Source organism: Pseudopodoces humilis, chromosome 3, assembly GCF_049639895.1.
Source record: "Pseudopodoces humilis isolate 2021_Gansu_Grassland_sample_001 chromosome 3, ASM4963989v1, whole genome shotgun sequence".
NCBI classification, from domain to species: Eukaryota; Metazoa; Chordata; class Aves; order Passeriformes; family Paridae; genus Pseudopodoces; species Pseudopodoces humilis.
In genome coordinates this window covers 60,273,167-60,796,286 of record NC_142202.1, presented here as the reverse complement: position 1 = coordinate 60,796,286, position 523,120 = coordinate 60,273,167, and the positions used below count along the sequence as shown (strand labels likewise).

At 37.3% G+C, this 523,120-nt stretch overlaps 3 protein-coding genes across 8 annotated transcripts; 1 reads left to right on the top strand and 2 right to left on the bottom strand.

Moving 5' to 3' along the window:
* Positions 1-2,296: 2,296 nt before the first annotated feature.
* LOC102100710 (vesicular inhibitory amino acid transporter-like) lies at positions 2,297-27,565 on the bottom strand. The gene is made up of 2 exons (XM_005518630.2): positions 27,257-27,565; positions 2,297-3,448 (listed from the first exon to the last, which is right to left on the bottom strand). Exons 1-2 carry the CDS (start codon positions 27,563-27,565, stop codon positions 2,297-2,299), a joined length of 1,461 nt encoding a protein of 486 aa, XP_005518687.1.
* Positions 27,566-56,077: 28,512 nt separating this feature from the next.
* On the top strand, positions 56,078-392,213 carry LAMA2 (laminin subunit alpha 2). Of its 5 annotated transcripts, none has more exons than XM_088053202.1 (65): positions 56,078-56,216; positions 136,954-137,124; positions 141,236-141,348; positions 154,860-155,102; positions 176,555-176,734; positions 178,843-178,932; positions 181,099-181,216; positions 182,881-183,059; positions 184,733-184,832; positions 192,877-193,037; positions 196,609-196,749; positions 198,168-198,341; positions 236,309-236,413; positions 237,035-237,246; positions 243,249-243,360; positions 246,872-246,985; positions 255,370-255,497; positions 260,284-260,370; positions 266,505-266,716; positions 271,106-271,212; positions 272,231-272,494; positions 275,757-275,937; positions 279,332-279,468; positions 281,924-282,157; positions 286,123-286,266; positions 288,644-288,823; positions 289,548-289,736; positions 289,830-290,068; positions 294,686-294,803; positions 297,922-298,056; positions 298,741-298,865; positions 302,034-302,120; positions 302,950-303,005; positions 311,315-311,457; positions 311,969-312,067; positions 316,745-316,856; positions 320,199-320,361; positions 324,727-324,937; positions 326,344-326,460; positions 327,615-327,778; positions 331,253-331,391; positions 337,000-337,102; positions 343,011-343,127; positions 345,982-346,164; positions 348,912-349,066; positions 350,721-350,864; positions 351,758-351,891; positions 356,735-356,894; positions 358,584-358,708; positions 359,297-359,459; positions 361,415-361,559; positions 363,361-363,499; positions 365,310-365,321; positions 367,821-367,941; positions 370,176-370,394; positions 371,752-371,900; positions 374,724-374,900; positions 375,696-375,909; positions 380,392-380,504; positions 381,963-382,152; positions 384,509-384,664; positions 388,094-388,247; positions 388,624-388,754; positions 389,335-389,557; positions 391,953-392,213. In XM_088053202.1, the coding sequence occupies exons 1-65, from the start codon at positions 56,126-56,128 to the stop codon at positions 392,108-392,110; spliced, it is 9,660 nt and encodes a 3,219-aa protein (XP_087909328.1). In that variant the 5' UTR covers positions 56,078-56,125; the 3' UTR covers positions 392,111-392,213. The 5 variants fall into 5 exon arrangements, with proteins under 5 accessions (XP_087909328.1, XP_087909326.1, XP_014118913.2 ...); XM_088053200.1 differs by having other exon boundaries at positions 302,950-303,143; XM_014263438.2 differs by lacking the exon at positions 272,231-272,494 and having other exon boundaries at positions 302,950-303,143.
* A 28,737-nt stretch (positions 392,214-420,950) lies between these two features.
* ARHGAP18 (Rho GTPase activating protein 18) lies at positions 420,951-517,686 on the bottom strand. 2 transcript variants are annotated; one of them, XM_088053483.1, is made up of 15 exons: positions 517,489-517,686; positions 460,167-460,366; positions 457,666-457,901; positions 454,878-454,950; positions 448,314-448,483; positions 446,117-446,282; positions 443,328-443,419; positions 440,959-441,036; positions 438,044-438,203; positions 435,312-435,394; positions 433,823-434,029; positions 432,891-433,037; positions 427,173-427,297; positions 425,964-426,025; positions 420,951-423,371 (listed from the first exon to the last, which is right to left on the bottom strand). In XM_088053483.1, the coding sequence occupies exons 1-15, from the start codon at positions 517,530-517,532 to the stop codon at positions 423,280-423,282; spliced, it is 1,935 nt and encodes a 644-aa protein (XP_087909609.1). In that variant the 5' UTR covers positions 517,533-517,686; the 3' UTR covers positions 420,951-423,279. The 2 variants fall into 2 exon arrangements, with proteins under 2 accessions (XP_087909609.1, XP_005518400.2); XM_005518343.3 differs by lacking the exon at positions 517,489-517,686 and adding an exon at positions 490,513-490,664.
* Between the last annotated feature and the right edge of the window lie 5,434 nt (positions 517,687-523,120).

Below are 523,120 nucleotides of genomic sequence, written 5' to 3'. Positions count from 1 at the left end.
CATTTACAGTTACAACTGACTTGTTGCCCTTGCTACTTCCCTGATGTTAACAGAAGTTACATAAATGATTAAATAAGAACAGTAATAGAACATATTTTATAAAGCAGGAAACATTTATCCTTGTAGGAAAGAACTTATATAAGAGGGATCATGATTAAGTGGGGAACGACTGTCTTTGGCTTGAAAAGACTGGGCACTGACTCCTTGAAAAGGCTAAGAGAAGAAAGTACAGCTAAAGCCAATTCTGAATCACAGTGACGAGCTAGGGAATTCCTAAAACTACCACAAAATTAGTTGCTTGTCTTGGTTTTCAAGCTTTCCCCAATAGCAAATGCACTGAGGCAATCCCAAGGCTTTCTGAAGAGTTAGAGACAAAACACATTAAATAAAAGTAGGAGATGGGAAAAGAGATTTTTTTTTTTGAGAGTTCCTAAGCAAAGTAACTGAAAAAATTTTTACAAAACTCTTTGGACAACCTTCCTCTGTCCTCAGAAATTCATACAGGATAAACAGAACGAATGCTGTTCATGCATGTTTGTTTTTCTATGAAACTTCTCCATACAAAAAGTAATGAAATACTTTGATTAATATCATCCAAGTAATAAAGTTTCTATGTTGTAGCAGTAACAATAAGCTTTCAACTCTTTCAATGACCAATGTATTTTTTTGGCATTTTACATAAAGATAAAAAGTCTCCTATTTGTTCCAGCACAAATTCTTATATCATTCAATCTGTTGTGGATTTGAGTGCAGAATTTGACCCATTGCAGGAACTAATAAGGTTCTGAGATACTAGTTATTTCCAGTTCTTTTGAAAATGTTGTAGTAATGCAATTAATCTTTTTAAATAAACTTTTAAACATTATTACACATGACAGGTGTGCACTAACAGACAAGGAAGGAACAGGGTGGCATACAAGGCTTTCCAGAAGTCCTCTCTTTAGCTGCATGTGTTTTCTCATTCAGCAAATCAGCCTTGAGAGGCAACTGTTGCTCATGCAGGACAGAAGCGTTAATGCTGAGAAACTGCATAGCAAAAATAGCTCAGTTAAGCAGATACTGCTGGGCTCTTTGTCACCCAGTCTTACACTGACGTTCAAAGACTTTCCGTATGACGCAGTACGAGGTTGTGTGAAATTGTTCATAACAAAAATGCACACTTCCTTCTTTGAAATAATTACTTTAATTATGTATTATAGCAGAGATTTAGTACAGTAAGATAATATGTATTCATTAGAGCACTCTGATTAGATTGCTTCTTGTCATAATGTTTTATCACTAACATGAAATACATTGCAATGCTGATCTTTTTATTAAGCCAATATCTTTTAAAGCTAAAGATCTACCAAATTGTACAGGAAGTTAATTGTGTGTCTGTTTATTGAACTTGATTTACTCAATTGAGCTTTTAATAGAAGCAGATAAAATACACAGATCAAAGAAATTTCTTGCAGGGAAAGTGAACTGCATGTTAACATTTCCATGCTACCAGAGAGACTTCTAGTAACCCAACCAATAGAGCAGCTGCATTGCAGAGACATGAATCTTAGGAGTTAGACTTGCAGAAAAGCTGCAGTCACTGGCTATAGCTTATTTCAGAAAAAATTCTCTTTTCCATGACTTTGAACTGTTAGAATGCCCCTTTTACTCTGACTGTATTCCTATTTGAAGTCATGATAAAAGAAGGCTTTCAAAGCTATTCTAAGCTGAGCTCTCTTTTTGCCTATTCATTTAAAAAACAAGTAGCAGAATTTGTCTTACATAAAAACCAAAATTCACTGATTTGTTCTGTTCACATGTTGAATTGCAGTCTGCCAATGAGGTGAAATAATATTTTATCCATTTTCAATAATAGATCTAATAATAGAATTCTGTGATTCTGTGATCTCTCTCACTCACATCCTGTAAGGTAGTTTTGATAGCTTTGAGACTGAACAGTATCTAACCCTATGAAGAATTCTGGTTAAATTGGTGAAATCACTTGCAGTAGTAATTTCAGGATGCGCATGCCATGTATGACTAAAACCATGTAGGATTATTTACAATTATTTTCCTCTCAAACTATCTCCAACACCTTTCTTTTCAATATTTTAAAGAGGCCTAATTTTGTATTTTTTAGCTATGAATGTTATTTTCTGGTTTGCTTAGAGATACATAATTTTCCAGTTAAAGACTTGAATCTGCAAATATTTAAGCATATGCTTAATTCTACCTAGTGACAAAATCTCATATATACAGACTAATGGGTTAAATGCATTTATAAGATTTGCTCCTTATTTGTCTTTCAGGAAATCCTTTACATGCCTCCAAATACTTCAAGCAGCCCTTTTATCGAGCAAACTATGCCTGCAAGGCTACAAAGGAAGCCCAAAATAAAAACAGAGATATCTGCACATTTCTCTAAGAAGGACAGTTTTTTCCATTTAAGTTTTAAATGGAAGAGAGAAGGAAGAAGAAAAGTCATAGCAGCACCTGTTACACTGCCTGACAAACCCATCAACAGGGCAAAATGTGGTGTGAACATGGCCATCAACAGAGTTAACAAGAGAAATGAGCCTCTTACAGTCAGAGCAAGCAGTGGAGAACTGTAATTGGTATGGTTGTCTTTAGAAATACAAGAACACACAATTTCTGTGGCTGCAAAAAAGGGCAAAGGGTAAGAAAGAAGAGCCTTGGTTAAGAGACATAAATTCACTAGGGTTTCAAGAAATGATGGCAGGTTGTCAGTAATAACTTCCTTTGTCTTTTCACCCCAGGTCAAGAAAGCAGTAAGTGCAAAGGTTGTTTTCAAGATACAGGCAAAAAAGTGAGTCCAGTTTAGCATACACCTAAATTCCCCTGGGTTTTTCATATTACCTTCAAGTGTGGGAAGAAATATTTGTGAAGTGTAACTGAAAATGATCACCCCTACAGAAACCAAGAAGTTCTCAAACTCAAGCGAGAGTCCAAATTTTGCCCAGGACCATTGATGCATTTGCGTGACACAGTAAGTTATTACTACAAAGATGATAACAAAATGAACCAAAGAGCAAAGCTGGCTGAGTTTGGAAACAATTTTGAGAGTTCTGATAAATATACAAGGCAACAGAGTAACAAATGCAATTACAGACCAAGTTTTCTCTGTCACCGGTACATATGGAAAACTGTGTGACAGCAAGTTCCCACTAACAACCAGATACAAAATACATGTCATTATCAGTTCCACCACTTGGGTCACATTGACAACTATGCCACCTAGACTGGGAGACAGCTTTTTGCAGCAGGCATTTGCAATATCTTCGTACGTGTCTCTCACTCTTATCAGTTGCCCATCTTCATTTTCTTCATACAAGCAAGCAATTAGAATTTTGCCTGTGTAACAGCATAATGCTGCAGCCAAGACAATAAGAAGTAGACCACTGTATCCACTGTGGAGGAGAGCATACGGCAATCCTAGGACGAATATTCCCTGAAGAGGAAAAAGAGAGAGAAAAGATAGCACAAAACCCCCCGGGCAAAATGTTTACAAGAAATTGCACCCCCAAACCCATCCTCCACTGAACACTGCTTTCACCCACCTGCATGGTGTAAGTACTGCTCCATTCTGCTACATAAGTAACAACCATGAGAAATGTGTTTATTTATGATAAATGAAATTACCTGCAAAAGTAACTACTTCTATCAACACACATGTAATGATAAGCTGGGAAAATGAGAATGTGACTGAACGATAGAGTCAGCTTTCTAGTTAATATTTAATGCTGATGTGATTAGAAGCACATTTTAGAAGGTTCGTTGTTAGTTATTCAGTCAACATGCATATTAATGAAACAGGTTCAGTATCAGTAAAATTAAGCATCTCTAGCATCATCTGTATAAGTTTAACTCCAATTAAAAATAGCAGTGTAGACGGATTCAGTAATGACAATTCTCTTCAGTCTAAAAGTTTTTAACAGACCTCTGGAGAGAAAATGGCATGAGAGTGGATCAGACTATGCTTGTGCTTCATCCTCAGCTCCTGTCCGCCTCATGCAGCCTTTGCTCTTGTTAAGTTCACTGATAAAGTGATTTTTCTAACTACTGAGATTCTAGACTGTGCAAACTTATTTAGGTGTTTAAAAATGCGTGCAAAATTTTTTTCACTAAGCAGTTTTTGAAAAGAACATAGTTTTACTTATATCTGGTAAAATAAAGAAGGAATTTTACTTTCACAGAACATTATGAGCGCTTCTTTGTCTTTTTCCTTCTTTCTTCTCAGTAATCTAATCGGTCCCTTAAGGGACAGATTACACTTCTATGTGGTTTCATTTCCATCAGCACAAAACCAACAAAACCCTTGAAGAGTAGTTATTAATAAAAACATCCAATTTAAGAAAGGTGTTTTTGTGTCATTTCTCTTTTCATGTTACAAACCTGAAATTAAGAATTGTGCATGAGTCAAACTGGTCAGGCATTTTTATTCATGGCAACTGAAGAAAGGTGAGGAGGAAACAAAACACAGTTATGCAGAAATACAAGTAGTTCTGCAAAAATTTTTACTTCAACACTTCTTACTTCACCCATGACATGATGAAATGTGAGTATGTTTGCTCATGTTTTTTATTCTGGCCTGACAGAAGGAGTTGATTTGGACCACACCCCTAGATCCTATTTCTGACCAAACCTGAGCAACTATATCTGCTCTGCAAAACCGATGAAACCCCCAAGAGAAACTACTCCCCACAGAAAGGGTGACCCACTCTTCTCTCACTTCCTGAGTGGGTAGTGCTGTTTCCCTTCAGGAGCCAAAGCAAAGAGGTCAGCTTAATGGTATAAATCTTGATCTTAGACTTTACCATCCACAATAATGATCACGAGGCCATGTGGGAAACCAGAGTTTCAGGTATGCTTCTGCCTTTGGTGTTTTCCATCAACTCCCTCAGGTTTTGTGTCTATCAGACAGTTTCTGTGAAGACGGTCTAGGAGCCCACCTCTGATGGAGCTCATCAAGAAGGCAGGTGCCTGTCTCAGCTTCGTAGGGCTTATACCTAGCATCCCACTTCTAAGTGATTCAAGTACTCCCAAGCCTAATCCATAAGGAGGGCTCTGAAGACAGGCATCTTTTAAAACACGAAATAATCATCAACATATAAAAAGTATTCTTCTTCTCTTCTAGACACAGAATTGATGGGGGTTTTTGGGCAGATTGTGGGGTGAGCATCAATCACGAAAGAAAGAAGTCCTTAAATTAGAGCAGTGTTTTTTCTCTAAGCCAGTGAGACAAAGAGAGTACCTATTATATGAAAGAGCAGCATTGCCTAATTCACCAGGCTTCACTCTAGAAGCAGGTATATTCAGTTTTCAGTTGAATTACAGCTGGAAGAATTAAATACATGCACTAATATATTTCAGTTAGAAAGGTCTATGCCTGTATGTGTAGAAACAGAAGTACCTCAGTTATTACTACTGAAATAATAATAAAGTCATTTACCAGATACATTTTTTGGTTGTTTTCCATTACTTCATTTACAGCATTGGTTTTTTTACAAGTCACAGATGCCGTTTCATTTAGGAGCTGGCACGTTCAACTACACAGCTTGTGGTACTTAGTCACCCAAATCTCTCCACTCAAAGTCTCCATTCTAATACAGGTCTCATCACCCAATTACCTTGCAGTGTAATTAGCATTTCTTTTGTACATGAACTTCACATAACTGTTCAAAATTCTACCACTTTTGCCATCAAGCAGTCTGTTTTCTTAAAAAGATTAGATATCTGACTGCATCCAGGCTGCAGGTAGCACATATGTAACAGTAGTTTTTGAAATGATGCCATTTTTAATCGCTGCTTTCACTGACTGGAAAGTTAGATAGCTGCCTAAAGAACTGAATTTGGTTTCTTCCCTATGAAAACAATCCTTGGAGAGCATTTACATAACAGATTGAGTTTAAAAGCATCACAAATAAACGAAGTTCAGGAAGATGAAGCCACACAGTCATCTTCCATATTAACATAAGAACAATGATGTTTTCTCAAATTCCTCACAGTTTCTACCAAGCTTATCTCTTTTGTTCCATACTCACATTGTTATTATTTTGCTGTCTAATCTGAAACTGGGAGTTCAAACGGTATCTGTTGACCCAAAGGGTCACTGTATAATTAAGCTGCAGGTAACTGTTGGCACAGGCATTACCCACACAATGGCTTCTCCCCTGCTGAATTCACTCTGTTGAGGACAACCAGCCCCAGCCTAAACCAAAGCAGAAGACTTTGAGAGACGCTATCACAGCTGTTTACAGTCCTCCCCACAGGTGCCTGCTTTTCCTTGCTTAATTGTTAGTTTAATCAGAGCATAACATAATTCTGACCTCTAACATATCCTTGCTGTTGTTTAGTTATACTAAATAATTTAATTCAGTACCTTACACAGACCACAGAATGATAGAGGTGGGGGGTTTGGGTTGGTTTCTTTTGGTTTGGTTTTTTTTTTTCATTTTGTGAGTTCGGACCTTATTAAACAAACCCATTTTTGTCTATATTTTTTTTTCCTTAAAATTATGTATCAGTGGTTGTTTAGGTTATCCTAAAGTTTAGAGTTTAGAATTTCTAAATTGAACATTTCCACAGAAACTCCAAGTTTTTCTTTCAGCTGATATCTTTGACACATTTTTTTTCCCCCAGAGTTTGTAAACTTCAGCTCTCAATTAATAATGAAAACGAATATTGTGGACATAACTGTTTTGCTGCTTTTGGGTATAGAGCACGGTTAGTAAAGAGAAATGAGAGAACACTGAACATACCAATTCGGTAACTATGTCTGTAGTGAAAGGACAGTACTTTTTCTGCCTTTTCAAGAACTTTTTTCTATTTAAAATAAAAATAGTAATAACAAAATCCCACAAAATAACCAAAAATGTTATTGATAGTCACAAGAACTCAAAGAGCAAATGTAAGTTTTCCAGACTTGAAAACTAATTTTGCATTTGCTCTCCTGATCGTACCTTTCCAAATTGTTAGGACAATTTCCTGAACATTATAAAGTTTAAATAGTTTAGCTGAAAAAAGAGATATTTTTAATAAATTATTTTACTGTCAATGTAATATAACAGGTACAGGCATCAGTCTGTATTCTCTGGCTTGCAGCTGCTCAGCAACTTTAGAGCATTGCTAAAAGTGACTTTTATGTTGAAAATTAAAGAATATTAATTAAAATTAAAATTAAAGAATAAAGAAGAAAATTAAAATTAAAAGAAAATTAAAGAATGAAGAAGAAGAATTTCTTCTCCATAAAGAAATCCTTTCCTGGCTGTTGATGAAGGTGCCTTTTGTGCCCCTTTCATGAGAAATGAGTGCACAGAGAATGCAGATAGAGCATGGCAATATTTCGCTGATTCCTTGCTAGTGGAAAAGGGACTCAGGTAATTCTTGCACCATTTGTCATTGCACATTTTGTCTAGCCTGGTCCCAGCACTTGCATTTATTGAATCTTCTGATCCTGTGTTCTCATGTCCAAATTATGGCACAGACGGCCTTAGCTGTGAGGCATCAGTTAAAAATGAGCAACAAAAGGAACTGTTCCCTAAATTGCCTCATAACTCTTAGTTTCAGCATTCTGTCTGGGAAGTATTCTGGTCTGAGTGGTTTTATTTCCAGCTGCTCCAGAGCAAAGTCAAATGTGTTAGCTCTTAATATGCTCATTTAAGGTGATCTGTTTATGGAATAGAATATCACAGGGGAAAAGCACTCACGCATCTGGGGACAGAGGAGGTGGCATTTTTGAAACAATCCTTTGCCGTGGATAATCTTGAGTGGCTGTGTTATTTACCAGCCCTCCACCCACCCTGGCTGGGAAGGGAGCCCAAACTTGCCCAGCAGGATGCATCTTCCCTTGTGTCCCAAGACAAGTTTGCAAGACTTGGGTATTTTCACCCTAGGCTGAGGAGGGCAGTGCTCTTTGTCGATCAGTGTGTCTAGGTGAAGGTCCTTGACAAACACCTAGAGCAGACTTAGCTGTAGGCAGCTGGGCCAATGCAGGAGAAAGGACTGAGGGCTCAGCTGGTGACCAGCCTTTGAAGAAATAGCAAGGAGAAGAGAAGAAAGGGCATGAAAGAAAAGGTCAGAATCAGGTAGACACTCTTTGTCTTGTCAGAATACCCCCAAGCAGAAGCATCCAGGCATGACAGGTGTCACTAGAAATCACCAATCCACTTACAATTGATTTTGCAAAAAACACAAGGAGAACAGGAATTCCAAGTTACAACTGCATTTAAAAACACTTTGCTGATGGTTTGACTAGAATGTTTGAACTACAGGTGTGTGTTTTCCACACCAGCAAGGCTGGCTGCTCATTTAGAAATAGCTGACATCTGGACCAGTGCTGAATGAAAAAAAATGGGCTTTCTGCTATTTTTAGAGAAGTATGATATTATGTTATATCATACTCCTTTACCTCAGGGCAAGTGCCTCCCCAAGGAATGTGTTTAAAAAAATTGAAAAGTGAGCATGGACAGGCACCCAGAGAAAAATATAAAAATTCCTTAATATTCAGTTTTAAAGCTTTTAGACCTGAGTAAAATATTCTGTTTCATAGGTTGTTTTAACATGAAATATGACATTTTAAAAAAACAAAGCAAATTGAAAGGTAATTAAAAAGTAAAGAAGATCAGATTATGGTCAGAGTTGAGGCATGCCAAAAGACAATTAAATTAAATGTAGCAAAAAACAATGTTAGAAAAAAAATAGAGAAAATTATTTTACCTTAAGACTTAATCATATGGAAAAATAAACTAAGAAATGAAGAAGAATTTAACTGAAAATGATTCCATTAGGACAATTCTCCTATATGCAGAATACATGCTGATATGTTAGACTGCCAAATTAGCTCAGATTGCCTTTCTCACCATCTGTAGTTACTTCATTGGAATGGTTCATTTGAGTCTGACTATTTTCCCCAATTATGCATTTGATTCCTTGCAGGAACATGGGTTAGAGATAGAAACTATACCAGAAAGTGTCCTACCTGAATCTTTTTGGAAGAGCAGGAAGATAAATTCCAGCTTCCTGCTTCTCAATACAATTCCACAGAATATTTAATTATGTTGTTTAACTTTGCTGCTTTGTAAAATAAAAAAAATTCCCAAACAGATGCAAGCCTTGGTTGCTGGTTTGGTTGCTTGATTGTGAAATTTATACAGAGATGGAATTTTATTAGTAATAAATTAAAAAACATAGCAAATCCCTTAATTTCATTCCATGATAAGAAAGTCACTTTGCTTATTGACCTCCATGGTCCTCTTCTTTCTCAGCCATCACCGTGATCACCAGTGATTTTGTATCTTCTTCCAAACCACTGTTGACTACATTGAATAATACTGGACCAGACGTTGATTATTCCCCCAGGTAGCCTAAACACTACTAGAAACTCATTCCTTTGACAATACATACACATTGACAATTGCTTTTTCAGAACTTGTCACTCAGGCAATTGTTAATCCATTTAAGATGTACTCTGTGGTTGCACTAATTTTTAAATCAGCATGTTGTGTACTAATGTGTCAAAATTCCTTTTTAAAGTGTAAATATATTATTTATCTTTCATTGCCTAAATTACAATGTCATAAAAGAATTATTTGAAGTGTGTTTAATAAGGACTGTAAGAACTCTTTCTACAGAAACATAATGATTGACACTAATTGTATTTCTAGCTTTTTATTCTCTCAATTAAAACCTATAGTAACAATTACAATCTTTTTCTCAGCATTGTTGCCAAGTTTCACTAGTCAGGATTTCTATAGTTTTTAAAATATTGGGATGATATCCACAATCTCCTGAAAATCTTCCACATGTAGTAGCAATTGAGTAAGAATATTACCTGGTCAGATGTGTCTTTTGTTATGTCTCCCAAGTGAAAACTTGCTGGGAATTCTGCCTTCAAAATTCTATTGAGATACATATTAAAATCCATTTTAAATATGGTTATCTTATCGTTAATTGTCCAAATCTAAGCTTGAAAAAATTAGGCACATCAATTTAAAATTCACACCTATCTTAAGATAGGTAATTAGCAGAACTGAGATGAATTTCCTTTCAGAGATGTCCATGCTGAGGATGAAGCGTACACACACAGTATAGAAACTCTGATACATTACTTTTTAATGTCTTATGCAAAATAGCGTAATGCCTATGCTGAAAAATTTCAAAATACCATACTCTTCTCCTGTGCCATGACTGTGTTTCTCCAGGAACATATGAACAGCTGTTGATGAAACATCTATTATTCAGAATTAAGAAGATTCTTAGAACCTCCATCTACTAATGTAGGAAATCACTGTTGGAAAATTCAGTGGGAGATCTCAGAGAAGATGAAGGTGATCTCACATTAGAAAATCTCTAAGTTAATTTTTCCCATTCATACATCCACATGTTCTGCTGTCTGTGTCTCAGTGATTTGGCCAGGATCAATGTGTGCACCAAGGGGGACAAGGGATGCCATCAGTCCAGTGCTCACTATGTCTCTGATGTTCATTTTGGACAGTGATACCAAACAGATTTTTGATTTACCTTTTATACTCTTCTGAAACAGATGCTTTTTTAGATATTTTGCCTCATTATTTTGTCTCATCCCTCTTAAATAGTAGGCAAAATTCCTGACTTTTAACAGAAGTGTTGTTTACCTTATCTGCATGATTTATAAATACTATGTTCTACTTGGTTCCCCTAACACTTATCTATAGGTGGGTTTTTCTACCTCTCCTTTTAAATGAAATCACTTCTATGCTGCTCTCTAGAAGTTAACACATACCTTCCCTTTTAACTTGGTTCTGTTGTTATTGCTGGTACTTTCAGACAAGCATACATAGTCAAAGAGATGGACACACACTTCCATTTGTATTTCATTTTTGCCATGATTAGTATCTCTGTTTCAAATTTTTACACTTAGCCTCTTTTTTTCCCAGTTTCTAAAAATTGTTTTCTTATTGTTCTGATTGCTGGGAGATGCATTATTTCCTCTCTATGTTACTGTTAGTAGTATATAATTATTACTCTCACCTTTAATTTCTCACTTTTGCTATGCATATATTTAAAAAAAAATAAATTAATACATCCACTTTGCTCCCAAAGTAGGAGGGGTATTAACACATTGGTTTACTATTTCTTAATTATGAGGTGTGGCTTCTGGACATCTCACAAATTCTTGTTAAACAACTTTAAAGTTTCTTTCCCAATGGGTTGTCTGTATTTATTCTTCCTAATCAATTATCTCTCATAATTTTCTCCAGGTTTGAAACATTCACTTTTGAAGTACCAACTAGGTATATTACTGTCCTCTGTTTTCCCATAATTAATGTAATTAGATCCTCCAATTTGTTCCTCTTTATCCAATTTAATGAGGCCCAAAAGAGAATCATCTTATGCTAGGTTCAATACCTTTTGTGTTAGATAATTATCATCTATAATTCTTAGAAACTTCAATGATGTTTTACTACATACTGCATATAATGTCTACTATAGGTTTTTAAAACTGAAGTCACCAAGAACAGTACAATTTTTCTTTCCAGACAATAGCTCTAATACAAATAATCATCTCTCTAACACAGAGAGATGTTTCTTTCGCCTGATCTTTTTAGGTAAATATGCTTTATATAATTATTTTTAAATTCTGGCTGCACAGATCATACCACCATGTATTTGCAATATCAGTTATATCTTATTACTTCTCAGCAGTAAGAATTTCCATTTCCCCGACTGTCTACCCAAAGTCCTGGCACTGCTCTACAGATGTCAGGAAAAGAATTCATCTACTTTCCCTCTCGTTACACAGTTTGTTCACAGCTCAGCTGAGTTAGAATTCAAAAATACTATGAGCTGTTCTGTGGAAAACTTCAAATGTTGTCTATGGCCTGTCCGACCTTAGCAGCAGATCCATCTCCTCTAATGTCAGTGAAAAATCTTCCTTTAACTTTGGGGATGGTTGAATTAGACCTCAGAAATCTTGTTTTTCCTAATTTTTCTTCTTTCTCACAGCCAGTGCCAGCCTGTTTCAGCTGCAGAGAGGACTCTGACTAAGGTGTTTATTCTGTGATTAATGCCTTCAATTGCCTTATATACTGACAGAAACTTTAGAAGTGCTTACCTGTCAATCCTTCAGGTACCATAAGTAGATGATAAGGCAGATTTAGACTGCTCAGAAGATACTGTGGTAAGGTAAGCAGGTAAAGAATCTGCATGGTCTGCACAGCAAAATGCATGCATCCATTTGACTGACAGAAGCCACTGATTTTTTTCTCTTTTTAGTGGACATATTAGTCTTAAGAATCTCCAAAAGATAAGAAAAGTTAACAGAGGAAAGAAAATGCCTGGGAAAATAAGGGGGAAAAAAAATTGCTGCTATTATATGTGACAGTTTCTCCCATAGGCTTTGCTATTGGTTTAACTATTTGTTCCAAAACTGAAGTATGCTTGATGCTTAATTCCTCATGGTTTGATGGAAAATGTTAATTTGCATAAATCCAGAACTCTCTGCAAGAATGGACTGAATCACAAAAAGAAAATCTCCCAAGCAAACTGCCTTTTAAGAAAACATTATTTTGCTTCTTCCCAAAGGGAAAGGATTTAATAAAAAAAGAAAAAAAAAAAAAAAAAGAGGGTTCTTATTATGTGTTATGTATCAAAGAGGAAAAAAGAGATGAAAAAAGTAAGGCAGCTAAAACTAAAATAAACATTATTCTGAAAGTCAGTTGTGGTGAGCAACATGGACTCCCTGGCTGCTTACTTATTTCTCTCATTATAGACCATATTCACCTGAAGGCAGGCAAGCGATCCAAACAACAAGTGAGTTCCATGAATGTGTGGCCAAAAGAGCTCAAGGGGAAGCAGAGGGGGGCTTTGGGAGACTACGAGCAAAGCAAAGCGGTGGGGAGTCAAATAACTGTATTTGAGTGTTCACTGACATAACAAAAGGAAGAATTAAAGTGCATAGAAAGTTCAAACTCAGGCTGTGAGAAAGTATTTGGCTCATTAGGAGTTTTCTTGAATTCTGCCTGGATGGGACAAGCCACAGTTCCCATCACTTTTAACAAGCAATGTTGAAGAGGAAATGGAAGAAAACAACTCCATTCTACAAAGAACTTTGCATTGGAAAAAACCTTATTCACCTCTGAGAGTTGAAAGGAAAGCCAGGTTACATCTACTAGAAGTTGAGTTATATTTTCTGAACACTGGCATAGGATTTGTTGTGAATAAAAAGTGACTGAATCCTCCCCTGGCTCATATTATCCGTTCTTTCCTCAGCACAGACATAACCACCAAATTTAGGTGGATTCTTACTCAAGCTATAATGACTTCTAGAATTCAGTATATAAAGGGGAAATTTGTCTTACAACACAGCCTGGGGAGAATATAGTTAATAGTCTGGATGAAAGACAGGAATAGTGGTATACGATTATGTTTGGTCTCCGGGAATCACTAAAATGATACTCAGTATCATACTGTATTCCTCTGGAATATATGAGAAAAAAATGCTGGTTTACCATTAGGCTGGGTATAGACAACAAATTTCTACTGCTTTTCCTCTTTTAACCTCACTTAAACTTCAATGGCAGCCTGAAGGCTTCTACCTTTACCTGGTAAAAGAAGCAGCAACCGATTTTACTGCTTGATAATTGATCATTCACAGATACAGATAAAGTTGAGTTTGCAAATGAATCCACATAATGGAGGTGTCTCTGTCCTACAATGACATAATTCCTAATGTATAACAAAGTAGAATAGTTCCTCTAATTTCAAGTAGATTAGATAAACATTCCCAAACATGCATAATCAATAAAAAAGAATAAAAATAAAGGTCAGAAAGAAATACGAGTGGGTTTTATGTCATGCTGTGAATAATCATCAAAAAAGCAATGTTAGGTAAATTTTTTTTAAAAAAATTAATATGGTAATAGACTGTGAAAACAGGTATATGGCATATAAAATACACATTGAAAACATCTTTTTAAGGTTTCTAGATGTAAAATACTTGAAGTATCACTACTTGCAGAGGTATTTTGCATTCTGTTGTACAGACTGTGATAGAGGTCCTTGACCTCTACTGACCCATGAAGAAAAGGAATGGAGTTGCAAAATAACTAATATTCCTTTTCTGTGTTGTCTGTTTCATTTTGTTCTATCTTCCTTTTTTTGTTTTGTTTTTTTTTAAATTTTCTTAGTCTGTAGTTGTACTGGAAAGACAAAAGCTGAGGGAACAAACTGGGAACCTTGATCATTTTTGACCCCTGATGAGGACCTCAGGTTTATTCTTAACTTCTACATACAAAAGTTATCTGTATGGAATGAAATAAAAGCACTCCTTTCATTATTAAAACACAGCTAAGCATTTGCTGTAAAAGTTTATACATAAAAAAAGAGTTTTGTTTTTTTTCCTTAACTCGAGTCATTCTGATAGCACAGAGAAAACTTCTCAGCTCTATTGGATCACTCCTTTGTTCATACTTTGGTGTTGAGATCTGTAATGATTTCATATTTGAGAAATTGATTTCAAGGCTACATTTAGTTACTGTTCCTTTCTCCTAAGTAACATTAATTTCTTACATTAAAATTTTTAGCAAAACCAAAATTTATTCACAAGGTGGAATTAATGAATTTTAGGTGAAAACTCATTGGCAGTAATTGAAGTTACTAAAGGGACTACTTAATTGTCTTTGGTTCTCAAGGATATTATCACTTCTTAGCATCTATTAATTGTCTATTAATTGTCTATTAATTTATTAACTTCTGTCTAAAAGAGACATTCAGTGAATGAGCACACACAGTAGCAGAAGGGACATGACAAATCTGCCTTGCTTCAATGCACTCTTACTAGGAGCAGGATTCCTAACTTTCCCTTCCTAAACATTGCAAAAAGTTAACCTAATCGCAGAATCACAGAATATCTGAGTTGGAAAGGGTCTGGTAACTCCAGAAAGGATGGATAGAAATAAGGATCACCAGGTGACTCCTTGTTCCCACAGTGTAGGGCACTTGTTTTAGGTTTGGGAATCTCCATCAGAGATACCCACGTGACTCTGTCATCTATAGAGTCAGGTGAATTCCTTTACAAAGGCCATGAGATGGTGGCATGTCCTGGAAGAGCAAAGGAAGAGCAAGAAGCTGGATAATTTGGTAACTAGACTGCACCAGGGGAGGCAGGAAGAGGGCAAAAAAGTGCCATTATGTAAAGTGCAGAACATTAGAAAGAACATAAGGCTGTGAACCACATGAGGTAAAAACAAGGAGTAGGAGAATATGATGGGCAAGGGCAAGTGAGGAAAAATTACTGGATATGAAAAATACCTAACTCTAAGCATATGGCAGGAATAAGGAGAAAACTAGAGGGAAAGTATGCATTATGTAGCTTTGTGATTAGGAAAGGAAACCTTCAGGGGTGGAATGGCAGCTCCTCACAATTTAGGAGACAGTAAAGAATCTCTGAAATCCCATCCAAGGAGCAGAGGGAAGCCTACAATTTTGTACAGGTATTTTATTTTTAGCCTGAGATGACAACAACAAAAAAATATAAAAGGAAGAGCTCTGCCTGAGAGCAGTTGGTTTTCCAGCCAAAGTGAAAGAAATCAGCAAGCAAGTAAAGGCAACAAGGGCAGGAGTGGAGAACTCATTTTAAACTCCAGATTCCAATTAAATCTTAGAACGAGGTTTTCAAGTCCCTCAAGGGAAGGTGGCTGAGGAGATGTCATTTGGAGTTGCAGAAATCATGCAGACAATGAGACAAGAAAACGGGTTCAAAATGTAGTGAGACAGAATAAACTTCAGTGCCAGCTTCTACAGTGACAGTAAAATGAGAGCAATAACACGCATTATAACAGAAAAAAAATAGATAACTTCTTATAAACAAAAGAAATAATTCCTTATAAATATAAGATATATTGAGTCTATATTTCATATAATTCTTATTCTCAATCCATATTTTTTCAAGCTTTAGTAGAACTACTCACAATTTCTGATATATTCTGAAATATATAGTCTGAAATAATTAAATTAGAATGGTTTTAAAACTGAAAAGAAAAAAGTTCTCTGCTTATCAGGGAGGAATTAGCCTGAATCAAACATGATTCTGGAGGGGAAAACAGCCACAGAAACCATCATGAGTAGAAATATCCATGCAGAGTAAAAAAAAAAGGCCTGAAATGGCCATTGTTACTAGTAACATAAAACATCAAAAAAAAAGTTTGTTTTAGAGACTACAAAATATGATCTGCTGGTGCTTATTTGTGTCAATTCAAGAAATGGACTGAGAGAAACTGAAATGGATAGCAGTCTGTGTGTATGAGCTGAAGTGAATGTTGCCTCACTTTGACTCATATGTTTACATTTTTGAGAAGTAAATATTAAATTTCATCTTTTTGTTAGTTATTTAGTAACTCAGCATTGTACATATGGCAAAACTAGTGCCACTGGCCAAGAATACAGAGAAACATTGCCTTCCAAGAAACATGGTGTATGTGGGGAGAAGAGGAAGAAGACATACAAATAGAAGACAATTTATTTTATTAAGCTTTGGGGGTAAAATGTTTTATACAGGTTACTGTGCTAAAACTAGGTTACAATATATCATATTCAATACTCTGTATAATCTGTGTTTAAGGCTTTTTATTTTCTCAAATAGCTCCATTTGCTCATTCAGACAGAGCTTGTACCATTTCAGTGAATCTACTGCTGTCAGAAATTATATACACTGAAGTAAACTGTAGATTAAACATCTATGGATTGTGTGGAATATGCTTTACCATGTGGAAAGTCGGCTAGAGCAACATCACTACTTCTGATTCTACCAGCACATTATAATAATTCATATGTCCTTTACTTTCAGCATTAAATTCTTATATGCACTTGCAAGTGCTGAGCCAGTAAATTTTTATTCCTTGATGAACCCTAGGGCTCACTCTTTTGCTTCACAAAAAAAATGAGTTCCCTTCTGCAAATTTGCTAATGGAAGAGAAGGAAGTTTAGAAAAAACAGGAAAGGAATACTATAAGACAAAATATTTTACTTTCTGCTGCCTGTCACTCTGCTCTTACTGTCTTGGGAGGAATGTTATACCAGGAGGAGTTATATGACTCAGTATGTTTTATTAAAGCAAATTTGCTGAGGTTGCATACCTCATAAGTTTAAAAATAGGGGCAGAAAGAACATTTTTAAGAAGCATGTTTTCCAGTAGTGATAGATGGTCAATGGCACATGCTATACAGAGGAACAAGTATACAAAATATCTCAGCCACGGAAAGCTGGTGAATAATTATAAGAGGTAATTTAGGCTTTGCTTTGAAAGTTAACTGTCAAATGTAACATCACAACAATGAGCTAGCCAAATATAACAGATACAGAAATTCAGAGTTGCCTAATAACAGTGTATTTAAATACCATGTGACCTGCCATGAATTTAAAAAAGAAAAAGGAGAAATTACACCATCTGTTTCAATTCAGCTTGTTAAAAATGCTCGCAGGGATTGATGACACCAAAAAGTATGGTAGATTAATTTGATTTTAGTATAGTGGCAAATTACATCAGCTATTCCCTTCACCTGAGGGAGCTAGAGATCCTTGTTGTGCAACAAGTTGTGGCACATTAGATTCTCCCATGGAATAAAGGGATCCTTGCTTTCAAGCAGCTGACAGTTACTCGATCCTTTGTTTTTGGTAACCTTTATTGTTTCAAAAAGTATAATTTTCATGATGTCACTATCCATTTATCTTTGATATCACATTTCTGTAATTTTCTTTCTTGGCCATCTGGATTTTTAAGATGGAATGCCAGTTTTTATGGCTGAGTTTTCTAAAGGTACTCTTATCACATTCTTGTGCTGATTTATCTTATGCTCAGCCCCTACAATAAGCCTCAATAGCTAGGAGAATCAATTCCTTACAGAGAAAAGAGAGGAAACTGAATCAAATGTCAAGCTGATTTATCACAGGCTACATTTAAACAGTCATTATTTTGTAAAGGGTTTCTGTAAAATAGGAAACATTTTGAGACTCACTTTTAAAATAGTTTTCATTATTGGAGCACCTGGAAGTCCTTGAATGCAATCCCATTGAGAAAAGCAATGTGCAAACAAAGCACAAAAAGATGGTCTCTTCTCCAAAGTATTTAAAATACAGGGGTAAGAAGCAAGAAACAAATTGTCCTAGGGTGACTTTATGATGCTTGTTTCCCCAATCATCTGTTCTTTTTATGCTGGATATTAAGTTCTGCACCTTTAAGACTGGTTCTGAGAGCGAATGGGAGGAGAAGAAGAGCAGAGTTTATTTGCAGAAGCTGCACTTGTTCCCCTGCATTCCTGCTCCTGGACTGTGCTGTCTGCAGCACGGACAGCGGGACAGAGCTCTCCTTCGCTGTTTGTTAGGTTTTAGCTAGCTGAGGCAGAGAATTTCCCCAGACTGTGGCTTTTCTTTTTATTGGAACTGATCAGCCTTGCTCTGGACTGAAAACCCAGAGCACTGGGAGCTCACATCTGTAGCCCACCAGGGCCTGAGAAGCTGAGAAGCATTCCAGTGCCAGAGGGAGTGATAAGAGGTTGGGCAAGCTGAACTACACCCCATGACAAGGACTTTCTGAACTTGCCATCTCTTCAGAGCAACAAGAGGTTTTATTGTTTAATATTATTCATTTTTTATGCTTCTGAATACTTTGCTTTTTAAATAAAACAGTTTTTTCCACTCTTCTCCGAGGAAATCTTTTCCTGAACCAGTTGGGGGAGGGGCCACTTGAATCTGCTTTCTAGAGGGACCCCTTTGGAAGATTCCTCCCAAACTTGCCCTAAACCAGGACACAAATACAGAGAGGGAAGTTGAGGAAACCTTGAGTCAATACCAGATACTGTGAGTCAAGAGAGTAAATGGTGGTTTCATTGTAGCTTATAACTGTGCAGCTTTCATCAAAAGGGCATTTCTAAGAGTATCAGAAGAATTGCTTCATATAAGTTCAGAGGAACACTTGTTTAAGTATTTACCAAACTGAAAATGGTAATTGTAACTGGAAGAAGAGAGATCAAAGTCAATAGATGCTGGAAGAAAAATGGTAGGTTACTATAGAAAATATGAACAGCTTAGATTTGATTTGATGGTTGAAGAGTGTCTTGCAAGAGCTAGTGGTTTCATGAGTAATGGAACTGCATAATCTTTCCAGGTGGGTATGCATGGAGTGAGCTTGGAAAGATTAAGGGAAAGTGTGTTACTGTGACCCAGATGGGCAACTGTAAGTGCTCAGATCAGTTTTAGTCTTGTGGATTGGGAAACCAGACTATGTGCTAGTGTGGTTTTACTGTAAAAATAAGCAGGATATGGATGTAATCTGAGTGTGAGGATGTAAAAAGAGGTCTGAAAGATGATGCCAGATGATAGGCCTTCATGATAGCAAGGACAAGGACTTACACAGGCAGTGAAGGAATTCTGATGTGGGCAGACACTGGACAGAAGACAAGGAGCTCTGTTCAGCAGCTTGACCGCTGGAAAGACAGCCAAGTATTTTATGTATGCAGCAGCAGGATCTAAATAAGATGTGAACTTGAACTGGCCCAGGAAAACACACTGTGTTTCAGTCCCACATTCCCACAGGTGGGGAAGGATGTGGTGTCTATCAGCTGTGTCTGTAGAGCCCCAAGAGCCTGAGTCTGGTGCAAGCAATGACCTGAGGGAGGAATGCTTGAGACAGGCATTCAGGAGAGGCTGCTAGCATTAGCTGTGTGCTCCATTAGGGACAGCAACACAGAGAAGAGGAAGCTGGTTGTGACTCTATGTACTAATTCATATAAGACCTTTCCTTATAAAAAATTGTTTCAGTGAAAAGTAAAAAGAATGGTGTAGATCGTGTGTGTGTGTGTGTGTGTGTGTGTGTGCTCTTCAAAGTTATCTGTGCACCAATGCAAAGCATTTTTTAGGCATTAACACCACCAGAGCAGGTCATCTCCAGGGTGCTCTGAAGGCTCCCTAATGATGAAATGAAAACAAAACTCCTGGGAGCAGGAGGCACAATGTTCAGGTTTCTGAGGTATTTATATGTACCATTTATTTCATATGTCTTATGGATGAAATGGAAATGAACACACCCTTTTTGCAAATATGTGTAAATCCTACTCTGTCACTTGACAGACTGTATTAAGCTCTAGCAACACCACTTATAGTAGTTGGCCTTCGAATAATGGCAGGATTTAAAGCTCTTGGACGGAGAAGTACTTAAGCTGAGTGAGATATAAAATAGTTCAAATACTGACAGACTCCTCCAGTGCATCCAGCCAAGGAATTCTGCCAGTGTTGGAGGCAGGACCTTGCACTGTGCCTTGCAGGCACTGGAGCAAGGTGTTGGACCCAAGGATGGGTCCTTATGGCTCCCTTTCATCTCAGGATCTCTGTTATTCTATGTCCTCACTCTGGACACCTGTTGGCAAGCTGAATTTGGCAGCCTGCTAAAACAACTTGCAAATTCCAATTGATGTAAAAGTTCATGTTATTACTTGTTGGAAAGTACCACTATAAGGAGAAGACTTGAGCTGGTCTCTCCCAGGTTATTTACCACATTACTGTATGTTTACTTGCTAGCTCTTTTGTCCTTTTACAAGCACAAAATTTCTATTAACAGCTGCTTCATGTAGGAGGACTCACATCTATAAAATAGCTGTTCTAGAAGATTAATAGTCATAGATTTTCCAGATTAAACAATTTTCAAGTTTAGATGACAACTGAACAGTCAACAAGAAGTCCTCACTTACAAGAAATAGCCACTTGCAAATTCTCCAGCACTTACTTCGTCAGACTGCCGCAAACTGAACATCAACCCCAGGTAAGTATACCATGTATTGAAGTGACTTAACTGCTGTTAGGAGTAAACTGAAGATAATGTGGTAGCTTTGAAATGTAGATGTTGAAATATACAGACTTCAAAAGTACAAAGCAAGAAGAGTTTCTGCTAAAGTTGTTGGAAATTATAGATAATTGAAATTGCTAAAAATCAAATGTCAAATAAATACTTTCTTGAAATGTAAGGTTGTAATCTGAGATTCTGAATAGAATTATTCATTATTCATTTCTTTAAGCATAGCAGTGCTTCTGGCTACTGTTATCAAAATAATGAAACATTAGACAGGTATGTCTGTAAAACTCAGGTAAAAACCTGTTAAAGATATAAAATAAGATATTGGTTATGAATAAACATTTTAAAATATATCTGTCGAACACTCAGTGGAATCAAGATATTCAGATTTAAGGCTGAGGTTGCATATTAAATTCCATGTTTTTTTTAAGTATTATACTTCAGAATGTTTCCTTCTCATCTCATATGAGATAAAAGTCACATATGCTAATTACCTTAAAGTAGACCAATATAATAAATTATATACTAAAATATATCTGTCATAGCCAAAATACTGAGACTATTAGAATCATTTATGAAGGAGACACAGAGAGAGACACCTCCTGTAACTCTCTTGTGACTCATCTGTTAAGAAATGCAGTTTTGAACACATGGTAAGGATAAGCATGATCTAAGGACTGCTTTAACTTCTAAAGATATTTTAATATGTCATTTAAACACCTAGAAGGCTTAAAGAATTGCACCACTTTGTTCTGTTGCTTGTGTAACCCATGTACTTGTTTCTGTGCCTTAAGAGCACGTATAGTACAGTGCTTTCTGAACCAGTAGTCCATATGTTGGGACTATCTGCATGTCCAAGGAATAATTTTGTGGACTAGTTATGTTATATCACAGTTTCTACTTGACGGAAAATCTGATATGGAGGGGCTTAGGAAAACTGATCTGACACTCCTAACATTTTCATAATAGCTACAGTTGTCTATGCTGATGTAAATCCACTCAATGCTCCCTCCCTCACACCTGATCATTGCCCAAATAATGTGACAAATGACACAAAAGTCAAAAGCTACAAAACAGCAACTTCTATCCCATGAGAATTATCCAAATATTTATTCCTGGAACAGTTTTCAATGAGCCACTGCTCTATGTTTAGGAGGTTTGTCTTCATAACATTTTTTAGTGTTTGCAGCTGACCAAGGAAAAAGCAGACTGATGAAGTGTATTGTCTAATGAGATTTATGGGAATGGCTTAGTTAACTCAAAAACCAGCCTGATGCACTGTGCTTACATGTCAAATAAAGAGATTTCTCTGAATTAGATGTTATTTCTTTGTTGCAGGATAACACATTTTTGATAAAGAGCTTTTGTGATAAGAAATAGGGTTGGGAATAGAGAAGATATATATCCTGAATGCAGCCTTCTCTGTACTATATGAGTATGTGCACAAAAGAAGCCTACCACAGGGTCTGAGCTGAAATAAAATGTTATAAAAAGTAGTGATGTATATCTGGAATCTTTTTTTCCCCTCAAGAGAAAATCAGAAGGGAAAACCAGGGCACAAATATTAGTTACAGAGTCTTCTCCCCTAAAATATATATTTTATCAATTGCATTGCATAATGGTGACATTATGTCATAGAAAAAACAGATCTGAATTTAGATGGCTCTCACCAGGCTGTTTTGGGGTCTGCAGGTCTGGCTATAGGGGTTTGTGGTTGCAAGCCTTGGAAAAACAAATTTTCCAGTACTGCCGGTACATTTCAGCAAAAATCATTCTCACTATTTGGAATTTTTATGTGCACCACAGTTGCCCTAGTATCTTGGAATTTTACTCTGTAAAATGACTTTACTGTCATATTTTGATGTTTCATTTGGAAACTTGAATTACTTTCTGGTGCTAGTTTAGATATCAGCATTGGGCATCTTCCTTCAATTCTCAGTACCTCATCTTGATATGAAATGCAGAAGTTAGTTTCTCTCAGATGTCTACAGTTTAGTTCAGAGTTCGACTTTAGCTTAAATGCATATGTCTTCACCTTCAATATATAATGTATAATTCAAAGAAGTTACTGCTTTGTGCTCAAGAAAAGATTGGCCCTTGTTCTCATGACTGGAAAATAAATACTTAAGATCAAGTGCTGCAGTTAAATCCGAGTGGCTATTTATCCAAACATGACTAAATTATTTAAGGTTCAGGATGAGAGGATTTATATTGTTATACATCTAATGGCCTGCTTTCTAAGCACACAAGCATGTACATATTTATATTTAGGAAATGCTTAAATTTTGTGTCAGTAAAGCTTCATGTGAGGGATGAAGCTTAGACACCCCTCAGATGTTTGCCTTTATATCTTTAGAGGCATATCTGTTAATTCTGTTCCTCAGCATCAGTGTGTTTTCCAGTTAAGTATTTAGGAGTTACCTAAGTTAAAATGAGCTGAATTAGAACCCAGAACATACAGAAGTATGGTTATTAAGGCATACAGTGAAAGATATATGGATATTCAGGATTTAAAATTATGATATTGAAGTCTTGAGTGTTTTCTAAGCTAATGTATAATATACAGAATAGAACTACAGTGAGAATAGCTATGATTACTACTGCAATAACTGGTAATTTATTATTGACACATTGAAAAATAATGATTAATTATGCTAATTGAAGTATTGTTATTCTTAGAAGCATTCGAAGTAGTCAAGCAAGTATTGTGTTTCTCTGATCATGGAACAAGAAAATTTCGCCTGCTGCATGTATTTCTAATCTTTGTACAACTTAAATTTTGCAAAAGGAAGGATAGGAATGTAGGCAACATTAGGTATAAGATGCATTGAATCAAAGAGAATGTTCAGTATGATTTTGCAGTATCATTTTAGTTGGAAAAAATCTCTAAGATCAACAAGTCCAACCTTTGACCAATCATCATCTTGTCACTATGACTGTGACACTAAGTGTCATGTCCTGTTGTTTCTTAAACACCTTCAGGGATGGTGACGCCATCACCTCCCTGGGCAGTCTGTGCTAACACTTATCAATCCTTTTGGCGAAGAAATAAATCCTAATGTCCAACCTGAACCTGCACTGGCACAACTTGAGGCCTTGTACTCTCATTCTGTCACTGGTTGCCTGGGTAGCCCACCCAACTACAACCTACTCTCAGGTAGTTTTACAAAGTCAGAAAGTCTCCTCTGAGCCTCCTTTTCTCCAGGTTAAACACCCCCAGCTCCCTCAGCTGCTTCTCATAGGACTTGTGCTCCAGATCTTTCCCCAGCTCTGTTGCCCTTCTCTGGACATGCTCCAGCCCATCAATGTCTGTCTTGTAGTGAGGGACCCAAAACTGAGCATAGGATTTGAGGTGTGGCTCCCCCATGCCAAGTACAGAGGGACAACCACTGGCCTGGTCCTGCTGGCCACACTATTGCTTATACAGCCCAGAAGTCCATTGGCCTTCTTGGCCACCTGAGCACAGCTCGCTCATGTCCACCTGCTGTTGACTAACACCAGTCCTTTTCTGCTGGGCTGCTTTCCAGCCAGGTTCGATACATCATGTTTTACCAAACCTTCAGAGAAAAGCTGTGTGATTATATTAGCCTGTATTTTAAAGATTCTTCAGGCATCATAGTACTGAAAGTCATTTGAAGCTTTCTGGTAAAGTGGTTGACTTTTTTCAGTGTTAGGCCCTCCTGAGACCTAAGTGGAGATCGACTCACAATGGTATAAATTACAATTATAAATTACATAGGTACAAATTATAGGTGAAATTAATTTTTTTTTCACTTCTTTCTATTATTTCACTTCTCTTTCTCTTTAATTTTTTTCTCCATTCTCTTGTGCCCCTTCACAACCCAATATAATGAATATCTTTTTCTTTTAGTTTGGCTTTCTCCATAGTGCTTGCAAAAATCCCACTATATGTGACTGGCAAATAAACAGTCTTTATTTTCCTTTAGTTCTGCTGTGAAATACTATAACATTAGAATTAAACTATCTTCTTCTTTGGGACTATTGCTTTTCTTATCTATCCAGCACCACTGGATGTACAAATCATTACAAATAATTTTGGCCTTTTACTACTACATACAAACAAATGCAGCTTGCATCACTCTGCCAGATGACACTGTACATTTTCCCATTTGAATTAACTCAGCTTTATGGTCTCTGTCCTCACCCAGATTAACTGAACACAGGTTTTGATTTGCCTGTGCAGTGCTGGAATACGAAACATGTTTCCCTGGAAACTTAAATGTCTGAAGCAATCATTTACACATACAGCATCAGCACCAAAAGTACGTATTTTTTCAGTTCAAGTTAAGAACAAAATAAAAATCTCTTCTTTGTTTGAAGAGACTTATATTTAAAACACTGTGAGAAAACCCTTGTATTTAATTTTAAAGACCAGAGATTTAATTGTTCCCATAATAAATCTGGATTGCAAAATATTGTCATTTTTAGACTGATTGTATTCACTGAAATAACTGTTCAGCGCGCTTCAAAATTCTGCTGAAATGTTTACCTCTAATTGCCATGCAAAACACTTCTGCCCTTTCCTCTGGGTAGGGCAAAACAACTGTCATTTTATCAAAGATTGTTTTCACCAGTCAAAAACGTTTGGATTGTTTTAATCATTCTGTTCACAACTCTGACTTTATTTTCAAAGCTATTAATAGAAATTTCTTCAAACTGTTATTTTCTACTGACAGATGCCCATTCAATATTCTCCCCTCTCTCCTCTCCTGACTTTCCCCTTTCCTTTTTCTACTTTGTTTCTGAACCAAGTCACTTGCTCCTAATCCCAGGTATTGGGAAATAGGAATAATAAAAATATGTGCACATAGATTCCCAGATGTGGTTGCACATGCACACAGTATAATAATGTGTCATTAGGGCACTTTGGTTATACTATAAATGAAACTGTAGTTTCCAGGCTTTGCAATCTTCAGCCTGTCTTAGGAGGAAACCTCAATACAGCTGTATCCAACTACTTTTTAATACTAATTTCTAAAATATTTGACCAAATGAGAGTATAGTAGCATAGCATGCTGAGAGTTTTGACTAGGACAATAGTTACTGATCTCTTTGGAAAATTTAGCTTGAATTTGTCCTGATCATAAGGAGTAAACTTAATATTTGATTGTTTAAAAATGTGTTATCTGTCTGTTTTTTAACTGAAAGCTATATTATTAATAATTAACAGTAATTTGTACTGAACAATATTTAGGGTTTTTTTTTTACATTTTGATGTATTTACAGAGGCATTATTATTTTTGTTTTTCTGAAAAGAAAAAAATGGGTTAGAGAATGTGATTTGCCAAAAGGTCATACAGAAAATATTGACAAAACTGACTTCCAGAATGAAATCTTGGCTTTGCTGAAATCAAATGCAAAACTCACAGAGACAATGGGCTCTCGTCCCAGACTCCTGTCCTGACTAGATTCTGCTGTGGGAGATCGAAGATAAAATGTGTTACTAGAATGCAGCTGGGTTATTTTAGGACTTCACACTTTTATTCGCAGCTGAACACTTTCAGAGTATGATATGCTACGGTGCCCTGTTATTGCACTGGCTCTCATGTGGTGGTGCTCATGTTTGAAAATACACCAGGGTTAGAAACATGTCCTTTTTCTCCTCCTTTGCAGAGCTGAGGGATGAACTGGATGTGTAAACAAATGTTCATTAGCATAGTCAGACTTATGTGATACTGGAAGGATTATTTTTCTATAATTGAAGAGACATAAAAAAGTGTTTAAACAACACTTACTGGGGACTAGGTGTGTCTGTGGATGGTGCTTTCTTCTTCCTATGTCAGACAGTAAGTTAGTGGTAGTGATAGAATTATGTAAGGAAATGAATCATGAAAAGTGAGAATAAGATTCTGAAACATTCAATGCTAAATTTAAGGATTTGGAAAGATACTCAAATTCCACACAGAATGCTGGAACCAAATGTTTTCAGTCTATTCAGCCTATTTTCTTTAACACTGCTAAGCATTATTACACTTCTTGTGCTTCATGCTTCAATTTATTTCTAGTTTAACTTACGTGTCAGTAAATTTATGTCTGACGTCAGTCTGGCTCTTGCCATCCTCCTTTTATTAGATGTTTACCTCACATTTCTATCAAACATTTCTGTCACTGAATTCAAACATGCTTATTAAAGATAATGTCGGCTCTGCCAAACAGGTGGAATCACTACATTTTTAATTTTACCCAATTTAAATAGTTTTTAAACTTCAGATAACATATGTATAGTTTTTCCCTTTGGAACTCCGTTTTATCAGAGTGCTAATCTTATGCAGAAAGATTCAAATATGTGAGTAATAAATTCACAGAAACCTTTTGGAATACACAAAATGATGGTACAGATAAGTGAAATAGAGCAGACTAAGTGATGACCAGGTTTTTCAAATGATGAGTGGAATAAGTGTGGAAATAAAAGGTTACCTGAATGGCATTTGTTACATTCCATCCTGCTTCCCAGCTGGTGATCAGTTTGACCTGGGCATGTGGCAAGGGAGCTGGGGACTTGTATTCTGGATCCTGGTGACAAATACCAAGCTCAGATTTCAGGGGTCCATCTGGTTCCTCTCTGTTCTCACTGTGAGCTCTGTTCAGTTCATCGCTTTTAGCAAAATTCATGTGCTCTTCATCAGTGTCTAGGCAGCTGTCCCACCTCACCAGTCCCGAAAAGAGAGATGGGGTTTCCCTAAAGCATTTGAAAAGAGATGAAAAAGTCTGCTTCAGGTGAGCCATCGTCAATACCAAGTATAAAATTAAAATCTTTCATTACATGTCTTTATTTTTTCAGCAGCTGTACGTTGTCAATCCTTTTGCTAGGTTTGCCTTGACAGTGTAGCTGTGACTAATGGAGTTTGTTGTCTTTGGTTCATTTATTTGTGCCTGTTTCAAATGGCAGCTTAAAGAAATATCTCCAGGGTCTTCAACATACTGCCCAGAGTAGCATGCAGCAAGATTTAGTAGTCTGCAAGCTCCAATTTACAATTCAAATTGTTTTTCCTTTTACCTATGGCATCTACGTAGATCAGTCATTCATGAAGCATCTACAGGTGGCTGCAGGAATGTTTTCCTGGAAATTATGCATGTTTCTAATACAAATAAATAGTTCTGCCAAAAGGAAAAATAAATGCTTCATTAAAAACTAGAGCTGATGGACTGACTGCTAAGGAAATGCATATAAACAAGTTCGCTTTTCCAGATGTGAGAATTTTCTGCTTTGTTTCAGTGTCTACAGAGGTCAGTAGAACTTTAAAAATGTTCTTAATGGAGCTTAAGTAGCATGGAAAAGAAAAGTAGCTTGTTTGTAACTCTATTTAATTGGTACCAGCAACATTTAGGGGAAAGACCTAGAGGTATGATGATAGAGTTTATGGATGTGAATGATATATTATGATTATTCACACTGTAAAATCATAAAAATAATATTTACAAAAGTATTCTCTTCCTTCTTGGCATGACCCATGGAATTTGTGAAGATAGGAAAACAGAGAGAGAATTGGGTTACATTGTTGTAGGTTTGTTTATGCCCATTTTCATTAGTTATTTTCTATACTTGCCCTACATTCCCCTTCTCTCTTTCTTTCCAAAGAGTACCTGGTTTTAACAGCTACGCTTTTCTGCATTAACAACTGAATAACTGGTACAACACTGCTGATCATGCTGAAAAAAAGTGTTCACTTATAAAAGGTTGGCATGGGGACCTTGGAGCATGTGAGGGGAGTGACAGTCCTTGCTTGCCCTAGCATGTTTTTCTCATTAGAAGAAATTTCAGGAATTCTCAAAACAATTTTAGACGTTTATAATTCTGAACAAGAATTCTAAACCAATGACTTTTCTGTCATATTGTATGTATTTATGAACTGCAGTCTCATTACAGCTCTCAGGACCTGACCATTTCCAAAATGAATCATGCAGGCCTTGTTGCTTCCTTTTTCTTATGTGCTCAGGATCAAATAAACATGGAGACAACCTTCAGTGTTCTGACTGTTACAATCAGACATTGAAATTTCTCATCAGAAAACTAATATTCTGAAGCTCTCCATAGTTTAATCACCTGTCTTAAAAAACCCAAAACATTTCAGAGACACTACTAATATGGAATTATGTTCCTATTCTTATCTTGTTCAAGCCTCATCACTGATTCTTTTATGTGCCAAGTCCATGGGTTTATCACTCAATGCTCTAGAGTATTCTTTTACACATTGTGAAATCTGCTGATTTCTGACCTGAACTGAACAAAATGTGTCTCTTGATCGTTAAAATACCCATTTATTGGTAATTCTGAAGACCAAAGTAAACATTGCTAGACATCTCACAAATGTATCATGCTCTTCTGGAGAGACCTGGAAGGCACTTGAATATAAAAAAGTGGTTTTTAAAGCAAATTTTGACCTTAGTTTAGTTCTCCTTTAGTGGAAGCTGTTCCACTAGGAAGCTTCAGGAAGATTTCTGAGAGGGATGTTCTGTGATAGGTGTAGACACTGCTCAAATTAAGTAACCTGGCAACAGTATCTGTAATGTGAAAAAGAATAATGTTAGAAATCACATGGTTAATTTTCATAATATATAGAGAATGGTCTGAGATACACAAATGGAATCCTGGGAAGTGGTAAGCATTATTACGTATTTTCAGTCTGTTCTGAAGCATTACTTCTGTAGATATTTACATTTCTGGAAAGGACCATTTTGTTGTCATTGACTTTATCTAATGTGAAAGGCATAATGTCATGAAACAGATAATTAGCATTTTAAAAGATATTCTTATCAGTTAAATGCAGATAAGAACCATTTTAACATCCTGAGGAACTGAATTCCATCAAATGTAAATGCTGATTGCAACAGATGAAGTATTACATAAGAATTTGCACTGTTTATCTGGTGTTTGTAGGATCTTTATTTTCTATTCAAAAGAATTATTGAGACAGCAATGAGTGCTCTTTGGTGGGGGGAATATTTTTCTTTGTTTTATTTTTATTCTTTATTTTATTTAAGTTTTTTTGTTGTTGTTTGTTTTTCCTTGTAGATTAGTTAGGATTTCATGCAGCTATCTAAACCAAGGGAAGTGTATGCAAGTTTAGAAAAAAAGAATTGTGTGTAGGTATAGAACCATTTATTTTGACTGCACAGGCTTAGAGAGAAATTATCCAGTTTTATCCAAGGCCCTCTTATAGCACTGGAAGGAATCCGTTTTCAGATATTTTATCTGCCAGATGCATCACATCCAGAAGTCAGAAAAATTAAATACTAGTTAAAATTGTTTTCACATGGTTACACAGAATTTCAAAAGTAATGTAAAATCTCTTTTAAAAAAATAGCTTTTAGTTGGTTTGAATTCACTGCTTCCCTACTGACTACTAAAACAAAGGCAAATAAGTCTAGGAGTTTCAGAACTCTGAATTTTAATAAAATATTTATATTAGACATCCCAAATTTGGTATACAGTTTGGATTGTTTGTTTCAAAGAAATATTAATTTCTGACATATAGCATAGAACAGGAGAACCTTACTCATCATTGTAAATATTTATTATTATCTATGTTTAATGCTGCTAAGAGATCCTAGCAGCCACCTTTGGATTAAGTGTCTTAAAATCAACTAGTAGGAGGCAACTTTTTTTATGAAAGGTATACAGTTTAACAAGTGAAGAGAGCCATGGCAATCTATGAGTCTATCCTTCTTCGTCTACTGGGCATGGGTTTTTCATTCTATATTTCCTTCCCTGCAGCTTTGATTTTTCCAGCCAGTAGGACAAATTGTTCTCTTAGTTACATCACTGTAAATTTACTGGTTTTTTCACTGATATAAATAATGAACAAAGGAAGATATATCAAAACCATTTTTATAATTGCATGAAAAATTGCTGCAGTAAATTTCATATTTATTGTGCTACTTCCAAGCTATCAGAAATAAGCAGTAAAGGCAACAAATGAGAACTGGACTCAGTTGAAGGGTTCTCTACTTCTCCCATGCAGTAATTCTGCTAGACATTCTTTCTACAGATGTTCTTTATCCTTGCAAGTCAGTATTTAAAGTTTAATTAAATGTTGTGTCTCATCTTGGGAAAAACTTCCTGACTTATGGTAGGCCTGTAAGCATGGTTATCATTGTCCTTGGCACCTATTCACCTATTTCTATTTCAGTACCAAAACTGAGATTCAAATTTTCTTGGAAAGCAGCAGACTGTCGCTGTGAATCATAAACTTGACAGGGCTGAATTTCGGGAACAGGAGGAGCACATGGATAGGCTTGGAAAAGACATCTTTCTTGGTCAGTAGAATTTCATAGTGCAGTTGCTTATGCCCAAGGAAGTAAGCTCTTCAGAGCTGCCACTTGTGCTGGCCATGGTTTTATTCAAAATTTGTTTGACTGTAGACCCCTTAGTTATACCCATCAAGAAGAGTATTTCAGAGCCATAATAAAAAGTAGGCCAACAAAACAGTTTATCAGTCCTGTATGCTTTATCCTACTACATAGCAGTGCATTTATTTAATGTTGAATATTTATAAGCTCACTTTTGCTGTGAAACATGGGTTTGGTTCAAGTATTGGGGTAGTAAGAATGCTGTTGCTGCTTAGCACACCCTTTCACAAGGGAGAAGAGTTGTCTCCACAAAAAAGGAATCTTGAATAGTCACCACTGTTAGTCCTGAGGGTAGCTGGGGAAAACACAACACTTCCAGCTATGTGAGACATTTTATCTTTATAATTAAATGCTCTGAGCATATACACTGCTATTACTCCCCATAATGGAATCAGTTTGCAACTTTTTCAGTCTTTCCATGTTATTGTGTACTAGGCCTGTATATAAAACTGGATTTGAGAACATGAAAATCTTAGGCAAAGCTAGACCTGTGGTGTATTCCCCTGGAACTCCAAAGCTGTATGATGGAGCAACCAGGAATGCAGGTGCACTGCTGAGTGACTGTTTTGCACAGTTTAGGTGCATCCTGACTATCCCAGAAGCTCAATAGGTCTCTTTTTGGTAAAGAAACTCTTTAGATGTATTAGTCCAGCTTTTGGTGATGCCTGAATGACTTTTAAACTAAAATAGACATGACAGTGCAAAATGAAAAAGTACCTGGAACAAAAGATTGTTCAGTTTGACAAAAACAAAACAAAAAAAATCCAGAAAAAAAATCACAGAGTATCCATCCACCCTTTGAGCGGTGAAGGTTAATGATGGATGAGATGAGGAATTATTTGGTAGTGAAATAAGGATTTAATTTTTGGTACTATAGATCCCTAATATAAATATTTGCAACATTTTTTTTCCACACTTTTAACTGATGCTTCTTTGAATGCTCAGGTTTCTTAGCAAAATTAATTTCCAGGTGTTTCTGCCACATATACAAATTTGAAAAGCAGATTCAGAAAAGGCACAGCACACGATGAAAAGTAACATTAGTAATTGATTGCATGTGTTTGAAAAGGTTTCTTCGCATTCACTTATGTTTATTTGTATGCTTCTGTAAGGCTTTTTTTGTATTGTGGACTGCTCTGTGCATATTACTCTGGCAACTCTTTAAATAGCTATTCAAAATTATGTTCAGGCATGTAAATATACATATGAGTTTAAATGCATGTGGCACTTTGGAGGAACATGAAAGATAACATCCTTGCCTTATGAAAATAAACTGTAATCCAGAAAGAAAAGAATTATTGTGATGCCAATTTAAAACTAAAGAGAAAGAACGGAGTGGTTAACATTGAAGAGATGAGTACCTGAAAGTTTCTTGAAAGAATTTGATCACAAAACAGAATTTGTAGAGGACTACTCTTGTTAGAGAAAGAGAAGGTGCTATTCAAAGCCTAAGGGATGTGAAAGGAATTAAGCCCTTAGAGGAGAAAGAAAGAAAACAGGAATGAAGATTGTAAGAAACATAGGTCTGCATGGTGTAAGAGAAGATAAGAACATGCACAGAAACAGAAAGGAAACTGGAAAGAGTCAAGGACAGGATGTCATAGTATGGAGATTTTTGTCACTTTACATAGAATATTTCCTAAGACATGTCACAAAATCTTCATATATAACCAGAATTGTGGATTCTTCTCTGAGTTTCTCAAAGTTCCTACATGCTAATATTCTTTCTATTTCTTGAATTAGAGGGGAAGAGAATCAGTTCTGGCAATTTTCACAGTTAAGGATATTCTGCTGGAAAAAGAAATGCAATTTGTGAGGATCAAAGAAAATGCCAAGTAAAAAGACAGAAAGATACTTCATCATGAGTGGCTATTTAAACATATCCCAGGGATGACCCTCAAGGAATATTTGTGCTACAAATCAAGCTCTCAAGAGATGCACATGCTAGAAGTAGGCATTCACCTTTAGTCAGATGATTTGTACATATGAATCATGATGTAGTCCTTAAATGTCTAGAGGTTTAGATCTTCCCATTGGCTATTTTACTGAAGAGAAATCACCATTATCTAGGAAAGGATCAGCGTTATGGGGCTAAGACAGCTGATGATCTCCAGAAGAGACAAGGCAGTTTTTTAGCTCATGGAGAAATGTATTTTCTCTCTGTCTGCAGCACTTAAGTTACAGTTTGGTAAGTTGCATCATAGTTTTTACATAAATTAATATGAATGGGATTCCTTTGAGCAGAGAGAAATTTTCTGAGCTACCCATTTAGGCCTCTTTCATATAATCAGTAGAATAAAACAGATGCTTCTAAAGAATTGCTTGTCTCGGTTTCAAGCTGGCACCTGAAGCAGGTTGGATGCCATAGGTCAGTGGCATGGAATTGGCCATTTTCTCCCTCTCTATATAAGGGAAATCCTGAATTACTAGCTTAGAGTTCTATGCCTGTCTGCACTGTAGTCATGTCAAGGCAGATGAAGTGAATCCCACACTGTGCATTTCCTGAATGATTATTTTAATTTGTAGCTGCTGCTGCAATGTAGCCCGTCTTACTGCTCTCACCAGATACTGGTTGAATTTGACATTAGAATTTATCAATAATTTTGGCAGTTTTTGCCAATAATCTGTGCCAATAATTTTTTCAGACATGTAAATACATGTAAATTAAAATAATTAATCCCCTTGCTAAATGTTAAAGTAGAAAAAGATTTACTAATTTTCTAAAGCAATAAGCACAATATATGAAACCTAATTTATTTGGAAGTAATTTGCTCTCATTGATTTAGGAAGTTGAATACTTACATTTCTTAAATTATCACCTTATCACCTTTTGGAGAATAGGAATTTCATGGCTCTTCAGTGCAAGAATGTGGACTAAAAAAGTGATTCTGAACAACTGTCTGCTATGTGGAGACTATCCCTTGAGCACAGGATAAGATGGGGTGAAAATATGTGATTATGTGGTAAATTACTATTGTAATGATGCATAAAAGAGCTAAATTAAGATTACAATAGCAAATCATAAAAATAATTTACAGCTCTTCAGCACTGCCTTTTTCACTTTTAAAAGTTCCACTTTTAAAAGCCTTCTGTAGAGGTGCACCTGTTTCATAGAACTGGGGAAGGATCTCAGGTTGTGGGAAATATCTAAGCATCACACAGCACTGGTAGAAATGACATATTCTTTTATTGGACTGATGAAATAATACAAATTTAAACTTAAACTTAAGTGACAATGGTAGAAGGTATGTTAATTCATGTAATTCATGTAATGTTAATTCACTTTTATTCTAGTTCTGTGGAACTTAAATGATATTTTTACAAAAATAAATACGTATTTATATTCTGATTTTAGATGGTACGGTGAAAGAACTATCATTCACAGCATATTGCCCTTTAATCCAGCAAGACATATATTAATAGCACACACTTCAGCTAATAAATGGTATGTCATGTCTGAAAAAATTCCATGATGTTGGTAAGTGGACATTGGATAGATACTAACATCCTCCTCCCCTTCCTTGTGAAATGAACTGTGAAGATGTGAAGATCAAGAGTTTCCTACCTGGAAATGTAACATCCAGATGAAGCAATCTGCCACTTAAGGGAGAAGGATAGGAAAGCAATAAAGCACATCTACAAATAACAGATGAAATTGATGGCTACGATTCAAGTTGAGAAAGTTGTTGAGAAATAAAATTGCCGTGACAATGAAGAGCAGCAGACATAAGCAATTCTTCACATAGCACATAAAGTTATTATTTCCACTTCTTCAGAAATAACTGAGATGTACAACATGAAAACCATGCTAGGTATTTTTGTACATATGTTCCACAGCATAATAGATTTTTCACTTTGCTTTCAGGAAAGCGAATGTGTTTCCACCAGAGCTGCATTTCTTTGTGTTTATTTGTAGTCTCCCAAGCCCAACCGTGTTGCTTCATCAGCAAGTTTTGCTTCCTCAGTGCTCATCTATAGCATCTGCATTCAAGTATTCATTTACAGGAAGAGTTTCTTCACTTGTTTTATGTCTTTGTGATAGGTATTGCCTTCAAGGAACCCTACAGGGGAAGATGCAGGTGTAACTTACATGCACGGCATTATTGTCATCTGTGCATTTCATTTTAGGAACAGTTGAAATTACAGAGATGATTACTTAGTGTTGTGATGCTTACAGTCATTTGGAAACCAAATATTTTACTCTTATTCTTGATGAGATACATTTTAGACTTTGAAGGATGATTTGGGATTTTCCTCACAGTCTCTCACATTTTTTTATTTTTAATGCAAAGCACAAATATATGGATAAATAGTGAGATAGCATAGGCTCACAACACAGACATCCATCAATGAATGAAAGAAAAAAAAGAAAAGAAAGAAAGAACTGCAAAACAAATTGTCCTTTGCTGTGACAGGTAAAGAATGCTCTGAGGTGCTAAACTTGCTTGTATTATGCAACTGAAATTAAATATCAGCACTTACCCAAATTAGAATAAGCAGTACAGAGTAATTAAATCAAAATTATAGAAAGTTTTACAGATGGTTCAATGAGAATAAGCAGAGAAAACAAAAGAAGCAGAAAACAGATGAATAGAACCTCTGCTGTTCCTGACTATAAAACTGCTGTGCTCCACTCCCTAGGTTAGAAATGCATCTAGTTTCATAGGCAGTATATCTCTACTGGTTTTCCCCTTTAGCAATGATCTTTCCTCAAGAACTCAATTAAAAAACAAGACATTTTACTTCTTTTTATCTCATCTTTTTGTCTTTTTATGATTTGTTTTTAAACCAGTGTTGCTTTGGGAAGTGACAGTGTCCAATCCCAAGAAGCATTTCTGATTAAAAATAAATACCAAATGTGGGATCATTCAAGTCCCTGAGCTTGAAGAGTAACCATATGAAATCTTCATGATATTTTCACATTTTGTGCAGCTGATGGTAAGGGAACATGAGAGAGGAAATACTTTATTCATAATAGGATCATATAGTAATTAAAACTAAAATTATCTACATAAAACCAAGTTTTAGAATAACTTTAAAGTTGCCAGGGAAGAGGAATGACAATTCATTCCATTTCTACCACTCTGATGCCAGCATCTGGAGAGGGATCAGGTCACCATGAGAGCACCTGAAAAGCATCACAAAGGAATTTCATCTACTCAAGTGCCTCTATGCAAAGACATGTAATATGGGGCATAAACAAGAGGAGTTAGAGTTGTGCATGCATCTGCAGGGCAGTGATCTTACTGGCATTGTGGAGACATCGTGGACACCAAAAAGGAGGAGCTGGTGGGAAATGTGAAGCCTTGGCCACAGAGACTGTGAAATGTTGGAATTGGAGGTTCTTGGGGCAGTGTGGATGGCACACAGCAAGCTCGCTACCCTGGACTTCAGGAGAGCAGACTTCAGCCTCTTCAGAGATATACTTATAGTATGTATATACTATATGATAGTATATACATACTATATAGATATATAGTATAGATATGTAGAGTATCATGGGATAAAACTGTAGAGGGAGGAGGGGCCCAATAAAGCTGGTTAGTCTTCAAGGATCACCTCCTCCAAGCTTGGAATCAATTCATCCCAAGAAAGAAAGCCAGGAAAAAACACCAGGAGGCCAGAATGGATGAACAGGAAAGACAAAAACAAGTACAAAAAAGAAGCCTAACAGAGGGTGTAAGCAAGGTGACCTGGACAGGGAGATTGTCCAAACAGACAGGGATTTGGTTAGGATAACTAAAGCTCTGATAGAAATAAATCCAGTCAGGGACTTTCAGGGCATCAAGAAAAGCTTCAGTAATGTTGGTGATAAAAGGAAAAGAGAAGATGCCAGCTTCTGATTCTCTTGTGCAGTGGATGATTTGAACCTTTGTCTCTGCAGAATCATTGTGAAGATCCTGTTAATCTTTTTCACATTCTCTGACACCACTCTTTCTGCTTGCCTTCACCTGTTGGCGAGGCAGGTTCTGAGCCACAGCACGTCGCCTGCAGGCAATCTTCTCCTGCTCTGGCCCAGGGAGAGGCACCAGCTGCTGCCTGAAGCCCCAGACCTGGATAGCCACATCTGCAATTCAGAGCTCTGAGCCAAGGCCTCTGCTGCAGCTGCTCAAGCTGATGACAGGCTATGTGTCTTGTGGCACATGCCCAAATTTGTCTACCAGATTCATGCTGCTTTAAGCAGCTTTCCAGCACCCTTCCATAACTTTTCTGCACAAAACAATATGTTCATTAGCTACTACTTGGTGCACTGTAGCTGTGGTAGGACATTTGACAGCTCTAGCCCGTGGGTGTGTAACACTCCATAACCAGGAGTCAGTTGCAAACAAAAGCTCTAAGCACCTTTTGTCCGGGAAAGACTAGCAGATACTTTTATAAACTGAGTTTGCTAGATGGGAAAGCCTATAGTACTCACACTTTTCCAGCAGCAGGAGGCACCTCAAAATTCTTAGATAAATTCCTGGAAGTCCTCCAACCAACCCAGGCAAGAAAAGAAGCCCCAAAATAGATGTGTAAAGTGCTATGGCTGTTAGCTGCCTCTGCTGCACCCTGGGCAAAAGGAGGTAAAGTTTAAATAAATTAATATTACTTATATAGCTCTATAATGTGTATTTTTGGAATAAGAGTGAGCCTTCCGCTTTATACTTTACTGGAAAATATACTATAAGACATCCAAAAATGTAAATAACTTTACCTGAAAGGAGTTTTATTTAGAGCTAATTAGCATAAAGGAGTTTTGTATCTTCTACATGAGCAGAATGCCTGAACATTCTGATTTTCTTAACACTGTTATGAAAGTTGTGCAGAAAGAAATGTTGAGAAACTTCTCTCCCACATTAAACAACTAAGATGCTTTCTCTTAAGCAGACCATTATTAATTGTTTTCAGAACTATTTCAGAAGATTGATTCATGCATAAAAATGCATTTAGTCAAGGATTTCAGGTTTCAGCAACTCTGCTTAGAAAAGCTTTATAATTTTCTTCTTGAAGAAAGATCTTTAATTACATTGGAGCAATAGAGTGGGATTTATGCATATATTCTAATTATGTACTAGTAAAACTGAAAAGCTCTTCGTTAAAACCATGTGGAGAAAAATCAGACACATGCCAGCACTTCATTACTGAGAATTTAAGAGGAATTGTGTGGTGGCTTATTATCAGTGTTACATAAATAGAAGGGCACTCTACATATTGCATACGTCGACAGAGTCTTTTAGATAAAAAAATAGGCCGATTTTGAGAAAACATTAGAAGATGCAAATTAACTCAGTTAATTAAACCAAACCAATTTATTCTACATTAGCACCTTACTACCTGTTTAGTAGAGGAAGCATAATAATTAACATGTTATTTCTAAGTTAAATCTGTACATTTATCTCCATGTACAAACATATATGGAAAATATAAGATGAAAGACCAAGATTCACTCAACCTCAACTTTAATTAGATCTAAATAATGATCAAATAATATGATTAGATCATGTAATTGTTCATAAGAATTACATGCTTATAGCATGATCAGAATGTATGGCATGCTTTCTGTTTAAACAAGAGCCTTCATGATGAAGGGTTTTCTCGTGTTGTAAACAAGGACAGCTGGTGCACAGGCTGTGTTACAACACACTGGAATAGTAATACAACAGATTTATTGTTACTTCTAAAATTGTGTATAAAGAAGTCATTCATATTTTAAATACAGAATTACTGAGCATTTCTTGCCAAATTGCAGACCCTCATGAACAAATCCCTTTGAGTCACAAGCACATGACTTTTCACTTCTGAGGGTCAGTCCATAACATAATAAAATAATTAAGACTCATGAAGGGGTTGGGTATGTACAAAATCCAGCTGCTGAGTCCAATTTCATAGAAGGGAGCTGAGTAAACTGTGAATCTGAGCAGAGTAGAGAGGGGATAGCAGTAGAAGTTAGAAATGAGAATGGAAAAAACAGTGTGTCTGTGAGTCTCTGCTGAAGTTCACATTTGGCCAGCTCCTGCCGCTCTGTTATTGAGATCATTTATATTATACACCTAGACATAAAAAAAGGATATTGCTGTATATTCTAAGTGAACCAGCTCATTAAACGTAAAAAGAGTTGACACAGTGATTTGGTTATGGAGAAGATTTTTTGTGGCTCTGTGTATAAAATACGTAGCTCATTATTTTTTAAGTGAAAAAAAACAACCTAAATTATGCATAACACACATATCACTGCATGATTAAACAACATAAATAATTTTATAATATTTAAAATATCCCATTTTTACCTCTATCAGTATGTATTTTTAATGAAAAGTATTACTGATTTTTTTAAGGGTAACTTTAAAGTAGGACACATATGAATGAGAGACTTCCACTATCACCAGTTTTAGTATTGTTCTACTATGAACAAATTTCTCATGTAATTTGTTTCTTACACTGATCAAATTTGATTTTGAGCTTCTAAGATTTCTTGTCCAAATTACTCTTTTGAGAAGGACCACAGAATTATAGAATGGTTGAGATTGGAATGGGTCTATGGAATTCATCTGGTTCCAACCCCTCTGCTCAGGCAGGATCACTTAGGGCTGCTTGGCCAGGATCATGTCCAGATGGCTTCTGAATAAAAGGATGGAGACTCCACATCTGCCTGGGCAGCCTATGCCAGATCTTGGTCATTCACAGAGTAAAAAAGTGTTTCCTGATGTATTGACATATTCCTATGTAGAAACTTGTGTTTCAGTTTGTGCCCATTGCCTCTGGTCCCACCATTGGGCACCACTGAAAAGGGCCAAGATCCATTGATTTTACACCCCCCACTTCAGGTACTTACATATATTAATAAGAGCCCACCTCATCCTTCTCTTCTTTAGGTTAAGCAGTCACAGCTCTCCAGGTTTGGCCTCACAAGTGCTGAGTAAAGGAGAAGGATCACCTCCCTTGATCTAAGGTCATTACCTTGTCTAACACAGCAATGGATACCCTTAGTCCAGGCAGACAATACCCACTGCTCTCCCCTCATCTACTTGGCCAGAAATTACACTGTAAAAATGTATTACTTTGGTCAAACATGAATTTCACTTGGCGAAGCCATGTTGGCCATTCTCTATGATTTTCTTGTTCTCACACATGGAAATAGTTTCCAGGATTGGCTACTCCACTGACTTTCCAGGGATCAAGGTGAGGCTGATTGGCCTGAAGTTCTCTGGATCCTCCTTGCCCTTCTTCAAGACAGGAGTAACACTTGCTTTTCCTGCAGTCTTCAGGTACTTCTTGCAGTTGCCATGATTGATCAAAGTTTAACCAGAGTGGCCTTGCAATGGCAACAGCCAACTCCCTGGGCATCATGGGTGCATCCCATGGGCACCCACTGGCTTATGCATGTCCAGACCATCAGGAACTCCAAATGTTATTACTGGAGTTAGAGCAGCACTGAATTTGTGTGTTGTGTTCCTCCCACATATGATGTACTGTTATACTGATATAGAGATAGAGATAGGCAAAGTCAAACAACAAGAAATGAGGAGAGGAGAGGAGAGGAGACTTGAGGAGAGGAGAGGAGAGGAGAGGAGAGGAGAGGAGAGGAGAGGAGAGGAGAGGAGAGGAGAGGAGAGGAGAGGAGAGGAGAGGAGAGGAGAGGAGAGGAGAGGAGAGGAGAGGAGAGGAGAGGAGAGGAGAGGAGAGGAGAGGAGAGGAGAGGAGAGGAGAGGAGAGGAGAGGAGAGGAGAGGAGAGGAGAGGAGAGGAGAGGAGAGGAGAGGAGAGGAGAGGAGAGGAGAGGAGAGGAGAGGAGAGGAGAGGAGAGGAGAGGAGAGGAGAGGAGAGGAGAGGAGAGGAGAGGAGAGGAGAGGAGAGGAGAGGAGAGGAGAGGAAGAAAAATTAAGGATCAATGAACACTTGTCATTGTGATACTCTTAAGATCACTTGATCTTCATAATTTTTCCCAACCACAGATTGTTAGCTGTAACTGAGAGAAAAAGGGTTGAAAAGCGTTTGGGTTTATTTGGAATACTGGGTTTCACAAAATGTTCCATGTAACCCAGAGGAATGGGAAAAAATTACCCACTGATATGGCTGTCGTGCCTGGCAGATACTCTCAATTTCTCAGATTTGTAATAATAATTCATGGCATATGCACAAAATCTGTAATAAAAAGTTGTTAAAGTAAATTTAAGGTATACATCTACAGCATAGTGTAACTATCACTATTATATGTATGGTTTTTTCACAATAAACTATCAAAAGGACTGGATCTTTAATGCTGAAAATACAACCCAACTTTCATTTCCACGTGCAGACAGAGACCAGCGCAATATTTACTTTTACTAGAAACACTTGTGTTGGTATAGCTCGTACAATGTCAGTTTGCTTTAGAGTAATTTTTGGGCTTTCTGCAAGTGACAGTAAAGCAAAATTTTTTCCCCTCTCTATCAATCTCTGTGTATTCTGCTCTCACTATTCACCTCTTCGCAAGTCCTGCGCACCTATAGCACTCATTATGAACAGACCTGGCTAAAGGTCTTCAGAGAGAGCTAGGGGTTAGCCATAAGATGTGTCTAAAGATATTTCTAACTTCACACAATGTTGTGTGTATTGCATCTTGACACAAAGTTCATTGTATGTTGATACAGAAGTAAAGTTTAGTTGGTCATTTCCTTAAATCTAGTGTTTCAATAGTACACTTACACATTTTTTTAAATTCTATCCTTACAAGGTCTAGGAACTTTTCTTTTAAAAGAAGGATCAATATTTCCTTTACAGTACTATATCTAAAGAAAACTGGATCATGGTGAACAAATCCTAGAATGATTTAGTTCATTCAACACATGAAAACAATATGGAAGTTAGTTAAAAACTAATATTCTTATATGTAACTGGTTTGTGATTCTTCATTCTTTTCCCACTGAGATTTTCTTATTTCACAAAATGAGCTGATTTTCTTTTTCCTGGAAAGATTATATAAACAGACTCTACATAGGCTAATATACAGCTGTATTTCTATCCCAGAATATAAAAAAACTCACTACTGATTTTGCTTAAAATACCAGCCCATAAGCAGGTCTGGGATAGCAGACACCTATCACTGATCTGCACAGGAATCTGAGCCCCCTGTTTAGACACAGCTACATAGTCCCCACACAGCCAGCCCTCTGTTTCTGACCTTTTTTCACAGCCCTCAATGGAGCCCTCTTCTGTCTTGGAAACCTGTATTTCTTCAACCCATTTCTTTATTTGTCAAGTAGGAGACTTGGCATGTTGTGTAAGAGTGCCAGACCATCCCAGAAAGCAGTCAAAAGAAAGTGTAGAGGAGCAAGGGACTGAATTCCTCAGGCCTTCAGTCACCAGAAGTAATTCACTGTCAAAGCAAGAGCCAGAAATCCTCTTTCCAGCATTGTTGCTCTGCTAATACTCATTAGGGACAAATGCCACCAGCCTGAAATTGAGCTTTCAGGAAGGTAAATGTTCCCAGTCCATCAATGGGCTTCTGAGAGACAGTGAGGCACCACTGCTGCATCTTGAGTTGCTGTCTCCTTTTCCAAATCACATGGCCAGACTGGTATGGAAAGTGACAGGTTCTTCTCAGCAAACAAGTTTAGTAAAAAGATTCTGTTCTGTGCTTATGTAGAGAGTTACTATAAAACAAAACATCTGAAGGGGGAAAGAGAACATAAACCTGTCCCTGATGCACTGATGCCTCAAATCCCATCTCTCTTTCTGTCCTTTCTTCTTGTACTCCCTGCAACAAGAGAGGTCTTCCACAGCTTTCTGCACATTCTAGTAGTTTTAAGTCTAGAAGTCAAGGCCTCAGAGAAGATGATAAAAGAATAAAAGGTGGTGTAGTATGTCCTGACTCTAGGCTCCAGGTTCAGGATGGTATCAGGGGAGCAAGAGAAGATTGGGAAATGTGTGGGAAGCAGCCTGCAGACAGATTTTTGTACTTGATGGATGTGTGGGCAGCCACCCACCATGCCTTATGTTATGCACTGAACAAAATGACGTTTTTCATTCAGCTCTCACAGGACCTGGGCTTCTCTAAAAGGACTGGGCATACACAACAGCAGGATGCTACATACGGATGTGAGAGAGGCTTTGGGCTTGGTGCTGTGAAACTTATTTTACAAGTGAGATAAAGCATTAAGTTACCATTTGGGATACAAGAAATGTTCTTTCCCTCCTCTAGCCAGCCAAGCCAATTTTTTACCTGTAATAAGGGAAAAAAAAATAAAGAAATTGTCGCTGTAGGACACGCAATGATTCACACAGACACGGCTCCTGTATGACAGGGAAAAAAAAACTGGTTTTATTCTTACAACTTCAGTATTTATAGATTCTCAGCAACGACCAGGGATTGGATAGTTAGGTTGTCACCTTTCCAATCACACTGGTCATGCGAATGTCCATCAAAAGATGTGTATTAGAAAGAATGTATACATATCTAAGTTTGCAGTCACTGTCCTGGGAAAGTTCTTAGAAATTATGTCAACAAGATCAAAAGTCTTAGTTTTCAGGGTGACAAGAAATCTAATTCCTTCAGGAAACAAATGATAAAGGACAGAAGGATAGGAACCCCTGAGTCACTGAATCACTGAATCATATAATATGCCAAGTTAGAAGGGACCATGAGGATCATCCAGCCCAACTCCTGGTCCCACACAGGATACCCCAAGAGTCACACAATGTGCCTGAAAGCATTGTCCAAACACTTATTGAACTCAGGCTGGTGCTGTGACCACTTCCCTGGGGACCCTTTTCCCATGCCACCAGACATGCTCTGGGTGAGGAACCTTTTCCTAATATCCAACCTAAACCTCTCCTGACACAACTTCAGGCCATTCTCTCTAGTCCTGTCTAGTCTAGTCACTGGGCACCACAGAGAAAGGATCAGTGTCTGTCCCTCCTCTTCCCCACACCTGGAAGTTGTAACTGCAATGAGGTCTCCTTTCAGTCTCCTCCAGGATAAACAGACCAAGGAAAAAGACATAGAGGAAGACTCTTTACATCAGGACAAATCAGAATAAATCAGGACAAGTAGAATCAATGTAGCTGCAGATGCTGCAATAGATAATATTCTTCTCATGGAACCAGATCCACAAGGCTATAAACACAGCATGGGCTGGACAAAGGTCTAGGAAATGTTAATTCTTACTGCAACTATGTGAGTGAGATTCCTCATTTGCTTTAGCTAGGTTGTAAAGGGCACACATCATCAAATCAGTACCCCATGCAGCCCTGGTGGACTTTAACACTGTAAAAGTTCAGCAATGGCAAATATGTGCCAATGGAGGTAAGAACTGTCATGCAATGAGTATCAATACAGTAAGGTAGTCTGGCATTTCAAAAATACTGGGCATCATAAACATGTTTCATGTGTCTAATGCTGATGAGACTGAGAGACACTAAGGTATTGTGAGCAGCTGTCTCTTCTTCCAGTTCCTTGTATAAGTCAGCGACCTTTTTTCCACGGATGTTTGAAGGAATGTGTATCTGCTTAAAGCTGAGAACAGCTGGGCATTTTTTCCCACTGGAACCTGATAATGTTGTCTTAGGTTTCAAATGGACCAGAAATATCCACACCTAGTGCTAATTCCTGGAAGGGGGACTTTGATATATTGAAATTGATAGCTTACTCTGGATCATCTCAGAATCTGGAAGATGAAATTGTACTATCAGTAAACATTAATACTTGAGTTCCTCTCAATCAGGACAGTGTAGTCACATGAGGTATGATATTCAGAGATACCCCAGAAATTCAAAGTATGGATATGATTGAAGCAGTGATGTCCCAAAAATATTCTCGTTAGGGCAGCTGTTGGAACAGATCCAGGAGAACACTGTAAATGTAGGTATGGATCAGTGTTTTGCAGTTGTTCAAACGCCACAATCTAGTTATAAAGTACACCAGCACTCAGTCAAGAACTTCTGGGAAGTACCAACAGCAGGCTGTGTCACAGTGGAAGGTGAGGTAGGAGCTCAGTGTGACAGAAACTGAGGTGAAATTCATCAAAAAGATGAGAGAATTCATGTTGCTTGGAAACACAGGTGAGACTGTGCAGACTAATACCTGTAGTGGCGATGAAGCAGTTTTTGCTTGGACCAGTACTGAAACACATTTCCTACATAAACCACTATAGTTCAAATGATATATTTAAAATGTTATAATTCCATGCTTAATATGCTAACTAGAATTAAGAAAAGAGCATTTAAAAGTTTGGAATCGCTAGGCTGGAACAAGAATGATCACTTATTAAACATATTAATTTTTCTTCATGAGTGATGAATCTTGAAAACCACAGTGATTTGTCAAAATAATTAAATTCCATTTTCTTTTCAGATATAAATGCCTACACAGCTTGCCAAAGTAATCCTTGCTTGCTACTCAGAAGACTAAACTTTCATAAATGTACTTTCTAAACCACATTTTTTCTTATTCATTTATGAGGTAAGGAAAAAAAAATCTTTTTTTTATTCATTCTGATTATAATCTTCAATGTTGTTCATGCTAATCCTGCCAAAATAATTTGTTTTTCAGAATTAGGTTCACATGTAGCACAGGGATAAAAAAGACCCATTTCCTCATTGGTAGACAGTTCTAATTTCATACTGATTTGCCTTCATCTGTTTTAGCAACAATTCAGGCAACTAACCCAAATTTCAATATTTTGATTGAAAAAAAAGGCTCAACTCGGTACTGAAAATTATAAACACCCAGCATTCACCAATGAATCTCAAAATTATAAGAATTTAATATGTTTTTAACATGTTGTATTATTTACCTTTTCTTTATTCTTTCAAATCAAGTTCTTAGATCAAGTTTCCCTCTGCAATCAATATGCCTGTAAATTGTAGATTGTTTTAAAATTAAGTTGATATTCACAGGAAATCAGTTTCCTCCATGAAGTGGACTTTCAAAGAAAAAAAAAAAATTGATAATTTGAGTAATGTTTAGGCTGCCTGAAGAGCTCTTACTGAGAGTTAAAACTAGGATAGGCTGCACTAGATGAGTACAGCATGGGATATTGATAGCAATTGGCAAGCACATACAATATATTTTGGAATAAACTCCTATAGTAGCAAACACATATATTTAAAAATACTTCAAAAATCTCAACTGTTAATCTGGTTTGCCAAAATTCAGGTCTTTTATTTCCTTCTCTTTTTCCTACCCCCTGCTTATCTTAACCCTGTTGATCTTAAAACACTTTTTTGTTTATAAGATCTACCAGGTCATGACTGTCTTCCATTAAAGCTGAACTTCTTATTGCATTGCCTTCAATCATCATGCTGGAAAATGCTCTCTATGCCAAGTAATGTAAATAGGTTTGTATGTATATTGTTTATGATTCAAGTCCTTTGGGACAAAGATCTATATCCATTCCAGCAGGACACAGTGGCAAGAGAGAGAGCACTCTGATTCAAGGACTGACTCATTGTCCCCTACACCTCAACAACATGGGCCTTCCATCCATGGAAAGGGGTTACAACCTGCTCTGAATCCCCAGCTAGGTGGTACAACTCTTCCTGAGAACCATAGTGGTACAAGAACCACAGTGGGCTGAGACTACTAGGGTCACTTTCCTGCTGCATGCAGCACTGGGATCCCTGTGCACATTCTCCTGTCAGTCTTTGGGAGCAGCATGAGGGGGGCTGCTCTGCAAGCAGAGGCAAACCCAAAGCTGAGGACAACACCGAGGCAGGGAAGGCAGCAGCTCTGATGAAAAGAGCCAAGTACCTGAATGTGGAAAGCAGATCAGGTCTGGTGACTGGAACAATGGTTGGACATGGCCCAGTGATTGCCAATCTAGTCTACAGTGCTCAGACAGGTCAGGGACCAGGTCAGAATGTCAAATTTATGAATTGGAGGCAGAATCAGGGAGGTATGAACAATCACCTTTCAGCATGACTCAGGCACAGAACCAAGATGACAGCCTGATACTATGTCCTGGTCCAGAGAATAAGGGAAGGCTCCCCCAAGAAGCTTCTCATATATCTCCTCAAAGCCCTCAATGTATCACAGTTGGTCCTGAGTCTGGGCAGACAGATTCCTGGGATGGGGGAAGATTCATGCTGGTAATTCCCAGCTGTCCTGGAAATTAACTGATTTAGTCCATTTTGGAGTATGAACCCATTTTATGTTAAATTGAAGATTAGGAAACTGAACTGACTTGGAAGAATTCTGGATGTATGCATATTCTGGATGTATGTATATTCTACAGGACATCCTAAACATTACTACAGTATCCTTTGCCATAGCAGTAAGGGAGCAGTAGTCTCTTCTCGTAGATTTGAGGTAGAATTTAATTCATGTTTTAACTTATTCAATTGGTTTTTTTTATATATCTTTAATACTGTGAACTGGGAGACTCTTGAGTATTTTTCACAAACAATAGATTAATCTTGACAAGTCCCTAGTGAGATTTTCTTAAATCCATAGTAGAATAAAATCAAAATATGGAGCTAGGAGACTACTGCCTATACTAATTTATCATATTCCTAAAGTCTGAAATTACAAGTAATTTTCAAACAACTTCAAGTTTTTTTCAAATTTCACTTAGGTAGATTTAAAACAATGGTATTAGTAAAAATTTAATAGTATGGAGAGTGTTTATAAGAGATATATATCATTAATTTACATAGATTAAAGGATGCCTTTCATTAAAAAGTAGTATTTAATATCCAGTGAGTATATATAGTGTGTATATATATATATATATATTTATATATATCAGGAGAAAATGAAAACCATATATACCAACTTTTAGAAGCATATTTATATTTACACATTCAATATTGTTATTGCAATGTCATTTTTAATGTTATTAAAGCATAATGCATGGTTTTAATATTCATCTCTTATGTATTTTAAGACTTTATTGGGTTTAATATTCCAAACACAGCAAACAGTTTATGTCAAATACCTCATTATCCTTTTGTAAAAACAAGTCTCTTATAACTGCAGTAATTGGATAGGAAGATGTAAAATACAAGTTTGAAAACTAGCTACAAAGGGAATGGTTTGCAATACATTACCTAAAACATGCCAAGGAAAAGTATTTTTCATACCTCTTTAAATTTATGAGAAGCTACTTATTTTCCTATAAGATCATTCACAATTTATAAAGGAGCGAAGCATATTCTTGGAGCAACAGCAAACATGCCATACACATGTCACAGGCAGAAATGCTGGTTGGATGAGACATTCAGAGGTTCTTTAGTCTTTTTTTGCTACTGGATACCATTTGGTAGCCAAGCTATTAATTATGACATTTTGAGCCTGGCAGTCCAGCTACTTCTCAACCTATCTAACAGTTGATTCATCCAGATCATGTGTCTTCAGGTTTGCAGTGAGTTCTCTGCAGGAGATGATGTCAAAAGACCTACTAAAGGAAGGTATATTACACGAAACAAAAAATAACAGCAAAGAATATTAAAAAGTACCTCAGTTGCCCAGTGCATACAGTTGTATTTTACTGTGTTGCTCTCATAGATGTCAAACCATTCCTTCCTTTTTGTAAACAATAAAGCCAGTGCCTAAAAGTGAAAAAAATGCATGCACAAATGAACTCTCCACAAACCAACTGCATATGGCAGAGAAATCAAGTAATGCTATCCCAACATCTTTGGGATAATAACCTGTAAAGACAACAAAAAAACCCCCCAACATTTCTCATATAAAGTATACAGAACTCTGTTCTCTAGGTCAAGTGGAAACCACATTTGTTTTCTTATTTCTGTAATGAAGAAGCAGATTTCAGAACAAGTTCCAAAAGTCCACAGTGTTGGACTGAGGAGAAGAGCCTTCTGTTTTTCTGACCACCAAGTTACCAGCCTCATATGAAATGAATCTAGGAATGTATCTTGTTTATTGTAATCAAGCTGTCAAGCTAAAACTTGACAAGAGATATCTGAAAAAGATTCTGTTTCTTGCCTATAAATATAGAACTGTTTCATTAGCAGAATTACTTTCCATATGCCTCTTTCTTCCTATATTTTATTGGTTCTGTGCAGAAGTGGTATTATTTTGGATGCCTAGAACAGGTGTAGTATTTGTATTGTGTACATAGTTCCACAGGCTGATGGGCAGTTACCATGAAAGAAAGTTTTAGAGTTCATGACAGAGAATAGTTTTATTTGACTAAAATAGTTGTCCAGCCAACAGTAATACAGTGTGCCTATCAATAAAGATTGTGTAATTGGATATTTATTTATATGAAAGATGCTTGTCTAATCTGGCCATTTAATTTTTTTTTTTTAAATATTATAATTTCATAGAAAAACAACTTTCTGATGGCACCAAGCCACAATTTCTCTTTGAGGTTATACATGCACATTAGAAATATCCCTTAATTTTATACTTTAAGATTGCTAAAGGGAATGTGTTCTATCAGTACAGAAGTTGACCCTAAGATGTTTTTGTAGATGTACACAAGGGCATTTGCTAAATAATTCACGATACACTGCTCTCTCAGAGGGGACATTGAACTCAAAATTCTTCCTTTTATATAGTTCGTTTCTAGATTTTCCTGTTTTTTCCTTCAGAAAACCTAAACTCAAATGACTCATAAAAATCTACTCTGCAACTGCTTCTAAGAACCCAACTTTAAGGATGCAGACAAGACCTGGAGGCTTCTTTATTGATTGGAAAATTATGCTACTGCTTAAATGAAGAAGTATACATGTACTTGATCATGTATACAAACATGTAATTTGACAAAAATGTGACCTCCACTGCTCTTTTACAAAATTCTTCAGGTTTTCCTGGTGAACAAAGTGTATCAATTGACTTTTTATCAAAATAAGGAAGAATACACTAACCATCTGTCACTTTGCAGAGCAGCTGCATGGAAGAAGTCTTTAATGAAGATCACTTGCTTGGCCCTTTCTGTTTTGCAGTAAATCAGCTGAGAAAAACTCAATAGTAGTTTAAGAGATTCAATGTTTCCTTCCTTCCTGAGTTCCTGCCTTTCTTTTCCTTCCTTTCTTTTTTGATAATTTGCCTTCTAGTTAGTCACAAGCTTCTCTATTCTAAGACACAACCATCGTCAGCTTCAATTGCACCATGATAGAGCTCTAAAGGCCTTGATCGAGAAACATACCAAAGATTTTTCCTCATCAAACCATAGTAGAGCCAACTCAGTAAGATGCAATCCTGTGGGCAAATATAACCCTGCAGCTGATTACATTGATTCTAGCACTTCATACCCAAAAATTCAGATGTCTCCAGGCCCACCCAGGTATATGTGAGGTGTGGGGTATTGTGTTGCCTTTTGGATAGTCCTGTATGGTTATCTCCTTAGGGCCATGATGATTTCTGGTCTTGTAAAATGTAGAAATATTGTTGACACATTTTTCTTTCATAAATTAAGGCATCAGAGTCTCAGAGAGGAACAATAATCTTTGTTTAGAAAAGTATCAGGAAATGAAGAAAACATAATAAAACTTAGGCAGACAAGCCAAAAATTTAGATTTTACCAGATATAGTAACATGGTCTCCAGATCTACAGATCAACAGGAACAGCAAAACTATTTCAAAAAAAAGCCAAAGAGTTTACCAAAAAAATTTTTGATGATAAAATCTTTCCACTATGAAAGAAGGAACTTTAATGCCTGTATGTTTGAGGATATAATCATCTAGTGAACTGATCCTTGTTCTCAGATTACTGTACCAACCTGCTTTTGCTAGTCTCTGGGTGTGATGTCATTGCAAAGAGGAATATCACCTAAGCAACCCTATAATGCTAAAAAGCTTATAGCTGAACTGTGTAGAAGGAAACAGATGGGGCAGTATCTGGAAATTTTATTTGTCAGATATCGCCCATCTGTTTCTCTCCCTATCTGCATGTTTTGCAGTAATATCCTTTTTTAGGAAGGCAAGTCAATCTAATTCTACAGAATTTGTTTAATCTTGTGTTTTATTATTATTTTTTAATTTTTATTTTTCACAATTCATTAATGGCTGGCAGGGAAACATAAAACCCACACTGGTGATTCAGCCAAATAATTTTTGTTTCCATTCCATGAGAGGCAAAGTTATACTTCAGGGCAAAATTAGTAAATGTTAACTTTTCTTATTAATTGGATCTAACAATTTTGAGTTTCTCACATACAATAGACTTCCTAAATAAATGAATGATAGAAAGTATTTTAAAATGCATTATAAAACTGAGACAATTATGTGTCATTTCAGACTAAGTTCTAGTTTCTTTATAATGAAATGAGTAGCTATTAAAATCAGTAAGTCTTTTTTGGCAGCTATCTGATTCTCTGAAAACAGAGCCACAAAAGGATTTGCATCAGGTATATTATTTATGGAGAATACATAAAGACTTTGGTTGTAAAAATTAATTATGGGCTGAGAAATTCTATTTGTTTTCTGTTTCATATTCTCAGCTAAACATTAACATAATGTCACTGATACTGCTCTTCTATTTTCACAGGATCAAAATTAAAACAAAAGCCACTTAAAATAGCAGCATAAGCATAAAAGAAGTTATTATAAGTCAAGACCACAAATAAGTGGCACTTCCAAATGGCCCACAGAATCCAATATCAGGCAAGAACATGAATCCTCTCTGTTCCTTATGCTTAAGTACCAATACAGAGGTACTAACAGATGAGCATTTAGCTTTTATAAGACTTAATGATAAATAATGACAGTTAGTAGGTTGAGTGTACTAATTAATCTGACTAATTACAGGGGTGGTGAAGAAGGCAAAAGGGAGGGGTTGAAACAAAATGATCTCTATTCGGAAATGAGCTCCATCCTGATGCCATGTCTAGCTCATCAAACTGTAACAACTCTGCTCTTGACTGTAGGCTCCTCAGCATGCAGTGAACTGCTGTTGCTGTCATCCTCTCTTCTCAGTCTCTCTTGCCAAATTATTAGTTACCCTCTCTTTATTACCTAGGCCCAGGCCTATTCTATCCTCCCCCTGTTCTTTTGATTATTTTTCCTTTCTTTCCCCCTTAATTTTACAGGACTGCTTTCTGACCTGCAGCTATCTGCATCAGCTTTTAAACTGACAATACTCGGTGACCCTGGCAACAGAGGGCTTCACAAGAATAGTTTTCTATCAGTGTTAGAGTCTCTCTTTTTTTCATGTGTCCTTTGTCTACTTTGATCTTTAATTCTGGTCTCTACTTTGATATTGATTCCTAGTCACATATCTCATTTCTTTATCCCTTGTCTGTCTTCTAACTTGTCTTTTGTCAGCCCCTTCCCTAACAACTGCTTTGGGTGATCACAACCCTGGCACAAGGACATCCTGGTTCCTCCTGACTTGAGTCCAAATCATAGACTGTGTCTCACCTTGCCCCTAAAATGGGTTAATTCTTTGATTCTTGTGGATCACACATTTCAACTCATCCTAAGTGCTGTATCTTAATCTTCTCTTTATCCTTTAAAGCTCATTTTTAATGTTTATTTTCTTTATCCTTTGATTGCAGTCCACTTAAGAACACAGGACAGGGTCGCACAAGTTATCAAATCCATTCCTCCTGCCTTTTGCAGGCAAGTTTGTAATGGAATTACTTTCATAAATCTGCCAAGATCTACTTTCAAATTGATTATTTTTTCCCCTCTGCTCTCCTAACAGAAGGCTGTTTCCACACCTTATGAGTAGAAACCATCTTCCATTTCCCAGCCCATACTGATCCGTATCTTGCTTACGCTCTTTTCCTTTTATGACAATTCCATCCATTAACATCCCTGTTATGCTAAGAACTGTCTCACATCTTATTTTTCTAGGTTAAACAAATCAAACCTTTCTAATCTATGTGTCTCAGATAAGCTCTCCCTTCCCCAGAGGCCTCTGCTCTGTTTAAGTCTGAATAAATTCTTCTTGAACATGCGTGATTGTAATTCCCTATGATATCCTACGTGGGATGCAATAGTATTAATTTTCATATCTTCAGTGGAAATATTTTCCCTGATGCTAGGCTTTATGTATTCTAGGCTTTCCTTGCTTATTTCATAGCTGCATCATTCTGGTGACTCAAAAATGCCTTGTGACTCACCGACTTCCAGGAGTTTGGGGCTATATTCTTTATTGATCATTCTCATAACTGTTACTGATAGCCCTTATTGGCATGACTCAGGATCTTATAGCATTGAGGATCTTCTGATTTTTTTATGTTTGAGTCAGTGAGAATAAAAATTCTATAAACTCACAAAGTATATTGGTATACATAAATGCAAAAAATTTACAAAATATACATTGGTCCCCCCCCAGTCCTATTTTATCAGCAGAATTGATTTTAAAATCCCTCTCTTTAATGCAAAGTCATGAAAATATTAAGTCATATTGGTTCCCAAAAAAGTCCTTATCTGATTTTACTCACATCCTTCTCTCAGCCCAGCAGTTCCATCCTCAGTACAGACTACCATTAATGCCCCTTTAGCCACTGCTTTAGCTAAAAAAACTTCTTATCTAGCTTGTTACAGCCCAGGGTGCAGCTCTGCTCCAGGCTCTGCTCCAGGCTCTGCAGCCTTGTCTCCTCACTCTTATGGGTTTGTCTGCCTGTGCTCAAGGCCACTTCTGACCTGGCACAGCCATGTAACCTTGTGTCAGGCAGGGGCGACACATTTGATGTGGGAGGAAGAGCTTGAAGAAACTTTATTGGTTTCTCCCTGCATTTAAGGAGGGGATGATGCATTTATGTTGCATGTTTTACATTGCAGCTACACCTGTGCATCACTTTGCACCTCACTGATCCTCACCCTGATTTGCAGACTTGATGTCAGATCCATCTCCTGCCTATGAACTTGTCTGGAGATCTGTAATTTTGTTTGATCCTTGTTATCACCCCAAGATCTTTCTTTTCTGCATTCAAAGACTGCAGGAAGACACTGCCCTGTCTACCTCAGTGGTGCCACTTCATCATCTAACTTGCTTCTCTTTCTGGAGCAGCCTGCTCTTTCTGCTTCTTGATACAGCTTGGCATTTTATGGTATGAAATTATTTCCCGTGGTTCAGATGTAAAAAATCATTGAATGAGTCAGCAGGTCTTCCTGGCATATCTTGCCTCTTGGTGTCCCCAAAGTATTAAAAGTTTTGTATCTCTGTATTAGCTCTGACAGGTGATGAGGTACCTGGGTATGTCAGAAGTGCTGCTAAACTGAAACTAGGCTGAGTTCTCACAACATATCCTCACATTAAAGACTACACAGGCTCAACAGCATGGTAAACCAATTCAAGTAAAAGCTCATGTAAGGTCAGATGCTGTATTTAATAATAGCGTAATATTAATACTTGGGGAAGTAGGGACCCCCCCATAACGAATCTGCTCTTGATCTCAAATTCATAGAGATCACAAGTCATGGAGATATTTTGCAGATACCTCAGATCTGATGAGACCTTAACATAGAGCAGCAGAGGTTCCTGCCTTCAGGTCTCACTTCCAGATTCTACAATCTGCTTCTGGAGTATTGCCTGAAACTCATCTGCAGCACTTGCAGCTTTTGGAGACCTGGAAGGAATTTCTCCAGCTGGGGGACTATGCAAGTTATGCTAGTATGGCTTTTATGCAGCAGCTGCCACTATGCTTGACCAAATTCAACCAATAAATGTGTTATTAGAATCAAACCTATGTTGATTTAGTCAGATCCCTAAGTATGAAACTGGCACTAAATTCTCCAAGTTACTGTCATATACTTGGGTTGGAGTGTTTATCTGTTGTATTTAATTCACTGGACTATTCCTCTTGCACATATACACAATTCCTTATCGTCTTGTCAGCTTTGTTTCTCTCAGAAGAGAGGTTTTGTGATGGGCTAAGGGCATCAGAAGAGAAAGAGTGAGTCTGCTTGGAGAGGGATGACAGGGAGAGAAACAAATTGGCTGTGTGGCTGGATGCAACAGTCTGTCATGTGCAAAATTCTGCGTTCCTCAAATGTTGGGTTTGGAGTGACAGGAAAATTTACTAATAGAAAATGCTATGGCTTGAGAGCTGAAATAGATGCTGTACCAAACGCATGCTTATCCCCATTGTTGGCTACAGCAATGAGCACATAGATACTGAAGTATTTATGTTGGGAAATACATAGAAGTGCTTAATCTTGATGTGAATTACAAGGGAAGCTCAATTTGAAGTGCAGTGGTACAAGACTTGTTTAGATGACCATCCAAGTTAGAACTGGGCTGCCAGCACAATCTTGGTTTTATGCCACAGATACACTGTGATTTGAGCCCAGCTCACTCTTTCTAACAGCCCATGACTTCCTTTCCCCGTGTGCTCACACAGGTTGGCAGCCTCGCTGTTCCACGAAGAAACCTGGTTTCTACGGACTTTTTGTAAGCATTCTTTTTTTTCCCAGGAGAACTATGCAAGAGTTTTTAATCCACATTTTATATTAGTGCAAGGTTAATTTTTCCTTTATGCAGTAATATCGATTTTTTGCCTGCCATACCTGGCTAGTGCTGACATACTACTCCCAGGCACGACAGGAAAAAATGCGCTTCACTGCGTCGCAACCCTCGTTTCCCAAGTGTCTCTCAGAAGGCTATTTTTTTTTCCCCCCCACTCCAGCACAGGTATTTTTTTTTCCTCTGTCGGACAACCCGATAAAGGCTAATTTAAATGGCGAGCACACTTCCATGCGAGAACACTTCCCAGCACCGGGGAGCGGCCGTCGGGCAGGCACGTGCCGCCGGGAGCCCTGAGCCCTGAGCCCGGATCCGCGCTGTTCCCCAGCCCGGCGCCTCCGGGGGGCTCCCGGAGCTGCTCCCGGGCCGCGCTCCGGCCCCTCGCTGCCCACGGGCTTCTCGCTGCCCACCGGCCCCGCTCGCTGCTCGGTGGCCGCGGAGCCGGCGGCGGGGCGGGGAGTGTGTGAGGGGGGGCAGGGGTGTGTCCTGCTCTCCTGCTCCCTGCCCGGGGCACAGGGGTCTGCTCTCCTCTCCCGGCGGCCACGGCTCACTCGGCCGGCCGTCCCGCGGCGGGACGAGTGGGCTGCCCGGCAGCCATGGCTCGGGAAAGTTTGCCGCTGCTCCTGCTGCTGGCGGCGCTCGGCAGCCGAGGCCAGTCGCCGTCGCCGCCCCCGCCGCCGCAAAGAGGTACAGGGGAGCGGGGAGCCCGCGCCTCGCCCGCCCGGCCGGGACCGCGGAGGGGGAGGCCACCTCGCCACCCGCTCGGGAGTCCTTGTGGTGACGGGAGGGACGAGGGGACAGGCACCGACCGTGACAAGGGACCCCCAGCCTGCAGAGAGGGGACTGGGCGGGCGGCACCAGCGCTGGTACCTCGGTGTCCGGGCCGAGGAGGGGCTGCTGCGGGAGCTGCGCTGCGGCCCCGGCACATCCCGCCTGCCGCGGCAATTCCCGCTCCCTCCCACACGCGCCTCATGGTCGGAGCAGCGCAGGTGGGCAGCGCTGTGGGCCGACGTGCAGGGGGAACCGTGTAGGTGAGGGACGGCTGGAGGACGTGACCCGCTCCCGAAGCTCACACAAGCGTTACGGGCTGATCTGCTGGCATCCCTCCTCCAGCCGGGATGTGCCCGTCTGCCGGCATCTCTGTGACAGGGGAAGCTTGATAGGCTGTGTTGAAACACGTGTGGGCTGCCTGCACCGCTTTCAGTTCAGGTGGCAATTTGATGCGCTTAGCCCGACGCAGAGCTTTTCTCTGTGTTAAAAACCAGCCACGACTGGAATGGGAACAGAATCAGTTGTATCCTGAATGGGTAGTAGATGTCTTAGACATACCATTATCATGCATTATGCAGTGTTTAGGTGTGTTGACACTATAAGGGGATTTTTTGTTTGCTTTTTCAGCTAGTGTTCTGTGGAAAGGTCAAAAAGGGTGTTGTACAGGTACGGGAGAAATAAACTTTAGTCAGTTTCTCAGCTCTCATAGGAAATCCTTAAAACCATTCTTCAGCCCACAGTATTTCTTCTGGTGCTTACACTTGTGGTCTTAACGTTTTTAGCCTTGCTGAAATTAATTCAGTTAGAAGATATTGTGGGTGTGTCAAAATAAAATTAATTCAAGCCCCTGGATTAACAGCTGTCTTTCCTTTGGCCATGATGTCATATGATAGGGTGAACATTATGGATTAGGAATTTTTACAGTTTAGGTTTTACTTTAGAAAACACAATGCACTGACATTTCATGAGAAAAGGTCTCAAGCAGCTGACAACTTAATTTGAATTTTACTGTGTGAGAATAAATGGTAGGTGATCAAATATCTGTGTAGATAAAATCTCACCCAGAATTAGACTGTGTTTAGGTAATGACTTATTGGTAAACATTAAAGACTAGTATTTTAAAAGTAGAGCGTTTAAAATGCAGTACATAATGCATTTTCTTCTTCCTGATCTTTTCTTCTTTTTTTTTTTTTTCCCTCCAAATTAAATTTTTTGGCTAATATTGATGTGGCATTTCTTTTAGTATTCTCCCTCTTACACACATACACACAGACACTTTTAGAGAATGTCCTTTTGTTTATGCAGAATCATGGTTTTCTTTAACCTCAACAGTGAAGAGATATGTTAATTATTTTCCTTTCAATTTAGAAGTGGGTGTGTTTGGTGTTCATCTGCTGCATCACTGATACTATAAGTGAGTTCTGTAATTCAATGAGGAATCCTAGGACTTTTAATTAAATGTTAATGTAGTGATGAGACCTTCTAAACTTAACAGTTGAATTCAAGTCCTGGCCTGCCAAATTTTTATGCCATTTACTGTCTTCTAAAATTCTTTTTAAGATCTGTTGCAGCTGCTAGGAGGTGCTAGCACTATGTAAATGTCACTGTGTTGCCCACTACAAACAAAGAGGTAATGAGTTCCTCTGTAATGCCAAAAGTTAAAAAAGTCTGATTTCACTGAAGTCCTGGGGGATTTTTAATGTGTACAAGAATGTTACTAGACCCATGGTTTATATCTTTAGACTTACAGCTTTTGTTTTTTGATTTGAATGTTATTTGGTAATAACCATAACTTTGGATGCTAAGTATTGCTTACTAATTGTTAGCATCAGTTGCATGTCTGTGGACAAAATTATGTAACAGAGCTGCAATGCTTTGAAAAACACTATTTGAGACATCACAATGAATTCCCATGTTGTTTTATAGAACAGAACAGTTCAAGAACATCTTGCACCTCAAAGATGGGAACAGTCTGTATTTCTGTTTTTATTTCTGTTCTTGTGGTTAATTTTTTTTTTCCTCTTAAAATTGTTAGAAGACTTACTGTGGTTAGAAACCTGGAGTTAATTTCAAGCTGTTTTTTTTTTTTTCGTTGTTGTCTTTTTTTTGTTTTTTTAGCTACACATATTATCTGTTCTTTTGTTGTTGGAATACTAAATAGTCATGCAGAATTTCTGTCATGGTTTGACCCCAGACACTGACCAAATACCACACAGCTCTTTACTCACTCCTTCAACAGCAGGACTGGGGAGAAAATCAGATGGGTAAAAGTTCATGGATTGATATAAAGTCATTTTAAAAGGTAAAAGCTGTGCAGGCAAACAAAGCAAAACAAGGAATTAATTCACTGCTTCCCATGGGCAGGCAGGTGTTCAACCATCCCCAGGAGAGCAGGGCCCCATCATTCCTAACAGTTACTTGGGAAGACAAACACCATCATTCCAAGCATCTCACAGTTCCTCCTTCTTCCTCCCACTTTATATACTGAGCATGATGTTATTTGGTATGGAATATCCTTTGGGTTATTTGGGGTCATCTGTCCCAGCTGTGTCTCCTCCCATTTTCCTATACACCTCTGGCCTCCTCATGAGTGTGGCAGTATAAAAAGCAGAAAAAGCCTTGGCTCTGTGTAAGGCCTGCTAAGCAATAACAAAAACATCTCTTTATTATCATCTGTGTTCAACACAAATATAAAACACAGCCCCATGTGAGCCATTGTGAAGAAAATTAACTCTGCCCAAGCTGAAAACAGTTCAATTTCTCAGAAAATGGGAGAATCAGAACCAGAAAGGCATGTGTGTTCTTCAACAGTGTTTCTTAAAGGAGTACATAACTTGCAGTTAAGGCAAACTGGCCAAAGTGTTATGTAGTGTTCCTTTGAATCTTGATCCTTGATTCATCCCATTCGGTGTGGAATGGGAGAGAACCAAAATAGTAGTAATTTAGTAAAATTTCTTTTGATCTTGAGTTCATGCATTTATGAAGGGATGTCAATATCTGTTATGAGAGAGAATGGAAGCTATGTGTCTGTGAAAGGAAGGTGTGAATAGTAGGGACAGGGCTAAGGAGCATCCATTGCACAGTAACTTGATCTGTAGTGTCAGCTGCTGACACCAGTGGAGATAATTCATGGAGTACAGGTGCTTCTAGCATGTGTGGAAGGAAGTGTAAGTTGACTCCGAGAGGTGATGTATATATGATGCTTATAAAGTCAAAGTGAGATTTCTCACTTGAAAGAGAAATGAGGGATGAACATCAGCAGGATATGACTGGTGCCAGTCTGTTAGGCAGTGGATGGTGTCAGGCAGGTCAATATTTTTAAGTCTTTCTGTAGGTGTACAAGTTTCCAGAGACTTTAGTTCAAAACTAAACTGTGTTCTCTGTGTTATGTCATTGCAACTAGGATTTATATGATCCCTTCCCACATACAAACGTGTGTATATTATACCCTATACTCTGAAAAGTCAAGACAAGGCTAACAGGACATTAGTTTAGTATTTCAGATCCTAAGAATGAAGAATGTTGTGTAGACTTAGAGTCTTTGTTTCCTGAGGCAAAAAAACACCCCAAATGCTCTGTTTATGTAATCTGTTAAAGCAAAAGCCAAGTTTCCTCCTCGTAGGCATTTCTTTGGAGTAAGGTCAGTTTCAAAATTAACCAACATCACCCAGCTCTAATCTTGTAATGGAGAGCATTTCCATCATGGTTGATGGCATTTAAACATTCAAAGCATTTTGCTGGCTGTCTTTGGAGAACAGGGTTTGTAAGAGATTTAGTTGGTAAATTTGCATTCTACTTTCCTGAGAAAACATGACTTAGATGATTATCAGTTTGTTCTCACCTAAATAAATTTTGAGGCTGTTACCCAATATCAGCAAATATACAAACAATGCAAAAATCTTTACCATATGATCACTGAAAATCAATGGCTATTTAAGAAAAAGAGTCCTAAATTACTTTATCTTCTGCAAGAAGAATAGTAGAACTTAGCCATTACCCATTCAGTCCATGTAAGTCAACCTGTATAGAACTCTGGTTTCAAAAATATGAAGGAGATTACGTCTTTTGTGGAGGTCTGGCATCTTAGAATGTGTAAAATTATGTGTATTTTTTTTTTAAATATTTACTTAATTCAGCTTCAGGATTTTATGACAAGTAGCAGACTTTGTTCACTGAAGGTGTACTGCAGCATGCTACATCCTGTGTGTTCCCTTTTCACAGCCAGTCTGTATGCTGTTTAATGTTCTGGCAGATAAATTTTTGGTGATCTGGAAATGATGATTTCTCTTCCTTTTTTATTGTTATTTATGTAAATGTATGTGTACAAGACCATAATCAGTTCTAGCAACTCTTTCAGCAGTATTTACTACTGTCTGATCAGTAGGGATTAACCAGCCCCAAAATGGTGGGAGATGCTGCTCTCAAATATACGTCGTGATTGCTTTTTAACTTTACTTCAAAGCTGTTGTCCATATAACTTTCTTATAGTTTTATAACTGTCTGAGAAAGTGAAAGCAGAGGGAATTAATATGTATTTAAGCTTTAGAATGTGAGAAATAGTAAAGAGCCAGCCTAAGGTGTTAGAAATAGGTAGAATTGTCCAGACTGACTGAAGACAAGAGTTTTTTTTGTACATGCTTTAACTAGAAATAACTACAGCCCAAGCAAATGAGGTAGGTTTTGTAGAAGAATGTGTGAATTTCTCTAAGCAACAAATAGGAACATATGATGGTAAGACACACTTTATATTTAACCTCCTTATTATTAATTTTTCCTCCAAGTCTTTCACATGAGTCATTCTTATTAGGCTTAAAATGCTAAAGTCAGAACAGTGGTTCTTTAACCTGTTCCAAAAATCAGCTTTAAAATAATACAGCAAACAATCATTTTTAATTAATTCAGGCTGGAGGAAGGAATCCACCCACACATGTTCTAATTTCTTATCCAGCTACTTGGACTGACAGTTTTTTGAGATTATCGTGTTTTGGAATAAGAGGCAGCATGAATTCCTGCAGTAGAGTGGATTTTTCTTTTCTTTTCTTTTTGTTTTCTTTTTCTTCCCCCTCCTGCTGAAGTCCAGACTACTCATATTTATAGGTCAGGAATGGTGGTAGGACACAAATACATGCAGATGTGAACCAGTGTGCATACCTAATTATCTCTTTTTCTTTCCCAACTTATTTTTCATTGCTAATAACTCCTTAATTACTGGATATTTTTCTCCTAACCAAGAGTTTTGTCTAGAATATGTGAGCTCATATGTCACACACTAGCAACTCAGGCCACAGCAGCAATCATACAGCCCAAATCTTGCTTACAGATGTGCAATACAGACCAAAATGTTATGTTTGTTAAACTTTATGCTGTTTCCATCCATGTGTTTGAAATAGGAAAGGGAGTTCCTTGTGTTTGCCAATAAAGCTGTTTCATGAGCTGGCTCCTACTGGTGACTGCATGTTATTTATTCTCTTTTACCAGCTACTGTAGTTGATAGCCAATTTCTAGTTTCTGTTTTTCTGCAGTTTTCTTGTTTTCTTCAATCCAAAAATGTAGATGAGAGGTTCTGAAGAAAATGGTTTTTTGCACCTCTTTTGTACTGTGGGTAAGGTTGAGATTAGACTTTTTATGATTTATATTTATTAGAAAAAGTATAAGATTTCCAGAAAAAAATAACTTGGATTTGTGTGATTTTTGTACTGACAAATAACCAAGATGCCTCAGGATTCTTGCAACACTCAAAACAAATAACTGTTACTACTCACATTTCTTGCAGCAGTTCAGTCTCCATTAGTTACACCTTAGCGTCACAAGGATTTTCATAGGACTTTTGCTCCCTGCCAGATTCCTCTAGCAGACATTATCTTTGAATCAGACCTTGTAATAACATTAGACTGTAAAGCAGCTGTAGCGGTATTATGCCAAAGAACTCTTGTGAAAGCTCAGGAAGAATAATGAACATTCCTGCAGAGTGGATTATCCAAATACCATTATAATGCCTTGTTCTGTCCCAACTGACGTGTATGTACTACCATCATGATTCATGGATTTAAGATGTAATAAAAAATAAAATTTTCTAAAAGTGAACAAAATAGCATATAAAAATTATTTTTATAGCTATATAATTTTTTTTAATGGAAAATTACTTCATCTTCTCATTGTTCACCTACCCCAATAAGTGGGGGTGCTCTTCAAGGCCGATTAGAAAGAATTAGAAGAATGCCTCTAAACATACTGTAATGTATTTCCTACTGCTAGGGGAAAATGGAGCAATGCTGGGGACTGGCACTCAGGAGGTTGGAGGTGCAAGAAAAAGAAATCAGAACCCTTGTTTTTCTGCACACTTCCAGTGATAATGAGAGTTGATTTAGGATTTAGTTTGGTTTTCTACATGCACACCCGCTCCTTATATGAACCCTGATAATTTTTGATGCCACTTTGACTCAGGCTACCTTTAGGTTTTAATGGGAGATGCTGAATGTGGCAATTTATTACTCTTTTTATGCTAGCTGGTCAAGAGCTTGCAATCCTATTCCACAGAAATGTCTGGGTAATCTCTACTGTAAGGAATTGCATTATATATTAACTTTCCTGGAGTTTATCCTGCACTGGGCATGAAGAACTGCTGCTATACATTTGATGCTGAATAACTTTTAGACTGAGAGAAGGAACAAATAGCATTATTTTTACATATGACTATGTTTCTAAATATGTGTGATAAAATACTGTGTGGCAGGGATAACTATTTTATGCATTTTCTGAGCATTTCTGCAGCGGTGATAACGTGAGTAGTCTGGATACCTCTGAAAGCCACAGTGCTGTATGGAACAAGAAATCCATGCCTTTCAAAGAGTAAAAAATAATATGGTAAACATACAGGCCTTTTTAGTTTGGTATGTGAGACCACCAGGAATGGAACAAGTATGTTTGTGCAAATCCCAGAGCTGGTGACTGGGATGTGGTGCACTTCCATATCTAATTTGACTGTGTGAATTACGCATGAATTTTTGCCTTGTCAACAAAAAGAGGACTGCAGACCACCACAAGTACATTTCTTATGTTTAACTTTAAACCATCACTGACACTACTGAATTAGTTAATATTACCAGGAAAAACACAAATCTTGATACTATTTCATCCCTATGGATCACTTTTTTAGTCAGCTTTTATGACAATTGTGGCAACACCCCAACTGTGAATGTAGGAATTCCAGCATGTAGTTCGCGGCATAAACCAGAGTACATTTCTCATTGGTTTTTGATTTTTGTACAATTGGAGATTATTTTCCTTTAATCATTCCTTCTTAAAGATGACTGAGCCCTCACAGAAAAAGGTTTTCTTTACCATGGGAAAAACGCCCACACAATTTTTTAATTGAAAAATACATTTGTAATATGCCTACTGAGTTAAGCACAATGTCTTTCTACAGCTGGATGCAGCCTTCTAAATTAGTTCCATTGTATTAAGGTTGTGCATTGTGTGGACTTAGGGTCTGTGTGTGTCACTTTTGCTATGCTTACATAGTAAATATGAGAAATATTTTCTAAATTCAGAGTAGGTGGGAAGTCTTTACATTCATGCCCTATAATAATTGATTATGCATGCAGCTTCAGCTTCTTTGCCCCACTGGAGCTTTGACATAGAGAGTAAGACAATCATTTGCTAGAAAAATTAATAGTTAAATGCTTGTATCATCTTCATATCTTGCTAACTAAAGGAGAAAATGTACTGAATCTGCCTGCCATATTGAAAGGAGTTACTGAAATGTGACTTTGAAGCTCATAGCTTAATTGGTGAAAGAACTTTTGTGGCTTATAAAAGTGATGGAGAAAGCAACAATAGCAATAATCATCATCATCTGCATCAAGAGTTTGAGTCAGTTCTTGGGAAAATAAGAAACTGTCTCATAAGAATAAAGTGGAACTCAAGCTGTTAGCCTGAGTCATTTTTCTATTCATTGAGGATAAACCTTATCCTTTGGTCAGAGTTGGTACACTCATGATTTCAAAATCTGCTGTATTTCATAGAGAATAATATCTAAAAGAATCAATGAATACACTGTCTTCTAATACGTTGGTTCTTCATGATAATTCACACATCTGAAGGCTGTTTGTACAGTACTTTGCTTCCACTTGTAATATCTATTTGTCCCAAAATATCTATTTAAAACTTCTCTAATTCAGAAGGTTTGATGTAGCTACTTGTTCTGCCAGTCTGCTTTTTGCCTGCACCTCAGTTATGTCCCAGAATGTCACTCAAAATAATGAAATTGTATGTGTGTCACAAGTAAGAGAGAGAGAGATCAGTGCTTGGTTTAGTATATTACTTTGGGCAGAGTACAAAACTGTGTGCATAGTTTTTGCATAGTGCTTCTGTTTTTCATTATCTATAAAATATGGGTTTTATTTTATTAATTTATGACTTCATTTGAAAACATAGCTTACAGATACACATGAGATTGCAGAAACATGTAAAGGTTGTCAGTGCTCATTTTAAAAAAACCACTGAGGAACACAATGTACTTGTTGAGAGTAAAAATTTGGGAGGCAAGACTATTCATGCCTGGCTGAAAAAAAAAAAATAAAAATAATTAGATATTCTGTGAGATTACTGCTAAGAAATGAAGCTTTTTGCTTCAGGAATCAACCTTTGCTGATATGAAACCTTTTCTTTGTATTCCAGGCTCTTTGGGACTAAGATACAAATGCCATATAGGGAGAAGGTGGTATGGTGCTGGATAACACGTTTAAAATAGTTGATGAGAAAAATTGTGGTGATGAACAAACTAATGAAAGGTACACAGTAGTTTCTGATTGTATTTAGCATTATAGAAAACATAGATAATATCCTCGGGGTTTTGATCTGAACAACAGATATGGAAGGATAGAAAAGCTGATTTATGAAGTTAACAACTCTCGGTATAAGATTTTTTTTTAGCATGAAAATGTTTGTGAAATCAACTTTGATACAAATTAATTAAAGCTGAGGAGTGCTTTCAGCTCAAAGGCTCTAGGAGAAATAGGTATTTGAATTCAAAGCTTATGGAAGGTTGTCAAGAATTTGCTGTGAAAATGCTGATAAAGTAATGGCATTCTACAATTGATTGTTGAACAGGTTATATAAACAGCCTCATTAGAAAAGAAATAGAAGACAGAAAATATGATGCTCAGATGACAGAACAAGTGTAGAAATAGTAAAGACATGGATAAATATGTTGCATTTGCGAGATCCAGAGTGTTTTTTTATATTATATGGAGAAAAGAAACTCTCAGAGAATGCGTATTAGACGTATTAATAAGGGCTGTAATAGTAGACCTGGGTTTTCAGAAGAGCAGTCTGAGTATCATAAACTGTGTTATCACAGAAAAAAAGGAAAGAACTCCATTTATGGAAAAATTAATAAAAATTTTGACAAGCTATATGCCTGTCTTGGATGGAGTTAGTCTTAAATTGAATTGATAGATATAGATAGATGTGAACATTAGTTATGTTGGAAGCTGTTCAGTAATTTTTTGTAATGCTTCACTTAATTCTGCTCTTCTTCACTTAGCATGAGAAAATGCAGCATTCAGCTAAACAGGGTTCAGCTAGGTTCTTACAACTCAGTTATTAAAGATTCAGTAAGTAGCAAGTGTTCTACCTTATCTAAGCTGCCATGACTGATCAGGAATTCCAGTTGTACAGTCATTTATAGACCATCAATTTTCATGTGTATCTAACCATCTCTGTGGAAGATGGGATAATTTGTAGGCAGTCTGCTTCAAAAATAGTGAAGTGTATTGTGGCTTGAACGTAGACTGTGCTGTAATCATCCACCTCACTTCTGTGTATTTGTGAAACAAACCCATTTCACATTTTTCATGCAAGAAATTCTCTGTCTCACTTATCCTTAATTTTATTTGTAAATATTTTCATGGAAAGACTTATGCCTGGAAACATTAAGAAGCACAGCACAGAAAGTGTCACGGAATAGGCAGCTTGAATAAGTGAGGAAAAGTAAGGCTTAAATAGATTCATAGTTTCTATAAATATAGGTTTGTGTAAGTTGTTGCAAAGTGAAAACAACTCCTGCTGTAACACTCATAGTACGGATTTCAACTACTGCCTCTCTTCCTCTGCTGTAACAATCACAGAATGACTTGGATTGGAAGGGACTTCTAAGATCATCGTGTTCCAATGCCTCTGCCATGGGCAGGGGCACTGGACCAGGTTGCTCAATTCCCCATCCAGACTGGATTTGAACACTGACAGGGCTATGGTGCATCCACAATTTCTCTGGACAACCTGTTCCAGTGCCTCACCATCCTCACAATAAAGAATTCCTTCTGTTTATCTAAACTAAATTTCTTCTGTTCGTTTGAGCTTGTTACTCCTTGTCCTGTCACTACACTTCCTGATGAAGAGTCCATCCCTGGCTTCCCTGTAGGCCCCTTTCAGACCCTGGAAGGTTTCTGTGAGGTCTTCATGCAAACTTTTCTACTCTTGGCTGAACAGCACTGATGTTGCTGTTATGCCAGCAGAGTGTTCTTCCCAGTTACTGTTGCAAAGGCTCAATCCCTTTTGTGCCGAAGAAGCTGAGTGACTGAACAGTGTGTGCCTGAGATAACTTGACAGACCTCCAGGGTAAAATGTGCCCGTAAGAGCCTTTATACTGCTCAGGTGCACAACTTCACACATGGTCCATAAAAGGTGAGCGCTCTCTTAAGCTACTCTTGTCCCATAGTGTAGAGTAGTTTCTGGGAATTAAAAGGAAATTTAGCTGAAAGGTATGAAAAGAAATACTTCCAATTATCTGAAAATCCATTGATGAATGAATCCATTAATTGACCTAACTATCTTTGTAATACATCATTTAGTTTCAAAGTGAGTCAACATTATTAAGACAATCTGGAATGAGATGAAATTCGTTTCCTCAATCAGTTTAATAAACTGAACTAATTATTAAATTTCATGTTAAAAAGACATTATATTCTGCATAGCAGACCTTTAAATCACTTCTGGAATTAGTTTAAAAATGTAGCATCTGTCTACAGTATGACAGTTCCTCTACAATTATTTTCTGGAAGTGAAAGTGAACTTATGTATTCCCTGTTAAACCAAATCCACAGAGAGTCCAATGAAACAATTTTCTCTCAATCACTACCTGGTTTTCCTTTATGGCTGTTACTTGAAATATCTGAGTAAAATTGTGTGATTTGTACTCATTTTAGAGGAAAGTTAGGTTTGTTTGAAATTACAGTGAGATTCTTACTGGCTTCCTCGTGGCAAGAATTCAGCTCCAAGTCATTATGGAAGAAGTATACAACATAGAACATAACATTTTGTTCTGTCTTACTGTTCTGCTGAACGTATTTGTGTGCAAGCCATTTATTTCTACAATGTCTGGAAGAACAAGCGTGTCCAGGAGGTCCCAGGGGTGTCAGAATGAATTGTTAAACTGAAGTATTTGCTGTAGTTGAAAGCTAGGGAGTGAGTGGCTATACAGAGCTATGAAGAAGCATTTAGTTAAGTGAGGCTGTGTTTCTATCTTTGTATCAGCTCCTTTGATTCTACAGCAGTACCTTAACAGTAAACAAAAGATTTAAGATAAACTAATCCTGGAAATAGTATGCTAGGGGAAGTTCTTTAAAATTACATATACAGATCCATAGTAGTCTCTCTTGTTAGGAATTAAACTTATCTGTGTTGAATTTGAGATGTTTTCACTGTATCAGCTGGGCTGAAGAAACAGCTGTTCTAAGTCTGTGTGGATCAAAATATTGACATGTCATCATATGGTACTTCTGGAATCCCACTGTTCTGTTTCATAAACATTAATCACTCCTGCATATGCACTTATGAGTGTATCTATGTTTTATGGAAAACTTGACAAGGAGTAATGCCAAACAGTAATATAATTCTTTATGTACAAATAATTCTTGTAATTCTTACCAGTGGTAAGAAACTTCAGAAAAGGATTCAGCCTTTATTGGATAAAGTGTCTTAAGAAGTAAGCTCAAGGTTTTAGAGGCTTATTCTAAAAGAATTCAGATTAATTTTTATTAGCAGAGCTAATTGTATCTGACACCTTATTAGATTTTAAGGTGGATTTAATGTGTAAGAGTGTATTTAGTATTATTGGACCTAAAGAGATTTTAAGATATGATACTTCTCATCCTTAGTTTCCACTAGGAAATATAATTAGCACGAAAGTGAATTAGTATATTTGCTTTATATTTATTTATTTGTTTTTAAATTGGCAAGCACACACAAGCTGTTTTCTTCCTGAATATCTTTGTAGTTTTCTTCTCAAAAAAACCCTGAAATTTTAACCTACTTTATCTCTAGTTAATGTATGCTCTCTTACTAAAATCTTACCTGAATTTTTGTCCCTGGTGTGTTCTAGTATACATCAGAGAACTTAAGCTTCATCACAATGTATGTTGCTCTACTTAAGATGCAACAAATATAATGTTTAGAATTACTGCATATTGCTGAGATGCATTAAAATTCCAACCACATTAATAATCTAGGGCTTTCAGAATTTGGCAACAATGTTGAGTAAATCTGTGTTTTTGATACTACACTATGGGTGCAGGACTGAGATAAAGAGCATGTAGTTTAAAGCAGACAGATGGCCCTTAGACACGACCTAGCTGTGGCAATAGAGACTGTAAGGAGAAATAAGTCAGGAGATTGTAGCTATTCTGAGGCACTTCATTTTTTAAAATAGTGTTCTTAAGAGCATTCTTGACATGAGACAGATCGTATTTCTCACCCTTGGAAGAAGCCTTTTCGTGTATCAATAATATTGTTATACTTCATCCCCTTTCTCTATGGAATGTTTCCGCTTAACATCCATTAAATTGAAATTTTTGTGTCTGTCTAGAATAGACAGACTTGGAAGGTGAGCTAAGCTGTTCTTTCCACATTCATAAATGAGGTCTGTATACTGCTATTTAGATAAGTGCATTGTGCTTTTGATATAATGGATGTATAATGGAATACTGAATTAATTTTAGTATTCTAGTAATGTTGTTAAATCTAGCAGGTTCATGTCTTCTGCCTACAGACAAACTTATCCTTGAATCTGGCAACTTACTTGGTACAATACCTGATAGGGAAAGGTGAGGTACACACACCTTGAATAATTCGTTTGAGCGTCAGTCCTCAGCCTTATAAAAAGGCTCAAGAGGATTATTTTAATAGGCCTGGAAATAGAAGTAGTTCTTGTCTGAGAAAAACATGCATATGTACATGAACCTTTGTCTTCCTCAGAAGTGACAGGGATGTTTTTTTTGTTTAGTTTGTGGGGTTTTTTTTTTTGGTTGGTTTTTTTTGCAAAGCAAGAGGTTCTCTTGTCAGAATGTACTTTTGAAAAATAGCAACACTTCTGAAGCCAGATGCTCTATGATACTGGGTAGTCTGTTGTTGGATTCAGTTATTTGAAATGTGTGATGAGGGATTGTTGTTTTTCTTGAAATCTGTAATTAATCTGCTTGAGGGAATCTGGGGTCAGGTTTCCTTCCCAGATAGGAGTATTCCAGCACAATATTCCAGGAAACTCTTCTGGCTGATGCTTTTTAAGCAATGCATGCCATGATGCATATAAATATAAATATATATATATGTATTATAATAGATACAATAAAATATATTTAGATATTATATATACATAATACATACAATATTATGTATATATAATATACATTATTTTAATATATTTTATATATCTTTATATATCTATATCTGTCTCTATAGCTATATATATATAAATTATATCTCTATATCTGTAGAGCTATTGCGATATATAGATAGATATATATAGATAGATAGATAGATAGATAGATAGATAGATAGATAGATAGATAGATAGATATGGGTTTTTTACACATATTCTGTTACTCCAGTCCTGGTGAATATGGATGATTAGCCCCACATGTATCAGCTGACTAGGAAAATGGCAACATGGTGAATGTGTGGTTTTTAAATTTGGTATTTGTCTTAAGGTGATGCACAGTGGTGTGGAGAGAGTGGTGAAGCAGGCTGTAGAAAGAATTGTGTAAATAGAGATACTGTCCTTTATTTAAGAGTAGTACACTTTCAGTATTCTTGTTCTGCATGCTCAGTATGGGATTTTTGAAAATTTTCCAGTTATTGTTTTAGAGGAATGCTTAGTGTTCGCAGAGTCAGGCCCCAGAAGGACGAGTAATGCATGAAGGACGCAGAAGTTTAGTGGCCTTCTAAATCAAGTCACAGCCTATTTTTTTTTGCCTTTGATAACAAACTCTTGTAAACTTGATATTTGAACAACATAAATAGGAAGTTATAAATTTAAATAAAGGTTAAAAAATAATGCCCTAGATTTGCATCTGGATTTTGTTACCAGTCTTAGAATGCTGCCCAGAGCAACAGCATGCCGCATGGGAAATCTGATAACGTTGTGAATCTTTCAACCTTATGCGTTCTAATCTGAATGTGGTTTCCTGTAGTATTGCTGATATGCCAGATAAAACAAGCTTGGATCCAAAATCAACCTCTCTTATAAATGGATGCTCTCTGTTACCCCTATTTGTCCTGTAATCTGTGATTAACTGTTCCCTATCACAACAGGAAAAACACTATTATATTCAGTTTTGTGTATAGATTTGCTTCCAAAAGGTAAGCAATTGCTGTTTACATGACTGTTTAGTTCAAGTGCAGTGATGTTTTATTTTATGGTACTTTTATGTGCAGAAATACTTTTATTCAAAGCAGCATCTTCATGGCAACCAACTGCTTTCACGTTTCGTCAATGGCTAAAAAACTTTTCACCATGGTGATGAAATTGTCATGATTTGTCTTCCTCAAAGTAAGCTTTTTAAAAATTTAGTTGAAGTTATATACAATAGATTACTTATTGAGAATTGAACTCCAGCAGCAAAATTTGTATGAACAAATAAAGTTAATTCTTTTGCTCTTTCTAAGTACTAAGTAGAATTTATGAATAAAAATACCAAGATCTGGTCCCTTTCATTCCTTTTTCCCTGTCTGAGCAGACTTCCATCAGATGTTTAGACATGAATTAAATGAATTCCAAAGTCCACATTTCCTAATTACGCTGAGAGTTTTGTTGGTTTTGTGCTCTAAAATACGTAGTATTACACAATAGTCTCTCCGCATTTCACTTAAGGATTTTCATATTTCTAAAGCAACAAGCAAGTTTTGCTGCTCTTATGCTAGAAGTTTCTTAACATTGTTTTTCTCTAACTCAGTATGGCATTTCAAGAACATAACCAAAGAAAGAAAGCTACCACAGAAACCCAAGCCACTGAGACATGAAGTGCTGGGGGAAGTATCTACACAAGTAAACATCAGGCATGTAGCTTGATTAGGGAGATGTTCATTAACAGAGTTGTTTTACTTCATACAGAACTTCAGAATACAAGTTTGAGGTACTCTGATTTCTCTTCTGAAGGAGGCTTGCTCAGATCTAAATAGAGAGATTAACTGCTCCAAATTTAGGGGCTTTGCTTTCTTGCCTTCTACTCTGGTACTGTTAGACAGAAGGGAGGTCATGAAGAAAGAGATAATATAATTGAATAATGGATTATATAATTAGCAATTGAGGCCAATACTGTTTAGATAGAAGGGCAAAGAAAGAATTGTAATGATAAAAAATATTGGTGATGTTACAATGAACTTTTCGTGTTGAAAGATTAGACTAGTCTAGTCCCCACAGCTGAGAAATGCTTCCTTTTGTTTTCTGGATCAAATCAATATTCAAAAATTCAGAAGAACAAGTTGAGTAAGAAGTGTGAAAATGCCTAATCCTTCCCTCTCCTTCTCAAGTAGTTTGGAATTTGGGCCAGTCTCCTAGGAGCTGAAAAGCATGTATTTAAATCCTTTTAGACAGTTATGGATCAGTCCATTGTACTGAAGCTATCTGGCTTGTTTCAAAAATTATGCTTCCGATGCTTTATTGGATGGGGAAGAATGTCAAAATTCGCAAATCATGCACTTGGTGGAGGTGACAGTAATTGAAGTCTCAGAAAATGAACAATACTTGTAGTATTTCTAGGAGTGGAAATAGCCAGAACTAGAGCAAGTCAGAAGCTGAGACCTACTCTGAAAAATGCAAAACTTCCTTCTTTCTTTAGAGCTCTCATTTTTGAGTACTACATGTTGACTATATTTTGTCTATAGCTTGCTACAAGTACTGCAGGCAAAGAAAGTTTATAACTTTCATACAACATACAACAACATACAAAGACATAGAACTAAAGTTTTCAGTGCCAAAACTGGCAATAGAAACCAGCTACCAATGTCTTCCGTAGGCATTTTATTACACAGCTATATTCACTGGGAGTTAAAAAGACATGGTTTTAAGTTGCTTTATAGCTCTTCTGTGAAGAAATTGCATCTGTAAAATATTACTTGCAGCTGTACTTACGGTTTAGTGATAGTTGTTAAAGATTGCTATTATGAAAGGAAAAGGAAGCGTATTTTCAGCTTTCATTTTGAAATACATGTAAGCTGAATTCAAGAAATAAGTATGATTGTGACTTATGTAAACCCATGAGAAGAGAAGAGCAGGAAACCCTTGTTCTCTCATAGTGGAACAGTGTCAAAGTGATAGTTTCCATCCTATAATAATTTACTTTGATTTATCTAGATAGTGCAGAAAATTTTGCATGCCTGTCAGGAAATTGAAGTCTGTAAGGTATTCCATACGTCAGGATTACAATGTCAGGGAAGAAAGCATAAGAACATGACAGATTTCATGTAGTGAGAACCACATGCCTAGGAACTCAAAACAGCAGAAAATTTTTCCAGTGATATTGTGTAACGTTTGCTGTTCAGGCTTTTTTCCAACTAATTTAATTTCTATCTTTCTGAAAAATAAATAGCCCAAGAAATCAAAATCATGAACTTGGGGTACTTATGTATTATGAACTTTATGTATTTATAAGACAAAGATAGTACCTAATGCCAAACACTGATGTCTTAAAATTGAGATCTGTATTATGAGACCAGCGTTAAGGCATCTGAATTTGCAAAAACAGGGATATAAACCAAATCTCCTAGAACACACATCACCAGTACACAACTTTTCATGGCTATTCCCATATTTTGTTTTCCCTCCTCTCCCAGTGGAATCTTCCCTTCATAGTTTTTTGGGGAGCAGGCATGGTATGTAAGATCTAAAATAGGTTCCTTGGAAAGACTGTGTTTTAACAAGTGGTAGGTTGCCACATCATAAAGCTTTCTGAGGAAAAGTGGTAAAGTTTCTTCAGTTTCTTCAGTTTTTTTTCATTTTTCCAGGCACAAGATATGATCAGAATTTTTGAAAACATGAGTTTATGTTGTAAAATGGAAATGTTGTGTTTCATTTGTGTAGCATGACTAACCCCAAATATTGTGAAAGTAGAAGCTGTGTGTCATCTCCATTACCTTCAGAGAATAGGTGTGGTTCATGGTTACTACCTCACTAGATTTGTGTACTTCTATTTGAAAGGAACTTGGCAATCTTGTCATTGAACTTCAATAAATCAAATATAATGTAGCTGTTTTCCTTTGAGATTTTTTTGTACTTTCTAATCTAAAGCTGAGCCAACAGAAGATGTTTCCCCTCAATAGCATCAGACATGATAAACAACTGTTGTTGGGAAGTCTGCCTATCCTTTTGTGTATATGAACTGCAATTTTGCATGACCTAAAGGTAGATGTTGAGATTATGTACACTATGGAGGATTCTTGGAGTATGTGTGGCAAGTGTGCACACATTAGGCAGTTTAAATGCCTTTTCAGCATGCCTCAATTTTTGGCTTATAAAAATTTGAGGAAGATGTTGAAAATTGGGAAAGGCAGTATTTGTGGTGCCTTTCTTTAAACTCTCTGCAGCATATGGAACATATACAAAATTCCCTGATCATCAGAGAGCTGTGAACATTTTTAATGAATATATTAAAGCTGGGTGAATGCCAGATACTTGTTTTTTAAAGCCTTTTCTTAGAATTTAATTGTTTTTAATTAGGTGAAAGAGCCACAGCTCTGTTTTAAAAGAATATCTAGGTCCTAGTGGGCATGATGAGCCATTGTGGACACTTAATTTACTGTTTCCACTCCTGAGAGCTTGGATGCTGTTTAAAGACTTTGGAAGCCTGCGGCTTTTCTGGATCTGCCTTCCTAATGTGGCCTCTTTTCATGAATGAGGGAAGCCTTAGCTTACATAAAAATATAGTTAGGATCGGAATTTTTAAACAGGTATGATTTTCTTCAGCAAAGAAGAAAAATTCAGGCTTAGATGCAGCAGTAGTGGTCTTGGAGTCCTTCAGGCACTGGTCTACTGTGGTGTCTCAGTGTTTAACATGAAGGAAGTAACAGGTGAAGACAGTCTGTCTGTTATGCTAGCATTGGAAATCAAGCTCAAGAGGATTTTATCCTTAATCCTTTCACTTTGTTACACCTTCTAAAAAGCTATTAGGTTTTGGCCTTGCAATTTATTTTCTTACATTGAAGTCTGAAAAACTAATGTTTCTTACATATTTTTTATATTTATGTAATTTTCTCTCTTTTTCCTCATGATGCTCGTTTCCCCATCTCTACTGACTGAAATTGACTTGAAAATTATTTGTTATAGAAATCGTACATCATATATTCAAAGATAAGGTCTGAGAAATCATAAATCTTACTTTTAAAACCCAGAATGTTCACTAGGCTAGATATTTCATTCCTTGAAAACAAGAGTGGGAAACAGGGAGGCAGTAGAAGCAACTAGGATGTTACACTGACTTGCCTGCAGATGAGGTGGTGAATTAGGCAAGATTTGTCAAGATGATGTTATAATATATCCCTGTAGCTATGGGTCTGGTTTCAAGATTTCTATTCTGCTGAGCTCTGTCAGATATAGAGGGATGAGATCATTTAATAGACCAACTAGTTTACATATGGAAAATGAATGAACTTCATGAGTGCCCAAGTCTTTGTTTAGTTATGGAAAGAAGGTATAATATACCTTAATATCTTAATATACCTTTATCTTATCAAAAGACTCAGGGAAAGAAGTTTTAAGTTTCTGCAGCCTGCAAGGAGAACTTTTTTGAATGCCCAGTAAATTCTCATGAAATGACATTTGTGATCTGCTAATAGCCACCTTCCTTTGGTACAGAGCTTGCTAATAGCCACTTTCCTTTGATGCAGAATTCAATCCAGGAAAACATGAGAAATTACTTGCAGCTTGGGGTTGTGAGGCGTATAGAGGAGGCAAGATCTTTAAAGAGATGAATGGCTGTAGTTTGGTGGAGAAGTAAAAATTTCAGGAACATGAACTTAGAAATCTTCTTAAAGGCTTGTGAATAATGACACAGGTCTATTATGGACAGAAGTTACCTTTATTGCATGCTGTAGATCTGTCTCGGCATTTAAGTATCAGGTATATGTGATTATTTTTCCTCTGGGTGCTATTGCTATATGTGCTATCTGGGATGTCCCATATATTTTGTCGGTATCTAAGGTACTCTCTCAAGCTTTTTTAAAAATATAAGACACTCAATTCCATAATAAAAAAACAGGATAACTGTTTTTCTGTGGTCTCTGCAAAGACATATATATTCATAAAGTAAAAAAATATTCAGGGTTTAAAACTCATATAATAATTTAGATTAGAATAGCTAGACTTTGTCATGGAGAATATTGAGCTATGTGTGATGTTACATAAACTGGCTTTTTGGGAGCATGGAATGACTGCAATTACAGTCAATGAAGTATTGAACATTATAGCTGAACTCCACTGAAGTTAAGCTGCATTTGACAAAGTCAACAATTCAATTGAGTACAGATAACTCTTTCCTTCCTTCCTGTATTTGAGTGGTGGTAAGTGCAGGCGTGTTGTGAAAGTACAGATAAAGTGTATTTCTCTGCATGTGATCTCAGTGGTACTCCTGTATGAAAGATAACTTGGCTGATACATGGCAGCTCTGGCTTTAACTATGTGTGTTCATTTGTAACAGGATGCATGCACAAGCAGTATTCCTGGCAATGGATTCATTGTCTCTATATTGTCTTAAAATTGGTGTTTTATAAAAGCATGTTAATTTTAAGCAAATGTGTAAATGTATATTTATATAATTATGTAGTAATCTATACAGAGACTATCTGCTCAAGTATAATATATCTATTAAGCACTGTATTCAAGGAATAGTGGAGATACTTAATATATTAAATAAACTAAATTAAAACAGAATATGTATTTGTTAAAGCCTAATCTATTTCTTGAGTAGTTCCTGTAAGTGTCAGGTGCTCAGAGAATTACTGGTAGTTTACATTAAGTAATAGTAACATTATTTTAAAAGACTGACAATTGCTTGCCAGTATTACATAGATTGTGATGGCTTGGGGAAAAAAAAATACCCTGACGAGTTAAAAGGCTGAAATCCAAGACCACTGATTTTCTGCTTTTCTTGTTATGAAGTACATTGAGGCTGTATTACTCAATCAGTACCTAGCAGCCAGGTAACCAGGCCAAAGCAGGTATGCTTAAAATATCATATATTTTTCAGTTCTGTTTATGGTGGAGTTTGGAATGCTGATTGCTTTGACCAGCAGGGACATCCTGGGGACCAACTGAGGGCATTCAAACCAGTGTCAAGGTGCCATTTTGCTGCTTTGCAGAATCAAACCTGATCATTTTACTACCTAAATCCCATTTAAGTACCGCAAAATAGTTAACTTTAATTAAATTGGAGGGACTTATGTATCAGCACATCGGTCTTCCTTAGTATGCTAGAACATTTTTATCTAGGCAAAAAAATGAAATCTGACCTGCGAAATATTGTGTGCTTGTTGGAATGGAAATAGTCAGCAGAAGGGGTCCCCCATTCAGTCATTAGAGAAACAGACACAAGTGCTGGGTAGTTTTTCTCACTGTTAGCTCTTCACTGAATAAATGAGAAAGTAAGAACGATTGTGTTTTAAATTTTGGGAACTCCTAGAATTTGTTTTAGTGCCTGAGGCAAAAGATGATGGCAGGCAGATACAGAGTTGAAAAGCAGTTTTTCTCTGAGAAATAGGGACAGGATGAATGGAAGGACTCAAGCAACCTTTGTATGGCACAGATCACAAACATAAATTCCCTTTCTGCCACTTTTCAGTGTTTTTAGCACAGAAGTAAATTATAGTTTACCTGGAAGATATTTTGAACAACACTTAGTCTTTGCAAACAGATATATCTGTAGCTTTTCTGTTCAGTTTTAAAAATATGTTTATATTTTAGTCTTGATTATGAATATCTTTAATCAAAAGGATATAATTTTGAAATTCATTATTTGAATCTGTTTTTTCTTAAAATTTTTTTTCTCTTAAAATAACTTCTATTGCCTTGCAGCACATGATTCATGCCTTGGAACAATATCATTATTCTCTAATACTATTATTTTGCTATGATGTATTGTACTTTATGTGTGAAGTACAGAAATTCTTGAAGCTGCAGTGTTTCTGTTCACTGCCAGATTGTGCCTTTGGATGGTTATAATCAGGAGGTACAGTTACTCTGAAATACAGTTCAACTGAAGTATATACATATTTTGAGCTTATAGTCAATTTATCAGGGCTAATAGCCCATGTTATCATCTACCTACTATCCAATCTATAACTTCCTGCCATTTATATTAAATATGATCTATGTAGTTTTTAATTTCAGATGTGAGTAATATAATTTTCCCATATGTTTCTACAAGAATTTCATTGTGTCACTTCCTTTTAATGATTTTTTAAAACACAATAGTATATTTGCTGTTGGAAGGGAAATGTTTCTAACAGCCTTTCAGTGTTATATAAGGTCTTTCTTTTCTGCAGTTGCAGAGTTTGTCACATCTTGTAGATGATGTAACTTAAATGTGCAAGTGGAATGATTGAAACTTTGCAGCAAACAAGCCAAGTGTCTGTATTTCAGTTTCCTCACCTCCTGACTTCACCTTGACTCAAAACATCACTCCCATACTTATACCAGAGGACTGATGTATTATTCATTTTAACTCCCATTTTTTTTCTTTCTGCCTTCACCAACCCCACAGAAGCTGCTGTGCATTATGGAATGTATGTGTAAGAATTGTGCCATATCTGTGTAGATTACAAGCTGTGGTTTTACTTCTCCAGTGTAACTTAAAGGCACGAATGAAGCATTGAAGGCATCAAATTATATTGTGATATCTGTAAGTGGAAATTTCAATCAAATGCCACCTGAGTAAAATATTTAATTTACTGTTTGGAAGCATTTCAAGTGATTTGTGCTTGGGATTTGCATATTACAGTCAGTGGCATTGCTGTGAAAGTCTTCTAGTGTGAAGTGTTCTAAAAATGTTAATTGTTTGGCTGTATGCATTTACTGAGGGATCTCAGTTTCCCTCAGTATGGTGTTACACAGGGAAAATCATTATTGTATGGGGGATGAAATATTTAAGGGAGGAGATAGAAAATTACAAAAGAGTAGAAAACAAAATAATTCTCATTTTTCATGGTAAAGAGCTGCACATATTACATCATTAAGCAAACTGACCAACATAATTTTCATCTTCAAACTACCCTATGTTCAGTATTATAAAATCTCAGCCTTTAGGTAACTAGAATACACTAAGTATTCACCAAATACTTTAGGCACTTTAATATGATCAAGAATAAGACTGTTTTTTGTTTAAACTGGTTTAAAACATAGTGATTGATAGTGACTTCTCTTAGAGATGGATGAAGGAGGGTAATCATTCTGCATTCTCTTATGCAATCCAAATGATCTTTCCCACCGCTACATTGAAGGCTGACTATTTTGTAGTACAGAAAAGACAGAGAAAAAAATGTGAGAGTGGAAGAGAGAATCCTGAACAAATAGGAAAAGGCACAGTGCTGAAAAATGAAATTCAGTATCTTTTTAGCACATGTAGGTGATGACTTGTAGTCCAAATCTAAAGATTCCTGGCATACTGCTTGATTTGTTGTGTCTGTATTGTTCTTTAGGATGAAGTTGCCATATGCAGCCGTTCTTCCAAATGTCAGGTGTTAGAGGAGGTGTCTGACAGAGTCTGTTTTTTTATGAAATAGGTCTCTCACTTCTCATATGAGGGCTGAGTTTTTATCTCTGTTCAGTCAGAGATGTTTCATGTCGAAAGAGGATGTTCTGTACATCAGTATACAGACAAGTATGGTGGGGCTTAGTAATGCCTTTCCTCTTAAAGCCAGGTTACCAGTCAGGTAAAGAGTACAAATTTTTTGGGAAAACTGGATGATGTTTTTAGTGGTAAGGCACTTCATTTGGCAAACAGACTGTATCTCATATCTATTCCTTGGTCCCCATACTTTTTAAACACAGTTACATATTTCATATATTTTATTCACTGATTCTCTAGTGAAAAATATAGGAATGCTTACTAAATGAGAACTGGACCTTAAAATTTCCTTTAGACTGCCTTGCCTTCCACTTTTGCATCCCATAGCACTCCATGTGCATTTACAGAGAGTCAGACATCAGAATTCACACAGATCATCATTTTAAGCCTGATTAGCAGAACATGATAGTTAGTTTTGATTTTCCTTTTCTTGGATTTACAAGACTTCAGACTTGCATTGTGGAATAGAAAAGGCGGTCACCACAACTGTATCAATGCTTTTGAGTGCAAGTTGATGTTGTCGTGCTGGTCCTGTGCATGTGGCAAGCTCACAGATGAACTGGCAAATGAGACGTCTCCTTTGGTCACAGAGAATGTCTGCAGGTGAACCCTGAAAAAATAAAAGGTATTCAGTGTCTGCTGTGTTACATACTGTATGTTTGTATTGTGCAAAAGAAAGAGGAACAGGAATAAATCTTAGATCATAAAATAATATCTGTGAAATGTGTCAAGAGTAGTAATGATTACAAGAATGTTGACAAATGGTTGGCAAAGCTGCTGAAGCATGCAAAGCTCAAGTATTGCAAGTAGGTTGGAAAGATTTGTGTACTACCTTCCGTCTAAGTCTTTACTAAAGCTTATTATAATTGCCAATATCGTTGGTCTGCTGCTGAAAAGCAGGAATCGATTGCTAAGCAGCAGAAGAAAAATGCTTAAATGAGGAACATCTTACTATCAGATTCCATCCAGTCATTTGGATGAGAGAAAAAAAAAGTATTATTTAAGAATCAATGTAATGAAGAAAGAAAGTAGAACCGTTATTGATTGAATTCTATCAAAGTATATTTAGGAAGATTATATTGACAAAAAGTCTCACATTTGTCCAGATTTAAGTGTAATAATTTGCATTTCCTTCCAGTTCTGTTAACATCCTTTTTTTCCGCCATATGATATTTTAGTGTGATGCATGGTAATCTAAACATGAAGAGTTTAATGTGCCTTTCAAAGATCCTGACCATCCTACTATGAAAATGTACATGGTTCCTATAAAGAATTTTTTCTTTTCTTATCCTTGGATCTTTGCCAGTGCATATAATCCTTTTCTCTCATTCCGCGAATTTTATGTATACTGAAAAGAGCCAAGACTGTGTTTTAAGGCACTTCATATCTGAATAGCAATACCTTTTTTTGCTTCATAAATTACTTGAAGGGAGGCATGATGGAAGATTGCAAATCTTTTGTTGCACAACTCCACAGGCAAGTTCTCAAAAAATAATGATTTTAAGTCAATACTCTTCTCATCTGATTTCTCTGAGAAATTAAGGTTTTCTTAAGCTTTCTATTAAGTGTGTCTTGGAAATGCTGCCTTTAGGTGTGAGCTGCAAATTAGGAGAAGGTATGAAGTCTAAAAAAGACCATGAAAAGTGGACAGTACTGATTGAGTAATCTAGACAAAATGTCTGAAGTAGCTTCTGTCAGAAAAAAAGTGTCATAAGGAATGTAGGCAGGAAGAAGGAAAGGAGTGAATAAAAGGGAAAAATGAATTGAACCTGAAAAATGAGGAATACACTGTTTCTACATTGAATGAAATGTGATAAATTAATTCTACATTTAATAAGTAAATTCTATAGATTTCTTTAGAACCCCAAACCAAAAGCACACACCTAAAAGCTAATATGGAAAATCTCCGTGCTTGTAAATGTAAAGTGAGAAAAATAGATGGATGAGTGCACTATTTGGACAAGAAAGCAACAAAATGCTTTCCCTAGAAAAAAAAAAATTGATCTATAAAGTGGTACAGTAAAAGTCTATACTGCGGTACAGAAATTCATTTCTGGCAATTGAAAGTTGTCTACCCAGTTTTCAGATAATGTCAGGCGTTCTACCTTCAAGGAAACTATCTGCCATATATTATTGAATTTAAGTTTGAATAATTTGAATTATTAATTTTGCATAATCAATGGTTACTCAGAATCAATAAATCTGTGGTTAGGAAATCATGAACTGTTGTGAAGTATCCTTTTGCAATACAGCAAGAGAGTGAATTTTCACTTGTCTTAATATATACATATTATACCAGTTACGGTTTCTTTTTTTATTACAACCAATTTGTACAAATAAAAAAAGTCGTATGTTCTCACAAAACTTGTTATGTTGTGAGGATGCAGACATCCTGAGGGATCCCAAACTACCCTATCACTTTGCAAACTCTGTGGAGAGCTTCATAAATTTTATAACCAATCTTGTGTACACCATTTATTTTTCATAACAGTCTTTTTTTCCTCCCCTGTTTTTAGGTTTAGTTTTTGGTTGTTTCTTCTTCAGGTACTATTATATGCTTCCATGGGCTTAAATCTGGGACAAATTATTACATGGTAGTGTGAATTTCATTCTATGCAGTTACAATGACCCATTCCAGAAAGGGATAGGGACTCACAGAGGAGTGTTGTTACTTCTTTCACTTGTACTATTTTTCTTCGATTGTGAATTTGAGCCAGACTCAGCTGATTCAGGACGATTTAGCTGTGTGGATGATTGTGTTAGATTGTGTCAATGAAGAACATGCAATAAGAGAAGCTTCTGAAGCTTCAGCAGCATGTGATTCAAAGAGCCTTTATACCTGCCTTGACAGTATTCTACATTCTACGTTTTTGTCATGTTTTCTCTACTCTCCATCCATCCAGCAGTTTATTTGAAGTTCAAGAAATATATAAGTGTAGCCTGTAAAGAAAAAAATTTGAATTTTCAGGTGAAAAATACAATGTGGGGTTGTGGGTGGCATTCTGTTAACATAATTTTATATAACTGCCTCACCACCTTCTTGTGACTCTGCCCTGTTAGTGTGAAATCGTAAGTCTGCATTAGAAGCCTGTCACAGCACTGGGCTTAAGAAGAGTCCTTTAATAATGAAAAATTGCAGTGCTCTGACTGTTCCACAGCTCAAATATAAAACAAAAAAATTAAGGGTTTCAGAAGGGGCTGTTAGAGTTTGGAAGGAGTTTGACAGGACTTCTAAAGGAAAAGGGAGTTGAAACCTTATTTGTGACTTGGAATTAGAAGGCAGAGGAAGGAAGTCATGTTACAGTCTGTGGGGCAGTCTTATCAAGGGAAGTTTTTATATTTCTTTTGTGTTTCAACTCGGTGACCTGAAGGTCACATTCTATTCTTAATTCGGATACTATTTTTGATTACTATTGTGTGCTTCGTGCAAATGAACAGTGCTCTAAAATAAAATAGGAAGAAATATCATAACTGAGAAATGAGATAGTCCTGGTGCCATCTATCAATATTTGAATTCTCCCTTATTGCAGAGAAACTGTACATGACAGTCTTCTGAAAGAGGCCTTTTGCATTTGGATATCTTTCTTGTAATTGCTTCTGACTGGGCTAATGAATGAGGCATATGAGGTATGCAGTAATGATCTGTAGCAGAGCTGTATTTCTCCTGCAGCTACATTAAAAGTAACTCTTGTTCAGTATAAGTCCATGTCACTATCGATATTCAAAGCTGAATTGATTTAAGTTGGTTTTGGCAGAGTAAAGGACACCTCCTTTTTAAATTCAGGTAATAATTTTTCTTCTAATGATTGTCATATTGAGCTGTTCAGATCTTTATTCTATATGAAAGCAGAAAATCACATCTACCAACAAGCAACAATAAAAAGTAATTATTTTCCAAAGAGGACATTATTTTTTATCATGTGTGAGCTTTTAAAAAGATATTAAAAAGTCATTATCAGTTTTAGATAACTGGTGAACTTGTTTATGAAAAACCTAGAATTAATATGGGTATTTGGGTGTTTCTGACCTTGTTTTCTCCAACATCCTGACTTCTTTTTGAGGATAATCTTGTACGATATTACTTTTTATTTTTTTTTTTTTTAGCGTCATTGTATATTTTAAATAGCTTTTCCTAATTGGGAGCTGTTGTAATGCTGGGACAGCTGAGTTTGGAGAGGCAGAGCAGAAGACAGTGTCATTTGCAGCCACAATAAGGGTGATAACAACTCCTGAAGTATGGATAATGTGTAAATTAATAATTGTGCAGGCACACACATGCAGCTTAACTCATGGTTCTAGGCTCTTCTCCAATCACTGTTTAGACATAAAGAACTTGTTACACAGGAGAGGTCAAAAGCCTAAATGAGAATGTTTGCATTCGCTTGCCAATCATTTGAGGCAATGCTGTAGTAAAGATTGAATGTATTGTGATATTTATTACATTTATTCCTACATTAGCTGTGAGGGAAGGAATATTTTTTTCTGTTTATAAAATAGATGCAGAGAGTTTTCTTTGTGATGTCGTTAATATGAAATACAATGCTAATATTGCTCTTAATTAATTCTTATTTACCCACAAAAGTTTGTAGTTTGAATTAGGTGCTTTAAGGTTGAATAAGTCAGCTGCTTGGAAGTTACCAGTTGAAGTTCCATTTCTGTTTACTCTGTTTAAAAATGCAGTGAAAATATATCTACAAGCGTGAATAAGCACACAAGCATTGATTGCTAATGAAATTGGTTTATTTATAAATTGGAAGTCTCTTTTTAAAATTTGGCCTAGCTACTAGCTCTTGGCCATAGGGCTTTAAACCCTATGGAGATAAGTGTAGCTGGTAAATTACAGAATCCAATGTTTCTGGGTGCCTTCAGGATGCTGTGAAAGGATATATGATTAAATTAGATCTCTAAGCACCCCAATTAGCCTGTGGGGTACCTTTGCATCAAAGGATGAGATACAGAGCAGCTACTTTAGGGGAATGCTGAAGCTAAGCTTTTAATTTCTTCATTTTCAGATTCCTCTATGGAATAAACCATACTATTGGATACAATCAGTTCATGCTTTTGTAACACACCCCACAGCAGCTCCTTGTACACTTCTCTGGGAAAGAAGGGATTCCGGACTCTGATGAGGTCCAACATGGCAATCTCCTTTTTGGTTTCATACCTGTTCAGGGTAAGGCTGTGGGAGGGAGAATTTCCTATCTCTCTTAACTCTTGATAGAGGAAGGCTCACAGTGAAGGGCAGATCTTTAGAAAGGCATCTTCATGCCTTTCTTATCTTTGGGAAGTGCTTTTACAGTCTGCAGTCTCTTGTAGTCGTTTTGTTCACCTTGATGGCCAGCGTTGCTTCAACTTTCTCAGCTTTTCTAGGAGCAATGGAGCCTTAGACAAAACAGATACTGTGATGCTTTGCTCCTCAGCATCTGCTTCTGGCAGAAATGCAGATCTGTCAAAGTTTTAGCTGTCTAATTTTACTGATAAAGAAATCAAAAATTAAACTGATAAAGATGACTTTGGGCCTGAGTTGTGATAAGGATCAGACCATCGGCAGACTTCCACTTCTCGGGGGTATGGAATTCAGTTCTCTGCTTTATTATTGTTTCAATTAATTTTAGGCTAGTATTTCAATCTGTTTTTATGAGAGTCAGGTTTTTTCCACTCTAAGTACCACTGTCATACACCCATAACAATTTGTTACAGTTCTAATTTTTAAAAACTCCTACTAAATTCAGTCATCTAAGTTTCTTATTGTATCTGTTTTAGTTATATTCTCTTTTCTGAGTATCCAACAAACTTTGCCTTGTAACTCTTTCTTATAAAATTGTTTTTTAGTGCAGTGCTCTTTTATTTACTCCACTTTAAAAGCTTAATGGACACACAGATCATGTGTACTTCTTTTCAGTTGTAGCTGGGTAGAAGTGCAAAACCATAACAAAATAATGGAACTCTCTTAAAATTTTAATAATTCAAAAGTTTATAAGGTTTGTAATTCACGTCAATTTTTGTTACGTTTTCCTTCTTTAAGGTAGTATATTCACAATATTGCATTGGGTGGGCTCTTATCTTAAACTATGTGATTCCTATTTTCTAATTTTGCATTGCATTTGCTTATTTGGAGAGATCATTAATGCATAAAGCATCTCAATTTAAGAACTTGTCCGAATGTCCGCCATAGTAATGTATTCTAATTACTTAAGAACACAGAATTGTGTTAAAGAAGTATTTTTGAAGCAATGGTATATTGACAATAATAACTGTAGAAGACATCAAAAGCTTAATTTGGAAAGAAAACCTGTGCTTCGGAATGACAGTTTTTCCTAATTTTCACGGTGAAAAATGGCTGTCATTCTTTCTGTTAGAAAATAAAGGAATCGGCGAACATTAAAATAATATCAGCATGTGCTCTAATATACAGCTAAGTGATGTGAAGTCATGAAAATTAGTTTGTGATTGTGCATGCTTCCGTTACACTCCGGAGTTCTTGTGTACTGGGCAAAGAATTGTAAATTATGCATTAATTCCTTCTATCCTGGAAGAAACAACTTTGGGACTTTATGGGTGCATATTATTCTGTGTAAATTCAGCAGGAGTCAGCAGGGCTGAACTTGCTGGGAAATGCATTTTGCTCAATGCATCTCAGCAAAAAAGCAAAACAACAAAATCTTAAAAACAAACATGATACATGGAACAAATACTGAGTAGGCAGCTCTCTCAGATACTCTATATTTTACCAATTTCAATTTTAGGATAGGAATCTACTTACTCTGAATTGCCATTACTATGGTTGATATCCAGAGATCCCATTTTGCTGATAAACTTGCAAGTGTCAGAGTTAGGTAATCGCCACAAAGTGGTTGAGAATGCCTTCTATGCCTAGTTGACTCCAAGTATTAGCTCCATTGAGAGAGAAGTACATATTTTATGATTAATATACACTAGTTATATCACAAGACCACTTCAGAGTATGGAATTAGTTTTTTTGCTATTTTTCTTTTTGTGTTAAAAGGTGTAACAAAGTTTTCACCTGATATATAAAGTAATGGGGAAGATGAAGATACTGGATAAATAATGTGAAGGAAAACATCTAGTAATGAGACTTCAGGATATTTGTCTCTGCCTTATTGTTGTATTTTCTCAGATTTCCATTTCTAAAAACAGTTTTGTCTCCTTCTTACCTTTTCCTATTATATGTTTATTTCCCCCTGGATTCAGAATCCAGGGAAAACAAAATCCCAAGCTCATATTTTCATATAGAAGACATCTGTGTTTTCCTTCAGTTTAGTGATGCCAGAATCTTAGCAACAGTTTCAAAAAAGCTTCACCTTGCCTGATTTGTCTAGTGCTACTTTACAAAGATACACTGCACAGTCAATATTTCTAATAGAAAAACAAGCATTTCTCACTACCAGTGTGTCACAACTGTGAAATAAATTGTTCCAATGCATTCAGATTTTATCCTTATGAAATCATATGGGAAGAAAATGTTAAAAAACACCACTGCATTGTATGACTGAGTGTTATTTCAAAGAAAACCTCATTAGATACTTGAAAAGGCATAGTTCACTAAATGGATAAGCTATCTCAAAGTTTTCAAAAACCTAGTTAAGGGATATGAAAATGGCAATATAAACAAAAGAATACATAATAAATAAAAAAGGAAGATAACCGTTAGTAATTAAAATTTATGAGTAGATATCTGAAAGCTAAATAAATCTCTGGAGAAACTATCAATCTATTTGTATTTTGGATAAGGACAATACAAATTCTTTGAGACATTAAAATATCCACATAACCATTGGATAGGAAATGATAAAATGATTTTTAGAACATTGTAATATTAGACAGACTTGAAGGTAATTAAAAGGGAAAAAGCAACATTTGGAAAGTACAAGCAAGATGCTTAAGATGGTGGTAGGCAGAATAGCATTGCACTAATCCAAAGAAAAATCCTGGAGAAGACTGATAACCAGAGACAATCAAGAAGCATGATACTTTTTGGATTAGTTAGGAAGAAATTAGCTAACAAGAAATCCAGTGCTGGGAAATAGATTTGTAAAAAAACTGTAATAAAATGTTTATAAGGTGATACATTTTAAAAACGTTGACATACTTAGTGCTCTAAATTATTTAGCTTTCTTTGATCAATCCAACCTCATTAAAACTAGTACTCTGCAAAGACCAGTGTATCACAATGTTAATGATAACTGATATCCCAGAGAGCTGGTAAACAGAAAATCAGGTAACGAGATTATAGCCAGGTCCAAAAGATCTTTTCTTGTTCTGGGGCTGTTAATCATCATTATAACATATCTGCATGAAAACCTGAATTTGTTTCACATAAACATTACAGATATCATAAGTACTGGTTAAATAATCATTAAAATTGTCAAAATCAGACAGAGCTTTACGGCACAGCACAGACTGCATGGTATCATAATCTTGCTTGAATAGGGTATGCATTTATGACCAAATGGTATAAATCATACATACATACGTACTATGCAGACCCTGTCAGAGAACTGAATCCATGCAACAGAGCATTTAAGTGCAGTATATGTCCAAGTGTCCATAATGCACATTGGTGGCTGCAGAAGCAGTAATGCCTCTGAGATACTTCAGGGAAAAACCAAAGGAAGAGTAGGCAGCTGTTACTGCACTGGCATTAGCATGTTTTTTTTAGAAAAAAGATGTTGTCTTATTCTAGTAATGACACCTTCAAAAGATTTATGACTAAAATTGTGTGAATTGGTTTTTCAGTGATTTTTTTTTTCCACATTAAAATTTCATCCTTATATCTTTGGCTAAAATAACAGTTTTACTTGTTTTTGCTTTAAAGGTTTTTAAATTTTTTCATAATTTCAATATTTACAGCATTTTGAAGTAAAATAATTAATAAAATATCAAAAAGACATTGAGTTCAGCAGACATAAGGTCCTACTTTTGAAATATTTTAGGACAAGGCAAGAGACTAGTCATGACTAGATTTTTTCATTGCTCCGCTAGGTAATGTAATACAGGAATTTATTTGTGAAAATCCATAGGCTGGGTGCTGCATGTAACTGCACTAGTTGAAAATGGGTTTTCTGTGCTTCAAATTTTAGGACTTTGTACTAGTCTAAGATCTAATTTTGGCATTGTCTAGAACATTTAATGGAAATTACATTGCTTCTGAGGAGACAACCAAGAGATAATTCTGAAAGGTGCTTTTTTTTTCCCCTGTACCTTAAATACTGATTTTTAAGTCTGTCTTTATGGGATTCTTTAATCTTCTTAAATCTTTTTTACTCTGTGTGTGTATATATATATATATATCTATATCTGCATTTGATTTACTTATGATGGTAATCTCACTGCCCTTTCAGACTTTTTGGGAAAACTTTTTAAAGAATACCTTGTATCTGTAACATGAGAACAGAATTTGCAAGGAATGTTCAATTCACTGAATACATTAAATCAGAAAAATTTCAGCCAGACTGTTTTTGTTCATGAAATTTGGATATGCATTTAGGATTTGTTTTTCTAAGTCCAGCACACACAAGTTTGAAACTGCTATCTTTAGAAAAATGTTAGAGATTTTGAAAAAGTATGGGTTTTTTTTTGTTGTTGTTTTGAAGCAAGCTGTCAAAATAATTTAAAATGAGTTGAATTCGCTTCTCATGAAATTTGTGCAACACAAAATTCCAGTGAGAGAGATGATCATGAGAGGAAAGTCCTGCTTATCAAGCTGGTTTCCTTTTATGATAAGGTAAGCCACCTAGGTGATCAAGGGCAGCCAGTTGATGTAATCTTTTTGGATTTCAGTAAAGCTTTCAGTAGTGTTTGTCACAGGATCCTTCTGGGGAAAAGGTGCAGCACACAGCTGGATAAACACGTCATGCAGTGGGTGAGCAGCTGGCTCATGGATTGGGCACAGAAGGTTACAGTGAATGGAGTGAGTTCAGACTGGTGATATGTCACTATGGGGGTTCCACAGGGCTCAATCCTCAGCCCTGTGTCTTCAACATCTTCATAAATTACTTGGATATAGGACTGGAAGGGATTCTAAGCAATGATACTGAATTGTGAGGAGATGTTGACTCTCTTGGAGGCTAAGAGACCCTTCAGAGAGACCCAGACAAATTAGAGAGGGCTGAGCAACCAAATGAAGTTCAACAAAGCCAAGTGCTGGATTCCACACCTGGGGTCAGACAACCCTGCATGTATGTACAGACTCGGAAACAAGAATCTGGAAAGCAGAGCTGTGGAAACAGACCTAGGGGTCCTGGTCAATGACAAGTTGAACACGAGTCAGCAGTGCCCTGGCAGCCAGAAGGGCCAGCCTTGTCCTGGGGTGCATCAGGTACAGCATGGCCAGCTGGGCAAGGGAGGAAATTGTCCTGCTCTGCTCTGCACTGGGGCGGCCTCACCTCCAGTGCTGGGGGCAGTTCTGGGTGACACATGTAAGAAAGGTACTAAAATATTAGAGAGTGTTCAAAGTAAGGCCACAAAGACGGTGAAGGGTCTTGAGGGGAAGCTGCCTGAGGAGCAGCTGAGGTCACTTGGTCTGTTCAGCCTGCAAGAGACCAAAGGGACACCTCATTTCAGTCCCAACTTCCTTGTAAGGTGAAGAGGAGGAGCAGACCCTGATCTCTCTGGTACCCAGTGACAGGACCTCAGGGAACGGCCTGAAGTTGTGTCAGGGGAGGTTTAGGTTGGGTATTAGGAAAAAGGTTCTTCACCCAGAGGTTGTTTAAGCCCTGGAACAGGCTCCCCACGGCAATGGTGACAGCACCAGCCTTCCAGAGTTCAGGAAGTATTTGGACAATACTCTCAGGCACATGGGGTAACTCTTGGAGGAGTCCTGTGCAGGGCCAGGAGTTTGCTTGAATGATCCTAATGGGTCCCTTCCAACTCAACGTACTTTGTGATTCTGTGATGATTGGTAAATGATAAGAGCTGAAGGAAGCTGAATTAACCTAGGTCGTCTGTTGTAGAGATCGGTTATGAAAGTGTCTTTATGGAATTTGATCTGCTGCTCGTCCTCCTGCAAAATAATCCCACTGTGCCAGAAATTCTTGTAAGCAGGAGCCTAAGCTGAATTGAATCAAACTTAGAGCTTTTATATAAATACTGGTTATTTGTATTGCAGCTGAAAGATGGTGAATCTGTCATTCAGCTGTTGTTTAGCAATTTACTATGAATTATTTATTATTCTGATATCTCTGTTCTTTTTCTGATATACAGGAAAATTGCTGGTGAAATGCAAGTGTATTTATGCAAATAGAAACTTGAGTTAGATTAACTCAGTGGGATATGTATTCTGTAACAATAGCATGTTGTGTGGGTTATTTTATTTTCTCTAAGTCAGAATTTAATGGATTTTTTCCCTGAATTCCCTTGTTTATGTTCAGTAAGGAAGGCAGATGGTTAAAGGAAGGATATCTGCTATCTTCTATGAAACACATGGTACAGTAAACCAGACATAGGGAGATATCTGTGATCTTTGTATGTTCTTAAATATTTTTTTTCAAACTCCAGAGAAAATGCTGTGTTTTTTAATCTGGCTCCTTAATTTATACCAATTCAATTTTTGAACCAGTTATACAAACCTTTCAAGTTAAGCATATGCTGCTTACTTAAAATACTTGCACAACTACCTATGCCTTTGAGGTGGGACTGATTTGGTGTGAGGATGAGTGTCACTACCTTCTCTCTCAAATGCATCCTGGAAAACTGCCCATTCTTTTAGTTGGGATGGAAGGGAAAGGCTTGGGCCATAAGCTTAAAGCTGTGTCAAGGGAAGTTCTGGTTGGGTATTAGGAGAGTTCTTCACTGAGAGGTTGGTCAAGCTCTGGAACAAGCTCTCTAGGAAGTGGCCATTGTCCGAAGCCTGAGTGTTCAGAATGTGTTTGGAAAATGGTCTTAGATATGTGGTTTAGCTTCCAGATTTCCCTGTGTGTAATCAGGAGTTGGACCTGATGATCCTTGTGGGTTTCTTCCAATTTAGGGTATTCTGTGATTCTGTAGTTTGGTTATAGATCAAAGTACTTTTAACCTTTTAATTTGGACTCCTCTTAACCTATTTTTCCTTTCGGTTGTTTCCTGTGATTTTACATGTATCACACTGAAACTATACGCAACCTCTCTCCCTCCTTTATTCTAATTTTCCTACTTAATTGATGAAGTAGTGTATTGTTTAACTAGTTTTTGATTGATAGCATAATTCGACTGTTGGTTGTTTCTTATTTAAAAGGTGGAAGAGAAGTGTCATTCACATAATTCATTTTTAAAGTAACTCCGCTGTCTGGCTCATACTTCTTCAGTTGTTTTGGTTTTTTTCCCCTTTGTTAGCCAGACTCTTACCGTATTTCATAAGAGGCAAATAAAGGAAAATTATTGTGTATGCATCTACTAATGTTACAATGCTACAGAAGTAATCTCATCCCCAGTGACTGCTGAAATGCAAACAAAGCATAAATACCATAAAGAACAAAATTATGAGTTTATATGTGCATGAAATGCCCTGGTTAAATGAAATTTGGGTAACGTTACATAAATACAGAGCACTATGTTCAGAATGCCTATTGATTCTGTGAAACTAGGCCTGGAACAAAACAATAAGGATCTTCCAAAGAATGTAAGAAAAAAGTGCGGAGGAAGAGGCTATATTTTAAGCTTGATCATGCAGTACAAATGATTAAGGGGAGATAAGTTGCACAAAATGACCTGACACCCTTATAAAAATGAAATTTTCCCATTCATGTCACTGTGGCTCTTTCTGGAGCAATGCCAAACTTTGACCACTTAAAATTATGCACGTAAGTGGGAGGTCTGCTAATTATACTTTGGGAGCCTGGAGAAATCCTATAAGGAAAAACATTTTGGCTTAATATCTGGACTCTTAAAAAATAATCTTACATTAGAATTGTTACATTAAAATATCTTCTTTCAAATGTATTTTACAGAAAGTCTAGACAGTAAGATATCCAGAATATGCGGGTACCTCCATCTTCTCTATGCAAAGTCTCAACATGTTAACACATTTTGGATTTTGCAGAATCCATATTAATTACAAAATTATTTTCTTTAGATAGATAAATTCTGCAAGAGAAGTTAAATTACTTGGTCAGTTTTGAAGATCATACTTTGTCGGTTGTTCAAGGCCATGCAATGAATCACTGAAGACGAAAGGCTACAACTGCTTAATCTTGAGTGTTTGTTGCTCACTCTGTCAACTGGATAGGATTTTAAAGGAGATACTGCTAGAAATATTTTAATCTCTTCGTAGAACATATCAAATAAATCAAATGATTTTGATGACGACAAAGTAATACCTCTTCAAAGCATCAGTAGAGCAGCAATCTAGGTGTCACTTCCGCAGTTCAGTACAGTCATAATGCTTACCTGTTTAATCCAGTTATGCTTTCAGTGTTGCTGAGAAGTCTGCAAATTTTTAGAAGCCATTGGCTTAAAGGTAAGAATAAAAATAATAGTTAAATTATTATATTTTGCTTTATGAAACACTCATTGGAATGCTATCGCTATGAGGCTTTGGAAAGTTCGTTATTAGAATGTTGAGTATATCAAGGGACAGAGCTGACAGACCACTGGTGTGGTTTTAAGTTCAACATCCTATTGGCTTAATTTAGGTAAACCTGAGGTGCTTTTAGATGGGTTTTAGAAACCCATTTATTTAGAAATAGGAAGGAATAAAAAACCAAATTTTTTTTAGTTTATTTTTTTGTGCATGTTAGGATTTCAGATCAAAAATAGCTAAATTTAGGACAGTTCAGCTCACAGCTGTTTTTAATGTACTTGTTCATATTTTTGATAATTGACAGTTAAAAGATGAATTACAGATTATTATTTCCCTCTAGTACAAATAAATGCCCCTTGAAAATGTCTTCCCTTCTAAAGGAATGCCAAATCCAAGTTTTCACTGGAGTCACTAAATTACACGAATGTGTTATTATAGTAAATAAGCAAAAGGAAGCATAAATATGAATCTTCAGAATACTTTCACCAGCCTAAACTGGTAAAGGCTTGCCAGTGAGTTCCTTTTAAGTATTTCAGAAGTATTCAAGTTGAGTTTTCATGTACAGTGTGACCCATCATTTGTGTAATCACTCTGTAGTCTCTGTAGCCATTTTTCCACTATGGCTTTCTCCAATCAAAACCACCTCCCTTCCCCAGCATATAGAATGTGTAGCGCTGGAAACGACAATTTAAAAGCTGGAAACCAGAGTTTAGCTCTTCAGAAAAGGGTTATGAGTTAACCACATTCATCTGTTTGCAATAAAATCTTCTGTTTCTTGGTCACATCCTGTTTATTTTTATTACTGGGTATTACGAAAGTGTAAGATTTTTCCAGGCTTCTTTTAATCCTCAGATGTGGTCTTTTGTCTTACTGCTTTCCATTTGTACCTTGTCTTGAACACAAAAAGTGTCTGTTTTCCTTCTTCATGATTTTGTGTTCTCTTGATAGTACTCTATAATAGTATTTAGTACTAAAGCATTACATATTTAAAGGAAGTGAGAATCCCCTACCAAGTCAGGCTGTGTAAGGTATTACCTCCAGCCAGTAAATGGAGTTACAGAGAGGTTTTAAGCAAAAATTTTCCATTAACGTTGTGTGCCCATGAGACATTTGGAGTACAATCTTTTCTCCAAATAAGAGAAACCACAGCTGGAATCTTCAGAAATTTTTGCTGCCAAACTTTAACTTTTCTCTTTTCTGCTTGCTAAGGCATGCACAGATAAAGAGGGAGTGTGCATGAACAAGGTGATAGCTGGCCATCTTTTCAATACGGCATCAAAGACATGTCCTTTATAGGTCTGTGTTAAGATAGAGTTACACTTCAGGAAAACAATAATTAACACTGACAAAACAATTTATCTTCGCCAAACTTGTCTTTGGTATCCACAGAAGTGTTCTGACATGCAGAAATTTCTACTAGAATTTTAATCCAAAGCATAAAAATCTCAGATATGAGTTTTAATTACTTAAACATTTTTTTAAGTGATACAATAAAAAGGTCGTGAAATAATATCACTTAGCTTCTTAATGGTGTGTGTGTTTACTTTGATCTTTTATGAATATTTTTTCTTCTTTTTTAGATTTTCTCTAGTCATTGTCCTAATGGAATGAAAAATGTAAAAAAAAAACCTGTTCCAAAATTCCACTCTTTCTGTTGGCCTTTTGCAGGCATCTGGAGTCCTTTTGGTTGGAACACAGCATCTTGAGTTTTTCTACTCAGCATTACCTGGACTTCTAATAATTTTGCTTGTCATCTGAAAATCAGATCTTTTTTCAAAGTGCAATGTTAAAATTAACATATTAGGTCTCATCTTGGAAAATATTTCATTGTTTCTCATTCTATTTCTAGCTTCTAGCTATTAATAATAAAACTAATGATACAAATTATTGAGACCTTAAAGCTGGACATTCTATACCTTTGATTAGGTGCCATGGAATGAGGATCACCCTTTTTGTAACTACATTACATGGGGTCTCATGATCTGAGGTCTGTTGCAGCTTCTATATGATTTCTGCAGAACTGCTGCTCAGTAATTGTGCCCATTCCTGTGTTTGTGGAGCTGCTTATTCCTCGTGTGAGTTTTGAATTTTCTGGATTTCAATCTCAGCTTTTCAGACTTCTCTAGCTGCTGGAGAGCCTCTAAACCTGCTTTCCAAACTGTGCTATGGTAATAAGCATACTCTTTGTTCTAGTTCTGTAATTAATAAGCAGATAAAATAGTATTGAATTTGGAACAAAATCCACATGCAGAATATTGTTTCTTGTATCCTTCTGTCTCTTTTAGAATTTAGCCACAAGTAATTTGAGTCTTTTTTGTACCATCATGATTTTTCTTTGAAAATAATTTCCTTTATTTAGCAAGAAATAGTTGCAAACAAACATCTTCTAAATTTCATCCACCTTCCTTTTCCCTCATGGCATTGTGGTGACCTTTAATTAGAAGATGGTCAATTACTGGTCTGAGGAGAGGAAGTGTGAAATCGTTTAAGTCTGTCCATTGTAATAAAGGGCAAGACTGTATGCTGCCATTGGAAGAACACTTCCCAGAAAGCTGTGGGGGTATTTGACTCTTGAGATATTAGAGAGATTATTTATAATCTTGGGTATGAGAAACTGAGAACCTTAAAGCTTGATGAAAGGCAAGAAGATTCTTTTCCTGAGAAAAATGTAATGCTTGTGAAGATTAAGCATGACTAAAAAAAGGAATTCTGTTCCAACCTCCTAATATTTTGATACCCTGCACTAAAGTCAGCAGGGATTTGTTTAGTTGAAATGGATATTGTTTGAAAAACTAAACATTTGCAAAAATTATTCTATGCTATTGATCATTTAAGATGTTCTTACCTATCAAGCACAAAAGAAAATGGTATTTCCAAATGAAATTGTGATCCCTAATTTGTGATTCTTACACCAGATGATGTTAGCATACTTACTAGATTGGTGTTCTTTTTATGTATTTGCAGAATTTGGAGGTCTGTTGTCCTAGTGATATTTAAAAAAAGAAACCCAAGTGTGGGCAAGAAGCTTCCATTACAATTAATGCGGTTATATTAGGGTTCAAATGATCCTCATTTTAGATGACTATGCCAGGGAATTAAATTCCATATAAAAGTAAGACTTAGCTTCTTTTTTTTTTTCTTTTTTTTTTTTTATTTAATTAGCCCTAAAAAATAACAGTTGTATTATTGGAGCAGAATAGTTCAGTTGGTTTGTTTTGGTATTTTTAAATAGCATTTTTAGTAGCTAGTTTGAGTTTATCCAGGTGAACAAACCAGTAAATATATATGCTTTAAAACAGATATGAAGGACCAGTGGTGACAGTCCAATCCTGTTACCACATTGCTTATTTTATCTGTACTTTTGGCTGTGTTTTTGTTTTACAAAAGATGCACAAAACTGATGCTTTTATTCATAGGCGCAGTTTGGCACCATTTTGCCTCAATGGCAAGAGGACTACTCTGAAACTGTTTGTTTTTTTTTTTTTTATTGTAGCTAATGCATTTGATGTTGCCATGCAATTGGAGGAACACATTTTTTTCCTTTTCATACACACAGTGAATCAGATTTTATAAAATTACTTAGATGCTCTCCTAGCCTGCTTATACCTCATACACATGTCACTTTTTAACCCTAAAATCTTTGCTTTTCTTCTTGCTCTAAGCTCCATTAATCCTGATCTTGCAAACAGGCCATACCTACAGTGAAGATGCAGAAGTTGAGCATACTTGCTTTCCTTTACAGGTACTCTAGAGTCACCTCAGTGTGAGTATTCAGGAGCTCTCTCATGCCAAAATGCAATGAGTTTTATTTTACACAGAGCACCTTACACAAAGGCTTTTCTGGGGTGAAAGCCTCCAGCTGCTTTTGTTGAGTGTGTAAAGAAATGACTTGCTAGGATTTGAGGAAAGGAAAAGCTATGATCATAGCTTGACATTAGTTGAAGACTTTTCAGATACTGATCCAATTACAGCAGTAAAGTGATTTAGGTCACTTTTCATCACTGTATCCAAGTGTACACTTTACTTTAAACATAGCCTTAATTTTATTGCCTTCAGTGGAACTGAAGCAAGCAATAAATGTTCTTTGGATTTAAAGCCAATTCCTGTACGCTGCTGATAAACTACAGAAGTAAAAAACTAGCTGTGGCTGTGCAGTAATCCTGATAGAACTAACCTGATACCAGTCATGCTGCATCAAGAATTCATTTGGTTTGCAGTTCATTGCAAACAACAGTTTTTTCTTATAATACCTTTAGTAGATGATAGTTAAATGTGTCTGATCGAAGATAGTACTGAAATAACTCCAAGCTGCACCTGAATCAGTGTCTGGCTGTGTTCCTTCCTGTGTATAGGCTTCTTCCTCTTATTGAACCCCAGAAACAAAAATAGCAGTAAGAAAGGAATTATCATTTCCGGTTCCAGGTGAACTGATGAATGCTGGCAAATGTTAGTCCTGTGAGTACTTTTACTATCTATCCACTGGTACCTCTTTTTGTCTAGCATGTCATGCAGCATTCTTTGAGTTAGTAATTTTTAATTACTCATTATAAAAATACATTAAAGGGTAAAACTGACACTCTGTAGTGGAATTTGTTCTTTCTGAGTCCCATAAAACAATCACATAAACGTATTTTTTCCACTTTCCATATCTGCAATTTTTTTTTCTCAAGAGCAAGTTCTACAGTATCTATGTTTCTATATTTCTATATTTCTGTAACCAATAAAACAGGCTTATACTCATCTATTCTGGCTTTACACCAGTCTCAAATCTTAAATTTAGCTTAAAGCTGACAGTTCCCTATCTTTTAAAAATCAATTTCAACAGTATCAGTTGTTTTATTATTATTATTATTATTTTATCATTTTGCTATTCTCATAATACATCATCTTATTTGAAATAAGATCTTGTGTACACAGGAAACATTTAATGTAATTAAAGGTCCATCTTTAGACGTAGATAAGCTACACTATGTTTAAACATTACTGTATAGTCTACATATACTCTATGTAGGTTTTAGTAGTTTATTTTGGTCTTGTTGATTTCCAGAAGTTTCCTAAACATTCATTAAGGTCACAGTAGTACTAAAAGTGTGAATAAGATATAGACCCATTATGCCTGATGCCAGGACCAGAAGCAATAGCTATCAAATTTCTGGCATGAGACTTCAGTCTCTTGGGAAATTTGGGTGCCTTTCCAAAAGCTATCCCTAAGACTCAGTCATAAAATCATAGATTTCTACATGTTTCCTTAAGGTTCATGGCTGCATAAATAAATAAAAATATGCCATTAATTATGTATTAATGTTTCCTGGTTTACACTTATAAAAAATGTAAGGCAGTACTGTTACCCAGATAAATTTTCCTTTCATTTGTGACAGGAACCTTACAAAAAAGAAGTTTCAGAAATCCCTGATGGTAATTCTCTCAGCCTTTGTAGGATTAACCTTTTGTCTTTCCCAGTTCTTACTTTTTCTGTTTTCTTATAATTTGATTGATTCTGATGCTTCTAGTAGTTATTTATAATCTAAATCTGTTGTCTCAATTTATTTGTTGTCAAATTCTAGGGACAGTAAGTTAGTGTTTTATTTATTTTTCAGCAGTGAACTTCAGCCAAAACCTCTGAGGAACACAGAGATATTTTCATTAGCTGTTATGGGCTTGGTATAGCTCTGTGCTGTTGAAACAAATAAATGGCTGTTTAACACAGAGAGAAAGAACAGCTCAGGTGTTGGCAGCAGTGTTTCCAGATTATGAGACAACTCAGTAGAACTGCACCACTACTGATAACTGTGGTAGTTTAAGCAGGGATAGCTCTGGTAGTCCTCAGTGGCCATGTGCATGCAGGTGTACCATAAATTACCTTACACTTTGTTTTTATTCTCCTTGATTCAAATTCAGGAAAAGAGATGCTGTTCCCTTATTGCATAAGAAGTCATAAGTTAAGGCCGTGAGCCTTACTGATATATGCAAAGTGTTTTGTGACTTTGAGCATGTAAATTATGTGAAGGGCAAGCTATTCATCCTCACAGTTTCTTTCGGCCTTGGAGTATTTATAGAGGCTCCCTGTGGAGCTGCACTGTCAAGCATTCCCCAGCTGGGGAACAGCTTATGAAAGGTTCTCTGAGGACTACATATGCACACTGAAAACTCATTAATAGTCATATGCAGTCCTATAAGCAAGATTATTCCTGTGTCCTTTCTTCATCTGGAATAATCTTTGGGTTTATTTCTTTCGTAGTGGTATCTCCTACTTTGGAGCATTTTTTTTTTAATGCTGGAGGTTGGCTTCAAAAGGGACTAAATGTCACAGAGCTTGTTATTTTAATGTCTGACGAAATTATTGTCTCAAAATAGGTGTTCAGAGTCAATCCTCTACTGTATACTCAGTTGTTTGCAATCCCTGCAGTACAGAACCTAAAAAACACCTCAATATGTGAAGAACAGAGCCATAAATAAGAAATGTGGAGGACTGAAATCTGAAATTCTGTGGTAGGGGCAAGCTTTTGTGCACAGAGTAAATAATAGGTCAGAATAAAAATGCAGAATTATTATGTAAAATCATAACCGTCCCTGACTAGACAGATCTCACACTGCTTCTGTAGGGCAGAATCTCCCCCTGGGTCTTTGAATGATGGTGCTGCAGCAGTGCGAACACCGTGTTTGACCTACCTATGGTCTTTGAATTGTTCTATGGAGTCATAGAGTTGTTCTATAGAGCTGAGCTGTGTAATTCCTTTGGATCATCATTTTTCTTCAATATGCAGCATTTTCACTTAATGATCTAGTAATGACGAGTATTTACTCCTCTCTTTTTATTCCATATCCATTGCAAGGGCTTTTAAATCATAGCCAGCGATCCATAGCTTAAGATGTAATTCTGTGAAACCTTCCAATGTCATTTGTTACTTTATAGATTCATATTTTCATCTGCCTGAGGACCTGATGTAAACTTTTCTGTCCCCAAATTCATGGTTTAATTGTGTATGTATTTAAGATCTGATCAGGATTGTGTTTTGAGTGCCTTTCTTGACAGTTGAATATGGTAGTGGTGCTTGGACTTTGGACTTTGATTTGGTGAGTTATTTGCTTTTTCTTTAATACATGCTGGTGGAGTGCTCTGTTGTATATCTGCACTTGATTATGCATTTAGAAAGATTCCAGGACCTGCTGATAATGTACAATATACCAGAGCATTCAAGCTCCCAAAAAACTTCAGGAAAATTAGTGAGAGCAATGTAAGTAATTCTAACATCTTGGTTGGGATAGTCTATCCAAGCAGCAAGGTGAGGAAACAAGTTAGAGATTCATCTAGAATGGGGTCCTGGTGTTCACCTTCCATCTTGACATCTCTAATACTTAGAGATATCACATGACACAGTTAGACATGAAATATCTACTGTCATGAATGTCTGAGATGAGTCCTATAATGCTGTAAGATGAAGAAAGCCTTTCCATTTTCATGCCAGATTTACATTAAATTTGAAACCATGAAATCTTATGACTTTGCCAGGTGAATTTATTTGAGTGTTCTTAAAATTTTGACCACCAGTGTATGCTCATAAGCACCTTTCCATATAATTAGAAGCAGATGAAGTTGGTGTGGAGGCAAGTGAGGTTCTTCTGCTTCTTGCACAGCATAAAGAGAAATCTGCATGGTATTCTGAAGGATCATCCTGAAGAATTTTCCTCTAAGGTGAAGGGAAGTAATAAATCTGCAGATTGCCAGGAAGTACAAGTACCAAAACAATTACGAAGAAGATGTCTCTAAAATCAGAGGTCCCAGGAGAGGTGAACTTTTTCAAAGGAGACATTAACTTTCTTCTTGTAAGAGAAAGTTACGTTAGGAAGTTGTTGTCCAGCTAGCTTGACAGAAAACATCTGGGCTCTCTGGTGGGTGGCAAAATACCTAAGTATTTTATTTTACTGTTAGAAGCCATGAATAGCCATGTGTTCTGCTCTGGTGTAGCCTGTTCTGTTGCAGCCCTGGGAGAAGTAGTGACACAAGGGAAAACTTTTATTTTACTTCATTTTTTATTGTTAGTGTCTTTTAATGATGTCCAGGGCTGTGCAATATGTGAGAAACTGCCCTTATGCTGCTGTTCTGCCTTGCTGCAGAATAATGAATGTTGTATCTCAGGATTCAGAGCCTGCCTGCAGCAAATCTGGTCAAAGGCAAGATGCTCTAGTAAAGCTTCAACCCTGCGTTTTAAGCTACAAACCCACGTGTTTAGGAGCAGTAGTCTCTGTCACTGGAATTAGCAAATTATTCCTGCTCCCAGCAGTTCAAAATGGGGAATGCTGATTTGAGTGTTTACATTCTCTATCCCACAGCTTATGTGGTGGTGTTTCTTTGCATGGCTCAACTTTTCTCTGAGCTGTAGACATCAGCAAAAGTCTTGTTCTTCAACTTTTTAATTACTTTGTATGCTTCTGCCTTTTGACTCCCTGTATGTTGATTCTTTAGACCAAGACAGTTTTTCCATTTTCTCGTACCAACCTTAGAATATCAACAAGAAACAAAAACAACAAAAATGAAAAGTAATCTTCCAGATAGTACTTCATAATTTCCTTGAACAAAGGGTAAGCCTTACAAGCAATTATGAGCTCTAGTAGTTATTACCAGTCTACTTGAACATATTATATTTCATAAAATAGTTATTTAAAGCAACTTATATGACTGTACTTTTTATTTTCTCTTTTGTTTTTGTGTTAATTAAAATAACTACATACTATCGTACACCATTTTCCAAGAAAAGGTAACAAAAAAAAGTAACAGAGTAGTTAATTTACTATTCTGTATCATAATGAATTCATTTGGAAAAAATGAGGAAAATAATTTAAATTTAGTCATAGCAAATGTTTGTCTAGAAATGCTGTTCCAGCTGATGTTGTCTTAAGCCTCATGCTGTGCTAAATGCTTCTGTGGTTTCTTTCTGAAGCCTGCAGACTGAAGGAGCATTGTTACGCCATTAGCACCTGTATTTTGGATGGGTTCTTTGGATGAGGACTTTTTGTTTCCCGGCAGGACCTTATCCCAAGGGACAGTGGGTTGTATTAGGTGAAGCATAGGAAGCATATGTTTGTTGAGCTCTTCAATGTATCTGGTAAAGGCATTACACATGTAGGGGAAAAATAAGCTTCTTTATACTCTGTGCCAAAAATCAGGGAAGTAATCACATTTCACGTAAACAATGTCACAGCCATCTGCAGTATCCCTCTCTGGTTATTGCACATGTGCTTTGCTTTAGACAGTCACTTCAGTCTTCCTGTTTAAGTAAAAAACCTCCACATTTTCCTTGCATCCCCAGTTATCTATAAGGACATTGAACTGAGTTTTCGTACACCTGCAAGAGCACAACTTTTCTGCTTTCAGGGCTGTAGGGAATGTTTTTAGGGCTCCAAGGATGCAAATGTGAAAGAGAAATTCACTCTTTAACTATTTGGGAGGATTTTTTTTATTTTTTTTTTTTAATTAACATGGATGTAATATTAATGGAAGATTTTAAACTGACAGCTCTGTTAATTAATTTCTGTCAGCTAGGTCTGATCCAAAGGCTGTCACAGATTTAAAGGAGCTTTGGAATTAGGTTTTATGATGCCCATTGTGATTATTCACTACACTGATCTGATCTCACTGCATTTTGGTTACAGTGATTATTTAAAAAAACACTTGTGGCTTTTTTTTTTTTTTTTTTTTTGGTGTGCATTTTGGTCATGTTTTCCAAATAGATTTGGCAATACTTTGAGAGTTAAGTTCTATGGATGAAATTCTGTTCTTAGAAGGGGAAAAAAATGGAAGGTATTGAAGGATAGGAGATAGAACCTAGAACCAAGTTCCTTTGTCAACAGGAATAAATTCTCAAGGGATAGGTAATTGCTACGAATGAAATGTCCACCAGGCTCCTCTCTGAACTGTATACTGCATGCTTTTTGAACAGATCAGGGACTGGTTTTGTCAACTGGCTCTAAAGAGAACTGGAACCTGAAAGCTGTGGATGGAATCACACATTGCTTCTTTGAATTCAAAATACATTGTATATTTCAATTATCAAGTTATTAATTAAGGAAGAGCAATGTGAACAAATCCTTGTATCAATAAAATAGGTTAGCCTGAGGTAAAAGCAGAAATTATTAGGATTATGTGCTTCTGAGCTTGATAAACTGTCCGTATCTGTTCTTGGTTCAATTTTTGTGTCCATTTTGGTTTTCTAGTGACTATTTGTAATCAAAAAAAAAAAAATTTTCTGGGTGTGTAATGTCATTCAGTCTAAGCATGAAATCTGAAGTTTGTGTTCATGTATGTTGTGAAAAAAAAATAATTTTGTTAGTTTTCTGTACTGCTCGCGTTCTAATTCAGAGCATTTGGTATAGTGCCATGTTGTGAATTTTCAGTTTGATTAGGAGCACAGTAAACTACTTCAGGGAAGCGGGAAACTCCATGTTTCCAGAGGTTTCTCTTTCCCTCACTGTGAAATATTTTACCTTTAAAAAAGCTTTACCTTGTTCTTTAATTTGAGTTCTTTTGATGCTCTAATTTCCAAGAACCATCTCTCTTTCAATAAAATTATTATCCTTTAGCAAGATATAATGAAAATGACTTCTTTTCACTTAAAAATAATTCACTTGTTAAATTCAATGCACTTGAGTTGTTATTGGTTTTGTAGGTTCTATACACTGCTGAAAAATATAGAGAATTTTCTTTAATCATGTTTGTTCAGTTAATACCAGATTAGTACAAGTCTGTCCTTACATACCAAAATTTCCTATTCAACAGACCAGTGCTAGTGCAGTGCAAAGGACTTCTGAATATTGAAAGTAATTTTGAATTCAGTAAATAATGCTGTGACCAAATTCTAGATTCATAATTACTGGAGCTAAGAATTACATTTGGATACTCATTACTGAATAAATGGTGAAACACACATTTGATTGGAAATGTAAGTCTGATTCTTAGAAGGTCATAATGTTCTCCTCTAGAAAGAAAATTAAGAGCTAGGCCTCCAAATTAGGGATTCAAATGTTAAAATAAAGCAAAATTAACAAAATCTCTTTCAGCTTTACTGGGAGACAACTGTGGTTTGTCGGGGATAGGACCATTCGTTCTTCAGTCTCTTGATTCATGTTCATGGTACATGAAAATATACAAAATGGAATTTCAGGTGGCTCTGAATTGGTTTTGACTCCAAAGTTTCTACAGTATTTACAGAAAGGAAAGGGAAAAGACTATTCCATAAATCAGCTGCAAAAGGGAAGTATGCTGGATGTTCTTCTGTCTGCTAGACATCTGCAGACATACTCATGAATTTCTAATTTAATCATCTCTGTAATCTGACGTAATGTCTACACATTTTCTTCTTGTCTATGGGATTTTCCTTTTGTTGTGTAGACTGGTGGGGCTTAGGTCTTACAATTTGCTTTTGTGTTTACCTGTTAAATCAGTGAAGAATCATCTTCAGCAGTGCTCTCTCCTTTCTTATTCGTTCAGTAGAAAGGTCTGCTTCATAAACTGAACATGGGTTTATTTCTTGTAACTTTTTCTTTTATACTGTTTGTCCAAAGAGAACCTATTCTGATATGAGAGTCTTCCTCCAGTCCTTGGGATGTAAGCGTTAAAGCAGCTCTGTGAGGAAAGACCTGAACTGGATTCTATATTTCATGTCAATTAAAATGAAGCAGACTTGAGGTGGGGGCACGATGTTTTAACCTCAAGCTATTGGATTCCATTTCCAAATTACAGTGTAGTTTAATCACAAGAACCAGTTGCTCGCTGCAACCAGTCATGTTTTAGATGAGTTTTCTGTTGCGTTCTAGTTTTCTGCAGGGCTGGCTGGAGGTGCCCATGTTACCGTTAGAGAGAATAAATTGCTTTCCTGAACTTTGGGACTCACTTTAGTAGAGTTTGAAGCACTACAGGATTTTAAATATGAAAGTATTAATATTTCACTGTTGTTGAGAAACTGTCTCACTGCCTCATCTGTGTAGCATATTCTACAAATTAATTACTTGGCAGGTCTGAAATACCTGTTTTTATTAGGCATTCAAAGACAGAATATCGCATTTTATTCTTTTGAAGTATATCACAGAGCACTACCTCTAAGTATCTCACTGCTCATTCCTCACCAACCCCATTTATTCATAACCTATTTCATCCTTTTTTGATTTATGTCTGTTCCATGTGTATGGCCATGAATACAAAATGTATTGCTATGAATGTAAATAGGTCAATTGCTTGTGCAGATTTAGTTTTTAAAAATTGGTATATTTTTAGATTCTTGTCTGTAGAAATCAGATGTAAAATATAGACCCACCAAAAGACAGTATTTCTGTCAGGTGAAAGGCCTTGAAGGCTCTGCAGGTTCTCTAGTTTTGTGGTCAGGACCAAGTCCTTTCTCATGAGATTTATCTTTTAAAGACATTGGGAGTGGTGAGCAGATAATGCCTTTTTAAATTTTTTTAAAAATTTAAGTACATTTACACATAGTCAACATTCTTATTCAGAGGTGTTCTGAGCCTGTGTAACTGTTACTTCCCTTACCATTTCATATTTCCCTTTTGATTACTGAAACTAAAATAACATCCCTATAATTTCTTTGTATGCTATTAGTAAATGAATTTGTAGTTGTAGATATGTTGCTTGCAAAGTAATCTTCTGGTGTAACTCTATTATCAAGCAACACTAAAACCTAAAAATGATATGAAAAATAAGTTAGAAATTCATACTGTAGGAGGTCAGCTGAGGAATATCATTATGTACTCTCATGCATTCCTGAAACTACATTGGATATATACCTTTTGGTGTTTGAGCACACCTTCTTTCTGTTCCCTCTTGTCTGTATTCAAGGTCTCCAGTGCTGTATCATTTGTATGTACAGTTTGCAGTTCTTGAGCAATAGGGCTCAGAAATGTTTTGCTTTGGTCAGATGACAAATGTTCATTATTGTGAATAAAAATAAATAGCATTTTGAGAGACTGTGTTTTTGAAGAAGCCTTCCTCTAAAGAGGCAGCTGAAGTAAGGCAAGTGAAATGCATCTTTAGCTCAGAAGTCTGTTCAATGTTAGATATATGTTCAGTGATACTGGAATGTTTCTAGGTTTCTGACTTTTGAAGGTAATTTACAAGAGAAACATAGGCCACATTAAAGGTCTAAGAGTGGTTTTTATCTGAGATGAATGGAAATTGAATGGACATTTTGGGGTTTTGGTTTTTTGCTTGTTTGTTGCTTTTTTATTTTAGTATTGCATTAATACAGAGGGTGGGATTCACATTGTGAATTGATGCCTGGAGTGAGGTGTGTTAGTGTCTGTAAATGTGCTGTGCAAACCCTCTGAGCCTTCAAGGAGGCTTACTCAGGAGACAGACTGAGAAATTACTCTTCCAGGAGCTGGGTGACTAAGCTTCAGCTGTGATATTTCTACACTAGCCATTTTGTTGGGAGAAACTGCTGTTTCAAAGTGCTGTCTCCATTTACTCTGCTTTATTCTCAAAATAGTCTTTCTAAACTTTAAGCTCTTCCCTAAATCTGTTCCAGTCCCATTAAGACCTAAATCAATGAATGGACAACTCAATTAACAAGATTTTCTAGCACACATATCTAACATGCCCGTGCTAACAGAGGGCTCTTAAATTCTTCTGCACTACAATGAAGTAGATTTGTGTGCCTCAGTGTCATTCATACTTTTCAGACCAGCAGCCTGCTTCTTATTCATTCTTCTATCCTTCTAGTTGGGAAATACTTTCTTTCTTGGAAATCCTACCATACCTTCTGTTGTCATGTTGAGCATTAACCCTATTATTTATTTTCTGGTTTTGATTACTTGGATTTCAGTCTGTTAAAAAAAATCAGGTGAAATCAAACCATGGTTTCGAGGAAGTGCCTGTTGATAAATCTGTGCAATTTCTCTAGGTGCCGAATAATTAGAACATCAGAATATTTTAAACTTTTAAATGCCACTGGGAAAAGACTAGCAAACAATGCTGTATAAAATTCAAGGTGAAGAAGATAACTACAGGAGGTGTGTCACACAGCAGGCATAGACCATTTAGGAAGAGTTTTAAGGGATCTTTGGATTGAAACATGGCTGTGAATTTGTTGCTTATTTGAAGTAACAGATAGTGGACATTGTGTGAGAATATGATTTCTGGAGCTGGTGCTGCTCTGTGGTCTGTATCCTTAGCTCTCACAGGATGCCACTGTGAGGGTAAATTGTAAGATATATTTTTGGCCTGCTATACTTTCTAGCAGGTGTCACCTTTGCTCCAGCATTCCTTGATTCCAGCTAGGTAAGCATACTGCTTCTCTGGATACGTCTTTTAACTAGGAACTGTGCTGATGAATTAGGGTATTCAGCTACCGACTGTGAACTTAAAATGCAATCCTGGTCTAACTGCAGGACCTGTTTTTTTCCTGTGGTGCTGTGAGCTGTGGAATATATCTTCCCCATAGTCACTAGCTACATCAAAACCTGCTTGTTCAGAAAAAAGTGGCTGAATGCTTCAGGCACACATGGCATAGCCTTTCTAGACTTTATAATGACCTGCTATGGACCCTTCTGGATGCCTTTCATTTTAACATATTGTGGGAATATTTTGATAGAGAAGAATCCGTATGTTTTGGGAGACACTCATGTGAAGAAGCTGGTGAGTCTGGGAATTGTCAGTGTGTCCTGCTGTTTCTTTTAAATTTGGAAGAGGAACTCCCTTTTGGTACCAATCTGAGGAAGATGCCTGATGGAAATGCTACAGAGTGGTAATAGGCCTTTCAGGAATGGCTTGTACTCAATTGAGAAGGGTTCATCATTTCCTGCTGGTTAGCTGAACTCTGAGGCCATGTGAACAAGGGCACTTCTATTTAAAATAATTCAACATTTCCTAAAATACCCAGATTTCTCTTCCTCTCAGCAGGGCAGCACCAGGACCCTGATTTACTCTCAGAATTATTTCAGGAGTTATTCTTTAACATAGCATGTATATTATGAAAGGCAAATTAATGGGAAAAAGTCCTGGCATCTCTGAAGTTAGTGGGAAATTGATCTCAAAGGAGTCAAAGTTCAGCACAGTTGAAGTCCTAGGGTAAAGAGGGAGGTGAGTTCCACAGTTTACAGTAATTTTTAATGAGTTTATCTGAATTTAATAATTGAAAAGTCCCAGCTGTTTTAAAAGATGCTGCCTATCATTCAGAATTGTGTTTTCTGTTAGCATGAATAGCTTCAAGTGCAATTGCTGCTTTCTCCGTATTGCTTTGGAAATATTTTTTTCCCTTTCTTTCTTCCATGTCTTTATACTGGTTCACATTCCCATGGTGCTGCCAGATCAGTTTGGAAATTGAGTCACAATCATCTCATGTTTGACTTCTTTTGGTATAACATGAGAGATTTTGATTTTTTTAAATAAATTCTTAGGTGAATTTTAATTTTTTTTAAAAATGCTTTACCAACATAAGCAATGAATGTAAGTTTCTCTCTAAAACTAAGAATCTTGGCCACCTTATGAAATAAAATTTTTAGCCACATCTCCTAAATGCTGCAAGCCTCTAACATAATCATCATATATCAACTCTATCTGTGGATTTGATGTAAGTATCTTTCATTATAGAAGTACTGGCAATTTTTCTTCAGGAAAAATCTAGAAAAATCATGACAAAAAGTGATATATTAGTTTAGACATTTAGTTCAAATATTAAATGGGATAACATATAGTTAGGCTTACCCTGACTTCTTGTCTCTTGGTGCAAAAGAACTTTCTGGCTGTCTTGATGGCAGAGGACATATCTTGACTGAAAACAAAACAAAGCAAATGATTATTCTACTCCTCTCAACAACCTAACAATTCATAATTCTTTAGAGATCTCAAAGTTTTATTTATGGTTTCTTCCTCATCTTAAAAGTTGTATGCTTACCATATGTTGAAAAAGTATCATTGCCCAGTAATCTAATAGTAGTGAAGGTTGAATGTATGCATAATATATGTACTTTTTATTGTATTTCAAATTGAAATCAGTGAGAATGGCTATCAGAATCAAACAAGAATAATTACAAATACAGATGCCCTTTTCTGGGGACAAACTGTGTTTCTTGACTGTTTAACAGAAGTTACCAAATGTGTTTGTCATGTAGGAGGTACTGTGTGAAATATGTAACACTATAATATCAAGGTGGTTAGGTTAGGGTAATGATGCCCTGGCATTGACTGTTTCTCATGAAGATAAATTTAGGATGATAAGAGGAGAGCTAAAAAACAGCTAATAATTTCTCCTCGGTTAAAAATTTTTGTTTCTTGTTTTATTGTTTTACAGACCAGAAGTTATGAGATTAGCAGCTCATTACTAACAAGGCAGATTTATGATATATATATATATGAAAACCTTTTCTTGTCTTTCCTGAGAATTGGCTATTACGTCAGCATTACAAATTAGAATTTTTTCTTATGGCATTTGCATTGAGGGGTTCATAAATAGCATGTAATATGTTGAGAGTGGCAACCCTTGACAGCTATCACAAATAGATGACTGAAAGGATAGATATTAGTCTTTCTAGGGCATATGTGTGTCTGCAGTGGAAGAAACTGGCATTTGGAAAAAGTAATATGCTCTCTAGGCTCTTTCCTGAGAATCTGACAGGCACAAACTCACAAGTACCTTGGTACAGCTAACTGTGGCAATAATTGTGGAATCTGAGAAAATAGTTCTTTCATCATTAATATATATTGTTTACTTCTCATCTGCTGCAATGAAAGTGCAAAGTAAAGGGCATGACATGGTATTTTCACTTTTCCTGTAAACTGAGAAGTAGGATGATTCCTAGTGTCTGGGATCTGCTTGAATATCTAACATGTAACTGCATAAATAGGACTTTTACACGTCTGTTACAGAGCTCAGTGTAACATGATCAGTTTACAATACAAATCTGTGTAGTTATGCCTTTCAATATCACTTATCTACAAAGCTATTACTTCAGCAGTATCCAATCAGTTCCTTCTTTTCCTTTAACAAGAGAAGGTAAGATTGGCAGTGAAATTGGCTGTGATAATTAGTTGATTTTTTTTTTGTCATCTAGAGGATAGAATGATGGAATTCAAGTATAATGTATTATGCTATGTGGGTTTTATTCACCTCTTAGCAGACAGTGATGAAGTTGTCAGGCCTAATGGAAAATTCCGAAGCTGCTTAAAACACATTATCTAGAAACTTTTGTCAGGAATCCAAACTTCTGTATAAGAGGTACATGTCAGGCAAGAATATTCAAGATGGCTGAAGATTAAAAGTAAAGCTGAATATGATTGCATACTCAGTTTTCTTATTTCTTGGACTGTATGAGAAGTATCTGTCACCTGAAATATTTGTACTCTGTTACTGGCATATCATCTGCTCTGGAGGGCTAATTACAGTCTGCTGCTGCAGTGACCACAAGTGGAGATGCTCAGGCACCAATCAATTTACATGATCAGCATCACTTTGGTTGCTTAGTATGAATGATTTTGAAGATAGAAGACAATTTTCTTGAAAGCTTCTACAGAAGTGATCTCATGTACTGCCAGTTTATTAATTACATGTTTCATAAAATCTAACCATTGCCATATACTCCTGTATTACTGTGCTAGAGTTGAGCTGTCTTTTTAGACTGCATACCTAGTCAGGGCCTTGTATTTTGATCAGGTACTACACTTCCCCTCCCCATAAAAATTAGATACTCCACCAATTTGGTTGCCATTTCTGTCTTCAGGAGGCATGAGAAGGAGGATCTAGGAAGCTATGAATCCCTGGGAAGTTGAGGCTTAAACCATTTCCCAGGCTGGAAGCCATTTCCAAACAAAGAACAAGAAAGTAGTTGGGAGTGGTCAGCATGGATTTCTGAAGGAGAAATGCTTAACCAGTCTGATAGCGGCCTACAATTGGATATCTACTTCAGTGGATGAGGGGACAGCAGTTGATATTGTATTAATTTAAACAAGACTTTCTTCAATGTCTTCCCTAACATCTTCTTTTATAAGCAGATGAAATACAGGCTAAGTGGCAGTGAGGTAGACTGAAAACAGATTGAACTGTTTGGCTCAAAGGACAGCTGAGCTGTAGGCAGGTTGTGAGAAATCAGTCTTGGAGGTAATACTGTGAACTGATTGCTAATGACCTGGATGGTGGGGTAGAGATCACCCTCAGCAAGTGACAAGATTGGACAGAGTGGATGATCCAGGTGCCTGTGCATTCAGAGGGGCAGGCTGACCTCAGCAAGCTGGGGAAATGGACTGACAAGAACCATATGATCCCTTGGTTCTGGCCAGGACAGGGGGATTAATTTTTTTGTGGTAATAGAAGGGGTTGTGGGTAGACCCCAGAGATAATTATGTAGCACCTCAAGTCATTGCTGGGGGTGGGAGAAAGGGATTCTTCCAGGGAAAAGGTTTTCCTGCTGGTTAAGGAAACATGGTGGGGGAAGCCATCTGGTATTGTTTATTATTGGTGTTTTATAATAACATGAGTTGTTTCCTTTCTTGTACCCTCTGTCATTAGTATTGTCACTGCTATTGTTTGTTTTCTTATCTCATTGCTGTTGCCAGTAAATTTTTCTTAACATGTAATTTTTGCCTTTTGTGCCTCCAATTCTCTCCAGCCACCTACCCGAGGGAGGGGGAAAGGGAAGTGAGTGTTGCTGTGAGTGCACTAAGTTGGTGAATACCATTCCTAAACCATGGCCACCTTATTTGGAGTCTAGTGTAGGGTTCGAAGGGTTGAGAGAACAGCAGATCTGCCCAGAACATGTTGGAAACAGATTTGATTTAACCATTTCTTGAAGAAGGTAGGAAGCCATTGGTCATTATGTTGCTTGATCTGTTCATGTGGGTATGGGTATATAACTCTGTATATGTTTCTGTACACGCACTATGTGCTCATCAGAGTGCTCTTTTTTGGAGCAGGGAGAGGGATCAGGAAGTTTATTGTACTGTGGGATATCAATTTATGATATTGTGAGAATATCTCTAGGGCAGTCAGAATCGTTTGGGATGTATATTCAGTGTTGCTGTCCAACCCTGACCTCAGGTACTGCATTTGGGACAGTATTAATAATCATGCCCAGTCTAAGGGGGGACAGGGGAGGATCATTTTCCTCAGGCTTTCATGCCATTTTCCTCTTTCAGGCCTGTTACAACTTTTGAGGATTTTGAATTTCCTTCGGATGTTAAGCAAAGTCTGTTCATGTTGCTAGGTCTGCCAGGTCTCCTCAGTGCGATCTACACCATGTTTAGAGTTGCAAAAGATTTTTAGAAGGGTCTTTCAGAGAACTTCCCCAGTCATGAGTGTTATGGAAAGTGGGTATGCTTTTGAAAGATTGTTCTGCTCCAATATTGGGAGGTTTATCCCTGAACATCCCTGAACAGGACCCTGATAAAGTGGTAGATTATTTGAAAGAAGATTGCTATGGCGGTTTCAGAGAGGTGCAAAATTAGGCAGTGTGCTGGGTCCTGGCTACTGTTTATTGCACACTGCTCATCACAAGAGAGCACCTTCAGGTGAGCAGGAGGAAAGCAGAACAGCAGGCAGGCACTGTGGTCACTCAAGCTGCAGCTGAACCAGGGGAACAACACATGCTGGTAACAGTTTCCCCTACACAGAAGGAGAAATCCAAGACAAAATCAGTTCACATAGTGAGGGATGAAGTAGGGCCCTCAGAACAGGAGGAAGAGGCAGGGACAGAGTTAATCATCTGATTCCCTATCGCCAGGAGAGCTGCAAGGTACGTGAAAATATTTCAGCCACCAGTCAGGAGAGCCCCTGGTGACCTGCCTGCTCTGATGTTAGGATATCGTGGCCCAGGATATGAAATCTCAGATTTTTTTTTTTCATAGTGAATCACACTTCACTACTTTTCTTGAAATTCTTTGACTTCTTGAAGTAATTTGATATTAAAAATAAATATTCGATCAGCATTGAATATAGACTGCTTGTTTGTGTTTCAGTTTCACCCACTCTGGTTTTATTAAGATTAGCCGTACACTTGTACATAAATAATGTGAGACTTGTTAGTGCAATTACTGATAAATCCCAGAAGAAGGAAATTCTACAATACATAAGTATTACTGTAGCATTTTTCTCATCTAATTTTGGCAAGAATTAGACATCTCCATAGTATGATTCAGCCTGCTTGTATTAGCTACTTAGGAGGTATCTCTTGAGGGGCATAATTTAATTCTGCCTATTGACAGAGCTTAACTGAAAAAGACATAATATTTGTGCAGATAACTCTACCTGTCTGTCTTCTGTGGAAATTTAGTTTTGAAAAGTTGATTTATGCAGAAAACAAAGAATGAAAATTTGAAAATTATGTCCTCTCGGATCACTCTGCATCTGGAGACAGGATATTTTAACTAGATTTAGACACAAAGCACATCAAAAATGGATATTTATCTATGAAAATTATGATAGAACTGAGAAATATATATATTATATATAATTTACTTTTTGACTGTTAGGCAAAGTCACTTCAATGTTACTTTTTAATCTGCACAACTGTGTGTAATCTAAATCACTAGAGATCAAAAGTGTCTCACAGTACTTGCAAAATTGCACTAATTGTAAAGTAGTATTGGGCCTATTGGAATATTGAAACAATTATAAGGTAAATATATATTTGATTATGTGGTTCTTAGTTCAAATGAGAGAACAAAGATTGTGTCAGTTGAAGAGGTTGATTTTTAGTCTCCTTTGACTATGCCTTTCATCAAAATAATGCTAGAGCTTTAGCAAAAAAAAAAGGGTGAAAATTGTGTGGGTAGTTGGTTTGTTTAGATTTACATATTTATAGCGCTGTCTTGACTGACTGGTTTCTGGGTCCCCACAGAGTGCATGTCTGACAAGCTGAACAATAAAGTCTGATTGCTAACAAGGTTGAAGACCTTTGAGAGAATGCCTAACTGGGAAGAGTGAAGATATAACAAGGCTGTGTAACACCCCTTAACAACTCTGACCACATAATGCATTGCATATTAGCATTACAAATCAGATCATTCTATGAAAATCTTCAGAACTTTCCATTAATCATAGTATTTTATTGTCAGGAATATAATAATTGCTATTTTAATGTGTTTAATTTGCAAGATCAATGCTCCAGTTAAAAAAATGAAGAGTTGTTTACAACTGATTTTGGTTTCAGGAGAATACCTAACTTTCAGAAATTATTTTTTTCTGTTTTCTATTATGGAAATTACGCATGTCAGCTACTATAATAAGGTTTTACTCTAAGCTCATGAGGTCAAAGATAGATTTCTTTATGAAAGTACTTTCCATTAACAGTGCTAGAGTTCCAATTTTTGTTTACAACATTTCTTATGGAATTAGAGTAATTAGAAAAATTTTAAAGTGAAGTTCAGAGTAGTTGACGTCAGTCTTGCATTATTAGTTATTTAATATTGTGAACAATCTCTTTGTTAGATACAGAATCAATATTTACCTGGGCTTTGATTTCTCAGTGTCAGTGCAGTTCAAGGAAAGCCTTGAAGCACAAAGAATTAACTTAAAATATAATTTTGATGGTAAGTTATGAGTATTTTGTAGCTGGCTTTGGATTGCACGATGTAGGACTTAATGAACCTCAAGACACCATTTTCAATAATGTTTTGTGTATTCTGTGTTCAACTCACTGCCTATCAGTTGCATTCAGCAGCAGAGGAAGACCGTGATAGCTTCCCTACAGATCTCAAAAAATAGGTGGCTGTGATAACTGTAATCATGGTAGGACGTGCTTTGTTAATTTTACAGTAAGGTTTCATGTCCCATGTTAAATTTCTGCAGGATATTAAAAGTAATATTAAAAATGCTGCAGTTGTTCTGCCTGCCTGATTATAATGATGAAGGAGACAAAACTGATTCCAGTTCGTGGAATGGTGTTCCAATGTTACTCAGTAGCACCTGTTGGCTGACAGCTGTTCAGGATTATTCCAGGTTTATTAGTCATGAGCAAGATAATAACAGCAAATAAGTTTTCAAGTAGCAGGTCAGGAATTTTGTCTAAAAGATGTAAGTCTTGTTATATCTGGATGATTTTTAATGTTAAACTAGAAAGAGTATACAGCCATGGACCAAGGTGTCCAGGTTAAATACATGCAGTCTTTGTACACATACCAAAATCTCTTCTTCTAGGCTGTATCACATGGGGATGAGGAAAAATCAGAATTCATTAAGTCAAACAAACATAAGAAATATTTTTCTGACATATATGTTCTCAGCCTAGATGGAAGTGAAAAACAATTGCTTTGTGTACTTCCTTACCATATCTATGCCTTGAACACATAAGGATTTTATTTGGTCATTAATTTGTATATTAGAGTTAGTCTTCATGGTGCAATTTCAGAGATGTTTTCAGAAGCTTGGAGAATTAGTAGGCACCATATCTCTCTTTTCTGTTTTGAATATGAGTGTTACTGCCAGAAGGTCACAAAGTCAGAACTTCCATGGTTCTGGTGGAGTCTTTCTGTTTGCAGGAACAGAAAGAGAAATGTTAAGTAAGAGCTGGCTATGCTACTTTGTTTAAAGAAAAGAAATCAAGCCTCTTTGCCTGGAGGAAACTCCAAAGCCAGATCTCATGCTATGCTTTTTAGAGTGGCTAATAGTGATACATTTATAAAATGTAGAAAAAGCCCCACATCCCATGACTTAATAAAATTGTACCAGGTTTTCCTTTTTATTATTTTTTTTTTGTAGGAAGGTGATATTTTTGTACTGCTAGAAGTTGAGAAATGCCTGTTTAGTTTTCTGCAAGACCACATCTGTTCTTGCTCATTTTACATCCTTCTTGAATAGCTTATTCTTCTGCCATTAAATAGTTCTCTTATTAGCCAAGTCTAGAAATCCTAAGGCATAGAATATCTCTTCCTTAAGAATAACTTTAACTAACTTCATTCATCTTTTTAATGGCAATCTACTCCCTAAACCTCTGTTCCTTATTTAAAGATCTTCACCCTTGTCACTGGCCTGTGGGAATGTTTGAAAAGACATCAAATGAGAAAAATAATCTTTGAATTTTTTTAATGTTTCAGTTGCCTTCCATTCCCACGCCCCTTTTGTATTCCTCCAAAGTAATTTTATCTTTTTACTCCCTTGATTTATCCAGCTTTTATACGATTAGTCTTTATCTGGTGGCTATTCTGCATGTAAATGAAGAAAAGTTATTTTGTGCTGTGTTCACCATTCAGGTCTCTTAAAATGTTTTGTTCTACTGCCTTTGAGCAAGAAAAAAGTCACACTAGGAACCAAAATAATGTTCTGCAGCTTTTAGACCTTCAGTTTTAACTGAATTCCTATTGATGTGGTTGGGTATTGCAAAGATTACCAGAGAGCAGAAGGAAGCTGGAGATTTTTGGGTAGGGGGGTTACAGACAGACTACAGAAAGTACACTCATTCTATTTGGAACCAGTAATTTTTTGTGAAACTAGAATTGTATCTCAATTTTAAGGGTGGTCTTTCCTTGCTCAATTTTTACAAAAAACTTCATAAATTGAAAGTCTGTAGTCACAGCAAGGAACAGGGAAGTGTGCAAGGCTACACTACTTGGGTGGTAGTGCCAGCCACCCATCTGAGGTAAATGACATGCCATTCCTGACAGCAAATGTGTTTGTACACTGCAAGGCTTCTGGCATGGATGAATTTCTGAAAAGAGTGTGCTTAAGCATAGATGGGAGTGTGCCAGTGCTGACAGGCAGTTGAATTGTCATCCTGGTGGAATTGTGCCTGAGGAAAGCTAAATTTAATTCAGCATTTTTTCAGGTTTTGGGCTTTAACCATCTAAAGATCTGGTGGCTGCATTTTTAGCAGTAAGTGCCCAACAGTGGGTCTGTGACTATATGTGTTTGTGACGGTATAAATAAACAAATGGAGGTGGAAAACACCTGTGGCTCCATAGTTGGCCTGAAGTGCCTGCAACAGGGTGCAATTATAGAAAGGGATGACCTACCCCTATCCATGGATTTCCTGCAAGAGTTTGTCCTAATTTCTTTCACGTGGTTGTTACAGATTTTGTGGTCATATTGTGAGTTAGGTCAGTGTTCTTATCAGATACTATTTTTTTCTAAAGGTGCATATGCAATTTCAGCTTAATGTGCAGCCAAATGATTTCCACAGTTGACGAAAGTATGGTAGAAATGTGTGGATACAGGCAGAAGGGGAATCTGAAATTTTCAGTGGCAGGACATGCTCAAGATTGATTTAAGGCAGCTGTGAAACTGTGCTAACCTGAGTAGAAACATGAAACAAGCAAAATAAAAGATCACTGAGAGACAAAGCTGCAACTTACCTTTTTCTCAGTTAAGTGAAATATTAGCGATGTTGACATAAAGCTGACCATATTTTTCGTGGTAGATGTAGGCTACATAATGAGGGAAAACCTTAGAAACCATGGAATAAAACAGTACTGCTGAAATAAGGTCTTTTGAAGCAAGGAAATACATTATTTGAAACAAGATGTTTTGAAAAATCAGCTTCAGTCGGTAAGTAAACACTCTAGAGTCTCATTCTAAGGAGAAACAGAAAGAAGAGATTTCCCTATTGTTTTGTATTCATTCTGACGACCACAGAAGGTCATCTGCTTAGGAGATATACTGGTGATTTCTCAAACAAACAGAAAAAAGAAAACTAACCCCAAAAGACCAGGAGAATTTAAGTCCAAATGGTCCAAATGTGTGATCTGGATAAAAGAGGTATGAATTGATGGATCATCATGCATCTGTTTTATGTCATGTTTACCAAAAATAGGCAGTTAAAAATAGCTAAAGATAGCCATTAAAAATTAGATAAAAAATAGTAGGCGGATCTTGAAGGGTTTTTCTCTTGGTTTTGGATTATTGTTGGTTGGTTGATTGTTTATTTTTTTTAACCTAAGCATTTTTTGAATCCTTCCCCTTTATTTTTCTGTTTTGTCTATTTCTATGTTAATCATAGAAATACTGGTGGGAAAGGACCACTGGAATCTAACCTTCTGCGATTCAAACACTATAATATGACCAGCACATAATTAGTTTATTAGAATAGAATATTGTTAGAGTAATACAGTTTTAGCTGTGACTTTGTCTAGCCAAATGTTAAAAATCAGCTAAGACAGAGATTTCACAACCTTTCTGGAAACCTATTCTGGGGCTATACTACTCACCAAGAGCAGTTCTTCTAGGTATCCAGTTTGAACATCTCAAAATGAAATCTGTGGCCATCGCCCCTCATATTCTTGTGGCTTAGCATTTTCATGGCTACTTGTTTACCTCAGACTCTTGTTTTCCTTATATCTTCTGCTAAATATTTTTTTTTAATCAGGAGGATCCTTCTCTTCTAGCTTTAATGCAAATGTTTGTCTTTGACATTATTCAGGTCATAAGGAGTTCACATTTACTTCACATAAGTACCACACACAGACTCTAATAAATTGTTATCTTAGGCTGGGTTTGAATCTGGAGTGTTTACCAGATATGCTGGTCTATATTGTTATTAACAACCTTGATTTCAAATTAGCAGTGTTATTTATAATTATGTCTATTTGAATATGACTATATCTACGTTAACTATTCCCTGTTACTATGTATTAGCTATATTTTATATAATTTCTGATAAAAATAGTACATTGTTTCCCATAAACAGACATAGCATAGTATTCTAATTACATATTGATGAAGCTCTCAAAATTTTCACATAGCTTGTCTGAAGCTCATTTTAAGAGGATTCTCTGTAGCTTCTGAAATAATTTACATGACAGTAGTTCTTCAGTGCCTTTCTGTAACTCGTTATCTTGACATATCATCCATGCTTTGGTATTGATTTGATTTTTATTTCCATTCTTTGCACATCCACATACATGAAATAAAGTTGCAGCAGATGATGTCTTTAAGGAGAAGGTTATGGGATTTACCACTTTGCTTAAAAAAAAATTTACTTCATTATGAGGAAAAAAATTACTTCTATAGTCAGAAAACATCCCAGGATTTTTTTTACCTCTGTGACATAAATGCTTATGTCAGCAGAATATCCAGAACCACATAATATGAGTGTCAATAAAGAAGTCAGCAGAGCAGTGAGGACTAGCCAAGGCCATTCCAGGAAGATTCACTAATTATGCCCTCAGTGTGTGCCTTGCAGAAGCAGGATAAACTTGCAGAAGTAAACTATAGCATGAATGAAGATAGTAATTGGACCAGTTGTGATCAAACAAATAAATTAATGTTTTTCTTTGTCTGACTTCATCTGACTTCTGGTAGCTAGTATCAGAAGATTTTAGTCACCAAGAGATAAAGAATTCACACTCTGCCTAAGAATTCTACCAGTTTTAATCACGGCCCAGTTAAAACACAGCACCTGAATTCTGACCCATAACCCTTAACTTCTGAGCCGTTCTTCCAGTTTAAATGTGTGCTTCATTAGACTGTACAAAAATGAAAAATCATCAAAATGCATTATTTTCTTCACATTTCTGTTTAACATGAATTTTGTTTCAATTGCATGGCCTTCAGGTTCCTGGATGTCCCTGTATACACAATCTGAATTCCTCGTGGAATTTTTCTGTAACTCAGAGTGACTTACACTAAGTCATCTTTTTCTTTTTTTTTTCATAATTTGAGATAGCTACTAAAAGAGGTTGTTGCTTCTCTGTCATGTAAGAGACATTTAGAAATGGACATCAAACCTACATATTTTTACTGGATTTATGTTAGATTTATGTAGAATTAAATATCTGATACACCATATTGCTACTTAACTGTGGTGAGTAAACTTGGAGTTATCAGCATTGTATTCAGTTAGTCTGTCAACTTCTGTCATCTGACACTTGGAGTTACTAACTTTGTTAGATTGATTCTGTTAAGTCTGATGCTTTCCCCAGCACACAGAGAGCATTAGTTATATCAAGATAGATTGTGGAACTATATGTGTAGATTTAAGCTGGTTCTGTGATGAGAGGCAAAGAGAGACCTCAGTCCTTGGTGCTTAACAGAGAAGAAATGTGAAAGATTGCAGAACTATGCAAGAGCCTCACATTGGTTTTCTTGCTGTCTTAATCAAACGTTGTTACTGAAATTTTCTAGTCTCTTTTTTTTTTCCTGCACTCACTGCCATGCTGTCTAAGTGTCTATTAAACTGTGTAACTGCTGGAGTGGGAATTTCCCCACCAAGGGAATTCAAGAGAATTCTAAAATATCTAATAAATTATTCTGTAGATCTTAAAGTTCATTTACAAGTAGAATCAGAATCAATATTATCTTTTTTTTCGGTGTTAATGCTTGAGACACATGGAGGGATTCCCTATGTTTAAAAGAAGAAAGGCATTGTTGGATTTTAATGTTTGAACATTATGTTTAAACAAATGGTTCGTGAGAGGTGTCTTAGGGTGGCCTACCCTAATTTACTGATGTGTGTATATATGTGTGTGTTTGTTCTTCCCTAACCAGGTGAGTTGTGCATTTCCAGAAGAAATGGTGCCCTTTGACCTCCCTTAATCTCCTATGTCAAAAAAGAAAGGTACAAAGGTCCCGTTTATTAGAAATAATAAAAGATACATTTAGATGTTGCAACCTCAGGATAAAAAAAGTACATATGTAAATATATTTAATTTTTTTTTTACCTCTAGACTTTTTCTTCTAACATAATTTCCATATCTTTTATAAAACAGGGCTGATATTATCTCCATTTTAAAGATGTGGAAAAGGAGGTTTAATGTGGGTCTCAGAATAAATCAGTGGTAGAATTTGAAACACAACTTTGATATTTTGCCTTCCAGACATTACTGTGATTGATTCATATGTGTATACTTCATGGCAGAGGAATTTTTAAAAGCAATTTCCATTTCTTTTAAATTAAACCTCACAAAAGTGACAGAAACTGAGGGAAGCAAATCCCATCCTTTATGGAGTGCCACATGAAAGAAATTCATGGGTTTTGTTTTGTCTTTGTTTACAAGCACAATGCTCTAATGGGGAAAAAAAATGTTATGCTCTTAAAAGCAGGCTTATAGTAAAAATGGAAATGATTAAAACAGTAACATGGAAATTGTGTAAGAGAACCATATATGAAGTTTTTGCTGTTACATTGCCAGTACCTTGTGTTATCTACATCAGGTGAATACAAGTTCTTCTAATTAAAATCAGTGGGTCTTCTTGACCTGAAGGAACACCCCTCAGCTTCCCTAACTTCAGAGCCCCTTTCTTTAGGTATTGGCAGATCAGAGGTTTATCTTACAGATTTTTGATTTATATGTATAATTTATATCTCTTAATAATTGCATATTCACATTTTCATAAATAATTCTGCTTGCCAAAATTTCTTTTCTCATAAGTAAGGATTTGGTAAATGGATATTTTATTTTCTGTTTTTATGCCTGTGTTACTTCAGTGTCTTGTCCATAGGAAAGCCATCTGGTCATTCAGATATGTCATTTTTTAGAACCAAAAAGACAGAACATAGCAGTTTGTAGCATTAAAAAAAGAGAAAGTGCAAATTATAATGAGGGAAAGAATTCCCATATTGGTATATAGTGTGGTAAGAACTGAACAAAAGCTTAGGGAAATGGCTCTTGAGACCTAAAAGCCAGAGGAATTTGTTTTAAAACAGACTGTTCCAGTTTTACTTCCCGTCCAATTGCAGGGTGATTCTGTCGTGAGAAGCTGCCCTCGGCCGTTGGAATCCCAGTGGGAATGGCAGCTGTGGGTGGTGGGGGAGAAGGCTTCTGTGGCCAGGACTTAAACCTCATAGGCACAGAATAGGTTGCAGGTGTAGTCAGGGACAGATTATAGTCCTCACATTAAGGTTGTCAAAACATACTGCTAGGAACTTGTGCAGTTGTCAACTGCTTTGGTAACACCATTTTGGAAGTTACTTTATGTAGCCTCATCATCTTACCAATCATCTAAAATCAGAGTATTAAAGATAAATTATACTGTACACAGTCAGTGTCATGAATGTGTGTATAATGTGGGAATTCCAATGCACTTCCTTGTGTATTTCAAGGAGAATGTTATAAATTAAATCTCATAGCAGTGCCTGAGGAGAGGGCGCTATACTTTAAAAAAAAAAATAGTCTTGTCTTTTTAATACCAGATCCCCCTTAAATGAGAGATTCAGATTCTTGCCGGATTGTCTTTGGAGACTTGTCACTCTGTAGGAACTACACTCTTTTTCCTTCAGATTACTCCATTAGCTTTTTTTCAGATGAGAGCTCAAATCTAGTCTGTGTATAGAGATTATAATCTCATATGGTACAGTACAATTACTTGCTGGAGATCAACTGTGTGATAGTAGAAACCAATTAAAATAGGGAAGAATGCATATTGATTAATTACATGTTGATTAAAAGAACAGAAAACTAAGATGATAAAATAGTGACATATTACATGTTTTTGTCAAGGCTTGGAAAAAGATGAATCAAATATGAGCATCCCACAAGAATCAGCACAAAATGGAACTGTGCTACATGACAGCAGGGGGTACTTTTATTTGGTCTCAACTGCATTGACAGTACAATTGAACCATTACTTGAGAAAGGATAAAGACCAGCAATATCATTTTACAGAGGGAAACCACTACCACAGAAAACCCATCTACCAACCCGTGTGCACTGTGTCTCTCAGATATTGATTATATGAGAGGTGGGCATGCAGTTGAGTAGAAATCTGTGAGGAATATTTGTGAATAGTTCTAATTTGAGTTGAGTAGTTAGCTAAATATGACCCTAGGGGTTCTTTTGTAATATGAAGAATTAATTGAAATGTGTATTTCTGTTATCTTTCCAATAACTGGATAGCTTCTCTGTTTCTAATAAAATAAAATTTCCTGTCACAGGATATTAAACTGATCTCCACAGTCTTACAAATTTAATTTTTTCCACAAATGGATAAAAACTTATCAATAAGGACACATTTAGGCATGCTGTAAGATTTAAAGGGTAGAAAATACGGTGCTTCTACCTAGTGTTGTTCAAAGCCTCCCTGGTTCCTGGTGGTGTGCTGCCTGAGAACTGTAGTAAATTTCAAGTGGCTTTGCCTTGGTCCTAGTCTAGGAGCAGCTGAATTCACTGCAAAGATGCCAAGATTGTGCTTAATACTTCTGGAGTACAAAAAGATAGATCTTTTGCTACATAATACTGAATGGAATTGTCTGCTGCCTTAAAGTAATAGTTATATGGAAAGACACTAAGCAGATATAAGGATCAGTATTTGAATTTTACAGAGTTAGGACATAGATTGCATGAAAACGGCTTCTTCACACCCAACACAACTTTTAGGATTCCTTATGTAATACAAACATGGGAAACATGCAAAGTGTAGTTTAAAGTAAGAATATACTTATTATTTATCCCCTTTAATTACCTTCTAATAGTCCTATCTTTGTGATAAGGGTCCCATACTGAAAATATTTCAAACATGAATCTTTCAGAGGGAATTAATTTGTATATTCTTTTCAGAATATTTTTTTTTCAGCTCCTTTATGTGACACTCAAAAAATGCAGTCTAATTAATAATTATGTGTACTGTAGATTTCATGAAGGTTCTAAGAGAGTACTTGTGTATTATTATTTTATCCTAGGTACTGATTGCTGACTTTTTCAGGAATTTTAGTCAGAGGATTTATGATAGAAATGTAAAAGAAATTCTCTTAGACTCAAAATTAGGCATGGGATTTTAAGGACAGGGTACACTATTAGTCCATAACAAAAGCTGAGGTATGTTAGTAGATACAACTCTGCACTAGTTAGAGAAAGAATTAGATAGGAATTAATATTTTCCCTTTATTAGAAAATGCAAACAAAACTTTAGAATTAAAACTTTCAAATGAAGAGATGTGCTTCAACATTTTGTTCTTTGCTGATTCTGCAGAGGCCATTGCACAGTGGGAAGCCTCTTCCACAGAAAATTACTCTGAAGAAAATTCTCAGTCTCTCCCACTGTGCCTGTAGAAATGATGCCACGTCTATCTTGCAATTTTGTTTTTTGACATTGAGGTGATGGCTTCTGTTGTCCTTCATAAAAGGAGGCACTTTTTTTTTCCCCCTGGGTGCAAGGAGAAGATTACAGTCTTTGTATTCTTAGTAAGCAGTTATGTGTTCCCACCCAAATTTATTGTGTAAAAGTTTCCAATCATCTTTCCTCTCTTTGGGAACAGCCTTTGACTTGTTTCTTACGAGTTTTCTCTGTTACACAACTTTTTGTCTCACTGCTACATGTGCTTACTGATGTTCTGTTTCCAGCCCGAAACCCCTCTGTGCTCTACTGCTCCCACTTCACCTATTGCCTTTCTTGCTCTGTGCCCTGATATGAGAAATGAAGTACATCAAAATGTGTCACTGACCACAAACTTTGGTCATGTAGTGCTTTTCTTGTCTTCCTGTTTCTCTTCTTCAGGTGTGGGATTCAAAAGCAGAAAGGCTTCCAAAACTGGTGGTCTCTTGATAACCATTTCCTCTGCATTTAGGGTTCAGATACATCTGCTGAGTGTTTTATCCTTTTGCCTTCTAAAAGTGTATCTGGCTTCTTCCTTTCAGGAACTTCCTGATTTTAACCCTTCCTCTCTTAACGATGTCTGTTTATCCCCGTGTTCTCTTTCTCTATCTTTATATCCCGCAAAAGGAGCTTCTCCTGCTCTACCATCTATCTGCTCTAACTCATATATCAAAATCCCCCCAAGTTTTCTATAGAAAGGAGTACTGCATTTCATTGCTACCTATCTGCAGTATTAGGTTTCCTGCCTCTTTCAGCTCTCAGTACCTATTCTAAATTCTTCCCTTCTTCCAGATTTTCACTGATCAAAAAATTATTCTCTTCAATTCTATGTCTCAGTAACTAGACTCCATGGAAAGGATAATCAAGTGTATCACTGTTACTTGGAAAGCATTAGTAGGTGCCTTTATCATCCAGCTCTGGTGGTTGTGAATTTATACAATTACAAGCAGTTTAACCAGTCACTCTTCTAACCTATCTAGCTCAGATTTTTTGTACCTCTCCTTCTCTTCCTCTTTCCCAAGCCAACTGATTCAGAGAACACTTGAGTTTTATAATTAGTTTTAAATATTGCAGCCAATGATCACGGCTATGCTTTAGAGTGTTATTGACTTGCTAAGTCTGCAAAGACCTTAACATTTCAAATGTATTTTTTGTACGGATGCGGATCAGCTGTGTCTTGTCCATACTACTGCGAGAAGTCTCATTGTATAATGTGGAACTGTGTGCTTCAGGGGACAGTTCTTGCAGAATCAAAAAATGTCGAAGGTCTCCATGAATGGAGCAGTCTCTTGCCTGAATGACTGAAAGCAACTTCTGTTAATCAGAAAAAGCTGCATAAAAAGCTGTTGCTATGCATAAATGTGGGGAACACGAAAACTGTGAGGGGAGGGAGGCATTTTGCTAACTTTCCGAACAGTGAGAACAGCCAAAGGAAAACCCAAGAGATGTGCATCTGATTCATACTTGTGAAAAAGAAACCGTTTATTTCCAGCTGAGAGTCCATTGCTAAAACCTTTAATTATGCAAATAAATGTCATATTAGTGACAGTAGCACCACTGAAACTTTTTAAAATCCTATTGGAAGACCTGAAGAATTCCTTTCCTTGATGTGTCATCCCATGCATTTTTAAAGTAATGTGTAGGGATTCATCTGCATGCAGTTCTGGCTGATTTTAATGGGATGTAAAGATGTGACACCTGTGATGGCTCTGAGTCTACTTTTATAACGAAGAAAAGGAGGGTTTCCACTAATACAGATAGGCACACCTTTAACAGAGAAATATTAAGAGATACTGATATAATTCAATTTTCATTAATTATAAAGTAAGTATGTGTAGGGATGTTCAAGCTGGCTTATATTCTAAGCCAGATGTCTTTGGTTGTTACAAGCAGAAATTATATACCAGGCTGAACATTTTCTGTCTAATGCTAACCCATGGTATGTTGTCACTGGTTTGTTGACAGCCATCTGCTCAGACCTCATTTGATCTTCCCGTTCAGTCACAGTTCAAGTAAGGGAACAAAATATATGGAAGGCAGGGAAATTATTTGTCTGTTTTTCTCATGGAGAAAATAAATATTATTAAATTTTCTTTCTCACAAAATGTATATTAAAATATACTGAAATCATGCACATATTCGGTTCTCTTCATGAAATAGGAAGAATTTTAAATTTACTACTGTGGCTACAGATACAGATGCAGTGTATATTGTATTTTCATATCTGTATATATTACATATATATAATTTACAAATATGTGAATACAGTACCACAGGTCTTACATGTATTTTGGAGCCCTTTTGTAGCAAAGTCTCAGGTGAACAAATTTAGGTGACATGCAAGAACTGTTTCAATGTACTAGAACAAAAGAATACTGTAAAACTGACAAAGAGTGTTCACAATATTCTTTCATATTCTCATATGTAACTGGACATTTCTTGATTCAATGCATAGTAGTAGTATAACTACACAAATATACAATTTAATTTTTCATTTTATTATGGTTTTTATATTATTTGCAGTATTTCTCAGTTATTCAGCTAATTCGCGCCTCAGAATACTGTCTGTATGGAAATGAAACAGATAACCTGTTCCGTTCTGTGAAAAGCTGCGAGTCTAAGATGTGAAAAATAAATTTGCATTCTGCCTTGATACTGTAATCACTGAAGGCCTTGATCTTGCTAATTTTGCTTTGCATGCATTGAAATTGAACAAATCAAAGGTGTGTGGCCTTACAGTATAATCTGAGAAGGGCAAATTAGTTCTCATTTTAATAGGATATTGTGTAGCTTGGGTTTAAGTAATACATACACATAAAATAGTAAATAGGAACGGTACAGGTAGCTAAAATGAGGGTTTTAGGACCACATGGAATTTTGGAGGACAGCTTGTGATTAGCCAACCTGATAGTCTTCTATGATGAGGTAACAGGCCTGGTGGATGAAAGGAGAAGAATGGATGTTATTTATTTTAGCTTTATTAAGCTTTTGATACTGTCTCAGTAACATTCTCAAAGTAAAGCTGGTTAAATACCGGTCAGATAAGTGGACAGCAAGGTAGATTAAAAACAGAGTGGGTGGGTCTGAATGGTTGTGTCAGTGGCAGAAAGTCCACCTGGAGGCAGGTCATTAGTGATCGGTAGGCAAGCAGTAGCCATCAGTGCTGGGGCTGATACAGTGTAACATCTTTGTTAATGACTTGGATGATGGGGCAGAGTGTGCCCTTGGGAGGTTTGCAGGCAACATAGAGTTTGACACACTGGTTGATATTCCAGAAGGCTGTGCCAGAAGGGCATTGAAGGAGAAACAGTCTGACTTTATGAAGTTTAGTGAACAGTGACCTTATGAAGTTTAGTAAAAGGAAGTGCAAAGTCTGGAATGTGGGGATGGACAGCCCATGCACCAGTACAACGTGGGGCCAAATGGCTGGAAAACAGCTTTGCAGAGGAGAACCTGGGTGTCCTGGTAGACAAGCTGAACGTGAGCCAGCAATGAGGAAAAAAAACCAAATGGGGTGCACCAGTTAGAATGTCCACAGCAGATTGAGGGAGGTGATCGTTCCTGTCAGCTCAGCAGTGATGGGAGCACACCTGAAGAAGTGAGTCCTGTTCTGGTCTCCTCAGTACAAGAGAGACCTGGACACAGTGGAACAAGTGCGGGAAATGGCTGGGAAGATGATTAAGGAATTGGAGTGCTTGTCCTAAAAGTAGAGGCTGAGAGGGCTGGGGTTGCTTAGTTTTGGGACGTGTCAAGGAGATTTTATCAACAATGTGTGTCAATATGTGTCATGGGGTGATATGGAAGATATATTCAAACTTTTTTTCAGTGGTACCCAGTAATAGGACAAAAGGTAATGGGCACAATTCAGTACACAGAAAATTCCATTTAAACAGAAGAAAACAGTTTTTTTACTAAGTGCAGTCAAACAATGGAATGTATTGCCCAGGCGGGCTGTGGAGCTTGCATCCTTAGGAATACTAAAAACTCAGCTCCACAGTCCTGGGCCATCTGCTCCCATGACCCTACCTGAGGAGGAGTTTGGGCTAGATATGAGGTCCCTTTCAGCATTAGTGGTTCTCTAATCCTCTGAAGATGTTTCCTAAGAACTCTGTAGAGAAATTGCTAATTTGTGATCTTGCATTTTACCAGAATATGTTGAAAATTTATAATCCTAATCAGTATGTGTTTGTAAAGCATTACGGCAGAATAGTGAGGAGTAAAACAGTTCAAAGAATGAAAATTGAACTTCATGTTTATTCAAGCTCATCAGTTGAAACACTTTATTTTAATCTGTATCATCAGGGTAAATGTAAGTGCACAGAATCTCTTACATATGGTGAAATCAGTTTCCATTTGCTCTTTGGTTTCATAGAGTTAGACTCAGTTTGGATTTCTTTGTCAGTTAGACGATAGTGAAGAGATGGATGACTTTTATTAGCCCCCGTAACATGCCTTTTGTTGCCTCTTGTACAACACAGTATACATCTCAGTCTTTCTATTTAAGTTGACAATGTCGGAGACTCAAGGGCACAGTAACTAATTCTGACTTTTCTTTGTGGTTTCAATGGACATTGAGTTTGAAGTTATTGCAAAAATACCCATATTCTTCATATTCTTTGGTGTCCGAGACAATGCATATTTTTTTTCATAAAGCAAAAACATCGTCAAGACAAAAGTCATCAGTAAATTGCATCTGGAAGGTTTGATTTTGCCATGCTTTATCTTACCTTTGAGAAATTCTGATTTTTAAAAAATTTTCCTTTTTTTTTTTCCTTGTCTCCTTCAGTGATGGGATAGACAAACATACAGGTCTGTGTCTTGCTGTTTGCAAATGAGGGAAGCGCATGAGTGTGTCTTTTCTTAGTATGGAGACCCTGGTATTCAGTTATGGAGATGGAATAAAAATGGACATTTTTAGCCTTGTCCTGAAGTTTTCCTGCAGGAGAAATTGTAAATTGGTGTGTGCTATCTAAGAACAGAAGGCATGGGATCTGGGAGAACTCCTGTATGCAGAACACTTGTCTCAGAGGTTGTTTTACTTTTTCTTGTTATGCCTGCTTGGCTGCCTAGGACCATAGTACTGCATTGTAAAGGTTTCAATGAAGATCATTGAGTTAAAAAATAAAAGAAAATAACTGTAAAGAGTGCAGTGTTGCTTGCTTCTTCATGCATAGTGTACCCTTTCTACAGATAAGGTATTTGTACAACTGGGATTTTGCCCTTCAAAATTTTTGTCAGAATACATTTGAAAATCGGTGGGTGTCTGACTCAGACTGGGCATATAAATACCTTTGAAAATGAGATGTCCATTAAGTCTTTGTGCTTTGAATTTTTGATTCAGTGGGAGTTCTGCCATGGATGTCAAGGAGACGAGATTTCATCTTCACCTGTGTTTTCCTGTTCTCCTTTGCAAAACAACCTTTCATGACAGCTCTGGGGAAAAAAAGGAAATTCATTACAAAGCAAGGAGGATGCTTATATATTTAATACAATAGAATATTGGGGTAAGCCAGTAGTGATTTTTTCACTCAGTCTCCAATCTGTAAAACTGATAGAGTCTTGCTGTTAAAATCGGCAAAATCCCTACAGATTTTCAATGCTGTGAGCCGTGGAGAGGCAAAGTGATATTACTAGATAATCGGTACACCCTCTTTCAGATGTGTCTGTTACTATGTAAGGATTGTAGTTAGATTTGCTATCAAGCCTCTTCAGGTTAGTGTTTCATACTTTGTTTTTTGTGTTGAAGATAAATATGCGCAAGGGTGTATGTAATGTTGCTTAGAATGGAGAAAATCACCTCTAAGTAAAAGCAAGCCATCTCTACCACCAAACATCAAAAACTACTTTTCTACTTCCTTTGGAAGGAAAAAAGGCTGACTGCTGAACAATACTGGAATGCACAGTGATTTGGGGCAACTGACATAAATGGGTACTGAAACATTTGTTTTCCATTTTGTTTTCCTCTGGACAAATGATCCTAGTGTCAATTTTTTATTTTTTTTTGTCTTTCAGTCTTCATGCTCTGTTGTGTCTGGACAGCTATTTCTTCAAATTGGATTTATTTTCTAGTTGTATAAAAGTATTCATCTACATTGTGGATAGAGTGCATTAAGTTACTCCCTGTCGTGCTCAGCTGGAAGCAATTCAGTGCTGCAACATTTTGTTTTGTTTTGTCCCAGTTTTTTCTCCGCACTGTGTTCCCACAGCCTAGCATAGCTCTGCGCCACAGCAGACAAGTCTCTCTTTTTCCAGTGACACTTCTTAGAACATCGGAAATTGACATATTCTCTTTTGTCTTTTTAGTACAAATTCTGTGGCAAACAGCTCTGCTTGACTGCATGAAGATTTCAAAGTGCTCTATAGACTAGGAAGATTGGCTTGAAAAGTTAGACATATTTAGGCAGGCTGTTTTATTTGCTTCTTTGAAGAGACTAGGGATATTTTGAGAAGATTGAAGGAAGTATGCAGTGCCAAATACTGGTCTGTTTAGAAGAGAGAAGAGGAGTATGCAGGTCTTAACAGAGCTTTCTTTGAAGGAAAAAACATTTTCTCAGTTCTAATGCTTTAATAAGACACAAAGGAATCCCAGAGTTGGTAAACCAAAGTTTGTCTTCTATCTTGGAAGTACTTTAAAAAACCTAATAAAAATCTATACTGATTTTTTACAGTTAACATTTTGATTGTACGTGCAGGCACTGCAATTATTTATATTAATTTTAACCTCAGTAAAATGAGATGCTGATCTTATCACTGTGTAATCAAACCACAATATAGACATTAAATACTGAATGCAAATTTCAGTGTGCCAATAATCTTCTATAAAAAGGAAAGGTTACAGGCTCTATGGGTATCTTTGAGGTGGTCTTCCTTTCAATTTTTTTCTCTCTCAGTGTCCCCCACTCATAGAGTTCCTTCTTTTCTCTCCATGCAAAGACTGCTACTGCTGTCTTCCATCTCCTATCAACCACCTGTGGTGGGTACTTCTTTCTCATTTGAAATATCTGCTCTTTCCTCTGTGCAGTAGCAGATGTCTAACAGAGATTATAATCTTGGTCTTGGTTCCTTGCTTGTGCTTCCATTGTGGTGCTGGAGTGCAATTCCAGGGAGCTTTACTGCTCCAGTTGCTCTGTAGGTGTGGGATGGTGATGTGATTGAAACAGGATTTACAATTCTCCATGAGTTATATGAAGGGAAGGGAGGAAAAGTGTGTCAGAACTGGTGAATGGTAGGAACACTAATGTGCAAGGTAATTATTTTGTTTACATTCATATCTGTTTCCTCTACCCCTGCTTTTCTGTAGCTGCTTCTTGACACATTTTAAAGGTAGTTACCCCAGTGACTGTCCCCACTTTATAATGAACCTGTAATCACCATTCGGCAGCTGGAGATGCAGTTAATATCTTTGATTTCCCTCTAGAATCCTTCCATCCTCTCTCAGCTAGGGAAATCAACTCAGTGGGCTCTGAAGGTCAATCAAACAGTGCTGTTTCTAAAGGGAGTGAGAGTGAGAATGAGACTGAATTCAGCAGCTGACAGGCTTTATGAAAATGTCTTGTACCTGCTACTTGTGTAGCTCATCTCCTTCTGCTTATCTCCACTACTGCAATAAAGCATGTGGAAAATCTGTCAGTTTGGCAGGGAAGTAGGTAATAGGGCATGACAAAACAGGGCAGGGTGCCAGGCATCAGATAGGTAGGTTTTATTCCACCGATACTTGTGGAGCTTATATGAGCTGAAGGTTGGTGGGAACTCATGAAGAGTAGATAAAAGAAAACACGTGAAGCTGGGCTGTTATTTTCCTTTATGCAGCGAAAATAAGGAAGGAATAAGAAAATGAATTAGGTAATACTGCTTTGCAGAAAACTGCAAGAAAATTGCCAGGCTTGAGAGAATGTTCTGTAGAGGATCTACAGAACAAAATCTATTCTATATAATAAGTAGCCATTGAGGAAACCTCTCTGGGTGCAAGGCAATAATGGGAAGGAGTATGGCTGGAAGTAGACAATGGCTGGTGAAAGAATTGAATATTGGCAAAAATATTACAGTTTCATTAGAAATAGCACACAAAATTAAGATTATATTTTCTCTTCCATTTTAGATGAACCTTGATGTTGGGATGTATGCTACCAGCCTTAGTAAGAAAAAAGCTACAGATACCTATCAGCAGCAATATTGAGGAAAAATGTGAAGGAGTACAGGGATGTCTCCCTGGGTAAAACTCTGCATCAGCTAGTGATTTAGGGACGTTCTGAACTGGTAACTGAACACAATCAAACACAAAATTCATGTTTAAGAGCTCTGGATGAACCCTTGTACTGTATATTAATCTAATTGGTTTTTAATCCATTCTTGGCTTTGGAATAAAAATACTTTATTATATGACTTATTCATCTATTCTATAATTTAATTGCTATCCTGCTGAAAAGCAGCTCCCTTCATAAGCAGGAAAAATGTCCCAATCAGTGAAGAAAACTCCTGTCTGCTGAGTTGATTCAGCACCTTCAATTTGTGATAGAAGGATAACCTACCACATTCACTCCAAAGTTTACTAAAGCCATGTGTGATTGTATATGCAGTTACATAATTTTATACTTCTCTCAGTCTGTTTGTTTTCCAGTAGAAAACTCATAGACTGTTCATACCCACATTCAGAAGCTATTCCACAACTATGATCTTGACACACTTTTCTTCATTTTTTTAGCTCTACCATATCCTTTTAGAGATGAGAGGTAAGGGATACCATACAGTATTCGAGTTGTCAGTATAGATGGATTTATGCAATAATGTAATAACATTTTGTTTATATTCCTTGAGCTAATATTTTCATTGAAATATCAATAATAACTCATTCAGGACTGATAATAGCTAGTGCAGAAGCAATCATATTTTCCCCCTGTGTATAAATTTCCATTCCTTTATTTCACATGCCATTTTATTGCCTAGAAAAACCATTCTGTGGAATTTTTCTACCACTCTGTGGTCTATGCTTATTTTAATTTTCCTGAATAATTTTTATCATCAACAAGCAGTCATCCTAGTTTTTATCCTCTTTTCTAAGTTTCCTATGTTACTGTCGGAGCAGAATAGTATTCAGCAAAGATTGTTATGGTTTTCCACTGCTGTTCTCCACTTTTAATTCTGACCTCATGAGAGGTCATGCCTTCATGTGTTATGATGGCTTACTTCCTTCCTTTAATGGCCTTTGTGGAATCTTGTAAAAGTCTGTATGCTAGTCTAAATGTATTGAACTCAGTGAATCACATGCTTGCCAGTCACTCCAGAGAATTTTAGTATTAATAAAGGATGGCTTTTGAGGCATCTGTAAAAAAACCCACAGATACCAAGCAGCCACTACCTTGCTCTTTAAGATAGGTATCTAGATGTGTTATGATCCAGGGCCCATTATAAAAAAAAAAGATAATCTAGTTAGTACCTTGATACCACACCTACTTCACTAGAACAGTGGCCGTGTAAAACTTGAGTACATCAGGGTTTGTAGGCAAGAAAATCCTGCTGATTTGCTGCTTTTCCTTTTTACCATTTTTTTTCTAGAATTCTTTCTGTTGAAAATGCATGCTAAACTTATCATAATTAATTCTCTAGTGACTTGAGCAGCATGCTTGATTACCTGTGCATTGTACACCACTTTAAATAATTTGATTAACTTCTGTGCTGTTTGCTTTTCATAGTTTATTCACCTGTCAACACTAAACAAACTTTCTATTGGGTTTCCATGCACTAAAATCTTCATGGAATGTGTTCCACAATTAAAAACCAAAGTGTAAAGCAGAAAGATGACCATTCTCTTCACACAGCAGCAGTACTTTGAAACCAGAAATTGAGCCAAATTTGCTAAAACCACTACCTAATTAAAAGCCAATACTTTCTTCCTATTTCTATCATGCAATTGCTAGAATTTTTTTTTAACAGATAGAATTTAATACTAATATGATTCTTGCCAGTGACACAAAGGAGAGAAAAGATTGATGTAGCTGGCAGCTGAAGGGAGTCAAATTTTTCTGCTTGCACTTGAGCTACACAAAATAGAGATGATGTGTTTGTGGCTCAGAGGCATTTTATCCAATCTTTGCACTGGAGCAAAGGTTTACACAATGCATTTGGCAATAAAGAAAGATGAACTCTTTGTAATTTTAGCAGGTCATATTTTTGGAAGTGTTTGATGGGAGGATGCCTATAGAATTCAAGGTGGGATTGATAACAACAAACTTTAAAATTTATTGGGAAATTGAAGATGTGCAAAACTAGTACACCAGTTTTAAAATACTTTTTGTGTATGATTATTGTAATGGAAAACAAGGCAAAGAATATTAAACTGTGCTAGCTAGAGCTCTCTTGCCTTTTTTCCTGGGGATTTATGATTGGAAGATGAATTTCTAAGGTCTGAATCTCAGAAAATATGACCAGATAGATTAGCATCATAAACATACACATTTTTATTTCATATTCAAAAGGCCTAGCTAAAAGTTTCAAGACAATGGTTTCATCTTCTGTATTGCTAGAATTTCATACCTCTGTTGTGAAAAAAAATTTATACGTAACTACTAGAAATCAATATGAATAATATTGCTTCCTTCATTCTATAAGGTTTGCACATCAAATGTTCTTTTAAGGCAAAGCCTTCTTTTTGGGTTGTACATAGAAGTATTATAGAATCACAGAATACCTTGATTTGGAAGGGACTTGTAAGGTCTGCTGAGCCCAGTCCCTACTCCTTGGAAATAAAGATTTTCAAAAAAAGTTCAAATAAGTAATTGTTAATTATTACTTGTTAAAACTCTAGGGCTGAGGAATTAATCAGTTGCAAAGGTGAAGTGCTGGCTGTAAAGTGCATCTTTTGCTCTCTGCCTGTCACTCCGAGCCTGTGGGGAATTCAGTGTGGAGTACTTTTGTGGTGTGCTGGCATCTTGACTTGTGGGCCCTTCAGTGAAACACCAATACTTGTTTTGTTGCCTGTGTTTGTACTGATTATGGATAGGGCTGTTTTGGTAGCTTAACCATAACCTGCTCTGCACATTAAAGAGGTGTCCCAAGGGTGAAATTATATTCTAATAAGTGAGTTTCTTATGTACTCTTCATTTATTTACGTATCTTACATTTAAAGTTTGTGTTAAAACTTAGAACGATGGTATGATTTGTGATAGACATACTACAGGTAGTATTTTTATAGCTGTATGAATCTGGAGGCTTTTTGGTTGTTCTCTTTCAGCTCTTTTTTGTAGGATTTATTCTCCTGATGCCATATACTGCAGTTGTTTGCATGTAGGATCATTCTGTCCTTTGTACGAGGTTCACTTTTGAGGGCTTAAAATACTTAGCTCTGAACCAAATGCCAGGCTCTTTGTTAACACTAAATGATTACTGGCTTCTACACTATTAACTTCGTACAGTCTAAAAAGATAATAATGAAGCTGTCAGTCAACATAGGAAGTTCCACAGCTGTTAATTCATCTACTCTGCTAATGCTTGTGCAGATTTTTACCATGTGGCCCCATCACAGAAGGCAGAAAATACCACTGAATGCAGTGAATAAAAATACAAGACCAACTGTATAGATTTTAAAATGTGATGAAAATAAGCTTTAATCTATACAGAAGGAGCAAGCTACATGATCAATAAAATCTCAAGTATTGACTGACTGCACAAATTGGACAGGCTAGTAACTAATTTGCTCTCTTGCTCAAGCAGTATATTTACACATGGTTTTAAAGTGGGCGTGAGAGTCACTAACTCACAATGTCAAAGGACAGCTGTACCATGACCAGCCAAGCTTGGTAATTAAATGGCACACAGGTTAATTGCAGACACAAGCAGGAGACTGGTATTAAAGGACTGAAAGGAGTCAGTTGAAAGGTGTTGTCCATTTGAGGACAAAAAGAAATGACATTATAAAGGGAGCTTTATCTGAGTTCAATGGTGACCAATTCAGTTTTTATTAAAACCTTATTTTAAGGTTATAATAGTATAATAGGGCTGGAAATTGAATGAATTGCAAAAGAGTAAGTTTTGGGCCAGTTGAAATTTTCATAAAATGAATCAATAAAAGTGACCCCATAAGTCCATACGTCAGCCTTTTATTTTGGTTGGCTGGTTGGTTTGGGTTGGGCTTTTTTTTGTTTAACCTCTAGCCACAGCAAATTTGCTTTTGAAGATGCAAAATTGGTTGATTTAATGAGAGGGGTACTAATATATACATTCGATGCATACTATCAGTTCGTCTCCATGGATCAATTTTATTACAGCTAAAAGGTTTTGATCGGTACTTAGTGGGAAGAAGAGTAACCCACCTTAATGAATGTTTTTCATATGGTTTATAATCTTTATAGCTTACTGCTGCATATAACTTGGCTCAGCAGAGCACTCAGACGTGCTTAAATGCTTTGCTGAATGAGAATTATAATACATCACTCAGCATGTGCACCTGGAAAAATAACAACAGCACTACCATAAAATATATGATGTTGTATATATTATTTTCTTCGTGAGGAAAGGGAAACATGACATATGCTATTCATGTTGGTGGATGAATTACCCAGCTGTTCTGATGACGAAGGTGTCTGTGAAGTCCTAAGCAGAACAGCAACACAGTGCAAGTGCTGCAGTGTGTGAAGGAAAAGCTTTTCCATGGAGATGTCAGCAGAAAAGAAGTATGATAAAGAGTTTTCATAGGTACATTGTGTACAACGTTGCAGTGGCCAGTTGGGTAGGAACACAAGGTTTGATTGTGAAACATAAAAATTTATGATGCTTTGTATGTTTCTGTACTTTCTCCTTTGGCATCCTGCTGTTGTTCATGATACAACCAGAAGGTACCAATTTGAATTTTAGGAGAATGGGAAGAAACCCATCAGTATAATGGCTTTATTCTGATGTGTAAATTCTGGATACACATCCAAAGTTTTTCTTTATTATTTCCATAGCTGTTGAAAATGAAGGCTTTTGCTTTAATGTTGTAACAGGTGTTACATTCGTTTGTGATTATTCTGCTAAATTCACCTTGGTTTTGCCTCTGTTGTTTTTGTTTATGATTTTATTATTTTATTTTATTTTATTTTCAGGCCTGTTTCCTGCAGTGCTGAACTTGGCTAGTAATGCTCTCATCACAACCAATGCTACCTGTGGAGAAAAGGGGCGGGAAATGTACTGCAAACTCGTTGAGCATGTACCTGGACAGCCTGCAAGGAACCCTCAGTGCCGCATTTGTGATCAAAGGAGCCGAGTTCCACATCGTATGTGTGCCATTTTCATTTTGTTCCTTTTAAAAGATTTCTTTCCAGAGCGTGTAGATACTCACGAAACAAAACAGTAGTTCACCAGCCTGATTACTGTGAAATATGTGTCTCTTTTTAACCATCTCTTCCAAAGGTATTTCAGAATCTGTATCTGATATGGGTACTCCTCCCATGGAACTTTCTGATTTAGGTACTGAAAAGCAGAGCACCTAAGTTCAGATTAAAAAAATTAAGTATCTACAGCTGTTGCTGAATTCTTTTAATATACACTAACCATGAATGAAAACCAGAAAAACAGATAACTGACTTTTACCTGCATACCTACATGTGGAATTTGAACATTTTGGCCAGTCTAAGCAATATCTGAAATTCCAGTAAATTCAGTTTCACTGAGCCAGAAAAAATAAGATAAAGTAATGGAACACTGCTTGGTTTAATGCTTAGTTTTTAATATTAAAATTGATTTTTGCTAACACTGCTTTCTTAAAGATTACCTGAAAGCAAAATCAGTTTTAAAGTATGAATTTGTCATCATCTACTTCAGACATGCTTGTTTCTGGTAGTTGGGAAGATTAGGACTAAGAAAATTTCTTATTCAAGTCATACAAGTTTAATTTCATGTAACCTTGCGGTGAAAGACATGAACAGCTTTAACATTATTAGATTTTCATGAGTATATTGGCACTGCAGATTGTAGAGGATGTAGGGATACTTAAGACAGCTTTTAATGGAATAGATAAAATTCTGGAAGAGGCACAGACACAGAAGCATGAAGGCAATAATTTTTTTCCAATTGTATTCCAGTAAAACTTAGCTCAGATACATTTATATCTCATGATATTTAAGCATGTGCTTAAAACCAGGGGAAAAGAAAAAAAAAAAAAAGGAAAAAAAAAAAAAAAAAAGACACCTAATCTGTCTGCTAGTTCTAGACAGGATGACCTATCTGTGGCTGTAACTTTCCAGACAGAAGCTTGTTTAGATTCTCCTTAGAAACTTCCTCCCCTGGCCACACTTTCTAGTGTGGCTCACTCACTACATCACTCAAAACAAAGTGTTTTTCTAATAGCTGATCTGCATCTCCTTGCCAAAGTTCATGTACCTATTTCCTAAGTTCAGTCAATACAAGGAATGGATTATTATTCCCTTTTTCTTAAAAAAAATATTTAATTAATTGAAGGGTGATGGTTTTGTTCTAATTTCTATACCAAGCTATCTTTTCTTTCATTCTCCTCATAGGTTTTATCTTCTAGAAGATAAAATTCAGAGAACTGCATGAATTGCAGTTCTTTGAATTCTCTCTAGAAGCTTTCATATTTATTAAACTTCACCTGAGCTCTTACTAGCACTATACAGAGATCTAGGTTATCTTCAGAATAACCATATGTTCCTGTTCACATGCTTTACTTTGAGATTTCCCATTGCTAATGGTGAAACACCACTGAGAGGGCAGTTAGCTGTCCATTACAAACTTCAGATGCTTTCTTTTCCTGCTAAATTTTATAATTGTGAAGCTATTTATAATTGTCCCAGTGTAGACTACTTAATTTATCTGAAGAGAGTTACAACCTCTTTTTTTTTTTTCCTGATTGTTTTCCAAGTTGCAACATCTTCTTTAACTTCAGAAAATTCCACCTTCTGAGGAAAGGTCACATGATTCTTTAGCAGTAGACACATCCAATTACATTATAGTAGTGTTTTTCACTCAGAAAATAATTCAGTTTTTGGAAGCATTCTGACAGAGACACTGAGCAAAAGATTTCCTGTTTTACAGATGGGAATTAGAGACACATGCACATTACCCATTTTTTTTTTTCTATATAAAACTTGCTTATTTCCAAAATCAGACCTAAACCAGAGATATTGCTTTGTCCTGTCTATGATGTCAGACAGCGTACACTAAAATATTTGTATACACACATATGTGTGTATATAAAAAAACCCATCTGAATGATTTATATCTATGTTTTCCCTTTTTCCTACTCTCTTCTAAATTTGAATGAAACCAGCTTCATATCTGGTCTTTTGTGACAATCATATCTCAAGGTCTTTACGTGTTCAATTGGCGAAGGGAAGTGCCTTGTTTAAACAGAGATGGCTTGTTAATAGGAGAACCATGTAATATAACCAGAGTTAAAATGATCCCCCTGGAATGTGTGAGTCTGGAGTTCTTCCCCTCAATTACTGTAGTAGGAAATGAACACAAATTCCCTGGTTAATCACATGTGAGTCCAAATTAAAGTGCACAGTTTGATGGGCTCACTCTCTAAGTTCTCCCTCTTGCCATCCATCAGGGAGATTGGTCCTTGAACTGCATTTGCAATCCAGTCCTTTTTAGAAATATTTCATTTTTTCCCCCTTACCTTTTAAATAAGCTAAACATGCCAGCAATTAATCAATTTTCAAATTAATTATGATTAAACTTTCATAATGGTGATTATAGTTAATTGTTGATTCATCTCCCAGTCCTCCTTCTGATGATTTACCTTTATATCAATTTCATCTGAAGAGACTTAGATCAAAATTTCCAATTAGATAACTTCTGTCACAATCACCAAAAAGCCCTGAATTTGATTTAAAGCTGATTTTTGCTGCCACTCATTTAAAGCCAAGATTTGAGAAAATGATCAGAGCTGTGGGAACTGACAGCATGTAAAGCACAGGGTGTGCTTTGCTTTTCTCTTCAATATAAAGCTACCTATAGCTTTATCAGTTGTAGTACCAGAATTCTAACTTGCAAATGTTACTGTACACTAATACCATTGAATAATATTTAAATGAAATTTTGGCATTTTCAATATTGAGGTTTTATGCCTTCACTCACTCCCACAAAGCACTTTAATTGTATCTTTAAATATGTTCAGGCATTCTGGTTTCTCTTAATGAGCTAGGACTCCTGTCCTCCACAGGTGGTTGATATTGCAAAAAAACCAGAGATATAAAGACTATCAATCTGGCTGGTTGATATAAGTAATAATAAAAATAATAAGTAAATTAATCAGTAATTATTAGCAATCCTAGGCCCAGCTAGTAATGAATCATATTCCAGTTTTATGCCAAGGAAAACTGACAGTTTAGAAAGTCATCCATTATAAGAGATGTAGGGTTTCCTCCTTAATTCATGTTCTTGCAAACAGAATTTGCATAGAAGAAACTTACTGTATTTGAATTTCCTCTGGGTTATTTTCCTCATAATGCACAGGCTTGCTCTGAAAAATTAGGGACTTCAAAACATAGATCCTTGTACCTTTTAAAATTGTGATTTTGTACTTCTACATTTCGTACAGGAGAGAAACGCAAAAAGTAACCTGGAAATATTGAGTGTGATTTTTCCTCAGTCTAAATAACTAATTAAAGTACTAAGTAAGCAAATTTTGATACTGTAGAAGATCTTGAAATTCAGGAAAAATTCAATTCTGTAAATAAATTTATATCCCTCTTATTTAGGATTCATTTGGGACACTGCAGCAGAGTAAATACAGACATGAAAAATAATGCATCTTGGACCTTGATATGGATTATAATCAAATAAACATTTATATTCATATATGTGAGTCAGAAAATTTTCCAGATGACGAATATGTTCTGTAATGATTTCTGAATAATTTCCTCTGTAATGATTTGGGAATTATTTCCTGAACTAAGTTCCATGTGCACTTAAAAATGTCTTAGAAATGCCAGTACCAGTATTACTTTAATCTCTGCTTTTCTTACACACCATATCTCAGGTTTTTGATTTGTTGTTTCTGTTGCAACATTTGATGACTTTGCAGTACTTGAAATTTTGCAAGAGTGCAGGAAATGTTTACTTGATTTAAATGCCTGCGTTTTCTGTTGGATCAGGAGAGCCTTCTGCAATTAGATGTTCTGAATGACCTTCTTGTGAACATAACCAAAATTAAACAACTGAAATTAGATCAGTATTCCAATAATAATAAGCATGACTGGTGGCCCAAGAGTACAAGAAAAACTAATTGGTTCTTTTTTCTTTTTGAAGTCCTGCCTCATTACTTCTGCAATTGTCTTAAAATATAGATTTCAGATCTAAAAAGAAGTAAATCTTCTAATAGTTTTGAAATTTATTTATATGTTCCTGCTGTTCTAACAGAACGACACCCAATAACAAATGCAATTGATGGCAAGAACACTTGGTGGCAAAGCCCTAGTATCCAGAACGGAATTGAGTATCATTATGTGACCATTACGTTGGACCTCCAACAGGTAGACTTCTATTTGTTTGTTTCTGGGCTTGCTTTCTTGCATGATAGATCACCTGGATTATCTTAATTTTTGCTCTGTGTTGATTTTCTATATGAAAACATGACCAATTTTTTTCCTGTAATTTTCTGTTGTTTATATGGATATGACTGACCCATTCATTGTAATATAATGTGCCAAATAAAAAAAAATAAATATTTAATATATATTTTTACGAAGTCATGCTGTTTTAAGTACCTTTATCTATGAATCTGAAGTATTTCGAGGGTAGGGATTTTTAGACCTGAAAGAGCCTTTGAATCCTGGAAGAGTAATTAGCATTCTGGCTTTGGAGCCCTCTTGGCTAATGGCAGAAACAATCCTAAGTCTGTGGTTTTAGCCTTATATATGCAGAAGTATTCAATGTGCATTTCTCTTTCAAATAGGAGAACTAAAACTTATACAGAAGTTTGAGAGTAGGATCCTGTGCATTAAAGAGGTTTAGGGCATTTTTTAATGTGTCTTTTAAATTTTCAGAGTTATTTACTGGTTTGCTTTTGCAGCAAGGAATTGTGCCTCTTGTTGGTTGTGATATGATAACATGCAAGTAGCTCTCGGGCATTAGAAATGAATTCCCATCCTTGTTTTCCATCACCCTAGAAATTTTAGTTGTGTGGTTGTTTAGGTCAGGTCTTCTAAACTAGGGCTTTACAACTCCTGTTTTTTCTCCTGCTATTTCATCATCTAGATTATCATCAGAAATTAGCAGATTTATGAATGTATGAAAGTTTTAAGTTTTCTTATGTATTAAAAGCTAGCAACTAAAGCGTCAGTGATGATACTGGAGAAAAAGTATGGGTTGTTCTAATGTATTTAAAAGGCTTCTTCATGTGCCAGCTGACAACAGTGTGAGAATGCTGCACTGTGTGTGGCGTGGGTTTGGGGGTTTTTTGTTACTGTTTTTTAAAAATGAGACAAGGATCAAGTCTGACCCTGTTTCTTTCCCATGTCCTATTACTAACTGTTCAAAGAAAACTTGGCAGTCCTTCTGCAGCTCTAAAGCTGATACCTTCTCTTAAGCCCATTCATTTGTTCTTGGCTGAAATAGGAGCAGTGTTGGGGTTTCTGTGGATGTCAGAGAGGTGGGATAAGACCCTGTGTCACTAATGCTATCTGGCACACCCTTTATGATCTGAGTAACCCATGTAGTTAGGAATGCACGCGATTTTACTCACCACTGTACAGGAACAGAACGAGTATTGTTCTCCAAAATGTAGCAAAAGGTCTGCTGCAATTTGCATGGCTCTTGGACTGTTCAGTAAGGAATAAGTGTTTGTGTCTTGAGAGGTATTAGGAGTTTTTGTTTGCTTATCCAGGAATTTCATAGTCAGAGCATTATAGACTATTAAAGTAACCGGTAGAATATGAAATTTCTCTTTCAGCTTTTCTTTTGTGTAGTAGTCAGTATGAATGGTGAAGGTCACCAGATATGTCTGTGACCTCACTTAAAAGAAATTCCATTCTTTACCTTTGGCTTTTAGGAGATTCAGTAATTGCTATGTTTGCGTTGATGAATTCTTGCTATAAGTATAAAAATGCTTAATTTCCCTTTGTGAGATAGAAATAACAAATGACAAATCCACAAGTAATGGACTGAAAATTGCAGGAATGCATTAGTTCTTATGTTATTAGTGGTAATTATGATAGTACATGGAATGCTTTTAGCAATCCCAATTTCATGAAAAAATCAGGAAAATAATTACAATTTCCTCATTTATATAGTACTTGGCCTTTTGGGGCAGTGACTTTTTTTTTTTTCTTTACTTTGTTGTGCAGGGAAGCCGTATAAAAATGATGTATACTATTTAGCAATAGCTAATGAACTAGAAGTAACATATACTTAATGTTAGGACAAACTCAATATTATCGGTCCTGTTGAGAAAAATGTAGTATGTTTTCTTGTTTTGTCTCAACAGTTGAGTTTCTCCTTAATGCTTACAAAGAGATTTTATCTAATGGAGTCTAGGTTTATGATTCATTGAAGGATGCTTGAAATTTTTACTCTATATATTATTAAAATATGAGTTGAAAACTGGAACTATTTGGTTCTGAGCATCTTTGAAGATTTGCTCTTAATCCTTCACTTTTTCCCACTTCTTAGCCATTATAACAAATCTATATCACAAGAAAATTATGGAACTCCATTCATACCTGTAAATGTGAGATTATTTTCTACAGTGCTTTTTATCCAGCAAGTGCATAGAAGGTCAAAAATAGAGAGTTATTTAGGAGTTTCTCACATGAATTTAAATGGAGGTTAGAGTGACAGGTTGAGATACCTTGGTAGAGCTAAGTTTGGAAGGGGGTGGTTCACAGATGGGCAAGGTACCAAGAGAAGCAGTCTGCTGTTCTACAGCTCGTAGTCCTGCTGGTTGGGGAGAGTCTGTCTGCTCTGCCTTAAGAGTGCTGGGCAGTCCAAGTGCAACAGAGGTACTTCAGGTCCCACAAGTGCAAGGTTTAGCAGGACTGAAAATAGGCCTTCTCTTCGAGGATTTCAGAGCAGGGAGTTGGAAATGGAAATGCTTAGACGTCCAGGGAGAACATATTCTCTGTAGTAGTGCTATTCCCAAATCCTCAATTAGTCTTAATTTCACAGTGATGTGGAAGGTCAGTGTAGTATGTTTAAAGAAAATTGGCAAATTCACAGGAAGACCAGTTGGCATTTTGAGGTGGAGTGGTCAGCCCATCTGTTTCTGATTTCTACACACATCAGGAGCAAGGACATTGGCTGTTTCCTTGATACTGCTCAGTTACTGGTGCCAGGAGCATATTTATGTGGATTTAGACATTTTTGCTATACACTTCATATTTTTTAAATTATGCAGGAATATTTTAGATTTAGAATTAGAATTTAAGTTGGATTTAGATTTAGAATTGTAGATTTGTGGAATGCAGGTGGACCCAAAGTTAACATTCTGGCAGAAATTTTTGGATTTAATAACTATGTCTTCCTTGCTTGAGGCTGTGGAGGATAAATTCAGTGTCCAGGTGATGCTTTCCAGGCATACATATCTGAAAGAAAAGAAAGTAATGGATAGTCTACAGAGCCTTGTAAGCTGCAAGAGCAAGAATAACTAATCAAGCTATTTAGCTGTTTCTCTCTGAAACACTTGCACTTCATCAAAGTTTCCTAAGCTCTGATAGCATCCAGCTCTTTCATTTTATCTTTTCATCCTGTCCCCTACCCTTTTCTGTAGGAAGGGAGGAAGGAGTCTAAAACATCATATTCTGACTCTATGTAGAAACCACTGCAGTCACCATCCCTTCCAAAGGCAGTCTCAGAACATCTATTACAGGAATTATGTCATACAGCAAACTAGTGGCAGAGACCCATGAATTAATTAAATCTGCATCCCTGCCTAATTAATTTTTTTTCTTAAAGAAGAAATAACCAGACCTTTGAGTCTTGAGCATTTCAAAGTTGTTGCATGTTTTTTGGATTCTGGAACAATCTCCCTGTTATCTGGTTTCAAATTACAACAATGGAACCCATTGTTTTGGTGTTTATACAGTTGAAGCCCGCAATAAGGTCCACTTCAACTAATCCTTTAGGGATTGACTGAAGGTAATCTTACAGCCATAGTGAAATAAGAGGTAAATCGGATGATATTTGACAACATTACTTCTTTTAATACAAAACTGCAGGTTTTTTATTTTAATTTATGACAGTTGACTGGACAGTGACTAAGGAATCAAAACAAGTTGAGCAACAAGGCCATATTAAATTAGCCTTTGCACATTAGCTGCATTGTCATATAGAGTTATGCCTATCACAGGGCAATAATTGGTTTAATGTTATATATTCTTTTCTCTGGAATATCAATTTTCCACAATTTTCCCTAATATTCCATTGGGGAAAAAGTTACATATTTCTGTTTAGTAACTTCTGATATCAAATATCAGAACAGCTAAGGAAGTTAATTACATTGTTTAGTCTTGGGATATAAGAACCAGTTTAGTAAAATGAAGTGCCGTTTGGTCTTTAGGTGTTAAATTCCTATATATATGCAAACATTTTGTTTAGATGTTCAATTAATATTTTCTTTCTCTTTTTCATCATTAACTGTGGGCTTAAAATGCTTTCAAAACTGTTTTTTGTAAAGGTAAGGCTTGAAGCTTCTCTTCATCCCCAAACCAGAAAGTAGTTTAACAGAAATGAAGTTTAGTGCAAATTTGGACTTCTCCCCAACAGATGACAGTCAGTTTTGTTCATCTTCAAAATTTTTTTTCTAAAGAGAAAGCAACGAAAAATCCCCAAATCTGTTGAGACTATCATGCTGCAATTCCCTGGTTGCCACTACTCTCCTCACTGGTGAAAGGGAGATGTTTCTGCACTTCTTGTTCTGGCATTTGTGTTGCCAAGCAGGAAACCAGATGTACCTTGGTATTGAAAACTATGTCTTGTTTTGTTGTTTGGGGTGTGGATTCTGCCAGATTAGTTTTCTGATTTGGCTTGCCTGTGTGAAGTTTTATTGCCAGCTTGGGGGAGGGGGCAGCCAACGCTGTGTTGGCTTCAACACTGTAAAACCTCAAAGTGTATGGTACTGATCTATGAGCTACAGTCCAAGCCTGCAACACGGTGCTGTCATCCTCAGTACTTGTTTTTAGTGTTCCTTGCTCATGAATCATTCTGTTTTGAAGTTATATAAACACTGGGAATTCAAAAAACAAATTATCTCAAAACTAAGTCCCGTTTTCTGGCTCAGTTACACCTAAGTGGTAAAGGAACTATTGAAGTGACAGCCCGAAAGAACTGAAACCATGAAAATTACTTTTGAATCAATTAAAGAAAGAAAAAGGAATGAGGTGTTCTATTTTAATGAAGTCCACAGCCAACTTTTAGACAGGTATGTTAGTTACAATACTCACTTTTTAATTTCTTTTTTCATTACCTTCATAGGCTTGAATCTTACCATTTTAGTGATTCCCTTAAGTTCTTTAGTTTTACAATTTGCTGGTAATGAACTAACTAGGTATTTATGGGATGAAAAAGAGTGTAATTTATCTTTCTAATATTCCCTTAAATTATTATTACTTTTAAATTACTTTACATTGTTAATTAGAATTTAATTTTTAAATCTTTTTAAAGCAAAATTATTGAAGTCAGCTTATAATGAAAGCATTTGAAAAACTCAAAAAGAAAAACAAGAAAAGAAATTGCTTATTAATATACCAGTAAGAATTTATAGCAAACACACCTAGAAAAAATTATTTATTATCATGAAAACAAACAGAACGGTAGTAAATATTTTGACATGACAGTAAACATTTTTAAGAACTATCTGTTTTATATACTATTAGCAAATTTACTTTACATTATGTATCTTGATTTCCATTTGTGGGAAGGAGAGAATATGTGCACACTAATAAGTAACAGATGTTACCCAGGCCTCCCTTCTTGTCTCAGAATAACGTTTTCCTCATTGAAATCACTCAGACAAAAGCCTAAGGAAAATAAAATTAGCTTTTTCCTCAGTTAAGGGACAAGACTGCATCTCTATGCCAGCCATAATTCCTGAAGAGGCTGCTGCATGAAGCTTCTAGGTGTTCTAACAAACAAATGCTAGTGTAGATGCTCCAGATGACTTTCCCACAGCATTAAAAAAAGAGAAAGTTTTTCATGAGTTGTTCAATAGTACATGGAGGGAGTTGTCTCAAATGCATTCAGAAATGCTAAGAATCCATTATTGTATTGAAAGATGAATTGTAATACCCACCAAACAAAGTGCTATAAGCTGGGTTAAGGGGTTGTATTAACAATAAATATCTACAGGATTATTTTGCCCATTTTTTTATACTCACCATTAAATCAGACCATGAATTTATTGCTTTGTGCTTAGTCAGAAAGATTTCTAAGTGAGCAAATCCTTTCAGCTTCAGTTCATAATACACAGTCACAAAGATTTTGAACAGTGTTGAAAATTTATGCTTTTTTTTTTGAGGTTACTTGCCTTATATTTTCTCTGGATAAGTGTAATACATATACATTCCACTTTTATAATGTTGTTTTTAAGGACGAAAATTATTCTCCTGTGAATCCGGTGACATATATGTTCTGACATGAATATGAAGTTGTGTTCTGATTTTGTACTGGGAGAATGGAGATGTGATAAGTAAGGGGTTCATAGGATTCTCAGTCTTGAGCAGATTTTGTTACTGATATTGAAGAAATATGTTGTCTTTATGTCTTTTATGATGAATAACAAGCTTACTTGAAAAAATAAGTTTTGCAGCTGATGATGGTTGTGAAACAGTGCTTCTGTTGTGATAGGCACATTAAAATGTACAAATCTGGTATGAAGGAGAACTGCATGGAAACATTGCTGAAGGAAATAAGAATGTTTCACTTTGAGTACTCTCAATGCTGCTGGACCCAGGCTGAGCATCAGTTTTTGGATATAGAAAATGAAATAAAAAAGAATTTTTTTTTTGGTGTTATTAGCACCGAAATAGAGGAACAACCTCCCTCTTTTTCTCCCCTCCTGTCCAGTTTTTAAGAAGAAGGGTATGGATATTGGCATTTTCATTAATTTTCCTTTTCTCAAAATAGTCTTTCTCCATGGAAAGAAGGGATAACTTTAGAAAAGAAAGAGAAATTGCTTTCTGTTATTATTTGATATTGTCAAGACAGATTATTAACTTCAGCCCTTGATTATGATATACGCCAGGGCAATGATGAGCAGCATAAATAGTCAAGAGAAAGCAGCTTTTCTTTTTGAGGCCTTCACAAACAGCTGAACAGTTGGTAATGGAGAAAACCAACAGAGAAAATTACAGAGAACAAAGTTGACATTGACAGGAACTTTACAGGTTCTGACTCCTTCCATTTGGCTTAATGTGTCTCAGATATTCAACAGCTGGACAACTTGAGTCCTTTACAGTTTGACATTGTATAAAGTGCACTCTTAATAGACTTTGCTTTCTATTTTTTATTTTTTTAATGACATCTTGTACTTACAACATGAACAAAAGTTGAGAAGTATTAGTACAATGTATTTTTTGTCATGGAGAAGAAAGTGTTCTTAGAAGAACTTGTGCCTCTCCAGCAGTTACATACATGTAGGGGAGAAAGCTGAGCTTATTCTAAGCTCAGGTATTTTTATAGTTGTTTTTTCTAAATGCATATTCTGCAGGCATTAACTGAATGTGACTGTGCACTGTACAAAACAGAATTTTTGCCTAACTAGAAAAGATTGATTTGTACCTGAAATGGCTTGATTACCTTAGAGCTTTTCAAGATTGTCTGTGATAAAGTCTTTCTCAGTTTTTTTCCCATGAAGTGCTGTGGACATCTTAATTTGCATGACATTTGTAGCTACAACTTTCTGTAGTTGCAATTTTTCTGGACAGATGACATCCTGCTAAAATTGCCTGAAATACTGGGAAAAAAAAATAAATCTATATCGGAATCAAGTGTGTATTTCTTTCAGCCCAAATTCCCCATCTGGTAGCAGCATTTCAGTTGGAAGCAGCTCAGAGGAACAAGAGCAACATTGTCATTAAAGGCAGACTGCAGCATGGTGGGAGATGTTCAGTTCTCTAAGCTGGTATTAGTGGAATCCTGCTAAGCATATTTTTTTATTCCACCCATGCCAACATTTTAAATTACAGAATTTCTAACTGTGAGCAGAATATTTGAAACCATGGCCACTTTCTCTCAGGAGAGTGATAGAAAAAATATATGTTAGGTGGCCATTTGAGAAATCTGGAAAGCCATTCCATTTCTAAATAAGGCTTTTCCTCTGTCTGAGTTGGATGTGAGACTAAAATGAGAAGATTAGTTGTTCTTAAATAACCAATTTTATAAAGATTGTTGCATCAAAACTGTCTACTCTCTTTCATACGTAATAGATCCAAACAATAATCCATAACAGTATCTGTGAATTGAAGTATTACTGACCACATAAATTGGCCTCTGAGAATACAAGAAACTGTTTCTCAAAACTCACACAATCTCTGCTTCAATTCATGAGTAGTTGGAGTTGGTCTATTTCATGTTCGTTCTCCTTTAGGAGAGGCTAATACAAAAAGAGAAACCGTGCAAATGTGGTATTTAAGGTGCATGATGTGCTGCATATGTAACAATTGTTTTCATATGTGAGTATCGAGATAGAAGTTAAAGGCAGAGGAAGAGTTTTGCATTAAGAATCTGTTTTTATTTGTGATTTCTGATTCTTGGTAACCTGTGGTGTTAGAAGTTCAGGCTCCTATGTATGTTTTCACATTCAGACTGTAGCAGGGCAGAGCTCATACTCCTGAGAGAGTGAAACAAATACATGGCTGCACAGAACAACATAAATAGACCATAGTGTCCTGTCAGCACCCACATGAACACAAACACAGCACAACTGGCTTCACCGTCTTCTTCCTCTCCAGCTGAACAGGATTAATGTCTCCTATACATCTATGGATGCATCCAAGATATGCAGTGCTTCAGTATCTAGCTTTAGATAATCTTTTGAAGATCTTGGAGATTTACAGCCTCACTCCAGTTGCTGGTATTTACATCACTTGCTGAGCTTGAAGTTAACTCTTATTCACACACAGAGAGAGCACACCTTAAGAAGGTATTTAGAAGTAGGATTTAGTGAGAAAATAGGATAGACTTCAGTGATTGAGGTCAGGATTAACATGCTGATTGGCTAGCTGGTTGTAGTCAACTGGTTCCTTTCATCTCCTTTTCCCTGTTTTACACTTGTTCCTTCTTGATCCACCTTGATCTCTCCCATTCTCTACCTCTATTCTTTCCCCTAAGTGGTTCCATTTTAAGTGTCATTCATTTATACAATCCCCTTAACACATCCCCTAAGAAATTCTCCCTAGACTTTCCCCTTCTACTCATAATGAGAGGGAACCCCCTGTAGCTAACAACCCCCTTTAGCCACAGAGTGTTCTGAGGTCGCCTTGACTCATCTGGATGGATTTCACACTGGGACAAGGGGTGTCTGCAGTGCTTTTTTTTAACTACTCAAATAAATCTGTGTCATGGTAAAGGCCGTATGGTGTTACAGTGTTTATACCAGCCTGCAAGGAAACAAGTCCATGCCTAAGTTTTGCACTCTTCTCCATGAAAGAATACCATGTTTACTTGGACACTGAACTGCAATAATAATCGGCAACATAATAAACAAGTAGATACAGCATTTACACCAGATTATTGATGGAAGCCTCCATTAGAGCTAATAATTTTTCTGTTCAGAAAATGAAATGGAAATACTTCTGAAGTGTGATACCATTTTTTTTTCTCTGCTGATATTCTGATTTACATGAATGCTTTCTAACCGAAGAATTTATTTTTTAAATAGAAGTGCAAGTGGGAGTTGGACACAATGAGATTTCCTGCTTCAGTAGTTAACCCTATGTAGATTAATGATTCACTTCAGCTCTATCTGAATAATATTAGTATAGCAAATTATCCTGTAGAGTAGGATGCACTTTTCTATGTCTTATGAGGCATTCACAAGAAGCTACAGTGGTATAACTTATGGAAGTGTTCCTACAATATGTGCTTCATAGTTCTCACTGCTGAGACAATTACCAGTGAAAATGAGACCCAAGACTCATTTTGTTTCTCATCTCGAGGATTATGTTGCCTATAATTTGGGGAAGGTTTAAAGGACTATTTAGACTATTTCCCTCCTACTCCCATGATTATATTACTATGGTCACATGAGCAGAACAAGTAGAAAAAAACACCAGCTGTGCTTTGGCAGCTGTGTTAATGATCTTTTGCATGCTACCCAGCAGTTTGGTATTGCTCCATTTTCCCATTTGTATAAGCAGGCTTGGGTCCCTCGGTTTCATTCTGTTGGACGTGTACAAATCCAGATGTGCTCTAAGATTGTGCAGTTACTCTGTCAATTGACATGTGTCGGTTTATTGATACCTGAAAAGTGAACCGGGAGGGCTTCATCAATTACCCCATGGGAGTAGAAGCTCAGTGTTACGATGTGATAAGAAAGCTGGCTTCAGAATACTGAACCATGACACCTTTTTTGATTCTGGAAGCAAATGCAACAAAACTTAATGCATTAGACTTTATTAGTTTTCTCATGCCACCATGCTTGCTGGTTTTGTGTTTGCTAAACAACTCCCCAGTAAAAGAAGAGTTACTCTTTTACCTGGAGAAGGACAGTTTTCCAGCTGATTGGAAAGTCAGCATTGCTTCCATTATATTGATTTGCTTTGAGAATAAACATACAGCTGCCATTAATTTTAGTCCGTTCGTTGTCATTGCCACCTTGCTGAGAAAGCACAGTAAAGCATGGCATGCACCATGACTGCTCTCTGCCTCTTAGCACCATGGTGAGCTGGTCGTGCCTGGTGTAGCTGACTGAGCTGGGGCAACCATCCTCTCGTGTCATGCTAAAGCTCTAGCTGTCTTTCAAAGGAAAGGTATTTTTAAGAAGCATAAATTTGTGGACTCTGTGTCTAACTCTGAAACAGAGAGCCTGTAGAAATTACAGGCTGCATAGCTCTCTCAGTCCTGCCTGAGAAGCTAGCCTGAGAAATTCATGGGAGGATTCAAAACAATTCTCAAAGACAGGGAACAGCCTTGCAGGTGTTGTTGTCTGTCTCTTGTTTTCTTTGCAGGAGAAAGTCGGGGGTAGTGTGCACCACTGACCAATGATGGTAGTGTAGTGGTTTGCTGACCAATGAGAGTTTCCTTTCTGTACTTTCCACGTACCAGTCTATAAAACAAACCTGAAGTAATAGAGATATTCTCCTGATCGACTCCTAGAGAGTCTGTGTCATTCTTCCCAGCCATTCCTAATAGAGCAACATAAATTAGCATCCTGTGCTATCTTCAGCCTAGCCTTAGAAAGATCAGGAATAATATCAAACAGGGCATATTTTTGATGCATGATGCTTTTGATGCAGCTTCCTTTGTCTGCAGTTAGCATTAACAGTCTACCAATATTTAAAAATACTGGTAGTTCCAGCTCTGTTTCTCTGTCCAGGAAGTAATTTTGTTAGTGGGTTGCAGATAGCTCAGTGCTGTTACAGAAGGAACTCTTAGAGACTGGGACAGTAGTAGTCTGGATCAGGTTGAAAACTGTAACCGAATAGTAGTTAAAACCAATTCTTCATGTGTATTCTCTTATTTACATTAAGAAGTTCTTTCTTGTCAGCTTTAGAGAGATTACATCCATTCCACTGTGATGTGCAATATGCTGTTCACTCTCCACTGCTTTTTTTTTTGTTGTTGTTTTTGTAGTTTCATTTACAGAGAATCCTAACCATAATGAAAGCCAAAGGTATATATTAAATTGTAGTCAAGCAGTGAACTATCTGAAGGTAAGAAAGAAGACTTCAAACACATCCTCAGCAAAATATTCAAGAAATGTTATTGGAAGAGGGCTTCAATTTGAAAAGTCACTGTAGAAAGTTTCACTCTCCCACAGCCTAGTATTTCAAAGTGAGCAAACAGAAAAATGCTTCCTGTTGATTACACCTCTTGGCCCCACAGAGCCAATATATCCAAGATGTTTGCAGAGCTAAATGTTTTTTGGCTGTATTTAACAATGCATCTTTCATGAAGTTCTGCAAATTTTAGGACTTCCAAAAAGGATGCTATATATAGGCACACCTGTGGTTGTGAATTAATTGTGAGATATGTCCTAAACCACAGATCTTCCACAGTAGAAGCCCTAGCAATGTGTTAAGCTCAGTTGCTATCCATTCAACATATAAGGAACAGTCTTACTCTGAGAACTTGATGTAAATTGCTTATGTAAATTTTTTTTAAAAAAAGTATTTAAAAGTACTTTAAAGTACTTAAAAGTACTCTGGAATGAAATCTTTATTCTATATTTTTTACATTTCTAAGAGCTTAACTTGGGGGTGAACAGTTTGGAGAGATTTGTTAGTGTTTTGATTGTCTCTGTTTATTGTGAAGAGTATTAGTGACCCTGATCCAGGATAGTTAAAACTGTAATTGTTTGTGACCACAGTGGAAGATAGCTGTAAATGAGTCTGAGAGAAGAAAGGGGATTTCTGAAAGGGGACAAGTGGTTGTATGACTCCTGTTGGAACAATGGAATGAAACGTGTTTTTTTCATTCTCTGGAGTGTTTATTTTATGCTATAGAAAAAAAATATGGAGATAATCCTCCAAGAAGATCCAGTTACAGACATGTTCTTCAGATTGAAATTAAAACAGCCTCACACACTTCTTATTCCACTGTAAAACTTTGGCTGCTAGTGCTTTATTTTCCTGACTGAAGCGATTGTGAATCTTACCACATTCTCAGCATCTGCACAGAAGAAGGTGGGAATGATAATTGGAGATAAACATTTTCTTTGTCTCCATCGTCAAGTGTTTGGGAATACTTGCTGTACTCAGTCACTTAAAACATTTTCTATTTTGCAGTAATACTGGTGGGTAATAAAAACCAGTTCAAATTTTCTTACTGTTTCTTTCATTGCTAACCGTTGGATATTCTTTCTGTAGCTCTACTGATCGTCAAAGCATTCACAAGAAATTTTGTGTGGACTAAGTCTGAATCTTGCAACTTCTTTACAGTGGCTATCCAATACAAAAAGCTTTAAGTATTAAATCAACATTGCCATGATACTCTCTGGCATCCTCATGTGCAGACTCACAGCACTGCATCTTAAAAATATTAACCTGATATGTGTTCTGCTTTTCTAATAGAAGTAGCTGCTTCTTTTCCTTGGCTTCAGTTCTACTTCTGTAGCATATAGCTGTTAGTAGGTTAAAAACCAAACCAAACCAGGCCTGTGTCACTAACGTGTGTCATTCTGCAATTCCAAATGTATTTGTGGTTCGCATTCCAGCAAGCATGTACACAGAAATAAACCTTGATAGATCAGTTGAATAGGCAGGTAAAATGGACTATAATGAGCATTGATTATATGCTTGCATTCTGTTTATAGTGATATTTGATGTGTCTCTGTCCTGTAAAGTTTATTCATGGTCACAGTGCTGAGTTGTGTGATTGAAGCAAGAATGTTTTATAAAATGATTTCATCGTGATGTGATTACCTTTCAATAGCTTAAAACTATGTTTTTCTTTAACAGAGATAGAGTTGTAACAGTTTGGCATCTCCTAAGCATTCTGGAAAGTGTATATCTATAAATACACATAAAGAAGCAATCCCACTCCTACAAATTGAAAATACTTGAAAACAAACTTTGCAAACATTTGGCTGAAATGGCAGTTTAGCAATTACCTACTAAGCTATGTGAAACTTAGGGTGCTTTTTAATTCTATTTTCAAAGTCTCTATTGGCCTAATGCAACTATTTTTTTTTCCAGAAATCTTGGTGGAGAAATTGTTTCTGTAGTTTTAGAGTTTCCATGTAATCCCAGGACATATTGCATGTCTAGGGGAAAAAACCCAGTTAAGCATTAGCACATTTACTGTTTTTATTTTGGTTAGCTATGCAGAAATAGGAATGAATTTTTCATTGTGCATTTAGCTGTATTTTAACAATACTTGTATTTTTCAGATTTTCCAGATAGCATATGTTATTGTGAAAGCAGCTAACTCCCCTCGTCCTGGGAACTGGATATTAGAGCGTTCACTGGATGGAGTAGACTATCAGCCATGGCAGTACTATGCTATCACAGACAGCGAGTGCCTGACGCGCTACAACATTTATCCCCGGCCAGGAACCCCATCCTACATAAAAGATGATGAAGTCATATGCACTTCTTATTATTCCAAAATCCATCCTCTGGAAAATGGAGAGGTAAGATCAGATGGTGTTCCATATGTAACATGGCAGAAAAGAATCCCCTTTGGTTAGTTGACAAATCTGCCTTCAGTAGACAAGAGTGTTTTGGAACAATTGAAAACCGTGGAGAGAATCTATTTGCAAATTTTAAAAGCTCATCTTACACGGTCCTATATAAATGCACACAGGGTCCACTCTAATAAGAATATTCTACCAAGTAAACCAAGAAGTAAGAGTTTATCAGGTAGGCAATTTCAGGTAATTTTATGTGCTTGAAATATGTTCCCATGTCACTTGTGAACAAAGGTGACAATACTTGGAAAAATCATGGACTCAGTAAAGTCATAAAACACTTTTCTTTTAGATGCATTTTCAGTCCCTGTGCACAAGCCAGGATGTCAAATGGTAATGATTTTAGTCATAGTTTAATTTAATGCCTTTTTGCTGACCCTCTGCCCGTGTTTATGACTATTCCTTCTTCTTTCAGAGGCCTCTACTGTTTTAGCCTAAGCCCAGGCACATGAATCACAGACCAGTCATTTGTTCTAACTGAGGGCATGGAAAAGATTGAGAATAAGAGTCTGTGGTTGAAAAAGCTAGTCAAATGTAACACCTGTAGCTGGAAATGCAGCCTTTTCAGTCACTTAAAATGATTGGAGGGAAACCCATGTGTACCACATTCCAGCTGCATATTTTTTTTAACAATTTTTTTCCAACTGTTGCTCTGCAAATGAAATTTTAGCCTCAATATTTATCCCTCTGTTATTTTCTCTGTTCCACTTTTTAATGATTTCTTTTCTTATAAATAAGTACAAAATTACTTTCTTCTGTTCCCCTAGATGCAAAGCAATGTTCACATGCAAAATTGTTAATACAGTTATTTTCAAGACCTTGATATAGATATATATAGTAAATGTTCTCAAAAAATTTCCAGTGCTAGTTGCAAAAACTGAAAAATTCAGCTTTCTGTAAAAATATCCTGTTGATATGCTCTAAAAAGATATAACCTTGAATCTAAGAGTCTCAGATTATCAAGAGTTATCAGATGGGAAATAATTTTCAGTGCTAGGAAAATTTGTAAGTATTTTGTGTTTGTAGTTGTACTTGTATCATTAGTGCTTATATCATTTGCATGGATATTTGTTCCTGTAAAATCTCACAGGAGCAGATAAAGTGATATTAAAAGAAGTAGTGCATATACATGTGCAGTATTTTTAAACTGGTTTCAACTGCGTGCTTTTTGAGGGGTGAACAGAACATGAGTTAATAATTTATCACTTGCAAAGAAATTTTATACTGTTTCTTTGGGACACCATGTCTGCACTGAAAATATAATGCAAAATTAATTATTGCAGTAATTAATTTAATTTACATCGTTCCATTTATTTGGTTATTCAGTTCTTTCGCAGGCAGATATTGATTCCAGTAGTCTGCTGTCTTCTTGGTTAAACCAGTGAGTCTCTGTGTTCTTCACTGACTAAGCAGAGAACTTTATTCAGCACACTGGGATATATCCATGACTGAAACATTGGCTTAAAGCCTACTGAATTGGGTGGAACTTAATTCTGATCTTAAATGTGAAATTAACAATTTTTGACTGGCCCTGATGTGCTCTATCCTTAACTTAGTAAATTACCTTCATCTGGTATGTGGTTTCTTTAAAGATAAAGATGACTTTGAAGGGAGGAATGCATCTGTTCCACTCCACTTGACAAAGGGGAGTTGTTAGATACAGGCATACTCTGTGAAAGACATGGGATAAACCCCAAGATAATCTTACCTCCCATAGGTAGTTATTAATCTGAGATGCGGCTGTAACAGAGAGAGAACAGCTTGAAAGGAAAAGCCTAAATATTAACCTTTATAGTGATTGGAAGAGTATCATTACACATGAACTAATTATCTTACATTTTTAACAATACTCTTCGTAAATAAACCGCTAGTTTCAGCTGTAGCTGTGTAGCTAAAGGCTGCATTACGAATTATGTAGCATTTACAGAGAATTGATGCAGGTTAATTAATTTTCATATTTTGTCAAACACGTAACATGAAAAATAACATTTCTACCAATATCATATTTACTTGCAGTTGTGTTGCTGGTGGTATTTGGCTCCTGGTCTTTCAGTGGAACTACATCTGCATATAATTTATCATTGTCCCAGGATAAAAATGTTGTTTTCTAAATCAGACATTGCAGTCATCTCGTAAGACTGATGGAGTTAGAAAATGTAAATAAAGTGCCTTTGCTTCAAACCCCATGCGTTTCTTAGGCAAACCATTCCGGTGTACACCCAGAAAACCCGAGGAAGTGCACAAGGAAGTGCCAATGTCAAATGTACATCTGCATTATTGCCTGAAGTTAAAAGTTGGCTAAGTTGTCATAGAAAAATCAGAATATGTTCTCCTTGTGTATATTTTCAATGAATCTTTTAGTCAATGACTTGATTCATTAGCATATTTTCAGAAATGTTCATTCCAAGCCAAATATTTTTTGTCATTTAATACTATTCCTATTTGTACCAGTAATATTGTCTTGGCCATTCACAGAATTAGAACCAACAACAGCTAGAACAACAAAGCTAACAAAACAACAACAAATTAACAAATTCCCTTGTGATTTATCTTCAGATCTGTGTAATTAGCACGAGTTCAAGTCAAACGGAAACAAGCAATCTATAGGCCAGGGATTATTTGCAAAAAGTAATTTTATTGAATGAGTTAATGGAAAATTGCATAATGACAATTTCCAAATGAACAAAGGTAGGAAACTCTCAAAGAAATTTCTCTAAAAGTGAAGACCTGAATGCAGAAAGATTCTTAGCATTCTGGTTTTCATACTAAGTTATCAGTGACAGCTAGAAAAACAGTGTGTCTCTATATCATACTGGCTAAGCTGTTTCACAGCATCATGGAATTGATAGGAGTGGAAGGAACCACAGTGGATCATCTGTCAGTAGTCCAAACTCTTTGCTTAAGCAGGGTCATCCTAGAGCATGTGGCACAGGATTGTGTCCAGAGAATTTTTGAGTATCTCCAGTAAGGTAGACTCTGCAACCTCTCTGGGCAACCTGTTCTAGTGCAAAGTCACTGCACAGTGAAGAAATTCTTCTTCATGTTTGGGTAGAATCTCCTGTGCATCAGTTTCTGCCCATTGCCTCTCGTCCTGATGGTCAGCACCACTGAGAAGAGCCTGTTTCATCCTCTTGTCACACCCCTCTTCAGATACTTGTATATGTCAATGAGGTCCCCTCTGTGTCATCTCCTCTTGAAGATGAACAGGCTCAGCTCCTTCAGCTTATCCTTGTAAGAGAAATGCTTCAGTGCCCAAATAAATATAAAAGGTAAAGCTTCCCAAAACAACATTGCAAAACAAAAATGAATGTTGCTCTCAGTATCCCCGTGCCAGAAAAATAAGGGAGATTAGTTCACTTAATGAGTTATTCATTACCTTTTACTGAACTGATGTTTCTTGCTTTAATAATAATTTAATTTCTTTTTTTACACTGAGTAAGAAAGACCATTTTATGTAAGGATTAATAGTTGGTGATATGAATCTGGTATTTTCAGGTAAATAAGAATGCTTATCTTGTTTTCATCTTTACTTAGATGCTGTATAAGAATGCCATTTCTTTCTTTATTTCCTCAGATGATCATTAGTTCAAGAACTAAAAGTTAGTGGGTTACCATAGTGATTTTTGCTTCATTTTTCTTACATGGGAGCCTCTAATGTTTACATCCAGTTTGCACCTTTTTTATTGAAATATTTCTTCTGCTAGACTGCAATTTGTTTCACAGCCTTCTTACCTTGATGTCTAGGTGAATGTAAGTCTCTGAATGTTAGCCTTCAATGCTGTAACTTTATTTTTTTGTGAGATGCTGAAAGATTTTCTTTGCAAATTTTTTGTTGAATTAGTACATGTAGTATTTGTATTTTGATACATTGGAATCTTCCCTCTTGCTTGCAGTTGTTTCAAAGCTCCACCCTCTGAAATCTTCACGTGCAACAGATGATCACTATAACATGTTAAGAAAAAACATAGTATATAACAACATAGTATATAACTATAACATGTTAGGAAAATGTATATCTTTTCATAGAAAAAGGACACATAATTTTGTAGGAAGTAAAATTGGAGGTTACACTTGGAAACAGCAGTCTTCAAACATACATGGATTTAGAGTGTTTTGTATAGGCTAGGAGACAATAAATATTTAGGTTAAAAATAATTGTTCTGTTTTTCCTTCAGTATTGAGTAATTCTTTGTGCAAGCAGACATTAAAAATCACATGCAATGAAGACAGTGGAAGAAAAGCTTAATTAATCTGATAGGAAGTCACTTCCTTTCACTAAGAAGGTAAAAATACCCTCTCCCCTGATTCCCCACCCCCCCCCATATTCTGAGAAACATCGAGTTTCTCTAAAATTAAGCTTTCTGAAAATTTAAAAATGGAAAGTAAGGTGGTGAATTTAATTCCCACCTTTTAAAATCTTAATTGAAATAATCAATTATCTCCCTTGTCTGTCATCACATAGAGGTATTCTGTCAAAGTTGGTTTAAAAATTGTAATTATATCTGGTGGTGCAGAAGGTATGTAAACTTTTCAAGGCAAATAAATAGTTCACTCTTTGTGGGCAGAATCTGTTGTCAGAAGATACTGCCTCAAAGGATATTTCTGTGGTTGATTAGAGTTTGGGTTATACAGTGACAATGGAGAGATGAAATCTCAGGAGTCAGTAAATATTTCCTTGTAGGGAGCAAATGAAACAGTCTTGTCCTGTGTGAGATGCCTTTCATACGTTATTTTCAGTTGCTCTACCTTGACATTTAAATACAGAAAAATTGAAGGATATTATCCCTGTATTTGAAGTAATCTGATTGTAGAAATGAGAATGATGCCTATTTGCACCATACAAAGTGGACCAAATTTCCAAAATGTTTATCTAGATTCCTCATATCAAACACAGCCCTTGGGGTTGCTTGATTCTTTACAGCTTCTTGTGAAGCAATCAGTGTGACCAGATGGTTGATAAAACAATATTGGTAATGACTACTGGTTTATTATTAAGGAGGTAATTAAGGAGTTGCATATCTGCAATGTTCCATTGCAACCTGCATGGTATTTCCATGTTCAAAGGTGAAAATTGGAGACTGAAAGAATTTGGCTAGAGCTGTTTGTGTGAGCAGTGGAGTCCAAGGTTCTCTCAGTCCTGGTGTCCTTTAACAAGAACATTCTATGTTCTCTATGGCTAAGGCTGAAATGGAAGACTGACAGGGAGGAGAATTATGGTGGAATTAAGTAACTTATCTCCTTCATTTTCTGCAATAAGTATCTCTATCACTGCTATTATAGTGGTGAGAATGATACTGCAGTGAAAGTGATGGTTCAGTTCTTCTCCTTTAAATGCTTAATCTCACACGCTTCTTGTGATTGTAACAGTGTAACTGTAAAGTAAAACAAAATAAAGTACTCTGGTAGTAAAGACAAGCCTTGTATAAGCACGTTCATTAGTCTTCATTTTCTTCAGTCAAGTGGAAGTTCAAAGTGTGTACTTCCTATGTGAAGAAGAAAAATAAACAGAAGCAAGTGCCTTGACAGTATTTTTTTTTTATTATTTTGTTCACTTGTTGCCATAGCACTTGAACGCTCATACTGTGTCCCTTTTTAAATGCATGCCTCAGGTCCCTTAGAACTTCCCCCAGTGTCCCAGTACTTTGCTGAGATTGCCCCGGGCCAGTGGTACTATGAACGTTGAACTCTAGTATTTCCCAGTGCTTGCATGCAGATTTTCTCCTCTTCATACCATAGTGCTTGGCCTGTTCGGTGCAGTGTCAGTGAAAAAAGAGACTTGGAAAAGGACACTAAAGTGTATTCTTACAGCTAGCTTTAGACTCTGAGAATATCAGTGCTAAGAGGACAGAGGGTCCAAATTTTGGAAGTACTCAAAATTAAAATGTATTCTCTTGCAGACTAAAAATTTTGAGTTAATTGATTTTTTTCTTATTTATTTATGATACAGATGCTACACAGTTTCTAAAAAAAAATTACCTAAGAGTTTGTGAATTACAATATTGATGCTGCCTATATAGTTCCTATTTTTAGATTGATCCTCTCAGCTACTAACATGTATTCAGTATTTTGTCTTTATTGCAAAATAATTTTCTAAATTCTTACCTCTTATTTCCCCTTGAGTAATAGTGATAGGTGTATTTTCAAATGCATGAGATGTAGAAAAGGCATCAATGGTAAAAAGTAAAGCTAGTAATATTTTTGTCCATGCCCTCAGCTGCAATCACCCTAGGCATTTCTCATGAGTATGTTAAATTTCCATATATTTGACTTGCATTTCTTCAGTACAGTACTTGTGTTTATGGCATACGTTGTCTTGTACCAGTATTGTGTTTCTTTATTTTCACTGGAAAAACAAAAATTCACCATACAAAAAAAAAAAAAAAATAACAATCTATTATAGATGGATAAAGCTGTGCAGAAATTGAAGTGGATTCTACTTCCAGCATCACAGTTTAGACAAAGACATTAGACAGAGACTAATGAATGCAGTCTGACTCAGAATCCAAAATAGGGATCTGTGAACAGCATTTTTCATCTTGACGTCTGAAGAGGGAGAATAACAATAATTTTAAGCAATTCTGATTTTTTTTTCCCAAACAATGAAAGGGAAATTTTTATTTTGATTGACATGAATTGTTCCATGTGATGCAAAATGAAAACATTTTATTTGGTTGTTTAATTCTCTTTTTTCAATGGAAAGACAATGAAAACAAATTTCAGAAAACTGTGAATGGAGGACATGAGACAGTCTTTTGCACAGAATGCAAATGAAAACTTCAGCAAGTAGAGATCTTATCAGATGCAATCCTTGCATCCAAGAAGTTCTGCTTCCAAGTTTTGTAGCATACCTTGAGTCAGGCTGTCTAGCTAGGCACAGCTTCATTTTCTAAGAAATAATGACAGGTTTTGTCTGGACTGAAATACAGGTGTCCCATCAGTTTAGGATCTTTCTCATTCTGCTTTTCCATCTTACAATGCACAGTTAGTTTTCTGTAGTGATTAGTAGTAGGGACACAGGCAAAAGAGTCTGTAGGTAAATGGTGCTTTTTATTAAAAGATCATTCCAATGAAGTCAGCAGTAATCTTCAGATCAGGTTGCCATGAATGCTCTTTGTTAATCTCATTTTATTCAGTGTTGCACCACTTCAGAGGTTGAACGGTCCCTGCTTAACACTCTTGGATTACTCATACTTTGTTCTCCCTATTGGTTTTGGTTTATATTTTCTTTGCTTCCCCTCCCACCTTCTGGCTACAGCAGCTTCAGGAAGACTTCTGCTCAAGCCATGGTTTTGGATACCATTTTTTTGGATACCTTTTGTATGATTGGTCTCAGTAAAATGCTCATAACTTCTACTTGTAAGTCTTCTTTTTCAAGCACTTTGAAAGGATGTAGCAGTCTAGAAGCTTACTTGTGTCTACCAAGAAGGGATAAAATATTGATTTTCTTCCAGAATTTTGGCTCATAAGCTTTCAGCAGCTCCAAAATTTCCATTTAGAATAACTTCTAAAGAAATGGTTTACAAAAATAAATGAAATAGATTAGAGGTTTGGACAAAGATTCGGGTCTGCTTAATTTTGTTGCTTTTGGGGTTTTGTCTCTTTTTTTAAACTTGGTTATTTGGCTTAGTACAAGTAAACTTGAGTATCTGGTCTGAGAAAACAATACCTTTAACAAATGACTGCCAAAGAAATGGATACATCTTAAATATTCTGTTTACACAATAGTATATTGCCTCACTAATGTAAAATTAACATTTACTGTTTTCCTAATAGACACTGAAAGATATGCGAAAAGACAAAGTAAACATTTGACATATGTGCTCAGTATCGTAGGAAACATAGAAAAACATAGAATTTACTTTGAGACGGTTTTAAATTATTTTACTATGTATGATGAGAATTGTCTTTGCAATAATTTATTCAAAACTTCTACAGCTAATTTTGCAAGTTGATAATTTCATAATTACATTATAGAAATATTCATTGCTAATTTTTGCCTAAGAAAGAAGAAACTTAAGTAGTATTTTCAAGTTGATAGTTCATACTCAGCTTGAGTATTTAATACATTTAATACGACAGAAAAAAATAATGGATATAAAATATGAAATGTACTTCTAAATTATGCTGCAAAGAGGGAAAAATGTGGAAAGCTGAGTATAAGTAGTATTGCAGTCTCCCATTATTGTGAAAACAAGAGACAGGATATTTACTGGTACATCTGTGTGAGCCAACTTGGAATGAAAGTTTCTTTTGTGTAGTTAGTCCACTTTTCTATCTTGGCGCATCTTCTCATTGAGCAGAAACTGATGTTGTAATTTCTACCATTTCTTGAAAGAAAAACTGATTAATGGCGTAAATAATAATGAAAAAGTAATGAAGTTTCAGCATGCAAAAAACATTCCATACAGCGCAGTCTTTCAGTTTGAAGTTAAATTGATTAGATGATGTACCTTTTCTCTTTAGCACCATAGTTTATTGACCACAATGCTTACTGAAAAGAGATGTGTTACAGGTCAATGTGTAGATCTGTGGCAGATTTTTCTAATTTTAAAAGGAGGAGTCATGCCTGTAAATGTAGTTTATAACTCAACATACTGTTTCAGCATTCCAAAGAGAACTAGTATGCTTTACTGTTTTTATTTAGTTGAATGATCCAAATTTCTCTTGTAGGGTCTGGTAGCAGATTTTTGGACAGTAATAGACCTCATTCTGACAGTGAAACAAGAGTAGTGGGTATTTCATGAAGGCTTTTTGTGTTCTGTTTGATTAGAGGAGCTGAAGATCATTGTGGGTAGTGTATTATTTTGTAGTATTTTTTTGGTTTTTTTATTATTTATTTTTTTTTAATTAGTTGATACCATGGAAAATTGTTGAGCAAAAAAATAGCTTAATTGTCAAAAATTTTTTTTTTTCTTTTTAAAGGAGAAATTCATTAAAATATAGGTGGACTACGGGAAGGAGTAACTTTAATCACTAAAACCTCATTGAAGCAGGGAGATATGAAAATGTCAGCCTGAGGCCAAATGTAGGTATGTTTTCCTGTCCGTGCAAAGGAATTGTATAGGAAAGAAAATAAAAACCAAACAGAGTAGTTTACCTGGAATTTTCAATTTAAATGGTAAATGTCACAGAAATTCGATAGAAGGAAAGTTAGTCAAATAAACACTGTGGACCAAAATGGACAAATTACTCAAAATACATATTTTTCAAAAATCAAATTATTTGATTGAGGTCTGGAGTCAAGAACATTTGAATGAGGATAGCAGAGAGACAATGCGGGTAAGTAGACAGATTGTCTCAGCAAACAATTCTCTGTCAAAGAAAATTGACGTATTTTATCATATATCATATGATAAAATATATTGTGCCTGAGGAAGAGTAGGAAAAATTAGGACTGCAGTACTATTTAATCAAGATAGTGAGACTACGTAAGGAGTCTCTGAAGCCAAAAATAAAGGCAAAAATCTGACTACAATGAAATAGTAACTATTTTTAGCTTCCCATTGGCTGGCTAATTGTCACAAAGGCTGATTTTTAAATTCCTTTGAATGTTCTTTCAAGGAACAACATAATGGTACAACTAAGAATATGGGATGCAACTCAAAATATTCTGAGAAAAGGTGCAAGGAAGGATGGCTCAAAATACTGTTATTTAAAGACTGTTCTGTAAAATGGCAGTAATATTCTCACTATTTAATATTAAGGAATTTTTGAAAGAGAGTAAAAAATGATAAAGCAATCTCTGAGGGTCGAAATGTATTTTTATATGTTTTCTTTTTAATATGTAGGAGTTTATGCATGCTATTTGCAAAAAAATAATAGATCTTAGAGTATCCAAAAAGGTAGCAGCATAAAATACCTGAGTACTAACAGGCATTAGAAACTGAAAGGACATCATAAAAAAGCAAGGAAAATATGAAATTTGCAAATTGATATGAAATTGCAGTAAGGCAAAAGAAGAGTCAAGAACCAAACTTCTGCCCTTTCCTACCAAAAAAATCTCTGTGCTGGAGGCCTAAAAGATCCAAAGAGAAGGAGCATTTTCAAGCCCATCAGAGTAATAAAGCTGATAGCCAAGTGAGATATAATAGGAGTGCCAAGGACAGCAAATCCATGACAGGTGGTTTCTGTGGCTTGAGCTTCCTGCTGAGGTACATAACAAAGTAGCCACAGTAGAGCTTTTCTTTGTTTTAGAAGTTGGAGGATCTTCTGAAGGAAAAACAGACCCAAAAGAACAGTTTAAAGGCCTTGGCATGTTTGTTCCCCAGCTTTTACTGCTGATCACGTTGTGGGGGATATGCTGTGGTCAGCTTGGGTCAGCTGTCCCCGCTGTGTCCCCCTCTTGACCTCCTAAGCACCCCCATGCTCCTCACCGAGGGAGGCAGGGTGAGAAGCTAAAAAGGTCTTGGTGCTGTGTGAGCGCTGCTCAGCAGTAGCTGGAATATCTCTGTGTTATCAATGCTGTTTTCGTCACAGATCCAAAGCACAGCCACACACTGTGGTAATAAACCGATACTGTGAAGAAAATTAACTCTGTCCCAGCCAAATCCGGCACACTAGTTGACTGTATAAATAATTTTGTATCATGTAACATAACTGAAATCTGAAAAATCCAGACATTTGAGAGTCTGACAAAACCCTGCCAAGTGTAGTTTTTTGTAATTAAAGTAAGCTGTACTATTTTTGTAACTTTCCAACAATTAATCATGATGGGAGCAAAGAGCAAAAAGCACATTTCATGCACATAATTCTTTAATCTCCTGTGTTTTACAGAAGATTTCTGATGACATTCCTAGCCTGGACTGTTCGTTCTGTGCTACTCATAAATGGATTTTTTCCCTCCCCTGACTTTTCTTCTAGTAGCTTCTGTAAAATATCTCTGAAGTCTGAACAGGTCAAGTTCACAATTGGAGAGGTATCAAAGTTTGTTGTATTCTACAATTGAATGTCCTATTTGTTCTTACTTTTTAAATCATTAGAAATGGTTTTAAAGGAAATGAATGCTTACCATTCACAGGGATTCCATCTGGTTTTCAAAAGCATTCATCAGTTTATGTTCCAAATGACATGACACAGGTTTTGCTAGAACTTTGAGTCCAACACTATACAGTAGCTGTAATGAACTTTTCCACACATGGATTTCCATTACAAAAAAACCCAAAATAGTTTTGTTCAAATTGCTCCAGTCTAAAATTCTTCAGAGTTGTGGTTAAAAAGAGGAATGTTGCATCAATGTAAAGCATATTACCACAGTTTATTTAATGATAACATTCAGGAGCAGATGTACTTGTTTACTGTTTGAACAGCTTAAATCCTCACATTCTCCCTCTTTTACATCAGCAGTTGTTTTTGGCAGCCATTTGCAACTGCTTACAGCTGTTAAAAGTTCCTGTGGATTTTCTTTCTACTGGTCACAATGCTGTACTGGCAACAATTTGTCTGTAATTCCATGGTCTATCTCATTCAGGAGGAAAAATATAGTGTGAAGTGCCATGAGTTTTTTAGATAATCATACAATTAATAAGGGAAATAATAAAATCTTGGTAGGAAAGTGGGAATGGGTGTTGTTTGGGTGAGTTTTTTTTTAATATTGTTTGGTTTGGCATACTTAGAAGCCTTTTAGTTAAATCTGAGGATCAGAATGCTTTTATTATAATTGTAACATTATAATGTCCAAGAAAACTTACAAGGTAACTTTCCCTTTTTTCTTTTTTTGAAATTACTTGTCTCATTTATGATCATTGTCCAAGAAGAGGTGTACTACTTTGAAAACTAGTAGAAAAAAGAAAAAATACAATTTTTGTGTAATGTCAACTCGCTTCAGTGCTTCCTTAAAAAATAGCATACTTTGGATTTTAATGTTGTGCTTTTTGAGTGATTTTGGAGAATGTGTTTAACAGACCACTGCATTTCATCCTTTAAGCAGAGAGGTGATCATGTTTAACTCACTAGTGCCTAGGTATTTCACCTCTGCTTGATTAAAACTCGGACTAACATAATTTTCCTAGCTGGTTTGCAGCTAGAGTTGCCATGGCATCAGTACAAAATACCTTTTTGCTGCCTTACGAGATGAAGTCTCACTTCTGAGTGCACCTAGAAGAGCCAATAGAGCAGAAACCATCATGGTTGTGTGCAGTATTCCAGGCCTTGCATCTTGTCTGAGTCCCTCGTAGACTGTGGTAGGCATAACTGTTGCTGAAACTCGGTGCAATGTTTCCACTTACGTAAGACAGTTACAACAAGAAAATAAAAACTTGAAATTATCTAAATACACTTCCAAGGTAATCAAATTTCTTATTATTCTGTGATTTATTAATAACTATTGCTCTGACAATGAGCAGTCTGTTTACAAGTATGCTAGATGATGTCTTTGACAAATTGCTTTTTGTCTAAAAATGACAAGCATGAGAATTTCAGGAGCCATATAAAAGCAGTGGCTTGAATAGGCAAGTGAAATTGGAAAGAGAAAAATGACAAAAGCAAGTTAATCAAAACTGAAGCAATGAAGCCCTATTTAGCTTAAGCTGTAGGGTATAGTTGTCAATGACACAATACTATTTGCTTAACAGTTTGTTAAACTGACATTTGCCTGTATTCTTAGGGGGAATGAATTAGTTGAGATACAACTGACATGCATAGCCCTTGACATTTTAATGCAAGTTTAAGCATTGCATTTCAAGCAGCCCTTGTAATCATTAGTGAGGCACAGAAGGGAGTTGTGCTTTCACTTACTAAACCACTAATTTATTAAGATAGTGAGATGTTTATTAGAAATATAGCAAAATTTGCCAAATATGCTATTTCTTATACACAATTATTATAAATATGTATTTATGAAGAAAAATTGAATGCTGAGTTATGGCATATGCTTCCATCTACTATTCTAGTTGTGAAATCAACTCTAATGATACGTTAGGTCTTGCACTAAGAAAACTCACAGAAATTTTGTCTTTAGGGATTAAATATAAGATACCAAGAGATTAATTAATCAGCAGTAATTTTCTGTCTACTGCAAATGAGCTATTTGCAACAGATAATTAAAGGCAGTATTGGGTAGGAGAATTATGAGAGCTACTGAATCACCTGTTGAAAAATTTATTTTCAGCATTGTTCATCTTCATATTAATGTGCTTGCATAACTTGAGAATGTAAATCATGGGGTACTTTTCCCATTAGATCATTTTAATGCTGACATTTTTGTCTTCTCCACTCCCATTTTCAAGTAGCAAGACCTTTTGTGCAGGACAGAAACTTTTCTTTCCTGTATGCTGCTGTCAGAGATTAGATTTTAGTGAGACACTGACCTTTCTTGGCAATAGTTTAGGGTCAGACCACTGCCTTACACAGAGCAACAAGGCTGAAGCCCAGAGTCTTGATTTGGTGTACAAAATAAGCTACTGAGTACTCGAACAAAGGAAGTTCTTTACCACTGCTAGCCAAAAATTATTGTAGGATGATGTTCCCATTCCATCCTTGTAACAAATTACACTAAGTAGATTTCTCTTTTTATGAAAGAATTAAGTCTTCCAGTTTATCATCAGTGAAAAGCATATTGGTTAGTGGTGCTGTTTTCTTGCAAGGAAAGTGAGCAAAAAAACTCCATGCCACACAGCCACACAGCTGGGGTTTTTTATATCCTACAAACAACTTGAGATTGATTGCACTGAAATTGCTTGGCAAAGTAATGGGCTTCAAATACCAAAGCTCTAAGTAGAAAAATACGCCACTTGGATTCATATATGAGTATTTTAAATTTGTATGAGAGCATGGTACATACTTAAAATTCTTAAAAACTTTGTTAAAATGTGTTAATTTTAAGTTACTCAGCCATTGATAATATACATTATGCCAAATGGCAGCATTTTTACTGTTGCATTAACAACAGAGACAGCTAACATGATGCATGTTTGCATATCAGTTCATGCCAGAAACACGCACAGAAGGAGGGGTGGAAAGAGTGGTTTTGGGTGCTCAGCCATGGTGGTGAGGCACAGTCTGGGCACAGTCCTCAGCACTGGCTGCCACAGCTGCCCCTGTACAGCAGAGCCATCAGCTCAGGCTGAGTTCCAGAGCCAGGAAGCAGATTTTAACCTCTGAGACTTTAAGAACTGTCTGGGACCTTGCTGAAGTTGAGGGAGAGAGTGTCCTTGCCTGCAGAATGGGTGATGTGTTTGGGTATTTGTGTCACCAAGTAGAGGACTGCAGAAGGATGTCAGTAGACATCCAGTAGACTGTACAGCATCAGAGTGACAAGAGTGAGTAACTAAATTTTATTGTGGCTTCACTCTGCAGCCTGAAACCACCACTATACAAAAAAAAAGAGAGACAGGCAGAGTCTGTGCCTGTTGGTCCAGAAATGGAGACTCCGATGAGGGTGAAGACTACAAACTGGTGACTTCAGACACCAGGAGAGTGGTCCCTTCTTTGCCTGCAGATGGGCAGCTACATGACAATTCAGTGCCTGGTAGCATGCAGTGGGGTGAGAGCTCTGTTCAATGAGATGTGAGCCAGCTGTACCTACATAACCCAGGAGCACTGGGAGGAAGCTTAGGGAGAGTAGGGGTGTACACTAAGTTCTACAGAAGCCAGCAGGGTGCCCTTGCACACAGTGAAAGCCAAGAGTATCCTGGGCTGCATTAGTCAGTCACCAGCAGTTTGAGGGAGGTGATGAGAGCGCAGCTGAAGAGCTGAGTCCTGTTCTGGGCTCCTCAGTAACAGATAGACAGGGACATGTTGGAACAAGTCCAGGAAAAGTTTGGGAAGACAAATAAGGACTTGGAGAGTCAGTCCTGTAAGTAGAGGCTGAGAGGGCAGGATTTGCTTAGACTTGAGAAGTCCCAGGGAGATTTTGTTAATATTTAAAAAGTATTTGGTGGGGTGCAGGGTAATAATTTTCTTTATTCTGAAGACTATTGCTAGTCTAAACAAGTCCTTGTTTATCAGTATATGAGACTTGTCTACTGCCAAAAATAGCAACAAGTTTCTTAAGCTGTCTGTCACTTCTTCCTTGGCAGAAACCCAATGAAATGTGTTGCAAAATTCTAGTGGTAGGTCTCATCATCACCTGTCTGGAGCACACTGCGGGCCCTTTCAGGTGTCTTTGTTACAGAAACTAGGATTGGATGGATCCTAGTATTGCCCAGTATCCAGACCCAGCAGCTGAGAAATGTTACCTTTATAATTAATACCAGTCTTTAAAGGGTGTTTAAAAAATGTGATACTATAGGCATGACAGAAAAAAAGGAGCTGTTTAGGAATGACTGGCTTATAGAGGAGAGGCACTATAGATTTAATAACATAAGAAAGTCAGCAGAAATAAAATGGTGTATGAGATCTCTGTGAACTAAATTTCAGCACCTAAACTGGGACAGCATTGCTTTAATGTTGTATCAGCAACTGCCCAGACGTGTGGAACTGAGCTGTTCTTGCTGAAGAAAGGCTAAGAATATAATATCAACCTTCTACAACCCTTTGGCAGACTCTCTAGCTGTCACAATAAAATGCAGTGCAAGAGTATTTCTCAAAAACCTGAATGTCCTCCATGCAGCTAGTAAAGGAACACATGGTTTAGTTGAAAACAGAACATAAATCCTGGTCTGATTAATTAACTGTCAAATAATTATGTAATTACACACACATTCAATGCTACATTTTAGAATAGTCCCAGAAATCATACATCATGTTTAAAGCATAAACCAAGGAAAGATAACAGATATCAAAATTAACTGGTTTTATTTGTAAATGGGCATCATATCTTTTCCTGCAAATGAGACAAAGAGGTAAGAAAATAAGTTCCAGCAAATTAAATGTTAAACTGCAGTGAAGATGTGAAAAAGTTTCTGAGTGACTGAGTTGAAACAAACCTTTTTTCAGACACATCAGATTCAGGAAGTCTGCCAGAGATTTGGTGGGCTGAGAGATGATCAAAGAGCATTCAAGAAAGATAAGGTCATCGCTGAAAAACTAAATTAATTATTCGAATAATTTTTTTCTATAGAGACTGTCAGGAGGGTTTCTGCACTGGAAATGTTATTTACAGGAGAGGAGTTGGAGAAACAGTTGCAAACTAGGTTGTTAACTGAAGAGGTGCAGAAAAAAATGATAAATTGAATAGGGAAAAGGAACTCAAGGCTAAAATAGGTGAATTATAGCAGTTGTTATTTAACTCCTCACTGTCAGGTAATCTCAGTAACCAAGGAGCATGGAGCATCAAAAGAAACACTATTTTTTTAGTAGCATTCCTTAGTCATCCGAGGAAACTACAGATCTGGAAGCCTGATACCCGTGCAAAGCTAATTAGTAGTAAAGAAATGAAATGAAGAATAGAGCTGGTAGAAAGATACATTTATTTGTTCCAATTTCAGAACTGGAAGTACTAAGAGAGCGTAGTATGTGTCAGATCTAAAATTGCAAAGGAAGGATCTCTTTCCCTACACATAAATGAGATGAGAAAATCCTAATTAAGTGATGGTGTAGATATTGAAAGGTGACTTGGATTTGAGGTGAGACTGAGACTGAAATCTTTTGAGGCTTACCAGATATAACTACCTACTACTAGACAGAAACTACCTATAGCTTAGCAAATCCCTGAGGAAGTATTATGTATGCTTGCCTTCATCTTACTGTTAGCATACTGGCTTGGATGCTGTACGGGGCAGACTGCCAAGCTGGATAGGTCTTTAGGTTCTGGCATGGTCCAGGGATTCTAATGTACTCAAGATGCCCTTTGAATATATTTGGTAGTGTCCCTGTTGTTCAACAGTCTTGTAGGCAATCTAAAAAATCAGAAAACTGTGTAATAGCAGCATTTGTTGGTAATATGAAATTTAAGATAATTTGTTCTATTAGCAGCTTATGATTCTACATGAAAAGTACTGTATGAAAATGAGTGTTGCTAAAAGCAAAGTAATATATGTATGAAGTAAAAAGAATTATGCATGAATGCTGATGGGCTAGTCTTAGACTAAATTCTCTTCAGAACAGAGAACTTGTAATATCCTCCACAGTTCTTAGATAAGAAAAAGTTGATTTATCATCATACTGAATTTTAAAAATTAAAAGATGTTGACTGCTCACAATTTTCTCAAATGAAAAATTAGAGTACTTTCAATTAAATAATTATGAGTTCCAGGTTTAAAAGAAAAAAGAAAACAATCAAACAAAGAACAACCCTGCCAGAGCCAGTTATTTTTGTTGGGGTTTTGTTGGTTTTTTTTTGTTTTTTTTAAGAAACAAATTTTCTTGGTTGAAAAAGGGAGTAGAGCTATAAATACAGAAAAGGGGAACTGTTAGACATTAAATGCTATGAGTCAGATTCATGCTGTAGCTCAGGAAGCCCTTAGACTGATTAGTCAGAGGAAGTGATCATATTGTATTAGAGGGATGAGTGTCTAAATGCTCTGTTTCTTATAGTCCTTCATAACCATTTTCTTCTGGCCTAAATTCCTAACATTTAGGAATTTAGAGATTCCTAAAGATTCCATTTGTTGGAATATGGTCATGGACAAATGCCTCATTAAGGAAAAGTTTTCTTTAGCTTTTCTTAAGTTGAAATCTGAGTATCTTCCATTTAGAATCCAAGATTATGATTATTTCTTCGGTCTTGGAAATGGTAAATAGAAACCTGAACAGAATTTGACATTGAGCTGTCATGGGGATTTGGATTATCCAAGTTGCAGCAGCCCAGTGAGTAGATTAAAGTATTAATATTTTCCTGGAAGACTCAGCTTTGGATCTTTGCTGTGCTGCAGAACCGTGGAGCGTGCGCAGGCCATCAGCACCATAGCTGATGTGTGGAAGGGGGCTAATCTTCACAGGAGCTATACGGGAAGCACTGTGATGATCTTATATGGCGTAGTGGTAGGTGCTTAGTGAGGATTGTGTTCACTGGGACAGTTTTCAAGTCCAATTCAAAAATACTTGGAGGGCAGGGACCACATTAGAGTCTTGACTGAAAACACGCTGTCCTGGGAACAGTGTCTTACAAACAGGTGCAAGATAGTGGAGGGAGATGAAGAGAGTAAGTGTGCTCTGGAAAAACTCAGTGATGTCTCATTGGGAGAGTCATATTGAAAATATTGTAAATCTAAACCTATTTAAACTTCTTTAAATTAAGATTCTTACTTTTTTCTTTTCCCTGATTAATGACAGATGTTTCTAAAGTATTCTTAATTTCTTCCTTATTTTCTTTTCAAGGAATAGGAACAACTTGGTTGGACAGTTTTCAAGTTGATTCTAAATATTTCTAGGAAGAAATGAATGATTTCATCACAGATGTTTATAGGAGGAGAAAATTTCAAGTAATTAATTTTATCAGTGTAAAATTTTCAGATTCATTTTGATAAAACTATCCAGTTTTGAATTTTCTAGTTGTGGTGTCATTTTGCTGTACATACTCAAGCAGTTGCAATATTTCATGCAGGACATAGCTGCATTTCAATAATTATGTGAACTTAATTGTTTGTTGTTTTAAAATGAAATTGTGAAACATTTAAAGACAAAGCTTAAAAATAACATAAATGGAAGTCATCATCTTACTAGATTAGCCTTGCGAAATAGCTGAACAAACTACTGGCAGATAGATTCTTTCAAAAATAGGGTCTATTCTAAAATTAATACCTCTAGTTTTATTTTTAAGACCAAATTTGTTGTTTTTAAAATAATCAAAAGGTGTGACTGCTGATCGTCAACTGTGTCATTTGTGGTCAAGCTGTGTCTGTGATTAATACTTCTAACTCTCTGTGGGCACCTTCTTTCTTTGAGATGTGATTTCACCTACATCTTTCTCCCCCCACCCCCAAAAACTTTCTCTTTTTGAATAGATACTCAGATTGCCATGCTGCTTATCACCATGATGCTGTTGTTCTATCAGATTGAACAAGGCACTACTTTAGATTTATTTCTTCTTCATCTCTGGAATATCAAAGTTCACTGTTTAGTATTCTATTGCTTTAAACCATAACTCATGTACGTTTTCTGGCTGTATAAAAAAAAAATCTCTTGGATCCTGTTTTAAAGGAAGACAGTGATGGTGTGAAAAAATACTCTGAATAAGTAGGTTTCCTTGCTCACAAGTAAATATTATGCAAAAAAAATCTTTAGGCATGTGTTTTTGCTAAAATTCTCCTTTTTTTGGAAAGATCTGTCAATTTCCACTTGACTTGTTGCCACCTTCTTTAGGCATCTTTTGAAGTTTTCTCTCCACACATGTTCTCTCTCTTTTCACCAGGGACTTGAGTAGTTCTCTGGTCATCTGCTTTTGTCCTATTTGTAGCCAGACATTTCTCATTCAGGACCTCCTCCTTGCTTCCTCTGGGGTTTTTATTATAACCTTTTGTTTGCACCATGTCTTTTTCATAGCATTTTATTCTGTTTGTTTCCAGCCGTGTCCTTTAGTTACTTGTAGTCAGGAGCAGAACTGAGTCAGAGCTCAGTGGCTGTCCTGGTATGATCTGAGTAGGAGGTAGTGATATCACCTGTTCCTGGAGATAACATGGCAGAAACACAGAGGTGCTGATTCATACACGGGCAAGATATACTTGATGGCTGCTCCTGGCAGAGTGGTTCCCAGTGATTTGGTGTACCTGTAGATACAGTGGAGCAGAATGCTGGACATGATGAGGTTTAGGATTTCTCTCTTAGTAGTAAAAATCACAGTATCACAGAATTGTTAGGGTTGGAAGGGACCTCTGAAGAGTATCTAGTCCAAGCCCCCTGCCAAAGCACAGTCACACAGAGCAGGTTACACAGAAATGCATCCAGGTGGATTTTAAATGTCTCCAGAGAGGGAGAGTCCATGACCTCCCTGAGCAGCCTGTGCTGGTGCTCTGCCACTGTCAATGTAAAGAAGTTCTTCCTCAATACTGAGATGAAACTTCCTGTGTTTAGAGACATTGCTCCATTGATCCTGACACCACTGAAACGAGTCTGGCACCATCTTCTTGACACCTGCCTTTGAGATAAATAAGTGAGTTGGCAGTATCACATAGGCAATGCAAGACAGCAATTGTTCAGTGAGTCTATCCAGCACCTCCAAAAACTCCAGGAAACAAGAGCTGCTGCTTTCCTGGGAGCAGTAGATTTACAGTCTCTTTCCTCAGTGTGAGGCAGCCACTGCTGAGTGAGTGCCAGCTGGTGTTTGGAGTGCAGCTGTTTGCCTAAACCAGCAGCGATATGACCATGTTCAATGACAGAAAATGGCTGTGTGGCCTGACCGCTCACTCAGAGCGCTGAGGTATGAGGCAACACATGTTCATTGCAAAGAATAAATAATTCCCTTATTCATTCCAATGTTCTGCACATTTGGCTTAGCATCTGAACATTCTTTCAGTGTACCAGCCTGTAATAAAAATGCCCCAATTAAAATTTAACACTTGAGGATACAGGAAAATTAATGGTTTCTTTCCTCTCTCCCTCTAGGTGCTCATTAACAGTATTTTCCTTTACTTGACATGCTTCTTCTTGTAGGCCTTTTCCAAGAACTGTTCTGTAGCAGCCCATCTGCTTTATTTAGTTGATTCAGAGCTAATGTGTGCCATGATCAGCTACAAAGACAGCAGGGGAAGAAGATCTCTTATTTTTGTTGCCTTACCCTTGATGCTTCTGTTGAGGTTGGAAAGTTTCTACGAAGGAGCCTCAGAGCTTACCTAGAAGATTTCTAGACCTTAGGATAGGGCGGACAGAGAAAGGGGGAGGTAATCTTTACAGATACCACAGTGTAGGCAGAGAGTGGAAGTGTCTTTGGAAAAACAAATGCTAAACAAAGTTCTCAGAAGTGATAAAGACTATCCTCAGGGACCTGGTGAAAATTGTTGCAACCCAGGAAATTGTTTCACCTTGCTGAGAAAAAGATTCAAAGAAGATGTGTAAAGAGAAAGTGGGAAAGGAGAGGTGCTTATGAATGCTGAGTTTGTCTCATCTAGCCATTGTAGTTTTCAGTATTTCAAAAGTTCAAAAGCCTTTTGATGATGATCACTCCAAGAGGTGCAAACTGACCCCTGTTGAATTCTGAATCCCATTCCAAGTACACATTCCCTTAACTCAAGATTTCTGAACCTGTTTGGTTGTATGATTACCTATTCTCAGACTAGGAGAGAAGTGAATTGCCTGCAGCATGGACACTGTTTTAGGGCCTGGGTACACATACACAGTTTGTGCTTCAGTCTTTTTTTAGCTGATGACTGTCCTTTGCTCTAAATGTTTTTATTATGAAGACTCTTCATAGCTGAGGCCTGTGGACACATGGAATATTTTGGGGAAAATCTACTTTCAAATGAAAGAAGTTATTCTGCATGTACAAATGCATTAACACAATGCCTGTAATTATATTTGTTGGCCTAACCATGACAACATTGATGTAATGTAATGTAATCCTTACTGCTTTAATAATTCTTCAGATTCACACTTCTCTGATTAATGGACGACCCAGCGCTGATGATCCATCACGTGAATTACTGGAATTCACCTCTGCTCGCTTTATTCGCCTGAGATTTCAGAGGATACGGACACTAAATGCTGATCTAATGATGTTTGCACACAAAGATCCAGCTGAAATTGATCCCATTGTTACAAGGAGGGTAAGTTCTGGCAAGGCACATCTAGAAGTTGTCTTACACTTGTAAGTGCTGTACCTGCCTTTGTTTGCCATAGAGAATTTTGGGAGATGATGATTACCTGTTGTTATCTTTCAAAATCCTGATGTTGGAGAATTCCCTGTTCACTCTATTTTGTTATCTTCTCTAGAGCAGGATTAACAATTTTACCTTTTCTGCTTAATGGTGTTTTTAACATAAACACCCAGATCCTTTGACTGAAAACATTTGGATATAGGTATTTGGCAAATGTTTGCTGTTAGTATCTCTTGCCTCTTCTACTCAATCCTTTGCTACCTTTAATATGCCTTGAACACTCCCTTTGAGTAGAATTTCTAATTGTACTATAGTAGTAAGGCCTGAATGCAATGCTTTTAGTATTTTCATATATTGAGGGTAGCAGTAAACACTTTGTGTTTTGCTTTAGCATAAAAGAATGGATACAGCATTTAAACTCTCACTATACCCATACTCTGGTCTCTACCACTGTGCCCTGTGTGTGCACATGCCTGTCTCTTCTTTCTGCAGTCTTTAATTCCTTTCTAAGCCATATTTCCCTGTTGTCCTGCTGATCAAATGTTTTACATATGTAAATGTGTGTATGCAAATGTATTATTCTTGTTTTCCTCTGATTTTTCGACAAAGCATTCTCAAAAACTGGTTTGAGGGATTTATGTTCCTTTTTGTTTTTTCGCCTCACTTCCTCTTCCTGCTGGTCATCATATTATAGTGGTAACCTACACTTTCCAAAACAAAAATAAGTCCTGTTATGAAGGAGGAATATCATTACTCTTGTCTGTAGTTAATGTCATTTGTCAGTGATGAATAAGGGCTAATAAAATTTTCTTCTTCTGTTCTCCACTTCTGGTTTCCATTTCCTTGTCTAAATAGAGAGTGCTGGCTATTTCTGAAAGTTTGGAACAAGCCATTTTGTTTTGAATTACAAGCCCAGAATCCCTTCCAGTTGAGTGCAGTTATTGCAGCCTCACTAATCATGAATACTGTGTGTTTATGTAAAAGTGGTCATTTAGTAACCTGATTCTAAGCGAATAGAAAAACAGAGTTGAATTAGCACTTGAAAAATTACTCCAAACTCATGAAAACTGAGTGCAGGATGATACACTGATTTCTTAAACCAGTAAAGAACTGTAACTTCTGTGTGGCATGTCTCCATGAGGCTGTCCTCAAAGGACCAAGGAGCAACTGAAATTTGCCATCCCTGTCAGGAAACAAAGGGTAGCCAGAAATTTTTCATTTTCTTTTGTGTTGGAAGTTTTACTGGGCCTGATAAGAGTTCTCATTTTGTGTGATATATTTATTCATGATCTGATAAAGAGGTTGAATACTGTAATAGCAAAATTTGCAAATAGCATATATTTTGTTTGATTAGCCAGCTGTGAGCTTGTTGCAGAACCCTTGCTGAAACAGAAGATAATGAATGAGATTCAGTTTTCACAGGCTTTGTGATATAAGATTATGAATATCTTTCTATCCTTCTTTCTGCTTAGGGCTCTTAATCCTCGCCAAAGAAAAAAGAGAAATGGTCAAATGGCAAAAAAACCAGGTCAAAAATACTTCAATTTCAGTAATAAAGACTGTTTCATGATCATTCAAAAGGCCAGTAGTGAAAAACTGTTCTTCTTTCCACAGTTCAGTGAATGCCCAAATTAGACTCAGCTAAGGTGAACAAAGGTGTTTCGTAGGCTTTTTCCTAGCTTTTCTCCTCTTCCCATCATCATGCCTTTTCCTTTTCATATTTTCTGAAGGGAATAAATTCTATAGCATTTGACTTTTCATTATCCCATGTGCATATAGCCTTTTCCTATTCTCATGTTTTTGTATGCCGTGTATAAATTGACATGGCTTTTGTGACTTCAAACAAATGGAACTGTGCCAATTTACACCCTTTCTTTCACTCAGCCTGAATCTGTTGATCAAGACACGGCTTGGATTACACTGTCTGCTATATTTGTAACAGATCAAAAAAGAAATAAAACAGGACCTGACAGTTTTGTCACAAGAAATGAATTCTGCAGTTTGGCACCTGCATTTTAGAATCCACTTAGCAATTCAATTTCTGTTTTGTCTTACAGTATTACTATTCTATAAAAGACATCTCTGTTGGAGGCATGTGTATATGTTCAGGCCATGCGAAGGCTTGTCCACTGGATCCAGTGACCAATGTATGTATTTTTTATTTTTTGTTTTTCCTAATGTGCCTTATTTATAGGCTGGAACATGAGGGAAAAAAATCAAAACCCTTATATTGATATTCTTCAGCATTCTGTGAATTTACGTCTGGTTTTCACCTAGAAGAACCGTTAGAAGCAGTGCCAGAATGAAACAGTGCTAGCAGCCAGTATAATAAACGTTCATACAGTGTCAGCAGAGGCTTTCCTGAAATGAAGTAATAGGTTTCAGATAATTCATATTGGAAGTTTCCTAGGAAAAACAGAAATCTGGGTTACACTATGTAGCTGTAGAAATGAGCAGTAACAGTCTTTCTTTTCCTTCTTGATGTTAATCAAGATGTTTCCTAAATAATTGTCAAATATTTAATTGGTGCTTGCAAACACATGATGGCTCTAGAATGGTGCATTGGCTATGTTGGAAGTATTAATTGAATGATAAATTAATCTAGAAAATCATAAGCTATTTATAATATCTTTCAACGTGTAACTCTCTTTTTTTGCACATAACCAGTAAAATCAAAATATAACCAATACAATTAATACAGAAATATAATTTGTTACTGATTATCCAACTCTAGGCACACATTATCACTAATACTGAATTTCCTATTTATTCATACTACATGCCACAGTGTGTGATCTCTCCATATACTACTCACTTAAGTAGGAGCTTTACAGGATTTAACTGAAAATCTTGTTTGTATGTGACATTAAGCCATTATGTAGGAAATCATTTAAAGAAATGATAAAATCTTATAGAGAATACATTTAGAGTTCTAAGCAATTTCTATGAATCTTTGTAAAAACTGAGCAAACTCCTTGGTTTAACCCTTCTGAGAGTTTTCTGTAATGATATGTACAGCAAATGTTGAACTATTGTTTCAGATGCCCTTAGTGGTGAAACTGCAACATTGTCTCTATGCCATCTGATAGAATCAGGCCTGCCTCGGAAAATAAGTGCTGCTACTGAGATCAATACGTACTTCAGATAATTTAGCTACTAGATAAAATAAAGCCATTTTGACAAGTGTGATGTCCTGTTTTGCACGACATCAAATACGTATTTGTTGTCTGACCAGTATAAAAAATAGTGTAAGTGAAACAGCTCAAGCCAGAAGAGATTTAGAGGTTTAGCTTTCCAGGGATATTCTTTAGACTGAACCATGCCAAATTAGGCTTATCAACATTATGACTGTACTTGTTAGAGAAAGAATCTTTCCCTTAGCATTACAAGGAGCAAACTTTCTGGAACATATTGCCATGATTTTCTGAAGCAGTCCTTGAGTTAGCTTTGTTTTGCAAGATTTATGCTTTGTCCTGTAAGTCGTGGAGTTTCTCTGCCTAGCTGGTTTGACCTTGTACGGCCTCACAAGGACCACAGAGGATCCCCTTCACTAAATAACTATCGGGAAGGCAATTTTTACTTTTCGTTTCTCCAGACTGTGGGTGTTTTACTTTTTTCAAGCTGCCTCTGTGGCTCAGGGAGTTTGAGTGTTCTTGCAGTAATATTTTCATGCTGGGACTAAGGTGATCTTGTGGGGAAAGTCACTTTTGTAAAGGGACTTAAAGGCTGGACTTGTGCTCATCTATTATTACTTTAAACACTCCCGCTATCCCTCCCATAGAATTAGTTACACAGTTGGAAGGTTATATGATAAATTGACTTATCCAGTCAAAAAACAATAGCAAAGTATTAAAAAAAGGCAATTTGTATTGCATCAGCCAACAGAATTGATTTCATTGTGCAGCAGCAGAACTGCTGTATCAAAGGGAAGGGTGGAGAATGGGTCGCTCCTTCAGGGGTCAGATCCATTTTCCTGTATCCAAGGGCTACCTGTACTTTGGCTTATTTGTTTTATTAGGGAACTTTCCCATCCTCCTTTACCCAGTTGGAATTAAATTCTCCTGCATTCTTAGATTCTCTTTAGATTATCTGGCCAGCTCTCTTCCTTTGCTTTGTGGCTGTTTTCTTAAGATAGAGCTATAGAAGTTAAACATACTTGGTGAATCCAGGATACATAAATGAATAAACAAAGGAATTACAGAGTAGAGCCATTCTTTATGTTTTCATAATTTGAACTGGAATGCGTATTACGTACATGGACAGATTCTTCAAATCATCACATTGTGTAAATATTTGTTTTTCTTTTCAATTAGAAATCCATCTGTCAGTGTGAGCACAACACATGCGGAGAGACATGTGATCAGTGTTGTCCTGGTTTCCATCAAAAGCCGTGGCATGCTGGCACTCTCCTGCATAAGCATGAATGTGAACGTAAGTTGAAGGCAGTACAGAAGAAAATTTATTGCAACTGCTGCTGAAAACTGAAATTGGGTCCTATGTGATTTTGCAGTTAATTTGGTTTCTAACCACACTGGTTTATGAATAGCATTTGATGTGATGTTATTCACTTAATTAGACTGACTCAAAAGACTTAGCAGAAAAATTACATGTAGAGTTGTGGTTTTATTGAACTCAGAGCATTTTATTGTAACATGGTGATATTTCAGGAATGCTATATTAAAAAAAAATCATCTTGTGTAGTCTTTATAATCATGATGATTTTGTTTTGATAAAATAACAGGGCTATACCCTGGTAAGTACAAAAATCTCTTTTCAGGTTTTTCATTATATGAAACTTTACTGGTGTGATTTCTTATAAATGTCACTTTTATATGTTATAATGTTCATATTTGCTAAAACAAAATATTTTTTATGCTCAAAATGCAAGCTGAGTGTCTGATGTTTTTTAACAGAAAATACAACATATCTAGTTTTCCAACATGGAATGAAAACATACCTTGAAATATCAATTTCCCACAGGGTGGGAATTGAATTTTCAGATTTATTGTAGTAAGGGTAGTTATAATTGAACTTTAACATCTTACTTCCAAAGGTCACATACCACTATTTCTGAACATAATAAAATCTAATGCTCCATTACATTAAGGGTTTATTTACTTGTAGGATTTCAGCTATAATTTTATCATGAGTGATTAAAAATAAATAAAAATAAACAGATATGCCCATACTTAGAATAGCCATTGCTTATTTGTGTCCTGTAAGCTTGAGTTACAGAGGTCTTTGTTTTCGTTGGGTCTGGGACAGTCTGAACTGGGAATGCATTGAAGAATGAAAGCAGGGTACATTTAATTTCACGTTTACTTTTTAAGAGACATTTACACCCTGTTCAACTCAGTGAATTGTTGTACGGTCTTGGTGGAAACAGTTCACTGGGATCTGGTTCAGATATAAAGAGAATGTCTCCCCACAACGTTGATAAGCTTTGAATTTCTCTTTATGATGAAATGAATGTTTTAATACCATGGGGAAAGAGATAGTGAGCTACCTCATTTTCACTGAAGCAGATCATTAGATTATCTTTCCCATATTTGGACCTGACGTCTAGCGTTCAGATACAAATGTCAAAACATTTAAGATTGGGAATCCCTTTGTTCTGCCCCGGTTCTTGTATGCATATGTGCAAGTGAAATGTTTTTAGGATGCCTTTCAGCTTTTATTTGAATTACTTTAATTTACTCATACCATTGTGCTACTTTCCTCACAACTCCTCTTGTACTTTAATTTAGATGACCCTCTCATGAACTGTATGTGTATGCAACCCCCAAAATGTTTCCTAGCTATCAATTTTAAACAGGAAAAAATTGTCAAACAAACTAAAACAAACCAAGAACATTGTAATTAGACTGAGTCTGTACTCCTCAAGACAAAATATTGAGGAGAAAAAACACAACCAACGTACAGAATTTCAGGCTGTGTTTGTAATGGGACTGCATTGCCTTTCACAAATGAAGTAGTAAATGGATGTTTGGATGTGCTTTTACAATATACGCAGAACCAATGATAAAATATTGAGTGTCTCTTTTCTGGGTATCCCCAGTGGGAAAGTATTTGCTAACGCTTTCCTTCTCTTTTAGCATGCAACTGTCACGGGAAGACTGAGGAGTGTTACTACGATCAGGGTGTGGCAGACAGAAATGAGAGTTTGAATATCCACGGGGAGTACCTCGGGGGCGGAGTGTGTGTGAATTGCTCAAGCTACACCAGTGGCATAAACTGCGAGACCTGTCTAGACGGCTACTTCAGGCCAAAAGGGGTAAACGCCTGCTCCCGCCACCCTTCACTGCAAAGCTTGATGTTCAAACCATCACTTCAGCGGGGCAACAACTTACGTTACTAAAAAGAGTTTGGACTGCCATTTTGTGAGGGTTAACTCCCAAATCTGACAGTGCAGCGGTTGATCTTCATTGCTAGAAATGTATAAAGTTAACGCTCAGAGAAATAGGAAAGTGAATTGTGTTAATATGAAGGAATGCGCTTGAGGTCAGGGCCTCCAGCTAGTATTTCAATTTAATTTAAAAGAGGATGTGGTCCTGTAAACAGAACTTTTGCCTCAGTAATGAATTTCAAGTTTTATTATCAAAGTTCAAAGAAATATTGCTATATTTTATATTGATGAGAGAATGTAATTTCTATTTTTTAAATGCAATGTAGAATTAATCAGCACTGAAATTCTGTAGTTTTTCATTAATGTCTTTAAACTTCAGTGCAGTAGAAATTGCTTTTTGTATTTCATTATATAAGACTGTATTTTCATCTAAGTGGAAGCTGTCAAAAGATGAATCTTATATATAGGTTGTATTGTCAATATGGGCCATTCCTGTGCTTTAGACAGCTACACTATTAGCCTGTGCTTGAATTGTTTATATTTCATCTGTATATTTTCAGTTGGGTAAATAATAGCCTTTAGTCTGATTGGTGTTCAATCCTCAAAGAGAAAACATCAGCAAATAGCAGTAATTACGTTTTCCCTGATAGACTAGATTTAGCCTTACAAGTTGAGTAAAGGAGTACTGAGAAACAATTTCTTCAGCAACATGGCACTTATTGATTTTTTCCTCTGTTTTAAGTTATCATCCAGCTAAAACGGATTTGATAGATATGTGTGTGTCTGTGTAGTATATCCACGTATGTGTATATATCTAGTTCATGCAGAACTTCTAATTTATATTCCTAATATGATATTAGGCCAAGGTTTAAATTTGATTGAGGTGACCTCTCAAGAACAAAAGGAAATTGTTCTATTGTTTAATGGAACACTCTTATTTTCTTCACTTACATTTTTGGTCTCTTACTGACTAACTAACATTGGTTAGTTTTTTGAATCATGCTGACCAGAACAACTGATCTTGTCAGTATTGCTTTGGTTAGTAAATGCTTAAAATCTACTCATTGCATTTATTGATTTTAATTATATAAAGTTCTGTTACAATCTCTACACGTGGTATTTTTTCAGTTGAAGACGTATTTGCGTCTGTGTCACTACGTATTTTTAAATAAAAACCCCAAATGTAACTTTAATAGAACCACCAAACCTAGAATAATTTATTTTGGAAAGAACCTCTGAGTCCAATCCTTAATCTAACACTAGCAAGTCCACCACTAAACAATGTCCTTGAGTGCCACATCTACGCATCTTTTAAATGCCTCCAGGGATGGTGACTCCACCCTGTTTGTTGCAGTCCATTCCAATGTTAGACAACCCTATTTGTGAAGAAATTTTTCATAATATCCAATCTCTGGTGCAATTTGAGGCCTTTTCTTCTGGTTGTAGTCTGCATGGACTAAGTTTATCAGCTGTCTCATTTTTGTTGAAGTGTAAGCCACCTACACAGAAGCCGTTCTCTCTTACTTTTTATTTAACTTGTAAATAAAAGTTTCCAATTATTGAAGGTAAGTTTTTTTCTTCTAACATCTTTATTTTTATAGGTATTGCCAGATAACCCAGATCCATGCCAGCCATGTTCCTGTGATGCAAATGGGTCTTTAAATGATACTTGTGTCAAGGATGAGAAACATGTGGAAGGAGGTAAGATATCTCAAGTATAAGGATGTTAAAGATGAAGTTCAGCAACGGTCAAAGAAATGCTGAATCATATTTTTGGTATCTTTAACAAGAAAAAATCACAGAAGGTTTGGTTTTGGTTTGTTGTGGTTCTTTTTTTAAATATTTACTCATGTAAACAGTAATCCAGCCAAATTGTTTTGATTGATTGATTTTGTTGGTGGTGGTGTGGTTTTTTTTTTGTTTTTGTTTTTTTTTTTAAACTCATAGTCCCAATTTGTTGAGGCTTCTTTCAGATTCATGGCTGGGAAACTTGTGTATTTTTGGAAGAATATTCCCAGTGGAAAATATTGAAGAATTTTGGCATTAAAGAGCTTTCTTCTTTTACCATGGAGATTAAAACATATGCAACAGTGATGTTATAATATCTTTTCCTATCTAAGCATATTTCCATTTGAAATCTAAAAAGTATTCTTGAAAGGTATTTATTTGCTTTCTGTGTTATTCATGTAGGATTACAAGATGCTTACCATAGCCCTGTAAAAGCTGTCTTCACATAGAAAACGAACTGGTCATTGGGCTTTAGAAACAATGAATTGCCATATTTTTTTGGTTCTTTCATTGTAAAACATGTGAAAATACTGTAGGAAGATAACAAATCTCAAGGTCGGTTCTTAAGAGATTTATAGATTGGGCTAATTACAATCTATTGATGAGATGTAGCAATCCTTTAAAACAGAGATCAATAGAACATAAAAGCAACAGGGCAAAGGTGCAAAGACAGGGTCCATAATCTACTGTAATAACCATGTACTGATTGCATCAGTTCAATAAAATTATACTGATTTACTGTCGCAGGGGTATCTCTGCTGTGTTAATCTTGGCCCGCTGAAGCTGCCCACTCCGCCACTCTCTCACTGCCCTTCTCAGCAGGACAGGCAGAACAGAAGATGAAGCAACTCATGGGCCAAAGTAAAGACCAGGAAATCATTTGCCAGTTATCATCCTGGGCAAAACAAACTTTACTTGGGGAAAGTTAAGTTGTTGCCAATTTAAATAGTTTCAGGTAGTGATAAGCAAAGATAAATATTAGAAATACACCTCTTCTGCCTCCTTGTTTTTTTTTTCCCCCAGACTCAACCTTACTTCTTCATTCCAGACTCCTCCTCTATCTCTTCCCCCACTACCACAAGTGGTGCAGGGTGATGGCAAGCAGGAGTCATAGCAGTTCTGTTCTGACACTCCTGTGTGCCCTGTTGGGAGCTGGCTGTGTCTAGCACGGAACAGCCCCATCCTTTTCCTCACAGAGGCTGCCCTTGCAGCCCCCTCCCTGCTGCCAGCACCTGGGCATGAATATCCAGTGCAGTATCACATGCAGGATCACATGGAGTGATATGAGAGACAGTACCAGCAGAAGGGAAGATGAATCCCAAAGCTGGCAAAAACACAGCAAGACTCTCCAATGCCTGTACCAAGCCTGCAGGTGAGACTTAAACAGGTTACAAACGACAGACAGTGCAACAAAGGAACCTCTCGGACTGTGATTTTGAGATGGGGAATGATTAATTCCAAAAAACGTGATGCCCCACTTGCATGTTACACAGCTGCTTGGTCTCTCACTCCAGTCCTTGCTGCAGTCTCTCTTTTCATACCTTTTCCAGCCCCTGGTATGGGTCATCCTCCTGGGGTGTGGCAGCTGATCAGCACTTAACAAGCCGACAACTCCTCTCTTACAAGAGGAAAGCAAAAAGAGAGAGACGTTTTTCCATCTAGTTTCAGTAATGGTTTCCTTAGGAGCTCTCAAAATGTCTTATGCCTCTGAGCATTCGGCAGATCTAAACTATCTCATAGTTGCTTTCTAAATCTCCTTACACTTTCTGAATCTGACAAGGTGGTACTGTGCTTTGACACCTTGCTATGTCTCATTCTGCATTTTTAGTGCTATGATCTTCCTGGCAAATTCTTCTTTTGCCTCATTTCTGAGTATCTCTAGGAAGAGAATCAAGCTCCTGTTTGGATTATAAACTATGTTTTTCTAGAAAATAAGAAACATGACATGCTAACATGTTGAAGGTAACATCTTGGATTATTTTTCTGCTTTTCCACCTTTTACTTTTATTGCAGGTAGCCAGTCCAGCTCATCTGGCCCCAGGCATTCAAAGAAGCTGTTGAATGCTCTAGTTTCTCCAGTCCCAAAACCCAGAGATTGTTTGTTCTCTTCACTAAATGAAAACTCTCATCTTTTTCTGTCTTGATTATAACCAGCTTCTCCTCATCTTCCTGAAACTCCCTCATGCTGCTGCAGTTAGTTGGAGGCCTGTTGCTTTTGAGCATGTTAATATCTGTTGAATCTGCTATTAGCAACACATAAAGAAATTTTTTTCCTTTATTCCTTTCTAAACTCATTGATGCCTTCTCTTCCCAAGTTATTTACTGTAGAGGTTATTTTGTGTGTTTAAACTATTTATTCTTATATGTGACAAGGACAATTGTTGTTTAGATAAAACTGCCATCATATATGGAATTCCCTCCCCAAAGTAGTCTGTGCATTTGTTCTTGAGACCAGTTGTCTGTGTCCTGCCCAGTCTTGGAAGTCTAGTGAGAAGCAGACACTTTGCACTGTCTGGACAGTAGCCAGATGATAATTTTGATATCCATCTTATTGTTTGCCTGTTTTAAGATCACAACAACAAAAATAAGCCATCTCTACATATATCTGGGCATCACAGCTATTCTGCCTACAATGGACTTGCTCTTTGTTCTTACTGTTTATTTGCCATTTTTTTTTTTTTTTAATTGTACTAAATAAGGTTCCACATTAGGAAAGCTGTTTACTTCTTGCTTGGTCACATATTTGTGACTGTAATTCCTTATTCAACAAAAAAAATACAAAATAATGCCGTTTGAAAGGAAAAGCCTAATATTTCTTTGAAGAAAAGATTGTTGTGGTAACAGAAGAGGTTGTTTTAGAATCAAGAGCAAGTCTGGATATAATTTTTAGCATAAAACTATCCTGGAAACAGATCACTTCTTCCCATTTTTCCCTCTCACATTTGTATTCAGTACACTGATAGTGTTCTTTTTATTGCATGCTGCTCACCCTGGGCAGCAATTGGGTTTGAAGCACTGGTGAGTGTTCATAAAGGAAAGGGTGGAAAGCATGATCTGTCTGAAGGAATCCATATTCACCAGTAAACCAGAATGAACACTCTAGGTGGGTTGAAGAGTCACTGGCTGGTTGGATGAGGATAAATTATTTGCTTGGTGTAGGATGGGAATATCCTTTTCAAATGTGTGCTAAGTAAATGCTTTGAGAAGGTAAAAGACATTAAAATAAAATGGAAATATGATAGTAAGGAACATCACTGGGGATATAGAGCCACTGTGAACAGTTCTCAAATAAAATAAAGCTGGAGTCTGTACATTCTCTGTTCTTGAATACAGTAGGTAAGCGGCAATTAAAACAGAAAATTGTAGCAAATACTATAATAACTGGTGCACTGATGAAGTGCATCAAGGGGATTTAAATGACTGCATCCTGTAGTCATAATCAGGTTTTGCTGGATAAGAGAAGGGCATAGAGAAGCTGCTTTATAATATAGCATTCATTGTTTCAGGAAAGAAAGCAGTATTGTTATATCTCATGTATAATTTCCGTTTTGATCTCTTTGTCCTCATGTATCTCAGTCAATAGTCTAAAATCAAATATTATTATTGCTTGTAAAGGGTATTTTTGATTTTGAATCTTCAAGAATGCTTTTTAAGTATTCTTTCACAAAAATCCTATATAATATGTTAATGAGAAATATAAAAAAGTGAAGCTTAGAATCAATCATAAAATAAACTGATGAAGATGACTCTAGGTTTTGTAACTGAGAGGACATAATTCTAAAACTGAAGTTTTCCATCTGTGTTCAATTCATCCTAATAGCTAAATTTGACCATTGCTGATATTGCAGTTTTCCGTACAGAAGCAAAGGTCCAGCCATTTAAAACTACTCTGTACTCCAGTAATTAAGGCTTTCTCCATGAATTGGTACTCTTGTTTCAAGCTCCAGTGGCTGGATTTTAACAAATAGCCATTTTACCTAGATCTTAATCATCTGCAAGAGCTGACAGGTTTGGAACCTGGCAGAGTTTTGTGACTCAGTCTTCAGGGCATGCTATTTTTCCCCTGTTGCCTCTTTATGTACAATATAATCCCAATGACAGATGTTTATTTTTGCTGAAAAAGTCCTCAGACACTTTAGGGTAAGTAAGATCCAGATATCTCTATCTTTATTCTGGCTTTGTACTACTTTGTTCAGCATGCAGTCCCACTGACTTCCATGAAATTATTTTTGAAATTTAAACACTGTTGATCAGGAGTGAAAGTGACAGGAGGCCACTCCTAGAATCACAGGTTTTTCAAGGGTCTGGTTCATGCTTTTGCTTGCAGTTATTTTTGTGCAGTTTTTAAAGACTGCTAGGCTAGGAAAAACTAACTGGTAAAACTCAGATTTCAAGATGACTCATCCTCTAGGGTGCATTTTTAAAGCCTCTGTATACTGAAAGACAGGACAGAAACTGATAATATACAGGCAGAAAACAGGGAATAACGGCTTCATCAAATAAAGCCCCATTCAAACAAGACCTGTGAAATCATAGACCAAAAGCAAAAGATGTCCTTCTTCTGAAATATCAGTTAATTACAACAAAAGCAAGAGAAAGACCTGAAATATCTGCCCTAAATTGAAAAGTAGTCAGACTGTTGACATAATGTACATTACAGATGCACCACAGCAGCCTCATCAAAAATAACCAGGGGGATGCTGAGAGGAGTTTACACGCTGTGTAACACAGGGAGAGCTGAGATCTTGCAAGGGCTGTAAATGAAAGAAGGCGTGGAGCCAAATCAAGTACACAGACTAACTGTATCAACATGTTTGAGAGCTGGAAGAATGTATGATAGGTAGCAGTCACCTGCCTTCCTCTCTCTCATGAGGAGCGTGAGGTCTCTTGGTAAGCGGTGTGCTGAGGTTATCTGTACCTGTGTGTGCTGTATGAGAATGGGGTGAGCTGGGCTGGTGACAGTAAAGTTTTCAATAATTGCACAGAAAGGAAGAGCAGGAAATGGATGGTTCTTGTTGGGGAACTAAAAAAATGGATGGATTGGGCAATGGAGGAGAGACTATAGATTTTAATTAGTATTTGGGAGCACCATACTGAGACATGTAATTGATTTTGAGCTTTCTGAGGCTTGATTTATGAGACATGAGTTCCTGAAGCTTTAATATGAGGTGGTCTCACTTCTAAAGTCTAAAGACTTGCCTATGTCTCTTACTGCTGATCCCTGGAGTATAGCCTGCTATTTTCATCTGGAAGGAACAAAAGTTTCTCTGTTCCAGATTGTCCAGTTAGGATGCATCGACCCAGATTACAACAGCTTGTGTCCTGCTGTGCTGTGGGGCCTTTATGGTAGCTGTTTGAGAGGAGAATAATTCAGAAATTTGAGAATCAGCTGAGCCAAAGGCATCAAAACCCATGGAGCACATCACTTTGAGATAGGAAGCAACAGAAATTTCATGCACTGAAATTCTGTATATAATTAGGACAGATCAAGAAGGTGACAGTTGGTATGATGTGCTACAGGAGATCAAAGTTGCTTCAAACTTAGAGTAGACAGATTGAATTTCACCTCTGTATAGACTAACAGATAATATAATTTAAAACTCCTGTAGGTGGCTGCTTCTTCAAATGGCTAGTTAGAGAAGCCATAAAAAGGCGAAGCACCTCTGGATTTATGCATGAGGGACTGTTTTAAAACTCGTCCTCCTGAAGGGCAGTCAAATTCAACATTCTTGTAGGAATGAGAGTGCCTCCCTGAAAAACAACTTAATCAAAACAAGGAAATCTATAAAAGGAAAATAAAAATGAATGGTCCAAGACTGCTAATGGCAAGCTTAGGGTTTATAGACTGCATATTAGACATTCCGAGAAGATTCATTTCTCTGGTTCAGAATTATTCAAGCAATGCAATTAAGCTAACAACAACAACAAAAAAGGTGCGTCTATTTAAACAATGTAAGAAACTCACTGAAAATCAGAAGTTATTTCTAACTGAGGATAATAGAAAAGAATATATATTGTGACAGGTTCCAGAAAGTTGTACTCTTAATAATAAATACACATATTTTAAGGAATAATTTGATAAATACTTAGATGTTGCTAAGAGGTACTTTTTCAGACAATTCAGAATCAAACAGACTGCTAGAGATTCAAATGCAGTAGAAGATAAATGTGGTTTAGGTGTAATCTACTTATAAATGGACATTCCAAGAAAGAAGGGGGCACAGCAGAAAGGTTATATTAATTCTTTTTAACAGTGAGTAGAATAGCTCAGGGAATTTCCCACTTGGGAGTCTTCATTCATGGGGACAAATCAGAAGAACTGCCTCAAACAGAAGTGTCAGATTTAGAGCAAGCTGATAAATGCAGAATCAAAATTTGTCAGGCAGATAGCATATTTATCCATGGCTTCAGGATGAGTTGAGTAGTTGAAAATTGAGTTGCATGAGGCATTAAATATAGCTTATAATATTTTTTAGAACAGACATTAATATTAAATAGACACTGTTTATCCAAAAGAAAGACAGGATGTTCCAGGAAACTAGAATCAGAAGGTCTGGTTTCTGTTCCATGGAAATCACTAGAATTACAATAAAGGATTTATACCATTTCTCAAATGTAAAAAAATGGGAAAAACCCCAAGACTAGGGGTTTTATGTAGAGGACAGTCTGCCTTGTGAATCTGTTTGAAGGATTAAATGAGTATGTGAAAAAAGGCTCATTTGATTAATATTTTATTTTGATTTTCAAAAGGTTTTGACAAGATCTTTTACCAAAATCCACAAAGGAAAGTGTAATAGAATAAGGAGAAAAGGTTCTTTCATGCCTTAGTACTTGGTTAAAAGGATAAATGGACCATTTTCACACTGATGATCAATATGAACTGTTCAAAATATTCATATTTAACCTGGAGAAGGGATGAGTAGGAAGGTGACAAAGTTAGCAAGTACAAAATCTTTCAGCAGAGAAAAATGTATGAACTGCAAAATGTTCAGAAGGATCTCAAGATAGTCAGTGGCTGGGTAGTAAAATAAATTATGAATTTTTGTAGCAATTAGAGGGAAAGTAGAACATTGAGAAAAGTAGTTCTACTTGCATACAGTGATTGCGGTGATTCCTGAATTAGGCACTACCAGCTGTGAAACAGCCCTTGGAATTACCTCGGACTGTGCCTCAGGTCTGTCAACTCAGTTCTGTTTCAGCAGTAGTCAAGAACATCAACAGGGCCTTAGGATATATTACTGTTTTTTTAAAAAAACAACTGGAAAAAAATCATCAGAAAATCCAGTCTGCATTATGCACTCCCTTTTTAAATAATTTATTAGAAATGGAAACAGTGCAGAGAAAGACAGCAGTGGTTTTTGGCCATACCAAGCACTTTCTATGTGGAGATACTGAGTAGATTTAGGAGTTCATGGCATACGAATTAAGAATATGCTAGATGTATATTGAAATCACTGATACGTGGATAAAGTTGAATGGTTACTTGCTCTTTTCTATGATATGACAATTAGATGGCAGTAAACAGAGATTTAGCAGTGGTTTTTTTCACACTATACAAGTGATATGATTTAGCCAAATGTGAAATTCCCTGCTAGGGAGCCTTATGGATTCTGAAGGTAAAAGCATGTTGAAAAGCCTTTAGATGAATTGATGAAAGAGAAGGTTTTTAGGGACTGTTAGATGCAAGGAAGTAGGGATATGTTTTGATTTTCAAGATTTCTACTATGCAGATTTCTGGAAACTCAGAATTCAAATCACTGTATACTTGCCCTATTCTTACATTGCTCATCCTAGCCTCTCTCAGATGACTCTGAGTTATAGATGGTGGTGTGAGCAGCAGTAAACACCCCCTTGCATTAAACCTACCAAAGGTGTTGCCTTGAGCACTCTGACATGCATATCTGACAATAATAATGACAAATGAAACATATCTCATGTTTTCTCCCTCTTCTCATAGATTTGTTGCCTGGTTTCTGTCACTGCAAGACTGGCTATGCAGGAGAAAGCTGTGATCGCTGTGCCTTGGGTTATACAGGATATCCTGACTGCCTGCCCTGCAACTGCTCCCTTGAGGGCAGTGAAAATGATGATCCTTGCATAGGTCCCTGCATCTGCAAGGTATGGATGTCGAATTCTTCTGAGCCAAGGATACTAATGATACTGAAAGATTGCATTAATGTTCTTTTTATTATGCCAGAGTATTCCACTATTTTACCTAGCTGTGTTAGTATGTATGTTAGCCACTTTTCACAGAACACTTGTTCTTGGTCCTACAAAATCCTACATGGTCTTTTGTCATCTCAGAACTCACTGCAATCAACATAGTTACCTAGGAGCCTGCTGCCAGTCAAACAAGTCCTTAGAAATCTATAATGAAGGGATACTTAAAAAGCTTGTGAGTCATTTATTTCAAACTCTGTCCTCATCTACTGAGAAGCTATATGTTTACAGTATTCGGTATATGTATACAGTATATTGTGGATTCTAAAACTAACCTGTAAATGTGATTTCAAAAAGAGAAAATGAAGTGACCTGATGATCTATTGAAGCAAGGAAGTTCCCTTTTAGGAATAGTCATTATGAATATATGACATTCTTTCCTGCGTTGGGATGATTGTTTTAGAAATATCTGACATGTTTAAAAAAAGAAAATCTATCCTTTTTGTAGGATGAATTTCTTAATTTCTGGGAAGAAAATTTAAGAGGGTTTTTCTCTGTATGCCATTGAGTATTTCCCTCAAACTGTATCTTGTTATTATATTGAAATGAAAAACATTTTAAAGCATATGCATCCACTTATACCTAACTATCAGAAAGGCTTTAAAAATGGTTGTGCTTTCTAAGTCACAATCTAGTAAGTGGCCAGGCATATGCCCGAAGGACAGCTCCCTGTACTGTGGATCAATTTTTCTGTACTGTGCTTGTGGGAATTCCCTTCCAAAATTTAGTTAGCAGAATTAATCACAAAGGAGAATTTCAAAATACTTACATGACATTCCTAAATACACGAAAGTACAAGAAATGCTTCAATCTCATGCTGCAGACACACACAAAGCTCTGGTTTGACAGCTGAATAGCATGGAAATCTACTCAGAGAATTAACCTTATCCTCGCTTTATGTAACAGCCACGTGCTCTCTGTCAGAAAAAAATCATCCATATCACATTTCTAATTACCTAGCCATCAAGTCTAGAAGATCATAAGAGGGTGATTTTGCTGTGTTCAGGCTCGAAATGGAGCTTTGATGAAGATGTATTATGCTAAATACCAGATAGATACTGCTTAATGATTCTTATGATGTTACTCATGTAAAGCCAAACTGACCTGTTAGTACACGCAGACCAAAATGAACAAATAAGGAATAGAAATAATTTTTCCTAGCCCAGAGAGTTCTCATTATATACACTTTTCCCTCAGTGTTCATCTTTTGTCTTCTTTGTGCTCCTCCAATCCCTTTGTAAGTGCTTGTGGGATAAAAATGATACCTTTTGTAGATAGCTGAGACACAAATGCATACACATTTAATTTCACTAGCAATTTTCAAATTCAAATCAAAACAGAATATGGTCAAAGGGACACTGAAATCATCAGATTAGTTATGCTTCATATGAAGAACAAAGTGGGATTTCTGGTTAATAGCAGGTCTTAGGGAAATGCTTCCTTTCTTTTAATCACATCTTTCAATTACCTATGATGGGCTGTAAATTTGCTAAAGATAGTTTTCTTGTAAAGGAAATTGCTGAAAAGCAGTCCTAACTGTAAGCAGCAAAATGCAATAAAGTGGGCATTAGATTGTTATCTTTACCACGTTAACTAGAGTAAATTAAAATACAGAAAGGAGGGGGGCAACTATAAATGCCTTTTTCACTAATTATTGGAAGTTTATGAAGGTATGTGATCAAAGTCTCATCTTTGGATAGCTTAATACTGCACTGAAAAGTATTGAGAAATACATGGGGTTGCAGAAACATTATTTTATTTGCTGAGGGATTGGTTAGATCTCCTTTCCTACTCTGAGTTTTATTTATCTGTTATTCACTGAATTTGCTGCCTACTCAATGGAGTTCTACAGCTTTTACTCACAGATGATTGTGACTGCAGAGTGGGCAACTTTGCATTTAAACACATTTGGTTTGCAGCTCTCTTTTTATTTTCCCACTTCCTGCTCTGCACACACTAAGCACATCAACACAGTGTGAAACATTTGGGACCAGTGTTCATATTTGTAGTTTTTTAAATAATGGGTGAGAGTATCTTTGTGCCCAGATGTTGCCCACATTATTATTCACATGAAGCATGAGTAACCAGTTAATTTTGACATACCCATGGTGGTAATATGCATTGATTAATCTCAAGATTTTTGGTGAAAGTGTAAAAATGCCAGTCTTGAGATTCATGAGATGTTGAAGTTAAATGTAATTTCCTTATAACCTTGAGTTTTATTAAAGATATTTGTCGTTTGTTTAATAGTCTGTATGATATTACTGAAGAGGAGTGTAGAACACAACAGTAGAGATGGAGCAAAGATTCTATGCTATACATATTGTTACTGTATAATTAGTGGTAAAAACATTATTACATTTTCTTTGTATCTCCCTTTTTGCAGATTGTTGCTCCTTCCTGCACAATGTCTCTATTTTCTCTTCATTCATGTGTGCTATCCTTTCTCCCCATACATCTACCTGCTTTGCCCTGTTTTTGCCAGGTTTGCTACATCTTAACCAGGAGGCTATCAAATGGCCTTCAGTGAATTTACTTCAGAGCTGTGTATTTTGAGCTATCCTAGACTACACAGTGTGGGCAGGGTTTTTATAATGTGTTCATTCTCTGCTGATGTAGAGCCAACAGTTCAGTCCTGTGTGCATTCCACAGAGTGCTGTCTCCAGGGTTGAAGAGACTGTGCATAATACCTGTGAAAGGGGGAGTATTTTCTGAGCTATGTTGGTGAAAATACTGAATTACTAAGCCAGCACCATATCATGAGTCTTCTGCCACACATTCCATGTAGAAAACATAGATTTAATTTTGCCTATAGGACAAATTGATTTATAGTGTAAGACAGTAGGACTTAATGTACAACATAAGCTTTCTATGAAAAGTATATGTACAAAATGCTAAGTTTAGAATAGCTCATGTATATTTAGTGCCTGTCTTCCTGCAGGGGACGAGTTTCCAAACCTGACTGCATGGCTGGCAAACACATGTAGTTATGGGAAGAAGTGTAGTCTGTTTAGCTCTTGTATTTATCCTGAATTCAGCTATTAATGATGGATCTCTCATCACTCTGAATGATTAGTACAGCTACTGCCACATACCTGGAGTTTTCATCAGCTGGATGTGCATGGATTTTGTCAGCCCTACCTACATACTGCAGCTGTTGAGGTCGTAACATTGTCCCCTACTTCCCACCCCTCTGAGACTCTCAGGTGTAAAGGATATAAATTGGATTATTACCTGAAATTAAGTATGTCCATTCCTAGAGATGAAGAATGGCGACTCTTTTAATGTCCGTATTTCATGTCCTATTAGTTACATGCAGACACATAGCACCTTTTACTGTGTAAAGGATTTGCTTCTAACATTAACAAATAAGTCTTTCCTATGAATGTCTTTAGAATCCTTCTGAAGAATAAAAATCCCTAATTCTCATCTATGTCAACTGAAGTAATATTCTAATGTGCCTTTCCAGGAACATGTTGAAGGAGAAAACTGTGACCGTTGCAAACCAGGCTTCTTCAATCTTCAGCAAAATAATCCTGAAGGCTGTGAGGAGTGTTTCTGCTCTGGGAAAACAAACATCTGCAGACACTCTGCCTTTACCTACAGAAGCGTAAGAAAAATCATACCATAGCAGCACATCTCATTGCTCTGTGTTTTTTGTGTTGTCACTAACCATTGTCACTAGGCTTTTTCTTATTAGAATATCATGCATGTTCCTTATGGGTCCCTTTCAACTGCAGCTATTAATAAAATCTATACAATTTTATGATATTTTTCATTTATCCAGAAGAAAATGCTTATAAGCTTTGTCTCTCTTCTTTGTGAGAAAATTCTGAAATAGAGCAATTAGAACAGTGAAAAGCACAAAAGAAGCTATAACAATAAAAAATGAAGCCATATACATAAACACAGTAACACAGTCCTGTAATGTGCATACATAATCACTCCTGAGTTAAATGCATCATATCCATAGGGCAACCTCTTTTCTAGGTAATTATTAAATTTCTAAACCTTAAGTAATTAAGAATTTGGAAACACTCAATGTACAACACACAGCTTAAGTAAGAAAAAGGAATGCCTTGCAGGGAGCATTTTGAATGCATTTCTTTGTATGCTGCATTCCTAGGAAAGGATGTGAGAGGGAGATGAACCTACTGTTCCTATTTGCACTGTAGAAAAATGTCTTTAGCCTGCAAATGTACTCTAAACTGTAAATTAGTTCTCAAAGCTCAGACACTGATGCCACTGAAACGGATGTTTGCTACATATTCATGCCTGTAGATTGAGTTTGGGAAATGTGTTCCAGGTCTACTAGGTCTTGAATCTGGCCGTATTGTTGTGCTGGAAGTCTGCAAGTAACATCATATATGTCTAATGTTCTCATTTACATGCCAGCAACTGAGAAATTTTCCATTCCATGGCTGAGCTCATTTATTTTTCAGCTTGTATACGGGCTCCAGAAGCCATCTTTGTATGGACAGTGTGCTCTTCACTGATGACTCATTTCTAGTTACAAGATTTCAGAAATTCAAGTCCTGGTGCTTTCCAGCAACAAAAAGGTGCAAAAGTATAAAAAGTATATTTGGGCCTTGTTAAGTTGTAAGGTTTTAGAATTGAAAAATAGTATATACTATGCTGCCTACATATCAGAAAGTATATATCCATTTTTCAGGTCATCTTCTGTACAATCTGTGATTGATATTATTTATTGAAAGCTTGGAAAATATTTGTAGATAATTCTTGCACATATGTTTGTATGTTGGAATTTCCTTCTTCTGGACCATGAAGCACGGGATGCAAATGCTTGCAGTTATTTCAAACTGAGAAGTTATAATTCCCAGTCATATACAATAAGAAATGTTTGCCATTATTACTTTGTGTTTTCCTTGGTGCCTACACTGCTGTTTAAATCTAATCAGTTTTTTAAATAATGGAAGAATGACAGGCTGTAACTATTGAAATTATCAATGTCCTGATTCTTACTGTAATGTGTCTTTTATTTATTTATTTATTTTCCTATCATTTTAGATAGAAGACATGAGTGGTTGGTATCTGACTGACTTACCAGGTCTCATCAGAGTTATCCCCATGGAAGAGAGATTTGATGGGCATCAGCAGCTTAGCATCAGCAACGTGGCTGCGCAAAAAGTACTGCCACAGATTTACTATTGGAGCGCACCCAGTTCTTATTTGGGCAACAAAGTAAGTGCAAGTGGTACTTGCCTAAACGCTAATTAGATTTATTGAGAAAAAAAGGTAAGTCTTTGAAGGAGGGTGGAACTGAGTCAAGATAAAATTGGTTAACTATTTGACCAGCAAAATTGCAAACAGAAAGGAATCACTTGTGTGTAGTATCCTTGTGAGGCAAAAAGTTAGGTAGACCAAATTAACTGAGTATCTTTAACCTTGAGCCCTCTTTGGTCTCCTGCTGTTGGATGTTAGAGAAGTCCAGCTAGTTCCGTTCACAGCATTGGTTTTTGAATGAACTAGCTGGTATGTGGTTCAGGTTGGCCTGCTCTCTTCCCACCTTGTCCTCTGCTTTCAAAACCAGTTCCCTCACCTGCTTTTCAGAGATGCAAGTTGTGTATCAGATGCTGTGGGGGTGTGTTGCAAAACTTTAGTGTTTGTCAGGAAACTTGTGTGTGGGGAGCTTTCTGCCCTGGAACTCAGAAAATGCTTTGTGACAGTTCTGATGCATGTATTTAAGTCTGCATGTATCTAAGCATGCATGTATGCACATATTCACGCCCCACAGGTTAATACCAAATCCAAAATACTTTCATGAAAATATCACTTTTTTCCAGAGACTAGAACTGAAGACTGAATGAATCTTAAATGTGAAGAAAGCTTAACAGCTTTCCATTTCCTGTAACTCTGATTATGCTAAAACTTACCAGAAATGCTAACACTGATGTATTTGAGCACATTTTCCTCTGTAGTCTCTTCAGGCTAGTCAACCTCTTATTTATTTATTTCTTCCTGTTGGCTGAAAATCAACAAGACAGAAGGTAAGTGAGCACATTGAAACTAAATAGCATCATTCCAAAGAATTTGGCATCCTGTTCATGGCCTATAAATTGTTAAAGAGAGTCAGGCTCACTTAGCTGGGCAAGGGGCAGTTTCTTCTGTAATATTGCATGTCTGGTGAACTTACCCTGAAATATGAACTGATACTTTTACTGACAGAATTTCATCTTGCTTCTAGTCAGTGAGTGAAATAATGGTAGGAATATGCACACATTATTTGAATGTGGAAGATATTTTTTCAGTGTAATTTGGAGGTCCTTTGTGGTTACTGTCAGATATCGCTGTATGAATGAAGCAATTTGCCTTAATAACTGAACCATATAAATTTTTGATACTACAATAACGCTGAAAGCACTCAAATTACCACAGTACATCTTAACTGTCATGTTGCATCACGTAAACTATAGCCATAATGGCATGCCTAGGCCAGATGATTAATGCTATAGAAAGGAAAATGGAAATAGAATATTGAGAGTCCTTATTTGTAAACTCAATAAAACATTTCTCTAAATAGCTGAAACTGAATAAAGCCAAATAGCTGGATCTAGATAAATGCATCCTTCCTTGAGAATAACTGCTAGCTGTAGAATAATTGGTATGTCAAAGCATACAAACTCTTTAAGAATTTTTGTCTTAAGAAACAGAGAAAAAAATTAGGAAATCTTTTATCCAGATGCACTTCTCTTGTAATTTATAAATCTTGTGTCACAGAAAGCTATCTCTCCTTTATATCACTAAAATATCTTTAATAATATTCCCCAAAATAAAATTGTATAAAGAGAGGTAGTAACCATCTTGCATTTACAAGTTTTCAAATATAGTTCAAAAACCTTATATTAAATAATTCTTTTAATATGAAATTGGCATGTCCTGCGTGTGCCTCCACAATGTTGACTGACATACGTGTGCTATCTTCTTGTTTTATATCCATCTCCAACTGTCTCTTTTGGAGGAAAAAAACATAGTAAATGGGATGCCCCTGTGCAGCCTTCAGCTTTTTCTCTTTCATCTAAATCTGGGTGGCACTGGGCTATGTGATACTGGTCTTTGACTGTGTCTCAAAGGAGACATTCTAAATAACAAGGGGCTGTGGATGGTTGTTTATGTCAGAGTGGGACAAAAACATGAACAAATTACTTTAATGTTAACAGGCCCTTTTAGTCTTCTAAATGTATGTGCTGCTACCAGAACTTAAACTTTGTTGTATAAATTCAGGTCATTTTTTAAAAACTCATATAATATACATTTGAACTGAAAAATTGAACAATGCTTTTGATGCAGAATACATTTGGGAGTAATCTGGAGAAATTTAATTTCTAGAAATAAAATACCTAGTGGATAATTTGAGAGAACGATTTAAAATGGCTAGTATTAAGGTTTTAGTAGGTACCATAAAGCAGTTTATATTCTTTCCTGACTACCCTCTCACAGCCTACTGAACTAAGGATTGCAGCAATCATGAGGACTTGTTCTGTGTTAGACCTTCTAGTATCTGAAAAATTGCATTATTCTAGAAACTCTAATTGCATTTTAGGTATTTGAAAACCTAGTTTTCTTTCAGTTAGCAGTTTCTTAAATTGTTTTGACAACAGATCTATAAATTTCTTTTAAATATGTGTCCACGCTAAAATATTTTATGAATTTTTCTGAAAGTGTTATGAGTTATAGTATGATAACTTTTGATCAGAGCACTGAAAAGAAAGTAGAAAATAAATTAAAAATTAGGTACCAAACTCAGCAGGATAATGTGAAATGCTTGTTTCTTTAAAGTCAGTGCAGAAGGGCTAGGTGGGTGTGGTGTTTTGGGAGTCTACCATTATGTATATACTGTGCCTCTTTGATGCCTCATGAAGAAGCAATTTGTTAAACTGCATGATGAGCAGAAGCTCCTTATAATTAGGCAAAATTAAACATGATATTCAACATATCTAAACAAATGACACCCCTCCTCACCCTTCCATGACAAAAACATGAGAGGTGGCTGAGGCCACTTGAAATTCTGTGAGGAAACTTCTATCTTTGGGTACATGCTTTATTTTTTTCTGCAGCTGCAAGTTTTATCTTCCTTTCTCTGCCAAGGGCCAGGTTTATATTGTGAAGGTGGAGATTTACCTTGCCTTTTTTCAGATGAATAAGGTACTGCCTTTGGTCAGCAGTTGCAGGTTAATTCAGTCATTAGGTGGAGTTCATCTTAGAATTCAAATCTCTGGACATTGTTAGGTCTCAATGCGCAGCACATAATATGTCCCCACCCACTCTTCTCTCTGGGCTTTGTCAGCACACTAATGCTGCCGTTACTCGACCTGCAAACAACGTGACAGAAACCCTAAACCACTTTTTCTCCATACCACTGTATGCATACAGGCAGGCTTGGATTGAGACGTTTCTTGAATCCAGCCCTGTTTTACAGGAATAATTTAAATTAGCTGTACAGCATGATCCTATTCACTGTAAGTAAGGTTAATGTAAGATGATCCTTCATGAAGTCAGAGCATGTTGTAAATTATAGCAAAAGATGATTGAATGTTAGGCTTTGTTATCTCTTGGAAAAGTTCTTGGACATTGTGTTTGTCAAATCTATAGACCTAAGCAGCCATATGATAGATATTGTTCTTTCTCTGACTTCTAGTTAAAACCAAGACAGCAGCTGAAAGTTTTATGTAGAGTCTGTGCATACAGAACAGGAAGGGGACTTTTTGACCTTGTCCTTTCATTTATTTTCCTATTATTTTATAATTAGCTATTTGCAAGTAACCTATTTGCTCAGTTCACTAAGTCATTGTTTCTTTGAGTCCAGAAATGAAGACGCTGTAATAAGCCTGTAGTCAATTCATACAAATTTTAAAAATCTGTCAGCCTTTTAAAGGTACTTCACTTGTGGAAAACTAGATTGGGATAGAATGAGCAGTTTGTTTTGTGACATATAATATATTGCAGACTGTCTAGAATACCTCATAGGATTAAATATTGGATTATAAAATAATCATAAACTAGGTCCTCATGGCTTTTATGTTTATTTCCTTCCATTTGTTTTCATTTCTTAGGCAATTCTGATACAAAAGGCGGAATAATGCAAGCAAATTGCAGTCTATGGCTCCCAGTGGGGAAGGGATGGAGTTGAGACCCAAAACATAAAGAAGCGTAAATAATGCAATAATCAGCTGGAACTGAAATGCCAGGATCAATTGTCCTGAATTATGAATGCATCTAAGCCCAGAAAGCTTCATCTAGTATTTTCATGGTTTCAGATCTAAAGATTTTTTTTGTTCCTAGGACACAATGAAGTTAAACAGACCCTCAACTCCTTTACTTTAGTGCCTGCCTCAAAAAGGAAAGGAATCTCGCATAATAACTTTTGGTATAAATGGATGAAATACAAGTTAAATTGTAGTCGGAAGCTACTATTTTTACCATCAGTTGGTTTTGAAATGATTTGGCCTAATGAAAGTAATCTAGCCTACAAAATTCCTACACTCAGCTGTGTCAGATTCAGCCAACAGACTGATTTTTTTAAACATGTGTCTGTATTGCTTATATTGTCAGGGAAGGAAAGCAGTGCAGCTCAGGTGGGCTGGTGTGATCTCCATTTTATGTACTTTTGTAAGAAAACACTTTATTTCATCTGGTTTTATGGACAGTTTAGGCCATCAATAGAAGACTTTATTCCCTAATGAATATAGGTTATCCAAATTTAAGCAGGTCACCCTTTAGTAGACTCGTGCTTGAAGTATCTGCTCACTGTGTGATGGTAAGGCCAGTACTTTGTGATGAATTTGCCTTTTTTATACCCTCTGCACATTAAAGTGTCAGCACCAGATTTGAATGTGTAGCAAAGCACATCTCCAAGCTTGCAACAGTAAATTGGGAACAGAGTAGGGAATATGATCCTCTAGTGTAAGGCATAACACAACAAAACCAATTTTGTAGGGACATTTAATGATTCTTAATATATTGTAAGTATGAGTAGGTGGAAATAGTTGGGTTATATGCATGTTATCCATATTTATAAAGGAAACAGTAATAGGCATCAGCAGTACATAGTATGCAAGAAATGTCCTTCAACACCCCTGAAGTTATTCTCAGTTGCTGCAAATTGAAGTTTTTTTAAAAAGTCAACAGCCAGCTCATGGTAGAAAATTAAAATGATGCAGTTAAACTTAAAGAAAAAATAAATTTTGTAAAGACAGCTACTTCAGTATTTTTTGTCCTTTATATTGGAATGCATTATTCTAAGAAAAAGATGTTTTAGTTTATTGATATGTTTTTTATTTTATAACAAGTAACATTAAACTGATCTAAATAATGCTGTTTTATTTTAAATCACAATCTAAACTGGCCTGGCTGAAACCAAATCACCATGGTGATCAGACTCAGCAGTATGAAGCTGTCTTCAATTTATACCAAATGTACCATTTATTTTATTAGCACTTATTTTAATATAGCTTCTAAAAACTGAGATAATAGGCAGAGTCAAATACGGAAAAGATGAGACAAACAGACCAGACATCCAAGGGAAGAGCAAAGCATTTTAAGGATTTGAGCCACATCTGACTGATGCTTTCTTTAAATTTACTTAATTTGTATTTCATTATTTGGTTTAGATTCTTTTTTTTTCTTGAAATATTCTTTTACCTTGTCACCATGAAATGGACAGGGGTAGGTCTCTGCATTCTTTCACAGCTGTGGCTTGCCAAATTTGGCTTGATCCCCAGTAAAAAGTGCAACAATATTAGTACTGTCCTACTTGGGGCTCAGCTACCCATGACTGTAAAGAACCACTGAGAGATAAGTAAATTTTGCACACTTTGTTCCTTGTTAATGCTTTTAATGATGCTTGGGTAGCCTGTTGGGACGGTTCAAGTACAGCCATTGTTGTGATTACAAGGAAACTAAGGATGCCCAGTAGACTGTTACAGCCTCTTTGCATCTTGGAAATGTGTGGAAACTGGGCTCAGACTGCCTAGCTGAGTCCACTGACTGCAGTATTTCATGTATCCCATGTTACATTTAATTTCTTAGTGCTAAAATCATCTTACACTACCCTAGATAAAAGAGGAAATTTACTGTTGGTGAAATTATTTCATAAATCTCAAGTGTCCTTTGTGTTACCTGCCTACCCAAGTCTGCCTTGAAGGCAAGGGTTTCAATCAATAGAGGCAGTTGAAAAATGGAGAAACAAGCAGAAAATAAAGCAGTTTCACAAAAGAAGGGAAGTGAATGCTAGAGAGAGAACACTGAGGGGTGATAGGAAATAATGAAGAAGGAAGTAAATAGGGGGAATATGCTTTCCAGCTTGCAAAGGCTTTGATTTCTTTGATCCCAAATACAAAAGTAATGAAGGATGTGAAAAAACAGAAGAAAGAGATAAAAAAAGGCTTTGACTTTGGAAGAATTTATATATCTGGTGGTTTGTACTGGGGGCTAATCACCATGCAAAGATACATGGTGATGACAATTCCCAAGCTAGAGATAGCTAAATTGAATAGTGGTTACTTAGCAATTGCAAAGAAAAAGTGAAATTTATGAAAGGGAGGCTACATAGGGGTTTTGTACTTGTTATTTTTTATTGCTCTTATATACATTCCTCTGCATGCTAAATACTTCATCAGCAAGTAAGTGTTTGCTTTGAAAACTATATTTAGAGTTCCTTGCTCATTACAGGATATCTGTAAGTAAAGTGTTTAATCAAGTTTTACTCACTTAGATTAATCAGAGAGAATTTATAGTCCAAACACCTAGTTCATATTGGGTTGCACAGGAGTGGGATGAAGGAATTTATGCCCATCACCAAAAGGGTATACTTGAGAACTACTGAAAAATCATTCTCAAAATATTGAGAACCATAAAGAGGTAGTTTTATGTTTAGCTTCCAGATTTCATTTTAAGAATAAATAAACTAAAATTTATGTTTGATTTCCCTGCCCCCCCCAAATTTACTTCAAATTTAAATGATTTACAAAATCTTGAAATAGAATGTAATTGAAATTATTGAGCTTATGTAACTCATTAGTGACACTGCATGATGGCACTGAGCTTTAGTTTTGTAATTTTTTGGTGTTCGATTTTTCTTTCCACATCAAAAAGGCAGTATGTGGCAGGGCAGAAATACTGAGAATTTCTGATGATGCACAAGGGAAACAGCCTTTAGCACAAACCATTTATTGTATTTTTCAACCTGTGCTATATTGTTTTTGAAGTTTGACATGCTCAGTAGCACCTGACAATCTCAAAATTGTCCTTACATGTGGCTTCTCTACAAGATGGATAAATTCTGTTGTTTCCATTTTACATGCAGGAATTAGTCTTGGTATTCTACATCTGTTCTTAGAAGCTAAGCTCTGGTGCCTAAACTTGATTGACACACTACCCTGTGCCATTAAGTTTTAAAACCAAACAGGTGCAGCACAGGTGCCCAAATCCAAGCGCTAATCACCCGTGTACACATGCAATTAGGAAGTCTGTGTGTGTGGATTTATGGGATTCATATTTTATTGTATGGGTGTTATGGGAATTTTTAATCAATTCACAGATTTGGGAGACCTAATCCAACTAATTTGGTTAACAGCATTTTACATCTATTGTCATTAATAAAAAGGTTGTGTGTTTGTAAAACAAAATATGGGTAGGAGTCACTGATTTTTAAAACACAAAGCAGCATTACTAACAAGAGTACAGAAGATGTAAAGATGGTATAAGTGGTTGAAAATTTTACAAACTCAATTAAAACATCATTAGTGAAAGAAAACCCAAACTGATGTTCAAACTGTACACAAAGTAATGCTTTTAAAATTTATTTTATGTTAGTTTATGGGAAGCAGTAACCATTTTGGCTGTGATAAACAGCCAAGGAATTGAATAGTGAAATGGTAGCCAGAACTGACAAGTAGCACAATAGTGATCAGAAGCTTGAATTATTTGCTTAGTTTTAACTTGTGCTTTCATAGAGTCATCATTCTAAGCATATTAATACTGAGTATTATGCTTTGATCTAATTCCTGAACAGAGTATGAAGCATCCTTTAAATCCTGTAGATCCTGTGTCTCACATACACTATTCCAGGTCTCATCTACCCTGACAGCTCTGAATGGACTCATACTGCTTTGTTAAATCTCTAGAAGGCAAAATGAGATCACATTCCTAGTAAGTTTGCATACTGTAAGATGATCTTTAATAGAAAGAGAATGATGGCAGGAAAGATTTTGTTTTCCAGGGAGAGAGAGCCTAGCTTAATACAATAGAGTTCTTGAGAAAGTGGGAATTTTAAATATTCAGTAATTTTTTAGAAGTATGGATTACCATAACTATAGAATGAATTTGCATTTGTCTTCTTGCACCCAAGATACAAAAGGGTTAAGATGTCAATATTTGGCATAAGGAAGGGATAATCATGTGCTAGAACCCTAATCTGAAGTGCAATGAATTATTTAACGAGTGGTTTGTTGGATGATGGAATATTACCTGCAAAGCAGTACTCTTCTAGAGGCACATCCAAAGCTAACTGAATTGAGCCAATTAGGCTGACAGTCTCTTCAATGTGTTGTGACCTATCAAAGGTAATAGCTTATTGTGATGATAAATGAACCCATCTCTCAAACTGAAGCCTGAGTGCACACTTCAGCAGTTTCCCTGAATCATAGGGCCATTACCTATCAACTTCAGATTGACAGGAGTGGCAGCAGTGAGAGCAGATAGCATGCATGAGTAGAGACAGATGATTGTTTTACCCAAATAAATTTGGATTTGGACTTATTTTTGGTGAGGTTGTTTTGTGGTTTTCTTGGGCTTTTTAATGGGCATGCCTTAACATTCCATATTTTGCTAGAATGTTTCTGACAATAAATGCAGTACCAGCCCCGTCTCCTGAGATGGCTGGATGAATTTGCGATTGGTATGTACATACATTTTCAGATTCACAGGCACTCTGTGTTGTGATACAGGTTAATCCGTTTTTGGTTTTTTTTTTGATTGCAGAGTGTGATACATGTTTGGCCCTCTTAGCTCTATCGCTTTATTTTCCAGAGCTAACTTCCTCAGAAAAACGGGAAAGATAGAAGACCTGTAACATTATCAATATTTTTCATTATTTTATTACAACTTTTTGAAGCTGTAAGTATCAAATATCATTAAATACTTGACACTTTTGGATCAATTCCTTGGCTAGTTTAATTCTTTTTAGAGACAGGAAAATTTTTCACAGTGAAGGCAGTCATGTTAACAACTTTCCATGCCAGTTTTCTTCTAGGCTTTTTTTTTTGTTATGTTGAGGATTTCAAGTGTGCTTTATTAATTAGAAATAACACTGCCAGAGATATATCCCTTCTGTTTAACGTCCTAAAAGATGATTTTGGTTATGACTCAGTTTTTAAAATGAAATTGCAGAAGGGAAATGGCTTTATATATTCCTGAACCACCATAAGATAGTTCCAGCATGCTCTGAAGATGTGACCTGGAGTGAATAGTCCTTTTAATTAAAGATTTTAGCCTATGCAATTAGCCAGTCAGTACAGCAATCTTCTCCACAACCATTCATCTCTTCGGTCCAGAAGGTTTCCTGAGACTTGTCTTGGTGAGCTCTCCCTTACTGCAGCACATGCAGACCATGCAGTTACTAAGGCAAAACTTAACACAATTCTAAGTTTGCTTTGCCGTGAACTAGGTAGCTTGTTTGCAGAAATATTAATGAATATAAATATGGGGAATAGTAATCGGTAGTTTTCCATCAATATTGTATCTTCTGTGCTCCAGAAAAACCATAACACAGTATTTCATTTACTTTGAAGTTATTTGAAGCTCAGATGATCAAAGTCTGTCATATTAGAGAAGAACTTTTTCTTCTTACATATTTTAAATTAAATGCAACAATACAGAGCTGTACATATATCTAGTAATTGTAAATGTTTGCCAAGTTAAAAAAAGATGGAAAAGTTAAAAAAGTGAAATGAAAAAGGAAATAATAGCTCAGTATTCTGTTCTGATTAAGTATGGAAAGGAGATTTCCTAACTTAATAAACCTAAGCGGTCTAAAGTAATAAAACTGGTGGACTGAAGCCGCATTTTTTAACTTAGTAAGTAGATTTGTAACAACAAGATGCCTTTAAAGCTAATCAAATAAATAGGTACATTGTTTGGTCAGCTGTGTCTTATTACTTAAAATGTGTGAGCTAACTCTGTTTAGTCTGCTGTGATGAAAAGTTCTTTTTGAGGCAGAACTTTCTACAGTTTTTTTGCCAAGTTTCATCTTCTGTGCTATGCAGGCCAGTGAATTTTTTCCTCTCTTTCACAGATGATGTATTAGCTCAGTTAGGTGCATAAAAATCCAGTTTTGTCTCTGTTCTGTGTCTTTTGTTTTATATCAAATAGGTGATAAGTATACCTATACATTTGAATAAAAATCGCTTTATACATGCATCTCATCTGTTGAACAAAAATATGAATGTGTAACACAAAGGATGAAAGAGAATAAAAATTGCCATGAGATTAAAACACACAGAAAATTAAATACAGGAATGATCAGGGCAACTTTTCTCAAAAAGCTCTCAAGCTTTTATATTAAAGCTAACTGACAATGATTCATTAAAATACTGCTCTGGCTTTTTCTCACTAAACATTTTCTAATTTTCCATTAGACACATCAGAGAGGGATACTTTGTTTCTGAATGTGGAAAGTGTGATATATCACTGCAATTTTCTTCCTTAGTTTCTGGAAATAAACTTGCAGTAGTAGAAAAATTCTAACATTTGGTAACAAATTGGGGTTGTTTATCCTGGAGAAAAAGCTCAGGGGCACCTTGCTGCTCTCCATAACTACATTAAAGGAGGATGTAAATAGGTGGCCATGGGTCTTTTCTTCCAGGTAACAAGCGACAGGAGAAGGGCAAAGAGCATCAGGTTGTGCCAAAGGAGGTGTAGATTAGATATTAAGAAATATTTATTCACTAAAAGAGTGGTCTAGCTTTGAAACAAACTGCTCAGGGAAGCGGTGGAATCGCCATCCTTGAAATGTTCAAAAATGTGTAGATGGGGTGAGTAGAGACATGGTTTAGTGGTGGACCTGGCAGCATTACATTGATGAATGATCTTCATCACAGAGGTCTTTTCAAACCTTAATGATTTCAGGATAACTCAAAATCTCTTATTCCCACCCTAAGTATGATCAAGTAGATGATTCTGTCAGTAAATCACCAGACTCATTACCAGGTCTTCCCAGAGCTCCATGAAATAAAACATCATTTTGCCTGCAATGTTCAAGGAAAATAAATGTTATCTGAAAAGATTTGGGGTAGGCAAAAGAGCTCTCCAAATCTCAGAGTCTCTCTTGACTGTCCCAGCACTGTCTCAATTTTGAATCAAATAGAAGTACATTCACCATTCAGAGGTGGCCTCATCAAGCTGTGAAACCTGTTTGAAAATGTGTGACACAGCACAGTTCTCATTTCAATTTACTGAGTTACAAACCTAATGTTTTTCTGAAAGTTACAGGCAAAATTGAAGTGACATAAGAAAAAAGCTTCCAAACTTTCAATGCAAGTTTTGGTGGGGAAAAAAAAAAAGTTATGAGGTTCACATTCTTTATTTCAAATAAAGAAAGCAGCAGCTTTTCACCTAATTTATATGTCTTTATAAATATTATTACAGACTGCAGTGTGCTTTCAGTCTGCTATTTATATACTTGGGTGTTCATGAGAGTATTATTCTAGGCAAATATTCTAGCAAACTTAGCTTAAGCTACTTTTCCTGTAAATCATTATTTATCTTCTTTGTCTACTTTGTTTCCCAGTACTATGAAGGTTTTTTTTTTTTAATATACTTGTTTCTGAGAAGTAAGATGATTCCGGGCAATTATCTCTAGATTTATTGTACAGAGAAGTAACTTTACTCTGATGACATTATATGTTCCAAAATGTAATGCACTTTTGACTCCTCTCAAGATTTTTACATGATGGCTCTTTCAGACTATCTTTTGCTATTTTGTATGGCTAAATGCAGCATTTACAAAATGGTTGTTCTATAGATCTATGAAATGTTTCATGACAAGCAGCTAAAGTAAAAACTTAGAGTTGATCCATAAAAAAGTATTCCTTTGTTTTCTTCAAAAGATTCCTGGTGTTTTTAACCCAGAAAATCTAATTTAAATGTTTATTTCGGTTTCCTGTATGTATTTTGCATGTTTTATTTTTGATTTCCATTTAAAATTTGCTAATTTACATCCATTTATGCATTAAAGATATTTAGAACATGTGATATTCTACACTGCAACACAGCAGAAGACTGTATTTTTCAAATACAAAAATTTGTGCCAGTTTGAATACATCCAAGGCTTTTTGAACTGAAGATGACAGATTATTTCCTTTGTAAGATTATGAAATTTTTCTTGTGTTTGGAGAGAAAGCCTTAGTTTAAAGAGATTTTGATCTGACCTATTGAAGTCCTTCTGACATTTCTACAAGTTTAGTTTCATATTCAAATATGAAAATCTTCAGAGAGCTGAAAAGCCACTCTTATTCACTGTTTAGGTACCTGAGATTTTTCTGCAGTGCTCAGAACAGCAGCAGAAATAACTGCAAAGTGGCTACAGTTAACCACGTCTTTGAAAATGATGTGCCAGGGTTTCTTGCCTGTTAACAGCATGCTGCTTTCTAACATGGGAAAGCCCAGTTTTGAAAAGTACTACAGCATGTATGCTATTGCTGCAGCATTTCATAAAGCACTGAAAAAACCACTGGTTATTTACTGAAAAACTTCACTTTACTTGAAGAATATGGTGAATTTAAGTTTACAATTCAGGATTTATTTTGCTCTAGGCAGGTAGCGACTACCACTTTAAAATAAGTGGATGTTAATTAATGCTTGAAATACAGCAGATATTTTATTGGATAATGTGGACAAAAATTCACCTTATTAATGAAAAGATCCATCATAATGAGTATATTGCCATCTTGCTGAATTATGATAGAATTCTTATGGAAGGATAAATGACATCCATTTTAAAACCTAATGGGTATCATTATGGTCAGTGTTAAAACAATGAATACCAAATGAATGAGTAATAGAGGGACACTAAAACTAAATTTTATTCATTAACTCAGTCAGTATAAATGTGTGATCAGTACCACAGATTTATGTACACATCCTAGTTAACAGTGCATGTGCTTTGGGCAATCTGGGGCCATCAGGAAAATTTGACCAGAGTGGCAAAAGCATTTTTAACCACTTCACTAGGAATACATATATATGGTTTATGTAAAATGCTGAAAGTAGGAAAAAAAAAAGAAATAGCCTCAATACTGCCCAAAAGGCCATAAATAGTTTATTTTCTTCTGTGTACAAAGAATCTTAAATAGAAATCCCAGCAGTATGGCAATAGCAATTAAGCAAACATTTTGTGATTGGTGTGCTTAATTATCCTGACTACATGAACAGAAATGGGAATAGCCAGTGACCTGAGCTACCCGGATGAGTAGATCTGCTTGGGACATCATTCAGCATCCCATTAGGAGCCAGCACAAAACCACCCCATCAGGCAGGTAGCTCCAACTATGAGTACCCAGCATGTTCACTGATCTTAAACTTCCCAAGGTTCTTAGGGTTGTCCATGGGGCTTCTTTGGAAGTCCTCTATGAGGGCTTTTAGTAGTTTCTCTTCATTAATTAATAACTTAACTTGTTTATTTATTCCTTGTTAGTTTTTGTGTCAGCTCACCACAGGGAGATTCAAATTGCTGCAGGATTCAGAGACAATTATGTTGTTAAAAAGTTATCTAAAAATATCACATATTCCCACTGAGTTCTTTGTTTTTAGGGAGGGAAGAAAGGAAAAGGTGGAATTCAGAAGGGGATTGTAACTAGGAAGAGTATAAATCCATGCTTACATGTGATATAATCTTCATCTGGCCAACTAGCAAGAAAATGAAGAGTAGGTTTAAGTATGTGTCATTTTTGTGGGCAAATTTTTGTATCTTAAGATTGCTAAGGCAAAAATTCTCCCATTTGATCTCAATCAGTATTGGGTTTACTTACATACAGTTGTTATTTTATTACAGACCTTTGAACTGGATCTATATTAGGTATTCTGTGAATCAGTATAAAATATTCTGCAGTGGCTCTGAAGAACTTTCACCTGCAATGCTCAAAGAAATGGAAGCACAATCTGTAATAAACCTTTAAACTGCAAACAGGATTTACCCTGTGTATCTGAAGAAGAGTTTGTCCTGAGAGAGGGAAGATCACAGATTCAGGTTTAGAACCACTTTCCAAGTAGTTTTATTTTTTTCCTCAGATAAAACAGAGAGGTACGTGTTAATACATTACCTTCTGTGTATGTAGCTATTACATTCATAAGGCACCAAAACAAAGGTTTATACTTTTCGGTTCTTTACATAGAATCATAAACCATTAGTATATTTCTTAGGAAAATACAAAGTTTAAGTATATAACAGTATTTAAACTGCACCAGAGGAAAGTCCAATCAGCCCAGTGGCCTCTTTAGAATCACAATGGCCAGTAAGTGCCGAGGGAAGAGTATAAACTGGTAAATATAAATATAAATATAGTGATACTGCATCCCATACTTTCCTAAATTCAGGCCAGTAGCCTGGGTACCTCTGAACTCATGGATTGGATATAATGGTCTTTATTCATCCTAACTGCACATTAGAATTTTTATCACAAGATAATTAAATAAAGGTAGGTTTTGTTTGAGACGCCAAGTCTGGTTCTGTGGCAGCCTACTCTGTGTCCTGCCCTCTACCATTGTTATTTGATTTTGAGAGATACCTAAAATATGATTAGTATGGGAAAATCTAGGAAAATCAAAATTTACACTGGCAATTTGGATAAGTGGTCTGGAGACAAATTACCTGTACTTCATAGAAGATCTGCAGGTGTTCACGACATCAAAGCACAAACTATTGTTTGCTTCTTGTTAGTCAGGCTAAGCTGTAAATTCCTGTCTGTTGCACTTGACACTCATCAGAAAGAAGCAAGATACTCTGTGATTATATTGTAGAAAAGTTCTTTTAAATGTCTGTTTTTCAGGGATGAGTTATTTCTGTCTTCACATTATAATCTGCTAATTGTTTAAAACAATTATATTAGCAGTGATTAGAATCTGTATCTCCTTGGTATTCGCACTTTAAGAATTTTTAAACATATCTTTGATTCAGGTTAGTTTGAAAATAAATGAAGGAACAACATATTGTTATCAATCTTCTAATTTATGTGATTTTATCACACACTCCATTTTTGTACTGCAGTATATCAAAAGCAGTGAGCCCTGGAAAGTGATCTGAGACAGTACTAAAATAGCTAAATAGGGTTGAAGAAGGAAAAGCAATAAATCAGATCACGTAGAATCATAGGAGGATACAGGAAAAAGAATTAGTGTAACTACTTTTCAAGGCATATTCTGGTTTCTCTTGAGTGGGCCTGTGCAAGAAAAATAGTGGTACAAAAAATGCCTTTCCCAGCTTACGGTGCCTCAGTTTTATTGCCAGAATGAGGTCAATACTTCATTCTACAAAACATGTTTTTTGCTAACCAAGAAAGTGAGTTTTGTGGGACAGCTAATAGTGGAAAATTATATGTGATTGTCCCCTCATCCTTTTTAGTCACCAGCTCCTCAGCTGTTGTAGAGCTGGTGACTAATGCTGACCATACTCCTTTAAAGATCCAACAATTTATGATATTTTACATACTATCAACCTAAGTTATGAGACAGAGGAGGTGTACTTAATTTTCTAATGTCATGTACTGAAGTTTAAGCATCTTCCTCTGGGCCATAGGAATGACAGTATATGTCCTCAAAGTGGAATTTTGATTTTTGTTTTAAGCTGCATACTGGTTCAGTGGCAACTCTGCATTGGTGCTGTCTTGTGTATTCTTGCAGACACCACAAATTGAAGATGGCCAATTTTTGGTCAATGATCATAGCTCCACTGAGTGACTGTTGCTGTTTCTTGTAGAGCGGGATGCAGCATATAAATGTCTAACAATTAATGTAATTTTAAAATGTTAGTCATATCTTGTTTCACATGTTTGTTAAGTTGCTGATTAAGAGCTTTAGGTATTAAAACACCACAGACTTGAAAGCAAACCCCTTCATAGCAGAAATTACTGCTAGAGAACTTTGACTAGAAATAAAGTCTTTACAAAAATGTTCAAAGGGAATTGTGGAGTTCCAGAAAAAAAAAAAAAAGTTTATGACTTTGTGAGGCAAGTAAGCAAATAATTTTGCAAAAATACATTACATGGGTACCACAGCAAGTACTTCACTTCTGAGTTCCTCCTCCTTCTCAAATGCTTACCGCATTAGATAAGAGCTACAAAAACAACCTGACCTGAGAAATTCTCATGCTTTAGGGACTCAGGATTAGGTTCTGCTCCAGCAGTCAATTCACTTAGTAATTTCTCATGTCTGAAGTTACATTATCCACTTTTCCATCTTTTATAGAGTCCAGCTAAGCTAGATCAATATCCTGAGGAAATGTGGCTTTCTATTTTAGGATGACATTTTCGTACTTGGCAGGATATTATCTTCATTAACATGTGTACAATATGGTACTAATTTATGTCTGTTTCTTAGTTTGGTAAAAGTCTTACACAGTGTATAAGGATTTAACAACTATTACTTAAGACAATTTTAAATGCTCTTAAAGTATAATATACTTCCTTATTTTACTGTAAAATGATACTCTATTGAGTCAAGAGCTATAACTATACTGAAGTGAGGGCCTAAGCACTTATAATAATTTTCATCATGAACTCCTCATTCCAGTAGACTGAAACTGAGGTAAAATGGTGCTTGGGCCAAAACTCAACATACAAAATTCTTCATGTAGCCATATGATGGCACTTGGATTGAATGAGTTTTAGATACACAGATGATGGAAAATGAAAACAAAAGTTTGCAAAGTAGATTTTGAGCTATGCTGTCAGAGTTATTGTTCACATGCATACTTTAAGGACATGTCTGTTTTATTAATCTAGGAATTGCTCTGTTCTCTAGTTTTGAGACCCCTGGTATTGCCATATTATTGAAACACCATGCTGTTGAATTAAGAGAAACTATTAAAGAGTATTCGAGTAGTGTGCAGTTTTGAATGCCACAATATAAGGAGGATATAAAGCTACTAAAAGGTGTCCAAAGGAGGGCAGTGAAGGTGGTGAAGGGCTTTGAGGGGAAGCCATATGAAGAACAGCTGAGGTCACTCAGTTTGGTCAGTCTGGAGAAGAGGAGACTGAGGAAGGACCTTATTGCAGTCTACCTACATCTATGTGGACATGCAACAACTTTGAACCACATTAATTGTTTGGCAGGATGAGAGTCTCTGGAGAAAACTGTTGTAAACAATTTAAACAGTTGAGATTTTCTGGCTCACCACACACTTTATCAAGTGAACTTCCTAAATGAGAAATGCAGAAATCTTGCCAAGTAATTAGGTCTGTTCTGGTGTGTTAAGTTCACAAGCCAATTTCGATGACTCCCTGTTTAACCGGAGGAGAGGCAAGTTCCCGCAGAGGACAGTTCATAGCACTAACTTATGCTCTACATGAATATAGGGATACCCACTGACAGTGGAGGAACACTGGCAATATGATCCCTAAAACAAAGTAAGGTATATAACATTAGATGGGGCTAGGCTGCCTGCAGTTCCCAGTTTAACCCGAAAATATTCAGTTTAGAAAAATGCTTAAAAATGCTGACAAAAGCTTGATAAAAGGGAAAATCCTGCCCCATTCAGGAGAAGTACTTTATGTTGTAATTTATGTTGGAAATCTCTTTGACAGTCTGCACTGGACAGTTTACTGTGCAGTTACACTTGTTTTTTACTTCACAATACAAAGGAGGCTTAAACACAGGGAGTCTCATTGTCCCTCTGGTGTTAGATTTATGATAGAGGCCTGTACAGACAAATTAGATGTCCTGTGCAAAAACTCCCAGAACTCCAATCAGGGAGACTCACAAAAATAATAGCTTGTCATTTTTCTCAATTACAAATGAAACTGTATAAGATACAGCCTCCTATGTGTAACATAACGTAGCTACAGTCAATATAATTTGTAAATAATGGTTTACGCATGACAGAAATGTTTATATGTAAGTAATTAAAATGCTTGCATGTGTCAGGGTATAAAACATCAGCTTTACAAACTATAATCTTTAAGTCAAAACACATAATTTGTATACATTGTTAGAAACAGCTCATGATTGCAAAGGTCACTGCTCTATGCAGTCATGCCTGTATATTGTTCCAGTGGAAAATATAATTGCTATTAATAAATATTTATATATTTTAGCTTTCTGCTTAAGATGAAGCAACTGGAAACTTCTCACATGACCAGTCAGTTATTTGTAGATCCTCAGCAGACCAAAGGGGTGTTTATTAAATAATTGCCCTAGCTCTACTGCTATCAGCAGGGTGTTGTAAATGTTCTGCAGTAACTTTTAATAATCTAGGTCAAGTATTAATTACTGAATTCCCAGTCTCTCTAGTTTAGACTGTTTCCAGTCCTTGCACCCTGAATATTAAAAAAAATCAGTTCAATAATTCACTGACTTTTGTACAATTTTGCACTAACTTGACACTGGTACATCAATTAAAAAAATCTGATGAAAGCATTTGTGTAATAGACAAAAGCAATATAGAGAGTCAGCATATCCAAGTAAGGAGATAACTCAGTGAGTTGAGAAGTAGTTTTAATTGAATGGAAACACATGAGAAGAACCCTGAGTAAAAACAAGGTCATCCTGTGCCTAGACAGATTTCCAGGAAAACAGTTATTTAACTTCTGTGGGATTTAATTTCAATTAAATCTACTGAAAGCTGCATAAATATTTGTGCCACCCAGGAGAGTGTGATTGTGGTAGCAGTTCATGTCCTGATGCATAGTCAATGCTTTCATACCCTCCTTTGAACTTTACCATAAACTCAGTAGTGTCCTGGGGGCCTGCTCTTACCAAGAAGAAACTCCAGTTTTCTTAGAAAACAGCAAATGATAAGGCTCTGGGGGGACACCTGTGATTTATGGTTAATAGCCAACTAAGAGTCAGTTGTAGACCCACTTAAATTATCTGGTTCAAATATTTATTCTGCACCTTGATGTTCCCACAGTTGCTTCTTCCCTACTGCGGCTAGATTTTTAATCTGAAAAAGGGTAGTCATAATTAGCACTGCAAATAATTCATGTGCATTCATTTTAAGGGTTAGAAGGTATAACATGAATGAAGAGCAGGGATTCTGGCAATATGGAAATCATTCTCAAGTGTGTCTCGGTGGATAATCCATCTTTCATAGGGTCATTAAAAAGTCTGGGAGAAAGGTTGTGGGACTTTATTGGGATCAACTCGTGATAAAAACTTTTTTTGGTCTAGCTAAAATGGAAAACTGAAGGATTGCATTACAGATCAGAGGTTTCATTTGACCTGGAGCAGATATTTTTGGCTGGCAGGTATTTATTAAAATAAAGAGAATTAACAGCACATCTGTGGAAGCCTAGTAAATTCTGTTTTGTCAGTTTATCCTCTGAAATACTTTTTGGATTAAACTGTCAGGCAAACTTCCTCAGATTTTCTGAATAGTTCCAGAACAAACAAAAAGCATTTTAAAAGTGAAATTGCTTCATTATTAAAAGGTAAGAAGAGTCCTCAGCTCAACTGCTATTCCAAGTAGTTTTGTGGTATCAATGTGCCATTCTTTATGTGTTACTTTTTCTTCCTTCTTTTGAGGAGTAATGGACACCATAGGGATTTTTTTTAAAAGCCTCTTCTACTTGTCTAGTTATGTTGGTGTCTTTTTCCTCTTTTCTTTTGCATTTTCACAAATTGAAGTTAGAAGCTCTTTGCTATTGCAGAGGATGCTAAACTCTTCAAGGTCAGAATGGTAAAATTGAACATTCTCTAGGTCTATATACTCGCATTTGGACTCCTTTCAATACAAGGGTAAACCAATTTAATATATAGTTATCAATAAAATTAAGAAATTTCATCTAAAGTTTTGGTTGGATTTAGGGATTGGACAAGATTATCTCCATCAGTTGCTCCCAAGCTCAACCGTTTTGTGATTCTGTTTAGTTACAAACCCACAAGCATTTAAGTACTAGTGCTTACTTTAAAATTAAAACTGTAGAAATTAAATTTCCTTGCAACTTACTTTGTATCACAGAGATACAGTTGACTATTCAGAAATCACTGTGTTGTAAACTATTGGGTTATGCTGTTTTTCAATCTCAGACATTCCTATTACTCTCCTGTGAAATACAGTGCTGTGACCTTTCCCATAGATTAAGGATCATACTAGGGATCTTAAATGCCAGTAATGTTTACAGTTGTTGAATGGGAGTAGATAGATCCACAGGGATCTGAGAGAGTCTACAGAGAAAAATTATGTGCCATATCTGACATATGGACTTCATGGAAGTCTAGTTTTTCTTTTAAGACTTGTGGCTGTGTGGCTGGCACACTACAAGTTAGGAGTTCCTTTAGTTGACGAACCATTCATTTACTGTTTATTTAAATCAATTCAACCAGTATCTAAATAAACTGAGTTTAATGTAGCTTGTTAGATGTAAAGCAATAAGCAAACTATTTTAAAAATTTGAATTAGCTGCTGGTTAAAGTATTTGAAAAGCTTTTTGTGATATATTATATTTTGACCTTTTCTAATTATATTTTTTGTGGTACACCTGTGAAGTGCTAGGCAACTTTAGACACCATAGCTTCAATTCAGATTATTGAAATCCAGCTCCCTGCATTGACTTCAGTGAGACCATAGATATCTTGGAGTTTAAATTGATTGTATTCCTTGCCTTCAGGTCTTCATAAAAACACTGTTTTCCACAAACTGCAACTAAAAATATCACTGAGACATTATCTTCTGTTTCTGGCAGGCATATCTTGATCTTTGCACACTTCACCTAATAATCTCAAATCAGATGTTCCAGAATGAAAATGAGGTGGTATGGTGGGTTAACTGTGGTTAAGGGCCAAACTCCCAACAAGATGCTCTCTCTCTCTCCCTCTTCTCAGCAGGGCAGGGAGAGAAAATAGGATAAGAAAGCTCATGCATAGAGGTTAAGACAGGGAGATTGCTTACCCATTACTGTCACTGGCAAAACAGACTAATCTTGGGGAAAATGAATTTTATTTAATTAATTAATTAATTAATTATGCCAATTAATATATTGATAAATAAAGAAAAAAAATTTAAATACTTTTTCTTCATCCTTTCCTAGGCTCAATTTTAGTCCTTTTCTTGTGATTTCTCTATCACTACCTGAGTGCATGAGGGAATGTCGGAGGGTCAGTATGTAACAGTTCCACTCTGCCACTACTCTCTCACACTTTTCCCCTGCTCTCGCATATCCTTCAGGAAAAATTCTCTCTAGTTAGGGCTCTCCATAGGCTGCAGTTTCTGCCAGGAAAACGTGTTCAGCATTGGTTTCTCATGGGCTGCAGGGATACTTGCTGTGCCATGAAGCACCTCCTCCTTTTCTGACCTAGGTGTTCCCTCCTCCTCTGTTCATTCCATATTTTTTCCCCCTTTCTTGCATATGTTTCCACAGAAGCATCACCAGCTTGGTTGATGGGCTGTGGTGGGTCCACTGCAGAGCCAGCTGGACCATGCTGTGCCTTGCTCATGGGAGCCCCAACCACTTTCCAGAGGGGTCATTCCTGCAATCCACCTGCTACCAAAATCTCACCACTTTTACCCAAAATCCTAAAATGCACTGTATTACAGAAAACATTGAAGAATAAAACAAAAAGTCAATAGGTAGGTGGAAAATCACTAGGACAATTTTTCATGTGCATAAGGATTGAATTAGGCCTTTAGAATATGACCTTCTCAAAAAGATGCAGCTGATGTATTATGCCCACCATGCATAGCAGTGAAATGATTTCTTATGACCATATTTTGTTAAATTCTTAGTTAAAAATATGTAATAGATTTTGCATCTAGTGTTAATGGTTTTGTGTGTTGCTTTTGATTCCATGACTTCTTCCCAAGTACCTGGCATGGATTATTTGGATGTGAAAAGTGCTATGGGATATCACTGTCATCTGCTTAAAAATAAGTATTTTGATGCTTTTTGGTACAATAATACAAAACTAACTGATATTACATTTGATGCCATTTTTTTTGAAGTATATTTAAAGGAAACTATTAACGGGAAATAATTTGTGATTTCAGATTTCAGAAGGATCTGAAAAGTGTGACTGACTGAGGCTTATTCAGGCTGCAGTCCTTATAAACTAAAAGTTTTATGAGGATCACTTACTGATGTCTTGAATGCTAAAGGAATCTGTAGATCTTAAATTTTTATTACAAACTAAATGCAAGATTTACAAAAACCTTTCACCATGTACAATTTCAGTAGTTCTTGGAAGATGTACTAAGACCAACCCTGTTCACATCTGTATATTTCAAAATACAACTTCTACATATTGCAAACAACAGGCCCTGATGTGTCTTTCTGAGCACTATTATTTGTACAGAAGGCTTGTGCACCTGAAGTTACACTTCACTGTGAAAAAGCATTTGAAAAAAAAAACAAATAACTTAAGCTAAAATATTTTAGAATCATGTTGAGAACGCACTGGAATTCCATGCACGTTGCACAGGACTGTGAAATTTTGCAATCTTTCTAAATATGCATAATTATTTTTTTTTCCTTAACAATGATTTGTTTAATGGTGTACACCAGGAGTTTTATGTACAAAATATATTGCCAGGTCAGGAAGGTGACACAAACATGAGATAGGCTGATGTGTGAATACACATGTGTGTTACATATGCCACATAGGGGCTGCATGCTTTTTTTGTTTCCCAAGCACAGCATACTTATATTTTAAAAATAAAACCTGATGACCTGTATGGATTTGGGCAGGCTTAATATGTAGCAATATGTTCCCATGCTGTTTCACACTCCATTCTTTCTTTTACCTAATATAAGAAGTTTAAATGTTTTGGTGTGAGTCTTAGCTACCTGCTTTCTGCTTGACATTCAGAAGCGGATTAATAAAAGATACTGACTATGAAATTCTTAGTAGACTCAAGTGGATACAGCAGTGCATTTGCAGTGAAAAGTAGTGAAAAGAGACTTGTTTCAAGTGTTAAGTAATGGTAATTCTTGCTCAATGACCTTGGACATTCATTCACTCCCCAGAGATTGTTAGGACTATCTTTAGCTCTTCAGAAGTGAGATATCAACACCTTAGTTGGCACTTAGTGCAGCAGGAAAAGAGATTCCCTGTTAGCAGAAATTTTCAGAAATCAATTAAGTTCATGGAGCTACAGCAGCTTCTATCAGCAGGAGATCAGTTCTGAAACAGCTATGAGAAAGTGAGAGCAGCTGCAGTGAGTCTGAGAAAAGGTCTGTGCGTCTCCAGCTGTGGCCAATACCACATGCATATGGATTCATGTAAGAATGCAGGCACACATCAATGCTGTCCTGCCCACCAACCCAGTATACTGCAATTTGCACTCATTTCCTGAACTAGAGAATGTTACAGTCCAGGCAAGAGAATGAAATGTTGAACAGATTAGAAAATAGACAGTTTTAAATAAAAGGTGATTTACTTATATAATTAAACCATAATTGGTAGTTAATGCTAGAGATTATGAAACAGTAACAAATGGCCCAGTACAGCTAGGGTGAGGGTGGGAAGAGACAGATGAAGAAACAGAATTCATACATTAATGAAGGACATGATAGCAGTGGAGGACTGAAAGATAGTGTTGGATCTAATCTCTGTCCATTCCAAACTTCAAACAATTGTAGATCTCAGAAATTTTGCAATGGCGGAGAGGCTAATTTTTCATATGACCAAGTGCAATAGGGTTTTAAACACACTGCTGAGTCAAATCAATGACTTGCAACCTGTAGAGAGATACTGTGGCAAAAATCACCACTGCCTGATTTTGTGTGATTAACTTGATAGATGAGCATTATTTAAATACAGATTAGCATTTTTAAAGGAGTTTATGATGTGTTCTTGCTGTGTCTGTAAACTTGTATAACTTTGTGTAGGTCAAAGTCTTCATTTAAGATACATTTTAGACAGCACTAAGTTAAGGTCCACATTTTTAATAACTTTTTTTCTCCTAATGCTAATGTAAAGTGATAGCTTTTTTATTCATAAGTTATCTTAGAGCTATAAAGTTAATAGTTGCTTTGTACTACACCATTTGCATTAAATCTGAGGCAGCATGAAACCCTGCTAAATATTAAAGAGTTTGAGATGGAAGCAGAAAATTTACATTGTTAGTCAAAACTTGGTTTATTAGGACCTAGCAGCCTGGCTTACATTAGAAATGGGGAGAAAATATATGTTGCCAACAGAAACAGGGAAGGAAGGAACATATTCAATTAAAGGAAATTTATGTAGGTATATAAATCACATTAATCACACTCAGAAGACCTTGCATTTATCTATTATATATGAACTTCTTGCAAGGGTTTATTATTTTGGAGTTTTATAGCTTTTTGTTACACCAAGAATTCAAAAGACATTCAAGGGAAGTTAAAAGTTGGTATCCTGGATAAAATACAAAATTAAGTTAAGGTTTTCCAAAGTCTTTGTTGAAATTCAGAATTACTTTTGAAAAGCCATTGAAACCAAGTGAATAATAATGAATAATAAAAAAATTCCTTGATTCTATTAGATTCAAGATTCATATACTGCTACTAATGTCTAAAGATCTTAGAGCATATGATGAAATTCTGAGATTTTACTGTTTAGGGTTTTAAAATTGCAATTACTTTTCAAACAATTACTTGCAATACCAAAACTCAGCATGATTTTCTCATTCTTCTTCTGGGCTTTGATGCACAAAGATAATGTCACTCTCCATTTTCCAAGGATAAAAATGAGCAAACATGAATAAATCAGTTGCTAGAAACTGATCTTACATTGAGAGAGATAACCAACTTAAACTGAGTTTTAGTAGTTTCTGTAAATAAAATTTTATTATTTGAGTATTATAGCTGTTTCACTTTATGTATGTTTATCCTGACATTAGAGTAGGGAGTGTTTTCTTATTTAGAAAATTGACATGAGAATTTTAACTGTGATCAAGAGGGATATTTCCAGAGAGATTCTGAAGCACCTGGAATGAGGATTTGTGTATCTTCTCCATTTAGGCTATCTCAAACACAGTGTGTTTGCTATATGCATAAAAACATGTACATTTTCCTGCACACACATAAACACAGACTCGTTCTTCTCTCAAGGTGAAACTGGTGGTCCTCCAAAACTTGTTCAGTGTTCTATATCTGAACTTTTGTCTCAACAAAAGACACAATTCCAACTTTTTAAAGGCTCTTTGGCCCTCATAAAAGGATATTGATGTGTCCAGGACTATATTGTCAACCCAAGCAAAAGAGAGTAAGACTTACTTTCTTTTGAGAATAAGAAAACATGGAGAACTGTGTTTATTTGAAGACAAATGGATATAAATGAAATTATAAGGACTAAGGCAGATATTTTAAGATATCTAAAAGGCAGCAGCTCTGTGAAGGGAAGGTATGGTGGTGGGTTAATGGTTGGACTTGATCTTTTAGGCTGAGTGAAGAAAAAGACTGCAGTCCAAGTTTTGGTTTTCAGTTAGTGATCTGTTGAAACATCAGTGTCCCCTTCCTTTAACTTGGTTGCTCTTCGATGATCGCTGTATGGATATTTTTTTCCTAGTAGCTATGCCAATGGCCTCCTCTGCATCCTTATGATTTTTCAGTCCTGAAAATAAGAGCTAAATTTGATTCAGGGAATTGTATGAAATATACTGGATCTATCCTTTCTTCTTTCATAATCAGAAAGAGTGAAGTTTGAAATAAATCTTTTTAAGAAAGGGAACTTCCAATCATCAAAGGTGAGTAGTATCTACCCCTGTTAAAGCAACCAGATATAATGTACACAGTGCCCATGAACTATAAGGTAAAGAATTTATTTTATAAGAAGTCTCCATTAAATTGAAAAGTGTCAGTAATTGAAGGGAAAGCAAGAAAGGAAGAGGGGATCTCTTTTAGCTAATAAGGTCAATAAGGTATATCTTCTGGAAAGATACAAAATATACAGTTAGATGAGTTAAATGACTAACATGGTCATGAAGAAGATAATTTTTCAGCATAAATAAGGGTTTTTTTTCACATTATTTTATTACTACGTGTGGATACTTACTCTGTGTTCATCATGTGCATTCATTATGATTGCTTTGGCTATCATTTATAGCTTGATTTAATATATTTATTCCCCAAGCTTGTGGGTGTTGTATTACTTTTTGGGTGCCTCTTATTTTTCAGAACATTAAAATGAAGTGTGCATAGGACAATACTCTCACATGGTTTTCATGCTCAATTTGTTGTGCACTATATTTTATAGCCAAAGATAAAGGAATTTCTGACATTTCAAAAAGTGAATTTGTGAAGGGAATAGGGGGTTTTCTTTGAAATATGTGACTTTCACCTATATCCACATAGCACTTTCTGTAAAAAAAACAATTGCAAAATATCTACATGATTAAGTGTCTGAAGTCAACAAGCCTGAGAACATTTAATCTCAGTAGAATTTTCCCTACCTGTGTGAATTCAAATTCATGTTATATTAATCACACTCTCTATGTTAACATACTTCACGGAACTGCAATGTTTTTTGATGATGAATCCTTCAAATGGGACTCTCTAGGACCATCATAGAGCTTATGCCTGTGTAAGATTGATGTTGATTCTTTCAGCACATGTAACCCTTGGGCAGTAGACTTGCCCTCTTTTTTTCTGACAGTTATTAATTCATCCAAAGCAAATTTTCTCCATCATTCTGCCTTTAAAGCAGAGGCAACTCATGAATGTAAGGGTCCTTTTTTCATTTTCTTCTCATAAAAGGTACAATATATAAATTAATAATTGGAAGAAAAGATACTGCTTCAAGCCTGTAAACAGAAGGCACTCTACTTGTAGGAACAAAGAAGTGGAAACCTATATAGTCTGCTGTAGAATAATGTATTTTTTCTGATCAGGATAATATATAGAGAATAATTTTTTTTTAATATTTTTTGTTTAAGGGAAAAAACAATAAAGGCATGTTAAAAATAGCACATGTGATTGCAGCAACCACAAAGTTCATACACCTGCATTATCCTTGCAATGGCTAAAGGATTTTTGTGTCACCACCCATTAAGGCAAATTGAAGTTGAAAGAGTAAATTCCTGTATGGAGGACTTATAAAGCTATGCCATTTCTGCTTTCTCAGTCTTGGGCATCAGTTCACGTCTTCACAGTCTTTCCTTTGCTCTCAAATCTCATTAGCTTGATTGCTCATCCTTCCTTCAGCCTTCTAAGAAGAAATGTAAGGGTTTTTTTTCACAGAAAATTATATCTAAGAAAGATAAAGACTTTGAACTTGAAGAAAAAAAAAATTGCCTGAAAAGATTTTCAGAAAGGACCTTTTTTTTAAGATTATTTGAAACAAGGTAGGTTTTTTTCTTACCCTTTAAAACAGCAGGACAATTTTGTAGTTTTCAAAGATGAGCTCATATCAAGTTTCATTTTCACAGTGTGCATATGTTACATTGTGTGTGCGTGTGCCTGCACACGAGCAGTGTTCCTATATATGAGCACATTGCCTCAAGTAATAATCATCTGTGGATTACCATGATGGTGATAACAAGCACAGAATTGCTTTCATGGGTACAATAAAGAATGGCATAATAGATTTTTATCTACAATATTTTTTTTAAAAAAAAATCTGTCTTAAAGCATATTTGTTAATTAAGTGCTGTCTGTACTGTTCTGAAATATCTTTGTTCCTTGAGTAAAACAGTATTAAAATTCAGGGTTTGTGTGATACGTACATACATTTAGTTACTGCTAACTAGTGTTCATTTCAATTAACATCAAACACAAATTTCTTTCTCTAAAAGAAAACATAGGTATTTTTCAAAACTATGTTGCTTCATTATGAGTAGGGTTAGCAGAAGAAAGGCTGCAAAAGTAGCAAGCCAGGAAAGTGGCCGTGAATTTAATCATGAGAAAGCATTGGCTCCAGAGGCAAAGTAATTCAAAATATGTTTTTTACTGACTGAAAATAGACAAAAATCACAGGATTCTGATTCACTGTTTTGTTTTCCCCTTTATCTGAAAGATGAAAGCAAAATGCAAGTTGTTGGGGTTCTATGATTAGTGTTGGTCAATTGTATTAAACAGAGACAAGTTTATACACATCTATATCTTTTTTTAATACTCAAATATTTATTCCTACTGCTTTTGTTTTGATGTGTGATCCTTAGAGGTCTCCATGATACACAGAAAATACTAAATAAGAATATGTTATTGTTGCACTTATTATATCAAATCAAGGCACCTCTGAAAAGCAGATATTTGGCTTTGCAGAGCCTTGCATTTTTCTTAGAAAAGAAATAATTTTTTCAGAATATTGATTTCTTTGCATTTTATTTCATTCAAAATCTCCCACTTAGAAACACTGGCAGTTATTAAAAGCAGTATATACTTCCTGTCAGAATAATTTTGCCCAACAGATACTCCAGTTACAAAACTCCTTCATGCTTGAAACATTATGATATATTTCAGTTTCTTAAAGGATCCCAAAGTGCTTCTTATGTCATACTTTGCTTTGAATTACTAGTGCAGCCATCACTGTGGTGCAGTATTGTCAATAGTAATATTGCAAACCATTTAAGTAGAAGGAGATAGGAAAGTAACCTTTGGCTGGCTATAAGTGAAAGCGTTTTTTTTTTCCCATTTTCTTTCATGACAGACTTTAGATATAACATTCCTTGGCTGTTTTGCTTGGTGCTTTACAAACATGGAAACAAAAGAAAGCCTGAAATCAAGAATACTTCTAGTCTAACTTGGTGAACTGTACTAACGGTTGTGCCACTTGATGGCACTTGGAGATGTAATTTAGTGGTGAACAAGGTGGGCTGGTTTGACTCAATTATCTTCAAGTTCTTTTTCAACCTTAATGATTCTGTGATTCTAACTAAGACACAGAATTTAACTATTTATTTCTGCTGCATACACTGTTTAAGCTTTTTTCAGTAGAAAGTAAGCACTTGAGGAGGCATCCATGGATTTTCACTTAAAGATCATCATGAAGTGAGATGTCCTCAACAATATCACATGCAAAAAATTTGGACCTGAACAGTTGCTCTTGTTTTATAGTCCTGCATTTTTGTGTTTAATAATCCTTGCATGCTGGGATTTTGTTGCCATAGAAATATGAGCTTTTAGTTTTGAAAAATTATGCAGATTTTTTTACTTGTTTAAATATGCACGAAGGAGTACAGAGAAAGGAGGGGAAGGGTCGGTTCTTGTGTTTTAATGGAACTGGACTTTGACATAAATGTTCTAATTAGTCATTCATTCTACTATTAAAGCAAGTCATTTATTGATATTACTACTGTAATTACAGTTTGCCCCTTTGGAACCACAGACCATGGAAGTGGGAGACTAACATTTAATCAGTAAAATTAAGAATTACTTTCAATTATGAGACTGTTGACAGCTACAAGACCAGCAGTAAACAGTTTTTATTTGGAAACTTTTGATGAGGATATGTTACTTAGAAACATGTCTCAGAGTTGATGCTCAAATAGTGAATTTGATTACAATATCCCTAGTAGTCTGAAACATCTTCACAATTGGATAAAAAGTGATTCTTGATTCTTGGTGATTCCAAGTGATTCTTGATTTACAGATTTACCCAGATTTACACCATTTATCACTCTGGCCTGCTAAATTGGTGCTTATAGTAATCAGAGCAGCAGTTTCAGCAGCTGTTGAGTTTGTATTAACTGGTTTGTTTGGTTTTGTTTTTTTCTTTTCCTTCAGTTTAACTGTATTCAGTCAGGGGAAAATGTCTGCAACTGTGATGACATACAAGGTTAATTTCTTTAAGTATCCTCCTATCATGCGTGCTTGACATACAGGGTCGCAGTTTCTGGTATATTTTTGCTAGATTGGTAGACTTCCGAAGAGATTTACCTGCCACCACAGTAACAGACACGGGCAATAATTGTACATGAATTAGGTTCATCACTGCTGGAAGAATATGCCCCTGTTTTGTATTTTTGAGTCGTTGATCTAGTTACAGCAGTTTGGGGAACAGTGGTTGGGAAGGCACAGTCAAGATCATATGGAAAGCAAAGAAAAAGGAAGTGAGTAACTATATTAAGTTTGTGTGCTGTGGTTGCTGTGATTAAGTAACTGTAACAAAGTAATCATATATTTTAAATTTTGTAACAGTTTATCATTAGAAAGTGGTTGACCAGAGAGTTCTGTTTCTCTTCTGGAGTGAGAGGAAATGGCAGCTGGGAATTATGGTAGAGATTTGAGAATTTGTAGACTAAATGTCAACATTCATAAATACGTTTCAGGAGACAGTGTATAATCTTACTGTGAAAATTTTTCAATCAGTCAATGATTGCATTAATTTTTTCAGTGGTAAGTTCAGAGCAACTACTCAACATAAGTAGGAGTGGTAGCAGAGGGCTCACAGGAGAGTTGATGTTATTCAGTTCCCATCTTCCTTAGGAACTGAGATTTATTCCATTTTTCATTTTATTGTTCCATGATATAATTGAATGTTTATATATATTATATATTGTATATATATATATATATTAAACACAATGAGCAGTTGCATTTTATTTTGAAATCCAAATAATACAGTGTAGTTCATCCAGGGAGGAAGAGAACTGGTCTTATGAAATTAAACCTTTAATGCAGTATCTCAGTAATAGACTGCACTGAGTTTATGGATATAATTTTGAAAAATATAAGAAGTTTATTATTGATTTTTTAAAAATTTTTCCCATTTAAATGCTTCTTAGCAGATATATTGAATTAAAGGAATTGTGTGATATTTTGATTGGTCTAAATTGTTTGTGATAAACTATTTTAAATATGAAGGCCCTGTAAATAGGCATCAGATTGTCATGTTTAGGATGGCAGACACTATCAATTGATATTGATAATTATCAATATCAATAATTGATATTATCAGTATCAAATGATATTTATAATTATAAATGATAAATAATATATATTATGGTATGCCACTATATCATAATTACACCTTGAACTTCTGGAGCAAGAAAAAATAGGCACCAGGATCAAAAATCAAAAAGGTTTAAGTTGTCTGGTTACACTTGATCTACTGATATTCTAGCAAAAGCAAGAGATACTTTGAAGGGATGATTAAGGAGATACTAGATTTTAATGTTTTCCCCTGTTGGTGTTCTTTCTTCCCTCATGTTTCCATTGTGTTTGAATCTGAATACGCAGTTTATCTCTGATAGGTAACGGGTATTCTTTCTATAACCAAGGGATCAGATGCTGTAAAAGTCTTTGCTTAGTTAAGATTAATAAGTGTTCTGGAAGGGCCTCAGTTGCTCAGGGGCAGAGTGTGAAATAGGGAAGAGACATGGTCAAGGTACATAAGAAATACAATTTGGCAGAGTTTTTTTTGCTCCTTATGAGTTGTGCTTACTCTTTGAACAGGTGTTATTTGTCTCCTAAGCACAAAACTTTGACTTAGGGAGGAAAAAGTAAACCCACAGATTTGATGGTTCTTTCCATTGCTGGGAAAACTTTAAATATTAAGATTTATTGTGAATGTGTTTTTCCATTGTCCAATGAAACTACATATTCACAATATTTGGGAATAAAACTCCTTATAATAGGAATTTGAATAAAGCTCCTTCTTCTTTTACTCAATTCTGCTTTAATGTAGGATCAGCAGAGGAAATACTAAAAGTGAAAGAGCCTGTATCATAATATTCTGGATAAGATTCCAGGAAAGGATGACTTAGAAATCTTGGCTGTTAGACTGGTCTCTTTGAAGAAATTGAAGATGACAGTGAATGGTTTGGAATTCCCAGTTTTCCCTTTCAATGGTTCAATATTGTAGATAAATTCTCACAGAAAGCAATTGAACCAATCATTGATAAGTAGTCAGGTTACTTTATTTAAATGTATTCCGTCACTTGGTCTACTTCTCTGGAAGCAGTATTCTGAAAAACTAAAAATAAGTAGAATGTAGCATCAAGTTATACAGAAGAATTTTGAGTGTACTTAAGCATGGAAACTAGGATTGTGAACTAGCTGGCATAGAGTTGGCGAACTTTAGATGGCAGAGAGCTTGGGAAACAGTCCATTCTTTCAGGGAAAAACTTTAACTTCCCTATGGAGAAAACTGAGTTTTTCTTAAAGCTAGCCGGAGCTGTACTGTCATTCAAATAAAACATGATTATTCTGCTCCCTGCTTTATCTGAAATATTGCTCTAATGCCTCAGAAGAGCTTTTATATCCTATCTAAATTCAATCTGTCTAAGAGAGGAGAGTCTATTTAATCTCTAATTGGATCTGGAGTAGAACTAACACATGCAATCTTTACTGAGAGCTATTACTAAATGAAGAAAGGTTTGACGTCTTCTTGGTGATGGTTCTATTGGAATTCTTTTCTTGTCCCTGCTTTGCCTCACACTACAACTAGGTCGAAGACTGGATCAGCAAAATCCAATTAAATGTCATAAATTTACAGCTGGTACTTTTTCATAAAGAAGATAATAATCCAGATGAGAGCTGAATTACCAGTGCAATATTTCCTTCAACACAAGTAAATTAAGTGAGAAAAAGCAGCCCTTGGTCCATTCCCCTCTACACTGAGTGGGCTTCTAGGAGAACACGTGTGCACTTAGCCATCAGTTAAGGTGGTACATTGCTCAGTGGCTCATCAAATTATATCAAAACTACTTAGGTGCTGATGAGTTGTGGACTAACTTTGTCACCACAAATAAACTGGGAAAAATCTTATTTTATTTAAAGGATTTCCTTCACATGGATAGTGCTGATATTCTGTTGGCAGATATCTCTACGTTTGCTGAAATTCTTGTCATAAAATAAATGTGTACCTAGAGAGTTTGTGAAGGTGAAAGAGTCCAAATATGCTTCAACTTTTTATTTCAGCTGTATTCCATGGAAATTCAAGAAGGCTAGCAGGGAATATTAAACTGTGTATCTTATGATTCCATTACCTTCAAGCATAGTATCAAGTGGTAGATGGTGCCATAGGAATATGGCAGAGCCACTGGAAGACTGGGTAAATATCTGTGTAATTTCTCATAATCATGGCAACAAACAAATAACATTTGCAGGTGTATCAGGAATCAAGTGGGGTGTTTGTTTGTTTTGTGGATGTCTTCCAAAGAAAACATTTCTTAGAAGTTACTTAGAAATGGAAATGTTCTGCCCATTCATATTTGTAGCCTTTGCACTTTTTTTTCCCATTTTAAAATTTTCCTGGTAATGTTTGTTCATTTGGCATAATTCTAATTGTATGATCATGTATATAATCATGTAATAGCAAGCAGAATTCATGTTTTTCTAAGTCCTTTTACCTTTCTACAGATGTATTGTAGCAATATTGGTCTAATAAAAACATTAATTCTTGTCTCTCTGATACAATATGTCAATGACTTATTTCTGCCACGGCCACTAGCAGTGAAGAGGGAAAAGATAGTTCAACTTCTTGGCATTTGTTGGAGCTTAAGGTGGGGTTTACTGGTGGACTTGGCAGTGTTGGATTAATGGTTGGACTTGAGGATCTTAGAGTTCTTTTCCAACATAAATGAGTCTTATGGTTCTATGATGCCTTTTTATTTCACTGATTTTGAAAATCTGGTATTGTATGAGTATTGGTCTAAATCTAGTCTAATGCAATAATATAGTTTTGGTTTTGAAGGTGTTGTGTTCTCTTGGATTAGGCCTGACATCCAAGCCCTTATTAGCTAAATCCATTGTTGTATGGATTTTACTACCAAACATCTGAGCAAGGTGTACTTGTTGTATTTCAATAATACACTTAGTGCATAATTGTTTATTCATTTTCAAAACTTTGTCTTCCAAGTTGCTTTTTAAATATAAACACAAAGTTGAATGATTTGAAGGTCATCCATTGGTGGGGTCACCGTGGTGCTAACCACTTTCCATTGACTCTGTGGAGGACTTATTTCAGTTGCCTAGATGTAACCATGTGGAGCCATATCAGATGCCCCAGTTCGTATTTAGATGCTTTAATCACAAACTGAGTCTCTTCTTAACTGACAGAAGAACATTTTTCTGCTTAATGAGATAAGGGATTGTAATCAGCACCCTGTTTAATGGAGATAGCTCCTAACCTTCTGAAGTTACATTTGGCAGATGTTCAGAAGAAATGAGGCAGCCCCCAGTGCAGTGGACTAAGTGCTAAACCTTTACAGGCAGAGTTACAAGAGGCATTGGAGAGGCAGAGTGTGACTCTTCATGCAGTAAATCAAGAACAAGATGGAATATAAATCTGTGTAAGAAGGAGATATACTCCAGGGACATTAACAGGAGAGATCCTAACAGCTTGCCTTGGGAAAGAATTGGCAGCAGATTCACTAAATTCAGGAAGAGAAAGACTTGTAAAGTTTGATTTCCATATAAAGAAGTGCAAGCTTTCCTCATCTCTAGCCTTGCTAATATTTGTAGAAATGTTTGTTTTCAGTGCTGAAAGTATTTGTGGTTTACTTCACTTATCTTGGCTTGAAAGTAATTTTAGTGGGATAAGCATATAACATCAAAACATGCTTTGCACAGGTAATACTGAGTGCTTCCTCCTACCCCTCATCTCTTTTGCTGTTGGGCATGAGCATTTGTTCACAGGAAAGGAACCATCTTTTCTGCTTGAGTTTTGGTTGACCCTCTGTTAGGGTGCTGTAAAAAAGTCTCATCTGCTCTCTGGTTTTATCCCTAAGAGCAGGTAACATGATAGTACAGCACAGTTAACAGTGAACAATTGCAAAAAGCCCCAAAAATTTATCTGCCAGACACTTCTTGGATTAGAGCTAAGATTGCTGTGATTTCTCTCTCCTATGCTTGTTATTTCCTGGGGGGTCTGCCACTTTTCTTGAATGCGTGGATTCTGCCTCCAAAACTGGGAAGAAATATTTGATGCATTAATCTAAAAACAGGTGGGAGAGACAACGGAAATTCTATGGAACTTCCTTGACGTTTTAGGCAGCTATTCTTATCTAAACAATACATGCCTTTGTCACCAGCAAGCCAAACTTTTATGCCCTGTTCTCTTGGGTGTTGATGGTCTCAGATGACAGTCGTTGAAGCAGAACTCTGAGTCTTTGGGTGATACAGAGAAAAATGTGAAAGTGGAAGGATCTCATGAGTGCCCAATTTCTGTATTGCAGTCATATTTAAAATTCAGTGAAAAGTACTTTTTGCACAAGATGACATACAGCACATGGATTGACCTCTGAATTCCTTTGCCTGTGAATGAACTTGTCCTTTAAATATGCAGAGGTAGGAAATAACAATTGCAAACAATGACAAAAGGAAGTAGTACATTTTGTTTTATGTAAGTGTGAGGTTTTTTCTAATCTCTATTGGTATTATACAGCGTACAAGGTAAATACATATTCTGAACTGTGAGATATTCTCTACAGTAAGTACCTTTTGGGGACCTTATCTTCAGTGTGTGATCCTGTTCGTGATATGCAAATCTTGCCAGTTGCAGCAGTGAAACTGCTGTGGCTAGCAGAGACCTCAAGAGACTTCTTAGTCATATTCTAACTCTTAGGCATCATATTCAGAGTATCTCTGTCATGTTGAACTGCTGCTAATTAATGAACTACTTCAATAGCATTTTAAAGTAATGTGATACTGTTTTGACCATCTGTACAATCAGCTTTCTGTATAGTCAGGCTGAATCTTCTTCATGCCTTCCCTGCAGTTGCTACAGGTAAATAAAAACAGACACTGCATTTTTCCAGACTTCTACATTTTGGTAAATTATTTTCCTATTTTCTCTCACTGTTCTCTGTTTTGGACTAGGCAAACCACCCCTTTCCTCTTGTGTTTTCTGTTGGTTATATATTAGGAGTCCCTAATCCATTCTAGGTGCCTTTCCTTTAGGAATTTTTATTTTCCCTTTTTTTTTTTTTCAGCTTTGTGACCTATCAGTTCCCATGTTGGATTTTTATATACTAAGGTAAAGGTTACACAGCTGGGAAAAAGTAAAACTTGTCTTGGTACATAATTTTTATAGGTTGCCTGAAACTGCCTAATCTTTGTTTTCCCATTATTTTCACTTTCTTTAATCTTTGTCATTAGTCTGAACTTGAAATAGAAATAATAAAATTCTGCAAAAGTTACTCTTTTAAAATATTTGTCTACAGCTGGAAGCAATTCTGGGTACTTCTTGCAGCATTTCAGATATCTAAATTTTATACATTCCTCATGCAGTTACAAACCAGTACTTAGACTTGACTACAGGCAAAACAAAAGTACTGTAACAGCTGTATCCAGGGAAAAAAAAGTTTTTTCATGTTGTTATGGTCAAGGCTTTTAAGTAGTTGCATTTGTCCCAGCAGGTTTGGACACTATGTAGTTAATTATGTGATGCCACTGTTTGCCAGTTACTGAACTAGGAGGACCTGCAGACCATCAAGGGTAGAGGGGCCTTACAGAGAGACCTGGATAGATTAGAGAGCTGGGCCATCACCAGCAAAATCTAACAAAAGTGCTGGACAAAATCTAACAAGTGCTGGATTCTGTCCCTGGGATTGGGTACTCCCACTTATACACACTAACTGTGAGATAAGAGGCTGGAGAGGAGTGACGTGGAAAGAGATATGGGGGTTTGGGTCCATGACAAGTTGAACACGAGCCAGCAGTGCCCTGGCAGCCAGGAGGGCCAACCCTGCCCTGGGGGACATCAGGCACAGCATGGCCAGGTGGGCAAGGGAGGGGATTGTCCCGCTCTGCTCTGAGCTGGGGCAGCCTCACCTCAAGCAGCGTATTTTGGGCACCTCAAGCAATCAGACTATTGAAGTACGTCAAGAGGAGAGTGACCAAGTTAGTATGAGTGTCTTCCAGCTTGAGATGTTCTGTGATTCTGTGATCCTACAGTTCTATGGTCCAGGTTAATTGGAGAGGATTTTCTGGCTTTAACGTAACAATTAACTGTAGAGCCTCAGATGTGAGTTTTTATATACCTTTATCACTAATTGTTGATTATCTATAAATTGATTATAAATAATAATTATTATAGAATTAATTATTATTTAATACTGATTAGTGAATCAATGGATTTCTAGGCCTTTAATTCTGTAACCTCACCCTTTGAATTAGATTCATCATAAAATAATGAAGATGTTGACTTCTACTGCTTTCTGTTACTATGTGCAAAAGCATCCAGTATGATGAACAAGTATATCTTTGAGAATAACCAGATTATTCTCTTTGTAAAAGACTCACAAATTTGCTCTGTGCTCAGCAGTAGGTATTGGAAGGGCAGAAGAATCCCTGTGATTGTAATATTTTCTGTGAGGAGGCTCATATTGCACTGAAGTATGAGGCAGATGCATTTAAAACCCAAAATGTAGCTCTTGCAGGATTTGATTTACTTATGCTGCTTCCAGTCAATTAACAGAAAGCACTATTTCTGTGCTGAACTCTCATTCAAGTCTGCAGCTTTTGATTTGCATCATACTACATTCCATTGGTAATGGAATGGCTTGTGTCAATGCCATGATTCTAGGGGCTAAAAGAGCATGGAAAAAATATTGCCATGTTTCAAGAGCCTGGCCATTGACTTCTCACATTGTAGTCTGGGTCAAATTGAGTGAAAGGGCTGAAACATTCTTTTAAAGTAAATTTATTTGACTCCATCAGGGAAAATTCTTACTTTATTTTAGGTTACAGTTCATTCTAAGAAAAACATCACAGCCCTTTTTTTTTCTATTTTGGTAGTTTGCTCCATCAATGAAACTGAAGTTATTGAATTTTCTGTAGGTTGCTAAGGCTGCTGATACAGAGGCCAGCCTAAATGAGGACTGTATAACTGAACAAATGCACTGAAAGTCTAATGCAAGTATCTAGTGGAAATTTGTACAGATTTAATACCTGTTTCTGATTTCTCTGTTAGTCAGTGAGTTTAAGGAATTCACAACCTTTGACAGCTGTAATCCTCAGGGATCTGCATGTGGTTTTGCAGCACTAGAAATCTACTGATGCTCAAGAAAACTGCCCCCAGGTGGTTAAGGCCCATTTTCTTTTATTTAATTAGATATTTTTTTCTGTCTTTTTATTCCCCAGGTAGCAGCTGCTGGAGGACATCTGAAATTTACAGTCTCCTATGACATCACAGAAGAAGAGGGAGAAACAGCTAAATTGATGGTTCAATCTGATGTCATCATAGAGGTAAAGTACTTTCAGCCAAAGAAAGAAATAAAAAAAAAAGAAATAAAAAGAGAGAGACAAAAAGAGGAAGGGAATGTGGTCTTCTTTTTCAGATGTTTGGTGTGAAGTCTGGTGGTTGAGAACACAAAACAGAAGGGTTCACATACATTCAGCTAATTTCTTCTGTGAGAAAGTGGATACATTTCTAAAAACTAAAACTAAAAACTTAAACTAAAAGCTTCAATATCTCAAGGAGTCTCTGATATTATTGCAGTAGCTTAGGAAACTACAGTGCTTTCTGTTCATCAATGAAGAGATGAAATATTTAGTCGTTTGAGATTACACTTGGACATTCTTTCAGTAGATCTGTTCTTTTGCATCTCAGTATTATATGGATTTGCTTTTGCCTATGTAGAGCCATGCACCATGACACTAGGTTTTATCTGAATAACCCAAACTTTCTTTTCCACTGCTTTTCAATTATATCAGACAAGCCCATTTCAGATTTATGAAAAGTTAATATTATTCCTGATATTTGTTATTCTTTTAAAATATATTATTCAATAAATCATGCGCCCCAAAAGGGCTTTTTTTCATTACTTTTTTCATGTTTAAATCTCTCTCTTTCATGGCTCTCTCTAGGGAGGTGATTTGAAAATCAGCACTCCAAAAGGGATAATTCACCTGAAGCCTTCTGAAGAGCACACTGAAGAAGTTGTGTTGAAGCCAGAATCTTTCTCAGTGCATGGCACCGATGTACCAGTCAGCAGGAGGGAGTTCATGACTATCCTTGCAAACGTGAAGAGGATCCTCATAAGAGCCACATACAGCAATGGGATGAATGCCATCTACAGGTGAATGTGGGGAACGGGTCCCTTTGTTATAGGCAGCTTCTCAAAACAGTTGTTTTCTCTCTTCAGAGAACAAGGCTGATACAATTTAAAGCACTCCAATTTATTATCATGAAATCCATACACTTATTTACACTTTCAAACTTTTGTTAGTATGTTTTTCATTTTGGGTAGACAGGAGGAGGAAGGCAAAAGAAAGAAGCAGCCTTTTAAGAAAATGAAATTACATGGACTATTAAGGCATGAATGACAGTTCTATAAATATGTTTATTTTGTGAACACAGTAATTCCCATGTATATGGTAAATCATGGAGAGCAGTAATAACATGTTGAAGTAGGAAATTATATATTTCCTATATATTGTTTTTCCATTTAATGACCATACAGGGTCACATTAACAGTGGACCAGAGAATAATATCCTGAGTCTCCAGGCTGGAAAAGTGCCTCAAGGGGAATTTTCTGTGTTTTTAATCAGTACCACATATAGAACTAGCTAATCCCAAAGCCTTTCCCTTGATTTATGTCAGGATGGTGCCTGGACTGCTCAAATTCACTGATTTGATGTGAACTCCTCTGAGTCCTCTGATAAAATTAAAGACATATGAGATGATACAGTTGTTCTATTCCAGTTGCTGCAGTGTGTTTGAAACTGTAAAGCTCATCTTGCATTTCAAATTTTCCTAAGTGCATGAAGAAATACTCCAGATGGGCTAGAAGAAGACATCTCTCCTGATACTGTGTGATTAACATTAATAGTTAGGTGGCATAAGTAATATTTTTTAAATGTGTAATGGAATTGATTGCATAGTAGCTTTTTACTCACAAGGCATGAAACCTGAAATGCTCTCTAATCTACACATCAGTTGATTCAGTGGCATAAGCCAATTTGGAATGGAGGGAGCTGATAGCACATTTAGTGATTATTTGCTGAGAGCAAAGACACAGTTTTTGCTGCTGTGAAATTTCTTAAGCAATCTAACCGTCATTTGAATACTTAGGTAATTAAAATATATCCTAAATTGAAAGGCAGGTTGTGTCAACAGCATGCAGTTTTCTGATTTGAGCTTTAGCCGTGTAAATTTTTTCCCTGCAAAAGAATTCATATCTCTGTCTTTTCCTGTGGTTAATTAGTATGTATTACATCTCTGTAAGTAAGTTTGTGAATCATAACTAGCTTGAGTTTGGGCCAAACTGCTTCCTAATTTGCTCATTCAGTCGTCAACCTTGTATTCTTTTGCGTCTCCTTGCATCCAGTTTTAAAGGATGGTCCTTTTCATGGTCCCTCAGCTTCCCACCCTGGTTTTTGAGGAGTGCCAAAACACCAGGCCAGAGCTCACATTTTATGAGCCAGCCATGAGAAGCTGTTAATTCACAGCTTACAGCTGAGACAGTGGGAGCTCATTGAGTGATGTCCTCTGCTCTCTTCTCATTCAAATAAAAAAACCCCAAACCATTACTCAGAATTTTCCAAACTAAGGGAGTGCAGGAGCAATTTTGGAGTGAACATCAGGGGCTTTTATGCTATTTTTAAAGCAGATATGTAATGTCAACTTTCTTTGGGCCAGAGATCTTCTTGAGTGGTATGAGAAATGCAAACTTTTAAAGGAGATATGCACGATTGACTTTGGCCAAAGGCGTTGCTAAATATTATGGGAAACACAAACTTCAGTTATCGGAGGTTTACATATATTTGAGTGCTGACATTTGTACTAGTAGGAGAAGGTCTCTCCTACAAAAAGCACTTTGGCTGGGCAGTTTTGAGGAATGTGCAGTGCTGGATGTGTAAAGGCTGTATCTTGCCTATACTGGGGAGCAGTGTGGGGTGGGATGGTTGAGATCCCCTCTGGGCAGCAGTGGAGAGCTCAGGTAAGCACACACACGTAGAACTGGCACAATCTGCAGAATGTGCCTTGTAAGATATGACAGAGCTGTCTTGCAAATGTGGAAGACTATACATCACTGCCTGCATCCCAGATTACTGCTTTAGCCATTTGGTCAGGTGTGGTGCCTCACTGTTTCACCGTCTTGTTCGTATTCAGCCTTTGGGAACAGTTTAGTGGTATGTTATAGATAATTTTCTGAAAGCATTTTTTAAAAATACACTTTGAGAAGAGCTCTGCAACACAAATATAATTTAGGGTTTGCTTGTTGGTAGCCATCAACTTCTAGGTGTAGTGACATTACAGTTGTGAAGGTTGGTCCCTTAAAGACAGTGAGTTAAAAGGAGGTTAGGGGAAGGAACTGAAAGGATTTTGAAGAGTATCTTTTTTTGCTATATTGCTGGTATATTTCTAGCTGTCCATCTGATTTCTCTTAGCAGAGAAGAACGCAGTGGTTGCTGTATTACTGTGTAATAAAGTAAACAATTTTATTCAATGCTCTCAGACTGCTTATTATGGTTTAGCATGACAGAAGAGAGGATATGAAATTTCAATCACAATTAAAGAAATTCAGTTTTTTCATCTTTGATTTAAGTGTGGCAATGATAGTTTCACCTGTTAGGATGGGTTTTACAGGATGATGTCTCCTCAGAATAGTTTATGCTCCCAGGCACCTGTTGTAGCAGCAACAACATCTACTGCCATCCAGCCCAGCTTATGATCTGCTGTGTAGGGTTATTGCTGATTTTCAGGATGTGCCTCATTACTGACTTTTTTATACTCTCTTTGAGTTTCACTCATGCTAAAACATACTAGGTGCAAAGATGTGCTCGTAACTCTTAAGATCATGCAAAATAACCTTTTTGCCTACATTCTGCCTGTTTAGTTCTTCAGGGAAACTGTTGACCCAATGAGGAAGATATTCTTTGTGATATCTAGGGCTTATTAAGGACTCCAAGGGAGTTGATGTTCTCCAAGGGAAGACATTTTTGAAAAGAAATAGTGTAGAAAGCCTTAATAGATGAGTAGATATGAACTAAAAGATTTTATTGTCTTTAAACAGGTATTTGCAGTAGATGGATGGATATTGCTCTTAGAGGGTTAAGAGGGTCTGGTGGAAAAAGAGAAATATTACAAGGTTATTAGATCTGTCATGAATGACAGTTTCTGCCTCAAAGCACTAGTAGAATTATGCAACATTCTAATTAGATTGCTATATTAAGCAACCTGTTCATTTAAGTAACGAAAGTTTTCAAAATGGATAATGTCACCACATGTGTGAAGAATCCAAGGGTGCTGTTATAATCTGTGCTTAAAAAGAGACCAGAATGGAGGCACAAAGTAACTTTCTTGTAGGCATGTAGAAAGAGACTTAAGAATTCAATGGCCCTATCTCCAGCTGGCAAGAACTTTAATTTAAAGATCCTATTTTTATCCTTGTTTAGCCTAACCTACTAGAAACATTAGTTAATTTGTTATGCTTTCAAGTATCCACTAAACAATATTAATGCTGGGTTTGACTCAAGCATGGTTTTGTGTATGTTTTTTAGGTAATTTTAAGCTTGCAGTGTTGTTGTTACTCTGGCATAATTAGGAAGCTTTCTTACATGATGATCTTATATAGATGATCAAGTAGGATAAAAACTGAGAATACAGAACTGCAGCAATCAATCTGAAAGTGAACCAAGCTTCTGGGTTTAAAACCTAATCCTCCTCCAATTTGAGAGATCTTCCAAACAGTTGCAGTTGAGTCCATCTGTGGTAGAAGCAATGGGCCAAGAAAAGATAACTTTCTCATACTGGTTTTTTTCATCTGTTAGCTTTTGCTTCAAAGAAAGTTTAGTAGCTCTGTTTATTCAGTTTCAATTTTCAGAGTGGTCACTGATTGTGAGTGTTGCAAACATGCAGATAGGCACTGGAAATTGAAGTACTAAAGAGAATGGATTGCTTGCAACCACGTAGAGAGGAGTCAGTGCTAGACACAAGGAGGGAAGAAGAGGCCAAGATTTTTTTTTCCATATGCAGAATTGGCTCCAAGACAAATGAGCAATGATTGGGTCACTACTTCATGTGCCTTATGTAGCCAATATGATTCAGATGCCTGGCACAGCAGACAGTAAACTATGCTGATACTGCCTGAAATGTCCCCTTCCTTTATAGTCTTGTTTGTTTTTAGAAGTCAACAGTTGCCTGCTGACAGCAACAGTCAGCTTAAATATTTGGTCTTGATGTCTAATCTCAAATTGTTCATGCATCTCCAGGATCCAGTGCCCCATTACTGCCAGCATTATGTATTTTAATGAATGCAGAATGGCATCGAGGAATCAAAATTGCAACATCAAAATGGGAGAAAAGAAAATCACTGCAGCTTTCTTCACTGAGTAACTGTTAATGCTAAAAACTGTTAAACACATTAAAATCCCATTTAGCAAATAGCAGAATGTAATGAAAATTGGAACAATTCAGTGAATACAAATGTGGGATAATACTGGGAGGATTGTTTCTGTATGTAAGTGCTTCTCTTTGTTCCAAGATCAATGCTTAGAGGGAACTAGCTGTAGTTAAAAGGAGAAATAAAATTTGACCTTTTATTTAAAAATTGTTTCTTCATTAACAGATTTTTTTCCTTAAAATTTTAGATTTTTTTTTACTGGTAAAGTAATCACCATTTGACATTTAATATCCTAGAGATTTGTTACCTTATTGTAAAGAAAATTCAAATGAGTGATTGCAAAATAAATGTACAGCAATGGAGCGAGGGGATATACTGAAAAGTGAGAGAGAATTTACTGAAGATATGGACAGGAATAAGCAGCTTTCTCTTAAAACAATATCAAGAACCTTTTACAGAGGTTTTAGTATCACCAAATCAGATTGAAGTTTCTAACTGCATTATACACAAATGTAGTCTCTCCAAAGCCCAGTCATATTCTTAGTGGTGGTAAAATTTCTATTCTTCTGAAGCTTCTATCTTAATTTCAGAAATCTGCCCTTTTTTTCCCCCATTACCTTTCATGTTTAGCTTGTTTGGAGCAGTCATAAAATTGAGTGGAAAAATATTCTGTCATAAGCTTTCCTCCAACCGCTGTAATATCAACAAAATATTTTTCTTGGATGTTTTCTTGTCCAAGGTCATCCAAATAATTTTCAGGATTTTTTTTGCAGCAAAAAAGATAAATGCCCTATTATGAATATGGAAAACCTTCTTAATAAAATGTATTTCATGAATGAAAGGTATTTTCTCCTGAAGACAACTTCAAAACAAGCTCTCCAAGTAGCTCTAGTTATCAAACACTCTGTTAAGATTACTGGGTGAAAATAGAAGTAATTTAGCCTCTGTAATATGTTAATGTTCCTTCAAATTCTCATAAGAATTAGACTCCCAAATCCCAGTTTCTCTCCAAAAAAAGATACTCTTGAGGTAAATTACATCTGTTTCTGATAATAGCTCTAAGACTATCAAAAGGCTTCTGTGTTTTCTCTCGTCATGCTTCCATGCTTTTGAAATAAAAGTTATGGTCAGTGTTCACCAAAACAACAGCTGTTTAGTACTTTTTTCTCTGCCATTAGGGGAACCAGGCTATATGGCAGAAGATTTCCTTTTTGTTTCATGTACATATGTTTTTCTCTCATATACATAACACTTAGATCCTCAATCCTTCTGGACAGGGCTTATATCTTTTCCAGAGGTCAAATCTCCAGAGTAAAAATACCCTATATCCAAAACTTAGTAATGTATTATTTTAGAAAGCTGGGCTAGCGGTTCATAAATTTTGAAGACCCTGCTTAGTGTCATATTTGCTCTATATGCAGCTGCAATGCAAGTTGGCACATGTGGCTTGCAGGCCAGGAATAGCCTTCTATCTCCTGGTACACTGCTGTAAGACTTTATTAATCTATTTTTATCAGTGAGTATCTGACCATAGTCTCCCTCACATGATGAACAAAAATAGTAACAAGCCTACAGACATACAGTTTAGCAAAAAATAGATTAATATGAAAGCCTTCTTATTTTTAAGCAGGAAAACAGAAACAAGCCGCTGTATGTCACTATAAAGTGTTTGTTACATTCATCTGCACACATCCATCTAATTTGCTGTTTTGCCTGTTTAATTTCTGTCCAGACTAAGAAGTGTTATTATGGAAGCTGCTGACCACACTTCAAGGGGGAAAAGGGTAGCATCTGCAGTGGAGTTGTGTGAATGTCCTCCAGGCTATGATGGTACCTCCTGTGAGGTGAGTATCATGGTGCAGTCTAGTTCAACATTGCTAACTGTGATAGTTGGAAGCAGACAGTGGACCTGTGTTGGTAGAAAAAAGTAAAAGATTTGTCCATTCTTGTTAGAAGTTTGCCATGGCTTGACTAGTTACCTTTATTTCCAGGTGATGGTTCATTATATCTGATAATTAAAATCTAGAATTTTACACCTCTGTGATGATTTCTAACTTACGAAAAGACATTTTGGTTCATAAAAAGGAAGTGGAAATAACCTTTGTACGCTTTAGCCAGTTGATAATACAAATGGATGAACACAATTAGAAAGAAAATGGCAGTTAGCTGACATGTTAACAAAGACAAATCAATTTATTTGAGTTAATGGGGTTGAGTTTCTTCTTTTGTTTTCCCAGGGCTATGCCATTTGCCTTGGAGTTGTTGAGAATTGCATGTGCTCTTCTGAGGATTTGGTCACTTTATTTTGCTTCTGTAACACATAATAATGTAGACACATGCTCAGAAAAACACCCACTTCCCTAACAAATTCATTTGTTCACACAGAATGTGTTCTTACAAGTATACGTATGATTAACTACCTCACGTGGGCATCGCTTGGGGTAAATAGAAGCCAAAGAAACATTCTTCAAAAGCTTTGCCTTTAAGGAAATAGTTTCAAACACCAAGATGCTCTGCTTCACAAAACTACAAACAATATGCCATTTACACAGGCACTCTAGGCATTTGCTTGTCAACTCTCTTTTTCTTTAAAAATTTTCATGCATATATGTGATATTTAGGGTATAGAGTCTAGTCTCATGCCAAGTGTGGTTGGCTGTTGCTGGGGCTAGATGAACTACTGCAGAAAGAAGGCCTGAAGGAATTAATGGATATTCCTATCACTTCCAAAATGGTACAGATGGAAAAATAACTAGAGGAGAATAGTTTTTGCCTTGGCTGAGAAATAATTTTAAAGCCTGGCCATTATCTCTCTGTTAAATTATTTTAAGAAAAATGCTAGATGCAGTATCACTGTGTTTCACACTTTTTAAAACTTGTCCATTTATTCTCCCAGTGCAGATTTAAGTGTGATATCCAAGAGAGTAATTGGAAAAGCCCTGATTTCAGATATTTCAGTATTTACTTCTGTTGTAGAAGCTGAAGGGCTTGGGTAGAATTCCTGTCTTGGTGTTGCTGAAATTGTCTGTCCAACATTGTGTCCTTCAGTGCTAAACCTTTTTTTCAGTCATAAACAGTCCCTGAAATTTGATACATTCTCTGTAAGTGATTTGATTCATACTCCACAAGAGAAAGCACATATATATAGAGCTGCAAATTTAAAGTTTTTATGCATGCTATCGAGTATAGAAAAAAAAAAAAAAGGTCATGTTTAAGATTTACAGATAGACAGTATTTAAGAAAGTATGGAAAGAGAAATTGAAAACGTCTTTCATTTTTTTCCCCAAGACACCAATTTTGTTTCTTCTTCTGAATACTTTCAGCCTTGTTCAATGTTTTACTTCTGCCAGTTTCAACCAATCAGAGTGCCATTTTTATTGATTTTTGTACAGTTTTTCACTTCTCTTCATTATTTAATTTAATGTATGTGTTTGTCTACTGCATAATGATGATGTGGTGCCTGGCATAGATGCTGCTATGCCATATATGCCACACTAAAAGTAACTATTATTTTCTCATTTTCATGCAATGAAAGTTTTGATGTGATCTGTCTTCCAAAGACAACCAATCCCATTTAAATTATGATGTCTCTTCTAAGGTTTTCCATCATATAAATTTGAAATTTATTTTTTACTAGTCTCTGGCCAAATAAAATTCTGTACATTTTTGTATGTGTAGGAACACAGAATTCCATAAGCACAGGTAAAGCAGATAAAATTTTAAATTCTGATACCAATTGGACCCCTTTGAGATAGTTACTTTGCTCCACCCATGAATTTTCTTGCCTTTGCCTCAAAATCTTCACATCTAATTGCTCTTCTCCCTCAGATTTGTTCCCATTCTCTGTTCTCTTTTATTTCTGCTCCAGAAGTTGTTTCACTTGCATCACTATGATGATCAAGAAATTTGCTGACTGTTGAATGTTACATAATTTCTTTTCTTGAGATCTCAATCTGTAATATTTTAGTTCTGAGCCCTGTTATTGATATTTTATGTCTAAGCTCTTAAAATTAGTGACTTTTGGAGTCTTGTCTTGAGCAATATCATGTGCATCTGTGCACAAGAGATTATTTTCAGTCACCAAAAGTGGGAAAAGATTTTTTAGATTTATGCAGAAAACACTTGCATCTCATGCCACAGAAAGAAAAATACAGCAATTTCTTTTAACCTCTTTTTAGGTTTTGGATTTTATAACTCTAGTTTTTGTTTTTTTTTTTTGTATTACAGGGTTTTCTTAGGAATGTGTAACCAAGAATGTAAAGAAGGAAAAATAAGGATAATATCTCAGGATATTAGGATAGGAATGTTTTTTTTAAACAATAATTTCAATTAATCTTTAGATTACTTAAATTTTCCAAGTGCAAGACAAAAAGGGACGCCTTTATTTTTATAAAGGAAAGTCTGTTTGTTACCTTTTTGGAGAGTGTATGTGAAGGGGAAAGTATTTTCTTTATTAAATGATACTTTTAGTATTCTGTCAGTGCAAAACTTTCTCTTTGTATTATCCAGATGGTTTTGAAGGTTATAAATCTGTCATGAGCTATTTTATCTTATGCAAAATTATTGTATCTCATGAGCAGTCTTACTGTAGAAGGATAGTTTGCAAAAACTATAAAGCCATTTGTGAGATACATAGTAAAGAAGACTGCTGCTTGACATCTTATTATGAGCAAATGGAGTAGCTGAATTTTCGCTGATGAATCACAGTTGTATGGTGCCACTTTACCTACAAAATTACCAGCCATGCATTTAATATTGATTTGAATTTTACATTTAAAAAAGAAAATTAAAAAATCAGAGCAGTTTCTTAAAGGGAAATTACTACCCTTTAAGGAGCACAGTTTGTAAATAAAAGGATAGCCTTGTTTTCAGCCTGTGCTTTATATCAGTGTAGCCTTCTGCTGGAGTCCTAACAAGACTAAATGGTATTTTAATTGCTCTTTGTGCCTGAACTTCTCAGAGAACATTTTTGTTGTTTTGAGGGTGTTCTTTTCCTCCTTCTCTCTCCTTCAGTATTTCACCTTCTGGCTGTTTTTCAGTCTGTACCTCTTGCTTTCATGCTGTCATATTTCAGTTCTTCATTTCTCTGCTTTATTTTACCATTTCAGAAGAATGATCAAGTTAACGCTTCCTCTAATCTCACACCTGCTGCTAAGGCTAAGGTCAGTGCACAGCCACAGCACCAGAAAGAAGAATTTTCTAGGGAAATGTTGGTATTTTTATTAATTTGGCAAGTATGTTTGTTGTGTGTGCAAGCATCAAACCCAACAAAACTTTAAAAATGGGATTTTTAAAAATCCCATTCCTTCCTCTGTTCAAACGAGAATTTAAGTTTTTATCTAACTTCTCTTGCAGTCATGCTGGCCTCGACACCGGCGTGTGAATGGCACAATCTTTGGTGGAGTCTGTGCACCCTGTACGTGCTTTGGTCATGCAGATGAGTGTGATGACATCACAGGAGCATGCCTGGTAAGTGTCCTTACAGGAAACGATGGACATGGCCAACATCAATCCAGTATACCTGTGCAATTGAATTAGTGACCTCTGAGACCTGGGATAATCAAGAAGAAGAAAGCCAGTGAGTAACAGAAGAGGTCTTCATGTTGAGGTAAAGGATCCCCTCATACCAAAATTCAGTATCTTTAACAGTTAAGAGAGGAAAAGATTTTATTTATCACATAGGGTCTATGTTTTAAAATACAATAATTTTAAGGTATGGCATGCAGAAGGCAGCAAATGTATGAATACTTTTTCGTGCAAGATTTATCTTCCCCTCCCATTTGTCTCCTGCAGTATATTCAATTTATAGTTTTAGCAGGTAACTTTGTAAATTTTGTTCGAGTTTGATGAGAAGATATTGTTAATGTCTTCCTTCTTCTAAATTCATAGTAAACCTTGAAAGAAAACTAAATGAATTGTACTTCAGAAAAATAATAAAGCATGTGATATCAGCTAGATCAGATTCTTTTTTTTCTTGTAGACTTTGGAGATTTTTATGTAGTTACATACTAATTCAGCAATTAAATCGGTGATATTATCCATAGTAAGCCTACCAGCACACCACTGTTTCCCGCCTGTTCAGTAGCCTTTTGGAATGGGTGAATTATGCTGAATATACTTTTCTGATTGACTCAAGGGCATTTTTAGTTTTATATTGTCTGACATGGCATGAAGCTTGAAACAACATGTCTAATTTCATTAGTCTTGCAGAAGCACAATTTAAGCCAGTGCCAGTTTAGTGGGATATACTCTCATTTCCCTGCAGAATTTCAAGCAGACTCTGTAATGTGCATGTTTCTAAATGTTCCCTTTTATTTCCTTAAGAAAAACCTGCTGGGAAAATGCCAAAATGAAAATTCAGGCTTTTTCCAATATAATTTGGCACTTAGAATTATTACTGTTCTTCCTGTTTTGCTCACAGAAGATGTTTAATTGCATTGCAGTGCAAAACAAGATATCCTTAATGTGTGGATCAGTGGATTTTTCAAATTGCTTTTTCATGAATAGAAGCTTAAAATTATTCTCAATTTAATTATACTGTAAGCCTCAAAGAAGAACCTAGAATGAAAAACATGTTTGATGTGACAGTCATGTTTTGAATCTTTTGCTTAATACTCAGTGAAAATGTTTATCACTAGGGTAATATGAATTTGTGTTTCCTGACAATTTTTTTTTTTTTGCATTAATGACCATATTCTCTAGCAACAATATTTATAATACCCATGTGGGACAAAATCAATTAACAGGAGAAAAAAGGAAGGAAGGATCTTGTTTAAGATATGCCATAACTGTTGGCTATTTTTCTTAGGGGTATATAACCAGATGTAACTTCTGAGGTTGTTGGCTTCTGTGTCTTCAAGTTTTAGTCCCTGCACAGCTTCCCTCTTTATTTTTGTCTGTATCACCAGCCTGGATAAAAGAGAAGGCCACGTAGGCTGCATATTGCTTTTTGTGGTTTTTGGCTGATGTGAACTGTTGACTCAGGCCGTGGAGCTCCCCCTTCTGATGTTTCAAGGGTGCTGGTGTAAGATAACAGAGCACTGACAAGGAAGTGGAAAATAACCAGCTGAAGACGCACTTTCATCTATTCACATTATCAAGCACTCTGTATTTTATGTGTTCTGTAGCTTATACTAGATCAGGCTATAGAGAAGAGGCGCACAGGGAGCTTAAAATCAGTTCTGGATTTTCTTACAACTTTGAAAGCGCTGTAAGTCAGATCGGTTAGTATCCATGCAGGCTATTAAATGCTGCTGTTCAATTTGGATCATAAGCCTTTTGAAGTGAAAGAGAGAGAAGTCTGAATGCTGAAAAAGAGAAATGTTTCACATCAAAGGCATTCTCTCTATTGAGGTTTACACAGCCTTTCGGCCTCCTTATTATTATTCATGGTGTTTGTTCAGTAATACAACAGACAATTTAGGCACCTAATTTACTGATATGATACTTCTTTTTGCTCTTCCTTAGCTTTGAAATGTAGTTGAAAAGAAGCTGAACTGTGTTTTTGACTCATGATAAAAGCTCAAATCATCAGCTTCGACACAGACCTGTATAAAAAGCTCATTTTAACTTATATCTTCCAGTAACCTGCAAAGCCCTTTGATCCCCACAGCAGCCATAGAGAGCTGTACGATGCCTTGTTCTCGTTACCATTGTGATATACATAAGTGCTTTGGTACACAGGGAAGTTTGGAACATTCGGAAATATTCTTTTGTGCTATTACACACACACATTTACAGTAGCTTTAGGAGGTTGGATAAACCTAAACCTTGTGAAAAGCAAGCACATTTCAAGGTGTTTCATTCATTGAAGGATACTATGTTCCTGTTAGTAAGCCCAGAGGAAGTGGATCTTTCTCCCCAAAGTTACGCTCAAATTGCCCTGAATGGGCAGTCCCCAGTGTCATCCTTTTCAAATTGTATTCCCCTGTGTATAAACAGCATATACCATGTAGGATGAGGCCGGTGTCAGTGCTGGTGGACATGTGCTTTAGACAGTGTTCATCACCAGAGTGACAAAATGTCTTTACCCATCTTCATATATGCCAAAACAAAATGATACATCCTAGCTAAATGCAGTACAAGCTCTTGCTCAAGTGAAGATATGCAAAGCCTCTGCAACATCCTGATTACATTTGTACTGTGTCAGTCACCCCAGGACATACTGTTACCCAGGAATGGGAATTGTCTGTGTCATCTTGACATTACGGTAGTTTGAAAATGCTAGAAGAGCTTATTCATGCTTCCAAAGGCAAAATGCCTTTGTCTGGTCTAGACAGCTCGGAAATATACTAAAATAGGCACCCAGGCTTACTTTCTTTAGCTGTTTTTAACAGCTTCCCTGGTTGTCTCTGTAACAGGTATCCTGAGGAAGGGCAGCAACATGCCAAATGTGCTATCTTGGACTCTGTCATAATCCCTGTGTAAGGTTTTATTTTCATCACTAGCATTCTATTCTAAATGTTTCTTTCCATGTTCATATGCATATGAACTGCATATGCAGGAGTGGTTTTCACTGTGAATTTAAGTTTCCCTGATATTGGACATAAAGAAGTTCATTTGGTTTCTTCCAAAAAAGGAGAGCTGGCTCAGTAGGAAATGGTGGAAAACACTCTCCAGGACATCAGCAAGGAAGTTTGTAGGGAACAAGGTCTGAGTCATACATAAATTTTTGGACAAAAATAAATCCCACACTTTTAATTATACAGAGGTTGTTTAACTGAAGTTTAAAGATGTTCAGAGTTAAAAGAGGTACAAAAAATTAATACATTCAAAATAGTGTGAGATACAACTGAATTCATTGTCTTGAATTGATTTTGGAATTGAAAGCATAAGTATTTGGACATAAAATTGTTCCTGGCCTCAAAGTCTGTGAAAAAAAAAGCATGGATGTAACCAAACCACTAGATCAATGTGTTGGAACAACCTCTATTTCCATGGGAGTAAAAAGAAAGCAGATATAATGTACTGAGCAGGTTAGAAAAGTTGATCACAATCTATTTTATACTCAGTCTCATGACATGAAAAAAACCAGTACAGTTTTCCTATGAATGTGAAATTAAGACATCAGAGGCTTAAGCATGCTTTAAGGAAATAATCTCAGTATAATTAGACATTGCTCAAACCAGATGATGTTCAAAACCATTGCTGTACATTTGGCAAGTTTCAAACTGAGATTCAGCCAATTGATATCAAGAAAGCACAAATCTTTCATGAGTGTTGATATTTTTAGAAGGACTTGTCTACTTCAGTACTTAAAGTACTGGTCTGTAAATGTGACAGATTAGCAAGAAGTTTTATTCATCACTGAAGAGAACAGGCAGATCAGGTCACATCTACATACTACACAATCTTTGTTCTTTGTCCTGTAAGGTCCAAAATGGCTCATGGAGAAAAGTGTAGGATACACAAGATCATTATTTCTCAGATAAACTAACATGCACAGTATGGTACACTCAGATTTTGGTTCCATATATGTGGGGTTCTCTTTTTTTGTTTGTTTTTTTAAATATATTTTTTTTTGTTGGTTTTTAAATTTAAATATTGATTCACTGCTTTTGAACATGCTGGGGACCATCAGTACTAGTCACTTTTTAGGCACTGCCTGCTAAGGGCACAGGAGCAGGCAATTCCAAAATGTCAGAAGTCAAACAGGCAGAAGGCCAGCTTGGCTGAGCAGGGATCTTCTTTTGGAGATAAAGCAAAAAAGGAAGGTGCATGCAGTGAAAACAAAGTCAGGTGATGTGGGAGGAGTACAGAAATGTTGCTTGCCACTGTAGGGGGAAAAGTGGTGTGGTCAAAGCTCAGCTGGAGTTGAAGCTAGATGGAAATATGGAGGGCAATAATAAGTTTTTTTTAAAAGTTAATGGCAAAAGGTAGTGCAGAAATAACATTGGCCCACTACAGGAGGAAGATGGTCCCCTCACAAACAGGGATATAGGCAAGGCAGAGATATTTAATTCTTTCGCTGCGTTTGTCTCCAGCATTGATGATGGGCTAAAGGGGTCCCAGTGCCTTCAGACCATGGCTGTGAGCATGATAAACTCTCAGTGCACCTGAACTAGTGTGGCATCTACTGGATACATATAAGTCTATGGGGCCTAATGGGATCCAGGAATACTCCAAGAGCAGGCTGATGTCATCCTGAGGCCTCTCTCAATGATTTTTGAACAGCCTTGGAAATATGGAAAGGCCCTTGTTGAGAGGAAGCTGGCTAACATTTGAATTTTCAAAAAGGACAAGAAGGATGGCATGGAAACTGTAGGCCTTTCAATCTCATTTCAGTGTTTGGTAAAATTATGGAGAAGATTTTTCTGGGAGGTATTGAAAACCACCTGAAGGATGGTGCAGTCATTGGTCACAGCCAGAATGGCTTCATGAGGGGACAATCCAGCTTATCAAATTTAATTTTCTTTTATGACAAGGTGACCCATCTAGGTGATGAGGGGCAGCCAGTTGATGTAATCTTTCTGGATTTCAGTAAAGCTTTTCATACTGCCTCACAGGATCCTTCTGGGCAAAATGTCCAGCACACAGCTGATAAACATGTCATGAGATAGGTGAGCAGCTGGCTCATGGATCAGGCACAAAGGGTTGTAGTGGATGGGGTGACATCAGCCTGGCAACGTGTCACTAGTGGGGTTCCACAGGGCTCCATCCTCAGCCCTGTGTTCTTCAACATCTTCATAGCAACTTCGATGCAGCACTCAAAAGAGTACTATGTAAGTTTGCCAGTGTTACAGAACTGGGTGAAGCTATTGGCTCCCTCGAGGGCAGAGAGGACCTGCAGAGAGACCCAGAGAAATTGGTGAGATGAGCAATCACCAACCAAATGAAGCTTGACAAAGAAAAGTGCTGGATTCTGCACAAGAGATGGGACAGCCCTGGATGTATGTACAGACTGGGGATTGAGAGGGTGGAAAACAGTGCTGTGGAAAGGGACCTGGGGGTCCTGGCCCATGACAAATTGAACATGAGCCAGCAGTGCCCTGGCAGCCAGGAGGGCCAACCCTGTCCTGCGGGGCATCAGCATGGCCAGCTGGGCAAGGGAGGGGATTGTCCTGCTCTGCTCTGAGCTGGGGCAGCTTCATCTTGAATATTGTGTGGCATTTGCAGTGCCACAACATTAAAAGGACATTAAGCTATTAGAGAGTGTCCAAAGGAGGACTACAAAGATGGTGAAGGCCATTGAGGGGAAGCCATATGATGAGTGGCTGAAATCAATTGATCTGTTCAGCCTGGAGGAGACTGGGGGTAGAACCTCATGCCAGGTACAACTTCTCTTCAGAGGAAGACGAGGGGCAGGCACTGATCTCTTCTCTGTGGTGACCAGTGACAGGACTCAAATGAATGGCTTGGAGTTGTGTCAGGAAAGGTGTAGGTTGGGTATTAGAAAAAGGTTCTTCACTCAGAGGTTTATTGGGCACTGGAACAGGCTCCCCAGAGAAGTGGTCACAGCACCCTTGACAGAGCTCAAGAGGTGTTTGGACAACACTCTCAGGCACATGGTGTGACTCCTGGGGAGCCCTGCACAGGGACAGGAGTTAGACTTGATGATCCTACCAGGTGTGGATATTCTATCATTCTGTGATTGTGAGGAATTAAACACAGAGGACTGGATTGAGTAGGAGTAGACACAGTACATGGAAATGACTGATGTTAACGTGCCAGAAAGTACTTTGTCAAAGTGAAGGTGGTCAGGTCTTTGTAACAAGAAATATTTTCCTACAAAATGGAAGGTTTCAGGTGTTTCACTTTAAAAGAGCAGAACCTGCAAATACCACTCAGCAAGAGATGTAGAGTATTAGCTTCTCTCACGTTAATAACATCCTTGACATATAAACTGTTCATATTCTTCAAAACTGTTAAGATATGTCTGAGGATATTTTTATCACAAAAGAAGAATCCATTATTTTTCAGAAAAAGTACAAATAATTTGACATGATGTCTTTAAAAAGTTGAATTGCAGAGGATTTTTCTTTTGAAACACTTAAATTATCTTTGTCACATCTTCTTTTAAAAGCATATTGTTCCTGGCTACTTTTTTGGTATGGCTGGTAGATTCTTCTTGAATGTCAATGCTTGAAATACCAAACAAATGGATTAGTTAACTTATGGAAGTTGATTTTAACCCATCTGGCTGTTCTAAAGCTGTAATTTTAATTGATTAAGTGTTTCAGTAATTTGGTATTAGCTCACAATCTACAAATTATGTCAAAATATAGTATTGTGATTGAGGTTTTCATTTCAAATATATGCTGATTGTATGCACTAGCAATAAGAATTCACCCTTTAAAACAACCAACAGTATTTCTGGAGGCAAAAGCTTTTGATGCCAGTGCACTCATGACTAAAAAGGGCATTGTGTTTTTTCAGCTGCCCAGGTGCAGAGCACAGTGCAAAAAAGCTTTGTACAAATCATTGCAATCCTGGAAAGCTGTGAAGAAGGAATCAGTGTTCCTTAGAATACTGTCTGTTTCTTTATTGAGGATAAATTATGTCTTCCAGACAGTAAGGCTGTTAAATAGCAATCAGTACCATATGCGTGACTTACTAAAATAAAAAAACAATTTTAAAGTGTTCTTAAAAAACTATTTTAAATTAAATCTTAGGTTTGAAAGTGCTTAAAAAGAAAACCAAAAAACAAACAAAAACAAACCTCCAGAGTTCTTAAGGCGTAGCTTGGGTGGAACATTCTAGATTTGATCTGGCCCATAGTCTGAAACACAGCAGAACATACCCCATTAACAAAAATCTCTGTCATGGCTTTCATTTTGGCCTTTTGAAGTTGACATCGGCTTTTTCAGTCCTTTTTTCAGTCCGTACCAAGCACATCAATATGGCATTTAACATCCAAAACCATTCCTACTGCTTTCTTTGTTTCTGTATTGTGAAAGGGCTACACTTGAGTATCTTGTGGGAAATAGCAGTGAAAGGAATAGTGTGGTGTGCTAGTAGTGTGGGGCGAAGAAAGGAAACAGAGAAAGCCAGAAAAGTAATTTTCTGAATCTATTATGGATTCTGTGAAATTACATAGAATTTCTAGATTCTATATGGTGAGAGGAAAGAAGAATAGAAAGGGTGATTACTCTTGAAAACTTGGTTCTTACAAAACATTATGAGAAGCTTTTTCTGACAGGACCAATTTCCACACTGCTGAAAGATTCTTTAATTTGAGATCAGCCAACAGCTATATACAAAAATGCAAATGTAGTACTGCCATTTTTATACTGCATGTTTCATATGCTCAGCTAATTTCTCTCCTATTATGCAGTCACATAGATGAACACAAACTGTTGGATAGCACCCTATACATGGTATACTTGTTCTTCCTTCTACTCACAAAATAGAGGCTGGATTCTATTCTAAGAAGTAAGAATTAAGTAATTCAGGCTTTGCTACTGTTTACAAATACTGATAGCCATATGCCTTGTAAAATGAACTAATATGTCAAAAGTATATGTCAAAAGTAATAATTAGTTTTTAAAAATTACATTGTCTGCATTACATTTTTTGAATCAGCATCTGAAAACTGTTTGTCGCAAAATATGGCCTGTTGCAAGAATGCATTACTAAACTTGTCTTATGCTGCTTTGAAATTTGGTTTCCTTTAAACAAGCTAAAACAATAATACAGCTGTAATGTGGTGTAAATGTAAAGGTTTTCTGTTAAATATTCTTTTTGTTTTACATGGAAAAAAGCTATCCACAAGAACATAACAAAGCACTGATTGTGACAGCTAACCTGCAGAACTGTTTCTCAACAAGCAGCAGAAAATAGGGATAAATGCTGCAGACCTTTTTCCGTATGCAAGTTGTCTAATTGTCAATTTGTACTTTACATCTTCTGTTTAGAACTGCAAACACAACACAGGTGGTGCATATTGTAATAGATGCTTGCCTGGCTTCTATGGTGATGCAACTAAAGGGACAGCTGAAGACTGTCAGTTGTGTGCTTGCCCCCTAAATATACCTTCTAACAAGTAAGTTGCGTATTTATTGCATATTGCACTTTTTCCCTTAGTAAATTGCATAATTTCTTAATTTATATTTTTACATGTATGCTTTTTCCTTTCAATAAAATAATATATTCTGCAATATAAACTTTTATTTTTATGATTGTACAGAGTGCTTAACTAGGCAGATGAAGAAAAAACTGGATGAGAACAAGGTAGAAAGAACAACACAGAATTTGGATGACTGCTTTTCAAATTAATTACTAGCATTTGCTTTTCTGTCCTCCTTAAGGGTAGTTGTTTCTAGTTTTAAAGCTGAATTTGGAGATTTGACATGTGGGGTTTTTTTCTGCTTTTACTTTTCCCTTTCTTCCAGTCTACATTATTTGATTCGTTTGGAATTTGAATTAATCCCTAGATATTATAAGTGAAAATATTTTGTCAGCATATCTCAGAAAAAATATTGTACATTTGTACATTTGTTTTATTAAATAACAATAGAAGTGAAAAGTTATTCAAAATTCTGATCTAAGAACCAAAGTTTCCTTCATTACAAAAGCTTGTCTGTGCTACTCCATCGCTTAACTTAATAGACTAAGTGGCTTGAACATTTTTTCATTGGTTTTGTCACAGAAAGTACCTGGAAAATAATAGTACCAAAAGCATTTTGTATGATGTACCTGAATAAAACTGTTCTGAATTTTGTGTGTGGAATTGTATCCTATTAAAATTGCACTGATCAGAGCAGAAATAGTCTAAGCACTTATGAGTGGAAATTCCAGGAGATTGTAGCATGGGAGCCTGCTTTCCTGTTAACACAGCTCTTGAGTTGGTTTTATTAGAGATATAGATAGATAGATAGATAGATAGATAGATAGATAGATAGATAGATAGATAGATAGATAGATAGACAGACAGATAGATATAGGTTTATTGTATCTGCTGCTCAGGCATAGTTCTGCTGACATTCTCATTACTTGATATTTCCTTGCCTCAGTAATCAATTATCTTTCTCTTGTTTGAGAACACTGTGCTGACAAAGAAGGAAAAACACTATCACATTTCTGTCTTGCACAGACATGCAACAAACCAAGTCAAATAGATTGAATTTAGGTTATGACTGGCAAAGTGCCTGGAGACCTCCATTATGTACTTGTCATAGTTCTGGGTGCTTTACTTTCCTGTTTTGAAGTTAACAGTCCCCTTTTTAATGTTTAGTTTTTTTGAAAAAAATAACAGGAATGGAACAAACATGCAATATAAATGTTCTTTGAACTGTGAAACTGTGTGGGTCCTGAAGTCTACAAAGTTTAGCTTTGTAGAACTCACTATAAGGTTCAAGCTCTCATGATGTTACAGTCTAGACCAATTATTAAATTTGTTTATGAAGATAAAAGAGGTTTTAAAGATTTAATGTGTTACTTGAAGGCTTTTAAAATATTAGTTGCCAATGAGTTTTTTGTGTAAGGGATAATATTTGCAAATAGTTCAGATACATTCATGTGAAAAATAAACTTTTGCCAAGTTCATGTCACTGTGCAGATGTAGTATATGTCATGTTCTTTCTGAGTAACTGAAAAAGTGACTAATTGTGTGTACAAATTATTATAAATAGCTGTGTATAGATTTTAATTCCTGAAGTATTTAATTCCTAACATGATATGACAGGACATTTGTAGGTTTATAAGCTTAATACCTAAGTTCCCACTGCATAGAGAATATTGTCCATGTAATGAGCCTGTGACATATATTTCTATTAAGAAATAAGTTTTATATTTTACAGCAGTGTCACATTTATTTATGATGTTTATAGTGGTTCCCTTCACTGTTGTCACAGCACTCGACTCTTTCTTTGCAATGCCACATAAAGTGGCATGTAGAAATGATGTGGTGATTGTGTTCTGTCGTTGACTTCAGTGGATTTAGCTGCTGCTAATTCCCTTTCCTGTTTCCTAATGTCAGGAGTTTCCATATGCAGTCACTGAAGCCAGTCATGTGCCTTCTGAAGCACAACAGTCATAAATGGCTTGCCATATGTCAGAAAAGAGCACTTGGCCAAATCAGGAAACAAAAATTAAGTTGTCTTAGCTTGTTTTCTACATCCTGGGTTGTATTTTCTTCTTTTTGCATATATCTTCATATATGTGCTTATGTGATGCAGATAAAATCAATACCCATGTTATAAATGGTCTTTGCAATGAACACGACTCCTTCATCCTATGTCTTCTTGTAAATAAACCACTCTAAGAAACTGTTTGAACATTCTTAGTCCTCAAGCATTTTCAAAGGAAATTATTTTTTCCCCCCATAATTTCTAAAAAATACAGATGTTTGGGATAATTTTTGCTCTTGATGTAGACATAAATTTAATATGGGAATTTAATATGGGTAGAGAAGACTTTGACAGGAATGCTTTATCACTGGAAATGGGAGACAGAACATCTCTCATTCGTCCTGGGAAGGTCGGGAGTAAATTCACAGTACATGAACTAAGAATTTGGGTTGATCTCAGAATTTTAATTTTTCCTTGTAGAATTAGATAAAATCACAAGCATATTGTCAGGGGATGTTTTCTATAACACACTAGGAAGCTTTTAGGATGCCCTGCCTCCCAACACAGACTTATCACATGCATTCCCATACTGTGTATTCATACTTGTCCTGTGTCCTGACTCATATTAGTGTCGTTACCATAAGGGAAAACTGTAAAGAACAATGAGAAATCAAGAGGAGGACTACAATTTTTTGAACCTTGTTTTGACAAATCAGTACTCACAGTTCTTTAGTGTTTAGCATTAGTGAGTAATGAGATTCTCAGTAATCAGGAAGATAAATGCTTCTTTTCTCAGCCTGCTATCATATATTTCCTTTACAGCGCGCAGATGGGAATTTCTCAATATATTAATGTTTAGTGTTAAAATGTGGTCCAACTAATAAGTCACAGAAAGAATCAAGGAGGCAAGGTCTGAGCATAACCCTTAAAACATGGAAATTCTGCTATTCATCATTATTGCTTAGCAATAATAAGTATATTATTCTTATTATTATCATCGTTATTATCCTTACAATTATTATCATTATTATATTTAAAATGTATGCAGTTAAGTTGAGCTCTTGGTGGAACTTTAGTACAGTCAATTTTTTACAGTGCTGTAAAGAGCTGTGATAGCATCTCTACAAAGTTTCCCGAGGAGCTCTTAGAAAGAGTGACGTTGGGACTGACAAGCAGGAACTTACTTGAAGTCAGGTGCTGCTGATTATATTAAATAATAATGTGTGCCTTCATTGCTATTAAAGAACACAATGCACAATTACCATTTCTTCAACTGACTCTTCATCCATTTGTCAATCTATTATTAAGTAAATGACATTGCAAAATAACACAAATATAAACCTTGTAGAAAAGAGAAAAATCCTAGCACCTTGCTATATTTATTGGACCTGACCATCCCGCATTTTTCTTACTGATCTCTTATATTTGTGGGATAACACAGAATAAAGAATAACTGAGGACAGATCACAGGATGGATGACTCCAGAGAAGTGGGGTCTAGTCACCAGAAGCTAATCACATTAAATGATGCTAATTAAGCTTTTCTGTCCTCCCTGGGCCTATTGCTTTCTGGAAACTGTCATGATATACCCTGCTTTAATATATCCAAGGTCAGATTATGTTTATTCGTTATTATTGTAGTATGCACTGCCTTGAATATACCTTCCTTCTGCTGTCTTTATTGGAGCAATTCTACTGCTTCTCAGATTCTATTTTCCTAGGGTATGAAAGATAATTTAGCATCTTTTTTTCACATAAGTGCTTTTTTTTCCCCTTTGAATGGTCACCCTGCTATGCACCTACTCACATTCTTTTATTTTTTTTCTTTTTCTACTTCTCTAGTCTATCAGAATTGATTACCATTATTTAGATGAGGCTTTATAAAGATGCTTGTATGTCTCTGTCTCTAATAATCATTACAGAATTACAGAAGAAAATATTACCTCTTCTTCTGTGTAGTATCTTTTAGTGTGTCAGAAGGTTTCTTCAGAAAAGTGTGTTAAGGGAGAAAGATTATGGAAAGCAAAATGCTAACAGTGAAGGAACACAGTTCAGAGTTAAACACAGGCATTGAGATGTGGAGCTTGCAAATGGCTACAGTATCCTTATTTACAAAAAGAGACAAAAAAACCCCAAAAAAACAAACCAGCCAAAAATAATTAGAGCATAACAAAGAGGTAAAGCTTTCTAGTCTGCAAGTTATTCTTAAACTTCAACATGCCTGTGTGGCTTGTTGCTTGAGGTCATTGGCACTCGATTAACTCAAGTACGCTCCCTGGGAAGCTGTACCAGATATTTCCCATTTTGCCCCTCCCCTGTCTTGTTCATTGGGTTCCTTTCACAGCTGACTATACACAAAGTTAACTGAGCTTTTAATCGGTTGTCCGAAAGATTTATATAGGGGCCAGTTATGGCACAGATTGTTTTGCCAGTCCCTCAGGGGCACAAACAAACAGCTGTACATTCCTGCCTTTTTAATGGTATCCAGACCTCTCACTGGCAGGCTCAAGTCCTGTAATAACAGGCTGTTGGGATGCTGCCATCCACTGCTCTATATTCAGTGTCACAGAAATAGCAGAGTCATTCCAAATTCAATTTGCTGGAGTCAAACTTAAGCCCCATGTCCTAGACCAGAATCACTTTTCCTGGGCACTGTTTTGCAAATTAACAATCTCTGAAGTGGGAAGAGAGCTATGCTGCTAACCATGTTTTCTTTATGTTTCTTCCTTGTCCCTCTTCTTTCTCAATATCAACAACACAGCTTTAGCCCAACATGTCATTTTGACCGACATCGTGGATTAATGTGTGATGAATGCCCAGCTGGCTATGTGGGACCACGCTGTGAAAGGTAAGCAAGCACCATGCTTTTAGTCATATGAGACCTGAAACAAAAGTATTGATCACATGGAGCTATTCTGCTTTTTATTGCCTCCCCTTCTCATCCCCATTCCTGTTCTGAAACTCACTGAAAAAATTCCTGTGTATTTTCCTCTGATAATGGATCTATGAATTTGTATTTTTCTTATGCTTGTTTTATTGTTTTATGGTAAAATGTAAGGTTTCCAAGAAGCTTCTTGTAATTCTTGATAAATAAGAGTCTTTGTTTAAAAAGTCTCTTCTAGCTTTTCTGTTACTCTTCTGAGATTTTTATAAAGCTTTTGTCTCTTTTGTCATTTGAATGTTTAGAGCATGGTGATTCAAATATGCAGTAAATTACTGATGCTTCACTTAGAGAAGTTATTATGCAGTGAAAATACAGCTCTTCTAATAAGTTATTTGTATATTTTAATTATTTTTTTAAAGAATATTTTGCATTTTTGTTGCTTTTCATTTTCTGTTGCAGTCTTTCTTTAGCAAGTGGAACTAACTGGGCTTTAACGACAAAAAAAGATAACTCTTCTATGTCAAATACATAAAAAAGTTCAATATGTATTTCCTACACTTATTGCTAGCTTTACAAAGGTATTATGCTGAAAGGATCATGTGGAGAATTTAAATGTAACAAAGAGTTAGTGTGAATGCTCATGCTAAGCTCCCAGGAACCCCCATCCAATGGAGGTGAGATCACACAGGCGAGGGTTATCACCACTGTGTCTACATGCCTTTGGTCCCTTGGGATTTCACATGGATGGAACAGATTTCAGGAGCAGTTAGTGTGCCAGGGGGCCTCTGCTAGCTGTTTGGAGGTCATGATGAATCATTATTGGCTTTGTCCCCATGATCTCAGTCCCCTGTGACTCTGCCAATGACACCTTTTTAAGAGGGGCTTGGGGAGCCAGATAACTGTGTAACACCTTCCTAGACAGTTAAGGGGCATGGAAACCTGGCCCTTGTGTTTCTTAGTAGGCTCTTGCCATTTGACACTTCCATGAGCTGCTTGAAGGATTTCTCAAGGCAAACCCTAAAAAAAGGTAAGGTTTCCGAATGAAAACTTAAAATATTCAGGCTGGGATGAGAAGAAGTAGGAATAAACCAAGAGCAAGAGACAACCAGAAAAGCAGAAACCTGACCATACGCTGTGAATCTTCCTATAGTCCCCTCTTTCCAATTTACAACTACTTCCTTTTAAATCCCCTGTTGTGCTATATCTGTCCTGAAGTGAGAGTGCAGGCTGTCACCTGTTTCCACCCATCATCACCGAGTCTGCTCCTGCTGCTGCTATTTCTGCCTGTCTTTTCCTGTCTGTCTGGGAAGTCATCACCTTCTTTCAGCTAGTGGGCTGTGAAGTTAATGACGGCAGGAATAAATGACATCAAGAGCACTTTGGTGGCAGTTTGTCAATGCAGGGTCATTGACAGCTTCCATTAGCAGCAAGTGCTGTGTCTGAGCGGAGCACAGGCTGCAGATGCAGTAGGACAGAGTCTGAATAAATGGCTAAATTGGATTTTAGCCTGATCTCCTAAGGAAATGAGGCCCCTGTGATCTTTTTGTGCATGTCTCTCTGGCTGTCTGTGAAGAGTCTGCACTTGTAGGTCAATTTCAACCAAATTTGGCAGAAGGTAGGAGGGCTCAAAGATGGTAATTGTTCCCAAAGGTTTTATGAAAAGTGGCTGAATAGAGGTTAATAAATAAGGACATATCATAGCTAAGAGGAAGAATACTATGTGAACTCACACCTGATTAAAAAGATAGAGAGAGAACAAGAGAGATTGCTAAATATTCTGCCCATAAGAAAACTTTCACAGGGAAAGGTAAAGGTGCTGCTGTAGCCTGAGGGATTACTCCCAGCTGAGTAGCAACATCCTGCAGCAAATAATCAGCCCTTAGCCTTGTAGCCATGAGATATAAATCTACTGGAAATTAGGCCATTAATTCCAAAGCTCACAGAACTATTTGCTTTTAATTGTAACAAGTTGTTTTAAAATGTCTGCAGCTGTCAATAATAATGATCAGGAGAAAGCATGTTGCATTTTGCTATTAGCAGTGGTTGTATAATTGCTGAGAGGGTTTACATTAAAATCTCTTTCATTTTAGCAACTACAAAGTGACAAGTGATCTGAGCCACGTGATTCATTAGCTGAACAATGCTAAATTATCATGACATACTAAGTATCATGAAGTGAGAGTGTGCAGCACTGTACTTATTCAGCCTAAAAATATACCCTCTGTCCCCTAGGGAGATACGTGTATCTGTCTGATTTGTAAAATGTCAAAAAAAAAAATTGCTATGTCTTTCATTGAAAATCTCAGGAAAATGGTGCCATAATTGCTTAATATTCTAAAGGGTCCAGTTCATAACACCATCAAAATAATTGCAGATATAAACTGTATTGGGAGTTATCATATATCTATAATTATAGAGAGGGCTCAGCTTTCCCATGTAATGTTTTTCCCTAACAAATTAGATTTAGGTTTTTTTCCTTTGCTCACTGCTCACTTTTCCAAAGGCATATGAGTTAGCATGGACATTCTCTTAATTTCCTAGAAAGGATGTATGAGGCAAAAGGTTGTCTTTTTAGCCCAGCACATTTACAGGATGATGATATCCATTTTCCAAATGCAGTCTTGCTAGGTGAGTCTAGCTTTTCCTGTAGGACACGATGATTTACGTGCATGGATCCAGTGACCTTTTTCTCCTACGAGGTGGGTCAGTGTCCCTTCATGTGTGAGGAGAAGGGTGAGCTGACCCATGTCCTTTCTAGTCCCCACCTCCCCCAGTCTTGACATCTAGCACAGAGTGCCTCCATCCACAGCCTCTCATAAGTACTGTGGCTTCAAACTGCTGCTCATTGTAGCAAATAAAATTCTTCCACTAGAGCCAGAGCAGCGACTCTGTGGTGCAGTACTGATGGGAAAAGGGTCAAACATTTCAGGAGATTTGGTACAAAAAACGTGTTACACAAGAATGTCTGCAGCTTGCAGAGGCAGGCATTCTGACATTAGGAAATGCAAGATTTATAGTTGGTCACACAACAATAACATCTGTGCTGTGCACCTGAGTTAAGATATCTCACCGCGTGCTCACAAGCCGTTTCTCTACAGGGCTTTTGCCTGATTTTGTGCACAGGTTGAATGCACATAAATTTCAAAGGCTCTGTAAAAAGAGTACTTCCAGACTTAAAAGTGTTTGGATTTGCAGGCTTAATTAACTCTGTCTCAAGGGCTTTTTTTTCCTTGGTAAACATAAAGAAATGTATAAAATAGGCCTTCATTTCTGTGCATATATGTATATACAAAGCACCATACAGATTGCTATGGGGAATATTAACTCCATACTGACCAGGCCCAGTACATACACATATTTTTAAGTAGTAGCCCTGTACTTGGCACCACTTACGCTAAATCAAAGCAGTGTCACTGACAGACACACCTGCATTTGAGAATAGAAAAAAAAATATGGGCACAAACTTTTTTTCACTGCTTTTACTCCTATTTTAATTTTATTTTTTTAGCTTATTTTTTTAATCTCAGAGGTGTTATTAAGTTGTAGTTAGAAGACATCTATTTTTACATGTATTTCGTGTAAAGCGGAAAAGTAATTTTCCATGCCACATACTTACTGATGTTTTTTCAATCTAAACCTTCCCAAATATATAATGCTTTGAATCTGAGAAAAGAAGCTGAAGTAGGAATGTCCTTAAGGAAATAAAGATGGAACTAAGGAAAGTGGATTTTTTTTATCTTCCCCTGAAACTTAAGAGGTGGTAGAAAAAGAGGAAGAATTTACATAGATGTACATGTACACAGCTCTCTTATAAGCTTTAACTGGTTTACCCCTACTTTCAGGATCATCTTCAGTTGGATTTGAGATTATGTATGTACATAAGTAAAATATGGCTATGTGATGGTAGTGGGTTTTTCTAATTTTAATTATCAAAGTGTAAACTCATGAGAATACAAAGAGTTATCAAGGTCTCCTGCTGTTAATAGAAGGAAATTATTAGCAGTGTATTTCACACAAATCATTGGAGTATTCTTTCTGTGAACTGCTTGGTAAATTTCTGTGAATGCTGTCACATACAGAACTAACCCCTAAAAGAAAGTGGAAGAAGAAAACAAACACACATTAAGTGAAGTCAAATGGATTAGTAGGACCAAAAGATGCAGATCTATGAGAAACACATCAGTAGTATGTTAGCAAAGCAGTTAAGGGTTAGCAAAGAGTTAATTTCAGATGTAATCTTGTTTAGGTAAATTAAGATAACTGAATAAATTATCCAAATACTCTCTGGATTTGATAGAATGTAGCTATTAATTGTGACATGTTAAGATACATTCTTGGCCTTTGTAACTGAGGTATTGTCACGGAAAAAAGCCAATTTATTTTGGCAAAATTAAGCTAAAAATTAGTCTTTTGTCATTGCTGAGATAGCCTCCATCAAGGAAAAAATTATCTCTTCCTTTGCAGGAAATATAATAAATTTCTACATTTATGACAGATTTTGAAAATAAAATACCTGAATTATTCTAATGAAAAGATTTTGATGTCTTACTGCTATGAGGAGATGATTTTGAGAGATGACTGTGCTACAGGAGTGGGCTAAATTGTGGAAATTTTACTCATGGTCCTGAGTGCTTACATGCACCCAAACCACTGGACTGTTTATACATATTATTGGTCTGTGGTCTGCATTGTGGGTGTTTTGAGAGAATGGAAAAATAATCCTATTTTGTATAAAATTACAGAAAACTGCTCAATTAGTTCCCACTATTTTTTCCTCCCTGCTCTCAGTTATCCAGTTTTTATAATCTTTGTGATCTTTGCTGATGATATTGAATAATATTTAGTACATGTTTAGACAGCTTTTCTTAGGATCCAGATAAAAGCTTTATGAGATATTCTGGAAGCAAGGAAAAGGATGAACTTGACACACACAAGAGTGACAGCATAGGGGAGCTCTGCATTCCTGTATTAGGATGATAAACAAAATCTTTCCTCTACCATTTCACTCTACCTCCTCCAGCACTACTACAAAGTAGAGAGGATATCTGTGTACATTAAAACTCCATTCAAACAGACTTTAAAATAGCAGGAAAAATTATTTTGTGCAATATGCTTTATGTACTTTCTGTTTTCCTTATACTAATTGGAGTTCATCTGAGATGCACATGAATAAATTCATTAGCCAGAACTGTGCAATTTTTCTTTTAATTTTCTTCACTATCTACAAGTTGCTCTTACTGTGAAGTGTGAACAAATGTAACAGAAAGGGAAAGCAGACTAGATTATAAACAGGAAATAGGTTGTGAGGGGAGTAGAAATCTGCTTTAAATACAGACTTGTGTTAGGTCAGATTCACTAACCTGCTTTGCATGGTACTCATGGAAAATTGCAGGTGGGCAGGGTGGAAAAGGATGTGATATTTTCAAACAATTCTCTTAAAGTATGGAAGGTAGAGTACACAACAACATAGTTCCCGTGCTAATGAGCAATCTTTTTGTTACTTGCCCATACACAGGGATTAAAAATCCATTAATTAAGCAAATATAACCATGCAGTAGATCAGGGGAAGTCAAAGTCAGAGGACAGATCTTGTTAGGTAAACAAATGTATGTCTGTATTACATTCTAAAGGTGTTTTTCTAAACTAAAGAAATTTTTAAGATAGAGGGGAAAAAAATAATCAGGCTTGCTGGTGATTGAGTACAGAATATCTATACATAATGTGCTGTAATACAAAGTATATCTAACATAGTCATATAGTCGTTTGAATTGCAAGGGACCTTTCAAGGTCATCTAATCCAACCCCCCTTCCTCTAGAGTGCCACTAAGATTTCTTGCTATACTTTGTCTCACCTTCAGTCCCAGTGACAAGATTTTTCTCCCACTGAAGTCTAATTACTAGCAGAACTGGCAGGATTTCAGCTGGTACTGTATCTACAGCATTGTTAAAAAAGAGAAGGAGAGAGAAAGAAAGAAGATGCTTAAGACACACTTGAGAGAAGATCAAATCATTTTTGGTGATTAGGGAGGCAACAGAATTAAATATTTCTAATGAGAGGATTATTTAAGGCTCCTAACTGATGATGTCTTTTACTGCAGGTGTGCAGAAGGCTATTTCGGACAACCTCTAATACCAGGGGGATCATGCCAGCCATGCCAGTGTAATGACAACCTTGACTTCTCTGTTCCTGGCAGCTGTGACAGCTTGTCTGGTGCTTGTCTGATATGTAAGCCAGGTACAACAGGCCAATATTGTGAGAGGTGTGCTGATGGATATTTTGGTGATGCTCTTCATGCAAGAAACTGTCAACGTAAGTCATGAACTTTCACAGCTCCTGACAGTATTGATCTATCCCATAACTTTGTTCCTGAGAGGAAGGCTGTGCTCTGTATGTGTGAGCAAGAGACTGATATAGCTCTAAAAATGATACTGTGAATCTGCATCTGGAAAGGGAGGCTTTAGAGTAATAGAAGAACTTATTAAAAAATCTCTAGTTGAAGCAGACATGGGGAAAAAAACAATGGAGTTTTGCATAGGTGCAAAAGGTTATACTAAATGTCAGATCTACAAAAATAAATACAAATAAATTGAAACTATTCACTAAAAAATGCTATAAGCTACCCAGAAAAATCTTTTTCTCTTGTAAGACTGAAAGGAGGGAGTGATGTTTCAGTTTCAGGGTCCAGCTCTGGCAGCCTTCATAAACTGTTTCCCCACTTATATAACCTCAGTAAGAGTTGGGAGGTGCTGCTACTTGCAGATCAACATTCACCCACCTGCCAATCAGACCCTAAAATCTCCAGACAAGTTTTCTAAAATGCTCTGGAGGAAGATACCTGTCAGCAAGCTACCAATTCTCAGCTGAGTGGTAACATGTTATTCAACTACCAGCCCCAGTACATCCTTCCCCATAGTGATTGCAAAAATTATTCAGCGGAGATGAAAGATTATGTAGGAACAGGAGCTTTTCTTTCTGTAGGAGGCAGTGTCTCTCTCTGAGCTGTTGCTGGCACAATTCAGAATGCAGAGCAAGTGCTTTTAACTTAAAAACTTTCTTCATATACTCTTCCTTCACATTCTGAGAAGTGGAATAAAGCAAGTTACAAACTGTCCTGAAAGAGCTGAGCATTTTTTTCACTGTCACAAGGATTTATTTCTGTTTGGTCCATTATAATAAACACAAGAGTAACCCCACTGAGTACAAAGGTGTTATAGTAGGATAAAATATTAGTATTAATATATTAATATTAGCAGGATTAAATTATTAATATTAGGAACATGGGGACCATGTATGCAGTCTGTGAGCAGAGGAGTCTGAGGCTCTGGCATCCATTTCCAGAACTTGCCCTATTAGCAATTTGCAGTCTAAAAGTGTAAATCCAAGGTCACACTCTCCACTCTGGAGAGTGTGTGGGAGCTAACAAGATGCAGAACTGAGTTTCTCAGCTAAGGGCAATAAGCACTGATGTACGCAAAGTCATAGATAACCCTGAAGACATGCCTGTGTAAATGCTTTCTGTACCTACCTTACACAATGCCAGGAAAAAAATCAGACAATCCTATATGTTCTCTCCATAAGTTCACGATGAATGATGTCATATAAGTTACAATGTTAATGTGTAAAGTGATTTTATATTAATATTTCAAAAATTACAACTTCCAGTAGCTTACCACCATTCTTGAGTCATGATGAATGGTGCTTTGACCATTTCCACAGTAGTAACAGGTCCATGAGAAAGAGATTTTATAAGAGGAGAGTTTGGAAAACATACAATTTAAAAAATATATTTAAAATAAATACATGCTTCATGTTGAATTACAAGCTTTGCTTTTGTTGTATCATTGACAGAGCCCCCTAATGTATTCATATCCTTGTGCTTGCAGTTACCTTGTATTCATCTACTCTCTGCCTTTCATGTGGGTTTTCTTCTTTGCATATGATTTTTTATTTCCTTTGCAGACTTCCATGAAGTTTGCCCTGCAGCAACAATATCAGAGGGACTGTGCTTTTACTTTGTTGTTTTCAATTTTGTTCCTTATTAAAAAGCCAAATCCAAGAGTATTGCAAAGCATGAATTTGCTTTCAAATTATTGTTTGAAATGCTTCTTGCTCTTCCTCAGTACAGTACTGTTGTGCGCATTAACCGTTTCAAATGACAGTACAGCTTTATATCATCATAGCATCTCTGAATTTTTTGGTCTATCTATACAAAAACATAAATCTAAGAACAATGAGCAAATGTCCTAAGCTTATTTGGTTTGATTCTAGTAGGCTGTTTTTTGGCGTGAAACAGCGCAGTGTGCTGAAGCAAATACCCGGGGGTTGAGCTGATGGTAATAGAGCTCAGTGCCACAAGATGAATTAAAGCAAATAATCAAGTCTGTCTGTGTTCCAGTGTATAGGTACTACTGTTGTAGGAGAATAAGTGTGTAGTTTCATCATAAATACAAGCTCATAAATATTTATAGAAATCTAGAGAGAATGAAGGGTCTTGACCAGCATCATTTGAGAAGAAAGTAAGACAAATTTCTCCAACAGGCTGCATTGTATTATGACAACTATTTGGAGGTTTAGACAAGAGCTAATTTTCCCAGTAGAGGTGAATGAATGGGAAGGCTCTAGGTGAGATAAATGCAATTTATCAGATTGAGTATCAGTTTATTAGATGAATAGCCCTGACTGTATGTTTCTTCTCTATGTACATACTGCTAGAGCCAAGAAAAACAATCCAAGTCCCGATATTCCAAATTGTTCCTTACCACTGCATTGCACTCAGTCATCTGTGACTGAGTTAAGACACCATGGAGTACTGCTTGAGAAAAAAGATATAAATAGGACAAACTAATCTGTTTATAAAATTGGTGTAAGTTTTCTTTTGATTCTTGTGTTGTTATATGCCTGATAATCAAAACAATTCAAATCAGACTGAGCTCGGGTTTTGAGGTCTGTATAAAAAGGTTGGTGAAACAATTTTAATTTACATTGAGGATTGTAGTTTGTTGAATCTGAGCTTTAGCATCTTCTTTCCTCACTAACCAATTTAATTAAATATATACTCAAAACATGGATATATATGATACTTATCACCATGTATGGTTTGGAGTGTAAGCAGTTTTAAAATATATTATGGTAAAGACAGCTGTATACAGGATGGTAGAGGTAAATTATAGATTTGTTTAATATTGAAAGCTGAAAGGAAAAGATAAGCAATGTTAATTACATGAGAAGTGTCTTTTAATTTTTACTTTTTAAAGATATATTGCAAAACGGAAGGAGATCAAAATCTCTGAAAGTGTTACATGACTGGTATGAACAGCAGAACCATCACATTTTTGTTACTTATTCCAGAATTTTTGCAAACATTTGAGAAACAATGCCATGAACAGAATGGCAAGTCGTAAAGTTGCTTCCATTAAAAGAAGCAACTTCTGCAGAATACCTCAAAAGCAAAAAACCACACACCAATCTTTTCAATTTATAATTGGAAATTTTAAATTAGCAAGTCCAGTGAAGTAATGAGGAAGGTTCTGTTGTAATAATCTATATATAGGAAAAATATAACTGCTTTGTCTCACATAGCACCTTCTGACATGCAAGCATATGACTGCCATGTGTTCACTGCTGGGACACTTAAGTGTTTCTTAAAATGAAGGTGTCAGGTTGAGAAAAAAAAAAAGCAACACATGCAGATAGGGCACTGCAGGAAGGCAAAATGTGCACTGGAGCTCAAGTTTGGAGAGCAGATTGATAATTGGTATAGATATGTGGATTTATTCCCCTTGGGGGGTGGGGGGGAAAGGATGTGCAGGAATCGACTGCAAGGTTATAGTCCCTGTGACAGCGATCACATCCTTGTTCTCTACTGCGAGTGCTAAGGGTTTTTGCCCAAATCTCTGCATGGCAAAAGGACTGAAGAACACAACTTGTGGTTGAAGAACATAGACAGTGATAGATATCTTACTCATAATTTTTCTTCTCCTAAAACATGAGAATTTAAGAGCCAGAAGCATTGGTGTTTTCCTGAAGAAAGTGTTGTCACTGCCTTTTTAAATCTTCAGGAAAGCACTGTGATAAGTTAGGTTGGTCAGCTGGGTTACATTTACTCTGGGAGCTGTGATGCTGTTGCTGAGACAGAAATCCTGGAGAGTCATAGTTGCAGATAATCCCTGGTATGTTTTTCAGTGCAGCCTGGGGCATGAGACCATTACTGCCCCTGTATAGTGTTAACTTTGTACTGGGTTTGCAGCCTGCCAACATTCCCTGATGACTACATGAACAGGGAGTGAACTCCAGGACAGCAGAACCAGCACATGCAGCAGTAGCTTTCCCACTGGTGGAACTACATTCTGTACACACCCTCTGTAAGGGTCTGTACTCTTTTTGTAATTATCTCTCAGCACTACCCTGCCCACTCTGAGTCTCTGGGCATATACTTAGTAATCTGCCCTCCACATCCTGCTTTGATCTGAGAGGAGCATCTAAAACAAACTGTTAATGAACTTGAGGCAAAATTTCTGACTGCAATTTGGAGAAAAATTCCACATTAATCCAGGCAGGTTTGTCAGTGTATGGGAGCAACACCTTCCTGTTTAACCCAGGCTGGGGGTTTGTCAGGGTGGGAAAAGCTGCACTGTAAACATTTGGCTATTAGATTTAGCTTCAGGGAGCACACTGACGTCTCCTTCTTCTTCTCTGCAGCCTGCCACTGTCACATGAATGGCTCCTTCTCGGAGATCTGTGACTCTCGGACAGGCCAGTGCAAGTGCAAAGCCAACGTCATCGGGCGCCGCTGTGACATCTGCAAAGTGAGTGCCCAGAAATGGGGTTTCCATTCTGCTTTCTCCGCTGTCTGTCACAACTAAATGTCATTTGGTTCTGGATAGGCTTTTTTCTGTTTACATTTCACTTAAAGAACATATATAGATTGTTCTTATGTAGAGAAAGGTAAAGTGGTTGCTTTTTAAATTTATTCTAATTGTTTTCTAGAACAGAACCCAAGACAGAGTATTTACATGCAAGGAATGCATTTTAAGCTTCACTGTATCTATAAGTACATTTGTATACATAGTATATATATACACTTTGTATTTGAATGTTTGTTATAAAAAAATTAGTTTAAAATATTGCAGCTTTAGGAGATAGTCCCTGTATGAGGAAAGCTGCAAAATGTCTGATAGCATCTAATGTTTATTTTTTTTAAGAAAGGAGGATGCTAGTTTAGTTCTGCTGGAATGTTCTGTCTTTATGATTTTTTTCTTAGGGTTTCTTCTTGTGTTGTCCAAACAATGTATTATTTTTTAGTGACAGTGTTTTTTGCCTTGACATTGTTTTCCTGTCTCATAAATCACTGCAGAGAAATATTGTTTCATAAACTTTCACAGAGTTGTCTTCAGGCAGCTAAGGAATATGCTGTAGCTGGCTGCACATTTCTCTAGTTCAACATAAGGACTCATGAGTTAGGCCTGTGTCCTCAGAACACCTCCACCTGTGTGTAATTTAAATTACATAAATAATTCTGCAGAAATCAAAAGGATCATTTTCACCCTTTAAAATGATGTTATTTCTGAAGTGATTTGCTCATGCTCCATTTTCAACAGTATTTAAAGAGTTTGTTCAAAGAAAAATTTCAGGTATCAGTGGCATTTGCAGATTGCATAAGGTACCTAGGAAATATCTCAAGCTCATTAATACAGTACTGGTGGTTAATTAGAATTAATCTTTGTTTACTTCAGTGTTTACTCCTGTCTTTATTTCCGTTCTCTTTTATGTGAAGTAGTTTCCTTATCTTCACTTTCTAACAGTGTTTACTTTTCGTTATTAAAGCCCAACTACTTCTGGGCCCCAGAAAAGCTGTTTTGTATACCGTGCGGCTGCAGTGCTTTAGGATCTGTGTCACTGCAGTGTGATATGTTGGGAAGATGTATCTGCAAATCAGGATTCATGGGCAGACACTGTGAAATCAGCAGACAGGTGCCTAAGTTGCAGGAAAATGCAGGAAGCAGTCAGCAGATTCGTGTACCCCCCCGGAGGTGGGGCACCAGCAGCGCCAGTGGGTGCCCACGAGGTGCTTACCGGCCTGCAGCTCTGGTAATGAGAAACTCTGCTTTGCATGGGCTGAAGTCTCCTGTTTGCTTGTGTTTGGAGCTCACACAGGTTGCTTGGGTTTTTAATTTTTAATACCAGTGTTACAGTATAAGAAATGCTCAAGAAACAGACAGGCTCAGAAGACAAGCAGCATTTTAGGATGCTTCCTGATCCTAAGGACTTAATTGTGCAAGTGGTGCTATCAGTGAGAAATCAAACAGCAGACTAAGTCCCAAAACAGCACCATCAACAGCAGTATGCACAAAATGCATGGGAGATGTACATAAATCAATGGAATTGGTAGGATTTTCTTGGATTTTGTAGCATGAACCTTCCTTTTCCAACAATTCAAGAACTAATAGCTTAAGGAGGTTGAAAGAAACAGCTCCAGAGGCAAAGAGTTAAGATCTAATTTTAAAATATTGAACATAACTGGTGTTAAAATATCTCATTAGCAAATATGGCCAGTTATCTGAGACGTTTTTAGCTCAGTGCAGTGCCAGTTATGTGACTGTAATGCCAAAAGTGATAGGAGTGTTCGCTCCTCATCACAGACCAACAAAGCAAGTTATTTCCCAAAAGTAAGTAATTATGGTACAACTGCTTCTAACAGAGCGGTATTTTAGGGTTGTTTGTTCTCCCTGCAACTCAAAACCTCCACACTTATCACAGCCCGCTTGGAAAATACTTGACAGTGTTTTTCATCCTCAGCTAGACTCTGGGACCCATGCTGTATTTGTTCATATAGATTTCCTTGAAGAAATGAGTTTTTTCCAATTAAAATATTACGTTACTGTATTGCCCACACAGTCACTGAAGGAGACACGATATAATGACATATTCAGAAAATCCATTGTGTTTCCTAATTGTTACCTAGGATCTTATCTCTTGTTCAGCAAAAGTGATTCTTAGAATTTCTCTATGTAAGCAAATTTACTGAGAACTTTAACTTTGGGTTAAAGTTTGCATGACTGATCAAAATGTCCTTGTGTGCAGACCTCCTCACAGAATGTAACCCAGCATGGTAGTGGTCTTTTCCAACTTAATGTGGTGTGGAGTGCTGGTGTCAGACTTTTTCTGACTGTTACCCATATGAACAGAATTTATGAGATCCTAGCAAACTTTATTTTGAGAACTGAGATGCATGCTGTGCATTGGTTACTTCTCTGCATTAATCTGAATGTCTGTCCTGAGATTGTGTGTATTCACATTTCTGTGTATCTTCCTGTGTAAAAGAAATCTTTAGAGATAGTCAAGTACTTTAATTGAACCTTGAGTTTAATTAAATGAGTTTGACTATCTCTTTCTCTCTGATATGCTGTGTTTTGTCAGGCAGAAGTATGAAATTGAAAAACATTTCAATATAGAGTCTGGAAATGAAAATCAGTGTAATTCTTTGTTACATGTATAATCAAGCATTTGCTTAGGTTTGTATGATTTGTATGGCCAAATTCTGACCACAGATGTGGTCCTGTATTCTGACACCTATTGGCAGATTCTCTGTGTGAGTGGGGAACTTCTGTATTAACCTCAGAGGTCGTATTTCAAGACTTTTCCATGGAAGGCTTCTGAAGTTTCACAGAATTTACCAATACAAGAGTTAAGGGTTCTACTGTGGAACAAATCCATATAAAACAGTAGTCATAGAATCACTAAGGTTGAGTCCAACCTTTGACTGATTACCACTTTGTCAACTAGACCATGATACTAAGTGCCATGTCCAGTCATTTCTTGAATGACTTCGCCTCTGCCCTGGGCAGTCTGCTCCAGTGGCTGACCACCCTTTCAGTGAAGAAATTGTTCCTTTTGTCCAACCTGAGCATCCCCTGGCATTGCCTGAGGCTTGTGCTTCTTGTCCTGTTGCTGGTTCCCTGGGAGCAGAGGCAAGTTTCCCCATAAGCCTCCTCTTCTCCAGGCTAAACACCCCCAGCTCCCTCAGCCACTCCTCATAGGACTTGTGCTCCAAACCCTTCACCACCTCCATTGCCCTTCTCAATGTCTTTTCTTCTTGTAAGTGGCCCAGAACTGGACACAGCACTAGTGCTTAGCACAGAGGGACAGTCACTGTCATGGTCAAAGCCAGCACAGCTCCATTGATCTGAAGATCTACTGATTTATAGTAGGTAAAAACCAATACCTTATACCTGGGTCACAAAGTAGCACACTATAAAGTAAACATTTTTCACTTTTTTCCATTTATATTCATTAGCAGTGATTTTTTTAATACCTCATTTTTAATATTCTGCCTTTCTATCAAACTCACTGGTAAATTTTATTATTAATGTTGCAATATCAATTTCAAGTGAAGTTATTAATATAGTTTGGATTTCAGTATTCACTGAAAATCATCATGCCTGAAAAACAGGTAGAGAAGTACTCCCATTTTAAAGCACTCTAGCTCAAGACTGAGTTTCTCATTTGAATATCAACTGTGGTTTGTTCCAAGGAGCCTCTGTTGGTTGGTGCAGTGAAACTCATGAGGACTTTTGGTTGAAATCTTTATGCAGAGCTCCGTATCACAGTATACCAATGAGTGTGTCTTCCCTTCTTTACTTTTTGCACTCCACTAGTGAAGTTAAGGAGGAAATTTCTTACTGTAGTTGATAACATCTACTCTGGTTCTGTAGAAACTTTGTCTTGATCTCTGCAAAAAAGAAAGAGTATAGAAGAGAAACAGATACCTAATCCAGAGGTTTTTTTATCATAAAAATAAATCCCTATTATTTCTTTGTATTGTACACAAATACACTATTTCTTTGTTCTTCTAAAGTTATTTCTATATATCATTCTAAAGAATTGCCCTTAAGTTACTGTACACAGACATTGCCTTTGCTCAGAGGAGATAAAATCTAGTTGAGAGGCTTTCCAGTTGAATTGATCTCCATTCATAGCTAAGAATTTGAATTCACTCTCTTAGCAACAAACTCTGCCTGACATAGTCCTAGAACCAGAGATGGGGTATGTATTTCCTGCTGCTGATATACTTTCCATTCCAAGGGAAGCGCAGCCCCATAAGAAATGTGTTACATTGCAGAACATTCATTGTAGCATCAAGTAACATTCTGAAATCTTTATTCTTTCTCAGCAGTGGAGGGCATTTAGTGTCCTTGCTCCAGGGTTTTACAGCAACAATTTAACCTGTTAAAAGCAGTATTTCAGTGGTGAAATGGAAAGAGCAACCCTGATCTCCCTACACTCACAGCTTTTCCTCTTTTCTCCTGGCAATCATTCCATGTACTAACTGCTCTTCCTCACTCTGTGGCAGCCTGGAACATTTGGCCTACAGTCTCCCCAAGGATGTGTTCCCTGCAACTGCAATTCGTTTGGTTCCAAGTCCTTTGATTGCGATGGAGACGGACAGTGCTATTGCCAGCCTGGAGTGACAGGGAAGAAGTGTGACCGCTGTGCACATGGGTTTTACAACTTTGAAGAAGGAGGCTGCACTCGTATGTAAATGTTTTGCACCCAAGCACAGATTGATTTGTTTGCTTGTTTATTTATTTATGAATTTATTCCTAAGATTCTAGTTTGGCTAATTTTGGATTGCCTAACAAATTTTCTTGACAGGGGGTTCATAAACAACCTTGTACATTATTCATTTGACAAGGGTGGTGATTGGCAAGAATGAAAAACCCAAGCAATTTCTGCTATTTTATGGGCAATTTATGACTAATCTACTACATTTAAAAGGAACAGGAATCTCATTTACTCCGTGTAGTGTCTGCCAAAGAAATTCCATGAAGTTCCTATAATTTAGTTAATAGTATCACAGAACTCTGATTAAATTTTTTTTCCAAATCACATCAACTTGCAGGGATGTAAAAAGAAAACAAGGAAAACACAAACTCTCTTTGCTTCTAGTTTTATCCTAAACCTTTGCAGTGTTCTTATATAGGTGATCCTCTTTCATTGCCACAGTCCTTCCCTGTACAGTGGTATTTAGTTCCTTACTAGTGCTCTTTGTGTACAAGAAGATCTTTAAGTAAAACTGTCTGCTATATCCCTTGTGTAAACACATGAAAAGTCTTCTTTTCTAGTTGCTGAAACTCTAGCATTAGATATAAATATACCCAGCCACCTCTTTACCTTTATTTTTGTCCTTTTGGAAAATAGGTCAAAGACTGAAATGAATGCTTCCTATCCTTGAAGTAGTGCAGACTGCTATATCAAAAAGAACCCAATCAATAGGTTTCTTCACAGGAAAATATCCATCTTTCCTGATAGAACTGTGTTTTTCAAGTCTCAGAGACTCATTTAGGTGTGATCACAGGACACATAGATAGTTGTCTAGTGTGACTGACTGCTGGGATACCAGAATGCTGTTATTATTCTTCAAGTATAAAGCATATTCTTTCCAGAAGCAGAAATCACAATGTCTGCTAATCTATTCTTCCTCCTTTCCTATCCAGAATAGCAGCACAAGAAGTAAGCTCAGCTCCCTTTAATTTCTCCTTTTTGCAGTAATGGAAGGAGCATCAAGGCCTTGCGACCCACATTTGTGCAGCAAAATTCAATTTTACCTGCAGTGTGGATAAACCTTGAAACAGGCTGGATTATAGATTATACTTGAAAATGTTGTTCTATGGTGTTGTCTCACACGGGAATGAAGGGTTCTAAACCACTTACAGGTTTGAAAAGTTTAGATAAAGTGGCATCTTAGAAAAGTGAAAGATTGTTTCCCAGGCTCACTGATGAGAGAGATTGAAATAAAATGTAAATGATAACTGCAGTCCTAAAGCCTTTAGCAATCAAATGAAGGGCAAAAAAATCATTCATGATTAACATCTTATTTTAACATGCCACAGGTTAAAAGCATATCACTATTGTGAAACACAGCAAAATGTTGATAACTACAGCTGGGGAAGGAAAATGAGAGGTCTATTAATGAAGTTGCACATTAAAATTTTAATTACTCTCTTGGCAAACTGAAATTACAGATTTTAAGAAACAGCAATGAAATGGCAATGTACTGTAGATTGTACTGTAGAGAAGTAACATTCTTAAATATATATGTGTCAGCCTGTGGTCATCAAATGTTTAAAGCAAGAGAAGCAGCTATAGATATTGAGAAAATTCAGAATTTTGAATGTTCCAAAGTTAAAAGAACAGGTGGAGTGGAATTCTGTTTTCAATGTGCTGTTTTTTCCACATTTATTTTTAGTAGATTTCTTACGTATTCCTTCAAAATGTGACAAAAAATAAGAATTAAATTATGAATCACAAAGAAAATCAGAAATTTAATAGAAGTATATCAAATTATGCTGGAAGGAAAAGTACAGAAAAATTAATTCCATTGTAACAGTTAGATATCAAATAAAATATTGGACCTCTTTTATTTAGTATTTATCCAAAAGGAATATAATTTGATTTTTTCTTGTGCAATATAAATCCATAAAGCCTAAAAAAGCCCTGAAAGCATCGTGAGTGTTGACATTCTAGCAGTAAAGATACAAATTAGATTTCTATTTCACTATTGCTTGCAACAATTGTGTTGTATTTTTTCCCTCTTATTTTGAAAAATAATTGTAAAAGTAAAAATAGGAAAAACATTTGAGTATCCCCTTCCCCTCCCTGCCTTTTTAGCCAATTTTGTGTAAGCCCATAGATGAGTTGTCACATCTGAAAGCCTTGGTCTCCCAGTGAGATGTATTCTGAAACTTCAAGCTACAGTGTGTGAAAATATTTTAAATAGCATGCAGCACATTGTGTTCCTGGCATGAGGAAGGCAAAATTTGCTATCTTCTTTGCATCAATTACCTTATCTTGAAGGCATTGGTGGGGAAAAGTAAAGGTCATTTCTTATTTGAACTACAGATAGGAATTCTATCTTTGCAAAAAAAAAAAACATTTGTTTTCTAGTTTCAATCTGTATTGAAATATTTCACAGTAAAGGAAGTGAGCATAAATGAAGCCCCCAGCAACAAAGTTACATTGCCCTTTAAACACCCCAAGGAACAGGTTATCACGCAGAGTCAGCTGGCTTATGATGCATTTTCTCTTACCTCGTGGGTTATGTGGATGGTGGGTGTGAAAACAACCACACTCCAGTTCTGCTCTTTCGATCACTCGTGTATCTTGTGCCCCATAACTACTTATCACTTACATACCTTGAATGTGTATCTGCTACCAGTGAGTTGTTCACTTAATAATCCTTTAAGAGCAAAGACCACTTATGGAAACACTTCCATAAAACATAAAACACTTCCATAAAAACCTGAAGTGTTTTTTAATTTAGTATAATCTGCAAAGAATACCAGTTTCCCATGGAGAGGAAACAACAGTTTGTTGATGTCCTCCCAAGGCAGAGGATATATAAGCTGAAAAAGAAAGAATTCAAAGGTGAAAAGGAAAACACCTTTTTTGCCCTTTAAGGAAAGTCTCCTTAGAGCAGCAGAAATTTCAGAAGGTATTTCTCAAACTGGTATAGAACAAGAATTGGTATAAACAGACTGCAAGTTCCCTGCATAGATGGCTCAGAGGCCCTCAGGTGGCTTCTTAGAGGAGACAGCATGCACCCGGAAATTGTGTACTAGGACTCCTGTAGTTATGTCACAAGAGTGCACCATCTCAGAAATCTCTGCGCTTCTGCAGTTGGTGGCTTTATTTTTCCTGTTCTGTTCTCATTGCAGCTACTTCAACCAGAGGTAACCTGTGTTTCACTGCTACTTGTTTTGGTTTCTCAGGGTTATCCCTACCTTTTCTGTCCCATCGTATCCACAGATAACTGAGAGTTCATTGTGCAGTAAAGGAATGATCCTAACCCTATTAGGGTCTGTTCTCCAGGTGTCACATACAGGGATAACTTTTCCTCTGCTTTATTTTTTTCTGTCTCCCATGAAGCCTGTGAGTGTTCGCGTTTTGGCAATAACTGTGATCCCATCAGTGGACGCTGTATCTGCCCTCCCAATACTGTTGGAGAGATGTGTGACAAATGTGCGCCAAATCACTGGGGCCATAACATTGTCAGTGGCTGCAAGGTGAGTGGATTCCTATTTTTCTCTATGTGCATTACTTCTTTCACAGTAATTTAGAGCTGGAACAGAGTTTTTGGTTTATAAATCATGGTATGTCTCCACATTGCAAGTTTTGGTGTGAGACTGGTGTAAATGTTGGCAAGCTGTTACTGTTACTGCACTACAGATCTTCTGTCTCAAGTATGCAGCCCGTAACATGAAACACCCTGTAGATTCTGCTGTCACACTGAGTCAGTGTCCTGCTTGAGCCTGATTCTGTTTCATTATAGCTGTGTTTAATGTGATTGAGGAGATTACCACAGTGTTGAACGATGTATGTAGATGTATATTTACAGGTAATCAGCAGTGCCTTTAGGGAACAAATTTACTTTGGCCTTAATGGTGACACCACTGGGGATTTGTATTCAAAGTTTGCTTTACAAAGGCTTCAATTTGTGCATAAAAGACAGCAAGGAGAAAAGAAAAGAAAATAAAAGAATCATCCACCTTAGTTGTAAATTGCACTTTATTCCCATGTTCTTAAAGGGGAAATAAACCTTATCATTAGCCTTTAAATCATTATTATTCCAATATTTGACACAGAGTTAAAATACCTGAAGAGGAAGGAAATAAATAGGAAAATTATGTTAGAATGTTGAGGAGGCCATGAAAGCTGTTGTTAATGACCTTGAGTTGAGGGGTGCAGTATTTGGTTAAGGCTGAAAACTGTGTGAGAAGTTCAAATGCCTTATTCCTCCCTGCTGTGCTCATTGATGATAAGGAATTTCATAGTACCACTACAATTACTCCAGAAAACTCTTTTTGGAACATAGTCATACACCATTGATACTTCTTCTTAAAAGGCTGTTAGTCATGTAGCTCAGGCTGCAAAGAAATTGACAGGAGTGATTTCTTTTTTGTATGTATGAAAAACTCCTGTGAAACCTCTGCGGTGCTGCTGTGATACAGACTCTTGGCTTTTGAAACCAGCCTAATGAGGTTGAAGACCTCCGTTTGAGCTCTGGAGTGTATTCTCTGATTGTCTTTCATGTGAGCACATTAATATGACAGTTCCATGGCACCATCTAAATTAATGATCTATCAGCCCACATCTCTTTTAGTATGTTGCCGCTAATTTCTGCAAAGTGAGATGTGAGTCTCCTGCTTTGCAGACCTTGTAGAAGATTTCCAAGGCTGTTGTAAGTCTGGGAGAGCATTGCAAAAAACTGCATAAACCAAACACAGCATCTGATTGCAATTTAGGCTTTGATATTGTACACCAAGCTATTTCAGAGAATGGTGAATCATTTGCTTTTTCAGCTTTGTGTTCAAATGTATCTTGTAGAATAAAGTTCTTCCTGTCAGGAAATTTTCCTTTTTAGGTTAGGTAGTCATCTTGCAGACTAATATTTAACCAGTGGTTAAATAATTTCTCTGACATTCAGTAAAGATTACATCTGTAGATTTCCTATGTATATCCACCTTCTTTATAGATGGTGTTTTCAGATCAGAGGGAAGGTGCTCTAAGTAGTCATGTAATAAACAGTTTTGCTTAGAAACTTAATCCACATTTTCTTCCTCTCTTTTTCAGCTTTGTGTCTGTAATTTTAGCAAGTCTATCCATGTCAGTTACTGTGGTAACCTGCACTGCTGGCACTGAGTTTTTTTCTGTAATCTGAACTTCTCCATATGATATTCTGGTCATACCAGTGATTACAGCCAATGTCCTGTATTAACTATGCAGTGCTACCACAGTAGTAGCACTGAGGGATTCTTCTGCTCTTTGGGAGTCTGCAGTTTTTCCTGCTACTTTTGTATTCAATATCAAGACACCCTGGAAAATCACCCATTTCTATCCTCCCTTGCCTGTGCAAGTAGTATATTGTGATCAAGTTTACTTCCAAATATATCACATGACTAAATCTCTAGCCCTTACTGTGTAAATTACTGTCATTTAGGAATCTTGTTTTTACAAAGAGGATAGTTACCTGTCTGATGGATGAGTAATAGATATTGAACTAGTTTCCTCTGGAAACATTGAGCTGATTGCTCCTGAGCAATTCCAATTTTAGGAGAGTTTTCTGAACATGCCTGCAGAGAACTTACATAAAAAATACATACTCCTAGAGAGTGCTTGTAGTTTCTGAGTTAATTTTGTCCACAAAGTATTCCAATGTCCTTGACCCTTTTGGGTTTATTTGTTTTCATTGCCTAACTTATCAGTGATAAGTAATACCTAAAAAATACCTGAAAAAATCCCACCAGTGTTGTAAATGTATTTAGTGTAAAAAATCATGTTGAATCAAAATAAATTACTGGCCTTATAATTTACATATGTTATTTTTAGACAATGGAAATTCACTGCTGTGTTTTATTTATAGATACTTTAAAAAGGCAAATTGCTTTTTGGTTGGGTTTTGGTTTTGGTGGGTTTTTTTCAGAAGCACAATTAAAATTGCCTTGTTTCTCTCCTTTTCAGCCCTGTGAGTGCAGCCTCATTGGAGCCCTAAGTTCTCAGTGTGACTTAAATACAGGCTGTTGCTTCTGCCGCCCTGAATTCTCTGGGGACAAATGCTCTGCATGCAGGTTGGGCTACTGGAACTACCCACATTGTGTTGCTTGTCAGTGCTTCCCAGCTGGGACAGATCCACAGAGCTGTGATACAGAGGGGAAGTGCTCATGTATTGATCATTCTGGCCAATGCAGCTGCAAGGTAGGACAATGAAGGTTGTAAACTGATCTTATAACTGCTGAGAAGTTTATTTCAGATTTCATCGGCACTTGCCCTTACTTGTTCAAACCATATATGCAAACCAATCTCCTTGGTTTTCATAGTGCATTTGCAAACTGATGTGGGAGGAGTCCAACTTAAAGAAAGTGCTTATCAGTTGCTTTTTTACATACTGACACTTGCCAGGATAGCATCCTCTTAGGAGGATCTTTAACATCCTCTTTTTTCCCCAATTTTTATTTCTTTCCATTCTTACAGAACCGTTGCCAGTTCATCCCCGTAACACAATTCTTATTCAGATTCTGGGCACAATAAAAGCAAACACATCAGTAAACACAGTATGCCACAGTGCTAAATCAAAGTACATTGAGTTAGAGAGAGTCAATATTTGTCGCTCTAATTAGGAACGGCGAGAAGAACGACATAGACTCTCAAGGGAGTCAGAACAGGAGAATTCCTTAGTTTATTGCTTTAGCTTTGTTTTATAGACTAGTTCGTGGAAAGTACAGAAAGGAAACTCTTATTGGTTAGTAAACTGCTACATCACCATCATTGGTCAGTGGTGAACAACACCCTCTGACTTTCTCTTGCAAAGAAAACAAGAGCAGGAAAACAACACCTGGCGCAGCTGTTTTCTGTCTCTAAGAATTGTTTTGATTCCTCCTTAAAACTTCTCAGGCTACTTTCTCAGGCTGGACTTGAGAAAGCTATAGGGCCTGCAGTTTCTGCAGGCTCCCTGCAGCCTGCTCCAAAGCTAGCATCCACAAATATTCATCATTTCATGAGTAGAATTCACTGCAGTAGTATCTGTTTCGAGTATACTGCATCCAATTCAGGATCACTAAAGCAAAGAATTTTGGCATCATCATCCGCAACATTCTTATTTGGAATTGTGCTTGGAAGAACAGCACACTTAGGTTGTTTAAGAGTTGGCTGGATTGCTGAGCTTACAGGGCAGTAATTGGTGCTTTGATATGCAGTTGGTAGCCAGCAAGCAGAGTATCCCAGAGCCAATACCTTCATCAGCAACACAGATGACAGAATTCATGATCAGCACATTTGGAAATACTGCTGACTTGGAGGACGTCAAGGTTGACATGCTGAGCAGTAGAATTACTGTCTAGAGACTTCTTGAAAAGCCTCATGACTGGGAAAATAGGTCATTAGCTGGAGTGGAACAACCTCAAGAATCAGTACAGTTTGGGAGGAAGAGGCCTGAGTGGCAGTCCTGCTGGAAAACACAATATAAACCAACCATATACTCTCATGGTAAATAAGGCAAACTGCCCACTGATCTGAATGCACTGAGCACAGCAGCCAATACAGCTGCAAGGTAGGACATCATAAAGAGCATGGTGAGCAGGGGAAAGCTTCATCTAAGCAGTGCTCTACTCTCAGTGTAGTTGGTGCTGGTAAAGCTGCACTTGGAAATTATGTCCAGTTTTAGAACTTGATTTGAAAGTGTTGTCGAGGAATTGGAGAGGATCTGGAGAAGAGTCTCTCAGCAGATGATCTGTGGGGATGTACTGAGAGAGCTGGACTCTCTCTAAGTCTGGAAAAAAAGTCTAATAAGAGGAAACGCAATGACAACCTATTAGCCACTTCGAAGGGTAGTTGAAGCAATAAAGTCCTTTCTGATGGCGGCAGAAGATGTAGCAAAGGACAACAGCTGCAAATGGGAGCTTGGGAATTTTGTGTTGAAAATTAGGAAAAAAAAATCAGTTATGCAGCAGTGATACACATTATCCAGAAACATCTGAAATCTCCATTCTAGGAGATTTTCAAGAACTGGCTAGAAAGAGGCATGGGTAATGTGACCTAGTATTGGTGATAGTTGTGCTTCTAGGAGGAGGTTTTTAAAAGTGACCCCTAGAGATTCTTTCTGTGATGTATATTCATTCTTCTTTAGGTATGTTTTGACACAAAGAGATAGTAAAATGGAAGGATTAATTTAAATAATTGAATTGTCAGGTAATTATTTTGTTAAATAGGCAATAGTCACTTAAGTCAGAGTTTTGAGACTCAGAACTGTAGAACAAATTAGGTTGGAAATTACCTATCACGGTAATCTTGTCCAGCACCTTGTCTGAAAGACACTGCTGAGGCAGTACTTCAAAGGACGGGGAGCGATTTCGCAACCTCTTTGTAAAAACTGCTTGACCACCTTCCCATTTTTCTGGTATATTTGAACAGGAAGCATCATGGTTTTTTCACAAGTACTGATTCATTTGATGATGGTACCATAAGAAAATCGAAGTGAGTTGACATCATGGACTACCTGAATAAAACTCAGTGCTGTTTTCCCTGTGCCAGCCTCTGAAATGCAGTAATTGAAGTATCTCAGTTCTTTCAGCCTCTCTTGATACATGATAAGCAGACAGCCTCTATAACCATCTCGATGCCCCATTTCTGGATTAGGTCCAGCATGTCACAGAATCACAGAACTGGTCAGGTTGGAAGAGATCCCTGGAGGTCATCTAGTCCAACTCCTGCTCAAGCAGGGTCATTGAGCACATGACTCAGGATTGTGTCCAGAGTGCTATCTCCAGAAAAAGGAGACTCCACAGCTTCTCTGGGTCATTGTTTTTCTTGTAGCTCTTGTAAGCACTAAGTAGAAAGAGTGGGGATTCATGGCATTTTAAAACAGAAGTGTCTCTCTGTTAATTCTTTAATAATATAGTTGCTTCTGTGTTTCTCTGAGTGCAAATGAAAGTATTTATATTTAGCTGATGATTAATGATAAGAAAGTGCAATTTACATGAAACAAAATACAAAGCAGGTAAAAATCACTGTTTATGAGAGAAAATGGACAAATAATACTGAATTAAGTAAGCATTTTCCCCCCATAATTTTAATCTAAGGTTAAATTTAAATCTAGGGTCAGTTAATTTTTTTGTGTAACTTTTTTTTAAAGAGTTATACATTGAAGAAACTAGAGTTTTATAAAATGGTAATCATCCCCATTTAAACCTGCTACAGCTACAGAAAAGAGCTCTCTAAGGCTCAGAAGCCTCATTGTCAGCCCTGACAAAAAGCAGCAAAATCCAAGCTAAATGCAGTGTATGAAAATTTATTGATAGAACATGTGGAAATGAGGGTTAAAACTGGTAAATCATGAGGGATAATAGCGGTTTCTTGTAAAAGCTTTGGAAAGATTAATTTTTTTTTGATTGGCTTCTTCACACTAGTCTCAAGAGAACAAAAAAGGTGTGTGGGGTGGAAAAAGTCAACCAGTGCTTTCATATTGATGATTTTTTTTCTTTTTAATACCCTGGTCTCAGTATGAAAACGGTTTTAAAAGGCTCTGCATAAATTATTGTGTATCTGCCCTATCTGGAATAGCTTTTTATTTGGATTAATTGAAAAATGAAAATAAAAGCATTGACATTACAACAGTGAAACATTTCAGCCTTGTTAATACTGTTCAATGATGTGGAAAACAATCTTGAAGAGGGGAAAGCTTTTCTCTACAGAATTTCCATTAAAATACATTTCTCAGCAAGAACATTTAGTGCCTACCTTGAATATCTGAACATGTCAATGCTAACTCCTATTAAACAGAAGGCTTGATTAACATGGACAGTTTCAGAACAACTTATTGTTCTTATCTTATCAATCAGTTATTGAGTATGTCATGCCCAAAGTGCCATTTATTTTTTCTCTGCTTGCAATTTTCAGTGTGAAGCCAGCATCTATTGCTCAGAGCTACTCAGTGGATACAAATGCAAATGCCTTAATTACATTAATTACATATGTTTGCATAACACGTGATAAGAAGCTGGAGAGTTTCTTGAATATTTCCTATGGTTTATTATTATTTCTTGCTGCACTCTGTTATTATCGTAACAGTAAGATTTTCTTTTTCTGTTGCTACCTTGAAATAAGACTTGATTTTTTATTTTTTTTTTAATTCTCTTTTCCTTTTAAAAATACTCTCTCTTTTCCAGGTTAATGTGGAAGGTGTCCACTGTGACAGGTGCAAGTCTGGCACATTTGGTCTCTCTGCCAGAAACCCACTTGGCTGCAGCAGTTGCTATTGCTTTGGCCTGACTACACAGTGCAGCGAGGCAAGGGGGCTGATCCGCGTGTGGGTGAGTAGGAAGCCGCTGAGCCATGTAATGCGATAATGTTGTTTCCTGCTGGCATCTTTTAGTCAGGCACTGAGAGCTAGCTAGAAAATGGCCAAACATTTAAGCAATCACTTTCCTCTTTATGCTTTGAGGAGTGGTGAGAGCGATATGTTCCATTAGACAATCAGGGTCAAGACATTAAAAGGAAATAAGCAGATAAGAAAATGAGTGATAGGATAGCTGACATCCAGCCAAAGTAAAGCTATTAAACCTCCAAAAAGGGCAAGCTAGTCATGTGGGGAAATTATGCGGTCTAATGCATTGCAACATAATCCCTAGTAAGTGATACACAGTTTACCCAGGTGTATTCAAGGGTCACAGATGCTTGTTGTCCAGTACAAAATTGCCCATAGTTCAGTTAATCAGTTAATTTTCCTTCTTAGTTTTGTTGTTTTGGTGGGATTTTCTTTTATCTTTAAAAAAAGAGCTTATTGAAGCTATATTTAAATTCAAGCGTGGAAAGGTATAATCCATCAGAGCAAAGAGCTCTACACCTGTTTGTGGAAGAGGGCCTTGAGACCTATGCTGGACTGATAAATGAGGCAGACTGGATGTGTCTATTTATCTGTACAACAAGCACAGAACCCACATTGAGACTGCTGCCATGCCAGTTGCATTCTGGAGGAGAGATTTCTAATGGAAAATGATTGGTTCTGTCCCCATGTGTGGCCAGTTGTATCTCTGCTGAAAAGAACGCCAACCATAGAATGAATGTCTGCCTAGTGCAAATCAGCCAAAGCGCCAGACTAGTCATGTACAAGCATCAGTTAGATAAGGACACTTTAGGCTGAAATCAAGTTAATCTCTCTTGCTTAATATAATATGGATAGCACTTATTCTCCCCTTCACTGTTCAATCCCGTAGCACCTCTTTCCCTTCCCAGTGGATGAAATGATTTATTATGATCTGACCCACTTTTTCAGTTTTTATTTCAGTTTTGCCCATCATATGCTGCTAGACTGGAGATGAAAGGCTGTAGAAGGCTGACAAGTTACAAAATTTAATCAAGTTCCATAACAGCAACAGCTCTGGATTATTGTGCTTTGACCTTTGTGGCAGCACAAAGCAGAAAAAATTTAAACCTCCTGGTTATTTTGTTTCTCTTGATTAATTTCCTTTTGTATTTATGCTCATATTTAAAGAAGTGTATGTCCATGTCGCATTTAGTATTTATTACTCTCATCTATTTCAGAATTGATACAGAGCTGTAAAATAAGTGAGACTATGTTCTGCCAGTTGCTAGTGGCTGTCTTGGATACTCTCAGGTGCTTCAAATGACATTAGACTTGTTTAAACAAGCAAATCCTGTTTTATATGACAATGAGGCATGACTGAGGAATGATCTGAAAATCAAGTGTGTTGACCCTTTTCTTGGTATCTAAAGTATTAAACAGTAAAATACAGTTATGATAAAAAATCAGTAAATCTCACTTAGGGCTGCAATGTTAGGAGTGCATCCATGTCTGATCGGTCTAGATTCTGCTGTAAATGGAAATACTAGTGTATATTGAAAGTACAGCCCAGGGTTTGGTTGATTCCTCGTTAACTGACTCCTATCTCATTACCAGTTTGTTGGTGGTATGACTGTTACCTGCATTTGTTTTCTTTGTCTCACTCTTTGGGAGAAGGCAGTATTGATACCACCCCTTTGCATCTGTTCACACATTCCCTGAGATACTTCCATTGGCACATGATTACTAAGACTCTTGCTACAGTTCTTGAAAATAATCAAAATAATGATTTCAGTGTAATGCTAATGAGATTTTGTCAACTAGTCTAAGAAAATTACAAGCATATAAGTGGCATCCTTGTATTTTTATTTTTTTTATAAAGCTGAATTTAGAGTTACAGAAACCTTCACTGAAGCCTCACTCTGCAAATTGCCTGGAGAACATTTAGGTTGAATATTCCATAGAAGTATCAAGGGATCAGGCACTGTGTTTTACAGCTCCAGTGATGTATAACTGGTGGTGAGAACTCTGCTTCTTTGTAATGTAACATTCCTCACAATCTGAACAAAAGAGGCCTGAGACTAAAACAGCACTACGAAAATCACATCGATAAAATTCATGGAATCACTTCCTGATTAAAGTATTTTAACCAGTGCTGCTACAATCTTTGTTAACATGAGGACAAGGTGCAAAAGGCTCAAGGGGAAAGTCATTATTAGCACAGTTCATACCTGAAGGAGTAGCAAGACTGCTTTGTGACAAATTGCTCGTGATGTGAAATGAAATTACCCAGAAGTAATTTTTTAAGGAGCTAGAATTTAAAGACTAACACTTCATGGGAAAAAAATTGAGTTAATTTTCTTCTTGATTTTTTCAAATATGCATAGGTGACCTTGAAGCCAGAGCAAATGATTCTGCCACTGGTGGATGAAAAGCTTCAGCGTAGCACTCTTTCAGGGATTGCATTCCAGCCTCCTGAAATAGTAGCAAATATAGAACAGGTGATGCAGGATCTTCGGTCAGAACCTGTTTACTGGAGGCTTCCAGAGCAATTTGAGGGACGAAAGGTAAACCTAAAACTCCAGCGAATACTGACATGGCTCCTTTTTTTATTTTAATGCTATTTTATTATTTTACAGTGCCTTTTTATCCCTCCCAATAAGCATGTCTTCACACAGTGGAAGGTATTTCAGAAGAAGATAAATGCTATTCCATTATTAAAACTTATTTGCTCTGTTTCTATGGAAATTCATAAAGTAACACAAACAATATTTTACTTGTTAATAACTGTAAATATCTATGTTCTATTTTTCCACGGAATACATTTTCTCATAAAAATGTTATTTGAAAAATTAAGCTACACAAATTTAATATAATACTCTTGCAATGTCCTTTTCTCTCCTTTTTAAGCAAAAAAATACCTGATATTTGTAGATTACAAATTACAAATGGGACAAAATTATGGCAAGAACTGTCCTTTTGGATTTTGTTATACACCTCTGTGACAATTTATTTTGCACTTTTGATATTCCTTGGTTTGGTGGAACACCAAGGCACATATAAGGAAATAGATAACATACTGGTTTTAGTGTAATATAATAACCAATTGTTAATGAGTGTTTTTGAACACAGCCCATGTCCCCAGATTGTTCCACAAGTAGATAACATAATTCTATTTTCTACCACGCATGCATTCATCAGGCTGCACATAGGTGCAGACCCCACCCAGATCCTTCCCAGGAATTTATTTTTAGCTAACTAAAAATGAGATTTCTTTTTGTTCTTTGCTAGCTGACCGCTTATGGAGGGAAACTGAAATACGCCATCTATTTTGAAGCGCGAGAGGAGACAGGTTTTACTACTTACTCCCCACAAGTCATCATAAGAGGCGGGCCTCCCACAAATATGAGAATTATTGTCCGGCATATGGCTGCCCCTCTGATTGGCCAGCTTACAAGGCATGAGATAGAGATGACAGAGGTAACATTTCCATCTGCCTTTTTAGTCCAAATTTTAAGCACGTGGTTCTTTTGAATACTGTTAATAACCTGATTTTGTGTTTCTGTCTTTCAGCATGAGTGGGAATATTATGGTGATGACCAAAGAGGCAGAAACCCTGTTCCCTGGGAATATTATCATGGTAACCCAGGTCTCAACAGGACAACGTCTCAGGCAGATTTCACCTGGAAACCTTATGGAGATGACTCCAGACCAAGCAGAACTGTATCCCGGGAAGACTTCATGAATGTGTTGTATGATGTTCATTACATTCTTATCAAGGCGACTCATGGCAATATCATGAGACAGAGCAGGTACCTCTTTCATGCAGTGATCTGAAATAGTGCAGTAGTCAGACAACCTCATAGACCTCCCAGATAGTCCAAACAGAATTTGTATTCATGGTGCCAGCTATAGGCCGTTGCTGAGAAGAAAGTGCAGAAGGAATTCACTTTTGGCATTGTGGAAAACACAGAAGAGGGAAATTTTATGCACTGGAAGATTTAAATCCCACTAGGCAACTGGAATCTCTACTTTCAGGATCCTAGAACAGAAAACACATGTAGGCACACACATTCTGAAACAAACCTAGTGTGTTTTTTGAATAAAGGTCTACTTTATGAAAACATAGTGCTGTAATTAAACATAAATGTTAGCTCATGAAGGAATTTTCTCCTAAGAGTTGGAAATTAAATATATTAGGGTCAGATTCAACATCTTCAATCTGTTAATGAATCAGTTACACAAGGAAATTAAGGTAACACTAAATTTGAAGTGGACATCAGGCAGCAACATGACAGGAACAGTACAAAAATCTCTGCAATCTAAAGGTCAGCTGTAAGATGAAAGCAGCAGACTGAAAGCAGCAGTCAACTGAACAAACAAGGAACAACTGCTTAGTTATCTATTCTTAAAAGAGGAGTCTATTGTTTACAATATGTCACCAGGTGAGGATGATTCAGTAACAATATTCTTGTTGAGAAATGCTAATTCTGTATCTGCATGTATAAATAAATATGGCCTTCAAAGTGAAAAAAACAACCTCTTTTAGTTCCGCCTAACACTCATAGAGCCTAAGCATGAAGTTCTGGTTAATGTAATTGGAGAAAATTTGAGAAAATAGTTATTAAAGTGCTCAGAGGATGTCAGTGACCATCATTGCAGGTCACTGCAATGAAATATGACATGTAAGAGAAGATATAAAGAACTAGATATGTTTAGAAACTAAAAGTTGCTTTAAGATGCTTAAAATGTCACAGCGAAAAAGGAAAGAATGAGTTCTCTGTTGCCATGGTGGGTAAGTCAAAAACAAAAATGAACTTAAACTTCAGCAGGAAAGATTCACATTAGACATGAAAGATAAACTGCTGGGAGTAGAGAAGTTCTAGAATAACTTATATAGACTACTGCATAAAGTTTTTAATAATTAATGCACAATATCCTTTGCAATCAAAATATATTTGCAAGAGGATGGGAATAATCAAAGATAAACTCCAAAGGTCTCCAGAAGGACTTTTTTATGATTCTGTCATAGAAATGATAAGCTAAAATGATTTCTAGTTTTCTAGGGTACAAATAGGTGTTTAAGAGCCTTGTCTTTGGAGTTTGAAGGTGAACAGTAGAGGCAGATACCATGCAACTTTACAGCACTGTGTGACAGAAAACATTGTTGCTGCTATTGTTTCTCTTTAAAGTACATCATTTACACAGAAGTATTCATGCAAAAGTAGCTTGCACTGGCTAGATGCTAAATATTTGTAACAGATGCCATAAGTGCTTAACATTGGTTTAATTTATTTTTGGCATAGTCCATTTAGGATATTGTATTACAAGCAAGGGGATTCCCAGGAAAAGAGTTAAGAAGGTAACCCCAATGCAATGTGGAAAATTTGAGAAGCATATTCATGTTTCATGTATGTTTTTCCCTTCCCTCTGTGCAGTACAGATCTTAGTTCAGCTGTGAAAGCAAAAACTGAGTACTGTCTCAGGTAGAGCAGCAAAAGGAAAGTTAAGGCAGCAAAGCTGATTTTGCTCAGAGGTGCGTGTGACTCCTGTGGCTGCGCTAGGCTTGCACTGCAGCACCATTTTATCAAGGCTACCCTGTAATGAGGCAATCAGAACAGGGAAGGACTTTCCAGTTCCAAGGCAGGTTTGCAAGGTGTTACCTAAAGAACCAGAATATGTATTTTACAGCATGGCATTTCAGAATGTGACATTTTATGACAGCAGAGCTTAGCAAACAGTTCATCTGCTCTTTCTGGTAACTCTTCATCTGAAGTCATAACCTTGAATATAATTCTGTATTTGATATTGGAGGTGGTTATGTTACAATGGATTTTTATGATCTGTCTTGCTTCAAAGTTAACATTTATCACACGGCATCTGAGACTTTTGGTAGAATATAGCAGGAATACATTATTATTTTTTTCAAGTTAGCACCTTGAATGATTTCAGTGGAAGTTTTGCATAAGACTAAAATATAAATCCCCCAAAATGTTTTTAAAGGTTAGTGGAATATTATCTTGCACAAGAATTGAAGACTTTTATTAAAAATAAGCTGAGACCCTCTAAAGAACAATATTTGTGCTCAAATGTAAACATATGTTTGAATTAAGTGACTTAAAATAAAACATTTGTTTAAATAAAGTGTGTTGTGCTTTCCAAATAAGAGCCTTGTTCTAAACTAGTAAGGATTCTCTTTCCACTTGACTGTGCATAGTAGAAAAAGATATATAAAGCTAAAGAATCTTTGGCTGGGAGGAGGAAAAGATATATATGAAGTATTTTTACATTTTTTTAGGTTTAAATAGTGCTTTAATTTCAATTGCAAAGTTTAAAAGCTGCAGGTAAGTGATAAACTACAGGAAAAACACTTTAAAATAAAGTCAAAGTAGCAGCAGCAATTGGGAACATAAAAATAGCTTCATTCTAGTGTTAGCACTCTATTAGCTAAACAGTTTAGTAGCAATGCTAATGTTATTTCTGCTTCCAAGCTACAGCATTATTAGTGATTTAGAGGTTTCTGCTCAGAATCCCAACCCAAACATTTTTCTCCTGTATTGTTCATTTTGTTGTCTCATTTTCACATTCAACACTCTAAATGGAAACATTGCTTTTATTAGATTTTGTTTTGCAACAGGGCTGTGATAATAAATTTCTTGAATTGAAGTATGCTTTCAATTTCACTGCAAATTATTTCAATATTCCCAACAGTGATCAGGTAGCAGTTGTTTGACTGCTGCCTAATAGACATTTTCCAAAAATCAGTCAAGCCTGACCTTCCTTAAGTAACATTTTCACACAAACAATAGGAAGCTTTGTGGCCCTAGACTGTATTGTTATCTAAATACAGCTTTATGGTAGTGAACAGTTTTTCAACTGTGCCCTCATTTTTGAGGATGATGGAGAGGCAAATTTCATTTTCTTTTCCCATTAAGTGTACAGAGATTTTAATGTAACTTTACATTGACAGATCTGAATGGTTTTGCCCTCTTTATTTTAAGTCTTCTGTTTTGACCTGGTTTTGTTTGATTGGGTTTTGTTGTTTGTTTTTTTTTGGTTCAGTTTCCCTGCTCAACTGAACCCCTTTCTTCAGGTAATAAGAAGAGAGCAGAGGGTTTTAATTACTAGTTTGCTTTGGGGATTTTTATATTGACACAAAGTTATCAAGACATGTGGGTCTGGTCGTATAAGCTCAGTCACAAAATTCTCATCTAGTTCAGTGGTGGGCTTTTGCTTTTCCTCCCTTCATCCTGACATTGGTACCTATATGCCAATGAGCAGAACAGTGTCACTCAGTCCCTCAGGAGTCAGGGTCTGGGAGAAGTTGAGCAGGCTGTGAGCGTGAGGAGGAGGTGAGCAGCTCTGTGAGCTCCTCTGCATTAGCACTGTGCTCAGACACGTACTGAATAGACTCTGCCCACATTATTGACATTTATTTGGCCAGTTAGTCAATCTTTGACATTTTATCTTAGGTTAGCATTATATATGAGGCTTTAAAATTTACACTATTCTGCACATTTTGTTTCTCTGAGGCAATAAGTATTCCAGATCATAGCATTCATTTAAGCAAACTAACAAATCCCCAAAATGAAGAAGTAAGCTTAAAGTACAGCAGTCTTATATGTTAGGATTAAGTGTATTTCATTAGATTTTATATTTGTTGTCTTTGTCCATGATGTGCCCAACCCTACTTATCAGATCAGCATTCATGCTGGGAAAAAAAGGAGTTGTTGGGAGGCAAGGATATTATTATTATTATTATTATTATTATTATTATTATTATTATTCAAATGTTTGGAAGGTTAAAATTTTAGAAATTCAGAAATATATCCCTTTCTGATATTAGCAATTACTTCTGTAGTAGTATTTCATGCTTGCTTTAAATTGTTTGTTTATATATCTAAAAAAAAAAAAAAAAGAAAGAAATGATACCTGGCTACTGATCTTGAAGTTTCTGCTCAAAAGGCACATGTCCAATGTCTTTGTTCTAGAGCTTGCTAGGTTGCTTTAGTTGCTGAGGATAGATTTTATTTTTTAATTAGTTGCCTCATTAAAAGCTCATTAAGAGAACAATTTTACTGCTACACCCCTGAGAGTCATCAATTTCTTGATAGTCCCTCCAAATAAAGAATCAAATATGAATTTTTGTATATTTACTTTTATTAGTTTGGCTGAAAAGAGATTAAAGAAAGAGATAGAATCAAGCTGGAGATTTAGCTAGTTATACTATTGCCTAGAACTAGAAAATGAGACCAGAGGTGGTGTTAACTTTGTAGTTTCTTGGGAGATGCAAAAACCAGTGTTGTTTGCCTGCTATAGATTAAGAATCCTACAAGCAAGCAAATGAGACTCCTCCATGCCAGCTGACTGTGAGGGTTTGAGTTAGTGCTTGACTAATCTCATTAACGGTGTTTGCTCCTTCTTTTCAGGATTTCTGAGATCTCACTGGAAGTTGCTGAAAGTGGCCCTGTATCTGGGATGGCTCCTCAGGCTTACTTGATAGAGAAATGTGACTGCCCACGGGGTTACTCTGGTCTGTCCTGTGAGGTACAGTATTAACCTAACTCCCAGGAAAAGTCTTTGTGCTTTCTCTGGTCCATTCACTGGCAAAGTGTGAATAGCAATTGAGTGTCAACTCGTTTAACTGGCAGCAACTCTCCCTTAATTTAATTACTTATTTTCTCTCTCAGGTATTTCTCTCACAGGGAAATTCAGCCCTTTTTTTAATTGCTGTAGGCAAATTTACCACTGAAACCATGGCAATGACTCAAATACTTAGAATACGGGAAAGTGAGCTTTACTGGGACAGCATCACTGAGGCTGAATTGTGTAGCTGATGCTGACAGATCAAGCCTTTTTGAGCAGATAGGGGTATAATACTCTTGTCATAGTAAAATACTAACTTACTGAACATCAGGAGAAAAGTGTGGGTCACTAAGTGACCTGGGTGCTCCTTATATATGCACTATATTTATCTTTTTACTTACAATTTCATGCTGAAGATTCCATATTTCAAAAGTACCCAAGTGTTCTAGAGAGCAGATGACTTGTATATGCTTTTGTAAAATGTATTTCATGATGGGTACCAGAGAAATTGCTTAAAATATAATACATTGATTGCAGAATAGAAGTTAATATTTCTGAGTAAGAGCACTGTCTGTGCCCTTGATGATGAGACTGCCAATCTTTCTGTGTACAGAATACCATGTTTTCATTTTTAACCAGCACAAGCAATTCTAAATTCACTGGTTGCAATTGTTAGGTGGAGGTAGCAGGGAACAACACCTTGAGTATTTTGCAAATGCCTCAAACATCCTAAGTGGGATCTTTTAAGGGTTTCCCCCAAACTAGCAATGGGAGAAAAATTGAAGTAAATAAAGGGAAAGATACCTCATTATCTGTGAGAACTCTGATCCCTTTGGATCATGGTTATACATGGTTGTGTTATGCAGCAATTAAGTCAGCAGAAACAGTAAGTTCATAGGAAAGGTGTTCAAGAAGGTGAATGAAGTAATTTTCTTTGCACACTATTTCAATAAGAGAATACACCTGAACTTGTGTAAATACATGAGAAATTAATGGACTCCAACTTTTGCTTAAAAGTACAGACTTTTTATTTTTTTTTAATTACTGTAGCAAATTGAATTTTGGAGGAAAAATATATGATAATGTAATTAAACTTTTTTTTTAATTCACACCCACCAGGGGCTCAATAAATGTCTCAGCTGCAACCTTCATACTTCATTCTTAATTGTGTGATCTTCACATACTCATAACTTAGTTTATTTTTTGTGTGCTCAGTGAAGGTTATGGTGTGTTCTGTGAAGGTTTATTTTATTTTGGCAAGAAGAAAACCATCTGACACCCTGGCACTTTTTTAAGCAGATGTTAACAGGATGTATGTGTCTGTGCCATGCTTTATGCATGTAATAGCATTGTGAAGACTATATGCACAGCAGTTTTTACTAGAGGTGCCATTTATATTCCCCTCTTTTTTTTCCCCCCTTTTTCTTTCCACATCTAGTTGTAGGCTGCAGAAGCAGTAGTAAGCATTTTCCTAATGACTGCTTGTGAAAAACTTCCAAACTAGCAATTAAAAATATCATCCGTTTTATCTTTCGTCTGTGTTTTATTTCATCTCAGAAATGCTTCGATCAAAACAGGAAATAAGACTGTCAATAGCATATCAGAAGAAACCCCAGATACTAGTTTTGTTTGAGGATGTGCCATATATTTACAGTTCGATTCTGAAGTCATTCAGAACTTGTAAAGCTATGTTTTGTACCTTGTTTGGACAAGTACGCTTGTGGAGATAGAGAGGGAGGGGAAAGAAAACAGTATTTTAGTAAGAAACAGAATTACTTTCATTTGAGCTTATTTATCTAGGTTAGAATTCTTCACAAACCATGAAAAAGAAGATAGTCTGTTTCTATGCTTCAGGAAACTTAATGTGGTATAAGTCAAAATAGAAGGGGAAAAGCAGAAATTAGTGAAGATTAATTTCTTTGGGATTCTAAAGAAAATAATTGTGTTTATACTTTTTCCATAACTTACACTCCTGGAGGTTCTGGCAATGATTATAAAACTGTCAGAGTGGTAGTACATGAATAAATCTAGCATGTCAGCTAGCGTTTCACTGGAGAATCCTGCTTTTGGTCACAAAAATTACTTACTCCAGATTCTCTTGTGTTTTATTTTGCATCCATTTTATTGCTTACCACTCCTTTTCTTTCTGAAAAGCAGAAATTGTGGTCACCAATAGGAAATGACCTCATCAGCCAGCCTTCCTGGCACCACTAGGTGGTGGGATTTATACATGGGACAAGTGACTTCTCTCTAGGCACTCACCCCTAATGGTCTCAACTGTCAAAATGTTCCTGTTTGTGTTTTTATGCTGCCATAGCTGTGTGCTTTCTGAGAGCTGTGTAAGGGCTTCTGCAGAGCTGTGTAATAAGCCTGAAATAAAGATCAAGTGTTTGATTTTGCATGTGTCAGCTTTGCTAGAAATTTTTGGGTTATTCTTGGAATTTTATTGCCAAGCTGCGGTAGAGGAGACTTAGTGATGGATTAACTTGGTTTGCGGCTGGTATTCTCAAGACATGGAAAACCTTTAACATTTTGAATTCTGTACTTTTATGGTCTTTAAATTATATAGCTATAAATAATGCAGCCATGCAGCCATTTTCTTGTTTATTATTCGGCTTTTGCTTGTTACCCATCAGGTAGTGTGTAGGCAGATACATGCTTGTCGAACTTGAAAAACAGCACGGATGAAGGAAACAGAATCATCACACTTGCTCTCCACAGTCCACACAAAAAAAATATTTTGAAAACAAACTGTTTTCTTAAGTAATGAAAGGAATGATGCTTGATGCACAGTGAGAACAGAAAGGTGTTCTGCATCTGAATGAAAGATCTCTCAAGCTGTAGAATAAAAGCCTGATGTCAGTAGAGTGCTCCAGGGATTTTTCAGCCATGTTTCCAATTAGGGCTGGCTCTTGTTATCTGTAAAGTACTGTATATTGTTTGTAACACAGCTGGAAGCCTGTCAGATTCTTTTCACAACTTGTAAAAACTGGTGATTGGAAAGATGAGCTTGCAGTGCTCCCCATACACAGTCCACTCTGTAATGATCTGTTTTCTTCTGCATCTTTTTTTATTGCAGTCATGCTCTCCAGGATTTTATAGGCTTCCATCTCCACCTGTGGGAGGGACACCTGCTCAGTCCTTAGGCACTTGTGCTGTATGTCAGTGTCATGGACACAGCACTATGTGTGACTCTGAAACATCAATTTGTCAGGTATTACACTTCTAAACTTTTGCACCAATTTAATCTTAATGTCAAATTCCTAAGCTGTGCTACTAATTTAAAAAAAACAGAAGACAATATTTTAATATAATTTTGCCTAAATAGCTTAAGTGTCAAAGTTCAGGAAGAGTCATAAAAGAAAACTTTTGAAGTTTTCTGTTTTGATTCTCTAGAGTTCCGATTATGCGGTGCTTTTTCACCCCTGAATTACTATTTGTGTAAAAAGAAAAACTAGACATCTGCAAAACAAAGAAACAATGTACCATGTGTCACACAGTAAACACAGTTCTGCTCTTACAGGCAGTAATACACATGACCTGGTACAGTAAGACTGAATTTTAATTAATTCTCCTTCTCCAATGGCTGGAACTATTGGAGGGAAGGAAGTAAAAAGTTCTTCCCTCCTCCACAAGAGGAGGGAAGAAAGGATGAATGGGGTAAGAAAGTCTGTAGGATACATCTGGGTAGCTAGAGACCTGTGTTCTTTCTCCTTTTAAGCCCATATATTAGTCAGCAGGCATTTGATGGAAGCTTAAAGCAAGCTTTTCCACTGGGAGTCATATCAGGGAAATTATGTATTGAAGTAAGTTTGAATCCCGAAGGCTGGGAGCAGAATGTTGCCTACTTTCTTGTAATTATCAAATACAGCTTTCATTCTGTCTCCTTGCTTGGCAGGACTGCCAGCACAATACTGCTGGTCACCACTGTGAGAGGTGTGCACCGGGATTTTACGGCATTGTCCAAGGCAATCCAGATGACTGTCGGCCCTGTGCTTGTCCCCTACCCATTTCTAGTAACAAGTAAGTCATGGTGCAGCATTGCCTTTCCTGCAAGCCAGAGCTTCCTCCTGGGCTCCCTGTGTCTTTTTTCAGATGGCTGGCTACAGAAGATTTGCCTCATGGAAGCTACACTAAAAATTTCTTATCTACTTTTGCTAATTGATCTTCCTTTAAAATTCAGAAATTGCTCCCTTGCTAATTTGTGATTAATAAATTAATAAGTGGTAGAAAATGCAATACTCAAGATAATGAGTGTGTGTTATAAAGGTATTCTCATAAATGAAGCTAGAGCAGAACCAAAGTACAATGCAGCCACAAGGGAGCTGCAAAAGTCTTATGCTCATATATTATGTTGGTATAAATGTGTTACAATGCCTTTCTTTCTCCACTATGGAATTTATTGATTTCTTATTTAATGTTACATGAGTTTTAGGCAATTTGTGAAAGATAGAATAATTTTAAAGCATTATAGTTATTGCAACATAAATTTTATTGGTTGCTTTGTGCTAATGAGCCTTTCCACGATGCTTCTGCATGTGTTCCCAACAGATGATACTTTAGCACTTGAGATTTGTTTATTGTTTTGCTGAGACGCTCTTAATGATATTTGGCATCATACTGTAGTAGTGCTCTGAACAGGTTTGTGTTTCATGATTGTGCATTTGAAAAGCTGGAAGTGTTTCATAAAACCATTTTTCTGTTCTTTGTCTGGCCCAAGGATGTTTTAGTGAGGATTTCAGTCAGTATAGTTGAGAACCTAGGAGGGGGTTTCTTTTTCTTCTTACTTAATTTTATTATTTTGGATTGGTCTAAGGTTTATTTTGAAGGATGCAAGTCCTTTCTCAAACATTATTAGGTAAAGACATCATGATCTTTCATCCACAGCAAGAGTTTTTAAGAACACTTACAAATCTTAGGTATTTAAAGAAACATTCTTTATCTCAGAAAGTTATAATGCATTCTTAACTACAAGTTTTTCTGAGGTTTGCCCGTTTCATGAGTGTTTTCTGCTACAACTTGATTATGTGTACTGTCTATTAGTATCAGAAAAGGACATTCAAGTTGCAAAGAACAAGATCAACCAAGCTTCTCAGTTTTGCAAATCAGCAAATATTGGTAAAAAACTTCATATGTTACTACCTAGCAGTACAAAGGGCTGCAAATATTCCATCCTATTTTTTTTCATGGGGCTTAGAAACCTTTGGTTGCCCAGAAATACATGTATCAGATAGAAAATGAGCAGGGCTCTTCACCTGGTGTATGGCACCATGCTACAAGAATTCAGATGTTCTCCACACTGTGCTCCTGAGATCATTTCAGTATCTTATTTAAAACCTAACATAAACTCAAGAAGTGGTTGTTGCTGAAGTGCTCTACAGGTGAGAAATGTGTGGACTGTGGGTAGTGTGTTTAACACAGAATCATAGAATGGGTTGTATTGGAAGATTTCTTAGTGCTGTTGAGGAAGGAGTCAGATCTGAGAATGTCCAGGAACAGAACTGCTTGTGCTTTATAGAACTTAACTCAGATGTCTCTAGACATCATGGAAGGGATTTCTCTTTCTGTTAGCCACAGCCATCAACTTTGGTATCTGTATAGTAAATATAGAGACAGACAACTGTATATCTCACTCATGTTAAACCTAAAGGAAAACACCATTGGAGAGAGGGCAGGGAAGGAGATGTTTCAAATGTGTGTGTAGGTCTGTCTGTGCATGTCCATTTTCCACTGCTGATAGAGGATGCCTGAACAATTGGTTTAGACTAAATGACTGACTTTTAGATGGATAGAGTGGCATGGATTTATACCATAAAGCTACAGTATTAGGTGCAAAATGAGAATTAGATTTGTATCTTGTGCAGATCAGTTAGAGCTCTTCAAGATGCTATTAAGGAAAAAGTCCACCTGCACCTATTTTATGGTAGTCAAGGAATCATAATCTACAAGTACAGATAGCTAATAAGCTATCTCATTAGCTTGCTATGTCATGACTGATACAATAGTATTTGTGAATGCTATGGTGCAATTATTTTTATTTATGAAATTGTATAAAACTCCACTAAAGTTTTAAATACCGTATTTATACTGCTGTACAATCAGCAGTCAGCTTCAAACATGATGAGCTGGGGAAAAAAAATAACAGAGAAAATGAATTGTTCCTAGTATGGATCTATTTTTATGGAGTTGAAAATGTGTTGGATAATGAGTTTGTGAGTAATAGATCAATTTGTTTACATTTTTTGCAAAGGCATAATTTTATATACTCATTCAAGCACTATTGATTTAATGCATTATAAGCAAGTTAGATGAGGATGCTGACTGTACTGTACCAAGAAGGAGCCCTGGGCTCACCACTAGCCACCTCTGTGCTTTTCTAGTTATTCTTCCACAAAGAGCAGAAAGAGTTTCATGTTTTTGCACCATCTTAATATTTAGTTCTTTTCTTTTGCCCTACCTGCCCCTTTTGATTGTTTTAACTGCAGGCACTTAATACACTAATATTTCAACTGAATGTTACTTTGCACAGTGCCCACAGGTACACACCACAGTCAGTAGTAAAGTGGCTCAGAATCTTCAATTTAATCTTCAGTGATGAAAATAAGACCTCTCCCTTATCGTGAAGGATGTACTTTTTAGGTTTTTTTTTTTTTCTCTGTAGACTGGGCTTTTCTCATACATCCTTGAGAAGATCACCTGATGCTGCCTTTTTGGAAGATTCCATACAGCTATGACTTTGGTTCCTTTTCCTTCTTTATGTCTTACCTTCAAGTAAACTCATCCCAGCTTATCTCATTTTGTTCAAAACACAATGAAATCAGACCGCAAGGGCTGAATGTTCATTAGCTCAGTTTCTAAATCTTTTGTTTCACATCCTTTCCAGTGCTTCCCTTCCATGTTCACTGTGAGCAACAGCACCATTCAATCACACAAGCCTACAGCATGGGCATTGCTCACTCCTTCCCCTTGGATACAGCCCTTGGAGCCTTTGTCCAAACTGTGCAAGTGTCACAGCAAGGCATTTGCAAAAATTGTAATAGGAAGGAGACACCACTCAAAGGTTTTTATAAACAGATAAGAAAATCCTTAATTTACATTAAGAGTGGAACTTCTTGGGCCCCTCTGCACTGCTGACCAAAGTGAAATGTGCAAGAGAGTAGAAAAAAAATTCTTTATTTACTTTTGTTTTAGCTTTAGCCCTACTTGCGTTGCTGAAGGACCTAGTGACTACCGGTGTACTGCCTGCCCACCTGGATACGAAGGCCAGTACTGCCAAAGGTAGGACAAATGGAAAAAGCAGAAAGAGGGACAATGAAATGAGGAAAAGGCATGGAGGAGATGAATGTTTTTCGATTTTACAAGTGTGTATTTACTACTGTTTAAGTACATGCCTTTGGATCATTTACTTCTCCTTTTTACGCTGTTAAAACTCAGCCAGCAGACAATTTTTATATACACAACTGTAAATTGATAATCAGTGTTAATATATCACAGATATTGTCCCAGTCTTACTTTTTGATGTGTGAGGGGGTTTTTTCCTCCAGGGCTCAGAAGTTTAAAAATTCTTTCCAAAATTAGATGCCATGCTAATAGTGTATCTTGATGTCACTCATACCCTTTGTTTTAGTGACTCTTGTGCTCTCATGGGCATTGACTGTGAAAGACAGTTACATATAAACATTTTAATGCTGAATTGTGAATTAATAACCTAAACAGCCTCTGTTGTTCCATCCATCAAAATACTGAAGGATTAAGATAATCAAAATTGGAAAATGTCTACCAGGAGATTTCATGTCTGACACAAAACACAAGTGGCTAAATTTACAGGCCGAACAATGATAGTGGAGGAGTTTTTGTTGTGGTTTAACAGAAATGTAACTGAAAATTGTTAGGATGTGGAATCACTTTTGCATACCTCCTTTATCCAGACTGTTCTAATTGGAAGTCACTTTGTTGGAGAGTTTGCAATATTTCTCTCTTGGTCATGAAGCAACAAAGATTATTTTACTGGTTCGTGTAATATAAATTATATTTAAAATACTGCCAAGTATTCTTTCTGCACTGGGTCTCAGTTGGACAAACCTTGTTTTGTATTTGCAATGTCTAGATGTTCTTCTGGCTACACAGGAAACCCACAGATTCCCGGAGGGTCCTGCCAGGCATGTGAGTGTGATCCCTATGGTTCCGTGCCCGTGCCCTGTGACCCTGTCAGTGGGCGGTGCACTTGCAAGCCTGGATTCACGGGGTGGAAGTGTGCTGGCTGTGAGCATCGGCATGCGCGTCATGGCACCAAATGCCTTTGTACGTATACTAATGGAATGTTGGATAACTTTTGGTTGTGTTTGCCATACTTCAGAAATCCAAACCTGCTGGTGTAACACTGAGTTGTGTGGGTTTCTTTGAAAATAGTTGCCAGGTTTCTTACTGCTTTGGCTGCTTTGGTTTTTTTCACAAGCCTTGAGATGTTAAGAAAACTCTCAATAATTTCTAATATTATCACTGAAAACTGACAAAAAAACTTTGAAGGATTTCTTTTTGGAAGAAAAAGAAATTTGTGGCTTTTTGGAGTCTGTAATTTTACTTAAGGTTGTTGCTACTGTTGTGACAATATTTTCTCTTGGTGAATTTTTTACTGTCCTAAATGTGTAACTAGCAATTGCAATGCTCTACACCATGAGGCACACACAAAATTTTTACTAAGGTTTACTTGATCATGTTGGCTCAACAACCATCCGTGGAATTTAAAAGATAAAGGGAATGACAGTACACTATATCCAGCAAAGAGTTTCTTTTGTTAAAAATAGAAAACTAACAGCCTAAAACACCAATTTATATTTTACAGGACTGGTATCTATCCTACCCTCAATTTTGATACATACCAAGTAATTATCTTTTATTTTTGTTTGGATTTTTTTTTCCATTATATTGGAGATAGTGCTTGTTTTGAGCCCACAATCTCATATCACATAATGTTGTATGCTTGTATCTTATTTTAAAAAATGTAGCAAAATATTTCTAGAACTTGTGGTCAGCCCTGACTTATGTAAGGCATTTTCTTCTTCCCTATCTGCCCCAGGATGTGGAGGGACCTTGTGATTTTTTTTTTTTTTTCCCTTTGTTGCCATGATTGTTAAATTTAAAGTAGAATACTGGTAGCGTTCTTGTAAGTCCAAAGTATATAATATTTATAAATCTGTGCAAATTTGAAAATATTGGCAAGGCACAGTGAGCTGGTTTAAATGTTTTGTCTTTAATTGGAGCTTTTTCATGGAGAGTGGGTGTCTATGTGAGGGACATGTAAGATCAAGAAAAGTAGGTACCATATACTTTTTTTTTTTGCTTCTCCAAAGAATTCAGTTATTTTGTACCTCAATACCCAGAGGTGCACACTTCAAAACAAATTGCAAACATTTTAAAAGTAAATTGAAAAACTAAAAATAAAGAAGTGCTTAAAATGTTTGAAGGCATCATATAATTCCGTAAGAATGGAGTGCATGGCTTCTTGGAGTGCTTAAAGAGTAAGATATTAGGCACATAAGGTCAGGAACTCCATGATGCAGAATGTTTTTTCACTCAACGTAATGGTTGTGATCAGCTCTCAGTCAGTCACCAGGACTTAGCAGAACTGAGCTTCTAAGTAAGTCCATTGAAATAAGTGCTTTTGCATCAGTCCTAAATCCCAGGTAGAGATTATTGATTACTGTGAATATAGATATAATTGCTTCTATTTCTTTACTATTGACAACATGGCATTGATTCATTGATTAAAAGTGTAGTGTACTTAAGAAAAATAAATTTCTAATGTCCTGCAGTGGGATGTAGTTTAGGACTTAATTCTGAACTTAGTATCTTACGCTCTGTTTTGAACAGCAAAATGATTGCAACTGAAGTAGTCCCTTTGCTGAAATAACTATGAAATAACTATGGTTTGAGCTCCATTTTGTGGTCTATGTGTCAAGGAGAATTGTAATTGGAAGTCCATAAGTGTTACAGGTACAAAATTTTAAAATAAGGACTGTGTTTTACAGAATGGCATCTACATGAAAATTACTTAATTTTTCAATATCTTGAATAGCTCTTTCATTATTGGCAGTATTATCCTATTTTTCTAATCACAGGCATGAATTAGTATGTTTTTTATGAGTCTTTATCAGTATTCTGAAAAGTCTTTTGGGTATCCAGGATGGCAGAGTTTCATTGTATAAAACAGCCTAAGTTCAAGTTATCATTTATAACAGTTTTCCAATTTTTTAATCTGGTCATTTCATTGTGTGGATAATAAGGTTAAAAATCCTATTTATGAATGGAAAAAGCTGTTTGCAGGTAAACTAAATTTTCCACCTTTTTGCTTTGAAAGATGTTATTTTCTATAATCTCTGATTTAACTGCAACATATTTGAATGTGAGTGTTGAAATATGCCTACACTATCTTTAGTGACATTTTTACTTTAAGTAATCAGTTTTCACCATAAAGACATTTCTTCACATGTGCATATGGACATTTCATTTGACCACTAGAACTGAGGAGTCAAATAAGAAGATTTCTTTTCTTTAGTCAAAAAGATAAGAACCACCTATAAGAACAGATGAGATGTACTTTATATCACGTATTCCTGTCACAGGAACTAGTTTTTTACTGTTGATACCGTATCAATAATAACCACATCATAAATTGAAAAAGCTGCAGTTTAATATTTCAGTAGACATTTTATGTGCCTATTAGCTTTTATCGTTTGATCTTCCTCTTGTTTAAAGGTTCCTCAACATCCATATTACTCCAAACCTGCCTTGGCTGACGTGGTTACAATACCCCTGACATGGCAGAAAATAAGCCTGATCAATAACCTTTGTAGCCTGTGGTGGACCCAGGTCTGTGGCAAAGGGAGTGTGGCAAACCTAGATTTTGTGTGAATTTCCCCATGGTATACAGTGTCTGGTATGTCACAGGCTTCAGTGTGCAGCTCTTGGTAGGGATTCATTGCTGCAGCCCCTAATGTGCTTTAGTAGTCCTTGTCCTGTCCAAGAGCCATTAGGAACACCTTTGGGGCAGCCTTGAAGTTTTCCTTCCTTGCTCTCAAAATACTGAGCTGTTCCAGTATGTGTTTACTGCGGCTGAGGATTTGGTTCTGTGTACAATGTTTTTTTGCTTTCATATATCAACCAATTGCAAAACACTCAGTAAATTCCCTTCTGACTAACTTCAGTTGTAACAAAACCTTAAAAGTGAAAACAATGGTAGTCTTAATGTACAGAAAATTAATTAGTGTCAAAAGCAGGACCCTGTTTGCATTCAATAGTTAAAATGAGCTGAATGCATGTACCTACTTTTACTCATTTGTGGTTCCATTTCTACTACTGCAAATGCATTGTACCTGTCAGAAGTGTGAAGAACCCCTAGTTAGGTGGTAAAGTGGTTTAACTTGAAGAAAATACATTCAAATACAGTCACCCATGTTTGAAAAAGTATTTATAAGTAGTAGTATAAGACATTGTTATTAAGCTGTCCTGTTAATATGCTAAAGTCAATGTTTAAGAATGTGAAATTTTATTTTGAATATTTAAAAAGAATAACCATTTAAACAATTAATTTTGGCAAATTTTATAACGGATCACCACACAGTATGACATGAAAAACCAAATAATGTGTATTTAAATCAGATCAGAGATGTATTTTAGCCAAAATATTGTAATGCATTCTTCTTTAAATATAACATTTATATTTTAACATACCCCTTATCATAAGTATTCTAAAGATTTTTTAAGTGAAGATTTTCAGAGGGGGGAAAAAAAGCAAGGAAGCATGCATGTTCACTAAAGTGGTCTATTTCTGATACAGCTGAAAATCTATTTTAATGGGTTCTTACTGTTCTTTTTTCATAATGTGTCATTTTTCAGTTGCTTAGTGCATGTCACTGTTCAGAGCTGTGTTATAACATTTATATTTTAGAGAGCTACAGGTAAAATAGAATATATATTTATTTTGAAAGCCACTGCTTAAAGGGGAAGATTTCATTTGCAGATAAATAACTATGGTACGATAATTATAGGTGCATGGCACAGATAAAATTCCATTCCCATTATATTCCTAGAACAGAACAATTTTGTTTTCTCTAGGATGCCATAAGGGAATGAAAAATTATATCCAAAAGGTAGATTTATTTCTTTTTAAATAAGTAATACAAGAGTATGGTCTACCACACATCATAAAAATTTCTAACAGCTAGTAGCTGGATTATTTCCCCAGCTAAAGTAGCCATCTGAGTTGTCGTATACAGATATTCATAATACTCTGCTGATGAATACTTTCTTACAATTTTTGGACTGAAGCAATTAACTTTGTCGATTCATTTTCCCTTCTCTTTTGAAAAAGTTGGTACCCAAAGAATAAATGGTGATGGCTGGAAACTAATTTTAATAATGCTGCCAGCATGCTTGTGTACTGTCAAGTATAACAAAAGTTCTCCCAAATCTTCTCTCAGATTTTGAATCAAGCCTGTAGCAATCGTGCATTTTCTCAGAAAATAATAATCCTCTTGTGTGTTTTTTTGTTATACCTTGTGACATTCCACTTCACTTCAGTTGTAAAGTTTGTAGTACATAAAATGAAGAAGCCTGAATGGCAATGTTATTGAAACAGTGACTCTGCTCACTGCTGTGCCATATTTATGGAACAAAATTATTCTGGTGAGAATTTCAAGGTTTTACTGTTGTGTGGCTTTAATTATTATAAGCTAAGTCAGAACTCACCTCCTGAATGTGTTCAGGGTATCTGTCGTAACTACAATGGAGACTTGAAAACAAAGGTCTTCAGTGCTTTGAGCTGCATTGCAACACAAACTAAAATCCTTTCCTTGGATGTGTGATCTTGTCCCAAAAGTTCCTTGGGGTCAAGCAAAAGCCTAAATGTAAAGCAGCTGATATGACTGAACAGGATGACTGAACGTGACACAAAAATCAAGCACATATTTAATTGTTAGGAATTTTTCCTTGTCTCAATCTTGTGGGGCAAAAAAAAGATAAAGATCCTCAGCCTTGCTGCAGTCAACAAACTTTCAGCTTTATGTATTTAAATATTCAATATTGGTAGAAGGAGAAAATAATCTAATGGGATTCCTTTAATATCAGGTCTTGGGCATCTAAGTATTTGCATTCAAGACTGATGCTTGCAATGAGAGAGATTTTTTTTTTCCCAGCTGTCAATCTCTACTTAATCACAGTCCTGCACCAAGAAGAACAAGGGAGCTCCCAACCACTGGTACTGGTAGAATCAAGGATTTTCCATTAAAACAGGGAGGAGCTCCCTGATCTCAGCCATTCTAAATCAGAACTAAGCAGAGATGCTGTCTTTGTTAGAAGTAGATCTTGTAGAATCTGTGAAAGGAAGTCTCTCCCAGCTCTTATACAGTGCTTAATTCAGCAGGAACTGGGAGCCTTTACAGAGTGAGCTGAAAAGAAAAGATCCCATGTGTAACACTACATATATGAAGCCTTGGACTAGCTCCTTCAGTGTTATGAGTTTTGCTGTGTCCATGTGACTCAGCTGTAAGAATTAAATTTACATTTGTGTTGGACAACTGCTTCTTGGGCTGCATGGGCTCAGTTAGGGCATCCCTACTTGGCTTATCAGATAGCTGATAAGCTATCACTTGTTCTCTGTTTATGTGATACATGAGCTCCTGTTGAGTTTGGACCCACACTCCTGTCTCACCCAACGCAAGCAGTCTTTAAACTCAGCTACTTGTGATGTGTATCAGAACCAGCAGATGAGGATTTCTAGATAATAAAAATCAGAAAAAAAACCAAGTAGGTGTTTTAGACCATGATCTGGGTATGAGTTTTCTCGTATTTTGGAGGCATATTGATCATGTAAGCTACCTGAAACCAGCAGCAGTGGCAAGGAAGCTAAAGCTTTCAGCTCTGTACTACTGGGGGTCTGTTTTGGAAAGCACAGTAAGGTTGTTTCATTATTTGGTATGAGACTAGTGCCAAACTGGGAAAAATGAGGTAACGGATTAATTAGATTAATTAATTATTAACAGATTAATAAGGTAACAGTAGTTCAACACTTTATTTGGAATGACAGGAAGCTGATACTGAAGAGTCACTAACTGTCATAGGATACCACCTCCCATTAGAGATTGCATGGTTGCCTTTAGACCAAAAATTTCCTAGTCATAACAGAGTCTTCTGAATCTTCAAAGAAATGAATATATTAAAGCAAAATTGTGTCAGATAATCACTCAATTGGAGGAACACATTGTGACTCAGATCTGTTTATTTTATTGTACGTTATGTTTCTTTGTAAGATGGAATAAATGGTTAGATGTATGCAAACTTAAAAGAATTTCTTTTGGCAAGCATACTTTGGACACGCTTCTCACAAGAGGTAAGTCAAAATCCTTAGAGACTTAGTGTGCATGGAAAAGTGTGTTGAAAATGGGAAATGCAGTAATTTTCATTAATTGCTTGTTGAACTATTGTAATATTGATTGCATGATTTGCCTCTGACATGCTTGCACTGCTGTAATGATCTGAATTTAGTGCTGCATTTGTTAATATTAGACATGAATTTATCCTGACAGCTTTATAGATAGACACAGAAGTATTTAGTCTTTCAAAATATAATCATGCTCTTGAAATATTTCCCATAGCTACAGTACATTACAGACTGCATACTGGAGTAGAGCAGTCCTGTCTCATCTACTCAGCTCTGGTCTCACTCGATGCAGTTCCTCTTTTCAACCTGATTAGTGGGCAAGAGGTGTTAATTTCTACTGAATGCTTACTTATCGATTGTCCACTCACTGCAAATACTTTGTCTCTTCACGGGCTGTTCGTTTTTTTCTTTTTGGTGTGAATTGAGTTTGTCTTTAACATGTAACAAATTTTTAGCAATTTATTGCCAACCAGTAGGAAAATTTTGAAGGTGAATAGATTTAACTTGTTTCGTAAGTAAAATAATATATGAAAAAAAAAACCAACACAGCAAAAACTAAACTATAAAGGCCAACTCTTTTCGGGTTCAAGATCATTTATTTTTATCCAGCAAAATGACTATTAGGTCTCCTTACCTCCTTACCCTGATCAGCTACAGAACAGGTGTTTGTTATATAAAACATTATTTGCTGTAAAACTTGCTTTTCCTTGAATTCTCTTAGGCTTCTAAAGGCAAGCACACAGATGGCAAGAACAGGGATGATAATAAGTTGGGGGGGAGGTTAAATTTCATGTAGGAGCATAAATCAGAATGTATCATGCCCACAGTTATTGACTGCAGTTCCAGTGCAGTTCAGTTTATGTAACAAAATACTGTGAAATAGGAGGAAGAAGTCTGCAAATGGAAGCAATGAAAATGCAAAAGGAAGTCTTAAAATAACAGTAGTATCTAGCTTTCTTCACCCACTTCTTACTACACTAATCCAGCACCTACCTTGTCTCCTTTTCAATCACCACTTGAGTTTCATGGTGTATTGAAATAGTTTACTGTTTATTTCTCTGTATTTAACTCTACTCTTTGTCTTTGCTATATTGACCAGTCAACATAATAAGAGCCATATTTATGTAACTTTGAAAAACTTTAATGAACAGAAAAGATTTAATCTACATGAAGAATAGATTTCAGGAAAAAAGAAGTACTTCTCTTTTGAAAATGACTTCTCTTTTTTACAAAAGCATACACTTTGCTTAGTGGGGGTTTTTTTAGCTATTAAACTGCCTAGCTTTGCTGAAATAAATAATTACACTCTTGTAAAAGTTTAGGTACAACTCTCCATGTCTCTTAACATCACCAGTGAATTCATTGTTTCACAGTTTGCTTCATCTCCTGAGATGTTTGGGTTTGCCAGTCCTTTATGCAGAGAAAGAGAAAGGTATTCCCACAACTGTGTTCTAAAGGATGAAGAATTCTCCTGTCTGCATAAATGATACAAGATGAGAATTTCTTGTGATAGTTAATCGAAAGCAGGGGGGATTTGGGGGGGGGGGAATGCAAACTTCTTTTGATATATGCAGCACACAACAATATTTTTCATCCTGAAGGATATTTGCAAGAAAAGACGCATACATAAAAAGCTTATAAGCTGGTTAGTGAAAAGAGGTAGGGAAAAGCAATTTTTTAAAAGAAACCTGTCAGTATTTTTACCTGGATGCTTTCAACTGTCTGTATTAGAGGTTTTGTATGCTTGGCCATGCTGTTATATGGAGATTTTCTTAAGTTTTTTTCTTGCATTCAAATCCATAAGCATACTATGTTTCTTACAGAGCTCCTTAGATTTTCCAAATTTCCCGTCTCCTTTTCTCAAACTTTCCTATTCCCTGGTTGTTGTTTCCATTTTTCTCACACTACACATTTGGGGTAATATGTAAGAAATTAGTGTTATCTCCCACAGAATTGCATATGTGCTACACAGTATCTGAATCAAATGTCTTCAATGTTTAGTAGGAAGAAATGAGCTTTGTTGTTCTTCCCCCAGCTTGTGATGATGAATGCACAGGACTCCTTCTCAATGACCTGGATCGGCTAAACCAGATGATCCTGAGTGTTAACCTTAGTGGTCCACTGCCTGCTCCATATAAAATGTTACATGGTTTTGAGAACATGACACAGGAATTAAAGGTATGTTGGCAGTATTCTCATATATACATAACAGAGTTTCAGTACTTGATTCTGTTCAGCCATACAGCTGTAAGTAGGTTCAGGGAAGAAGAAAAAATCCAAGATTTAACTCTTTCAGGCTTGCTTTGGTTGATAATTAAGTATTAAAGTTATTATTTTTACTTACTTTAATACATAAATCTTGCAACAGAAATTTCTGAACATATATGCAAGGAGTTATACTTCAGGCATAGAAAAGCAATGTTGCATACAAATAAAATGGTTTTCTTGCTGATGGTCCATAAAGTGGTTATGTATTTTATATACTGTATGTTCCCTACCTTACTTAAAAGTTATGTGAAGTTGAGATTCCTGAAAAAAGCCTGTTGGATAAATGTGACACAAGTCAATGACAAAAATGAGTGCATATTTTAATGAAAAGGAAATGCTTCATGCTGCTTCTCTTTAATATTTAGAAGCACCAACATTCATTACATACAGATTTTTCACTCTCCCATCTTTTTCCCAACAGCATTTGCTTTCACCTCAGAGAGCACCAGAGAGGTTTCTTCAGCTAGCACGAGAAAATCTGGATACCTTGGTGACAGAAATGGATGAACTACTGACAAGAGTATGTCTGTGATCACATTGAGGTCTATGGGTTTGGCTGAGGCTGCATAATGACAGAACTCTTCTGAATATGCATTAAACATGAATGAATAGATGAATTATAAGGTGCTTCTCAGTCTCAGTGTCTAAAATGGCAGAAAGTACTCTAAAAAACCCTTTTTTGTGGGCCAATATATTGACACATATTTTCTGCAACACTTCCTAATAAGGTAAGAAAGCACGTCCATACTGACCACCCAAGAATTATCTTATCTGGAAAAGATGACACTAAAGAGATGTGTGAGTTTAATTAAATATATGTCTTCTAGATATCATTTATGAGCATAGTTATCATCTTCTGGATTTTAATAGATGTGCTATGTACTCTTTTTATTACAAAAGTTTTATTTCAATATAGACTTCATTTTGGTCAGTAAAGACAATGTGTAAGAAAATAATATAAATTGTGCCACCTAGTGGAAAAAAAATAGGGAAATGAACCAGCCTCGGTATAACTAAAGCTGTCTAAAGTACTTTGATGTGAAGAACTTCCAAACGTCATGCTTGTGAGTTGAAAGAACCAAATAAGAAAGATGTGGAGCACTGTACTCGTCAACATACACCTCAGAGAATCACATAAACTCCAGGAAGTTTTAGCATCATGTCTCTGAATTGTAAATGGCTTAAGGAGCTAAAATTCTCAGAGAAACTGTTTTCTTTGTGTATTGTTTTAATTCAATTTTGAAATTGGTAGTAAATAAGAAAGTATCTGAAGTGTGTTTGCATATGTAGGCACCCACACCTGTGTGCATATACCAGTATGCACCATTATATACATCTGTACATACTGACATTGTGAGAAAGCTTGCTTTTCCACTTCTGAATTTTGGGTTTTTTCAATGCAAGAAGCAACTGCAATAGTTTTAAGTCTAGCTGCAATTTTAACCCATGTCAGCTCTGCAAGGTGGGAAGATTATATTTTTTTCTATTAATATTTCTCAATCTTAGGCTAAGACAATTTCTTCTCCTCTTGTAAAGTTGCTCTTTTTAATATCCTTTTCCAACTTCCCCCATAGAGATGACCTAAAATAATGCAGATTCTGACCTTCTCTAGACAACTCTTGGAAAGAAAAACATATCAAAAGTGTTATCTTAGGGGAGTTAATGTGGTGGCCACATTATCACACTCCGTTTTTGCAGTTTTTCATCATTGTGATGACTAAGTAGCCTTATGATTTCCAGTCATCCTTACAGAGTTGTTTGCAATAGTTTGGGGTGTTATTTTTGGTGTTGTTTTTTTTTTTTTATTTAGGGACTGGCAACTGGTGGCAGGTCCTACATTTCTCCTTCTGTACCTGTAAATAAGAATAGTGTCCCAAAAACCACATGAGTCCTGATCTAGCGTGTTCAAGGCTCACTTCCAAGTGAAGATACAGATGATAACTACATAATGGCACTTAGAGTTCATAATACCACTATAGATACCAAATTTTTTCCCTGTATCTGATATGCAGGCTCACTGTATTTTTGTAGTAGAACTATTATCACAGTGGAACTATGAAAATAGTTACATAGAGGACTGGTGAGGAATCTATTTCCATGAAAAAAATTTAATCATTTTAAGATAAAATATAGAAGAAAATAGTATTTAGTCACTACAAAACTTTCAAGGATTTAGCTTCCCTGTGGTCTCTTTTCAGCCCATGATCTTTCATTCAGTGCAACACTTCTTTCCCTTCTTTTACATTGTTCTGTGCTTCATTTACTTTGCCGTATGGAAGATCTTCATGACTTGCACTAATTATGTTCACATGTTTGCATGCACATTCCCACACCTAGCACCAGAGGAAGGCCTGACATCTTCAGTTCCTTTCAGTTCACTGCATTTAATCAAAACCCCACTTGCCTTTTAATTAGGTACCTTCAGAACATTCAAGAAAGATAGGGATCAGAATCACTCCTCTTGACTGAAATGCTTCTTTTGTCTGTGTAAACTTTTACCTTTCTCCCAAAGTACTGAATTTCTCTAGCTCTAAAATCTCTGGAAGCAGTAGCAAAGGCAACTTAGTTTGCAGTGGCTGGGAACATTTGGAGAGAGAGCCAAGAACTTCCATCTGTACAGTGATGTCTGTGTTTACACCCCCTTCTGTGGTCTGCAGCTCACTAGCTGGAGAAATTCCTGTAGGACACCCTCCAGATGCTATCTAGAGGAGTTTTTTAAGGCTTTATTAAATCCTCAGATTAAATAAACATTGAAACAAAACCAAAATAAGAAGAGTGTGCATAGTTGCTAATACTTGCTTATAGTTTAAATTGCTAAGTGGCTACTTCAGAATGGAACAAAAATCCTTTCATGGGACCTCCATCACTAAGTATGAGCTATGAACATCACCAAAGCATGTTCACTGATCTCAAATACTTTACTGATTTCTGTGGTAGGGATCTCCTTTATGCCGAAAAGTTTAATTTGTGTCCAAGTAACTTTTTAAAGACTCATTCCAAACCCTTGCTCGAAGTCGAGTCTGCCTGACCTGTATTGCTCCCCCAGCAAGAGTTTGTTTGGCCTATTAAAACTGTTAGATGCTGAAAACTGACCCAATGGAAATGGTGAGCTATAGTAAATTGGATATGTAGAAAATTACTAGGACCTTATTAACAAAGGAAAACATTTAATTAGACATGGAATGGCCAGCTACATTATGAAAGATGTTCACCATTTAATATGGTTTACGGAATTAAAGCTAGACCAGATAATGAAGCAAAAGCCTGTTTTTCAGCAAAGGAAATTCTGTCAAAATACTGAAGGTCTTCAGTGGACCTGAATGGATTTAAGTAGTAAAGAGAGCTGTCACTGAAAGGAAATGAAAATTGTTCAATGACAGATTAATTTTCACAAAAATGTGGTACGTGCTACTCAGTCATAAATAGAGAGGTTAAAGTGGCCAACTTGAATTAGTATGAATGTGGAAAAAGTAATCAAAACTAAGAAAGGAATATGTAAGTTATAAAACACCATTTGTAGCAAAGGACTAGAAATATTATAGAGTATAATAAAACTGAATGTGAATATTCCAAAAAAATAAAACTCAAAGAATAAAAGGCTGCTTGTGGAGGGTTTTACAATAAATAATAAGTTATTCTCAATTACATGAAGAATTAAACGACATCAGAAATGCCAGGCAGGGTTACAGCAGTGGTCCATCAAAATCATTTGGAATTTTTGCCTTTTTTCTGTCCCAGTTGTCTCCTACAGCTCACTATAACATTTTAGTTCTGTATCCAGGCAGGTAAAAGGGGTTTTTAAATCTTAGAGGAAGTAACCAATAGTATGATTAAAGCTGTGTAAGTGTGAAAAGACACATTCTTCTACTGATAGAGGGACGGGGTGGAATAGAACAAACTCCCCCGGTCTGTATGGGTTCTTAATTCTTCCTGTATATTTCTATTTACCTGAACCATTTTCACATAAATTACTTTTAGTGTAAATTGCTTTCAATGTAGCTACTCTGAAGTAGCCCAAAATTGTAAGTGGAGTGATAATGCCAGGGATTTCATTCCAGAAACTCAGATGTAAAGTACCTTGAGGGCTTCCATCTAGAAGTAATGAGGCAAAAATAAATGTGTTTAACTGCTACTATTTCTCTGACTATTACTGGAAAGTGTGGGGATTTCTGTAAGGGAGAAACAATTTGTGCAGTTCAAGTCAGGGAAAATCTAAACTCATTTTGAATTATTGACCTTCTAGCCATTTCACACAAAGACTGGGAAATTCATAATGTCCTGTTTCAAGATTTTTTTTGAGAATGTAATCCCTAAAGAAAAAAGCTAGGGTTTTATTGGTTTAATTTGATGGGGTGTTCTTTGGGTTTTGGCTTTATTTTGTTGGTTTTTTTACTTTGCAGTACAGCTCAACAATCTTTGTGTCTTCAAATGTTTAGCTGCTTTTTTAATAAGAAAGGGTCGTTTTTGTAAATAGGGACCTCAAGAGCTAAGTAGAGTGTCCTAAGATGATTCCTTTCCTTGGTATGTTTCTCCAGTCTGCAGCAGATGTCTCTCTTTCTGCTGCTGCTGTGATCAGTACAATTATAAAGCATTTAGTAACAGAAAGTTAAATTTTTACTGAGCACCCCAGTATGTTATAAACTAACAGCTTCAAGCATTAGAGCTGAATAAAACAGCTCTTTATTTTTTTTTTCTCTTTCTTCGTGAAATTAATGTATTGATTTAAAGTTCTTCTTGCTCGTTGGAATGCACTGTCTCTTTGAGAACACCTCCAGGAAAGAAGTAAAGAGGTCATGATACCTGCTGCACTTTGTCAATTGAAAAGTACACAATTGTGAAACTGTGGAAAGTATTCCCTGAAGAATCTATTAAAAGGTTCCAAACAGCATTTCTTTAAGCAAATATATTATTATTCAGTGAATAATTTCATGCTGTCTCCATTGATGTGCTGCTGTACACAAGTAGGGTTTCTAAGAACCTAAAATAAAGCCTTCCAATTTCCATTTAAAGGAAAAGGTAATAAAGTTTAATTGTGTACTTGAACAGAGCATTTCATTGCCCATGCATCTGATCAATAATTCATTGATTGCCTCTGGCCTGAGGAAAGTTTTGTACATGGATTCAGCCAGTAGGAGTATAACATAGTGCAGCCTTGTCCTGTTCATTAATTATATTTTCCCTGAATTTGTATCACCAGGCTACCAAGGTGACAGCAGATGGTGAGCAGACCAGGCAGGATGCCGAGAGGACTAATGACAGAGCAAAATCTCTTGGACAGTTCGTCAAAGGCATTCTTCAAGCTGCTGAAGGTATTGGAAAAAATTAAAATACTTGAGTTGTTTCTCAAGAAAACTGGAGAATGGTAGGGGAAGAGGGTCTGAAACAGTGAGAAAGTTTTTACTTGCTGAGCAATGTCATGTGCTTAAAATGTTGAGTGAAGAGCTTCATGTTGAGTGAAGTAAGCTGTCTTCAAATTTTTCTTCAAATCTACGTGTACATTTTATATAAACACTCAGTGTATTGGTTGTTATGAACAAAGACTAGAAGAAAACTGAGCATGTTCATTGAGGATTTTTGCAGTTATCTGAAGAGCTGTTATGATGAAGTAACAAACAGGGCTTTTGTTTATTTTCAAAGCAGTTAAAAATATGTATTGGTAGAAAAGTTTGATGTAATTTTGGCACTTGGTACATTAACACTTCATCTTAATTCACCAACTTTACTTCAGCAATGCACTTACTCCTTGCTGTTAATGAACATCTGCTGCTTGGAATTTGCAACTGACTCCTAACCCTACCTAAGCATGGAGCCAAAGCCAGCACTCTGTCTTCCACGGACTGATCCACTGCACTTACACTGCAGTAAATGCTTTTGAGAAAAGTAGATTCTAGATGGCCTTAAGCAGCAAGACCTATATATTTCATAAAGTTATTAAATAAGATAATGGATGAAAAAAATTAAAATAATTTTCAAATACAGACAGGGTTTTTTAATTAGAGTTTTCAGTTCTTTCCTCCTCCAAATGTTCACTGCAGCACTGGTTTTAGTAGCTATGCTTCTGAAGGCCTATTTCATTGAAAGGGAAAGTTCCCACTTTTGTCCAAGTGCTATAAAATACATTTTATATTGCTTTTTGTGTAACACATCCCTGTATGTGCTGTGGAAGTGAAATGAGCAGCAATTTAGGATAGCCTTACGACATGTAACTTTGAAAAGAAAAATTTGTGGTAAAAGCAACAAGAAAAAGTCAGCAATTTTTTGAGATTTTCTTTAAACAAAAGACCATGTTCCTCATATTTCAGGATGAATTTGGGATGATGAGCAAAACAAAGTCTTTGACTCTGCAGAGTTTATGCCCAAGTGTTTGTAGCCCAAATAAAGATTTCCTCAAGCAGGTTTTGCAGTAGAAAATGCAGAGTTAGTAAACATTGAGGGGGTGAAATAAATTTATGCAGTAGCTTAGAAGTAGACAAAAATTTTAAAATCAATGTTTTTGCCTAGTGGCCAACTTAACATTTTAAGAATACATCAATTACAAGAGGACAGGATTGAGAGATACCTTGTGGGTTAATGGATCCACTCCCCTACTATTAAAAAGTTTCTGAAGTTCCTCTTCAAAGTAATTTCTATAAATACACACAATCTCGATAGGAGGCAGTTTCAGTACTCTTCATAATTACCATAGTTCACATTTCTAGCAAAAAATATTCATCTTTAGTTTATCATCTTGTTCCCTTGCAAACCTTGCTCTTAAGTTCAAATAGATGTTTTTCCTCTCCCTAGCACCCGTCCTCCTTCCACCACCGCCACTATTTTTGCAGAGAGGAATCATATTCCACTTTGGCCCCTTTTTTTCTAGACTGAATCACATGAAAGAGGGTTCTCCCAAATCTCTACTTGCTTTCATATAATTTCTCTTCCTCTGCTGACAATTATATCCGTGTTTCTGAACCACAGGAAAAATGCGTGAAATGAGGTTTCTTCAGTGTCTTGCTCTTCAGGAGGAGTAAAACTTGCCTATTTCAGCTCTCCTAATAATGTCCCAATAACTTTTTTTTTACAGCTGGGTGCTACTGGTGATTCATAACACGGCTGTGTTCTTCTCATTCATACCTTTTACCTAACTGACAAAACTCCTCATTAAAAGTGAGAAGTTTGTAGTGATTGGTTCTAACAACCATATTCTGACCACTTCTACTGAGGTGATTGTTGACTTTCTGAACTTCTGAGTAGCTGTAACTAATTTTCCTTCTTAGCTATGGAATTTCTCAGCTTTGCAATTCCTAGCCTTTGTCTATGTCAGTGCACCCAAATCTTTTACCACCACTGGACTCTGATATTTGCATTCTACCAAGACACAAAATAAAATATGGTTAGAGAGAAAGATAAAACTTTTATAAGGGATATAAATTTTCCTGAACCTAAAAAAAAAAGCTTAGTTATCATATTCATTTTCTCTTCTAAGGTAAATATTTAGGGAAGCTACTGGTTTTTTTTTTAATTTAATTTTTCAAAAATTAATGTAGACCTATTCCTGGCCTGAGGAACCTTAGTAATGATAAATAATATAGTACATATAGAAATCATCCACAATCTATTTGAGCAAACTGTAGTCTTTTTGCAGACATCACAACCCCACACAAAACCACTCATTATTAAAGATACAAATCTCAGTTCTCACCAGCTAATCAAAGACATCATTAGATTAAAATTTTCTTCATAATTTGCTCTAAACCTGTGCAATGTGTAGATGAAATAGTAATTTATTGTGGTTTGAAAGACTGATTTTAATTTCTTTAATTAAAGATTTAATTTTAAATACTCAGAAGTGCCCCTGTGACCAGGAACGGTGCCATTTCGGATAAATCAGTTTCTTGGGAGCTCTGTACCTGTGGAAGGGCAGCAGTAGTTTTTAAAATTGAGGATGGAACTGGTTGCCATAAATGACCTAGTTGCTTCTGAAAGTGGGTATTATAATGTGTTGTGGTGTGCTATGGCAGGAAGATTTTAGTCCATCCTTGCCATACGATGCCATGCATACAGCTTTACCTGCTCGGAATAATTTGGGTGTTCCAAACACATTTACAGTATACTTTCATATATTCCAGCCTTCATGCTTTTCCATTTCTGGGTATCTTCTTCTAAACACATGAGTGGGTTTAGACATCTGTGGGTGTCTGTCACTCCTCTTCTGCTTCATTTTCTAAAATTTCACAATTGTTTATTCTTTCTAGCACTGTTAAGTCTGAATGCTAAAAATGACATATTTTAAGGTTCTCCAAAAGTAATTTAAGACTAATTTCCATTGCTTGTACTGCCTGCTCCTTAATTCTACAAGCAGTATAGCAAACTATCTTCTGCTTGTTTTGAAAGTTCTTTCTTTCAGGGGGAGGAGGAGGGAAGCAATGTATTTCTTATACTGGATATAAAGACTTCTTTAGTTATTGTGTTGAAAAGTGAACTATAATAAACGGTTTGATTAAACATATATTACTTTCTCATTTTTTACTGACCATTAGATTAACCATCCTTTATATTTCACAGCAGAAGTAACCAGTGAAAGTTGTGTTCCACTTGTTGATATAGTTGACAGCTTCTCTGTTGTTTTTAATTACTAGCTCCTTACATAAATGTATTTTGGTCCCCTGCAGCTGCAAATGAAGATGCTATAAAACTGAATGAGACACTCAGAACTCAAGACAAGATGTTGGAGAAGAGTCTTCCAGAGCTGCAGAGTGAGGTTGAAGCAATGGTCACAGAGATGAGAAATAGAGACCTCAGTATGCAAGAAAAAATAGCTCAAGATGAGTTAAAGTGAGTAGAGAGACCCCAGTCTTCAAACTCCTAGTGACAATGTCTGACTGTTGTAAATGTGATTGTCATGTTTGCCAATCGAGTTTTCTAGCTGAGGGTTACAGAAATGTGAAAAAAGCAAAGTCTAATACTTTATATCTGTTGATACAGCATTTGCATTTTTGGAAGTGCTTACATACGTGGAAAGCAATCCCTAGGAAATTACTTCCCTACTCCATAGGTACCAGCAACATTTCTAATTGAATTCTAATTTTTCTCTGTTTGTTTTTAGCTTCTGCTTCAGACCTGATGAATTGCTTTGGTGCTAAAAATTTCATCTGGAAGCTTGGGTTTTTTCCCTGGAAAACTAGTTGGTCTAATAAAAATAATAACTGTCCAAAAAGTTTGTTCAACATAGTAGATGTTAAAAAGAATGTATTTTGCCATGTTTAGAATAGTGTAGGTCAGAATAAACCATCTCTGTGGCATAGTTCCAAAGCACGCTGTTTGATTATTTAATTATCTGTAAATAAATATATATACATATTAGTATATTGGCAGCTGTTTATAAAACATGCCAGATGCTGAAAACTTACCTGATTCAGAAAAATACTTGGCTTGAAGCTGAAGATCTGATAGTTTGTTACTTCTACATAAGACCAGGCATCTCTCTCGGGCTAGACTTTGCTTAGCTCTTCACCAGTGCAAACAACTAGCAGGGAATCCAGCTGAGCAGCGACATGGTCCACTGAAGTTGTGATGGATCAGAAAACTGTCTGGCATAGAGTTATGTGGGCCTGAAAATGTCAGTTATCAGGTGCATGCATACTGTAAGGAGATGTAAATGGAATCCAAAATTAGCTGAGAATTCCAAGCAGTTTAGAATCAGATTTGCACTGCCTATCTTAGGCTTTAGAAACCAGATCATTTTCTGGAAATCCTGATAGTGCAGTATTTCTTCCCATAACTCTGATAGCTTTACTTTCTATTCTCTTGAGAAAGAATATATTGCAAACTTATTTGTGAGCAATGTTTTATTGCTTTTTCATCTGATTCCACTGAGCCTCTTCTGTGCCTTCTCTACTCGCACACAGAAATAAACCAGGAAAAAGTAGGGATGATAAAAATTTAGCCAAACCTTTGAAAGTTTTTCCTGCAAATTTAGGACTGGCTGGAGAAGGGCCTTTCAAACAAGGTGTTGTTAGTCCTCAAATGCTACAGCCAACATGAAACTGTCAGGCTACAATGAAATAATTTCCTACTCTATAGTCGAGTAGCTAGAGTAGAAAATGCAGTAGGGTTTTTTGAGGGGAAGGACTTCTCTCCTCCTTCCTGAAATGCACAAAGCGAGTGTTTAAAATTCTCAATATAGAATACATTTTGTACTAAGAGATACGTGAATGTATTCATTGACTTCAATGAAAGTTTTATGGTTTATCTTAAGGATAGGGTTACCTCCTTGTAGGCACTCACTGAGATCCAAGAAATTTTGGCAGTCAACTCAACAGAAGGAAAATTAGTCACTGTGCATTACAGGGTGGGGAGGAAAGGACCCTAGAGATACTATTTTCTGCAACTGCCTCTTAATGAAAATTGTTATAAAACTGTTTAAATAATGTAGTAATATAGGATACACTCTCCAAGGAAGAAGAATGAAGAAAAATGGATCATTCTTAGAACTCTGGAAGTACATGTACATGTGTGTGGATCACTGTGCTCACACGGATGTATTCTCTGCAGACCCATTTGAAATATTTAAGTTTCAATAAAGTATGAATGAAGGTCTTGCAAGCCTCATTATCACTTTGAAGTAGTTAATCACACTTACTCTTTTGTCAGTGATTTTATTCTGTTCTCAGAATTTTGTCCAAGAACAGAATCACAAGATTCAGTGAATTCTCTCCTATGTTTTCAGTGAATTCTCAAAACTTAAATGAAGAAGACAAATGAAGTAAAGTCTTCTTGCTTTCATAGATGGCAAAGCTTCTCTTACATATGCAGTTTTTTCCATTATTTTCCTTCAAATATTTCAAATGCAAGCTCTAATTGCCTTAATGTACTGAAATGGCATACTAGTCAATAATTTGTCTTTAAAAAGAGCATGTAGAGAAATACACCAGCTGGTGTTCTGAACTGCCATGATTTTCATATTTATGAAGTAAATCTTGCACTATTTTATAACATTCCTTCATGTTTTCTCAGATGCCACTGAGTTGCTATCAAGGGATGCTGTGAGCCAGAATTCTTTCTTTCTGTTTAGTATGCTGAGTAGCTTTATTTTTGTGTGACTTTTTCTTCCACTAATTTGTCTGATGGCTTCTGAACCTCTGTGAATTTCTATCATCCACTTTCCTGGGAGAATGAATTGAGAACTCAGCTGTCCAGTGTTGGAAGACCTGCCTCCTATATTTTGACATTGCCTCCTGATATTTCCATTTTTGTTTTTTGGAGAGACATTGGACAGTTGATCACCTTATCCGTGCTATTCATGATGTTACAATCCTTATTTATTCTTCTGATAAGGCAATTCTAACATATTTAGACTCCCATATGCAGTTGATGGGTTTTAATCATTTTGTCATCAGTTTCTAATCTTGTTTGTTCTCTTGCACTCATTTTGAGCATCCAGACCATTCAGCATTCCATCTGCTAGGCCAGACCTGTGATTGTTTCTTCTAAAACTTCAAGCATTTTGTATAACTTTATTCTTTTTCTAGGATGGTATCCAGTGAAAGTAGCACAGCTTAAGTGTACAAGAGAGTATTTTAAGAAATGTGGTGCAGCCCAGTCACACAGAAATTCTAAAGCAAAGGATTGCATGGAACAGATTGCCTCATACTTCATTAGAAAGAGCAGAGGGCAAATGCACAACAGATCAATATGAAGGTGCTATCTTTAGAGCACCAAGGAAGAGTTTTGAGGTAGACTGCTGGATGGATAAGTAGTTTGAACTGTGCTATGAGGCAAGGAAATAAAAGGGAAATCCGTCTGTTTTGTACTGTTCTTCCAGTACTGCAGAGTCATAAGGGTGTCAAAATTTCCCAGAAGTGTAAGACAGGAGCTTCTTATAGAAGAAAAATGGAGGAGGTATGAGAGAAATCCTAAGTTCCTTTCTACATTTCTGTGACAGGGTGTCAATATTGGGATTTAGTTTTTGATTAAATATTTTGTCCTCAGAAGTTGTGAATTCAAAATGTGGGTTTTTTTTTTTTCATCAAACCCAATAACAGAATTGATGGGGGAAAAACCTCCAATCCATCTCAGAAAATCCCAAAGCTAACAATTTTACTTCCCTTGGCTCCACTTCAGACTCTTCATTTAAATTATGTCCAGTGTCAGTATATCTTTTTCTCCTTTCCTATATCTTTTTGGTGTGCATTTATTTACATGTTTATTTTTAAAAGATTCCTAATGGAACTGACTATAGACAGGCCAAATTGCAGTCTTTTTCAGAAAGTTTTTTCAGAAAAGTTCTTGTTTTCCACACTTTGGCATAATGAAACAGGAAGAAAAACTTAATCTGTCCTAGGTGGAAGTATGATAAATTTCTTCTGTAGTTATTATCTATCCTACATATTCCTGTTTACTTATGACTTTCCTTATCTCTAAAGCATCATTTTGGAAGTGCCTGAAGTGCCTCTTTATTCTTTTTTTTTTCCTGTCCCTGACATATCATTGGATTAACACAGCAGTGTTGCCTTGTGTGAAACTGATTCGAGGCAGGCAGATGACAGTATTCCAGTCCCTTAAAACTGGGGTCAACAAAATCCATTAAAAATATTCCAGAATGTATTTCAGATAAGTAAAAATTTTTGACTACTTGAAGTCATAAATCCAAGGGTCAGGGTTTGGGTTTTTTTATTTCACCAGAAAGCATTTATGATTTTTGACTGTCTAGTCTAAAGCAGTCATCTGCTTCAAGACTGATTGATATTGGGCATATCTACAAATCCTCCTCAAGTTCAAGGTAGGAAACCACTTTGTGTCACATGTCACATCAGTGTGAGTGGAGGAAATCTTTTAGACAAGTTGAAATGTTTCACAAAATCTCACTTATCTAGTCAGATCTCAAGAATAGAAATTAACCAAAAAATGCAAGGAGAAAAAACAAATATAGTCTTCCATGGAGAATATTTGAATATATTGCGCTTCATAAATAGGACCTTAGTGGAATTTAAAAACCTCTTTTAAGAAAGGGCTTAAAAAGAGCTTTCCTTTAACTTTATTAAGTATGTGTCATCTTGAAAATTACTTTAAGAGTTAATTTAATTTAATTTTCTTTGAGACTTAATTCTTCTACTTCATTTGCACATTATTGAGATTATTCAGATTGTTTGGTGTAGGGAATATGAACTCTGTGTTTTCATGGGTGGCAATGTATTTCAGGAATGCAGAAGATCTTTTGGACAAGGTGAAGAAATTATTTGGTGAGCCCGGTAAGAAAAATGAGGATCTCAAAAATGAGGTCCGGGACAAGCTAGCAAACTACCAGAGCAAAGTTGATGATGCTCAAGATCTGCTAAGAGAGGCTGCAAGTAAAATTTGGGAGGCAGATCGTTTATCTGCAGTCAACCAAAAAAATATGACCATGCTGGAGGTGAGTGCTGACAAGTTTTATCCTCGATTATTTGGATTCTGATTAAAGGTTGAACCTTTGCATGATTAAATATTGAAACAAAACTACAAGCAAAACAAAAGTATAATTAAAATATATCTATATCTGATGTAATTTAAAGGGAACATGTTCCTCAGAATGAGGAAGTGCACTGGCTTTTAAAAGTAGAATTACTCCCCTGCTTTATTGAAATAATACCATCTGTTTTGTGAAAGGTACACTGGATTTATTATTCTGTGGGAAATTAAATTTGTTCCAGTATAAATAGTCATGTAAAATTCAAATCATGTGCTCAGTATTTAAATAGGCGTTCCATTAAAATCTTTGCTGTTGTATATTTGCTTCTAGAAAACTTAGAGTTTCATCTCCCTCTCTAACCTCTGGGAAGAAGACTGAAGGGGCTATGTGGATTACAGAGTAATAAATCAAACTCCATCCTCAGTAGTTAGGAGATGTTATAAATTATCTCACTCATAGAAGAGGGTCTGCTTGTGATTTAATTTAAATTGCATTGACTTAAAGAGCATATTATACTGTACATTAACAAGCATTTAACCAAGACATAAAGAGCAGAGTCAACCTAATGAAGATTAATGTTTCAACTGTATCTTGGTGAGCTTTCACCTCAAGTACAATATGAGGGTAGAGTTCTGAGACCTCAGTTCTCAGCAGAGATTTCTGTGCTTGATTGAATTAAGGAAATTTGACGAATTTAGGTGCTCTCTGTTCTGTGCATTTTCTTCCCAAGGGCAGATGGTTAAAGTTTTGAGATATTAACTCCTATTTCAGTTTTTAAAATACTCTTTGCATCACTATAGCAGAGTGCCTTTCCAGCAGTCCTGTCCACGTGGCTGCTGTGGCCTCCTATCAAACTAATCTGTGATACTCAATGGATCATGCACAAGAAATTGCCAATTCTTTATTCAGAAGTCCATCCTTGCCATGCAATATGCAGTAGTTTTACTAGTTGGAAAAACAGGAATCCATAGGTTACTCAAAGCCTTTTATTTTGTATTCAGCAGTTACAAATTTTTTCTTCATAGTCAGAGGTGATTTACAAAGTGAGGAACTTGCACATCTGGGTGATGGTTAGGATTTCTAACAATCTGATTCATTTTGCAGTAGTACTTCAGCCAGTTACCTCTGTTAGAGAGCAACGAAAAACCCTGCCATGTGGTCGGACAATGCCCAGCTGGGGTTAGGAGGACAAAGAAAAGAAACCTTACATGTGATTTTATTGTTGTCACTGTCTCAGCTCTGGGAGCTCAGAGGGCTACAGAAGGGGCATTGTGGCATGGTGACAAAATGCAGTCTTACACTGAGATGCTGACATTTGAGCTGTTCTAGTAAAGAACTCGTCTTTTTCTTTGTGTAAACTCATTCTATAGAAAAGGAAGCAAGCTGTAGAAGATGGCAGACAAGATGTTGAAAAGGCCCTTCAGGAAGGGAATGATATTCTTAATGAAGCCAGTAAACTTGCAAATAACATCAGCATAGCTGTAGAGGTGAGTATTTTATCATCTTTACCTGAGAATTAGTACAACAAAACGTCATTATGGATGCAAAATAGATAATTAAAGTAACATCTAATTTTTCATTGTGTTTATCAACATTGAAATATTTTACTTGGGATAATTCTTTTTTCCATTGCTGTATGGCAGAAGATCTAGTCGGGTGTATAAAAATTAGTAACTTGGAGTTTTTAGTGATTCATTGGATTACATGTGAGCTAGCTCATAATATTTTAGGGACTCTGCCATTTATAAATATGGTATTCTGATTGTGGTACTGACTTTATCTTGAGAATTACAGATGCAGCAGACTCATTCACAGTCTCACTGCAACTCTGTAATCTAGATACAGATTTATCTGCACAAAAACTGTGTATATATAAGAAGGAAACTTCAGAAATAATTTGTTGCCTGTAGCCACAGTTTTAAGTCTAGACAGATCAGGGAGAGGATTGAACTCACATTTTGCATAATATTTTTGAAAATTCTGCCTTAAAAATTTATTCAACAGAGTTTGAGATCAGTGTCTTAGCTACCAAAAAAAAAAAAAAGGTATCTTGAAGTATCATTGGTTCTGAAGATATTTCCAGCATGCATCACAGCTTACCGTAATAAATGGGAAAAATGGTCTTTGGAGACATTGAAAAGGAGACACAGTGAGACAGCTTTTTGGAACAGGAATGGCAAATCTTCAGAAAGCATAGTTCTTACTGAGAAGCTTTAATAATCAAAAAGGCATTGTAGCCACTCAAAGGGTCCTGAAACCTGAAACTTCTGCCACTTATTACTGTGGAGCACAGCAACAATATAGCTATGCATGCATTATCATTTAGTTAACAAATCAAAATTAGAGTTTATAAGCTTTTAAAGTGTACAATTCCTTAATTGTAAGAGAAAAGCTTCTACTAAGCTCAAGAGAGACAAGTAGATCTTGGAATATTGTTTATCTTCTCTCTGCTTTTCAGTCCAGCCATTCCTGTTACTCTTTCCATACTAGTTCCCTGAAGTTTTAATGCAAGGGTAAGTTGAGATAATAGCCCACAAGGGAAGAAGAAACACCCTAATATATAGATGAGGCTACAGAATTCATAGAATGACTAGGTTGCTTACATTCAGAAATTTAAAGGCTTTTCTTTTGCCATTTTCAGTATGTAGAAGGTGTTGCAGATAAGATACAGCCAATGTCTGATCAGCTGAAAGATAAAATAGATGACTTATCACAAGAAATTCGTGACAGGATGCTTCCAGAAAAGGTGTTGCAAGCTGAGAACCATGCAGGCCAGCTGAATGAATCATCTGCAGTGCTGGATGGGTAAGGCAGACATTCACTGGTAACGCTGAAATCATGAGGAAGGTTTGCAAAAGTGCTTCACAGAACTTGAGGGGCATTCTTCTTCTTCTTTTACATCTGTTTCTGGGGGTATACAAATAACCAGTGATGTGTACAAGCATACGCATCCTTATGTGTCAGTCAATTTATGAATCTCTTGTAAACCATTTCCTACACCTTGTGATTTTTATAGGCTGCGTGGACAGCAAACGGTGCCCTCAGATGCACTGGTAACACAGTTTAACTTATCATATGCTTACTGCTATGTTGTGAAAAAAATAGAAATTCTTAAAGAGCTCACTACACGTTTTCATGTGCATTTGTTAAAAACAAGTACTATTTTCCTTTTTAAGATGACCGTTTTGGTAGGAGAGCATTATTGTGATGCTAAATTGTTTACTGTTGGAACTCCCCCTTAGTGATGAACAGTAATTCCTCTACCAGTTTCAAAACACTCTCCCAAAAAAGTAGGTGTCCTGGACCAAAATGCTTAAACCCAAGAACGGAAGCTTCAGCTTCTGTTTACCTCTATCACAGTCCTAAATATGAGAATTGCAATGCCCTTCATTTATATGACCACAGCTCTCTCAGAATAATGAAACTATATAACTCATCATGAAAATAGTTTAATGGAAAGAATATAAAACAAGGGTTTGTTGGGTTTTTTGGGAACTTAGGGGGAAAAGGAGAGGGATGTCTTTTGTTTAATTGCATTCTACGCACTTAAGAAGGCAAGCCATAAATAGTAAATGTAATCTATAATACACTTAAAGGTGCAGAACTTAATATGTAACATAAACAAGGCAACTGGGGATACAATCATCATAAAATCACCCCAGGACAAATAGTAATACTCAGAAATAGACCATGGATATTCTGCCTGTTGGACCTGTCCCCAGCAAAGCTTCAGCTTTTCATTATTTTATAAAAGCACTGCATGAAAAAAAAATGATTATTTTTTTAAACATCAACAATATGCTACTTTTTTGCTGCTTATATCTTTAGATCTACCTGAAGACTTGAATATCCCAAAGACTTGTGAACAGATGCTTAACACAGGTTTTTCTTGACAGCATCTGTAATTTTGAGGAAAAGACAGGAAATACTGTCTGATACTTGCAAAATTACTGGCTTCATTCACAGTGTAGTTACACTGCTCCAGATACTCAGTGTAATACATGTTTTGAGGTATGCATAAAGTAATGATAGCTGTGGTTTCCTGGGGAAAAATGAATTTGAAAATGAGCGACTTTAGTGTCACACCCAACCATGTATAAATATCTGAATACATGGAAGATAGTCATGAAGGAACTAAGAAACATAGAAAATGTAGACAAAAAAGAAAATTGTGCTCCTAAACAAATGTTCACAATGCTTTTAAATAGAACTTTTTAACTATTTAAAAGAGACCTTTTTATGGGTGTTCGTATGTGCTTCTTAATGTAGGTGAAAGCTTGGCCTTAATAATCTTAGGGGTAGTGTTTAAAATGTTATAACATCACCCTGTATGCTTATGTCTGATCCAGATATCAACTTTGATTTCTTAAAAAAGACAATAAACTCCACAGAATCAAGGACATTAAAAATTATGTCTAAAAGCAGATTGTTCTAAATTAAAATTTCTGATGTGGTCAGGTAACTTCAAAGGACAAAGAAATACTGTGGTGCTGTGTTATCAGGATAAAGCTGTTTACTTCATGCCCTGACAATAAATAGTTATACTTCACAGTCATATGCAGTCTCTATCAGTTTGAGGAATTCAAAAGTGTATCTATCTTCACAACTGACACTTGAGTGTCATTCAGACAATACTGACTTTGGTGCAGATTACTGTTTCTTCTTACAGGAGAAGTAGAGGGAGACCCCTGTCTCTCCAGTCACCCTCTAAGGATTCAAGTAATATCTCAGTTGACAATGAGGATGTTCTCTTGAGTTTTGGAACATGGAACCATTCATGTACTTAACCTAGAAAAAATTGTTATTTCTGCTGTGTACGAGGAAGCATTAGTATAGGTTTCTCCCTTATGGTTAATTCTCTGCTTGTGAGTAAACACCATTGATATTTGGCAAATTCAGTTTAGATTTTTCCTAACCAGAAAGGATTTGAACTATGTTTCTTAAGCTACTTGCTAGGTAGCTTTTCTGGGCTCTGTGTTTGTCTAACAGAGCATCCCAGAAACTTAGAGTAGCCTAGAGAGCTCCCACTGTAGTTGAGGAAAGAGTCTTTTCCAAGAGTGATGCAGAGACAGCTCAGTCATGCAACTTTCTGCAGAAATCTAAAGGGAATCTCTCTCCCTCTATTAACTACTTGTGGAGTCAGGGGACTATACCTTCCATCCACTTTGTCTTTTCTGTGGCACTTTGTAGAAATCAGTAATTGATGCGAGGATCAGAGCCCAGCTGTCACAGTTCTCCAGAGAATAGATAAATTACCAGGATGAATTTTCCTTTCTTCCACACACACTGTCTCAACGACTATTTTATGCCAGCTGGAATAGGTCCAACAGGAATAATCCCTGTCTCTCTTATATTGCCATACACCTGCATGGCTAGAGAATTTCCCAGAGAGGCAAAAATCCAGGTTCTTATCCATTCTTATCCAGTTCAAGTGGTGATTTTAGCCCATTTATACTTTAGTCAGTAAAATCAACATAGGCATTGGTCATAATGACTACTGAGATAGTTGTCTTCAAGTTCATTCTGTAGATGTAGCAATTCTTTGTAGAAAATGATTGAGTATATCATACAGAGAGAGTTAAAGAAAAGTTATTTCCCCAGCCCACTGACTGGAAATTCACCTAGGAAGGAGGTTAGCTGAACTCTGTCCCTGCACCAGAAAATACTAACTGTATTTAATCTATTTATAGCTATCAAAATGGAGTATTTCATGTAAATTGAAGATCACATTCAATATGAAGCATTACTGCTTATGTTTTACTTTTTTGTCAGCAAAATTAACATTTAGGATTTGGTTTAGACTATGAGATCTTCTTTAAAACTAGCAATTCTGGTTTTGGCAGCCAGACCAAGAAATTAATTTTTCAGAGATTCTGCTTTAAAACATGTCTGTGATGATCCTTCATGTTCATACAGTGCAAGTTTCCTCAAGTTGCCTGGCTCAGCACATAGCCTAAAAACTCACGTGATGAATATGTTACTTGTATTAGAGCATTAAGCACAGTGCTATCATTTCTCAGTGTCTGATCTATTTTTATCTCACAAAAGCTCCTCTTTTAGCAAACATTGTTCTTTATGTCTTTCTGCACAGATAAAATATGAATTCCATTAAACACATGATGCCAGATCTCCTGAAATCTCTAATGTAGTGTTGCTCTCTGAACACCTTAGAAATAACCTTAGATATGCAGGCCATTGGGTCTGAAAATGTAGAATATTCTGTTCTGTTGAGCTCTGACAGCAGGTTTAATGGTGTGTTTACTTTCCCCATCCCAACAGAATCCTTATTGAAGCCAAAAACCTCTCTTTCAATGCCACACGTGCTTTCAATGCTTACACTAACATCAAGGATTACACGGATGAAGCTGAAAGGGTTGCCAAGGAAGCCAAGGCTCTTGCAAATGAAGCCATGCAATCGGTAAGGAAAATTGAGTAAATTGAGAAGAAGGTTTAGGTTTTTTGTGGAATGTGCTACACCTGATCTCAGATCCATGTTTTGCCATCTTAAACCTTTATGTGAAGACCTTTGCTGTCAAACATTCATTTCATGATCAGAAGGCTATGTATCTTCAGACAATTCCTACTTTTCCTAGCTCACGATCCTTACTTTTCTTCACCATTTTATTTACTATCCTTCTGTCTTCCATCTTTTGGTTTCTGTGTATGGCTCAAGCCAAGCCAACAGCTTTGAGTCAGGAGTGTAGGCCATTTGATATTCAACAGTGCTAGTTTAGATGTGGGTAATACATTCAATAAATATAAAGAACTCCCTACCTTAATCAACTCTTCAACCTAGTTCCCTGAAAATACTTGGAGGCACTTCTCTGCGCATCAGATGAACTACATGCACCTGGCCAGAATTCTAGAAATGGAGAATTGTAGGAGGGGAGTGGAATTCTTATTCACTTTGTGAACTCTACCAGCTTTTGCAGAGAAATCTTATTCTCACTTTGAGGTAGCACATGCAAATTTCCAGAGAAAATGAAGAAAGCTTTTAAAAATAGGATTGTAAGGTAAAGCCAGCTCTCCAGCCTGAGTCACAATGAGGGTCTCAGCTCCTTGATGTATATAGACTTTGAGCAGAAAGCATTGTGAGCATAGCCAAAATTATCTTTTATGTCAGATAGCAAAGGATTTAATGGCTCATGTGTGGGAGTTGGTCAGAGACCAACAGACATGCACTTCATGTGCATACAGATACATGAGGCAGTGACAATATAATACGAGATGGCCTGAACTCATATTTGATATAGAAACATGTAGATGAGCAGAAATAACTTGTAGTTACAGCACTTGTACATGAATAAAGGTGGCTTGCAGAGTGCTACTTCAGTTATGGGTTATGAGAATAGCAAAATTAATCACATATTGTAAAGGTCTATATTCATCAGAGGGATAAAGTGAACTAGCCACTGCACAAATATTTTAGTATTTGTAGGCTGTTTATATTTTCAGTGTTTTTTTCAAATAACACTAACTACTGTTTTTATCTCTTGATAAAAAAAAAATTCACCTCGCACATTAGTATGTGCTAGTTCTCTGTAAATGGTTCTTTATTTCACCAGAATGCCTAATTGCACACATAAGTAAATAAGGGCCTGGCCCTTTTTGTTTTTTCCTTCTCATTAAGATTTAATATGTGCTCTCTTCTTCTCCTTTGACGACTTGGAATGAGTGGGACAGGCAGCTGTTTCAGGGAGTGAACAGGGGGAAAAAAAAGGCACATAGAACAATAAAGAAACAAAGCTAGCAATTACAGGATGGTGACAAAAGTGTCTATATCACTAGGTGATTATATCTTAGAGAGAAAGGGGATTGATAATTTAAGTGATGGAGGTCAAGATGGAAAATATGATGTAAATAGAAGCAAGTGAGTAGCAAGGAAAGAGATGAAAAAATTAAGGTGATGTTTTCAGCATCTCCTTTGCATGTATTCAGTAGAGGGAGCTTGGTTTTTTTTATGAGCAGTATATGTTAAATGGGGATCTAGTTGATGAGGAAGAAAATTGAGGCAGCTGATGCCTTTTAAATGTAATTGACTTGATATAGAGGTCATTGGTGGTTTACTGTCAAATTGCTGCAGAGCAATAGATTTAGCTGTTATTTCTTAAATGATCATTTGAAGGTTTTGAGCCAGATTTTAAAAATATGTCAATTGTGAACTACAGTCATCAGTTCTTTATTCTTCTTCCTTGTATTTATTTAAAGACTGATGAATGTTTGCATGTCCAAGGTGAAGAGTTTAACTGGCAACCAGGTAAATCAGGGTCTCATTTTCTGTAGGTCCTATGGAGCTTTTAGCTTGAGCTTCAGCACAAGACCAGAAGTGTGCCCTCAGTCAGGGCTGTCTGGAGCAAAATGGTTCAAAAAGTCTCCTAGAAGGCAGCACTGATGAATCTGCTCCTAGAAGGCAGCATAAGCCCCTAGAAACTGTGTTACCAACTTTCTGAGAAGTTGCTCTGGGGACCCTGTGTAAAAGATGGAGATCAGGTCTTTCCCCTCCCTATTTTTGAAAGAGCTATGTTCTCTTCTGTATGAGAGCTGTTGTGGATGCCTGTCTTCTGTGAAAGACTCTGAGTCCAGCTGTGAGCAGATAATGGAGAAAAGTGCTGTAGCTCACTGTGCATCCCTGATCCTCACCTTTCCCACTCACTAGGAATAATGTTGGGGCAGGAAGAAGGTTTCCCGACAGCAACAAGCTGGTATATGAACCAGAGATGGTAAGGACAGGTTTTGGTTTTAGGGTCTATTCTGTACATCACTGGATGTGCAGAATAGATTATTTATAAGATTATTTATTTATAATTATTTACAAGAACCTTAGTGATAGCTCAAGGGGTTTTCGTTTTTTGGTTTGTAATGGGAAAATGATCTCATTTTCAAATTCATCTAATGTTTATAAAAGCATGAATGAAAAGATGCTTAAAATCCATCTTGATTACAGGAAGCCTGATAAATGACTGGAAAAAACTGTATTAAAAATATGACAGAAAAATTCCTCCTGAGCTTTTTATGATGGATTTGCTCTCCCTTTTGAAAGCAAAATAAATTCATCAGAAATGAGAAGTCTTTAGCATTTAGGCAATTTCAGCATTCCATTAATTAGGCAGTAACTGATAGGAGTAAGGTTAACATACTCTGTTTGTATCTCTTAGATCAGAATCTTAGTTTTACACTATATAATTTTAAAGAGTGGATTATCCTTAGGCTTTTTAGAGATGGCTTACAGGCTGGGGACTGTAGGAAGCACAGGGGACACATCAAGTGTTTAGAGTCCTGCTTTCTTCTTTGATTTTGACTTTCTTTGTAGGTGGTGTCCAGCTTCTGTTGGGTGTCTACATTTCCTTACATAAAGCTGCCTAAATATCCTTGTGAGGATGCCCTGAGGTGGAAATCATTTTTGGTATCCATCTTCAGGACTGGTAGAAATGAGAGTAACCCTATCTCTTTCACAGGAGAAAACTTCACAATATAAGTGTATGTGAAAATAATTTAAGAGCAAGGCAGAACTATTTTAAACTGATTTGAATTAGCACTGAGGCCTACAAAACTTGTACCTGTGTAAGTTCATGTGATCTTCAACACTGCCCCAGTGCATTTGTGCCTCTAAACTATGACTGAGACAGCACTGTTTGGGTACATAACATGGTCCCACTTCTGCCAGAAGATGAAGCTGAGATTCAAACTGCACAGGGTTTGCATGGGGTGGGTAGGGGCCATGAAGAAGGGCACAGGGAGAGGAAGGTACTATCTGCAGATTATGGACATTTTGGAAGAGACAGAATTAGAATAAATTAAATTCCAGAAAACTTAAAATTTTCAAATTTATTTTGAATCACAATTTTTTTTTTGTTTTATTTTTCTTTTTTATTCTCCCTTTTTTTTTTTTTTTTTACATTATATGTCCCAATTTAGGATATAATGTCAAAGTCTGTTGGCTGTAAATCCTACTAAATTGTGGTTCACTCTGACCCAGGCTTGCCACAAGTATCCAAACTCACACAAAGTCATAAAATATTTGGGTTTTAATTACTGACTGCTTCTTAATTTGACATCTCGTGAACCACAAGAAAAAATAGTAAAAAAAGTACATTTTCTAACAGATGTCCTAATTTATCCTCATTTTCAAAATTGTTTTTAAAAATATAAAATAAAGCTTTTGATAAGTACAAGTTTACTTCTCTCTGAAAGGGCTTTTTGAGTATTAACTTCATGCTGAAGTCTGTTTCTGACTAAATGTCAGCACATGCCCAATTACTGATCTTGATTTGATGAACTTCTTGATTTTGCATTGTGAATATGATCTTCCAGCTTTGTTTTATTGACTATAGACTACTTCAACAGCCAGTTAACCATGCCTAGTTATATAATAGTAATAGTAGTAATAATAGTAATAGTAACGATAATAATAGTAGTAGTAATAATAATAATAATAGTAATAATAACAATCCTTATTTTTGAAGTCTGTGGTCACGGAGTGTTCATACCCTGGGTTCTGTTTCTAGTGGGAAAAGAAATTTAAAAGTATTATCTGATTTGACAGATACATCTGTCACAAAATCTGGCCAAATGTTCTTCCTTCAGGAGCAGTCTTTTGTTTCACTGGATAGCTTTTTTTGATTTTTTTTCCTGGGTATTTTTATATTTTGCTGTTACCAGTGCTTCTTGTTCTCATGTGGTAGAGAAAAATCTGTAAGAAGCTAATTTTTTTCATCTTTTCTAATGTGTATGTTTTTGTTGTTGAAAGGAATGTGTACACAGCTTAATATTTCAGGTGAGCTTGGAAAATTGCAGTGATGTGTGCCTTAGCTCTTAAAGTCACATAAAAGTTTAAATTTACATACCATCTAAATAGAAGGGCTCTTTAATAGCTACACCCTTGTGACATGGCAACGTATATACCAAGTGATAACCCATAACAAAAAGCTTGGTTCTGGATTTTGAAAGCATCCAAAGCATTCTCTAAGATTTCTAAAAGAAAGAGAAACAGCAAGCTCACTATATGTTCTTTACAGTGTCAAAAAACATCAGAGCTTCAGCAATATGTGAAATGTCACTTCTGGGCTTGCTCATTATAAAAATAATGAATAGCAATAATAATTGTGTCATTTAATTGACACACAGTTAATTTTTGAGTATATGTATCTGCCCTGGAAAATGAAAAGTGGCTGCTTCTTAATTACATACCAGTTACAAGGCTATGACCCATGACTAATATAGAATGTTATCTGGCTGTCAGGAATATTCTCAAAGAAATGTATTCAGTATGATGTGTGACCTGAGTTCAGGCTGACAAACTGAACAGTAAGTGGTTGAGAACCTGGAGCATTTCCTACTGACTGAAAACACTAATCTAATTTAGAAAAATCTTTCCATCTATTGATCAGTCTCTGCACTGAAGGTAGAGATGGATGTTCTTCAGTAGAAAGATCTTTAAGTAGCATGATATGATGAAGGATGGTTACTTAGTAATAAAATTTTTTCAGATTAACTGCAGTTTGCCCTGCTTTTAAAACTCTATTTCTTATTTCTTTACTCACCTAGCAATTACAATTCTTTCATTTAACCACAGATTAATCTCAGTTATCATTATTAGAGTCATCAGATCCAGTCTGGCCTGTAAAGTTTCTGTAGCTGCAGTTAGGTAGAAATACTGTATTGCATGGTGTTTTGTCCCTAGCTGGAAAGATAAATGCATATTTAAGTTGTAATATGTTTTATTTGTTGGTTTTGGACAGTTTTGCTCTTATAGTCAAATCTGTTTCTTTAATACTGTAAGCATTGTCTCTCTTTAATGAAGTAATCTCTGATATTCTGATAAAGGGGATCTGACATTCCGTTAAAAAAGATATTTAGATTTTTTTTTTATTTTGGTACTTAGAGTACTATTATGGCAACAGGGTGTAATTCAGAGCCCACTGATGTACACTTAAAATTCAGATGACTGTTCGCTTAGATCATGATCACATGTCTTTTGTGACCTCAGACTTTCCTGTACGTTCGACACTTTGTTTGTTTGCCTACAGACATCTGATTCTCAAGGATCACTGAAGGATGGTGCCAGGAACTCTCTTCAGAAAAGCTTCAGGGTCCTTAACAGAGCCAAGACCTTAGAAAGTGATGTTAAAGGTATGTGCAGTGTATGGCATTCAGAACCACTAGATAGAGGGAAAAAAAAGTTGTGAGACTGCTATGCTTCTGGTATGAAGAAACTTTATAGGAAAAAAGTAGAATTCATTACCTGATTTGAAACTGGATAGTGTATCAATGAAAAGGTTCTCCTGATTTGTGTACAGGCATTATACAGGAATAAGGGCAAGAGTAAGGGCAAGAAAAAAGAAAAATATTCCAGGCTGAGTTTTGAACTTGTCATAGAGATGATGCATGAATCTTCCCCATCCTGCTACCTTAGTTAAACCAAGAATCAAGACAGATTTTCATAAAAGAGCCCTGTCTTCCATGTTTTTGCATGCAAAATTATCTTTGGCCTCTTGGGAGATACATTAGAAAGAACATACAGCATAAAGGAGGTGATCTACACAGCTTAGTCATCTTTTGGCTGTTACTACACTTTAATTTAGTTTTGGCAGCTCTAGGATTTCCAGCTGCAGAACTAGTATTTCCAACTGTAGAACAAGTAAACATAATGTTTAATAAGGTCATAAAGCATAATGTTTCATAAAGTCATTAATTGCATTTCATTGTCATACACTGTTTGAAAGTGAAAAACATCATTATTTTCTTGTAGCTGAACTGAGGGAAAGAAATGTGTCTGAGTTACTAGTAAATCTTGGATGTATATTTAGAGTCTTCTTTATTGCAATTCTCTTCTTCCAGATTCAGTACAGATTTGGAGCTAGATGAACATATTTCAGGAAATATGTTATAGAAAATCACAAGACTATGGGAAGAGGCCAGTGTGCAATTTCAGTATCATGGCTGAAGTGGAAAAAAATAGTGATGCTTTCTGGTCTGGCATGCAAACTGCTGTAGCTTGCTGTAGCTGGTGTATAAGAAGCACTAAAAAGGCTGCACCGCCTCTCTGGTGCCGCAGCTCCAGTGAGCTGACTTGGCACCTCAGAGTGGAGCCCATAGCTCTGTCTGCACCCCAGGCAGGTGGAGTAAAGCACAGTGCCCTGTTTGCAAGGACAAATCAAAATGGTGTCTCTACGAGGATGGACATGAATTCCATGTGTCCACATGACTGTTCAATTTAACAAGATATATTACAACCATTACTGCAGAGAATTTTTAGAAAAGTTATTTTGCCATTGTACCAGTGAAAATTTTAGTTGATAACAGTTTCATAATTCAGAATAAAATGTCCAAACAGCCTAAAGATTCATAAAGCAAGCTTAAAGCAAGCAGGCAGGAATGCTTTAAATGCACATACTATATCTTTGTCTGTTTTTCCCCAAACTGAAGGGTAATGAGATGGAGCTTTCCTTAATGCTCCTCAATGTATCTTAAAGTGCTTCATAAAGACAAACATTCTGAACTTGGGCAGTATGCCTTTTTACATCTAATAAAACATGTCCATGCTCCACAGCTAGACCCATGGAGATCAGTTAACACTGTGCCCAGAATGTAGATGTGTAAGAAGAAAACACAATGACATACTTCTATTCCCCACGCTGCTTTTGCACCAAAGTGGTGATATTATTAGTATTGTGAATAACATAGAACATATGTTACTGGTATTATGAACATAATCCCTTCTGGTTGTCATGATTTTCCCATGAGAGAAATTGGGAGTTCAGTGTCAAACTAAGAGAAAGTTATTTTCTTAGAATCCTTATAAAGCCACCCTTTCAGAGTCTCAGCTGGAAGTGCAGGATGGCTAATGGGCACTCTATAAAGATCTGGTAGACAGAACTAATCACTAGCTTAAAATTCCTCTCTCTGCACTACAGGAAGTACATTAGTTAAAGTAATGAAGACCCATAAGCCACTCAACTAATGTACACTCCAAAAACCCCACCTGGGCCGTGATAGAAATGGGAGTGTTTTCTTCCTACATTATGACATTCCCCTGATTTGTGGCCAATTACCTGAGTTATAAATTGGCTGTTAATCATGGAAATGTTTTATATTACCACCAAAGACTGCTGAAACAGTCCTTACAAAGCAAAGCTTCTGACAGAAGCTATTAAAATGGAGATTTAGTCATTTATCTCTCTGTGGGGTTAGGAGTTAAGAATAACCCTGGCGGGAGAAGCAAAATCTATATGTAGTACTGTGGCTAAGAAGGAATTTTGAAATTTGGGCTACCAGTGAGTAAATGCTGATCAATGAAAAGTGAAAATAAGATGCATAAAGAGCTCTTCAGCTGGAGACTGCTGTCAGGTGGCTACTGAAATTCTGCTAATGTAATTTCTTTTGCTTAAGAATTGACAACTTGAGGGGGACGTGTCTTGTCGGACAACACGTGAATATTTTTAGCTAAAACATTTTCCAGCTGATAGATCCCTTGTTTGTGTATTCTCCTCTGCATTGCCTTTCTGCTGACCTGGCATATTGCATTCACCAGATTATGGCAGTCAGTGCTGAAGGTACTCTTTTTAAAAAGTTATACTTAATTAGCTGCATTTCTCTAGTTACATCTCTTTCTCCTATTTGCTCCTAATGCCAGTTTCTAAGTCTTGCTTGGTTTAGGAAAAAAAATTCAGCTTGTGACCCATGTTCCTCTTTATAGGAGAGACTGTGGGGAGCAAGAATGCTATTTGGAAGAAGTAACACAAAGATAACAGAAGGGGATGTGTGTAACAGTCAGCTAATTTCTGCAGTCTCCAGTCAATAAAAACAGATGCATTTGTTGCTCCTTGGTAGATTTCCAACTTTAGCCTGGTTTTGGGATACATGCATTTGGTAGCATAACCTTACTGATGTTTTCTTGGAGAGTTTCATGTGGAAATACTGCATTTATCCATACTTTCAGAAGATACCTGCTTCCACTTTGTTCCTCTACATGTATGTTTCGCCATGATGGTGGCACATCATCAGCAATTAAGCAGTGTCACCTATTTATGTGATCTGCAAAGACTTGTGTCTCATAAATCACTATGCAAACAGTAAATAACTAAATTCCCGAGTTCATCTTAAGATGAAATATATGCACACAGCTTTGTTTGTCTTCATTTGATTCCACTTCATTGATGCAGAGGAATAAGGGATGATGCTGTATCCTGTAATGCTCTGTTTAATATAAACAGAAATTGAAAATCATTGTGCATGTTACCCAAGACAGCAAACACAAAGGCTGATACATGCAAAGTCCTTCAGGTTCCTGCTTACTCTTTAGGCTTTAGTTTCAGCAATGCATGACTAGTTTTGCTGATTTGAACAACAGTGCGTTTATTGGCATCTTTTGCCATCTCTGTGCAGAGCTAATCAAGTGAAAACAGGATTGAGATAAATTTCTCATGATACTGCTCAACCTACACTTTAATGAGAGTTGACAGGGCCTGGCATATTTCAGTGGAGATCTACTAACTTCTTCCAAGCTGGATAGGTTCTGTAGTTTGGAAAAACTTAGACTGTAGCTGCCTGTATTTTGAATAACTTTAGCACGTAACTGGAGGATCTTGGGCCTTCAAATCATTGCCACAGCTTTTTTCATAAATGCTAATAATTAAAGGATGTAGAAAAGCTGACATGAGGTCAGTTCTGCTTGTGACTCATGCAATAGATTAGTCCAGTGCCTAGTGAAGTTGTCATCTGGATTAGAAGGTAAGAAGTTACTTCAAAATAAAACCTAATGTCTCTGTGAGCAATTAACAATTTCCTTGAAAAGCTGACACAGGACATAGTTTGTCCTCACTTCTCATTGTGTAAGAGCCTCCCTAGGAACACTTCTTTATTAATGTAACTGGAAAAAACCCACCCACAGTAAAACTGTATTTGAGGAATTCAAAGAAAAAACGTTAAACAGGTAAAGTCTGAATGTTCAATTTCAGAATTTCTAGGGAAAACTTCCCTTGTTAAATTCCATAAAAACCAGTTTGCTGCTATGGTTACAAAGCTGAAAACAGAAGTCTGGGAACATAATTTTTCAGAAATATAACTGGCAGATAGCTAGCATGCTGGACAGGCAGACTAGAGATGAGAAAAAGAGAAAATTTAAAAGTATGTTTCAAAGTTAGAACACCACCATCATAAATGAGTCAAACATCTCAGAAATATTGACAGACTTTATAAACACTAACATTCCACTGGAAACACCAAGAAATTATCAGGCAGACCATGATTTCAGAATTAAATGTTAGAAATTAAAGCAGTTTTTTTGTATTATTACTTAACAGGAAAAGAATTCAGATAAAATCTCAGGGCATACAAGACCAAAATCTCATGAGTGCATCTTGGTTTAACAATATCACATTACCAGTAGCCTCCTTCAGCAGCAGGGACATAACCTATCATTTGAAAATAAAGCTGTTTTTAGAGAGAAGAGTGATCATACAGTATATGCAATTCTTCCAAACTTTATTCTAGCATTAACTGTGCCTCTCACAGTTCACACAAATGTCCTGTTCTTCTGCAGAACATTTTGCAGGAGTGAAGGCTTATGTCCAAACCCTCCTGCAGTCCTGTGTGGCACTGGAATTCAAATAAAGCAAACAGATTTCTTCCTCGCACTGACATGACATTTCAAAAGGTCTAACAACAAATATATAGCTCTCATTTAAATTCCATGTGCTGTTTCAGTCTTCCTATAGCCTTCAAAAATTTAATTAATAATTTCTTGTAGGCAATATAAATTAAGTTTGATTTTTCTCTTTGCAAATTACTCCTTGCACATCTAATTTTAAGAAACCATACTTTTTTAGAATTTGTGGTATTTGAATCAGATGTTTTTAAATGACTTGCCACGTACCTGAAGGTCACAGTCATTCTGAGCTTCTGTTCTACAAATTATTCTTCTCTTCCGGCTATCAAGCCCAGTGATGTTAAATTAGTTTCCCAGTAGGATAAGTCTCTAAGGTAAGAAATCACCAGCTGTCTGTTCCAAAGAGCTTCCTATTGATCCAGAAAAATAATGAAAAACGCCCACTACAGTAGTAACTAATAAGTTAGTAATAGTAACAATAGTAACTAATAAGTAACTAAGAGGAATAAGCACTAACTACATTTTTTAATCAAATTTTACTTCTGAATTTTTGGATAATGTCTTTTTCAATAGCCATAAAGTTTAGCTGGAATCTCAGTTTTGGGATTGTTGCATTGCTCTGCTGGATAGGGTTCTAGAGACCCTGCATATATTTTATTCAAAGTAAATGCTAAAAAATAGGAACTTACTTGTAAATGAGGACATCAGTTTCAACTGTGATGTACAAAATATGACACACCTGTGCCTTTGATTTGTACTGTTTTTTACTTAGATTTGAACCAATTCTTAACTATGAATGTTTTTTACTAGGTGGGTGTTTTCACAAAGAATTTAGAATGTTTATTTCATAATAACCTGTCATTAGTGCACTCATCTCATATTGACAATTAGTGATCTTTTATTTTTCTTGGATGTTATGTCAACATCTTTGAGAAAATCTAAGAGAACTTGGCTCTGGACGCTCCAATTGTAACAGCAAGCTGGCATAATGGGTCTTGTTTCATTCACACCACATTCAACTCATTCAGCTCAGGCAACCACCTTAAGAAGAAGGGCAGTAGCTTAATCTAGGAATCAAGACTATGACTAACATCATAGTTGTTGAATCTATCATTGGATCATTGTGTGAATTTGCCTAAATCATATCATAATGAGTTCTTCCCTCTGCACACCTTTGAAAAACCCATGATAAATACATACAACACTACAAGAAACTCAAACATTTAGATACTATGGAAGCAGGGAACTTAAAGACACTGAACAAGATGATCAGTGAATCCACAAGTTTTGATGGACTTCCTTATTTACACAATTCCGTATCTTAATAAAAAATTAATGGCTTGCTTGTTTTTATGCATTTTAAATTATGTGCAAAGAAAGGATAGTGAAAATAAAGAGTTAAAGTATCTGTATCAAATGTCTTTTTTATAGAAAAGGATGATAATCTGAACACCACACAAAACAGGCTGAAAGATGCTGATGAGAAGAATTCCATTCTCTTGAGAGCATTGAATGAAACCTTAGGAAAGCTGTCAGCCATTCCTAATGGTGAGTTGTAAAAGTGTTGCAACGTTTGACTCAGTCCTCCTCTTTTGTTTCTTTTTCCATCACTTAACATTTGTCTCATCAATCTTTGCCTGTATCCACACTTTGACCACTGGCTGTTATAAGACAAAGATGAGCAATGTGAGAGAGAAAACTGAACTGAAAAGATTTACATGGTATCAGTTAGAATTTAGGGATGGTAAAGGGCACCATTCTTCTGCAGTTTGCAGATTTCTGAAAGAAAAAAAATATGATATCAGAAATTATGATACACTCTTAGACAAATAGTATTTTGTTTATATATGAAACATCTTTTTGAAGCTATTCTTCAATGAAACACTATAATACATTTCCAGCCACTGTTTGGTGTTGTACATATTTTTTAGCCTGTAAATTGCTTATAACTGCAACAGGTTTTCCTCAGTGGACTCTGAAATACTGTGCTCTTGTGACCTACCCCTGAAGGCAAGGGTGACTGAGGTTCTTGTTAATAGATGCCTTGGGGTGGATTACAGTGAAATGACACTGATTGACCAGTGCAGATAGATAGAAAGGCAGATAGGTAGGTAGGTGTATAAGTACATGTATATAGACCTATAAATATGAGAGGTGAATTTTAGAACAATTTGGTTGCAGTAGAAAGGAGGTAGCCATTTTGTTTATTAATCATAGAAATCTGACAATAAAAAAAAGAAAAAATGAAGGAGAAGAAGAGAGAAAGAGGAGATAAAAAGAAGAAAGGGAGAGGGAGAGGGAGAGGGAGAGGGAGAGGGAGAGGGAGAGGGAGAGGGAGAGGGAGAGGGAGAGGGAGAGGGAGAAGAGTTAGTGGAAAGATACCACCACATGTGGATCCATCAACAAAACTTGGTTGTTGCAATTTATATGCACCTTGGTCAAAGTGATGGTCATAGTCTTGATTCATCCAGGGTGGGTGAAACCCCACACAACATAAAGTTCAGTGGGTTAAGGTGCATTCAGGTTCAGGTGGGAACTCCCATGTACCTCCCCTGGAGGGCAGTTTCTCACTGTTTGATGCAACACTGTGGCTCGTGTGCTGTCCTCTGGTGGAAGGTCACAGAAATGAGTCTGTGGTTTTTGGTGGTTTGTGACCCCTTATAAGACATGACTGCTCTTACTCCTGCCAGTGTAATGGGCCATTGAGGTCTTCTCAGAAGGAATGAACACTTCAGACCTGTGTGATTCATGCCCCCAGGCAGGCCAGTTTTATACCACAGTCCTTTGGCATGAAGGAAAGCATTATCCCAGCTCCATAGGATTTGCTTCTTATTGCCCTTTTTGGTAATCTGGCTCAAAAGAGATCTCTTTCCTAAACAAAGGTCACTTTGTTTTGGTAATGCTCTGATGATGGGTGAGACACCTGGGCTGTTCTTATGCAAATCAGAGGTTTCACCACCACACACCCAAAAACTCTGCTCCCCCCTTACTTTAGGAGTTATCTCAGCTTAGCAACTTGCTGCTTTTGCCAATGGACCATTGCTTGAGTCATTAACCTTCAATATTTCAGTGTCTCACATGTGCGCAATTGTTATTCTGTAGAGATTTTTTTAAAAGTGTAATACTCATTAAAATCCCAAAGTCCTGCTATGTTAGCTACTTTGTACTGTGATAGCAAGGGACAGGGAGCTACAATGCACTTTCATTATAATGGATAGTGGAAGATAAAATGAATGTTTTTTAAAATTAAATGTTTTAAATCAATCTGTTTTGCTATGATTTTCTCTCCAAGAAGCACTTCATAAACTGAAGTTTCACCTTAATAAAAGTCTCTGAAGAAAATCTGTATTCTGTCTGATTTCTGATGGTCTGGAAGGTTCAGACTGCTAGTAAAGCCTTAGCATGAAAAACAATTTACAAAATTCATCTTGTACATTTTTGTGGCTTTAAGATTCCAGCTAACTGAAAAGTTTTGATTTAGATTTAATAATCCTCGAAATCAGCACTCACAAAATAAATTGTTTAATATTTCATGCTCATCATGTACCATTTCTTGGGTTTTGGTCAAGATACTGACATGGGTATTTGTCTTGTGCACAGATAGATGTCTTAGTCAACCAAAATGGACCTCTAAATCCTGTTAACCTTAGGACACAGAATGCTAGTAAATACTAGTAAAAGTAATATGAATTATGCAATCATTATCAATGTAATAAACTCTTGGCAGATTAGAATTACAGGGTGCTTACTCTTGGCACAAGGACACTCAAAAACAAGCAGATGAGTATTAAGAATGAAATTCAGAGCAAATAAATGGTGTGGATAAGAAAATGGAGTAAATTAATTGTCCAACAGGAAAACGATCAAATGAGGGAGGGAGAGAAAATGACCCCGTCATATATCTTGTTCAAGGATTTGAGAAAGCAGAGAGCAGTTTAAACATAATTCTTGTGTCCCTGCTATACTAAGAGTCAGATAAAAGCAGAAGGATTCAGAATGGGATAGACAGATCACATGTGGGACAAGGACCCAGGTGCAGAGATGGCATAATTTAAGGTGTGGCTGAAAATAATTTGTGGGACTAATAGAGAGAAGTAACAGTAACTTCAGCTTTCAGCCAGAAAGGTGCATGACCCCTTATAATGACCCAAAAGGAACTACTTAGATATGATGGAAAAAGGCAATCAAGATGCTCTTTTCTTTCTCTTGGCAGGACTGACAATGATAATGATTTACTAAAGTTTCCATCATATTTCTGAGGTGCTGTTGTATTTTGGGGGTTTTTCAGAACTAAAACTTCAGAAATAAAGATGGAGATTTTGGAGCACAGATACATATCTGTACTCAAAAAAGTTACTTCTGCACTCTGGGCAATCATTTAATTATCATTTTCTACCTACAGATACAGCTGTAAAGATACAGGCAGCCAAAGACAAAGCAAGACAAGCCAACGATACTGCAAATGATGTCCTGGCCCAAATTAAAGACCTCAATCGGAACCTCCTGGGCTTGAGAAAAAACTACAGTAAACTTACAGACGATGTGGCCAAAACAAATGCAGTTGTGAAGGATCCAGTCAAGAACAGTAAGTGGTTTTTTTTGGGTTGTTTGGTGGTGGTTTTTTTCAGTTTGTGTTTTTCATTTCATATCTCAAAATGAAACAGAGACGCTCCAGAATTTCACTTACTTAGCATTACTACAGTATGCTGGGATAAAAGGACTCTCTATCTGGGCTTCTATTTTCTGGGCTTCTTATATGTGAAAAGGGACCAGAGGTCCCTTTGAACACTAAGAATTCTGTGAAAAGAATTTTAAATCTTAAAGACTAGTGCTAGTAGTTGCAAGAAAAGCTAATGTCAGAAGGATGAACATGTAATGGATAGATTTGTTCCTCAGATTACTTTTTAAAGTGTTTAGAAGGTGAATAATCAAAGATTCTGACTGGCAATTCACTGCCTGATTCGAGAAAAATACCCCGCACTAAATCTGTCTTCAGTCTATCAGATAATCAGTCCTTGGAGAAATGCATGAGTTCTTTCATATACATTACTATTTTTGGTAGGACACTGAAGACATTTAGAAAAAGTAAGAAGATTCTGGGAATGTGGTCTTGTCTGCTTTTTTCCTTTTTTTTGCCATGAATTCTGCAATCGAGTGTGACAATGACTTTAGTATTTTCACATTGGTTAGAATGGATAAAAATTAATTCTATATTACAACACATTTTATGGTAGATTGCTAGACCATCTCTCATATAGGAGTACACAGCCACAAAACTAGTGTCTTTAGAAAATGTATGAAGAACTAATTTCTCAGCTATTCTGGGCTCCTCAGATTGTTCTCAGCATTATGAAGCTGAGCACCTGAAAACACACAGTTTAGGAGGCTGTCGTTCTCATTCTGTGGACAAATATCCTCTGCCAATTGTTGCTGTACAGGTGAAATAAGTTAATCCCCATGGCTGTTTGTCACTGCCTGCCTAGTGCAAGTTCCCCTTCGCTCATCAGCTGAGATACATGTGTGAGCCTCAGTACCACTGCCATTGGGTGCATACAGGTTTAGACAATATGTAAAGTAGTTATTGATTGAAATGGTGTGGTTAGATTACAGCAGAATGTAGAACCAGCAGATCTGTCTTTTACAGGGTAGTGGGAAACAACTGAGAAGCAGTCTTAAAGCAGTTTCTTGGCACTGCTGAATCTAGACTAGGCCATCTGTCCCTGCTTGAGTATTCTGATCCTGTGTGTACCTTAGCACTTTAGTTGAGATCAAGAATGGTAATTTAAAATTGAATCTCTTTATTGTCCCCAGTCACCATTATTTTGTTCATTGAAGACTGGGCTTAACACTTGCAAACTGTTTTGTGTCAGATGAAGCTGAGCTGTGAGATGTCCTCCAGGAGTACACTTCTGTCATTCTCCAAATGTTAATGGGTACTCAGATTACAGAATGAAAGTAATGCAGGGTGAACCATTCCAGATGTATGAAGTGAGTAGGTTGGCATTCATGACTAAATGCAAAAGTAGACATAGCCTCTCTAAGTCAAAATTCAGGTGCTGAATTCTCATTTTGATAGATACGAAGTATTTAAAAGGTAAGAAGTTATTTATAGACTCATCCTGTCTCTTACTTTACTTCACATGTCTGTTTAGATCTTCAGAACATTCTCTTATGTTATCTTCTGTCTTCTTATGTTATCCTCTGTTTTTTTCTCTTTTTGTCTCCATATCTTGCCTGCAGAAATCTGTACGTATGTTTTTCTTACTTGTAGCTTATAGTGTGCATTTTCTAGTAAACAATGACTCAATGCTTACCTTCAAAGCCTCTGCATGGTCCTCTATGTTTCACATTCATTGAAATAGCTAAAGAGTTACTTTTTGAAAACTTTGAGATAAAGTGATTTGGTAGCTAGTTTATCTTACGTGAAACCTTAAAAAGCATTTTGAAGGTTTTGGTATGAGTTTTTGGGTCAAAAAACTAGATATGCAGTTTTTCTTGCTTTATCTAAGCATTATTTTTATTGCTATTATTATAATTACTATTATTTTTGTGTAATATGCATCTTTCTGGTAAATGCATGTTTGTCCCTTTCAGTGTCATCCACAAAAACCCACATCCTCATTCAGTCCAAGTGTTGCAATCCTTAGATCTGTTGATGAGTTGTCAAAGAGAGTGTATTATTCACTAGTTGTAGGTTGAGGGGCAAAAAAGTAATTTGAGGCTTAAAGAAAGACAAAAATATTTTAGCAAAATTATTTAGTTCACCTGAACAAAAAAAAAAAAAAAATTTGCAGTTTACTGTCACTATTTTTAAATCTGCTTTCAGTACACATATAGAATTTTAAGCTTGTGACCAGAATAAAACTTTTGTATTTGTGCCCATTATAGATAGTTCAAGAATTCATTTCAAGTTAATTTTAACCCAGTAATTTCAGAAATCACTTATAGAAACAACCCAGTTTTCATTAATCCATCATTTTTCTTCAAAATTTGGGGTTCTTTTCAAAGAAGAAAGCAAATATTTCATTCATAAATGTATTTTGCTGCAGGAAATGTTTTCCATAACTATCATCCTGACCTGAAGCATAGTTATGTCTTCAAAATACTGCTTTAACACCAATGTTTGCTGCTATTGCTACTTTAACTTGTTTCTAAACATTCTGAAATTGCCTTATTCTGTTCAGGTAGCTTTCTGGCCTGTGTACCTCTTAGTGGCATATACAATCCCCTGAGCATTGTGTATGCAGAATTTTCTTGGATTTTTATTATTGCAATGTATAATTCGTCTCTGACACTATTCTCTAAAGCTCTGCCTTGTTCTTTCTTATGAAGTTGTTGATGCAGATTCCAGTATTAAAAACCTAGAAAAGGAAGCGGATCGCCTGCTAGATAAAATCAAGCCAATCAAAGAACTCCAGGATAACTTAGGGAAAAACATTTCTCAGATAAAAGAGCTGATAAACCAAGCTCGGAAGCAAGCCAATTCGGTGAGTCCCATTTCTCAAAGAAAAATGACCTTTTGAGTATTGATGGGATTTAATTTTCTACTTCTTATTTCTTTTCTACAGTGTGAATCCTTCCTAATTCTAAATATGTGTAAAGAGAGCAAATAATAGAGTATAATTTCTCAGGAAAAAAGAGAATATTCTGATGATTATCACTCTGTGTCTTGTTTTTCATTTAAAACACGCATTTGTAAATGAATAACATCTGTAGGAATGAATCTCAAAAGGTTATTTTCAAGAAGTTTTTTAGGTGTTAATAAAGCAGAAGAGTCATAATATCACTGATTTTTTGTGAAAGCAAAAATGTATTTTTCTGCTTCAGCACTGATATTAAGCCCCAGATTTCATTTCATAGACCTTGCATTACTCAAGAATGACACCATCTCAGACTCACTGAAATTGATGAGTATATCTGCTTTTCCCATGTTTTTGATTTTTCTCTGTCCAGTAGCAGCACTGAAGACTTGATCTTAAGAATATATTTCTAGTCCATTTAGTGAGTTTGGAATTCATCTCCCAGATGATTCAATAATATTGTCAACTCTAGGATTATCTGGTTAATTCTGAGATTATTCAGCTTGTGATTTAAATAGAAAGGGAAAAAGAATCTTGTAGATGATACTTGAGAAATCTTCCTCAAAAATGGTTGAAAAATAGTTTAAAAAATAAACATAATAATAGGATACTGGGAAAGAAGTGATAGGATAAATAGCAGGATACCGGTGAAAGAAGTTTTCACCACATATGTGATGAAATCTGCACAGAACAGAAAGACAGGCTACAGTAATGATATGTTTTGTTACGTTCATTTCCCGTCTGAGGGCTTTGAAGTACTTAACTGTTCAGCATTTCTGAGATAAGGAAATTAGGAGTTCGGTCCTATAATGGATCTCTTTTTAGCAGAGTTTGCCATAAGCATAAGGTGATACCATTATGTACATTTCCTCTAATGCATAAACATGTATAGCTGGGATTGAAACACCATTGTAATGTCATTATGTCTGTGCTGGTGTTATGAAAGCAAACAGTAAAGTGTTTTTATCTGTGCTCAGTGCCTGAGGAAACCAATACATGGATCCAAATGCATGTGTCACTCAGCTGTGGAAAAAAAACTTAGTTGTGAATGCCAGCTCCATTAGGGACTATGTAAAAGCAGTGATAGACATAACTGTTGTTTTAAAAATAGTTGTGAAAATATGTCTTAAATTGGCATAATCAAAGATATTACAAGGGAAAAATAGATAATTATGACTACCCAACAGCAATATGCTGTAATTCCTTCAGGAATGCTGCTTACTTCCTAGCTGCATATTGTACTAATAGACTATCTGTACTGCTAGAATTCCACTGTTACTTGCATTACACCAGTATATCTTGTAGCTGTTTTTAATCTACACATTTCGTCCTTTAAATGTGAATTCCAAAGAGATTTTATTTCCTTTTGCTAAACAATCCCAGAAAGAAAATTAAATTTCTACCTTTTTTGCATATCCAAGCAACTCCCTGGTACATGAAACAGAAAAATGTGAAGGAAGAAAAAAATATAATAGTCTTATACTTATTTGGAAGCATCTACGGTTAATTCTGAAATAATAAGCAGTGAACTGAATTCTTTCTGTTATGCTTTTTTTTGAAGATCAAAGTGTCTGTGTCCTCTGGAGGCAATTGTATTCGCACATACAGACCAGAAATAAAGAAGGGAACGTACAACACCGTCATTGTCAATGTGAAGACTGTTGTTGCTGACAATCTGCTTTTTTACCTTGGAAGTGCCAAGTTTGTGAGTCTGTCTCCTGCCTTTCGTGTCAGAGTTGCTCGATCAAATCAAACTACTGGCAAATAAAGAAGATGAGAAAGGCTTTTTTTTTCACCCAGAGGCTTCAAAGCAGTAGTAGAGGGTCTAAAATAATCTAGACATTTACTGTCTATGGTATTAATATAGAGATTTCTAAAATACGACCAGCAAATTTTTTACATATATCTTTATTTTAACTAGATACAAAATAGCAGGCTTGTACATGAATTACATTAGAGCTTTAAAATTCACAGTGCAACCAGAGTAATTTTGGAGTTGGTTGTGGGTTTTCCCTAGGGAATGAAGTAGATAATCATATTGCATCTGTCAAAGCTCCTATTTATTGTAATTTTAAGTCAAGACTACAATTTCAAGCATAATAATGGTGAATGATTCAGTTTCCCATGAGGCCTGTAGCAGACAGACTTCTAGAACAACCAATAATATTTCAGTAAATGGAAAAACTGTTCTATTTTCCAATATTTCCAACATGTATTTTATTTACCTAATACAAAATGAAAAGGCTAGATGGCATCATGTATCTCAATATCTTTCTGTCATCCAATGGATGTTTCAGAGTGTTCCTCTGAATTAAATCCTTCTATTAATGGCTGCAATATTAACATTATTTAAGTCTGGCAGTCATTTTCTGCATATCACTGAAAGAAATAATTTTCCATCTTTAGCTTAAGTTTCCTTGTTTGAACCAATAAAAACAGGGAAAAGAGAGTCTCATTTTAGAGCAACATGAGAATTAATGTTAATTCTCTACTGTGTATGAGTGGGTTTCTGGTGCCTCATTAGACCTTCTGAAATATTCTGGAAAACTTCCTTAATTAAAGTATGAGATCACTTCTATTTTCATGTTTTGCATGTAGACTGACTTCTTGGCCATAGAGATGCGCAAAGGCAAGGTGAGCTTCCTGTGGGATGTGGGATCTGGAGTTGGACGGGTAGAATATCCAGATCTGACCATTAATGATGGTTTTTGGTACCGGATTGAAGCCTCTAGGTGAGTAATATTTCACTTCCAAGATTTTATAAAACATGGCTACTATGAGAAATTCTAGTCTGGTTTGACAAAAGGTTTTGGACCTGCATTTGTTAGTACCAAAAGTGTATACACTACAGTTACTATTGAAATGTCTATTGTTCTCTCTCAAAAATTTACTTTAATCACATATTTCCCCTCTATCATCAACAATCTATGACTCCTTATATTTCATCCCTTTTGTTTATGTATCACTCTATTGATTGTCTTCTTCAACTAGCTTACTTTTAAAATCAGTTACAGGTTTTGGCACTTGAATAACTACTATTCTTTTCTCCTTGAATTTTAAAGAGAAGCAGCTTTTCTGAATTTCTGGTCTTGATACAGTACTGCAAGTGAATGGTCTGTCACACAGCAGTATCTTGATTCTTACTCAGAATGCCATTCCCATAGGCAAAATGTCTTATCAAACTGGAAATATTTATGAAAGATACAGTTCATGAAAATTGAAGGAGAAGATATTCTGAAAAGTTAAAATATATTTTGTAATTTGAGATCAGCTATTTAATGTCTTTGAACTTTGGAAATATAGATACATAAATGTTCAAATCCCAAATTTGTTAGCTGAAGCTTGTATTTCCCATTCAAACAGCAAACATGTGCCATATGGTGTAGTAATCACAGCATAAGGATTGCATAACTCTATAGCCTTTATCCTGAATAGATCTTAGTAATTTAGATAACATCAGCTGTATCATAATTTGATAAAAAACTGAGTAATTTCTCCTGCATCATTACAGTTAATTTCACATAGTATTAATCATAGAATGGATAATGTAGTTAGAAAATGAGAGAACGAAGGAGAAAGAAAACAAAGCACTCTAATTCTGGTAACATGCATAGCTCCCAGAGGAGGAAATGGCATTCAGTTTAAATAATTTAATGAAATCACAGAAATCAGCCATTCAGAGCAGAGAATTAAATAAAATTATGGCACAGTCTCCAGAAGCTGGCTTAATGAAACCTTACTGCTAGGAAAATACAAACTGGGTTACAATACAAATTGTTGAAATCTTCACCGGTTCATATTATGCATACCAAAACAGCTTCATGACACAGTAATGCCAGGCTTTCATATACAAGAAAGCTGCTTCAGCAGAATATATAGCCAGAACACGGTATAAAATTCACACATCCTACAAAAGCCCATTACCTATTAGCTGGTTTTTCTGGATATATAGGATGTGCATGCCATTAGTTTTGAACAAAGTGCTGGATCAGCAATTTAGAATGATTACAGCTGCACAAATCAGAAGTACAGAGCAGTGTTTAGGAGAATTACATTGCAGAGGCATTAGGTGGATTTGTGGAATTAAGATGAAGAGCTTGGGACTGATTTTGCATTCTTAAGGCAGACTTCACAAATCACATACCCTTATGGAAGAGTCTTCAACTCGGAGCATTTTAGTCCATTTAACAGCTCTACTCTAACTCCCTTCCTGACCTGTTTGAGAGTTTTACTCATTTCATTCCCTCATATATTTTCTCCAAATTTCTGCTCAGTTCAAGCCACAGACTTTTTCAGCCTGGCAGAATGGCCTGAGCATCTGGAGCAGGGCATCTGCTTAGAATGAGGACATAAAATGAAATTCTGGCCTTACTGAATTTTGATGTTTTCAGAGGTGACAAGGATTGGCAGTAATAATGATATGGTGTTAAACCCACCATAGGTTGATAGCCATTCTTAAGAATCCCAAATGCTGTGGCACAGAGGTTTGAAAATTCTCGAGTTCACTTAGCATTCTAAATGAAATCTCAATATGAAAAATTGAGACTCAACTCTGACTGTTGAGTAATCGTCAGAGATGGTCATTTTATGCATGCACCAAAATTTCAAGTTAGTTAGACTAAATTGATAATTACTGCATCACTTTTCAAGGGACACTTTTCATTTTCATCACCTTTTTTATTTAAAGCATACTGATCCTTTGCATTTTATTGTATATACAGATGTTATAATGGAAATACCTTGAGTTTTTTTAATGGACTTGAAATAAAATTTGTTTATTCCTATAGGACTTTCTAAAGGTATTCCCTATACTTTGATGGTACAGGAGTTTAGCAAATGTCACTTACAAGTTACTTACCTGCTTACAGAAGCAAATCTGATTGGCATTAATAACTGCAATCAATCCAAGTACCAATTAACAAAGGAAAGTCTGGCATAACAGTATGTGACAAAATGATTTAAAGCAGATTTACAACATGCAAATAGTGTCAATTTTGTGAGACAGTCAGATGGATGAAAGAATATTTTTGAGACTCACTAGATCAGTGTTTCTTGACTTCAGCAGGCCTCAATTAGGAGCAGGACCTGATTAGTTGTGATTTTAATCAACTGTGATTTAAGCATTACCATTGTTTTGATTGTTAGTGACAGAGTTTAAGCAGTGCCCTTCTTTTGAGGACAAAGGATGCCTGAATCACAAGTTCACTATAGACACATCCAGTTTAAGAATTCAGTCTTAAAGTACTGTAGCAGATATAAGCCATGCTTTTCAGTGAAGATTTTATGTGCTTTCAAGGGATCAAGGAGCAGAGTTTAGTACATGGTAGTTTAAAATTTAATGCTGAAGGCTTGCTAAAGTCTTCTAATTTATTTCATGTCTCTCCTTAAGAGCAAACACTGCATGTCATTACACAAATTTTTCATAGAACTATAGAATAAGCTGAGTTGGAGGCACCCATCAGGATCATCAAGCCCAATTCCTGTCCCTACCCAGGAGACCCACAACAGACACAACATGTACCTGACAATGTTGTCCAAACACTTCTTGAATTCAGGAAGTCTTGGTGTTGTAACCACTTCCATGGGGAGCCTATTCCAGGGTTCAGCCACCCTCTGGATGGAAAACTTTTTTCTGATATCCAACCTAAACCTCCCCCAAATCAGCTTCATGCTGTTCTCTCAAGTCCTGTCACTGATCACAGGTGTAAAGAGATCAGGACCTGCCCCTCCATTTCTCCTTGTGAGGATGTTGAAGTCTGCAATGAGGTCTCCCCTCAGTCTCCTCCAGACTGAACAGACCAAGTGATCTCAGCCCCTCCTCATAAGGCTTCCCCTTCAGACTCTTCACCATTCTTGCTTTGAACGTGACTCTGCTTTGGACTTATTCTAATACTTTAATGTCTTTTTTTATATTGTGGCACCCAGAACTGCCCCAGCACTGGAGCTGAGGCTGCCCCAGTGCAGAGCAGAGCAGGACAATCCCCTCCCTTGCCTGGCTGGCCATGCTGTGCCTGATGCCCCCCAGGGCAGGGTTGGCCCTCCTGGCTGCCAGGGCACTGCTGGCTCATGTTCAACTTGCCATGGACCAGGACCCCCAGGTCCCTTTCCATGGGGCTGCTCTCCAGCCTCTCATTCCCCAGTCTATACACACAACCCCATCCCAGTGCAGAATCCGGTGCTTGCCCTTGTTAAATTTCATATGGTTGGTGATTGCCCATCTCTCTAGTTTGTCGAGGTCTTTCTTCAGGGCCTGTGTGCCTGCAAGGAAGTTGCCAGCTTCTCCCAATTTAGTGTTCTTTCAGTGTCATTTTGCATATCAGCCACATAGCGCTGATACATCCTCTGTAATCCTCCAGTTTTACAGAACTGACTATCACTAGAACAATATCTTCCAACCTGGTAACTTGTCATGCACAGGGTAGCATTGTCTTTTTGCTGTCAAGTTAGCCAAGATCTTTCTTCAAGCTCCATTGTCCTCTCTAAATAAGAGAGAATTATTTATAGAATAGACTCCATTGTGAGCATTTCAGTCTGTTTGAAGATGAAAGACATCCATACTATTTGTGAATTATTAGACACACTAAAAATTGTCAGTCTGCTCAGTTACTTTTGCATTATTGCACCTGAGTGTTTTTAAACTAATCCTGATTTCAGCACAATATATACTGGAAGTGCCAATAACTTACTTTCAGAAAGCATCGCAATTCAGCTTAAAAAAAAAAAAATTTTTGTGACTTTTAGTTTTTCAAGAATTATTACTTTTATCCCTTAAAGGGCTTCACATCAGTAAACCTTCTGCTATAAACCAGTTGCACCTTAGACCCACACAATCCATGGGGATAGAATTCATCCAAGACTACTGAGGGAACCACTTTTAATCATATACCAGCGGTCAACTTCAGATGGGGATGTCCCAGGTGCCTGCAAACTGATGAATGTGAGACCCATTTGTAAGAAGTTTCAGAAGGAGGATTCAGGAGTCATATGTCTCCAAAGTGTGTTCCTTCCGTTGTAAAAATGTCAGCAAACTCCTTCTGTGCCAGTTACCACATAAATATAATCAAAGGAGTAGAAAATAAACTGATGCAGAAACTCTTAATAAATGGCAAAGTCCACTGCTGTTGTGTTGCCATCAATATTTGATGTGATTCATAAAAGACAATGAAGTAATATTCTTGAACATAATGGGGTTTGTACCTGTTTGAAAAGCAGCCTGACAGCTCCACTGCAGAAAATATGAATTCTGTTTCTCACAGTGAAGGACACCGAAGTGCTTTATCACTTCAGTTCAAATATGATCTAATAAACATTATTTGTTTTAGTCAATGCAGGGTCCATGTCATGGGTATAGTGAATTTTATTCAAAAAGGACATTCAGGTGAGAAAAAGATCTGGTTCTTTGATCATATCTTCAGCTTATGCAGTGTTAAGTATCTGTTCACTTGTATCAAAATGAAGAATAATCAGGTCAGTCATATGTGCTTCTGTTAAAAGGCACCATCTATAATAGAATTTTCCTGTGTTTGGTGTAACTACTGACTTTGTATACTTAAATTATTTTTTTTAAACCTGTAGGACTGGGAAAAATGGCTCAATATCAGTGCGAGCTCTGGATGGTCCTAAAGCCAGCATCGTGCCAGCCACATTCAGTGCTGTCTCTCCACCTGGATATACCATTCTGGATGTGGATGTTAATGCTGTGCTCTTTGTTGGTGGTTTAACAGAAAAAATTAAGGTAATACCTTTTCTGGTGTTTCTGTTTTAGCTGGCCATTTGTGTGGACAAATTTTGTTATTGCTTAAAATAGAAACAGTAAATTTTAATATGCTGGTGTCATTGTAGTAGGTGCTTTAATTTCAAGTAGTTATAGCTGTTTTCAACCTCAGGGATTGTCCAAATATATTTTGAAGAACACTCTATTTTTTCATTTTAGTCAGGAAAATCTTACTGAATTATTTTTTTCTCCAGGTAAATAAAGACAAGGGCAGCAGTAGGAAGGCAGTCTGTTTTAAGTTTGGTATTGCTGGTATATTCACAATGTAGAGTTTTAAGCACTGTCAGATTTGTTTTGTTCAAATACAGTCTCTGAATTAAAATATAACTTCAGTTTTTTGGGAATTTCTGTCATGTCACTGTGGTGTCACAGTTGTAAGGCTCACAAAATGAAAACCTTAACCAAGACTTTCCTAAAACTGTGCAGCTCTTTGGACATTTAATCAAGCTTACTGGTATATCTTAGGCCTCTGACACAGAAATCTGCTTTTTCACATTATAGCGGTTTGGAATGCTTTAGATTTGTCCTACAGTTTTGTCCACATCCCTTTTTGCATGCATTTCTGCAGTGTATTCAAAAAGAAAGTTCATTTTCAATTTTTAAAAACATCCTTCATCTGACTTGTAGAAGACTGTGATACTTAGATATTATGAATTTCTTAGAAGTGACATTAAGTTCATACTTGTTGCTAATTAAAATCTATCCAATTACCCTGGGAAATATCAGTAGCACATTAAGTCTTTTGAGTCATACTTTTCCTTGAGTATTTTCAAATTGCACTTCTCCATGTTCTCTTGCAAGATCTTAATATTTGTAATTGGTGTAAAAACAGCAGGTGCTTGTCTATCTCAAATAGCTAAGTGTATAGATTTTTAATCAGCTCATATTGATGAACTGAAATTTAAATGAATTGGTATATTTAGAAGGATAATTTTTAGCAGAGTACTCTGTGCACTGTCAACTATTACTGCCTTCATCATGGTACCACATTAAGGCCTACTGAGCGTTGCTCCATGTGCATGAACTTAATGAGTTCTGATGGGACATGTGTTTTAATTGCTTTGCCCTCTGCACTTTTTTCTGCATCCAAAATTCAGAATGAACTTTACAGGTGTAACAGTTGAGCTCTCAGTCTGTCTTTTAGCTCAGACAGTCTGCTAAATCTCCAGGGTTTCAACCATTATAAGAGAAACACTTTGCTTAATGTATTGTGGGAAAGACTGCTCATAGTCCTTTCTTGAAAGTCTGAAATGAAAACCCAGCTAGGCCTTAACAGGTGAGAGCAGCTAGCTCTCTGAGCAGCCAGGAAAACTGATGGTGGAAGCCAAAGCAGCTCCTTGTTCTTCAGGACTTGTTCTCCCTAGGGTTTCCCAAGAGTCTCAAATCTAAATAGTCTTTCCCGTTTAGATTGATACAAAGTTCAGTTCACATTTTCACTGATCACTTGTTCTGGGGGAGGGCTTCTCAGATTAAGTAATACTCTTGATATTTAAAATATTACAAGACATCTTGTGTTTTTTGGGCTTTTTTATGATTTTATATGGAATTTTATATAGTATTTATTTTTATGATTTTTGTACCAGTTATGTTTTCAGATGGAGTAGATCACTTTAAATTCAATTCTAAGGAGGTTTGTGTTCTCTGTGGCAGAAGTCAGATGCTGTAAGAGTCACCACCTTCACTGGCTGCATGGGTGAAACCTTTCTAGACAGCAAACCCATTGGACTCTGGAATTTCAGGGATATTGAAGGCGACTGCAAAGGGTGTGCTGTCAGGTAGGGAAAGCACTGACTGTTTCTCCTGCTTCTTTGGGGAACCTGTCTGCAGTGACATTACGTTCGGTGGTAAGTAGTGGGAATTTCCACAGCAGCAGTCAAATTCCAATGTATATGCAACAGAATTTAGGTTGCAATTCCACCGAGAGGGGAAGCAGCCAGTCTGGGTTGTAAGTGTGGTCAGTGAGTTATCAGAACTGAGCTGGTGTTGACAGGGCTGTGACAGAAAGGATCCTGACAACCAGTGACCAGAAACAGTCAAAGCATGAGAGAGCATGAGAGCCACAGTGAACTGAGTGACAGCTGTGGTGTGGGTGCCTGCATTTCTCAAGTGGCATGGAGCTGAGTCCAGTGCCTCAAGGTGGCTTTCACAGCCACCAGGGTAGTGAGCAGAGACCCCACAAAAGAAAGGCATTTGCATTCTCAAAATAGAGTGGGAAATCCTGTCCCTGTCAGTGGGAGATTTGATAAGACATGAAACCAAGTTCAGGAAGACTCCCAGGAGGTGTGCCCACATTTCCCTAGCCCTGCACTTTTTTATTTTAACTTCACATGGCAAAAGAATATGGTTGGAATTGTTCTTTTCAGCCCACAGGTGGCAGACGGTGAAGGAACGGTGCAGTTTGATGGTGAGAGCTATGCCATGGTGAGCCGCCCAATCCGCTGGAACCCCAATATTTCCACAGTCATGTTCAAGTTCAGGACCTTCTCATCAAATGCTCTGCTGATGTATCTTGCTACTGATGACTTGGTAAGAGCAGCCAGCTAACCTCTCCGCTCCTTGCAGGTTTCTCACCATCTCTGCAGTCATTGAACTCATCAGATCATGAAAACAATTTGCAATCTAAGGTACCACTATCCTGGTATGATGTTGCCTGGTGTGATGCTTCACTGCTGGCCAAACGAAGACAGTGTTATAGTGTGGATGCTAACTACCTAATGTTTACTGAATGGGAAACATTATGTTAGTCTGGGGGGAATTCCAGCCTTTCTGAAATTATTAATTAATTTTCCTTTATCCCAGATGTTTATGTGTGTGAATATTTTCAGTTGTGTTTGTCCATTCATAGTATAAAATTTCATAGTGTAATGGCAGGGGGAATATGGGAAAAGATGAGTCTTATATAGAAATCCTACTCATATAAAGAAAATGTTTATGTTTTATTTAGTGTGTTTAAAGGGGGACTGGTGCAACAAATAAGATGTAATAGTGATTGTGTTTTTACAATATTTGCAAATGGTGTCTCTTACAGCTAAAACAGAGAACAGAAACATTAGTTTTAAAGTTGTTTAAGGTTTTTATTCGCACACTATCAAATGTGCATGGTTAACAGGGAGAAATTATTTATAAGACACCTGTCCAGATCTGAATAGCTCATCTTTGCTGTCTCTGATCCAGATTGATTTGCATGACTGACAGGGAACAAAATCTTTCCCTTATCCTTTTCATATGGGGCAGAAGTTATGTATAGTAGTTTCACTGATGTCTTGAAAAATTACAGAGAACTTGCTATTGTACAAAAGGTGTGTTTGTGTAAATCAGTCTCATTTCAGATTCCTGTATTTTGGAAATAATTATCAAAATAGCTGGAATTATCAAGGAGGAGGGTACTTCTCCTGACTGACTATAGCAAAAGCTAGAATTTTATTATGATAATGAAATACGTAGCTTTTGTAATGAACTTTTATAATTGAATATTGAAATTAATGTCATTATTTTAGATTCTTTTATATAATTATTGTTGACTTACATATTTTTCTACAATAAAAAATACTTAATTGAAATCCCAAAAACAAAGCACAAGCTACTGGTCCCTGGTATATTTTTGTCTCTTATGATACTGTCCCACCACATAAAAACTTGGAGGATGCTCTTTCTAATGATGCATGGATAAACATGCCTAAGCATCTAGAATACTGAGTTTATTCAGTTTTACTCTGCAAAGAGGTGGAACTGGCATTGAGCAAAATGATAACAGAAATTTCTCTGGTACATTTATGTCCTGGGTCATAGTTCCACCATTACTTATCTAATGGCTTTCATGCTGTCTGATTCTCTGGCTGTTTGTTTTGCTCTTTGTATCGTGCCAGCTCATTTTCTGGAGATAGTGCAGCATATGCTGTCACTCCAGTCAGCCATCTCCAGTTGCTGCTCGGATACTGGTGTCAGTGGTTGATGAAAATAAGAGCGTTCATAGCTCTCTTTGTCTCCATCTCTCTGTTGCTATGCTGCTTCTGTAGATTATTCTCTAAAAATATGATAAAACATGCCCAGTTTTCCATCTTCACTATTTCTGTTTTCTATCTTGCAAGTTTAAATCTAGCTGAGGTATGCAATAAATACACTAATTATAGTACAAACATACTCTCAAAGCTGAGTATTAGTTTCAGGTAATTATAATGTCCATTTGTATCTTCAGTCTAAAATAAAAGTACAGCTATCCCATCAAAACTCCAACTATGATGCCAGCAAAATTCCAACTAAATTAGCAATCCAAAAGAGAATGTAAGGAGAAAAAAGAGCTTGGCATCAGACTTCTGTAGGTGAGAGTCCTGGGTAGTAAATGTATAAGTTGTGGCATTTTTAAAGCTTGAAAAGCGTTGTCTTTAGTCACCCAGGATTAAAAAGTGTTAATTTAATGTCTTATGCCTCTTACCAAAATGGACAAGAATCATAATGGTGTATCTCACCCTTTTCATTAACAGAAGGACTTCATGAGTGTAGAACTCAGTGGTGGGCGTATAAAAGTCAGCTACGATCTGGGTTCAGGTACAGCTTCAGTTATCAGCAACCAAAATCATAATGATGGCAAATGGAAATCTTTCACCCTGTCAAGAATACAAAAGCAAGGTAAGTTCCTGTGGTGTCAGCACCATGACTTTTCCAGTTATCTGTGCAGTACACCTAACCATCTAATCACAGGGAAGATGCTGTGGGAATTACAAGTTCTGGTGATTTAGCAACTTCTTTTGCTTAGATTATAGATGTGTTGAGTTGCATGTGATTGATTGCACTGTCAAACAGCACTTTATGAACAGGTAGCCTATTTGTCAGGCATAGTCATTTTATACAGTCATAAATTGCACTCTAAAATTCTGACTGGGGGAAAAAAGTCTTTTCATCAGTTCCCTGATGTTCCAAATCATGAAACACATGTGTGATTTTTGTTAGGACAGCAAAGGCTTTTATGCTGTACAGTCCTCTCATGCTCAGTATATGCCCAAGTGCTTTAAAAAAGCAGTGACTTTAGTACTGATAGTACAGTATTTAACTAGACAAACACCACTACTTTATCTTCCCTAATGATGTGCATTGTGCCATGAACTGAATCTGCATGGAAACAACGGGGAACATCTCTAGAAGTTCTACTAATTCTTTAACAAGTCACTGGCACACAATGTGAAGTGGTGGAATTTGATAAGAACACAAAGACTACTGGTTATCATACTGGCAAAACCCTTTTTTTGTTTTGTAGTCTGGTTATAGGGCTGGTAGAATCTTAAGCTGAGCCACATTCGTTTTATTTATGTCAACAGTGACATACCCTGTACTTTTGCAGTTTGAATTTTTACTGCATTCTGAATCTTCACCACAAGGACCACAGGCCCCTAAACATTCCTCTGCCCTCTGCAGTGCCAGCTCTCTACCTGGCCTTCACACCTCACACATAGTCCTTCTTCCTTGTCATTTGGATAAAGTAGACTTGGGACAGTAGACAAAATAATTTAGTGATCTCACTTGCAAATTTTCTGCACCTTTAGAGGAGGAATGTCTTATTGCTAGGCAGTTATAGTTCATACTTAACCCAAGAGGTATTAATATAAAGTACAATGTCATGTAATTGTAATTTATCAATAGCATTCAAACACTGTATTTATAAAGAAGATACAGGTATAGAAATTAAAGGAAAATTAATCTGGTTTTGGTAAGGTGTAGCAGAAAGTCTGTCTATTCAATTCTTAAGGAAGGAAGGAAGGAAAAAAATCCTTTCTTTTCATCTCTATATATCATCGGGCCTGCTCAGCATTTTTCACTGAGTCTTATTTCTTTTATTGAACTTTATATTCTGTATTAATCCATACATTAAAAATATACATGGAACAAGCACCCAAACAGGATGGTTGTATGTAGCACATCACTTAATCCATACTGAGTTTGGACGTGAGAACAACTGACTGCTTTGGGTTTGAAAGTGGTTTAGAGTGACTGATCACCAGTCTCTAAGGCACATAATGACAGTGCTTAACAAACTTTTACACTAAAATATCATGTTCAAGAGGCAATCTTTGCACTGAGATCACAAATTAAATGCAAAATGATCTCTTGTCATGACTATGTCCTGAAGTGTTAGCTCCCAATTACAGTGACACAAAGAAGGCACCAAAAGGAAACAGGTTTAGAGAATATATAAAAATAAAGTGTACAGAATTGCTATAACTTTTCAGGTTGTTATGGAAACAGAGGAAAGTGCAGCTTTCTTCCCCTGCCCATAATTGATAATGTGGAAATCCAGTAACATAATTGCAAAATACAGCCCTCTTTGCCTCTTCCCTCACCTGTTAACCCTCCAAATATTTTTCTGTTGGTTTCTTACATTAAGACATCATTGTTCATGATGGATATTTTGTAACTAATCTCAAATGTCTTTTAGCCAACATATCAATTGTAGACATAGACACCAATGAAGAAGAAATCATAGCAACAACTTCTACAGGCAGCCACTTTGGACTCAACTTAAAAGGGCATGAGAAAATATATTTTGGGGGATTGCCAACCCTGAGAAATCTAAGGTAACGTAGCTCAAACCAATTTCTTTAGTCTTGATAAGGGGATGTAAATACAATGTAATCTTACTCTCTGCATTTATTTCTCAAGTTCATTTGCAGCAAGTGAATGGTGAATTCCCAATGTACCCTGTACTGCCTCAGCAGAACAGTGCTTTATTTGCATATGTTCTGTATTTCACACAGCTCACCTTATACAGATACAATGGAAATTACACTTGCAGTGCTGTACATCTTTCTGATTCTGTGCAAGAACCATGATGTAGCTGACTTTTTAAGCATTTATTTATTTGATGCATAGAATTTGTGACTGCAGATTCAGAGAATTGGCTCAATACCTTCACAAAATTAAGGGCAAGTGTTTACTTTGTGCCTGAGTAGAAAAATTGACCTGCAGACTGCTCTGCATGGGATTACTGCTTAATGGATATCCATGTCTTTGCATAATCAGTGTCAGTATATTTTAAATATGTATTAAAATATTTTGCTTAGATATATTTTTTAATTATTTGTAGATTTTAGTTCCTGGTCTCCTAAGATAAAATTCCTCCTGTATTCAGGACTTAAAGTACATGATATGATACTCTTCATGTATTTCATGTAAGCAGAATGAAATATTTTCCATTCAGAAGTCTGATCCTGAATTTTCTACACGAATAAAATTCCCAGTAACTATTTGTTAAATATTGCATAGTAATAGTAATAAATGTTAACTTCAGCATAAATAAACTAAAGCAATGGAATAACAGATACTTGAATTTAGTGACTTTCCTTCATGGCTTTAAATAGACCAAAAAACTTACTTAAAGTTTAAATGAATATTCACCAGTTTTGCAGTGGCAAGAACAAGAGAATTCTGTGCTACAATGAACAGATGAGCAACACAGAAACAGCCCCATTAATCTATGTCAGCTTTAACTACGTGGTATAATGAGAGCCTTGAAGTGGTCTTGTGCACAAGGAACTGTTGTGTTTAATCCACAGACTCTTCTGCCACTAAAAGAATAGACATATTTGTTAATTTATTAGGATAATCATTGACCTCTGATGTCAAATCACCCAGCAATAAAAAGATCTAAGATCCATTTTACTCATTAAATATCACACTATGTTATGTAATTGTGAAATCACACCAGTGCATAACAAAACGTCTAGAGCAATTATCTTCCGCTTCCTTTGTGGCTGCCCAGAAAATCAGAGTACCACAGCTACTTTGACCTGTGGTAACCATTCTGTCTACAGCTATGACTCATCAGTGCCTGAGGCAAGATTAATGTTATGGTAAATTAAAATCAGAAGTAGTGAAAGGGGGATTAGGGCAAAGCTGAGCTACTGCAAACAATAGGCACTGAGGTATCCATGACTTTGTAATTACCACATCATGTCAGTTCTGCCAAATTCTTTTACATGGTTTGCTTTTGCTCATGACCAAGTATAGTATCATGTTATAAAAACCCTCTGATGTGTTACATTTTAAGGTAGCTGTTTGCTACTGTTATAATAGTTATAATAGTTATGATAGAAAGATAGACAGATAGACAGACAGATAGATAGATAGATAGATAGAATATATATATTTATTATATATATTAATATATATATACATACAACAGTTAATGCTATAACTGCTAATTTTTATAGCATACATAGACTCTCACCTTTTATTATATATTGTTTGTAAATGATGTACACCTGCTTCACCGTGGTATGTCTGAACCTTGCTAATAAGTATCACGGAACAATACAAGAAGTACCGTTTGCTACAATTAATGCCACGTTGCTGTTTTCTTTTTTTTGTCTTTTTTTCTCACCCCAGTATGAAAGCAAGGTAAAAACAATCAGATTATTTGCATGACTTGCATGTGTCTAGTTAAAGTGCAGCTTGAAGGCACGGGTGGCACCGCAGCAGCAGCATGGGCAAGGTTTAGATTAGAGCAGCTGCTACGCTAAGGCTCTTAGTTCAGCGAGCTGCTCCTGCCGCAGCCAGCAAACCTGCTCCCAAGTGCTCACCACCATCACTTTCCACGCTGTGCACACACCTACACAAGCAACTTTTATTTTCCTCGTGCAGCTGCTTCCTTCAGCTGTGTGTTGCTTGTGACAGCGCAGTGCCTCGGAAGCGGGGCTGCAGCCAGCTGTGTTGCTGACCTTGGCTCCGACCTCCGGGCTGTAGGAGCAGTGTGGTCCCGTGTGAGGTGGGGAGTGCCGAGCTCAGAGGCAGTGAAGTAGGTACTGAGGAGAGCATGAAAGCGAGGTGGAGATTTTTTGTGAAATTTGCCGCTTCTCATGTTCATGTAGTATGAGTTCAGGAGTATGAGGGGGGGAGAGGGGAGGTCACCTGTTTCTGACAGCGTTTTCAGTTTGCGACTATTTGTATCCATTGCTTTTGCTTTGGTATACTCAGATATGAACTAATTTTCACTGTGTTTTGCAGCCTAATTCCTGGCCTGAATTGGAAAAACACAACTTCACCCCCACACTCCTGAACCTCAGAAAGATTATTTTCTCCCAGGCTCCAGAAATTGCCTGGGTTTTTTCCCTCAAAACTGGCCTATCTTGGCAAAAAGGAACTAACAAAAAAACCCAAAAACAAACCAAGAGTTATGCAAGGTCTTTGTGATCTTGGACTTTGTTTGCTGTATTTTGGAAAGGAAAAAAAGCGGTCTTAAAGAAAACGTCAAGCAAGTGTTCAGTGTTTGCAAAGAGCCAGACAACTCACGGTGCTCCCTTCCAACCTTACCCATTCTGTGATTCTTTGATATGGGTTGGGAATTATAACAGCAACTGTTTGTAGCAGGACAGGATGAGGACAGTCTGTCAATGGACAAGGCAGGAAAGGGTAGTAGCAGGAATGGTTTCTGGATGGCAAAGGCTATGGGCACCAGCGACAATGGTAACAGCAAAACTGTTCTTCCATTGGGAGGATAAATCCATAAAGGAACTGGGGAAGAGCTAGAAAAAAAACCTGAAAAATGAAAGGTGAACTTAGCTACTTGACTGCAAATAAAGCGGCATATGGATCATTTTAGTAAACCAGATGCTTGCTTTAACTTATGCAGAGTACTAATTTGCCAGAGAATACATTACGCTTGCTCAGTTGGCTATAATGCAAAGAATGGCTTTCAGTGCCAAAACATGCAGCTGATTAGTATCTGCACAAAACGGTTTTATTTTGTAATTAATATTCTTTACATTTTCTTTTTCCTTCCAGGGAACTGCAATTGCTTCCCTCCTTCCCCACCCCACCCGAGTTTTAACTCCTTATTTATTTCCCAAATTAATTTTTCTCTCTTTGAGCTGTTCATACTATTCAGATATTCTAGTAAGCACTCAAGGGTAATATTTTTTAGTAAATTAAATAGTGGGTTTTTTTTTTTCTTTTTGGATTTACTCTCCATGGTATCAGTGGCACGTTTTTTTTTTTCCTGAAGTGACTTTATAATGCTTTTCCTCTGGCAAACCTGTTTCAGATGTTACCAGCAGTTATGGCCTCACTCTGGTGTACCTGGGCCTGGAAAATTTTACTTTTGCAATCAAATATGATAGTTTTGGTGTTACTTTCAAGGGGTTTCTCATTTCCTCTCATCAGCCAGCTGATGAGTCAAACATGGACCTTGAATTCTGTTACAATATTTTCCTGTCAAGGATGGATAGTTACATTCTGTAACAAACCCAAGTGTTTTGTTTTGTTTAACTGCATGAAAAAGTCAGATGTATTGCTGCGTCCTAAGAAAATATGCAGCAGTTTTCATAAGAAAGTTACTGGAGATATAAAATAAAAGTCAGTCCACCTGACTGAATTCCTGAAGCATGTTGGCAAAAACTTTACTCAAATACTTGTATGCTGCTAAAGTTCTTCTTTATTGGCTCTAGCATGTAAAAAGAAGAAAAAAAAAATTCTTCCAGTTAAGGTCTGTCCTTATTGTCATGATTTCCTAGTTTGCATCTTTCTTCTTTGCCTAAGAAACAGCACCTTCCTTATTTCATACTTCACTGTGTTTTAACGTCAAAGGTGCTCTCCTTTACCAGAGGAAAAACACAAAAACCAAAACAACCAACCAAAAACCCTTAAAGAAAAGAAAGAACAAATTAAGAAGGGGACTGTTGTCAATTGGAGATGAGATGAACCTCATTACACCTTTGAGCCGTGCAAGGCAGAGTGCAATGTGTGCTGATAGAGTGTAGAAGTGTATGCAAGTGTATGTGTGTAGTTAAAATAAAAATAAAAATCAAGCATCTGTGCATCTGAAAGTGTACGCATGTGTGTCTGGCTGACTGTTCTCCCTAAACTCTATTTTTGAAAATTGTACTTCTAAATGTTTTTTAGGCCTGAAGTGAACTTAGAGAAATACACAGGTTGCCTCAAAGACATTGAAATTTCAAGGACACCTTATAATATATTGAGCAGTCCTGACTTTGTTGGTCTAACCAAAGGATGCACACTAGAGGTTAGTCTGATTTCCATTTATTTTGGCCTTAATGTTTATAAATGTTTTCTGGATTCTGATTTTATGGCATAGTAAATTAATTGTATATGGTATATTTCTTCCTTAGATAGGAATCTAACCTTAAAATCCAAACAGTTATGTTTAAGAGAAAGAAAGATGAGTAAGTCTGATCAGCTAGGAGATAATTTTCTCAGGTCCTGACTTCTTAGAGAGTATCTCTGGCCACTTGTGATATTCCTATCCCTAAAAAGTAGGATTTTATGAACTGCTTAGCAGTGATGTAGCTTTGTTTCAGCTGACTGAAATGCTAATTATTTGCATTAATGAGGATAGGCACTGACAACACTGCAAAAACAACAAAACCCTGATGCACATAAAATCCAAGGATTTCATTTTTTAAAAAAAATTGTTATTATAAAGTCATTCACTACATGAAACCTCATGTATGAATACTTACTGTCATGAGCTACGCTGAGCTGGAAGGCATATTTCTTAATGATCACTAAGAATGTGCAAAACTGGTGTTGTTATTTTAACTTTAAATGCATCTATTTTCAGTTGTTGCTGCTTGCAATTAACAGCCTTTCAGTGCATATAGATTTCATGGAATCTGATCTGAAATTTGGGAGAGAATTTAGTAATTTTCCATGGAAAATGGAAAAAAAAATATTTTTTATACAAAAAATACTTTCACTGCCATTTGTGTCTCAGTTAATAGTTTGTATTTCTTCCCTGGAAATCTCTAGTATTTAAGATAGTTTTGCTAGCAGGTGGAAGATATCCATCAGATACCCTATATACCATATATCTGATATTCCATATCAGATACCATTATAGTAAGTACAAATGAGTTGTTGTTAATCCAGTGCTCTCCAAATATTTATTTTTTTTCTACAAAACATTAAAAGTTTACTTTGAACAGCAACTGGAACTTGGCTGGGCCAAAATGAAGGCAAGGGCCCTATTTTGCTGGTTTTATCCATTGTACGTTTGGCCTTCATCAGAGCAAAAAAGTACACAGCAGTAGGACTCTCAGACTGGATATTAGACCAGATTTGTTATGAGATCCATATTTTCAAGTTTGTGGTAAAGCTAAATTGTAAACAAGCAGATTGTTCAAATGCTTTTAAATCTTACAGATTTTGCTTCAGCAAAAATTGGATAGAGAGGTTCTTATTTGTTTTGATTTATAGTATATTCTTTCTGGAACAGGAAAGGATAGTTGTGTTCATTTTCTTCTGTTGAAATGAATCTTAGAAAGTACTTTGCCTTTCACATTATTTTGTAACACTTGAGGTTTCAGAGTATGAAATCTAATTGGATTAACCCTTTTGTTGGGGAAATAAATAAAATATTCTAATTGTACAAAACAAGACGTAAGAAAATTAAAAAGAAGTGAAGCAAAATTAAAGGATAAAGACGATATGTGTGAAACCATTTAAATGTCCTCAGATTTCAGAGAAAGGTGAGCACCAGCAGCAATGATTTTATCTGGTATAATTTTATATCTTTAGAACTGAAAACAGTTCTACTGTACTGAATAAATTGTGAACTACTTCAGAAAAGTCACTGTTTCTATAGATTGGTCTTCCACATCTGGAAGAATACATGAATTGGCAGCGAAGACAGAAAATCTTTGGGAGTATTCACTGATATATTATTTGATGATGTATTCTACTCTTTAAATTTTGTTAATGCCTATCAATGTCTTAAGAGCTGGGCCACGTGCACCAAGTGCTTTGTTTATGACTGAGTAACCAAGAAAGCAGTGGTGCCTAGTGAAGTCATGAAAATTAATGAAAAGTATTTTCTCAGCACATCTGACAAATAATGGAATCTAGTTTATGTTCATATTGGGTTTTATTACCTATTGTATAGATTCAAAAACAAAGTCCAACTCTATTAACTCAATGAAAAGCACATATATAGAATAGAAATAACCTTGAACAATTATTTTTAATCCAAGAGGATATATTGACATAAAACTGGAACTTTGCCTTCCTGTAAGATAGGATTCCACAAATACAGTAATGATGCCAGATGTAAACAGATGCAAACAGTGTTTGCAGAACACTTTGAGTAGATTGCTAAGTGTTTATTATTATTATTCTTTCCATCGTTTCACACTAGTTATATTTACATAGTTTATTATTTTAGTTCAGAAATCTTCCTGTGCATTCATAATCTTGCTTTTACTTTTACTAATGTACTTCCCTGTCCTCTCCTTCCTACAGAACATTCACACAGTCAGCTTCTCCAAGCCAGGTTTTGTGGAACTGCAGCCAGTCTCCTTTGACGTGGGCACAGAAATCAATCTCTCCTTCAGCACCAGGAATGAGTCTGGGATCATCTTGTTTGGCACAAGTGGCACAATTGTCCTCCCCAGGAGAAAGCGCAGGCACTCTGCAAGGAAAGCTGCTCCTCTGAGGAGAAAGCGCAGGCAGACAGGACAGGTGAGAGGAACCTGGCAAAGGATTTAAAAACCCCCCACAATTCTGCTGAACTGCCACAGTTTGTTTCAAAACACTGTCAGGTGTTTATGCTTAAGGTAAAATTCAGTTATTTGGAAAAAATTATTTCTAGTGTTATCCTTTATCTGATGAAAAATCTAATAGAAGCTGAATTTTACTTTTTTTTTTGGTCCTAGATAAATTGTTTCTTTTACAGATTTACAGTCATGTATCCACTGCTTGTTGCTAAGCAGCAGATTTCGTTTTCTACTATATTCCATGTTGGGTTTTTTAATGAAACCCAAATATTAAAAAATACTGTTCTTCACTCATTTTGAGGACTACTTATTTACTATTAATGCTTGGAAACTCTCAGTCGTGTTCATAGAGACATAAATGAGGATTATTCCCTGAGAAATAAGGATAATTTCCCTGAGTCCAAAAGGAAGAAAAAAAAAAAAAAGCTGGTGAACACAGTGAAGATATGCCCCTTGCCTGGAATCACTGACATGGAATTTAAGACTTGGAGTGCTCTGGCTTCTCCTTCTCTTTCCTAAAATACAAATTTTCTGTATTAGTCCACAGTGTCTGAGTGACTGGCAAAAATGTGATTACTAGAAATTGTTACAAATTATTCAAGTCTTTATTAAATCTTGATTAAAATCCTGACAGACAGGCACACTACAACAGCAATAAATAAACAGAATGTGTTGATGCACTCTTTGTTCAGGACTTCTGGGAAGTGATATTTCATTATTCTCCTTTCTGCCTGTTTTGGAAGAGAGCTCTTGGTGACCTGGAGTAACACACTCCTGGGACAGCACATTGTAATGGCTCACCTGGATGACATTAACTTCAGGGTAGGGGCTCCTACCTGTCCCAGGTCTTTGGGTCACAGAAGTGAACATGGGCACTTATTGCTAAACTAACCAGAGTTTAGATCCAGAAATTATGATACTGGTGCTGGAGTAACTATTGGCATGATTTGGCAGCCCTCCAAACACAAAACTCAAGCTGAGATCAGTGCACTTCAGGGCTCGATGAGTTTAAGAGCAGGTTTTGTAACAACAAAAACCAGAAGAATTGGAGGTTAGAAGTCTCCATCCATCCCTGAAAATAGATAGAGAGTTAAATCTTCTGATGATGTTTTCCAGCATGACCTCGTTTTACCCCTTCCTCATTATAAAAATGCCAGAGTGTAGCAGCAGCAGCAGCGCTGAAACAGCAGTGTCTTGTCTGTGGTGAGCACATTAATAGCCAGTGTAAGACAGCAAAACATACACACTAAATGTAAAACTAAGGTAAAAAATTTCTTTCCAAATGTAACTTATCTTTTCACTCCAACATATACACCTTGCAGGCCTACTATGCTGTGTTCCTGAACAGAGGTCGGCTGGAAGTGCACATCTCCACTGGGATCCGGGATCCCCACAGAATCACCATCAGACCAGAGGCTGGCGAGTTTCACGATGGCAGAGCGCATTCCATCCGGATAGAACGAGCTAGAGGGTAACAAATACTTATAAGTGCTATAGAACACACAGCACAGCTAATTCAACAAAGCAAATGCATTAATGGCTTTGGCAATCCATGTAAATGCCTCTTCTGAGACAAAAAAAAAAATTAGTTTCATTCCATCATTGTTCAAAACTTCTTAGAAATAAGTTTCTGATAGTCCTTATTGTTCTGAAGAGATGGGTTTACTTGCCTTTGTAGGCTACCAGGTTGTTTCTCCTGAGACTTGTGTTTTCCTGAACTGGCATCTTTAGCCTCTTTGCAAATATATTTTACAAAAGAATCTGAGGGTGAGAAGTTCTGCTGTGGTGCAATAAATCTCCTTTTCAGGACATATAGAAAAACACCATTTTCAAAGGGTGCAAACTGCAGCAGCACAGCAGCCTGTAGCCTTTTTGAGATGCCATGTGCTGGACACAGTAGTGCCCAGCTAAATAGGGTAAAACAGTGAAAACACAGTCACACTTTTCTTATTGGAAAAGCCATCACAGACTTTCTCAGACCATGTTTTTTTACACTGAATTTCACTTGAATTCCTTTGCCCTTTCCCAGACATTTTAAAACTTTCTTATTACACTTCACTATTCAGAAAGGGATTAGAAACAGCACTACTGTGGTGTGTAGGACTAAGGCAGCCAATAATATTTGCAGCCTGGAATAGCCCTTGTTCCAAACAGGGTTTATTATGGACATTTGAACATACAAATGTGTACATCTGTACTGACATTTGTTGGATTAGGGCACTATGCACAATGTTCTGTGTTGTTAAAAGAAATCAGAAAGAAGATCTGACATCCAGCATGTTACAAAAGGCACTTATCCACCTCACCCTCTTACCCCAACAACACTGCAGCCTTCTTGACCAGCCATTCCTGTCTAGTCCCCAGGTGCCCTTCTGTTCCCTCTGTAATTTGCTTTCCTTTCTGTATAATTTTCTGACTGAATTTCTATTGTATTGTTAAAAAATCTCTCATAAATAATGCTGCCAGTCAATAAGTCTCCTCTACTTTGATGACTAGGTCAAAGTCAAACCGTAAATGCTTTGGAAGGAAAAGTTATTTTGGAAACGGATGACTGAATTTTGTGATACATTTTATGCCCCTGTGACAGAACACAAATATGCAGATGATAATAAAAAACTCTAAACAACAAAGTAAATTCTTTCATGCAGTGCTATAAGGACTACAGTAGCTTGACCTCATAAGGGTACATGTGAGAGTACATCAAGGCAAAATTGCTGTACAATGTCATCCAGTGATGGTGCTTGTTCAGATGAAACCTCTGTGTTTTCAAAACAGCTTTGTTACAAAACAAACTGCCTGAACTCTGAAGTTTCTGTAACCTGAAATGGATGTGAAAAGACATAAATTAAGATTAACCCTTCCTATGCTCATCATGAACTCAAGCTTTATTTTTTTTAATGTGAGCAACACCCTGTGAGAACTCTGCAGAGAGTTAATTGTCCATAATTATAATTTATGATATATTAATAATATGGTAGATTATGATTATAATATAATTATGAAAATTATATTGTTGAAGACTAATGTATATCATTGCATGCTTCTGCTTAGACCCAAAATGTTTGCATGATTAGCCATGGCTAAGATGCAGCAGCACAAAGGATAACTTGAGTATTGACAATCTGACATCCCTATGCTTTCTCTGAAGGCAGAGAAGGGAAATGTCCTCTCTGGGACAATTCATGGAACCTAAATTAGTCTTTTTCTCTGAACTGCCTCCAGAGAAATCTCTCTCCTTCTGTTTCCACTGCTGAAGGGACTGGGAGATATCATAGGGATTGTCCTGAAAGATAAGTCTTTTAATAACTGCCTTCTCTAACCCTTTGAAAAATTAGTCACATTTCTTACTCTGCAGCTTTCAAAACCAAATTAATTCATCCAAAACTATGAGGAAACTGGACAATTTACACATAGTACAGCACTTATATAATTCAGGTGCTTGAGTCACTGTCCAGTTCTGTCTAGAATGTGCGTAAATAACAAAGCCAAGCATTCTGTATTTGAAAATTTTCGATAAGCATTTTCAATATTCATTTGCTTGCATTGTAATTATAGTTAAGAAAGAATATCAGAGTTTAATATAATTTTGTGGTTGACAAAAGGGAATTTATTTGCCAGAAACTAATTAGTCAGCCATTGGTGCTGCAGAGACTCCTACCTTCCTCTCTTCAGCCTTAACAGTAGCCATGGGACTGCTTTGTGTTTTGCTTGCGCCGTGTGAAATACCCATTGGAATGAATAATAGCACCTGTATCAGTACATGGTGAGCAATCAGCAATTTTCCTGCTCTGCCACCTCCCCCAGAAAAAGCTATGAGATCTTTAAAAAGAGTACCATATGTCTACCATTGATCCTGCAGTCAGAGCAGTCTGGTTGTGCCCCAGCAAGAAGATAATAAGGAAATAGGGAGTCCAAACAAAATGCGACCCCTTGCTGTTCCCATCCTGCTGAGCTCTAGATGATTATATCTACCATCACAGTACAGCCAGCTCAGCCCTTACTGTGTCAGTATTGCCACACCACAAACCACTTCTTCCTGTGCAGCCACAGTCTGACATTATCACCCCTCCACAGCACAGGTCTGCCTGGCTTTGTCAAACAACTACCAAGGAAGCACAGCAGCAGCTGAAACCCCTCTAGTGGTTAATATGCATTTAATGTGAGCTGCCGTAATTTGAGTTGCTCATTGTTTCAGCTGGTGTAGGAGTAAGCGGGGCTTGCAGAGGGGTGATTTCAATACAAGCAACAGCCAGTGTAAAATACATATTTTTTTGCTTTCAAATCTTTTCCACAGGATGTTCAGTGTTCAAGTTGATGAAGACAAAGTCCAGACTCAGAGGTTGCCATCAGACCAGCCCATCTCTGTTAAGAAACTCTTTGTTGGGGGTACTTCTTCTCAGTTTCAGATTGCACCTCTCAGAAACATACCACCATTTGAGGGCTGTATATGGAATCTTGTCATTAATGCCACGTAAGTCTCAATGATGCCAACAAACGTCCAGTTAATGAACTCTGGTTAAACTGCCTCGGTTGCCAGGAGAAAGTTCATTGTTGCGATAAATCATGCTAGCAGCAAATCCTAGAATATGATCTGTTTTCTTTATATGCCATTCCTTTTTTTGTCTACAGTATATGCTCCACAGGCTACGCAGTTAATGAGCTATATAACAGACAAGCCAACACTGTCTGTTTATCCATGAAATCAGAGAAATTCAGCAGTAAGATGAGTGTCAGCGATAGGTATTTATGGTGTACTATAACACTTTATTTTAGGTAAGGGTGACTTCCAAGAGAAGTCAAAATTCTGAGAACCATCATGGGAATCAATTTACTATGTGGAAAGTGCAGTAATCTGGAAGGAACATTTGAGAAAAAGGAAAGACAATGGTGGATAAAATAAAACCTCTATAGAAAGTTTCCATCTAAATCTTTCTTTCACATATCTGAAGTACCTAAATTAGGATTTTATCACTCTACATCAGAGTAAATGACTTCTCTGCAATAGTATTGAAACTACGTAGGCCTGTAAAGTTTGCCAAAGCAGATACCCGTCTCTGCACTGACCTGTAGGAAGAAAAACCAATGTCATTGTCACCTCTACTTTAATTGTCTTGCTTCTGTACCTGTACCTATCTGTATAGGGTGGGATCAGTCCTGGCTTTTGTGTCCTGTGAAATTACACTGCAGCATATAGTTGTTCTCAATTAATGGTGGTAAAAAGGCAGAAAAACTAATAACAGACATCACTCTTTTCGTGTGTTCTCAGCCCCATGGACTTTGCTCAGCCCGTGTCCTTTGAAAATGCAGATATTGGCCGATGTCCCACACTAGAACCAGAAGTTAGGCCACCTGAGGATGAAGATAAACCAACCCGTGCAACAGTTCTGGTCCAACCTGAACCAGACACTAATGGGGAGAAAGAAAGGCCAAGAATCCCTCCTGCTTCTCCTCCTCCAACACCATCTCTATTGGCAGCACTTGTAAGTATAAATCACTTCAGTCAGGTAGAGTTTGAAAAGTTTTTTTTTCCAGGCAAAATTGAAATCAAGAATAGTGAAGCATTTTGCCGCAAAAATAGTAACAATTCAGCATGATACTGTAAATAGAACACCTTGTTGCAGGTCAGTAGAACCTGTGGATAATGGAAAACTGGCTGATATAATTTGCTTGGATTATCACATCAGTAATTTAAAGAATGATATAACTTTAGAATATCTTTGGCTTGCATGCTTAACCGTAAACCCTTACACTTCAGGATGTAAGCCAAGCAATATTTGCTTTGGGTTGGAAAGGAAATTTTCCCATGGGAAATCCATTTAATTACGATATTTCTTGTACTGTTCTCTGATGCACATGATAACAGTCATGTCAGTGACAGGATGAAGAAAAAGATAAACCAGGAGGCCTATTTGATATAGCAATTCCTCCACTGCTACTTTATAACTTTAGTCTGGGGAATTACAAAATGAAACCCCAGTCACTGCTAAATTGAGCTCAACTGTTACTAGAAATGAACAGCTAGATAGTGGCAAGCAGTCTTATACAACAAAATTTAAGGAAGAAACTCCTTGTCTCACACGTGGAGTAGTTTTATAAGTTAATGCAACATTTTACTGTTCACAAAAAATGTTTATACATCTGAATAGTAAAATGCATAATGCATACACTGGAAGATGTTTTTGAGGGGAAAAATTATTTGTATTTTGTTAGACCTGAATGCAACCACTAGGTTTATGCAGGCTATAGTTTAGTATGAGTGAGGTTTCAAAATGGTGTGAGAAGACTGCACATTCCCCAGTCTTTTTTTTTTTTTTTTTGCATGTTGGAATTTACAGTTCAATACTAAGATGGTTTCGAGAAGTTAAGAACTGAAATTCTATTTGAGATACGTGACCACTTTTGTTGGCCAGGTAGATATGGCACAGCTTTATCTAGAAGGGCTTGTCAGGTACTACTGAGATCTCCGCATCACGTGCATGGAAGTGGGAGCCTTGGTTTCAAGGTGGACAAGCTCCATCTCAGTCATCAGCATGCCCTGAGCCCCGCAGATACAAACCCGGCCTCTCCATGCTCTAGGGCAGCGGCTGTGATTCGTTCCCACAAGGTGGAGTAGTTGTAGCACCAGGGCTCCAAGGCAGCTTTTCTGCTTGGAGTCCAAAGCAAATTTGCAGTACACTAAGGTTACTATAGAAAGATAAGGAGCCAGGCAACAAGGTAAAAAGGATTATCCATTTTAATGCTCACTGTTGTGAAGGAATGCAGTTGCAGTTCCCCTCGATCAAGCCTTAAAAACAAAACAAAGAAACAAACCACAGAAAAGCATGAAAGAGCAGGTGCACATTCCTAATTGTATAAACACTAACTTTTAAAATAGCAAAATTGAGAGGAATAGATCTACTCATTAATATCAGAAACTAGTCCCATTCCAGCTAGGTGAGTTTTGTATATCACATATCTAGAGCAATGATAACTTAAAACAGGCATTCAAAATAAAAACCTAAATAAAACACCATTACTCCACTTCTCTCTTGGAAATAATGAAACTGTTTTAGTATGCTGAAGACTTGAAACTATTTTAAATAAGGCAAACTTTCGGATAACATTCATATTAGTGAGTTCTTCAAAGTATTTTTAAGGGGACTGTTGCAAAAAAGTAACTACAGTCTGGTAATGAGGTAACACTCATATGAGGTGGTGCTCATACAGCAGTAAAAGGCATTTTCACATAGGAGGCTTAAGTAAAGTATATGCTCTATTTAAGTACTTCTAGTACTTTTTTATCTATGTGCATCCGTCTGCATGTAAAAGGGGAGGGCAGCTGAATCCCAAATGAGGAAAAAACCTACTCTCCACTAAATACAAGGCAAGATCCATAAGTAGGACAGTCAGGAAATACACCAGCCACCAGTCTGCTGCTGCTTGCTGTGAATGCCAGAATGTTCTGGCATTACCCAACACGGGGGAGCTGGTGCTTCTGCCTCACGTTATTCCCTGCTTCTCAGGGCTCGCTTGCCGCTGAAACGAAGAGCGCCAGCCTTACTTCTGCCTTTGACTCCATGATGGTACCTCCCACTTTTGATCCATGCATTTCTGCATTGTGCTATTAACAGTATCCAGTGAACTGTGGGGACTGCTTCAGTGCTTTTTCTACTAATTGCTTTCTTTGTAATTACTAATACAGCAAATGAGGATATGGAGAATGTGTGACAGTCCACCAGTGGCCTTTTCCGTTCTTCATTTCACTGCCATACACACCAAACTTCTTAACCTACCAGTCAAGTCCCTGACATCTTACAAGACTGAAGTAAAGCGCAGCTGAGGAGTTCAGTCTCTCATGTAATATGGGAGATTATTAAGCAGCCAGGACACATTACTCCAAAAAGGAAAGCTGAGACACTTTAATACAGGCTGGTGACCCATGCTTAGAGCAGAGTTTTGTGAAAGCTGTAATGCTGTCTGTCCTTAGGTAAAATAAAAGTGGACACAGGCTTGTGAATCAAATATGGACTTTTTTTAAACATGCCCTACTGTTTTTTTTTTCCTTTTGCTGACTTTTCCACATCAGCCTAATGAAAGCTTACTATTATAAGTAGTTATTAGTAAATAATCGGTGTATGCTATGATTCCAATGACCTTGGAATTGGTAGGATTGGTGCACTCTCCCACAATCCTTGCCCTTTCTTACAGTCACACTGCTGGAATGAAGAAAAACTGCAGTGTTTATTGATGCTGGTGAGCAGCTTGTGTCAGGGTCAGACCCTTTACTAACACATACCAGCCTAGGATTAAATTTACTGTCAGAGTATATTCTTTTACCATGTAAAATGTAAAAGCATGGCAGAAAAAGGTGTGTGGTACTTTCCAGTACCAGTTGTTATTCCCTATCTTCAAATTTTATCAAGCTCAAATGTAATTGAAGGTATTATATGCATAGTATTGTCATTAATTTAGTTAGACTTCTAGATAAGCCTTAAAAGCTTAAAATAATTCAAAATTTTATGCTGCATTATGGGAATATTATTTTTTATTATTATTTTTGATGATCACTGGAAGACTGGTATCATACATTCATAACCTTGCTTGGTCCTGGAGAATTTTCTCTGTTTTTTCCGTCCATTGCATGTGGGTGTATCAATTGTTCTTGTCATAATGCATGGTGTTCTACTCTGTCATATTCAAACCAGAGCATTTACTATGCAAAACTCTATTTTAGGGGTGTTCTACACTGTTACGAAGATCTTTATGATGTGTGAAAGCAAAAAATATTACTGAAAAACTGAGTGAGAGAGGGAAATAAATTTCCTCTTTGCAGTTGAAATCTCAGGTCTTAAGTCACTCATGACATTTTCAAAATGTTTCAGAGAAAGAACTCTGTCAGCAAGGCACTGCACCTTGTGCTTCGCAGGTCCCTGCTGAGTCAGGGCTCAAATAAGACACTGTCACCAACCAGAATGATAGCAGCCACAGTGCTTAAAAACAGAGCTTGCAGCTATCAAAGTTTGTTTCTTTCCCAGTGGTACTGTCTGATATTTTGTTGAGTTAGATCCTTTGAGTGGTTTCCTCACAATACTCTCAGTGGGAGGCAAAAGCCAGACATGAGTAGAAGCTGGTAATTACCATGGTCTCATGTTGCCCCAGGCACCCCTATACAAGAGCTTTAGGACCAGAGTTTAAAAGACCTGGGGAAATTAAAACAAGAAAATTATAGTGGACAGAAGATATTTTACCTTGCATTGTCACACCACTTCAAGATTAATTGAAGTGGAACTACAGGGAGGGGTTTCTTTCTTTACAAGCTGGGTAATGTCTCTACATTTTACAGCTGGGGGATTTCAACAGCTGTTACACCTATCCATCAGTTATTCAGATTCCCTGATTGTTTGTGGGGGCCTTTCAACAGCACCGGGGGATGGGAGGGGGAACAACAGCACATTAAGCAAAGAGTACAGTTGTAAAACAATATAAAGAAGTAAAATGAAGGACTCACTGACATCTGCAAGATCTGAAACTACTTTTAACTCATTATTTTTTAGGTGACTGGATTTCAAGTTGACAACAAAGCATCCCTTTAAAACTTAAATCTTGTTTCATTTCTGTAAGAGGGCATCCTACTGTGTAAAACTCAGTTCTGTGTGAACTTAGAGTACACTGAACTGCCTGGAAATCACTTAAGACTCTTGTAAATGTCCACTGTGAAAGCATGAAAGCAGCAATGTTCTTATATTACTTTTATTTGCTTTTACAGCCAGTTTAATGAGCTCTGCTTTTACACCAAGTTCCTGTCATACTGGTTTATAACTTTAGCTGGTGTGATGAGACGTCAGCCTGCTGGAAAATTGCAGGGCCACTCTCTAGACTAGGTACAATACTCTCAGTCCTGAGCAGCTGGGAGACTCCCAGCATATGCGCAGCTGAGACAGATAAAAAACATGAAGTTTGTATGATTGCTGTATATTTTGCAGGATTCCTGTGCTGCTGACACAGAACCAGCCATTTTAGAAGGTGGCAAGCAGTTTGGTCTTTCAAGGAACAGCCACATTGCAGTTGCATTTGATGACACCAAAGTGAAAAACAGGTATGTTGTTTATTTCAGCAATGAGTTTTGATGGAATAGCGTCAAAATAAAATGCCCCTCCTAATTCTCTCAAAGGTATCTTCCAAAACTATGGACACAAGCCATGAATAATTAATGAATAATTAATTTCATTAAGCAAATCTAAAAAAGCATTAAACCATGAAATGTAGGCAATTAGGCCCACCTAAATAGCTCTCACAAAAACAATTTACCTCTTTGTTTGTAAAGGTTTGGGCACGCACAGATCCCAGACTGATTTGCTAAAAACCAAACAGAGTAATGGAACCAATTTGTGCAACTGACTTCAAAGATGGCTTTTTCAGAGGAAAATAAAAACTGTTCAGTAACTTGACAATTTCTTGTAATAAGCAGAACTTCTTTCCCCTTTCCTCCAATAGTTAAGATCAATCTTACACAGTAAACAGGAAGAATAACATTACTACCCCAAAATATAACTCTATATACATATAGCTGTAGACATGCAAAGGAATTCCATGAACTGTTTTTAAAAATGCATCTTTTTTCAATGGATTTGTGAAGCTAGAACTTGTTAGTTGTTTATTTTTGCTCTGTACGCACATGGTCATTAACAAATGTGCCATATCACAGTACTAAGCCATTTTGCTGCTTATAGTTTCCAAATCCATTAGCCTCACACTTATTTATCCCTATAAAGATGTTGTACCACATATGCTAATTTTAGAAAACTAGGAATGATCCTGGACTGATCATTTTCATGCAATGATTTTTCATTTACATTATCAGCTGCTTTCAGGTACTGACTTTGCAGCTCAGCTTCAGCAAGGTTAGTGATGTGTTGCCAGTACAACTTTAGCATTAGAAAATATAAATAATTTCTCTGCAGCTTCTTTGCTGAAGAGGAAGTTCTCAACATTACCATTTTGTCCAAAGGGTCATTAGGTTTGCTCAGACACAGCCTCATTTTCTCTTGGGAGAGAACAGAATAAGTGTTTTATATCCTCATTGTAAACTCTTCTGTCTGCATCTTTAAAAGTTTTGCAACCTGTCTTCAGGCAATACAACTCATTAGAAACTCAACATTTGCCAGCTGTCACTACAGCTCTCTCCTCTTTGCAAGCATTATGTGTGTGGATGATGGATAATGCTGCTGGAATTTTACAAGTGCTGGGATTTTCTAGCTGCTACAGCTGCAGCTGAGAATTACATCTTGAAATTCTATGCCAAGATTGTAGTTTTGTATCTCCATAGCAAAGGAACTAATGAATGCTCACATGTCAGGGATCAGATACGTGTGAAATGTAATTTGCATATAACCAAATTATTTTTCTTGAATTCTAATGGACAAGTAAAATTGGCCACTAGCTGTACAAAACTTTTTTAGAAAAAACACAAAAAGGTAAAGCAGATGAATTTGTCTAGTGCCTGACTCCAAATATATTTTCCTTTCTTGCTGTTTCCTGTTTGTTTGATTTCTAGGCTTACAATTGAATTTGAAGTCCGAACAACAGCTGATTCTGGCTTGCTGTTTTATATGGCCCGCATCAACCACGCTGATTTCGCTACAGTTCAAATAAAGAATGGTCTGCCTTACTTCAGTTATGATCTAGGGAGTGGAAACACCAGCACAGTGATTTCCAACAAAATAAATGATGGCCAGTGGCACCAGGTATAATAGTCTCTAATTCTAATTCATTCTTTGTAATGGTAACAAGGAACTTTGTTTTGCCTTGAGATATTTGCAAAATGTAGTCCACACAAGCCAAAATTTACAAGTAGTATTTTCTGGGGGGAAAAAAATAATCTAGCAAAACTTGTGTCAGATGCACTGGTACGTAGAAATTTATCCTTCAGGAAACGCATATTTCTGAACATATTTAAAATATGTGCCATATATAGTAAGGAACTAAAGAAAATGTTCCTTCCTGCTTAATAGGGCTCATGTGAGTACCAACTCATGATGATGGAATACATCATTAAGACCAGTTGTTTCTACATTAATAATGTCATTGTTAAGCCAGAGTGCAGAGAACAGAAAAAAAAAAAAAAATAGAAAAAGAAAAAGAAATAACATGTAACAAACCTTCCCTGGATTATTAATTCAGTAGGGAATAAATACTATATTCATGGATGTATTTGGCAGGGACTTTATGAGAGGAAACATTATATGCAATGCCTGTGGCATTTGGATGCTAAGAGAAGTAATGATATCACAACCATGAAATTTCCTACTTACTGGGCAAAGGACAACAGACACATAGTATATTCATTAGGTGACGTGCTGGAAGGCACCATTAAAGACAGAGAAGCAAAGTATACATGTGACTGTGGGTTGAATTTATACGCTGTAAGTTACATTGAATTTTGTACAGATATTTCGAAATTCAGCATCCACATCTTAGCTCCAAATGAGAAAAAAATCTAATTGCATTTTCTCTTACACTTTAATAGCCTCATTTCTACTCTGTTCTCCAGGAATTTTATTTTCATGAGATTTTTAGTCATGAACTTTTTGATGATAGCAACTGCTCTACATCAAGGTATTTCATACAGGGGAAAAAAATGAAGCTGTAGTTATCATTTATCTCTTTCATATAATGTCTGGGAGCACTGGCAGCAGACCAAGGTCCCATTCTGCTACTCCCTCTGTACATTCAAAGAGATGCTTTTGCTTCTTTAGCCATTTTCTCTTTATTCTAAGAGAGCTAAGTAGAACATATATTTCTTAATGGAAGATTGTGCTCTTTGGGCCTATAGCTTGGCACTAGACAAGAGAGTCCCTTTTTCCAGGACCTGTTTCTGTAGCGGAGAATGCAGACAAAGCCACAGTTCCCAAAGAGCAAAAAAAATTTTGAGAAGCAGGAGGAGGGAAGGCAACGCTTTTAGGAAAATTCCACAGTCTTTGTTTCTGATAAAGCAGTGGATTCTCCTTAAAACAATCCTTTTAGTGACAACCTTTTCTCCGTTTGGAATGATTTAGGTTGAAAACATTTCCAATAGTCCTACAGAAGCCACTTGCTGTTGCTATCCTGCTATCTGTTTAGGTCCTCTGTAAGAATGTCTGTCCCTAGTTCCTGTCTCACTCACCTAATGTCCCCTCTGCCCAAGGTGTAGTTACCCATCTTAAATTTACAGTTGCCTGTAAACACCAGGTTGAGGCCCTCACCTTCAGGCCATCCTTGTCAGTGTTCAGTCATTCCCACTGCATGACAGATAGGCTGCCACACTGGAGCAGTAGCAGCATGTTAAAGAAAAGCCAAAAAAATGCTGTTTGTCTCTCTTTGCTATTCTGGTGAGCCAACTACTATGCTGTTTAGAAATCTGCTAACATGCATGATGCATTTTGCATTTATTCCTTTTTATGCAGAGCCATTATTATAATGAGTTGTGGAGGTTTCAATATAAGCTTTTAGAAAGACAGTGGCCTAGAATTTCCTCAGGTCTTCAGCAACTGCACTCCCTCTGTGCAATTTGCAGTCCATTTGTCTGAGCAGAAACCACAATACCAACAGAACGTAGTTGGTATTATATTTACTCTAGCATGAACTGTGATCTGAGGCATGTCCAAGCTACTGGAATCATAAACTCAATATTTTCTGCAAACGTGCTGCCATAAAGATTTGCAACCAGTGACATGAAATTCAGTATTTATTCTGAAGTACTTATCTGTACTTAAAATTCAGTCTGATTCCAGGAAAATAATACTGTGTTGTGCCTGTTATAACATAACAATGAAGCATTTTAAAGGAATCTCAAGTCTTTTCAGTAATTCTAGTAAATAATCATCATGATGCCTCCTGACCCAGATGCAAATAAAACACAGTCAGATGTTGGCACAAAACATTGCTCAGGAGCTTTGTTCCATAAGTGTTATCCATAGCTGCTGCCATGGTACTTCTGTAATCATTCCTACTACTTTCTTGTATATTCTTACATATCTTGGACTGTAAGACTAGTTACAACCTGAAAATGCTTGATTGTCAGAAAACTATCTGTAATCGTATCGCACTTTTGTGTCTTTCTAGATAAAAGTAAGTCGAATGAAGCAAGAAGGAAACCTCATGGTAGATGGAGTTTCCAACAGGACTGTGAGCCCCAAGAAGGCCGATATACTGGATGTTGTAGGAATGCTGTACGTGGGAGGATTGCCCATTAACTACACAACCAGGAGAATTGGTCCAGTAAGCAAATTTGTTTAATTATCTTACATGCCTTAAGTATGTTTTGATTGGTGCAAATGTCTTCCCAGTTTTGTTTTGTCTTGCTTTTCCCTTCAGACTGCTGAAGAATATGGACAAAATGGACATTAGTGGAGGTGAACAATGTTCTGTTAGTGGAAAGGTCTGACTCAGAATCCAGTTAATGCAAAAAAAACCCATTGAAATAGCAGAATTATTTACTGTCTTGGAAAAGCAGAAAGTTCCACACACTTGTATCCATTTGGATCACTGCACAGCATGAGTTCCTGAGTACCACTTGCCCTTTCTCTTGGCTGTAATTAATCTAGCAGCAAATGCTAATAAACAGTGAAAGGATCTCCTACAAGGAGCAGCAGAAGCCAAAATTACCCAGGACAAAGTATCCAGTAGTATTGTAATAATCAGTTTTGTGTTGCTATTACTAAAAGAGGAGAGAGTGTGTTTTGAAGGAAGGCCATGAAAATTCTGTTGTCTTCTTCCTGTTTCCAAATTAAATGTGCATATATCAATTTATTACTGTTTTGGTTCAAATGCCCGGCTTCCATGATAACATGGAAGATGACAGAGAGCCCAGAGAAATAAATATAATTTTGTCCTAAATTTTGTAGATTTACCTAGGAGCACTGTATTCCATCACCCAGACCATTTACTGCACCTATCTACATAACTCCATGCCAGTCATCCAAGTGATGCCCTTCCAACCTCTCAAGATAAATCAGTATCAGGATGGGAGAAAAACCTCTTCCATGCTTTCTTTTGCTCTCTGTGAAGACAGTTCTTTCAAAGCAGAAGCCAGAACCTGAGTGAATTTAATTATAGTAAAGAACAAATTTGGCACCTAGCACAGCACAATTCAGACACACAAAAAATGGAATGTCAGTAGGAGCTATGTCTGGGCTCATCCTGGGTAGATGCACAGAGTCCATAAAAAGCAGGCAAAACACAAATCTGGTAAGGAAACAAAATAGACTCACAAAGAAGCTGAGCATGAGTAAATAGCATTATACTGAGATGTTTATGGAATGGAAAATACAAGTCCATGGACAGGCAGGAGTTCCCTTATTTGAGTGGACAAAATAAATACAGAAAAGACTGTATTTATATACTGTTAATACTGTTAATACATGGATTGCTTAAGTCCATGTATTAACTCGTGGATATGGAATGAAGGGGATGAGTAACCACTCTACATCTGAGTGTTATATTCCATAAAGAAAACTGACCTGTAAGATCATGATTCTTAGTAAATAATTGATTGTGCAGAAAGCCCAAATTGAGGCAAATCTAAGTCATTAGGATTTACCAAGCCAAATCTGAGGCACTGAAAACAAAAAGCAATACTTAACTACCCAGAACATATAATTCCTAGTACAATCAATTTATTCTCTTTCAATACATCTGCAATTTACAAATACTCATCTAAGGAGAAAGACAACACTAGGTCCTCACCTATTGCTATTTGTCAGAGGTAATGGAGGGAACACATGCAGATAAATGGCTCAGTCTGGCAATAACAGTCATGTCAGGTCCTGACAATCTTATGTGCTTTGGGATTTAAATGAAGCTGTGACTTCAAATGTCATGTAAAAACCAATGTTTGCCTTCCAGTCATGCTCAGTAAAATACACTGTGATGTATGAGACAATGTTGTGTTGTAGCTTCATGTAGAGGCTCTGAAGCAAACCAAGTTGAAAGGATGTGTTACTTTAGTCAGGGCTTTCTTCTGTACATATATGCCTTTTCATATATTTTCATATATTAGCCTTAGTAATCTATTATGTAACCATAGGTGGTTTGGCTTCTTTTTCAGTATAGAAGACTGATACCCATTTGTTTAGCTTCAGCAGATGTCACATTTTGAGCACTCAACACTGCTTTCAGCAAAAGAGGTCCTATTACCTGTTCCCATGCTAAAGTATAACCAGATTTGCTTTTCCATTGGGAAGAGAAAATTGTTAAGTTAGAGAATGTTATCAAATCATCTACAAATCTTGCATTTCTGTGATTTATTCTTGCAATGAAGGTTTGTTTTGTTTTCTGCCATTTCTCTTTTTTGATAACAAGATTTGTTGATCTGGAGATGACTTACTAAGAAATTATAAAAAGGACTACTTATGAAAAGTCTGACAGAAAGCATTGTTCAGCTCAGAACTGAATCTGTTCACTGGTATTGCTCAAGTTCTCATGAAAATATTGTACAGGTGTATTTATCTGTAATAAGCTATATAATTTCACAGTACATACAGCTTTGATTTACAAGAAAATAAATTATTGGAAATTCTTTCCAATTACAGAATGTTGTTAGAGGAGGTAGTGAGCAGAGTCAAAACTTCTCTCTGCAGGTGTGCCTTTGTCCTTTTTGTATTCGTATGTATTTCTAGGCTGAATTTTATTCACTGACGTTTATTTTCCTCCTTTCTACTACTCCTTTCTACTGCACTGCTTATGAATATATCTTCTTTTTCTTCCTCCAAGTACTTGATGTATGATTTTCCTCTGTCTCACTGGTATCAAGGATAGATTTTCCTAACTCTTTAAGTCAAAGATCAAAGTCTCTGTCTAAATCTTAGAACCAAAATGCAGCTTCTGCATACCTTGGAGAGAAAAAGGGAGGGTGAGTTCTGCAGGAGATGCCAGTGGCTTTCAGAGGTCCCACTGGGATGCCCTGCTCACACCCAGAACAACCCCTGCCCCAGGCAGATTCGTGGGTACTCAAACCACCGTTCTAAGTGTGCCCAGACCACTGGCTGGAGGTCACGGTGTGCCCAGTGCAGAAGCCAAACTGGAGCTGCAGTTTGCTACCCTGCACAGGAGCCTCCGTAGACATGAGCACATTCCCTGCCTCCACCTGCTCTCCAGCCAACTGAGTGGCCCTGATCACTGCAGTCAACAGCCTTCACACAGGGGCTTTGTTCATTGTAGTCGTGATGTTACCTGCATTACCTCTGTCTTACTGTGCAACATTAGGCCAACAGTAAAGTGATTAAAGGAAGGGAAAAAAGAAAACCCACCCAGTAAAATTACCAGCAGTTCAAAGAACTATAGCCACTATCTTCATCTACTTGCAAACCCCATAACCTAGTCAATTAAAAAGGCAAAATATAGGCCATTAAATTCCTGCATTGCTGATGTAATTTTCTGTTTCATTATGTGGTGTATTATTTTATATCCCCTCCAGTAAGCCAAATAGATGTGACTCAGATCACATCCCTGAAAAGTAATGTAATTCATCCTCAGCATGATTAAGAGTAGATTCCAATTACAATCAGATATTAAGTATTAGGCACATAAAATTCAAGTTTTATTCAGCTCCATAAATCTAGGAGTGAAGCAGAGAAAATGCAGTCATTGATAGCGTACTTTAGGCTTGCTTCTCATAGTTTTACATTTTGTTTGAAATATTGACTGCAGGTCCTCCATAGCATTGATGGCTGCATCAGGAATTTTAAAATGACAGAATCACCTGTTGACCTGGATAATCCAACTTCCAGCTTCAACGTTGGGAAATGCTTTGTCACTGCACAGAAGGGAACGTACTTCGACGGAACAGGCTTTGCCAAAACAGGTATATGAACAATAATTCTGGTGATAGTCAAAGAACAGAGAAAGAGGAGATTCTGCTTTCGAAAGCTCCCAGTGTTACCTAACTCCTGTTGGCTGGAGGCAAAGTGAGGCTAGTATTGAAACTCTTGCTGATCATTTTTAGTTATCTTGCCCAAGGAGAAACTATGTGACTTCCTAGCAAGGTCTTGCACTAAGCACAATTGTTTACATGGTTTTACATGAAATGGAGTGTGTTAACAATACTGAGTTAGTTACTTTGCTTTACTCTCAGCACAATTTGTGTGATGATTATTAGGAATAATATTAATATATATATAATATAATATAGTGTTAGATGCTTATCTTCATTTTATTGTGCTTCCCCTTTTCTCTCTAAGTTGGTGCATACAGAGTGGGAACAGATCTGCTCGTGGAATTTGAATTCCGTACAACACGAATGAACGGTGTTCTCCTAGGAGTCAGCAGCCAGAAAATGGATGGGCTTGGCATTGAATTAGTTGGTGGAAAAGTGAGTAGCAAAGCAGTTTTGTTTCTTCATAAACTGGCTTTAGACAGCACAGGTAGTTTAAATGCAAGGTTACTACCCCAATCTCAAGATGTCTCAAACAATAGCAGGGTTCTTGAAGGACCTTTCCATACATCTAGAGGATCTTACACTTTTAAAAGATAATTTAAAAGGTTCTGTAATACTTGAGTCTCCTAAAACTGCAATTAGGTCTTAAACTAGTGACCATAAAAGAAGTTTTGAGGAAAGGCTTTGTCATTATTAATACTATTTTCTCTTGGATATCTTTTGATTCACTGTCTGGAAAACCAGTCATTATTCTTGCACTATAAATATTTTAGAGGGGTGTAAAGCACCCTAAAACTAAGACAAAAAAAAATAAGGGAAAATAACAACTTAGACAACAATTTTCCATATTTCTACTTGTGTTTATTTCAGTGATAGAACCCAGATCACAGAGGGACAGCAATCCACATAGTCCTTGGTGCATACAGTCAAACCATGTTGAGTTCAAACAAAACAAACAAACAAAAGCAACTGAACCGTGTTGAAAACTTGCTAATGTCCATGCTGTGCTTTTCAGGTGATGTTTCACGTTGACAATGGTGCAGGCCGATTCTCTGCTGTCTATGAGCCTGATGCACCAGGCAGTTTGTGTGATGGACAGTGGCACAAGGTTCTTGCCAACAAGATCAAACACCGCTTGGAGCTGACTGTGGATGGCAGACAGGTGGAGACCGACAGCCCAAACAGGGCCTCGACCTCAGCGGACACAAACGACCCTCTCTTTGTTGGAGGCTATCCTGGTGAGCATGCAAGACACAAATTATGCTTTACTTAGGCTCCAATAACGCTGCCTTAAATGGCTTAAATGTAAGTAGGACTAGTATGCTAAAGATGATTGATAAGACAGGCTGAGTTTGTATCAGTTGGCGTGGATGTTCATTTCTGCATTCAGCTGCATTTCAGAACAAGAAGTTCTGCAACAAGAGACTCACAGATATCCCTGCCCCATTTCAAATGTAGGCACTGTCACAGAGAATTAGACAGATTTTCTGCCTTCTGCTGTCACACACACACAGCCTCTCTCTTAAAACTTCCTGTTTAGTAATAACACCATCGTTGCAATAGTAACAGCATTTGGCATATTTAAATTTAACTGAGGAACATAGAATCTTAACCAAAGAAAGTACAGTAACCAAAGGAACATCAAATCTTAACCAAAGAAAGTACCCCCCTTGAGGGGGCAGGGCAGTGCATGTGTAAATCAGCCTGTAAAACCTGAGGAATAAGAACAGCTTCCACACAGAGGTAAGAATACACCATCGCTTTCTAATTAGAGCCTTTGCTTGTGGTCTGCTGGTTTTTAAAGGAAAAAAACCACATAATCTACATTTCCTAATCAGTATTCTGGAAGCCCTCAAGAGAACTTGTTTTATGCAGAGGTAATTGAACAGTATCGAGAACTGGGCTGCATTCTGCAGCTGGCTTCATCTTCCACTAAGCTGATAATGAATTCTAGTATTCATCTCTTCATAGACAGTCAATAAATTTTCTAACAGCAGTTTACTTTCTGAAAATACAGTTAATATCTTTGCAAAGTACCAATTTTGTTGCATTTGTAATAAATATTCCCTATAGCTTGCAAGCCAAAACAAAAAAGCGAAGTATGTTTGCAGTATGTGTCTGCTCCAGTGCATACTGAGGTCAAAGGCAAGACACCTCTGAATCAGTTAATTCCTAAATTATTTTCTGGAAATTGTTTTTTCACCCATTCTTATGAGTGATACTGTGCATCTAAAAAGTCTTCTCTCCCAAGCTTTGGAACATTTAAAAAATTGTCCATGGCAGTGACATATGGGAGTTGAACTTTAGTCACAATAACTATCAATAAAGACTAATGACTTTGGGACTTAAGGAAAACGGTCTTGTGGCAGCCTTTTCATAACAAAACAAGATTCTAGCATAGGAGCCAGCACTGAAGAAACACTGCAGATGGAGTTACTATCTCGTCTGGACTGCATGGCAAGAGAGACGCAAATCGCAGTAACACTGCAATCTGTACAAAACAAACCTACTCTTACCTCATGTTGAAGGGATATTCGTGAGTTCAGCCACATGGCAAGCTATGAAATGATTTAATAAACCTACTGCATGTGTAAACACTCTTCTTTTACTGCCTAGTCTAGCTCATCCAGGATTTGTTTTAACATTCCCAATACTTAGCCGCATCACAAATTTGAAGCACACAATCATGGGATTTTGTAAAATTAGTAAGTGTTTGTAATTTCCAGCCCTCTTGAAGCTGCATAAATAGAGCAAAACAGTTGTCAACCAGCTAGAATTAATTAGCTGATGGAGTATTTTCTATGTAGAGAAAATTTTCACCACCATAGTGTGGACAAGAATAAAGATTCCTGGGTACCCTTAAAAGCTAGCATTCATCTGCTGGTATCACTCTTCCCCATGGAAAGAGTACATAGAGAGACAGATGGATTCATCCATTTCTGTGAAACAGAATAATGCTGTGGCCAGACAGTCTCTACAAGTATAAAGTAACTTCTGCAATTCACTTTTAAGAACACTGAGAAGCAAGTTGTGCCACAAATTTCAAGCAGTTGAGTGAAATATTTCCAGCTTCCCAGTCAAACCACTCTCACTTCCATCCCCTCCTTCATTGGTGGAGCAAATATACTCCAACTCCTGGCTTTACTGTCAGCAAGGAAAAAAAAGAATACTTGAAAACTGTCAAAACTGGTCTGTAAATGACATCTGAAATCCATCCTGAGGAACTGGCTTCTTTGTGATGTTAGGACTGAGAATTGCATCCATTTTGGCCTACTTTTTTCCCTTCTATTGTTCTGTGGATAAAAAGCTGAATATCTGCAGAGCATCATATGTGTATTGTCCACCATTTATAAGTAGCAAGCTGCATGCATGGGTTAAAATGGTAGTCTATTTGTGTTCAGATTCTGCCGCTGTCATAGTAGGACAGAAAAAGAAAGGAAGTGTGGATTGTTATCTAACATAAGCATTCATCACATTTGCTCATAATGTTTGTAGTTTTCTTCATAATGAATATATACAGCAAAGAAAACATTCATATATTGCTGGGGACATCTGTTCTCGTGCAGGACTCAAAGAACAAAATTAAGTATCAACTCAAACATAATTCCTTTCTAATTTTTTTCCTTCCTTCAGATGGTGTGACCCAGTTTGGGCTGACGACTAATATCCGTTTTAAAGGATGTATTCGATTTCTGAAGCTCACCAAGGGTACTGCAAAACCTCAAGAGATTAACTTTAGCAAAGCTTTGGAGCTGAAGGGTGTCCAGCCAGTGTCATGCCCTGCAGACTGATGGTTGCTCAGCCAGTATGGGTCTGTTTATATAAGCACCTCAGATTGAAAAAAAAAAATCTATATCTTCATTGCATTCATAATAAAATATCTTTGTGCAAGTATTTGAGTAGTGTTTGTGATATATTCCAATGGCTATTTCAATGTACCTTCCAGAAATGCATGAACAAATAATCCCTGACCCCCATCCCCTTCATTAAGGGAGTAATTTTAATCTCTTTCCTTATAGCTTGAAATGGAAATGTTCATTCTTGTGATGAGTGAGAGCATATATTATGCAGGTTGTTCCTTTTCTATGGAACACAGAATCACAAAATATTTCAAGTTGGAAGGGAACCATAAGGAAGGATCACCAAGTCCAACTCTTTGAAATGCTCACTAAATGCTTTGGGTGAGGTAGATCTCTAAACTTGTATTCCTTTACAATTCTAAATACAATGCACTCATGGGCATACACAACCTTATCCTTCATTAGCATATCAACTTGCTTCAAAAATTTATGTTTTGGTCCCATCCAAGAGCTTTTACAAAACTTTTCTGATCATATTTCCCATGAAGTTTCACTGAGAAATTATATGTGGTCTGTATGGCTGCTGTCATGCTATTGCTGTGGAACCAAGAAAGAAGAAGAAAAGTGTTGGTACTTAGTTAGCTTATTAGGGATTATTGATGAAAATATGTTGCACCTAAAATCCCTGCTCTATCACTTGGACACCATTGATTTTTACAGAGATTATATTGTTTGGTGTTGGGACCTTGAGTCTCTAATGGAGGGAGTTGAACTGGGTTGTATTACTTACCTTGAAATACAGTTTTAATGATTAATGAATTAATAAAGTTCAACATTGCTGCTCTCTCCCACATGATATGTTACACATAGCAAAAAAATCACAAACCAGCTTTCTAAAGGAAGATGAAATCTTGACACTTGGAGCAGAATAGAGGTGAAGCAAGAACACTCCATAGACTATTAGTGCAACACCTACTACTGATCTCTGCTGTTATCTATTAACGGAATTCTTACCATAAAAGCAGCTTCTAAAGTTCAACTTTGCTGCTTCTGCCTGATGTTGTCAGTTTGTAAGGAATACTGAATGCAGAAGCCACCCCAAATCTTCCTTGAATAAAATTTATAGTGTTATGTGGATAGCAGTTTCAATATAAATGGAGAGAGGAAAGTTGCTTCCTAGATTCTCACTGAAATGCCCAATCCTAGTGGTTATCCTCATGCTTTGTATGTTTTAGAGGACTATGAAATCATCACTGAAGTGTGTGTTATGTTTTCTGTGGATTATTTCAAGTTGTTAAAGTGCAGTTTTGCAAAGGTTGTGATCAGACATGCAGAACAGCTGCTGTAGGAATGTAAAAAAACCTACCTATGCAAAAGAAGAAATAAGAACAGAAAAAAACCCTGGCAGTAAGGCAGCACAACCATGCGATTAAATGAAAAAGGTTTTCCAAAATTTTTTTTTTCAGCCCATAAAGAGCCTTGAATACACGTTTTCAGAAATTCTGACATAGTAAAAGAAAGGCAGCTGCAAAATTTGTGCATAGGCTAGCTGCAAAATTTCTGCTTGCCAGTGAGCACTCCTGCAGGAGTGCTTTGTATCTTACAAAAGGCCTTTTTGGCATACAATGTTTCTTTAAACTGCCATGGAAGGGAAAAAAAAAACCTTTACACTGGGAAAGTGTATTAAAGAGATCTTAATAAATATGTATACTGGCACTCTAACGGTTTGAGGAATCTACATTGATCAGATAGACCTGAAGAAAAACCATCTAACTCCTGTGAAGTCTTCAAGTAATTGCCTTCAGCAAATATTCTAGTTTTAGTTGCAAGTGGCCTTTAATGTTAAGAAACAGTTAATGGCTGCTCAGTTTTACCCATGTTCAAAGTGCTAAGAATTAGTAAAGCATGCATTTGTCTCTGAAAAAGCCTAATTATCAGACATGTACTGTCCTCAACTTCTACATGGTTGTGCTTTTAACAAGCACACTGTAAAATATTCATGCATTTCTCTGTTATTCTTTATACCTCATGTATTTGCCTATTCTCATGCCTATAATGTTTCAGGGTAGTTTGAGCAGCTCAAGAAAAGCAGGCTGGAACACTTCAAATGCAGTTGAGTATTTCCAAAAGTCTTAAAAAATATGAACAAAGGAAGCCCTAAGACAATGTTATTGTTATGGATGTCTCACAACACACAACTGCCGATTGTTGGCCCAGCACACAACCTAGGCACACTTCCTAGCCTCTAGATTCTAGTCAACATGTTGAATTATTTTTTAACCCAAAGTTGCTTACAAAGGTTTTGGAGATGGTTTTGGGGTTTTTTTTTTGAGGGTGGACTTGAAGACACAAGGGAAATTTGAACAACCGAGCCCAGAGCTCTGTGAGTTAAACCATGCCCAGCCTCAGAGGCAGGAAATTGCCACTGCTCTGCCCAGTGCTGCATCAGCAATGGTTTTTCACATAAATATGTCTTTGCCTTCAAAACAATTACTGGAGTTTCTATATAAAAGAAGTGGAATGGGAAAAAAGAAAAAGAGAGGCCTTTATGTTCTTATGTTCTGTTGAATTATTTCTCTCTTGCGTGACTTTCCAGGAATGTGTGGGACACAAGAAAAACAATGAAACAATGCAGATTATTACATTTCTTGAACTTTCAAGTGGAAAAAACAATCAACCATCTGCTGTCCTCTGCTAAAGGAAATACACTCAGTAGGCTGAAACAACAGCTACTTCAGCAAATAGACAAGCTAAAAGGAAACAGAAAAACCTGACTAATTTGTTTTCATAGATCAGTGAGTGGATGCACCAAGTACTGTTAGTAAAGTTTTCTGTCTTTGAAGATTAAGCAGAGCATCTGGGAATGATCCCAGCTCCCCATTACTCCCTTTTGCCATACCAGAGATTAATAGATTGTCAGATTCCAGATAAAGACTAAAACTGCCTGAAACCAGCAGGTTGTGAGCTTCAGAGCCATATGCAGCTGCTGGAGATTATGCCACTGCTGACTGTGCAATACCTCTCCAATTCAAGATTGAAAACTAAGACACATTTACAAGGCACAAGTATTTAAAACCTTATTTTGGTGGGTATTTTGCATACAGATGTTTTTACTACCATTTTCTTCCCCCCTCACACTTTAAATACTCTGTTGCTAAACTTCAAAACAAAAAACTCACATCCAGGTGTTTTTAAATTGTTTTAAAATTGATCTTATTGAGGGTAGTCGCTTTTAGACATTTATGACAAGCAGTTACTCTGAAAGAAACAAATCCTCATCATTTAGGCCAACTGCTATGTTGAAAAAGGTTGTGTTTTCAATTTTAAATACAAGCAGTTCTCAAACTCTTTGCAAAGAATAATTTCCTTTTCATTCTATTAAATCATACTTACAGCTCTTTATAGAAACTTGTAAAGATAATATGTTTCTGGCTTAGTATTTTTCTTTAGAATGCGCAAGAAGAACTTAAAATGCTAAAAAAACCCAAACCATTTCTCCCATCTCTCTTTTATCATAGAAACCACCAGGAATATCAGTTCTAGACCTTCCCTTTTTCAGATTCTGGGCAGCAGATACCTGCTGAAGGGTTTCTCAGTATGTGCAAGTAAAAATTTTCATTGACTTGTTTCAGACCAATAAGAAAAGTGTACTCCATACCTTTCATAAGAACACATTTACTGAAGGACCACCAGAAGTTCCCAATCCCCACATACACACCAGTTTTTTAAACTTTCAAGAAGACCTTGCAGTTTTCAACTAAGATTTTATGAAAGCAAATAAAACTCTTCTGAAAATATTCTCAATGGATTTTTAACCTTTTCTTTCTTTTTATCATCTGCATTTCCTAATGACAAAAATCTACCAGTTCTTCAGTCATCCATCAAGTCTTGGAGCTGAAGGGCTGAACGTCTGCTGCAAATACATAGAAAGGATTATCACTTTCACCATTTCATGCTTCATACCTGAACACAAAGACCTTTCTTCAAAATATTTTCTTAAATACACTGCTAATGTGTCATGCCATGAAATTGAAACAAGACCCCAAATAATTCAGGTTATATATTTCTGTGGTGTCATTCTTCATACTCAAGAGTACAAATATTTTCTTCATGAAGTCTCAGGTAATTCCCAATATGATCCATCCGTTTCAACTCAGAAAAAAACCCTTTCCTGTTCAAATTTAGTGGGCAACATAGCATAAAATGACAGCACTTCAGAAACTAAAATATCTAATTTATGCAAAGAAAGAAAACCCTAGGGAAAGATCTCCAGCAGTCAGTGCTCTCACACGTGTTTAATGCTCCCACAGGACCAACATCATTCTTTAGCCCAAGTCTAACACCCCTCTCTTAGTTTTCACTTGATTATGGACTTTTCACTTATTTTGAAGAGTGCACAAAACTCTCCTAATGTCCCTTCCTTTTACCCCATCTTTTTTTAGAAATAAGTTTGAGTACAAAATTAAACTGATGCTCCCTGCCTGCCCAGCATTTATCTGTCACTCTGTAATGAAGATAATAATGAAAGTAGGTGTCTAGAATTTCAAAGACTATTTTTTATGATATACGGTATTACGAAAAATTCTGCAAGGCTGAATAATCTGCTGTGACATCTCCCCTTTCAAACATAATTCATTTTGACAACTTTGGTTCTTCTAGTTGGCGTGAGCAAGGAAGGATGACTGGCAGTTGAGGCCCTAGAGTAGCTACATTTCCTGTGGTTTTCTTCATTATGATTCTGTACTGGAATACAACATGAATTTGATTTAAACAGCCAAAGGCCTCACTCTTTCACCGAGTTTCATGTCAACAGAATGGCTCTCTGGGAGATGAAAAACTGCCCATCTCTCTGAACTGAGGGAATGAAGCACGTAAAGTGACGTGGACTCCTATGACCCCAGAGGCAGAGGGTTAGGTGGAATAAAGCAGAACCCTTTTCTGCACAACTTTGAATTATATGAAGTTAGAGTCATCTTAAGCACTCAAATGCCTGGAGGCATAGACTGGCCTAAGACAGCAGAGATTGATATCTCTACAGTTTGCATCAGTTTAGACCACTCGAAGATCCAGGAAAGATGCAAATATTACAGGTTATTCTAGCATTTCTTATTTAGCACCTGTTCAAGCAACAGCTCTATTTTATTCCTTATTTGAAGAGTCTGGGTCTATGCTGTATTTGCTAAATGGAAAGTCATTGCTCCTCTTATTTTTTTCCTGACTTGTTCTTTGTCTGCCTTGTGGACAGTTATGTTGAGAGGGGAGTAAACCTTCAGCTGTAAAACAATATTGCTGCTTAGAAACAAATGATCTTTTGTCTGTTACTGAGACACCCATCAGACTAGAGTTTCTACTTTAAATGACCAGAGGAAACTACAGGCTGTCTTTCACTGTGTCTGCAAATACCACCTCCAGAGCTCTTCTGGCCCATACTGCCCCAGAATCCAAATTAGAAGCCTGATCCATCAACTGAACATCAGGGTGGCATGGGCTGACTGTGCCAGCTACAAAAAGCAGCAAACTTTGCTCACTGCAGAAGCTGCAGACAGGCCTGCTGCCACCCTGGGTGTTCTATTTCACTTAATGTCACTGCTAAAACCTTTCTTCCCAATTAGGCTTAGTAGCTCTGCTGCAATCCACTACAGCACCCAGCATTAGGGTTACTCTTGATGGAATACAGCAGAACCCCAGTTTAGGGAAGAACTTCCAGATACAGGTAATAGCAAACATTACTAGCTACTTTCCTTTTCCACAAAAAAAATTAACCAACACCTGTAGTGACTAAACCCAAGCTGCAAGCACAACCTCTTACATTTTTCTCACAGAGCTGCAGCATTAAGAAAGCGAAAAATAAACCTTGTACATGTGTTCCTTTAAGCCCATTTCTTTCTGCTAATGGCTGCATTATTGCTGCTATTCAGTCCATTTTGACAATCTGAGCAAATCTCCCCATAAAGTAATAGAAGGTTTAACAAAGGAGGTGAATTTGGCTTGAATAGCTGATTAGATTGGTTGAGAATTCACTGATACTGAGGCAAGTAGGAAAATCTAATGACTTCTTGACTGCTCTTAAAAAACCACTGCCCTGTGCAAAGTCTTAAGGTCAAGGGGCCAGGGTATTGTTAATACTCTACTGTATCTCCTCCAGGCCATGGACAGCTGGGCAGAAGAGTGAAATCCCCAGACAAAATCTACTTGCAACAGTGGGTTGCCCTAAATTATAAAGCCCAGCTTTCACCTGATGCTGCATACAGATGGTGCACATTGAAGGAAAAGGTTACAACATGCAAAACTGAAATCACATCTCCATACAAGAGTAGCATTCACGAAGCCAAAGGGACAGCAGTGAAATAAGCAGGTCAGGAATGTCATTACAGCAGGGCAGAGAAGAAGATTGCTACAGATAGGAGTAATTCAGCTGCAAATCTGTACCAGATTAAAAAGAGCTCACTGTGCTTTTCATCTGACTTTTCTCATGTAAATGAAAGAATGCAAAAAAACCCAAAAAAATTCTACTCATTGTGTCTGTAAACTTTTGACTGTTTGCTCTCCTGAAGATTACAACTATTGAATAAGCAGTTAATGGTTATAAATCTCAATAGGTTTTCAACAGTGTTTCTAAATTACTGTGGGCTGGAAAATTCAAGGTTGCTTCCTATGCTTATTGAGTTGCTTAGTGGCCATCCTACAAAGGGAGAACAGAGAGGGGAAAAAAACCCCTATATCCAGACATTGCACTTGAAAATACAGTAAAGACAGTAGCGTTCCTTTCTAGTTCAGTTAAAGAAGGATTAAGCAGTCATCACTGATCAAAATCCAACACACCAGCTTTGAACAGTGACAAGTAAGGTTCAAAGAGACACAGTAACCTCCATACCATAGCTCTAAGGCCAAGTTTGTGCTAATACATTCAGTGCAAGACTGAGGCCAGCTTGGCCTCGATGCACAAGCACACCGTTGTCCATAAGGTACCTGTTATTTTAAGCCTACAAGCAGTTTTATAAACTGAACCGCAGCAGGAGTGTGCTTTCAAACACCAGCTGGCAGTGGCATGTTGGGTTGTGAAGTCTCTAAAATGTGATTCCATAAAAGACATTGGACATTGCTGCTGCTTAGAAACTGTTAAAAGTACTAGAACAGATGGAGAATTAAGTTTACCATTTAGCTGCCTAGTTCATGGACTGTCTTCTGTTCCCTGTTTTTGAAACTAAAAATTTTTATTGTTTAGTTGGCCTTTCTCTTTTCCATGGAGTTTTTAATAAACCATTTTTCCTTGTAATATTCCAATTTTTGGTATATAAAAATCGACAGTTTTGTCTGGTGGTATTTTGCACTGATAATCAGATAATCTGATCTTAAGAATATCGACGTGTTTCTTTACAGATAAAGTATATTTTCAAAATTAAAAAAAATTCTTAATTGCAAATCAAAAACTGTTTGTCTACCTGATTTTTCTACCATTTATAATGTGGCTAATTTGAGAAAAATAATCCTTTTGCTGTACCATGGGGGGCACTCTTGGAAGATGTGTGGATGGCCTAATTCTAGGGTAAAAAAATCTCACGGCAAAGAAAACCCCAAACCATCAAAAGCTTACACCTCACAGTAGAAAGAGCTTGGAGAGGGTGCCTAGTTCACTCTCTCATATATGCAAAGCAATGGCCTAGGCAGTAATTCCCCATTTTTATTTGTGCACAAGGTATCCTGTGATAATATCTGTACGTAGCAGGCATCGGCACCCCATGCCTGTACTTGGCAAGTGTTCAGGTGAGCAGGAGACCAAGGAGCAGAGGAAGAAGAGCTGTGTATGCGAGGATTCTTCTTGTCTTTTTTTAATTCAGTAATTCCAACTTTGGAGAGATTTCTCTCTCCTGTGCCAGTTCAAGACAGCAGTCATAACAAGCACTTGAGCTGTGTAGCTGGCTAAATGCAAGCACACTTCAAGATTAGGGCAATTTTACAGTCCTGCTTCATTTATCAAACCTGACGTGTGCTGCACATTATGATTTCCATGTAATGGTTTGGCTGTAAATTTACCCTCAGCAAGATCCTTTTATATGCGTTCAAACTAATTTACCTCTTGCTGATCGAGTCCTAAGTTGTAATTTGCTTAAATGCAGAGCCTAAATTGACTAAATCAAATGCATTTGCGCAAACTCAATAAACAGAACCATTTTCCACTGAAATAAGCAAGTCTCCTAAGAGCATCAAATGCCTCCTTACAGTGGAAGAGTTGGCTCAGGAGCCAACCACCACTCCAGCTAATGACCATGTTTCTCCCTCTATTTCATTAGCCAGTCTGAGGGCTCTAATGTTTTTTCCCCACTAAACGGAAGGGCGAGAGGCATTCATAGCTTTATCAAGTACTGCAACCAAAGCAACCAAAGCTCATTTTCCAGTGTAATGAAAAGGCACCAGTGAATAAAGACACATTTGAATATCCCTGCTAATGTGTACGTTAGCTGGGCCAAAAGTCTCAGCCTCGCAGATCTCAACCACAAAGATCCCAATCACCTAGCACACAGGATCCATTTGCAGAAAGGGTCATCGAATCATTGTGTCACCACACATTGTACACAGCAGTGGAAATACAATTGAGTCAAACTGACCTGCCTCTGACTTGGTGCTTAGAAAGGAATAGTGATTTGCAATTGCAAAATTTAAAGAATTGACACAATGGCGTCGGGCAAGAGGGCATTCAGCCTCTTTATGAAGGGTCCCCAAACCAGGAGACACCCAAAAGGAATTGAAGGCTCTGATCTACTGCACCAGAGCCTACCTCCAGTATTACACTATTTTAAATTTATTCAGTGGCTTTGCAATTTAAATATAATGGTGGTGAACATAATGGAAGCCAGCATCTAGTACTTTACATCATCTTGAGAAAATCTCTTTTGGGTTAAAAGTATTTAAAGCTTTGTGCATATTGGGAATGAGAACTGAGTGGCACATAGTACACCTCACATACCAGTGGCTGTTCTGATATGGAGAATTATTACTACAGGGCAGTACTAGCTAGACTGAGTATTCTCACCAGAAGTTACTGCCATGATCACACCTTTAAGCTATGATGCAAGGGAAGTTAAACATCCAAGTTCATTCTGAGCTAAAATTCAAACTTCGTGTATCTAGTTGTCATGAAGAAAAGAAGTCTTACTAAAATTAGTAAGACAATGAAACGTGTTTGCTAATATCTGTAAAATAAATATATAACCAGAACTGAAAGTCTTAAACATGCAGACTAATTTTGGTAACAACTGCCAAGTTTTTAATACAAAATAGTAACAAATCTCAGTATGTATTAAGTACTTGTCTTTAAGATGCTTTAGGAATATTAACTCATCTGTTTTTCTATTAATAACCAAATGTCTTGGGCTTACTACAAAGACCATACCTATGGCAAACCCATAAAAACAGGAAATTAAGCTACCTAATGAAATAACACCACCATTCTATTTTTTGTTTGTCCTTTGAAATGTCTGCCTTCAGTTCCATGTCTGCTAATTTCCATCAGAAAAGCAAAAAGCAAGACTCTTTTGTGTTTTCCAAGATAACGTGTCAAAGAATTATGCACAGATCTACCAAAGATAGATTTTCCTCAAACGTGCCTGAGTACCGCCGGTGCAGCTGCATAGACTGGCCCTGATCAGTGACAGCAATAATAAAGTGTCCTGTGACAGAAATTATTCCATACTGCTTGGGTTCTCGAGTCTCCCTAGTGCAGCTGACAAGAACATGAAGGCTCTAGGAATTACCAGTGCTTTGTAACTACTTTTACTTTTTAAAGTAGTTCTGTTACGGAGTAACACACATCCTTCCTTGATAGTAGAAAATATTACCAAAAGGCAACATTTTTATAAGGATTTGTGTATGTGGCCAATCTTTGGTATGACAGGTCCTCACCTAACAACTGGGATTTTAAAAAAAGGAAGAAAGGGACACTGCAAAGGCAGGCTGGTGAGGGAACAGGAGGTAAGGGGGCAGGCAACGTTGAGTGACAGCAGAGAAAACTTTATGAAAGTGTCTCTTCAAACAGCAGCTACTGAGGGAATTCTGCCTGCTGGACTGAAACTGTAGCTATCTAAACAATAAAACTGGGAAGTTTGAACACATCTCCCCATTTATTTTGTTTAAAGTTTGCAGTTAATAATTGCTATATCTGCCCTGCATAAAAGAGGTACATAAATCCCAATCAGGCTACTCAGCAAGATTCTTCCTTGGTAAATGAGGGAGAACAGGATTTCTAAATAATGTGAATAGAAGTTCTTGGGTCTAGGTCCTGGTATCTTTAGTCACTTAAGAAATTGTAATACTTATCTCTACTGAGTTTCCTCTTATTTTTCATTGTCTTTATATGGAAATCATAGTCCAGTAAATAGTATACTAGAATACACCCACTGGAATAGATCCAGGATTAATCACATCTTTCACGGACCAATGTCTCAAAGACTTTAAATTTTGGATATATGCCATGTGCAATTAGGACAGCTTGGACCCTGGGGGAATTTCATGCATTAAGTTGCTGTATCCTAAAGGAAAAAAGTGATGTAAAGAACCAGCAAAGCCATAAAGAAAGCCACAGCAGTGTTACTGCTCTAATTCCAGTGAAGGCAGAGGTTTATCAAAATCCACCAGCTGTTGTTTCATCCTTTATGGAACACCAGTTACCACTCTCAGAAGTCCCCTGTCCAGAGCTGATGCCTAGAGAAGCTGACCAGGAACAGAGGCTAGACAGAGTGAGAGGAATAAAGTAGGTATTTATTGGAAGGTCTTTAAAGGACACACCTTGGGCGGTATAAGAGCCTGGCCAGGGCTGCATGCAAGATGGACCCAAGAGGGTCACAAGATGGACGACTGGTTACAAGTTTTCACACTTTTGTATGTTTTGGTCCATTTACATATTGGGGTTAATTGTCCAATTACAGGTTCAGGTTATGAAGTCACATCCTCCCAGATTGCTCTCCTCACTTTGCTGCTGTTTATGCTTTTTGGGCCTGAAGCTTCAATGGTGTCCTTGGTTCTCGGGCTGGAAAAGATTGTTTTGTGAAGAGAACTTGCTAACACTCTGTATGAAGTTCAGAGTCACACATCAAGGCAGCACAGAATTTTGAAAATATGAAAGCTAAAACTTAAGGCATCAAAAACAACTCAGCTGAAGCACAAAGGGTGCTATAGATCTAGAAAACGAAATGAGCTGTTTTGTTCTAATCACTTCCTTTTCTCCTCAAGAGTGTATGCCACTGGCATAACCTTGCCTATTAGAGGCTAAGGCGCTGTGTGATCTTTGACTACATCATGAGGCTAGAAATTGCTAAAGGAGCATGTTCTGCAGCTGTGATGCATCTGTCAGACAAGACACTGGAGTACATCTTCAAAAATCACGACCTCATCAAAGAGATGATATAGCTTCAGATTTCAGGAGGTTGAAACCAGGGAGGGTGTGTGGGAGTGAGTGGGATAGTAAGTGAGGGGGGTACGCTATTTCTTCCTTCTGGACTGCTGCCAACACTGCAATTACCATGCTGTCATCAGCTGCATGGGCTCTTCAAGCACATAGACATCACACAAAAATGTAACCTCATATGACACAAGAATTAAATATAACCTCAAGTTCCCCTCTCCAGTTGTGAGAAGACAGCTGCCAACCAAGTGACTCTAAAGAAGGCTTACATACCCTGCAAACCCTCATACACTTGTACAGTACATAGTGATGTCGCCATAAAAACCAAAATTAATTAAATCCAATTCAGCCCCTCTCTTTCCCCATGTGCCTTCCCTCAAAACCAGACATCCGTGTCTACAGCAACAAACAAGAACAAACTTATTTAGCCATAGTGCATGTTCTTCATTTTTCACAGCGGTTACACATACACACACTGCCAGTCTGTCTCTTGCTGATCTGCTTATGGTTAGTGCTGTTTCAAAGTAATAAACAGAATAAATATTCATCACTCACTCCCTTTCCTTGAAGCCCATTTATTGTGACTGGAGAGGCAAGGGCATGGAGGAGTCAGCCATTGCAGCAATACGGCTACAATCATTCTCTTCACGGCTAATGAGCAACGGCATTAAGGAACTGGTGGTTTTTTCTAGTTGGCTTCTTTCACTGTAAAGGAGACAGCATTTTTTCACATTGTCTCCAGACCCAATTTGAACGAGCTGATGAAGAACTACTGTCCCTCCAAGGCAATGATGCAATTAGAGAAAACACGGTGGAATCAAATAAAGAGGAAAATACATTGGAATTAATTCACTGTGAGCAAGGCTCCAGTCAGTAGCAACAATTGTATTACTGCCTTTCTAAATTGTCCTCTTGCAGCTCACTATCAGACACTCTATTCAATCCCCCTATTTTGTTCTAAGAGCTTATTTAAAGTAATGCCAGCTGACTAAAGCACAATTATTGTATGTACAGCACACGCTAAGCTTGTCACAGTGCTTCTTTCTCTGGAAGCATCAGAGGCTGGATTAGGATGGAACTGTGCAGTCAGGCACCGCACAGCTTGGGTCTTACCCACCTGCAAGAAGCACAGCCTGGTTTCTCCCTCCCCTGCCAGTGGGGATTGCTAGATCAATCTCTCCTTCTTAGTTATTAATAAAAAATCAAACACTGTTTAGCCCCTTCAGAAGGAGAAGGTAATTTATCTTGTGTCTGATACACAGAATGCAAGCCTTGTCTATCTGCCTGTCTGAACTCGCTCAGAGTCGGAGCAAGGGAGGAGGCAAAACACTGGCACTTCTCCAAGTTCACTGCAACAAAGCCAAAGCCACAACAAACAAGATGGAACTGAAACTTCGTTTCCTCCATTCCAGAGATGCTCAGGACCAGGATTTTTCTTCTAATTTGTAACTGGGTGGTACCAGTGCGAGGGGAAGAAGGACAACAGGTCCTTCTATTGACTTTCCCCCTGGAGAGCCTTTACTGATGGCACCACCGGCACACTTCTGTCCTTTCCCAAAGCCTGGGACTCCAGGTAAGTCTCCTGAGCTAATCACCTGGAAAGCTATCCTGATTGGATAGAAGTGGGGGGAGATAAAAGTGATGTGGGAATGGTTCAGTGTTATGGGTACATTAAACTTCTTTATTCCAGCATATTACGGAGAACGTTCATCTTTCAGCATCAAAATGATTGACATTTTTGTTTCCACCTTCTCTGTCACCAAAGAAACACAATTCGGCACATCTACAGTGGTTTCATACATGGATCCAAGACTGCATAAGGCTTTTCATAAACAACAAATGACAGTGATTGCCTCTAGATCCTCAGCTTGGGATCCAGCAAGAGGTGGCAATTAAAAAACAGTGAAAAAAACCACTCCTCTGGGCCCTGCTCTACCGAAAACCCAAGTCCTTCTGAGGTGCCCTGCTTTGGGGACTGAGTCAGCCAATTTTAATTACCATTCATGCTTTGCAAATTCAGCCATAGTTTGAAAGATGGTTTTGCTTGCCATATAACCCTACAGCAAGGTCCCCTGCTTCATTTTTCTGACATAAATTTCTGTGCATGTCAGTTTGCATTAATATCATCATATTAGCTATATTCCTCCAATATTTCTGCAAACAGATTGCAAAAATATACTCACAAGCCCAGTGGAAGGGGTACTTAGAACCAAGAAAATAATAGTGGAAAATAATAAACTATTTTCTGGATTATGAATGTGCAGGAGTGAAAGTTCTGAACAATTCATTAGTCCTCACACACAGTTATTTTAGGTAAAAGAGAATTAAATTATTTTCTAACGAGAAAGAAAGTTGTTCCGCTTGACAAGGTAGTAATGAGTAGTAGCTTTTTTACTGCTGCTGCTGCTGCTAAAAGCAATATAAATACATTTTTAAAAACCAAGTAAGATCCATCTCTTTCACCAGCAGAAAACAAACTAGCAAGTAGTCTGCAGTATCTTCTCAATGCTTCTTTTATATATTTTAATACTTTTTGTCTAGAAGTTACTAGGAGCAAGTGAAAATAACTTTTTTTAATACATTGCAAACTTCATTTGAATGGTGGAAAGAGCACAAAAACTTCTTGCTATCTTACTGTGAAAGCACATAAAGATACTGTGGAGAGAGTTGCATTACAAATGTATGAAAAATCAGAGTGGTCAGACTCTGAATGCTTTCTATTTCTAACTACAGAAATAACCATGTGACAGGATAAGGACAGGAACATTTTTGTGGAGTACAAAAAGATGAAATACTCCAGATGTACACACATTTTGATTATACTCTTTTCCAACTGTCTCCCTACCCAATTTTTGGAAACTGCCAGGTCCTATTAGAAATCTTTTTATACTTGTACACTACATATTTCATTGCTAAAATAGAATTAACATATAGAGCAGCAAATAGAGTTATCTGTCTCTCTTCAGTGTTGTACCATAAACATACCAGATTGTCAGCTGGAAGTAAGAATTATGACAAAGTTCTCTACAGATCCACACCCATAGAGACTGACAGGATAGCATTGACTACAACAAGAAGAAGCAGAAAACAATTTGATTGCTGTAGAGCCTTCTCAACATCTTTGACTTACAGTATACTTTTAAATTTAAGTAATTCCACTTAATATCACCTCAGAAACACCTTTTACTGGCACTCCTTCTTTAAGATGTTCCACAGTTGATTTTCAGTCTGGTGGTTTAGTGGAATCAGGTGAGAACTTCCATATTAACAAAAAAATTGGAACTATACAATCTCTCTGTTCCCAGCTGCAAGCCAGGGCATCTCAGATGCAGAATTAAAGGCTAGCACAGCTTTCATCTCTTTAAAGCAATGGCAAATCCTTGTGTGAATGAGTTCCAAATACTTGAATAGACTTTTTTTTTCCTTGCTTTCCTAAGAAAACCCTTTTTTCCTAAGGATCTGAAAGGGCCATGAGGGGTGCAGAGTTGGCAGACATCGGCAAATATTGTATTCATGACAGAAATGTTAAAAGCTTGAATAAATGTAACTCTCTCTTTTGTATTCATTTTTAAGCAAGCTGATATCTCTGAATCTTTGCAGAAAGGGGTTTTAGGTCTCAATCTGTATCTCAACCCTTTCATGATGAGAAATCTGTAATTCAACCCACCCTGAACTGCAATTGCAGCAAGACCGTGTGTCACTGGTAGAAAGGATGTTATTGATGGCATCATCTATATTATTGGTGCTTGATCCTGCCTAATAATGAAGATCTGGAAGTGTTACTAATATGCAACATAGCTCTATACAGTGTGCATTTCATAAATCTCCCTTCTTTTCATGCATATTGCTGCTACAGTCTGCAGAAGTAAGAACTGACTGATGATGTTGTTACAAGACACTTTTATAGTTGGAGGGCTTGAATGATTTTCACTTCTGAGATATTTGGATAAATAGCACTGCATCCCCATTGTCAGAGCCGGGGATGGGGAGCAGAATGTTTCCCCCTAAGCTGCAGGTCCTACAATGTGCTGAGCAGTAGATGCTGACTCCATCTCTACCATAATTGTGAGAGTTTGGCAGTTCATGCCTCCACCAGCCCTCTGCAACTCCTCCAAGACCAACAGCCCAAGAGCCCTACCAAGGCTGTACCTAGGTCATGTTCCTCCAAAAGGTCTAATCTTTCTCCTGTCACCACTGCCAATACAGTTTATAATTTCCATCAGTTTCTTGGCCTGTGAGACATCAGCAGCCCATCAGCACACAGGAATTGTCACTTTCAGTCAGGCTCCATCTGCAGGCAGACATAGAAGGCAGCTGCTGACATACCCATGTTAGGTTTAAGGACACTGCACAAAGCTGACAGGAACTCGTGGGACCCCATGGATGACCCCACTCAGTCATGCCTCTGGCAACTGCAAAATGACCCATATCAAAGAGAAAGAGCTCTCTTCTGACACTTCAATACAGCACACTTTCAACACAGTAGAATTTCTCACAGACTGGCCCTGATCCCACTTTTTCCTAAGATACCGAAATTATGTAAAAAAAAATCTTTGTCTTGCAGGAAAAGGATTATTCCCATTGAGACACACATATAACGCAAGAGAGTTTACAAAAACAGAAGAAAACCTATATGCACCTTTCCTAGCAGTTTTCATTATGCCCAAAGCTTTTGTCCAAAACTGCTTCCTTCTTGGTTGTTTCTGCCAGCCTGGTGCACCTTGTATGTCTGTGGGGCCCAGGGAGAGCAGGCAGAACCCCTTCTCAACAGAACAAACTACACCAAACCTCCATCTCTACAGAGATGTGCAGAGAAGCTGATCGTGTTCAGCTCAAAGCAAACAAGGTCCAATGTGAGCCTGCTGTCACTTACAGCTGAACAAACCAACATTCAGACCAAACATAATAAGTAAATTCAAATTTTCCTTCCCTTGCTACATCATCAGAGTCTTGTTATTTATATAAACATTCAAATTCTCATTTTGATTGATATTAATTTCAGTGTTCAGTTTCACTGAATATTCCCATCTGTCCATGTAATAAAACAAGGAATGGGGTTACTTCACTGTGGATTACATTTCACAACATAAATCTTTGTTTAAATCTTTTTCAGACTTACAGAATTGAGACATAATCTCATTTTCTACAATGCTGAGGAAAGAACATGAGAAGCTCATTCTGCCATGCATGCTATTCAAAGTGCACATTTTGGGACTGCAGGGTACTTTGATATTTGTTCAATACAGGTGAGTGGTTTTGTTTTGATTTGCTTTTAATAGATTCTGCTAGATTGTGAAACCCAAACAAGGGCACAGAAATTTTGAAAAAGTAACAATTTTAAAATGTGCTCAAGTGTCTATGTTTGGAAATTGCTTGACCACTTAGTTGCCTCCAGCTCCCAAAGACACTCCAATACAATACAAAAAGGAAGTATTATACAAGCAAATTAATAAAAAGTTTGAACCTTTTTTCATGAAAAATTCATAGAAAATTATGCCAAATAATTTGCTAAATACAAGGAGAGAAAAAGAAAAGGTGCTATTTACTACATATGTGTTGATTGCTACAAATGATTAATTGACTGGTTGCCAAACAGTCTCTCACTGTTTAATGAATGTGTGGGATCATAGTTTTGGGGAAAACAGGGATAAACCACACACTCAGAACCAAGTTTCTGTACCCAGTATTAAGAAGATAGCTAGTGATATACTAATTTTTTAGAAAATCTGACCCATAAAAGTTAGAACTGGCCTTTCTCTTCCTTAATAAACTCCAGTGAGGCCTCAGAGACAACTAGGTTGAATAATTCTGCTTACTTCATATTTTCTGTTTCTCTGATATAAGATTAGTCAACTTTTTCTGGGTTTTTTTTGTTGTTTTTTGCATTTGTTGTTGTTATTTTTCACAGGCAGCTGGCTACACTCTGAGGACATTCTGAAGGGGAGTAAGAACAACCTATTCTTTGAATAAGGGACACAAGGATTTGCTCTGTTAGGGCAAATTTGCAGAGGTCTCTACTTTAGAAAGGGTATTTTAAATAGATTTAATAATTTGCTTCGAGCTTTCTATCAAATTGCCCTGAATCTTGTGGAATTGCTGCACATCTCCCAGCGAAACCAGATTTGTACACTAAACCAAAGAGTAAAACTAGGGCTCTGTAGTGAAGACCTGGCCACCACCATAACTTCTGAGATTAGTATCTGTATCTAACACTACAAACTACTTTTTCCTTGTTCTCACATGCCCTTGCCAGAGGGTAGAGGGGAGGTGCATTGATAGGGACCAATTAAACTAAACAGAGCCAAAAGCAGGTATAAAAGCCACACTGAAACCAGTGAGCCAAGGTATTCCTGACACCATAAATACTTAAAAGTGGTACATAAGGTCAGAGGAGAAATAAATTAATAGCTCAAGAGCAGATCAATTGTGCCTATGCTGTTTCATTCAAAAATGAATGGCATCTGTGGGAAGTGCACACAGAGGAAAAAGGATTTAAGAATAACTGGGTAATTACAGCAGTTGTTTAACATTTCTAAGCAGCTCTTTGGATGATCATTTAGGAGAATGAAGAGACAAAGCATAAAGGCAAAGGACTGCTGATGGTTTGCAGTCTCTGAGTATACTGAATGTCTGTAGCAGCTTAACTGAGGAACTGCCAGAGCTGCCCTTTCTCCTTTCACATCGTGCTGCTGCCTTCAGGGTCACTGGGATGCTGAAACAGCATGTATGGACTGGATCACAACAAAAGGGGTGAAAAGAAAAGACAGAAAACAGAAACAGACGGGAAAGAAAATACACTGTTTCTAAATGGTAAGGAAATAAATACTACATGAGGTTTCAAACAGTTCACACGAGACTGTTGCATTCCATCTAGACAGGGTTTTTTCAAGTAGTAACAAATAATTAAATTGTGAAGAAGCAGAGGATCAGTGTCAGAGCAAAACCTTGACAAGAAAGCAAACAGTCCAATGAGACTCAGCTTCTCAAATGCTGCCCTGAGGTACCCCATCAAAACACACAAACCCTGGAGGGACAGAGTACTGACCCTCCTAGGCACGCCACTCACCCTCCAGAGACACTCGTTCTTCTTAAAAATCGGTCAGGAAACAGACACTTAACTTCACTCATGCACATTTGGATCTTAAGTAAGAGCCCTTGGGGCAAGCTCTTGGTAGGGGAAGGGATGGTGGGAACCTTTCTTTTCTGCAGTTTCAAATGTGACCTGGAGCCCTGAATATGAACTGGAGTGAGAGGAGTCAGTGCTTCAAAACTCACACTGGCTCTTCCAATACAGCTTTAAGCCAGAAAATCCTCCACTTCCAGAATCACTGCAACTGCACAACTGGGGGAAAGGAAATAAATCCAAAAAATGTACTTTGCCTTGGTTTACCAAAGCACACTGTGACATTAAACTGTCAGGTTGCAACGGTGTCAGAACCCCAGATACTTTCTCTTTACCTGAATTCCAGGAGAGAATTGATGTGCTTTTGTGAAGTGGGAGCTACTCCATCAAGGAACCCAACAGAGACTGGCAGCAAAGCTAAAAAGCAGAATAGTTAAAAGGCAAAGAAAAGCAATAATGCCCACAAGTGGCAATCAGATCCTTTGAGTAGTGCAGTACAGGGAAGGTATTAGAAGAGAACAGAAGGGTCTTAAAGCTGCACTGATACTGCTGAAGCAAAATTTACATATATATATTTTTAGTAGCAGTAGAGGCATTTGCATTCAAAGGCAAACTCGACAGGGATCTGGACATTCTTTAACTCCCTTCACTGAGTGCTATAAGAGTGCAAAGAAACAGGCCAAATCTGCTGATCCTACAAGCAATATCCAAAATGCCAATCATGGCATCAGCCTCAAAACAAATATCTTGTATATTGCAAAAGAGAGAAAAGCAGCTGAGGCACAGCTCAGAGGCCTGCAGTAACAGTGACTCCTCAAGGGCACCAGGACTCTGCTGAGGCTGGGCTTGGCATGAAGCTTCACTCCAGGGTCATCCAGTAGTGTCAGCACCAGTGATTTCCCCCGCTCAACTTGAGCAAGTTGAGTCTTCCCAAGACCAAAAAATTTAGATAAGCAGCAGCATCTTGTGTGTCACAGCAGCTTTATCCACATGCTAGAAACTGAGAATCCACCTGAAGTGCTCAGAGAGTTCTTCAGCTGAATGCTAACAACAATACATGAAGTCACCACGATTGTTGCCCCCTCCCATCATCAATAAGCCACAGTCACAACACAGTGAAGGAGAGGAAGAAACTGAATACATCTGCTGGGTATCACACAAAACAAAATGATGCTGGAAATTGATCCAGAGGTAGAAGGTTTCCCATGCAGACATCTGCATGACTGTTACTCATATAATTTTCTCCCCTGTGGCCAAGTGAGACGTGCACAGAGACAAAAAAGACAATCTCTTTGACCAGGCTGAGAGGAACACAGGGACAGAGATGCACTCTATAAAGATGACTAGAAGTCTTAACTTATACACACATGCACACACACCCACATGGATTAGATAATGGATATTACTGTAACAGGCATATTGAACACCTGGAAACAGGGACCAATAAGCTGCAGAACTGTAAAGGATAAAAATTCCATGCACAGGGAGTGAGACATGCACACATTGAGAAACAACAGATTCCATATAAAATCCACAGATTTCATTGGACTCAAGTTCTAGGCAGAGAGAGATGTAGATTGTGGTACATGGGACCAGTCATGAGCAGAACAGTCCTGAAAGAGGCTTGGAGGTCAGAGGCTGCAAGCTGAACAATCAGAGTGCCAACTATTCCTAAGCTTAGGTATTGTGTAAGATATGAAGGCACACACTGAAACACATAAACACATGACTTGCAGAGAAATTACTCAGAAAATGCACAAGAGGCAAAGCAATTCCTGACTTGACTCTGAGGAATGTGCAGGATCTGGTTCCAAATGCTGCAGAGATCATTCTGCTATTCCCCAGACACTCCAAACTGCAGGAGCAGCAACAGTACCTTCCCACATGTCACACAACTGCATTTTTGTTAAGTGAGACTAAAGGTAAAGGGAAAGAAAACCAGCTATTTAAAAATATATAAGTTAACAGCTAAAGGGTTTGCAAGAGGCAAAAGCACTATAATAAAGGCTAAATTAATTAATATATTAAACCCTTTTTTATTCAATCATTCCAACAAAAGAATGAATTCCTTGACAATTTAAAGACATGTCCATTTAGAAAATACATTAAAAAAATCAAACCAAACCCACACACTCACTGTCATATTTGATGTAAGATTACAGTGAGCACACAGTGGCCCAAGAAAGGCTTTTGAGGAACAATTTGTTAAACTGACATAAAACCAAGTTACTCTTTTCTCAGTAGTAGGAGGTCTGTCAAATTCATAGGACCAATAATTAATGTGTAAATGGAGTAACTGAAGAAGAGAACACAACAGAAAAATGAAATTAATTTTCTGCATCTATCTTTCACACTGTTGCACCATCTACTACAGTGAGCACTCCCAGAAATCCAGTTGCATCCTGGGCTGCATCCAAAGCAGTGTGGGCAACAGGGTGAGGGACAGGATTCTGCCCCTCTGCTCTGGTGAGACCCCACCTGGAACCCCGCATCCAGCTCTGGGGTCCTCTGCAGAAGGACATGGACCTGTTGGAGTGAGTCCAGAGGAGTGACACAAATGGTCAGAGGGCTGGTGCACCTTTCTGATGAAGACAGGCTGAGACAAGCTGGGGCTGTTCCGCTTGAAGAAGAGGGGGCTCTAGGGAGACCTTATTGAGACCTTCCAATACCTAAGGGGGTTTACAAAAAGGAGGTGGAGGAACTTTTTACATGCACAGGTAGTGACAGAACAAAGAGTAATGGCTATAGATGGAAAGAGGGCAGGTTTAGATTAGATGTTAGGAAGAAATTCTTTACTGAGAGGGTGGTGATGCACTGGAACAAGTTGACCAGAGAAGTTAGAGATGCCCCATCCCTGGAAATGTTCAAGACCAGGTTGGATGGGGCTCAGAGCAACTCAGTCTAATGAGTGACATCCCTGCCCTTGACAGGAGCGTTGGAACTACAGGATATTTAAGGTCCCTTCTGACCCAAGCCATTCTGTGATTATATATTACTTCTTTAGGAGTTACTCTAGAGGAGCTATCTCACACTGAATTTCAGTAAAACACTGTAACACAAATTTAGAAGACTAACACTGGCTAATTACCAGCACCAGATGGTCTTTACCCACAAATTAAACAGAGCTCAAGTATGACGCAGCTGAATTGTTAACTGTACTAACCCCTTACAGAAGATAACACAATTCTTTCATAAAGTCATGACCCATTAACCTATGGGAGAGTTTTTGAGGAATTTTATAAGCATATGAGTAAGGAAGACATAAAAAATAAAAATAAACATCAAATTTCTTCATTAACTTGCCATGGGAAAGAAAGACAAGAATAAAAAAAGGTGTTCATATGGATAAACAAGTTTAAAAGACAAGAAAGGAAAGGAAAGAATGCAGTCTCATTGTAGGCAGGTCACCAGTGAGGCACTTTGAGCCCACGCTGTTCAACATACACCTGATCTCAAGTGATCTCAAAGAATTGATAAGGTAGGTTACTGACACTGAATTATTGAAGGCTTTAAAGAAACAAACTGCGGAGAGCTTCAGACAAGCCTCATGATACTGGTGACCTCATGGCTGGTGAAAAAACGGCAGATGAAATTCAGTGTTAAGTACACAGCAGCTGAGAAAATGAGAAAAAGTCTCGTACTGCATTCACAGTGACTGAATCTGAACCACCACTGGACATGAAAGATCACTGCATTAATAACTATGCAACTGTTGACTCAGTGATTAAAACTGGAGAAAAACAAAACAAAACCAAACAAAACAAGCTAAACCAAAAAAAACCAAGCAAACCATGAAAAAAAACCACCAAAAAACCCCAACCCAACCAAAACCAAACCAAAGCAAACCAAAAAAACCCCCCAAAACCCCCCCAAAAAACCCAAGTATCAGAAGTCATCAAGGTACAGAGAAAAAGGAAATTTTGTCCCACCTCCTGGTAAGATGTGAGTGCAAGGTATGTTTCTGATTTCCCCTTACCTGAGAAGACAGAACAGACTAACAAAAGGTTTAAGAAGGGCAACAAAAATTACCAAAATTCAGCAATGGCTTTCAAACACAGGACAATAAAAAGAGCTGTTATTCTTTGACCAGGGGCAAGGACAATCATGAAGATCTGTGAAACCATAAGTACCATGGCAAAGGTAAACACGTAGGGTTGTTCCTTGAGCAAAGAAATCCCTGCCAAAGGGACAATTCAGTTACACTGTGAAACCTACTCCCATAGGATGGAGTGAATGCCATGAGTTTATAGGGATCCAAAATTAAGAAAATTAGTGGAAGTAAATCTCATTAAACCTCATTACCTCAGTAAACCTCAGGCACATGGTGTGATTCCTGTGTATCCTGTGCAGTGCCAGGAGTTGGACTTTGATGATCCTAGTGGATCCCTTCCCAGTCAGGATTTTCTGTGCTTCTGTGATGGCTATGGAACACAGGGAAGTGACAAGCTAACCAAGAAAGCGTATTAGGGAATTATGATCATGTTCTTGTTCTATGCTTCAGTCCTTCCTCAAGCACCCACTGTTGACTACCATCATAGACACAGGTAACAAAACTAATCAGAATTTGAAATTGGCCAAAGGCAGTCTTTCTTACAGCCTACACATTTTGCCGACAAACTCCAACTTTGATTCAGAGATGAGAGGGTGAGATGGCAAGTCAAAGTGCATGCCTACACACAAGTTGAAACTTCAAGAAAGCTTTCCAAGTCCAATGACATCATGCTGAAGCAGCCAGCACTGATCACTCTGCCAATCCTACTAATGGCGTGGATGAGGTAAGTCCTCTCCAAAAATAAGCAGTCACTTCACACTCACTCAATAATTCTGGAGAAACATTGGGTCATCCTCCAACACAGCATACAGACACACTTCCAGCAGCAAACGCTCCTACACACAGACCAAAACTCCCCATGCTCAGGAATGCCTTTGGGAGCATCCCTTGAGAACATCAGCTCCTCTTTAAAACATACTTGTTAGGAACAGCTATGCCTTCTGGGGTTACATGGATGAATATGGCTTCTGGCCTTTTCCTCTGTACATAACGTAGGTGAAGCACGCTGGCACAGATGGAAACGCTGTAAGGGTGGACTTTTTTTTACTGACTGCTCAAATAATGCTAAAGGGCTTTATAAGAGAGTAGGAGGGCTAAAATTACCTAAAAGTAAGAGTATAGACAAGTTAAGAATAGCTACTCTAAACCAGATTGCTCACACTCTGCAAGGAACCTTCAGGAAGTTCTTTTGTAAGCTTAAGGACATCTCATCAGTACACAGATTTGTAAATCAGTGCCTAATAGATGGTCCTGGGATTGCAGTCCTGTCATCATCAGCATATCAAATTACACAGTTTAGTAGTACAGCTCATGCACTAATTATTTTTTCCTAGAACCAAGTGTTTTTAGAATTCACTGTGCCACAGCCATAGATGCATCAGCAGGAAAAAAAAAAAAATAGTTTGTTCCTAGCATTACCAATGGTTTATCACTAGTTGAGCACATATTTCTGTACTTGTTAAATTCCGCTTTATAATGATCCAAGAGGATTTGTTATAAGCAACTTAGAAATTCTTTGGAAAAAATTCAGAGCAGAGTATTGCAATCCTGTGTATTCTATTCATAAACCCCAAACACCCATATTGTGGTTGTACAGAAAAAAACTATTTATGCTGAGCTTGCACAATAATTTTCATTATTCCCAACAACAGCAGCATTCAAAGAGAAAAATTAGCCAATTTAAAAAGAGAAAAAAAGGAAAGAGAAAAAAACCCACTCAGCCTCACACTGTTCTCCCTGCCTTTAAGTGCCGGCAACACCACCCACAGGAGATCATCTCCACATTCCAGGGTGGGGAATTTGGATATTTTCTTCTGATTCTTCCTAGAAGATCCGTGGTGTAACTGGAATGGACATATTTGTCTGCATGGAATGACAGACATATTTGGTCTACAGACTTGGCTGCCACATTTTCTCAACTTGTAGGGAACTGAAATAAATAAAAATCCTCTTCTGAAGGATTTCATGTTCATGTACTGGCCTATCATTATCTTAACAACACTTTAACAATATGATTTTTATTAAGCAAAAACCCCAAATATCAACAGAGCAAATCTCTCACATTTCCTTCTACCATCTAGCCAAGGCAAAAATGTAGGAAAATCAGGATAACCTCTCAGCAAAGATCTATGAAAAATGAAAACACATGATCTCGGTGGAAAAAATTGAACCATTTAAAAAGTATCTGCACAGTATGATTTCTGATCTACTTTTTTTCAAAAACATAACTCCTAACTATGTCAGAATTGTCTGTTCTCTCATTGCTAAACATCATGAGAAGAAAAATACATTTTTTTTTTTTCAGTTCATAATTGCACATTAAAAGCACCAGCAGACATTTTTGCCAGTACTCCAAGGTTGCACAATAAGGTTTCAGCCTTATCATAATCAAAAAAATGCTGTTTATTTCAAGATCAACAGATATCCAAATGGATATTACCTGGCTGCATCGTAGGATTTTCCTGTCACAGAAGCAAAATGCTGCACTGAATGTGGCCGATGCACAGCAGACAGACAGGAATACTGCAATGGACACCTCTCTGCTCTGTCTCACAGCCATGCAAAGCCCCATGACAGCCTCAGCACTACTTCACCTACTCAGGTTCCTGCTGGAAGAAACTCTCTTTGTGCAGGCTGAAAGAGACTTACGAATAAAGACAGCTTCTGGCAGACTGTAGCAGAGGAGGATCATCCAGAACAAGGGCTCAGAAGCTCATTTGCCTTATAACTGACAACATGGGAACATATTAGAATATAATCAAGACAACTAAATCAGGTAATACACACTATAAATTTTAACCAAGACAAAAATCAGAAGGCAGCAGGATTTAAACTAAAAAAAATTCTCCTGAGACTAGGGGGAAAAGTGAGTAAGCAAGAAACCAGTTTCCAGCAGCTCAGGGTTTGGGACCTCAGCTGTTTCAAATAAATTATGTATTCCTTCATTTATTCTGATTATTTGGAGTGTGTCGTCCATCTGCATCTTGATAACCAGCAGGAGATATCCAGTAATGCACCCAAGCCTGTGATTTTCTGCTGCACAAAGCTTTGTCTACTTTGTTTCGCTGTGTCCAGAGAACTCGACATCGCAGTTGTCCCTGCCTGGTGCACCGTCTCAGATACATGAGTTATGTAGTGCATCACCAGACACGAGAAAAATGCATTAAACTAAATGCATGACGTGGTGCAGCTGCCAGGATGGGTGGCGTGAACGCGGACAGGCGCACAAGGTGACCACTTCTCCAAACGGAACCACCAAACGCCCTGACACCAAAATCCCTCCGGCTGGCTGCGAGCTCCGAGCACAGCTTTTCTCCCCGGCCAGAGCATGTCCAGCTTCTGCTCTGGTGCCTGAACAGAAGCGGCTCTTAGGCTGCCACCTCCGGCAGTGAGAACACGGGAAAAGCGCGGCGGGGGCGGGCCGGGACACCGCGCTACACCGCCCGTGGCAGCTTCCAGGGATTTCTGTCCCCGAGGGCGGCCCTCGCACACGGGAGAGAGAAGCGAGTGCTGTGGGAATGACCCTCCGCTTGTCCCCGGCAGCGGACGGCAAATGGCAGCGTGTGGACAAGCGGGTGGCGGTGTCACCGCCCGGAAGGCACAGGGAATCCCATGGGAAAGCAGCACAGAGCTGGCTGCCCTGCAGGACCTGATCTAGCGACACAGCGTGTGAGCAGACTGCTCGGGGGAACCGAGACAATTTGTTTTCGAGAGTGACCGCATTACAGAGGCACAGTGGTAACACAGAGGGCAAGGCTCATTCGATAGGTGAAATACAGAGACTGTGGCTCTCAATGCTAATGAGGTTTAGTTATTGTTTTTACAGTGCCACGGGGAGAAGGAAGGATCCTTTCAGTCATCCCAAAACAGACTATCAAGGAGTAATAATATCTGCGGGGCTTTTGAACCACCACCACTTCCTATGATTCATGAGTGGCAAGTTGTATTCCCATGATGGTTTAAAACCTGCAAGTGAAGGTTTTTGATACTGCCCAGTTTTAGATCTGGTTATTCCCCAGAGTGAAGGTAATTCCCAAAAGCCCTACAAGCAGAGAGGGGAGAGATATTTCTACCCACCTCCTCACCCTTCAGCTGTGGGTCCGGCTCAGGCTGGAAACGTGCTCAGTCCATATGGAGGGTATGGGCACGAGCTGTACTAGCCAGGAGCTGCAGAGAGGCTGTACCCCAAAGCCAGCCCAGGAGAACATCTGCAGCTTCAGCAACAATCACCCACATCATGTCAACAAAGAATCAGAAAGCAGGTGACAACACAAGCAAATGCCTTCTCAGGCCTCCAAAGGCCTGATGCCAAATCCCACTGGCTGGCTGTGAGCTCCATGCCTTCCTCCACAGCCAGAGCATGTGTATGGTTGCTTTTACACTTCTGTTCTGGTGCCTAAATAGAAGTGGAGCTTATGCTGTCATCTCCCCACTGAACAAAGGACTCCTACGACCTAGTTTTATGAAGCTCATAGAAGCTTAATTATTTTTTGACACACGCCTTCCCTCCCACTGCATTTGCCAAAAATTACTAAAGTCTGCCAACAGACTCAAAAGTAATTAGGGGAAGACACACACAAGGTAGCAAGATTACCCCAGACAAATTTCCTTTGGAAACCAGGCTAAAAATTACAGCATTGTATTTATTAAAAGAATCCCCTGAAGCCATACTTGTAATTGCTATACTGCTGTTACTGGCAATATAGCAGATTTTTAAAGCAATTGTTGGAGGATCATATTTGGTTTCTAGAAATCAGATTAATTTCAACCCTTCCAGCCAGAAGCCAGCCATTTATGAACACTTTTCCCATCTGTTAAATGGGGATGATAGGTACTTACCTACCTCAGATGTGGTTTGTGTGCAAACAAAAACAGTAGTATAAATATCTTTGAAGTATTGCTCTACATAAAAAAAATATTATTATAAATATTGCTGTAAGACTAGCACATACACATTTTATACTTTTTGCATGGCTGCAACCTTTTAAAGATAAAAGCACAGCAGAGAACTAATCCTAAAATGCATTTAAGTGTGATACCAAGGAAATAATTTCTCTATCAACTTTTCACCAAGGTAGCTTGCTGCTGCAATTTAACTCAATACTTAGGAAGACAGTGTGTTTTACTGGAGAGTTACATTGCTTTTAAGAATGTCTGACAAAGAAATAATGGGCTGGGGAAAGTTTCAAGCAGGCCTTTCTCAAGGTGCTAACTGCCAAAAAGTGCATCTCCTTATCCTTGAATTCATCTCAGTCATGCCACTGCTTAGTGAAAGGCCTGAGAGAAATTCAGCCAATATTTCCAACACAACCAGATCCACTGACCTTCCTGCTCCCTACTGTCTTCTTGAAACCTCAGTGGAACGCTCAGAGATGCTGCTTGTTGACTTGCAACGTGAGATAAACCTGTCTCGCTGCTGCTCACGCAGGAGGCATGGGATGACACCTTTCCTCCTGGCACCCATGGATATCCAGGGATGGTGCATGTGCTTCACACAATGTGGGGAAGAACAGGAGGCTATGCAAAATGAGTGCAAACCCTGCAGTCTTTGAAGAACAGGCAGTTCAAGAAAGGTGTCTACACCTCACAGAAGCATTGGAGACCTTTCCCCTCCTTCCCCCGAGGGTTTTTGAGAACAAAACCATCCTTACATGCTCCACAACATCCAGGCAGTGGTAAGAGGGACCATCACCTGCTTCCCCACTCCTTCCTCTCCCAAGTCCCTGCTGCTCTGCCTGCACAGGGTTGCACACAGCATTAATCTGTCAGCTTTCAGGGTGAAAAAACTCCTGCATATATGTTTCCCAAGTCATCAGTCAAAACAATGGTGGCCTGCCAAATCGCCCCAAATAAGCAACTAATGCAGCATTGTCTTTTTAATTATAAAAGATTCTTATCAGCTTACCTGAATGCATTTTGGACTTCCCACTTGTGCCCTAATTTAATTATGAGGAATTAAGAGCCAGTATTTTCAATGAGCACTGAGAAGTCTGCTCCTTTGCATATACCCAGCAATTGTTAAGTTACAGATTTAGTAAAGGTGCATTGCAATTGCAGAAAAGTTCTAAATTTCTAGCCAGTTATTTATTTTTCCAGCAGGTTCATTTTGCAGGACTTTAACTTATCAGTGTCTCTTGTCATACACAATACTACAAGCTCTCTACAAAGATGTAAAGTGTGAAATCACAAAATAATTATCACTTAGTGTCATTTGGGTACGTTTTATGCACAAATATAAGAATTTGAATGAGAAAAGAAGTCAGAAAAAAGCAACATTTAATTACAAAAGAACATTAAAACATTTAAATTTAAAAAAAAACAACAAACAATGGCACTAAACCAAAAACAAAGTTATTTAAGAGATCGTAACCACCACAGGTTGGTTGCAATTTTAGACTGAAACTGTTAGGAACAGCTGTTCCTATCATCTGCACTTTGCTCCTGATTAAAATAACACCTAGGGTTCCAGTAACGAGTAATCTTTTACAGAACTATAATGCATTATGAAAACACACGTCATTTTTGTATTACATGTCAAAAAACCCCTTGTTTTTATTACTTTAGGTTCATAAACGTTTACCTAAGCATTGTACTGTTTTGTTACTCTAATCCTTACATTTGAAGAACAGGGAGTTTGTTCTATAGACAAAAGTAATTTGTCTTAGAGAATTTGCCCATAGTGGCACAGTGCTATTATACCATGTGGGAATACCCAACAAGATGGAGCACCAAGGGCAGTACAGTCACATTAGAACAATTTCCTCTTTTACTCATCCTGCTTTTCAGAACCAACCAATGCAGTGCTTCCTCTTCATATGAAGACAGCCTTTGACTTTAGGAAACAATAAATATACATGGCCCCAAAATTGTTCATATGCTGTGGATAACTAATCAGCAGATGTGTAATTTTTCTATGACCTTTCAGAGTTTTATCTTACTGCTTGTATATGTAAAAGGGAGAGTTCCAGTGGTTACTTTGTCAACACAGGGCCCATGTCCAAAGCTCAGCAGAAAGGTCCTTTATTCCTATAATCAGGTTTGATCATGCAAAAGAAATCTAATTCAGTCCTTGATTGTATGGAGAATACTCCCTATGAGGTCAATATAAATCTCTGTGTGCATTGAAAGAAAGTATTTCATTCCAAGGATACAATTTCACAGTAGTTACTTCAGGTAGTCAGCACGCAGGAGTAAGCACTTGAGCACAGCTGAGCTAGTTTACAAATAAATTGTGAAGTGGTACACAAGCTAGTGAGCCCAAAGTGTGAGACTGGGGCTCTGGAGCTCCAGGCCACTGTTCTTTGTGTTGCAACAAGTCTCCTCATTCTATAATTCATTATCAGTGAATTCCATGGGGAGCTTTCAGTCCTCTCCTGAAAAGGGATGGATTTGCAATAGTTCTCTGTTGGACCACTAATTTTTGAAGTGGTTTAGACAGCATCTATCAGCATCAGGGAAATCAGAACTTGATTTCTAGCCTTGTCCAGTATAGACCAGATATATCAGCTGATGGTAGGTAATACCCACAGTAGACCTTTACACTGTTTTTGAGTGAAAGGTTTAGTAGTTTGCTACCTATGAAATTTAGACTAGCTTCCTTCCACAGTTATTTTTTCTGAAAGTTTTTATTACGCTAGTAATAGAAAAGTTTTGGCAGTTCACAAAACTCAATCTAACAGATGCCCAAAAAACCTGAAATCAGTGTATTATAATGTGGCTGCATTACACTGTTGAAAAACCTAAAAGGTTTTTTCTAGTGCATGACAATATGCCAGTAAAGACAGTGGCAAGAGTAGTGAGCTTTAAAAAGACTCACCTTGTCACGTGATCCTTTCTTTGTTTTATTGTTCCTTTTCTTTGTAATAATCTCAAGAGCACAATCAACTCCAGTAAAAATAAAGTTACTTAAAAGATCTAGCAAAAAAGCTGCATAGAAAGCATTTTCACAGTTGTTTTTAAATAATTTTCATCAAACTTTAAATTAGGATTTCCAAAGACAAAATCCATTGCATTGCAGTTTTTTCCTGTGAAATTCACACTATTTGGGAAATTCATATGACTGGGCTAGGTATTTTTAATACTGTACCATTAAGAAGTGCTGATCAGGATTTGGTTCTCTATTGTACTAGCATTGAAAAGACCTATATGAACACAAAATGCTACACAAACAGATTGTAGATCTCTAATATAAAGAGTTTAAACACCTGTTTGAAAAATAAATTCTTCTTAAAGAAGACCTACCAGATGGGAGGTAGCTTGGTGCCATTAAAATATTTAAGGTAATTATATATAAAATATGTAAAGTTCTCATGCTCATTTCAAACATGAGTGGGAAAACTGTGCTATCTCCCAAAATTTTGCTGCAAGTAAAACTGAAAGTTTACTGGTTGTAACTGTTGGGTCACCACAGCTTTACTTTTTTTTTTTTTTTTTTTTTTTTATGTTTTTTTGTTTTATGTTTTTTTATGTAGATGAAGTTCTATTAATATACATAATGGTTGAATGTTGAAAGGACACATTATCCCTTTGAAACATTCAGCCGTGCAACGTAAGTCCACAGGTTGGACGTTTTGCCATTAGTTGTGATCTTAGCTCTGCTTAGGTTTTATAACCCACTCAGCATTTGGGTTGAGCTGGTAAAGGTCCATCATGTAGGTATCATCATCAAGGCAGCGTTCTCCTAGAAACAAAAGACATGTGGTTACACCAGAACTAAAAGAGAAAGGAAACAACTTCCAAAGTTCCTGTTACTGTTTTACTCCATATACATTTTCAAAGTCTCTGTGGTGTTTAACAAAGCATAATGCACATAAAAGCTGGAGGTGCTCTTACCCTTCCCATCTGCCTTGAGGAGGAAGGGGAAAAGAGGAAGAAGGAAGGAGAGAAGGGGCTGTTTTACACCTTTGTGACACATTCTAGGTCAGATTCTTCACACAGACCATGCAGATGGGAACTCCCCTCTCCAACTAAAAATGGGGCAATGTCCTGATCCTCTCATGATTATATCCAAAACTACATTCACAGTCATGCAGAAGCCCATTAAAATTTCAGGTTATTTCCCCCTTTTTTAAATGCTAAGTTTGTGCAAGGTTTCTCCTTGCTAAGAAGGTGCTACTCCCTTATCCTCCTCCTCTTAATTCAGCTGTTCTGCATAGCACTTATAATAGCTGCTGTCCTAGGAAGGGAAAGTAGAACACTGTTCTTGGTGCACTACAGGCAATTAATTTTTATCTAGTAGCTATGATGAAAATAGCATATGCTGATCCATCAAGATCTGCACATTCTTCATATTCCCCTACAGGCAAAGCATTATCTCATGCATTTGCAGCTTTACATCACAGCTCCTCTGCTGCTCTGCTATGCAATTGCTTGGGGTGGATGGCTCGTGCCAGACAGACATTTCCAGTACTTGCACTCCTGACATGGGAGGCAAACAGAGGTGGAAGGTTGCAGTTCAGTTTGTATGCCAGCTCTTTGGATACCCTGCACAGAGCAGGCAAGAAGGCATGACTCCCTGCTCAACCAGGCGCAGTCTCCTGCTCTCTCTAAGAATTTAATCCCAACCTCTGTGACCAGTGCTGCCCATGTTGCTGAAATAGCTCTTCTCCTCTGCACAGTGCAGCATGTTCAGGCAGTGAGAGCATGGGGACAGCACTTTGCCATGTCCCTATCCAGACAGTCCCAGGCACAAAGCAGTGGCAGAAGTCTCATTCAGTGCCCTGAAGTCCTACAGTTACTGACTGCTAAAGAAATGCCTGCAGACTTCAGCAGCTGCATCTGCGCGGGGACAAGATCACACCATTGCGCTTGTTACAGCTATGAGCGTAAGTGTAAGGACATGAGTGTGTCATGAGCCCCTCGAGTCTTGCTTTGGGCTCCCTCTACGTGAGTCAGGCACCTCAGGAAGAGAGAGAGATGGCAAAGGTCAGGACAGCAGGTTTACTTAAACCTGTATGGCAGGTTAAAGGCAGGCAGTTTCTCTTACCTCAACTGAGAGTACTAGTAAGGACTAGTAAGGACTGATTAAAGTTGAAATTCTCTGGAAGTAAACCATTCAGATAGAGAAAACATCTAAGCTTTCTAAAGCATGTCACAACAAAACAAAACAAAAGAAATCTGCACCTTCTCTAAGAGAAATACAATTTCTGTCACGTTTAAAGCAACAGTAAGTTGTTCCAGTTTCATTGGAATTCTGTTACAAAACCTTTTTTCCTGCAAATACTGCCCCTCTGTAGAATAAACAAGATATTCTTCTCCTTTAAAAAAGTCTAACATCTGGGACTGCAACCTGCTTTAATGGGCATAGGAAATGTATGTAGATACTGGATTTGGAAGAGAACATGTAACACATTCATCTGGCACCCAACTATCTTGGTAAGTTATTTACCAGACTTAGTAAAAACACTAAAACATAACTGTTTCAGGAAACATAGGTAAGTGCAATTTTTTATTAAGTCCTTACATGCAAAAAACATGCAAAAAAAATTTATAATAGTGATTAGAATAAAAGATAAATGCTAGAAGTAGCACTTTACATATGAAATTGAAATTTGCAAAGGAAAGAAGTACTGCATGTATTTTTATAATGCCAAATATGTTTAACAGGTCACAGTTAAGGAAAAAGGTAAATGTAAATCCAATCTACTACTGCTTTCTAGTTCTCCTTTTGTTTTCCCTGAGCATATGAAAAATACTGTGATTAGAAACTGATTTCTGATGCAAAAGTAGTCTTGCATTTTCTTGCATAGAAGAAAACTTTAGAACTGTGTTCGGAATTATCCTTGGCATTAATTTTGCTGATCTGCTATTTACTTTAATCAAAAGGGTCTGAAATAAGCAGAGCAGGAAAGGCTATTTTATCACATGGTCATCTTTCTGGCTGAGCATTTTCTTGCCCCCAAAAGAACCTGCAAGTGACACTCAAATGCAGAACATGAAGGACTGTAAGTTCACTTATTATGCCTCAATACAAAGAGATTAATAAGATGAACTTCAAGCATCTTTGTATCCAACCTCTCTGTGCTTATTCACTGTACATACATATCAGGAACATCTATTACAGCTGCCAACTTCCTGTGGGATAGATAATAAGATAATACTGATATAATGATAACACAAACATCTCTGCTGCCTTCTCCACAAGGTTAACTGGCTGCCTGAGTGTCAGGGAGAATGAGGGACATGAATAAAAATGCAACCACAGTGAAGCCCATGGACAATGTGCCAAGGAATCCTATTCTAGGAAAAGAAGTTGTTCAGAAGTCATTCTTACCAATATTTCCTCCTATTTCATAAAGAAAAACCTCTTCTTTCTTGAGTGTTTGGACATTTCCACTGTGGGGCACAGAACACAATGAATGAGGATATTACAAAGGTGCTTGTGGATCAGCCACCTAGACATGTCTGGGAGAGGTTATGCTAATTAAGATCAGCACTGCAGCCATCACAAACCCTTTGTGTGGATGCTTACTCGCAAAAACAGTGAACAAGAATACCCTTGCATGCTGCTGAAAATGAACAGTCCTGCAAGTGAGCAATACACTAGAAAAGGTAAAATAAGATATATATGAAGAAACTGCAGCTTTCTTTAGGAAAGAATTTCATTGTTATTAGAAAGTAGCTTGATATTTACCCTCTGATTTTTTTTCTTTTACTGCTACTGCACAAATAAGTATTTCCCTCAAATATGCCATATTTCAGAAAAAGCCTTATGGTTGGGAGGGAGGAACCACATTCCTGCTGGTCTAAATTTTACTGCAACTAAAAGAAGTAAAAGACAGTGGAAGAATAAAGTCCCTGTATCATAAAGGGATTCTATTATTCTCACTGCTAAATTGTAATAATATATGCTAAAGCCCAGCTAGAAAATAACTCTCTTACAACAGTGTAAAACTCTAAAAACAGCATTTAGGAAAAAGCAGCTTCTTCATCTCAACTAGTGTACCATACTATTGCTTTAGCTGAATAGTTAGATATGATGAACACGTGTGTTAATTTTTTTTTTCAAAAGATGGATTAAAATTTCTCCCTTTCTAAATGGATCTGAATGACTAAAATGTAGCTTTTGTTTTAAATAATTTTATGTGCATGGCATTTGCACATCATTATACTCCAATATCTATTATGCTGTTATATATAAATGTATTATTTAAAAAATTATTTTCTTTCTTCTTTCCTCACTCCTCTGTTTTCTTGGAGTTCCCTTCTGACTTGCCCCAGAAAATTACAAAACTATTCCTGACCCATCAGACTAAATAGCAATTAATTTTTTACTAACAGCACTCATGTATTCCGGAAGGCTTCCTGAGCTTTAACAACATTTAAAAGGACTAATTCCTCAAGTGTGTATTTTGATGGCTAAATTCAGCCAAAAAGTTCATGAACTGACCTAGACTTTGAGTATTTTACAACTTTTTCCTTGATATAATAAATGAAGAGACACTTTTCCCGACATGATAACGAAACAAAGACGTGTTTATACCTTTTCTGGCTGAGAAACCTGGCTACTATATCACCAGCTTTCAGTTCTTCTGTCAGCTGTATTGCCATGGAAACTTTGGAAAGATGAGGCGCTTGCACCCGTATCACTCCCTGAGGAACATCAGTCTGCAAAGCAATAAGAGTGTTGGAACAAAGCTGCTAGCAGCTGGCTTTGATGAGCTTCTCAAAATACAGTATGGAATAAGTAAGGAAGTACAGTGCTCTGCACTTCACTATCTCCCAGACTTCACTACAAACATACGGTAACTACGCAGCAGTTCAGTAAATTACATCTGACCTTCAAAGCTCTTTTTAACAACAGGGAGAACTTCAGAACAAAGGAGCAGTAGTGTTTAATTATTTTTCAAAGATGTTAAGAGTAACAATAACAATTATGCTATATTAAGAACACACTTTGGCATGATAAGAGGCATGTGACACTGATATGGAAAATCCTTGCTGCAGGCATGAAAACCAGGCAATGCCCCTGCACCGACCCTCTGCTAAAACTTCTGGAAGAAACCTGTCCAGTTCTATTTAATCTGAACTTCCTGCCAAAAAAAATAAAAAAACAAACCACAAAGTACTCATGGATCAGTCTACTTTAAAGGATTCTTTTTCCCTTTTTGTAAATTTCATTTTTTAACAACACGTACTTGCTACTGCAGATTTTTCTCTCTGTTTCTTAATATCCACAATATATTCATCCAGTCAACCTGCCCTATATAATAGTCTGACTATACAACAGACTTGCACTTTATTTCAACTAACAAGTCCTTGATGATGAATATTAATCATATTAGCTATATATCTAGCATACAGCTAGAGAAGGAGGACAAAGGACAGCTTCTTTGTTCAACTTGCAGGTACATGACATTTGAAGTTACAAAAGGCATAATTTATTTGTGAATAAGGTCCTAATCTCTGTTCCTGTAAATTTTTCTATCCCTATTACATTATCACTTACCTAAACATACTCATTTTGATGGGAAAAGAAAGTAAGAGTCTCTGTACTCAAGGTTGATTTTGACAGTTCATTCTCCCCTTTCCCACCCCACACCTCTCCATTTACCCAACTGCAAGGCTGAACATTTCTTCTTCCCTAATCAATGAATAAATCTGGGCACCTGTGAATCTAGAATAGCTTCTCTGAAACCATCAGAGTTAAACGAGTATAGAACAAACGTGAGCAGCACAAACATGAGCAGAATCAGAAGAACAGCTTCCTGAGAATGCTGTAGGCTCATTACTATTCAAATGATGAGTTATGGTAAGGAATTTTAACCAAACAATCATTTTGCATCCTGTCTTACTATTTATTGATTTAAAATTACTATACATCATAACTGTTTCTGTCTAAAGCAGTAAAAATCATCATATTGAGAATTTGCTTTAGTAATTGTGGAATCAAAGATTCATAAGATTGCAAGAGATCTCTATGAGATTTCCCCTAGATTTATCTCTAAATCTGTCAAATCTGTTCTTTAAGGCCTCCACCTATGGAAACAGTGTCTGTAGCCATCTGCTAGGTAGTAAATTCTTAAATGTTTTTGCCTCTTTCCAAACTTTTGGGATCCTGGCAAAAAGAGATTAAATTTTTATGAATTAAATTATTATTTATAGATGTCCCTAACTGGTCTTCCATCAAATTCAAACTGGTAAATTTAAACTAGCTTTCATTTTTGTATACAGTTCTTTATCATTTTGTCTCAGTTGATTTTAGTGGAGTTACTCCAACTTTCAGCTGGATAACTTTTTTTTGCTACACAGCAGGCATATAATAAATTATTTAAAAAGCAGTCTGCTTTGAATATATGAGAGAAAGAACAAGAAACGTCCACAGAGCTCTAACATTATGGTCACAGATCAAACAGAATAATTACTTTGTTTATTCAGAGAGAATCATTATTAGCTCAGCTAATTAATGCATTTTGCCACTTTCACCACCTACATTTCCAGGAGAAATCATGCTCAGCTGCACAATATGTTCATGCTGCCAAACTACAGAGAGAACAGAACCTGAGCATCCCCTAGCCCATACACTGTGCAAGTTGGTGGGAAAGAAAATGTGGCCTAAAACCTCTAAGAGCTGAATGACAGAAGGACCTATTCTCTGCACAGCACAGTTCAAAATACTCAAGTGAGGGGCTCTGTATCACAACATATCAAGCAATGAACCTATGAGAGGATTGACAACACACTGAAGAGTGGGTCACCTATGCTACTCAGTATGCAAGTTTCCTCCCCTGCCTCACAGGCCTTTTCAGGTCAGATTTAAAACACTGCAACCCCTGGCTGAATTAGGTACTTGCATTATTAAAAAAACTGGAGACGGTATGTCCTTACTTCATGGAAAATCCATTGACCTACAACATTTAGTCTGTAGCAGGCACAGCAGTCACCTGTGAGGTAATCATCAAACCCTTCCTTTTCAGCGGGACTTGGAATCCATATATCACAAAGAAAAGCAGCTGCCTGGCTATAGGATCTGGGGTGGGTCCCTGCCAGTTTTTTCTAATCCATTTTTCATGACCCACTTAAATATTTTTCACTCTAGGTGCAGAGTGAGATGTGACTATGCAATATTTTCACTAATGAAGGAATATTATACATACTTATTAAAGATGCAAAATAGACCAAGCAGTTATGGGGCATGAACATTATGAAGAACAAAATTGATTTTCGAAAGGTTCTTGCTACATGGAAGCAAGAAAGCTTTTTTGAAGGCAAAGGCTGAAAGAAATGCCAACCAGTTGTTCTCTTTGGGCTGCAAAATATTACACTTATTTTTCGGGACCAAAAACTAGAAAACTATACAGAGAGAAATTATTTAGCAGGTAACAATTTTTTTTTAGTAAATAATCTGGCACTGCAGTGAGTGACATTCAACGGGAGTCAGAAAGGTTACTCTGTGTAAATTCAAACAGATCATACAAACAGAAGGGCTGTGGGATACAATGGTTTTTATAACCTGCAGTAGCTCAGCCCAGTGTGTTGTGTGTGCTGCTCAAGTGATAGCTCCCTTTTTTGGAACAACTGCACTATACACAGGAATACAATGACAGATGGTATAAATGTGGCTAAAGGCAGTAGGTAAATTTCCAGTCCTGAGGGCATCTTTCTTTGCCTTTCTGGAGCATTATTCAGCCCAACACCAACATAAAGACTTAATCCCCAACACTGACTTGGGGCCATAGGTATGCATAATGTTAGCAATTAACCCTCACAAGCCCTCTAATAGTAACCACTCTCAACACTGTAGAGAGATCTCACCTGAAGTTTGTGGTAAATGCTTTTTAACCTTTCTCAAAAGGGGAAATATGATTGACAGAGAGGCCTCATCAGAGCTAAGATGAAATTTTATCCAAATGAGCTGCTATTAACACTGCAGATACTGAGTTATTTCTGGAGAATATGGAAGTGACTCAGGTTCTGTCCATCTATGCTCAATCATGTAGGGTGCCACAGAAGTGTTAGAAAATAGAGACTTTTCCTCAGCTTTTATTCAGCAGCACACAAGGTAATTGGGTATTGAAAGTTGCAAACAGGTTTTGCTAGAGTGGGAAATTCACAACAAGTCTGGGTGCCTCACTTACCACCTGAAAGTGAAATAGAGTTCAAGAACTGCACAGGAAAAGTCACGTCATTTTTAAAATAAAGCAGTGTAAACTGAAAACTGGGGAGAAGGAAAACCCAAACAAATAAATTTTCCTTAAAGAATGAGACATTTTTTTACTGGAAAAATGTGTAAAATTGTCATTCACAATGAAGTCTTATCAATTTGTGAATATGATTTTAAGAGTATTATGTTCTCAAGCACACAAAATTACTGAATGCTTGCAGGAAGCATGAAGGATTTGTAAAAAATTGTACCACTTAATTTTGATGAAAATCTCCACAGAATTCTAGGGCTTGAAGAAAATGATTGAATAGTAACTTTACATTTGAGTAAGAATATTACACAAGGCTTCAGTTCTATCTCCCCAGTGGATTAGAAAAGCATAATTTACTCTAAAAGACCTCACCCCTAACCCCCCAGTGGATTAAAAAGACATATCTTTGCACTGAATTATAAAAAAAAAAATCTAATATCTGAACTTGAAACAGCATTTATTTTTTTCAGTGTATTTGCTGTTATTTCAGTGTTGAACACAGGATGGCAGCATTAAGTATCATCACATCAACTCAAGCGAATTGAATCCAAAGAATTCTTTTCTTATTAGACCAAGAAAAACAAATTCCAGTATTTAATTATCTTTATTTTAAAATCATATGTAAGTCATTCTGTGTAAAGAGTCCTTTATATAGACAGATACAAAAGTAAGGCAAAGTGATGCCAGGGAATTAATTAATTTTGAACATTAAGATATGTGTCAAGTACTGCATTCAAAATAGGTAGGAACACTGAAATTTAAGTCTCCAGCAGATTCTGGATATATAGCATATTCATTTAACCACATTCTATTTGCTTTGGCTTAAAAGCTTTTAAAATGCCTTTATAAGAACATGACAACCCTTTTTTTTGTAACAGTCTGACATACACACACGTGGTAAGAAAATCAGACTGCTCAGAGCACTGCATTTCTACCAGCAACCACAAGATGACTCTACCTCACCAGAATCTTCACTGCGACTCCAGCCCACAAGGGGGGAGTCATACCACCCAAATACGAGATTCTCACACCACCCAAATCTGATATGTTTTCATTATGGCATCAGAATACTTGTATTTGGAATTGCCTGCTCGTGTATTTAAGCTAACTTTGGAATAATGTACTTCAAATGCTTTATAATTAAGCATTTACAATACTATATTGTATAGGTTAAAAAGTTTCAAAAAAATCGCAATTCTAAAAATTATCAACAATTCCAACACGCACAAGATGTATTTTTAAATTTTTGATGTCAGTGGGAACAGCTCAGCTAAAATCTTTCTGAACTACAGGAAAAATTAACACTATAATTCCCAGGATTTTTGTATTTGTGTGAAGACTGTTATGCTGAAATTTATGCCTTGACATCACTGATGGGTATGGCAGAAGCCAATTACCTAAAGGAGAGATATTGAACTGTGGGTTATATGCACTGGGGTAAGCTGGCAGTAGCCACTTGGACAATAGCTGCATAAGAAGCAGTTCATCAGTTTTTCACCTTTGTTTCATCCTTTGGGGTTTCTTGGGATGGGCAGGCTGTGCATGCTCTAGCTAAGACTGGGACAAAGAGTTCAGTGGTTTTGGAACTGCTGTAGATGGAAAAAGAATTAAATGCCAGATTTGTTTCCAAACACTTTTAAATCTCGAGTAGGGAAATCTAGGTATTTAGTTTTTAAGAAAACACATGGTCTGCTGTGATTTCCACTGGGAAACAACACATCTAAATGTGGGCTCAGTAATACTGAGTCTTGTCACAACACTTGCTCTCTCTACAGACAAAGACCTAATGTATATTTATTTCAGGTGCCCAAACTGAAATAACATGTGGGATATAATTTTTCAGTTCAGAAATATTCTGAAAAATATGTGAAAACAAACAAAAAGCCAGTACAATCCTCTAAATGTGTCATGCCAGTAACCCACAAACTGTCAAAGCTACACCAGCTTGCTATCTACTGAAATAAATTTCCAATTAAAAAAATTTATATATCCCCTCTGCTATATCCATTTTTTCACTAAAAATTATGATCCTATTAATAAAGCATTCCAGATGTATGTTTCCTTACGTCATTAGAAGTCTTCTCCTGTTTCTCATGCTTTTCCCGGTCATATGCCATCTTTTTCAGAAGTTTCTTCATAGCTTTGTCCTTTTTCTCCTTCTTCTGGCTTTCAGTGTTTTGTTTTCTCACTTGATTAACAATAAACTTCGGAATCTAGATAAATACAGATTAAGCATGAATAACTACATAATTTTCTTACCAAAACTTTTGTAAATGGCCAGTTTATCAGGGAGAACTCAAAAATAGTGTTTCTTTCTAGTAATAACTAAAGATTCAAATAATATAAAACTGTGAAACAATATTAAAACCACCCCATTTGTGATAAAATATTCCACTCCGTGACTTCTCAGGGGAAGAAAGGTGAAATCATACAGTGCTTTTGCTTTTGTCAGCCAAAAACATTTATTTGACATTTAGTGTGTAAAATGGTGATAATTACTTTTCCTCACATGCATCAAAGGTCAAAATTGTTTCAAGCTGCTGATGGACAACACACAACTTGTCCAGTTTGTCTGAGCTAGAGCTTTGCTTAGACCATGAGACAACTTCATGCTTTATCAAAACATGTTTCATATAATATTAAGTTTGGCCCAAAAGGGCAATGAGTTCAAACACTGTTTCCTGCTAATATCTCTGAGCCAAAAAGAATTCTCCACAGAAATGTATATTGATAGACCAAATACATACATCCCCCAAGGACTTATTTTTGAGTTCACTTGTAGGACGTACAATATTAAAACTCTGACCGCCAGAGCTTAACATCAGAGGTAATATTTTTGTTTTGCTCCCTCAAGAGTTACCTATGAGCAAGAACCCAGCTGGATTGGTCTGATTCTTTTCTCAATCATGGATGTAATTTCACATGACTTCTCTATTACCCTGTTGTGAAATTTATCATTCTCTGCCCCCCATCCCCACCCCCTCAAAAACACACTTACTGTCCAGAGAAGTTTTTGGTACTGAATCATAAAGCGCATGACATTTGCTGTCCCGGCTGCCATAGCAAACTCGCTTTGTTCAATAGTCTTTGAGCCAAACCCATGAAACGTGAAAAGGTTTGGGGCCATCACCATCGCAACATTCTTTAACGTCATCTTATTTTTGTCTCGGTGATCAATTACCCTTTGGAGGAATTCAAGCAGTACCTGAAATAAGAGCAGAACTTTCAGCTAAACTCTGCATGTGAAAAGTGAAGCATGTGCGGAGTTGAAAATGAACGTATGAGTGAAACATGATGTTGCATATTTTTTTGAAAAAGTTCTTAATTCCTAATAAAACCACATTAAAAGCAATCACTAATAGAAGTGTGAATATATTTATTCACGGAACAGTAACGCAAGTTTTGTTTCCTTCAAGTAATGAAATAAAAAAAAAATCTTGGTTTTATGAGTAACATTTTCAAAAGCATTCATGTTACTTTGAGGCCCTGCACAGTAAGATTTGTTTCAAAACCTTTGTTATGTAGGTGCATAAGCAGCATCCCACAGATGCTTGTGAAGACATTACTGTTGGCATTTGTTAAACTGAAAGTGAACACAATAGTGCAGGCTGTCATGGTTATGGAAACATGGAGTGGCTAATTCTTTAAGGTAAGCAATTCACAAGTAAAGCACTGCATTGTGAATGACAGGCAGCCAGTCAGAAACTGGCAATTTTCAATTAATTCAGTTCCAGGTATCTGTAGCTCGACTCAGGAGCCTTCTAGACTGCCTCCACACAATAAACAAACTCAAAAAGAAAGTGTTTGAACAATAAGACCTAGTAGCATTTTTTGCCTGTAATAGATGATGTTCTGCATCCTACACAAATCCTGCATTCATTCTTGATTGTAACAGCTTTAACAGTAAGCATATTCTGAAAAAAACATTCATAGCTTTGCTACAAAAGGACAAACACAAATTGGAAGAATCCATGTACAACGTTACAAATAGTAACAGGAAGATTTCTGGTTTCTGGTAGATTTCTTGTTTCTGTAGATTTCTGGTTTATTGAGAGTACAAAAAACAGCACAGAGAAAAGTGAGGAATAAAAACGAAGAGCTAAACCCACTTCGTAAAAAACTCACATTCATTGTATTCTAACACTGTTTATTTTTTGCACTGGAAATAATGACATAAAAAAAAAAAATGGGGAGCAAAAACTTCTAAGAGAAAAGGTTGCTCACTGGGAGATTACTATTGCAATCCTGGAAAAATGTCAAGTCACATTCTTAAAAGTCATTTGGGAGGAATTAGGGCCCTAAGTTGTTTGGTGTTTTTCCTCCCGAAGTTATGTGAAATATGGGGGAATAAAAAGAATCACTAGTTTCAGCATTAACTTTGAACTGAAAAAAAAGAAGAATGTTAAAAAGACAACAGCATTCATTACAGTGGATTCACAGAAACAGACAAAATACTTATGCAGGAAAATAGTATTAACAATTCTAACCTTCAGGGTGTCTCTGTTTGCATCAGGTAGAAGGATAACCAAAAGATTCAAAGCTTGCAGTTGCTGTTTCCTCGTTGGGAGATCTGCCAATAAAGCACACAGACCTCAGTATTTTGAAATTATTATTTATACTCTTCAAAAAGCATGGTTTCTAAGTTGAAACTTCTTGCAAAATGCTGAATGCATACACATGGCTAATTATCATAGTATGACAAAGGACTGGCAGATCCTGGTTTTCTGATACTCATTTCCAAATGTTCTCTTAGGATTCAGTTGGTGTGTGACTCAGCAGTCTTTTGGCAATGTTTTCTAGATGCCTTGTGATTCCTTCTTTATTTTGCAAAGCTACGAGAAGGAATAGCTAACGGTTCTTCCCTTTCTGAGCCTGTGCCCCAACACATCAAAGGGTATACTCAACACCGCTTTCACAGTTTCTCCAGTTGCCTTCACAGTTGCATGATCTCCCAAGTCACCCACACAGAATGAATACCACGTGTAACTGAGTAAGGCAGGTCTCCAGTGACATAACCAACACCGCTGCAATGGCAAACTGACGGGGATAAAACCAGAAGCAGAGAAGCTTAACACATATCCACAGCAGAGAGTGCTGTACCAAATGAGGCAAGCTGTAATTAAAGAAAAGTAACGTTGCTTCTGCCTTTTACCAATTGCTTAGTGGTGCATCATTCACCTAAGCTGCACAATGAATGCTCCTCCATCACCTGGAAGAGCTCCTATGGTCTGGCAGTGCAGAAAGCCCCAACTCTCTTACATTTGTCACTTGTGATAAACTTCCTCCTGTCATGCTTTAAAGGACATGCTCTGGCTAGTCTTCTCAGGAGATTCCTAATGAATCAAGCCACATATAAAACAAGTGAAAAAGGAGGTACCTGCACAAGACAGTTTTATCACACTATTTCAAAATTCAACAGGGCTGTTCTCATGCATCTGGCTGGGATTCCAACTGAATTGCTATTTCAAATACATTTCATCCAAATCAACTTATGAGACACCACCAAACGAAAATAAAAGTTTATTGATGAAATTTTAAAAAACCCATCCTGCTGACTACTTTTTACCATACTAAAAATTAATGATCTGAATAAATGAGTGGCAAATTGTATAGGCATTTAAAAAATCAAGTAGTGACAGCAATGTATCCACCTGCTTTAGAAAGACACGCATTAAAAGTAAGGCTTAAATTCAGTTTCAAAACACCCTATGTCACAATGCTCAAAAAGCAATGAGAATGAATTTTTCCTAGGAAAGTAAGCAAAAATACAATTGCAAAACAACTAAAATTCATTACTTAAATGAAGAGTTTCTGTCTGCTCACCTAAGTAACAACTGAATTTTAGCTGCTTACATTACATAGATTAGGAAATTAAATTGTTCAAATTATATTCTTGAAATATTTAATTCTAACCACACTACTTAGTCACAATATCACAAAAAACAGTGATTACTGTCACAAAGATAGTCCTTTTTCTCTACCGTCTAATCTTATTGCACACAACTAATAAGACAAACAATTTAAACAATAGGAATCTATGCAGTGCTATGTCTGTTTTGAAGCTAATCCTTTGGTTCAATATAGAAAGTGGTTTGGATCCTGTCACCTGAGTATTTCTGGGTAAGTAAAACGACATAAGCTTTCAGACAGCTCAGGAGCACAAGCAGAAACCCTCCTGGCTACAATCACTATCCAGTAAATGGAACAACCTTTTGGAGCTCTTTGCTGCCAGCACCATCTCAAAGCATTCTGGCCAGTTTTAACTTGACACTCAGTATTGCAAAATCAACAACACTGTGTAGCAGGCCAAAGCTCCAGCTCCCTACTCCAACCAACCTGACAGCATGGAAAGGCAGCTAAGACCTGGGAGACTTGACACAGCTCGCCCTTTTTAAGAATATTTGTCAGTCTGCCTTTCTATGTGAATTCTCTGACCCTGAGTTTAGCTCAGTTGGTTGAAACATAGTGCTAATAATGCCAAGGCTGATGGTTTGATCCCCATATGGACCATTCAAAAAGCCGGACTTGATAATCCTTGTGGATTCCTTCCAACCCAAAATATTCTGTTTTTCTATGAAAGCCCCTATTAAAAATGAGTCATTGCTCCGCCCTCAGAAAAGGGAAATAGAACTTGCAGCCCCTTGCTGACTGGGGAGTTAATGTATGTGGGTTCTCACGCTGGATTCATTATCACCAAGCCACTCTCTTCCAGTCACAGCTGGTATGTTTGCTGTCTTGGTGACCAGTTGGCAAAGAGGACATTTGCATGAGAACTTGCTGATCTCAAGGGACCACGGATGATCAGTGCAGTTCTGACTATTCTGCTCTAACGTCTCCTCTTATAAATGGATAAAAGACCCTGAACAGTATAAATTATCATTTGTTTTACTTCCTGAAGAACTGCTTATCTTTGTTGTGGTTTTCCTTTGAAGCAAATACTATTTATAAACTGATACTGTCATATACATTTTCTGTGTAATCCCTGTGTACCTCCTAACTACGATCAGAAACATTAGGAAGTGAAAATGAGCTTTCATTGTATGTGTAAGCTATTAAAATAGCTGTTGCATGAAAGACATTATTCGCACAGTAGCAAAATTATGCCTATCTTTTCTCAGGAGAACTCATATTGTTGTTACTCAATTTGTTTCTCAGCAAAGAGGCACTTCTCTGCATGGATATCAATTCTTCCAGCAGAGACAGAAAGGACACTACTCACTCTGCACATCTTGGAAAGCTTTGAGATATTCTACAGTGAGGAGTGGCTGAGGCAGTTCACGGATGAAGAGTTTTAAAAGACTTGCTGCATCATGTTGCTTTACGTTTTCCCAGTTGAAAGTCCCTTCATAAAATTTTGCTTCCAGTTCTTGGCAAAGACCCTGAAATGCAATGGATATAGAGAGCACCAGTTTTTTATTTGGCTGCTGGAAGTCACGTGTAATACACACAGCAACACTTTCCACACTTTGAAAGGGGGGGAAGGATATCTGAAATATCACTTAACTCCAATTGCTGCTGGTCTTTTTCTACAAAGCAGATAAATGTGGGATCAGAAGTACTGCAAGTAAACGCACATTAATAGGCAGCAGTCAAATCTCATCGGCCTGAGTCAGTGCCATATGGAATAAATATACAAGAAACAGATATCATACTCAAGCACATAAGGGTCATGACTTCTCCTCCACACAAATATTGAGACTTGTCTGATATACAGAGCAGTTCTGAAACTGCTAACCAAGGGTGTTGCTGTAATGCATACATGGCCATTTTCATTAAAAATTAAGGCAATTATGTGTGTTGACACACAACTTCTTATCAAAATACACACTAAGGTGAGGCTGGTTCTCTTTTTAAAACACGGGGAATGATTTGTGTAACTAAATAGCTGAACATCTTGCCATCTACAGGGAATTCCACGTTGCTGGGTGCATACAGCTTTGCATAGCACAGGGTGTCAAACCTCATGTGGAAGTGGACTGCCCCACAAATCACAAGGTTATGCAGCAGAGTAAAATAAAGAGCTCTAAAAGTCTCAGTGGAAGGTCATAACTCTGGGGCTGCTGTTGGCAGCAGACATTACCATATCCCTGCCCTGGTGCCATGGCAGTGCTACTGGCTATCACAGTGCGACTGGCTACTGGGCTTTCACAGATGCACAAATGGAAACACACTGCAAAGACCAAGTCCTTCTTAGTCTATTGCTAAGTATCACTCCTGATCTCACACCCATTTCATTTATTTCCTAGTCTGGCAGAGTGAGAAGTAAATTCAGCACAGGGCCAGGGGCCCTGAGGCACCTCTCACAGGTCTCTCCCTTCTTCTAGCTCAGTTATTCTGGACAGAAAAGGAGAACAAAGACACTGGCTTGTTTAGTAAAATATTTTCTGTGGAAAAATGTGGCCATAATTATTTATCTGGACAAGAAGGGCACATTGAACAGATACTAGATACATTTTTAAGATATCCTTCTCATTAAATTTAACTTTGCCCAAATGGAAAATGGATCTATTTACAAAGAAAATGTGGACACTCAGTTTGATTATGATAGTGGGATATTCTCAGCTGTTCTCCAGAGAGATCTTCTTTGTCCACTGACTGTATTGGAAATTCAAAGGTGCAACGGTCATAATTCAGATGTCTAAAGTCAAGTGGGTATGATTTCCTGATCATCAAAAACAGCAAGCTTCAGAAACAGAGATGAAAACTCTCCTCCAGACTCATCACATTCTCCATCCACATTCAGACCAAATCACTGCAGTAAATGCAGTATTAAACATATAGATACAATTATTTTATATGAGAGGCAAAGGCAGAAATTACAACTATGTGTCCTAGTGCTCCAATGCCCACATTTTAAAGTATATGTATTTGACTATGGGCTATATCCAATGCATTTTTAACAATAACCCTAAAACCTATAGAAATGATACCAAAGTATTTTTCTGTGTCTTTCTATAAAACTATATAATGAGGAATTTTTTTTTTTCTGTTTAAGAAAATTAAGGGAAATCTTCAGTCATTTAGTGTGATAAATTCCTTGATTTTTAAAACATTTTCTATTACAGTAAGTAAAAGAACTTAACATATTCACTAACAATTTTATTGCTTAATTTAAAGAAGTAGTTCCTGCAAATAGAGAGGTTAAAAATAAATGAAAGCCAAATAGTGAACGATCCACTGTCTGGGAAATTGTATTAAGCTAATAAAATCAAAGAACAAACAAATAAAGAAAATCACTAAGAAATCACTCCTGTTTGCAGAACTGATGTGAAATGGAGAATAAAGAATGGAGGAAAACTGAAAAAAAAAAAGAAATTAGTATCTTAGTTACTGGTAAATAAACAAACCCGATTTTCATAATATTCCCTTCTTTTAGTTGTTTCTAATGAACCAGCAGCTGGACCAAGTCCTACACAACAGAGGCTGGCAGACATCTTTGGGCAGCTGAATCCACTTAAATGGTGCTTTCCGTTTAGAATTTAAGGCCAGTTCAGACCGTCTTTTTAACACATTGAGTCTTGGCATGAATCACACTGTGTTTAGCTCCCTGCATTAAGGCAAATACTGGGGAAGAGTCTGCATGTAATTGGCACTCACTCTGCGAAGTGTTGGTGCGCACAGACGCGCCTAACAAGATTGCGCTCGGCGAGCCGAGCAGTTATATTGCTGTTCATAAAAATAAATGTGAGAGGTTCTTCAGTGCATGCTGCCTGCCTTACCCTGTAACACAGGTTAAGTCTAGCTATTAAAAAAGGCTCACAATGACAGAGAAAAGCTTCCTCCTAGGGTAGAAAGACCGTGTATGAACTGTTCAGATGATTGAACTGGTTCAGGGAAAAAGCAAAAGGCTGGAAAGCTCATGCCAAGAATTAATGAGACTTTGGCACAACTGAACTTGAAACGTAGCTTTGACTATCCTTCGAACTTGGACTCCAATCTTTCCCCAAAACTACACTGAGTGAAAGCATCATTTCTCTGGCTAGTATAATTTAGTTTTCTTTGTAAAGCGATTTTGCTTTCTATTTTTGAAGATTTTCATAACAACGGGATGCTAAAATATGTTTGTATGACAAAATAAATTCAGCAACCACACATACATTTTCGGGGATATTAATAACCTGTGCAATGTTTTACCTTTACTCTTGTCGCAACTCCTGGTATTCTAAGAAGTCCCTCTGTTTCCAGAGTTGTCTCTTCTATCTGGGCAATCAGCTGTCAAACACAAACCAAACTGGCATAAACAAAGATGCCAATTAAAAATTACTGGCAGACAGTTCTGATATATTGAAGCCTTTATGCTTGTATCTCTCTCTCTCTGTGCATATGCAGTTGTGCACACAGATTTGTAACAAGCAGAGGTTCAAACACAGTTTGCAAATGGATTACAGTTGTTGTAGAAGAAAACTTTAATGTGGTTCTTACTCTTTTTTATGAATACTGTTAAAGAAGAGTTTGTTTATTTTATTAAAAAAAATCTGTATGTTTTTTACCTCCTTCAAGCCCCCTCTGAAGACTGAAGAATGCTTTACAAAAATTACTCTGGCCTCAAAATTATATACCAATTACTACCCTTGTTAAAATGTCTCCAAATCCAAATAATTAAGGTTACATTCTCATGAATACTCTAGGACTTTTTAAGAGGAGAACTAGTAACTTCTAGGCTTTAAAGAAGCTTCTGATTTGACATTCTCCTAACAGACTCAAAAGTTTGCAACCCTTCACAGGGGTTGCAGAACTTGCAGAAATTCCATAAAAATACTTAAAACCCATATAATAATTTTTTTCCTCTAAATAATATGCCTAGAAATATTCACTGAAGGATGGATTTAAGAGTATTTAAAACAAATCTGTAAACATCAAAAGCTGATGACATAATTTGAGCACAAATAGTTCCCACAATGTTTAACTAGGGCAGTGCCTTTGTTACATGCCTTCCTGCACCAGTGCTTGAGTGATAAAAATTATGCAACAGAGCTATGCTTTTTCCAGTTACAAAAATTAAAGGGAGTTTACCCACCACTGCATTTATATAACAGATAAATACCATAAAAAAGATTGGACAGAAAACCTCACAAAGTTGGAAAACAGCACCAGAAGTGTCATCCTACTGCATTTTCCATGGTTAGAAAAAATAAATAAGTGCTAACTGGCCTCATCCAACTCACCCTGTACCCAGTGATGTACACCACATCACTGTCTGCCACTCACATCTGCTGGGCACAAAGGTGCTGTGGGCAGTGTGTGAGCTGCCATCATCACCACTTCTGGGGAAGGCAAGGTCTGGTGGCACAACTAGTGGCCACAACTCCTTCACGAACGCTCGCTCACTCACAAGTGCCCCCTTGGCACACAGCTGCCGGCCACCACCAACCTCCTGCCTGTGGGAAATCTTCTCTTCATCTCTATCAGGGCTGCTTTGCATGGCTTTATTAGCAGGCCAGAGACTGGAATTACTGTCAGCAGAAACTTCTGATGACGACACATGAATTGGTATTACCACCAGATTTTCCAGCTGGAAAATGCCTGAGTAAATTATGCCATTATTTTTAATTTAAATTCCTCAGTGAAATAAAAACTAGGTGTATTTTTAAGTAAGAAGCCTTCCTGTTAGCTTGCTTTGCTTCATTTCAGTGATAAACAAGATACATTTAAAAAGCAGAATGAACAAAACTGCTCTCTTACACATTATATAAATCCCCCATTCTTGGAAAGCATGTGCTGAAGAGAACAAGCAGAAGAAATGGGAAACTTTTTACTTTCATATTCTCATTTGAAGTAAAACCGTACTCCAAATGATGTCTGTACCTTGCAAAACAAATCACATCTATAAGATATTAATGTTTATGTAGAATTTTTGACATTGCTAGGACAGCAGAGTGATCAATGACTGTTTCCAATTTGATTTTTCAGTTTATAGATAGCATCTTTCCCAGAAATGTGTTTTTATGATCCTGGGGAAGCAATTTCTGGCATGAATGACACAGCAGTAGTTTTCAGACTGTGATGCAAAACTGCTTTGAGATTTCTATTTCTCAAAAAGCACCAAGCACATCTACAAACACACTGAAATGCTGATGATAGAGCACTGAGCTTGTTGGTATTAGGACAGGTCAACACAAAGTGGTTTCTTTTCTTCTCATGAAATAAGATGTGCAATGCGTGGGCAGTAAATCCAGAGTCTCCATCTTCTTTCCAGTTATCTCCCCCATTACCTTGACACGATATAGGCCAAAGCATACCCCTTTGTACTACAGCAACAAGTCTTCTGGAAAAGCCCCTGCCTTGTGAGTTTATTTCTTTAATTCAAAATACGTCTCATACAATGCAAAATATCACATTTACTGAATTAGTAAGTAAAATTGCAAATAAAAGTTACAGTAACTTGGATGGTTTAGAGTATTATACTGAAAACTGCTACAGGAAGCAAATAAATGCAGGACAAAATGTTATGTTTTTGTCATTTTACATGTATGTAAAAAGTTAACTTCTTTGTGCCTATTTACCTTCTGAAAAATCAGTGGGATCTTGGTTCCTGGGACCTTCTTCTGATCTTGTTCCAGTAAAAGTGACAGTGGGACACCAAACAATCCAGAGTCTGAATAAAGCAAAGAAACTGAGATATTATCCACATCTTTTCCAGTACATGTGATAGTGGCATAAACCCACATTTCTGAAGCAGCAAGTCTATTCAATGTGTTCAGAGCTATTGACCTTTTGTTTAAAGTGTTTTAATGTCTTTGCCAATCAAGTTATTACACAAAACATCCTGGCTAAAAGGATTCATCATCTCTTCCTCAGAAGTCTTCTATTTTGACTTCAAATTGCCATCCACATATTCTGCAGCACAGTAAATCAAACTGCGTAAATGAACCATCTGCGTAGTTCTGGTTTGCAGAATGACCCTGCAATGCAGATTTTAACCACTCAATGCAACTTATTCTACTTGAGATGGAAATGGAATGAGTAAAATACCCAGAACTTGGTCACTAAAATAAGACAAACACAATTATCACCCAGAGCTGCTCTGAACACTTCTCTCTACGAGGGTTTGTAAATTATAGCTTTTTAACTCCTATACTTTTGAATTATATAGCACCAGCAGAACAGAGGATAGCCAACTCACTAAAGGTTCATTTTTAAAAAAAAACAAAAGTACAGTTAATTCTTGGTTAGAAAATAACTTTTACAATAGGGGTAAGGCAATTCAAATTTCTTTTTTAAGAGGCATTCAGTCGCAGTTAATTTAGTCCTGATGAAAAACTAACCTTAGTCTTCATGTAAATGTGACTTTTATGTGTTATGGCCCAGTTGAACAGAAGTGAATAACCATTTAAAGACAGCTATGCTAATAATGACTACCCCAAAGTTTGCTGACACAGAGCTTCTCTGTCAGAAGTACTGATAATTGCTGTATGTGCAAGTTTTCTGGAGCAGCATATAACAATACATGTAGTTAAAAACTGCTGCTTGGTATGATGCCACGCCAATATTGAACACAGAACAGATGCAATTACTAAAAAAAACTGTCAGCCCTTGAGAAAATATGATATACATCAAAGAAAGATCAATTTCAGTGCCAAACCAAAAGTTCTTGTATCTCTGTCAGCACAAAAAGTCTATCTACAAAATACAAGGGAATCATAAAATACAGGCAATATCCATACTCCATAGCTTTATTATCTTGAAATTCTTATCAATAATAAAAGTTTCCATTGAAATGTAGTTTAAAAAAACAAACTCCAGGAGGACAATAAAAAGGCAGCACTGGGAACAGCACAGCATTCTCCAGAAGAACGATGTTTTCATCATCTTTACATCCTCACGCACAAAGGAGAAAGGAGATAGACCCACCACTGGATAGATCAATTGGCCAAACAACACTTAAGGTGTGAAGAGGTAAGGGTCAGACAGAGCAACATGGCACTGACGGCAGTACATTGCAAAAGCAGATTAGCTTGGCAGAAAAGGTGATGTCATTGTCCACTTCATACACATTGCCATGAGTCTAGCCTATCTGTTTTACCTTTTAAAAAAGTTTTTAATCAATTCAACATTCTATGAATGCCTGCCCTTCAGATAATAATGCTGGACGTGAAATTCAATTAACAATTAATTGTGTAAGAAGAAACAGTTATAACTAAGACCCAAAATACAAGAGAAGAAAGTGCTTTGTCTGTTTATTAGTGACAGCACAAGTACTTCTGCAAGAAAATGCATTCAAGCAATCACGGTCTTGTTGATGTTTCTGTGTATGCCTTTAGCATTAAAAAAGCTGTTTACTACTACTGGAAAGTGAAGAACACATTCTGAAGAATCTATTGTACATTGCTGTGTATCTCTCTATGCTCTCTGTTGCTTTCAATTATTTAAAGTGAGCTATTGCACTGTCACATTCACTGAACCTTGACAACAGAGTTTCGGCCAAAGTAGTCTTGTGATTAACTGGTAACACATCTCAAGCTCTTGTAAAGCATTTAGCAGAAGACAAAAATACAAAAACCAAACAAAACACGGAAAACCTCTAGCATCAAGAAATTGGTTTCCATGTTTTATATGCTCCCTAGAAAAGCAGTGTTTAAACAAATGCTCTGATGGCTTGCAGAGGAAAGTGACAGGTTGCAGCTGTCTCTGCCTCCTCTGCAACAGTTTAAATCTTCCACTTTATATGATGCTATTCAGCATAACTGCATTACAGCCTAAGTAAATACTGGATGGGCAAGGCCTATATGACACAGGAACCATATGAATGTTTGTGCCAGACTGGATAGGAAACAGGTGACAAAGGCTCCCAGCATCTCTCACCCATGGCAACAAAAGCACAGTAGTCAGGTAGACTCACCTGAATGACAGAATTGTAAAGGCTGAAAAGGACCTTTAAGATCATTGAGTCCTATTTTGAAAGTAGGACCTACCTTTAGGAAATCAGGAAAAGAATACCCACAAAGAGCACATGCTCATTCTCTTTGGGAATAAATCAGCACATACAAATTTCTGTGAAGGAATTCCTGCTGCACAAAATGTTACTAAGATAGTTACCCTTCACTCCTTAGATTATCTGCTCAGTGACTGTCTTGACTTTTAATTTTAGACAAAGAGTTGGAGACATTATGTCAGCAAACTTGTTTAAAGCTTGCCTTGAGTTAAGGCATAAAATTAACTGTTATTCAGGTCCTATGTTACTGCTTATATATTATATATAAATTTTCTGCTGGAAGATCATAAAGAAATGGGTGCATTTGTTTTGTTGGATTGAACGGATGTAATTGGTTGAGAATACAAAACCCCTACTTACCTTTGGTTTTGATTTTTACAGCTTTTTGCTGCTTGAATTCTGTCCCAAGTATGTCATAGAGAGCAGTTAATTCAATCAGTGCTAAAGAATAGACTTTCTTCATATCCTGAGGGGCTAGGTCACCAATCTTTGTGGTACCTGTTTTGTCCTTCGGCAGTCTGAAATTCTAAAAGCAGAATTTTGCAGCAGGGTGAATAATCCAAGTCATGACAAATTACTTAGCTCAAAGGTTGTGCTTCCTTCAGGGTACAGTCTTTCATCATGAAGCCTGCTGTTACTGACTAAATCAAGGGAGAACCCCACAAATCAGTTAAAAAGAAAATGATCTTAAAATGATAGGAAGATTTAGGTTCCCAGTGACTTCTGCAGGTCATCTAATTCAATTGCTGCTCAAAGCAAGGCTAAATTCAAAGTCTGATTGGATTGCTTGTTGTTGCTGCTCAAATGCATTTTTAAAATTCCCAGTAACACCTGTGGGAACCTGTTTCAGTGTGGAATGCTCTCATGGGGACTTTCTTTACTATGCAGAATGAAATTTCACCATTAGTCACTTGTGTCCATTAACTCTCGTCCTTTTACTTGGCACCTCCAAGAAGGGTCTGGACTTGTCCTGCTTGCAACCACACACTCCTCCACCTTCTGCATCCTTTTCCAGTTTATAGTAGTGGAAATGGCTGTCCATGAACAATTCTATGCACATAAAATTGGGATAGAAATCCTTCTGCACACAAAATAATATATTTGGTTGCCATATAAATAATAATAAAGGAGTTCTTTTCTTAGGGAAGGGGGATACTTAACCATGGCTCCATTCTGCTGCACTACATACTCAGAGGCTGCAGTGAGAGATCAACGAAAGGAATTTGGCTGAAAGGGTGAGGGACTTCCCAGTTCATTGAACTTTCTAACTCCATCTCTCACCATCGGGCTTCTAAGTATGCATGACTCGGAGCAGGAAGCTTGACAAGACTTTCTTCCACTTGGAAAGACATATTATACTCATTAATTATTTTCTTACCCTGTACAAACCCAGCCATAGCAGAGATGAATTGCTGGTTATGGTACATGACTACAAGGGCACATATCAAAACATAATTTACATAATTATAATACAGTATTATATTACAATATATTATTACAATATTATAAGATACATAGCCAGTTCCCCACCTTGAGCTTTCATTGACTTGCACAAACACGTCTGTTTAAATATAGCTGCCGATGATGAAGGTGCAACCAATATATTGTAGATTTAAACAGGTAACACCCTTTCCTATAATTTTGCAGCTCCTTTTGTAACTGAAGAAGAAATCCCATAGCCATGTCTTTGAGCATCCTTCACAAACCTGGCCAGAAGTAGAGCTAATGTATTATGCATATATATCTATATATGCATATATACAGAATTTAAAGCATAGCTTTTATCTCCTTGTTTTAGGCAGCATTAGAGAAACATGACTCAAACACTTTAGAATCCATCTCTAAATATCCATTAATGTCTGGTTTATAATGTTTAAACTAGGATACATGGGGTAATTACTACTTGAAGAACTGCACGTCCTTATCTAAATTAAGTGTTTGAAGAACTGGGAAACATTATTTCAGAAACTGTGTTTGCGCAGACATTTGTTTGCATACAGTGTTAGAAAAAAAACAAAAATCCAGAAAAGAACAAGACAATTTCACACCAGCCATTAGTTTACAGGTTATATGTAACTGTGTGTTCATGAACTCTTAGGCAGAGAGATCCTCCGAGATTCTGAGGATCAACAACAAAATCCCTTAGGGGATTTTCTTTTGATTTTATATGAATTAATTCAGAAAAAGCCTTTTTTTATTAAGAGTTGGAAAGAAAAACTGAGTTCAAATTAGTCTTTAATTTCCTGCCATTTGACTCCAGACCTCTAAGTACTATAGATAATTCTGTTCCTCATTCTCATCCCTCACCTGCCTACCAGACAACTGATAAAGTTATCTTTAACTTAGATGGTTAAATTAGATAGTTAAGCAAAAATGTAGTTATTTTCATGTTATTGAGCATACTATTCCCAAAAGTTAGTTACTGTAAGAACTTCTATCTCTACAAAGCTAAATCTGACAATGTTCTTCTAAATCTAATTCTCTCAGTCTCAAATAAATATCACCAAACAGTACCTCTACCTAAAAAAAAAAAGAGGAATAAATAAAAAACACCTACTGGGAGAAGAGTGTCACCCCCTCCACCTTTGTACATTTTGCCTGCTGAGCTGTCTTTGAGATTAGCTGCCTGTTCTGCAAATGATATCTCCAAATTGATGTCAGTGTCTGAAGATGGCATGTCTTCAAGCAGGCTCTTCTGCTCATCTGTTCCAAGACTGAACTTTGGACCTGAAAACACCATAAAAGAAAAAAAAAAAAAAAAAAAGCTAAAAATCAATAAAAATCAACAGCAGCACAATTGAGCACCACTCTGCATGACAGTAAGTTTTAAACCAAGTCAAAATTAATGCTGTGCAAGCAATGGACTTTCTGATTGCAAAGTCACTGTTCCTGTATTTTTTATGTCAGTTGAAAATTTAGCTATTGACAAGGATTCAGCTTTTGTAGGTTTTCTTCAGTAATTTTGCCAAGGCATGGGGTTTTCTCTCCTATTTATCTATTATGAAAAGATACAGCAATCCACCTCAAACAAAGAGCAGACTCCAAGAATCTTGCAAAGCCAAAGAGCTTTGGCGTCAAAAGTCTCTTGCCATCAAACACTTTCCAGCCTCAGACTGTAACATCCTGCAAACAAATCAGTAAATTTTTCTGCTCTTAAAATTTCAAAAGCAATAGACAGTGTGACCTCTATGATCCAAAGCATTAACATCTGTGAAAAATGGGGATTACACAGATCTTATCTTTGTTCCATCACTCCAGTTCTCACCTCAGTCTGAAGAGTCTAGATTCCTCAAAACAATTTGGGCATGTTTCCATGATACAGGGAAGAACTGGGTACACAACAATAGCCTTACTTCTCTTTCTTTGTTCCTTAAAGGAATCAAACACTAGACAAACTTAGAACATTTTTTATTAAAATAATAAAGAATCAAAAAAGGGAGAGGCAGTTCTGCTTTTAGAAAAAGAAGTTTTCCAATTTCACAGTAAATCAACCACTGCTTTGGTCTGAAGTTAAAATATATTGTGAAAGAAGAAGAAAATTATACAGTAAAAACCACTATTTAATACAACACATAGAAGCCTAAGAAAGCTTTCAGTCTCTCCACCATCCTTCTCATGATATCTATCCAAAAGGATACATCAAGGAATAGGTTCCTTTTACAATACATTACAGAATGACAGAAGGTTTCCAGGTACTACAAAAGAGTAAAGCCACAGAATAAATAAGGTAAGAAAAGACCTCTGAGATCATGGAGTCCAACCTAAGACCAAACACCACCATGTCAACTATACCATGGCGCTAAGTGGCATGTCCAGTCTGTCCTTAAATACCTCCAGGGACTCCACAACCTCCCACTGGAGTGGCAGTCCACTCCAATATCTAATCAGCCTATCTGTGAAGAACTTCTCCCTAATGTCCAACCTAAACCTCTCCTGGCACAGCTTGAGGCCGTGTCCTGTTGCTGCCTGGGAGAAAAGACTAACCCCCACCTGGCTACAGCCTCCTGCCAGGCAGCTGTAGACAGAGATAAGATTTCCCCGAGCCTCCTTTTCTCCAGGCAAAATCACCCCCAGATCTCTCAGCCTCTTCTCATAAGACTTGTGCTCGAGACCCTTCACCAGTTCTGTTACCCTCCTCTTGCCATGCTCCAGCTCCTCAGTGTTCTTCTTGAACTGAGTGGTTCAGAACTGGACACAGAAGATGCGTACCCTCTCCACCGCTGAGTACAGAGGAAGAATCACTTCCCTAGTCCTGGGACCCTGGTTCTGCCACTGGCTCCTACTCATACAACACAGCAGCCTGTTCAAAGCTTATATACCACAAGTGTAGGAAAAGTGACTGGGAGTGGGCATGAGTTGTGAAGGAGAAGCACCAGCAATGCATATGTTTTGGTGTAAGTATGTTGTGTTGCATAATCACTAATATTTTTACACTGCTGTGGGAATTTTTTGTATGGCCTAGAGTAACTACCCTAAGCCAAGACAGAAAAAAGTTCCCAGAAAATAGTTACAGGTACAGCAAAAGGTGATTCTGAAACACGGGAAAGCCTGCAGATAGGCTGATTAAGATGAGTCAGGGAAGTGCTGCTCTACAGTGATGGTACCAGTAGTCCGTAAAAGAACTGAGCTGCAAGCACACAATCCAAACATATGAAGCAGGAAGTTAAAAAAATAATTACAGCAACTCAACATTTTTTCTAAATTGTTGAAAACCAAAAAACTATCCTCTAACATTATTTAGAGCAAGTTCAGAAAATAACCTCAGTCAGCCAGGGCCAGACCCAAGGACCTGGCAGACAAACGGCTGAAGCCACCACAGCCACTTTCTGGTAAGGCACAGTGCTTTACACAACCACTTCCATGTCAAAGCACTTACCTAAGCTGAGACATACATGTAGGGAGAGAAGGTGGATTTGAGTTAATACTTTGACTCTACTTGTGATGTGACTCTACTCACAAGTGATGCTTTGAGAAGTAGAATAGAATATTTTCATATTCTGCTGGTTGTGTGTGTTACTCATCTCTTGTTTTTTCCAGAGTGGCTTCTGCTCACTTTCCACAAACCCCAAAATGCCGAGGGCATACACTAAAGATTAAACTGATCTTGAAACTAGAGCTGCTCCTTTTGGTAAAGAGATATCTGAGTTCTCAGTAAGCCAACATATCGAAGGTCAAATTCATCCCTGACTCTGATCCTTGGCATCCCTGCGTGTATATCCATATATATCAAGTAAACTGTTTAAGTCACCCATACTGAATGAGAACAGTTTCCCGTTGTCCCCTCCAAAACTTTTGTCATGCTAATGTGGCCTATACCTGACCTACATACTTCCTACCAGCCTAGGAGGGATCTGATGTTAACAAACAAAAAAAGAAGTAGCTCCTATTTCAGTCCTCTGGTCACAGAGGTGTCATGTAAAGCAGATGTCTCAGCAATGCTCTGCACATTTTAAAGATCTGGAAGTGCTGCTGTTGTAGGGAGTCTCTTCTTGGTTGTATAGCCTTGCTCCCATTGTACATTCCTGAACTAGGCAGCAGCTGTAAGAGGAAGTAGCCTTGGTGTTCTGCCAACCTGCCAACCACAGGCAATATTTAATGAGGGAAATGCAAGTGTGATACTGAAAAATGTAAATATTGTCTATGAGGATGTGGAAACCATATTTTACATGAGTTCTGTACCCTTTCCTTAGTTCACAGAGCTATTTAAAGATTACATAAAATTATAAGAATTCTTCAGAAATAAAACAAGGACACATGGCAAGTATCAGCTGCTATATCCCAGTTTTGCTAGAGAATCTTGAGTATACACCAATGGAGCTAAGCTGACAGATCTTAATTTACGATTGGAAAGTAGAATGGCTTTTTCTCTGACTGACAAAGCACTTCTCTAAAATGCTAGTTCATAGATGGTTATAAATTGGAAATAAAAAAATCTTGTAATCATTTCACTTACACCATTACTTTGGCTACAGGATCCTCATTTATCACGTAAAACAAAAAGCAAAGCCAAACTCTTTAATTAAAAACCACCAGATTTCAGGGGTTTTCCTTATCAAGAAGCAAACATTACTACTCTTTACCTTCGTATTACACGCAGTACACACAATTCTTTCATCCACTCTCTAGACTGTTATGCTTTGAAGCTGCCCTTATACAGAAGTTTTATCTATTATTCTTCCCCTGTAGCTAATCCTGAATTCAGAAAAACAATTGCAGTCACAGTAAACTGACTTTTGCTATTCCCCTATTTAAGCTAATAAATATTTAGCTTTTCATATGTTTTATTATTCCCTTTCTATTTCTTGAGAGGTCTTAATGAACACAGTTATTTACTCCTTTTCACACAATTCCAAAGAAAATTACTTCTTTTCTTTTGTATCTATTGAACATACTGCTAGCTTTGCAGGCCTTTAGTGAGTGTCATGGATTGTTAAAATGATGATGCCTTTTGAGAGGTTAATACATGATTCTGAATTTTCTTTTTGTTTCCTGTAGACACACTCCATACCTACATGAAACAAAGGTAGTTATTATTCTGTGAGTTTGCATACACTATTTAGTCAAGAAACAAGGTGTGTTGGACTGGTAAGAAATGAGAACAGATTCACATTGTCCAGGTATGCTCTAAGTGATGCCTTAAGTGTTAGCTTTCATATTTTCCAGATTCTGTACTGCCTTCGTGTATGACTCTGAACTCTGTACAAAGTGTTATCAAGTTCTCTTCACAGTGTAGGTAGACAAAACAATCCTTTTCCAGCCCGAGAACCAAGGACACCATTGTAGCTTCAGGCCCAAAAAAGTATAAACAATGGTAAATTGAGGAGAGATAATGGTAAATTGGGAGAATGAGACTTCATAACCTGAACCTGTAATTGGACAATTAACCCCAATATGTAAATGGACCAAAACATACAAAAGTGTGAAAACTTGTAACCAGTCGTCCATCTTGTGACCATCTTGGGTCCATCTTATGTGTAGCTCTGGCCAGGCTCTTATACTGCCCAAGGTGTGTCCTTTAAAGGACAAACCCTTTATTTTAATAAATATCTACTTTATTCCTTTAACTCTGTCCGGCCTCTGTGCTAGGTAGCCTCTCAAGGCATCATAAGGGCAAACCATTAACAACTTTAGTCTGGCAGAAGCACTTGGGAATGCAGCATTAAAATATCCCATTAGGAACAGTCATCACCTTTGGAGTATGGCCAAGAAGAGGTTTTTTTAAGATGTCTCAATTTAGACTTTTTTTAATAATGTCTGAGATGATGTTCATATTTTTTCAGGTAAAACTGGAACAATTTCTGTGTCAAAGAAGGTTTCCATTTTAAAATAATGTCCTTGGATTTGGATTTCATAAATATTTAGTACCTCTGAAATATCAGGCACCACCTTTTCAGCCTTAAATTCATTCACTGTTTGTATAACACTTATTTGCTCATCATTTTGGAGGAAAGATCAAGCACTGATCCAGGTGCATGCTTTAAACACCAGTAAACTTCCACAGTTTGACTGCAGACTGAACTGATTTTTCCTTCCTCCTCCAATCTTGGGAGCAGAGCCCACTATAGCTTGTTGACTAGAGCAGGAGTGCACCAGGATGTAAGCAGGCTGTGTTTGCCATCCACATCACAATCTGTGCTGAGGAGAGCTAGCATATGGGATTTGCATTTCAGAACTTCCCATTTCTGAAGGGTTCATCAGGGCCATGGGGGAAAAAAAGAACCAGATGTGATAAAAACTCTGTAATAATTGCTTGGTAATTTTCCAGCTCTGAATCCTACAGTGAAGTTTATTGACACAAGCACCAGGCATCTTTTCCTTCCCTTGTGCTGAACCAGCAGTCTGGCAGTCCTCCCGTTTTTTTTACTGCTCTTACTGGAGTGAGGTTTGCTGAGAGAGCGCGAGGGAAATACACACTTCTGGAAACACACAGATTCAGTGTTATTCAGGGCTGGTTTATATTCAGGTCTCCCACTCCCACTGCCATGAACATTCTGTATTGTCCATTGCTGTTTTCCAAGTCTAATTCTAAAGCAACAATTTTTCCAAAATGTTACTGGTCAGTATTCTAGAACTGAAGCAGAACTTTATTTGGTGGCTTAATTAAAGCTAACTAACTTGCAATAAGTAACTTGATCTGCCTACTTAATGTGGGTATAGGGTTCAGTGTAACATCTATGTGCTATCCAGTCCTCCAGAAGAAGCAAAAACCCCAACATATAAACAAAACAGAATAACAGTGCAGCATCTTAAAATTTAACAGCTGCCAGTAAATAACCTGATCTCTACAGGGGTGAGTAGGATGGTATGACAAGCACAGTGCAACCCTTACTTTGAAGAAACCTAAAATGATGCAGGACAGCCACACTTTTAATATTGGATATGAAGAAGAGCAGAAAGCTCTGACAAAATCTTTCATCAGAATTCATACTCTCAAAACAGAAACCATGGAGTCAGCTAAGGACTTCTGTGATGTACTATCCTGACAGTGAGAGGAAAGGGTCTTCCATGGGTACTGCACCTCTCTTCTGTGATCACACATCACAGAACACAATCTAGGCACACAGAACACCATTTCCATTTTCCTTGAAATGGTAAACAACCTCTTTTCTTTCAACCGTGTTTTTCTTTTCATTTGAGCTACAGATATATAGCCAGTTGTCACAGTTTCCTTGATGCTTGAGTCCAACCAGTTCTCTATTGGCTTTTTTTTTTTTTTTTTGCTTATAGTCAATTCAGCTTCATTCTTTGGTATGCACTGATGAGTTTATGCATAGACCTTCATTTCCTGTACTGTACAGCAGAGACAGACCAGAAGTGATAAAATAAGGATCAGAAACAACCTGAGCATAAGCTACAAGAGGAGACTTCTCCCAGATAGCTTGATTATAAGTTGCTTCCTGATAATAAGCAGGGTTTCTCAGGTGGCTCAAATGACACTACCTACAGGCACACTTGAAATTTTACACACCAACAATGCAGTCCAGAACAGGTTTCTTATTATAATTTAATTTTATATTGCGGAAAACTTACTTAAAATAAGGACCCATGTAGTAGCAGGTGTAGTTGAACACCTACAAACCAAAAGAAAAATAAAATAAAGAAGAGAGTAACTTTGTATTACCTTTTGTTCCATCATGTGCTTCATTTTTGTTTTCACTTGTTCTCACAGCTGAAGGTTCACTTCCATCACAGACCTAAGAAAGGAACAATAAATATGCATGCCTATAAAGACCTAGAGCATGACTGCAGAAACTCCTTTGACTCTGTGCAGGATTAAACACACTGCTACAATTCAGGGGTATGCAAAAGCACATCCCTGTGTTTCAGCAGAAAACCCCTTGCCAAACTCTAAGGGGATCTGAAACCTAGGTAATTAAAAAAGAAGTAATTAAGTCAATTCACTTCTTCCTAGAAAGCTAAGTGGGTGAAGGATTTTATTTTCCAAAGTGGCAAAGAATAAGAAAACGCAGTCTGACCTAAAGCTGCAGTTTGCACTGGAAAGCATATGAACAAGGAATCCGGAGCAGACATTTTGACTGACTCAGACCAAATTCCTTCCTCTTGAAAAAGCTTACATGGCTGCCTCCCCTAGAGATCAATCCCATCCCTTTTGCAGGACAGCATAACATTAATATCTGTGCTTGCAGCTTAGATTTCCAACAATAAAACCAGGACACTCCAAAGACACAAAGCACGGGAAAGGACTTGAACCATTATCTCCTTTCTGTTATGCTGCCCTACCTAGTCTCAAGATGTGACATTTTGTGAACTGGATAACATCAACTATAGACAAAATATTTCAGAACATGTAGAAAATCTCTGCCCATATATATATGGGTATACATAGGCTCATATACATTTTTACCCACATATAATTTTTACTTTTTGGCAACTCAAATTAACAGTGAATGTTTAGCACACTGTATTTCTAATTGTATTTTACTCAAGCAATTCATAACTCCATACTTACTGAGAAGAAAAAATGCAAGTTTTAAAGATTTATCCTACTAGCATAATCTGTATTTTCAATTTTTTTTTTTAATTTTTTTTTTAATTTTTTTTTTTAAATCTGGTATCTTGAGAGGAGGAAGAAGTTAGCACAATTGCCTGGAAAATTATCTCTGTTTCACAAAGCAGCAGAAGCAGACTGGGAAGTTGTTAAGGTACCAAAAGTCTAGTTTCTCTTTGGGAATATGGCAGGAAATTTAGGAGAAACATTAACACAATTGTTGTGTTGATGCAAAACATCAACACTATTGTTTTACCTTTCCTCCTGCTTTCCTCCAGATGAAGGGAGGCTACAGGATTTTCAGAGGCTATTATTAAACTGGAATGACTTCATACAGCTGCAGGTGGCTTCAGTCCTCTTTTGTTATACAAAAAGCTTTCTAATGATGGGTGAGTAACAAAGCAATGAGACACGTTACCCAGGGAGGTAGTGGAAGCTACTTCCCTACAGGCTTTTGGTGACATATTTGGTGAATAACCACAAGCAATGATTTCTTAACAATTATCTTGCTTTGGAGAAAGGAACGAAGTACAATACTTGTATTACTTTGTTCCTGTCAAGGAGACAAGTTTAGAAGGATTTTTTCCCACCATTATTTCTATATTCAATAAATAACCATTTGTTTTATACATCTTAAATGCCTAAAATAATTTGCCTTCTCAGTGATGTCTTCAATATCAAAACATGTAGTTTAAGAGAAGAAAAATCTATCGAACATTGTGACATAGGATTTTCAAACATTACAGTAAGTAGCTTACATACAGGAATGTGAATATTTCTTGTGCTTTACTGAAATAAAAGGAAAAAAGAGAAATTACACTGCTTTAAGCTACATGGTATTTTACCTAAATTGCTCTGCCATTAGATCTTGTAATTTTTAGGTAGAGTTAATTACAAATCAGATCCCAGAAATCTTTTATGGAGTTAATATCTTTTCTGCAACCACAGGCAAAGCAGAACAGTGAAAGGGAAGTTGTGACTCCAGAATGTACCACTTCTCCCACTACACTTCAACTGAGTTTAGAAGGACTTGCTGAAGGAGAGGAAGCTGTTGAGGGAAGGAAGAAATTAAATCCCCTCAAAATTCACCGTGCTTTCCATCACCAGAACCATTGCACTGAAAGGCACTGTCAGCATGAGAACAAGGGACAGAGCTGAGGTCAGGCAAACCAGTCATGCCATAAGGTCTCATTCTCAAGGCTGAAGATCTCGGTGCTCTGAGGAAGCAGAGAGGACACACACTCTTCTCCATGGAAAAGGAATTCTAATCATAGTCTCCATTCCCCTCCTTCCCCTTTCCTGTATATGGGAATTATTTTCAATATCCCATGACGGGAAACTGGGACCCTTTGGGGCCTGTCAGAGCAACTTCCCATACACAGTTTAACACACACATAGGCCCTGAGAAGTTAGTATGGGCTTTACACCCCCAGGTGATAGGCATAAAGACCTAGCCAAAACCAAGAAGGTTAGGCTAATGCCCCATTTTTTCCCATTTTTATAAACAAACAAATAAACAAAAGCACCAGTAAGTAAGAGGTAACCACTCAAACGTAAAAGTAGGCTTGTGGTAACTCTTTGGGTGATTGCTGTGATGAGCTTCACATCTGTGTGAAAAATAATTCTGATTAAAATGAGCAGTTGTTTTATTCATCTCTTTTAAGTAAAATGAGGCCAATATACATATTTCTTTATAAATATTGCAATTGCTTAATGCAATGTCAAATCTGGACAAACACCACCCCTGAAAATTTAGTGAAAAATTCCCTTGGAAATCAGCAAAGTTAGGCACAAATCTTCTGGAAATGTCCCTTTCATGTGCTACCCTGCTCTCCCCCATCTGTAAATGTCCCTCTCTTGTCTCTGCCAGAATCAAATAAAACAACCGACAGGAACTCACTTTTCCCTTTGAGTCATTTTGTAGCCTGAAGATATCTCTGACATCAGGAATCTGGTGCTGTTTGTTTCTTTTCCTCATGGTTTGTGTGACAGTCTCTACTCGCTTTTCCACTGCAGCTTTCTGGGTTCGAGTCAGTGTGGATAAGAACACCACGCTTTCCAGGGAGTCGCCAGAGCTCTCTCCGAACAGATTTGACAAACCTGCCTCCTTCAGCCATTCTTCTTCCAGTTCTCCCTCTGAGCAATTTGAAGAGAAAAAGGCATAAACATTGGCTTTCGAGTACTGGCAAGCATATTGGATTTTAATGACATGACACGGTTAATATAATTCACAGAAAAGTACCAAGGGGATACACAATTAAGAATTACTTACACTGTCATGACTTGGAAAAAAGCTATTGTTTCTAAAGAGCCTCAAAAGGTTTAATATATGATATCAAAGCTTTTAAAGTAGTTAATCCAATACAGATTGCTATGTGGCAATCTTTATAATAATCTACAGCACTTCCATTAAAATCATAGACCATTTTATAAATGTACCTAAATAAAAATGTGTATGGGGAAGCCTGAAAGCCAGATCATTGCTGCTTCACTGATTTTTAGTTCAATACTCAGTCTTTTTAACCTCTCTTACTGGCATGGCTCTGCCCACTTTTCTTGATACATTAATCCTACAGCCTTCCACTAGCTCAATTTAATGAAGGACAAACCAGCCTACATGAGTCACCTTAATGCTATTTTTTCATCAGTTCTTATGACATGGTCTCCAGCCTGCTGACAGCCCACAGAACAATTTTTGCTTTAGTCTTAGAGCTGATAAGGTATCTTTTATTGACAGATCACTGCACATGAAAGAAGAGAAAGCTATTAAATATTGCCACTGAAGGCAAAACTTCTGCTTCTGAAATCTGTATCTCCCTAATGATATTTTCTATAAAACACTAAGTTCTGTCCGTAGCAGTTGAGGTTGTGCTGAATGCCAACAATTCTCTTAAATGTTCAGGCAATATTTCCATTTATCAGATATCTAAAAATACTCCAAAGCTGGCATGTCAACTTCACTATTGATAGCATTTTACCACTGTGCCCAGAGCACATCCAAGTGGGCACCTTAATATTAACAGCATCCAGAGAACAGACACCAAAATTTAAGTATGAATTTTGCTATGGCTGTGCAGCCACATCCTGAGCCTCTGACGAAACTCTCAGGTTTTGTTATCAGGGCTGGAAAGAAGGGCTACACCCATGCTCCCAGAGGAGCTTTGAGCAAGCTCTCTCCCCTGCCTTGCCTTTGCCTGGACGAGTTTCAGGCAGGTCCATCAGCAAGGTGCAGCATCCCACGTGCTCAGGAATACTCGTGCCCAAGAGAGGTGCTGCACATTAGGCAAGGTGTGGGGCCCAGCAACATATGCTCGAGCTGATAAATCAACTGTGAGTGCTGACTCACTCAGGCTTCATGCCAGCATCAGCTGCAGTAACCAGAGGGAAGAAGGCTACATATAAACCCAATGGAAATGGTGGGGCTGGGGGTGCAGAGCCTAAAGGCACAGCCACATCAGTGAGCTGCAGCAAGAGAAGAGTTTTGTATACTGCAGAACAATGGGATCTTATGCTCGGGAGAAAGCCCCATGGCTCCATCAGAAAACCCCATAGCTTCCCAGTCACTATGGTTGGGAGCCTTGCTGCTTTCTCCAGGGGCCATGTTGTTACGCTCTTCAGAGCAATGACTTTTCAAAGTGCTTAGGGAGGCAGAAGCGCAAATCCCTTTGAAAGCTCACGGAGCACATTCTACCCACTCATGCGGAGGCCACACCAAAATGCAAAATTCACCATTTTAATTTACTGAGACTGTGGGTCTCATAAGAATGGGAGAGAGGCAGCTACTGAATTGTTAAAAAATAATTTTGGAGAGAAAACTGGAATTAAGGACATTACTCCTCCTTTATCTGAGAGGACATAAAAACAGAAAAAGAAAAAAAGTTGCCCAACTTCCAAGACTATGCCCCAAGGAGTGGCCCATAATTTATGTTTCTGAGAAACAAAAATAGTACAACTGAACAATCACAATACAAGCACAGAAAGTTACTCACTAAACTTAAACCGGTTAATCATTGGCTTGTCTTCTAAAGCGTGAGGTTTCTATCCACAATAGCTACAATAACGAACAACATACACAAAGAGTGAAAGGGTAAGTTAGTTCAACAGTAAACTGCAAATAGTTCCGTTGTTGTGATTTGCAAGTACAGGCACCTTTCTGATATTCTGCAAATACCATTCAAAGGAAAACCAGCCTTATTCTTGTCTCTGATAAAACTCTCTTTCAGGGCACTGCCTGTTTCTGGTGATATGCATCAGAGGCAACAGAATTTTCAAAGCAGATGTTCAGGAAAGTGACCTCCTTTTGTGATCTGTATTAGGTGGGTGCCATCTCTTGAAATAAGATTTGGAGAAAAATCCCTAAATCAGCAAACTGATGAACATTGACAGAACAGACTTCATTACCATCTGGCTCTTTCACTACAAGTGCTACTCGTTCCTCATGATTATTTCCTCTGGTTTCATGGATGTTTTCAAGTTCTTTCCAGTAGTCATCCATAGACAATTCATCCAAGGAGTCCTGGGATCCTGAGCGGTCAAACGACGTTCCATCAGGGATCTTCTTGGAATGGTCATGGTTCATTGTATACTGTCCAGACCGACGGCTATAAGAGTAAATCAAAAAGAAATTTTTGCTTAGAATCTTAAGATACAGGATGTATTAGTATGTGTGAAGGCAGCATGAATTGTGTCAAATTATCAAAGCAAACCACTGTCAACAAGCAAACCAAGATATTAATAATTACTTTTAGTATCTGGAATACATTTTCCATTTCATATTTTGGCTCTATGTATCTCCCAATCTGGAACAGCACGAGAGTTAGTGTTAAAAAGAAAAAAAAATTAATCCAAATTCTAGTTATCCTCATTACACATACCCTTAATTCAACTCTTAACAGTCAGGTCTACAAAATTCAAGGCACATGTCTTCCTAGAATCACCACTTAAAGAATTTTTCACAAGTGCTTTTCTGCCTAAGTAAATTCTTCAGTTTGACAATACAATTACTGCTTCCTTTTGCTATTCTGCTATTATTTTTTATTAATATTTACTCTGGCATCTCTGACCTTAATTGCAACTGGGAAAGGACAATGTAGATTTGGCAATTACAGTTTGTGAAGTAAACTGGCGAGTCCAAATGTTTAATAAAGACCATAGAAACTATTTGTTTCTATAGTTCTGCCTCTTTGACCGAAAGCTTACCATTTTTATAGTTTGACATTACTGGTTTTTGGTTCACCCTGCCAAACATATATTCTAAGGTTTCCAAAAGGACCTTTCATCTTAAGTATAGCAGCAGCTACAAAAAAGAAACCAACAAGCTGAAACCTCTGGGTCTCATTTTGACCTCATTAAGTCACTGGCAAAAATGACCACTGACCTAGTAAAGAATTCAGCTTAAAAAGGACACAGGTTGCAGTGATGTCACTGAAGTTACAGGTCACCCTTACAGTCAAATATATCAAATCAAAAGCCACAAACTGATCCAGACTACCAATTGATTACATGAGTAGTATCTGATTTAACATCAGAATTATCCCTACTTTTTGCAGAGGTAAGGCTACAATGATGATTTTCAGTAATCTTTTTCTAAACTACTGCTGTAATAGTGTATCAAAATTCTTCCTTGTATTAAAAAATAGGAACTTCCTTGCATTTCAGGAAGGGCTTTAGAGTTCTGTATGTTGGAATTTGTCTCCATATTCAAAAAAAGAAGACACAGTTTGGGGTTAAGTACCACTCATACCACTCACTCCTAGAGAAAAAACATATCAAAGACCAAGCACTGTGGATTTATCACAATGTAAACACAGTAAATTAAATCCTACCTTCCTATCTAGCTGACTTGGCAAGTTTATATAGTATTAAAATGAAAGTCTCTTTTCCTTACATTTTATCTCGGCAACTGATGCTTGTTAGCTGCCCCTAGGTAAAAAAGCCATGCCTTTCTCTCTGAAGATAAGCTCCTTGCATGTCCAAGTCACAAATCCTTTCACACCAGACATGCTTGATTCTCTGATAAGAAAAACTAACCATATGGACTTTGCCTTTGAAAGTACAGAGCCTTATGGAAAGACTGAGTTTCTACCCGCCCTGTCTCTCTGCGCCAAGTGCAAGTTAATAAATGACAATTAATCACCAAGCTAATGTGCACCTCAACACCTTTGCTTAACCTTCCCTTACTTCAGGGGGAAAAACAAAAACATTAAGGACTGTTCAGCTTTTCATCAATGGCAATAACACCATCATGCTTGTAGTGCATGTTACCCAATAAATACAATTTCTCTGTGTAGCTACCTCAGATCTTAAACTTCTCCTGACAGGCATGTCCCTGTGCCGCTTGTGAATCCAACACTCATCATTGCAGAAGGATGTTCATGGAGTCACAGAAGTGTCCCCAGCAGGTAGCTGGGGTGCTGAGTGTAGTCAAAGCAGGTCAGACTTCCCAGCCCTTGACCAGCCTTCTGTGCTCCTTCAGCTGGAGGTGCTCAGAGCAGATGGGTCTCTCTCACAAATAACACTCTGGACACTTGAACAGCTGCCTGAAGGAGGTCAAATTTCAGATTATCATCACTCAATTCCCTGTGGAGCAGCTCAGAAGCTTTTGGTGGCCTTTTACCTTTGGAACAACCTGCTCTCACTGATCTACCTCAGCTGAAATTTAACTACCACCACACAGCATGAAAAAAATAAAAATAACAGACTGAATACATTACAAGCATGCACTTTGAGGAGCTCTGGCAGGCTGAGATGGGATAAGCTCCAACATGCTGAGGCCCGGTGCCACACCGACAGGGCAGAGCTACTCAATCCTTCTACAAAAGCCAAGCTTGTCACCTTCTTCAGACTAAGTTCTGTCTCTGAGAAGCCTGTGTCCTGAAATGCAGAGCTGATACTCAGCACAGAGCACTCAAGGCCATTTTCAGGTTCCTATGACCATTTGCTGTACATCACCAACACTCCACTAACTCTCAGAGACAGCGCTCAGTCTTTGGTCACAGGGCTGCTCTGCTCGACCAAATATAAGCGGCTTTTCTTGCAAGGCTCCTCCTGGCCTGACCTTTCCACCCCTCATTAACAAATCAACACAGCAACTCCTAATTTTGAGCAGGCAGTACTGCCATGCCTTGTTGTGAAAGCCCTCTGAGACAGTTCGACATCAATGACTGGGGAATGCTGATGAGAAATATTCATACCAAAACCTCACCACTCTGCTGTGAACCTTTGAATCTCTCCTTCAGTATCTGTGTTACTTTAGGCCCATTCTCAGCTGCCAGCCTCAACCGCAGCCCCAGCAATGCTTGACCTTCTCATGTGCCAATTGCCACACCACTCCCACTCCACTCACTGATTCCTTGTCTTCCTTCATCAGACTCAATCAACTCCTTATCCTCAGTTTCTGTTCAGATTGCAAATCCTTTCAAAGCCATCTGCATTTGTTCATAGCCACAATTCACATTTCTGTGGGCTAGGACAGAGAGAGGCACAGGCTTGCAGAGAACAACTTCTAAAGCTCTAGCTGACAGAGCAGATCAGATCTTTTTTTCACTTCACTTGGTTCAAGGTTTCCTGCCTTGCATACTCCACCAGAGAAAGATATTGGAGAAGCAGTGTTTGGTGCATAATCTGTACAGCAATGGCTCCAGGCATCTTCTTCTCTGTCTCTCCTATGAACCTTCCCCTGGGTAAAAAAAGGCACAAATAGGACCTTTTGAAGATCACGAGGGCAGTCTTCACACCATAGGCTTGGTGCAGATGAGAAAAATAATTTTAAAATTCCACAGCATATGGAAAAATAGGCTGCCAATTAAGATTTTTTTTTTTAGATACCTGTTGACAAGAGCAAGAACATGGGTTTTCTGCTGTGACCTTCCAAGAAATTCAAACCTTTTCCAAACTTATCCTTAGTAAGCACTTGTATATTGCACAATAGAAATGCAGAGGTGGAAATGTTAAGGCCAAGAACAACAGAGAGAAGGGGAAAAGTAATCAGTCTTAGTAATAATATTATAAGGAACCTGAGAGATCTTTTTAAAAATAATTAATGTCACATTTATAGATGCATTAAAAATATTTTAGAAGTATTTCAAATGCCCAGTGTTACAAACTTTGAAATTTTGTAGAAAACTGCTTTCCAAAAAACTATCAGTAGGAATAAATATGGCTCATGGAAAAAAAAGCCAAAAAAATATTACTGCACTTGAAGAAAATAGGTTACTTCTCCAGTACATTGTTGTTTTCAGGGGTCCAGCTTATATATTTAAATTTTGAAAAATGCAGCTGCTTTTCACAAGGATCTTAAAGGAGATCTCTTTTTTGTCCCTAGAAAATGTAAGGTACTGCTAACACACAGTCACTTGAAGCAATTTTCAAGCATTTTACATTAGTAAATAGCAAGCTTACTCACCAACAGTTTCTTCAACCCCAGAAAAGGCTTATTTTCATTAAGGTCTTCACTAACACCTCACTCAAACTCCATTAAAATCTTATTAACATCTATCTCCACTTACTTGCAAATAGTTTACTCTTAAAATAGCTTTACAGCGAGCAGTGCAATACTGTAATTTCCAGATGGCACAGGCAGTTCTGACTTCTGATACTCAGACACTAACCTTTGCAACCGATGAGATTCTTGCCTGTTTGTCTCAGTACAAAACAGATCCCCCAGGTATAAAACTCAATTCTTCAATATAGTTATTGCAGTGTTTTGCCAGATTTAGTCTTCTTGTCCCACCTACAAGAGATACTTTTTTTTTATTGGAAACATCAAGGATGCGAAACTAAGCACTCCTGGTCTTCCAGAAGGGAGCCATTAAAAACAATTCTTGTAATGAACACCATTCATTACATTTACAGGGGAAAAAAAAACAGATTTGGGTTACTTTACTAAGTACTGATGTGCTTCATGTTGTGGCAAGTACTTGTAGGAGAAGAACTGTGTGCAAATTGATACATATATAGCTGAGATCAGAGGTACAAGGTACTTATATAGCTTGAGTTGTAAGATATCAATATAACCTAATATATCTATATAAGCTGATACCTGTATAACCTGAATCATAATTTTTATACTTATATAACCTGATAGAAATAACATTTTATACAATGTAATGGCAAGTAGATGGCTAACTAATTGCTTAATGCTGAACAGACAAAAAAAATAGAAGAAAAAACTTGCCAGGTGGATAGCTTTAAAGATGAAAAATTGGATAGCTTTAATGAAAAATTGGCAAGTACAAAGCCAATTAGCCACGAAACAAAGAATTTAGACCAGTTAAGACCAGACAGACTAAGGAACACCGCAACTGCACATGCTCCCAAGACAAAGTTGGAAAGTTCAGATGTGAAGAAGACCTTGGAAGCCTTCATCAAAGACCCCCAAACTGGGGAGACGCAAGTGCAGTGCAAAAGAACTATCTAATAACCATGAGATCACACTGTGTAAATTAGTTTCGTCGCATACACGATGATGTTGTAGTGACACAGTGGCGCTAAGAAATACTATATAATTATACCACAGCACAGGACAAAGGTGGGTGAGTTAGGAGAAGAAATCCCCCTCACCACCAGTGCTGCAATAAACAAATACCGGCTCCATAGACATCGGTCTATGGGGATTTATTTCCAGCCTAGCTTTCGTGTATCAAAATGTTTTCTTCACAGCCTTTCCTTTCGTGAACAAATGTGTCCTTTCTCAGCCTTTAAGAAAATATGACTCTTTACATTAATCATTGATTTAAGCCATAATAAAAATGTGCTTTTTTTTCCCAGTTCTGTCACCCTGATTTTGATTTCATCAAGGCTCATTTTATAACAGTGCAGCTGTCTTTATTCCTTATCTTCTTCCCTGTGAAAGCTAAATCTCCCATCTGTTCCACTGCCTTTTTAGCAGTTCATAACTAATATTTGTTATGTGTAAACTACAACAGCTATAGATGAATCAGTTTGTTAGGTGCACTTCCACTGGCATTTCAGATAAATTCAGTTTGCAGAAAGCTAATTTTGTCCTTAATCCCACTTTTCTCACTTGAGAATGAAGGACTATGTTGAGCTCTAAAACAGTGAGTGATGAGAAAAAATATAATTTTTGTCATTTTTGTAATGCTAACCACTAATTTTGGATCTGAATATAACCTTTCAAACACATAATCACAAAAACATAAATGTGTAGGCACTAAAACTGTATGGTATTCTTGTATACTACACTTATCTGTACGCATGTATTAGATATGTAAATATACTGAAAGGCTGAAATACTAAATGCAAGGACACTCATGGTCATAAAAACTAGGGAATACAAATGTACTGTTGAACCAAACATAAAAGATGAACCCTGCTAAAAGAGATGTGCAGTTCCTCTAAAAGGATTATTGCAGGAATGCTCACTGACTTTAGGAAAAGACAAAGCCCAGCTACTAAATAATGTACAAGTATGAAGCAAAAAGACACCAGTTTCTAGAATCTGTTACTTTCTTTTTGGAAATAAATGCAATGATGGATGGAAAACAAGTGAAAGGGAGTAGAGGGAAACACCTTTTCAGCCTTTTTTCTCTACCTTTTTTTCTCCACCTGCTTTTACCAAATTTCAGAATTCAAAATTCAAGCCTGGATCTTTCCTGCATAAAAATTTTCATACCAATAAAAAGTGTCACAAAAGCAACAAGGGAAAAGGCCATCAACTTAATTACTGGGTCTTATCTTAATTTGGATTCAACTCTTCAGGGTTAAACAAATACGGTTGTTTTCCACAGTTTATGAGGGTTTTAAACACAGTCTTTATTTCAATGTTCTACAAGACTAAGAGTTTCCCAACCATTTGATTTTATCAGCCTATTTCCAATACCAGTAAAGAAAATTGCATTACTAAGTGTCCTGGGTTTCGGGCAGTTATAAATTTTCTTCAGGGTAGCTAGGATGAGGCTGTGTTTTGAATTTGTGCTGAACACAGTGTTGATAATATAGAGGGGTTTGCCATCGCTATTTTGTTATGGTTTTTGTGTTATGGCCTTTTCTGCTTTTCATACTGCTATGCTAGCAGGGATGTCAGGAAGTCACAGCCAGAACAGCTGACACAGACTAGCCAAAGTGATATTCCAGACCATCTGACATCATTCTCAGTATATAAAGTGGGGGGAAGAAGGAGGAAGGAAGGGATATTTGGAGTGACGGTGTTTGTCTTCCCAAGCACTCATTGCACGTGACGGGGTCCTGCTCTCCTGGAGATGACTGAACACCTGCCTGCCCATGGGAAGCAGGGAATTAACGCCTTGTTTTGCTTTGCTTGTGAGCATGGCTTTCCCCATTAAAGAACCTCTATCTCAAATCCATGAGTTTTCTAGCTTTTACCCTTCTGATTCTCTCTCCAGTTCTTCTGGTGAGGACGTGACTGAGTGGTGATTGATTGCTGGCTGGGCTTAAACCACAACATCAAGTGATGTAGTTATTTGTCAAACTGAACTGTTACATATCCTTAAGCTGTACACTGAAAATACAATGTTTGGCCTTAAAAGTGTCTTTAAATCCTAGCCATTAACCATTGCTGTTGGAATTCTTGTACAGGCAATGTCTCGAGCACTGCTGTCCTTCAGACACATTTTCTGGCACTGCAATAAACTATCACTTTACTTAGAGTTACACAAAACAACAAAAACGTATCTGACTACAGCTACATCACAGCAGCAACTTCTGAAATGTCGATGCAAAGAGAATCATAAAAACTATTTAGCAGTATTACTGCAGCCATACATTGAGCTGATAATGAGGCTCACTGATTCTGGACATCATGCCAACACATGCTTAGATGTGTTAACCTGACTGACACACAAAGAGAGAGGGAGAAAAAAGGGGTGGATACTTGGCTCAAAGAGGTGAAACTTGACATTCCAACTCACGGTGTAAAGCAGTACAGAAACAAGAATAATTCTCAGATCTCTGGAGTCTTTCACCACTGGACCACTGAGTGTTAAAGATTGAGATCTGACCCCACAGCATACTGCAAGACAGATAAAAGGAAGCTTTGCTGTTGTGGGCTTGTGATGGACTCCAGCACCATGGCTTTAAATAAAACAGCATTCTCAAAGAACAATTATCTTGTTGACAAAGGAGTTACAAAGTACAGTAATCCATGTAAGTAATTTTAAGTTTAGTTAGTACAAAGGCTACCTAGATTGAAACCAAAAATATTCCTATGAGTACTAGTACTGGTTCATTTTGAAAACTATTTACTGAGCAATAACATCCATGAGATGCTGTGTCCTTAAAAATAAATACAGGACTTCTTAAGTCCTGTCTAACCTAAACAACTAAGCAGACAAGGAGAGGGAAACAGTGTGACCTATCCCACTTCTCATCCTGAATACTGAGCTACAAGAAGTGTCGGAGTAAGTCAAGCTCCTAAACCCAAAGCTCTCCCCATCCCTCCCCTCCTGTCAAGAACCCAAGCAGCATCACAAAATGCAAAAAATTCTTATCTGAATTAATCAAGAAAGCTCTAATTCAATGGCTACAGCAGCAGCATGGCTTCAGCTCCCCATTCCTGGCTGGATCACTGGCCTGGGAAGTCATTGCCAAACTTTCCTACAGCCATGGTGCCTACCAGAAGAGAATCCAAATTTTTCACATTTTCTAGGAAAATCTGCAGAGATTTTTTTTTATTACCAAATCACTTATTCTAATGGTTTCAACCCAATGTTTGAGACAGTTTTGACACACCACCCATTTCACACAGTATCCAGCATTTTGCAGTGAAGTTTTGAGAATTTTTCAAAGTCTTCTCCTGTTAAAAAAAAATCAAGTTGGAACTGATGTGGCCATCAAAGCAGGTTGTCCTAGAATAACTGTATTTTACATAACGCCATAGAACAGTGACACTACTTAAATGAAGATAAACTGTTTTTTGAAAATTAAAATGTCACCTTTTTACAAGACTTGACATATTAAAAAGAGGGTTTTTTATTTAATTGATAGTTAAAACTTGCCATCAAACAAAACCCAGTATTACAACCTTACATAAGTAATAGGTAATCCCTGAGAGCAAGACCAAGTCTGGACATTTGGTGTTCAGAACAATGCCAAAATATTTCTTACCACCCTTAAAGTGCTTCATAGCTTTTACAAGGCATCAGAGAAACTTCAGTCCGGGCTTGTATGGCTGCTTTTCATTCTACCTCCTAAATTTTGTCACCTGTTGTAACAGCTGTATCCTTTCTTTTCTACCTTCTGTGACATTTGCTCTTTCTGTAAACTGCAAACTCTCCTGCAATTCAGCCTTTTCAAGAGAATGATAGAGAACATGGAAAAAAAAGAGTAAGAAAGCAATATAATTCACAGTATTTTTCGTGAAGTGACGCCTAGCATTCCTTCTCTCCCACATCAAATAGTTTCTTTTTGGCTACTCTGTAACCTTATGGAACAGTTTGAATGTCAAACGCAATCAAACTTCCCTCAAATCCCCCTTAAGCTCCAAAGAAAATTGAGCGAAGTAGGAACTGAGGCAAAGCTCTGTTTACTTTCCAAAGAGTACAAAGTGATTGCAGAGAAGGTAAAAAACAGTACTCACTTTCTAAATGAGCATAAAAAAGGCTGAGAGAAGAGAATCGGGTCTCTCAGGATTTTTTGTAATACCATCAGCTGCTGTTAATACCTGCTCAAAACTGCTCTGGAGATTAACAAAAGCAACAACTACAGCAACAAAAACAACAAAGAAAACCAAAACCCAACAAAACCAAAAATCCAGAAAACCCCATCAACTGGCATTTTAAACACCTCCACGAAAAATAAATACAAAACAGGCCAAAGTTAGGGTTGCCAGACTCTAAGTTAAAAAAAAAAGATATATATACACTGTGTTGCTTCCAGCCACATCCTCATTACTATTTATATAAGATTTTCTTTTTAACCTTTGCGCACATAACCGTACTACTTTCCCAACCCCAGCCTGTCACTGAAGAAAACAGAAAAGAAGTTGTGGCAATGGCACAGGCTATTACACTTCACATTCTAATCCACTGCACCAGAAATGGCAGATTCCAGATACGATGCCAAAACTTAATCTGCCTGAACTATATGCAGCACTTCTAAGAAGATTAAAATATTTCACATTTCCTTTGACAGGACCTCATGCTCCAACAGCCATTTGGACTCTATTTTCCACTTCCGATGGCATAAAATATAAATTATGGTAAGCTAATAAATTTATATACTCTACCTAAAATGAATAATAAACTCACCTTGAACATTGTGTGCAGTTTTGGTCACAGCAATATAAGAATGATATTAAACTATTAGAGAGCATCCAAAGCAGGGCAACAAAGATGGTGAAGGGCCTTGAGGGGAAGCCGTATGGGGAACAGCTGAGGTCACTTGGTCTGTTCAGCCCGGAGGAGACCAAAGTGAGACCTCATTGCAGTCACAACTTCTTCATGAAGGGAAGAGCAGACCCTGAGCTCTTCTCTGGGGTGACAGTGACAGGACCCAAGGGAATGGCCTGAAGTTGTGTCAGGCGAGGTCTAGGTTGGAGATCTGGAAAAGATTCTTCACCCAGATGTGGATGGACACTGGCACAGGTTCCTCAGGGAAGTGGTGACAGGATCAAGCCTGAAAGAGTTCAGGAAGCATTTGGACAGTGCTCTCAGGCACAGGTTGTCACTCTTGGGGAGTCCTGTGCAGGGCCAGGAGTTGGACTCAATGATCCTTGTTGGACAATTCCAACTCAGCATATCCTGTGATTCTGTTCCAATACAGATCATTGGCACCCCATGCATGATGTATGAAGTGAAATGTTTTATTAACAAAAGTGGTGCTAGAACTATAACATATACACTTTTGAACAGCTTCCAAAGGAGTTATTTGCTATGTCATCTCAGGTTGTTTCAGGAAAAACATGACCTTGTTCCACTCCACATAAAGTGAGAAAGAATTCAGGACAGAAAAGTACAGCCATAAAGCCTCTCCCCACAAAATGACTGCACCAGCTCTGTTTCCTTGGTTTTGGGGGTACTGCTGCATTCCAGCATCCAAGCTGTTCTGCTCTATGTGTGCATTTATCTCTATTCTACAACCATGATATGCAGAAGCCTGCTTGCTTCTTTTAGAAAATGGTGATTCTTGAAGACACAGATTTGGAGATTATTTAAAACCCAAAAACATCACAACATAATGTATTATCAGACTTGCAATGCAATAATCACAATCTAGCTAAGCTAGCTGAGAAGTATGAGAAGAAATCGGTTTTGGTTTTACTTCTGTACTGACAAAATGAAGTTGGCTGCATTGTCTCAGGTCCTGACATTCTGACCCTTTTCATTCTCATTTGAATTAAGACTTTTAGAGGCTTAGAATTCATATTCCGATTTTTTGTACATACATATCAATTTCTGTTCCAAATCACACATTTCAGAAAATCAGCTATTCCTGGGAGAGCAAAATCCACCAGAAGAAAAAACAAGGGAACAACGGAATGGGGATAACCTGTATAGGCAAAATCACAAAAGTGGCACCACATTAGGAGCTGGTTTGCAAGTCACGCACACCTTTGGAAAAGCTGGGACAGCTCACCCTGTCCCAAGTCCCACTGAATGAAAACAGACATCAATTTCCAAACTCAACAAACACCCAGTATACTATTTCCCCTATATTCAACCCTAATTGTGTTTAAAGTTATAGTTTAAAAAAGAGGGAAAACTGCCTACAGCTAGGAAAATAAGAAAGGGAAGGGCCTCACTTGAATCTCCTTTGTCACATTTTTGACTGTCCCATGGTCAACTGACCTACCTTTCTCATTCCTCCTAAATGCCTTCTATATCACCTGGCTTCATATGGCCACAAGATGTTTTCATTTGCAATTTCTGTTCTTTTCATTCTCTACAATTAATATCAATGAGAAAAATGTATGCAAAATATGCTCTTGTAACCACCGTCATGCTGCTTACTGGGGAAATACTCAAGCATATAATACACATTTTAAAAGTACACTTCTTTTTTTCTGTAATCTTCCAAGAGAATCACTGGAACTAATCTTATCCCAAAGAAGAGAATAAAGCCTGCGTGAGATCACTTCAGGCTCCACAAATATCAAAGAGAATAAACCAGGAAGTGAAACAGATACAGTATTTGTAATTCCATTATTGAGAGGCAGAGAGGAAAGATTTAAATAATTTATTTTTCTTTTCACACTGGAAAAAAACAAGCATTACAATAAAGCCCGATTTAAGATATCCTGGCAAACATGAGGACCATTTAGTAATAGCCATGAAATGATACTGGAGTTACTTTTGTGCCTTTAAAAGCAATTAGTTCTCTAAAATCATTAGCTCTTACCATTTTAAAGGACCTCTTAGTTAGGCCTATAACCCTGTTACTTGCAAATACAAGGCTTACAGCACAATTCAGTAATTTTGTTTAGGCTTGAAGGGAATTGGCATGCATTCATAAGCAATTTATTACAATATAATCCTTACATTCAGAATAAATTGTAAATTAATTTTAATGAGCATTCCCAAGCAAGGAAATTCATGCAGGAATCTAAAGATGTTTTGTGAGGAAATTGCTTTCATTGTCCAAACAAACCACCAACAAAGACCCAATAGGATAAAGCAGATAAAACTGGTCTCAGAGAAGCTGGACAAGAGAGGGAGATGAGGAAGCAGGAAGGGATGAGTAGAGCAGCATGTGCAAGGTGGGGCAGCACTCAAGGATTCTGAGGATACAGGTCTGTTCAGAAGCAAAACATCAGAGAGATGCTTAACAGCAGGGGACTAGGAGAGAGGGAGGCCTGTAGGATGCTGCAAGGAATGGACCACGTGGGTTTAGTTCAAGCTCAGCAAAAGGAAAGTGGCATTTGCAAACAGCTTCAGAAGTGGTGGCTGGGATTTCATCTATTGCCAGAAGAGCTAACACACAATGCTGCACATGCCTCTGCACAGGAGACAAACCTGCTCTGGGAAATTCCTTTAATAGGAGGTAGACAGGGTGTACCACAGCAGAAGCAAAGGGCATGCAGATGTGCCCTGATCCAGCTGTTTCCTCCACATCCCCCTCCCCACAGACCCACTGCACAAAGAGGGCAGCGGAAAAGCCCATTCCCACCTCAGCAAAAGAAAAGAGGCTGAAAAGTGCACCCAGTTGCAATCCTAACTTTTTATCTTTCAGGGCACCTGCCAAAGCTCTCTTTGCAAAGTCTTCTTCCTTATCAAATTCCTTCTTCTAAGCAAATATTCCTGGGAAATACTTGTTCCTGGTGTGCAACAGCTGAACTGTCTGCAGAAGAGTACTGCAGACCCGTGCCAACCTGTGCTCTGCTACCTATGTTAACGAGCACTTCCAAAGGCTTCTCATCCTATGACCAAGCAAGGAACTCACTGAACAAAACAAAATTACATTAATATACTCCTTCCCTCCTCATTTTTCTTGGGTAGTTCTTATATGTCAGTAGGCAACTGAGCAAGCAGGAAGCAGCTCAGGATCACTGATTTTCTTAGTCCCTCTCACCCTTTGTTGCCACCTCAGTTTTCTGAACATCAGCAGAAAAGGCATAAAAATGTGTATTTTTTTCAACCAAGGCCCCTGCAAAGTTTTGCTGGCACTTGTACACATAGGTATGTCACTTCACCTACAAATTAAAATACACATGTAGAGCTCCCAGTCTAAATATACAGATGTATTTTGTGTGCAAGTCTGGAAGGTAGCCTACCACAGGGCTCACTCCTGTGCTACCTGTCCATAAGCTCTGAGGACCAGAGCTTGAATACAAAACTGAAACTTCAACAAGAGAAAGGATTTGAAAGAGATTTTATAAGAGCATAATATAAACCAAACAACAGAGGGAAAACAGACATGAAAGGAACACTGGAAATTAAGAAAAAATGAACAAAATATGCAAATTAAGTATCAATTTAACAGAAATAATCATTCAAAATGAAAAACAAACCCTAAAAAAATCCCCTAAGTATTTTATTATTATTTGATCACATTTTCACACATTAATGTCCCATTTCCACTACCAGCATTCCATATTTTTGCTCTTGACTCTTAAATGTGATTTTTTTTTTTGGTGTAAGCAGTCTCCATTCCAGGTGGGTACCTAAGCAGTGAGTGCATGAAAACTTAATATGGTCAGAGGAGACTGCTGTCATATTTTAAGGCAGCAAGAGGAATTGTAGAAGTCTGGTCAGAAAGGGAAATGTGACAATCACTACTTGCTCTGCAGCTGAAAATAAAAAGTGCTACTAAGTGAAATGAGGAAAAAAAGAAAGAGAAAACCAAAAGGGCTCTTACCAACTTTAGTTTAAATTACACTCATCAAAGAGGATGCAGATGGGGTCTGCAAGAATTCTGGTATTTCTATATTAAATACAGATAGTAAAAAAAAAAAAAAATAAATAAAAAGTGCTGGTTTTAGACTTGAAAATTATCTAGTTGATGTCTCTTAATACAAATTATTTAGGAAAATACTTTGTTTTCCTCCCTAACCAACATCCCTTTATTTATCAACATCTTAAAAACATGAAAAATACTGGTTTCTAAGTTAACATGCAGTGCCCTACATGGTTTTTCAGCTGATAACATTATCCATGATAATTATTTTAAAAATATATCAGTCTATTCTGAAAGATATCAGTTATTTGAAACTACATGAATCTGGTTTTTTCAACATCACTGCATCACTAATATTAGCCGTAACTCTTACTTTGCATTCCCAAACAAAATACTTCAGTGGAGGGCTAACTGCCAGCAAAAAAATCCAAGTAAAAATGACATTCTACTCTTAACTTTCCCCAGGAATCTAGAAGTTCTACCCCCACCTTTAACTTCAGACACATTCCTTTGCATAAACAGGGAAAAAATAGCACCTATTTGTAATACTAAGTAGCTACAATTACAGATGCCAGTAATAATCAAGGAAAATTAAATACAATACTTCACATGTAACATGTTAAACCTGAAGTAAGGCACCATCCATATGCAGATGCTTCTATAAATATGAATTCATATTTTCTTTTGCCGTGTGTACATACATGGCAAAATGTGTGTAAACACTGTGTAGAGAAAAACAAGAGCAATGTTAAAGCACTCGTGAGTACTGCTACCCGTGATTTTTAGTTACAGGACCAAGCTCCTCCTGCTAGACAGTTGTACTTCCCATTATGAGACACATCTACAAATGAATACCATATGTTCTTACACAATATAATACATACACAGGGAAATAAAAAACATTTGCTGCCTGCAATATTAAGTCATATATGAAAACACCCATTTCAATTAAATTGAAAACATCGTATTATGACAGTGACCTAAGCCTGCAGTTTGGGGGGAAAGGGCAGGGAGTGGGTGGGTGGAGGATGGGAAGGCACCCTGACTGGGCATGACCTTGGTGCACAGAGCAGAGACATTTCCAGGCAGCGAAGGGAGCCGGGTGTGAGGCAAACCAGAGCAGAAGCTGCAGGGTGCCCCATGAATCCTTCACCTGCACTGCCTCATTAATCTGCTCCGTCCTCAGCCCCATGGTATCTCACCACACTGGGCAGCATCCTGCTGGCTTTCCAACACTGAAGTAAGCACCCATACACCCTAAAAATTAGGGAACCAGTACATAGCAACAGCAAAAGGAGGTGATGAGGGGACTGAACATCTCTTGGCCAGAGCTGGGTGACAAATACATCCTCTGAGTTCAGGCAGAGTGACACAGTTAAGTCCCTTCCTATCAGTGGTATTAAAGTAAACTCCTTTTCAATGCTGTCTGCACTGAAAATGCACACTTGCAATCTTAAAAATTTTTGTGGATACAAGAAATATTTGATCATATAAGTAGCCAATTCTATCTCAGAGGATAAAGAATGATTCCTTTGCCAAAATAAAGCACCTGGACAAAGTAATTTGTAAAGAACTATAGAAGTGCTGACAGACTGACACAGAAATGGAATAACACACTTGTCAGCATGAAAAGGGTTTAAAGCCTACAATGAAAGTCAACAGAGCAATAGCAATTGATGTAGAAACTCTGTAACAGGAAATTTACAACACATTTTAACAAAAAGATGAAAAGGAGACTTTCAAAGAAGGACAAATGCCCGTATACCTAAATTATACTATTTTCTCAATTCTCAGTTCTCTAAATGCAAAACCGGTGTGTGTACTTTACAGCTTCTGCCACCCTTGTTGAGTCTTTGCACCAGACACACTCTAATCTCCTTCGTCTTTGAAAGTCAGCAAGGTGCAGTGAAGAATTTAGGGATATTTTCATTGACTGTGCCCTCTAGGCAACTGATTTAATTTTCCCTTTTTTGCTGTCTAATGGCAACCCACTTGGAAGCAAATCAGTTAGAATTTTTTGTACAATGCCCTCTCCGAATCAATATGACCTTTACTACCAGTATATACACTATTGTTTTAAACAATGAGGTAATGAAGCTGCCTCTTCACCAGGAGCGCCACAGCAGCGCTTCGGCTCCAGTTCCTTCTTTGCTCACACCAGCTTCGCTCCTGTGCAACCTCAGAGCACCCCAGGGGATGTCCCCAAGCACGACACCTCCAGGCCACCTCACCTCACATAAAGCCAACAACTTCTCTCAGCAGCCTAAATCCGCACCCCAAAACAACCACGTGCCAGACCCTGAGATCTCCGCATCCTTACCAGCACACTCCACCAAGGCAGCACAAGCAGTAAGGCAGCCAGCGTGTTGTACATCCAGTCCAATTCAGGGGAGGGCAAAGGTGTCTCTTTACCAGGAGAGATTAAATGGGAAATTGCTACCAGGACTCTCAGAGGATCATGTGATAACATTGAGCAGAGCCAACTAACGTACAACCCAGAGCAAAAGTTAACTCCCTGAGGCCACTGCAGAGAATAATTCTTTGTTCAGAAATAGTGATGGATCTACATCCATGGAAACAGCATCAGCATCACCTCAGCACTGCACCTCAGCTAGCTTTTCTTCCACCAGCAGACATACAAAGTAATACAATCATCTTTTGAGTAGTTAAGCCACTTCCCAAAAAATATTGCTCATTAATCTTGACACAGCGTAAGACTTGAATTCCCAGAACTGTACAAAGGATTGGGGATGGACCTTGTAATTAGCTTTTCCTTAATCCCAATTAATCTCAGAGGTAATTAGTATCCCAATGCATCCTATTGCAAGGCATCCTTTAAGGGAACCAGAGTATACAGGGTCACATTTGTCCACTAGCCTGCAGTAACTGGATATGCCAGGCACCTTGCCCTTCTTCCAAACTATCAATCCAGAGAATCAGAGGCCAGCAGACCTCGGTGTACTTGGCTGAAGGAACGTGCAAGACGCATTCGTCATATCTCAACTTTAACAATGTCCTCATTGTTAGGAAGAGCTCACCGAGGCAGATAACAAGCAGGCAAACTCCCACCTGCACAGCAGCAGGTGACAAATATGCAAAGCAGACCCTCTGAGAAAGCAAAACCTGTGGCATGAGGGATCCTCCACAATGGAAAAACACAAAGCAACAGCCTCTTTTGCTCTTAGGGTCACAAGCTTCCTCCTTAAGAAACTAAATGGATATGAATCTCCTGTCAGCAGCCTGGCACAGCCCAATGTCCCGTGACAACTCAATGTAGTCCCACTCCTACATTCTTCTCTGATGGCAACCAGCTGGAAGCAAACTGGATGACATGTGGACTCACAAAGCTTGAAAAGTTTTTGGTGACGGTGGACTTCCTGAGGTAAAATTGCCAAGCTGTTGTTTTGACCCAGCTGGACTGCTATCAGTGATGGATACATTGTACTAAAGGATCAGGAAAAAGACCTGGGGAACTCATGCTCTACACCTCCAGAGCTACTGAGGTCAGCTACAGGGCAGCTCACATATCACTAAATTAAAGTCTTCTTGAAGATGACAAGGCACACTGGGAGTTAAAATTTTAAGTAATTTCCTTGTTTAAAGTACTAGCAATGGCTTCTTGTGAGAGCAGCAGCTTGAATTGGGACAACGGTTCATGTCTGGCTAGCTAACAACAAGGCATACAACAAAAGTAATAGCTAACAATAAAAATCAAAGCTTTAAAATACTACAATTCCCTCACTAGTTACTGTGCAGAGTATTCACTCTACTTGCAAAAGTATCTTATGCTTTTAGGATATTCTTACCTGGATAGTTAGGATAATTTTCCACCTTAAGTAGAAGAATCCAACTTCATACTAACATTTTGACTCAGATCAAGTTCATTAGTCTTCAGAAGAATCTTGCTATAACTTAAACTAAAGGCAAGTGACTAAAAGTTCTTAAAACCAGACAGAAAATCATTTCATAATGATGCAAAAACTATACTGGCATAAATGTATCTTTCAATTTAAAAAAAAAGCAATGCACTACAAAAAGAAGGATAAGCACAAAACACTTTTAGCAATTCCAGAGTAAGGTAATGTCAACTGAAATAGAAACAGAGAATACTTTCTCATGTCAACAGTGTGGTGGTATAATGCAGTAAAAACACAATGGGAAACACAAGTGATGCACAATACAGTTGATCACTACCCACTGACCAATGCCCAGCCCACACCTGAGCAGTGATCAGCCCCTTCTGGCCAACTCCTCCCACTTTATATACTGAACATGACACTCTGTGGTATGGAATATCCCTTTGTCCAGTTCAGGCCAGCTGTCCTGGTCTTGCTCTCTCCTGGCTTCTTACCTGCTCACTGGCAGAGCACAGGAAACTGAAAAGCCCTTGACTTACAGTAAGCACTACTGAGCAACAACTAAAACATCAGTGTGTTATTGACATTATTCTTGTACTGATTTCTAATACACAGCGCTGTGCCAGCCACTGAGAGGAAAATTAACTCTCTCCCAGCTGAAACCATGACAGATGTAACCTTGATTCTTCTATTTAATAAGAACAGTATCTCTTCCTAGTGATTTGTGCAAGCTAACCTACCTGGAGAAATATATCTTAACTATTGAAGCTCCTTTGGATCCAAACTGAATTACATTTTTATGCTTTTTATATTTCTTTATACTTTATACATTCTTGTATTTATGTGACAAAACTTGGTGGGTGAGAAAAAAATAGGGGCTCAAAAAACCTCAGGGTTAACATGATAGAGCACCATACAAAAGGCACCAACCTTGTCCAGAATCAGAGGCTGTACACCTGTGTCCACCCCGTGCCACATGACATGGGGGAAAAATGAAATGAGAAAGCTAAAGACCAAGGTAGGATGGAGAGAAGTTTTCTCAGCCTAGGCTCAAACTCATATTAATACAGCTACACAGCTGTCTGATGGCATGATGCTGGTGCTGGCCTACAGTCTGAGCACAGAGCAGCGGAGATGTGCCACCACTCAGCACAGCCCAGCCCAGTAATCCATCTTCCAGGAGGAAACCCAGCATTCATACAGGAAGAAACACTCCTGTTGCAAAAAGAGCCAAGAACCTGGCTCCAGGCTCCTACGAACTTCTACATACAAGCTGAGATTACAGTACTCAGTTTGAAAGGTTTGAAAAAACTGTCATTTAAGGTTGCTTATGCTGGGTGCTTTGTCACCCCATTTCATCTCTTTGCATCCTCTCCCAGACCCCACTTATCACTGGCACAGCCCTGTGCTGACCAACAGTCTGGCTCCTGATGCATTTTTTCATGCTAGCTAACTCTCACCTGCTAACAAACCTGATTTCACTTAGCAACTTCTGCAAAATCATACAACCAAAATTCAATTTATGCCTAATCTGAATGTCAGAGATTAAGTTTACACCTATATTTACAATTAAGAGAAATTTTAACAAGCTATACTGAGGTCTGTGTTACTGAGATCTATATCAAATAGTTCTGCAAACAGACACGACCAAAAATATGTAAGTTAATGTTTTCCTTATACTCCCTAATACAGGATGACAAACTTTTATGAAACAATCTCTTCAAAAACTCAAGCAAGACTAAAAAAGCCTAAACACTGCGACAAATCACACGAATTTTAATACCATACATCTTCATAAGCCGTTTTCTAATTTCAAGTCCAAAGTGCCAAATACCAGCTTTCACAGCACGAAGTTCATTGTTTCTCATAAACTTTCATAAGCAGCTCCCTACTTACTAGGAGAAAAAAAGATTCTATGTTAGTTTGTTCTTGTATGTGCCATTCACAGTAAGGAGTTCAAACAAATACAGCCCCTTTCCTAGTTTTCACCTCAAAGGAGAACAAGCATCACAGTGTAAATACCCTTTTCAGAAAAGGGAAGACAGACATTGGACAGATGCTTGGACATTTTCATTAGCACATAATATTATCAATTATTTATATTTGTAAAATGTCCTGGATATTTAATATCTTAGTATTTTTTACTCTTAAACCAGAAAATATTACTGAAATTCAAAGTTAGACTGTGTTTCCTATAGGAAATCATGCAAGCTATTCTGATTATACTTCTCACTCCCAATACTGTTTTCATGCACTACCTTGGGCACTAAGAAACCAAAGCAATCTCTCTAGTGCAAAGTTCAGAGCAAAGAAAGGTGTGTTTAAACAAAGCACAGATCAGCAAGCTTTTAGGAGCTTATCAGTGGATGACCAACCATAATTTAGAAACTGCACTTTTATTTACCTCATTAAAATCTGTGGGAATCCAAGCTGGGCTTTTGTTTCTTTTGGTGAGGCAGGCTGCACGGTGACACGTGCAGATGATGAGGGAAAGGCAGGTTATCAGCAGCCCTGCATGAGCAATGCAGGTGTTCCCTGCAGTGCAATGCGCACCTGGATTCCAAGGATCTGTTCTCACATCACAGCCTGCCTTTTGCAGGTAGAGGCCATGCACATGACTGAATCACTGAACAGCATGAGTCAGGACTAAATGAGCTGGAAATGAAGCTTACACCAGCTTTAGAGTGCTTGTTAAAGGAAAAGTTGTACCTGAACTGACTAGAAACCTGCCAGTACAAACTTAAGTCATCAAATATCTTCTCAACAAAACTGAACCAATGGAGCTAAGTTATATCAGATGAGCTTCCCACAGGATGTGGACATAGCCACTACTAGGACTCATAAAAATGGATTAACTTGTCAAATCACAGCCACGCAGTGATCACATTAAGCTGGCATAGAGGTAGGCTACTGCCAGAGGATTCTGTCAAACCCCCCTTTCCTGTGAGTTTCCTTTACTCCCCTTGTGCCAACACCACCACTGATGCAGTAACTTGCTGAGTTTGATCAAGGAACTAATCTGCCCAAAAACAACACTTGCAAAAAATATCGCTTTCAGTTGATTTTTTTTTTTTAATCCAGCTCAACCTACTTCAGTCGACTCAGAAATGCTAATGTCAGGGTAATAAAAATATTAGGAAGGTGTAAGTGAGAGATGGAAAGAAACACTACTTTCAGTGGTGTTCCCCACCCTTTTCAGCACCCATTTATCTCAGCCTGCTATGACCATGACCTGCACCCACCATCACTTCAAAACTTCTGCTGGTTCAGAACAAGCCTTAGGAGACACTCTGAGAGGAAAGAAAAAGTTTCATCAAATATTATCTCTTTCCAACAGAACACAAAGACATTTCTCAAGTCTACCTGAAATACAGGCTTCTCAGGAGAAGATAGCACAGGCAAGCCACCCAAGTGAGTTCAGCAGGACATTAAAGCCCACTCTCTGAATGGAGCTGTAATGATGTTAACAACCACTCCCACAATGATAACACCATGGTCAGCATTCCCTTATCTAGCTGCGGCAAAGACAAGCAGGCTGAGAGCCTTTAGAAGCTACATTAAGGATCTATAGGACCTCTCATCCTCTTTGCAACTGCTGAGAAAGAAAGCACCTTCCACTGGCCTGTGGTAACCATAGCTCTGGTATCCTGCCGTGACTCGCCACTGAGCCACAGCTCTGTGTGCGTGACAGCAGTGGCAGGGCTTCCTCTCTGTTCAGTGGTCAAAGCTTCTTGTTCCAAGCCTCTTGCTTTGTATCTGGAATCACAGTCTCATAACTACAGCTATAACCACAATTACTACATGAATTCTTGGGCTACCTCAAGCTCACAAGAGCTTTTTGCTTTATTTGTGCTGCTAAAACTTAACCTTGCACTTTCTTAATCCACGGCAAAGCTCCCTGTTATCTCTGGATATAGTATACTCCTGGACCTCTCTGTTGTATTTTATTAGAGGCAAAGAATTTCTGATAAAGATGATACTTCATCTGTGCCCTTGAGTCCCAACATTATTAGAACAATTACATAAAAATCTGCTAAAATCCATCAACTGATTAAAAACACCAAAAAATTGAGAAATGTACCTTATTAAGCACATATTGCTAAACATTGACCAAACAATCCTCACACTTCATCCTAATTATTTGCCTGTTTTTCAAATAAGGATATGAATTCAAAATATCTGACTTCCTAAAGCCAGAGTAAAAGCTGTAGGGGTGGTTTAGGGATTGTTGGACTGGAAGAAAAAGGAGTTGGAAGAGTGATAAATTGAAGATTCGTACTGATGCTAAATCAAGCAAAAGTGCTAACTGTTCTGCTGCAGCTGGGCACTGAATATGCATGACAAGGTATTTATTTATTTGTTGAAGACAACGCTATTCTTACTTTTGTTGCTTTCTCATGTATGCTGTATCTTCAACCACTATTCTAGGTATAGTAAAAGCATTCAGATTTGCTCCTCCTCAAATACTTCACTGCAAATACTCCACCCCAAACCATTTTAAGTTCCCCAAGCATACTGGGAGCCCTGTGAAGGAAACATTTTAACATTTTTATTCTCATCTTTTGGCCTAAGAAGCCTCCTAGGAAAGAAGGCTGTTGTAGAAAAATGACAGAGAAAACATCTGAAATTATCAAGAAATTGTTTCTAGTCTAACAGGATTGGTATGCTGTAACAGGAAGGAGAGGGAACAGTCATAGAACAAGAGAGAATATTTAGAAGCTTACCCTCACATGAAAATAATGACCAGGTACATAATTATATCCATGCATGCTTTTATTCTGCTGTAATACAAGAGAGCTAGAACAAAACAATACAATAACAATACAAAACAATAACCAAAGAATAAGTTCATAGCTTCAGCTTTTTTGGGAGTGCAGAGGTGCTCATATGCTGCTCGCAATATCATCAGGAATATATCTCAGAAAATGATGGCTAAAATTGTACTTAAGGAATTAATCAAGTCTGTCTATTTTTTACACAGCCAAATACTAAGAAACACCACCACCCTCTCCCCTTTTTTTTTTGCCTATTTATTTGGCTGTAAGTATTTAAATTCCCTGCCTGAACATGATCATTTTGAAACCACAACTCCAAGGCAGAGGCGGGTTCACTGCAAAACCAGCAGCCCTCACAAAATAGCCTGTTGGCACATTGCAAGTACTCAAAGCATATGAGCAGGGTATTTTTCTTCCCCTGGCAAAGGACATTTACTGAGGAGCCTGGAATGACAGTGAGTCATGCGTAGTCAAATCTGCAACACCACTCACAGCAGGGACCTCACTGTATCACTTACTGTAATTACGGCCTCCCTTCAGTTGTAGCATTTCAGAGACAAAAAAACCCGAAGGTGCACTTTTAGTAACTCCAGTGAAAAAAAAGCACCAACAACAGAGAAGGATGCTGGCACTGCAAATGTTACCCAAACATGTACGAGTAACCTTTTAAAGCCTTAGCTTTAAAGCTCCTGCTTCATTCATTTAAAGCTTTCAGCTCCTGCTTCATTAGTAACAGTTACAAAACAAGAGTAAAATATTGGCAATAATAATAATTCATAACGTTTTTAATCTAGTGCCAATATCAGCAGACTTAAAATGCCATTAGTCTTACCCAAAAACAAATTTAACAATACTGCTCATCAAAGAGAAAGAACTTAGAGAAATAATTAACTATTCCACTATGCCACATTTAGAAAGCTGGAGTTCAGATTTACACGGCTCTTCTGGCACTTTCCTGGCCAATTCCACTCCAGTTTTGCATAAAGCCTACATGTTTATAACAGCACATCTAGTAATATATTGCATTATGCTCAGTATCATCCAGATTTGTACAGATGCAAGCAAAAAAGAGAAAGCCCATAATTAAAATATACAAAAGGCCTTTAAGTTTCCCATTCCTGACAGTAGGACAACCATGACATCTCATGCTCTGTATGTTATTAAAATGAAAAAGAAAGCCTATACACAGGCCCTGATTTTCCTCTTTTATGATATGTCGCTCTATTGACTGAGCCGTTACTCTTGCTTGAATCTATTTAAGGGTCTGTCTGACACAAAAGAGAACTTAATGGATTGTTTGCCCTGAGAGTGAAGGACATTAAATCAAATACACACCCACAACATAAAACAATCTAAGTCACCTACTCAACTGGGCTTAATTGAAATAAATATTTTATTTTTAATGTTTATCAAAACATTATTGAAATAATGTTGCTTTATCATCCTGAGAGATGCTGAATGGATGCCCAAGTGCAAGTAACTGACCAATTCTGCACAATGAGGACTGCACTGAAAGAGCTTCAGCAGATCTAGGGCTCAAAAATTACATCCAAATTGACAGGAGTTTCAGCAAGTCTTAGAAAAACAAGATGACATGACTGCAGTATACCCAGTTGGCTAAAGTGGTAATCAGCAGCAATGAAGTGATTTTACCTGTATTGGTGACACTCACGAGACTGACACTGAACTACTGCATGTAAGTCATACTGGGGGGTGAAGGAGAAGCAGACTAGGAGGGCAAATGTAAGGATGGATACTAAAATGCTGAACAAAAGTGTAACAAAAAAGATTTTCAGACTGAAGAAACAAAGGCTCAAAGAGAATAATTTGCTCTGCCCACCAAGATAAAATCGAGTGAAAAGCTGACCATGCGTAACAGGCACTAGAAGGGCTTTTTAATCAGTTGGCAAGACATAGCAAGAACCAAAGACAGGAACAAGATAAATTCAAAATAGAAATAAGGCGCAAACTGGAAGATGGGGAACCCCATGAAGCAGGAATCCAGAATCAAGGAAGCAGGAAAGGTTGGGATACCACACCTTGCTGCCAGTAGATCAAGTTACTGGGATTAATACGTCAGTAACCAAGTAACACATTAAGGGTCTGCCATACACTCCATATTTATACATGAATGAAGTATGAAAGACACAAAAGCAATTCTAAATAACGCAACTTCGTGCCTTGCTGCTTGTCAGCTCTACCTGAAGATGTTGGTAAGCACTGGGCAATAAACTCTGTTCAAATTAGCAGGAAAACCCAAGGCAGGAAAGATTTTTCTAATGCATTCAGACAAAGACTGTGCTCATGCAAAACCTGTAGCAGATAAAAAGACTATGATGGTTTTGTAAAGCCTACTGTAGTGAGATAGATCTTTGCTCTGCAGATAGTTCTTTCTGCTTCTACACAAGCAAAGCAACACATGGAAGGTACTGTACTGAGCCATCCCCATACTGGCATCACAAAAGAGGTTAGGAATAACAATTGCTGTGATGATGGGGGTGGGGACCTGGAATCCCTTCTGTACAAGCAGATTGCAAATGAAATTGCAAAATGCTCCACCAACTTAAGGCAGTTGTGTGTAATCAGCTTGTGAGTTTGCTGCTTGTACACTGAGCATTATATGTACCCCTCACAATACTTTACTCCTTTATACTGGATTTACAATTCCAAGAGTGAGTCACTGGTACAAAAAGAAGGGGAAAGGAATGAGAAGTTTTCTCTCTGAAATAAAGGAGATGGAAAATGACCTTGAAAAAAAGGCACCATTTCACACTTACTACTACTTCTTGGCTTAAGATAGAAACTATTAAGACTTCAGATTAAGCTGAGCAAACATTTGAACAAAGAATGAGATAGATTATTCCAGTAAGGAAAGAATAAACTCAACTCGTATGTGTGATCTGTAATGTCTATTATGGTCAATGTTCAAAAAAATCGTATCTTGCGGGCAACTCACAGCAGAAGCCTTTGTTATTTCTCCATGCTCTAAGGACATCTGTAATTTGGGTTTCTTACTAAGAGATGAAACAGCAAGTCAGTGATTTAGACCACAGCTGTCTGGAGAAAACACAAAATATTTTATGTCCCTTGCTTGTCCCCGAAGTTATGGTACATGCTACTAAGTCTGTAAAGCCCATATTTATAAAGATATATAAAATTAAATACTTTTGTTTATGCAGACCTATACAAAAAAGGGGAACTTCTCTACAACAAAACCCAACTGAGACCGCCTGGTTTCACTGCCACACAGACCCAAGCTTTAGCTGGTAACTCCCATAGTCAGTAACAAAGCAGGACAGTGAAGCTCAAGGGCTGCAGGCCCTGAATAGCAGGTGTCACTCGAAAGAGGAGACCTGAGGTGGCAGCAAACCTCACTCTTACAACACTTTTCCAGAACTCGCCCAGGCTTTAGTTCCATCTCAAGGAAACTCAACTCATTGTTCTCATTTTGCAAGTGAGTATCAGCAAACCAAATGCAAGATTTAAAAAAGGCAAAGAAGAGAGAATGCACAGAACTGCAGAGCCTCTGAAGAGGAGCCACCATGTCCTAGGCTCTGTGAATCGGAGTCTTTCTTAAATTATCAGCAATACAGGCTCTTTCAAAATATATGAAGTCAACAGGTACTAGCTTGCAAAGCTTCAAAACTGAAACTGGTCTTTCATTAACTAACTGGTAAGTTAATGCAGTGCACTGAAGTGGCAGCATTAGTGCACATGCTGGTGAGCAAGCACAGTGAGTGACTCACTGGAAACACATACAGGGAGGCTGTCACATGACAAGCTGGTGCCGCACAGGAGACAACATGGAACAGCAGCATCCCAAATAGGACAGAGGTATGGAGCGGAAAGTAACTCTGCCTCCAGTGGCCAACACATTCAGAATCTATTACTCAGTTTGCAGTTTAGACTTGGCTCTTGAAAATGCCATGCAGCAGAAGTTTATCTGCCTCATGGACTGGTGTGTTGCTGCAGTTCAGTTACTTCTGCATGCACATGGCATGCACTCACCTGCTATAAATCTATTCCTCACACACTGAATACTCCAGGCTTGGTCTCAGCCCTTTAATCACATTCAGAAAACATTTTTACATACATATGTTTGCATGCACACACACATACATTCACTCACTCTTCAGGACAGAAATAGTCCTGTGGAAGACTCTCTGGATGGCATTTGATTGCCTGAGGGTAAGCCCACACAGCCATATGGGGAGAATGATGTTATCTGAAGCACCTACATGTGGCTGGCAAATATGACACAGGACCTGTGGTGCTTTCTGCCTAAGTAGATGGGGTAAAATTCCCGAGGAACCCAAATGGCACTGGAAACCTATGCTTACAGGTTTGGATTTCACATGTATGAGGGTGACATACCTATGGTCAGTCGCTGAAACAGTTTTGGACTGAAACCTATCTGATTCACTCTTGGTTTCCCCAGCCCATATAATAACAAATGGTTCCACAGAAAGACAGAAATTATTTAAAATTTTGGGCATGGATATCATGAAGAAAAGGAGATGACACCAAAATCCAAGTAGCATGACAGCCAATAGGGAATTACTGAATGTAACAGGTTTAAACTCAAAAGTAAGCGAATTAAGGCAATACAGAAAAGAGAGCAGTTATTAAAGTTGAATTTGATAACATGTATCCTGCCTCTTTGATTTCTCCAATAAAGTTTTTAAGATAAATAGAAGACACCAGAAATAGCAAACCGCAGAAAACACCCACAACCAATATTTACACCATATAAAGATAACCCTTTAACTGTACAGCAGCTCTGATGCTATTTTATGCATCACTACTGTTAAGGCAATATTCCTTAATTAACAAACTTCTAAGTAATCACACTGAGGCTGTTCTAGATTCTAGCCTACTGAACCAATGGTAAGGTAAGCCTTTCCAAAACAGTATTTCACAGACTCATTGTGCCTTTAAAGGGCCAAAAAGACCGCAGAATAGAGAAGTAGCTCAACAATCTATTAGTTCAGTAAAATTTTAAGTCTTACAAAGCAAGAGTTCTCCTATGCCTGAAGGAAAAAAGATGGGTAGGAAGTATAGCTCTTTCTTTCCTACAATGTCACTATGTTTGGAGCACAGCCAACACATTGTTTTTTCTAGGAGGTACCAGTGTCACAGTTCCCTCCAAAGATAAAGCGATTTCTAACACACAGTGTTTTGAATGCCTATGAAAAAAAAGAATTCAACACAGATTCTCTATTAATCTTTCCAAAAGGGCTGTTTCAGTACAGCTGGTACCATATTACATTGGCTTCCTAATATTCTGATCCCTGTTAAAATTGACAGTTTTCAAATTATTAGTGAGATGCTAACCTAGATAGTGAAAAGTGTTCTAATTTTGTTAATTTTTAAAAAGGCAAAATAGCTCAATTTCATATCAGCAACAAAACATAAAATCTGGACTGCAGAACTGGTCCACTTGCACGCTGTGAAGAGCCTAATGGAGTAACTTATTTCCAAAAAATATTACAGAATTATATGGGTTTGAGCATTATTAGTATCACGCAGCTCTGCACATCTTGGGAATGTTGACAAAGGAAAGTAGTTAGAATAATGGCGGGGTGGGGAGCGGATGGGAGAGAAATCCCACAGATTTCAGAAAGTTTTGTTTGTTTGTTTCTAAAAAGACCAAAAGAGAACCAGAAGTGGCCACTCCCCTCCCTTTCTGTTCCCATGAAAATACTCCCAATCTCTCTCACTTCAGAAATGGGAAGACACTGAGGATGCACGGCAGGAGGGAGTGGGTCAACCAGGACCATGGAGTTGAGATCCTGGTTAATAAAAACAGGAGAAACAGACCTAAGGTTCAAATGCAGAGTGGCACAGCAGAAAGGCAGAGAGGTATCCTTTAGGATTTTAGTTTAATGAGCTAAGTGGCAAATGTGCACAGCCTGGAAAGCTGTACTACTGCTATGGTGAAACTCAGACAAACTAACTGTGGAAATCCTGTTCTGCACAGTTGAAACATGCATGTTTGTCTGCTATAATTATGGAAATAAGACCACTTTTCCCATTTATTTCCCCTTCTCTTAATCCCAAAACAGAAAAATTTGTGAAGGATTGCTATTACTTGCTTGGCAATGTCCCAGTTTAGCCAGGAGGCTGTCCGCAGTAGCAGCTGCAGAGGAGCTGGAATCTCATGAGATTGCTGCTCCTAATGGTGTGGCATTAGCACAGGAGACAAGTTTCTTAAGACACAGAGAGGAACTGTGCTCATGTGTCCCGGGCCTCTAGGGACTGAGTCTGCTGCTTAGAGCCATGTATCCAGACAGCTGTATGTAAAAAAAGGGGAGCCAAACATAACAGTCTACAGATACACAGATCTTTACTCAGAACTTATCCCAAGGAGCAGGGAAAACATTTTTTAACTTATCCCTCCACCTCCACGGGAAGTTTGACAAGAGTTATGAAGGGCAAAGAAGCACCACAAACAATAACAAAAAAGTTTCTGGATTCTGTGATTTCTTGAAAAAACATATTTATTGAAAATACGTATTTTGGATTCCATTGGAAATGGCCAGGTCTGCAGAGCCCTTACAGATGTAGCTAAGATGACATCAGGACTTCAAGTGAGGCTGATAAATAACACTAGTCATGGAGAAGGAAGTACCTCAATAAAAAGAGAACTTTGTGGTTCTGACATGGGGTAGGAGGTATTTCTCAGTTCAGTCCTTGCTTTTATTGTGTACTTTTGGTGTGATAGGCCACAGTGCATCTGTTATCTTTTGTCCAGGGTGACCCACTGTACTGCCTTCTATCTTCTTTTAATCAGACTATAATCTCTTTGATCACACACGCTCTTCCTATGCACACATGGAAAGAGTATGCCAGTTTCAGTACCCTCCTAGTTTCAGCTGGCTTCTCAGCATTATTAAAAGTCCCATCTTTATCAATGGGACCTTTGTTTGATAATTTCAGCAAGGAAGAGGCAAGACTGAATGGGCCATAAAGACAAAAGTCAGTCCTTTACACAGCAGTCCCTCAGGTCATTGCTATGGAAATGACCATATAATATATGTGACTTCTGCCTATATTAAACGTGCTGTGAGGTACTAGGAGGTCTTCAGCCCTCATGTATGTGAAACCGGCTTCTTGCCCGTTACCCGTTTCAATGCCAAATGCTTTAAAAAGTTTGTCTCGTTATTAACCACACCTTCCTCTGCTTTATCACATAAAAAAAAAAAAAAAAAAAAAAAAAGGCAAGTTACGAAGATACAAAGAAGCACAAGCAGATTATAGGAAAATCCACGCAGAGCATCCCACCGACAGGCTGATCCCAAAAACACTGAGGTCCAGCGCCCCCGATAGTACGGGACTGCACTCACCGCTGCGAGCCACAAACCCTCCCCGCCCCGAGCCTAAAACCGCGCCGGCTGGAACGGCTCGGGTTTAACACCGACAACGCACCCGGGCGGCCACGGGACTGCTCTCGGATACAAACGCCTTAACAACAGCCGGAGGCTGCTGTTTGCGCTCGGCTCTCGGCAGACCAGCAAAACGCCCCGGGTTTCCTCGACGCGCGGAGCGTATTACAGAAAGCGGTGGAAAAAAACCCCAAACCAACCAACCAACCAACCAACCAAGGAAAAACCGTTCGGGAGCTGCAGGACGCAGCGCAAAAATGGGCAAACGCTTCAGCCCCGGGGCCGGGGAAAACAGCTTCTCCCGCGCAACAGGTTCCCGCCGCGCTCCTCCTCCGCGGCGCGGCTGCGGGGCCGCCCCCGCCGAGCGCACCTGCCGCGGGCAGCGCCCTCCTTCCCTCCCCGCCGCCGCACCTCCACTCACCCGCCGGGGGCGTCGCCGGCCCCGCCGCTGGGGTGGTAGGCGGTGAGGACCACGCCGCGGGAGCCGGACCGCCAGCTCATGGCGCTCGCCGCCGCATCCCTTCTGGAGACACCGAGGCGGGGCGGGGCGGACCGGCTGCGGCCCGGCGCGGCCCCGCCCCCTGCCGGCAGCGCAGCGGGGCAGGGCCGGGTGCCGGCAGCGCTTCCTGCGGCCCGGCGGGGCCGTGCCCCTCCTCCCGGCTCGGGAGCCCCGCGGGCGAGGGCGGCGAGCGGGGGCCGTGCCCGCCTTACAGCTCGGTGCGCTGCCTCACGGCTGTGGGAGAGCCGCGGCCTCCGGGCAGGCCGGAGTTTGTGCGAAGGTGTCGCTGAGAAATCCGTCAGTTCAAGAAAAGTCGCTGTCCTTTCGGCCCCGAGTCAGCTGCCCCGGGCGAACTGCTGCGCCCCGAGACTGCCGTGGGGCAAGTGCGGCACGGCAACAAGAAGAATAAAGAACGTGTTCAGCGTTTGCTTTGTGCGTTACCCATTTCACTGAATCGCAGCATTATGCGGTGATTGCTTAACTTTTCATAGTCGCCAAAATAAAAGTTTCTTTTTTTTTAAATTACAAGCTCTCGTAACAAAAATCACAACTAGGAATAATGTCAAGCAAGGACACTGCTGACTGAACTGCCTCAGAGCTGCTGGGCCTTAAACAAGCCGCCATTAGCTCCGAGGTCACGCTCCATCAACTAGTGACAGCCAGAGGAGCACAACATTGTGCACAACATCAGCCTTTTTGGTGGGAAAAGCCTCTTCTGTGCCTCGGCACAGAGATGAGACTCACTGCCTTGGCATTACTTTTGAATTGGCAGGCAAGACGTGTAACACAACACCCAAACCTGTTTGTTTTTTCCATGGCAACATGGAAATGCACATATGCTATTTATGTTTGTAATCTGTGCCCTCGTTCACATATGCATATGATTTGTCTAAATTATTATCAGTTTGTTCTATAACTGAATGGATCAACTTCAATATGAGCAAAATTTGCATTGTGTTCACTTTTTTCCCTTTTAAAACAAATCATGCAACTGCTTTGCTTGCAATTAAAATCTGCCAGGTTTGGTGCTGGGCTCTGTGAGGTATTCTGAAACGTGTGGGTATCGAGTTCAGAACCTTTGCTCTTTTAGTACATAAACTGGAATGCTGCATGCAAGGTTGTGGATGGACCATGCCGTTTTCTGTGCAGCACAGAGCTGCCATGCAGGAGCAGCACAGAGATCTCATCCTACGGCCACTGAGAAGTTGGTTGCAGCAGAGAAGCAAACAGGCAGAATTTCTGGTCATGTTTGAGCAAGATCAGTTTGTCCTCTAGAGTCCTTGATGCTTACAGCTGGTGACTTTGGAGGGGTCACGGTCAGACATAACTAAATTTTGCCACTGATGATGGACTTCTACAGAGTGCCAAACAGGAGGTTCCGATTTCTTTAAAAAAAACACCATTAAATTTTGAGAAGAGTCCCAGCATTACAAGCACAGGAGAACTTGGATGATGTTCAATAGGCCAGCCATTACAGAGTTGCCTTTTCATTTCTCACACACCTGAGGGTCATGTGCCACCTTAGTTTTGAATTCAGATAAACTATTGAAAGGGGGGTGGGTTTTGATAAAGCCTGCCTCTTCCATGGTTTATTGGGTGTTTTATCTAGCCACGGTGTTTTGGCTAAAATAGTTTTTGTATTGTTAATTTTATACCAAATTTTAATCTGCAATTTAAAAACTATTTTTTAAAAAGTAGACATTAGTACCAATAGATACACTATGTATTTATATTAGAAAAAGGAACAGGTTACTTTTTAACTATATGATTCTTTAATTGTTTAATATTTACAATGCATAGGAAAGAGGCTGCTTCACTTCCACAGATGTTCTCCTCCTGCAAAGGGAATGGGAAAAAGAGAATGCACAGCTTCAGTGCAGCTTCAGCAACAGCTTAGTATTATAGTTTCAACAGTTTAACTAGCATTGTGCACCAAGAGCACTGAGACAAATTGTCTGCATGTACCTACACACTCACAAAAACAAGGACATGAAACCACTGCAAAACTTAGCACTGTGGAAATGTTTTCCTGTATTCCCACTACTAAGGTATTCTGCTCTCTATATATCTCAGGCTGTGCCCAAAAGGCAAAAATTAGCCTAACTTCTCACACAAGCATGCAAACAAGACTTCTGTTTTCACAGCTCATGTTGGAAATACATCAGCACATGGTGAGAAAACGTCCTATTAACGTATGTTTGCACTCCTATCTGCTGGTGCATTTAGCTCTTTCTTTAAATGCACATGTGGTTAATTGTTAAACAGCATATGCAGAATGCAAAATCATTTTCTGAAGGACCTTTTTTTTTCTTTTAAACTAGACCAGAAAAACTAAACATAAATACTAGGGTCCTTAGGACCTGGCCTTGTTTAAAGCTTCAGCTAACTGGTTGCATGCCAAATACCCCACTTAGTTATAAAACTCCCTTTAAAAAAATAACTAAAATAAAACAGAAACAAAAGTCAAACATTTAGACATTCCATGTCTAATAAGTGCTTTCCAAAACCCTTTGCCCAAACTAAATATATATTAGGTGCTATAAAAACAAAAATGTAAACTGCTTTTTCTTTGATAAGCATCTTAAAACACATCATAATTAAGGCACACCACAACACGCTGCAGCCTCCCTGTAGAAAGAAGAATGCAGAAACAAGATGTAGTCAATGTGGCATCACTAGGGGATGCTCAAAAGACAATTTTGCTGCAAATGGAGAGGGGAAGAACCTGCCTTGTTTGGGAGGGGGGAGATTAAGAAAGGCAAAACCCAGAATGAGTTTGTACCACTAAATGGAAGAATAAGAAGAAAACTTAAGAAAGCTTTTTTAAGTGAGTAACAAGGAAAGTGAGAAAAGGAGCAAGAAAAAAAGTCCAATTAAAAATGAGACTAGGGTTTAAATTAGTGATAAAAACCATAAGAGATATTGATACCCTTCTTATGTCTGTCTTTGTTACGATGCACTACAAACATAGAAGTGAATTTAGGAGCTAACTCTAGACAGACCTTTTCCTCTACTTGATAGGAACAAATCCGGTCCTGTTATGACAGCATTACACCAGCAAGGTTTTCCTTGATTAAATGATTCCAAATTTACACAAATTTACAAAAGACACAGATAGACAATTTTGACCTACAGATGTATTATTGCTGTAAACTGACAGAAATATCACTATTCCTTTCACTGGTATATCTTCTGCCTAACTCTGACTAAATAGTCATTAATTCCTGAGTTTTCAGTTCTTAATAAGGTCCAGGCATACTTACTTGGAAAGTAAGGTTGTTCATAGAGAAAGCTTTGGGGAGACCTCATTTAGGCCTTCCAGTACCTTAAAGAGGCTTTTAAAACACTGGGAGAGGGACTTTTCACATAGGCAGATAGAGACAGGAGAAGGGATAGTGGTTTCAAAGAGAAAGCAGGCATCTAAAATTGCACCATTTGAGGCTTATAGGTTTATGTGCTAAAAGGAGGATATTGAGAAAGGAGATTACAAATCAGTCTGTCTTGCTACAGAATCCAAAACTCCTTCAAAGAGTTTAAATATTTAGATTAAGATGTCATGCAGTGCCCTTACGCTCAATATAGTCAAGTCAGTCACCAAAGGCAAGCAGTCCATGCATGGTTCTCATGCTTAGTGTTCTCTTTGCAAAACAACTGCTAAAAAGAGAACTTCTCAGCAGTGCCATCCTTCATCACTGCTTTACAGGGTTTGAATATGCATGTGTTCAACATGTGCTTTTTACTCTTCATAGCAGACTGATTTATTTTCATTTCTAAAATTTTCACAAATAAAAAAATTAATCACACTGTTTTTCATATTTTAATATAAATATAGGATTATTCTTTTTAAATATGTGTTAGGTGATTTTTCACATTCCAGTTCCTAGTGACATGTTAATTATCAGCAGTTAAAAATGCAACCCACTGAGAAAAATTGGCTAGAGGAAATAGTAACAGGTCAGCTGAAAAATTTAAATTCACAGGCTGACTTCAATGGCAGTAGATGGATTTTTTCCTGCTGAGGTCTAGAAATCCCCCTGTCCAAGAGCATTTGAGAGACAACCAGAGACAACCACTGCAGTGCTAAAGTAAAAGTACAACTGGACTTTTAAAGCATATTTTTAATGCAGTAATGCAGGACAGTTTCAACCTTTCCCTTCTATTCCAGCATTTGTTCAGATGGGTTTTAAACTGAGCAGAAAATGTCTCACCAGCTCACTCACCTAATTCACATTGAAATAAAATGGCAGCACTTCCATTGTCCAAATTATATTTCCAGGGTTCCAGACAGAAGCCAGAAAATGCATGAAATGGAATGTTGTTTGTGTACTGTAAGATGAAATCTACCCCTTATTAACCTTCGCATTTCATGTATGGCTGCGCTCCACTACCTAAACAACAACACACGTGAAGAGTGTTCTGCAGCTTTTAATAATCAATGCTAGGAATAATACAAAATGTAGATTACAGGTACTTAACTCTTGATGTCCAGGATTATGCAACTGATTTTACATTCCATTTACATCCATTTCATGGATGTCCATGAAAGAAATGATCATTTAGAGGGCAAAATCCTCTGTCCTATGTTAGACCTCCACTTTAGCAAATAAAGAAGAAACCTGTGTCAGAATTGTCCATTTATTTCCGCTGATTAGAAAGGCTGACTGCATGAGTAGGTCACATGCAGATGTGCACATCTGTTTGGTAGAGTTCACCTTTAATGCTTTTATGTTGCCCTTCAAAATATGGAAGATGCAATGTTCCATTACAGTGTGCACCATATGGCATACACAATGTGGAGGAGTCAGTATTTCAAAATGTACAGTACTGATATGTAGGAGCTGTTTCAGATCATCTTACACAGCCCTGAATGGCAAAGGTGGGGATGAAGTCACACATGTACACAGAAAGCAGTGACACCTTCCTAGCTTTCTGAGTCTTCACTTTCTTCCTCACTGCCCTCCACACACATATTTAAAGAGCTGATTTGTTTCCCATAACGAACAAAAAAAAAAAAAAAAAAAAAAAAAAGACAGAAAGAAAAGGGAGTAACAGTTCTTAGGTTGTTCACTTTTCTTGCGAGTTGCTCTAAAATGTATCTGGTGCTCTCTGGTGGCAGCCTCGGTAATTTTTAATTCCATGACTTTGCAAAAGGTGAAACAGTAACTACCAGCGCTGCTTTTGAGATTATCCGTATGAAGACTAATGAGCACGTGAATTTATTCTATTTTATCCTGTTTGGTTTTTCTTGAATGCTTTCTCTGGAGAAATTCAGATCTTGCCCATCTGCTTACCTTATGTAAATCACAGCACAGGGATTGAGCAGCTGAGGTTCTCATTGCCTTATGTTTTTGCTCATGGTCAGACAGCTGCTAAATTTTACCCAGAGAGTTTTATCTGTTTCTGTAGAAGTAATTTATCCATGTCTTCGTAGTGTGACCTTGCACAAACCCTCATATTAATTCTTGCTTCCCTTTCCCTGTAACAGGGAATCCATATAACAGGGCTAATAATATCTAGCTATTTATGAGGATTATTCACCATCTGTTAAATTACATTGAAAGGTATCAAAATATGCATAAAATTATTTCCCATTACATCACTAGATTTACTTTCATTTGGTGCATGATTTAATAGGGATAAAATGGCATGGATTTCTGCATCCACAGGCATAGAGAACAGATGATAAATCTAGTGCACTTTATAGCATCTCCACATGAGGTATAGGACTTTCAGGGAAAACTGAATGCCACAACTGATGTTTCATGCCACTTTGGGAAGGGGGAAGTCAGCATGAGTGTTGGAGACTAAGGGATTTTCATTGGTAACTCTGAATGACCCCTTTTTTCTTGAACTACTTCCGATACAACTTTGATTTTATAAATCACTTCACATATGCCACTAGTCACGAAAAGGTTGTAATTTCAGAATACAATCACCTTTCCACCTCTTAATTCTCCCAAAGTATTACTTAAATGTAGTGCACACTGAATGGATTCACTACAGAGGTAGATACACTCTACTAGCATATGAATATGAAATAAAGATAGATAAAATAAAAAGTTTGGAGAATGGTATCTCATTTTTCTCTTCAATCATGTTTTACATTTATACTAGGCAGCTGTAAAACCCTTTAAAAAGATTTTTCATCTGAGTTAAACACACTTCTGGTTGTCTTTCAGAGGGAGATCTTCCATCCTCTTGATTCCTTGTTGACTCTTTCTGCATCTGTTTCAATTTGAACTGATCTTTCTTGAGTATAAGGACCCTGAACTCTGTAGAGCAACTGGGAACTTGTATATCACAGATACTTACCTTAACTATCTCACAGGCACAGTATTGTGAAAAACATCAGCTTTTCACATGGCTGCTTCTCACGTTGGTGAGACTGATATGAACATCATGCATTGTCTTATACATTTGGAGCAGACCTGCTGACTGGCTTGTACATTAAACCACAGAGAGAGAGCTCCTTCTGAAATGTCTTCTCAGGGATATGTACTGTGCTTCTGAATGGAAGGGGCATTTATTCTGCTGTTGAGAGGCTGTTGTCATGACAGCCAGAAATCCTGGGTTTGTCTCTTTTCTTGGACATTGCAACCAACACCAAACCACTAAAGAGGCAGAAGTGGAGAAGACTCCAGTAGCTAACAACCCCCCTGCCTCTCTTCTTCTTTAGGTCAGGAAATAGACCTCTGTCTCCAGTATTTGGGATGTAACAACTGATGAACTCATCAGCTGCAGTTTCATCAACAAAGATAGAGGGGGTGCTAGCAAGTGCAGAGAACATACTTGGAAATAAATATGATTTGTTGCTTTATAGAAAGGCTGTATCTATTGTCAGTTGCCACAATCCCCACCCCCCATCTTAGATCAGGCTTCAGCAGGGTCTGGGATAGTTTTTTTCAGTCTGAATCTGGAAGTTGAAACTATGCTGTCTCCCACATGTGTTAGCTAAGTCAGTCGGCACATTGACTGGGAGCTCTTCTCTTCCTTACCCTTCTAATTTTGCTGTTGCCTGCAGATTTGATCACAGCTGAAGCTGTAGCACAAAAACATCTGGTGAAATAAAACAGAGCAGCCACAAAGAAGGAGAGTTTATTCAGTCAGAAAAGCTCATGAAAACTGTGACACAATCCTAAGCTGAGCAAGCCAGAGCTATCCAGAAATGTCATTATGTGCTGAGGAGAAATGCTTCAGAACAAAGAAAGGAACAATTGAGTGAGTCATGGGCTGTGAGAAAGAAAACCACTTGTCTTTAAGGGTTGAAGAATACCCAGTAAAACTTCAAGTTAACACAATGAAAAATATTCTTAGTTCTTTCTTACAGACAAAAATATTCATTTTGCATCTTCTTTCATCCCAAACAAATATTAGAAAAGTGTTTTTTTCACATTTTATACTGCAATCAAATTCAGCCACTCTTAATACAGAGTATTTCAAGACGTCAGTCTTATTTTTGCCGTTTTGAACGGAAACAATCTTCTGAGTTGAATATGGATTTTTAAAAATGGTTCATATCAACTCAGAACAGCATTTTCCAGAAATTTACAATCCAAAAGAAGGCCACCATACTTTAACCACATGTGAGGTCCAAACTGCAGTTTAAGATATACCATCTTAATGAGACAATATCTTTTAAAATCATGTTTGCAAGTATCATAGACAAATCAGAAAGAAGGAATGGAAGTTCCCACATTCTTGCTTGTCTTGTCTATTTCATGAGCTTACCAGGTTAATTTCATACAACCAATTTCTTTTTTGACATCTTTTGTATAAAATAGCTCTGACAATGACATTTAGCACTTGTGATTTTTTTTTAAATGAATGCAAGTATATGATATTTGAAATTGGTAACATTATTGTAACAAGGATTGGGCAAATTTTGAACCAAAAAAATTACAAATATAAGCTGTAAGAAAAAACATTTATTTATGATAGTTCTTCTGATGCTTTTTATTTATTCTTCACAGATATTCAAAAGTAACTCTCATGAGTAACAACTACAAGGAAAATTAGCATGAATACTTGTGCAAAAATTTGCATAATAAATAAATATCTGAGGTTTTGTTTCTTTTTGGCTGAAAGACAGTTAGAAAGCTGGAAAAAATACCAGTCATATACCAACAAAAACTCACAGCACTATTATAGCTATTCTGTAGTACCATGTTCTAAGCAATAACTATAAAATTCATGAGTATCTCTAGGCTGATGCTTAGCCACATACGCAAGTCACAAATAATTTTAAACAGTGTCATATCTGTAGCCTTTAGGGCTTCAGTCCTCTAAGGGTACATTTGTGACAGTCACAAGTGACTAGATTTAATACATTTGCACTAATTTACTCATCTTTGCTTGCAAAGAAATTGTGATAGGTTTGTAGAGCAAGGTTCAGGGAGAGCTGCAGAATTACAAGGCAAGAATATACTACCACGGCTGTGTATTTTGGAAGCAATTTCTGAAGTTACAGAAGGTTAAACTTGAACATTTGCCTACATCAAGATATTACAGTGTAGTTTCTGCAGGAAAAACGTAACACTTGCAGGTCACTTGGAAGATATTCACCACTAAAAATCTGTATTTATGTTATAGTGGTTAGATTTACTTTGATTTACTGTAGTATTTTACTATTTAATAACTCACGCTATGTACAATACTGTTCACCATATGTCCAGAAAGGGGGGAAAAAAAGAGGGAAGCTGAAGTAACTTTTAAATGAGGATGCATATGTGGAAAGCAATGCAAATTTATGTATATGTAAACATAAATATCATGGGGATATCTATGATCAAGTCTCCTGAAATTTCAATCTATCCAAGATAATTATAGGTTCACTGGGAGAAATTAATACAGTCACAAGCAATATCAGAACAGTAGTGAATGACACAAAACCATCCAGAGAAGTGGGGGTGGTTTGCAGTAGGATGCACACGTGTATCCTGCAAGATGGAAGAGTACCCAGGGAATGGTTCCAAGCCATATGGCTGCCATAGGGAAGTGGGGTCAGAGTGAGCAGTAACAATGTACAGCTGCATTGGTGTTTGGTCTTTGATGAGAAAGACCATCTGCAGCTCTTGGCTGCCCCTGGTTACATTTTGGCACTTGAAAATCAATGGGAGCAGAGCTACTAACTTGCATCATGGAAGAATGCATTTCTCTCAGGGACAGAAAGCAGTTTCCAGTCAGGGAACACTGTCCCTTATACACTATCTCCCCCTTTCCCTGGGGAGCCTGTTTAGTCCTCAACCACCCTCTGGGTGAAAACTTTTTCCTGATACCTAACCTAAACCTCCCCTGATTCAGCTTCTGGCCATTCCCTCAGGTCCTGTCACTGATGACCAGAGAGAAGAAAGAGATCAGTGCCTGCCCCTTCTCTTCCCCTCATGGAGATGTTGCAGACCACAACAAGGTCTTCCCTCAGTCTCCTCTTCTCCAGGCTGAACAGACCAAGTGACCTTGGCCCTCCTCATACAGCTTCCCCTCAGGGCCCTTCATCATCCTCGCAGCTATCCGTTGGATGCTCTCTAATACCTTAATATCTTTTTTTATATTGTAGTGCCCAAAACTGCACACAGTGTCCAAGGTGAGGCCTCACCAGTGCAGAGCAGAATGGGACAATCACCTCCTTTGAGTATTTTTTACTAAATATAAAAACAAATTGGCAGAAGGCACTATAATCTGGTCAGTAATATTTCCATCTCAGAATGTAGATGACTCCACCTATCTCTTATCATGGGACAAATTATTCAAAATATTATTTAAAATATATTTAAAAGCATCTCTTTCCTATCCTTTCTTGACCATTGAAGACAGTGTTGTACTACTTTATATACTGTGAATGAGACAGAGGCAGTATATAAAGAGAAGAAGATTGCATTTGTGTTAATGAAAAGTAACCTTTTTGAAGGGACACATAATTTCCAGACAGACTAACATCTCTTTGTCAGTAATTAAGCATTTGAACAATACCAGTATAGTAAATCAGCTGTATAAACTTCTGGTTTCACCACTTTTTCCAAGCACATTTTCTACCATCTTTAAAACTGAGATACTAGAAGGGAGCACTTTTAGTAATTCAAATATTTCCCAAATTCTCATTGAGAAGGGGACTCACCTTGTATGTGAGCAAGAACGACAATGAAATTTGGTAGAAAATATTACAAAGAAGATACCTCTAGTACCATTAATTCTTTTATTCTTGAGGGGATTTAGAACCTAATTATTTTACCTGTGTTTTGGAACATCTTACAGAAGTACAAGGGGATAATCATCTGTAGGATTTTTCATCACCTGCTGGCTGATGTACAAAAGCTTCTACTATACACAAGTACCTTCACTACAGAAGTCTTTACAATTTTCTCAGAACCATAAGTGTTATTGATAAATATCATAAAATCACGTTTCTTTTAGCTTAGCTGGTTAGGAACAATAAAGTAGTACTCATATGAAAATCCTATTGTTCATGTTTTGCTTTTCTGAAGCTGCAAGGTGAAGGACAAACCAGAAGCATGGCAAAACCAGCACACAGGCCACAAACAAGCAAACTTCAACTACTATACAAATGTTTTTTTCTCCCTCATTGCCATATATGCAGATATATAATGATCAGCATTCCAAATTTTCTAATTGCCTAATAGGCATTATCATAGATTGTTCAAAGTTCTCTTCTTATGGCAACAGATGATAAGAATCAATAAATAGACAAAAGACAAATTGATAAATTATAAGGTAAATGCCTAAATCATAGAAGAAGAAGTTATTGTTCCATAGCTGAGATTATCAGTGTTTGTGAAGAAGGCAGCCTTACTTCATCAAAGGCTGAAAAGATTTGGGAAATGCAGTTAAAAATGTCAGGGCAGTAGAATACTGCAGCTTTTCTGCTGCCAGAGCACATGCAGAAAAATTATGACCCCACCAGAGTCAGAGATTAAGCGTCTTCTGACTTTCCTGGACTAATATTTCAGCCCCTAGTTCCTGTCCTGTGAGCTCAGCATCTGCTGCAACACTTGGACTCCTTTACACTCATCTCTGAGGTGATGCAGGAGAAATAGGCACCAGGGTAGCTCCTATAAAGACTTCAGTCCCCTGGCCCGGTGATGCTGGAGCTGGATGGTTCACCAGCCTGGCTTTGAGCTTGTAAATTCTCTTCTGAGCAACAAATAAAGAGATCCAGGAGTGAATTGTTTGCTGTTTGGGTTTTGGATTCATAAGAGGTTTTCAGTTTTAAGTATTTAAATTGCTTTTTCCTTCTGGTTCATTTGTTTGTTGGGTTTTTTGTTTCATTTCGGGATGAGCATAGGACAACCAGTATTTCCTCATTCTGCTTTCTTTTTGCATTTTTTGCTCAAATCCCTTTCTGATTTATTTCAACATCATTCTTAGTACCAGAGAGGTCTTTTAAGAAGTAGCGCTATGGTTAAAAATTAGAGCACTCTCTTTCAGGTAAAAAAACCCAGAACAGACAGGAGAATGGAACAGCAGTGTGAAATCCCACAAGAATTCATGTACAATTATTCCTTGTACAGCTCCCACCAAAAGGAGGGAGGTGTCAGCTCCCTCTCCCTTTCATGTTCAGAAAGATATTTACAGTTCAGGCTGGGAACTTGTCGACAGTACCCAAGTTTTGAGCACATCCCAAAGGAATTAGGAGATTTTTTGAATGGAAGCTTTCTCACTATGGCCTTCTACACTTTTATTTTGCCAGCTGGACTCTTGCAGAATGGGTACAGAGAAAACATACTTGCGTAGATTATCTTTTTCAATATAAGAGGACTTGTAACATTTAATGTTACCTGTTCAGGTATTTAGGTGGCTGTAGCAATGTAAAGTGCTTTTCTATTGCAGCCACAGTAGGGCTTTTCCTAGTATAGCTGTGGTTTCTAAAAATCCACATGTCTCACTGAAATAGGCTAGTTTTTAAGAGCAGAAAAGCCCAAAAAGCACTTCCAAAAATTAGAAAAATTAATCTTTAGCCACTGAACCTTCAGATATCTTTTAGTTTTAGTTTTACAAAAGCAACAGCACAAATACCACATGTGTCTCTGATGGTTTTGTGGATCCTGGCCATGAATAAACAGCTAAAGGAAAAAAAGCTGCATATCCACCACTTTTTTTTTTTCTTCACCTGTTTTTTTCCCTTCAGTTGCTTTCAATCATCACTAAAAATGAAGACAAAAACTGCTGTAAAAGACTATTATTACTCTAAGAGCAGATGCTCATAGGAGCAGTTTTCAAACTGAAGATTTTGCTTTTTCCTAGCCCAAATTTCAGAGTTACCTATTTGGCTAGCATCAGGTGGAAGCACCAGGTTATTATCTATCCAAAGTGCATTTCATTAGAGTAATCACAGGAAGATATTTTTTCAAGGAATCAGCCCAATGTACAATGTGTGCTGCAACATTATAGAGAAATATATATTACCATATATAATCATAATAGTTTAAAATATCTTAAGTGCTGCTTAATGTACTATTCACATGGGCAAAACTGGAATGTTGTTTTTCCCCTTGAAGCAGGTACATAATTTTTTAGTTGCCAACAAGCTGTGGAATAGTTATAACTTTAGGATGTTGCCATGTTTCAAGTACCTGCTTTAATCAGCAGAATTCCCTACTTTTAACTGTTCACTTCAGATTATTGTAGCTATTTTAGTCAACCTAATTTCCTATTTTCTTGGCTGCAGATAAAAACCTTAATGAAAAGCATGGCCAAAATTTTAAAATAAAGCTTCATCACAGTTGCTTTGCAAGGATCCACATATACTGGATTTTGTATTATTCAGGTTTAGGGTCTGAAAGTACAGAAATGTTGGAAAAGATGATTAAGTACTATTCTTAAATTATAGACATATTGTATAGTACAGAAGAATACTGGGAATATATTTACAAATCAAGAGCTTTTACTGTACTATGCTTGGTGTATGTCAGAAAGGCTTTTAAGTCATAAAAGTGCACAGCCAACTCTTTTGGCGTAACGTATTCTTAGTGAAGCAAACAATGCGCATCAATAATAAAATAAGTATTGGCCTAAATTGTACAGTCATATCAGGTTTTCTGTTAAGAGGCTGATTGTCCTGAACATCCAAACACAATATAACAGAAGCTATGTTTATATTTAAACAATATTCAGATTTAAACTATATTAAATACGATTTCTAATTCAGGATTTAGTTGAATATGCCTTGCTCATACAAGTAATCCTAGTGATTTGACTGCAGGCTACTGTAATCATAGGATCAATATTTAATAGCCACCAAAAACTCATAGAGAGCATAGGAGGTGGTCTGCAGGTGAAGACTGGGAACTAAATTGCTGAGATACAAACCTCAAAGGAGGAAAAAAAGAGTTGTATCGATGGATTGTTCACTGTCTCTTCCAGCGGCAGCACTAAGGGAATTTAACAGTAACTACAATTAAGAAACTGATTCGAAACAAACTGAAGGGGGTGGCATTTCACATAATGTGTCATTACTCAGAGTTATTGCTTGCCACAGGATGCTGGTGAAGCTAAAAGATTATACGAGTTCTCGGCAAGACCACACATGTTTGCGGAAAATATATCCATGGACTATTGCTAAATACACAGAAAGAATATCTGGCTCAGGAATTGCCTGGCAGCATATGGCTGCAAGTGAAAATATTGAGAATATTGCCCCTTCTTTAAAACTCTTTTATGGGTGTCTTTTAAACAACTAGGATACCAAGGAGATGGACATTCTGTCCATATCAGTCGAGCTAATTTTATATTCAAAAAGCCCATAATTTAAAATAATTCTTGCTCTGTGCAACAATGAAAGTAATGGAAATGCATGAAAATGACAAAAAACAGAAATTATTATTCAATATATAGGACATTAGAAAAAAGTATCTTTTTTTATGCTGCATTATTTAATTTTTATTTTTTTCAAAGTAACACATTCTATTTAATTAAAGATTGAATTTATTGAACTTTATGAGGATACAATTTCCTGATTAGATTTAAAACCATCACCTTTCAAGGAAATTTGGACCACATTTAACATGCAGCTGTCACAAGTAATTCTCAGGAACACATTCCCAGTCATGGATTTTGCAATGTACAGGTTCTCCTCCTCCAGCTTTGCCGAAATGAAGCAATTCTTCAACTCTAACCCCTGTAGCTGAAACATTTTAAACACAGAGTAACACTGTCAGTGTACTTATCTGCAGAACACAGGCCCCTTTCTAAATTGCAAGCCATCTTCCCTGCTCGTAGTGGATGTTCAGTGTTATCTTAATTCAGTGAATTATGTATTCACAAAATAAACATGCCTTTAAATTTTAACAGTGCACTTTAGTCAGCAAAACTGTTGTGTTAATGCCCTGATTGAAAATGTAAATATCAAAAATGTCAGTGGATAAACAGAAAGACATCTTCATCACTCTGAATTTCTGAGTGATATTTTGAGTTAATGAACAAAATCTGTCAAGTGCATTTTCCTACAGCAAAAGGTAAAAATATTTAGAACAGCTCAGGATTAGAAGACTTCCTAAAAAAAAAAAAAATCAGTTCTGTCTGTAGAATATGAGTATATATTATCAGATCCATGTCCTTTGAAAAATTACACTTGAAGGCATCGCCAGAGCTCAAATGCAGCTCATACTGATGCCCAAAGACTGTCTTGCTGATTGTTTGGTTTTGGTGTTATGTTTGAGTCAGTAGGACTGAAACCCAAGAATGAATTTTAAATAAACTTCATTTACTTCAGGTTAAACCAAGATAGATGGAGCAAATAAAACAATTCCCCTTGAGAATACTCCCAAGAACTCATCTGTTTGAAGATGGTGTTAAATACAGTTTGCACAGCAGATCTTTAATATTAGCAGAGAATTCCATATTTTGTTTCCTTCCATTTCATTCCTAAACACTTGATCACTATTCACACATTCTGCAGTGTCATGAAAATACCTGCAATATTTAATTTTATCTGTTAAGACCTAGAGATTTTTACTTTGCTCCAGCTATTTGTATTTGCATATGAAGTCTCATTACTGGAAGCAGCTAACACAAAGGAGAACTGCAGAACCAAATGATTTGCTAAGTTAACAATCTCAACATAGCTCTTAGCTAATATAGGAGCAGGTTCAAAGATCCTCTGAATTACAAATTAATTCAATTGCACAAATTCCAGAGCTTGATTCCAGAAATGAATGAGAAATTCAGTCTCTGTACAGCCAGTTCATGGGGTGGGTGTTCCAGCCTGAGGAACCATCAACCACCAATATTAAGGAATTTTATTTTGTTGGAGTGCATACCTGATAAGAAGAGTAGACAGAAAAGTAGAACCATTTTTCCTTTCTATCCTGCTATTCACAATATTTTGTGTTTTGCAAAATAGACAGCAGCTTTGCTTTCACTTCCCTCAACAGCTACTGGGCTAGAGAAGGCACATTTTAGGAGACTTTGGACATAAATCCATTTTTCCCAGAAGCTGAGATTTCCGCTGCTGGAAATTCTGACATGACTTTGAGTATTTCTGCCATCAATAATTAGAATTGTTTGCTATAATTGTCTGGATCAGAGCAAAACAGTTCCTAATCTGACACTCACACAATCCTTTCCCCTTTTCCTGTGTATTAAAGATATTTGTACCCCTGAGTTGATTTACAGCACACCTACACACAGTGATGGGTAACAGTGGGTGCAAATCAGCTGCCTTCTGTAGCTTCCATTGTTCTTGTAAATATTGACATCTGTGTTTTCTATTCAAAGGATTTAATCTGAAATTATAATAAAGTTTACAATTTTGAAACGTACAGAATTATTTGCCTGATTTTTAATGCAACTCTTTATTTCCTCCTCTTTATCCATGTCTGAATTCCATTGTGTTCCCAAGCTAAACTCAGAAACCACACATAAAGGACAGGATCTTTAATTAAATTCTCCAGCTTCACAGCCAGTGGTGGTCACTATTCTGTGCATCACCAACTCAGAAGGAGATTTTTGTGTTTAAAAAAAGAAAAATACAAATCCTCAGTCTTCTGCTGTCGAGGAATACTTTGTCATTTAGCAAACTTTTATGTCCAATACCAAATGTATTCAATATATGTGGGCATACCAGTAGCTGTCAGTTAAACCAACACCTATAATGGGACTGTGATCCAACAGTGTTCAAACCAGACTCTCATCGATGAGTTTTGGAACTCCAAGATCCACCTAAGTACCCCCACAATTTGAGGCTCAAGGAATAGATGAGGCAAATGTATTTGCGCATCTTGAAAGTAGCAGCTGTCAGGAAATGCAGAGATGTCAGCCTGATACCCAGTTCCAAGGCAGGACCCTCCAGCTCCAGTAGCCTCAAAAGGCTCTATGAACTCCATGTTTGGCCTTCTGCCAAGAGTGGTGATTACAAAGTCCCATGACATGCAGTGCTTACTCATTTTTCTTATGTGCCCCAAATGCCTGGGTTTTTTCCTCATGACAAGTTTTGGATCCCATTCTTCCTAACTACAGAACAAAAAATAAAATGCTGGTGCAGAGCAATGTCTGTCAGCTCTTCAGGTACTTACTAAAGCAGAGGACAAAAGTAAACAAGACTGTGCTATATGTAACACATGGATACAAAAAGAGGGTTTTATTATTAAACACTGTTCATATTTACTAAAACATAAAATGGAACAACTGAGCTTTTAATGGTGCAAGCAACAATCTACCAACATTTTTTTCTGTCAGATTAAGAAGGAAATAGCTGTTGTCAGATGGCAGCACGATGCCAATAGTCGAACAGGAAGGATTACAGCATTCAAGTCATCTTAATCCTAGTGCATAAGCACTAATAGAGGCTTTTCTTTTACCACAAATGGCTAATGTAGCTAAGCTCTGACACTGGCCTGAACTTCTCACTTACCTAGGGAAACTAAATGCTGTTGTTAGCAGTGTAGTAGATGAAGTAATATTTCCTTTAATAAAAATGTCATGTGGGATTTACAAATCCGATGTAAAGCATTAAATTGCCAACACCATCGAGCCCAGAACATTAAAACGGTGTCTCTACGTTGGCTCTAAAGACACCTTGAAAGAAAACATAACATCCCTTACCACACTTAAATCTATCATAAACAGCAAATTATGATTTCCTATTTATCAAATTGATCTGGACCTTATACTCTGCTGCATGAGAGAGTTCAAGGGAAGTTGCTAAGGGCAGAGAGTGCAGGGGGAGTCGGTAAATACCAAGCAGCTCATTGCATGGAAACAACTAAGACATTTCAAAGTGATATTTACTTAAATACCTCTGTTCTGTCCTCATTTCATATCTGTCTGTCCAATAACATTGAAGGCCTTTGTTGATCCCATTTCTACCAAGTACATGTACATGTGCATGCATTCATAATTCTTATTTTTAAAAGAATCTTAGAAACATCTACTTACATTATATCACTACTACATACTTTAACATTCTTTTATCATCATCTATGTTTTGATGAGTTTTACTGCTTTTATTAATATTACAACAGCAGTAGTTTTATAATTCTTTCAATTTTGTTTCAATCAGTTTTTATTTACCTTACTGGGTAAATCACCTTTTCCTGACTTACCAGAAAGCTGAGAGCCAGTGTGGCACTGTAGGGAAGAAAAGCTGAGGATGAATTTGCTGCTGCAGGTAGTTCAAAGGATTATCACACAGCCCAATCCTTCAATTTTATTAGAAATTGATCCCTTAACTGAATTAACTATCCAAGCAGGTTTTTATCCAAATTAAGTTTCCTTCTTAAGTTTGTCTAGAGACAGATGGTAGCCTTTAAAGATTACTGGAGATATAAACCATTCTGTCTTATATATGTAATTATAAATCAATACCATGTCCCTAATTTGTAGAGAATATGTGCTTTTCTGTGGTTATGAAATCTCTTGTCTCATTATGCCCAGGTCTAATAGCATTTACTGTCATAATAGCAAAATGTAGCATTTATGGGAGATGTTAATCTGTTGCTAGTGCTGGCCACCAAATGCAGGGCCATATGTTTCTCTGCTGGGAAGAAAAGAAAGGACTAAAATTCTTTTCACAGAACTAAAATTTCCTACAGGAAAAATACATGATAGATCAGTTCTCTTCTTGCACCCACCCTTTGCTGTAGTGTCCCCAAACCTGGGGTTTGGAGAAAACCTTAAAAATTGGACAGCGTTATAACTTGGACTATAGGGGTTGGTTTCCACCTGTAGAGAAGGGGAGGGATTCTCTCATTATTGCTAGAGGAAATGTCAATTCTGCAGAAAGGAAATGAAGGTAAAGATATCTGTAAACAAGAGAATGTAGGTCTGGCTCTCACTACTTTGCGTAAATCCCTAGGCCATCTGATTTTATCTCAGAAATTGCGATAAAGTCCACGATGCCAATGCATGTCCTTGTCACGAGTATGAGGATATTCACCACTTCACTAGCTACAGACATTCCAGCTCTGAGAGCAGAATCAAATACAATAAGAAAAAAAACTTTGTCCAGACTTGATGCAAGTAAGAAATAAACAGAATTTTTAGTTGATGATATGTGTCTTGACTTCAAGCTTATTTTTCAGCGTACATGAAGTATTAGCATTTCTGTTCTTAAAAACATTAAATTTATTGAATGCCTATCACTACTTCATTTCTGCTGGACATCTTTGTGTTGAGTTTGCCTCCAAATGTCATTCTTGGCCCTTTTTTTGCTTTTTCTTGTATTCTGCTTTTCAATCTACGTGGACATTTTTAATGGTATTGGCATGCATTTCTTTGTTATCACTATTTGTTACTATGCTCCCTAGGAAGAACATTTTTTACAACTGCAACTATATCCTGTTTTTTCTCAAAGTCACCAAGTTCTTGCCATATCATTGCTTAAGTCCACAAAATGTCCTGATTAAATTTCTGCATCTCATTGAGACACATAGTGCCTAAAATCTCTTTCTGGGTTGCTGGCTTCTAGTAAGTAAAATGTGCTTGTCTATATTATTTTCTTGAGTTGACTTTCTATTAATTTTCACTGCTCTTGCTTTACATTTCTGACATCTCAAAACTTACTTTATACAGCACTGTTTTTCATTTTGATCCTTGTGGTACGGAAAGAAAAATTATTGAAGTGATGCAACCCTTCCCTCCAAGCTGATGGACTTTGATGGCCACACTGACTTCTTTTTTTAATCAGGAGATTATGAAGGAAGTTTTGAAAGTACAATGGAGGAATGAGGCTGATAAAATTATACTTATTACATGATAGAAATCAAGTATCCATTGATTCTATTGATCACCCTTGCAGGAGAAAAAAAGAAAAAAAAAAGAAAAAGAAAAGAAAGGTAATATTAGGCTTTTCAATCCTTACTGCAGTCAGTTTTGCCAAGATGATATGTCAGGAAGAACTGAAGGAAATAAGCATCTGAGCAGGAAGAGTGAGGGAATGAAGGGGTATGTGTATGCCACACGTACTGTTGTACTCCCTAAGAGAATGAGGAAAACAAGCTCACAGTTACTGCAGCCATCTCCTTTCCAGTGGAACAGCCACCACATGGGCTACCCAGACAAGGCCATGCCTGGTTTGACAGGTAGCATCAAAGACAGTAGATGGTGTCTGGGAAATATCTGCCAACCATCCTTCTCCTTGGTGCCCAAGGTCACCTTCTGCCTCAAAACAGTACAAGTGTCTCTCTTCCGTTCTATTGCATCTGGCAAGCCTGGTGAGAAGCTGAAATGATGAGTGTCCCTAGGCATGTTCCTGGGGCTCTGATAAATTATAACAAAACATCAGTGATGGCCTCTAGTCAAAGATCTAATTAAATTCAGTTGAGGGAAAACTTCTGGGTTGAAGCTCTTAATTCACTCTGAGAATTTTTTTGTGATTTATCATAGATTGGTCAGAAAGTGGTTTAAGCCATTTCAAAGCACTGATGAACAAATATCTTCTTCTTGAGCCAAAAGTGCTGATGGAAGAGTGTGACTTCTTTGCAGAGCTGGAAATACAATCATTTAGTAATCCTTTTTAGTCAAAATGAGCTGAACTGACAACTTTAAATAGCATGTAGTTACTACTAGCATTTTGCTGACTGCATGCTTTTTTCTTTGCATGTCAGTTTTAAATAAAAATAAGAGTTCAGGCTTATACACAGATTATTCCCAAGCCTAAAGACCTTGAGTTCACTGTTCCACAGCCTCACCACAGGTTTCTCAGATATTCAGTATCTTCTGAAGGAAAAGGGTTGGGAGCTCCATAAAGATCACTGACAAGTGTGCAGCATCTTCAGTTGAGAAAAGAAATGGATTTATCTAAACACTGTATAAAGTATGAGCAAAAAGTCTACAAGAAAGAAGTGGGGAGGGAGTGGAGCAATGCATCTGAACAGCTTGGGCCATAATATGCACCAGCCAAACTGTCTGTAGAGTTTCTTATCAGACCCTCTGGAATTTCTCAAGGTTGCTGAGACATATGCTGTTCTAAAAATAAGAAAAAAGAAGCTGAAAAGCAAGAAAACAAGAGCCAGATAACAGAGGACAGTTGAGCACCTGGACTGTAAGCAGTCCTGTGCCCTGAGGAGTGCATGCAGAGCACATGGACAAGATAAGGGCACCAATGAAAAGATGAGTGTTCGTGTGAACAGTAGTTTTAGAATGAATAAGTAAGTGTATCATGTAAACAATAAATAGCTTTCTGCAAAATCATATTGGTTCATTGTTCAGAAGTCCTGAGAGCTCTCACAAGGGAGGAACAGCAGGAGATGGCAAGAAAATTCTATGTTAAAAGTCAGATATGTAGGGATAAAGTAAAAATTGCCAAATGTCAAGCAGGCTCCTTACAGTTCACAAGTCTTGACACCTAACAATATAAACTAAATTATGTATAGTATTCTTTGACAGTACAGAGAAAATGAGAAATTTAATGGCAATGAAGTTGCTGCACAGTTAGAATGAAGTCAAAGATAATGTTGGCATGGCCATCCCAAAACTTCCTGACTCAATATTCTGTCATGATAATGACAGCAAAAGCCTGAAAATCTGACAGACTAGTCCAGAAAATCTGTGGGTAATACTACCTTGTATTCAAGCAAGAAGCAAAGTTTTTAAGGTTTGGTAAAATTAAGACAGGCAGAACAGATAATCATCTGTCCCAGATATTGAAATAATTTCCCTAAGAATTCAATAGTAAGTGATTACAAAAATCTATCAGCTCAAGTGATGGCATATTACCAGAGAATGTCAACATAACACAACAAATATAACTCAGAAAGAGAAAAACTGAAAAACTGGCAACTTTACACCTGTTACTCTGAGCTTGACAGTGTGCAAGTCTTTCTTTAAGAGCTTCAAAGAAAAGCATATTTTGAGATGTGGCAGAAAATGGAGAACTGGGATAAAATACAAAGCATTCTTTACCTTTACCAAGGTAAATAGAGATTTTAATAATAAAATATCTTATATTAAGGAGTTGGGGCTGCAGGAGACCTACCCTATATGGCCTTCAGTATTGCATTTGATACTGGAACACATAAGGATTATAACTACATACAGAGCTAAACAAACAGGAGAGTGGGAACAGTGCAAGTTGTAAACAAGGGAAAGGCTTATCTGAAAAAAGACAGCAATACATTACACTGAAAAACAAACCAATAAATTGGGGGAGTCTTCCTATTAAAATTTCTCTGGTTTCCCTTCTAATGATCTTATTATTTGATATTTTCATTCACAACTTTGGCACAGAAAGAAGAATGTGAAATTTACTGATATTATAAAATTAAGGATATCAATTTAAAGGAAGTCCCAGATATTATACAGAAAAAACAGATTAATGAAAGGACTGAAAAAATAAAAAATCATACACAACTGCATGAATTTAATAGACTTAATAACTACATTTTATGCCATAAGCCAGGGGGCTCATCACTTGGAAATGACAGATACTAATTTGTCATAAGGCAAACACCAAACATAGTGTTGTACAGCAATAAAAAGGTATGAGTGGTTCTGTGTACATCTAGCTATATCAGGCTAGATAGGAGACTTAATATCACAGGCATTCATTAAGTAAAACTGTAATGTCACTTCCAATCACTCATAATCGAGAAAGATGTGGCCAAATGTGGACAGCTACATGGAAAAGAGCAGAATCAACTCAGCATGAGCAGCTAAGAAGCAATAATAAAATTCCTGTTTGTGAGTACTCATGAACATATATATCTTGAGTGGGAAAATCAATCTCTTTTCACGGACAATGTCAATACAAAGAAATATGTAAAAACTTTCCACTGGCAACTGTAGGTAGAAAATTAGAAATTAGTTTCTAAATTTCCAGAGGAGAATGGTTCCAGCACACCCATCAAGAAGGACAAACAGCCTAATCTTTTAAAAAGCTCAGTATGCTCATGAAGTGGATTAAACACAGTAGCTTTTTTACAAGCCACAAGGTAGCACTCAGAGAGACAGAAAGTTCTTTTCAACCTGGCATCTTTATGTCTTTTGTTCCTACACCAGGGTATAAGGAACAGTAGAGCGTGGCTACACTAGATATTAAAAAAAAAATACATTAAGGAGACATTAAGCTTCTAAAAGAAAAGGAATTCAAGAACTTCAGAAGTCAACAACATTACTTCAGGACTGTGTGTCCCAATATGAAAACCGTTTTAAGCTTTATGGGAGAGGAGGGGCTGGTAAGAATGAAAGACCAGCCAACAGTCCGTGCAGACCATTTGTATGCTACTGCAAGAACATAAGGAGCCATAAAATAATACCTGTGCTCTAACCTCACCTGCAGCACTCAGCAGAACCCTGTGTCCTTTACTTGACCATCAGAGATGGCCACAGTAGTATCAAGCCCAAAAATCATCACAGTTCCCGGGGATGCTCTAAGAGAAACATGAAACTTCTGAAAAAAATTCACAGGGAAACCCTTTGCTCTAGGATGGTAGCCAGGGATGCTGAACAAAGAGGTCCAGACTCTGTGTTTTTGTAACAACAGCTTCAACCTCTGCTGGACCTCTAAGTACGAGGTGTTCCTTCCTCTCCTTCTTCATCCTCTCAGGAGGGAGGAGAAGGAAAGGTCCTCCTTCCTCAAAATAACCATGCACCACCACATGCTGAGGTGCTGGAGTAGCATCAGTACAGTGTCCAAACTTCTTGAACTGAAGCTCCATTAGGAAAAATGTGCCAGGCCAGTTAGAAACATTGCTCAGGCAGGATTCAGCCACGTCTTAAACCATGCAGACCCAAACCATGCATTTTTGTTAAGTTCGCTTACATTCCAAAGCTGCACAACCTGTGTGAGAGCTTTTGGTGAGTGTAAAGATATTGGAATCAGAGGGATGAAGTAAGATATAACTGACAGTGTCAGGAGAAGTTTCTTTGATTTACTGGAAAACTTTTTAAAGATATAAGTATTTCATATAAAAAAGCAGGAATCTCATGACAGCTCCAAAATAGTCTTATTAGTTGCTGCTTCAACTAAAAATCCTATTGTATTTCATGTGACCACTTTCAGAGACAGGTTGTGAAAACTAATAATTAATTGATAAAAAAACCTGAACTTCCAAAATAACATTTCAAGCCTGGGATTGCACTTTTCTGCATGTGTACCTTAAGAATTTGCATTTCCTAAAATGAGCTACACCAGCCATGCTTCAGTTTGAATTTCTGCAATACAATTTACTGTGGAAATCTCCTTGGTAGCATCGAATGTTCACTCTCCTCATGAATGTCTTACATTCATAAGTCTGCATCTTTGTCTTCAGTTTGCTTGTGTTGCCTGGTGTTGTCATTGCAAACTGCTCTATCTCCTGCCATCTCCTTTGTTTGTTGTTCTCAAGAATCACTGCTCATTTCTTTTTTTTGTGCACTGCTTTGCTCTCACTTGGTGCACAATCTTTACTTCTACAGAGATAATTACATTAAGTATATTTATATGAAAGCATCTCACCTTGCTGAGAACCTAATTTAGTATTTTTACAATTAATTTCTTGGCTGATCCATTCCCATTAGTGAGCCTGCTTTTTGCCTGACTGAAACTAATCAGAAGTTTATGACTCAGCAGAATGGGGTTTAAATGGTATAGAACCATGCTCTGTGAAAGGTAATTAACTGAAGTAAGTATAAGATACCAAGAACTGCTACATGGTTTCTTCTAGCATCATGAGCATTGCATTTCAGTGTATTTACTTCTGATTTTCAAAAGGGGACTTTTTGGAGCAGTTGGATAGTGCCCTAGGTTCTAGTATAATTCCTGCAGCTTTAGGATCCTGTGCTTTGCAAGGCGTCAAATTCAAAGATAGGTTCCTATGATGTCCACATTTCTGCTGACTGTGCAAGTCCTAAAGTGATTTGAATAAATTATCTACTTCACAGTAAGACCTGAATTAAGGGCATAGTTACTGTTCTCTAAGGATCTGATTATAGTAATTCTTTGGGCTGCCCAGTCTACTATTTTATTGTCATAGTCTAATCTTGTCATAAATTCTTTTCTTAGAAATTTATGAAGCACAATTTTTAATATTTAAATATTTTTTCTTAATATATATTAGCATAGTAGTTATTCACTTAACTGTGGCAGAACCTTAAAATTAAATTCATGGACTGGGACTCAATGATTAAGAATTTACACAGAATATAGGAGGTACAACTTACCCTTAGCATTTCTGCCTAGGGTGAGAAAAAGACGTAATGCTGATGAGAAGCATTTTTGCCATCAAAGCAGCTACCTAACTATTCTTAACTCAGTCTGACAGCTAATTTTTTGGGGTTCCTTGCTGTTAATTGGTTTTCATTGGTTTCATACTTCCATTCTCATGAATCGTAAAATAAATATTATGGTGTGGTATCCAGAAACCTACTAAAATTATTTAACCAGGAATCATAGTATTTCAAGAATATGTCAGACAGTTTCATATCTATACACTCATTTCTACATTACTGTTTTCTGGATTCATTTTTATATTGCTGGTCACTTACTAAAGTTGGCAAAAAATAAGCACCTGGTAATACCTAATAATAGTTTTTTGTGTCTGACTGATATTGACTGAAACATCCATCCCCTATCTATCATGATTTTGTGACATAAATGGGAAAAAAAGTATGACATGATCTTGCTAAAATCAATCCACACTCACTACAGACTCAGTAAAGATGACCAAACATGCAAATCTTCCCTGTCCTGCTGATGGGTACTGGTTTTAGGGAACACCTTTTGCTAATTTATATCCTGTCAGATACTGCCACTATTTACCACTCCAGTAATACTCAGTGAAGTATCTATGCTCTTGTTTAGCACTGACCAATGGAAATTTATCCTTACTCATGTTCATTTAGGACTAATAGCCTTCAGTTTTTCAAATGTTGCATTTACTGCATCCCTTTTCAGCCATATCTCCAACAGCCCTACTTCTCATATAAAAGAAAATTAATTGACTTCTTAACATCTTCCCTAATTTTATTGACTTCTTTCACCCAGTACTAAACTACTCTAACTCTGTCTTCAGCTAGGGCACTGACCAGGCATTTATCAAATTTTCAGGTATGCTTTTCACTCCTTCTCAATGCCTTGAAGCTCATCCAGTGTGAAAAGAGCATCCTTAAAGTTTATTGAACTTGTCAGCCTTTTTGTATCTTTTCTCATGTTATCTACAAAATACTTGACAGTGATCAGGCTGTCACTGGGTAAGGAACGTAACTTTTTCACTTTGCTGCATTCATTCAGCTGTCTGCACTAATTGCTGTTGCCTAATTCCCTTTATATTATAAAGTGTTTGAGGCTGAGATTCTTTTATTTTTAGTCTGATGTTTATAAAGCAAATATAGCCATGAAGCTCTGGTTCAAAACCAGCAGGAATATTCCTCTAAACAAATGACAACTCTTAGAGGAGAACAACAGAAGAGAGGCCAGAGTAAGGAATTGGCAGGGGTTTTTCCTTCTTGACTTCCTTCTCTATTTGCCCAGCAAAGTAACACGGTATAAAACCACATACATTTATAAAATTAGAGCTGTGATTTTGGTCAGACTTACAGAATAAGTTTAATAATTGTAGCAGTTAAATCAGTGAAAAAAAAAAACAAAACAGGTAAAACTGGTGATGTTACATATTTCTCTCACGCAATTCATTTCAAAGTATTGTTATTTCAATAGTGTTTAAAAAATATCTACAGACTGCAAGTATTCCAGGAATCAAGTCTTAAACCATACCAATAAAAAGTTACAGTACAATTGATTGCCCTTTTTTCTACTCATTCCTATGGCTAACTTGAAAAAGAATTAGATAATGAAATCAACTCTTGGAGCAGCCTTATGTGAAAATGCTACACTAAAATATCATCACGTTCAGAAATTAAATTTCTGTTTGCAATTCTTGATACGTGTTATTTAAGTTTTCGATCAACTCTTTTGATTTACATCAAGTGTTCATACACGGGGAGAAACAGTGATTCAACAAAACACAAGTGGAACATCACCAGAAGTGCACACTTTTTTTGCTTTTCCTCCACTCAGTGCACAAATGCTGTATTTGCCGGCTAAATTCTCATTAGAATAGATGATGCTGGGAAAAACGGCTTAGTAATGCATCCTGACAGAAGCCGTATTAAAAAAAAATATTAAGAAAAAAGGCTAAATATGCAATTTGTCTAATCCATGCTACTGTAATTACACTACACGATACTGTAGGGACACCGACTTTCCAGACTTTAGGCTGATGACGGGCGTTTTCCACAAACGCGCCTTGCTGTCCCGCGGAGCCGCTGGAAGCGCGGAGGGGAGCGGCTGCCAAGAGCCGGACGCGGAGGGGAGCGGAGCGGGGCGGGAGCGCTCGGCCGGGCCAGGACAGGCTCCCGGCCGCGGTGACAGCCCCGCCACTGCCACTGCCACCCGCACCGCACCGCGGGTCCCTCCTGGGTGTCGCGCCCGGCCGGAGGAGCAGCGCCGCGGCCGCGCTCGCCCGCCCTTACCTCAGGTGCAGGTAGTGCACCAGCTTCGTCACCACGGTCACCATCTTCCCGGGTCGCCTTCCCCGCCGCTGCCTCGGGGACGGGAGGGACACGCGATGACAAGGGAGCCGCTACCCGGGCACTCCTCCGCCAGCGGCCCCTCGCTGCTGCTTCACCGCTCTCGGCCCCTCGGGCGGCAGCGGCTTCGCCCCTCGGCCGTGCCCTGCCCGCTCCGCCGCCGCCGCGGACGCTCGGCCACCGCCGCCCCGCCCGGGCAGAGGCGGGGCCGGGGCTCCCCCCGGCACCGCCCGACCTCGCCCCCTCCTGCGGCCACCCGCCCGCGGGCAGTGCTCCTGCGGCGGGGCGGGCGCCGAGGGGCGGCTGGGCCGCGACCCCAGCGCATCCTGGCGAGTGGGAGCGAGGGGAGTGCCGCCCGGTGCCTCCGCTCCGCTCAGCGCCCGCCGGCGGTGGGGACACCCCGCTGGTGTCGGGACAGGGGCAGAGGGAAAGGGAGGCGCGGCGCGGGTGCCCCGAGGGAGGGGGAAGCCGGTGCCTCTCTCAAACGCTGCTCAGGGCGGAAGAGTTAAACGAGGGGCAAGGAAGGTCATGGTTAGACTGGACAACCTGCGTCGCCGTACGAAACCGATGTCTGCGCTCCATTCAGCTCAGCAGAGCTCGGAAAGGAGAAGTGGTTTGATTATGGCGTGTTAGTGTTTACTCGGGAGGATTTGTCACACTTCTTTAATCTACCAGTAAGGACCAAAAGGACTGAAGCAGAGGGCAGCCAAATTCAGGCTGGGAGCAATAAAACATCATTGGCTTACCATCAGGGTACTGAAACGTCGATATATAAAGCTCTACTTAATCTTGGATCTCTTGAAATTTCATCTTTACAGTGGACGACTTCCTCATATAAACCACATATAAGTAATTTTTATATCTGTTTGATTTGGGTTATGGAGAAAATTCTGGGGTCTTTATTGCTGTGAAGAGCAACCTAAATGAGAGCAGAACAAGTGATTAGAAAATAGACCCATGTATTCAAATATATGATTATTAATTACTTAATTTCTGGTTCACTGCAAATTAAGAGTATCTCTTCAGCCTTATTCTCGCCTTCTTGTGCATCCACTGTGAGCACTGAACAAGACAAGACTCTTGAAAATGTTGTATTTGTTAAGTGTAATTCAAAGACATTCATAATGCACACACACATTACCTTCTATGAAGAAAGCTTGCACACCAAACTGCATTTCATGTTTTCTGACTCAAAATGCTTGATTGAATTACAGAATCCCTAGGCTGGAAGAGACATTCCAAGATCAAGTCCTACCCATGCCCTAAAACCTCAACTAAACCATGGCACCGAGTGCCACATCCAATCTTTTTTAAAACACACACAGGGATGGTGACTCCACCACCTCCCTGGACAGACCATTCCAGTACTTTATCACCCTTTCCCTAAAAACTTTTTCCTAATATCCAACCTCTATTTCCCTTGGCACAGCTTAACACTGTGTCCTCTCGTTCTGTCAGTTCCTGCCTGGAGAAAGAGACCGACCCCACCTGACTACAGCCACTTTTCAGGGAGTTGTAGAGAGTGGTGAGGTCACCTCTGAGTCTCCTTTTCTCCAGGCTAAGAGAGAGAGTTCCTCACAGGGTTTGTGTTCCTGGCCCCTCACCAGCCTCGTTGCCTCCTCTGGACACGCTCAAGCATCTCAATGTCCTTCCCAAACTGAGGGGCCAGAACTGGACACAGCACTCCAGGTGTGGCCTCACCAGTGCCCAGCACAGGGGGAGAATGACCTCCCTGCTCCTGATGGCCACACCATTCCTGATCCAGGCCACAATGCCCTTGGCCTTCTTGGCCCCAGGGCACACTGCTGGCTCATGTCCAGCTGCTGTCACCAGCACCCCCAGGTCCCTTTCTGCCTGGGCACTGTCCAGCCACACCATCCCAGCCTGTGACATTGCAAGGGGTTATTGTGGCCAAAATGCAGCACTCAGCACTTGGACCTATTAAACTTCATCCCATTGGATTCCACCCATCCACCCAACTGTTCCAGGTCTCTCTGCAGAGCCCTCCTACCTTCCAACAGATCAGCACATGCTCCCAGCTTAGTGTCATCTGCAAATTTACTAATGAAAGACTCAATTCCCTCATCCATGTCATCAATAAAAATATTGAACAGCTCTGGCCCCAGCACAGACCCCTGAGGGACACCACTGGTCACTGGCCCCCAGCTGGATGCAGCACCGTTCACCACCACTCCCTGGGCCTGGCCATCCAGCCAGTTCCTAACCCAGCACAGAGTGCTCCTGTCCAAGCCTGGGCTGCAGCTTTTCCAGGGAATGCTGTCGGAGACAGTGTCAAAGGCCTTGCTGAAGTCCACACAGACAACATCCACAGCCCTTCCCACATCCACCAGGCAGGTCACTGGTCATAAAAGGAGATCAGGTTAGTCAAACATGACCTACCCCTCCTAAACCCATGCTGGCTGGGTCTGATACCCTGGCCATCCTGGGTGTGCTGTGTGATGACACTCAGTATAAACTGCTCCATTACCAGGTACTGAGGTCAGGTTAACTGGTCTATAATTACCAGGGTCCTTCTTCCCTCCCTTTTTGTGAATGGTGTCACATTGGCCAGCTTCCAGTCATCTGGAACCTCCCCAGTGAGCCAGGACTCTTGGTAAATGATGGAGAGTGCCTTTGCAAGCTCATCTGCCAGCTCCCTCATCACCCTGGGATAGATCCCACCTGGTCCCATAGATTTATGAATATCCAAGCATCTCAGGAGTTCTCTGACTGCCCCATCCTGCATAGCAGGGAGACCATTCTGCTCCCTGACACCATCAACCAACCTAGAGGACAGTTGTTCTGAGGGCAAGTTGTTTTTCCACTAAAGACTGAGGCAAAGAAGGCATTGAGCACTTCTGCCTTCTCCTCATCTGCAGTTACTGAGTTCCCTCCTGCATACAGTAGAGAACAAAGGTTGGTCTTACCCTTCCTTTTGCCACTCATATATTTGTAAAAACATTTTAAGCATTTTTATTATCCTCTATAGAAGTTGCCAAATTAAGTTCAAACTGAGCTTTAGCCCCCCAAATTTTTTCGTAAATGCCCTAGTAACTCCCTTAAATACTTCCTGAGAGACCTGACCCTCCTTCCAAAGATGATCCATCCTCTTTTCATTCCTAAGTTCCTCCAAAACCTCATTGCCCATCCAGGCTGGACATTTGCCTTGTTGACTTATCTTTCAGCACACAGGGACAGTCTGTTCCTGTGCCCTCAAGATCTGTTTTAAAGCACGGCCACCTTTCCTGAACTCCCTGGTTTTTAAGGGCTGCTTCCCAAGGAACTCTCTGAATAAGTCTCCTAAACAGGCCAAAGTCTGCCCTCCACAAGTCCAGTGTAAAAGTCTTATTGGTGTTCCTCCTGATTTCACCAAATATCGAGAACTATGATTTCATGATCACTATGCCCCAAGTGGCCTCCAACTACCACATCTCCCACCAGCCCATCTCTATTTGCAAACAGCAGATCTAACATAGTCCTTCCCCTGGTGGGCTCACCCACCAGCTGTGACAAAAAGCTGTCCTCCACACACTAAGAACTCCCTGGACGGTCTCTTTTCTGCTGCATTACGTTCCCAGCAGATGTCCGGCAGGTTGAAGTCACCTACAAGAACAAGGGCTGGTGATCCTGAAACATTCTCCAGCTGCTTATAGAATAAGTTGTCCATCTCCTCTTCCTGGCTGGGTGGACAATACAGCCTCCCAGTAGGATGTCAGCCTTGTCTGCCTTCCCCTTAATTCTTACCCACAGGCATTCAACTTCATCATCATTAGTTTCAATACCCATGGCGACAAAAGCCTCCCTAATATACTTACTGACTCACTCTAATGAAGGTTTTCACTGTGTAGACAACATTCAAACTACTGAAACTTATAAACAAAGATAACCCACAGTACCTGAAATGTTTCCAGCCCACCAGGAGGTATTTGGGGTCTGTGGGCAGCTTAAAAGTAAGCTTAGTACCACAAAGACACAATTTAAATGTTTGCTATAAATTAGAAGCTTAAGCTATTAAACTTCTGTAAACTATTATAATAAGCTATTATTGACAATGTAATCTTATATTGATTATAAATTGATAAGCTATTATTGATTCATATATATATTCATATGCATATATATACACATATTTACCGTATTTTATCTATATATATATACATCTCTAGAAGTAAATTGGCTACAGTTAATTTCATTTCAGTTTTTCTAGAAAGAACTGCTTGAAAATCCCCACAGAGAATAGGAATTTTAACTCAGTTTGTGGTTTCCTGTAGTCTCTAATCCCTTCTGTCTATGCATTCTTGACACTATCAGATTTGTGAGAAAAGTTTATTTAGTTTTGGGGGGTTTAATGAATCAGACAGATTACAGATTCTATACAAATATAGGAGATGATGTAGATAGTTAAAATAGGTTTGGGGTTTTTTTTAGCAGAGGGTAAATATGCAACTTGTATGTTTTTGTCTCATTGTATATATGTTTTTATAGCCCACATCCTCAAGTTTGTTGTTTCATCAATGCCATTATTTTACTCTCCATGAATTCTTTCTGTACTTCCTGTATTTCTCAGCTCATGTCAATCAGAGCAACAAAATGTTTGCCCTTCACTTTCTAGCTTGTTCTCATCCTCTGTGCTGCTCTCCACACCATTTTCTGCGAAGTAGAGGTAGTGTTTCATCTCTAGCAGTGTTAGCACAGCTGGCTTATTTGTTTTGTACTTAATAAAAATTGGTTATCTCTCAGTTGTGTTCCTTAAGTAACACTTACTTGCTAATTCCATGCTTGTATTTATCCATAAAACATCTTTTTCTTTCAGAAAGATCAGCAATATGATGTAGCTTAAAAATTCTATTAAAATTCAAACTGTTTGTTCCCTAAAATGTTTAAATCATCTTGCTAGCCTAAAAATTCCACTCAGATATTAATTTTTTCCCTTTTTTCCCCTGCAAGAATTTAAAGTTTCCATGAAAAAAAATTCTGAAAAGTCTGTTTCAAAATTTATAAAAAGACTTTCCAAAATGTTTGAAATAAAACATAAACTTCAGGAGTTTTGTTTCAGTATTTCTTCACTTTATTCCATTTTTTGACTTAATTTTTTTTACATCACGTTCCAGTGTATTTTAGCAGTCAAGAGGGTAACACATGTATTTTGATTATATTCTGTCAGAAGATTTTTACAATAAGGAATTTTAGATTTTGAGTAATCAGCACTTTCTAGTAGAAAACTATCCATCAGAAAATTTTAAATAATTCAAAGGACTAAAAATTTAGCCCACTATTTTCACCATGCTAGAGATGAAAGCAAAGCTTTTCAGGATAAAGTACTTGGTTTGTCCACAGTGGACAAGTGAGGCATAAGCTGTTAGAAGGGGGAAATAAATTTCTAATCCTATTACCTAAAAGATGGCTTATTCCCAGCTGATCATCGTATGTTCTTTCTACAGTATCTAGCTGACCTAATGCAATTTCTTGAGGTTTCTTTCCCATTCTTACATTTTCCACTTGCAATCATCATTGGGATGTGTACAAGTTGGCAAACCTCAGCGTGCCAAATGAGCATGTCGGGGTAGTGAGGCTG

Bases quoted from the DNA above. Each gene is read 5' to 3' on its own strand.
- LAMA2 (XM_088053200.1), top strand. From the start codon at position 56,126: ATGGCTCGGGAAAGTTTGCCGCTGCTCCTGCTGCTGGCGGCGCTCGGC. The intron at 155,103-176,554 runs GTAAGATCAGAT...ATAATTCTTCAG, and splicing joins ATCCTCTGGAAAATGGAGAG to ATTCACACTTCTCTGATTAA. The intron at 382,153-384,508 runs GTATAATAGTCT...GTGTCTTTCTAG, and splicing joins ATGATGGCCAGTGGCACCAG to ATAAAAGTAAGTCGAATGAA.
- LOC102100710 (XM_005518630.2), bottom strand. From the start codon at position 27,565: ATGGCTCACCTGAAGCAGACTTTTTCATCTCTTTTCAAATGCTTTAGG. The intron at 3,449-27,256 runs GTAACCTTTTAT...TTTCCTCTTCAG, and splicing joins ATGTAACAAATGCCATTCAG to GGAATATTCGTCCTAGGATT.
- ARHGAP18 (XM_005518343.3), bottom strand. From the start codon at position 490,592: ATGAGCTGGCGGTCCGGCTCCCGCGGCGTGGTCCTCACCGCCTACCAC. The intron at 443,420-446,116 runs GTAAGTAGGGGT...TGCTTTATTCAG, and splicing joins TGTAAAAATCAAAACCAAAG to ACTCTGGATTGTTTGGTGTC. The intron at 423,372-425,963 runs GTAAGAATGACT...TTTTGTTTCTAG, and splicing joins TGAAATAGGAGGAAATATTG to GAGAACGCTGCCTTGATGAT.